We start from the raw sequence: 568,443 nt of genomic DNA, 5'->3' as shown, positions 1-568,443 counted from the left end.
TTGAGGGAAAAGAAGTGAGAATTTCCCCCAAAAAGCCTGAAGGAGAAGTTGGCCTTGGCACAGATTGGTGTCATGGTCATGCCTGCCACACTGCAGGTCACGGTGGATGGGCAAGGTGAAAACCACCCAGGGTGGTGACATGAGCTGACCTCTGCTGGAAGTGAGCAGGGAAAAGTTGCAAGTGGCTTTACCACACCCTCTTTTCACCTTGGCAAGGAGAAGTTCAAAACCACCCCAGGAAAACCAGGAGAGGAGCTGAATTTTTATCTCATTCTCAAAATCTGGAGCGTTTATGTTTCCTTTAGTGCACACACACAATTCATGCTATGAGGATGGACCACAAAACAGTTTGGGCCCAAATTGCATCCCAGCCATGCCCATTTTCATCCATGGTAGCTCACCTGGAGTCACCCCAGATCGACATCAGTGTAGCTAATTGCAGGATCTGATCTTTCATCTCTTCCAGTGAAATAAGAATCAGAGGGCTTAGATGCTGATGAGGTATTTTCTCACTCAGTTCCCTTACACCGGTACAGAGGCTGAGGAATCCTGTCTATAAAAGAATTTAATTATGCTTATTAGAACAATGTATGGTTTAGTGGGTGTCAGCTGGGAGCAGCTCCTCACTCAGGCCAAATGCCACATGATAAATGAGCATGAACAGGTGAGATTGCTTGGTGTTACCCATTGCAGGAGCCTGGAGCTCTTCAGCAGCTTTCTCTGCTCCAACCTCCTGCATTAAAACTGGAAAACCAGGAGTGTGCAGCCTACATGTGTGGGAGAGCGTGTGCAGGAGGGAAGGTGAAGCTGGCATCGCCTTCACTGGGTATTTAAAGATCTGCAGTGACTCCAGAGTAGTTTCCCATGTGGACACACACATATGTTCACACTCCCACTTACTTCAGTGTCTCTGAAATGAGAGTATTTTATTTTTTTCTTTTGAGTTGGTTTCTCTCTAGCGGCATTTGAAATTGAACTGTAAGGAAGGGACTACGATTCCAGAGAAATAGTCTGATGCTCAAATGCTTCCTTTAGATGGCTGTATCCAGGCAGCATCATCCAAACTAGTCACCCCCACCTGACTGGCTACTAAAGACCAGCCCACTGAGGTCTCGAGCACAGTTCATCTCCTCCTAAAACTGATGACTAAAATATGGCAGAGGAACTGTACCCCAAAGTGCCCATTCCCCTCCACTGACCAGCAGGGTGTGTTTGCACAGATGATTCATAACAGAAGCGCCCTTGCAGGAAGAGGTGATGTGCAGATCCACAGGGTCTCCCAGGAGAGTCTAAACCACAGGCTCTGCCTTCCCTGCCCAGATGGTTTGTGTTGTTACCAACCTTAAAATCACAGAATCACAGACTGGTTTGGGTTGGAAAGGACCTTAAGGACCATCTTATTCCAACCTCCCTGTGGTGGACAGCGATACCTTGAACAGGTTTCTCAAAGGCCTGTCCAACCTGGTCTTGAACGTGCCCTGTTGGAACAATACCTTCCATTATTTGGTCCTAAAATGCATGAAAGCCTTTACCAGTCCTATTCAGAGGTTTTGTGTTCACTTGAATCACTGCTGTGTATCCTCCCAAGCAGACAAGCTTTGCACAGGATTCAGCACCCCCAAAATCTTCCTCTGAGGAACTTTCATTATTTTTTTCTTTGATAAAGACAGTTTTTAAAAAAAGGGTTCAGATGAGTCAGGATCTGGAAGTTCCCCTCAGTCCATGTGCACATACAGCCGAAGAATTCACAATTCACACAAGCAACACCCGGAGATAAGATTACACAGTGTGGGCGAGCATCTGTAATCCTCCACTCCACCCACAAAGAGGGTATCTTTTATTATCCCATCTCGAGGCTTGCAGCTTCAATGGGCTGTGGTTTGTACATCCAGAGGTTTCTGCCCTGGTTGTCTTAAGTCCTAGCCAGGGACCTATGAGGCAGAGGAGAGACTTTGAGGGACTTTTTTGACAGGGCATGGAGTGATAGGACAAGGGGGAATGGCTATAAATGAAAAGAAAGTAGATTTAGATTTGATATTAGGAAGATATCCTTTACTGTGAGGGTGGTGAGGCCCTGGCACAGGGTGCCCAGAGAAGCTGTGGCTGCCCCATCCCTGGAAGTGTCCAAGGCCAGGTTGGATGTGGCTTGGAGCAACCTGGGACAGTGGAAGGTGTCCCTGCCCATGGCAGGGGGTGGAACTGGATGATCTTTAATGTCCTTTCCAGTCCAAACCATTCCATGATCCCACATTCTTTTAAGGCTTCTCCCCTCAGGGTGCATGTCTGCAGCTGGGGGGACACTGTGCAGCTCAGTTTGCATGATCAGATATTCTCAGACGAGTAACTCAGCGGCATCTGAGAACTATTACATCAATATTTAGGTGACAGCTTTTAAGAGAAGCTTTCTGAGTGCGCCACAGACATTAATGAAACCTCACTCTCTGTGCAGGTTTTGTGAGAGTCCAGAGAGCAGCTCCAGAGCAGGTGATGAGGCAGCAGCCAGGACAGGGCCAAGCCTCCTGCCTCCTACCCCGTGCTGCTAACCACAAAGCATCCCCTCCCCTTTGTCAGGAAGGCTAATCCTGTAATGTGACTCTTGAGCAACGCTTAGGAGCCTAAATAGAACTTCATTCCAAAATAGCGCGTATGAAAATGAAGATAAGGCTCAACAAGTTGTAACAGATGCCTGTTAATTAGTCACTGCAAGGCACTTTCAAATGAGAGCTGTGTTTGGTGCACCAGCCATCCACAAAGGCTGATGTCCCCTCTCTTCTCCAGGACTGAGCAAGGAAAAGGGATAAACCTGGACACCCTCATGTCCCTCAAACCCCCAGTCTGGCTGCAGTAAGGTGATCCCTGCTTGCTTTCTGACACTGGCCTCAGCACAGCATTAAAAAGGCAGGATTTGGGTTTTACACTTGCACACAAATCCCAGCATCAGACAGTTCTACGAGTGTAGGGCAACCTCAGGAAAAACCAGCCAGGACTTATGTACCCTTATATAAGCACAGACAACACACACTGGTATCATTTTATTACTTTTGTCTTGATACTTGCATTTTATCTTCATTTATATCTCATATTTCTGAACCCAGCAGTAAACAGTTTCTCCCTCTTTCATAACCCTTAATGATACAGGTTCCTTTTTTCCCAACTCTTTCAGATTACCATTTAAATTAACTATATAAATCAGACCCTGGCCTCTATTACACGAGAAAACAATTGGGTTCTGTTTAACTTAGGAATCTGCAGTGTTTATAGATAGACAACCCCGAAGGTAAGTTACTAAACTAGTTTCTAGTTGCATTGATCTGTTGCCAGAATACATAAATTATTAACTGAGAAGTAACTCCAGAGAGTGTTGTGTATTTAAGTTCATATTTGGTAGGGCTGGGGATATGTGGCTTGTCCATAAGTAGACACTAGAAATATTAATCACTTTCAAGTAGAATTCTATATTTTAATTGCTGAGAGGAGACTTCTTTCTTTCAGTGTCTGAGTAAGAAACCTTTCCCTTGCTTAATTTAAGTTACTGCAGTGCAATCCTATGGGAAAACTCCTACAGATTTCCCTGAGGACTCCAGTGTTGAGTCCCTGGGAGTTTGACCATTTATTTTGGTTGATCAGAGTGCCTAGATCTCTCTGCCACCTAAATCTATCTCCCTTGAACTCCAGCTACTCAAAATTTAGTGTTCTGTCACTGGAGCACTACATGGAGAGCGAGATAATAGCGTTTGCCTCCCAAAACGACACGAGGCACTCAAAATACGTGACAGTGCCAAGGTCTGGGTGAAGAACACTCTTTTCTGCTCTTTTGTGTTAACCAGAAGGCTGACCCGAGGTCTGCTGTCCTTCAAAGCATGGAGGGTCAGAAGAATTTGAATTTCCTCGCTGCCTTTTTGAGGACCGAGACAAGAATTTGTTTGAAAATTAGGGGACGGGCACAGCACGGGCCCATCAAGAAGCACAAGCTGAGGAAAGACATTTGCTCCTTATCTTCCAATTCTCTTTAATTTCTGAGGTGTGGAACTTGGATCCTCTGGGGATTAATAGGACAATATGTGGCATCCTGGCTGCTCTGTGAGGCCAGCCTGACTGCAGAGGATGGGGCTGTGAGGAATGCAAGCTGTCTGCATGCCACTCAGCCCCTGGGTGGATTCAGCACTAATTCCAACTTGCCTCTCCCACCTTCTTGGAATAAATTCCTTCCCAGCTGAGCTGCACTGCAGCCAGCAGCTCAGAGAGCAGGGAGGTGACAGCCTGAGCAGGCTTGCTCCCAGCTGGGCAGGTATCACTCTGCACTTGGCCTCATCCTGGAAAGTCAAGGAAATTCAACTTCGTCTCTACAGCACTGGGTGTCAACCCACTTTCCACACAACAGGGAGAAATCCAAGTGTGATGACTGTCACCAAAAAGAAATTGTCTTGCAGGAACAGCCCAGAGCCATGAGGTGCCCCATCCCTCTGCTTGCAGCAGGTCCATCCCAGAGCAGCTCAGGGAACAGCAGGAGAGACATTTGCATGGGCAGAAAGTCAGAATTAAACAGCCACATCCAGCCACATCTTGTCCAGGCACCTACGTACAGCATCCCTGCTGTGAGAGAAGGGTGTTCACCTTTTGTATAATCTTCACCCACGCCAGAAGAAAAGCACCTTTTTGGCTGTACAGGTGCCACAAATATTTTTGCAAAGCCCTGTGGTTCTTTGCAATTTGGTGTAAGCTTTAAACTCATTAGGACTTGGGATTTTTTCTGCTTCAAAGCTGTGAGGGGCTGAAGGATGAAACCCATTTCTTTTGTTTGCACAGTACCTGAGGTTCTGCCATCCTCATGTCTGGATTCTCCTGTCTCTGGAGGCTGGTGCTGCCATTGAGCAACACAGAGCTGAGGGGTGGATTTCAAGTGGATTTAAGCACTTAAATAACTTTATGCAAAAGGGATGCATATATTTGAAGGCTATCACCCAGGAAGTCCAGAGAAATTCAAGTAAGGGAGCCCAGTTATCTAAAGATCTGTGACAGCTCTCAGGCAAACTTTTCCTCACAAATAGAAAGATTGGCAAATTTTGTGGAGCTGAGTGCTTCTGGAATCAGTTTTGGATGCCTTGGTCATTTTATGTCCTTCTCTCATAGTTCTTTCTCCTGGGAGGCCCAGTCTTCTGAGGTGTAGCACGGGGCTTTGAGATTAAAAAGAGAAATGTCCTTCTTGTATTAAGCATCTGTGGTTGCTAGAAATCAAAATAAAATTGGCCCTGCACATTTAAGAAATCCAAAGATTTGGCTTTGCAATTCTAAAAGGCCCACAGATTTAGTTTGATCAGATTTATTATGTAATGGTATGGGTGACATCTGGACTGAAGTACTATGCCAGGGGTTTGTGTTTTAGTTCTATTCCTCAGCAACACTATCAGGGCAAAGTGGAAAATTTTGTGGTTGCAAGTCTGAGTATGTTGGTAGACACCCCCTTTGTGACCTTCTGCAAGTCACTTTATCCCTCTGCAGAAGTTCTCCCCAATAAAACAAGGGGGGAAAAAACCTTTCCCTGTACCAGGAGCAGCTTCTGAAGATGCTGCCAGGATGTGAGAAGTTTAGAGGCCACTGAGATGGGGAATGGTCCAAGTGCTGAGATCCATTGCCTGTGACTGAGGTGGAGATGCAAAGGTTGAGGCAGGTGTGAAGCTGGAGACAAAACTGAGATGGAAAACCTGAATATTGTGACAATTTCTGTATTGATGCTCCTGTTAGTGTCCCTGAAGTGCAGCAGCAGAATTGTGGTGAAGTGCTGTATCCAGAGAGCTTTCGCAGTATTGGGTGAGCATCAATCTCCAGAGATAAGGGGCACTGCAAACACTCTGCTCTGTGACCTGCCTCTGCAGACAGCTATTCTCTGCCTCATAAGCTATTAATTACCAGATGTTAGAATTTATTTATTTTTCCTGAAAAGAATTCTGACAGCATAGAGTCTTTAGAAAAGAATGGAGGAGAAAAAAAAAAAAAAGACTACTCGTTTAAAAATTCCTCTTCTTCCTCTGGTTTTCTAAATGCTCCTGGGTTGCTGAGCTGTGAAATATGATGTCTTTTTAAGAGTTCCAAGATTTTTGCCCAGAAGGAAGAAAATACTGTTCAGGTTTGTCTCTTGAGGATTTAATGATCACATCATAAATTTCTCTGGAGAAATGAAGTAGCAGTCAGTGGGTAATATCCCATCTAATACAGTTTTCCCCTCTTTTCCTCCTCAAAGGCCCAGCCTCTCTCTTCAGACCTCTGGGATTTTCTGCATAATGGGAGGCTGCAGACACAGGGTGATGTGCCCTTCACAAACCAATTTGACACACTCAAATATTATTCCTGCCCCAGCTTAAATCTTGCTGCTTGATCTAAACCCCTCTGTGCCCTAAAAACAACACTGTTCAGTGTCCTCAAAAGCCAGAGCAACAGAAATAAGGGATTTTTTTTATATAGCTGGTGTAGGATAGTCCAAACATCTGTGCTCCTGTATTCCAGCACGTTTCAGAGGGATTCATCTTTTTCTGGAAGGACACAGATACTGGAGAATAATGATTTCCCATCTCTCCAAGGCATGTGAAACCAGCCTGACTCTTTGCTCAGAAAAGCCTACATGGAAACCTTTGAAGGAATGAGAGAAAGGTGCAAAAAGATGATATTTTTTTAAACATCAGCCACCAGCCATGGAATCAGGGTCTCACAGAATATCCTGAGCTGGAAGGAACCCACAAGGACCATTGAAAACCATCAGTCCAGTCCCTGGCTCTGCACAGGACAGTCCTAAGAATCCCATCATCAGAGTTCAGCTGCTCAGCTTCATTCCTGGACACAGGCACAGCAACAACAATCCTTTTTGGATGCTGAGGTTTTTTTTTTTCCCAGAGCCACATGTAGAACAAAAGGAGAGTCCATCTTTGGGGTAGAAACACTCATCAGGCTATGACCAAATTCTATGTTTTAGTGTTGCCCTCCATACTTTCTCCACCTAAACCCTTCTTACTATCTTTAAGCTTAGAGTTTCTGGTTCTGGTGTTGGCTACTCTGGGAGCCATTTGTCTTTACCCACCCTGCACCCAATTTTCATCAGAAATACTACACGATAAGAAGGAAGGATTTATTATTTGCAAGAGAATTGATACTCTTGGGCTGAGGTCTCTCCCAGCCTCAGAATTTATATATTTCACTATTTCCTAACCACCAGCAGTGTGTGACTCTCGGCCCTTTGTTTCCCAGGCACCTTCAATGAAAACAAGACAAGACTCCCTTGTTTTCTGGTTCCTGTCTTGCAGCACAAATCAGAGTTCTTCCCTGCTGTATCCCACAGTATTTAAGGTCACATCTTACCTTATTTGCTCATCTTTTTCCTGAACAGGGGTTATTTCCATATAGGAACAGGCTGACCACTCACAGCAGCTGCATTAGAGAACACCATGGAGAAGATGAAAATGGCATGAATGTTTGAAACCCTGGCCTGAGACAGATGGAATCCCCCTCTCATCCAAATCACCAGTGCTGGTGTGTTCTGGGGGAGGAAAATGGCTGGATCTAAAGTAAGGGGGACCACTGTCCTCTCCTCACACCCACTCAGTGCTGAACTTCAATTTGCAAGGCAGATGATGAGTGGGTTTAATGTCTTTGGGCAGATCTCTTTGTTCTCCAGGTTCCCTGCTGCCTTGATAGTCAAGAATGCCAGAGTTTGTGGGCATGGGCAGGAGAGGTGGCAGGTCCCTACTCCAGCCTTCTCACTGCCTGATGGGGCTTAGGACAGGTCTTCCCTCCTTCAGCCCTTGGGAATTTGGTTTCCTTCTCCTTCCTGTGAGTCAATGTGCCTGATCACAAAATAAATATTGTACAATATTCCTCTGGAAAACACGGGGCATCGGTGCTGTACCCCACTCTTATGCTGAATAACCCATTTCTGCACGAGGGCACACTGACCTTGAAGGACTTGTTGAATGTCAGGGTGGGACACCAAGCCTTGGATGTTGTCTCCTGACCACTGGCTCTGACTTAACACAGAAAAACAAATGGCACTTTACAGTGCACCTGGAGATGGGCCTAAGCCACAGATTCAAATGTGAATGAAGACAGAAGGCATTTGGCTCCAGGGTTCTGGTTCAGGTCCTTAAATAAAGCAATTTAATTTACAGCATGCCTGGCCCAGAGGAGCTTGTAAAGAAGGAATGGAAATCCTCCACCAGAAGTTATGGGTTTCATCTGGAACTCTGTGGAGGAGAGTCCTACAGCCTCTGCTATGAAAACATTGGGCCAAATCATCAGCCTTGTCATTTAAATCTCTGCTGCAACTTGACAACACTTTCACTTGACATTGGCACACAGCGTCTCCACACACCTACATAACTGTTTTATAAAATGCTCAGCCTGGCAGGATGCAATCCCAAAGGATAAATTAATAATAAGCCACATATGCAGACAACGAAATACTCAGAATTGCATAACAGTTCCAGAGATGAACAATCCATATCGAGTTGGGAAAAACTACTCTGTTTCAGATCCCAAGTCAGTGGGCACATTCCTACTTTGTGCTGCCAATATTTGCTGGATTTTTTGTGGCACAGATAAGATATGACTCATGGTAAAACAGGCAAACCCTGCCCAAACTAGAAGCATCCCATTTAGTGTGTTGAAAAGGCACCAAATTAGCTATTTCCTCAACATTTGCATAATTCTTTTTTGCATGAAACACACTTCAGGGTGTATTCCCTCTCATAATCTTCTGATTTATTAATCTTCATGGCATGGGCATAATTATTTTCATGGTTCTGCCATGGTTTCTACAGGCAATAAGCATCACCATGTCAAAACAATTGTATCACCTTCTTCTCTTGCTTCCTCTGTAGCCTTCCAATGCCAGTGCTCTCCTTCTCTTGGCAAAGCCTGATTTCCTCCTTTCTGCTCCCAACCCACCTGAAAGGAAAGGGATTAAGGTGGAGACAGCTGTGCCGGCTGCAAGTCTGGCTGTGGTGAGGAGAGACGGGATGGCTGCAAAGCTCCCACAAAGTGGAGGCTCCTTCCAGCCAGAGCTTCTACTTGGCACCCTCCAGACACAAGGGTGGAAAGGCAGGAACAGCCAAAAGCAGCCTCAGTCTGCTCTGTCAGGGCAAGGAAGGCGATTGTAGGAGGCCTGGAGAGAGACAAGGCTCTACCCTGAGGATTCAGAGTCAGTCAGGGCATTTCTGCAAAGGGTGCTTTAGGTACTGAGAATAAAAAGCTCCACACCCCCATGGCCCCACACTGTGCACGTTTTCCTGAATGCACCCTGCAGGCTTCTTTCTTCAGGTTTCCCTGGCTGAGGTGCTGGGAGCTGATCTCAGGAACTCTCTGAGGTGCAGGGACAAAGGTGAGGTCCCCGCACACCTTGCACCCATCTGACCATATTGGCAGGTCCTCCTCCTTCTGCTGGACTGGCCTTTCAGCCTTGACACCACAGTGCTGGGAGGGTCTCCAAATGGTCTCTATCAACCAACTTCAGCCCTGTTCTTAATTGATTATCTTAAATACCTTAAATGATATTTTCTGTCCTGGGGCAGAGCCGTGGGTTTGACTCAAGGTGGGTGTCAGGTTCCCTGTGTTTCTCCAGCACTTGGGGACAAGTCTTGTTTGAGCATTTCAACCTATCAATGCCTGCTTGGAGAAGCCAGCCCATGCCTGCTGGCAAGCAGATTGTTTCAGAGCCCTGTTTTGTGAATGTCTTCTGCCTGGACATTCTGGACAAGGGAAAACGGGAGACCAAGCATATCTGGGCTCCTTGTGCTTGGTTCCAAATAGAAATCAGACCAAGAAATGAATGCACAGTGACGTCTGTGCCTAGAACACCCCAAAATCACACACTTTGAATAATCAGAGCTCTCTTTACCACTGAGAAAAAAAAATTAAATTCACATATTGGCTAAAAGCCGAGTGGCAGTGTTGGCAGCCGGTTGCTGCTGGTGCCAAACGAGCCGGTTTCCTGGCTGGCAATAACCGGCTGCATTCCCATCCAGAAAGCCAAACTTGCACCCGAGAATCAGAGCAGGCATGCAGGCAGCAAAGCAGGGGACTGTGATCCCACTTAGCACACAGCATACCCAAGTTATTCTAGTGGATTTCTTCCAAGCTCCTGCCAATAAAACTAAAATCACAGTCATCTAGTCATTGCTTGGTTCCAGGGCCATGGAAATACTTTCTGCTTGCTGCTGGGTGAGCTCTCCTCACTGTGCCTGTCATTGGGATATTTTTTTTTTGCCCCTCGCAGCAATGCTCAGGAGAAGATTGTAGACATAAAAGAGAAAATGAATTAGAGCTGTTACAAAAAAAAAATAGCAGTCTCTTCTCTGTGATTTTTATCTCAGGCAGACGGCAAACCCACACAGCTGGGTGCTGGTGTCTGCCCAGCCTGGGAAGAGGAGGGAAGGGCTGCTCTGGGTGAGGTGCCTACCTGTGCTGGCTGTCGAGGGGAGCTCTGGGGGCTGCAGCAGGGCCTGGCATCCAGCAGCCCCCCGGAGAGCTCCTGTGGTGGCTGCTGACACAGCTCCCAGCCAGTCCTGTGTGCCATCCTCGGGACCCAGGGGATGGAGCTGCGGTGCCAAGGCTGCTCAGTGGGGTGGACGTTGGTCCTTGCCCAGCATGCAAAACTCTGCTGACCCTGTGGACATTTCTCTTCAGGAAGAGAGGCAATGGCCTCAGACTGCACCAGGTTCAAATTGAACATCAGGAAAAATTTCTTCACTGGAAGGGTCGTCAAGCATTTGAACAGGCTGCCCGAGGAAGTGGTGGATTCAACATCCCTGGAAGTGCTCAAGAAATGAGTGGACGTGGCACTTGGTGCTGTGGTTTAGTTTGGTCAAAGCTTTGACTCAATGATGTCAAAGGTCTTTTCCAACTCTAATGATTCTCTAAGTCTGCAGTGTTTGAGTGCACAGGGTGCCTGGTCCCAGCATCTTCATCCCTTGCACTGTCTTCCTCCTACCTCTCACCCAGTGCTGTGCCTTCACAGTGCCAAGGCCACAGCTTTAGTGCAGGTAAAAACTGTCCTGAGGGTTTTCCATCAGCATTCAGCTCTGGCCATGCTCAAATCGCACCAAGGCTGGCTATCACTGATGTTGAGGAATCTGAGCCCCTTTTCCTGCCTCTCTGTGCTGGAGGGGTCAGGCTCAGACCCAGTGCAGACTCCAGGAATAAAGCTGGCTCTGCTTCACCTTGTGGAAGGCTGTTCCCTCTCCTCTTGGGAACTGACAACTCTATTGGTGGCAAATGTCCTCATTGTCACTGGTGCCAGGCAAATCTGCCCTTGGGCACCATTTGGGTGAGTACCTCCAGGGCCATTACTCCAGAGGCTTTTTCCTGGTAATGTTGTTGGCACAGTGTGTACTTGGACAGGTCAGGTAGCTGTAGAACTGTCCCCAAAGCCTGTCTAAGTGCAATGACTTGCACCTGGGTTGGGATTTTTGACAGGGAAATGAGTTTCCATGACATTAACCAACAAACTTAGAGCAAATTACATCCCTTTGTGCTAGACACCTCCTGCTTCAGGCTGAAGGAAACCTCTGAGGATAAATGCAGAGGAGAACAGAGTGATAGCCAACTCTGCAACCCGCTGCTCTAGGGAGGGATGAGAAATAATCCCATGTATGAGTGACCCCCATCAGTGCCCTCAGTACTCACTGTCCCTGTGTGACTTTTCTAAGACAGGAGACTGAGGGTCTTTCAACAGCAGCTCAACACAATTTGCAGAGCAGGGAAGCAGTTGTGAAAGACTTTGGGAAGAATAAAAACCCAGTTGGAAATTTCTCTACCAATATTTATGACGCAAAGCCAAAGGCTCTCATCAGGATTTGGTAAGACAAAGTCCTGTAGTCTCCCTCATGAGGGCACTGGGGACCTCAGCTGGTTTCTCTCCCAAGGCGTGACGCCAGGCATCTTGCACGATTCCCAATTTCCACGTGTCTTTGCTCATGTTTGCAGGCTTTTGAGAGTTGCAAAATTTCCCCTTCTACCGTCATCCCAAGGAGGGTGGACACTAGCACTGTTCCCAGCCTCAGGGTCAGATTGCTCAGCCTTTGAAGATATTTCCTTGGAGTCCTTGAGCCTGAGTTTCTTGGCCTCTTTGAAGTTTCCCCTTGATGTTAGTGCATCTCTGGGTGACTCAGTTCCCTCCCTCTCTGAGTGAGATCAGATCTTGTTTGCCAGCTTTGTCCTATATCCCCCTGCTCAGATATGTGATCTTGGGCCACTGAATCAAGGGCTCTGAATTTATGGTGGACTCTGCATGCACCAGCATCATCTCGTTGCTTCCTGTTGGTAGCACATTTCCTTGGTACAGGGGTCTTTGGGGCATCCCTGCTTTCTGGAGGTGAAATTCTACAGCCCAGCTTCATAGGTCCCAGGACTCCCACCAACCATGAAAACCTTCATTCGCTCACAGTTTTTCTGTGGGGGACTGAAATGAGGATGAGAGAGCCAAAACACCTCTCCTAGAGTCATGAGGAAAATCCCTTTTTATTCGTCCATCAGGAATGACTCTTTTGCTCACATCTTTCCTGGAGAACTTTTCCAGCTGCACTTGTATCCTGAGGGCTCTCATGGTCACCTACAACAGCAGGAATCGGCCTTGAGCTCTTCACAGTGCCCAAGGCTGGCACGAGCTGCACATTCGTCCATCCTGCAGGCACAGTGAGCATGCAGAGCTCACAGCCACACAGAGCCAGGTTTAAGAGGAGTTGCCCTTATCTGACATCCATTGATTTAGGCCTTTAACCTGGGAAGGAATTTGCTTCAGGTCACAGGAAGCCAATGCATAATCCCACAATCCCCATCACATCCCAGTCTTGCAGTGTCAGCCTCTCAGGCATGTTTTTCCACAATGCAGATATTTGTGTGCTCTGGATATGGAAACCAATCCCTCAACTCAGTCTCCTTACACCCACTGACTCCCAAAACCCAGAATCTTTTTTGGAAAAAGCGAGGATTTAAATGCTAACAGTCAGAGGGCAGAAAGCAGAGCCTGTCCCTGGCTCTGCTGGCACTGCTGGAATCAAGTGCCATGGAGTGAGAAGGATGAGATGGGGAAACCCAAGATAAACAGGCTCATATTAGTGCTGGTACTCCAAGCCAGCAGTACCTCTGCTCCCACATGAGAGTAACCCTCCCTGAGCTGGGGAGCTGGAGTGCTTGTGGAGCTACAACAAAGGATTCAAACATGTTTCCTCTTGGAACAGGATGAAGCGAACCCTCTGCAACCCCATCCAGTGGGCAGGTTGTCATCCCCCCTCTCCCTGCCTCCCTCCAGAGAAGCAGCTCTGCTTCTCATCCACATCCACCCTCCCCTTTGAAAGCCAAGCTTCCTGCTCTGGGCTATTTCTGACCTCCAGAGCCAGGCTGCCAAGCACCCAAGGATGAGCTGGCCAAGGGGATCTGGTGGGGCAGGGCAGGGACCTGGGGTGCCTGGGGGTCATAGAAACAACTTTTCTCATAGAAACAAGGCAAGATCACAGAATCATGGGATGGTTTGTGTAGGAAGGGATTTTGAATATCATCTCCTTCCAGCTCTCAAGATGCTTTCCTGGTCAGCTGTGTCCAAGCAGACAAAGTTCTCCCACCCCTGTCTCTAGGCAAACAAGGAATTGCCATTTCTTGGCCCCGATTTTCAGATGTTCTGATGTTTCTGTATGTGCATTTATTCCCTCCTATTCACACGGATGTATAACCAGGCAGCAGCTGTAATGTAATACCAGAGTCCTGTATATAACTCTGAAAACACCACTGGAGCAGCCCTATTATCGTGAGACCAATCTGAGCAGGAAATATTATCATTACCAGGGGGCATTATTTTTTCCAATCACACTTCATATCAGTTGTCATCAAACCCTGTGTTTTATATAGTGTTACAATAGCCACAGTTGCCATGAATTGTCTCTGGATGGACTGTAAGTATTAAAAACAAAATAAGAAGCATATGTTGGAATGTCTGAAACTAGCAGACAAAACTCAAGGCTTTGACAACGTTACGGGTTTTTTGGAAGGAGCCAGATTTTAGCAATAACATTCCACTTTTGTGAGTCTACCCACCAGCATCTAACCTGCCCTATAACATCTCACTCGAGTTTACAATTTCCTTCACCTCCTGTTCCTCTCTAATGTAAACTCTCTGGCTTTTCTTGAACGGGTGCCTTGGAAGAGGAATAGCTCCAGTCTCCCAGGTGCCAACTGGAAATCTTCCTTTGCAGTGGACAAGCAAGAAAAAAACATACAATCTAAAGAAAGTGCTCATCCATAGCTCATTTTTTTTCTTCCCTTGCTCCTGTTCTAGCTGTTGCAAAATGTCAAAGGCATGATGCACGCATTCCTTTGAAGCCATTCCATCTCCTGATGATCCATTTTGCTTACGAAAGGAATGTACGCTCGGTGCTGTGATTTTTGTTGGAAGGCCTCAGCAGCAATGGAATAACTGCAAGGAACACTGCCAGGTTTCCCCCCCTTTCCCTGTGCATTCCAGAACATCCATCCAGCGAGCAATAAATAGCAAAAAAATATTAATTACCCAAAGGAAGAATTCTCTCCTGAACAAATATTGGCTTTGTGACAAGAAGGAGCTTGTGAAATGTGTGTTTGCCTACCAAGCCCACTCAGTCTATTTCTGATTCCCAAAGAACATAATGACCTGTGTGCCAGATTTTATTTGGGCTTTTTTTTTGGGTTTTGTTTTTTTTTTTCATGGCCAGCAAGAACTGTAACAAACATTCAGGAAGGAAAACACTCCATTGTTGCTTCTGGTCTTATGGTGGGTTTTGTTCTGTGCTTTTAACTGTGCTTCACTTCTGGAACTGCACAGAAAAAAAAACAACTGTTATTCTTTATTAACTTATTCACCAGTTCTCCCAACTTTTCCTGAATTCATTTACTGCTTAAAAGTGTTCAGTAAATGAGCTTGGGAGAAATCAGTTTTGAGCTCTTATATGCCACACACAAACACCGAAGTACATGTATATACATATTTATATATAAATTTTCACAGATACATGAGTAGGGGCTTGATCCTGGGGACACATGGCTTAATTAAAAAAGTATAAATATAAAAAAGCCTTCAATCCACACTCCAAAGCAAAAATGGTGGTCTCCATCCTGTGCAAAGTGCGGTGCACAAGGCTTGGTCTTTGAAGAACTTGTTGCACATGAAGGTGAGCAGCTGATTTTTTGATCCTGTGGCAAACACCACCCACCCTCATCCCTGCCAGCCAGCCTGCAGGAGCTCAGCTCATGGAGCTACTGCAAAGAGCATGAGAGTGGCTGGACTGGGACAGAAGGAAGGTCCAACCTGCCTAGAGCCCAGCAGAGCCAAGCAGAGATGCCGTGGGAGGGATGGAAGATGCTGTCCCCAGGGTCTGCCCCAGCCTTGGCCCTTCTCAGCTCAGGGGCTGAGGTGAGTGAGGTCTTTCTGCATTTAATAACACTTTTCTTTCGACTTCTCCAATCTCCCTTGAACCTGCAAACTGAGAAGCTTTCTGCAGACTGGGAGGGAAAGAGAATTGGGAAAAGGGGATGTTTCTGCTCTCACTTTGATCTGCTGGATGCAAAAAAGTAGTGTAGCTCACCCTGCTGTAAAACTCCCATGACATTTCCCCAGCAGGTCCCACAGCCTTCACAGGCTACTTCCCTTTCTAACAGGCTCAAATCTTTCGGTCTATCAGGAGCTAAAAAACCATGTTGACATTTGCTCCTTGCCTCTCTTGTTTTGGGGCTATATTTTGGGGGAAAACAAACAAACAAGCATACAAAGAGCATCACTTGGACAGGCACTTGGAGGAAACCAGGAGGGAGGTCAGGTCTGTGTAGCCCCAGGGCTTGGTAACCACAGTCCCAGGACATGGAATGCCAGTGCTCTCCTGCAGAACAGCACAGCAGTGACATTTGGAGTTTAAGTAAAATGATGGCAGCCTTCCTGAAAGCAAAGCCTGCTTCAAAACACTCAGAGGAGACCACCCAGAGAAGACATGCCTGGAGTTCCCCATGAGCAAATCTCTTACATCCTAAGCTATCCCTCATCTAAGTTGCCCAAGGCAGGACAAGATCCATTCATAGGTTGTGCCCTTCCCTGCTGCGGGGAGCTGGTTGTATTGTAAAGGCAGTCAGCAGTTAGGAGCAGTTACATAGAATTATTTATCCACATAGAGATCTTTTCATGAACAGAATAGTAAATCTTTTCATTCAACAATTTTTAGACAAAAGCTATTTGTTAATGTGACATTTTTCAGCTGTATCAGTGCAAACATCCATCCATTTAGTTTTTCACACACAGAAAACTTCTTTCTTGCTGTTTGCAAAAAAAAAAAGAAAGAGAGGGAGGGTGAATGAAAACTGAATGTATTTTTGTTGTTGTTGTTGCTGTTGTTGTTTGGGGTATGTTTTGCTGGAAAATAAAAAAAGAAGGTCAAAATAAGAAGATGCTGTGAGTCTTTAATTTAGGGGAAAGGTCATTTTTAACCATCTAAAATCACTTGATTCAATAAGTGTTGCCCAGATCCAGTGTCATGCTTTGCTAATCAGATTTCGGGAGGCATTCAGCACAGTAAATCACGCTGCCATGTCTTATCAGCCAAACTAAACATTGTGGTTCTACCATGAGGAATGTCACAACTGGAATACTCTGCACAGCTGGCTCTTGCAGGACCCTGAGCAATGCTGCTGGTTTTTGGGGGTGTGCAGAAAAGAGGAGCAAAAAGACAAGGAGCCCAGGAAAGGGATTGCAAAGGTCAGTAGCATTCACTGGGATTCTTCAGGGCTGAGATTCACCCAGCTTTATCTTCCCTTCCTCACCTTCCCCACAGTGACTGTCTAATGGGAGGGAAGCCGCCCTCTCTGCTTGCCATGTTTGCCCTGAATTTGTGCTGTGGACTCACAATTTCTGATCACTGTCTTTTTTTTTTCCCCCTGTGCTTGTCCAGCCTTTCAACAGGATTCTTTTCCCCTCCACCAGCAGACATGAGAGTGGATTACAAAGTGATTCAGCTGGAAAAACTACCAGGAAATGAAACAAACAATTGATTAAATTGTTTTCTTCATAAAAATCCAAATTCTGGCTTGAATTTCTAGAGCTGTAATACCACCCAGGGGATTATGTGCAGTTATCTCCAACCACTGGGTATTCATCTTTCCTCCTAGTGTGTTTCTCTGATCATCAGTGGGTTGTAGGAGAAGATAAATTTCTTCCAGTTTGATGCTATTCCTGGGGCTTCTGTGGCGTTCCCACACAAAACTTTAATTGTCATAAACACCTTGAAATTTGCTGCGCATAAAGAAATGAACTGATTTGATAAACAACACTCATCGCACCAAAGTAAGCACAGACTTGATTTCTATCATGCAAAATCAGATGTGGTGTCAGAGTCAGAATAGCAAACAGGAGGTTTCATGGGAAAGGCTGCTTGTTTGCAGCAGGTAGGATGCCTTTGAATATTTCGGGTGTGACTCATTCGGCAAGAGGAGACACCCAAATTGCCCATCTGAGCAAATCTCCCCAGTCTCCCTTTGCAGCCACTGGAGATCTCATCAAGGGAGACTGGGACTCCACGAGCAGGCACCTAAACCTGGCTTGGTGTCCTGTGCTCTCAAGCCTGACCATGGCAGAGGTGCTGGCTTGTAGCTCATGATGAGGTGAATGGTTTTCTTTCATGCTGGAGCAAATTCTAGTGTTCTGGCATGATGCAGGGCATGTTAACAGCAAAAATGATAAACCCAGACCTTGTGTCTCTGCAGGAACAAAGCCCTTGGTTCTGTGTCAGGTTTAACCCCACCCAGACCTGTGTTCAGCATGAATTTTCTCATTTGATGCAATGCATTTGTGAATACCCGGTGGTTTTTCACATTCCCATCACTCATGAGGTTGCACCCTCAGCTTGCTTGGGCAGAATGCAAAGCCTTGACTCTGCCTGGAAGATCTGGCCAAAATCTCACTGTCCTGGGTCAGACCTTGAGTTGGCAGCTGGGTATCTTTGGGGTAAGATATTCCCCTCTCTGGTCCTGGTGTCCAGCTGAGCGGGGATCTGAGAGATTTCTCAGCACACCTTGGGCACTGGGGGAAGGACAGACCTCCTAAAATACTGACTCATGAAACCATGCAATGGTTTAGGTTGGAAAAGACCTTTAAGATTGTCCAGTCCAGCAGTGCCAAATCCACCACTAAACCCTGTACCTCAGCATCACAGCTACCCATCTTTTATGCACCTTCAGGGATGATTACTGCACTATTGCCCTGGGCAGACCCTTATGATACCTGAACACTTTCAGTGAAGAATTTTTCCCTATATCCAATTTAAACCTCCCCTGGTGCAACTTGAGGCCATTTCCTTTTCCTATTAGACAACCATGGCCATGGGGAAGGTGAGGACATGGAGCTAAGGCCAGATGGATCTTACTAAAGGATTCATTCCTCTGCTCCCTGAGCTTTGAGGGGAGCAACCTCCTGTCTTGCCAGCAGGAAAACATCTCTTTTTGGCCAAGGCAGTCCTGTAAACCTCTTGGAGTAGTCAGGATTTGCAAAGAAGAGCAGGTCTGGTTTAGCTGAGAGATAAATCACTGCTCCCAGCTGGCCCCTGGAGCTGTCAATACCCTGACCACAGCTGGGCATTTCCAACAAAATGTCCAGTTTTCACCCATGCACTGCTTTGAAATCCACCAAAATGCATCCACCACAATTTCTACCTCCTGCTCTTCTTGTGTGGTGATAATCTGCGTTTGAGCTGCACAAGGACCTGAAGTGTGGCATGTATTTTCTCCTGCTAAGGCAGAGACAGCCTGTCTTATCCCTGTGTCCTGCATCCTCCAACACAGTGGGTGTCACTAATAATGAACCTGAAATTCATGTAGCATCAGACTTTTTAAAATCCAATCTTGGCCCACCTTTGTATTCTGAAGAGATTAGGGATTATTTTGCTGGTTTTATTATTCTATTATTTTTTGTTTGTTTGTTTGTTTTTTAGCAAAAGAAACCCTAACCCATTGAAAAATGTTAGAGGGAAATTGCAAATGTCATGCTTGTCTGAACAGGAGTCACTCTGGGAAACACACTACAAACACACTAATTTCTGAGAGAATCCCCCCCACCTTCCCCCCATCCTGTGTGTAACTCAGATGAGGAATGTTCTGGTTTAGCTTATTCCCATCTTCTAATGCACACACACTGCTTATCAGAGATGCACTAGTTAAGGTGGAGGAAATTAAGGTGACCTCTACTAGTTCAGGTCCTTATGCAATTTGAGATGGTCATTAGTCACATATCTTGGCATGCAGTGAATTAAGGTCTCTGACTAACAGAGTATCTCAGACCTTTTGTTTTGTGTTTTGCTCTCCTTTGTGTGGCTGAACACCCAAGAAGGTTGTTTTATTCATGTGACTCTTAAGACTGATTACATTATATAACTTTAAACAATAATATACAATTTAAAAATCTGTATGTCTTCTCTGGATCTTTTACCTAATTATGTGTGAAAAGTCCTCCCAGACTTGGTGAGAAAAACGTTTCTCAGCTATTAATCAAGCCATTGATTTAGGAATTTTGCTCAGGGAAAGAGCTTGGCCCTCACAAAGGGAAAGGACCATAAATCTGTGAGAGGAAGAACTTGTGGGGCTCTGTTACTCATCCTCTTCCTGTCTGTGTGAATGGAGTGACTTTTGCAGACCAGATGCAGCAGTCAGCAGCACAAGAGTGCCAGGGAAATCCCTGCTTCCCTCTCAGCATGGAGGAAACACAATTTGAACATGTTTGGCTGTGGCCAAGGAGGAAAAGGTGGAAAACAAGGTAAAAATCACCCCTGGGCTCTGCAGTTGCTGACACACAGAAGATGGACAGCAGAAAATGCTGCTGTTGATATGATATGATATGATATGATATGATATGATACGATACGATATGATATGATATGATATGATATGATATGATATGATATGATATGATGATTGATATGATATGATATGATATGATGATTGATATGATATGATATGATATGATATGATATGATATGATATGACATGATATGATATCCTGAGCTGGAAGGGACTCACAAGGATCATCGAATCCAACTCCTGGCCCTGCACAGGGACCCCCCAGGAGTCACACTGAGAACCTGAGAGTATTTTCCAAACAATTCTTGGTATCTGTCAGGCTTGGTGCTGTGACCACTGCCCTGGGGAGCCTCCTGCAGCACCCAGCCACCTTCTGGGTGAAGAACCTTTCCCAGTGAAGTGGTGGGACACCCACACCTGTACCACACATGGGTTTAAACACTGCACAATGAGATGCTGCCACACTTCCCTTTGCAACACACCTGGACCCACACCACCTTCCTAATCACAAAGCTTCACAGACCACTTCCTCCTCCTCCACCCCCTCACTCCCCCTGGACAGTGCTTCCACCAAGGCTGAGGTGCCCCTGGGGACAAAACCCCAAAAAAAAGCTCAGTAACTGCAAAAAAGAGCACCCAGGAATTGAGGGGAAGGTCCTGAATTTGTGCCTTTATGGCTAAAAAGGGCTGTGCTCAGCTGATTTGGGTGAGTTATCTCGCTGTTAAAACAAATCTTCTTGTTTGGGAAAACATTGCTCAAGAGCAAAAGGGCCAGTAATTGCTTTTAGAAGCTGACTTTTTTGTGTGGGCTTACACACTTTTTGCCTCTGTCCTAAGAAGCACAACTCCCACTGGCTTACTAGAAATATTAAGAACTAGTGACTCAATTTCTAAGAATAATTTTGGGTGTTTCTATTTATAGGCATCAGCCCTAAGCTCAAAAGCACTGGCAACACCCAATCATCTATTTTTCCATCATGCTTTGATATCACACTGAAATAGCCTGGAAATCAACACTTTCCACTGTTCCTTGTCTCTGGATATCTGCACTTTCCAATCCAGACAGTTCACAGCACTCAGGAAGGGACACGAGCCATCAACTATTTTCAGGAAGTGCCTGGAAGCCCAGTTTAAAATAGAAATGGAGATGCTGGTGGACAGATGCAAAGTTGTCCTGTGGTGGATTAAAGACATTTCAGAGCATTTCTGAGGGGCAGCAGGTGGGCAGGAAGTGTCACTGGTGGAAACGGTGTGGGTAAAGGGAGATCTTTTGTGGGGCTGAGGATGGAGAAGGAAAGGATGGAGGGGGAAGGCAGGGCATCCAGAGGTAGAGGATGGAAAGGCAGGGCATGGATAATCAACCTTGAAATCATTTCAAGTTGTGGCAATCAAAGTACCTTCAAAAACATCCCCAAAGATGAATAAGCAGACCCACTCCAGTCACTTTTGACTGCACTTTTCAAATGTAACACATGATTTTTAGAGGAAAGGCAGAATCATAGAATCACTAAGGTTGGAAAAGATCTCTGAGGTCATTGAGTCCAAGACTTAACCCATCACTGCCAAGCTGAACACTAAACCCTGTCCCAGAGTGCCACATCTACACGTCCTTTAAATCTCTCCAGGGATGGTGATTCCACCATTGGCAGCATCAATAGTCACCACATATCAAAAAAAATTAGGCTAAAAAATCACTCCTGAGCATTTAGACCAAAGAAATCCGTATTGCTGTATATATGTATTAATATCTGTAACCAAACAATGAAAATAGACACCTACAGGATTTAAAAACTCTGCAGAAAGAAGAGACATCTGCATGTCACAGGAACCTCCTAAGCCAGTTAGTGTCCTTTTTTTAGGATTATAGCACACCTATTGCTTTAGGGCAAAAAACCTGCTTGCTCTTGTTTGTCATGGAGAGGGGTGATCCCATTGGGAAGGTGTTAGGGGAGGGATGGGCTGTACTTCCCCCCTTCAGTGCAGCATCCCCACACTCCCAGCCATTTCCAGCTCACCAAGGAGAGCTTACAGAAGAAACCCTGAACGTTCTCTTGCTCTTCCTCCGTGCTGCCCTGGGCTGGGGTGAGAGGCAGGATGCCGGATGTCAGCGCGTGACTCATTCTCTGGGAAACTGAGCGTGGTGTGGCTTTCTGAGGAAAGAACCCATGAGTAAGGGCTTTTAATTTTTTTTTTTTCCTCACTTTTTTTTTTCTCCCTCACTTGTTCTCTGTTTGGTTTTTTTTTAATTTTTTTTTTTTATTTATTTTCTCACTTTTTTTTTTTATTTTTTCAAGTGGAATTGGGCAATGCAGAACAGGTTACATCAGTTTGTCAGGGAAGAAGGGCTCTGCAAGAGCTCCAGTGCTTCCCCCTTGCTCAGAAGCCACAGAGTTAATGCTGTGGTTGGAGGGGTGTTGCTTTCACAGGTTATAAAAGCTCATTTTGAGCAAAAGAAATAATATGAAATAAAACACAATTGTTTCTCAGAAGTTGTTGTCTCTCCTGAAAGGGTGGATTTGAACAATATTATTTTAATCAAGCATTTGGCTGCTGCAGGATGTCGTAAGGAGGCTGGATACACATGGATCAAAACAGGTTTCAACCAGCTTTGCAAAACCAATAATGAGTATTTCCTTATAGGGCTTCAATTTTTATTTTTATTTTTTTTAACCAGTTCTGCTTAATTACTGGTTTAGATGGAAAAACCAGTCCATCTCTGATTTTTCGGAGAGATGAAACAATCCTTCCAGTAACAGCACCTCCCTGCCACACCAGGTGCTGTGAACCTGTTGCTATTAGGAATTATTAGAGACTTTTTATATATTAGAGGCTATATTAGGAATCATATAGAGACTGCCAGTGGCCTAACATGCCTGGATGGGTTATGATTTTTGTGGGGTATCCTCTGCTCAGAGCACCCTCTCTGAGCATCCTCCTGCCATCAGCCAGCCAGCCTGACTCACTGACTGCTCCTGGCACGGTGACACGAGTTAGCACTGTCCTAACCCTCACACCAGCTCATTTTGGCTGTCACAGCTGAGCCAACAGCCCCAAAGTTGGGAGGAAAGTCGTCTCCAAGAGGGGCTGTGCTCAGTGTCGTGGGGAAGGCTGGTGGGACCTGGCATCTTCTGCCAGCAGGGAGGGTCTGAGAGCTGATGTGAGCCCACAGCCCTGTCCACGGTGAGCTGGGGTCCTGCCAAAGAGCTCTCCCAGTGGCATTTCCCAGAAACAAAGCAGAAAGACAAGAAAAAGTCAACCAAGTTTTCTAATATGTGCCAGAAGGCTGCAGTAGCTATTCCACCTACTCACATATGCCCAAATTAGGGGTTAAAAATAAAAGGGAAGGAGTCAGGGCTGGGGGGACATCCCTGTGACAGGACAGCTTCAGTTAATGGCTCTGGGGAGGGGGATTGTGACAATATCCCCCCGAGTAACTACCCAGCTTTTGCAGGAGAGATCACCCCGCTGGCAGGGCTGGCACAGAGCTGGTTAAGGTTCATGCAGGTGTTTCCCTGCAATAGGCACTGTCAGGTACCTTTGCAGCCTTGATGACCATCTGGTTACCATAAAGAATGGTTTATGGGATCTCATCCTGGCTTTTGATGACTATAACATAAGTATTGAGGGCCTGCAAGGTACAGCTTCATAAAAATAACAGCTTAATAATGAGAACGACTTTCCCCTTCCAGGACAGGGAAATTCAGGTGTATTTTCCCCTCTCATTAGGGTTGTAAAATGAGACAAAAGAGTCGTCTAGGAGGGGGAAAAAAACCACAATCCCACAAACTTCTTAGAACTTAAGCAAGGTGCAAGCACAACTCCTAGCTGTCTGCAGGGCAGGACTGAATCCCAGCCTCCAACACAAAGAAGGGGAAACTGAGGCACAGAGGTGTGAATAGCTGGGACAGCATCATCCAGGCAGCCAGTGGTCAGCACAGGAACCTCACCTCTCTCTTGCTCCTGCACTCCTGCAATTAAAGACAACAGCACAGCCACCCAAGGGTTGTCACCTTTAATCTTGGCTCTGATTTGATCTTTCAAACTAATTTTGTATTTCCCAAAAGCCCTTAGCTCTCTTCAGTTCCAGTTTCTCAGTGGTTTATAGAATATCAGGGCAGTTTGTAAATATATGACTTTCTTCTTTCAAGAAATGCTTGCTATGTCTGGCCCAAAATTGTTTTATTTTCTCAAAAAGGTATGGAGGAACTTCTGCTGTGCATTTCTTCAGGACACTGAAATTTTGAATGTGTAAAATCAATGGTTTGGAGGTTTTCCTTGGGCATTCCTCTCAAAAATATTTTTTGAATTTGCTCTTGCAAAAAAAATACCCCAAAACCAAACCAGAACAGAAAACAAACCAAACCAAACCAAAACAAGACAAACAAGAAAAGCTCCAGAAGTTTTTCATGTAAGTATTTTGAAGGAAAGATTGAAATTCCAGTATCTGGAAGTTTACAGGCAACAGAGACAGCAATTTCACCCGAAACCAGGGGTCTAGGACCATCCTTTGGAGGCACCTGGTTCTGCAGAGAGGTGGGTTGGACAGACAAGGCCAAGGCTGATCCTTGAAGAAGTGGGATCAGCTGGAACTGCAGCCTCCCATGGAGCAGGGACATCCAAGCACCCAGTCCTCCCCTACCCCTTCTTTTGCAAACCAATCCACAAAGAGTGGAGCCATCACGACACCAGACCTGGCCAAGGGCCAGGGCAGGCTGGGGCCTCCAGCCTGACCCTCCCAGCACTCATTCCCTGCTTGGATAGCACAGAGAACAGCCCCTTGCATGGGGGGCTTGGTGGTCCCAGAGGCAGAGATGGCATCACTCCCACCCTTTATCTGCCAGAGGAAACTCCCACTCTTTCTCCTTTTTAGAAGCAAGCCACCTCCTGAAGTCCTGAGATGGGCTAGGGGAGCTCTGGGGTGGGCCAGGGCACTGGAGACCATTGGCTGCACGTCTGGGAGGAGGTAGGGGTGGGATTATCTTTCTTATGCCTCCGGTTTGACCTCTTTGCCAGCAGATTGTTCTGATTTTCCACATGGAGGGATCTAGGGACCCTCTCGAAAGTTCAAACTCCCGACATCTCCAGCAGCAGAGCTCTGGGCAAAGCCCTCACAGGGAGCTGGGCTGCACAGCAGCGTCCCTGACCCACATTGCTTCATGCACAAATTTGGATGTTTCATGACTTTTTTTACACTGGGCCATGCGAGTCAGAAATTTCCATGGAAAAGAGGGAATTCGGGTTTGCATTTTTTTGTTGTTGTTGTTGTTTTTTACCACCTCTCCAAAAAGACCTGAGGGAAATTGCTGAGATGATTTCAAGTCGAAGCAATTCCATTTTTCTTATTGCAACAGAATTTTCTTGCAAAATTTGCGAGCAGTTAACAACCAAGAAGCTTAACAAGTGAAAAACAAGAAACAGGGTTGTTTCTTTCAGATTTTTCCTCAGCTAAGAAAAGCAAAACATTTCCATCTTTAGTCAACCTGAATTCATACAATTTTTTATTTTTGCTTTTAACTTGCTTGAGTCAGCCAGCAAACCTGAAAGATCAGCTCTTTGCAGAGCTTTATCTGACAACCTCCTTGACTTCCTCTGTGCTGGTGCAAAACCCTGGGCTTGGCTTAGCCAAGTATTGTCCATCAGCGCAGCACAACACAAAGCTGTAAAACACCTGGGAATATCAAGCACTGTCCTTCTGCCCTTTCCAGCTCAAAGGAAGCACTGGGGCATCTAAAACCAGAATTTCCCAGCCCGTGGCTGGAGCACAGAGTCTCCACACATATCTTAATAACAGGTCTGACCCAGCACAGGAGTGCTCTGTGGCATGCACATTATTGCTCCATCTGCCCTGGCTGCAAACATTTATTATTCTCTGTGACACACGTTGTAAAACTGCACTGAGGGAACCACGTCTAGTTAGTAATTTCCATTCAGATGAGCTGAAGGAATTAATGAATTTGGAAGATCTCAGATCTTTGGAGATAAGGACAGGCGATGGCACGCTTGAAAATAATCACCCTCAACTGCACAAGCTTGAAACCAGCCTACTAATCACAGGCAGGCAGAGTGCTTATCGGGGCAGAGGGAGAGCTCAAGCACCATTCAAACTCTCTAATAATGGTAAATGATTCCGCAAACGCACGTGTTCAGGGCTCGGACTGCTTCCAAAGCTAAATGCTTATGAAAACTTGAAGTGCTCCACTGGTTTTAAATCACTGTGCAGGGCTGACTGATTTAAAATACCAGAGCACTACTCTTTTCCTTGCATTTTCTTTTCTTTCCCCCCACCCCACCTCCCCTTTCCCCCTTTTTTTTTTTGTCTTTTCTCTTTTTTTTTTTTTTTTATGAACTCTTCTATTTGGAAGCCAGTCAAACACTTCAGTTTAGCGGTTCGAGACCATATTGAACCGATTTAGAAATATGTCAGAAAAAGAAACAGTAAATTACAGTTTAAAACCCTCGTGTTTCAGAGCATTTAAGAAGCAGAGGCTGCAGCTAGAACTGGGATGTATTAGCAGGGCTGGAAGACAGTGCTGGTTGAAGGCATGGACACTTATCTGTTTGATCACATACCTACTGCAGGACAGATCTGCCCATGTGCTGCTCCCTGCCCTGCACCTTTGATGTGCTGACTTTTCCCTCTGATCCTCAGTGGCCTCTTGCTGCAACTGGAAAAATTCCTCTGTTGTAGGTGCAGTGCTAAAAAGGGCCCAAAATGTAAGTGCTGTGCATGGAAATGGGAAAGGATGCATCCCTCATACGGGGTTTTTAAATGAGCAGTGTTGGAATCTTGGCAGCTTCCAACACCGACAGCATCACAGCCCGAAAGTGAAACTTTCCGGTGGATTCATAACTCTCAAAAGACAGAATAAAACTGAAGCAGACAGCATAAATAATGGAAATGTGAATTAGACTTTAAAAATTCTGTCCTGTTTAATAATTCAGAATGATTATAACATGCTGAAAAGAACTTTTTTTTTAATTACTTCTAGCCTGGCAATCTCCCATTAGTGCACACACATCTCCATCAAAAACCATCAGCTAACAAGAGCTGCATTAGTGCGAGACAATTGGCAAAGTACATCCCTTTGGACGTTTATTCACACCAAGGACATGCCCTGCACACACTTCCCACACCTACAGATGTTCGGGGTGGAGGAGATGCCACGGCCCCCAGGACCACAGCCCTGCCCTGGCTGCATAAAACATTCCAAATAAATCTGCCTGGGAGTCAGTAAATGGAAGCTGCCTGTCGCCCTGGCTGGGACACGAGCGCACGGTCGCAGGCTTGAGCTGAGGTTTCCCTCTCATGTCATGTGGTGAGGTTGAGGCACTGAAACAGCCACAGCCAGTGGGGGAACTGAGGCCATGGGAGCACACCAGGCTGAGTGCTGAAGGCAACATCAGCATAGCCTGAACGATGAGTCCTCCATCCCAAAAATAATGGCAATCCTTGGTGACTCAGGCTGTGCACTCTGCCTCAGGATGCTGTAGGTAGTGAGAGGTGTTGGCAGCTGCTGGCATTGACTTGACAGTGGAGGCTGAAACACAGGCAGACCATCAGCATTCCCAGCATCACCCAGAGCCACGTTTTCCTCCTACCAGAGCAAGAAGCTCCGGTGGTGAGAGCAGGGAAGCATTTCCCAGGTGATGCTTTCCGTGAGATGTGGAACCAAATGGCATGTGGGTGAGGAGCAAAGCTCTGGAGATGTCAGAAAGGAGGAGAGCAGATGGCAGGAGACAAGAGGTAGGTGTCATGATTGATAGCTAAGAGCTCTAGGTGGCTGAGTCCAGCTGAGTCACAAGCACTGGCATGGCTGGAGGCAATGGGACAGTGGAGTAGCCGAGGAGTGCACGCCTGAGGAGCAGGAGAAAATGCACAAAAGACTCTTTTGTACTGGAAGGTGAGCATGGCTCTGCTTGCACGACTCAAACCTGTGGTCACAGGAGCCTGGCTGTGCTCTGAGGCTGCAGCAGACTCATTTAGCGTTTTGAGGTCCGTAATTTACAAGCAAATATAAATACTGGCCACCCACAGAATATACCCAGCTCCTGCAGCAAAGCTGGTGGGTGGGGTAGCACGGCCACCCCTCAGCCAGTGCCTTCCTGTGCCATCTGGCTCGCTGTTGCCAGGCCCATGATGGCCATCTGCCTTGGAGCTGCCATGGAGAAAGTTAATTATATATTTCTGTAGAGTCGCCACGGCAGCTGGAGATGCCAACCTAGCATAAGTGAATAAATCACACCCAAATTCCATTGCCAGAACTCAAAGAGAAGTTGTTTCTGCGTTAGCCATGCTTCAGCCCCACCACACCAGCAAGGACAAAGCTTTCTAAGTGTTTAGGAGCTGCTGCTGGGTCATGCTTAGGCTTTGCCATGATGGCTCAGTGTGAGAGAAGCTCTCCTCCATCAGAGGATGTGTGGTGGGGCAGCCTGCTTCAAATCCTGCCTGGACTTGCTGGGGGACAGGAGGAAACACCCTTTCACCTGATCTCCCAGTTCCCACATCCATCAAGAGAACACAGCCATTCCCACTTCCTTTGAAAAATGCCTCAAGCAGGAAATAATAGTGTAAGGACGAAGTACAAGAAAAACAGAGCTTTCCTTGGCTCTGCTAAAATGCCTGTGGGACAACACAGCTCTGCAGGGGCACTGAACAAATTATTTTATTTGCAAAACCTCCCCTTTTTGTAGCAACCAAGATTCATTAGCCACCTTCAGCCTAATCAGAACTCACAGACACCCTCACTACCACCACTGGCACATTAGCACAGTCCTGAGCCCAAACTGAGCATCTTGGCTTTGGCTTTTGGGGTACAGAGGCAATGCCACACTCCTGCACCGAGGCCGTTCCAGGCTGGCATCCCTGCAGTCACCATCCTGTGCTGTGCTGACATAACTGCATCTTTTCATTTTGCTTCATAGGTGAGCCTCCAGGGATCAGACCTTTCCTCCCCTGTGATTCTCAGGGCACCAAACATATTCTGACAGACACTCAAGGGTCCTGTTTTCATTTAGGTCTGGAGGAAGCTGCGTTGTCCTCACACAAAAGGAGCACCAGGGCATGGATTAAATCCTCTCCAGAGACAGGAGTTTTCCAAAGTGCCTCATAAAGGGAGCAGCACGTTGTGAGAGAGAAAGCTCCTTTTTTTTGGATAGCAGCTGTAATCTCCACATCAAGCACGTTGGAATTCGTAAGTGGCCATTTAGCCATATTCTGACAGCAGAACAAGGAACCTCGGGGCGGCAGCCAGGCCTATTTATAGAGAGGAGGTTTGAGGTAATATCCTTACCTTGGATGCACTGTCTCCACTTAAGAGCCCAGCTTATGAGGGAAAGTGGTGCCAGACAGGCAGCCAGCAAGGAAGGAAGAGAGTCACAGCTCACTCTGCCTGGTTTGCTCTGCAGTAGAGCAAATTACATTTTACAGCAACAACAGAATTCTCTGAAAACTCAGTTTCTTCCCAGGCCTAACAGGAAAACAAATGGCAGAAGATAAACAACTGGAAAGATTCCTCAGGCCGAACCTGCACAAGCTTTTCAAGTTAATGTATCAATGTTGTCACAGCACAGGAGTGTTGGGAAATCATGAGCTGCCCAGGAGGTCAGAGATCTGCCCACAAAATGTGCTGACCTTTTCCTTGCTGACGTTACTGATGACACCCAATGGCTCAGGAAAGCTCGTGGGACACTCACTGAGTGCCACCATGGATCGGGGCTGTCCCCCCATACTGCGTCAAAGATCGATGCTTCGAGCCCCCTGAGGCCAAGGTATTTGGTGAAGCTCGAGCAATGCCAGCTGAGGTGTCCCATACACATGGGCTGGGACCCAAGCCCAGCTGAAATCACTGGGCTGGTCTGGGACATCTGAGAAATGTGGGTTGCTCCAAAACAAACAGGAATTGGGAGCCCATGGAAAGCACGAGAAGGGAAGAGGACACCAAGGTGGTGGTGAGATGCCTTTGGTGAGCAGAGATCTTTGAAAGGCTGTACTCAGAATAACAGGGTGAAGACATGATAAATCAAGGGTAAACTGTGGCTGGAGACATGGTGGGATGAGATTCAGATCACAAACAAAAAAAATAAAAATCTAAATGTAGCCATTTCATTTAAATTTGTTGCTGCACTAGCTGTAGGTCAGCTACAGGTGCTGCCTGGAGAGGGATCCCACTGGCCCCAGGTGAGTGGTTACCTCCAGGTATGTTGCACAGATGAGGTTTTTATTCAACACTGTCCAGCCCAGCACTGATTTTTCCAAAGGAAGGATGTTCCTTTGTACTGACTCTTGAAACCATGTCAGTGCACCTTGAACCTTTAGGTCATACCTGTAATTAACCTGGTCTACTTCTGAAACTCCCCCTCCACGGAAGTAAGATGATTTCCCAGTATTTATTTTCCCAGGGAACCAGTATTTTATTCATCAGGTAAGGGAAAGAGGAACATGTATAGGAGTATATATTTATAGGAATATCAATTCTAAGATCAAAGTTGCTTTAAGGAGTCGTAAGAAGTTCCCAGCAGCCCATGGGAATGGGGGGAATACCCTCTGAGTCCTTCTGCTCTCCTCCAGGTTAAAGTTGCTGCTGCTGCTGCTGCTTCTGCAGGGACAGCTGGAAAAATCCTGGTGTGGGAAAGCAGGAGGAGCTGGCAGATATCCAGCACCAGCTTCTACCATGGGGGGAAGTGTCCTGCTTTCCAGCAGATGTTTGGCTTTTAGAGCTCCTGAGCCCAGTTCCTTTATCTTCCTAGGACATCTCCAGCTACTCCTTTACTGCCTGAATCAAACAGAAGCAGGGATTGAAGTGGGAGTATGCAGATTGTCTAATGTGCACACAACAAGCAGCAGATTGAGGAGAAAATCCACATGCACATACACACACACACACGTGTGGGCACATTGCCTGCACACTGAGCTGCTAAAAATGACCATCATCCCAGGGCTGATACCAGTTACAGGCCAAAAAAAAATTAAAAGAAATAATTTAAGGAAAAATGTGTCTAATTATTACAAGTTCAGTGAAGCATACTTTGCCTTTGCCTCAGAATGCAGATGCACTGCCTAAAGGGTGATGTCTGGGTGACCACTGACAAACACTCAGAGGAAAAAAGAGGTTATTTTAACAATAAGTAAAAAGGAGAAGAAAGAAATTGTAGGATATTGATGAAAGAGGCCAAAGGACAGAGGGAATAATTGTTTGGTGACTGCCTCTGTGCTGCACTGGTGAAACAGCCCAGTGACAGAGTCTTATTGTGTGTTGAAAATTAAATACCTCTGCTCCACCAATACTTGTTGTGGTCATTAAGCAGTAAGTGACTCAAGCTAAATGGATAACTTGAACCCCAGGATTTTCACCAAGATGCCTGAGGGCTATTAGTATTGAATTTCATTATTTCCAGAGTGTCTGTGAGTTACAATTGGAGACTGTATCAATTGTAGCACAATAATAAACCGCTGATAAGTACATCAGTTCAAATGTACCAGATTAATAAAGACACTAATGTAGTCAATACCAATCAGCACTGGTTCATGGAAAGGAGATCCTGTCAAAGTAAACTTACCTTTTCCTTGTTGATAGGGACAACAGTGCTAATAGAGTTGGCACTTTATAAAGGTATCAGTAGCACAAGGTATTTTAAGCTGATTAAATCCACTTGGCATACGTAAAATCTGTTAAGAACTGGACATTTGATAGATCTCAAACTCTAATTGCAACAGGAGACAGTTCATTGAGCTCCTGTGCTTCTAGTGGTGCTTTGCAGAGCTGTTTGGGTCTTATACTTCAACCTCTTTTACTGATATTCTGGAGAAAAACATGTTATTACTGTCTGCAAATGATGGGGAAACCTGGGAACTGCCAGAGAAAGAAGAGACTGGGGTAGTGGCACCCTGGATTGGTTGCTGTGCTCATTGCAGGGAATCAATATTTAATATATATTGTACATCTATCTTTTGAGAAATGAAGATTTTCTGTTCACATTTACTGTGCAGCACAGCTTCCCAGGATGCAAAAATTTTGGAGAATACCTTCCAGGGGTTTAGAGAGCAAATTGAAGAAGTGTTAATAAATTGGAGGGAGTCACAAGACTGATGAAGGGATTTAAAAATATATCTGGCTTGCACTGAAAGGCTTAAAGGGCCCTCAAGATGTGTAGGAAAGCAAGGAGACAGCTAAGGGGTGGCTTGATTATGGTAGGACATCAAAAGATGACAGAAGGATATTCTGACATGGGAATAATAAAATCAGACATCAAAAAATTGAGATGGACAAATTTGTATTAGAAACAATATTTCTTTATTTGGGTTTTTTTCTTTTTCCAACAATAAGAACTGCCAATACCAAAAACAAATTTCTAGGGTTTGTATTTGATTTTCCATCTATAGAATTATTTTTTTTTTAATCACATGTTTTTCTTTTTTTCCTAAATTATATACATTTAAATGATAAACCCAGGAATTATTTCCTATTTTCCAAGAATTATTCCAGGACATACAATGAATGAACCTAAATACAATGTAAATCTATTAGGTTTATATTTGCCCAGATTCCAGGAGATACCTAAGGGACCATGAACTAACCTACTCTGCCTCTTAGACCTGGGCTGGAAAGCCAGGATCCAAGCGATCACCTGATGGAAAATTCACAGCTAAATCAGTTCTTCTGCAGGTCAGCCTTTATCTGCCAGGTCATGGACATTGTCTCCAGTGTGTTTTGTCATTCTGCCTTTCAGGTTCTGCAGGATTTACCCGGATTCCGTGGTGTGCCTGAACCCCTGGATGTGTTCATCCAAACGGAAGAACAGAGGGAATAAATCTGGAGTGTCCTCTAGTCTGGCTCTACTGAGTCATCACTTAATGACATATTTAATCACATAAATGTTTTCCCTAGTCCTGGTGAGACTTACTTGTGTGCTTAACTTCATGCTTTACCAGGTTGACCTACTATTTAATGTAAACCAGGTACCACCTGGAACTTCCTCCCTCTGAGCTCAGATAAATTTATCTCCTAATGCCTTAATGGTTACTGTGTCACATGCAAGAGCAGAACATGATAGCTGGATTTTTTTAATTAATTAGTTTGTCAAGCTTATTTTAAAAAGGAGAAACCTGAGCCTAAGTTTGCCTGTCAAGCAAAAAAAAAAAAAATACTATGGCTAGGTAGATTTTCCAAAGCATGAAATTCAAGAGGAGTTAGGTTTCCTTTTGTGCCTTTGAAGAGCTCTCCTTCATGCCCAAGAGCTTCATCTTGGCTAAAATGCTCCAGGCACTTCCCCACAGCCATTCCTGGGATGTTTGGCTGTTTCCAGGAGGCCCTGTGACCAAAGGACTCCTGTGCTGCCAAAATGTCACAGTGCTTATTGCAGCATCCCTAAGGTTCATCCCCATTTTTTTTATTTTTTTTCCCCCTATATTTAAAGACTCAGTCACAGAAATGCCTTTGGCTACACACTGGGAATCAGACCACAGCATGATGACTCTGACCTATTTTTCTGTCACAGCACATGTCTGCTTGACAGCCCTGCCTCAAAGAGCCCTGGAGTTTTCCAGCCAGCTGGGCTCGGAGCAAGGACAGTGGATACTTGACAGTGCACATTGAGAGTGGCCTTCCCAGCCTCTTCAGTCAGTCCCAAACAAGATTTGAATACAAGCTGCTGTGGTTTTAATTAGGTAAGCAGGGTCTGGGTAGCTTGCACGTGATACCCATATAAAACATCTTATTTTCTCATTCTCAGCAGTGATTCCAACAAAACTGCTTTGCTGCGGGAGAAAAGGGAAATTCTCCATGTCACCACAGCATCCCAGGATCCAGAAATGAGGGGGAACCTATTGCAATACCAGCTCAGATGTTTTTGGACTGAAGTTCAGCAGAATGGTAGAAAAAAAAAAAGGTATTTCTATTTTCTGGTTAAACTAATTTTATTAAATAGATGACTCATTATGGGAAAATGATGCAAACAAACTCACACAAAGATGTTAAAACAAAGTTTGGAAACACGTTATGAGAGGTTTATCATCTCAGGATATCATCTCCTGGAATTATCTCCTGGTTTGGGTTGGAAAGGACCTTAAAAATCATCTACTTCCAGCCCTCTGCCATTGGCAGGGACACCTTCCACTATCCCAGGTTACTCCAAACCCCGTCCAGCCTGGCCTTGGACACTTCCAGGGATCCAGGGGTAGCCACAGCTTCTCTGGGCAACCTGTACCAGGGCCTCACAGAGAAGAATTTATCCCAGAAAGCCAGTCTAAACCTACTTTCTTGGTTTTAATTTCTTACACTGCTTCTGCTGCTGGGGAGGACTCTAGTTTGCTTTCCAATCTCAATGAGCCTTGCCTTGTATGTGTGTCTTAAAACTTTCTATTCTCCTTCTGAGAGGGCATTTTCAATGTCAATGCTCCTTAAAACATGAAAATTAACCTTCAAAACAACCCTGCAAGATGAATCCAGATGCTCCTCATGTAGCACATCCTCCCTGATGTGCTCCCATGTATGTTCCTTCTCCCTTTTTCCTAGCACTCTTTGCCCTTATGGAAATTGAAGTGCAGAATCCAGCCTGGAAGCACAGGAGCCACATTTTGTCATTTTGCTTAAATTAAAATCTCCAATCCCTCTGCAGGGAGCGCAGACAGCTTCAGTGGAGCCAGGTGACAACCAAGATATACCCACAAACTGGGAATTCCAGAGCACCCTTCAAGCATTACGGGCTCAGGAGCAGACCCCCATCCTAAGGAGTTTCCAGCCAGAAGAGAGGAAGAGCGAGAAGTGAGATGAAGTGCAGCAAAGGCTAATTCGTTCAGTGAACACTGATGTATCATGTATATTTTATTATTCCCGCTTTGTAGGATTCCCATAGGATTTCCTGGGAAAAAAATTATGCAGCACATGAATATCCCAGGCTTGTCAGACTGCTGAAAATGCTCTGTGTGGATGGGCTGAGCACACAGAACATCTGTGGCTGGGGCAGGCTGAAATCCCAGGCAAGTGTCTGACATCCCAAACACACGGAGCCTTGATCTCCGCTCAGAGACACTGAGCTGGCTGAGAAAACCTGGGGAAATATTAACCTCCCCCATTCCTCTCTCCTTTTTATTTCCTTACTTTGAAGTTTTATAAGGAACCAAGACATCAGTTTTTAAGGATTGTTAGGGGGGGAAGGGAGTTCACTGTGACCGGCCATAGCTCAAGGAAGGCTTTAGGCACTAGGAGCCATATCTGATGTTTTGCCTAAATGTGATGCTGATTTAGCTGCCTATTTTCCTTTTAATATGTTTTTTTAGCCTTTAGGGACCATCTTTAACTTTATCCAGAGAGCTTGGCTGTGGCTACAGCACCAAACCAAGCAGGGCCAGACTGACACTGACCCAGACACACCTGGCCTTAGAGATAAATAAAAGAACATGGCTAATATCTGCTACCTCCTCCCTGACCCTTCAAACATCCCACAGAGTGGTCTTGCCTATGAGGTCACACCCCCTGACCCTTGCAATGCCCTGAACAGCGCCCAGATGGGAGCCTGGGCACGGGCCAAAAGCGATGCCAGGGAACGAGAGCATCTCAGTGCTCCTGGGAGGGTGTTTGATGCTGTGCCCAGGCTCTGGGGAGTTACCAGAGTGTTCAGACCACCTACTACCAAACCTCATTCAAGTGCTGCCATCACCTCCCTCCACAAGGCCTGGGAGGAAGCAGAAACCTGCGTGCCAGCCCGGGGTAGCTGGAGCCCCTTTGATTTCTGGTGACAACACGTGTAGGCAGCCTGGCTGTGACCTGAGCTCATCTATCATCAGCCTCTCCTGACAAGCTCTATCTGGGACAGGGAAGTGTTATTGCTGTGTTTATACCTGATGGAGATCACCTGGGAAGGCAGACAAAGCCATCCTACACATTTCTCTACCTCCCTGGGGTTGCACCAGGTGGGTTCAGCCCCGCTCTGTTCCCCTCTGCAGCTTAATCTGAGGGTGCATATCAGTGACTTTGCCCTGCCAAGATGATGGAAACATTCTGCCTTGGGGCTCAGCCTGCTATTCCTTCATGGTGCTTTCTAGTGAGAATATTTATTAATATGCCACCACTGCCTCTATTGTATTCTGGAGTGGGGAGAAGGATGTTGTGTTTTCATTTGCAGTTAGACATGAAGACTCAGCATGAAAAGCTTCAAACTTTTCATCTCTAATGCCAGAGGAGCACAGAGGGGTGTTTTTCAGAGCCAGGCTGGCTAGGAAGCCTTGGGAATACATGAAGCTATTTCAATACTTAGTCAAGCAACTTTCAGATAATAAGGAGAATTTCTTTACCAGACCTTAAACTGTGCTTTCCATCTGATGTCTAAGAAAACTGAACCCTTTATTTTTAGATTTTAAATTTTCATTTTTTTAAGGGCTCTGTCTAGTAGGATGTGCAATGTAGAAATAACTTGTATGGCTTCTAACGATGCCAGTGTCATATGTTAGGTTTTAGGCCCCTTTTTTATTTAATGACAAAATAGGGGTTCAACCTGTAGCTGTAGCCCCATTTATCATGCCCATTTGCACCCTGCTGCAGCAGCAAAGCTGATTTGTTAATGAGGCACTGGCAATTTGGATAATATTTGTGCTCTTACTGCTTTTTTTTGTGCTTCACAAGATCTTGGGAACTTTATGTGGTATTGATGATTTTTTGGCCTTTCTGAATGTGGAGGAAAGCTCCTTAACCTACCAGGGAGTCATGTGCAGATTCAGAAACCAGAAGGCATGAGCAGAACTTAAAAAGTTGAAGATTTTCCATGAAAAAAATGAAAAACTTGTGATTCTTAAGTCAATCTTTTCCTTTCAGGGGGGCTCATGAAGCTGAGATCTGACACGACCACAGGTGGATTTTGCTTCCAGTGAAGATGGTATAAGGCATAAACTGCAAAGGGGTGATCTGCTCCCAGCTCTCCCAGCCTCACTGCTGAGGGACAGGAAAACTCAGCTCTGGCTCATTATGGACTTGATGGTATCTACTTTGTAAGTTACTAAACCCATTTTGTTCATTTTGCAACACATCAATTTTATGGCTGAGGTTGAAGTATTTACTTGTCCTTGGGGTTTGCAGTTGTTGAGATACAGGATGGAAAAGCAGCCTGTATGTAAAATGTGGCTGAACTCTGCTATCCATTCAACAGAGAGTCAATAGTTCAGGAGTTAATTCATGAGAAGAAGGGAGTAAAAACACACCAAGGTCAGGATCTCATGACCCACAGGCTGTCTATAGCTCCATCTGAAAGACCTTGTAATAGATAGGTATGTGGCTTGAAAAATGCATAATATTGTGGTTAAGCGAGGCATTTCACAAGTTTTGTAACATCACACTCCTGGCAAACCTTCTTGAGTGCATATCATATTCAGATCAGAGCTCTCTGCAGGATGGGAAACGTTAGGGTGATGAGGGTTTTAAATCCCATGACACACAAATTGATACGCCAGAAAAATATTTACAAGCTGGTGAGTGTCCCATAAACTCCCATCAAAGATTTTTCTCTTCAGGAGCTGTGCTGATTTACACCAGAGCTCTGGTCCTCTCTGTGCCATATCCCAGGAGCCAGGGAGTGCCAATCCCAGGTAGTTTCTCCCAGTTGCCCACTTGCTGCTCCTCACAGCGCTGTGAGATTTGTGTAGTGTCAGCACTGACAGCCAATTTCCTGCCTTTCCCTCAGCTCATCGCTGGTGTGGTACAGATGAGGTTCAGGTTTCCAGCTCTGCAGATCCCAAAGTGCAACAACCCCACCTCCAAGCAGGATTTCAAGGAATCCTCCCTCCCACCTTGCCTTTAAAACAGCAAACTGCCCCAGCCCAGGAGAGGAGACTGTAGAGAGCAACCACATCTATAGTGAAACGTGGACCTGGTGAGGAGAGCAGAGCTGAGCTCAGCAGGGCTCATGGCTTGTGTGCCCCTGCCTGTCCAGCTGGTCTGGAGACCTCAGGATTCCAGGCACCAGCCTTGCTCCAGTCCATCACTTGCAAGCTGGAAGGGGATGGAAATATTCTAAGAGCTGGAACACCTTTGCAGTGTGGACAGTGGGTTTGATCCTTAAAGGCTGCAGTGGTGGCACCCAAGGGCTTGATGGCATGGTCACACTTGGCCAGATGCTCTCTGCCATCTCTGACCTGGATCCACTCTCCTAACTGGAGATGGAGATGATCTAGCCTCAGGAGATGATCTAGCTTCAAAAAAGAAAGGGAAGGGAATGGAAGACCAGGTTTCCAAAATCTTGGGTTCTTGAAGGGGAAGGGAGCAGGGATGCCATGGCAGGGGAAGTGTGAGGGAGCAGGGAGGATGGCAAGGAGGGAGCAGGGAGGATGGCAAGGAGGGAGCAGGGAGGATGTGGCAGAGAGTGTCTCTTGCTGTGTGACAGTGCACAGCTCTCAGCACCACAATCTCCCTTCAGGGCCTGGAGCTGCTGCTGGAGAATTAATTCAGAACAAGATTTGCACCCCAGCCCTCAACACAGCCTGTGCCCATGGAGGGCCCCTCCTCTCCCACTTGCAGGTTTTTCTTGCAGCAATTTGAAAAGCAAGGGGTAGGAGGAGGGAGGGAGAGAGCATTAATGGAACAAATGCTCCAAAAGCGGTTCCAAAAACATTTCCATCTTCCGGCAGCATAGCAGCTGTGGCATGTCCTACGCTGTGTTCGGCATAATGGTCACCAGCTGTGAGGAGCTGCTTTTTTATTGACCAGAGCATTTCCTTGGGGCTGCAATGGATACCAAACACCTCCAGCTCCAAGTTTTGCAGGTGCCCAGAGCTGGCTGTGCCTTTGTTGTGCCTTTGCCAAGGAACTCCTGGGGCTGAATTTCCCCCGTGCCACCCCTCTGCTCATGCTGCACTTCAGCCTCCAAGCAGCAACAGCCTCACTCAGGATGGGAGAGCTGGTGCTGAGCTCTCCTTGCCCAATGTTCCCCAAAGCCAAATGCTCACCAGCCCTAAAGCCACAGTAATTAAAGGACATTTAATGAGGTAATACCCAAGATAAATCATATGGCAATAATAATTTAAAAATAATAAAAGCTAAGGCTTTTATTTCAGGAAGATCTTTTGAGGAGGGGGGCTGGATGTAATCTTTTTGAGTGCTCTATTATAGGCTCTGAGTTATAAATAAATCCATATTTTAACATCTGGGATTCATAACATCTTGCTGACAGTCAAATCTCATAAAAGATGTGGTGACTTCTACAGATGTGGGAAACCTCATTCAATGAGCTGCGTAACAAAGGAAATCTAGTTCTTTTTCATTATTTACAGTTAAATCTGTGTCTCTCTGGCTCCAGAGAGGGAGCAAAGCTGCGGGGTCACCCGTTCTTAAATGCACCCTTGCTAGGAAACTCAAGAGCAAAAGCATTGCCTGAAAGCCAGGGGTGAAACCAGCACTCTGTGGATCATGGGCTGCCTGCAGGATTTTGATCCCTCCCTGATGCTCCAGGCTGGGTGCTCATGCAATAACAAGCAGACCCTGGAAAGCTGGCAAATGGTGGGGGATGAGAAGGTAAGCACTGCCTGGGCACCAAAGACATGAAGATTGGCACGAATACCTTCAGTCCCAGTTTGGGATTTTAACAAAGTGAAAGAGGGGAAAGGTAAAAGAAGGGAAAAGGCAGGACACCCCATCTCCCCATCTCCAAACTCTCACAAGCAGCTGACTCCTCAGTGAGGATGTAACTAATCAAGGCTACAGCTCCAATACTTTACAATTAGCTACAATTCCAAAGGAGGGAGGGGAAAATACTGAAGTATTTTCCAGCAAAACTTGGTAACAGCAACCATATCCCCACACACTACACCCAACACTTGCACTGGCACAGGCGTTACAGCAAGCTGGAATCTCCGTTCTGCTGGGTAAACCCAAAGAAAGTAAACAGTTTATTATGGTCACGTTTAATTTGGGTTTATACAAAGCTGGAGCACTGCAGCCTATGTTTAATGCAGTTGTGGTGGTGGGGATTTGTTTTTCTCCCTCCCCAAATAGCTCGCTATTGATTTTCCTCTTAACAAGTGCTCTTGTTCTGACAGTCCATCTCACTCTGTGTGTTCAGACTAAGAGGTTGTAATCTCCATGTCGGTGATACCTGAATCCTCTGGCCATGGGCATGTTATGTTTTCACTAAAATAGGATTATGACCTATTAATCAATAAAGATGAAGTGGGTTAGCCGAGCTGTGACAAAGACGTGATTATTTTGCACGGTCCTGGAGAAGCAGGCAGGTGTCAGGCATGAAAGAAAACAGCATTTCAGCAGCCTCATCCTGGGCTTTCTGTGTCCCACAGAAATGGGTGGTGTAAATAAAAAAAGTCACACAAAGAGCTGCTGTTTGTCTTCGAGTGATCAATCTGCTCTTTTGCTGGGACCCACACAGGAGGAAATGCTTCCCTGCTCTTCTCAGTGCCAAAACTCAAAGCGCTCTATAACAGAGAATAGAAATCTCTTCATTGGACAGAGGAGGAAACCGAGGCAGGCAAAGGTGGTGGGATTTGTTGGTGAGCCTATAGGAAATGGGAGCCAGGGCTGGATAGAAGAAAATAGGCTTTGTGTGTTTAGTGAGTCCAGCCCAGCTGGCTGCATTGTGTGACTTGCACTAAGAGGCTGGCAGGGCTCTAGAGCTGAGCTAAAGCACTGGAACTATGAACTTCCAAGCTTTCAAATATTTGGATAGCCTATAAAAATAATTTTAAGCTCCTAATCCCTCCCTGTCAAATGGTATAATTTTTTTACCTCCTTTTTGGTTTCAACCTTCCTTCTCTTTTGGTTTTGCTAAAGCAGCCTCAGCTCTGACATCATCTGAGAATTTCATTTAACAGAATGTTTTGAATCATTTGTACTGGTTCTGGTGACTTTGCCAATGGAAACATCCCCTGCAGCAAGTGATTTTAAACCTTTAATACAATCTTTTTTCCCCCTCCTGTAGTTATATTCAGAGCAATACTGTTCCCTTGACTTCTGGCCAAATGACCCAGAGGAAAGGGTTGCTTTGGGATGTCAGGAGAACATTGGGATGGTTTGCACAAGCTGGGAGAGACCATCTGATGACAGGGCAGCTCCCACCCATGTCCCTGATCCCTCTCAGTCCTCCTGGGTGGGTAAGAGGAAGATGAGGATGGGCTGAGGGAATGTTTGGGCATTTTTGTGGCTGCATCACGAAGTGCTGGTGAGACTCACAACTGGTAAAGGGAGAGGGCACAGCTGGGAATGAAAGCTGTGACCAAGCCATACTCTGCTCCTATCAATATTATGTTTATTATTATGGCAGTGTTTGCACCTTCTGCTAACCAACGCTGCCCCAGAAATTGATGTTCTTGCATTGGGTTCTCCTTCACCCTCTTTTCAGTGGTCATGGAAAGTTAGAACATCATCTCCTGGAGCCAAACAAGGCAGCCATGCAGGGTCCCATCCTGGAGGCCACATTTAATACTCAACAGCCTTCAGATATCAAAAACAAGCAAAACAACCCAATGTGGCCCTCAGATATCCCTGATGATCCCTGCCAGATGTCCTCCTTGTCATGATGCACAAATATTTGGTGTTTGAGGTCCTTAGGAAGCAGGAATACCTTGCAGTACCTTGCAGATCCTTGACCCTCCACAACATGTCTGTGACCTACCAAACCCAAAAGGCACACATTAAAAGCCTGGCACTGAAAGATCAGGACTGGGGGAGTGAAGTTATAGGTTATTTCCAAACAAAATGCTCCCTGAGTCCTTCTGCACCCTGGAACCACGCCATGAAACCTTTGGGTGAGGCAACACCTCTCTTCCAGCAGCAAAAGAGACTCCAAAAAGGGAGATGTGGGAGATTTTATGGCACCACTGTGGCTCTAGTGATATTATTTGAAGCAAATGCAAACACACTCAGGCTTATAATAAGAGGGTGTAATAGATAGTAAGTGCAAATGACTCATTCACTGAGATTTTCCTGGATTAGACAGCAGCAGAAGGACAACAGCTGTGTAAAATGGACTTTAAAAAATAATCTTCTAATAAGATTTTAATAAACCTGTTAGTAAATTATAATGCTTGACTTCAAGAACTATTTCTCCCCTGCAGTGTTCCTCTGTGGAGTTGAAGCTCTGGTGTTCTCCAAGTGTGCATGGTAAAACCTTGACTGCACCCCAGGCAGGGCAGGGATTCCTCAGGTCCATGGATGAACAGAAAATCACACCTGTGGGCAGAAGCTGAGCCCTGAAAAGCTGCTTCAGGCTTCCTCCAACATTAACTTCCTGAATTAAACTCAACCTCAGTTTTTATACTATTCTTGCCACCTTTTTTCTTTCTGTTGCCTTGAGTAGATTAATTTCAAAAATAAAATAAAATAAATAGTGTTTTATGAAACAAAAAGCCTGTTCTTTTCATTGCACTCCAGACTGCATGTAGTCAGTGCTGGCTTACCAAAGCCTTCCCCTAAATCCCACGTCTGGACACCCATGTGCACATTGCCACAGTTTTGGTCCTTTCCTCAGCGCTCTGTCTCCTCGGGTCGTGTCATTACGTGGCAATCTCAGCTCTTGCTTGGAAGAGAGAACTCGTTTTTTGCAGCTGCCACAGTTTAGGAGCAAATCCTGTATGTGCAAATATTTAGGAACTCAAAACCCAGAATGGAAACCAAATGGACTCAGGTTTATTTCCCGTCCTTAATCCTCTCTGAATTGCAGCATGGTTGGGTTTGAGCTGGACTGGCCAAGCTGCTCCCATTTCTTATGAGTTTGTGAGTATTTCAGCCTCAACAGAAGAGTGTTCATCTCCATTTGTCCCTCTGTCTCTTGTTAAGTGAGGTGTCAATCACCTGTGATCCTGCTGTCTCACAGAGCTTTCTACCAACCACAGATGTCACCACAACATAGACATTTTGTTAATAAGTGTATCTGTGTGTGCACTATCACTTACATCTTCATCTTTACTCTTTGGGAAAAGTTAAGGGGCAGAAACATAAATGCAGCTCCTCAGTTTTACAGGATGATGGGGGAAAATAACCTTCATGTTGGGTGAGATGCATCAAACCCCAAACCATCCATCCTGCTGCACTGGGAACAGGTTATGTTGTGGGGGTGTCTGCCTCCCTGAGACCTTTGCAGGGTTAGTGGGGCACTGTGTGAGCCAGAAGGTTTTGTCCTCCAGGACTGTGAGCAATGCAGATTTAGGAGATGTTCATACCCCTGATGGAGAGTCCCAAAAGTGAGGTGTCCCTTCATGCAGGGGACGAGCCCAGCTTTGCCCAGCATTGCCCGCCAGACGAAACCTGAGGCGCATTGTCACCACCACCGTGACGTTTGCCACCCCTTTTGTGGGTTTTGATTTATAGCAAGGACTGTAATGGCTCAGACAGAGCAGTCCCAGCGAGGCAGGAGGTCTCCCTGTGCCCCAATTCCTGCCTTTTGCACCCCACATGAGGGCAGGGGGGTGCTGAGATGGAGTGGCACAGCCCCAGCCCATGGTGGGGCACAGCCCCGTTCCGCACTGGTTCTGCAGCAGGAATCACCTCCTGCAGACTCAGCAGCAGCAGCTGAGGGCTGTGTAACCTTTCAGAGCACAGCAGCTGCTGCTGTGTGAAGAGGAGCCAGAGCTGAACAGCATCTCGAGGTAAGTGCAGTGTGCCAGGGGCCAGCCTTCACAGGGAAGCTGGAGAGGAAAAGCCCAACTCAGTCACAAATTAACAAAACTGATGCAGGTGGCTCCTGGCTGCAGATGGGAGGAGAGGTGGGTGCTGCCAGGTCCTCTGAGGTCAGGCCTCCAGGTTTTCAAGGTCATCTATTTTGTCTGGCAATAAAATTACCAAAGGCTTGGTATTTTGCCATAAACTATTCAGTGAGGGTTTTCCCTTGCAGCTTCCACCTTGGAAGGTGGTGCTTGTCCTACCTGAGTACCTGTGCTCAGCAGGTGCCTGCAGTTTAGGATTCCTACAGAAATCCCTGAGCTCCTGCACAGGAAAACAGAGCAGAAACAGAGTCTCTGTTTCTGGAGCTCTTCCCCTGCACTGAAATCAGAGCAGCTTGGCAATAACTGGTTTAGGCTCAGCCTCAAAACCTCAGGCCTGTGCCCACTCTTCTGCTTCAGTTTACCACTGATAAAAGTGGGAGTAAGAGGCAGGGCCTTGTCCCCTGGAACAATGAGGGTGGTACAGTTACACTGGGAGCACCGAGACCCCCGGACATGGCAGCTCTGTCAGTGGCCTTGCTGGGAGTTAAAGAGCTTTACAGCAGATGAGAACTTGGCTCAGAAGTCCCAACATTGACCACAAGGACTTTGGGAGCGTGACCTGCCACCAAACCCATACAGAACATGCCAAGACAAATAATAATTAGCCCTCTGTGCTTAATTCCACACAGCTGACCTTTTCAGAGCAAGTTTTTCACACCACCAGGATCTGACTCTAAACCCCAGTGACTCTGGGCATCCTGCAAGTGCCAGAAGGGTAATGACACCTCACAGATAAAAACAGCACACAAATGTGGACCTGGTGCCCTTTTGGGAACTTCCAGTTTTAAACAAGCACCATCATAGAGCTCTGGAACTGAGGAAAAAGCATCACTTGTAGCCACTGTGGCCGCCAAATGCTGCTCCAGCTCTTAGTGATGAAGAAGCAGCATTTTTTTGCAGTTATTTCTGTCCATCAAGTAAAAGATAAAGAGATGCACACACACCCCTACCTGTATATATCATTTCCACATGGATTTTACTGCTGTTTCAGTCCAGCTCAAGCATCATAAGAGCTACTCAGGGGAAGCGATGCCATTGCCCCATACTGTGAGCTTGTGAAAACCTTTGTTGGAGGAGAAAATTGAGCTCTACTCATACTGCTATTTTTAATGGATTTGGATCCTGACTTCTCTGCTCTGAAACCCTATTTTTAAGGAGCCACTGCAGTCCTGTCCTGTGCTGGAGGCTTCACACCAGCACTCAGGGGGGCAGGTGTGCAGCACCCCAGATGCTCCCATTCACAGTCCAGCCCATTTGCTCTGACTTTGCATCAAAATAGGATCATGCTGAGATCCCGGATTCAACTCATCCGCCTTTGCTGGAGGCAGGGGGGTAGTAACTTTTTCAGACAGCTCAGGTATTTCCTCCAGATCTTGACTGTCACATCACTGCAAACATGCCTGCTCTGGATGGGTTTTGCTGGTTAAGAAAGGGGTGTGGTGAAGGTTTAGGGTGCTTCTTGCAAGGAGGGCAGGGACTGGTGGGGGAAAAAGCAGGAAAAAGACAGACAAAGCAAGTGAGTCTGGGGTTGTGATGTTGCCATTGTGAGGCACCAAAGTGACAGGGCAGGGGCTTACCAAAGCTCACAGGGAGAGGCTGGCAAGGGGAGGAAATGAATCCCCAGTGGTGTCTGGCCAACCCCATCACCCTACACAGCTCGGGGTCTAGAGCATCTTCGCTGCAAAGAGACAAACAGACAACAAAAATCGCTTTTTCTCTCTAAATGCTGTCACCAGCCAGCCCAGCAGAAGTGAAATAACCCTCCTGCCCAGTCTCCCCTATAGTTTATGATAAAGAGCCTTTTGTTGCAATTTAATTTGCAAACTTTCTCTTCTCTGCCATTCTCGTGTGCCACGGTTCCGGAGACTCATATAAGTATTTTTACAAGAAATGCTTTCAGACAAATAAGTCTGGGGAGGTTTGTAATTTCTATTACCTCATGGTGACTCCATTGATAGACAGCAGCACACCTTGGGAGAATTAGAGAGCATAAAGTAATGGAGGTTTTTGTCCTCCCAAGACAGAGCTGCGAGTGCTGCCTGGCTCACAGCCAACACCACCAATTACCAACCCGGAGCAGGAGACAGGTCCTAGCGCTGAAAAATTACATTTTTCCAGCAGGCCTGGTAATGATGGAGCTGTGCTGTGAGCTGCCATTTCCTCCTGGGCCTGTTAGGCAGCCAGGACTGTGCAGGTTTTGGGCCACCTCAATGTTTAGGGATAGTTGTTGTCCTTTGGGGGGAAAAGGATGGAGTTTGTGTTGCTTCCTCTTGTCTTTGCTGCCACTCACAACTCTTCCCTCGGCTCATTTTTACAGAAGCCCTTTCTGCCAGGAGACAGAACAGTAGAGCATAAAGAAGCAATTTCGGAGGCACTGTCATTGGCAATTATGCTTGAAAGCCAGAGATTTAATTATTGTGTGAGAGCGATACCCTTGAAAGAGAAATTGCAGCGGTCCCATCACTTGAGACGTTTCAGCGCTAAAACAGACGACTCACGAAATGTCAAGGAGCGAAAAACGCAGCACTCCTGCGCTTCCCACCTCCAAACCCTGGTGTGAGGCTTTCTGATGGCACCAAAGTTAACTGTGAGCTGGGTTAATTGAGGACACAGGTGCCCCACTTGAATCCAGCTGTCTGCATAACAGAATGTGGGGTTTTGTCGTATTTATTTTCCTTGCTCGCTAACCATCGCTGGTGAGTGGCTGAAGCGACACGGCGCTTTCACAATTCCCGTTTCATGCCTGCATTTTAAATTAGCACTTATTCGCTCAAGGTGATTTTTTTGTGTGTTTGTTGGGAATCTAACAATTATATCAGCGCAAACAGGTCACATTCTGCATCTCTCCCAGGCTGTCAGGGCACCTGTAGGTGTAGGAGAGCACTGAATTACCCTGTCCTGATCTCTACCAAGGACTGACAGCATGAATAAAGCATATTTTGGTAAATGCATAAATAATTACCCAGCAGGTCTATAACATCACAGCACACAGGGCTTTAAATCCTATAGATGTGACTGTCTTAGGGAGCATCAGCTCAAAACAGGAGAAACTTTGCAGAAGGTGGTGGAGTTGTGTTGGTCTAAAATCAACGAGGAGCAGGGTCAGGAGGCAAGCTGGGGACACTGGGGTGATGCTGGACATCTGACTGCTCAAGCTGGGTTGGTTTAGCCATGATTTCTTTTCCCATGTCCCCTTGTTGTCACTCTGAGATGTGTTGTTACAGTACCCAGCAACACAACCACAGCCAGATACAGCTGATAAACTTCTTCAGAACTGCAGTAGGGATGTGACATAAAACTAGGAAAAAAATTCCTGTCTCCAAGCCCAGATACTCCTCCTGTATCCATCCTTAAGCACCAAGAGGCTTTTAAATGCAGGAAAGGTGCTTCTCCCGCTGCAGGGAAAGCACAAAACCAGCAGCGAGGAGCTTGACATCCCGGGCTTGTCCAGCTCACACCTCTTATCTCCCCGCTCTTGTATCACACCAAATCCTCCCCCGGTCCTTTCCCGCTGGGCTCCCCGCTCCCTGCGCTTGCTCTGCGGCCGCTGCTCCGTGCCAGGGCACTTATCCCTGCCTGGGCTGGTCAGCAGGGAATTTCCTCCTGCTGGAGCAGCGCTCGTGTGGCGCCCAGCCAGGGAAACCAGCTCCAGGCCTCTGTGCCAGCAGCCCTTGCCAAAGCAGAGAGGGCTTTCCTGGGCGCAGGGGCTGCGAGCTGCTCCGCAGGGAAAGGAGGATGCTCCTTGAGAGCTGAAAAAAAAACGAGTTAAAAACCTCACCAATCTGGCTCAGGGTAAAGAGAAACTGATTTTTATTTTTTTCTTCCCCTCTCTCCCCTTCTCATGAATTAATTTGTTGGAGGAATGAGACTCAGAAAAGAAGCAACAAAATACATGTTGAGTCAAACTGAGATATTTCTTTTAACCTATTTCTTTCAGCACAGGAAAACATCTTAGATTGGTTGAGGGCTATTTAATCTCCTGTGTAAGCTTCCAGTTGTTGAAGTAGTAGTGCTTTTAGGTTGATTTAAAAAAAATATATATATATATAAAAATTGCCACTTGAAAAATAAGTTTTGTTTCAACTCCCCCTTCTCTTTCACACACACAGCTATGGGCAGCGTGGAGGCAGAATTGTTCATCGCCTGACTGAATCACTAAATAATTTCTGCCCTGTGTGGGACTCTTATCTCATAGTGGCTTTATTTCATTAAAACTATTAGCAGACAAAGAGAAAATGGGTAACCTGGGGGTTGCTGGCAGCCTTTCCGGCTGTTTTCCAGGATATCCCCTTTTCCCATACCTTGGTTTCCATGCCAAACGCAGCTCGGGGAGGGCAGCAAGTGACCCCCACTTCATCCCACAGACACAGTGTAGAGGCAGGTGACATTACACCCTGATCTAGTTCCTGGAAGCTCTCTGGATCCCTGGGGGCTGTGTGGTGACACCTCCCTGGCGCCAGGAGCCGTTCTGGGCTGAGCCCAGGGCGATTGCGGGGTTGGCGAGGAGGGTGTAGCCTGTGAGGCAGAGGAAGTGAGGAGCCGGTGTACAACCTGAACTTGGCTACCCTCGACCCAAACCCCGAAGAGGAAAGCCTGCATGCATGACATCTTCCTGTTAGGAAATATTAATCATGGCCATGTCCAAACATGGTAAGTGAAACCTCAGGGAAACCACTCCTCTGGCCATGGAGGGCTGTGTGCTGGTATATTCAGGAAGGCCCTTGTGCCTCAAAGACAGGACCCACCCATCATCAGGGCACCACCTCGAATTATGGATTGACTCCCTGACATCTGAGGCAAAATCTCAGCTCATGGCCCCTGTGCCTCTGTACCCAGCTGTTGTTTCAAGGGCTCAGGAGAGAGGCATGGGGTGAGCCAGGTAGAGGGGTGAAGCACGAGGAGAGGAGAGGAATCAACCAGCAGGAAAATCAGCTTGAGGGTGTCCTCAGCTCACCCTCGCCCTTGCAGTGGTGTTGTTGGGGTGACCAGTAGGGATGTCATGCCCACAGGAATCACTGACACACACCAGGGCAAGACCAGAAGCTAAAATCCTGATGGCACCACTTCCCGTGAGACACCTGTATTACAAAAACAAACAAACAAACAAACAAACAAACAACAACAACAAAAAAAACTAGGAAGAAAAAAAAAAAAACAACAAAAAAGAAACCATGAGAGGCATCCTAAGAGTTTTACAAGTAAAATAATGTTCCTGGAAAGAAGTGTCAGCACTCTGGCTTGCAGCACTGTGTGGGCAGCCTCTTGGAGCTAAGGAGCCCACAGTGGAGCACGGGAATAATCCCACACACCCCAATCCAGCTCCATCCACCTTCTTAGGCAAGGGAAATCCAACCTGACTCACAGGTCTGGATCACGACCACCAGGGGTCAAAACCCTTTTTGAGGCTAATTCTTGCTTGTGGGCCAAGCCCCTGGACCTCAACCCAGTGTGGAGGCCAAGCTTCTCCTGTGGAACTCGGATGTATTATAGGGCTCAAATTCTTTTGTGGAGGCCACATCCTGCTTGTGGATCCCTAATACCTGTGGGACCAACCATCCTGTGAGGCTCAAATTTGTTCCAGGCTCCAAGTCTTTCTCATGGGTCCCGAATTACCTGTGCTGTGTGTTCTGGGATCCAAGCCTTGCCTGTGGGTCCCCATTCATCTGTGGGGTCCAAACAGTTCCCAGGGGTCAAGTCTGCCTGTGGGTCCCAAACCATTGTGGGGTTCAAAGCCCCTGCGATGCCCAAATCTCTTTTGGGGTCAAGCTTTGCTTTTGAGTCCCCAGCCCCTTGTGGGCTCCAAGCCCTTTGAAACAACTGCATCTGTTCTGGGGTCCAAGTTGTGCCCATGGGTCCCAAATCCCAAACTTTTGCAGGGACCCAAACCCTCTGAAAGGTCCAAATCCCTTTTGGGTTCCAAGCCTGCTTGGGGGTCCGCAGCCCCCTGTGGTGCCTGAATCTGTTTTGGGGTCCAACCTTTAACATGTAGGTGTCCAGCTCCTTGTAACACCCAAAGCCCCTGTGGTACCCAAATTTGTTTTGGGGTCCAAGTTTTCCCTGTGTATTCACAACACTTTGTGTGCTCTGACATCCTTAAAGCCACCAACACCCTCTTGCTTTGGGGTGTCCATGTGTTTTGGGGACCATTGCTGTGCCTGTGGTTCCCCAGCTCCTTGAAGGACACAGCTTCCCCGTGGGACTCAAATCCATTTTGGGGTTCCCAGCACCCCATGACCACTTGTGTGATCATGCAGTGGTCCAAGCAGTACCCATGGCTTCCCAAGCCCTTGTAGTATAGATAGCCCTCATTGGGACCTAAATCCTTCTGGGGTCTCTAGGCCTCTGTGTTACTCAGACCCACTTTGGGGTCCAGCTTGTCCCTGCGGCTCCTCAACCTCTCATGGCACACAGCTCCACGGCAGGACCCGTAGCGGTGCGGGGGGATGCGGGGGGATGGGGGGGATGCGGGGGGATGCGGGGGGATGTGGAGGGATGCGGGGGGATGTGGAGCGGTGCGGATCGGTGCAGGGGGATGCGGAGCGGTGCGGGGGGATGCGGGGGGATGGGGGGCGATGTGGAGGGATGCGGGGGGATGGGGGGCGATGTGGAGGGATGCGGGGGGATGGGGGGCGATGTGGAGGGATGCGGGGGGATGCGGGGGGATGCGGAGCGGTGCGGGGGGATGAGGGGGGATGTGGAGGGATGCGGGGGGATGCGGGGGGATGCGGAGCGGTGCGGGGGGATGCGGGGGGATGCGGGGGGGGTGCGGGGCGGTGCGGAGAGATGCGGGGCGGTGCGGGGGGATGCTGGGGGGATGGGGGGGATGCGGGGGGATGCGGAGAGATGCGGGAGGATGCGGGGCGGTGCGGAGAGATGCGGGGCGGTGCGGAGAGATGCGGGGCGGTGCGGGGCGGTGCCTCCCGCCGCTCCTGACTCAGCGCCCCGCCCGGCGGGGGCAGGAAGCCGGGCGGGCCGGCCGGCCCCGCTCCTGTCACCGCCTGCGTCAGAGCCCGGAGTTTTCCACTGACGGAAAAGGGCAGCGCGGGGCGGCGCAGCCCGGCCCGGCCCCGGCAGCGGAGCGGGAGGCGCCGCGCCAGGCACCACCGCTGCAGCCGGAGCCGCCGCGCCGACACCGCCGCCGCAGGTAGGGACCGCCGCGGGCAGCCGGCGCCGGGATGGGGATGGGGGGAGACGGCGTGGGGGGCGAGGGGGAGGCTCGCCGCTCACCACCGGGTGCTGCGACCGCCGGCTCCGGTCGGTGCCTGCCCGGCGGGGGGTTCGGCCGCCGGGAGCCGGCTCGGAGCCGTCCCGCCGGCCGGGGGTCGCTGCCGGTGGCCGGGGGTCGCTGCCGGTGCCGGGGTCGCTGCCGGTGCCCGCCGCCCGTTCCCGGCGGTCGCGCCGCCCCGGCGCCGTCCGGCCGCGCTGCTCCTGCCCGCGGGCGAGCGGAGCCCGGCGGGGCCGCGGCTGCGGCTGAGCCGCCGGGGAGCGCCCGGAGCCGCCGGGGCAGCGGGACGGCGTTCCTTGGGGGGAAGCGTGGGGGTTTGCTGCGCCCCCGACCCGCTCCCACTCCGCACTTTGCCGTGGGCTGTGCTGTACAGACGCCCGGACACCTTTCTAATATTTATTAGGAGTAGCGCAGAGTTCCGCTCTCACCCCCGCCCCGGTAAGTCCAGGCTCCGCTCCATCCCCGCGGCCGCGGTTCCAATTTTTTGATGTTGAGAGGAAGGTTGGGGCGGGGGGGGAGGCAGGGGGAGCCTTGCCGGCTCGCTCTTCCCCAAATCCGCCCGGCTGGGGATGCTTTCCCGTCGCTACAGCAACACCTACCGACGGGCGCACGGAGGGACCGACGGGCGGACAGACGGAGCGGGGCACCCCCCACACCCCCCGCCTCCCGAAATAAAACATCGCGGCTTTTACAGCCCACCTGAAAAAAATGGAGGATTAAAAAAAAAAAATAAATAAAAAAACCCAAACAGGATACCCCGTACCCCCGCCCCCAGCTACTAAGTTTTCTCAGGTTTTTATAATTTTTTTTCGCCTGCCCTCCCCACTCCTTCCTCTACCCCCGGCATCCTCAAAAGTGTCTGTCACCTCCGAGTTACATAATGTCGCTGTAGGAAGAGGCTGACACACAGGGACAGCCCTTTCCTAAAGCAGCTCAGCCTTACTAACGCCTGGAATGCCAACGCCTGGGTGGGATGGATGGAGAGAAAACCCCCACGGCCTTTTACAAACCTCGAAGTCACAGAACGGGGGAATCCTTAAGGCTGGAAAAGCCCTCTAAGATCCCCGAGTCCAACCCTTAACCCAGCACTGCCAGATTAAGTCTTGTCATTTACTACCAGCAAATTACTATTTAATTTTATTACTTTATTTTTTTTTTTCATGAAAATCAGTTTCGTTTTCCTCTGCCGAGCAGTTTGCAGATGTAAATGTGTGTGTGTGTGGGGTGGGGAGTACGGGTTATTTTCAGGATGGTTGGGTTTGTTCTCCTCCTGGAGAGTCTCCGCAGCTCCCAGCAAAGGCTTTAATAATTCAGCACAGGAAATGCGTGCGTATATATAGCAGGGAAGGTAACGCACAGCGTGTACCTACAGGAGGACAAATGTGGAAACCTGGTGTGAATTATTCATGAGGTGTGATCAAATAGAGGATTTTCCTAGACAAAGCACACTTCGCTGTTTTCCTGTTTGTTACAGCACAATCTGCACTGAGTACATTTGAACCTCCTTTCATTTTGGGCCATGTCAGATAACCTTTAATGTACTTGCTAAAATTTCTTATTTACCTTTCAAGCTGTCAGCAAGGAGTAAGGGCTTGGTAGAAAAATCTGACAAGTTTTTTTGTTTTTTTTTTTTTTTTTTTTTCCTTTTTGGCCTTCCAAAAATTAGGAGATGGAGTAAACACTTCTGCTGCTCTTTCCGGGGAAGGTGTTTTGCTTGTTCAGTCTCTGACAGGAGCATAAACTCGTGGTGCTGCGGACTGATTCACGCTCCCACTCCGCAGCACGATGTACTTTGGGTTTTGCTGTTGCATAGTAGGCAGAGGCTATTTTTAACCAGAGCAAGGTTATGAAACCTTAGACCCAGCTGGGTGAAAATAATCTGGTCTGAACTGGAAAGCACAGCTTTATGTGGCTGGGAACACGCGTGGGACTGTCCCCCGGAGGGTCCTGGTGGGATGATCCGGCTCTCCTTGGCTCCAGTCAGCCCCGAAATTGGGAAGTGTTGTCATCGGGAGGCTGTCACAGGGGAAACCACTTAAGTAAATATGCAAAGAATTAAAATAGCTAAATGATCGAGCAGTGAATCAGTGCTGATAGCGTGGCGATTATTAAATAACCCAGAGGTGTTCCTGGGATCAGCACTGGGACAGCTGAGCGGGGAGCTCAGCTCTGCAGCACTTTTTGGTGATTCTCACACCGAGATCCCTTTGCCCACAATAAACGGGAGCCTGCGAACAAACACCAACCCCAGCAGCTCCTCGAGCTGCCTCTGGAGCCGTACCTGGCTGAAATATGCAGTGGTGTTTTTTAAACTAATATTTACTCCTGCTAGACCTGCACAGCCACTGTGGTTCAGGGGGAGGGAGTGGGAGCTGCTCTGACTCACGGCTCAGCGCGGTCCTGAGCTCGCTCCCAGCACCCGAGCCCTTGTCCTGGTGCGCTGGGAAGAGTCCACCTTGATGTCCTGCAATAAGTCCACTTTTTCTTCCTGGGCTGCAGGCAGATGGCTGAGCCTTCAAGTCAGCAAACCAGCTCCAAAAGTCACCAGAAAACAAATGAGTTTTTTGGGGTTGGAGGGGTTGTTGTTTTCTTGGTGTTCCCTGAATCGCTTGGCAAAAGAAGCTTTGCTTTCGATAGCTCGTGCACAGATTCGGGATCCTGCCATTCTTTAGGATGCTCCACTGACAAAACCCCCAAAATTTGAAATATTCTTGCTCTGGGTGTTCTCCTGCAATACCATGGGAATTGTGGCACAAGCAAAGGCAGCTGCTGGACTCGCTGTGAGGAGTTTCCTTTGCTTTGCTTGCACTGCTGCGATCGCCTGACGCTTCAAAGCACATCTACAGCCCCAAAATACAACACTGAAACATCTCCTCATAATTCTGCCCAAAGCCACGATGCCTCTTTGTGTAGTCTCCTGGAGACTGGACACTGGTAGAGGTTTTTAGTTGCCTTCCTCTACACTTGGCTAAACAAATGCCAAACCTTCTTAAATCTAAATTACTCGAAATATTTACTGTTGAGACGTCGTCCAAGAGGAGGATAGTTAAAACATTAATTCCTTGCATTCCAGTGTATTAGGGCTTTACCCTGCAACTTGCTGGGTGCCAGAAATGGGACTTTGCAGATTGGATTCCCTTCCCCCCAACTACACTGCTCCCCCCTATTCCCCCCACCCAAACTTTAATGCTTAAAAAAAAAAAAAAAAAAAGAAAAAAAGGAGGGAGAGAGAAAGAAAGGAATGCACATCTGGGCTAAATATTTGTTAGAAAGTATTCCCAGGATAGTGGGAGTTCTGGTGCCAGAGAGGAATTCCTGCGGGTTTGATCCATTGCATTATGTACTTGTTCCAAAAGCTGTTTTCAGTAAAATAGATGAGTAAGAAGTCTTAGCCAAGAACAGAATGTCTTTTTTGGCAACTGAAAGGAAGATAGGATTATTTTATTTCAGGTTATGTAAAAAAAAAAAAAAAAAAAGAGAAGGAGAAGGTGGTAAAATCCTGCACTCAGTGGTGCCTGCAGAGATTTGCAATGGCACAGTCAGATACAAATATTTATTTTTTCCATGCCACTGTGGGCATTTTTGGGACTCCCTTGTAAGACACAGCTGTGGGTTTAAGGTTCCTTGCAGAATTAACTGCAATTAAAATATCCTCACTGTGGCTGACTGGGCCTCTGGGCTTTTTTGGCTGAATGACCAGTGGCCTCACTGACATGGCTTTAAAGGCAGCATCCAAATTGCTGGTGTGAATTCTGTCTCCACATGCCAGGGCAAGAGGGGAGCAGAGGATCATCCTGGCTTTGACAGTAAAATGCCCCCTTGGAGGATTTTTTGGGGTAGGGTAGAAGCAGACACTGATGGATGCAGCTTCACTGCATCGCTCCTGAGATGGATTTGAAAACTTGACTTGGAAAACGTCACAGCCATAAATCAGCAATGAGGGGGAAGGTGTAACAGGAGAAAATTATGATATTTTGGCTGGTGGGCAGCAGGTTCACCAGCTTTTTCCCATTAGCTGGGAATCCTGTTTGCACAACACCTCCTTTGCATTAACAAAACAATAGGTGTCTTGAAGAAGACATCGTGCCAAAAGTGAGTTTTTTCCCTATCCATTTGGCTCATTCTCAGAGATGGGGAGCTGCACACACCCCCCCATCATCTTCCTGGCTGGTGGTAGTATTTAAAAAATAAATAAATAGAATTGCACCATCTTATGCACAGCTTGCCTTGGCTCTGGCATGGTGTTTGTGTTAGCTGGGTTCTCTGGCTGCAGGAGAGGGCTCTGCTTTCCCTGTGGGCTTGGTTTGGGGGGATGTAGTGCAGCCCCTGGTGGGTTGGCAGGTGACCTGAGCATCAGGGCTGCTGCATCTTTGGTGCAGACCTGGGAGTTACCCCTGTCTCAGCAGCATGCTCTTGGCTGCTCCAGCATCCTCTGTTGTCTCCCATGGGATTTGGATGTGGTCAGCATCACATCTCTGAGGGTGTTTGCTGCTGGATGTCCTACAGGCATTTTAGGGAGCTGGTTTCTCCCTCCTTTGGCCATAGTGGCATGCCTCACTGTCATCCTTCATTGTCCTGTGGAGCATTCTCTCTGCAGCAGAAAGAGGAACTGATACTCTTTCAAGCCACATGTGGGTTTGTTTTTTTTTTTAAAGTTTTTGCCTGTTCCAGGTGGACAGTGGGGTCTGCAAACCTCTGGCTGCAGCCCAAGCTTTAATTTGGACCCTTGCCATGGATTTGGAGGTTTTTTTGCTCCTGGGTGTTTCTTAAAGCAAACATGAGACAAAGCAGAAGGCACATACACAAAAATAATACAAATAAAAGGTTTGTTATTTGCTGTTTTGTGGCCACCTGTGAGCTCAGCTCAGCCATGGAGCAGGCAGGAAAAGGGTTAATCCAGGTGTCAGGTAGGGCATGTGCTGCTGGGCCTGGAGGGTGGCCAAATCCACCTTTTCTGCATCTATTTTGGATTAAGGCCAAAAAAACAACAACCCCTCTGTGGCAAAACCACCTGCAGCTCCAGGTCTGCTGAGGAGGAGGAGGAGGAGGGATGGAGGGATCTCTTCTCCCCGGGTTCAGGGTGACGTACTGGCCCTGTAAGCGCGCCTTGCAGCAAATGATTAACTTCTCCAGGCCAGGGAAGTGCTTCATCCAGGGACTTTTTTGACCTTTTAGGTGACTATTGTCTCCTGGGAAGTTGATGGTAAACATAATTAGGGAGGGTTTGTGCAGGGCTTGGAAGGAACTGTGCGTGCTCCTGTCCTGCAACGTGATACTGCTTGGTGCTGTCGGGACACTGAAAATCCCATCAGTGTTCTGAATCCCAGGTTCTGAAACTGGTGTGGTCTGTGCTGCCTCCTCAGGTCTGTCAGAAGGGAAGGTTTAGTAGGTTTGTTTTGTTTTGGTTTTTTTCTTTTATTTTTCAGAGACTTAAATTAACTTCAGACATGCAAAGTGGAGTGAGAAAGTGTTTAGGTTGCAAAGAATGAATTTGGCCAGTGGAGAAGTTTCATGTGGTGGGAGGGGATGTGGACTGAGTGTCTGGCACCTCTGTATCTGCAATGTCACCATCCCAGGGCTGTCTCCTGTCCCAGCATTATCCAAATTCTAGGGATGCTTTAGCTTTTGTGTATTATGGGATGGCTGGTAGCATCCCACACTGCTGGGGCTCTCCCCTCCTTGCTGGGAGGAGTTCCTGGGCTAGGGCTGAATCCCTCCCACCGTGGTTGTGCCTTCCAGCCTGGTGGGATGGGGTCAGAGCAAGTCACCCCTCAGGCAGCAGCCTGCCTCTCAGCTCTGGGGGTGGCTCACTGGCTCCCAAATAACCTGGCAGTGGCTTCTGCAGGAGCTGGGGGAGCTGAGGTGGGGTTGCCAGAGTCTAAAAGGTGGAATGATCCATCATCAGTGCAGGAGCATCCCAGGTTGGGTGGGTGCTGATGTCCATTAGAATCATAGAATATCCTGAGTTGAAGGGACCTACAAGGATCATCGAGTCCCAACTCCTGGCCATGCACAGGACCACCCCAAGAATCCCACCCTGTGCCTGACAGCATTGTCCAAATGTACAGTAGGCAAAGTCTGTAGCTTTTATGAGGTTTTTTTCATCTCCTGAATTTGCACAAACTTTACAAAAGCAAAGTTTAAAAGATGCAACGCAGTTATTTTTGGCATTCTTTTATTTTTTTTTCCTTTAAGATGAGCAGGGGCAAAGCATGCGGGAAATTTAGGAATCTAGGCGAGTACAGAGCTCTTTTGTTTTTAATTAGCTACGTTGTTTTTAATTGCTTCTATGCTTGATACATAACCCAGCCTAAACAAGAATAGCTTATTGAATGGGGGACTGACTATGAAAGGCACCGTGAGGAGAAGGGCTGTTCTTCACAGTTGATATATTTGTATTTCAGTGCTTCATTTAATAAGTCTGTTTCCCCGGGGGGCTGTAGTGAGTAAATCATGCCAACAGATTGTTTTCTGCAAACTGGCTTATTTTTGTAATTAGCAAAACGTTAAAGCTGTAACTGCATAGAAAGCGATCTGGGTGAAGAGTGAACATAAAAGAATTAGTAAGCAAAATGTAATACTTACTGTTTGATGACATTTGTGTTGATTGGATTGGTTTCTGGACAGTTTGTTGTCTGGGATAGTTTCTGTAAAATGGGAGAGAAATTCACAGGTGTGCACAGCGAGTGTAGTGAGATGAGATGTTTTAGGGGCAGCACTTTTTGGGAATCACATCTGCATGGCCAATTGGATCTGATGGGGAAGCCTTGCTGGGGGTTACAGCTGTCCTGCTCATCACCAGAAACTGCCAGGATTTCCCTGGCTTCATGTTGATTTATTCCTTTGTTTTCCAGTTATATGACAAAAACAGCGTCACCATGAGCGGGGTATTGAAAAGGAAGTATGAAGAGCTGGGGGATGACAGCACCTACTGCTCCTCCTCCTCCTGCTCCCCCCTCTCCTCCTCAGCATCCTCAGGCTGGGACACTGATGAGGAGAATTCCCGTGGAGAGCCCAAGCCCAGCTCTGCCTTAATGTCCAGCTTCACCCGTGAGTATCTCTGGCTTTCCCAGCATCAGCCCTTCCTCTGCATGGTGTTTTGGTAGGGTGGTGGTGGGTCATCCCCACACAGAGACCCCCTTGGGGAACACCTTTATAGGCAAAAGTGGCAGTGGTGCCAGCTACCTGTCATGACACTGATTTATAATCAGATTTATAATCCAGCCTCCTCACACTGGTCTTCCTCAACCCTTCTTTGCAGTATTTATTATTCCTTTGGAATATTTTTGCTGAAGTCCAGGCTTCCAGGAGCAGAAACCCAAGGATGGGTGTGCAGAGACATGTGGGTGCCTCCAAGCCTGTGCTGCAGGACCATCCCACCAGCCCTCAATTCCCTGTCAAGCTGTTTCACAGGCAAAACCTAATCAGACAGCGAAAGCCTGTAATGCTGTTTTTTAAAAAATGATTAACCAGTAGCGTAATTACCATTTCAGAACTTGTTTCCTACGTAAGTTGGGTACTTTGCCAAAGAACATGACACGTTTGACATTGCCTCCGCTGCTAGTGCAGATAAAAGCTATTTTGTTTTCCCAGCAATGTAAGTTTTGAGAGCTTTTAGGAAAACACACAGAAGGCAGTGTTGTAAAGCCCTTTATCTGCCGTGTGAAGGGAAAAATAAAAAGTACAATAGAGGGACATCTTCATGGAGGAGAAATAGTGCAACCTAGTAAATTATACTGAACACCCACTGTATATAGCAGTTAAGGTCCACTTAGCCGACATACACAAACATGCAGCGGTCTGAAAAGGCTTTAGAAGTCTTGTAAAAATAAAGAGTCTCATTCTTGCTTGTCTTCCCAGGTTTTGTGACAAAACAATGAACTTTTTGTATTCTCTGGCTCAATTGGAAAAGGGTCAGGAATGGGAAAACAATTTTGGAGGAGGGGTGCAGGGAGAGAGAAGCAAATGCCAAAGTGCAGCAGCTCGGCCGATAGATGATCGTGGTGGTTAACTTGCCTTCTGATAAAGAGCTCATGTTTTAGGAGATTGAGTCAAGGTTATTGTGAAAATGCAATGCACAGTGCAAAGATATGATCAGAGTGACTGCAGGGCCCAGTGTGAACCCCCAGCTATTGAGCAGAAGCTGCTGACACAGCTGGGTGAACGCTTCTTTTTTCTCTCTTTTTTTTTTTTTCATGTGAAACCGAAACACTATATTTTGGCAAGTGAGATCTGTGAAATGTGGCTGCAGTTAACTGTCCAGTCTTGCACTTTCACAGCCTTTGAGGCTCAACAAACCAGCTGAGCCCCTCGAGCTGTTGCAGTCTTTTCCTTGGGTCCCACTGTAAGGCTGTTTGTGGCTCTGCTTCCCAAAGAGCAGAGCTTGAGCTCTGCAGCAGTCACCCATCCTTTCTGGGCTATTTTCTTCCATGGAGGCAACCAAAGCACCCATGCACCAGCAGCAAATGGGACCAGAAATACCTCCCCACCACAAATTTGGGTGTAGCTGGCTCTTGTTCCTGCCACACTCACGTGGCCGTGCCTCGCTTTAATTTCTTGGCCAGCCACACTCGTGGAAACTCACTGACTCTGAACCTGCCCTGACTAATTAGTCCCCCTCCATCTACTATGTTTGCATGTGCAGCTGTGCAGAGCCAGGTATCTCTGGAGAGGCTCTGCTGTAAGTGGTGTGTAGCGTGTTTCAGCAGTTTAAGATAAACCAGAGTCATGTATTGCCATGTTTACCTGGGGATCACCTGCACAAAGATTAACATCTTTGCAGCTGCTCTCAAATGAGTCTCTTGAGAATAAACCATAGAGTCAGAGTTCCTCCCAGTGGATGGTGAAAGGAAGTACCAGAAAAAGCAGCCCTTTGGGCTGTTTTCTGCCCTGCCACAAAAGCTGCAGTCATGAAGCACTGGGAATGCCAGTGCCCTGGCATCCTGGGAGCAGAGCAGGGGCTCCTGAGCGTGGGGCAGAGTGGGTTTGGAGAGACAGATGTGCAGGATGGCTGGTTGCTTGTTTGTTATGCTCTGCCACATGTGAAGAATAAGCAAATAGATGTTCCTGGGGGAAGTCAAGTGGGATGGAGAAGCAGGAGCCACCTCATAGGGTGAATCTCATGGGTGACTGATGCAGCTTCCTCTCCATCCTCATCCCACCTCGGAAGTGTTAGCTCCTAAAACACCACCAAGCAATGTTGTAGCCTTGTCCCATTGCATCCCTGTTGAGAGAGAGCAATTGCAAGTCCTGCCTGTTGGCAATATTTCTATTCCATCTGCAGCATGGCAGCACTGACTTAGTGGTTTTTCTTTTTTTAATTCTCCCCTTTTTTAGCCACGTCGATCCTGAAGAAATCCAAGCGGCTAAAGAAGAACAATGTGGAGTTTGACCGGGTCACTGTGTTTTACTTCCCACGCTGCCAGGGCTTCACGAGCGTGCCTAGCCGTGGGGGCTGTACCCTGGGGATGGTGAGCAAACACAGCTCCTCCCGACAGTTCACGCTGGCAGAGTTTTCAAAGGAGCAGGAAAACGTCCGTCGGGGCAAACTCGAAGAGAAATTAAAAGAGGAGAAGTTGGAAGCGTTGAAATGGAAAGTGAGTTAGAGCGTGGGGCTGGGTTGATGAGGAGCTGGGTTGATGGATGTCATTAGTTAAGTGGGCAGTTTTTAGTAAGAGCTTCTGAGACCTGGGGGCATCAGTCCTTAGCTCTTGTTTTGGGTCTCCAAAAAACACAGGCTCCAGTGGGGGATTTTCATTTAGTTCTCCACCTCTGAAAAGTGGAAAGACACAGAAGACATTTTTGCTCTTTTGGTAGTACCTCTCTGTCCTGGGATCCACTTGAGACTCTTCCTGGCATCTCCCAAAGTCTTTTCATTTCTGATTTTGATACTTAATATCCCAGGACGAATGCCCAGTCAGGTGTCAGGTCTCTGTGGGCTCTGGCTGAGATGTTCATCCTGTGGTTGGCCACCATGGGGGAGAGGTCATTCCTTTCTTGTCTCCCCTCAGCTGGGGGTTCCAATGGCTCTGAGTCCCAAGCAAGCCCCTAATGCTGTGTCCATTTTTTGCCCTTAGCTAACCATGAACGGCACGAAGGAGTCCGAAGAGGCCAACCAGCTCACCATCGACGACATCTCCGACGACGACATCGACGTCAGCAGCGTGGACCTGGAGGACGGCTTCTTCCTGCAGCCCTACCCCGCCAAGAAGAGGCGCGCGCTGCTGAAGGCCGTGGGGGTGAAGAAGATCGACAAGGAGGAGAAGAGGGAGCTGCACAACATCCGCCTGTCCCGGGAGGACTGCGGCTGCGACTGCCGCGAGGTCTGCGACCCCGAGACCTGCAGCTGCAGCTTGGCAGGCATTAAATGCCAGGTACTGCCCTCACCCCTGGGCACGGGGGGGATCCAGCTGCGCGTTAGAGCAGGCTTTTGGACAAAGCTGGGGCAGCCAGTGAACCCATCTGCTCCCTCCTGCGCTTGGAGGTGAGGAAGGCTCTTGGAGCATCCCTCAGGCTGCAAGGCAGACACTGCTCCAAAGCGTCCTCTTCCCAAATCACACGTACAGCCATCCCCACACTGCCAGAGCCTGCAGTGACAATGTCCTCGCTGTATGTCCCCATGAGACCCATACCTGCTTGATCTCCTTTTGGAGATTCACACATTCCCACGTGGGAATGTCTGCAAGGAAGAGCTCCTTGCTCCTCACACGAGGCTGCGCTTTCTCCCCCTCCCCCAGGTTTTATTTTTAATTCTTTTTTCTTTTGCTGTGTGCCACAAATCCCAGCACGCTCAGGCAAACGTGGGAGTGTCAGATGAGCCTCAGCTCACAGTGAGCTGTGCAGGCCACCTGCACAGTGGGATAATCCCTCTGTATTCAATTAGTGAGTTATATATTTCAGGGTATTTTTTGCAGGTGCCTGCCCAGCTGTATTTGGGGAACCTCATTCCCTATTCTGGGTGCCGCTCGCTCCCACGGTGCCGTGTTTGGAGGCAGGGGGTGGCGGAGGTGGGTGCACATGGGTGCTCCATGTGTGTGTCACAGCCCCCCTCTAGTGGCTGCTGCAGATCAGATAGTGTGATCATTTAATAGCAATAAAGAAACAACTCACTTTTGACCCCACCATATGTCTCCTTTTGGACCATTATATTTTGCTTTTTTTTTTTTTTTTTAATCTTTTAATTTTCTTTGCTTGTACTGAAATCAAGCTTTTTATGGCACCTCTTCAAAAGAGCAGGGTGCCTTTTTTTTTAACTTGGTCTCTCAGGGCAGACAAGTCACGGACAATTTTGGTTTTATGCTGCTGGGGTCAATCCTAATCCTCCCCCTCTGCTTCTCCCTGTGCCAGATGGATCACACCTCCTTCCCCTGCGGCTGCACCAAGGACGGCTGTGGCAACACCGAGGGCAGGATCGAGTTCAACCAGGCCCGAGTGCAGACACATTTCATCCACACCATCATGAAGCTGGAGCTGGAGAAGCAGCAGCAGAGCAGCGAGAAGGTGGCGGAGGCTGAGCCCCCTTTCCGGGAGCGGCTCCCACCGCTGGGATGCGCGGCGGGGAAGGGCTCCTTGGAGGAGCGTGCGGTGCCGCTGGCACCTGCCTTCCAGTTCAGCCCTGACCTGGAGGCCCTGGGGGAGAACAGCTGCAGCAGTGACATGACAGACTCCTCCATCTCCTCCCACCCCAGCGAGGACCTGGAGGAGCCCTACGAGAGCCTCCCCTCTGACAAATCCCAGTCGGACGTGGACGACGATGGCTTGGCGCGCATCCTCCACTTCAATGACTCGGACGCCGAGGAGGAGAGCGGGCGTGGCCAGGATGACCTCGGCTGCTTCCACCCCACCGACTTCTTCATCGAGGACCACGGCAGCGAGGCCAAGCCTGTCCCTGGCCACTTGCCCCACCTTTCGGAGTGCCTGGATGAGAATGCCAACCAGGACAGCGGGGGTTTGCTGGAGGATGCAGCCCACGTGAGGTGCGATGGGCTGTCCTGCTGCGCCTCATCCTCCACTGAGCCCTGCTCCAAGAGCTACGCTGACCTCAGCCTTTCCTCCGATTCCTTGGATTTCTTCCAGTCCTTCTCGGACTATAACTTGGGACCCCTTTACAACTCCTTAAAGGAGTATGAGAACCTGGATAACTTCTCAGCGTTACAGTTTCAGTTGCCTAATTTCCCTGGCTTCCCACAAGCTGGAGATCAGGGCTCCTGTTTCTTGGAGTCCCTCATTGGTTTGTCTGAATCTGTCCCCGAAACCCCAGCCCCTTTCACAGACAATCAGCTTTTGGAGGATGCCATCAAATCATCGCTGATGGAGACAGTGAAAGTGTGAAACACCCATGTGGCTCGGGCAAGGACTGATGCCGAAAGGAAAACAGAGGAACAGTTGGACAGGCAAACTTTCACTGAAAGGATGGTGTACTACTCAAATATAAGGAGGAAAAAAACAGCAACAGCAGAAGACTCTCTAAAAAAATTATTTTTGGTCTTTATAGAACGTGGACATTTTGACATACTGCAGCTACAATCAGTTCTCTCGCTGTTTGTGCAAAAATTTCTAAACTTTCATGACGGGGTGGGGAAGGGTGGGGAGGGAGAAAGACTTCCACATGAGAATTTCCTTGTGTTTTGTATGAAAAGACCTGTTGAGAAAAATACTCCTCGCTAATGTTGCCAGTCGTCCATACAGCCCCTTCTAGAAATGTTTCAGTGTTGCAGGAACTTTTTAAGGCAACTTTTTGAAGCTGTATTTATTGTGAAAATTTGTGGTTTGCGTAAGAGTCGGCCCAACACACTCTTACGTTTAAACCTGACGAGGTTTACAGAAGAGATCCATACACTATATACATAATCATTCTTCATCTATTTATTGCAAATTCCAGAATTTAACTAGCCACTGAAGCTTGAACTAGCATGAAACCTTATTTAAATTGGTAATACCTCAGATGTATTATGTGTACAATCATATTTTTTTGCATAATATATCTGTATTTATTTATTTTCTACCTGTAGTACGTGAATAGCACTGTGGTTTGTCGATGACCTGGAAGGGCAATAAGGTCTTCAAGAGGAAGATGACCCTGGTTTCTCTGAGTCTGAATGATGTTGGCTGTTTGGTCTTCACTTCACATTTCTAAAAACACTGAACAGAAGTGGCGTGGGAGGGGAGGGACGAGTTCTTGCACCATCCCTTGGTTTCTCCCAGCCTCGTTGTGGACATGAGAATGGTGTCTGGTCTCCATAATATCACTGTGGAGAGCAAAGCAAGCAAAACCTTCAACTATTTAAGAAGTAACATTAATACTAGCTCTAAACAAAACCCAACCCCTTTTTGTAAATTATTTTATAATTTATTTAATTACCTGAGGATTTGGCCATGAGATCTTTCCCCATCAGTTATGGTGCCTGAATATACAGAGCCACTGTCAGCAGCGGTGGGGAGGTGTAACCATAAGGACCTTGGCAGCCCTTGTGGGGGCTTTGGGAGAGCAAAGCCAAAACAGCAACACTGCTCAAGCTCCTCAGCAAGTGCTCCTTAGGACTCCCCAGCACTGAGGATGTCGCCGCTCCAAAATCCAGTGGGTCACACTGATTGTACTATATTTTTACATAGGTGAATCGAGTAATTCAAGCAAAACAGATGGAAATGAAGTTCATTGGGTTATTTATCCTGTGAGTACGGCTTTTGAAGACCTGAAGACCGAGCTGAAAAACTGAAGGCTTTTGGTTTCTAAAATGAGATAAATCTTTGTGTTTAGGAAGGATGCTGGAGGCTGCCTTGGCCTTTTGCTATATATAAGTCAGTCTGAGAGCATGACACTGTTTGGCCACGAGATGTAACTGGACAAAAAAATTCTGTGCATCAGTGATACACTAAGTGCCTACACCAGTGGTATGGAAAAAGAAGAATGGATTTAAAACCTACCGGCTTTAAATTCCCCCTTGGAGAATTTGGTGATGGGAGTGATTCCTGACATTACCAGCACAGGAGGAGGAGACAATTCTGGTGTCCCAGCCCCGCTGCCCTGGGAGCAGCTGGAGGGAACTTCTGGGGGTACAGAGACACACAGACAAGGGAAACAACCCCGAAACACGGATCTGAGGATTTTTCTGTTGGCTGAACTGTTTCTATCCCCAACCACAGGGATGGTGCTCTTGGATACCTGCTCATTGACAGGTGCCTCACTGCAAACCTGCCGGCAATTTGGGAAACTTGTGGCGTACGAAACATGGGTTGCTTGGGGTTTTTAAAAAATCCTTTTTATTGCTATTTAATTGTACATCTTCTCTGGGATTGAGCCGGTCAACTGCGAATTGGAGCTGACCTCCCACAGCCACGAGCGGCTCCTGAGCCCGCGCTCGCCGCCGCTGCCTCCGCAAGGTATCGCCCCCGGGGCAGGAGGGCGACTGTAGGAATACTACTGGCAGATGGAGGATTTCCTGGATATATCTATTATTATTGTTATTATTATTATTATAATAATTATTATTATTTTTATTATTATTTTTCATTGTCGTCATTGTTTCTTTAGACTGAAAAATCCCCCTCTCAGTTATCTCCTAGGTGGTAGTTCCTTATCCTTCAGACTGCATCAAAAATACTGACAGTTGAAAGTCTGGTAGTGTTCTGTATTTATTGGCACTAATATATTTTGTAACATTCCTAGGTTTCCTCTTCATATATATATTTATATATATAAAATATATACCTATATTTTATATATATATATATACACACATGCTTTTTTTTAATGAATGATTGGGATTGACTCCTGCCTTTGTGGATTTTTTTTTCAATAATTTATTCTTTTTATTTGTGTTGGTGCCAAAAAAGAAAAAAAAAAGATTTTTTTTTTTCTCTTTTTTTTTTTCCCCCAGGGCACTGAATTGTAAATATATAATTTTTTTTTCTTCTTGGTATCTGTGTAAAAAGTTGCCTGTTAAGCAGTTTAAAAACTGGGTATTTATTGACACAATCTGTAATTATCTAATGTATTGGTTGAAACGCTTTGGTTTCAACATAGCTTTATTTTAGCTTTCTTTGTGTATATATTGTGATTATGTTGCTTAAAGGTACAAGTTAAAAAAAAAATGCTTTATTTTTACCTTATCCATTTGCATTTGTTTATAAAAAAAGCATATTTGTCTACAGCTGCTGTCTCTCATTTCATCAAAGCAATATGAAGAAATTTCCATTACACTTTCAATAAAAGAATTTTGTTTGAATACGGCAGTGTCTTCACTAATGTCCTTTGTCTGACACAATTACCTTCTCTCTTTTCCCTAAATAAAGTAAAAAACAGTGCATGGGATGTGGTCTTCCCAGTCTTTTTGGGTTTGTGGATGGTGGCTGTTTGTCTTTAAGGGATGATTGAATAGACAACAGTCATGGTGGCATCCACATCACCAAGGAGAAATCTTGGGAAACCCTGGAAACCACTTTCCCTCATGGGTTACAAACCATTTCTCATTGCCCCATGGCCCCCCTGGGACCTGGAAGGATGCAGCTGGACAGAAGCATCACCATGGTCCTGTGCCCCTGGGGAAAACCAGAAAAAATACTCTTGGTCATGGCAACAGCACAGAAAGAAGAGAGTTGAATGTGAAGCAGCCCATGGTACAAAGGAAAAAAGATGAATAAATCCCAGGAATCTAGATGGGGAAAAACACACCTCTCCCATGGGTCTGTGGCTGTCAGCACAGGCATAAATCATAACCACTGCCATTGACCTGAAAGCAAGGGAAATTGGCCAAAGAATGCCATTGTCTAGTTTTCCATTGGGAATCCATTTTTAAAGGTTGCCATCTGCCCCCAGAGCAGAGAAGCTCAATTAATTGAATAAACTATTTGTTACAAATTATTTGCTGAGCTGTAAAAGCAGAAATACTGAATAAGAGGCTCACCCATGGAGGCTCTGCAACATGAGGTGAAGCTCAGCCTGTTTACCTACCCAGAGGGATGTGTATTAGGTTTGGGGTTTTTTTGAGTTTTTGGTGTTTTTTTTAATTTATTTTTATTTTATAGGCTTTATGTCTGTCATTCCCTCTTACAATAACTTTTTTTTGACTGGGAGAGGAATAGTCCCCAACATACAGCTCCAGCTGCAGCACTGGTGGGTTTTTGGCTCACGGTGATGACTTTGTGTCAAGCCCTGGCACAAGACATCATCTCCAGAGGACCCATCACGCCCAATGGCCAGTGCTGAAACAGCCCCAAGGTGCTGCATCCCATCAACCAGCCTCTGGCATGGGCATCCCCACAGGGAATCACAGAATCCTAGAATGCTTTGGGTTGGAAGGGATTATGTTAAAGACCACCTAGTTCAACCTCTCTCCCGATGCCTTTCACTTCACCACGTTGCCCTAAGCCTCATCCAGCGTGGCTTGGAACACTTCCAGGAATGGGGCATTCACAGCTTCTCTGAGAAACCTGTAGCAGGCCTCACCACGCTCAGAGTAATTAATTTCCTCCTAATATCTGATGTAATTTGTCCTCTGTCAGTTTAAAGCCAGCTTCTCTGTCCTATCACTCCGTGTCCTTGTCCAAAGTCCCTCTCCAGCTCCTTTAGGCACGCTGCTTTGGATGCAGCCCAGAATGTGGCTGGGGCTTCCTGGGCTGCCAGTGCACATTGCCAGATTGTGTCCAGCCTTTCGTCTATGAACACTCTTCTCCCCAGGGCTGCTCTGCATCCATTCTCCACCAAACCTATGTCTGTGTTTGGGACTGCCCTGACCCAGGTGCAGGACCTTGAGGTTTTTCCCATCCCAGTGACGAAACTCAAATGGGAACATGTCAATATTTGGCGGTTCTGCAGTGCCCTTTCCCTGGGAAAGCCAAGCTGGCCTCCAGGTCTGAGTTAAAGCCTCAGCTCTGGCAAACTTCTGCTGAATTCCATGGAAAATGTTCTTGGATGTGCAGAGGAAGTGCATGTTGCAGTCACACGGGTCTTGGAGCCCCAGGAATGTTTCTTTTTGCCTCTGCCGAAGATCTAAGACCCTTTCCCACTGCAGTGTCACTCTGCTCAAACACGCTTTACAAACCTGTCCTTTTCCTTCTATCAGCCGAAGTGACGAGGAAAGATTTCCCCCAAATCTCCTGCCTGCAAGGCAAGCACAGGACCCCTGCCTTCACCTTGCAGCTCCTGGTTGTTCGGGTTTTTTTGGTTGGTTTGTTTGTTTTTCCTCTGACGGAGCTAAAGTCCATCCTATCCGTCATTTTATAGCTGCTCCTGACGAGAAAAGTCCCCGGGACTGATTCCGGGCGGCGCCAGGTCTGGAGTCACGGAGCCCGGCGTCAGAACCCGCTCCCGGCCCGGCAGCGACTCACCCAGCGCTGCTGGAGGCGGCTCCGCCACCCGGGACAGAACCGGGACAGAGCCGGGACAGAGCCGGGACAGAACCGGGACAGAGCCGGGACAGAACCGGGACAGAGCTGGGACAGAGCCGGGACAGAACCGGGACAGAGCCGGGACAGAGCCGGGACAGAGCCGGGACAGAACCGCGACAGAGCCGGGACAGAGCCGCGACAGAGCCGGGACAGAACAGAGACAGAACCGAGACAGAGCCGGGACAGAGCCGGGACAGAACCGGGACAGAACAGAGACAGAACCGAGACAGAGCTGGGACAGAGCCGGGACAGAACCGCGACAAAACCGGGACAGAGCCGGGACAGAACAGGGACAGAGCCGGGACAGAGCCGGGACAGAACAGGGACAGAACCGAGACAGAGCCGCGACAGAACCGGGACAGAACCGGGACAGAACCGGGACAGAGCCGGGACAGAGCCGGGACAGAGCCGGGACAGAACAGGGACAGAACAGGGACAGAACCGGGACAGAACCGGGACAGAGCCGGGACAGAACCGGGACAGAACCGGGACAGAACAGGGACAGAACCGAGACAGAGCCGCGACAGAGCCGGGACAGAGCCGGGACAGAGCCGCGACAGAAACGGGTCAGAGCCGGGTCAGAGCCGGGACAGAACCGGGACAGAGCCGGGACAGAACCGGGACAGAGCCGGGACAGAGCCGGGACAGAACCGCAACAGAGCCGGGTCAGAGCCGGGTCAGAGCCGGGACAGAACCGGGACAGAGCCGGGACAGAACCGCGACAGAGCCGGGACAGAGCCGGGACAGAACCGCGACAGAGCCGGGACAGAGCCGGGACAGAGCCGGGACAGAACAGGGACAGAACCGGGACAGAACAGGGACAGACCCGGGACAGAACCGGGACAGAACCGGGACAGAACCGGGACAGAGCCGGGACAGAACAGGGACAGACCCGGGACAGAGCCGGGACAGAACCGGGACAGAACAGGGACAGAACCGGGACAGAACCGGGACAGAGCCGGGACAGAACCGGGACAGAACCGCGACAGAACCGCGACAGAACCGCGACAGAGCCGGGTCAGAGCCGGGACAGAACCGGGACAGAGCCGGGACAGAGCCGGGACAGAACCGCGACAGAACCGGGACAGAGCCAGGACAGAACCGCGACAGAACCGGCCAGAGCCGGGACAGAGCCGGGACAGAGCCGGGACAGAACAGGGACAGAACCGGGACAGAACCGGGACAGAGCCGGGACAGAACAGGGACAGACCCGGGACAGACCCGCGACAGAACCGCGACAGAGCCGGGTCAGAGCCGGGACAGAACCGGGACAGAGCCGGGTCAGAGCCGCGACAGAACCGGGACAGAACCGGGACAGAGCCAGGACAGAGCCGGGACAGAGCCGGGACAGAACAGGGACAGAACAGGGACAGAACCGGGACAGAACCGGGACAGAGCCGGGACAGAACCGGGACAGAACCGGGACAGAACAGGGACAGAACCGAGACAGAGCCGCGACAGAGCCGGGACAGAGCCGGGACAGAGCCGCGACAGAACCGGGTCAGAGCCGGGTCAGAGCCGGGACAGAACCGGGACAGAGCCGGGACAGAACCGGGACAGAGCCGGGACAGAGCCGGGACAGAACCGCGACAGAGCCGGGTCAGAGCCGGGTCAGAGCCGGGACAGAACCGGGACAGAGCCGGGACAGAACCGCGACAGAGCCGGGACAGAGCCGGGACAGAACCGCGACAGAGCCGGGACAGAGCCGGGACAGAGCCGGGACAGAACAGGGACAGAACCGGGACAGAACAGGGACAGACCCGGGACAGAACCGGGACAGAACCGGGACAGAACCGGGACAGAGCCGGGACAGAACTGCGACAGAACTGGGACAGAGCCGGGACAGAACCGGGACAGAACCGGGACAGAACAGGGACAGAACCGGGACAGAACCGGGACAGAGCCGGGACAGAACCGGGACAGAGCCGGGACAGAACCGGGACAGAACCGCGACAGAACCGCGACAGAACCGGGACAGAGCCGGGTCAGAGCCGGGACAGAACCGGGACAGAGCCGGGACAGAGCCGGGACAGAACCGGGACAGAACCGGGACAGAGCCAGGACAGAACCGCGACAGAACCGGCCAGAGCCGGGACAGAGCCGGGACAGAGCCGGGACAGAACAGGGACAGAACCGGGACAGAACCGGGACAGAGCCGGGACAGAACAGGGACAGACCCGGGACAGACCCGCGACAGAACCGCGACAGAGCCGGGTCAGAGCCGGGACAGAACCGGGACAGAGCCGGGTCAGAGCCGGGACAGAACCGGGACAGAACCGGGACAGAGCCAGGACAGAACCGCGACAGAACCGGCCAGAGCCGGGACAGAGCCGGGACAGAGCCGGGACAGAACAGGGACAGAACCGGGACAGAACCGGGACAGAGCCGGGACAGAACAGGGACAGACCCGGGACAGACCCGGGACAGAGCCGGGACAGAACCGGGACAGAACCGGGACAGAGCCGGGACAGAGCCGGGACAGAGCCGGGACAGAACCGGGACAGAACCTTTCTGCTCCGTGCCGCCCGCACTGCCCCTGACTCTCCTGCTGGCTCCTCGGCACCAAAGCGTGCGGGCCATGAGCGATGCTGCGCCTGCGAGCGGGGGGAACAGGGAATAAATGGAAATGAAGAGGGCGGTGAAGCCCTAAGCAAGGCGGGGAGTGCACGGACGGGTTTATGTGGGGTCAGTGAATGCCAGAGATGGGAAGGAGCGGCGCTGGCTGGTGCCATAAGGGCCGGGAGAGCCGGCGGGGTGGCACCGGGCTGGGACAGGTCTGTGTGCTCACAGCCGGCTGCTTTCAGCCCTGACAAGGGGGACAGTGCTGGCTTGCAGCTGGCTGGACCTTTCCCAGGTGCAGCTCTGTAAAAGCAGAGTGAGAGCAGCTTTGACAGCAGCACCTTGCAGAGGGACCATCTCCAACCAGCCCAGAAACTCCTCCAGGACTTCTCTGGCCTCATGCTTCAAGGGAAACACAAATTCCTCCTGGCAGAGAAGCTGTGATAAACTGCTGCTTGCAGGCTATGGGGATGCTCTGAGAGCTGGAGCCTCTCCGCTCTGGAGCCAGGCTGGGAGAGCTGGAGGTGCTCACCTGGAGAATCTTAGAGCATAAAGAGCCTTCCAGAGCCTAAAGATGTTACAGGAGAGCTGGAGAGGGACTTGGGACAAGAGCATGGAGTGATGGGACAAGGGGCAATGGCTTTACAATGAAAAGGGAGAATGGCTTTCAACTGAAAGAGGGAAGATTTGGATTAGATAGAAATTCATCCCTGTGAGGATGGTGAGAAACTGCCCAGAGTTTCTCACCATTCCCATCCCAGATTCCCCATCCCTGGAAGTGTCCAAGTCCAGTCTGGATGGAGCTCTGAGCACCTGTTCTAATGGAAGGTGTCCCAGTTCGTGGCAGGGAGTGGGAACTCGATGATCTTTAAGGCCCCTTTCGACTCAAACCAGGAGATGATTCTATGATTTTCCTTCACAGCTATGACCATCAGGAATTTTCAGGGCTGCGTAATCCACACACTCCCATCAGCTTGTTTTACCCCAGCCAGCCTGCTGCTGAATAAATGGCAGTATTGCCATCTACTGGGCAGTTGCCTCCTTCTCCCAACCTCTCAGCTGGCCAAACTGCTCCTGGGCAGTGCTTGTCCTCCTCTGTGGGACCAGACACACCACATATCTCACTGAGATATCACAGTAAAAGAAAAAAAAATACAGCTTAAATGGCCCACTGGGTTTGGAGGAGAGATGGGGGTCTCCTGGGGCTTGACTGGCCCAGCACACACATCCTCAGCTGGGTGAAACCTTCTCCAGAAGGTAAATTCTCCACCACCCCATTGGATGCACCTCTATTTTAACCAGGGAAGCTGAGTGAGGACAAAATGTGCTGGGTATGCCTGACTCCATTATATCAGTAGAGGCATGAAACCCACCAAAATTGGAATATCTGCAACCACAGAGCTTAAATATCCTGTCACAAGCACAGAGGCTTTTAGTCAGCCCAGCTGAGAAGGCTGAAAGTTTTCAGTGTCCCTGCAGACCACATGAGCAGCACTCTGGGTTAAAACATTACAGAATTAATAACACACAAGGATCTCCCTCCAAAATAAACCTGCTCCCCTGAGAGCCTCTGCAAAGGAAACTATTATCTATTACATTTCCCTGGAAATAAATACTTGGCTACTACTTTGGAGTAAATAGAGATGGAAACTTAATGGTACCTAAGTGCTTTTCATAGTCAAAGCATCCCAAAGTGCTCTCTGCTAATTAAAGCTGAATGGCTGCCAGGAGGCAACAGGGCCCCTTGTAGCCACAATCCCAAATATCCATCACTTTTTGCCTGAGAGTGAGCAAGAATTGATTGGTGAAGGGCTGGTACAACTTCAGCTGCAGAGGTTTTGGGGGTTATCCTGATAAAGGACAGCAGTGCCAGGGTAGGATTGGGATGAGGAGATGTCTGCAATGAGAACCTTTTTTGCAGCCATGGTGTGGCTGAGGGCCCTATTGCTGAGCTTAGCTCTGTGTGACTTGAGAGGTCCCCAGATCTGTTGTGTTTTGGGCCAGCTGAGGTGCTCAAGGGTATGAAGACACACCCATGGGGGTGGTGAGATGGGATGACCTCAGGAGAGCAGTGCCCTTTTGACACAGAAGGATGGGATGGGATGGGATGGGATGGGATGGGATGGGATGGGTTGTTCTCAGCTGTTTCTAGTGGCACTGACCCCTATATTTGATCTGTGCATCCCCTGTTGCACAGCATCTGCAGCCTCACCTCCCAAAATATCCCAAAGTGCTGCAGCCAGCCTTACACCTCACCAGAGCACCCTACACCTGGTAGAGCCAGCCAGGACCTAATTCTCCTGTTGCCATGGTTGTCTCCATTTATCTGCTCTTCATAAACATGTGAACAGCACCAGTTTTCCAAAATTTACTTAATTCCCTGGTTCAGCTGCACCCTCACGGCTCAGTTTTGGGGGAAATGATGTGGACATTCCCTATGAACATTATAACACTGGCCAGCTGTGCTTTCCCCGTAGATATCCCATTGGATATTATATTGCTGTTAAAGCTATCATCTCCACACAGTAAATCCTGTGGATTGCTGCATTTTCCACAGGCTTTCCAAGGTGGGCTCCTGGGATCAGAGTTTTGCCCAGCAGTGCTGAGGAACACGCAGCTCCAGCCAGGCTCTTGGATAGTGAGAGGGAAATGAGGCACAGGAGAGGCACACATGCCCTGCCCCTGTGCTGCCAGCTCCCACCTCCCTCTTATCCTACACAATAAATCATGGCTGAGCAGCACAAGCTGTTCCTGTCAGCAAAACACAGAAGGAAAATGCTGCTCTTGGCACCAGGGATGTGATAATGACCCTGAATTAGAGCTGTATGTCTCCAGCGCCTGATTCTCCTGCTCCTGTGGGTACAGACTGAGATTTCTTCTCCTGGCAGTTGTAGGAACAGGTCCAGGACTTGTTTATGTGGAGGAAGGATTTAAAGGAGCAATGTCCAGCCCGGATTTCAGGGCAGCTTGTGACCAGAGGTTTCAAGCAACTGATGCCCTGTGGAGAGCACAGGGGTAGTTGCACAACTGTGGGCAGAAGCAGGGACAGGCTGTCACTGCTGTCACATCAGGGCACAAAGAGGGGATGGCTGTGGTGTTTTGGGTAGTGGCAAGGCACATGCACACTCACTAAATTCCTGATGTAGTCCCAGTAGCTGCAACATCCCCAGTGATTCCCAGCCCTGACCAGGGATGGAGGCTGATGAGAAATTTGGGCCCCCTGGGACATCCACAAATCCCCCTTTACACCAAGCACACAGGGTTAGACCCCCAGCCCAGGCATCAGATGCAGTAATGCTTCACTTCTCAGCATCTGAGCAATTTTTGGAAGTAGTTTGAGAGGCTCCCTTTGTAAGTTGTCATTTCTCAACGACTTTGATCTTGTTTTTAATTCGTTCTGCAGCTCAAAGGAAAAACTTGAATACAGCCAGTGAGCTCCTGACAGATCACTGCTGAGTGCTCTTAGGATGGACATTCCTGGGACAGGGCACACCCAGGCTCCTTCAGAAGTGTCCCTGTCCATGGCAGGGGGACTGGAATTAGATGATAACTTTAAGGCCCCTTCCAACCCAGACCATTATGGGATTCTATGATGTAGCAGCAGAAATCACATGTGCTGTCTTAAAAGAAGCAAGAACCATTCAGTACTATTAAGGGGTAGAAAAACTGATATTCAGGGGTTTTTAATTTGTCAGAAGAGAACTGCCAAACTGCTGAGCACCCAAGAGACACTGCCAAGTGCAGCATAATAAACTTGAGAGCCAAGAATACAGCCAGGACTTTGCTCCTTCACAAGCCTTACAGAAAACACCCTTGGTTTCATTTTCGTTTGCCATTATAAGGAAGATTTAACTGTTTGCAGAGAGAGCTCTGGGAATCAGAGGTGAAAAGCAGCTCCTGTGTGGCATTGCTTATCTGTGGGTCCACAAGCAAACACGGAGGGCAGAGTGCAAGGCTGAGACATGGCACGGTATCAGTCTTGGCCCACAAAACTCCTTCAGCAGTCGATGATAACCATGTGGGACATTCCCTTGGTTGGCCAATGCCCTCTAGTGGCTTCTGGAGAAGAGAATTGTGCATTCCCCAGAGGATTTTGCTAAAATGGTGCTGTGCTCCCGGTGTGTGCAGGTTTTACGAGAGATAAAATAGGTGGTTTAAAATTATTAAAGATCTAAACCGAAACCCTTCACCCATAAATGTGCATCTCACACACAGCAAAAGGGAGAGAGGGGAGGTTGTGGGATTCCCTGTGTTTTCCAAGAGGATGGTTTTGTAGTTTATAGAACCATAAAATGATTTGGGTTGGAAGACACCTTAAAGGTCACCTCATTCCAACCTCCCTGCCATGGGCAGGGACACCTTCCGCTATCTCAGGTGGCTCCAAGCCCCATCCAACCTGGCCTTGAACTCTTCCAGGGATGGAGAAGGGATGGTTTTGCAGATCATCAAAAGACAAATCTTGCTTTATTGTTCACATGCATCTTTTCCTCTGTCTCCCCCTTTCCCTCCCTTTACCTGCTCTCCTGTGTGTCTAATAGGGAGTGGAAAATATTTGGAAATATTATTCACTTCAGACAGCTGACTGAATAAGGACCCCTGCACACCTAACAGCACAGGGGGATTGTTGTACATGGAATTTACTGCTTCCTGCCTAGAAGAAATACCCTTTTCTATGTTCTCAGTCTTAAAAATCATCCTGTCTGTACAGAGTGAATTTAAGAACAAGTTGGATGGATTATGCTTTCTATGGGTTGAGTTTGCCAATACACTGGAGGCAAATGCTCTCTCTAGGAGCATCTCTGTGACTGGAGCTGTTTGTTTGGGAATATGAAGAGAACCCAGTTCTGCAAGCAAAACCTCAGCTGGCTGCTGTGAGAATAGACCAGGGCAGGAGCATTCATACAGGTGCCCAGCACCATCACACATTGCTCTGCTCCCACTGACCTGGAAGCACTGAGCTGACCACCTCTGCCTCTGGTGGGGTTATCCCTAAGGAACCCCTCACTGAGGAAAATCCATCATGACCATTTTCTGCAGGTTTGGTGCCAAAATGACAGCCTTGCCCAGCCCCAGGTTAAGGGTACTCTCACAAACTGGGGCATTCCCTGACCCTCCTTCCCTGCTGACAGGGTTGGACCCACTGACCCAGGAAGAGCAAAAAAACCAACAGGCTGCACTCACTGAGACTTTATTACACCAATATTAGCCAAATCTTGCTGTTAATAACCCAGAGAGGTGCAGAAAGGATGAGAAGAGGGTTAAAGAGCACAGCTACTTAATTTTATCTCATATATTCATGCACCAAGCGATCCTTCTCTATTATTCTCCGTAGTCTGGAAAGCAAAAAACAGATTAATTCAGCAGAGAGGCAGAATAAGGCATGTCTCCATCCCAGGGAATGGTCTGAAGAAGGGATTGTTCCCAGCTGAGCCAGGGGACTGCTCTAACAACCTATTCCCACCCAAAAAGGTTTATGGACCACAGTGGCCTCTCTCTACCCCACACTGATTTAAAATACCTCTCCTCACATTTCTTTCCAGCAGAACCCACAATTTACAGAAGCTTTTCCGCAACACCCTGTGCCTGGGAAAAAGCTGCTTCTTATGCCAGTCATTATTTATGGAGAAAAGAAATTGTTGTTCATTCCCAAATGTGAAGCTGAGGGTGGATAGTGCAGCACTGCAGGATTTGCACTTTTAGAGATGCTTTATGTTTGCTGCATTTCCCATCCAGCTAATTCCTCCCATGTTTTCCTACAGCAAGGTTTTGCCTGGGTGAATGGTGATGATAATTTTTTGGACACAGAGCCCTGTTCCTGCCTGGCTTGAATTTTCTCTGTGGCCCTCAGCAGAGCATTTCAGCTCTGAGGCAGCAGCTGCTCCCTTAAAATTGACTGCACCAAAAGTAGCATCAAATATCCTGATTTTAGACCTCCCCAGATCTCCCTGTTCTACTTCTAATGGTTTAATAAACAAAAAACTACTCTGAAAGAAAGGAAAACCACTCTGAAAAATAAAGGAAAAATTCCTGTGGCCAACCCCTCGCTTTCAGGGGAGATGCACAGGCGTGAAACAACTTATGGGAGAATTTACCAGTCCTAGTAGGCTGACACGTGTGTGGAGACTGTGGGCTTCTGGTAGGGGTTACAGCAGGGAACCAAGACAAAACTCACAAAAATGCCATGGACTTCCCAGTGATCATCCCTGTAGCAGCTGAGAGGACCCCCAGAGTCCCCCTGGATTGGAGGAAGGAAAGGAAATATTCAGCCAAATTATCTGAGCAATGAACGGGTAGGATAAAGGAGCACTAGAGACTTAAAATATGTGAGAAGATAAAGGCTCTTCCTGGGCTCACAACCTGATTTGTAACAAGGCTCTGACATAATTAAATCACTCACACACACACAAAAAAATACACTAAACATCTACAGACCTATAATTATCCTGTACCTATAAATGTACTATGTATAATTGTACAACCTGCTTTACTTCTGTATGTTTCTATATTCCTATATTTACTTAATCACAGATTATGTATTTTCCCACACTTTTTTAAGGGCTCTACATGGTTGCTTTTATTAGAAGCCACCTTTGCAGTGAAGGGAATACAGGAAGAGGTAACAAGTATTTCTTGACTTCTCATGCCAAACCTCCTTGCCTTGATGCTGAGGCCACCTGGATCCTCTGGGATAATGGGAACCTCACAACATCTTCTTTTTCCACCTCTGGGCCAGAGAAAGCTGTTGGACATAGCCCAAACTTGCAGCAAGCTCTGCTGCAAACAGAGTGGATGGGAAGGAGAAGGTTGACAAGCAGGATGTAGCAATGCCTGGCTCAGGGTACAACAAAGCAAAACAGCAGCACTGGAAGAGTGGGAAAACTTCCTTGTAGCTTCACCCTTTGGGTCAGGGCAGAGGTGACTGCCAAAGTCTCACCCTTGTCCCCAGTATCTGGAACTTGGGACACGCTGCTGAGAGACAGGGACAATCTACTCTCCAGAATCAGAGAGGAGAGGTGCACCCTGAGGAGCTGGAGGTTTTTCTCTCTGCTTGCTGATTCCTGGAAGAATGTGGAGAAGGCCTGGTTCAGAAGATACTCAGCAGAAAGCAGCAAAAAGGGGCCAAGATTTGCAGGAGAACTACTGCAGGTGAAGAAATGGCAAAACCAGAACGTGAGGCACAGCAAGGTGAGAAAGGAGGGAGAAAGAAAGAGGGCAGCTTGAAACCCCTCTGATTATAAGAGCTCTTACACTGCATCCTGCCCTCACACCATCTCCACCTGCACAGAGTATGCTGTCCTTGCCTGGGATCCCCACCAGCCCTCCTGGGAGCAGGGATATCGTGGTCACCACTGGTAGCATCACCTCCTGCAGCCTGTCCATGCTGCCACCACTCACTGCACAGCAGAGGGGACACGAGAAAGGGTGACAGCTTGGCCCAGCAGCTCCAGGGGTTGAGGAAAGAAGGTTTATCTGTATGGTTGCCCCCCTGGACCCTCCTCCTTCCCCCTCACTCACCACTGACCACTTCTCAGCCAGTAACACGGCAGGAATAGTCATTGGGAAAAATTTCTCCCTTAGGTGGAAGCGCTCCCAGCTCAGCGAACCCGTTGGCATTGGCAGGAGATCCGAGGCACAGCAGGGCAATGTCAGAGCTGAAACAGGGCACAGGTGAGAGATTCCTTACTGAAAATACTGGATGAGGCATGAATCACACATCCTCACCCCCGTTTCATCATGGCTCCAGCCTCTGTGTGATGGCAGACAAGCACCTTGCAAACATAATTAATTATTACTTAGAGCTATACAGGTGACAGGAAAATAAAAGCAATTAAGAAAGAAAAGGCCATGGCACAGACTGATAAAGGGATAGCACTCCCCAGAAGTCTCTTACAGGTTTGGGGTGAATTTTGGTGGACCCTGGGTGGACAGGCATGTCTCTGAGGGGGGTTTGAGACAGTCCTTCAGCATTTTCCTGTTGGCTTTCCTTCATCAGTTGTACACAGGGCTGTGATTGCAGGCAAGCCCCTGAATCTTCTTTACATTCTGGATTCATCTGTTTTTTTCCCAAGATGAGGAAAACAGGCCCATCCTTTTCCTATCTTGGGTAAAACAGGGCATAGATCATCCACATGGACACCTCCAAAGAGGAAACCATTTGGGAAATCTTCTTTGCAGCATCTTCCAGTGCTTCCCACAAATCCAGCCTCACTGGGAGCTGGACTTAACCTACACATAAATGCTGGTGAGAGAGGATGCTCAGTATCATTCAACAATCTGACACTAAAAGCAATTACCTGTTGGCAATGTCACTAGGATTCCAGCTGTCATGGATGCAGATTGAATCCACACCAAGGTAGTACTCAGTGCCATCCACCTCCAGGAGGTTGTGCTCACCCAGAACCACCTGGTAGGATGTTCCTGAGTGAAACTTTTTTCTCTGCTTGATGCTGCACTTCTCAAAATGGATTTTTTGGTCTCCTTTGAGCTGAGCTCCTTCGGGATATTCTTTCACAGGGAGCTTCGTTTATCTCAGTTCTGCGGGTCAGGAAGAAAACTCCAAAGCTCGTTAGGATCTTATTTCTTGTGTTTATTAGGATATTATCAAAAAACTTGGCAGGTCTCTCCAGACTTTCTGCACAAGTTCAATTCACTATAACCTGGCTCACTTGGCTCTAAAGGCACAAAAATGGCCCTGAACCACACGGCTGTTTCATCTTTATATCTATTTTTACCCAATTGACAATAGGCATGTGTATTATTTTTATATATTAACAAATAAGTTTTCTATAGCTACTTAGGTAACTAAAACTGTGAGTAACTTTCAACCGGTCACTCTCTGTGCTCCTAAAAACTTCAGAATCATGGAGAAGAAGGAACAAGGAGAGCTAAGAACCACACCCTTTCTCTTCTATCTTTACTCCATGTAATAAAGATTCTAAAATTTATATTTTTTACTTCAGTGACATACTGAACATTATATTACTTTTTACTTAATTTTTTATAAATCCTGGTTTACCCAGGGATATTTGGAAGCCTTTCTGTCAGTGACAGACCAGATTAATACCTTTTTGGAGAATAGGACAAATGGAGAAATGTTTCTCCATTTCTGGATCCCTACACTGGGAGCCTGGAAATGAATCACAGAGTAATTGGTGCAAGATCTACTCCCCACTGAGTGCTTTGCAGTGCAATTCCTGCATAGCCCAGACCTTCCACCCATGTCATCATTCCCAAAGCACCTTCCACCAAGGGATTTTCAATACACTGTAGCCAAATTTGCTGTGAGTGGCTCTGGAGAAGGGCAGGGAAGCTGGTGAATTAGTGGCTGAAGGAGGTGGGGGTGTTTAGCCTGGAATAAAGGAGGCTCAGAGGAGACCTTGTTGCTCTCTGCAGCTGCCTGAAAAGAGGGTTCTAGAAAGGTGAGAGTTGGTCTCTTCTCCCAGGTAACAAGTACAGAGTGAGAGGAAATGGCCAATGGATGTTGGGAAAAATTTCTTCACTGAAAGGGTGACCAGGCCTTGGAATAGGCTGCCCAGGGCAGTGGTGGAGTCACCATCCCTGGAAGTGTTCCAAAAATGTGTAGATGTGGCACTTGGGGACAGGGTTTAGTGGTGGGCTTGGCAGTGTTGGGTTAATGACTGGACTTGATGATTTTAGGGGACTTTTCTAATGCACATTTTATCTCTATGTGGTTTTATGAATCAGGCACATGCTGCCTGGAGTTTGCTGGTGTAGAAACTGAAGGTGCAGCATCAGCTATTGCAGTGCTGAGCTTGGTCTTGAACAAAAAGGTTCATTTTCCATTTCTGCACCTTTCTGGAGCAGAGTGTGAAGGACCAGCTGGTTACACTTTATTTTAAGTGCAATCACTAAAGGCAGGAGCAGTTGAAGAGGAGTGTTGTCTTGCTGGTGTCCCATGGCATTGACATGCTGTACAGCACGGCCTGAGAGCAAGCAAACACCCTTTTTGTTCCATCTTTCCATCTCTGTGCAGGTCTCTCAGGATGCAAACCCATGAGGAATGCTCACACTCATGCAAATGCACCTCCTCTTATGCAAATCAGCAATCAGCTTGATTTCCACTCCCAGAAAGTCAGCAATTAATATGTAAAATCAAGGCTGAAGCGAGCAGTTTTCCAGCTCCCCTGATTAAGTGAGCAGGGAGGTGTCCAGCTGTGCAATGCACGGCACCAGTGGGGAGCTCTGAGCAGGAAAAGGGTCTGACTCCCATCTGCAGCAAGAATGAGGAGCAGAACAGGAGTTTTAACAGTTTTTATCCTCCTCACACGCTGAGGCAGTGTGTGCTGCAGTCATGACCCATTTGCTGCTGATAAGGGTTCCACTACAAATGTGGTGGATCTTACCCTGGATCACTGGGGTAGGAAATCTGAAGTGGTACCTGGATCAAACAACATGTTTTATACCCAAGCCATGCCATGCCTCTGCAGAAACTGTGTGTGTGGTTTTGGACAGTGGAAGCTGTTGCTTTCTCACTGTAGGTTTTTTTTTTTTAATTTAAGGCTTTTTTCAAGTAGAAGACTCCAGCATTACCTGCCACTTCCAGCTGTTTGGTTGGGCTTCGTGCCTTCCAGTCACTTGCCCTGCCAGCACATCCAGAGATTGCCCCTAACACAAAAAGGGAAGGAGAACAGTTTGTAATGTAGATTCTAAAGAGCAGTAGCCACCACAGCCAGCCAGGTCTGGAAGATGGAGTAGTTCAGGCTTGCACGTGGTGACACTGTGGTCACTCTCCATCCTGGAGTACATTTTTCATCCTCCATGAGTGAAAAAGACCATAAACAGGTTTCAAGATTCAAAGCTCTCATATAAATTGACTCATTTCCTACACTCCAACCCCACCTTTATGCACCAAACTACATCCCCTTTCTTTTGGGTTGCAAGGTTTTGCTCCCTCAGAGAACTCCCAAATCTTTCTCATGGAGATAATGCTCCCACAATAGAGGAAAACCTTTCCACATTAGGTTTTGCCCTAGCACAGAAACTGCAGAGAAAAAGAAATTGATATGCTCTAATCTACAGCACTTAGAGGTTGAGAGCTTCACTCTTTTCCAGCTCAAATAAATTGCAACTTACCCAGGCAACTGAGAAGAAACTGAAACACCTTTAATGAAATAGTCACATTTTTTTTCCAAGAAAATGTCTTTTTATACTAAAATATCTGCTAAGAAGCTGTGTCTAAATCTGGGATCAATGCAGCTTATCTATACCCATAACTCATTAAACTGATCAAAAATATTCTCTATGTGGGAAAAACCCATCTGCTCAATGTAGAGCCCAAGGCTACACAAACACCTCCACACTCTGTGTTTCTCACAGAGCCACGAGGCAGAAAAATCCTGAGAAATTTGGAGTTCTCTCAGATCAAGTCAAAAACAAGGCAGGGCAGAGCCAGGCTCGAGAGGCCAGCGTGGGTGCACATGTTCTATTATTATGCACATGTTGTGTTATCTCTCTTGTAAGAGATTTATTTGTCAGTCCAGCTTTCTGCTGCTCCATGTGACATGAACTGATCTTTGTCAATAGATAAACAAAACCACAGCTGTTTTTATATCCCCATTAACTGCAGTCCCTTATATTTTGTTCTTGTGGAACATCTTGATTTATATCCATGTGGTGGTTGAAGGTGCAGTCAGGGAGCATAGTAGATGCTTAAGTTCCTCAGTTAAATATATAGACAGATAAAGAGATAAATATAGATAATAGAAGTATATAAACATAAACATAGCCCTGCTTTTTTGTTTCCAGAGAGGAAGGTAACAAGAAGTGTCTGCAGCTGATGGAAATCCAGGGACTGGCTTCCATGGTCAGGGGAAATCCCCTTGGGACACACAGGGAAATAAAGCTCACCTTGAACTGCAGCCAGAGAGCAGCTGCCAAGTGAAAAAAATTAAGAGTTAAGGAATTGACCTGGAGAAGACAGCAAGGGTCACCTAGCCAGGTGTGCTAATGGGACCCACTCTCCACTGAATGCATGATCCAGGACCTTTCCCATATAATCCCTACAGTCCTCTTTAGCAAATCATTTTTATTTTAGTGGGAGCCATAAAAAGCCCAGTGTGATATTTCAGCACTGAGACCCTCTTTTAGTTTTGAGCACATTTTCCCCCTTGCATCACAGATCATTTTTAGCTCTCAGTTAGTTTTGGTGGGAAGTCAGAAAGTGGCCCCCGACCCAAGCAGTCTCTTCCCTCACCTTCACTGTATTCCTCATCCCTGCTGGGCCTGGCCAACTCACTCATTTCCTACCACTAATTTGTTTTTCCAAAGGCTTTATGTGTTCCCTACATACAGCCATGTTTAAGAACGCTGTTGTTTATTCTCCTTTTGGACATCAGGCATTTATCTTGAGCAGTTGTTTATCCATAATCTGTCCTCCACAGCCATGCACACGCCATCATCACTGTGGCTTTGATGCTGGGCTGTGCTGTAATGCCCAAAGGAGAAATAAACTACACTGGGGATGATGAATTACAGCTGTTTTCAGAATTCCTCCACTCCAGGCATTGTTTCAGTTCAAAGCTCTTGAGGGATGTCTGCATTTCCCCCTGGGACCCACAAGGATCATTGTGTACAACTCCAACACCACAAAACCAGCTCAAGCAGCCCTGTTTGTGTCCATACAGCAAAAACCCTTTATCTCTGAAACAGAAAGGTCTCAAGCATGTTGCCCTTGGACCCTTGTCCATACTGGCTTTCCAAACCAAATATAGACGTTGCTATGTGGAGCACAGGCTGGTGCAAACCAGTGTTATGCCAGAGTGTGTTAACAATTTTCTGTCCAGGAAGAGCAGAACATCTGAGTTGGTGCTCTAGCACTGCTTAGTTAATTGGACCTCTGGCATTGTTTCAATAATTAGTGATCTAGCACTCTTTAATTAGTATACAGCCTTTTGTTCGCAGGATTAAATATTTAGATGACAGAAGCATTTTCTAGGTGAGCAGAATATTTTAGGAGTGATAGGAAGCAAAAGGGGGTTGTGGGCGATAGGAAGAATCTTGGGGAAAGAGCTGTACAAGCAAATAAGAATATTTAGGTAGACTTGATGAGATCCAGTGCGAGTTATTGAGCACAGAAATGAGGATGAAGTCATCTTTCAGGGAAGCCTTAAAGCACAAACGGAATACCAGACATACATATATATACACATATATATACACACACATACATACATATATATATATATATATACACACACACCCACATATATATATATATATATATATATATATACACCCATAGATATATATATGTACTCACTTTAATGTTAAAAATGTTAATGAGATTTAAAATTGGTCTCATGAAATACAGACACTTAATCCATATTTACTGATGTTTCACAAGATGATGTTTGATGGGCAATGGACTGAATAACATCCCAGTTTAGCACACCCTGGGACATACACATTCATGAGAAATGCTGCCTGATAAATTTATAGGGCAGCCAAGGTGCTGGGAAGTTCTAATGCACACAAAAACTGCACAGAAAGTGATTTTTTAAACAAGTTTGATGGACAGACTGTCAAAGGTACATGGAACAGGAGAGTGTCCGACTCCAGACAGTTACAAGATCCAGGGTTTTTTAGTTCACAAGTAAAAGGGAAAGGGATAAACAAAACACAGGGACACAGATCTGCAGACAAGGGATGAACAGGGTGGGGATGAAGAACAAAGGGTTTAGACCAGCACTGATGGGCCATTAAGGAATTAACTACGTGCTGAGTTGTGGAGGGAGCTAATTGGGAAGGTGCAACTGATAAGAAAGGCAAAAGAATGTGAACTTGAGGATTTGGGGTACTTAAGGGGGCTATGCAAGACAAATGGTTGGACTTGATCATCTTGGAGGTCTTTTCCAACCTCAATGGTTCCATGATTCTGTGACTTGGAGGCAAGGAGGAGATCCCACAGCAGGTATGAGGGCACACCAGGCTGGGTTCCAGCAGCTGGGCAGGAGAAACCCCAGGTTCTGGGGGTGCTGGAGATGTCAGGCCTTATATAATGTTCTTAATACAGACTACTGCACATGACAGAGCTACTGGTTTTATTTAAAGCCTTTCTGCACCATCTAGGAAGGTGATGGATTCAGGGCTGCTTTGGCACATGTTCTACTCAGAGGGTAAACCAGTGCATAAGCTCAGTGAGTGGGGAGATGAGTAACAACAAACATCCCACTTTTTTATCATCAGCAGCATCTGACAACAGCATGAAAATCAGTTTACTTTTGCTAATTGTTTGAGTTGAATTCTGGCCTTGGAACTCTGTTTTAAGTATCACATGGACTTGGGTTACTGTCAAAATAATTTGAATGTTTTCCTTCCAAGAAAAGAGCAGCTTCCAGCCCCTAAAGGAGCTACAAGTGAGTGGCAGAGGGGCTTGGAGGCTGGGACAAGGGGAAATGGCTTCAAACTGACAGAAAGGAGGTTTGGATTAGATATTTAGGAAAAAATTCTTCCCCATGAGGGTGGTGAGGAAGTGGCACCTGAATTCCTACAGACAGACTCTCATAAAAAATTGAGTTTACATATTAAATAGAAAACCTATATATTAAATCTTTATATTAGGCCAACATATTATTGACAAACTAGATGCAATAGATGAATCAAATGTTCTCATCATTAAATTCCCCATAAAATCTTTTCAGCTTGTCTGAGTGCAGAAGATACAAAAAGAAAACCATCTCCCCTGGTACAGGCAATGATACAATTTTCAGGAATAACATTTTACAGCTGGGTGCTGTATGAAGAATTAGGATGGTTAGATTGTTAATTATCCAAAACACTGCTCATCAAATCAAGGTCAAAGGGCTCCTTTAAGCAGCAAAACTTGCTACCTGCTTTAATATGTTTAATGATTGATGATTAATTTTAAGCATTCATAAAGCTTCATTAAAATCATTAACTGTTCATTTGCAGCTTGTAATTAAATGTTTTGTTGGGTCAGACCAAAGTGCTCAGTTAGCTGTAATTTCACACTGTTATTTCTCAATATCAAGTTGATTACATTGAAAAATCTAAAGAGAGGAGCAAAACATCAATAATTCAAGTTATTTAAGCACCACACACAACTGAATGGAAAGTCCTGAGAAATAATGTCTTATTTATTTACTTCTAATAACAGAGTAACTTGATCTTGCCCCAAATTCTGCAGAACCTTCAGTCTAAAAATCTCCCATTTCAGTATTTGAGTAACCATTGCACTAGAAAGCAGTTTACTGAAATCCACACTTTTCATAACTCTTAAGAGTTATGGGTGTGATTTTTCTACAAGCAAATAAATTGTATGCTTTAAAAAAATTAGTCTGTGGAACATTATAAACACTCCTAACTCCACTGAAATGAAAGGAAAAGTTTAGTATTCATGACATCATAATCTCACCCACTGTGCTTACTGGAAAAGTTCACTTTGACTTTAAGTAAGGAGGAAAAAAGTACAAGATAAACAGCTTACCTTCTGTCTCTGAGTCCTTACTCGACATGGAAAAAGTAGTAAAAACATTCATATATAGTATTTCAATATGCTTATTAATTTAATTTCAGTGCTTTTCGTTTAAAGTGAAAAAGAAAATGCTATTCACTGTGAAGAAAAAAGATGGAAAAGCAAATTAGGAACTGATGTTCAGTTTGTAACAGGAAGGATTGTACATAAAAAGACCTAAAGATTATTTTAACTAATTTTTTTTCAATTTCTACAAGTAGACTGAGAGCTTTTTCTACATCTTTTCTGTCTGTAGTAGCCATTACATAGTATTTCCATAGTGTCTTCAATGATTTGAGCCCTCTTGCAAACAGGGACAAAACTCCTTTAATCACTTTTCTGCTGCTCTTATACCCTGTTGCCCCTCTTCCTTCTATCTATCTCAATTGCAACAACATTAAACTCTCACTGGCATTTCCCAGTTTCTCAAATAGTGATTAATAGAAGGCAAAATGCAGTATTTGTCTATAAATCCTGACTGCCCCATGTGTAAACAGGGTGGTTACGCATTTAGTTTTCTAATTATCTCATAAATCACACCTTGCCTCAGACTGGAAATTCATCACCTTAAACTGCTCCAACATGCACACCTGCTCTATAGCTGATGCCATCCTGCTCTTGCAGCATGGAGGTTTTTAGAAGTGCTGCAATTTCATTTGTTTGTGTTTTTTTTTTAAATGAAAAGATGCTAGAAAAAAAGAATGTCTAGAAATTAATATTCTGTATCTAAGTGGGTTGTCAGTATGTACATTTGTGCTTTTCCTGCTTGTGTATTCATGTACTCAAGACTGACAATTTTTTATCTCAGTTGTATGCTCAAGGAATAGCATCAAGGCACTTTTATCTTCTCTCTTTTCTTCTTCCTGGCATCACTCATGCTGGTGTAAAAAAGAAAGGCACACACCCTGCCACACCTCTTCTTCTCAACATCAGAATTAACCAGAACAACTTGTGGCCTCAAAGCAATGGGCAGATGCAGGAATATACACACAAAAACATATCTGAAAGAACAGGATTTCAGCCAGTGTCAGGAAGCCAAACATAAAGAGCAGAAAAAGGCTGAGTGCTTTCATGAGTGGATGTGGCTCAGTTTTCTCTGGTTGGTGTAGTTAGTTGCAGTGCCACATGTTCCAGCCAAACCACCAAGAGCCCCTGAGAGGACAGCAGCTGAAGAACACATGTACCTGGATGCACAGCAAAGTTATTTTTGCTTGGGGATCAGGATTTCCCTTGCTGGGAAGTTGCAGGTGTGCTCTCATCCAGCAGGAAAACCAGCACCAGCACATTAAACAGGGATGGCAGAGCCAGGGATGGCATGCCCGGCCTGAAATGAGTGCAAGAAGGGCTGGAAGGAAGGACAGGGCTCTTGGACTTACTGGGTACCTCCAAACTAGAAGCAGATCCTTGGCCAGGCTAGGACCAGTTGAATCCCTGCTGGCAAACCCCACTTGGCAAGGGCTGTGTGTGCACCAGCAAGTGCTGCAGCCCTGCCCTGCCAGCCCTGGGCATCCTGTGCTCAGGGCCAGCTCTGATACTGGGGAGCTGAGAGCTCTGGAAACTGCTCCATTGGAGGAGATGCTAAATGAGAGGGAAAAGCAGCTGAGAAGCCTCATCTGGGGCTGCACTCCAGGAGAGCTGCTCTGGTCCTTGCATTTGGTCCTGCTTGAGCAGTGCTGTTTAGGATGCAATTCCCCATCCCTCCTTCCCCCACTCCCCATTTCAGGGCCAGCACTTTAAATCAGCTCTTTCACTGGTGTGTTTGTAGCTCTTGGAAAATGAGTTCCTTGCTGTTAAACTAGATGGTAAGTGCTTGCTGGAAAAGAAGATGGGAACCTTGCAGTATCTTATCTGTTGATGTCGCAGCACCTGTTCCTGTGTGGGGTTGATTTTCTCTATGTAGGCCCTTGGGATATTCCCAAACATGACAAACTTGGAGCTTTCAGATCACTGGGATGAACCTTCCAACCAGGCAAAGAGGCAAACGTGACTGTTAACTAGAGTAGCAAAGATAATATGAAAGGCATCCTGATACATCCTTTGTCCATGCTTGCCATGGAGAAATGAAAGCCCAGGACTTTGTACAAAGAAGGATATTTGTGCTGATGAACTGATAAGTGCTCAGGAGAGCTGGTGCACTGACCAGCTTCATGCTCAGCATTTTCAAGGTCACCAATCCCAAACTAAAGGTTTAATCCAAAGGTTTATTTGGCTCCAAGGGAACTTTTCCACACATATCTTCAGACTCAGATTTCTTTCTACAGTGAGAACTCAACTGTACCAGAGCCCAAGGCTTGGTATTTCTTTCTGCTGCCTATGTTGTGAAACTGTTTGCACAGATCCTGGTGTGTTTTTGCCCCATGTCAGCCACCACAGTCCCAGACAATACTTGGTCACTTTTTAGAGCATAATACAGGAATGATTCCAGTGGGCAACTGGGTTGCACGCACTCCTGTTTAGAGATAAAAGAGTTTACTCATGGATGTGAGATGTGTCTTGCCAGCTGGACTCAGGAATAAATAATGTGTGCCACCCATTTGGTTACTAATAGACTCAGAATGATTTTTTTCATCAGCTGAAACCCTGTTCAGATGCCTCTTTTGTAAACCTGATGCTGATGAAAAGTGTTGCAATTAATCTTTTCACCCTCAAGTGTGTGATGAGCAATATTAAATTTTAAAAAAGTCTGGATGCTGCAGAGCAGTTGAGCAACACATTTCTCTACTCATGGTCATGGTTCTGACCCATGGTAAACAACATGATTCAACCTGACTGAGTCCAGAAGACAGTAAACCAACATCCTAATGAGGGTTTTCAATGGCAAACGTTAATAACAGTGTTTGAATTATTGTGTTCAAGTCCCTCAAACCCACAGTGGTTTCCCAGCCTCCTCTACTCTTTAATAGTAACAAATAGCTATTAGGAACTCTGCCCTTGAAATATTTTTAGATGGGTTTTGGTATTTTAGTATATACATTTATACATTTTGGTGTAAGATGTTCACCTGCAGCAGTGGCAGGTCCTGACTGGAATCTCCTTCCTGCCCTGGGAAACCCAAGGAAAGGACTGCAGGAGAACAGAACTGTGCAGCTCCAGGGTAGGATGCTGAACACTTATGGCTCTGGGCTAACAAAGCTGACAGCTTTGCACTCAACGTGTGCTAATGCAGAAAGGTGGGAATGGAAAGAGAAAATGGCTTTGACACCTGGAACCCTAACTCAAAATACCTGTTTTGGTGTTAAAGGCCATGCCAAGGTCCTCAGGCACAAAGCACAGGGTACTGTCAGTACTGCCAGCTTCTGAAAGGTTCATGCTGTTCTTGAAGAGCTCACAGTGACTGAAGCAAAGAGAACATCGTGAGCTTTAAAGGAGTTGAGGGCACAGTGGCACATTGTTCTCTCCCTGGAGAATAACAGGGTAACTCCTTGGGAGTGGTGAATCAAATTAGTTCTTTTCAAAGCGTCACAACTTGGTTCAAGCACTGAAAAAGGACTGCACAAATGAGTTCTGTACTCGACAGTTAAATAAAAATGCACAGGGAAACCTCAGGATAGCAGCCAACCTTCCTTATAGGTAACCTACACATACAAGTGTTGGATTTGATAGAGACAAAGCTTGGGAATGTCGTTTTATCCCAAACAATGGAAGGAGTGGTTAAGTTCACCAGAGCAGAGAAATCACTTCCAGAAGTTATAAACAATCTGACAGAGAATTTGTGGTCCTGTGCCACATAAAGAACAAAGCCCCAGAGGATATGGGCAAATCTGAAGCACACTGTTCATAGCTCTCTGTCCTTTCCAGCCTTTCCAAATTATCCCAGAGCTTGATTAGATTGTCCATGGGAAAAAACAGAGGCTGACCAATCTTCTCAACATGCAGTTTCAATATTTACCTATATAAATATATAAAATATATAAATATATAAAATATATAAATATATATAATATATAAATATATATAATATAAAAAATATATTTTACCTATATAAATAGATAAAATATATATAAAATGTACCTAAATATATAAAAATATACCTAAATACCTATATTTCCATGAAACAGAAAAGTTGTTTTACACAAAAAAGAACTTTGAAAAGGTTGCAGTAAGCGCAGGTCTGAGTATAAATTTATAAACAATAAGTGCATGGTTTTCTTTCAGATAGATGTCTGACTTTTTGCAATATATTGATGAATGTACAGGTTTTCTCATACATATGCCATCCTTCATATGCCATTTATAACTTCACAGCTCTTACAGTTTTACAGATCATGCGCTTGCCAGTTCTGATGCACAGATTAATGGAAAATCAACCACTTAGAAAAGAGGACAAATCAGGCACTAAGCATATAAACCCTGCCAAGGAAGAAGTCAGCTTGGGAGGAAAATTAGTTTGTTTGCTTTCCCCAAGTACCACAACTCTTGCATTGAATCGTGACAGCTTAAGTACCTTGTTTCTGATTATACGCTTAGACAAGGAGTGCTTCTGCAATTAATGAAGTACTTCTGTCAGGCACTAAATAAATTTAAACTCTGTCAATGGCACGTGTTGCTGGAAAGCCGCCAATTCAAATCTCTCCCAGGGACACAGATGCCTGCATTTCTCCAAACTTCTCCCTTAAATCTCCAAGATGATGCTCCCACTCTCACCCTGAAATCGCGGCGCACCCCTGCGCTCTGCTAAATGCACAAAACCCCCTTTGTTGAACGAGAGATTTTACGGGTCGTGCCAGGTGTGAACAGAGCTGTTTAACACCATCCACAGAGAGACACCTGCACGAGTGTGATGATGACAAATAAAACCAAGCCTTGGTAAAGAACAGCAGTTCCTCTAGGAAGGAGCGATCCCTTGGAGCATCCGGGGAGGATAATTCATTTATCAGGGGAGCATTGGGGCACTCTCCATCTCCAGGTACAGCTCCGAGCTGATGATCCCTGTGCCGAGGGCAATGTTCCAGGCACGGCTGAGCTGCTCCAACAGCTCGATGCTGCAAAAAGAAGTGACTTGTTATCCCTCTGACCCTGGCAACACATCCCCCGCTTGCTCTGGAACCTTTCCTCTCTCGGGGTGAGTGGATTTGATTCACTAATCCAGGGAAAATGTTTTCCTGTTGTTGCTGGTTGTTTCCCTGCTGTTTTAGAAGGCTGGAACAGGTGCAGAATTAGAGGCAAGGTGAGACTCTGTGATGAGAATTTAGGCTGGAGGAGGAGCAGGACCTCCCCATTTCAGCACAGTAAATTCTTGAGGAGCTCTTTAGTTGGACATCAATGCTTACAGAAGTAAAGAAAAAATGTACATCTAAATAATGAACATTTCAGTGTGCTTTTGATCCAGTGCTGCCAATCCCATGCAGGATAAAAGATCTGTACCATCCACTCTCACACAAACCCCAGCCTGGAGGGAGCTGCCCTGAGCAAACACGAGGAAATCACTAAAGATGGGAACAGATTCCAGCTACAAACAATTTGGGATACAAACTGAGCCTTAGACCACTCACACGAACTGCACAGAGGTGTTGCTCTGAAAATCCCAAATCCATAAACATTCCCCTGACTGCCTTACCAGCAGCAGAGTCCTTTGAAGTCGTTATAGCCAGATTCCAAAATTTATTTTTTATCCAATATTCCAAATAATTAAAAAAAAATTAAATTCTTTCCTGATTTTATTAAGATTACTACTTCTCAACAATTTTAATATTTCCAGGGCTGAAAAGTTACCCAAAAATTATAAAGTATTAAAACACATTTTATCACTACCTTACAATAATCCAGATGATATCAGAACTGGAAACAAATTTAAATATTGACTTAAATCAGGCAGACATGATTTTGTTTTCTGTCTGTAACTAATCAGACAGAGCAATACTTCTTTTCTCTTGGAGAAAAGAGTAAGGTTTTTAAAATAAATAATAATGGCAGAGCCACAGAACCAAGAAGAATTCAGATGCTGCTGACATCTCCAGCTTCTAGAAGTAGAAAGTTCTTCCAAAACTGTCAAATCTATTAATTCTCCATGTCACACTACAGAGACTCCTGTGAAATCCTGGATTTTAGCCAAAAGAGGAATTTTGTAGGTAAAATTAGGAAAGCAGAGTTTTTATATTTTCATAAGTTGTTTTTTTTTTAAAACTTGGAGTGGAAATCTGACTGAAATCAAAGTCTTCAAGCCTATTTCATGTCATATGCTTATGATTTCTATACAACATTCTGGTAAAGGTTTTTTGTCTGTTCATATTTCTGTTTCTTGAACATGAGGTCTCTCCTCAACTATAACAAAAAAAAAAATGTAAAAATAAATGAAGATGAGCAACTAAAAAGCCCTACACATGAACTGGCATGAAACAATATTCCAATTTTTTAACTTTAAATACTATCAGAGTAGATAATAAAAGAACTAATATTACCATCCCAAAAAGCATGTAGGACATTTCCCCTTTGCAGGAAGAGTTCCAAACCCATCATCAGGTGTCACACTGGAATGGATGCATGGATCAGTGTCACCACTTTGGTGACAATGACCCACAAACCCAAACATTTCTTCTATTTTTAGATTTATGTATTAAGTGAATATTTTTTCTGTCCTACAGAGACCAGTATTGAGGGATACAGATCTCACATTTTCATAATTTAATTTCTTTACTCCTTTTCTATGACTTTCTCTGGAAAAAAATGTAGTGATGCTGACCTTTATCATGGAGCAATTTCCTGCTTGGTGCTTTCATGTAAAAACAGACTGCTGGTGTGTAGACTGGAGAAACAGTTGTTGCATCTTGACAATCAATCACCCAAATTAAAATAAGCCAACTTCATTATTGTCTGAGAAAATAAGAAGTAATTAAAAATGAAGTATTTAGATAACAATTGTAATAAGTATCAAGAGCCTCTTATTTTCTCTCTACTGAGTTCTATCATAAAAGACAGAAACAGAGCAGATCAATTCTTTTTCCAAAACAATTTCAATCTAGTTTTATAATTAAATCAAAGATAGATTTCCCCATTAGCACAACTATTGCAGTTTCTGAGTAATTATGAATAATCAGCCAAGGGTATTCTTTACTGATTTTCCTTGTGCATCATTAATTATCTGAAGTGACAGGCCTAACATAATTTCTATCATGAATAAACAAGTAGAGGAAACGCAGGAAGTCGAGTACAAATAACAAGGAGATGGCCTCTCTTTGAAAATCAGAGCAATCCTGCAAGATGTTAATGGCTGTTCTATTTAAATGAAGCTGCAAGACATTAAAGCTTGTGATATGTTGCATATCATTAATTCTCAGTAAAAGTGTAGATAGAATTCATACTTAATTCAATGCAATTTTCTGCCAGTTAATGACCCTGAGAATCAAACATTCACAAATGTAAATTGGAGTTTTTCCATACCAATACTTTATGGGCTTTAAGAACTGGCTTTAACTGCGAGTAGAAAACTATACCTGAGCAATTTTCCCTTTTCTTGAGTGTGACCTGATTTTTATATTTGTAATATGATGCTCTCTTCTGATGATTTACTGTATTACATGTGAATTTTAAAATATTTTTCAATTTGATGCTTTTTATTTAATGGATAGATAAGCACAAAAATTTGCTAATGTGGCTGGATTTCCTTTTTGAGTTTGTGATTCTTTTTGGTTGTTATTCCATTTCAATGCCAGAAATATGATTTAAGAATTCCCCCATGATAATTCCATGGTTTTGAAAAAATTAAGCAATATTTCCTTTTCTATATTTTTGAGGCTGTGACACCAAAAGAACAATTTCTCTCACCTTGTTTAGTGAGATGCTGATTGGGATTTTTAAAAATACTTTCTTTACTATATGTTGGAGTAGAGGTTGATGCATTTTTATAGCTTTCAGCAGCTTGTACATAGTCCTGGTGCTGATGGTGCTGGACATTAATCAGTGCTGCCAGATTCTGCTGGGGAGAAATTGGTCCTGGTTGCTTTGAAGGGTCAGGGCTCCGTGCTCTCTGCTGTGTTTCACAAACCTGCAGCAGCAATGAAGAGTGCAAGAAAACCACAACAATTTCTGAAAGCTTTTCAGAGCAGTTTCATTTGTGTCTGTGTGTCCTTTGGAAGGGAAGGGGACCTTGAAATCAACTTTTTCTGGTCCAAACCAGAAGATTCAATTCAATGACTGTCTGGAAACTTCAGCTTCACTCCTGAAAATCTGAGGTGACTTATCCCAAAATCCCAGTTATTCCAGTGTGCTGATGGCTGTATCACTGACTGCTACCAACCCAGCTGAGCAGCTCCTAGATCCAGCAGCGCTGCTTAAGTGCTGGAACATTTCCAAGAGCTCTGTTTGCACAGGAAATACCTTTGCTTACCAACCCGAGCAGCTCTGATAGCACTGGAACAGTGGAACAGTAAAAGGAGACAAAAGAATAAGCTGGGTAAGTCTCTGCAAGGCTTAGTAGTAAGAAGAATCAGATTGTTAAACTCATATAATGCTCTGTACAGCTGTACTGGAGATTTGGAAGCACCACAACCTCCTTTACCATCAACATCCTATTTATACAAAATGGAAATTCTCTTTTGTGAATATGAGAGGGAGTTTGAAACACAACAGTACAAAAAGATCCACAAAACTGGACATGGCTGAACCCTTTCCTCTGCCTTAAATGTAGAATTATCCTTCTTTATGCTTCTCCAAGGTTAAAAGATTAGATGCTTTGCAAATTCTGAAGAGGTGATACTGTTAACAAGGTGATGATCATTTAAATTGTTTATGTATGATGCATATATGAAAATGCTGCCTAATCACTGTTAGAATTCCCATTCAGGAGCATCCTGTGCATGCCTTCCAAGAGGGATAAATTGATATGACTGAAGATAGTGATGCATTTATTAATATTTGCCAGTGAAGTGGATAATTCCATCAGATAATTGTTCAGGAATAAATTCAATTGTTCACGTGATAAAGGTCCTGCAAACCATCTGCACAAGTGGATGATGAAATGAATCTCCTTAAGAAAATGCAGTTTAAACAGGTTTTATCTATAATGTTTTCTTCCTTTTAATTTTAAATAATGACTTTCTGTAAACATTGTTGTCCTCTGTAATGTTGAGTTCCTACTCCCAGTTATTTTGACCAAAATAATTGTTTGGGGCAACTTCTTTCCTAATCCTGAAATTTATTACAGGCTGCTGCACAGGCATATTACTGCATAAATATTTTTAATTGATAATGAGGAAAAAACTAATGTTCTATTAATATTTTTCATCATTCTTAACTAATAAGCCTCATTCACAGAATTTCCTCTGTATTGCAAGCTTATTTCTGAAGCTTGCTGATTTTAGACAGTCAATATTTGAAAACATTAATCCTTTGAGACCTTGAATGTTATTCCTTTATAATTTCTGATGAGTTCTACAGTGAAACAGTTCTGAAAGAAGCCAAAGATCTTTCTACTGCACAATCCTTCCACCATACTGAAAAATTACTTGTACAACATGCTTGAATCTTTAATAACAGCTACAGTCAAGAATTGCCTGTTTTTTCTCCAGTGGCTGAAAAAAGAAACCTACAACTAGCTCAGCTGCAGCTTTTTATACTGTATCTACAGATCTAAATGTAGAGCAGTCAGCACACATTTCACATTTACATAGGGACCTTTAGAAAAGACTGATACTGCAGGCAAGCTGTAAGTGCAAAGCACACAAAGAGCTTTGAAAATTAAGCATTTAAAGTGTACAGCTCTCTGCAGGATCTGCCAGTTCTGTGTGGCATTGTTTTAGTTCCATTGCCATGAATGATAAATGACATTTCTTTTAAAATTCAGTATCTGCAAAAGCAAAGACCTGATGCAGATATCATTGTGTGGAAATGCCATAACACTGTAGTATTTGTAGTGGTTTAAAGCCCTGTGACAACCACAATATATTTCTGATTTCCTGCCAGTTTTTATGGTTTTAACCGCGCATTACCATTTACCTGGTTTTTATCATGGACTGATTTTATTATAAAAGGAAAATCTTCTGTTTTGGAGAATGCCTAAAATATTATTCCTTGCTATTTACTATCAATAATACAATCCTATTTTCACTGTCTAATACAAAATTAACAGAATAAAATTTTAAAAAGTTAAATTTCAAAAAGTGTTTGCTAAGAAATTTGACAACAATTTTCACCCACCAATTAGGGATTTACCAGTTTTTATGACATGAATGTGTCACATTTGTTCAGTGTCATATGGGATTAAAAATTCTCTTTTTCCTGTTTTCAGAACCTCTTTCAATTGCAAAAACTTGAACTTTTAAATGCAGACTGTTTCCTGTACAACACAACCAATGAGGAAAGAATATTTACAGGAAAAAAAACACAGGGAGAAGAGGCTGGAAAATCTTAAAGTCCTTTTTGTCAGTAGGTCAAGATTTGCCTCTTAGTGGAACAGTCATTGAGACCTGTTCAGAAAGCTCTTTAATTCCAGCTTCTTTGCTGCTGGCATATAATTACATCAAAGTAATTCCAAAGTAACAACCAAATGTAAGCAGACAAGATGAAACAGTGTTAACCCCAACCATTATTTTATTTTCCTTTTGTGAAAACAAATAAACTTTCTTCCCTGTCTGAAGAAGTTTTGGAATAATAAAGAAATAAAAAATCAATGAAATATCCTAGATATTATAGTGAACAAGAAATGTAATTTGGATAATTATAAACTAAGGTACGGTATACATTAGCTTTTGCATATTTATGCTTATTCATATTTGGCTAAAAGTTTAATGATCTCATTTTACTTTTTAAATAGAGAGGCCTTCTGCCTTGCCATGGATGAAATACCATTGATACACTCCCTCTCAAGACCCAGGAGACATTTTCAGCCTTCTGTCAAATCCTTCATAATTTTAATCCATTAGCTATATAAACATTATAGCATAATATAATTAATTTGTCCCCACATTCTTCCAGTTTCTTTGATTTTCAAGCTCTAAACCAGCCTCCAAATCTAAAAAATAAGATATTCAAATTCTAAAGACTAAACTAAAAATGTGCTAAATGTGTAAAATTTTGAAAAGTGATGTAACAGCAACAACACTCAAACAAAACAAAACAAAACAAAACAAAACAAAACAAAACAAAACAAAACAAAACAAAACAAAACAAAACCGTCCTGTGCTTGAAACACATGTGCAAGGCTTCTCAGATTGTGCTGCTGAAAGCAAAATTGTTCATCATTTGCCAGATTGGAAAGTAAAGCAGTAAGTTTTCTTCTTTAGAAAGTGTATTTTTAAAAAATTAAATATTTTTGCAAGAAGTCACACTGAATATACAATATATATATTCATCTACATATTATATATATAATTCTTCACTGACAGATCTTTGTTTTCCTAAAATTTATTACCTCTAATAGAATAAATAACTTTCTTCTCTAGTGTCTGAAACACTCTTGTGCTGATGTTCCAGAAACACCCATGCAACCATTTAAAATAAACCTTTGGTGCAGCACAGAATCATCCTCAGGGAGGGCCACATGAAAATAAAGCTTGATTTCTCTCTGTGAGGAGACACAATGTGTCACTACCAATCCTGCTATGCAATGCTGCTCTTTAATAATTTATTGGAGTCTCTGGGCTCTGGGTAAGCTGACAAATTGAATATGGAAGCACTGCTCAGGTGTTGAATAAACATGAGCTAAAGTATTTTTCCAAACAAACAAAACTGCTGCAAAAGAGTGGCCCGGGGCAGATTAGATTTATTTTTTTTTTTTCCAGTAATTTATTGACAGCAGCACTATTTTTGGTGCTAGTTTCTTGAGTAAATTAGATAAAATGCTACTTGAAACATGCCTATATTTATCAAATCACCCCTAGATTTCTTTTGTTCTACAGCTCCTCATTTAACCTGCAGAGGTGGATGAAGAACTGGGCTAATGGATCATCAAGACTGTTGGAACTTGTGACAAGGAAAATGTAAAAAAAAAGTTATAAAAAATTACCACCTTATCCATATTTTTCCATCTTTTGTCATCTCAGTGCATTTCTCTCTTTCCAGGCTTTTAGATTATGAGGAAAACCAGTGTTTGAAATTTTTGATAACTCTTTGAATGATCTTTCAGTGATCATTCACACTCTCACAATCTATTTATCTTTTAGCCATGCATTGATATAAATATATCTCAAAGCATTGCTGCTTAGTTTCCTCAAAATAAAACTTGATAAAGCTTTGATGAGGGAGATTTTGAAATCCAAGCCAGCAAATCACTCCTTTTTGTGTATTTCCAGATGTGTGAGACAAGATATTCCTTTATCAGAGCCATGTTGGCTCTTCCCAAGAATATAATACTCATGTAGCCATTAAAAATATCACTTATTGTAGTTTCTCTTACTTTATTAAGGCTTGCAGAACTCCCCTTCAGATCTCTGCTAGAATTCCTTGTTAAAAAATTGGATTTTTATTACTTCCTAGTCTCCCAAATCTGCTTGGGGCTCCTTCCCCTGCTCCTCCAGAAAGATGGGGTAAGTACCACCTAACTCTGCAAATTTTCTGCTTATTTTCCCTGCTCATGGGCACTTCCACCTCCACCTTAAACACAAAATAATGCAAAGAAAGGTTTGGGGATGGGAACCTCTTCACTGCCTGTAAAGAACTCCTCTAGATCTTCCTTTTTGGTTTTTTTTGGGTTTTTTTTTATTATGTTCTTGTATTTCCTAAGTACTAATTTAGTACTGGAATCAGACTCTCTTCTCTGGCACCTGCTTTTGGTACATCTGAAGAAATGTTTCTCATTTCTGTTGTTTGTAAAAATACAATTACACAGCCAGCACTGGAGCTCCTCATTGGCTCACCTGCTACAAAAGACACTCTGAAGAAAAGCAGTTTAATACACAATATAACTATGAGATAAGGTTCACAAATATACATAGCAAAAAATTCTCACAGATAAATGTTTGGCATATTTTTTATTCCCCTGAATACTTCCCATCTGCTCAATGAATGTGATGCACAGATCTGCAGTCACAGCTTAGAGACAACTCCAGGGAAAAGTTACTTAAAAAGGCTCCTGAGAATATCCAGTACTTTCTTTGGATAAATGTGAACCAAAGTGTGTGGATTTTCAAGCATAAATAGCTCCTGAAGTGAGGGAATGTAAGAATTTCATTTGGAAGCAAAGGCAAAAAGGAAAAAAAAACAGGTTTTTTTTTTTTTTTTACTGTTTTTTTCCTGTTTTTATGCATCACATTTGAACCACAGAGATTATGTGGATGGATCCTTTGAAAACTGAGATCTTGGAGGTGAGAGCAGTACTACCAAGGAGTTTTAATGAAATCTGTACTTTAATACTGAAATGAAAATGTTCATGCAGGAAATAGAACTCACATTTTAATGATATTAATTAATAACACTTAAAAATAATTTTGCTACTTTGAAAATTTTCAGAACTTTTCAATTTGTGAGTTAAAGGCAGAATCAGAAGGATCCATCCTAAGCAGAGCACAGTTGGGCAGACATGAAATTTCAGGGGTGGAAACACCACACCCTCATAGTGATCACCTACCACTTGTACAACAGCAACACTGGCCCATTGATTTACCTCTTCAGCTATTATTGCTAAAAATTGTCTCAGCTGGTAGAAATACTCTTCTTGAGCACAATTTTGTGTCTGTGAAGAGGAAGAGAAACACAGCATTGGTAAAAAATTAGCAATAGTGTCTTTCTGGATTATACTGTCAGGGGGATGATTTTTAAAGACAGAATGAGAACAGTAGTGGATGAGTTTGAAGCTTTTTTCACAGTCTTAAGGTGTGCCAGGGGAGGTTTAGGTTGGACATGAGGAGGAATTCCTTCACAGAGAGGGTTGATTAGACACTGGAATGGGCTGCCCAGGGAGGCGGTGGAGGGAAGACTGGGGGTGGCACCCAGTGCCATGGTCTGTGGCCCCGGTGGTGTTCCTTGATAGGTTGGACTCAGTGATCTCAGAGTTTTTCCCAACCTAAAAAACTCCGTGATTCAGCGATTTAATGACTCTGGGAACCCAGCGCCGCCGTCGCCCCTCACTACAGGCCCCACTCCTCACTACAGGCCCCGCCCCTCACATCAGGCCACGCCCCTCACATCAGGTCACGCCCCTCACAACAGGTCCCGCCCCTCACTACAGCCCCCGCCCCCTCAGCCGTAACCACGCCCCCTTCTCCACCCCCCGCAGCAACGCCTCGCTTCTCCCTCCCCGTCCCCGTCGCTAGGGGGCGTTCCCCGCCGGTCACGCGCCAGGGCGCGAAGCCGAGCCGCGCTCCCACATCGCTCCGCAGTGTCCTGGCGCTGCGCTCGGCGCTCGGCTGCTCGGGCCTGCGGGAGCGGCGTGAGAGCGATGCTCGGGGCCGCCGCCGCCTGAGGGCCGGGTCCGCTCGGGTCCCGGCGGAGCGGTGGCGGGGCGGCCGCCATGGGGCTGGGATCCAGCTCCGAGGGTCCCGGCGGCGGCGCCGAGGGCTTCCACGTGCACGGGGTGAGGCGGCCGCCGCCGGGCCCGCGGGAAGAAGGAGGGAGGGAGGTTGGGAGGGCCGCGAGGGGCGGCGGGCGCTGGGGCGGGTGCGGCGGGGCCCCGCTACCGCATCCCACCCGCGGTGGCTGGGTCGCCCCGGCTCCCACCTGTGGGCTCCTTCCCGGAGCTGCCACGCCGGCAGGGGCGGGGCGGCCGCGCCGCTGCCGGTACCAGCGGGTGCCCGTCCCGGCGGCTCGGGGCCGCGACCTGGCGGGACTTGGCTGCCGAACAGCCTGGGGGAGCCTGGGGGGCTGCTCTCGAAGTTGTTCAAGAGTAGAACAGCGCTTCTTCCCTCCCTGTTCCCCTCCTGTTCCCCCTGCTCCCCTCCCCTTTCCCCTTCTCTTTCTGCTCCCCTCTATCTCTCCCTGTTCTCTCTCCTTATTCCCCTACTTCCCTCCTTCTTTCCCTGCTCTCTTCTCTGTGGATCTTCACAGCATCATGTTAGGGGGTTAATTCCCGCTCCAGCGGTGCTTTCCTCCGTGGCTGCCTCTCCCAGATGCAAGTTTGTTGTAACTCCTCTTTAGCAGATAGTCTGCACGTACAGTGGTGCAAATGCATATCTGGAAGGATGGGGAGATGCTTGCATGAGTTATTGTTTCTTTCGGTGGGTATTTTCCTTCCCTGGAATAAGAATGGGAGCGTTGCTGCCACGTGCTGTTTCCACTTCATCTGCATTCTGTGTTTCTCAGCATAAAGCTGCAGTATAAAGTGTTTCTCAGCAGTATAAAGCTGCCTGTTTGCTTTTGATGCAGTTCAGGGTTGTGATCAAAGTTACTACTTCTACTCCAGCTGTGGTTACAGTGCTCAGTTTTGACTTTGAAAATAAAGCATGATTTTTAGTCTTATTTTTGCTTTGGAAGCTTTTATTGAAGTAACTATGCTATTAAATATATTTTATAACTTTTATAGACAGTTCTGCCAGCAAAAGCCACAATACCAGTACAACTTTATCTGTTTAAAAAAAGGTAAAAATATATATCTAGCATCTTGGTAACACCAGACAAATACAAGATGTAGGAGTTTTAACTTTCCTAGCAATAAACTTCCCAGTTTAGATGATGTTTGGGTTGTAATTTTATACTTAAATTGTGAGGTGGCCCTCAGGAGTCAAGTACATCTTAGGTTAAGGGCTGCTGAGGTAACAAAAAGTGAAGTCAAGAGCAAATTGTCAGTAGGTTTGCAGTGATTCCATAACACCACCTTGCTTTCTCTGTATACCTTGAAGTGGGTGGACTTCAATGTAATCTGTAAACTTTTGGTGGGATTTCTGGAATGAAGGTGTTTTATGAGTATTCTCGCTATTGATGGCATCTCTTCTATGACAACTTCGGTTCTAATGAAATTGAAATGTCCCAACTCTTATTTCTTAGGAATCTTTTCTAAGTGGTGGCAGCTTTCTTCACCAGAACTTGTGGGCAGGCATGTGCTTGTAGTGTGCTTGTGTAAATATTCCTGTTCCAATGGGCTGGAAATGTGGGAAGCCAGCTGTCACTTGTGTTCATGGAAAAATGGCTCTGATGCAAGTGGGGACTCTCACCGTGCTCAGGTTGTTAGAACCAAGGAAGAAAATCCTGCAGCAGCATGTTGAAAAACAAACCTTTCTCCAAAGTATTCAGCATTTAATAATTCCAAGCTGTGAACTCTGAATCACAAACATTTGTGTCTTATATGGGGTTCAAAACCTGCTTTTACAGCTTCATTTGGATATCTGTTCACAGTTTTATAAAAGTAAGATTGAGGGCAGTCATTTGGTACCTTATCTCTGGCTCAGCTCAAAAGTAAATATTGAATCAAGTGTAAAGATTAACACTTTCACTTATGTAACTGGGGATCACTGTAGAATAACGATAAAATGTATGTTCTGCAGGTTCAAGAGAATTCCCCAGCCCAACAAGGAGGACTGGAACCTTTCTTTGATTTCATCATTGCCATAGGACACACGAGGCTTGTAAGTCTCAAACAATTTCAGTGGTTTTTTCCACCCTCCATGAACTGTGGGTGCTGTAACGATGATCAAAGGTAAAAGCCGTAACTCGCACAAGTAGAGAAACTTTTCACATTGGACATTAAAAGTAAAGTAAAACTTGAAGGTGTTCAAAGTCACTTTGGCTGGATCCAAGTTTGAAGGAAAGATTTTGTTTATGCCTTTACTCACCTTAACTTCTTAACAGGTTAACACAATGTTTATGTTATTGCTCATTTGTACATATTTTGTACTACAAGGTGAATACTGAACTAGTGAGTCAATAGAGCTCAGTATTTGTTTAAACAAAATAGTTTCAACATTTGATAAAACACGGAAAAGAATCATAGCCTGTCTACTTGTACTTTCAAGACAAAGAACACAGCTCCTGTGTGTTATGAGAGAAGAGCTGAGTTTTGGTCTGGTGGGGTTTTTTTGAGTTTTGATTGGGGTTTTGTTAAGGCTCAGAGCTTTACCTTGTATGCTCCACCCTAACCACACACAAGCTGAATTCATTAAGTTTTGTCTTGTTTTTATGAGATGTCTTTTTTAGAAGTGATCATTATAAGGGCAGATTTGGGGGGAAGATCATTTAATCTTCTAACATGACAGAAATGAAGATATTCTTTCACAGTCATTTTGCAGTGACTTTGAAGGGCTGTTGAAGAGGGATGAGAATCAGAGACATGAAGTGAAATGTTGCTGCTCATTGTTAAACACAGTCGACATCTGATACTGCTGGTATTATTTAATAGCAGTTGTGAAGGAGAGAAATGCCAGAGATGAAATGGAATAACAGGAAGTATTTATGTAAAGGGATGTGTGTTGACAGTACTGACTGCTTTATAGTTAAAGAAAATTGAATTGGAAATTGCTGGGATTGTTTGTGAACCACAGAGCCTAAACTTTCATACTTTTGGTTCTTTGTATTCAAATTCTGCCACAGATGTTACAGGTGCAACTGGAAATAACGTTAATCCTGTATCTCTGCTCTACAGAACAAGGAAAACAATATGCTGAAAGACCTGCTGAAGGCAAATGCTGAGAAAGCAGTGAAGCTGGAGGTGTATAACATCAAAACAATGAAAATCCGAGAGGTGGAGGTGATCCCCAGTAACATGTGGGGAGGACAAGGCCTCCTTGGAGCCAGCGTGAGGTTCTGCAGCTTCCAGGGAGCCAATGAACACGTGTGGCACGTTCTGGTGAGGAAGAATCCTTGGCTGGCTCATTATTGGTTGTGTAACCTTGTTTTACAGTGTGATGTTTAGCAGTAATGTAAAGTACAGCAACGCAGTCACACAGAGGAAGGGAACACAGTCCTGAAGGTTTGTCTGAGCTATTTGAGTAGGGACAAGAAGTGGGTGGCTGTCAGGGTTCCCAGTGACAGTGATAAAAGTAACTCCATCCCAACTGGACCAAACAGGATAGGTGGGAAGGGTTTTTTCATTTTATGTTGAAGAATCAATGGCAAAAGCAAAAAAGATTCTGGCCTGATTGTCTCTGTCTTGGCTAAACTTCATTAAAGTAATATTAATCTTACAAATAGCACCACAAATTTATTTTAAAATTAAGAGTAAGAGCTGAAAGAGTAGAACTGAATAGGAAAGAATGTTTATGTTTCTGGTTGTTTAAGTAAATGCAATTTCTCAACATGTTCAGAGGATGTAATTTTAAATTGGTAAAATTTTCTTACTTAACATGTTTTACATCTTTCTTACTTAGCATCTTTTACAGGATGTCACACATAGATGTAGACTATTCCAAGAGCTTCTTTTTTATTCCATTCACAAAATGCTCTTTCCTTCCTTGCTCTGGAAGTTAGCTCTTCTTTTTGATCACGGTATTTTATCCTGCTGTGGGTGCAGATGACTTGTGTCACTCTTTCACAGGACGTTGAGCCTTCTTCTCCTGCGGCTCTGGCTGGTCTCCAGCCATACACTGACTACGTTGTTGGATCTGATCAGATTCTTCAGGAGGTGGGTGCATGTTCCTTCCAGCACAGAGTGATTGTCTTTGTGCCTGCCAAGTGTTTGTTGTAGGGTTTGGGTTTTGTATAAATCTGATCAAACATATGGGGGTGGTGGAGGGGATTGTGGAAGGCTGATGTTTATGACAGAAACTTTATGGTTAAGGTAAACATCTTTCTTTTTGGTCTGACAATAAAAATAAGCTGCCACTAAAGATCAAACTACATTGGTGATTTTTCTGTCTCTAGGTATTTAATGTCTGACATTGAGTAAATAACTGTGTAAAATGTTGACTTTAACATTTGGGTTTATTTACTACTTTCTTCCTGTTTTTTCCATAGTCAGAGGATTTCTTTTCCCTGATTGAATCCCATGAGGGGAAGCCACTGAAGCTGATGGTTTATAACACTGAAGCAGATTCCATCCGAGAGGTAGTTGTGACTCCCAATGGAGCTTGGGGTGGAGAAGGAAGGTACTGATCTCTCTTGCTGACAGGTTTTACACTTGCTGTAGGATGAGCTCCTATTAGGAGTATCACTACTATCAGTTATTAGTGTTTCCAAGTTAAGCCTTGTTTCCTCACACTTGTCACCCAAAACTCTTAATCTTTAATTAAACGAAAATCAGCCTAGAACTAGGAATTTGACCCATTCAGAATCTAATCCTGTTCAAGTTGAATCAAATGGCAAAGCTTGTGTCTTAAGTTCCCAGTTAGCAGACTATCTGCATTCTCATAGTCAAAACATTCAGCTAAAGCAAGAACAAAACCCACCTCAGCTCAGATGAAATACTTGGTAAAGATATAAAATAATGCACTGGAAGCTAAGCTGCGCATGTCTCAAAGTTCATTGCAAAGTCTTCCTTAAGTACTCTTAAATGGAAATTCTTGCAGGTAGCTATTTCCTGCTATAAACTCTTCTTGTTTAAAAGAGTCAAATTTAAAATATTAGCTTTGTTAAGAGCAGCTTTTGTCTTGATTTTTTCCTCTTGTACAGTTTAGGATGTGGTATTGGATATGGCTATTTGCACAGAATCCCAACACAGTCCGTGACATCAAAGAAAAAGCCAGAAAGCAAACCACCTTCACCCTCACCAGAAGCTGGAACTCCTGTGCCATCCACTAATGGTTACACAGAGGTAGGAAAGAGATAAATTCCAATCTCTGCCATGTTCTCTGGAGTTTCAAAATTTTCTGCTGGTTGAGACAGTGGTAATACAGAATGTTTGAGTACAGCATTCAATCTTGCTTGAATGAAATGGAGTTGGCTGAAGGGAAAGGAAGAGTTGATGTTGCTGAGCAGGTGCCAGATCACCAATGTTGGCTGATACTAATTCCTGCCAGGTATTTCCTCCTTGTTTTAAAGTCTTGCATCCTACAGCTGTGCCAGTCAATGAGGCTTATGTTAGAACATCTACTTCTCTAGGAGAAAGACACACCCCCAAAAATGAAGTTCTGAGAACAGGCTTTAAAAGGCTGAACTGGAACATGTCCTTTCATGGGAGGCTTGGCTACAGGTGAAGCTTCTGATATAAAACAGTGTTTTTATTTCTTGCTGTCTTATTCCAGACTCCATTGTTGGCACCTACCTCTCAGAATGACATCTCTGAAACAGTTATGAACTTGGATCATTCCATAGAGCAAGAAATGAGTGGTTACTCACCAGAAAGTTCCCTTTCTCCTCCTCCCCCTCTCCAGAGAGTTATGGATCCAGGTATGTCTTTTGGGTGCCTTTTTTCACCAATTCTTTTGAGTACATTATAGTACATATTAGTTCTAAATAAGCTAATATGGTCTTAAACAAGCTAGAGGTTTAAATTCAGAATTGTGAGCACTGGTGGTGGTTCTCTTTGAGCTTTTTGACTTCCCTTGATTTTAGAGCTGTAGAATTTGGTTACCATGTAAGTTACATTAATTTGTATTTAGTGGTAAGGGGACTTCACTGACTTCAGTCTGAATAGAACATGTCCTTTTGAATCTAGTATTTTGTGTTGCAACTAATATTTGCTTTCTCCTTCAGGCTTTCTAGATATGTCTGGAATTTCAGTTTCTGAGTTCACAAGCTTAACAGACAGGTCCAGCATGTCCCCATCTGCCTCCTTCAATGTGCCAGCAGCAGGGGCTTCTGTAGGCCCTGAAACACTAATGCCAAATAGTGAAGCCTCTGCTTATCTTGGTAAGTGCACTCAAGAGTTCCTTTAGATCTAATTTCTGGAATGGCACCAACTCATGTTCACTTAACATCATCACAGTTTTTGAAATAGGCAAATTTTAATAAAGATCAGCAAGACTGGCAAAGATGGGATGGAAAAAGTAGCAGAAATCAGGTTTAGAAATAGAAAAACCTAATGCACTTTTCCTTAAGTTTACAGAAATGGGTCTCTTTCTTTAAATGAAAATGCTGAGGCACTGTCTGTTAGCCTGGTATGTTTTGTTTTTTTACAAGCTCTCTGTTTTCCAGAAAATGCCTCAACTTTGGACCCTGAAGGTTTAACCCTGGATCCTGAAGGATCAGGCAAGCAGCCCACACTGGATGACCTCCTGCCTTCAATTCCATCTTTACCTTCTCTTGATCTTCCTCATGACATTTCTTCAAAAACAACACTAGGAACTGATGCTGATAACCAGGAATCCAAGCTGCTTGTGAACAGCACTGAGAGCTCATTAACCACTGCTCCAGAGACACCAGAGCACGAAGCAGCAAGTGAGCAGAAAGGAGAAGCAGCTGCACAAGATCCTGAGTGAGTGGACCCTGCTGCTCTTTACAGACTGCTGAATGCTTCAGTGCTACAGCTTGGAATATTTTTCTTATCTTTAAAGAATTACAGTTGCTATATTTTGTTAGTGTAGACAATACTAGAAAAGAAATCACATGAAGTACATATCCTGTTGTCTTCTCCAATCACTGTTTAATGGATTGATCTATGTTCAAAATTTGAATGCTGTCCAAAATCACCCAATCAATAGAGAAATTAATGCACAAACAAGTTGGACACTGGCAGAATGTCAAGTTCTGGAATTCACATTTGCCTACAAGTGCTCCTGAATGTACTTATAAAGGCATTGTGCCTGAACAGTGACAGTGACGATTTTATCCCGATGTTTGATGGCATTATAAAAATATTTATAGTTTTGTTAGAAAGCTTTTCTAATGGTACACCTTGGTTAGACTGTTCTTGTGACTTGCAAGGCATTTCTTACACTATAACATGCTTTCACTTACTAGACTGTTATTTTTCTTGGTTTCATTCCCTTCTCTGCAACAGTCATTCATGTACCTTTTGTACACCTGCTTGAGCTGGAAAGAAATACAATGGGCTTTAAAATTGCAGCCCCAAATGGGACAAAGCCATTCACTTCTGCTCTTGAATGGACCAGGTGGTGGCTGTGCAGTTAAATAAACAATGAAGGGGGAGGGAGTGATGGTGGTTACTTGAAACAAATTGAAGATGATTTTCAAGTAGGGGGTGATGAGTCTTTTTGGGGAAGGGTGAATGTCTTGGCTTCTCTAGTGACTGAGAAATAGCTTTCCTTTGCTCCTATTCACTCATTACTATTTTTATACAAATTATTTTAAGTTTAAGACATGGGCTGTTGTGCAGCACCTGCAATTTGTTTTTGTAGCTTTGTTTGCATTTGTCTCTAAATCACTTCTGAATGTAATGGCAAACATGGCATAAACAATGGAAGACATGGATGGTTTTATAATCCTCAGGGCAGTGATTTATCATGGAATTTCAAAACTGCTGACAGGCAATAATATAGCTACTGCAGTGAAAATCCTTTGTAAATTAAGAGAATGGGGTACAAGGCTGGCATGTGTTTAGGCTATAAAAACTAAAGTACACTTATTTAGCACAATATTGCCTGATTTCCTTTGCTCTGGCTCCTGCTGTGTTTCTGCACTGTGCAGGTCAGACAGTTACAGCTGACTGGGCTGAAATCTGGTACTGATGCAGGGGCGGACTCAGAATCCCACAGGTTTGTCTGTGACAGCTCAGATTCAGCCAAAGGGTGCAAGCAAAGTCACAGCACAACAGAGCTTCAGATGAGTCCACCCCAACAAAAAAAAATCTGTCCTTCATCTGTTGTTCATCTGAAATACTGCAAGTACAGTAGTTCTGAACAGGACTGTCAAAGTACCTGTTGCTTTAAAGAATGTATTCAAGGCAGTAGAATTGACAGTGGATTCTAGTCTGCTAAAGGGTCTGTTAATTGTAAGCCAATTTTATTTCCTGTGTTGCTAAAGTAAATTTCTTATTTTGTTCCCCCAGCTGACTGTTACAAGGGCAAACAGCCAAACACTAAAAATAAATGTAATTTAAATTATTCCTAGGTTTGTTTAATCTTGGAGCCTGATGCCTGAAGACACCTAAGTGGTGTTTTATTCATGTTTATTTAGGACTGTTTCTAGTCCTTTACCTTTATCAGAAATGACCATGAGAGGGTAATAGCTCACTTAAACGACTCTACCATAAACACCTTTTAGAAATCTAAGAGCAGGGAATGTCAAAACTCAGGCTAGATTTCAAATGTCACCATAATAAATGGCTTAAACTTATTTCAGTCTGTGTCCAGGCTCTGTGTGTTATGTTAACTGGATCTGGAAAAGGGGTTTGGAAAACCAAGTAAATCATCTAGAGCAGGAGAATGTTGTGTTCTCCAAACCTGAAACCTGATCATTCAAATGCTAAATGAGGCGAAGAGTTGGATCTCCTCATCAAATTTCTCTTCTCTGACCAACTTGGATACTCCCTCACAGCTGCAGCCCGAAAGCAGAGAGTACTCCTGTTTGTGAGCACAAAGTGAGAAAAGTGATTGGAATTTTAGTTTCAAAATAAAAAGAATGAGAGAAGCACCTGAGGGTTGCTGGATTCAGAGCCGATACCAAACAGCCACACAAGCCTGCTGCTGTCCCAAACATGTTTCCAGGTAAGCAGGAGCTGGATGTAACCTTTCTCCCACCCACTCTCTTAACTTTGAGGGCATCTCTAAACCCGACAGCAGCAGCTCTTCTGCAGACACAAGAAGGAGTATCTGGGCAGCATCAGGAGAAGGGTAAAACAAAGGGAGAAGGAGGAGGTCACCTCAGACATTACAGCAGCAGGGTGGTTTGCATGGCCAGACACAACAAGATGAGCTTCCTGACCTGAGCTTCTCCCTACAAGTAACAGCTGAGCCTAAGAACACAGGTCTGGCAGACGTTAAATCCACAGAGGCTCCCAGCAGCTCAAGTATTAGAGTGAGGATTAGGCAAAGCCCATCTCCACTGAGCCGTGCTCCAGCCAATGCACAGCTTCCAGGGCTGATGGGGGCTGAGCCAGGAGGAGCCCTTCAAGCCACAGGGACTCAAACCTCTGCCCAACAAAGGCCACAGAAAGCTGGCCAAGCCCTGCCCCAGCTGAGGCTAACTTGATCCATGGGAACTTTCCATACAGCATAACCCTGTAGTAGGAACGACTGTAAACCCCCAAGATCATAAGGAAGTAGCCATCCTAGAGATAAACATGCAAATTTCATTATTACAGCAATATGGATGCTGAACTAATTCTGGCTGAACTTGAATGAGTGAATGGATGTATTTATTGTCTTTAAGTTGAACACCTACTGGTAGAACTATTACAATACCAAATTCAGGCAGTTGATTTAATTTTCCCTCTTAAACTTTCACAGCAGGCCTGACAATCTACTGAACCTCCTGCTGTACTGCTCTAGGCTCTGTGCAGAGGCTGCTCAGCCACACTTGGCTGAGCTTCTCTGAGCTACAACTCAGAAATGCTGCAGGAAAAGGGATCTTTGCAATGCTGAGCAGAGATCACACCACTCACATGTACTGGTGGGCTTGTGTACTTCCACATGCATTCTCCATCTTCCTCCAAAACTGGGCAAGTATTTTCACCTCCAAGCAGTTACAAAATAACAGGCTCTTAAGAGAAAGCACCTACAGGTTACTAATTGCATTGATTAGACTGTGTTAGTATGTTCCATTTCCTGGGCACTGCCCACACAACCTCCTTCTTGGCTTTTGCCTTATGCAAACACCAACTGGCTTTGCTTCTGCTGTAGCAGAATTTCAGCTGTTTGTTCAAAGTTACATTTCTAACCTACAGTATGTAATTAAGCATTCAGAGTCTCCTGAAAGACATTCAGAATAGTGTCACAATATCCTCAGAGAGATCAGACATGTCCCACTCAGGCTCTCATCAGCACCTCTGCTTTGCATGGTGTTTGCACAGCTCTGTACAGAAAAGCCTCCACTGTAGTACAGGGAGTTATTTCAAACAACCACTTTCTTGTTAAGGGTGTGTGTGTTCCCTCCAGCTCTGTTATCCAGCTGGGAGGTGACTCTACCTGGCTCTGTTCAGGAGCCAGCATCACATCCACAGTGTAAGATCATGAGCAAACAGATTGATTCTAAATGACAAGTTCAATAAATTTCTAGGGATAAAGTTTGAATCAAACAGGACCTCTGTGAAAGGAAAAATAATACCTTGGTGTAATGTTTCTATACCAGTAACTGCCCTGCCCACCCCTGGCTGCCCCTCTCCAGGGGAATATTTGAATAATCCAACTAATAAATCCCAAGACCAAGGGGTAGAACTACACTAAGATCCCCTCCAATAAAAACAAATTATGATTCTATAATAAAGCTCATCCACTTCCAAGCCCTTGCCCTGGGCAGGAACACCTTCCACTAGAAGAGGATGCTTAAGATTCCCACCCAGTCTGGCCTTGAATACTTCCAGGGAAGGGGAGTCCACAATCTTTCTGCCTAGAGCTTATTTTGAATATTTTTAGTGTATCTTAAAGTTACTGGTAACTCCTTTAAGCAGTTCTTCTCATCCTAAAATGATACTTGCACTTCAACTACAAATTCTGAGCCAAGCTCTCCTGTTCTCAGCCCCACCACACCTAAAGAGAATAAAAAGATACCTGTCATACACTGTTTAAATGCTTTTCTGGGAGACAGTCTGCACTACTAAACACTAGATTTACACCTCCTTCCCATTATAAACTTGGAAATTAAGTAACTTCAGCAAATCTTCAGCCTTCTTTATGATTCTGTGAGCAGAGTTTCAGATTGCCAATGTTCCCAGGAGTTGTGACTCTCAATACTAACTCAATGCTCTCCCCTCCTCCTGCCTTCAGGACTCTTACAGACAGCACAACCCCAGAAAAGGTGACAGAATTTAAAAGGCAGTAGCAAAAAGCCCCTTCTCTCACTTCATACTCCATCTAAGCCAGAGCTGGGAGTCTGGGGGCACATTTGGGAATTACTGAGTCCTCAGAGAGCAGCTCAGCTGACAATTCCCACAGTAAAAACTCTGAGCATTCTGTCCTGGCATTTTTCAACATCAGGAAACCCAGCCTGGTTTCCCATGTGCCTCTTACAACCTTTCCACATGCCAACAGCTCAGCAGCAACTGGTGTGAGTCACTTGTTAGCACAAAATACTTCCATGGTACAAAAGCAGCACTGCCCATGTCACATTCTCCCCTCAACAGAGCTCACATCTGAAGTTCTGCTCACCTGAGAAATTCTTATATTCACCCACATTACAAGATTATCTTCACAGGATTCTGCTGCCATTTCTTCTGCCATTGCATTACTTGAGGCTTCAAAGCACTCTGAAGTCCTTTGTCAAATTCAAGCTCCAAAATTGCACAGTTTATCTAATACACAAAACAACTTGAAAATATTTTAACTAAAGCCTTTTATTCTATACAACTGTGAAACATCATTTACCCTTCTGGCATTGCAGACTCTTTCATTAATCTTTCCTGTTACTGTGTTTCGGGATGGTTAGAAAGAAAAAAACAGAAGGAAAATTACAACCTCGGGCTGATTTCAAACAAAAAATTACTGTGAGCAACTCCAATGTATACAATAGGACAGGAAGACAATCAGGAAACAAAACATAACCCAAACAGTGCCTATTGGAACAGACAGAGACCCTTGCTATTAATAAATACAAGTCAGGACAATTTACCAATAAAAGTTACAGTTCTGTTTAACTACTTAATTCACAAACAGCACTAAAAAAGTGCAGTTAAAGCACAATTGTGTCAAACTAAGCATACACAGAAATAGGGATAAAAAAACTGAACCTGATTCTCAAAAGATGGGAAAAGACATCCTAGCATAATTCTGAACACCATGGTTTTGTCTAAGCAATGAACTTGTTTTGCTGGGTTGAAAGTGCAGAAGGAAATGACTACTTTGACTATTTGACTATATTTTGCCTGTTTTTTCAGATAAAACATGATGAAAAATACTTTACTTTTTGTCTGACCAATACAATCCCAGTAATATAATTTATTGGGACTTTCCTTAGGCCTCAACCTAAATCTTGATCACAAGATACAGGAAGGGCTAGAGCATGTGTCTCTTGAAGAAACTCCAATAATATACTGCCCCTTGAAGGCACTTGTGCTTCTGCTTCAGACAAGAGTAATTTCTAAACCATTTCTCTACGAGGATTTGTAATTTGCTCTGGCTACAAATGGTTTTCTGGGATATCCCCACATTTTCTCACAAAAAGCTGAAAGGCCCTTACCCTCCCTCCCCCCAATAAGTTAAACTTCTATAAAAGATTACCATGAGCCTATGACAGCCACAGATTTTTAGAAATAGCAGTGAAAACAAGATCTGCATAAATCTCTAACAAAAGAACAATTGCATATAAAACCTCGGAAAAGAAGAATCAGTATTTTTATCTCATGAATATGAAATCTGCTGAGAAGTTCCTAAAGTTCAACATTAAACATATGAAGTTATAATCAGAATGGTTCGAAGTTTTAACAAAATGTCACATACTTTTGGAGCACAGTTACCAAAAATTAGACTTGTGTGTCTTTAGAACACTTAGGACACAGTGCAGGAAGTAGTTACATATATATTTAGAAAAAAAAAATCTCTAAGTTGCTGCAAAGCACATTCACTATTATGATGCACAGCATCACTGGACTCATACTGCTCTGATATTTTTCTAGTGTTCTTATCTTGCATGTCAACAGCTCTCTAAAGCAATTAAAACAATTCTCATGTTAACCCTTGGTTTGCAATTAAATGGGCCCATTCATTCAAGTATGCAATACCTATTTTTCTGGTATTTTCTTTTCCAAACTTTTTTTAGTGGTAGAAATGCTTAAGTAACCGGTGAAAAATCATTGCTGGAACTTTATGAATGGAATGTACTAAAAATACCTTGTGTGCAGTTCTTAATTACATTGTGAACAGTGACTAATACGGCCAAACCTGTTTGATACTGAGCATGAACAGATGAGGGGATTATGTTTTGGAAAAAAACCAAAAGCAAAAAAAAGACGAAGCAAAAGTCTGCACTGGGTTATCATCCACTCTCTGTACACCTCACACAACACAAACCACTCAGGGACCTCCCATCTCATTGACTGAGACTAGGACAGACTTTAGTTTAAGTCATATAGATTTTTTTTTTCCTCTATATTACAGGTCTATTAGTCACTTCAATTAAATGTTTACTTCCCATCCATACTGAGGCATTAGAAGTCTCATCTACCTTAGGGGTTCAGAGGGCTGCTCTAGAACTACTCTTGGAACCAGCACAGCAAGGTCAAGTAAATGATGACTGCTCTGGGTCTGCGCTGCCCTCACGTTGATTTCTGGCGGTAGTGAAGCGTCAGGTCCCCGCCACTCTTCCAGATGAAGTGCTTTACAGTTCGAAGGTCCATGTTGGGGTCCAAAACCTACACAGCAAAAAGTCAGCTTTTATTCCACAAGTCTGCTAGGATAGCAGAAATTTAAAAAAAAAATCAAAAAATCCAAACCAAACACTCCAGTTCACCCACAGTGAAAACTGATACCAAGATGAGTCATGCAGAGGCTCAGATTTTTTAATTAGCAGCTGAGCCTGATGCATTACTGAAAGATTCTAGCACAGTACCATGTAACTTCAGATTACAACTACCTCCTCAGTACCTACTCTCCATTACACTTAATAGGCAATTAGTGGTTTTGGACCAATTTTGAAAACTGCCAAAAAAGCAGAATTCAAAACATTCCAGAAACGCTAAAAATAAAACTCTGTGGAATTGTATTAAGCCCATTTGTTGGCTATGAGTAAGTAACCCTGTAAGGGCCCCATCTCAGAACAAATTAAAAAAGTTATTATGAAAAATCTTTCATCTGCCTATCTGCAAGTGTCAGAAACTAGTGTCAGTACTAAGTTACCATCATGTCAAAACATTTACTTAGTTTTAAAGGTAACAGATAATCTCTAGCTTATTTCAAGTTCAGAACTCAAAAAATTCACAACCAATTCACTTCTAAAGCTTGGTTTTAATCACAGGGAACTAACCTGGTCCTGGCACAGAAGTTCAATCTTCTCCTCTGCTAGCACAGCAATGTCTTCCTCCTTTTCTTGTTCTCCTGCTTTCTCATTGTTGGAGGAGCTCGTTGTCTGAGACTCATTATCCAAGTTGATGATTTTCTCATACACGTGTTCCATCACTTTTCTCACCTGAAGCATGTCACTGGCTGACAGCCGGTCTCTGTAGGAGGTAGAAAAGTTTGTCAGGAAAAAACTTGAGAAACAAACTGGATTTCTTATCTTCACAACACCTTCCTTAGCTGCAGCAAACTATGCAATTACAACTACAATGATCATTTTATATTGTCTAGTAGTAAATCATATAGAATACCATGATTGTAACAGCAATTTATCCAGAGTCACACAGCAAGAAACTCAGAAAAGTGGCTGAGATATTCAAAAGAGCAGATAAAAATCTGCAGTGATTTCTAACCAAGTCAGCTGCCAGTTACATGTGACTGGCAACTAGTTTGCATTCCCTTCTGGTAGTTTTTGTCCATTTTCCTTTCAAAAAGCAATTATTCATCTCTGTTACTCTGTTCAGAGCCACAGCTTTGTTTCCTGTTACTGACAATCTATAATAGATACATAAATTCAGATAAATTCATCTGTTTTCTGATTAAATACTACAAAAGACAAAGTCCCATTTCAGTAGTTAGTTCTTAGACATTTATTAGCATAAACTTGTACAACTGCCTGTTGACCCTAAATCCACAGTTCTTTCATATATTCTGATATAACTTGGTGCTTTAGAGCAATTCTGCTAAATAACTAAGAACTTCTACAGATTCATCAAGCACAAAACATTTCTCTGGGAAATCAGTGAATTGGTTTGGTGGGGGTTTTTTGTGTGTTTCTTTTCTTGAGCTTAGCAGGTTTTTTTCTGCATTTTGGATATTCAATACTAATAACAATATTTGCATTACTTACTTTTTTAGAGTTTTTGCCCCTGATGATGAATGAGGTTGGAGGTAGAAGGGAATCTTATTGAACTTGGGCATATTTTTCTAGAAGGAAACAAGTTTCAGAAGTGTTAATTTAGGATGAACCATTAGCTCCTATTTGCAGCAGCTGCTGTGTGAAGTATATTCAGCTCCTAATTATCAAAACCCATGAGAGATTCCTAATCAACATCCCCACCACAGCCAACTTCCAAATTACTCATACTCCTGAGACACTTCAATTTAGATGATGCACAGATCATCTAGCTTTTGAATATAAATTATCATTTATTTCAAAGGCAATTAGATAGTATCAAAAACCAGCAGCAATGTGAAGTGTATTCTCTGTTCCTGAGTTCCTCACTTGAAAAGGATACCAATTAGGCACAGGACTTTGAATTCTTTATCTAAGACAGTCTGTCAAAAGGAATTGAGCAGAAATACTTCAACTGGACACATCAAAAAATGATGCATCTCAAAAGGTCTTGATTACAGACCTTGAGACCACTTATTTTAAATACAAACAAAGCAAAAACTTAAAGTATCATTTCAGATACTGCAAAGTTAATTGTAGTACATCTTAAAAAAAACTAAAAAAGCTCAACTTACACACCCAATACTTACATCCACAGTGATGTCAATTACCCATTGTGGCACGGTTTCATTAAGAAGCATGGATTCAGTTTCACCACCTGAATCCCGACATAACAACCTGAGACACACAGAAATAGCCCTTATTGTAACAACAATTATTGTCATTAAAAAGCTTTCAGGAGAGGTTCTGTCCTCTTAATGGACAGAGAGCCTGAACTCTGTTAGGATCATGAGCTTCTTGGGGAAGAGATCATTTATTTTCTGGAAAGACCAGAAGGAGCTGTAGTAAGACAGATCCCAGAAACAGGGAGGAGGATCTCAGGAGGCTACAGCTATGACACAAAATGTATAAAAGTACTTTGCTCTGGATTGTGTTATGTTGGTGTGCTGAAGTCCAGAGCTGCCAGGAGAAGAGGAAAGGCACCTGGCATAAAGCAAATCTCCTCTCCTTGGGAAAAATGAGCTTTGCATATAAAGCATCTGCTAAGCCCTCACAGAAAGGAAAGAATAAAGCCAATTTCAAGAAATGTGCACATGCAGTGATGCAAAAAAGCCACATTTCATTTTATAAATTGCAATGAGGTATTTTGTCAGTCCTGCAAGCCACCTTTTAGGTCCCATAAACATGGCTCCAATGGGGTCTTTGCAGGGGTCTTTTGAGGAGCAGCTGTGTAAGAGGGAACATCCACCAGGACAGAAAGTGGGCAAATATTAAGCCCCAGGTACAACATAAATACATTAATACTGCAGGAAAAAGTCAGTTTTCCAAGCTGAAAATGGTTTCCCTGTTTTACTGGCCAAAAGTTACCTCATTTTGGGCCCTGTTCAGCCTGGGAATCAAAACCAACAAATCAAACATGCCCCACACCCCTTACATTTAAAATTCACTATGCCAGTAAATATCAAATAATTCAGTATTTGCAAGCTCAGCGCTTGTTCTGCAGCACTATTAAACTGTCTCTGATGTATCACAGATCACAGTTAGGTTTTTCAATGCAGAGTGAGAAGAAATAGAAGGGTAATTAGTATACACATTGCAAAACAGAACCTGTGCTCCTCCCTACCAGAGATTAGGGCCTTCTACTGGATCATCAGCTAATTTTGGGAGCAGAAGCCAACTCTCTAGTGAGTACCAGCTCCTGAGTAATTAATGCTCAGAGACCAGCACAACACACAAGAATCTAAAGTAGTACAATTTCATCCCAAAACATTTTAATTTATCAGTTTGCAGAAAGAGGCACCCAAAAATATCACACACAACTCATACTGCTTTGACACCCCCCGCCTTGCTGATATTCAAACTCACATGGTCAGTTGGACAATGTCAAATCATCATCAACAGCTGCATATTTTGCATGTTTAATTGTATTTTAAATTAAAGTATTATATACTAACCATTAATTAGAATAATATTTTTATAAATATTTAACAAATAGAATTTATTATATTTTGTAATATAATATACATTATTAAATATTATACATGTTTAATATATAAAATTGCATTTAAGTGTATGTCTTAAATATACAGAAGAGATTCAAAGAACATTTTTGGTAACATTCCTGTTTGCACTAAGAAAGGGATTGTTCAGCCACTGAATTTGTAAGTTTTTATACCTGAACAAAGTGCGTCCTCCAGCCTCACCAAAAATAACTGGTGTATGTGGTGGCACTTGGAAGTATCCATTTCCTTTCTGGACTCTGTTCTCCTGCTCCCCATTGACTGTTGGAAAAAAAACAACACATGTAAAACAACAGTGAGACTGCACTAAGCCTTAAAAAGAGGCACACATTCCACCTACAGCAGATACATTTTGTAAATTAATAAGGATTACAAGCTTCATGAAAACCAAAAAAATCCCCATTTCCAAAATACATCAAGTATATAAAAAGAAACACTAGAGAGTAACAAGTTCAGTACAGGTTTGTAGAAGGCCTACCTCAAAAGCCTGTGAAAAAGAGAAAATAAAGCCCAAGAGCTAAAACTCAATTATGAGGTTTTTTCTCATTTCTTTTGTCAAACTGAACAATACTAATACTAGGAATCAACTAAAGAGACTCTGCTGAGACAAGACTGTTCTTCCCTCTAGAGTGACACTACAGAACTCTGAAGGGTTGTTTGCACTGCTCTTCTACTGGATTTGCCAGATGTCAAAACAGTGCACTAGGAAAGCTCAGACTCACAGTACCTTGAAGTTTCTCCATTACAAATTCAATTTATTACAGCTAACTACAGAAGCATGGTCTTCAAAGACTGAAGAATGTGGTTCCATATCAGGTGGATAGGATAAGATTAAAGAAAAATCAGCATTATTTATACATCTCTTGAACAGTGAAGCTTCTCATCAGTAGATATCTTGAAACAATGTAGAAGAATTTGGATGCCTGACTTGCACTTTGGAAAAATCATCTCCATCACACTCATTACTGCATTTGAGGAGATGCTGAACTCAAGCAACGTTAAGAAATTTAAATGGCACAGACTCATGAGATGAATGATTCCTCAGCTTTCTAACCAGAAACACACAGAGCCAAAAGAAAGGTCAGAAATTGCAGCAAACCAAGAAACCAAAGAAAGAAAATCTATATTTAAGGAGTAACCACAATACTGAAGTTACAGCAAGTGAAAAATCCTATTGTTTGAAAGATTTCATAATCCTTCTCTGAACAATTGAGAGGAACAACACTGCATGTATTTTGTGTTTACTTAAATTTGTATCTCTACAAGAATGCCAGCATCCAACAGGTACACTTCACCTTCTCAAGTCATTGCTCAGAGCCAGTCTTTTAATTTTTCTCTTTTGGAAGGGCAATGAAAACTGATTGTGTTATGAGTACTCCAAACATTCCACTAATCCACAAGTCTACACAGGAATAAGCAATGTAGCATCAATAATCCAACACCACAAAAGCCTGTGAGTGACACTTCTCAAACCTTGTCTGGTTCTAAGCCATAAACTGCCAGTATACAACAACTGGATTCAGAAGAGTCTGCCAAGTGCTCCAACCCTCCATGGAGGCCAGTCTTCAAAGAAGAAATTCTTGGCACAGTCTTGTCACATTACAACAAGACATGCTGAATGTACAGTTTTCTTAATTGCATCATCTATCTATAGAAAGTAATCTCTTAATTACCATGTATGAAACTTTTCAGTCAACTCTGGCCTGGGTTGAATTGATTTCCAGCTCAGGATTTACAGTCTTATTTTGCCAAATTCAGCCTCTGTCTTACCTTTCACATGGCTGTGGCTTTCATCTGAGGCCTGATTAGACTTAGCATTATTACATTAAATACCACTTTTAGAGACCTGCTCCATGTACTATAACACTGAATATATTTTTTCCAATAAAGCTTTTATTTTGTTCACAACACCTAGAAGAAAACTGGAATTATGTCAAGGGAATGCTGGCTAATGTTGGATAACTGTCTTATTGCTATTTACTGTCGTTATCTAGTGTTTCTTTTCTAAGTCAAGCCTCAGTGGGCCAGTAATTGTTTTTCATCAATTTTTTCACCCTATTTCTGTAACTTCAGAATAATTTTTTCACCTTTTTTTACAGACAAACATGAGATTTTTGCTGACACTTTCAGAAGTAAAACACACTTTCAGGTGTAAGGCAAACTTAGAAATGCTAAAAAACATGAAGTCTATAATGCACAGAGATAGGTGTAAGACAAATATTGTATCTGTTTGAGAAACATATATAAACAATGTGCAGACAAGTAGCAAAAAAGGAAAATATTAAAATACTAACCATGGTTTATCTCATTTTCTTCTTCATCCATTGGATTGATATGTGTCCTAGGCCAATACTCCAGCAATGCTTGCAGCAGAAGCCCTCCAAGGTTTACTGTCAAGACACAGGGAAGCAGAACTTCAATCACAAAAAAAACCATGAGCAACATAATAATGTTCTTTTTATCCACAGCTGAAAATTCAAATTCAAGAGTTTGAGCAGTTCTGTTCCCAAAGCAAACTATTTACGGGCACAGAAATCTGCTTGTCACAATCTGAGAGCTGCATGCTACAATCTCTCAGGAAAAACTGATTTTAGAATCCCTGCTGTTGGATCAGTCACGTGCTTTAACAATCTCTACATTTGGTTATAATTAGTTTTTCCTTTTTTGAATTTTGAAGGTTTGAAACAAAATTAAATGTACACCCTGAACGTGACTGTTTCAGAAAAAAGGGCAATATTTTCTTTGGAGGATATGCTACAGAATTTATTATTAAGAAGATAAGCCCCAAAATCCAACCAGATACTGACATATGTGGCACTGGAATACTTCAAAACATATATACTGAAATTTATTCTGATTTCTTTGTTAAAACAAAACACTAATATTAGTTAAAACTTACATTTTGGATCAGAACCATCAGGACTGCTAAATCCAGCATCCTTTGCTGAAACCCAGGCTGCAAAGCAGTCACTTTCATCCAAAGTAATTGTCAACATCTGTTGGCAAAAGTCCACATGGAATGTAATAGTTTTTTGGGATTAATAAGTCTACAAACTTTTAACTTTTTTCCTACTTAGCTGGGAATACAAACCAAAGAATATCTGAAAGCATGACAGCACACTTTGTTTACCAAACTGTATTAATTCATAAGTAGTATTGGTGGACTACAACACAAGCAAAAACTTAATAAAAAAATCTGTTATTTAGATTATTAAGAAAAGGTAAAATTTCCTGCTTTACTTGAAAATAAACTTAATCCATTGGATAAGCAATGAATGTCCTTCTAAAGTTAACAAACTAAAACTTTTTGAACAAAATACATGAAAAAATGTGAAATATGACATTAAGACAACAGATTTAGGAACTGTATCTCACCCCGGTTTTCAAGTCCACTGAGAACCAGTTTGGCACATAAACCATTTTAAATCTCTTCTTAATTTCCTCTTCAAAATCTACTTTCCCCAGGTCTTCCACTTTACATGCCTGTTCAAAGAAATGTACAAGTACTGAATCATATCAACACCTCAAGTCTTGATTTTCATATACACTTGGAATGATTGTGACTTATGATCTCTCCCTGAGCACTGCAGTCCAAAACAAGTTAAAGTTTAAATCTTTTATTAAAAGTCAAACAATAACTTATATGGTAAATAGCTTTTACTCTCCATTTATCTCCAAGGTAGTGGCATCAAGCCTGTACATTTCCAGAGAGGACTGGGAATATTAATTTAGATTATTAATTCATATTACAAAATATTTTCCCTACACTGAGTAGACAGCTGTCTTCTAATACCCTCTGTCATTTTTCTCCCCAGCAGTACCAATATTTCAGTACTCCATCAAACACCAGAATTTCCAGCACATCAAGCAACAAATTCAGCTCAACTACTATAATGGGAACAACAGTGATTGAATTTCTGTGCAGATGCTTTATCTCTGGTTTTTAGTTACTTTTACTTTAAAAGTCCTTTAAATAATTCTGTTAAAATCCAAATTATTATAATCCACTTGCAGAGGTCATGCTGAAATACCTGTTTTAGGCAGACTCTAAGGACTGCAACCTTGGAATTTATTCCCTCAAAATCCAGGAAAAGTTATAACAAGCAAAGACTAAAGGGTGCAGCCACAGGTAGGAAAACCTGCCTCTCTTCTTCCAGCACCCTCAATAAAGCCTCAGCTTTCAAGTGCAGAGAGCAACACCCTGACCTGGCAAACAATCTCATCTCCATAGTGAATACATATTTAAACATGTATCAAGTGACACTTCTCCCAGACTTACTAAGAAAAATAAAACTGAATGAAAGTAAAAATTAAGATTAGCATTTGACTTTGGTCCTGAGACCTAACACTACACACTTAAATACATACTGAAATAAAGAAAATTTTTCCAAAAATTATCTACATAATTTTTAGTATAGCTCTATATACTCCAATTTAATTTATTTTTTGCTGCAGTCAACAACTCCGTAAGTTGGCTGAGCATGCTTTACCTCATTATTGATCTTGGCTGCTGCACTGCATAGTTCAAGAAGAAAATATTTAGAATTTAAACAGGCTTTTGCCAGAGAAGAAATTGCTGACCATCTCACTGATGTGGGATTCAAGTCTTTTCTCTCTGCACTCTTTCCCCGCTCCTCTGACCAATCACTGGGTAAAGCAACATAAAGAAATGTCACACCAAGTCTCTGCAGGCAACACCAGGCAGAAGCCAGGTTTCCTTCAGTTTATTTCTGCCTTCCTGACTTACCAGCAAACACAAGCCCTCTTTGAAACAAACCCTCATCAAAACAGACAGTATTACTTCCTGGAAAAAAATTCACAGGTCTGAATTTCAGGCAAATGCAGATGTCAATACTGGATTGAATTCAGGTGAATGCAAATATCAGCCTCACATCAGGGAAAGCTATAAAAAAGCTCAGAAATTCCCCCTCTTTTTTCAAAAGGCAAACTTTGCATGATATCCTGAGACAAAGATAATTGACTTTCTACCACAGAAATCTCAAACACTAAAAAAATATATATAAAGCTGCACAAAATAATCATCCAACAGTAGAAAATCTGAAATTACATCCTTACCTTCAAGACATCCCAGTATGCCACATTATTATTTGTGTCTTTGGTTAATATGTGCCTCTTGTCATTAAGAATGTGGCACTGAATAATACTAGCACCCCCTGGCAAACAAACAAGAATTAAGGTTACTACTGTAATTATGTTTTTCTAATATCACATTAAATTAAATTGCATAATATGACATATGCTGGTCTTTGGTTTCAGTTTTTTGTGTAAACCTTGGAAGTCATCAGGGTTTAAACATAATTTTAACTGTAACCAACACTGGATAGACAAAAACCATATTGTTCTGGTTGAAATCACAGTATCAAGTTTAAAAAAAAACAAACTGAGTCAATCTTAAAGGTCTATCACTTTTGCTAAAGATACCAGATTTTACAATTGCAAAACAGCTGTTTACCTTTTATAACTTGGTCAGGCTGTGTACACAAGGGTGGTATGGGATTGGTACAATCATTATCATAATCTCCTGATGCTCTAAAATTATGGATTCCCTTCAAAGTCTAAGAAAGAAAGAAAATAATGACACATTCATAATCATCTAAACTCTGCTTTTATCTGTAACAACTGCCAGTTCATGCTGCTATTTAGATGTTAACTATCCAGATCCAAGAAATATAATTTATTTCTAAGAGCATCATAAATAGAGCAATGAAAGTAACTCAAAGCTTCATACCTTTTCAGCAATTTCAAAATTAGTATTTTATGATTTATTTTAAAGGAAGTTTACAAATCACAGCACATCTCAGTCAAATTGAAAGCAACAGCCCAACAGTTCCCAAAGCAAGACTGCAAATGCGATGACTATTCAATTTTATTCACAGACTATAAAATGTATCACTTACCCATTTATTCACAGAGGATTTAGTTGTTGCAACCCAAAGTGCAGGAGGAGGGTCAGCTGATCTATCCAGTTCCATCTAAATAATGAAACAAACTTTCAGTCACACTTAACTTAGTTTCCCTTTGATAAAAGTATTGTCTTGTGTAGACCCTTTCCCATAACTGGAAGTATCTCACAAACAGCACTACTTTCAGTTTACTGCAGAAATACAAAGTTTAAGTGAAAAGTAGCTAAAATTAAACTTCTGAAAATCCAGAGGAATTATTACAAATATTCAACAAAAGAATTGTAGATATGGGCAATAATAGATGCAATGTGTATTAACACAGAATTCTCGAAGTTACACCCAGCATGATGCAATCTTGCCTAATGGACAGTTTAGTAAGTACAGTATTCTCTCAATTTGTATTCAGACACTTCATATGGCAAACATAAGGATGTAAGAAGCTCTATACTACTGAAAAAGCAGAATTTTATACATTTGGCTCTGACATTACATTTCTCAGATGAATGAATTACTGTAGCCAAGATTAGAGGCCCCTTCTGACCTCTGTACAGGTGACCAGCATTTTCATTTTCCATTCTGAACTGAAATTTCTCACATTCTGACTTTTCCAGAACTAAATAAACATATCCAGGATTTTATCGTAACACACTAAGCTAGAGTTCACTCCCAAGGAAAGCCAGGCTGCTTATATCTATCAGTATCTGTTTTAATTGCACACTCCTTATATATACCTGCAGGTTCCAAGGCCATGTCACTAAAGTTAGAGACAGCAAAAAAATTCAAAAAACAGTTTCTTTGAAAGATTCAGACCTGTGCATGCAAACATCATGTTTAGGTGCTCAAAGAACCCACAAATAACTTTATTCCTGGTTCCCATGAGTATGTAAAAGATTCTAAAATAGTCCTGTGCACATATGCTGCTGCCAAGAAAAATCCACTTCGGTACAAAACCTTGGCAATGCCAGCTCAGTTTCTTAAAACTGTACTAGAGCCTGATAAACCAAACTTCTTGTGTGTGAAGCATAGTCAATTTCAGTAATATTCAAATTCACATATTTTCAGTAGTTGCCAGGCATCCGTCTTCCTGAGCCAATTAAACTTTAGATGTAATTTAGGAGACAGAGCCAATCTGCTGAAGATGTGGTGTAGTAAACACTTGCTAGCCAATGTGAATTCTTTAATCAATTTATACCTCAAGCCACTGTTTCATGAGAAAACATACAGCTACCCTTTTATACTGTGAGGGTGACAGAACACTGGAACAGGTTGTAAATTCTCCATTCTTGGAGATACTCAAAACCCATCTTGATGTGGCTCCAGGTTCCAGTGCTCTTGGGCAATGGAGAGGATTGGTCCAGATGACCTTCTGTCATCACTTCTAACCTCATTCTATGATTCTCTGAATTAAACTCAGTTACCTTAAGAACTGGTGCCTTTTCTTCACAGATCAGCACCCGGATATCAGGATTTCGTAAATCTGTACAATAAATCTTCCTGTCTCTTCCTCCTGAATAAACATGAGTGAAGGCTTCATTGACCTGCAGAGCCCAAACACCTTCATCATGGACTCGGTATGTGGCTATGCACCTCTGCTGCCCAAGGGACCACAGGCGGATTGTACCATCAGAGCTGCCTGAAAGACACTGAGCAACAACCAACACACTTCAATCAAAGGGTTATTTAAGTATTTCAAAATATTTCTTCCCCATAAAAAAAATTGATAAATCGTATAGTTATATTTTTCCACCGAAATGGTGCTACACAGATAACTCTAGTCACAACTGCCAGTATTTAATATAAACAACCCATTCCACACTCAGATGAACATGTAATAAAAACAACTTTCACCCATCAGCCTCCCCCCATAATTATCTGTAATATGACATGCCATATTTACACTGAAATGGACTCATAACATTTTCTGTTCTCTGTAAAATGCCTTTGTCTCAGGTTAAAGCACATACCTGGGTGCCATCTCTGTTCAGCAACAAAGCTTTGACATTGTCTGTGTGCCCTTTGAGTTTCATTAGTTTTGCACAAGTCCTTGGATCCCACACCCTTAGAACCTATGGGAACAGCCAATGGATAAATCGCATTAACACCATTCTTTCCACCAATGTATTTCTCCTTTCTTAGTTTTCTGCAGAAACTAAGCTTTTCCAAATGAATCAACCCTTATTCCAATCACTGAAAATATACATTACAACAAGAGACACAACTATATCTTATAAAGCTCTAGTAATCAGCTGTGATCTCCTGATTTTAATTTAATTTGTTCTGGTTTCTTCTGTCTTAAAGACATTAACACTTCACTGATATGTCCTATTTTCATTTTAATATTGTCTTGGAAATAAAATTCTCTCAAGGTTAGATTAAAAAAACAACTCAGACTTAAGCCTGTTTCACCTTCCTTTACAACAAAGAACAAGGGCTGTCTCTTGGGAACACTTGAGCTTCATTAGCTCACCTCATTTCCCACCTCCTGCAGGGATCTTGCAAATTGCTGGCACCTTCTCTCCTACCTGCAGCAACTGCTTCAGTCTTGATAATCATCTGAGTCATGTCCCCTCAAAATCAGAGCTCTTGTGGGGAAATGTAATGATCTGACAAAGAGGGTTACACAGTATGATCCGATTGTCTTCCCTATGTATTAAAGCTGTATGGATACATCACATCTTCAGATTGAGGCAGGATTTGTATCCTACACTTGCACTCCTACTTCAGAGAAGTGTCTGCCCTCACTACTGAAAACACAAAAGCTGCTATAGACATGACACTGAAAATGAATAAAATTGTCTCTTTATACTGAAATAAAACTGAAGTGAGATGAACCTCACCAAATTCTGCTTACCTTTTCAGTGGACCCTGATACAATAACTGTTCCCATTTGATTCATTGCAAGACTGTAGATTGAGTCCTTGTTCCCACTCAGGGAAGAAGCTATTTCAAAATAAAATTCACATTTTCAATTTTAATGCTGTTATTTGAAGAACATATTTATTCACACAAACCTGAGTACTATTGATAATACTAATACTCTCTGACTCATGAAAATAATGCCACACTGCCCCATATATAAAGTTGCTTTAAGAAAGACTATAGCCAGCATAGGGCTGGGAAAACCCCATTCTTATTCTTAATCTACTTCTATATAAAAACCAAGTAATCCCTCAGATTAATGGTCTTTACAATCTTGGTGACCTTTTGGCACCACAGTTCTGTGCCAGGGCCATCAAGCTACTCTTGTTCAACTATGTTATTGGAATATGACACTTTGTGATCTTATTAACACACAGCATTTGGATTTAAGTGCAGAGATTTTTTTTCATGCCAAGTAACAGTAAAATTCGACATTTTGTATTAAAGGCTCTCCAGCAGAAATGCAGAGAACTTACAGTGCAGCACTGAAATGTTATTTGAGGAGGGATGCTACCTCTGCATTTGTGAAAACCATATGGCAGTTCCTTAGCATCACACCTACCATCAGAGCTGAGGAATTCTATACCAACCAGCCTAACCCACTTCTGGAGATTAAAGTACCAGTCCCTCAACTCAGAAAAGCACAGACACAGCAAATGAAAATCATTTACTTAGAGAGCACAATCAGGCACTTCATCAAGCCTCAAATCCATACCATCAGTATGCCAAGAAGGCCGGGAATAGCAACAAACTGCATGGCCAGCAAAAAGGTAAACCTTCACACAATGATTTATTTATACGATGGAGCTAAGTTTCCAACAGAGGATTTGTAACCTAATATCATAATGTAATATCACATTTGGCCACAGTGGAGAAATCTGTGTCAGGGGAGGCTTAGGCTGGAAATCATTAAGAGGTTCTTCCCCAGAGGGACACTGACCAGGCTCCCCAGGGAATGGTTATGGCCCCAAGGCTGCCAGAGCTCCAGAAGCATTTGGACAATGCTCTCAGGCACAGGATGAGATTTTTGGGATTGCCTCATGCAGGATCAGGAACTGGACTCAATGATTCTTGAGGGTCCCTTACAATTCAGGATATTCCATGACCCTATGAAGAATTATGCAGCTGTACTTCAGAGTCCTCTTAGACAAGGGTTATAGCAACCAAATGCAAACCGTCCAAATGAAATCTATTATTTGGAACTAAAATAAAATGAGAATTTCCCACTGTCCCCAGAGAACAGTTAAAAGCAAAACACAGAACTGAAAATGCTTGAAGAGAATGTTGAAGGTTAGAACACAGTTCAACAATCATAATTTAGGAAAGGATAATATACAGTTATCAAAAGCTGGATAGCAGGAATAGGAGAATCTTTAATGTATGGAAGCAGAATTTATGCCAGACCAAAAGCAAATCTCCACTCCCCTCTCTTCCGGAAGGGACTACCTCTCAAAAGCTAAATCTCTCCACTAAATTTGAATTATAGCTCTGCTGACTAAGAGTCTCTTTAAAAATAGGCTTCCTTTTAATGCTGGTTTGTGTACATCACCTCCAGGTAATCAGACAGAAAACTAATGCCCAAGAACAATTTTCATTTGTACTCTGAAAAAATCTATACTGCTTGAAAGGACTCAGGAAAACAGGTTCTGTGAGGATATATACTGTGTTCTCTCCAGCAGAAACAGTTACTGGGGAGCACTAAAATGAAAGAAAAAACTCCTTTGCTTCCTCTTCCTCCCCCTTATGAAATATTTGTGCTCCTACTCCAGAAATGCAAATTTGTCCCTGTCACCTTAGAGGTAATGTCTCCAATTCCATTTGATCTTGGGTTCAAAACAAGCACCAGCTCCTCAGTACTCCCTATCTCCCATTTCTGATTCACTTGAATCATTTAGGTTCTGTATCACTGTTACACGGTACAAGAAATGTTTTCATGTTTCTTTATTATCCCACAACTGAGTTTTCCTGTGAGCTCACAAATTCTTCCTTCAAAAACTCTTTGTTCAAGTAGAAGACAGCAAAACTTACAGTTAGCAGCAAAGTTTGGCTATAAAATAATTCTACTTTCAGTGAAAAAAAGTAAGAAATAGAAGGATTTCCTATTTCTGGGAAATCTAAAGTAAGTATCTTTAGTCATGTGCCATCCCAATAGCATTCTGCAGTGCAACATAGCTCTCTAAAGCCATGTCTCTTCCAAAGAGAAGACATGTCAGCACAAGGGTATACTTGAATTAAAAAGTTATTAAAATATATTTATATATTAACAATTATATGTAGTACATTATCTAAAATGTTTTATATTATATATAAAATATATAATACATATACATTATATAATAACATAATAAATCACATAATAGTAATATATATATAATATAGTATTATATATAAATATATAATAAATATTAAAATATAAAATTTAGACAACGAATGCAAAACTGACAGTTCTACCCAGCAGATGCACCTCTAGCTTTGGAAGCTACCAAATCTATAAAATTGAACACCTTCTGAAATCAGCCCAATATAGTAAATAAAAATCCCCACACCAACAAAACAACATGCCTGCCTCTTACTTACAGAATCACATGTTCCTGAAATGTCTTAGGAATATGTTGTCTCAATTCCAAATTTTAGTTTCACAGATTTTCTTTGAGTCATTCCTAACCTATGACTGAGGAAACAGCTAGGCTCATTTAGAAAATTAACATGTGGCAGTGTGCAAGATGGTTCTATTCTTTCCAATCCACACCTGAGACTGCTATTGCTTCAATATCCATCAAGTGAACTAAAAATTGAAAGAGATCAATCACTGGGAACACAATTTTTTCAACCTAACAAGCAGCAAAGTACACTGTGGTCACACTAGACTCTCAAAAAACCAAATGTAAAATAGCCAATACAAACAAGGATTCCATGACACACATCTGTTACTCACTTAAATCCAACTGAGCCTAAAGACTGGTGTGAGACTTCCCAGAAGAGCAACTTAACCAGCTCTACACCCTGACCATTCTAAAAAAGGCAGTGTTGGAATTGCTGCATAAAGGAAAGATCTCACAATTAATATAATGCCTTTCTGGGAGAGAGAAGCAGGACAGGTGACTTCCTAAAAGATGGTGAGAATTAACCCTGATGAGTAGAATCTACAGTTTCACCTTGCCATCCAATCTCTAGTGAGTTATATCTCTCCAGTATGCTATCCTTATTTGTAATCAGTGCTTTGTGTTACTCTGTGTGGTTTTCAGTCTAGTTTATCTAGTATTTTCTATCTCTCTTCTGACAGACTTGGCAAATGTATCAAGTCCTGCTTTAGGAGGCTCTACTATCTGTTTTTTCCAGCATCTACTCAAACAAAAAACCAATCCCAAACTATAAAACACAGAAAATAAGTTAAAAACATTTCTATAAAAGGTTGGTTGAGAGGTTAAAAGCTTCTCAAGCTGAAGCTCTATCAAGTTTCAAAGAAAGCAGCATGTCACAGCTCAGGAGAAACAGTTCAAAGAGACTTGTCCTCTATTCTAAATGCCATGAATGTTGCCTGCTCTAGATTTCCAGCTATTACATAACAAATGGACTGAATGCATAAAAACCCCACCTTCAAATTTCTTGCCCATTTTTTATGTACAGTTTGAAAAAGGCAACCATAATTTTAAACTGACCTCACAGATTATGCTACTCAGTATAATGCATTGCATTTGCCTCCCCTCCCCAGGTACCTACTTGTGACAGTATTATTTGAGGCAGTCAGTGCTGTGAGAGTATTTACATCCCAGAGGAATATCTGTCTGTCCAGCCCAGCAGATGCTACCAGCTCCTTATCTTTTGCATATGCTAAGGCTTTCACATAGTCCTACAATGAAATAAATGTAACAATATGAATCAATGTTATCCTTTTGAAGTCTACATCTTAATAATTGCAAGAGTGGCAGTGAGCACACACAGTATTTACAGATAATGTTTTTCACCTTATGCGTCCTTAGTGTTGACATGCAAAATCCCTTATGTGCATTCCACACTTTAACAGTAGTATCTGAAGAAGCAGATATCACTAAATTGGAAAGAATAAAGACTAAATTTTAATGGCTTATATATTACTTTAGAGCATATTTGTACTACTCTAATTTGTTTTTCAAAAGAGATTAAAACAATAATTTAAATACACATTTCAATTTTCATTAAAACAACTGCTTAAATTATTTACCAAAATTACAATATACATCACAAATTAATTTTAAATGCTAAGAAAAGACAGAAAATTAAAGCAGCAGATAATTTACTTGTATACAGTTTCTGAATACTTCAGTTTTGAAACTTCTAAGTACTTACATGTTTTGCCATTGCAGCAGAGCACAATGTCATTTACCCAATCTGTGTGATGTTCCATAGATGCTATATAAGGGTCTTGCTGCAAATTAAGAAAAAAGTAAGTTCATCACCACTGGAGAAGATGTGACTATAACATCCTGTTCTCATATTGTCTTCAACCTGCACGTGGATCCAAAATTTCCTAATGCAGAGTTGTCTGAAATTACTCTCCCAGAACTTTTTAGTGAGAACTACACAATTATGTAAGATACCACAGTATGAGCAATATCAAAAGGATTCTGTGATCACAGTAATTGGCAGCTGTTTAAAAACAACATCATGTATAGCCCTGCAGGCCGCTTACCAACAGGGTAACTTGGAAACAAAAACAGGTTTAGAGCCAGAAAGGCTCTCCTGACTGACCTTGTGCTGATTGACACTCCATATCCTTATGATGGAGTCCCGCCCTGCCGTGAAGAGTCTGTTTAATGCTGGGTCCAGCTGAAGAGCATTTACCCCGTTCCGGTTGTACTTCTCCACTTCATCTCTAATCACATAGGAAACCTAAAACACATTTGCACAAATCCAATTATGGCATTAAGATATTGACATGGCCATAAAGCCTGAACATCTAAGTTCTTCTTTGTAAGGCTCCTCAGTAGAAAATATGACAAGTTTACAAGCATTGTCTGAATTTTGAGAGTTTGAGACTTACCAGCACCAAAGTCAAATGCCCCAAAAGTAGGGAAGAGTCATAGAAAAAATTCTGCAGTGATAGAACAGGAGCCCAAAAGATTATTTTAATCATTCCAACTTAAGCTTAGTTAGAGCTGGAGAATCTTCAATTCCCTGCTGTGTGTGCATATTCTGGGTGATCTTAGACAACACACCAAGTCTGTGTCTCACTTCCCAAGCGGGTTCCACAGTTCCTATAGCTGCAATGCCAGCATTTCCCAGCCTCACAGAGGAGAGGATATGGTCTCCATAGCTTACAAAGCACTGAAAGACTGCAGATAGAAATTCAATAGATGTCACTATTATTTTTAAACCAATTTTTTAAAAACTACCTACCTGCCAATATAATAATAAACTTAAACTCTTAGTGCTCTTTCAGATAAACTATTCCATTAGTTTCTTTCCTTCCATGTTTGACAGTACTGTGTGTAAAGGTTATTTAATGGATCTGCTCAGAAAAACTGAAGGGAAATTTCAGGAGACCCTGAAAGGCCACAGCAGTCTCCATTATTTGTGCTCAGTAAATACAATTCAAGACACTGCAGCTTCTTCAGAGCTACTGCACTCACTTTCCTGATCCCTGGGTTTACACACTACTCTGAGGAAAGCCCTCAAGCTGAGGGAAAGGGAGGGGAAGGTATCAGTTACGCATCTTCCCAGATTCTACAAAACAGAATCAGAACAAGATAAAATTTCATGCTTGGTATAATCAAACCTGCTCAAAGCAGGAATCCCCTGGATACACAAGCATCAGTGTTTTGAAAATGCTTACAAAAAATAGTCTTGGGCTAGAGATCTGAAAGCTATTTTTCACTTTAATAACTGTGTTAAAGTAGTATAAAGAAAATGTTCTCCAGATCAGATTTCAGTGATACAAAATAAATCCAACAAATTAAGATGTTCAGTGGTCCTTATCACAGAAGTAGTATTTTACAGCAGCTCAGATTCTGTACCATGAGAGCTGACAGGTCCCTTTGGTAAATGTGGGAAACACCTCCATCATATTATCCCACCCTCAGGCAGCACACCCAGAGTACTGACGCTTCCAGAAAACACATCCAGCGCTATTCTGTCTGAGAAACAGCTGCAGCAGCTCTACAGACCAACAATGAAGGATCAAAATGAAGAGCCTCCTGAATCCATCTGCCACAACACTCTCCATTACCACTCCACAAGTCCTTCACTACGCTTATTAATGTAGTGTGCATAATACATAACTGTATATGTACAATACACAGACGTAATTGTTTTATGTCCCAGTGCTCTAACAGAACTTCTATCAGCCACTCTCAGCCCTTTTAGTATCACAGCTTTTCCTCCCAGCTTTAGATTGTGTCCTCATTTCCAATACTTTCAGCTTCTCTCACCCATTCCAGACTCATCCATAACATTCTCGCTATCCATGCTCAAGTTTCCACCTACACACAGCTGCAGAGATGCTGCTGAAAGAAGACACCATCAACCACGCAGTGTTATGTCGAAACACTTCAAGCACTTGAGGATTATTTCTTTGTGAGATGCAGGGAGCAAGATGTGTGTGCCACTCCTTACCTGGGCTTAATCATATCATGTCTGTATTGCTAAAAGACCCACACAGATTATGTGCACAAAATCATGTTTAAGTCAAACTCGAGGTTTAACATGATACAAACACAAGGCAAATGGATGCACATCAAATTAACACTGCTGTCAAACTCTTTAAATAAAGTCAATGAAAACAATCAATTAAAAATACTAAATGTGAGCAGCTAAGACACAAACCTAGAGGTCAGTAGATCAAATTTAATGTTGCTCAGAGACAACAATATTTTCCTGACACAGTATCAGGCTCAAGCTCAGCAGGGCCCTTCACCTCTTGTATTCTCAAATGCTAGCAGGATATTTGAGAATATTATATATTTGAATATTTGAGGATATTGAGTTTGAGAAATACTCAATTTTTAGGTTTGCTCCTCCTCTGTCAGTTACCTCCCATATTTGTTATATTTTCAGGTATAATTTAAGAACTCTTCATTCCACTCATAAGTTAGACTGTCAAACTATGTTAGTCACCTAAGCATGGTAATGCTGATGCTTTTTGCACATAATGATGTTACTCTTTTCAATTTAAAGAAGCCCAAGAAAAACAGAGCTATAAATATTTAAAAATGCAAAAAAAACCCATATGATGGATTACTTTAGTAAACAAGATACTTTACATATATGATTAAAACTTTCACAGGACTTTGGAAATTGAGTCATATTTCTACATTAATCTTGATAAAATTAGAGTCAGGTCAACCAAATGCTGTTTTTCCCCCACACAAAGACATGATCATGAACAACCATTTCTCATTACCACCAATACTGAAATACTCAAAGTTAATTTGCCCACTATTGCCTTTAATGACGGCACCTATTAATTTAGTCAAACATCTCTTGGCAAGTATTGTTTTTATTTTAAAAGAATTGGGATAAAGAAAGAGGTTATATTGTTTTAGTGTTATTGTTCCCTGGTAGATCTGAGCTGGATCTCAGAAGTTGAGCAGGAAACCCATCATCATCATCCTTCTTTCTCCCTGTGAGAAACTTGAGAAAATAACTCTGCTGCAACAACTGAATTAAACCAGATTAAAATCTAGTGTTCCTTTTTTTTAGTGTAAATACAAGAGATCTTTGACATAAAAATATGGCAAAACAATGAAAAGAGCTTGATACAATATTTCCCATCAGTGACTGCTACTGTGCACACAATTCAACCACTTATTTTTGTCTCTCCTTATAGTTTTACAACATGTTATTTACTGTCCACAGAAGGAATAGTATACTTGTCCTGATAAACAGTCTTAAAAATTGAAGGAGTAACAGTAAGAAGAAAAAGAAATCCCTACTTTATTAGGTAACAATAACTTCCTCCATGTCATGGGGAGAAATCATGACATTTTTCAATCATAAGTGATTCTAATCCAAATTAAACATGGACTCTTTTTTTCTAATACTACAAGGACAAAAACAAAATTAAAATGAGAGGAAATCATTCTGTGGTCAGCAAGTTGACAGGGTACCACACCAACACTTAAACAAACACTGCAATTTGAGCAGCTGGCTAAGGACAAGGCAAACCATTTTTCTTGAAAACAGTATGAACTGAAAGACTACAGCAAAAAATGGACTCTCCAACTCATTTTGGAGACCTAATGATATCCAAGTAACTGTCAGTTGTTGACACTGAAAATACTTAAATTTATTTGCTCCTCCAAAACAAAAAATATTGAATGGGCCACTGCTGCTAAACAATCACTGAGGTTGAAATAAACATCTTGTATAGTAACAAAACTAGACAGGACACACAGTACGTGTGGCTGACATTTACTGCACACCACATGGAACCCTTTGCAAAGGGAAGTATAACACCAGAAGCATCCAGTACTTAATGTACTTAAATACATTAATTCCATATTAACACAGAGGGGAAAATTAAGGGCTCCACAAAACTTGTTGAAAGGCTGTTGAAATGCATGGGGAACTTAAAATGCATCCAGAAAAGCAACAGTGAGTTGACTAAAAGAGCTGAAACTTGTGTAAGAGTGGTGGACATGCAGCCAAGTCCACAGAAACAAAACATTCACTAAAAAGAACAGAGGAAGATTACTGATAATCCACATGTGGGTCTCTATTATGTTCTTATTGGGAGGAAAAAAGCTGACAAAGTGCTTTTTTGCTTGGTTACATTTTTGAGTGTCACTTAGCATAGAATTAAGAAGTATTAGTAGATTTAGTAAGTATACAAAACAAATACAGAAACATTAAATATATTTCAAGCCTGTGTGTACACAAACTTATCTAAATAATATAAATGCAGTAAAGCTCTGGTTGAGGAGAAACTGCTGTGGTAAAATTCACCTCTGCTCCTGAAGCACACAGATATGTGTGGAAACCCCCTGGAAGTGAGGGTTCCAAGATCTCAGTGGCACTTGTTCCACACAGGACAGACTGGAGCATTTCCCTGCCATGCCCTCTCCATCAGAGCATAGAGCCAGGGGCAAACCACAGACACAATAATTGGGATATAGATCACCATGGCTGTACTGCCATCATTGGCTGGGAGGGGCAAATAAATTACATGACATAAGTAAGAATCTTCCACAGCAGCAGTGCACAAACATCCACTCATTATAAAGAGTTTATGGAATTCAGTACCCTAAATGGATCAGGACCAATCATTTTAATGACTACCTAAGAGCCCCAGAGATAAAGCTACTGCAAACAAATACATTTTGGCACACAAAGCCAAATTAATTTCTTGCAAGACTTACAAGTGTTTCCTGCAGGGAAAAGTATCAGCCGATGTGGGACCTTGTTACCCTTGTTACATTACATGCATTATAACAGACTTTATCTTCACAGATGGGTAAAATCTGCTTTTAAAACATCCCACCAAACCACTTGGAGGAAATAGTAACCAGCTGAGCTCTGAGGATACTCATTCCTTGTTTCTAAGTGAGCAATTAAAAAAAAAAAAAAATTCTCAAAATCATGGGAAGGGTCCATGAGATAAGCAGCAGTGAAGTACCAGAGAAAAAAACCCACAACATTGCTTTACTATCTTGGTGGAACGTATGTATCCTTAAAAATATGGCTTTTAATTAAGGAGACTATTTGAATTTTTATCCAGGCTTCAGAATGAAAGTAATGGGAGGCATTACGAAGCTCATTTTATCCTTTTACAATGAAATCAACATACTGGCTATTTGTTTGCTTAAGTGTTATATACAAAATAAATATATTTGTAATTATAACTATTAATAAAATATTTTTAATATAATATTTTCATAACTGCAATATAAAATATAGATATCACATCTAGTAAGCTGAAGTATTAGTGCACAAATATAACAAAGTCAGTACAAAAAGATCACAATGGTTTGGGTTGGAAGGGACCTTAAAGACCATCTCATCCAAACTACTACCACAGGCAGGGACACTTCCCACTAGACCAAGCTGCTCAAGCCCCCATCCAGCCTGGCCTTGAACATATCCAGGGATGGAGAACAAGATTTTCTTATTCTGTACAAGACTTGCAGATACCAAGTGCTTAAAATTCATGCAATCATATTATAAGGATGCTGATCCTTATATGGCAAAATTCTCAAGTGTTGTCAACAGGTTCTGAGTGTGGGGGTAAATTTCTGCCACACCTCTGCATCATCACTCCCTTCCCAAATCACTCAACCTCACTCCTGCAGCCTTCAGAAAGGCAGGGCTAAGCTTCACAAACATCTGCCACTGGACACTTCAAATGCCTGACTTCCATTTAAAGAATTAAACATCTTTCCTTTTTTCTATGCATAGAATTTGAGGACTAAAACATCCACTCTGATTAAACCATCAGAAACTACAATTACATGCAAAAGCACCCTAAACTGACTATTTTGGATGGCTTTGCTTACCAGTAGAACAGGTGCATCCAAGCTAATAATAGTTCTGATTTCCATAAACTTCAATCAGCTCTCCTGCCTGAGAGGTGTCTTTTGTAAAAGCTTCTTCTTCCAGCCTCATAGGTTTGGAACAAATTTCTCCAATTCTGTCTCTCTCAAAAACTCTGTGTAGAAGCACCCTAAATGCTCAGCCTTTGGGAATTAAAATAAATAATGAGTGGTTTTATTTTTTAATTAGCAGCTGACAGATAAAATAACCACTTATAACTCCTTTACTAGGCCAAAGTCCTGTCACTAACCAAGCAGATGAAATATTAAGAGTCAAGAAAATAAATCCAGCTTCTAGTCAAGCTTTATAAATGTTTATCATGGAATGGTTTGGGCTGGAAGGGACCTTATTCCACTCTCATTCCGTCTCCTGCAATGAGCAGGGACTCCTCCCACTATCCCAGGTTGCTCCAAGCCCCATCCAACCTGGTCTTGAACACCTCCAGGGCTGAGAAGCTTTTCTGGGAAATACCCAGATCTGGACCTAAACTTACAGTGCACTGCTAAGACACAGATCAGAGTAATGTACATCAAGTGTCATTAGTACACAAGGTGAAAAAAAAACACACAGCACAATGAGAACAGACAAAACATCATAAACCAGCACAAAACCACCTGTAAAATCAAACTTTTGAGCTGCCTGGAGAACAAAAGTAGTAAAAAAAAAAAAAAAAAGAAATAGTGGGCTCTTTGACACATGCTGCTGCCAGGGAAATACTACTTCATAAACAGGAGTGTATAAAATAAATATCAAGGTATAATAAAATCCCCCTCCTTAGCGGTGTAACCTGCAAAAACTTGTTTATTGCACAGGCATTCTTTACATTTTAAAGTATGTTCAGTTTTTTTTTCTGGTAAGGTACAGGAATTCATTATATAGAATTGACAGAGTGCTTCTCAACCACAGAAAACACTAGATACATTTCCTCTGTGTGATAAACTAGGTGTCCAAAAACCAAACCCACCTCTGTTTTGAAAGCTCCTAATGCTATTTCAAGCCTAATCAATATTTCATTCGATCACACCGGATAGGTACAGCTGAAACTGGCACTTGCCATTAGGCAGCTTTGCACAGTGATAAAGCAGTAAATCTTTTTCATAGTGAAACCTGTAAAAACATGTAAAGGGCTGGCAGAATCACAAACAAGAAGAAAAGCATTGAGAACCATAAAATAAAACCATTTAAATGACTTTTACTGCTAAAGAGTCTTGACTATTTTAAACACACTTTGGTAATTCCATTCTCCACCAAGGCTACAACAATTGATTTGTAGCTACACATGAGCCCACACCGTAGGGTTTAATTCTTTCCCAAGTGTGCTGAGAAGGTCTACACCCACCTGACTGCCTCTGCCACGGGTTTCCTTCAACAAATGCTGCCTGGAGCTGGTAAGGAATACTTGTGAAATTCGAGAAGAAAAAACCCTGCTCCTTGCTCATGTGTGCAAAGGGGCAGAGTGTTTTACAGAAAGCAAGCAGGAATAGGATGCAAAGGAGATCACAGAATCATCAAATGGTTTGGGTTGGAAAGGACATTGCTACCCCCTGCCCTGGGCAGGGACAGCTTTCTCTAGACCAGGTTACTCAGTGCCCCGTCCAACCCGGCCTTGAAAAATTCCAGGGATGGGGAGTCCACAGCTTCACTCGGCAAACTATTTCAGTGTCTCACCACTCCTACAGTAAAGAACTTCTTCCTACTATCTAATCTAAACCTCCTCTGGCACCGAACACAGCCGAGACAGCCGCGGCAGGAATCTGCAGCTCCGTGGCTGCTGCGAATTCACGTTACACCAAAGCAGGTCTGGGGACACTGTTCTCTCGGTCTCAACTTACCTCCCTCCGTGCTCTGCCGCTTTTGATCTGAGCTGCTTCAGCTCTGCCTCCTGCGGGCTGCAGAGCCCGACCCCGGCTCGGCTGCGAGCAGCAGCTCAACCCCCGCGGTGCCTCGGGCGGCCGCTCGCCCCCGCCACGGCGGCCACGGAGGCGGGGGAGAGACCCTGGGGGCGTGCGGCGCTGCCTCCCCGCACCGCAGCGCTGTTGCGGGAGAGTGGGGCGACTGCGCTGCCATAGAAACCCCCAAGGCCTGACACCCTGCAGCCGCTGGCGCGGTCCCCGAGGCTCCGGGCTCCCCTCGAGCCGTGCCGGCCCCGCCGCGCCCTCACCTGCACTTTCCGCCGCCCCGCCGTGTTCTGCCGGTGATGCGCCGCCATCTTGCATGTTGACACTGTGGCGTCATGTCCGACCGGAAGTGCCGGCCCCTCACCCGGCCCGCGCGAGGCTTTTATACGCTAGCGATGGGAGTGGGCGTGGCCGAGGGGCGTGCCCAATGGGGGCGTGTCCAGCGCTCCCGCCCTGACGCCGTGGCCGCCATGTTGCCGCTTCATGAGGCGCCGCCTCAGCCCGGCCCCAGGGCGGGCCAGGTTTGTCCCCTCCGCGGTCCCGCTGCTCTTGCTTTGTACAGCTCCACCTTCTGATGCTCCTGCGGAGTGTTTGTCCGGTTTTGCTTCGTCTGGAGTGGCGGCGAAAGGCTTGTGTTGGAATAAGAAAGGGCCCAATCGAATAAACAAAGTCAGCTGTTTCAGTAATCAGACGGACTTTTATCAGTAGTTTTGTACTTCATGAATAATAGCCAGAGATTTCTCTGTGTGGGATATTCTTGTCGATTAAGAAGTAGGGATGTTGGTTAGAGCATGGTGCTGATAACTCCAGGGTCGTGGGTTTGATTCCCATAATGGGGCGTTCTCTTAAAAGTTGTACTCGAACATCCTTCTGGGTCCCTTCCAACTCAGAATATTTTGTATCTCATTCTGTGTCTTCTGGGTGAGGAGCTGTATGAAGTCATATGCAAGACTGTATTCTTGGCACACCATTTGTTAGACTGGTTACTTCTTTGTGGTAGATCAGCAAAAATGGTAATAGTTAATCAGTGAAAAAAGAGTACTGTGAGAGGTAAAATGTCAGGAGTTAAGGATGAAATGATACATTCAGGTATTCCTGTTCCTCAATGTTGGCTGCAAGGCTAAGTAGAAGATTAGGATATTTATTACTTCTGCTGATTTAAACTTTGTTTTGATACAGATCACTTTTTTTAGCAGTGCAGGACACAGTGCAGTTCACATCACATGCACATCACAGTTGCAGGTGGAGCATGTGGTTGTGAAATGAGTTCTGCCTTGGCCCAAGTCCTTCCTTATCTGCAGTGTTTCATGGAATCATGGAATGGTTTGGTTTGAAAAAGACCTTAAAGCTCACCAGTGCCACTCCCTGCCATCCCAGGTTGCTCCAAGCCCCATCCAACCTGACCTTGGACAATTCCAGTGATCCAGGTGCAGCCACAGCTTCTCTGGGCACCCTGTGCCAGGACATCACAATCCTCACAGTGAAGGATTTATTCCTAATAACTGAACTAGAACCCAGTGTTTACTGGTTAGATGAAGCAAATTTAAGACAAAGTTAATTCCTCAATGGTAATTTCTCTCCTTTAGTCCAGCAGCAAGAGTTGTAGTTACAGACACATCACTTCCAGAGAACCACTACAAAGACCGGGCTCATTGTACATTGTTATGTGAATGTAGTTTTGTGGCAGATTTTGGACATGATGGAGTCTAAAACTCTGGGTTCTTTTACTTGAATGCCTTGCTTATGCAGACGTGGAATAGGATATCTCAGGAGATTTTAGTCACACAAAACATTTAAATCATATTTTATATCACCAAGTTTCACATCCCATAAAGCACAGCCTAAATACAGTATTTTCAAACAGTTGCATCTGAGTCATGCCCATAAATTATATATAGCCTACAACGCTTTTGGTTTCAAGCTATGTAGAATCTCCCATGTCCTTTGGGTATTTTTTCCATGATTATCTGATCTTAAAATGCATGTCTTTATATCTTGAATTTATGTAGCTATTATCCCAAGCAGAGAACCTATTACAGCTTTTCCTGGAGGATTAGTGAGGCCTTTTTTAATGCAAAACATTTTCTACTTGTAGTTGTATAATTATGTCTTTTAAAAATGGTGTTGGGAGTGATGTCTTAAAACCAATTAGTTAATTTATCCCAAAACAGCATCAACTTCACTGATGTAATTCCTGGAGATATCTGTTTAGTCCCTAGTTGCAACAGATGGTGATTCCAATACCTTCATCTGCGACATATTCTATTGCTTCACTGTTCTCACTGCCAAAAAAGGGTTTTCTTGTGCTTCATCTGAATTTTCTGAGCTGCAGTCTCAGCCTGTTACTTCTGGGTTCACTCCTAGTGGACATGAAGATGAGTTTGTTCCATATTTCTTCTTAACTATTTGTCATGCTGTCATGTTTCCTCCATCTTCTCTCCACCGGACAAAATCATACTTCTCATCTCCAAATCATTCTTACAGTGTATTTCTGAAATCTTTAGCATTTTAATTCTGTGACTATCAAGCCTTATGAGGGGAGATGCAGCAGCACACAGAGGAAACTGGGAAATTCCACAGCATTCTACAAGTCACTGTTATTAAGGAAATACAATCTTTATACTCTTACATTACTTACTCTTCATTACAACGTTTGTTTACTCAGTGCTTACTTTCAGGGCACTTCCATTCTTCTTTCTCTCCCTGTCTCAGCATCCTGGCTTCATTCCTGAGATCTGTTTGGTTCTCCATCACTTCCTTTCTGACTCAGCTGCAGTTTGCTCACTGTAGTGTTCTCAGAAATTCAAAATCCAGCCTAAGATGAGATTTTCATGGAAATTGAAAAATAATCCTTAGACTCATATAAACATCATATTCTTTCTCTTCCAAAACCTAAAGCAAACAGCGAATGTTATAGACCAGCTCATCTTACCACTTTCCTACTTGGAAATGACACAAACATGATGAAAGGCTGGAAGGTTTCCTGCATAACAAAGAAAACATTACTTACCATAGTTTTTTTATGTAATATTGCCTTTAGTTCAGGTTTGATAAACACACACACAGAAACCAGGATATTATCACTATTATGATACTCATATTTTTAGCAGCCCTCAGCAAATGTGATCTTTGTTGGACCAAACAATCTCCAGAGATTTCTTCTAAGCACAATGGTTTTGTGATACAAAGGCATCACTGTACATTTTTTTCACCTTCAATTTCATGACCTGACAGGTTGAACAAGCACTGCATTATATACACTAATAGCAACCACATTATACTTAAAGTTCTTTGATGCACAAAAAAAACAACAAAAAAACCCCCCATTTTTAAATTGCATAGAAATGTAAAAAGTGAATGTTCTCTGTCTATAAACAAAGTCAGTTTCAAATCAACTGTACAAAAGATGCTGACTGCTCTTAAAGACACAATACTATCTTTATTAAATGAATAATCCTTTGGTGATTATGGAAAATGAAGTGATAGTTGGGATTTATGAATGAAATTAGTATTTCATTTTGTCAAAGAATAACACAAAACTAATATCAGAATTTCACTACCTCTAAGACAAGACAAGAAATCACTTAAGTGTATGCATGAAAATGACTGTGTTGTCAGAAGAAGTCCTCAGCTTCTTAATGGACTAATGTATAGTGAAATGTAGTCAGGTACTTTGCTCAGTATTTACTTACAGGGAAAACTTCATTTTGTCTCATTCCTTTCCAACCCAGAATCCAATAAATCTACATACTATGTGCATGACAGCATCTGAAACACTTCAGCAATTACCATTAGCCTGAAGCCACCAGTAAACAGAACAAAACAAGCCTTCATTTTATATTTGAAACAAAAAACAAACACGTTTCAAATTTGTATTAGGAGATACCTTAAATCATCCTTTTCACAATGCTGTAAAAAAAATACTTCCCAATATGAGTAACAATCAGGCTCACAACACCTGCATGAAAATAAGTTTATGACACCTGATGAGATACATCCCAAAGCCCTGAGGGATTTGTCTGATGTATTTGCCAACCCTCTCTCTAAGGTATTTGAAAAGTCCTGGCAGTCAGGTGAAGTCCCAGATAACTGGGAAAAGGGAAGCATTTTGTGCCCATCTTTAAAGAAGGTAGAAAGGAGGCTGCTGGAGCTCCCACCCTGTCAGCCTTTCCTCTGTGCCTGGGGAGATCACAGGACAGATCCTCCTGGAAGCTGTAATGTGGCACACAGAGGTCAGGGAGGGGACTTGGGACAGCCAGCACGGCTTCTCCAAGGGCAAGTCCTGCCTGACCACCCAGTGGCTTTCTGTGATGGAGTGACCACACTTGTGGACAAGAGAAGGGCTCTGGATGTCATTTCTGTAAAGCCCTTGAAATGGTCCCCTACAAAATCCTCCTCTCTGAACTGGAGAGAGATGGATTCAGTGGGTGGAGCGTTTGGTGAATAAGGAATTGTTGTGGTTTCACCCCATCCAAAGCCCCTCAGAGCCTTTTGTTCATTTGCTCCCCCACCAGTGGGATCAGGGAGAGAATCAGAAGGGTAAAAGCTGGAAAACTTGTGGGTTGAGTTAAAGACAGTCTAATAGAGAAAGCAAAAGCCATGCACACAAGCAAGGAAAACCAAAGCATTAATTCTCTGCTTCCTGCTGGGCAGGTGTTCAGCCACCTCCAAGAGAGAGGGACCCCTATCATGTGGAACAGTGACTTGGAAAGACAAATGCTGATGTTCCCACCTTCATCCTTCTTCCATCCTTTCCATGCCTTTTTCCCAGGCATGGTCTGGAATATCCCTTTGGTAAGTTTGGGTCACCTGTCCTGGCTGTGTCTCCTCCCAACCTCCTGTGCAGCCCCTGCCTCCTCTGCCAGTGTGGCAGTAGGAAAAGCAGGCTCTGTGTAAGCCTTGCACAGCAATAACAAAAACACCTCCATATTAGTTTTTTTACAAGTTGCATTCTTGACATGTTGAAGTTTAGACTTTAATCATACAGGGAGGTACAGTTTGAAATAGGTGTGAAACCAAATATCTCAACCTTTGCTAGGGCTCTTGGTGTTTCTCATTTCATGGTTGTATTTGGAGGCCCATGCAATAAAAGGTGAGACTTCATAAACTGTGTTAACAAGACTGCATCAGAAATGCTGGAAGTCTTTCAGAGATTGTAACAGCAGTATTTTGCTCCTAGCATCTGACTCTGGAGAAATGTAAAATGCTTCAAAAATACTGTTTTTCAGAACACTAAGAAGAAGCAGATGGAATAACTTGAACTTCAGACACTGAGATCATTTTCAGACTTCAGTGTACATTAGGTCATTAGGCAGAAAGCTACTTTGTGTAACAGTGCATTTAATGTGTACTTACCATAAAAGCTATTTCCTGCTGTTCTGTAAAGTCAATTAGCTATTTACCAAATACCAAATTTCATGTCTGTCGATTTCTTATTTCATTGTGCAGCATGAAAAAAGGGAAATGGCAATCATGCAAATTACTGTCTTGATAAATACAGCATATCTCTTACACTCTTGGATTCTTTCCTAAGAGAGATGGAGTTGCATATTTTGTTTATCTCACAGATAATTTGTAGATTTTGTATATTACTTTCTCTGTGTATTGTTTTGGTTTTACTATTTATGTAATATTTCGTTATTCTGTGTTCCAAGTGTAACAAAGCAGATGTATTTCTGCATTTCCCCCCTTTTTTTTTTTTTTCCTGAAGTCCCCTATTACTTTTATTCTTGTTCCGGGGTTATGATATTTTATAAGACATTCCTGGAATCTTGTCTGCATCTTGAAATTAGTCAGCCTCAAAATTAAGGGGAATCCTGAGGCTTCTGGCCAGCAGCTGAATTAGTTCAGCCCACCAAGGATGCATTTGAGTTTGCATTGTAATAAATGTGTGTGCATTACTTAGAGATGACTCTTAATGTGATATTCCAGAGGTTATACTGCTTCCCAAATTGTGGGCACTGCACTCCCTGTATGCCAGTTTACAGACAGGAAGGAGAATTGCAAATTTTCTGAAGTTGCAGTTGGAATAAATAGAAAACTCTCCAAATAATTTTCATTGCAAGTGTCTCCAATGCAAATCCTTGAATTTCCGAGGAGTTTGAAATTTTATTGCTGAGCAGTGAAGTACCTTTTTAACATGAATTTGTAAGAAATATCATTTATGAGCTGTTAGGATCAGAGTTAGTAGCTGTTACACTGCTCAAGATCTGTGCTATAATGAATTATTGCCCTACAAAATTCTGCTGTGAATTCCTTGTGTACATAAAGCAAGGCAGGGATGCAAAATCAAAGGTCTGCTGATACTATCAGACAATAATGCTTTTGAGTATTTGAGAAGGCCACAAGTGCTCACAAGTTGTTTCAGTAGAAAATTGTCCATCCTGTTGAATACTGGTGCCATTTTATTGGTCTACATTTGACTAGTTTTAACTTCAACTTGAAGAGCCATCCAGTATCAAAGGTCTCATTCATCTCTGCAAGTCCTTATGATTTTCTGTTGAGAAATTCTGTCTGTCATGCAATTACTTGTTCAGGTTTGCAACATTTAAACAGTTCCTCCTCATTAATGGAACTTTCTGATTTTTACCTCTAAAGTTACTTGGAAAACTTTCTCCTTGCATATTGTAAGAAGACAAAAATAACATCTGATTTTTGTTAATAAAAGCTTTTTGCTGTGATTATGATTTGTGTTTATTTTCATTATGTCCAGAAGAGACAACCTCTATTCCTATGGTGCAGCTATCTTTAACAAAACTCAAAATCTCCCTGTGCTCCTTCTGACATGATTTCCATTCCCTGGTCTCCAGAGTCTGAGATTTTGCTTTCAGGAGAGTATTTTTGTGTCTGTGTTCATACTTTGCTGTTATGTGCACAACTGAATTTTCTGTGCTTTGTGGGGTTTTCTGAGTGAAAAGTGATTTGCATTTGCTGATTCTAATGGAGGATCATTGGTATCTCTGTGTTTGTCTCAGACTCACTTGTGGTTGGTGCTGGCTAATGGACAGTGAACCATAACCATAACCTCTGTAATTAACAGTCGTGATTTGTCTCTTTGAGAATCCTGACCTAAATTAAAACACTCAAAAAGACACTTTATATCAAATTCAATGGCATCCTTTGTCAGTGGATGACATGATCTAGTTATGGATTGTATGATTTTGCTTTGCAGGAGCCATTTCTTGAAAACATGAAATATCTTTCTCAGACTCAAGTAATTTTACTTCCAACTGTTGTGGACAAAGTTACTGGATGTTTTTAGCCTACAAGTAAAGTGGTGTTGATTTTTATATCAAATTTTTGATAAATGCATTTATTTATTCTCTGTAAAACATTTCTTTCCTCAAACTTTCTGTGCTTGTATGAATCATATAAAGAGAATGTTGGAGAGCTCAGTACACAAATTTCAGGATTAGATTTACAGATATATCAACGGATGGCAATGGCTTGTTTTTTTGAAATTCTTGTTCCATTCCCTTTTGTATCCATCTGGGATCTTGTGTCCAGCTTGTAATTTTAGCCAGTTTGAGACCCAATCTTAATCATACAGATGCATCTTGGAGGGTAATATAGTGAGAAAGAGATTTTTGATGATCTCAGTCATTTTAGGTGTCCTACAGCAGGGGTTCCTGTCCTGGTCAGTGAGTTACTGAGGGGAAGTCTCAGACAAGGAAAGGAGGTAAATCATGCTGAATTTGTTAGGATCTTAAATAACTGTCCCATTCCTGAAAATGAGAAAAATAGGAAGAGAGACCTTGCCTGAACCCTTCTCCCTCTGAAACAGGCACAGGTGGTGTGTTGGGTGTCCCACTGAACAGGAGACACACTTCTGGGAATGTACCATGGAACATTTCTCAGTAGGTGGAAGCTAGTGGAGGAGGTGGCTGGATGGAATCTGAGGATAAGAGGGTCACACAGTGTACATGAATTGTTAGATGCCTCGATATCTTTCATGACTGCATTTCTGATCCATAATTTAAAGTGGCAACTGATGTTTAAAGTTAAGGCACAGTTACAAGATACACTTAATTATGCAAAAATCTGGTTTTTTCAGCTCTTGACATCTGTACACTCTTAGTCATTAAACTAATGGTGGTGTGCTAATGCTACCAACAAGAAATATTTGTCTTGTGTTCTGGCAATAAAAAGGAAAAAGAAAAGTACTGTACTTTGCAGTTAATGGAGGAAACAGATCCACGTCAAGAGCATGGTGAATAAATTAACAGTAATTTCTGTAATGAATTTAATTTTAGTAATTTATATAATGAACATTATCTTTTTGTTGTTAAACATCAGCTTTTTTATTTCTCTCCTTCTATTTCCACAGGAATAATGAATGAAAAAGGGAAGAAGACGGTGTTGTTACTCTCAGGCTGGTTTTCTGCCCTCTCCCCACTGTAAGAAACTGCCTTCCTAATGGCAGAAAGGAAATTTTCCACTGTAGCACAAGTAATTGTCTAAGTGTTTTGTGGTTAGCTGCAAGTCCTGAACTGCTGAAGATAATAAAAACTTATTCTCTGAGCTCTCGCTTTTTGGATTTTAAACATTACCGTGTACAGTAGGAGTGCAATTCTTTTTGCTGTGTTGAGGTCTGTGTTTATCCCCTGTGCCCCATTTTTCACAGGGACAGATGGATGGAGAAGATACAGCAGAATAAATACATGCAGGTAGGGATCTTTATTGCATTTAGTGGTATTATCTAGTACAGCATTGTAAATGTAGCAGTTGTAGTGCCTTTATAGAGTGATGCTTGAGTGATCTTTAAAATTCTGCTCTCTTAATTGAACTTGTCTTGAGAACATAATCTTGCTTTCTAGAAAAATAACTTACACTGGAACTTAAAATGTCCTGTTGCTGCTTGCACCACCAGAACACTTAGAGTTTTATTTCTTTTAAAACCGTCTGCAGTTGTATCTATGCAGAAATATGTTTAATCACTGTTTCTTTGTGTGCATTAGTGCTGTCAGGCTTTTAAGGACAGTGTAGTTCCTTCAGTAGAATTCTTCTAGCAAAACCCAGAGTAACTCTCTTATCACCAGGAAGGATGATAAGAAAGATTTATATTCTACTTAATAAAGAAAAGAAATTTCAAACAGTAATGGGTTCTGTTGATGTAATTAAGAGAAATAACTGTACTTAGCATTAGGGCTCCCCATGAATGTGGGTGTGTGTTAGTGTCCAATACCTGTTGCTAGCAGGCTTTATAAATCACTTTTTAAAAAAAAATAAATATAAGTAATTTCAGATATGAGGATAAATGCTGATATTTTCATTTTGCTCAAACAAGGTTTGTATGTTTAATGGAGGTTATGGCATGTGCTATTGAATTTATTTTGTTCCCTGGTCTGGTGTATAACAGATAGCATATTTGAATTTCAGATTTTGTCTCTAAAAGATATAATGAATATACGTCAGATCCTGGGAATAATAAAAAGCGGAAATTAATAAATGAAAAAATAGTAATATATACTCTAATTTCTAACTAAAAGCCCTTAATGAAAGGAAAATTTTGTGCCAATATTTAATGCATGTCAGCATGGTTAAAAGCTTGGAATGAAATATGAAATATGAAACCTTTTTCTTTCTTACTATTGTACACCTTTATTTGCAATTGAACAAAAATCCATCTTTGCTTTTAATAAATGTAGCTATGATTTCAGCAGAAAGAAAATAATTGATTAATATTTAGGGAATTATTCTTCAAAAGTATCACCCAAGTACTTTTCCCTTTCTTACAGTGCTGTCGGTGAGAGCACAAAATTTCATTTACTGTTTTCAGAAAAGCAACCAAGCTCCTCCCTCCATCCCTCCCACAGGCATCCCGCTACAAAGAAAACTTTCTGCATGGGAGCCGGCTCAGGAGAAATGATGTTGTTGGGAATGGAAAGGTGAAGGTGAGAAAACCAAGATTTTCTGTCTCCTTGGAGATAACAGCCAGCCAACATTACCTTCAGAAATCAGTGTGAAGCCTTTTTCACTTTGAAGGGGATATTGTAAGTATTTTGTTTTTGCTAAATATTTGTATACTATGAGAAAACTCACTTGCTGATTATCTTAATTTGATCAAAATTTTGGGGATATATGTATAAAAGTGTGTGTGTGTGTCTTTATATAAATAAAATATGTGCAGACATATTTCCAAGTATTAGATGTGGTTTTATTTTAGGTACAGGGAGCATCTATGTAAGAACATCTGTCATTAATGTAAGAACACTACATAGCTGTAAACATGTAGCTCTTCCTACAGTTTACATGTTGCAGTGAAACATTTTACTGATCATTGATATATTTATCATATTAATTACTATTATTTCTTTTCATATTAATTATTATCATATTAATTACTGTCTGCTCTGTTTTGTTGTATCACCTCATGCAGAATATTCCTCAAATTTTCTTTAGTACTATCTAATCTAAGTTACACTGAATTTGACATACTAAAATTTCTTTACCTATACAAGTTTGTAATGTTTTTCTCACAAAAATACTGGTGAGTGATTTTTTTTCAGGATGTTTAAGTAATGCACAGTCTAGCCCATTACATAGACTTCTGATTTTGGAAGTAATGAGTGAGTATATTATATTAATTATATATTATAATATCATGTATCATGTATCATATATCATATATCATATATCATATAATATCATTAAATAATTTATTGATATTGTGAATAAATGTCTATTACCTGTGTTAAAAATCAAACCGAACAACACCAAAAAAACCCAACAGATGGTAGATATTTATCCAACCCATCCAAACACAAACTTTTCATTAAGATGGGGTGATGAGTGAGAAGTGGAGAGTGGGGGACAAAGTGCTGGGTGGAAGAAATGGCCTTGTATTTTAGAAACAGCAGTAGTCCTCTAAAGTCCAAGCTGGATTTTACTAAGGACTAAAACCTGTTAAATTATTCACCATCACTGACAGTTAAACAGAAGGAAATGGTGATCAGAAGCAGAACATTTTTTCTGCTTATTGGAACTGAGTAGGTGATAGCAGAAGCTTTTGATAAGATACAGAACAGAAAACAGGGAGTTTCTGTCCTGTTTCATAAGGTGTTGCTGTGAGCTGTTTTTTCACTTTTTTTTCTTATTTCATGTGAAGAGGTGAACACATCTTTATTCTTTATTCCCGTGGGAAAGACTATACTAAATGCACACTAAAACCAAACTAGCAGTTACTTTACCCTTTATTTTTTTCTAGATCCAGGTGCTCATAGGAAATATTCAATGGGTGGTCCTTGACAAGGGAGTTGATAGAAGTAATTTGGCACTCAGAATTGGTTATAATCCATGCTAAAATTAGATTGAAACACAAATAAGGACATTTTTTATATTTATGTTCCTACTAATTTTCCTATTTTGAGAAACATCTCATAAATGCCCCTTACTGACTTTGATAGAATTTTACTGAGCAGTTTTATCAGTTTCAATCCTACTTTTGTGGATTGTTGGATATCTTCTGGTCAATAGTTTGATGGCTATTACCTCGCTGCATTTAAAAGAAACTCTGTGCTTTTAGGGAGCTGAAAAGAGTTCTGAAATTCATACAGGTGGAGCCAAATCAAGGAGTTGTAGATAAGGCTTGAATTTGTATTTTGCTTTTCAATCTAAAATTCTAAATTTTTTAGTTATCATCTATAGTGATTAGTCATTACCCCAGCAAGAATTTTGTAATTCATGTCTCTGAAACATTGTATTAATAGGCTAATTTTTGACACTGATTTGCTATTCTAGAAAATTGTCTGAAAACCCTTGTCTTAAGAAATTTTAGAGAAATTTTAGTGGTGAATTGTACTTTTGTAGTGCCCAGTGTCTGTTTCACTTAATAACACTTTGTTAGTGTCCCTTTCTAGTACCTTTCAGGTACCTTTCAGGTCATTTGTTCAGTAAATTTCATCAGTATATCTGGAATTCCTTGGATTTTGACATAAAAATATTTTGTGTCACTTTCGCAGTACCCTTAAGCCATGAAGAGTAACCTCAAACAATGCCTAGCTTTGTACACTGAAAGCAATTCCTCTCAAGAGGAAACAAGAAATTCCCACTTTAATTTGAAAGAAAAAGTTGAATTTGAAGGTTTGATTATGCATCCCTGATCCTGTAGAAAGTGGTACATTAGTAACTGAATGTACCAGTGCATTTCTATCTGTTATTCATGGACTGATCTCTACTACAGGACCAGAGATATCAAAACCTGTTGTAGGATTTTCAACTCTTAATTTAGTTTAAATGCAAATTTCTTTCATTTGCTATACTGGAAATTATCAGATTTAACTGGACTGTAGTCTTGCATCTGCCTCAGCAGCATATTGACATAATGACCTACAAGTTCTTTTTGTTAATTTGTAGTCATACACCCAAGTTTCTTCTCTAGTTTCTAGAATAAATCTCATGTTTAAGCTGCTACTAAAAAAACTTTTTCTGAATCTTTGCTCCCAGAATTGGTTACTGGGGAAACTTTTGTGACCCATGCAAAAATTGAAATTATTTCTCAGAATAACACTTTACCTTAATGTCTTGCCTTAAAAACTCAACTGATTCAGCAGTATATGGTGAGGCGGCTGAGTTTAGCTGAGCTTCAGGAATTCCATGTAGTCACTCTGTCTTTTTAATATCATTTTAGTCCTTTGTATTGGAAGGATTTTTCAGTCACATCTTTTTAGCTTCCTTTTTCCTAACCCGAGTCACAATCTATAAATACTTCACAATTAATCAAAGGCCAAGTCTGTTGTTCCATGTGAGCACAAGTACATTACTGATACAGATCTGCTGAAGAAATCCTCTCATAAATGTCCATCAATGTTTGTCCAATTATTACTTCTGGTCACACTTGCTGAAGGGAATGTGTTGCATCTTTTTGCTCTTCATCAATGCTTTTGTCTCTTTATTTTATTTTATTTTATTTTATTTTATTTTATTTTATTTTATTTTATTTTATTTTATTTTATTTTATTTTATTTTATTTTATTTTATTTTATTTTATTTTATTTTATTTTATTTTATTTTATTTTATTTTATTTTATTTTACTTTATTTTACTCTGAAATCCTTAATACTAAAATGGTGTTTGTATTTGCTAAAACCATTTTCTTTGCTTCATTTATTTCAGTTGATGTAGCTCCCTAAAAGTTGAGTTTCTCTGTTTTCCTTAAAACCTCTTTGAAGATAAAATTGATCTTCTTAGAATTATTATTTTTTTTTAAAAAAAATAACATCTTGGTTTTCAATTTATCTTTTGAGCTTTCAATTGGAAATGGGTGTGTGTGGTTTGGCAAAGTAACAGTTATTTGGTTATATACCTTCATTTTGTTACCATGGTAAATGCTGATCTCTGAGCTGCAGTTCAGCCCTTAACATGCTTGGCAAATCCCAGAGGAGGAAAAAAATATCCTCCCAAGTCCTACAGACCCCATCAAAATCATTGCACAACCATTCTTGATTGCACATTCTTTTAAATATGTCTGCATCTAAAGAGGAGAGCTGTAATTGCAAGAGAGTATTGATTCTCTACCATGGTCCACATGTCAGCTCATGAGAAGTAGTGGCACAGCTGGACCTCAGCAATTAAAAATGCAGCGTGTTTTAAAGACTTGGCAGTGACCAAAAGTGTTTATTAAGTGGAAGTAATCAGTTTTGATGTGAGTCACAAAGGACAAATCATTCTATAATGGGTCAAAATTTTCTTCATCTGCAGATGAGAACTGGTGTCATGTAAATTGCTGTCATCTAAAGTGGTGTGGTAAGTTTGGGCATTAATAATTGAATACTTACAGTGGTTTGCCTTGTCACCTCAGTGCTTCTCATTGCCACCCTTTCCCTTTGTCAGGGATTTAAGCCTCAAGCAGAATAATTGAAAATGCAACTGGACAAAGCTTTGAGCCGAATTCGGTGTTGGCCTTACTCTGATGAGAGAGGAGGGGATGGATCTGATGATTCTTAGAAGTGGGACATGTGGAACTAAATTCTGCTTTTGGGAAGTACAGAGAAGTGGTAACTGAGGTGCAAGGCTGCTGATACTTTAATCTACAGTGAGAAACAGTTAGATGATTGTCAGAGTTGTGATAGAGATGTGATTTTGACACTTCCAAGCTGGAAAGACAAAGGAAAAAGTATCTCTTCTGTAACCTGAATTGCACAGGGTAGATCCAGATTAAGTAGTTGATCTTGGTCTGTTTTTCATTACTCATTCTTCTAAATCAATGTACTTCTAGTTGGTTTTGCTTTATTTCCTGGGTGCCTCAAACACAGCAGGACCAGCTGGTCAGAGGAGGTGATTGTCCTGCTGTGTCCAGTGCTGGTGTGACCTCATCTGGAGCACTGTGGGCAGGTCTGGGCCCTGCAATTTAGGAAGGATGAGAAGGTCCTTGAGTGTATCCAGACGAGGGCACCAAAGCTGGTGATAGGGCTGGAAAGAATGCCCTGAGAGGAGCTGCTGAGGGCTTTGGGCTTGTCTTCTTTGGGGAAAAGGAGGCTGAGGGGTGACCTCATGGCTCTCTAAAGCTTCCTGAGGAGGGGAGGTAGAGAACAAGCTCTTCTCCCTGGGATCCAGTGACAGGACATATGGGAATGGTCCAAAGCCACACTGCAGGGGGTTTATATTGGACACATGGAAGCATTTCTTTGCCAAAAGGTGGTCAAACACTGGAACAGGCTTTCTAGATGGATGGTTGATGTCCCTGGCTTGTCAGTGTTTAAAAGGGACTTGCACACTGTCCAAGGCCTTACAATGGTCAGTTCTGAACTGATTAGGCATCTGGGCTGGATGGTCATTATAGATTCTTTTCAACTGAAATACTCTGTTCATTTTCTACTCTATTCTATTTTATTCTATTTTATTCTATTTTGACATGGAGTTTCAGAGGAGTAAAACATAATTTATCTAATATTATGTTATTTCTGTTATTTTCTAATTGTCAAGAGCTTTCTTTCTTAAGTTACCTCTAGTGCTGGAAACAAACACTCAGAAGTGAAAAATGGATCCCTCGTTTTGGGCATCAGAAACTAACAGATTTCGACGATTCACCCCTGAGTCCTTGGCAGCAATTGAGGAAAGAATTGCCAACAAAAAAAAGGAAGAAGTCAAAATTAAAGGAAAGAATAAGGAGCAAGGAGTTGAAGAAAAACGTAGTCCTCAACTTGACCTGAAAACCTGCAAAAAGTTGCCATCTCTGTATGGGGACATTCCTGCAGAGCTGGTTGGGGAACCCCTGGAGGATTTTGATCCATACTACAGTGATCACAAGGTTAAGACTACCCAAAGCATTTTTTTAATATTATTTTTGCCTGCTGAAATCTTAAGGGATAGTAAAAGCTCCATTCAGGAGTGGCTGGGGTTTGATTGTTCTATAGACAGACCTTTGAACATTACTGATAACTTCTAGGGGGAGTTCTAAGGTACATCATGGAATGAAGAGGTATTTTAAGTTCCAGTCAAGAATTAAAATTAATTATGAAAACATGGCATGTGATTGGTACACTTTAATAGTAAATGTGTTCTGGGATTAATGATGCTTTGTTTTCCAGAGCAATTTCTCTGATGCCTGTGGGGCTGAGCTCCCTGTTGTATAAACAGTGCCTGTCAAACAAACAGTCACTCTGGAATTGCAGATGCTTTCACTGAGTTACACTGTACAAATGCAGGGAGACACATTTGAGATATTTCCATTACTTGGTGTAGCAAGTATTTGCATTGTCTTAAATTAATTTTTTGAAACTATATGTCTCACTGGCTTTGTTTATTGTTCCATATTTATATTGCACATACTCCATGCTATTCCAAAGTGTGTGTGAGACTGACTATAGCAGAGTATAAAGCAGATAGTCTAGGAATCCCTTCTAAATTAAATACTTAAATTAAATTACTACTGTCAAAGAAGACTTGATCTGAAGAGCAGAAGGTTCCAGCCAGTCCTAGTTGCTGTTTTAATGTATGCCAGCAAGCTAGTGGAGTGTAAAAATTTTATCAGAGAACATACTTTAGACTTTGGTCTTCCAGATAGATTTATCTCAAAGTAATTAAAGTGATACTATTGATGAAGAGGAACTAAGGTTGATTGAGTTGAGAAACTGTGTTTTTCATTCCAGAGATTTAATTTTTACTATATGGCAAAAGTACTGAGCTACATGGATCTTAACGTAGCTTAGAGGGAATTTGCAGTGTTATGTGACAATACAGAGATATATTGAAATTTTTGCTTTGACCATCTAGGATTTTGGCAGTGCTACACAATGTGTACCTTGTAAATAATCTCTTGTAGCCTATAAATCTGTCCAAGAGTAAGGTATTAAGACCATTGTTACAGTCCCAGAGTAGTAATGTAATTACTTATGATTACTTGCTCTTCATATTCATTCCCATTATGACTTCTTCCTCTCAGGCAATAGTGAACTTCTGCAGAGCTGATGTCTTTCCTTCAAAATGTGTATAATCAGGTCACAGCTCCAAGCAGGAATAAAGGAAAGCTTTATTTCTACCTGCAGTTAGATATAGCTCTAGATGCAGACTTTAAAAACTGAACATATAATTTTTGCAGAAATTTTTAATTCATTTAAATGTTTCATAGATATGAATCCTTTTTTTTTATAGACTTTTATGGTGATAAGTAAAAGGAGGACTATTTTCCGGTTTACTGCCGCACCTGCCTTGTTTATATTTGGTCCTTTTAATCCAGTCAGAAAAACAGCAATTAAAATTCTGATCCATTCATATCCTTTCATTGGTTTCCCTGATTTGAATCTTAAAATATTCTGTGTCATTTCATGTCATTCTGTTCCTCTATTTCTGCTTTTTCTACTTTTATTTGGAATTATTGGTTAGTGGAAATAGGTCTTTTTAGGTGAAAATATCTGAACGCGTCAAACATGTTATGTCGCACTAGTGTCCTAACTTCCAAAACTGTCTCCACATGCAAATAATTCATTTTTATATTTAAAACATGTATTTTACCCAGCTGAAAAGGTTTGGTCTTGGTGGGGGATTCTTTGGATGGTCCTGTGTAAGGATGGGAATTGGATTTCAGTGGTTCCTTTCCAACTCAGGATAATTTGTAATTCTGTTATAAGTTTCTTTGGAAAACACATGAAAAGCTCTGAGCATATTCAAATGAAAAATAATTATTTGAATGCTTGTGTGGTTTTTGTGTGTGGAAATCAGCAACTTGCATGAACTTCATTGTTTATAATGTAGCATTTTTTTCCTTAACTTACTATTCACATTTTTCCTTTGCATTATTACATGTACTGTGTTACTCAATTGTTTGGCTATGACTATCCCTCAGCTTCTTTCAGAAGTCTCCTGGCCTGAGTAAGTACCTCAATGGCCACGTGCTCACTATTTTGCCAAGGATGCTAACATGCAGGACTGAAAAACTGAAATAATGCGGTGATCTAATTCTGGGGCTTGAAAATTCTCAGATAGACCTCTGAGTTAGGCTGAAGATTGTTATTATAACACACAATCTTTTGTGGAGCTCCAGTGCCTTTTTGAGGCTCTCACCATATGCCCTTTTTTTCCTGTGTTGCTTAATTTTGCCATCTGGTGTAACAGAGGTGGTTGGCCCATTTTTCCTTTTGAGTATTAAATCTTTTTGAGAGATTGTATAGCAGTATTTTAACTTAATATCTCTCATTTTACAGCAATAACCTGAATGTCTGTTATAGTTGCATCATGCAAAAGCTATAAAGGAATAAATATTCATTCTGTTCTTTCCTCTGTTTCCTGGTGACTCTCCTAAGTCAGTTGTTCCCACTTGGAAGCCATTTATTGGTCATGTTTTGCTTCCTTTTGTACTTGTGCACTCTATCCAGTGTAACTTGAATTAATGTTCCAGAATTAAGTCTGGAAAATGTGCCTGGAGCCTCAGAAGTTTTGTAATTTTAATTCCTTTCATTTTGGGGTAAATGTGGTGATAACTTAATTTTCTGTAGGATTTCTTTCATTTATAGTGTATTTGTCAGAATAAATATACAAAGTGTGCAAACTTTACAGGCTGAAAAAAATCTTTGTTGTTATTGTTCTGCCAAAATGGTGAGGCTTTGAAATTTTCCAGCCTGCTTTAAAACATAAACACAGTCTTAAAAATGTTTCCTAAGGAAATGTGAGCTATTCTTCATCCATCAATAGTATCATGTGCTTATGTGAAGGTTTGTGTTTGTAGATTTACATGGAAAATTTACTAAAATTCAAGAAGATATCTTGTCCCCATGATGCTTCTTAAAGTTATGTAACCTGTCCTATTTTGCTTCACATTTTCTACCTTTATCTCCAAGCAGGGACTAAATCAGAGACAAGATAGAAATGTGCCTGAATGTGTATCAGTTTCTTTAATAATTTTATTTCTATAACTTTAATATACACTTTCCTCCTCAGACATGTTTTCACTGCCATATATACTACTGAAATATTGATTAAAATAGTAGCAAGAGGATTTGTTTGTAATGAATTTACTTTTCTTCGAGATCCATGGAACTGCTTGGATTTTTCTATTATTATTGTCATGTAAGTAAAATTCAGTTTTCTTTTACACTCAGGGGACAAAAACACAGAGAAAATACTGTTTGGTGTTGCTGAAATTCTTTACAGTTGTTGGCATCCTCCCTTCTAAACTGTGCTTGAATCACAGTTTGCATGTCTGCAATGAGAAAAACAGACTTTAAAGTAAGACCTAAACAAAAAGCTCATCTTAGAACTGTATGATTATTCTCAATTTAGTCTATATTTGAATTTTGTCAGGAGGTAATTGCATAAACAGCCCAAACCAAGTTGGCCTCTTGATGTTGCCTCAGATGAAACTCATTTGAGAAGGGTCCAAAATGGGTCACAAAGTATTGAATGACTTGGTAAATAACAGATGAAATCCCAGTGTCAAGTGATGCTCAAGGAAGAACACACCTTGTTTTACATACAAATTCATGGGCTCTGAAATAGCCTTCACTTGTTGGGAAGGTGATGTTGGAGTTGAAACAGACAGATTTATAAAAGCACCACTCCAGCATGCAGTCATGGTCAGAGAAGGAGGTAGGAAATGAAGACATCGTGGGTAAGAAGAAGCAGAACACACATTATTTCTCTCTGTAGCCTGTATTTTAATTTAGGACTTTGTGTTTTGTTCCTCACATGCCAACAGATGTCAGAATTTAAAAAGATACAGTGAATATGTATATCTGTAATTCCACATACCAAAAGTCTAAATAGACTAAAACTCACATGAAAAAACAATTGCAGAGCAGGAACTCAATTGGAGTGTACAGCACAGAGACAAGAATAGAATAAATAGTATTCTTTTCTTACAAGCAGAGCTAAAGGCACCAAATGAAGTTGTCATGTGGCAGAATAAAAAAGGGAGTAGTAACACTACATGTAGGTTTTTTCTCATTTGTAAATAATAGGTTATATGTACACAGGTGTCATCATACATATCTATATGTATATGAACAATTATTCTTATGGGTAATAATGAAGCTTGAATATTGTTGATCATCAGCATCTATCACTAGATAGCTATTGATAGTTACAACTATCACAAGACAGTCCAACAGCTGCATGAAAAATTTAATTTATGGTCCTTTTTCCCTACCTGCACCCCTAATTAATTAATTATTGTTCAACTTTACAATACAGTACCTCCACCTGTTTTATTCCATGTCTTATAGTAGAAAGAAAAAGAAAACTATTTAGAAATTAGCTCAACTGCTAACTCAAGTGTAATTATTGCTTAAGGTACTTGATAATTATTCAATCTTACAGACTAGGCAAAGCCAATGTACTCTGATCTGCTGCTGACAAAGTCATGCTTTGAGGGGGAGGTTGCCTTTCCAACCATTGTTGTCTCGGATTTTGTTATTGAGACTTTATTTTTTTAAGGAATTCTGTTACCAGTTATGACCTTGTCATGAGATGAGTCACTATTCATGTCCTTTCTAACATGAAAGAAGAAAATTTGGGGTAACCTGTTAAAGTGCTCTATAGAATTTGTAATGCTTTAAAACACTGCTTTGATGAAACTTTCTAATTGTTGAAATATTAAAATTGAAACAAGTTGTAATACTCAAGTTCTCATTGACTGTTAAAGGTTAGAAAGACCCATGTGGTACAGAATAAACACATTATAAATCTACTGTTGCTCAACTTCCTTCTCCTGAAGTGTGTAGTTTGTTTTGAGGTAGCTGCAACATGTACTTTCATGAGAGGAGCCTCATTGTAAGACTGTGGTTATGACATTGCCAGTTTTTTTTTTTTTATATATTACTTTATATATTTTTTTTTTTAATATTTATTTATTTGACATTTTGATGGATAAACTCTTCCAAAGTTAAAGCATCCAAATTTGCACTAAGTAGGAGTTTACTGCATTTCTTTTCAGAGGCACTGCTCCAAAGTCCCATTACTTTATATCCATGCCTAGAAATGGACTTAGATTCCTAATTTTAGGCATGTATCTTAGGACATATTTGATCTGTTTATTTTCTGAAGTCTATTCATTACTGCCTGCTCCATCAGCAAATGCTTTGAAAAGCTCCATCTTTGTCATTCAGTTGAGTGTGGGTTAATTTTACAGGTACATTACTACATTTCACAATGTTGGCAATGTTTCAGTTCTTCGAACTTTCAGAGTACTGAGGACTTTGAAAGCTATTTCAGTAATACCAGGTAAGGAACAACACATCTTACTGATTTTCTCCCTGCTTCACCAGAATATAAATTCTAATTCCACTCCTGTTCTTGTCTTCCTGTTCTCTGGCCACTTTTTGTGACCCCAAGGAATACCAAGGTGTGACTGTTTTGCACTCTCAGCAGTACCCTAACACAATTTTTTAAAATCATCTTTCCTTCAAATGGTTTTGACAAAGGCAAATTTATATTCTGCATTTTTTTAATCCCATCACTGATGTACATTTTTATTTAGCCCAGTGCCTTTGTCTCTTTAATTTGTCTTCCTGGAGCAGCCCACCATATATAATATGTTCTCTTAATATATCTGAACTAACATATTTCTGATTTCATGTTCTACCTCACTAGCTTAACCTTCTCTGGTTTATTTCCCAGAATGCTGATCTCACTATTTGAGAGGCTTTCATTTATTTCCTTACTTACCACAGCTATTGGATTGTGTGTAATACTTTCAACAGTATGTTGCATATGCGTATAATCCAGATATTCAATATTTTTGTAAGTCATGTCCTTCATTAAGGTACCAAAGAATGATTTGAGAGTCCAACTGCAAAAATTTACTTGAAAATCTATAAATTACTTTATATCTCCTGGTCATAATATATATTAACTTTATCATTTCCATGTAATTTCAAATATTTTTAATTTTGCTATGAAATTATAGCAGGAAGAAACATTGATGGTGTTTAATTTTAGTGTCAAAGCCACACATCAATACTTTTCCTTTGTCTTTAACAAAATTGCAGCTGTCATGTCGTGTCATAGAGGAAAATTTTTGCATTCCTTTTCTCACTTTCTACATTTTTGGATCTTATTTTCCTAGGTCTGAAAGTCATTGTCAATTCACTTGTTGAGTCTGTTAAGAAGCTCGTGGATGTGTTGATCCTGACTGTATTTTGCTTGAGTGTATTTGCACTGATAGGCCTCCAGCTTTTTATGGGCAATTTAAAATCCAAATGTGTCCTCAAGGGAGCTGGGTCCAATCACTCATTATGTAAGGATCCCAAGATATATGTACCGAATGATCAAGGTAAATATTTTCTTTGCTCCCTTTACATAATCTGTATATCTTCCTATGTATGTATTGATTTTTCACAGAGATGTTAAAATATCATTGTATGTACTTCTGCAAAACAAGGTTTGTTCTTCCATTTGCATAAGTAACAGTATGAAGTCTCTGGGACAACTGAATATAAGATTAGTGAATCTTGGATTTGGAGAAAGATCAGCATTCTGTGGGATAGAAGGGACTGAGTTTTCTGTAAGCATTTTCTTCTTTATCTGTGCATTGCACAGAGATCTTAGTTTAGGGGTACTGCACAAAGAATTATCTTTTCCATTACTTACTCTGTTTTTCATGGATTTTGTCTACTACTCATAGATTCTTATTTTTACCAAAGATCAATTAACATCTTACATTGTTAGTTGTGCAGAAAATTGTTGCTATGTATTTTGTATTTAATTTATTTTAATAAATTAATTAAATTAAATATTTATTATATTTAATTAAGTATTTAATATGTTTAATTTATTTTATTGTTAGTATTTATTTTATATTGTCAGAGAGACAGATCCACTGAGAATCAGTCCTGTATGTCCCTTTTTGGGAAAGGATCTTTCACAGATGTTTGATCCATCAGAGTGTTTAAAAAGTGCAGTAATGTTTGGTTTACTGTCAGAAAGCTGTAGAAATGGAAAACTTCTGATTTCATGATTCCTTGATTTTTATTTTTTTTTTTTCATTAGACATCTGCTCCAGATTAAAAGACTCTTCTGAAATATTGCTCTGTGGGTACACTGGAGAACCCAAGTAAGTGAACAAAGCAGTTTCAGTACTTTCTTAATTTTTCCTTCAGATGCACTGTGACTTTATTTTTGGTCTAAAGGAAAGGTGATATTTTTTCATGAGAAGCAAATGGATCAGTGGGTGTGTTATTAAATTAAAAGCCAGATATTTCACACCAGAAAAAGAATGAAGTACAAGGATGCAGCCAGTTTTATCTGTACTTTGTTTCTAACTACTGTGAATATAATGGTAAGGTAGAATGATATAAATAAAGAGGAGAATAGATCACTGAAGACTTTTCAGATGTTGATAAACTCTCCTCATCTTGGTGAATTATTTAAAAGTAAAGGTATTTCCATTTTTCCCCTCTCTGTCTATTTATTTGGACATATCCTACATCAGTGAGAGTTTTTGTCCAGTCCCAAACTAGGTTTCTGTCTAGTTTTCTTTACTAGACAAATGGCTTTCTGGGATGGTCAGATATGAATTGGCCCTTCTGGCAGGAATATTTTGAGGAATAATGAAACCTCATTTCAGACAAACTGAACAAATCTTAAATTGTTACTGTGTATTGAATACTTTCAGGTTCAATTGAATCTCCACATAAGTGTTGTTTAACATTTCTTTTGTGGTTAGTAAAGAGTGTCCAGCAAACTACATCTGTGAGAAGACTGGGAACAATCCTGACTTTGGGTATACAAGTTTTGACCATTTTGGCTGGGCCTTCCTCTCTGTGTTCCGTCTGATGACCCAGGACTACTGGGAGCGTCTCTACAGACAAGTGGGTACATTTTTTACCTGCTGGAATGCCTTGAGTTGTGCAGTTCAGAGCTTTATGTCCACTAGAAAAGTCTGTATTGGTTTTAACATTATTGACACCAATTTTCTTTTAAAATCAATGTAAGTATTAAGGAAGTAGAATCAAGTGACTGAGCTGTAACACCTTCTGCAAGTGACATTGAATGGGAGCAATCCTGCTGTGAATGCTCATAGTTTTGTTGGAGAGCACACTCAGGTCAGTGGTTAAGAGCTAAATGAGAGTTAAATATTTGTATGTAACCACCCAAGGATTGGGATATGGAGCAGATCCAGCCAGGGAGCTCTCTGCTACTGCAGGGAATGTGAGGATTTGTCACATTCTCTTTTCCTTTTAAGCACTAACTCCTCATCAAAACTTTTGACTCAACATACACTCTTTCATTTTTGACAACATGGTACTAAAACAATTGGAGCCTTTGTGTTTTTATTCTGAGAGTTGAATGTAACTTCTCAATTCTTTGGTTTTTTTTTTTAAAAAATGATGTAAAAATACCTGTAGAGAGCTTCCTGGATTCCTTACTTCTATACAGTGCCTTTGGCAGACAGGAACTTTATGCCTTGTTCTGTACCTTTCATACTGATCCATTTTAACTCTTTTTTTCATCAGCCTTTATTACCTGGGACTTTTTAAAATGGATGCAACATCTTTTGCCATTTGAAGGTCATGTAATTTTTAGTTTTTAATGTCTCAGAGCTGAGTTTTGAACCATCTCCTATCATTAAATAAAAAAAGAAAATAAGATAATCACTCTAAATATTGCCTCTGATTATGTAATTAAAACATCTTTCATGATTGTATAGATAATCCTAGCTTTCATCTTTATTACTGAGTTCCATTAATTTCTTTGACAGTCACCTGTTTATGTCTTTACACGTGAAGTTGTATTCTCATGACTTAACTCTGATGACCATTTTCCTGATTTGCTAAAGGATATTCAATTTAATTTTAAGAATGGGATTTGATAGTTCTTTTCTGCAGTACGTGACATTTTTATGTATAACTTAGACCAGAAGCAGATCCTACTGTTTTCCATTGAAAACACTGCAGTGCATTAACCTTTTGTATTGCATAGGAAAATAAATCGTTTAAAGTTGTTTTGAAGTTGCTTTGTAAATGTTAATTTGTTAAGAATTTATTACCACCTTTACCTTTTCCTCACAGACCATCCGTACATCTGGAGTATCCTGTGTCTTTTTTTTTATGGCTGTCATCTTCTTCTGCTCATTTTACCTCTTCAATCTGATCTTGGCTGTGGTAACTATGGCATATGAAGAGGAAAATAGAGCTACTCATGCTGAAACTGTAGCAAAGGAAAAACTGCTTCAGGATGCCAAACAAATTATAGAGAAGGAACAGGTTTGTAAGTTATCATATATAATCTGTAGTTCCTTTTGTTTTCTTCTGTTTGTGAATTAGGGAAATAAAGTTTTGAATTAAACATGGGCTTCTTACAATACTTTCTGATACTTCATTTCTCTTTATGTCTTTACAAATGCATATATGTATGTAAATATATGTTTAAATACATAAACATTCCTGTGATACAAAAAAACATCATTAATCCAAATTAAAACATACTAGGTTTTAGGATTTGCAGACCTGACATTGTATAAGAATGGCTTTCTGGCAAGAAAGCAACTTTTATGGTGTTGCATGAGTGCTGCCCTATTGTACAGTACCATTATTGCTGTGCCCAAAATTCCTTTCTCTGGGTATCTTCCTGATATTACTGCAGGAAGGAAGCATGAGTGGACACATTTTACATTCTACCTTAAATAAAAGATACCCCTGATTTACTTCTAGCAGTCAGAAAAGTCAGAGTTGTAAGAGGACAAACAAATACTCTCTAGCAACTATCAAATTTCATCATTAAAGTGTAAGGCATCATCATTTTACCAAGTTCCTCCCCTACAGCTGTTGAGAGCCCTGTAATGTTTCTCTGCCTGCCATTCCACCTTGCCAGGCTTTGCTTAGGCTTTTCTTCCTTCTGTTTTTCTTTTTTCTTCCTTCTATTTTTTTTCAACAGGATTTGGATTTAGGAAAATTTAACATTTTTGTATTTAGTTTGAGCCCTTAGTCTTCTGCTGTCTTGGACTCAAGGTCCTTTTCAAAGCAAGAAAAGGAAAGTAAAAGGATAAGCCATAATACTTCATAAATCAGATATAAAAGACAGTATTTCAAATGACAAGGGCAGATTTTATTTACAGTAGCTCACAGGTAACCCTGCTTTGTCTTTCAGAATTGTAAATAGCATTTTTTACTCCTGTCTTTTTATGTCAGTTTAACATTTGAAATTAGAATTGTCTAGTGCAAATAATTGTTAGCAAAAGGAATTATCAGTGCAAATAATTCAGATGGCATAATAATTACATGTATATGATCCTAGTCCATGCATTGGTGTTTGCCTTGAATTAACAGACATTTGTCTGTTTTGCTTTTCCTGTTATAGATGCTAGCTGTGGAAGAAAGCAGTAAGGCCTTGCATGGTGGATCTGAAATGCCAGTTGCTGACTTGAAAAATTCAGAAGGAAAAGAGAGTAATAAAAAAACACCTACTTCAAGGCAAAACTTGATTTTAGATGACCAGGAAAATGAGGAGAAAATATTTCATTCACAGCCTGATCACTGCCACAAGAAGCTTGTAAGTATTTGAAATAGAAAATACATTCATTAGATTTGCATATGATATGACAATTCAAGGATGAGATTTTGGCAGGGAGCCAGCACTACCTGCACCTGAAGGGAAGTTGGAAGTGGCTGTCAGTGGTACATTTATGGCACATCATAGACCTGTGCTCTGCCAGCTGCAGTAAGATCTGTCAACATCCCTGTTTGTGCTGCAGAAGAAATGTATCAAATTCTTAAGTTTTAGAGTTTCCCCAAAGACCTAACTATTTTTTTTAAATTATATTTTAAAATTAATATTCTTTTTTACAGACAGCTAATTCTCTGACCTAAATATTTAGGACAGGATGTAGTTCAGTATGAAGACTTCTGATCTTAGGGGTGTGATTCACTTGCTGACTTTAAGCATCTGGTGCCAGTTTAGATGCTCTTGCATATGTTGGATATTCTATATATCCTTGATAGCTGTGGCACATCTTCCTGCACTTTGTGGGTATCTCATAAACATTACAGCATCTCAAATGTTGTTAAATTCCTAGATTCAGGCAAATGGATTGTTTCCAGGGTTTGAATTTTTTGAGGTTTTTAGGTTTGTAAAATGTGTTTTAGGTCCTAAACTCCCAGAGTGAAGTGGAGATTTAATTTTTTAGATGAAATTGATCTGACAAATTGGCACTGTTATCCTAGCAGCATTAGAGCTTTCCTAGTGTTTTACTTGGCTTTCACCTCCTCTAAGGAAGGGCACAGATGTTATGTGCCATGTCTGCTACTGTGGATGTCTCAGCTACCAAATGTCTCACTGGACCATCTCAAATGGCTTCTGAAACATTTATTTATGTGAATCAAGCTTTTCAGAAACATGTGTCTCATATACTGGGATTTTAATTGCATTGCACATGAGGATAAATTAAACATGGATATCTAAGTATTAGGCTGAATCTCACACATATTGTTTCACATCTTGTTTACAGAAGTTATTCCTTGCTCCTCTGCTGACCACTCAGTTTTAAGTCCATTAAGAGACTTCTATTAAGTCCTGTTTTTCTTACTTTGCTTTATTTTGGAGATTTTTTTCCCACAGTACCTTTGCCACTGACAAAATACTGTATCTTCTAGAAGACCATCCCAGCTTTAATCTTTCTCTGGCTCGTTGTAAACATCTTCATTTAGATGCCTATATTTAGATATTTTAATCTTGAGCTGAAACTTTCAAAATAATTCTCAGGCAATTATCCATATTACTTAATTATTTTCAACAATATCTAAAAAGAAAGCTTCTAATGCCCTATACTTTCATCTCAAGACAGATTCTCTTTTGCTTCTGAGAGAACATCAGGGTTGTTCCACCAATCTCACTGAAAATGGAAGTTTTCCTATAGCATCTCTAAGAGAAATAATGTTCCAACTTCCATCTGTTTGAAAAGTATCCTTGAAGAGGAGTCTTTCTCAGACATATAATCCGAACTAAAATTGATTAAATTCTCATTCTGACAGTCACCATGGTCAAAATTTCTTCTAAATTCCATAATCCTAACTATAATAAATAATATATTTGAGCTGAAGGAATCCAAATCATCCACTTGGCAACAACTGCCACCTGTCATCTCCTTTAGTAAAGCATTTGCTTCTTGTAGTGTCATTAATGTTTCCCCTGCTGTGTTAAGAATATAATTCAATTTTGTGACCTAGTTTGGTTCTGCTACACTTAAAGGAAGTTCTGTATCACAGCCCATGGTAGTGTTTTACTGTACCTATTCAGAAAAAAAATAGCTTTTTGTAATAGCTGTCATATCTACTGTAAGTATAAAAATCATTTTTTATGGCTGATTATTCCTATTTAACTTTTTTCTTCTAAGTTTGTGACTGTGTTACAGGAGATGTATGAGACAAGGAGATAAATTTGGATTATTTGCTAGACCTTACTTCTGCAAGGCTACAAAGTCTGCACAGATGGATGCCAAGTGTAATCTGGATTTTTATATCTCAGAAATAAAATCTTCAGATCTTTCCAAATTCGCTTCCTTTCTCTGTGTCCAGGGAAGAACAAAGTTCTGAATATCTCTAGGAAAACCTGATCCAAACAGTATGAGCTGCTCCAATGTAGATTTTTACCTTTAGTCAAATAAGTATAATCTGCAACAAACCTGGCAGTTTATTTCATGTTAGACAACTACTGGGTAGTACAAGCTCTGCTGCAGCTGAGGACTCCTCAAACAGTGTCCTTTCTTCTTTCATCATAAAAAGAGGCTGAAGGTGCTAAGTCAAAGACAAAAGCATATTCTGTAGAGGCTTTTTGGTAGGACAGAATGAGTTTATAAACATTATTTCTCTAGTTCACATCCCTATTTTAAATCCCAGTTTGTCAGAGGACTTCTCACCCCCAGTTATTTTCTTCAGCTAAAGATCCATGAGCAGCAGGAAGCAGTTCAGTGCTGGTGAATGTCCTTGTCCTTTCCAAAAACACAACTCTGAAGGCTCCTTAACAGCTGTGAATTTCAATAAGACAGAGAACATTAGTCTGGCTGGCACACAGATTATTCTGGGTTTCTGTTTTCTGAGATACCAAATCTTAGAGAAAGGAATGAAAGGGTGATTTACACTGGCCGTGATTAGAATAGTCTAGTTGAGCTTTCTGGATTCAGAAAAAAACAGGGGAGAAAATGAACTTTTTAGCACTGTATTATAAATTCATTTTATAGATCTGTTCTCTGACAGTTCTATCAGCTAAGTTTCACTTAGATTTTCATTAAAATATCACAGTGACAAAGAGAAGTAATTATTATTAAACCTTTAAAGCCAAGGATATCACTTTCATTCCCTGAATAACAGTTTTACAGAATAAGTTAATAAAAATCATAATATCATAAGGGTTTGAGGTAACATTATGATATATTTTTATTCATTTATACTTCCCAAAAAATAAAATTATGCAGATCCAGTGGTACTGAGAGGGAATACTAAGGTAGAGTGCGTTGTGATGAGGTCGATCTGTCCACTCCCAGTCTGTCAGGTTCCTTGTCATCTGGTTGTTCTAATAAAAACAAAAGTAATCCCATTCCTGGTTTTAGGCAGTTCAATATTTGTTAGATCTTGATAGGCTTAGTAGGGCTAAAACCCTCAATAATTTGCATTAATATGTGACTATTTTTCACATTAATACAAGATTATTTATTAATAATAGTTAAATAGCCAATAGTTTATTCAAACTGATGGTTCTTTTTGTCTGTTGTTTTTATCACTCACTGGAAAGATTGATTATTTTCCCTTGCCCCCTGTTAATGTTTCTGTACTTCTCTTATAATGGCATTATAATTGCTAATTAAATATCTTCAGAAAGAAAAAAAAATATTGAAATATTGTACTGGTTTTGATAAAATGTCTTTTGACTTCAAACATCTGATATTTTTATTTTTTTTTAAGTTTATGTTCTTTCAGCAAGGTAAAGCTTCACTATAATGTGCATTTGGAAAGGCATATTTATCTCATGCTGGATATAATCTTTGTATTGCTATTTGTATTGTAATTATTATAACTTCATGTTCCTTTGTTATATTACCTTCTGCTGCCTTTCTAACCAAAGAGGCAGATCCTGCTGACCTATGAGGTGTCAGTGGATGCTATCAATGATCCTGTCCGAAGACAGAGGTTAATGAGTGCAGCCACAATTCTTACAGATAATTCAAGTAAGTCATTCTTTCCTCTTTTTCCTGTGGTGAGTGTGTAACTTGACCTGAGAGATCAAACTGTCACAAACAGCATTATTTTAAAAGCCACTAGGGGAAATTAGGCTGCCAAATGTAAATTTCAGTAAAATAAATATTCTCATATCTCATGTAATTTGCAATTACAGAGGCTAAATTTTGCCTGACCTTTATTAGTCTGTAATTAGTTTGTGCAGAATGAGCTGAACAATTTTTTTTCAATGATGCCATTCTGCTCATGTGAGATTGGCTTTTCTTTTCAATCTTTTCAATGTATGATTGTCTTTTTCTTTATTCTGTGATATTCTACAAAGAATTATTCATATGCCACTTTCCCTCTGTCTGCCAGAGTCAAAACTGCATTGTCCAAAATTTTGGAAAAATCTCCCTAAAAACTATCTAATTTGGAATTGTTGTCCATTCTGGAGATCAGTCAAAGAGAAGATGAAATTGGTAATTTTGAATCCATTTGTTGATCTCTTAATCATGGTTTGCATTATCTTGAATACCTTATTCCTGGCTATGGAGTACCCTGGCATGCAACCAAATTACCAACGAATTATTTCATTAAGTGACAAGGTGAGTTAGGTCTGTGTTAGAATAACAATGGAGTTATAACCCTGTATTTATACTGGACACTCCCATAAGGAGACAGACCTTTTCAGTGACTTTTTTCTGAATTTCTTTTTTGGTCTTTCCAGGTCTTCACTCTGATTTTTACCATAGAAATGATCTTGAAAATCATTGCTCTAGATCCTTACTACTATTTCCAGAAAAAGTGGAATATTTTTGATAGTTTGGTTGTTTTGATTGGCCTAGCAAGCTTTGGAACAAATCTGTCACCTTTCAGGCTGGTAATTATTTATTTATTTTTTTAAAAAAATTATTTAGTTTTTTAAAAGTACATGTGTTGTATAGTGAAATACCCTCATTATTTTACTGATGGATATGTTAAATCTGTTTTCTTTATTGGTAGGTAAAGTGACATGGGCTTTAAGTTGGAGTGATTTTAACTGCATCAAAACAATTAAAAGGCTTTATTTGGGGAAAAAATAGTGATATTACTGCAGTAAAACATCATGGTAAATGTGGGGTCTGGCTTTCATGTGATCTGTGCTATCTAGGCTGTTTTTAACTTTTTTTTTCCTTGTGTTTTATTTACAGCTCAGGATCTTCAAATTGGCAAAGTCCTGGCCAGCCTTAAATACTCTTATGAAAATAATTCTACACTCATTTGGTGCTTTGAGTAACCTCACTCTGGTTCTGGCAATCACTGTATTTATTTTTGCTGTAGTAGGAGTGCAGATTTTGGGCAGTGATTATACCGCAAATTCCTCTAAAATAAGCCCCAGTGGTGAATTACGCTGGCATATGAAAGATTTTTGTCATTCAGTCCTGATTATATTCCGAATATTATGTGGAGAATGGATTGAAACTATGTGGGAGTGCATGGAAGTGGCTGGAAAAAAGAAATGTCTCATCATTTTCTTGCTTGTCCTGGTGCTAGGAAACCTGGTGGTGAGTTTCAAGTCAATTTTCAGTCCCTACTTGCATGGAATGCATCCAGTTACATTTTTCTTTGGAGGCAAACTTTACTGTTTGAAAAGTATTCACTTTATTCTCTTTTCTGGGTGTCACTTGACATATGTTTTTGTTCTGTCTCCTTTTTTCCTTTTCTCCCTTTCTCTTTCGCACACAAGACAGAAGCAAAATAAAATTATTACTTATAGACAGAGCATAGAAGTGCAGAGAGTATCATACTTTGATGTCAGATGTCTTCATCTTTTGTGTTGATGGGACCAAATGACCAAATTGTTGAGTGTTTTTAATGCTTAACATGTTGCCCTTACGTTATCAACAGTTTACAGTACCCAGATTTTGGAATTTATACTAGATCTAATGTAATTTTACTGGCAGACAAAATCTTTTTCATCTGCTTGGTTTGTTGGTCTATACTAGATCTTTTTTGATGATGATGGAATTAAAATTCATCTTTGCCTGCTGCTTTTCTACATGTCTGCCTCCCCATACACTATGGACATCAAAGCATGTGAAAATATATTTTATATACCCAAACTCTCACCTCCCTCCTTTTTTCTCCTGCCATTCCTTCCAGAAGGAGCCATATCGTTGTATAACAATATTACAGCATCATAGAAAATTCATTGTAGTGGTTAATGAAAGCGAGTTTGAGGATCTCTGAAGTGTCTTTTCTCTTAGCAATAGTGTCTCCAACTTACTTTATTTTAAGGTGCTCAACTTGTTCATTGCTTTGCTGCTGAGTTCGTTCAACACTGATGGCCCAGAGGGACAAGAAAATGCTGGAGAAGGGACAAAATACCAAATTGCCATTGCACATATTCACAACAGCCTGAAGGCTGTGAAAGACAGAATTTGGGATCACTGCTGCAAAAGAATGAGAGGAAGGCACAGAAGAACAAACAAAAAGAAGACTTTGGCAGAAGTTTCGGGGAAAGGCATAGAGGTTATTAATTATGCCATGACAGATGTCAGAAAACATATAGACAGCAGCTGCTTTGATATAGAGCGTTGCCATATGGAAGAGAGTTCCTCACTAGCAAGAAAATATGAAGACATTTTGACCATCCACAGTACCTGTGTTCCCATTACAGCAGCAGAGGTTTCCACCAACGAAGGTGATGATGGGCACATTTTACACACAGCTGTAGAATACAGAAAACAGGTAAGGAATATTGATATTTGAAAAATTATTGTGACTTGCATCTGTAAATACAGTCTCAAAGACTCAACAGTAAATATTATCCTTTCTGTCATTTCTGCAATTTTATTTTCTTTGTTCTTCTAATACAAGGGCCACCAAATAGTCTTGGTTATTCAATGATGTGTTAAATATTCACTTTTCCCTCATTCTCCTCGACAGCCAAAATTCTGCTTTTGACTGTTTTGTTTCCATTTATTATTGTTAATTGATAAACAAAGTTTGATCAAGACAAACATTCATTCTTTTTGCCTCCTTTGCCTTACACGTGTATTTTTCGGAAGGCAGGCCTCTTGTGTTAATTTTATGTTGTTTCTCAGTTGAATGGAATCCAAAGGAATGTAAATGAAAGCTACATCTAAAAATATCAATTCTTAGTATTGTTTGGGTTTTTTTTATTTTAATTGCCTGTTCACCTCCATGGTACTTTTGACTCCCCTTTATATCTCTTGATTTTGTTGTGTTGGGCAGGATAAAGCTCAAATCTTTCTGCATGTGAGCGAGATATTTTTACTGCCATGGCAGCTGTACAGAGGCATTTAGAGATATTGGAAATATTTCAGGTGTTTGTCACATCCACACAGGATTGTCAAATATGGCACAGAAGCTGTAGGAACTCTTTTCACAGAATCACAGAATTGTTAGGGTTGGAGTGATCTCTTTTTGAATGGATTAGCACATGCTTAGTGTCTCGGTGGATTGCCAGGATCCATTTTCTATGGTTTTGTTCATAGAAAGCATGATCAGTGCAATATCTTTGGACAAATTGTCAAAGAAGAAAAAAATTGCTGATCATCTTAGAATCATCCTTGGCTGTTTCAAATATCTTGCCCATAAGTATTTGATGTCAGAAATTCATTCCCTGCTGCAGTGGAATCTGGTATTTCTTGGAATTTGTAGTGTCAAAAGGACTGAGGACTGATTCTGATCTCTTAGATCTGCCTGTAACTGGAAACATAATTCTTTTACAAGAATTTTAGGAAAACAATTTAATTATTTATAAAAAGAAAACTTGCTAGTGAAAGATGCTCTGCTTGTGGCAGAGGGGCTGCAGCTACATGATCTTTCAGGCTCCTTCCAAACCAAACACTCAAATAATTCTGTGATTATGTGAGTCTAAACTGTGTGGATGTTTTACATTCTGTTAAATAGTTTTGCCTTTCAAGAACGACTGTAAGGAAAAAAAATAAGTGGAAAATCAACTGATTTGCATCATTTCATGCAGGGAGACAATTTAAGACACAGAGAACAGTGGCAGAATTCAAACAGCTTCAATCAGAGTTCTGGGACTTCTGAAACAGTGAATGTTTTAACAGTAACACACCCAAAGAAGGAACAAAAAGTGGTAACTATAACTTTTATCATTTTGTGGAATATGCTGGTTCTTCCACTCTACAAGCCTTTTGAGACATGATTCGTATCTCTAAAAATGGATTGGCCTGAAGAAATCAGAGTTTTGTGTAAAACTGTGACATAAATCTTTTCTAAACTTTTCCCTTCCTGCAAGTCCACTGTTTATGACTAAAAGAAACCAAGAAACTTGTTAAAATAAAGTGATGGAAACAAAAAGTAGGGATTGGCTTTTTCTGTCCTAATATTTATAACTTAATTTGGTAGTTCAGCAACATTAAGATAATTCATACACTGCAAATTTCTTTTGGGGAGGGAGAGGAGATGATAATTTTAATTTATGTTTCTTAACCATATTAATGAAAAGCAAATAAATTATTTTCTTACTCCTTCTCCTCTGCAGAAATATGATGCTGCTCGTAGCTTTTCTGAAGCCAGCACTGTGGATCCAGTTGCTCTTCTGGAGATGCTTTCCCAGAGTAAAGACTCACAGATGCCTAAGGACTGCTTTGTAGAAAGTAGGAATATTTTATTTTGTTTTATTTTATTTTATTTTATTTTATTTTATTTTATTTTATTTTATTTTATTTTATTTTATTATTTTATTTTATTTTATTTTATTTTATTTTATTTTGTTTTATTTTATTTTATTTTATTTTATTTTATTTTATTTTATTTTATTTTATTTTATTTTATTTTATTTTATTTTATTTCACTAATGCCAAATGAGCCAGTGTTCAAAAATATCCATTTGGAGCATGTCCAGATTATCAGGAACTGTTCACCTGCTCATCCCAGCCTGGATATCTGCCTTTGATCACCTGAACTTCTCCTTAGACTCTGTTGACTTTCATGGTCCCATCCTGCTGCCTTTGCAGATTAATGAAGAATGTTTCTGGCACAGGGAAGTGAACAGAGTTCAGATGTAATGTCCCTGCAGTGCAATAAAGTGAAATAATCAGTAAAAATAATAATTTACTGACCTGCTAGTAAGGTCATATCTCTTTTCAAAATTAAAAAAAAAAGGAAAAAAAATGCAGAAAATAGAAACATTTTTAGATAGAAGTAAAGGCTTCTTCTGTGCCCACAAGCCTTTCTGCAGAAGGACACAAAAAGATGTCTGTTATTCCATGTATGTGTTGTTTTATTAAAGGAGATTATTTTGGCATAGAAATTTTGTCTTTTCTTTAACTTCATATCATTTCATCAACAGCATCACCTCATAGATAAAAGAGCACATTCTTCCTATAATATGTAAAATGCTTTATACTTTTTAAATCCATATCTCATCATTTTCCATTGAACCAATACATTCTCTCTCTTTTCAGGTTGTATTGAGTGTTTCCCTCGTTGTGCAGTGGATATCACAAAGTTTCCAGGCAGAACTTGGTGGAACTTTAGAAAAACTTGCTACAGAATTGTTAACCATAGTGGGTTTGAATATTTTATGATTTTTATGATTGTATTGAGCAGCGCAGCACTGGTAAATTTAATTTAATTTCTCTACTTTTGAATTAATTGTTGTCAGTAAAGGAATAGTATTGAATTAATTTCTTCTACTATGACATTCCTTTCCCCAGGGAGACAAGAGTGCAATAAATGAAACACTTAGAAGTTATAATGCTTTCCTCCACTAGGATAAGATATTTAAATAGATGGATTTAAATATATAGCATCATAGGTTTTCACTGAGCATAGTTCTTTACTTTCATGTTAATTACAAGGCTAAACCAGAGTCTGAAATTATTTAGGAGAGCTTGAAAAAAATAATAGCACTTCTAAATTTGTAAAGCAAACTAACTACTCAGTAAAAATATAGATTGTAAATCATCCAAATATTATGATCAGAAGCTAAAAGTGAAGGTGGCTGTAAATTGGTGAGGTAATGTTTCCTTGCTACTCTGATCATATCCATTTCTACTGAAGAATAAGGCAATAATTATTTTATTTGAAAGTCTATTCATTGTCTACTGAAAGCAACTTGTTAAATAAAATATTATATAATGCAGAAGGAACATAACCAAATAGTCTGAAGGTGATCTATGTAGTAGATGTCAGAATTTCCAGCTAAAGTCAGTTCTGTGTAAATTACATTTGGGTTATTCCCTGAACCATAGATTTAAACAGTCTGCTTTAAAATTTTCCTGACAAAAGCTTCAAGGGGAATGTAGGAGACGCTTTCTGGGGACGGTCAGAGACACGGCAAAGACCTCTATAATCGAGTTAAGTGTTAGAAGTTTATTTCAGGGCGTGGGGTAGAGAGATATAGAGAGAGCAAGAGACGGAAAAAGAGCAAGCAAGAGAAAAAAAAGAGAGCGCAAAAAGAGAGCAAAAAAAAGAGCAAAAAGAGAGAGCAAAGAGCAAAAAAAAGAGATCGAGCTCTTCTATACCACTACTTATATAACCTATACCTTTGAATATTCTATTCCTTAACTAACCAATCTTTCTAAGTATACTAATATAGTAACATTTGTGTACAACCTATAGAAATCGCTATTTTTGCATATTTTTAGTTATCTCAGGGTCCTTCAGACCTTTCCTTATAAGGCTGGGATGAGGGGTCTCAGCTTGGTTTTATTGCAGGAAAGAATGTGTTCTGGCATACCAGCCCGGTTGGTTTCTTTGAATTATTCAAACCGTGCTATCATTTGTATTTCTTCCTTAGCCTTTCTGGCTACAAAATCATATTTATAATTTCTTTCTAATTCTACCTTCCCAACAGGGAATCCCTGGGATTCCAGAGAGAGCTCCTCTCTTTTCATGGGGAACCAAACTGAAGTGAGGAAGGAAACTGAGTTATTTTTAATGTCCTGTTGAACAAAAAGTTAATTGGTACCCAGGTGTAAAATAATAAAACAATAACAATTTCTTGTCATCAAAGATATTTTGCAGTGTGAACTTTCCCATTTCTAAGACACACTTGTCCTCTTGCTAAAAAAGACTTGCCCATTTTTGGCTTGTTTATAAAATTTACTGATACGAAAATTTCTGAATGAGTATGAATGAGCACCAGACCATCATTGTAGTGAAATTAAATGAGACAGTGATCATGAAAAGAATGCTCAGAAAAGCAAAGAGAAGCGGATGAAAGGAAAAATACATTGCCAAAGGCTCAGTAAGGAAATAATGCAAGGTGTTAATAGGAATTTGGAATAGATGGGCAATATTAAAAAAATAAATTAGCAAGGCAACAAATACTATAAACATGAACAAACACTGATGTGAACAACATCAATCTGTGAAACATTTTCCTAAGACCTCAATGTCAAGGTTTAGGTGAAAAAATGTGCAACTTCAGGAATGGGCAGTTCCTGATGAGGTGCTTGTCACATTTTTCCATGTCTGTGTTGCAACTCTGCAGGGTGACTCAAAATTACTCATTTGGAAGGTCAGAGTCTGACAGACACTGGTTAATGTATTAAATTCAGGCTTTTTATGAAGAATTTTAGACTGACCCCTTCAAAATTATCAGCTACCTGGGGAAGACAAAATTTTTAGCCACAATTGACCCCTGTCAGACATTTTTTGAAGGGTTGAACATAAAAACCTGAAAGCATGAGATTTTCGAATCAATGTGAAAATGAGATTGTACTTTAAAATTTAGTTTTTGACTTTTAAGTATAAAAATAAGTGGTGGTTGTCCATAATTGAATATTAAATGGTTATAGTAAGCCAAACTGTGTATTCTTATGCAATTCAAAAATAATATTTCATAAAACTATTGACCTGTTTTAAAACTGAATTCTGAAATTCCAGGCATTTGAAGATATTCACCTACAGAAGAGGGAAAAAGTGAAAATTATCCTAGATTATGCTGATAAGATATTTACCTACACCTTTTTTATGGAGATGCTTCTGAAATGGGCAGCTTTTGGTTTGCACAGTTATTTCACAAATTCTTGGTGTTTGCTTGACTTCATCATTGTGTGTGTAAGTATTATACTCAGCTTGTCATACATTTTAATTTTTTGATGTTTTCTATCTAAAGAACTACCTGTAAATTCTGATTATGAATTAATACAGGTGTTAAAGATAGTTTCCAAAAGCTGAAAAACATTCTATCCAAAACTGGCTTTAGGAATTTAAATGAAAATTGTCAGCAATAATCAAGAAGAAAATTTTATTAGGTATCACAGTCATTGAGGACCATGATGGCTCTAAAAACCTTTACAATTTTAGAGAGTTCAATTAGTGATGAGAAATAAAATTAAAATAAATTAAGACAGTAGAAACTGTGAAGCTACTGGCAGTTCTGGACTAGATGATCTTAAAGGCTCCTTCCAACCCAAACCAAATCTGTGGCTTTGGCATTTAGAAAAAGAAAAAAAGAGAAAGAGTTCCTTCCTTGAAGGAGAAGAAATTTAGATGGCAAAGACAGTTGAAAAGCATGGTTGGAAAAATCATTTACCAGGGAATTAGAGAGGTATCTTTTTCTTTGCACAGCCTTAAAGAGAAATGCTGGAATCACCAAGACTGAGATAAGTGCAGTGTTCAGTACACTTATATTTGCTCTGAATGTAGAAAATGTTAAATACTATAATCTTGCTATATAAAAATGAAACATTTTAGTTGTCAGCATGACACTGGGATTGTTCTGAAGTTAAGTATTTTAAAGGAAGGACATCTCAACTGCTGACTTGTAACATCACAGTAGCTTTTGATAGTCTAAGGATAGTCAGCACTGAAAGTTAGGAACACTTAATAGTGAAGTATTAGGAAATTTCAACAGAAAGATCTAATATTATGGCTATTTGTAAAGAATACTTGAGGAGTTGCAGTTTTCCAATGGAAATAGCAGTCCAAAACAGAGGATAAGCATGGAAATATCCAATGGCTGAGCAATGAGGCAACAAATTCAAATAGGAAGGAAGAGACAAATCATGAACAGTGAAAAAACCTAATTATTGAAATGATTTTTAATATATTAATTTCTCTCTTAGAAATAGCTAAAATGAACAAGATATATTAAAAAAAAAAAATGTTTCCACATCCTCAGTTCTAATAACAAATTCCTGTGTACAATTTTGAGAATAACTATGCAAAAAATGGAAGTATTTTATTTGAATAAACTTTTCTGGTCTGGTAGTGTGTGGAAGTATCATGGATGCCAATTTGATTGTTATATCAGCATTAAACAAAATTATATGAACTGCTTTTTAAAAAAACAATTAGAATGAATTAATTTTTTTTCTCATATGTTAGAAAAGACTGAAGTAAAATTATATTGTCATCACTTTGAATGTGTATTTTCTTAATTTGACTTAGTGGTGAGATATTGTAACTTTCAATTTAGAATTGTCTACTAATTTGAATTAAAAAAAAAAATTGTATGCCATTTAATGATCCCAGTTCCAATTCAATGAACACAGCTGTCCTTTGTTTCCTGGGGACGAAATTCTGTTTCTGAAGATTCCTCACCTTGTTCCTCTGGGACCAGCCTGAAATCTCTCAGAACTTTTAGAGCACTGAGGCCTTTACGAGCTTTGTCAAGATTTGAAGGCATAAAGGTAATGATATTAGTTTTCATATGGATGAGAATTTTCAATACAAGATTTCAATACAATTTCAAGATACAGAAGTAGAAAAAATAAGTGGCTTTCTGGGAAAAGTGATCTATGGAATGCAAATAATTAATACTTATCATTCATTTCATTCAGGTTGTTGTGAATGCACTCTTTGGAGCCATCCCCTCAATCTTCAACGTTCTGCTCGTCTGTGTTGTCTTTTGGCTCCTCTTTAATGTTCTAGGAGTAAAATGGCTTGGAAGCAGATTTTGGAAATGCACATTCAAAAAAGAAAATAATGTTTCCATTAATAACAAAAGTGATTGTTTTTTCCACAATGGGACATGGACAAATAATGCTGTAAATTTTGACAATGTTGGAAATGGATATTTGGCACTTCTCCAAGTGGTAAGTTTTATAGAAACATGCTCATTTTTGTTTTCCTCAAGGAATGGGTTGAGCAGCCCAACCAAGGGAGACCATTATGCTTCTGTTTATCTCACTGAAGGGTATTTTTTACTCCATTTTTTACTTATTTATTCCATGAATATTTTCCTTATCTATGAGCTGCTCAGTTTCTCCTAAAGAACACAGGCATGTACAGCCTTGTATTAAAATCAAGAACTCTGTTTCACAGCTTTTGAATTTTGTTTTAAATTTCAATTTTTAAAAAATTTTGAATAACAAACTAAGGCTGAAATAGTCTGCCCATTACTGTATTTAAAGTTATTCTTGTTTTCTCTGGTTCAAGTGGGCAACAAAGAAAACTTGTGGACCAATTTATTTAGAATTCTATGTTTTCTTTTATTGTAAAAGTCCTGAGGTGTTGGAAGGCTAATTCACTGAGCTACTTAATACCACAACAAAGGAGATAAAGGCATTGTTTTAAAAGTTTCTGTTATCCCTGTATCTTTTCTAGATGAAGTTCTTTGCTCTGGATCCTCCAAAGTGTCCTATGATTGATAAAAATTGCAGGATGGAACCATCTGCTGTCTTGTTAGAAATTGTTTTTATCCTTTCAAGCTATATTTGCTAGTTAAGCTGAAACTTTCAGTGTTCTTTTGTCTTTACAAAAATTTCAATTGAGCAAGTGTTAGCATTAAAGCACATTTGACATGAATCATGAATTGCTTTTGTTTTCTTTCCATGAGATTTTTTTTTCTCTGTATTAAATTCCAGTGAATCATACTTCCAAGCATTTTTTAGAATTGATGCATATTTCTTACAGCACATTTCTAATTTTTTTTCACAACTACTAACACATTTATATTAGCAATAGCTATTGTTTTTTTTTTTCTAGTGGTAATAAACAATGCATTTTCTTCCAGGCAACTTTTAAAGGTTGGATGGATATTATGTATGCAGCAGTGGATTCACGTGAGGTACGTCACTAAAATGAAATTCTAGTTCTTTTCCCTTTCCTTCTTCCCTTTTCTATCCATACAATTAATTTTTCAAGTTTTTTTGCAACATCAGATCAAAAATAAAAGTGGATGAATGCATCCCACTACACAGTGAAACAATAATCCTTGGGTTACCAAATATCTGAAACTTATAAAAGAAACAGGTGACAGTAGAGTGATACCACACTAAAAGAGGGCAAACAAATATAAAATTTTTTGCAAGTCTAATTTTGTAACAGAATATGACTGTGCCTCTGAAGCAAATTTTCTTAAATATGTGCAGTAGAACTGGAAAAGCCTGTAGTTTTATCAGTTATTTGAGAAGGTTTTCATCCCTACATTTGATATCCTCACTATTTCTTCCCCATTTGAATGTCCTGCTTCTCCCTCTTACTAGCACACTGTGTTTTAAATTTTCTAGATTTAGTTGACTTTGCATTTTTTCTTGCTCATTCCATCACTGTACTCTTGATGGTAAGTAAATAGATGCTAAATAACAATATTGCTCCTTGTATGGCTGGTTTAAATTGCTTCTTGCCTGGGATGACATCCCAAAGGATGGAATTCCTCATTAGGTTTAATCTGAGCTGTTTTTCTAATCAGAGCTCTCACAGGATCCCTTCTGATTGGAACTGTTTATTTATTACTAAAAAATTTACTAGAGCAGGATTTGGCCTTGTTTTTCATTATCTTTACACACAGTAACAAGATAGAGCTAGACACTTGTTCTACTTGTACATCTAGATAAAGTTTTAAATGTGTAGAAATAATTTATCCCTCATGACAACAAAAAGATCTGTTATCTGCTATAATAAATTGGAAATGATAAATCTGAGATTATCTCATTTTTACCAATATTATTTTTCTGTTTGTTTGTTGTTTTTTTAACAGATCGATCAACAGCCAGAATTTGAAGCACGCTTAAGCATGTATGCATTCTTTGTGGTTTTCATTATTTTTGGATCTTTCTTCATGCTGAACCTTTTCATTGGAGTGGTTATCAGCAATTTTAACCAGCAAAGGAAAAAGATAAGTACTGCATGAGCTAATGCATGGTCTCCTGTAATCCAAATTTGATTAAGTGAATGCTGGTTTGACATCTAGAGGTCTAACATTTTGAAATAAGTATTTGACTAGATAAATTTAAAGTAATAATGTTTCAAGCCAAGTTTTAAAACAGGAATTCCCTCTTCCTCAAGGCTTTAACCTTTAAATTCTATTTTCCTGCTAAGTCCTGAATTTGTTCTAAGTAGAGGATGAGGAGGAAGGAGTGAGTAGCTTTAGAAATGAGAAGTCAGAAAAGTTACTTAGATTTTGCTACAGGAGAGTGGAATTCTTTTCTTCTGCTTTGAACATGTGGTTTGGGGAACAGAATAACCCTTTTTGCTGAGAGTAAACACTTCACAGATGTAAGCAGGGTAATCAGTCATAGAACAAGTAACCTCTTTTTCTTGGTAAAGAACCTTGAAAATAAACCTACAGATTAATTTAGTGAGGTTTTAAAAGATTTCTGCATTAGGATCCAAGCCCCAGGAGGAGGCTGTGTAGAAATTTAAAGGCTGCTTAAAGCCCATGAAGCAATGACTGCTTCCACTTCCTCCTCATAGTTGTGACATTCTCTGTTCTTGTTATTCAGTAAGAAATGGAAGACAAAATCTTAGAATGGAAAATGCAGCCAAGAAAGCAACAGTCATCCCTTCATGGAATACTTCACCTTCCTTGTGCCCATCTTATTTATCAATTGAGTTCTGTCCTGACTCATTTAATGGCTTAAAGTATCCAGAATATTGAGGGAAATTGTACCAATTACTCCACTTGGAAGTCTTATAGCAAGTAAGCATCTTGCTCATTGAAAAAGTACCAGAAAAGCAGAATCCAACAGGAGGTTTACAATTTCAAGGTCCACATTTGGAAGATGGAATCTCTACTGGAACCATTTATTATTTCCATAGGCTGATTTATAAATAAATAAATTAAAAAAGTATAAAGCATTACTGCTTTTGGTAGAGAAAGATAGATAGAAATAATGCCCACAATAAATTCTTCTGTTCTCTGAATTTGGCAGGGAAGGATGTGTAGGGATTGAGGAACAGCAGTCCAGCTTCACTGTAAGAATATCCTTTTATAACAAAGTCCCAGTTACAATAATCCTGATAGATAAAATGGTTAAGTAGTTTATATGCTTGAACATTTGCTAGAACTTTATGTGGATATAACACTTTTTTTTTCTTTTCTTAGTACATGCTCTTACCGACTTTTTTTTATTTTTAATTTTTGTCTTTCATTTATTATCTGCTTCTTTGGGCTCTTCACTTAGATTCCATGTAGTGCAGTTAAGCAGAATTTTTAGAGGTTTTGCTGGAGTGATTCCAATTGCAGATGCCTGCTGAACATTGTTATGTGTTTGTTGTACAAAATGCTGATCACTCAATGCTTTTATGATGAGTGATTTTGGATCACTGGGTTACAAGTGATTGCTCAATAATACAGGTGGTGTGGATGGTAATCAGAAATTCATTGCCAGGAACCCCCTGTAGAATTTGATCCCAAAATGCTTCTTCACCATCCTCTATTTACTTCCTTGTCCAGCAATGCACTTCTGCTTCTACTTTTCCCAAAATTATAAAATATTCTACTTCTTGATGAATCTTATGTAATTTTGAAAATAGGAAATAGATTTGCCAAACTCCAGAAAGGCTCTCACACTTGAGGGAACTGACTTGGGATCACTGCCTGGACTTGACCTTCATGGTCAAATCAGATCAGATGAAGGATCAAGGAGAATAGGAGAAATTGTGAAGATGCATTTGGTCTCTGTGCTCTCTTAGGTCCAACTTGTGGCAACTGTAACTTACTGTCTTTAACATACATTTGTTGATATTTATTTGACTTCATCTGAACAACAATCTTCTTCCTCTTTACTTAGGTGGAAAAGATCTATTTTTGACTGAGGAACAGAAAAAGTACCATAATGCCCTAAAAAAACTTGGATCCAAGAAACCCCAAAAACCCATCCCAAGACCATCGGTGAGACCACCTTAAGAAGAACATGACATCATATAAATATGATATTTAAACTCAGTAGCCAGGCATTGGGAAAAAAACTTTGCATTAGAGTCCCTCACCTTCCTCTGTCAATATAGTATTTAGATTTTACTGTCTTTTGTTTAAAAATTCAATCTAACACAGTCATCTTCGATGGTATTAATTAAGAAAATTTACAACCTATTTATCACCTGCTCAAATGTACAATTTTCTTAAATCAGTTCATATTAAGTATTTGATATTCTTAACATGATCTTGGTTATTTAAGTTGCATGATGTTGCTTCTGCAGCTAGATTGGATTATTGCAGATGAGAATGAATAGAGAGCAGTACATGCCCCGTGGCTGTTATTTGCTTTTAAATAATCTTATGCTTTATTTCTTGCAATTTCTTAAATTTAATTCCAGGCCTGGCTTTGCACAGTAGCTACTCAGAGTTTTCCTTGTTAAGACATTTTAATTAGAATTGGTTATCCTAAAATATCTGCTTCAATAAGTATTTCTATTAAAAGAGCAATCACAATGTACTCTGGATGTTTTCCTGCCACATATTTTTTTTCTAAGCCAATGTGCTTGCCTGGTGCCTGAAAACACTGAAAGTAAGGTGAGTTTTCTTTGAGGGTCTAAAGAAATCACATGAAAATGCATCTAGTAGCTTTCTGTTCATTTATGTTATCTTAGATTCCTTTCATAAGCACAAATTAGTGATTAATATTTTAATGCAGGCTGGGTCTCAGCAATGGCATTAAGCAGTTCTCATTCTCTCCACAGAATGCATTCCTAGGATTGCTGTTTGACATTGTATCTCACAAAATATTCGACATCATCATTATGACTTTCATCTTTCTAAATGTGATTGTTATGATGGCAGAAACCAACCACAAAGACACCAAGGATGTTCTTAATAAAATCAACTATTTTTTTGTGGCTGTATTCACTGCAGAGTGTGTCATAAAAATACTGGCCTTAAGGCACTACTACTTTGGAAGCGGCTGGAACGTGTTTGATTTCAGTGTTGTGGTCCTTTCAATAGTGAGTAAGTATCAATCATTAGGTCAGGTAATTGTCTTACCAATATTAAGCCAAATTCCAGTTTGAAATAACCACCTACATGTGTTTGATAAACAAATTCCAGACCTGTTGTATTTTTTTCAAACTGTCTGCTAAGTGACCCCTTCTAAAAGGATGTATTTTTGTTTTCCCTTATATTTTTGCAGAGTACTAAATGGGAAATGGAGTCTTCAAATTTTTTTAAGTATTATTTTTATTGAGGAATTAACAGAATATTAATTTAATTCAGTAACATATTTTTTAAGTTATTGTACTTAAACTGTTGTCTAACATTTCATACTTTCAATTTACATGTTGTCACATTTGCTGTTGTTTTCACAGTAAAAGAAAATTCAGGTTAAAAATACTGCAGTAATGTATTGCATCATAAAGTTTAAAGGCATAAAGTTTGTGTCACTTGCACATTATAATGTACAATTGTAGAATACATTGTAAAATATTGCATCAAAAATGGGGATTAATTTAATTTTCCAGGATTTCCTCTTAAGAAAGCAGAGCTCAATTGCAGATTTGGAAAGCTTTGGAAAATTCGAAATCTGGACAACTATTTGTGACTGAAAAAATTATTGAAAAATCTTGTATTTTTTGTTTCTTTAAATAAGACTAGATGCTGATCATTTACTCTGCAAAGGGTTGTATACAGCTCTAGTTTCTTGTATTTTCTCTGTTCTTCCTACTCAGGTCATATTATATAATAAAGGATGGGAAAGAAAAGCTGCTCTGAGTTCTCTGCTTCTTGCTTCTACCATTCTAGCATGGTAGCCTTTTGCCATCCTGTACAAGCCAGAAAAATTATGACTTCTTAACTCTTCTGTTTGCAATCATTTGCATTGCTGCTGTGTCATTGCTGTGATAGTAGGGCCATGGAATGAGGTGTTATGGGACATGAACACTGAAAGACAATTTTCCTTTTTTTTCTTCTTGTTCTTCTTTGATCTCATTTGAGTGATAAGCATTAGTCAAAATCTCACATTTAGGCTTAGGCCTGCAGAAGAAGCAGCACTCAGACAGTGGCTCAGAGACAGTCCCAGCACAGGACCTGAAAGGATTTAAAAGGATTTTTTAGGTACTTGAGCAATGAATGAATAAATTCACTCCCCAAATTAGAGAAACTTGGAAGAATACCGCTTCCAAACTTTGCAGAAATCATGATGCCTCTTTAATATTGAAAGATATTACAATTTTTCTTTTTTTACCTAAGCTTTTATCTAAGCAGTTTCAGAATTGATGATGGTTATATTGAGAGCAGAGTAATATGATCAGTGTTACTTCTAACACCTAAAGCACAGAATATAACAAAACAGACATAAATTTGACTAACTTGACCTGGCAACATTTTTTTTTTTCTTCTTCCTTTCAAAGGTCTTGGAGTTTCTGAAGCATTTCAATCTTTCTTCTCCCCTTCGGTTTTGAGAACTCTTCGTTTGGCACGAATTGCCCGAGTTCTGAGAGTAATTCACGGAGCCAGAAGAATTCAAACTCTTCTTTTTGCATTGCTGATGTCTCTTCCTGCACTGGTCAACATCGGCCTTTTGCTTTTCCTGATAATGTTCATTTATGCCATCGTGGGCATGGCCAACTTTGCCTGTCTCCACTGGGATGGTGGGATTGATGACATTTTCAACTTCCAAACATTTTGTGGTAGCATTCTCTGCCTCTTCCAAATTACCACATCAGCTGGCTGGGATAGTCTTCTGGCCCCTGTGCTAAAAGGATCTGGAGCATGTGCTCCCCAGTTAAATGAAACAGAGACAGAGAAAAATAATTGCATAAGTAAGGGCTTTGGTATTTTCTATTTTGTAAGCTATGTCATTATATCATTTCTCATTGTTGTAAATATGTACATAGCTGTCATTTTAGAGAACTTCAGTGTTGCCACTGAGGAAAGCACAGATCCTCTTTGTGAGGATGACTTTGATATGTTTTATGAGACGTGGGGAAAGTTTGACCCTCTGGCAACGCAGTTCATAGATTATTCTGCTCTTTCAGACTTTGCAGATGCACTGGAAGAGCCCTTGCGCATCCCAAAGCCTAACAAAATCCAGCTCATATCCATGGACATCCCTATAGTTAGTGGAGATAAGATCCACTACTTGGATATCTTGCTGGCTTTCACTAAAAGGGTCTTGGGAGAATCTGGAGATTTGGAGGATCTTGAATTAAACATGGAAGAAAAGATTGCAGCTGCCAATCAATCTAAAAGTTGTTACAGCCCAATTTCCTCTACCCTTAAAAGAAAACAAGAGGAAGTGTCAGCTGTTGTTATTCAAAGGGCCTTCAGGAAGTATTTGAGACAACGTTCTCTTGAAAATTTATCCTTATACCATTGTAAACATAACAATGCTGTCTTTGAACGAGAAATACAGGACAAGCAAAGTATTCTTGAATCACTGCTTGATGAAAATCATGGTAGGAAGAAAGATAAATTACGTCCTGCTTCTTCCATATCTCTCCCTTTATATTATGATGGCTTTGCTGAGACAGACAGCAATCAGCTTGACACATGAGCTTGCCCTCAGCTGCAGCATTTCCAATTAAACCAATGTCACTTATTTTCAGATGGAGACCATATTTTGATCCCACAAATACACTAAATTTAGAATAATAACAACAGCCTTCATGTATTCTAATTGTTCAGATTTGCAAATGCTTCTTAAAGCAATGAAAATTTGAACAATTATATTGTAAATGTTAGGGGAAAATCAAACCATGGAATTTTTTCCTCAGCTACTGGAGTTGGTGAGTTAATTTTTTAAGTTGTCATTTTTATATTAGTTCATGTGTCTACAGAAGAAGTCAAAGATCAGTTGTGAGCACTTATTTATAACCACACAAGGATATAGAATAAGGTATGTGTCTTTATGAAGAACCAATTTTTCCATATAGGATTTATTGTAGCAAAATTAAGTAATTACTGCACTTCTGTAAAAGAGCTCACTCAAGGCACTTGAGTATAATCAGCCTCTAATTTTGATGTTTTTGGGACCATTCTCCTCCTAATACCTTTGAATGGATTTGTTTATGCCTAAGAATTTTTGAGGTGTCTTTACACAAACACCTAAAGGGATTTAAAAGATCATCCTCAGTTGCCTGTACCTGAAACTTGTACATAATTTGTCCTTTGTATAATTCAGTGTATGAAAATTGCTGTAATCACAATCAAAATCAAAGAATGTTGTGCGAAAGATATTGTTTCCAAGAAAGAATAATTGTACATAAAATTCCATCATTATCCCTAGAAAGCACTACTTAGTAATCTGAAAAGAAGTTAATGGTGTATCTTGTGAGATAACATTCATTTAAGTTAGAGAAAGCATTTATTTCTTTGATTCTGAAAAAAAGAAGTATGAATGATGTGTAATAATATTTTACTGATTTTTTTTTTTGCAGTTTGGAATATGACTGCTTTAGATTCTTCAATAAAGACTTCAGATGCTTACCCTATTTTTTGTCTATTTTCTAATAAGTATCTTCAATTTCATTTATTACAAGACATAATCTATTATTGAGGGATAGAACAACACTAATATAATTTTCCCAAAGTAGCTACCTATTAACAAAAGAAAACTGAAAATATTTTTCTATTCACAGGGAGTTGGAAAAGATTTAGAATTTTCAGGACAAGAATATCAAGAACAATTAGGTAATGAATTTTTACTGTCATTTACCTTATTAAAAACTATTAAAATAGGACAGATTTAGTCAAAATTAAGCTATTTTCAGGACATATAAAGGCACAGGCAAGTGAAGAGTTAAAGAGCTCAGATACAGTACAGTTTGAACTGGATTTATTTTGGTCAAATATTGGAAGAGCCCCCCCAGGGAAGTGGTGGAGTCCTTGTCCCTGGAAATGTTTAAAAAATGAGGTGATGTGGCACTTGGTGCTGTGGCTTAATGGCATGGAGGTGTTCAATCAAAGGGTGGACTTGATGATCTTGGGGGGGGGTCTTTTCCAACTTTAATGATCCTGTGATTACTTTCAGAGCCAGTTTCTGTTCATACAAAAAGGTCTGCAGAGCTCTCAGGAGAGCTCAGGGGTCAGCAGCCCTGGGCAGTGCAACACAGAGATACCAGGTGGGTCTGTCTCCCATCCAGCCTGAGTTCCATGCACAGAGATGCTGGTCAGGAAATTATTTTATTCAGTGTGAGCTGGAATGGGCTCTGGAATGAAGCATCAGCTTTTGTTCCATTAGATGGCAGCATTTACTGTGGTTTAGGATTTGGCCAGTCTTTAGTGAAGCAGGTGAAACTCACACACTTCAGCATAGAGCTACTAAATTAATTCTAAATTGTTCAGAAGAAAAGTGTCACAAGTCTCTTTTTCCCTGTCCAGGGCTTTCAAGTTAACCACAGGTCTCAGTAAGTGCTTGTTTGCTGACTCTTCTGGTGTCTGAGAGACCTTAATGGCTGTGAAAAAAATAAAATTATTCTCCTGTGCTTGGACTTTCCAGAGGGGTAGTTCAAATATTTCTCTATAGCACCATAAAAGGAAATGTTTCTTATAGAAGAGGTAAGACTGCTTTGTTCTGGGATATTGGAAAAGAAGGAAAGATTAGAAAAGCCATGTAAGAGAATTTTAAACATTAATCTCTCTGATCCTTGCAATTAAAAAATATTTGTTTGAATGCAACACCAAGTTCTCTGTTTATACATAGAAACATTTTGAAGATGAGCACTTTATTTCCATTGCAGGGGCAGAAATTTTGTACAAAATCACACCTGGCATGTACATATCCTTAGTGATTATGTCACCTCAGCATCATACAAAACCAGCTGAATTCACCATAGGGCTAATTTAAAAGTCTGACTGATTCTCTAGTTTTGCTTAAGCATTAAAATTGCCTTAGCAGGCTGTTGTGGGGTTGGAAGGAGAATGGTGATATCCAGATGTTGCAGCTTCTTCCTGCCTGTCCAAAAGCCAGTTTAGCTCCTGAAGCAATGTAGAATTTGATAAGACTGTAAATGGTGATGAGTTAAAGCAGTGAACAGGTGGGAGCTTTTGACAGTTCTGATTATCTGGAACTGTGAATTCCTCCAGGTAAAACTGCCTGAATTTATGTGAACTCCATTAGAAATTCAGGGGTGCTTGGAACACAGTGGAAGAATATTCCTTTCTGTTTGAGAAGTTTGATACTTAAATAAAAGAACAGCAGAAACAAAGGAATATTGGAAGCCTCCAGCCAGGAAATATTGTGAATGCAGAGCTCCCAGGGAATTTCTGAGAGTAAGCAGTAGAGAGAGCCAGCATTGCTCCTTAGTGGTGGTGCAGATCTCTCTTTTACTTTCCATGTGTCACTGTTCCTGTGTAGAAATAGAATGACCCCTTGGAAATAAGAGCTTTTTCCTACTTTTGTAGTAGCACTGTATCCTTCAGAGCAGGTTCCCCAAAGGCCTTGTGGAAATTGTCCTTTTGCTTTCTGGTGTTCCTCAGGTTCTGCTCACCTTGCAATGTTTGCACTATCCACTGTTTCCTCAGGACTCAAAAGAGACCCCATGTGTAAATAAGTTATTTGAAAAGAAATAACCTCTAGTGGAAGGTTCCCTGCTCATGGCATGGAGGTGGGAACTGGATGATCTTTAAAGTCCCCTTCTACACAAATTTTTTTTTGTGATTCTATGAAAGTACCAGAAAGAGAATCTCACCATTTCATCTTAGCCCTGAACCTACCAAGGGTTATTGTGCTTGACAAGTCTACAGTGTCACTGTCCAAAGCCATCAGTGAGCTAGGCATTCTCTCTCAACATGAGAAATCCCCACAATTTAGGTGGTGCAGGAAGACATCACAAAATATGCTTTTATAATTCATGTTTAGAGTGAATATTCCCCTAAGAAGAACACACCAAACAACCTGAACAGCTTTAGGCAGAGGTCAAGGTTATGGCTACAAGTGGTGGAGAAGAGATCTGTTGTGTTGGAGCTAGAGTGAACAAATTATTCAATATTTATGGTAAAAGTTTCAAAGATGCAGGAACTGTATTTAAATACTTTCATTAGTAACCACCAGCTAAAACCAGCCTGACAGCAGCCACATGCTTTTCAAACTTAAATATTATGGCTAAACAGACACTTTAATCAAGGTCCTGGGAGTCTATCAATTGATACTATTTTGGACATGCACTTCTAATCTCAAGTCTAGGGCAAATTAACAAGAGATTTCTCACCTGCCTATCCCTGAAAACTAAATTATGAGTCCTCTGTGTCTTCTACAACATCATGTCAGATTTCTGTCTGCAAGTTTCTTCAGTACTCTCATCCATTAAAAATATTTGGATGAATGTACTGAGCAGTTCCAGAGTTGAATGTGGTGGCAAAATTTTTGATTCTTTTCTCTGCCTGTTCCAGGGAAAATATGTAAAGGCATAAACTTAGTAAGTGGTTTTATTGATCTTCAGAGACTTTTGAAAGAGCAATAGAGATGTTTTGGCAACTCCTCGGGAAACTATAGCTGTTTGGGCAAATCTGTTGCAGTTTTCTACTTTGTAGCTCCATGGAGTTAAGGTAAGACAGGCCAAGCTGATTTTAATGATAGTCATTACCTTAATGCAGAGCTGTTCAAGTTCTGGGCAGACTGAGAGCAACTGGAGTTTCCTCTCCAGTTTCCAGGGAAGTTTGGTCTATGCAGGAGCATTCCAAAGTTACATATCCATAGGTTAGGTTTCAGACAACAGCCACCGTACCTTGCTGCCCAAACATTGGGTAGAATTTGTCCCCAGGGACAATTTAAAGTGGTCACTGGAAAGAACAGCTCTTTTCTAAGTTTTCTTTTATATATTCATACCTTTCTTGAAATGAAGAGGGTAGAAATAGAGGTAGTATTTTAGTAATGCTACCAGTCTCAGCAGTCTCTACAGAATTTGTCAGCAAAGGTTTCATACCCTTATTCCAATAATCTTTCTTTTGTGATTGTGGCTGAAGTAATAAGGTGAGGCAAATAAAAAGCCATCCTTGTGTTCTTCGCTCAGATTTTTTGCTGCTGCTACTGGTGCAGCCAGAAATCTGTGTTTGCATGAGAAGACAGATTGTCCAGCATCTGTGCACAGAAATTCACCAAAATATTTCCAGCTGTTTCTTCCCCCACCCCATCCTGAAGAGAGTGTACAGAAAATTTCTCCCCCCTTTCAGTGAGATAACAATAATCTTCAATAAAAACAGAAGCAAGAGGATTCCACCACAGCACCTTTAGAGAATGACATCTCTTTCCTAAACATACATGATGTCCATCACTCATTTATCAGGCTCTCTGACATCCCTTTCAATAAAACACTTGTGCTTATGTCCATTGAGCTTATCTTCAGCTTCCTCCTATAAATTGTTTTGTCTGCCAGCTCTGCACAAGACAGATGATGCTACGGCTGCCAGAACATCAAACATCATGGGTAGTAGTTAATGTCCCTTGCTTTCCTAAATGGGGGGCTCACCCCTTAACAACCATAATACAGACCCCCAAAAAATCCAGATAGGAAAGAGAGAATCAATGTACAAGATTGGGTTAAAATCTCTGCAAGTTGCACTTTCTAATCCACCAAGAGGGCAATGGAGTTCACACAGGTATGGTGGTTGAAATCTTATATTGCTGTATTTTGTTAAGTGTAACCTTATATTACTTTTGTGATTTTGCCATAAATGAGTGTTTTAGGTTGCTCAAAGTATCACTGGCAAAAGCAGGTTCAATGTGAAAGTGAAAGTGTGATGAAGTTCATTAGCAAGGTTCACTCTGCTATTTATTATGTATCATTCCACTAAATCAAAATCCCATGTAAAATCAAATATATTGAAATAAATAAATTTGACATTAAACAGCTCATGCTCCATGCTTGGAACAGCTGAAAGAATCTGCTTGGATTATTGGACTCTGAGAACCAGGCATGGCTGTTCTTCCTTCTGAAATTATTCAGGGTCAAGAATACAAATGAGCAAACATTTAGAGAAAAGCTTTTCTATTGTTAAAGATGTGAAATAATGTAAAAGCAAAATGTAAAATGCAAAAAAATGAAAAATACAAAAAAAGTAAAAGCAAAAATTATTATTTTAGAAACCTATTTCCTCATCTCAGTGCTTATAGAAACAGTGACAACAACCATCTTCATTTAAGGTTTTAAATTTTGCATGTTTACCTATACCAGATAGGTAAATAAAATACCAGAAATGGGTATTTTAATTGCAGCTCAATTAAATTAACTTCATAATGTTTCATAGCAAGCCATGAATAATATATAAGAAGTAAATTGAAATTTGTCTCCATATTTCCAGGTTTGTTGATGTGAACTAATGGATTTGAATGCCACACTCAGCTGTAGTAAAGGGAAAACAATGGGCTGGGTTGGCAGAGGCTTTAATTTCCAGGTGCCACCTCACTGCCCCACTCATCTCACACCAGTGCTCAGTGCCCAGTGGGCCATTCCTCACTGGAAAATGCACATTTTCAAACCTGGCTTTGTGGCCACTGCTTCCACAGTGCCCATCTCTCATGGATTGAAGCAGAGCATCACTGTAAATGGCTGAGGAGTAATAGCCATTTTCTCACAAAACACTTTCTGGTTTTCTGAAGGTGATTTAACAAACCTGCTTCTCTGCATAACCAAATGTTATTCCATCCTGCTTGCAAGGCATTTGTCTAATTCCATCTTTCTATGGTGTGGAAGAGCATAGAGGAATTTTCTGGGTTTATAAGGCTGGTAGCCTTTTCCTCATGCCAGTTCTGCTAAGTTCAAAGTTTAGTTTTCAAGTCTTTTGCTCCATAGAGAGGAAGGCTTTGACTGGCCTCAGACTCCAGGCAGCAAAGCATATCCCCAGGAATCTTTTAAAATCTTTTAAAATCTGCCCTTCTCAAACACTTAGGAATCAAATGATTGTATATCGGGTACCCCACGTGCATGTACCCCAAAAAATGAATAAAGTGAGTCCTAAAGTTGCTCAGTGCTGAAAGTGAAAAGTGCTTGCATGTTCCCATAGATCCCAATAATTTTGAGATTTTTGGCTGTAATCAAACCCAGCTATTAAGACCATACTTTTAGCTTTTGCTTTAACTTTAAACCAAAGACTATTGATGGCCCCAACATCTCACAAAAGAAAAGTTTTTATATACCAACAATGTATCAAGATTCCTTTAAAGATTCCTATGGACCTTTTTTGTGTGGTAGTGTGTATGTGTGTGTGTGTGTGTGTGTGTGTGTGTGTGTGTTTGTGTGTGTGAAAACCACCAGATTTTGCTGCCTTAAAAAGTAATCCCTCATGCACCAGCTCTGGTATTGTGAACTGATTTTTTTGCAAAGAAAAGATCCTTTTATGTCAAAAGTCAAACTCTTACCCAGAGAAAAAGAAACTGAATCCACTTTCATCAAAAGTGAGTAGGCTCAGTAACTGAGTGGGATGTTATATGAAGCTTCTGGATAAATACAAACATTCCTTTCCCTTTCCCTTTCCCTTTCCCTTTCCCTTTCCCTTTCCCTTTCCCTTTCCCTTTCCCTTTCCCTTTCCCTTTCCCTTTCCCTTTCCCTTTCCCTTTCCCTTTCCCTTTCCCTTTCCCTTTCCCTCTCACCTTTTTTCCATGTTTTTCCCTTTCCAACCTTGATTTTTTATATATTATGTGTTGCAAGAAATTGCATGATGAAAACCTGGTGGACAAGATATGAGAATTAAACCAGCCTCTACAAGTCTTTTGTTGAATGTATTTCATGTCTGGCACCCAGCCAATGCTTGTATTCTTGTAAGTATATAAGAATGAAAATGTTCATAACATTAAAGTGTGCCCCCAACTACACAACCTTTGATTTTTATGGGAAGAAAACACCATTGGCATTTATGGGCTTATGTGTCCCTAGTGTGTTATACCAGGTATTGTCAACAGGAGCCTTGAACTTTATCTTCTGTAAGACAGCGAGGCTCACATCATGCAAGAAAAATGAGGATGACTTACACAGCTGAGATACTGATGTTTTTTTCAGATAAATACTTCCTCTTGCTTTTATATTATTTTGACACCAAAACACTTGTGGCAGTTGATTTGAACATTACACATTTCACAGCAGGAGAAAATCCTTTTCACCTTCCAGTTGTGTGTTCCTGTTGCCACAGATTCAAAACTCCAGGTATTATCTTGAGAAGGTGAGAGTGAGATGAGTGATGAAACAAATCCTAGACATATTTTTTTTTTCCCATTCTGTTTGCTGAATATGATAGACTTTTAAAGCCTGGCTTCTGAGAGGCAATTTCAGACACTTCTCTTAGCATCATCCAATTATGCATTGGCTGCTGCTCACTGCATCTATCAAAGTGTCAGGGATGCTTTCATGTAGGCAATATATTGCTTTTTCAGACCCAAGAGGGGAAAAATCAGGCACCCCAGCATCTTCTCCTTAAGTAGGTGTTGAGAAAATTAGCCCCATTACAATCCAGCATGCATTAGTCCATTAAAGAGCTGGAGGAAGATTCCTTTGTGTAAGTGACTGGGTGGTTTCACTGTATATTTGTATTAGTCATTTCCTGCTGTTCTTTAAAGAAAGTTCTTGATCACTGATATTTAAAAGGTCTTAATTTCCACATAAGTGTAACTTCAAGAAAAGAAAAGAAAATACAGGAAACCTTCTCATAGATTTTAAAAGGTAGTTAAATATTTTTTACTACCATAAATTAAACTTTATGGCTCAAAAGACACAACAGTTTGCAAATACTCAGAGAGTTATCCTTTCATTAAGGTGGCTTCTTGTACACAAAACTCTTCTTCCCTTCCCAAACCATTTATGCTGCTGTTCCCAGATTTAATGGCAGACCATGCAGAGCAGGTGTTTGGGCCCTCATTTGGAGGATTTACACATCCCACCTGGAATGAACCTGCTGAACTCAAATCAGCAGGACTGGCTGGGGCTCTGCAGCTGTTTTGAGACACAGCATTGGAAAGAATTGTGGTAATGAAGTGATGCCTCGGCCGTGAACTTGGCTTCTTTTCCCACTCCTGTTACAAAAGAAGTTTAAAGACTGACTGAAAATGTACAAAAATTGGGGAAAAAAGAACTTTAAAATAGATATAATGCTCACTTCTGTTGTATGACAGACTACAAGAGCCAGCAAGGTCCCCGCTGGACAGGAAACCACAAAACCAGAGGTGCAGATGCTGGAAAAAAAACTCACAGAAACACGTTATAGGTGCAGAATTATGATATCAATATTGTCTTGATAGGACATTCGTGGTTGGGTTCTTTTTCCCCCTTGGACTGAGATTGCTGAGAGAGAGGCAGTTTTCTCTTGTTTGGACTTGGTTGTTTATTGTTCTTTTATCTATATTGCATATTTACAGAGTACAAGGAGCTACGTGCACTAAGATAGAAAGATGCAAAATGGCTAACAAAGATCTTCTTCAAGGTCTTTTATATGTTTATTTACCCAGTTAACAAATGCCAAGTAAATTATTTTCCTTAGTGACCCAATGACCCAACACCTGTGTGCTGCACTGCAGCATCTCTATCCAATCACTTATTACTACCCAAAAACCTCTGGAAGAAGAGGATGAAGAAGAAAAAAGGACAAGAGACAACACCTGGAATACTCCATCTTGTCTTCTGTTTTCTAAACTAGTTTAAGCTCCAAACTTTAACTTTTTAACCCAGTGACTTAAGAAAACATTCTAATCTACACACACTTTTAGCTTTTCTATTTAACTTTAACAGTTGTTTTCAGGGTGTGATATGAAATTCAGTGTTTTCTTGGACGTCAGAGCCAGGTATCAGAGATAAGGGCACACTCTCTGTGCCTCTGACTCCAACAAGGATTATTAAGGGAAAAGGGAAAATTCCTGCAGAAAACTGTTGAGAAGAGCAGGCAGTGAGACATTCCTCTGCTCCAGGTAATGTTGAAAGAATAAAGTGTGTGGTTCCCAGCACATCACCTGGAACAGAGTGCTCTGTTGGGGTTTGTGCAGTTCAGATCCTCCTTCACAATTATTTTGTGTTGTAAAAGATCTCATTTTCTAGAGTGCCTGACACTCGGGTTTTTTTCAGCTCTTCCTGTCTGATAAATAATACAGTCTCTAAATAACCACACTCTGCCAAGCAGATGCTTTAGTCAATCATCTTATTATGTATTAAATAGCTCATCCACTGTGCTCTGTGTTTAGGTGCCTAAAATCTGCCTCTCCTGAAGGCTGTGGTTTATTCTGACCCACCTGGACCTTAGTTCCAGGGCATATCCAAAAGTACCTGAAGCTGCCTCTGGTTTACCTCAGATAATCAAATTTTTGTGTTTTGCTTCTTCATAAAAGATATATTGGATACAAAAAAAAAATAATAATTTCAACATGCAAATATCCAGTGTCTGGAACAGTGAGGGAAATTTCTATATACACCTAATGCTCCTTGATGAAGCAATATTAGGAATATTAATATGACAATTTTATTTCCTTCACTACTCTAATTCTCATAGTATTATTCTGATAGGCCACTGAGGAGAGAGAGAAGAATAATCCATATTTTTCCATTTGAGTAGGTGATAAGCAAATTTTCCTGATGGAAATGTGCATCAGACCATTTAGCACGCTGGAGATTACTGTATGTAACAATGATTTTAATATGTATTTACGGAGAAAGCAATTTCCTGTTACTCTGTAATAACAATTATCCATTCAAAAGAGTCTGAATTTTACATCATCATAATTTTTTTTTTTTAATATAGTTTCATTCTCTGATAAAAGTAAATGAAATTCCTTTATCCTAGGTCTTTTATTTTGACAAAAATGCCAATTAGCAATTTATGCCATTTAAGACTTCACTATTATGTGGGTCACAAAATGACTTCAGCTATTCTTTTAAAGCAAAGTAGTAATGTAATATATGATAAAAGCTATTCCAGTCTGTGTGCAGTAAACAGCCTTCATAAATCTCTGGAAGCTCTCTGCAACATCATTCCCTCAGTTTCACATTGGCCCACAAATCCCACATATGTTAATACTCATCCCATAAACAGCAATTTATGAGGATTTCCCCTCTTGGCCAGGAGGTCTCAGTTTCTCTTGTGCTATAAAAAATCCTGAAACACGGAAAAGCTTCGATATGCACAGGTGAACATAACTCCTGAGCTGACAGGCAGCATTTGCGAGGTGAATTTTCATACTATAATTTCATTAACCAAATAAAATCAACAATACATCTACAAAAAATGGGAAATTTATTATATAAACCTCATCCTAGTGAGGGAAAAAAAAGCATAAGGTGAGCATAAGGTTCTTTATCTTATCTGTGCAAAACTATGTCAGTTAAGCAATTCTAAATTTACCATAATTTTTATACTTAAATATTACTTGCAGCAAAGTTGCAGAATAATTTGTTACAGTCTGTGCTGATTTGCATTAAAAATTACAGTTCTTTCAGTTGAAAAGATATAATTTATTATTTTAGTTAGAGGGGTGCTGGTTGAAATGTTAGATTCCTTTCGATTAAGGACTGTATAATTCTGCATTGCATATCCCAAAAAGTCAACAGTGGAGGAAAGACATCCCAACACTGATATTTTTCATTTTCCAGATGAAGTATTCAGATCTGCTTTTACAAACTAGATATTAACACTTGCTATTTGGTTTTAATCTCCTTTCTCCCACATCATGCAGGTGAAATGGTTCTGATTGAGGAATCCTTATGCCATAAAAAATGAGTTACCAAAACAAAACCCCATGCTGTATCCCTAAAAGAAGGGGATAGTGAAATGCAAAAGGATTTTACAGCTGAGATTTACAAATCATATCTAACTTCTCAGGAAAAGACAGAAATTAATCTTTACCAAATCTGTTATTGTTGTGAGAGTTCAGAAATATATCAAAAAGGGATTGCACTCATGAAACTCATCCTCTTTCTCCCAGTTAAAGCTGCCATTTTATTCACCATTGTGTTTCTGTTACTATAGTGATGAAATCTATGTAGAAACCTGGACAGTTGGATTGCTTCATTTCATGTATAATTTTTCACACTCTACCTTCCATTCCTTACTTCCTAAATGGCCATAAAATAGCACCAATTATCATAACAGATGGGTGTGTACACACACATCAATTACAGCATCACCAGGAGTCACACAGAAATAAGTTGGTAGTTATTTTTAAAAGAACCAATAAATGAAGTTATTTTGTATTGGTTTAAAGTAACCATTCCCTACCTCAAAGTTATTGCTAAGCTATGGAGGGTAAAACTGAAGGGTAATTTTACACTCATTTAAAGCTGACCAGCTTTATTTTAGATTAAACTGCTTTATACTTAATGAATATTCTTCTTTTCTAATAACAAACATACATCACGTGAATGTTTCACTTGTCTTTAAGTACTAATTTTTCTTAAGTTCAAATATCCATTACTATCAAATATTTGCTTTCTTCAATTAAGCCATTTCTGTATCATTTATGAATTCAGATATCTCTCAGTTCTTTAAATATTTTCTCTCCATATTTTCCCTCTAAACACCTTAATTTTTCATGGACTATTTCCATATTTATTCTTTATAAATGGGGAATGCTTTTTGGTTTTCTTCTTCATTTAGCAAGGTTTAGATTTTGTGACGGCAGCATTTACATTTCTACTTTTTAAAGTTTCTTTTAACTTGAGGTTTATTTCCCTCCAGCTGCTCTCTAGACTTGAATTTGCTGGGGGTGGAGATTCTTCACTTTTCCTGCTGATGGAGTAGAGGGGACTCAAACAGCTTTTCTCTGAGTCTGCTGGGAAAAATTAATGATTTCTTTTTGGAAAGGGAAGGAAAAGTCAATGCCAAAGGCTCCTCACCCTTCCCTGTCCAGCAGGGATTGTCTATTTTCTCCCCACACATTTAAAAGGAGATGGGACACATCTAAATCCCAGTTTATTCCCAAGGGAGATTTCACCAGCACAGCCAGGGGAGCCCAGAATTCTGCTTCTCTCACCTTCAACTAAATTTTTTTCAGCTACTGCAATGCAACAATTCTGCATTTTCCATGCATTTGCTGCCTTTTGCACAGAGCTGTGACCCAAAGCTACTTTGCCTCACAGGGAACACGAAACACTTGCTTTTTCATCAGCCACTGGGATAAACCAGGCTGACTGCCAGGCTGATTTAGTGACCTCCTCAGCACGAGCAGTGGGCTTGGATAGCTCAGTGCACACAAGGATGTACCTGGAAAGGAACCTGAAAAAGGAAGTTCCCTTTGGAAACACCCTGGGAAGTTTTTAATTCCTGAGAGCTGATCTTATCTCTGATTCAGTTTGAGACAGCTCTAGGTGAGCACAAGGACCTGGGGAAGCGTGAGACAAACATGAGACACCCTCCTGCTTTATTCATCCATGGGTGACAATAATTATTTCTTGCTTCTGGAAAGTGCATGTTCTATTTCCCCCTTAACTACAGGGGAGTAACTCATAGGGAAGAGACCAGGACCAGCTGCTGCTTCAGGTCTGCTATTCACCCCTTACTTTGGATGAAATGTAAGGAACTTTGGATGAAATCGCTAAATTTGGGTTAAATGTAATTTGATATTAGTTAAATGTAATTTTTTGATATTTGAAATGGAGATGGATAGGAAAGCTGTCTATGTAACTGGTGTTGGAGACCCTTTATGGTGTCATTCTTAAGAGTGTTAAGGAGTTTAAATCACATGGATTGCAATGCCATTCTCACTGAAAATCCCATCTGGCATGTATATATTTCTTTGGGGGGCATAAATATATCTTAAAATCTACCCTTATTATTGTCCTTTCCTATGAATGGAAGGTGCAGATATTTGTACAAAGGAGATGAACTTTACACACCTTCATTGATACCTAAGCTTCAAAAAGCTCACACTCAATAAAATTAATGTCAGGTGGTTTAAAAGCTGTTTTGGACCTATGACAGACAGACAGCTTGGAGGGAACAAGAGATTATATGAACTGGAGAAACAAGAGAAACCCTAGTTCCCCTGCAGGGGAGGAAGGGTCCTCTGAAATTGCAAGAGTTCCTCCTTAGAGAGGTGGGCTCTTCTTTCCTTCCTTGTTTTTCAAGGATAAGAAAACTTAGCTTCGTGGGCAGAAGTTCATATGCTATTTAGTTTCAAGGGCAAAGAATGAGCCCTGTCCCATTTTTCTAGGAGGGCAGACACAGCAGAAAAGACAAAGATCTCTCCCATCCTACTGTGAAAAACGAGGTTCACATATTTTTTATAGATTTTAAAAGTTTAATAAAAAGACAATTAGGAGATAGAAATGAAGTAAAGTATACAGCTACAGCTGGGTGTCTCTGCATTCAGCACCTACTAACAAAGAATTGTCCCTTAAAAACAGAACCCTACTACATATCCATAAATTCTTATATATATTCATACATTCTTCTTAAGATTTTTGGTGTTCTTCTGTTTAGTTTTCTCTTGCCCCCTTCCCAATAGATCAATCCTCTTGGCACCATTGAGATTTACATTCTCTGATAACAGAAATGGAATAAATTCTTCCCCCAGAGTTCTGGTCACTGCTGTCTTCATCTGGATAAGATAGTTCACAAATGCAGGGAGTCTCTAGCTATCTTTTTTAGTTTTTGGGTTATACAAACAAAAGTACTTTTTGTTTTAATACTATGCCATAGCTTAACATATATGTATTACACCACTATTTCTGTTTCATTAATAACAGAAATAAAGGAAACTATATTAATACAGCTCAATTTTCTAATCTTATATATATAACATTCATTATAATATTTGCAAAAAGTCAATAATATGATATGTATCTATAACACTACCCAACAGTGGTTTCAGACAGGGAGGAGCTGCAGGTCTCAGGAATGAATGAATTCTCCCAGGCTGCTGAGCTACTGCTTGTTTATATCATCATCTGTATAAAACTGATATGAACCTCAGAATGATGGAATGGTTTGGGTTGGAAGGGACCTTAGACATTACTCAGTTCCAAGGCCCTGCCATGGGCAGGGAGGGATGCCTTCCACTAGTCCAGGTTGCTCAGAGCTCCATCCAGCTGGCCTCAAACACTTCCAGGGATGGGGCAGCCACAGCTTCTCTGGATAATCTGCTCCTTGTCACATTCACAGTAAAGAATTTAATCCTAATATCTCACAGAACCCTGCCCCTTCTCAGTGTGAAGCCATTTCCCCTTGCCCCAAGTCCCTCTCCAGCTCCCTTTAGGCACTGGGAGAGGCTCTAAATCTCCCTGGAGAGCCTGCTCTTCCCAGGATGAACAGCCATATATACCCTGAACAGCCCATATGTATGAATTTTACATATACACTGACATTTTACTTATATTTACGTGCCTGTTCATGCACACACACATAAATTTACACACAGAGACACAGAGAAGTGACAGCCACCAGTTTTCTATCCTTCCACTCAGCTCCAGCCTTAGTTTTTTAGTTCACTTTATAGATCCACCCTTGGCTTTTTTTGGACTGTACTTTAGAAGAGAATTGAAACTGAGATAATCAAAGAAAATATAAAGACCAAGGCCTTTTATAGATAATTGTTAGAGTGCAGCCATCTCCCACTGTGAGGCTGACAGACACATTTTCCTCCGTGTTCCCCATCCGCATGGCGCAGCTTCACTCCCGATTTTCTGCGAAAGACTCTCGGAAATCCAGGGATGAAACAAGATCACAGAGAAATGCTCAGCTTGGAGCCTCCCCAGCTGAGGTTTCTGCCTTTCCCAGGAGATCCTGTGTAATCACTTCAGCTCCTTCCATGGCTCACACAGACACCTCCCTCAACACCCCCCTGTACAAATAGCACAGTTCCTGGAGGAACAGCATCTCCAGAGTGCTGAGGGATCTCTGCAAGGGGACACAGCGATGATAAAGGAAGTGAGGAGGTTTTTCCAACTATTTCTTGGGAGACAACTGGGCTGAGATAATGCTTCTCTTGCAGAGAAAGAAGTGACTCCTTGAACCTTCACTTTGAGGGATGGAAAATAACGTAAGTCCTGTGGTTTACTGCACTTTCTCTTCTTAGAAAAAAAAAAAAAAAAAAGGTGGTTTGTGGTAGAGTCTTCTATAGGATTCAGTGACCTTTTATTTGCCTAGAAATCATTAAAAAACCTGAGCAGCAAATTTTTCTTCCTGAGTGGCATGAAAAAAGTGGAAGTGGGGAGGAGTGAGTATTTATTTATTCCTTTGCACAAGAGCTTCCCCAGTGTTTTTGACTTGTTATTTTGCTGAAGTTAACTAGGGTCAAGAAGTAGAATCCTAGAGAAGTGAATAGGCATATAAGGAAGTTTTTTTTCCAAGCATGAAAATTGAAGATATATATATATTTTATCTACAAACTTTAGATTTTCTAGTTATTATATTTATTTCAAAGCAAAGACAGAAAAATTTCAATAACGTTAAGTTTTATAACATTAGTCTTTCTCACATTGCTTTATATTTGGTAATATTGTTCTGATATAGACTAACATTTGGGTTTTTAGACTTAAGAATGGATCTTATTTTAAATAGATTTTTTTGTGTGTGTGAATTACACAGAATTAAGGCAGAATTACATCTGCTTTATTTGTGGAATATGCTGTACTGTCCCTGGTGAATGCTTTTATCATGATAAACTGTGGGGAAAAATAAACTAAAAAGTGAAATCTGAGAAAACTAGATGCTCAGGAGATTCCTCCTGTGGTACAGGTGCTGCTCCTTTTCCATGTCTCAAAGGCTGTAATTTTTTTGTTGTACTATATTTTGGGTTTCTGTGTAATTACTTGAATCAATCTGAGATTATTCTCCATATCCACAAAAAAAGTTTTTTTGATATTTGGGTTTTCTAATTTTGAAAAGGGCAAATAGTGAACTTAATAAAGAAAAGTGAGGAGCCTAATGGCATTATGTATGCCCTTATTAAGTGACACTATTAAATGACATACCCAATGCAAATGGTTTGTTCAGAACTAACTTCTGATTAGATACGCTCTAACATATTTAGAAAACTGTGTCAGACAGAAGACCATGTAATTTGAAAATTTCCTTAAGTTATGGAATTGTAAACCTCTAGCAATCCAAGTTAAATTAAGGTTGTGCAATCAAGTTATATTTTTTTTCTTTCAAAATGTATAGTTAAGAGTTTTTTTTCACTGTTTTAGTGGCAGATGAGGGTTTTTCTTCATTTTTTCTTTCATGGGCCAGCTGAATTTTGTTATGGTCTTGGGAGAACTATTTCTCTTGCATTTTGTAATAAGTTTTATTCTCCTTATATTTAGCTTCTGAAAGACCTTTCTGTATCAAAGTGTACACAATGAATCTTCAGAATGACAAAATGGCAAGTCTGTGATACTTTTGGTGCATTTAGTACTTTCTGTTAATGATAACAGTCCAAAATCCAAACCATGATTTTCTACTGCTTTTGTTTGTTGTAATCAAGTCACGTTAATATGAGTTATAAATTTATAGAACCCTTAATCACTATAAACAATTTTGAAACACTACTTACATGTGGAAAGTAAAAAAATCTGACATATTGCCAGCCTGACCTTTAAAAACCTAAATTTCAAATTCAAAAACCCCCAAGTTAACAACTGCATCAATTCCTACATGGATGTCCTTAACCTCTTGGATATTAGAGGCAGTGAGAGCACAACTCTCATTCCTTAGTGGCAAAGATAACTCTGATTCCCCCTGTTTGCTTCAAAGCTTGAATATCCATAAAATCTGAAGATTTTCAGAACAGCACTGTAGAAAATATATGGTTAAAAGTCACAGCTTATCCCTTTCCTGTCAGCCAAGTGTAACCACGTTCTCCTTCCTTCCACTGTCGTCCTCAGGCAGGACCCTGCCTGCCAAGTTTGGTGAAATTAATGAATTTCCCTTTCCCCTTCTCGTTTTCCTCATCCTCTTCCCCACTTCAGAGTGATGAAAATGAGTGATTCACACTGTCTGGCCACAATTCTTAAATCTGCCCTCAGACCTGATGATACTTCTTGGTATGGCACTTCTGAATCAAGATAAGTTCAATTTCTTATTCAGGTTAGGAGAGGGCTGGGTCCTGACCTGTTCTGTTTGTTTTGTGAAACCTCATACCTGAGGTTAATTTCCCTGTCATCTCACCAGCATCTGACCAGTTTCCTTGATAACAGCAGAGGAAAGAATATTATCTCAATTCTTTGTGCAGCTGCCACCATAAAAAGCCACAGTGTGGGGCATCAGTGGATTGAGATATTATCACATTTTAACCACAAATATATGCAATTTTATGAGTTAACTTATAACCAACCAAAGGCCTGATCTGTGGGGGTTCCTTGGAGTCTTCTCCACTCCCTGGGCTTCTCAGAGGTTGAAGAGACAATTCTGGATCCTGTTGTTGGATCATGGACTTTCCAACCAAGCTTTCCTTGTCTTGTGGTTACAGCCACTATCCTTAGGGACAGGGATGGGCAGGGAATGCCTGGATGATGATGACTCAGTTCAAAGGACACTGTCACATTTGCTGTTGGCTTTTACAATCTTGTTCTATCACTTTTGGAGGGTTTTGTGCTTCTTGATGACCAACAGGTTGTTTCCATGCCTTGGCTATTTCCTTGGGGATACCAAAGCTACCAGTTAAAGTTCATGGGCTGATGTTAATAACCAGGTGATTACACCTAACTCATCCCAACTCCTGCAGCAAAGGACTCATCTGTGGTCATTAACAGCATTTCAGCTCTTTTCTCTCAGGTTCACTCCTGCCCTGCCACAGGGACTCTGTGCTTCCTCAGTGCTCACAACTGGCCATTTGACAACTTGTCAATTGCTCAAGCACTTACAGAAAGTGATCTCTGCACAGATTTAAATTATTTATGATTGCAAAGTAGCTGAAAATTAGTGCCCCCTTACCAGGCAAAAGAAAATGTGACTTAACGCTTCACTAATTGCTGAGAAGGCTTGTGCTGGAAGTAGTCATTAATGAGACAATTCAATATTAAGCAATCATAGAATTTTTATGTGTTCACAGTCTGCTGGTGACTAATGATGTTTCCCAGTTCCACCACTGACTGTACAGTCACCAATCTTTGGAAGTTTAGCAGCTGTCCATTAGTAGGGGAAGTGACAGGAGTAGGTGTAATGGATGCAAAGAGTTGAATTTATCTCATCTCACTTGAGACATCTCAGGTCATCAGTTGTAGTCAACTGGCATTTCTTTTCTGAAAGAAATGTGAAAAGGAGTGTCAGCAGGCATCAGGAGCTTGTGGAGGTGTAGCTTTGTAACTCCAAGATGTCTTCACTGAGGTGAAATGAGTCCCACCCAGAGGGGCTTTCTGGAAGAATGCTAAATGGCTTTATCAGGTGAATTATTTTGTGAATCTCCACAGTTTGCTACCTTCATTCTCCTGAGAACAGTAAACTGTAAATCCCAGTCTGAAGAGTGAGGATTTATCTCACATTAGTGATAAAAATCTGTTGCTGTTTTTTTTTTTTTATACTCTTCATGTGTCTGTGTTAATCTCTGTGCTCAGTCATCATTAGCTGCTCTCAATTCACAATTTTGTTGATTGCAAGGAGGGGTCTGCCTTCCTTGGCAATCTCAGTAGAGCTGCACAGGGTGGTGATAATCAGACCTGGGAGATGTTCCTTGTAGGCTGCAATAGAGGAAGGAGCTGAATGGGCTGCAGAAGGGGTAATATGTGCTCTCCTTATGGAGAGGCATTTTGGGGGTGCCTTTTACCTTTCAAATAAAAGACAGACTAATGGAGCTGAGGCTATTCAGCCTGGAGAAGTAAAAGCTCCAGGGAGAACTTAGAGAACCCCTTCCAGTGTCTAAAGGGGCTCCAGGAGAGCTGGAGAAGGACTTTAGACAAGAGAATCAAGTCACAGGACAATGGATTTGGATTTAAACTGAGAGAGGGGAAATTTAAACTGGATATTAAGGAGAAATTCTTTATTCAGAGAGTGGGGAAGCCCTGGCACAGGGTCCCCAGAGAAGCTGTGGCTGCCCCTGGATCCTGGGAGTGTCCCAGGCCAGGTTGGACTAGGCTTGGAGCAGCCTGGAATAGTGGAAGGGCATCTCCCCAAGGCAGGGAGATTGGAACTGGATGATCTTAAGGATCCTTTCCAACCCAAACCATTCAATTATTCTATGAATGTAATATTTTCTTTATTTTTTTTTTATTGTGACAGTTTTGTATAGTGGGAAGGCAAGAGGCATAAATTAAAACAAAGGGGATCCAAATGGGTTGAGACAGTCAAGTGTTGGATCAGGTTACTCAGGGAGGTTGTGCTGAGTCTGTTCCTGGAGATTTGTCTGGGTAAAGCCCTGACCTCATGATTTATCCATTTTGAGGAACCTCTTAGGTCCTCTTTCAACACAAATTATTCTCTGATTAAAAAGTTACATGTGTTAATAAGTTATTTAACACAAGTGTTATTTTAATATGTATCTTATGAGCCATTGAGAAAATGTCAGTTTGGTTTGATTGAATAATCTGCCTCAAAACACAGAAACGTTTTTGGGGAAAGAGTAGAACAGTTCTACAGAAATTTTGATCTGCTAGTACATCTTTTTTTATTCAGTTCTAGAAAAATTTGACTTCTCCTCTGGAAATTCAGGTGTAGAAAGATGCAACACAGCCCAAGTGAAGCACAGTAACAATCTTCCAAGCTAAAGAAAGAAAGAAACAAAAATAAGCAAGGTAATCCTGGCCACTCTGATGACACTAATTACTTTGGTCATACTGAACACAGGAATAGTCAACCTTTTCACCTTTTTTTATTACAGATGACAAAGACATAAAAACAAATAATTGAAAGCAATTTCATTCATTAATTTGGATTGAATTGGGGTAATTGTTATAACAATAAGAGGAGCAAAAATATCTTTGACAATAACCTTGTTTCTTGGTCTCTTCACGATGAGTATTCCTAAAGAGGAAAACACATTTGGAAGAAGGCATCCTTACTTTGGAAATTTATCCAGCTACACATTTTGGAATTTGAGAAATAATTCATAGAAAGTATGTTTGACAGCTGATAGAACAAATAATAAATGCTTTTTTGTTCATTTATTTGTGGGTTTTAATTTAAATAATTATTCTTTGGTCATGGTGAGTTCATTATTGGTGAATCCAAATCAATTCCTTCAGGAATCCCAATGATAAGAAAAATTTAAATTTTCAAGAGGTATTAAATACCACACTGTTTTGTAGGTAGTCTTGATAAAAGGCCAAAATGGCACTTTGTTTCTTCTGTGACATAATGGGGGAAAATGGTTTTCCATTAACATTTTTTTTCTTCTTTAGGTCAAATTGTTCCATTGATACCTGGTCACATAAAAACTAAATACATCTCAACTGTCTTTTGTGTGCTACCCTCCCTGAGACTATGAGTAACAGAAATTATTTTGGGGATCTTTTTAGACACTTGAATGAATCAGGGATATTTTTTCCCCAGTTTCTCAATTTCTAATAATTGTTGGATTTTATTCAGCATTAGGCTGATTAGCTCAGAATTGCCCATGGATGAAAAGTGTAGTTTTAGCCTTTTGCTCCATGGCTTGCAGCTGTTCTCATGGAAATTTTGCTGCTGACCTGTGAGACAACCAGCTCAGGGCTTGATTTCCTTCCCTTAATGTCTGAAAAATTAATTTTTCCATAATTGTTTGAAGCAATTTATAAAACCACCAGGAAAGATATCCCTGCCTGCTCTCCAGCTCTGGCAAAGGACTCCAGGCTCTTTGTGCCCTTGTGTTTCTTTCTAATTCCACATCCTTGGCTTTAGCCAGAAACCTTTTGTTTTCCTGGAATCTTCTCTGTCCTGGAATAGTCTTGAGTGAAAATGGTGTGAGAATCAAAGTTTCTTTTCTTGAAGGTTACAAGATGGTTTCATGGAAGGGAAGACATAAAACCACAATGAAATCTGCAACACAGAATTTTAATGGTGAACTTTTGAGGTCAGGTAAACTTATATGGAATTGGAGGGATGGGTATGTTTGAAAAATTTGGCACAAAGCCTAATAAAGTAATTATTGTATTCCCTCCATGCATTGCACAGAAATTGAATCTTTTCATGCATCATTCACAGCTCCTACTGATACCCCAACATCTAAATTACACTGAACATCAACAAAACAAACACCACCTTCAAGTCCAAATGAAGACTTGAAATCTTGCAAGGTGATGTTGTATTTTTTGTTTTTGCTGTAATACTACACAGCTTCCAGACTGTTAACCTGATACTGAAAAGTAGAGAATAATGAGTATTCTTGCCTGACTCTCCTATTTCTCTTCCAGAAATGGATGCTAATTTGTGCTGGGAGGAAAAGTTATTTCTCATATGCATAATTTTGTGTGCTGCTTTAATGGGAGAGGCAGGCAGACTGCAAAAATGGAGCAATTTCACTGCAGTTAATTTGTCACTGGCCTCCAGCTGTTGTTCTCGCAGCAATGGTTTCCTACAGCTCAGCAATGTGAGGTCAGCTGAAATCATGTTGTATCTGGGGAGAAATGAAAAGGCATTGCGTGGCTGGGGAAGATACAGGCAGTCAGCACACACACAAAAAATTGTTTACAAAGTAAAACAAAGCTGCTTGGTTCAGGCTGTGTTTTCCTGGGGTGTTCTGGAAAGGAAAGGTGGAAGAACAGATGTTCAGGCAGGAGGATTGAAATGTCAAGATTAAGCTCTCATTGCTGTTTTGGAGTCAAATTTGAAGCATACTTGAAGGGGTGGTGGGAGTTTCTAAATGAAAAAACTGAGTGAAAGAAACCTGACTGTATCTCTAAAGTGATCTTCTCCTGTGCCTGCTCAGCACTGACCCACCCCAGGGAGAGCCCTCAGCCAGGTGGGATCATTGCACAGTATGCATTGCACAGCTGCACTGGCTCAGGTGATCCCTGACCCTTTACTGAATTAACAGCATCTTCCCAGAGGTCATAATCAAAGAAAATATTTTAGAGAAATCTCCTTGCAGAGCCAGCACTCAGGTTGTGTTTAGTGGATGGCTTCTATCCAAAACCTGGCCAGATTTCTTAATCAAAAAGGCAAAGTGGGGTTTTTTCTAGTCTATTCTCACTTTTCTGTTTTGAGAGGAAGGCATAAAAGATAAACCTTGTCAGATCAAGCATTTCTGTGCTCCATGTCAGGCAGTACTGACTCTGTGGGTGACAAATGAAATCCTTCTGGATGCTGCTCATTCCTGTGCTGGCTCCACCAGGACGGACTTTCCATCTGAGTATCCCCATCTGCATTGGTAAATTCAATACCTGAATTTACTATCCTCCTGTTGCTGACAGCTTCCACACATTTGATGGTGCAGTTTGATGGATTTTACTGTCTCATTTCCAAATACTGGGCTCAACCAGAAGAGTAGGGCTTTTTCTCTGAGCAGCTCAAGAGCATTTAGGATAATGTTTATCTTAAGTGAGGTGTTCCAAATACACTCTTAAGTTTATAGAGGTTTGCTCACATCCTATCTGCACATATAATTAGAAAAAATACTGAGAAGACTCAATGAAAAGAGTATTTATCATATATATCATATTATATTTTCTTCTTTTTTTTCTTCTTTGTAGAAGCTGATGGTTTAGAAGGTTGATGTTTTTAGCCATGCATGGGCAAATAGTTATTTCATTTCCATAACTTCCCTGTTTTGGAGTTACTTGACTTCCTTTCTACTTGTTTCTGTTTGGACAGAATTAGTGACAGGAAGAGAAGGATGAAAAATGGCTGAATTCTTGCTACCTGGTACCAACAACTTCCGTAGGTTCACTCAGGAATCCTTGGCAGCCATCAAAAAGAGAATTGCTGCCAAAAAGATTTGTAAAAAGAATGCTACAGAGCAGAAACCTAAGGAGAAATCACGTCCTCAGCTTGACCTAAAAGCTTTCCAGAAGTTGCCAGCTCTATATGGAAATCCTCCTCCAGAGCTCATTGGGGAACCACTGGAGGATCTTGACCCATACTACAAAGATCATAAGGTTAGAGCCAACCAAGATACTTGTATCTTATTTATAATTAATTAAATTTAATTTATTGTATCACCAAAAGTTTCCATGGGCAATCTATCAGAGTTTTGCTTACATCTCTTTATAAACTCTCGTTCCTTTCTAGGTTAAACAGCTGAATGATGCACTGTAATCTTTTTTGAAAAAAGCTTAACTTTCATTTTTAGGAATGAAATAATATGAAATCAAATAGCATTTGAATCAGAATAGAAGCAGAAAAAATAAACTGGATAAAGGAAGAAAAGGGAGGGGGTTGAGAGAAATTATAATAATTGGAAGTTATAGTAATTTTATACATTTTGTACATAATTTTGTATATTTTCATAAATTCCATAAATTTCATAGTTTTGAAGAATGTGTTTCACTCCATCTCAATGCTTTTGTTCCACTTACACACAAAATAAATGATACTTAAAATAAAAATTATTTTAAAACAATGCTGATGAATCCTTACAACCTCCTGACTCAATCTCCATATTCCAGTTGTGACATATTGAAGAATATGATTTTCAATAACAAACAGAGAAATGGAAGCAAATCCATTGGGAAAAATGCTCTTCACCTGAGAGAAGGTTAAACACTGAACTAATTCCTACAGTCCAAGAGCTAGAGGATCACTGTCAAAAATAGTAAATAATGAGAAGGCTGCAGTTCTTCCTTGCACCTCTTGTATATCTTGACTCAATGAAGGGCTCATTCTATTTTAAGAGAATGATCATAAGCAAGATTAGATCTGTGCACAGCTCCTTGCAAATCACAAGGTTGAAAAAGGAAGTTTGTGCTAAGGAATATTTTGCTGCCTGACAGTTAAAGTTTCTGATGGATAACAAATTTATACAGCCTTTCCAGTTAACCAGGCTAAAGTGAAATTCTAGCTCTTGCTCATGACTGACACGACAGGATATAGTACAAAAATATGTTCTGTGTTCACTTTCTGACAAATTCTTGTTTATTTATTTTTAAAAGGTTTTCATAGTGCTAAACAAGCAGAAAACAATCTACAGATTTACTGCTACACGTGCCCTGTGGATCTTCAGTCCCTTCCACCCAATACGAAGAAGAGCAATTCAAATTTTAGTGCATTCATATCCTTTTATCAGCTTTATTCACTCTTTTTGATTATAAAACCCTGAAAAATCCTGTGTTTTTGTATTTTAGAGCATTGAGTTAATCTGGTCTTTTCCTCACTACAGATTCTAGTTTTGAATTGCCTTAGATATTATTAGTGTTTTGGTGCTTTTGTGAAATTTAGAAATAAATTTTGTGAGTATTTGGCTTATTTAGCCCCATTTTATACAGATTTGTGTTTTGAGCTCTGATATTGATCTCCTCACATGCCATAAACAAGCATCTAATTCTGAAACCTCTCCCAGGGAGAAGATTGATAAGTTCTACATTCTCTTTTTCATCTTCTGTTTACCCAAATGTGGGAATTAAAATCAACTCACATGCCAAAGCTAATCAACCATTGGCCAGTTTTGAGAGAAAAGGCTGAGATAGGCAAGCACACACAGGAAAACACATAGAAAAAAACCATGCAAACAGTTTCTTTGGGAAATAAGATTCAAAAAATGTACATGTGGTATAGGAAAGGAAATATTTCCGGAAATGCTGTTGCAGGGAATGCCTTGGGAATATAAAGGTAATATCCCACCTCAGATATCAAATTTAGGGGCTGGGAATCACAAGTGTATTGTTCCAGTTTGGCACTGGAGAAGGACACCTGAGCTTGGGGAATCAGACCCAGAGTGGAGTCTGTGATGTCCCTGTGTGGATTTCAGATTTCCAGCCATCTGCTGGCTCTGTGGTGTGAGGTAACTTCAGTGACTCGAGGTTGTCATCACAGCAGTGTGCAGACATCCCTGGAAGAGCCATGCCTCTCATCTGGGGCTTTCTTTGGGCAGAAGCTGGCTGACATTGGCATGTCCACGTGAGTGGTCCAGCTCCTTCGACAGCTGGACCAGGCCTAGAGTTAAAGCCAAGAATTATATTTTTTGGGGGATGGAGAGAATGGACTTCCCATACTCTTGTACCCTATGGATTACCCACGTGTGGTACAACAAGGTATGAGATCCAGCTCCAGAGTGATGTGCTTGAGCTTGGGTGTTAAAGTATGAGGTAGCTGCCCAAGCTCCTGTTCTCTGGGCCAGCAGAGAAACTTTTTCCAGCACCTGGAAAACCCCTGGGGCTGGCTAAACGTGGGCATCACATTATAAAAACCCCATTAATCTATTAGAGAGCATCCAAAGCAGGGCTGTGAGGATGGTGGGTGGTCTGGAGGGGAAGCCAGATGAGGAGCAGCTGAGGGCACCTGGTGTGTTCAGCCTGGAGGAGACAGGGGAGTCTCATTGTGGTCTCCATCTTCCTTGTGAGGGGCAGTGGAGGGGCAGCCCTGATGTCTTTGCTGTAGTGACCAGTGACAGGACTCAAGGAAACAGCTGAAGCCAAGCCAGGGGAGGTTTAGGTTGGATATCAGGAAAAGGTTCTTCACCCAGGGGTGGTTGGCTACTGAACAGACCCCACTGAACAGACTCACAGCACCAGCCTGACAGAGTTCAAGAAGCACTGAAACAATGCTCTCAAGCACAAGGTGTGACTCTTGGGGTATCCTGAAAAAGGCCAGGAGATAGCCTTGATGATCCTGATGGCTCCCTTCAAACTCAGCATATCCCATGGTTCTATGACCTAGAGCTGTTTGAGACTGCTGCAATCACCCTGTCAGATTTTGTGCTGTCCTTTGGAAGAGAAGAGCTTTGCCAGGTCAGAGGCAGGTTTGGGCTCCACCTGTGTGATCTGAGCAAGTGTTTAACTTGTATGCCTTAATATGAAACTCCAATTGCATCCTTCCATACAATCCTAGAGTGGTTGAGGGTCCTTTTTCCTTGCTGGAAATGCTTAGAGAAGCAGATCTGTAACCAATACAGAAGTCCATGAATAACAGCAGTTGTGTGTTGTCATCTAACATGGCTCAAAATCAGTAAATGCCTGTGCATGCTCTTCTTACATGTGCTTTAACCAAAAAGCCAGAAAATATGCCCGTGACTGATGCAATATTTAGTTACATTTCTGAATCCATGTTGTATTCTTTGCCTTCACTCCCATGACTTACATTGTTCACCTGGTTTATCATGTGCACCATTATAACTAATTGTGTATTCATGGCTCTGTCTGAGTCATCTAAATCTCCATCTTCATGGAACACATATGTTGAGTAAGTATCTGTGGGAATGTATATTTTTTATTTATGTAGTTTTATTGAGTTATTGAGACTTGACACTTTCACTTGAGATAGTTTGTGGGAGATTTAAAAGGAAAGTTGCTTGTCTTAAGGGAGTTTTTTAATTTAGTTTTTATTTGAGGAAATAGTTTTGTCTTGAAACACAATATATACAATAATTTTGGTGTTATAGGAGAGAGTAAGTGTAGATTAAATTCCATTGTTGAACTGGCTTCATGTCTGTTCTGTTGCTCTAGTTTTCCAACTTTCTGAAGTTACTCAATTATTTGTTCTGTATCAGGATACATTTCCTGTTGTTACTGATGCTGATTGAGCACATGAGAGTTGCTGTCTTTCAAAATTCTGGTTAATTATATTGAAATGATGAGTTTAGCTCTAATAAAATGTTCTGTCAGAAGCACTTGGCCTGCAGAGTGCTGTTAGAATGTAAATCTTTTATCCTCAGTGCTGCAATGTTAAATCACAATAAATCCATATTTTGTAGTCATTATTGAAATGTATAATGCCATGGGTTGTTGGTTTGTTTTGATTTTTTTTTTTTAGAGACTATTTCAGCTGTCACTTTTTCACTTTGGCAAAAATGCTAGAATATGAATATTGATAATTCTGACACCTAACATAAAGGAGAAGATTCCCAAATACTTAGTATTAAAACCAGTTCTAAATTATTCTTTTTTTATTATATCATGTTAAATGACACTGAAACAACTATGAATGGCAAACTCTTTCAAAAAAAGCAGGAACAAAGCTCTGCATGGTATTAAAATACACATCTCCAGAAGATACTGTGGTTCTTCTCCACCTATGAGAGAGTTAAAGGCTGTAACAGAGTTGTATCTGCTGTTGGCATCAACTACCACTCAAATGCATTTCAAGAACAATTTCAGAATACTTCTTTCCAAATAAAAAGGGAAGCACTACATCCATATAATTTCTTAGTGCATTTGCTGACTACCAAATGAAAGCCTTTTGAATTCTGTAGGGATGTCACTGCCTTCTTGAAATTATAAGTGCACTCAGTTAAGTCCAGAAGAGCTTTTACTGATAATTTTCCATTAATAAGAATAATTGCCATCTTAAATTGAAAACCCTCCACTCTTGTATTCCTCTAAGTGTTTTAAATATTCTGCACAGAAATGGTTGCTGTGTGCCCAAAGGAAATAACAGAGAACATCACACATTCACTTGGCTGCTTGAAACTGGAGGAAGATAGAAATTTGGACCTTTATTTTAGCTAGTAACTGGGAATTTGGTGGTTCTGAAATTATGGGCACTCACATGAAAGAATTTGGAAAAAAATTCAAAATGTCAAATGCCAAAAAGTGTCTCATGGGTTGCACATTAATAGCCATGTCCAGATTGCAGTCAGATACTGTCTCCAGCTCTGTGTGAACCAGATACTGTTGGAATGCACAGAAATCCAGCAGAAATCTGTTCTCTCCAGCATTGTCTCAGCTTTCTTCCCAGACATGAAATAGTCTGTGCCTCTTGAGTTGGGTGCTAACACCGTTCTTTCCCTTTGGCTCTTTTCTCCCCTCCTTAGATTTACATTCACTGGCATTTACACTTTTGAATCATTGATAAAAATATTGGCGACAGGATTCTGTCTAAATGAATTCACTTTCCTTCGGGACCCCTGGAACTGGTTGGATTTCACCGTTATCGTCATGGCGTAAGTGGGAACAAATGAAATATGGATTATCTGCCTCCACTCTGTGCTGGAACTTCTCATTGCTGTGGTGCAAAAGGCTATCTGTGGTTTAAAACTCAACCCATGGCTCCTAATTGCACCTGAAACTGTCTAGAACATTGACTTTTCCCCTTGTTTAGCACTCACTGTTTTACAATGATGTTTTAGTCTTTCAAGAAAGGAATAGAGCTGTGCATGGCAAGATATTCCCAGTGGTGGATATATGTGAATGGATGTGTTTGTACTGGTGAAATGTAAAAGTTGGGCATAAAAACAGACTTTGTGACCCCATGAATTAAAGTATTAATTTGCAGTTAGGGTGATGGGTATAGATACCAGGATAGTAGATTAAATTAAGGTTCTATCCCCAAAAATCATAGTTAAAGTGTAATTTTCTGGTAATTAGCAAGCTTCTATATACTGGTTAAATGCAGCTAGTGAAAGGAGATCAAACCAGCTCAGCCAGCATTTGTAAATTCATAATTTTGAGTGGTATCTTTGTATTTTAAATGAATTATGTTTAAAGATGCTCACACAAAAGCAGCTGTACACAAGCCAGAAGCCACCTCAGAGGGAAACTCTAATAATTAAGAAATCAATTTTTATTTTATGAGCTTTCAGAAAAAAAACCTAGATATGTAGTTTTTTAATATTTAAAATACACTTAGAAAGATTTATACCCAAGAATGACCACTGTAAAAAACTGCCCTGTTAACTCTGCTCAACCACTTGGTATTTCACATCTGATCTTTACAGGTATGTGGGAGCATTTAGTGACCTGGGGAGTGTGTCAGTCCTCCGGACTTTTAGGGTTCTCAGAGCTTTAAAAACCATTTCAGTAGTCCCAGGTAAGAAATCTTATGTGCTGAGTATTTTCTCCTACTTATAACTCATTCTTTTCTTCATTCAAAATGTTTCCTTTTGCCTTTTTTTTCTTCCCTGTATCTTTCACCTGTCTGCACTTTCACAAGTTGCAGATAGATCTGAATTTGTGCACACAAAAAGTGTCTCAATTCATCTGTCCCAACCAGAATGAATCAGGTGTTAGAAATAATATTGAATATAGTTTATTTTCATTATGCTTTTAAAGATACTGTTCAGAGTTTATGATCTGTTTTACAGAATGTTCTTTTGCCTGATGTGAGTGTTATGGTTCCACAGACATAATTCTGGCTATTGAAGGAACTTTACCCCTAATGATCTTATATCATCAATCCATGCCAAGAGAGTTCAGACTGGATATTATCTTCACAAATTACCAGTGTTGGAAGTATCATTTGAATTATGCCTATTAATTTAATGGATAAAGAAAACTAGACTATCTCTGGTTCATCATTTTTGAGTGAATATTTTTAGGGTATAAAGGAACGCCTAAAAACTGTAGGGTCAATGAAAGTAGGAAAAAAATATTTATCTCACATTAGTCACTCTCATCCTAAATATACTTGTATTGCAAATATATTTACCACATATTATCCTGTAATTCTTATACTTCGGCTTTTATATATTGCTTTAACTCTAATCAAGTATGGCATTTGAATCGCAGTTTTTCAACCTGTTTTTCCTTTTTACATTGTCTTTTTAGGGCTCAAGATCATTGTAGGGGCACTTATCCAGTCTGTGAAGAAACTTGCTGATGTGATGATCCTGACCGTTTTCTGCCTGAGTGTTTTTGCCCTCATAGGCCTCCAGATTTTTAAGGGCAATCTCAGGCAAAAGTGTATCAGGAACACTACAGAGTTTTGTAATAAAACATGGGAAAGTTATGAAAAGTTTGCTAATGATTCAGGTAACTTTTTCTCCTTCACTCTTCTTTAGATGATCCTATAGATACCTATGCACACATGTATAACCACTGCTGTGAATTATGTTGTTTTGATTGATATTTTGATGAGTAACTACCTGATAATGGCTTCTGATTGCCAGAGCAGCTTGCAGGCATCCAGGAATGCACTCCTTCCCTTCATTATAAGCAAAAGCACTCCCAAATTTTCCAGTAACATCCAGATCCGTTTCCCCGAATGACATGACAATAACTGAAACACGCATTAGCTCGTTCTCTGTTGTAATTCCCCAAAGTTCACCTTGTACTACAGGCTGAAGAGCCCATGCATCTTCATTTTCCTGCTCAGTGAGAACTTAAAACAGAAGAATTTGTTGAAAAATCAAATTACTTACTTTCTGGCATCAAATGTGTCTTATTTTATGTCTTATATAAGATATCTACAGTACATATGTTTCATGTTTACACCTTGGCTGAGACTGCTGATGGAACCATGGAGCAGAGATCTAAAAATGCATCAAAACATTCTCAGAGGAACAACTATAACATGCAATTCAGAATAGTAAAGCAAAGCCTTGTGTTAAAAGAGAAGCCTCAATATACGTGAAAAAAAAATAAAAAACCAGAACTGGAAAAACAAAATAATCAATGTCTGTGCCAGGAATATGAAGAAAGCTTCATCACTGAAGAAAATCTCTCCCAGTGAGTTCAGACACAGCAGCAGTTGCACAGGAAGAGAAGAATTTTCCCAGAAGAACTCTCAAAATACATAAAAAGTCACCCAGAATTGTTGTTTGTCCAAACTCTGTGTGGGAGATTTGTTCAGACAGGATTTCTTCAATAACTTCAAAATCCAGGGAAAAAAAGGGTAGAAAAAATTTTTGAGGAAAACCTTTTTTTTTTTTTCTTGTTAATACCAAAAGACCACACATAAGAAGCAAGTAATTTACATGCACAGAATGCTGTAAAAATCATAACTGAAAGCAAAACTGAAAAGGAAACAATCAATTACTAGAACACTGTAGCAGAGACCATGGATGTGACAAAGTTGGGTTAAAAATGCTGATTTTCTGTGTTGAAGAACAAGAAGTAAAAGGATCTATATTTTAGTATATGCAGAGCATTGAAGCTGTTTAAAGGAAATGGTGTGGAGAAAACAGAACTCAAGAAATATAAAATCTGTGTTGCTTCACAGCCTTTGTGTTGTTCAAATTCTATGACAAAAGGAATAGGAGAGCCCAGAGAAGTTTAATGCATGGTAGATGACTTTCTTACAGGATTGAGGATGTACAGCCTTATAAACCAAATTTCCTCTAAAGCTATTTTTATATATATTTATTAATATTTATTTACTTTATATTAATGTTTATATTTATTCTAAATTTATTTTATTTGTATTTATATACATATATTTATATATATATAGACTGCTTTCCTCCTAATTTTGTGGGAAGTTCCCATCCCCCACACATATTATTATGATTCTCTGAAATTCAGTCACTGAAGCTTCTTAGAAAACCTTTTTTTTTTCAGTTTGCAGGAGTGGAGCTGAGAAAAATGTCAGTGGAAAGTAGCCCAGATAGGGATTCATTCTTTTATGGGGCATTTCCAGGGTATGGCAGAGCTGATATCAAAGGTTCCTGGTGGCTCTGAGTCGTGCTGACTTATCTGATGAGCACAGGAGAGGTTTGAGAAGCACCAGGGGAACATGAGACCTCCCTTACATCTGGGATAATAAATCCACATCTTAATGGAGATAATTAGCTATTAGCTAAAGCTTTTACTTTGATTCTGCTGATAACAGAGTAACTAATGCTAAGAGAAATAGGGGAAGAGTTCAAAAAGGGCACAGCTCCAGCATCCTAATGGATAAATCTGCATTTCTCAGCTGAGCAGGGTTAGGAGCTGCTGTTTGGCTCTGCAGTGGTGGATATTCACACAATCAAATATTCTTTCTTCCCTCTCAGAACTGGACTTTGTTTTTTGTTGTTCATTGGAAACAGAAATGGTCTGTTCTACTCCTGGAATGTTTGCACACATTCTTGGAGAGGGGCAATTGCTATGGGCCAAATCTCTGCCAGTTTGTGCCAACACTTACCAAATATTGTATTGGTTTAACATTTAGATTAGATCTTAGGGAGAAATTCTTTATTCAGAGCGTGGTGAGGCCCTAGCACAGGGTGCTCAGAGAAGCTGTGGCTGCCCCTGGATCCCTGGAAGTGCCCCAGGCCAGGCTGGATGGGGCTTGGAGCAACCTGGGATAATGGGAGGTGTCCCTGCCCATGACAGGGGGTGGGATGAGATGGGTTTTACAGTCCCTTCCAACCCAAACCACTCTGGGATTCTGTGACTGTGTTTGAGCCTATGTCTTCCAAGTCTTCATTTCCTTTATGCAGACGTAGCCAAAGTGATAATATCTTTAAAAATTCTGAATTGAAGGACTGCCTTCAGTGTGAAATTTGTGCAAACAGATATGCATGTTTACAAGTGAGGCCAGGGCATCCTGCAATCTGCTGCAGTTAATGTGAGCACAGGAAACCTGTGCTCTTACAGGTCACTGGTTACTCATCACTACTCATATTAAATGATAGAGGATTCAGGCTAGAAAGTGCTCTGTGTTTAATTTTTCTTTCCTGTTTTTTTAATAGATGACTTTGCTATAAAAAATGGTACTGTGGATATTTTGCTGTGTGGTCCTGGTGCTGGGTGAGTGCACTTAAGATTATTTCTTTCTTGGAAGTTTTCTCTGCCTCAGTGCTCCTTTATTTGCTCAGTCATGTGAGACAAAAGCAGAAATTCCAAGCTTTCCTTGAATGCAGAAACAGGAACACAGAAAAAAAGTATAGCAAACAGTCAGATAATTTAAGTCTTGTAGGGAATGAAATATGAACTTGCAGTTGAACTAATTCAGATCTAATTAGTCTTTTAGACTTTCCTGAAGTATTGCCTTCCTCTTTCCCATGGATGTATGAGAGAACTGAAAATGTGAAATATCTGAGATACGACACAGGACAGACATTCCTCTCTGTGAAGGCTCATGAGCATTAAAGTGGAAAAACAAAACATGAATTTTGGAGGGCGGGTTTGGGGAAGGAGGGAGATGTGGCTGCTTTTCAGTGAGGGGAAGGGGATGAGGATTGGTGATGAGGGGACTGTCCTGGGATGGTGGTCTGCTCCAGCCTGTCTTTTTCCTTTGTTTCTGGACTGTGGGTGCTGCTCTTTCCATCCCTCCTTCCAGCCAATATTACCTGGAGTAGAAAATTGTTTTGCAATCTAATGAACTGCAGAGCTTAAAGATAATCAGAACTCTTACATAAAGCTGAAGTTTTCCTTGAAATCTGCACATTTATCTGCTCCACTTTTTGTTATTAATTCTAGGGTCTGTCCTCCTGGATATAAATGCTGTAAAATTGGGCCAAACCCTGATTATGGTTTCACCAGTTTTGATACATTTGGCTGGGCTTTTCTTTCCTTATTCCGCCTGATGACCCAGGACTACTGGGAGCGTCTGTACCAACAGGTACCAGCTTTGTGCATGGCTCAGAACTGATCTTCATCAGCTGAAGCAGAAAATGTGTAGAGAGGACAAGAAACCTCAAATAAAAGGAATAGCTGCAAGGCTTCGAGCCCACGTCTTCCCTTCTGCCTGTGACTCCTAGGAAAGGGATGCTGAAGTGCTTCCCAGCCCTTTCACCCTGCTTCTGGAGAAAAATCCTAAAAGGGTTCTGTACTGTCCTTCAAAAATGTAGAAGTGCCTCCTTGATTGTCTTCATGAGATGTACAATCAGTGATTCACATGTGAGGGTATAGGAGGACGGAGGAAGACAGGGAAGAATAGCAAAGAAATTTCTAATTCCACTTAAGCTTCCTGAAGCACTGTGTCTAGGAGGCTCAGTGCTTTTAAAGAATTTCAGAGACACATTGAAAGCGTACTTGGTATTTTTTGTGGTAATGTTTTATCTCTGGGGTGTGTTGCTTGCAGACCCTCAGAGCTTCTGGGAAGGTGTATGTAGTCTTCTTCATGATGGTCATCTTTCTGGGCTCATTTTATCTAGTCAACTTGATTCTGGCTGTAGTAACAATGGCATACGAGGACCAGAACAAGGCTACCATTGCTGAAACTGAGGCAAAGGAAAGGAAATTTCGGGAAGCCATGGAATTACTGCAGAAGGAGCAAGAGGTAGGTGAATTATTCTCTTGGAAGTGTTTGTCTCGTTCTATTTCTGGTCATGTAGCCTGGTTTAGGTTGGAAGGGACCATAAAGATCATCTCATTCCGAGCCCCTGCCATGGCCAGAGACACCTTCCACTAGACCAGGTTCCTCAGAGCCTCATCCAGACATAAGAAAAAGCGTCACCCCCTGTGTACTCCTGTATATAAAAACCACCCATGGAAACAGAAGCAAGTGATGACTTAGTGAAATTAGTGATTCCTGGAGCTGCACAACAACTCCTTGTTCAACTGTGTATTTTTCCTGTGAAACAATGACATTTGTGCTGGATAAAAAACATTAAAGATCAATGTTACTTAAAGAAAAGCAGTATTTTTAAATCTGGAAAACATAAAATTCCTTCAACCAGCAGCTTCCAAAAGAAAATGTAGTTGTTTTTTAGTTCTTTTTTTATTCTATTTTGTCATTTGGGCTGCTGAGAAAAGAAACATATATTAATTCTGCTGCATCAACATCTGAGCCAAAACCTATTGTAGTTGAATGAAAAATCTCTTGGTAACTTAAATAGCACAGAAGCTTCTGGAACAGAATACTCCTGCATTTTTAAAATATCACCCTGAATTCAGCATGGGAAGGAAAATCATCCACACTGTGAATATAGTCCCAAGGATCCCCAGTGAAAATAAATAATTTTATTATGGTTTGAAGATTTATTTTGGGGAAATGAAATATTCTACTGCATTATTTTCAAACTGAGCATTTTTATTGTAAGCAAATTTGCCATATGGAGGAGTGGGAGCTATAATGTGATTATTTTGCCTCTGGCAGGCCCAGTACATGTCATCATAGAACACACTGCAAATAGAAAATTGTTCAGCGCTCCATATGTGGAGGAATCTCCTCTTTCTTTCAGCAATATCATATATTTGAAGATTTTTAATGAGTTTTGTGAAACACAAATTGTTAACAGGAAATAATAATATAGAGCACAGAAGTGCTTTCTTTCTGCTTTTATTCAAAGGACCCAGAAAAATATCACCTATGTTTTTCTTTGAATTTCAGTCACTGGGTATTAAAGGCATTGATATCCTATCACTCAGCTCCTTTGAAGCCTCTTCTCTGTCATCCAAAGAAATCAAAGAAAGGAGCAATAGGAAAAAGAGAAATAAATCATTGGGGAGAGAAGATAATGAAGAAGAAGAAGAACCCCCCAAGTCACAGCTCCCAGACAGTCAACGAAAGTTGGTAATCTATTATTTGAATCTCAGATCCTTACAGCTTTTCTAATTTTATTTTAAATTTAATGGCTTGAAAGCATAAACAAAATCCCATTACAAACACGAATCACTCTTAAGTCTTTAAAATAAACAAAATGTGGGATAAAAAAGAATTAGATGTAAAAATTAATTTCAAAAAGAAGTATTATAAATGGAGGATGAAAACAAAGTTAAAATAGTTAAATAAATTTTCTATAACAATGAGAAATAAAAAGAAGTGAATGACTATCAGATCTTAGCTTTTATACCATTATTCTCTGCAAAAAATTTAATTCTTAAAATATAAGTATAAAGCTTATCTCAAAAATAGCTGGTATAACTCATAAAGTTTTATTATCTGCTGTTGAGAATCTAAAACATAATCCTTGCTGAAAAATCTAAATCAAATAAGAGTTTCAGACTCGCAGTGCTAGACAGCAATGTTAATAATTTACAGCTTCCCCAGATGTATTCTATGATATTATGCTGTTCTTCTCTGTTTTGCTCTTCTTGGGCTTCCAGTCTCTCCTGGGCCTGGTGTACGGCCCCAACGCCAGCGAGGCCAAGCGCCGGCTGAGCCACGGGAGCGTCTTCAACTTCCAACTCCCCGCCGTGGAGGTGGATCCCAGAGTGGGTTTGGGTGACGAGGACCCCCCTGGTCCCAGGGGACACAAACCCCGCTGCCAGTCGCTGTCGGGGGCGCAGATGGGAAGACGCCCCAGCCTGCAAAGCCAACGGGGCCACAGCTCCCACCCTGCCACCCCGAACTGTGCGCGCAGCAGCAAGGGGGGCAACGTGGATGATCTCCTTGGGGTGGGGATGGGCATGGGAGGAGGGAGCAGCAGGGTGCACAGCCAAGATCCGGTGTCCTCTGATGGAGCCATGCTTACACCAGTCATGGAAGACTTGGGAAAAAGGGGTCTGGTAAGGGAAAATAGAATATTTTAAATATTTGCTTTATAATGTGGTTTATCAATCAGTGGCAAGGTTGGGGTTTTTTTGTTGTTTTAAGAGTTTCACCTTAATGACGCACAGTGATGCCAACTCAAGCATACTGATATGACAATTTTTCAGCTGTCTGTAGAAACTGGTTTTTAACAGTCTGACACTTCCTGAAAATTAGATTTTAGCCTTCCTGTTGTAAACCTTGCATTTCTGCTATTCATTAATTGTACTGACATAGTTTGAAATATTCCTAGTGCTAAAATTACAAGCCACCCAAAAGTCTTTTCATCGTAATGTTACCCAGGGCTGTAATTTTGAATACCTGTGATTTTTTGTTCCTTTTCTTTTTTTTTTCTGTTGTTGCTGTTCCTAGCCCCTTCAGCATCATGCAGCAGCTTTGCCTGTAACTTCCCCAATTTCCCCTATTTATCCTTCACTCCTCTCCTATTCCATTATTCTCTTGAATAATTCCTAGCCCTATTTCCCCTCATACACTCATTTCCAAGGCTGTGCTTGTCCCATGTTATGCACTTGCAGGATCCATTGACTGCAGCCCCAGAACAGAGTAGGACCTTTAATCTCACCATCAATTACACCTTGTAAAAACGTACATTTATTTGGCTGTGTGTCATTGCTCCAATTAACTCTCACAGTTACCCATCATCACATCCTGGCTCATTTCACTCTCGTGGTATCTCCCTAATTGTGTTTACTTCTCTGAGCAGCCAGCTGAGCATGATGAGAGCAGCATGATGCATTTACCTCCTCATCTGTCAGTGGAGCACTTTAATGAAGCTCTTCACAGACAAAGGGCAGCAAGTGTAGTCAGCATAATTACTAGTGTCTTGGAGGGTAAGTGGTTCCTTATTAAGTTTATTTCAACCCTAAAGTAATGCTACCATGAAATCAGAAAAAATCTCTTAAAGATTAGCAGAGATTTGTAGGCGTGTAGTTAGGAATTTCATTGTTGGTTTGGTCTTCCTTTAGAGAAAAAAAAGGTGTTACACAGTCTCTATGTAGTGGAACACATCCTTTGCCTATTGTAAAAGCTGGTTTTGAAGGATAGAGAGTGAAGGGGGTTGGAGTGAGGGTGGGTGGAAGATATTTCTGATCATCTGACCTGCAGGTCTGGGACACTTTTTTCATTGCGATCCTCTGATTTCTGTTGTGTCTGTGGCAGAATTTAGAGGATTCACAGGCATGCAGCATCCAACAGTTAACAAGATTATGCAAGTGAAATTAGTTGTGCCAATTCTTGGATATTGAATACTTAATGTCACAGTTTTATTACTTTAATTTACCTTCCCATGTGAATTTTTGGTGGGAGTTAGTCAGCAACAGTGATTTTGATGACTGATAGTTTAGTTGCAGATCTTGCTGAAATATTTCAGTCCAAGTAATTCAGGATGATGAACTTTTGTTTTCTTTTGGCCCTTTTGGGGAGCTCTACCACCAGTTCTTGGACTACAAGTATAGGATTGAACAGGGGGGTACCTGTGTTAGGAAGTTCCCTTTTCTTAAATTTTTAAAATATTTTTTCCTGGGATAATCATGGTTGAAACACATCCAGTTGAGCTTTGCCTCACAGCGTAATCCATCAAAGATGTGGGTTTTGTTGTACAGTTTCAGCTGTGAAATGGGGTGGAACAGGACTTGTAGCTCTAGTGGAAGACAAGAGGTAGACCTGGAGTGAGGATTGAGTCAAAGTGATCACTCTGGAATAAGTGGTGTAGGTACAGGTGTAGGTGTTGAGCCTGGGGGAGAAGAAATGAAAATTAAACAGGGAAGAAACAAGGACAGGTCCAATTAAGAAAAGGATATGAGTCACATCCAGCTCATCTATTTCTGAAAAGGTTCCAGGTCCCTGAAAACCAGATGAGTAATTCCTACTGTGCTTGTATTTAAAGCTAGTTTCTGTTGGTCAATGAATTTTCACAAGGCTTAAACTGGGTCTAAAGTATTTTGAAGGGCTCATTAATATTAATAATAAAGAAAGAAGAGCTATGAGATTTAGATTTGATTAAAAGGATGAAAATTACAAAGACAAAACAGCTTCTGTCCCAAGTTCTACTTGTGGAAAATAGAGATGAGTTGAACTTGCATCAGCTGGGAAATGGTGGGTGTGACCTTTCCCATAGAAAAGGCCAAAGGCCAAATTTCAGGCAATTTGGATTTGCCAGAGTCAGAATTCCTGTCTCCCATTGAATCTTTAAACTGCCTTGAGAGTCAGGGGAGACAAAAAGTTGTTGGGTGTGACACAGCCGTTGTCCCAGACACCGCGAGGACACGGTGGGAAGCGCTGTAGCGACTCTATTGTCCTGCAAGAGCAGGACCAGCTGTGGTGAGGCCTCTGCATCACAAATATCTGCATTGTCAGGTGATTGTAGTACCAGTCTGAGACAAATAAAACCCTTTCCAAAAGCTTCAGAAGAAAGTGCTCACTAAAGAATTTGGAATCAAATTTTCTCTGAATTTTTTGTTTTCACATTTATCAGCTGATGTAAGAGCCACATGAATGGTAGAAAGTACAGGGGAGGTCTGTGAGAGATGAGAGATTTCCTTTTTCTACTCTGGTCTTTTGAATTCTTGAGGTTGTTATTTCACCATCTTGCTCAGTGATAACTAATGATATAAGGATTTTTATTTTTTTTTAATTTAGAACGTGTAGAAGCTCAGCAGAAATGCCCACCACGCCTGAAGAACTTTGCTTTAAAATATTTAATTTGGGACTGTTGCCCACTTTGGCTGAGAATCAAGGAAAAAGTGTCTGCTTTCATAAAGGATCCTTTTTTTGATCTCACCATCACAGTTTGCATTGTGATGAACACTTTGTTCATGGCACTGGAGCACAATAATATGTCACCTACTTTTAAATTCATGCTTAAAATAGGAAATCTGGTAAGCAAATTCTCAGCTCTGTGGCTTTTCTTTGGATTAATTAATTGGTTGATGTGTGTTTTCACTCAAAACATAAAAAGTAACAGTAAAAAATAAAAATTAGCAATCCCTGCATTTATAAACTTTGTTTCTGCTAGAGATGATTCACAGATTTTTTCATATGCTTTGGCATGCTCCTGAGAAGGCAGAAAAGAATCCTCCCATTTTAATTACAAGTGCATTAGGACTGCATAAACATGGGTTTTATTAACATGTCCATGAATGTTGAGGCAACACAACCCAGAGATAAATTCATGGCTGCTTTCAGGCTAATGCTACTGTTTCTTTGTCACACAGGTTTTTACAGGGATCTTCACTGCAGAAATGATCTTAAAAATCATCGCTCTAGATCCCTATTACTATTTTCAGCAGCCCTGGAATATTTTTGACAGTGTCATTGTCACACTGAGTTTAATTGAACTGAGTTTCCCCAAACACAAAAGCAAGAAAGAAAGGAGAAAAGGAGGAACCCTGTCAGTTTTACGATCCTTCAGACTGGTAATGCTTCACACATGCTCAGTTGTATGAAATTTTATTTTGTGAATTTAATAGAGAATACTTCTGCAGTTAGGAGGCAAGAATTTATTTATTTATTTATTTTACCCCAATTATTTTTATTTCCTTGGCTTTAACAAACCAACTCAAACTCCTTTTGATGTTAGAGTCAGAGTTTAAGACATATATTTCTTTTGAATTCACTGAGAAATATTCAAAGGAAAAATATTCTAGAATGGACAGGTTATAAAACTGATGCAAATAATTAAAAACTAGCACAGGAAATGAGAGAAAAAAGTGTCAGTGTACAAACAGAAATAAACCATATTTAAAGAGAAGTGTGAAATTATGTTAAGGCATCCACTTCATATACCAGGGACTGATTTAAATTGCTTTGCCAAAATATAGACTCTTTTCATAGTGCTATAACAGCAGTCCCTGAGCTTTTGGTCCCTTGCTTTACATGTAAATTAAGCACCATAATCTACATAAAGAGCATTGCATGGACACCTGCCTGTGTGGGCCAAGCATTCATCAGGGTCTCAAATTAATTGATTAGTTTATGTTTGCAGAGTTGCCCAGTCAAAAGAAAAAAATATCTATAAATACTTTTTTAAAGTATTAATGTGCCACAAATGTAGCATTGCTGGAATAGTTCAGACTATCAGTAATTTGGTTATTGTAGATTTGCATGGTGCAAAGATGAGTTATCTCTACTGATGTCTAACACTATGTTTTATGTTGCTACACAGCTGAGGGTCTTCAAACTGGCAAAGTCCTGGCCAACTTTAAACACTCTAATTAAAATAATTTGTAACTCCCTGGGAGCACTCAGTAATCTGACCCTCGTCCTGGCAATCATCATTTTCATTTTTGCTATAGTAGGGGTGCAACTTTTTGGGAGAAATTATGTGCTCAACTGCTCTAAAATAAGCAAAGACTGCAAGCCACGCTGGCACATGAAGGACTTTTTCCATTCATTCCTCGTCATTTTCCGAATTCTGTGTGGAGAGTGGATTGAGACCATGTGGGACTGCATGGTGGTTGCTGAACCATCCCTGTGTCTGGTTGTCTTTCTGCTGGTGATGGTGATAGGAAATTTGGTGGTAAGTTTCTCAATGTGTTCTCCACATCCTGTCTGTGGTGGACTCCAGTTAATGGCTGTTCTGACAACAAAAGGTAGCTGCCCTAAAAACAGGTGGAAAAGTTACCTATGCATGTTATAGTCTGCATATGAATGTGTTATACTCTTTATACTCTTTTTCTTTTCACCTCTGAGCCACTGTCTGTATTTTCCCATTTTGTGAGCTTTGAACACAGCATCACTTGACCTTTTCATGTGGCAGTGTGACGAGAAATACCTTTGCAGTAAATACACCACAGGCAATGTTTCTTCATACCTTGGGATTTGGATGTAAATAATCAGTGAGGCTTATGGCTTTCCTGCTTGAATTAATTAGGCCAAGTGCTTAAGTCCCTCTCTAAATCAATTCTATTTATTTTTTTTAAGACCTCATGCAAGGACTGAATTCTTTATCAGCAAATGGCAGAATCTGCAGTGCTACCACAGAAATTTGGATTATTTTTAGGCATCTCAAAGTATATTTATATGCAAGTGCTCACTCTTGCAATGGCATAAGCAACACTGCCTCAACACTCTGTGCTGGGACATAAGGGACAGCCTGCCTTCCTTGGTCCTGTGCTGTCCTTTCTTGATGACTAAATCATAAATATCTTTTTTTAGTAACTTTGCTCCTCATGTCCTTCCTTCATATGGAAAACTTCTCTTAATTGTAAAAAAAAAAAGTTAAGATACACAGAACCCATTAGAAACCAAAATACTAGTGAAAAATTAAATTCTCACGTTCCCTTAAAAGCAAACAAACAAAAACCAAGTGGAGGTTTAAAAATTCTTTTATTTGAAGGTTCTTAAAATGTGAAATTTGAGTTTCTCTTGGTTTTGATTTTTGTGATAGTGTGGCAGATTTGAGGAATTTTCTGGGCCTGAATCTGATCTCACAGAAATAACTCCACAGAGGCCAAATTTAATTACAATTTGAAGAATGAAGAGCCAATTATTAAACTGACAGGATGTGAGTCTATGTTACCACTTTAAACTTTGAAAAGTTGCTTTTGCCAAATAATGTGTTTGGCACACAGACCTGTTTTCTCTGGTAGTTTAACTTACATTTTTTGAGGAGAGAGGAATGGGAACATTGAAATTTCTGACAGAGAAGTTGATTTCATCAACCTCAATGTGATCAGTCATAGTAATTTCCTTATCACCTTGTTTTGGTTTGCTCAGGACAGAGACTGAACTTTGGTAGCATCTGTGTTCTTCAAACGTTAGAATTCAGATTTCTGAATGCTGGTCTCTGGACTTTAATTTTTTTAAAATTATTATTATTATTATTTCAATTGCTTTCAGGTTCTCAACCTTTTCATTGCACTGCTGCTGAGTTCTTTTAGTGCTGACAGTCTCCAGACAACAGAGGATGATGGAGAGATGAACAATCTTCGGATTGCCTTCGCTCGGATCCGCAAGGGATTCCACTTTGTCAAGAGCGCCACGTGGGATGCCTGTTGTAGGAAGCTCAGGCAGATAAAGACAGTGCACAGGAAGAAAATCAAATTGACTGCACAAAACTCACTTGGGTTCAAGAGTGAAGAGACAAAGAGTTGTAAAGAGAATTACAATAATGAATGGATTGAGAAAAACGGGGATAAGTGCCCAGGTCTTGAAGATTTTGTTAGAAATCCCAACATATTTGTTTGTGTCCCTATTGCTGAGGCAGAGAATACGAGTGAGGGTTTTGAAGATGATGATAAACTGAGCACATTTACTGACACAGAATGCAGCAAACAGGTAATGGAGTTCTTTATTTGTGTTGGAACAGTAGAATTGTGGAGAGAGATGAAGAGAGGCAGGGATGTGCAGGAAAAGATGGTCTCTAGCAGAGCAGGGTGGGGTGTGTTGATCCATTTCCAGAGAGTTACAAAGTCCTGAACTAGAACCAAAAGTAAAAATATTTTCAGCAAGGGTAAATCATCACTTGATTTTTAATCTTTAATCTCAAACCTTTAAAATCAAGATGTTTTCATAGTTTAAAAAGAAAATTTACCCAGGAATTCTAGCTGATGTGGTGCACACAGGTAATTGTGGTAGGCCTTGGCAAACATGTAATTTTTAAATGTAAATATTTATGAATAATGTCAACTGTGTTGGTATTATTTGCACAAGAGAGCAAAAATACATGTTCTGCATGCAGAACATTATCATGGATTCAGAACATGAATTTATATTTCTGATCCTTACTTTGTATTTTTCCTTGCTGTGTGTAGTATGTAGTAATTATTAGAAGTGGATGGGATTAAGTATGGACTGGCTCTACTAAGGACATATATTTTATACTACATCATATATTTACCCTATTTCTTTGTGCTCTATGAATTTTTCAGTTCTGTTTCAATCACAGTTGTCATTCTGGTATCACAATTTCCCACCTTAAATTTCCCTCTTAATTCCTGTGTAAGAATTCTCATTTAAATTTTGAATAGGTCAACAAAATGCCTTCATTTGCTGCATGTCTGTTGGAGAAAAGTTCTATCCTTAGGCAAAATCAGAGACTCAAAATGATCCTTTCTTATAACTCTTGTCTGGAGATTCCCACTTTAAATGAAATGTACAGATTATTGGTTTTTTCCCCTCTGACTTGTACATTACCGAAAAAGGCAAAAGAAAGCCCCTCTAATCCACAGATTAATTTCAGGATGAAAATCAACTGAGGCAAAGGGGAGACAGAGCAAAAAATTCAAGCAGCTGGAGTAAAGGATCAGGATTTGCCTCTGAAGAATTCAGTGTGCTTTATCTAGAAAAGGACAAGAAGGGTGAACTCTCATCACCAGAAGATAAAGAGGTAAAAATTTAATTTTTTTTTCAGTGATGTTGATTTTCCAATACTGATCAAACACAGGCATATTCCTGTTCAGTGATTTACCAGAGAGAAGTTTAGTGCCAGAAGAAGCTTTGAATTTGCAGTACCTGGTCTGGCAGGACAAGAGCCAATACTGGAGCTGGAATTCTGTGAGCAAAATCAAAGGGGTTTCTAGGTACTTATTTTAAAGAAAAATATAAGTATAGGAAAGAGAGCATGAAGAAATGGGAAAACTACAATGTCATTTTGGTAGTAATTTTGAATAAATTATAAAAGACTCTCTGATGCCTTCCATTTATTAAATTCTGACTCCACAAAATAGGAGGATTAAAAAAAGGAATTAAAGAGAGATAAATAACCTTCCATGTGGGAAATTCCATCAAGTCTGCCTGTATCCTAAGTATCTTGGATTCAAGAAACATAATGCTCGAAATGAGTTTCTCTCTATGTCATTAAAGATCATTGTTACCAGTTTACAGTACTTTTAAAATAATTTGGAATGTAGAACACATTCTAAGAAATAAAAAACAGCATTATGGAAACATGAAAGAACAAAAGCATAGAGTAATTGCTAACAAACTGCTGACTCATGACAAATTGTCTTTGCTTTAATGGGATGGAAAAAAAGCTTTGTAACTGAAGAATACAGGGTAGGATTCAAATTTCTACTTCTTAAATACTGTCATGGGTGCTCAGTTCCTGGCATGATAACAGATATATTTATTTGGGTCTCCTGTGTGAATGTATCTTTCCATGATTTCATGGTTTTAACCCAAGTAATTTCTCCTATTTTTTGAGAACCATATTCATTAATATGCAATTTAAAAGCTTTTCAATTTCCCAGCTGATTAGGCAGTTACATCTGGTTCATGTAGATAGATATTGGAATTACAGAGCTTTGGCCTCTATTTCAATGCACATATTGGATCCACTTCTAAGCTTAGATCTTTTAAAATAAAAAACTCCATTACCCAATAATATTAGTAATATTAGTACATAAACATCATACATTTTGAGTTTTATTTGTTCATGGATTATTTATTCACTTAGACCCGAATTAAAAAGAATCAATAACTGATATTATCTGCTTGGTAGTTGGACAGTGTCAGCTCTTCTGAAGCCAGCACAGTGGATCTGGCAAACCCAGAAGATGTTTTAAAACAGATTCCAGAATTTTCTGAAGACTTCAAGACTCCAGAACAGTGTTTTCCAGAAGGTAAGACTCTCATGGTTTCACTGCTGGGAAGGGAGAAGACTGAAAACTCAGCTTGTTTCTCTGGTGATGCCGAGTCAGTAGGGTCAGATTATTTTCAGTTAATTTTAGTTATCTGAAAAAAAAACTAAATAGTTGTCCCTATCTAGTCAACACAGAGTCTGGGATACGTGAAAAATAAAACCCCTAAAAGCCAGGTGCTTCCAAGTGGGCCAAGAGATTGGCACAGACCCCATTAAATAAAATAGGATTTGAGGTGAGATGAACTTCACTCGGTTTGACAGCAACCGAGTCACTCTGGGGCTTTAACATTAGAGAAGTGTGCAGGATCGTGTCTCAAGTGGCAATGGTCACTTTGCACATCAGATTTATTAATATTTTGCAGCAGTAAAATATTCCTTGAATAACATTTCATGAACAATCTCAAAGGAATGAAAGGAGCAATAGAAACTGCTAAGATTAATTGAATTTCTAAGGGATTTTCTAGGGTAATGATTAGAGAATTATAGAATGACTTGGGTTGGAAAGGGCCTTAAATATCATCCAGTAATCTGAGGACTTTTAAAGTCAATATCTAGCTTTGAAAATTGTTCTAGGATGTGTTCAAAATTTTATGATTTCTTCCTACCCTAATATGCAACAACACTGGCTTCATAATATCAATCCTGACAAATTTGGTGGCTTTCTAAACTGGGGTTACAGGATCTCATCTCTGCTTTCCAAAGAGTGTGCAGAAACTGAGAAAGGCTTTTGTAACACCAAGACTCTTCCCATGGCCCTGAAGTTTTCTGTGCTCCAGCAGCAGGTCAGTGAGAGCCTGTCCAGTGCCTCAGAAATATCTTGAACTAATGGAAAGTTGTCCAAAGGGGCTCTGCCTACTGTGTTTATGAATAGGAGCTACAAGGCAAATTAAACTAGATGTATCCCATGTTTTTTCTTTTGGTAAAGCAGGGAAAGCCAACAACAATGGTGCAGTAACTGTGACTATTGACTTTGCCCCATGCCCAGAAGTTTCTAGACCATGCCTTCACATTCCTGTGCTTTCCTTCCATGCTCTCCTTGCTGTCTCTCAGGTTGTGCTCGGTACATTCATTGTTGCCTGGGCAGTGCTGAAAAGTTTGGAGGAGAAACCTGGTGGAACCTGAGAAAAACCTGCTACCAGATTGTTGAACATTCCTGGTTTGAATCCTTTATCGTGTTCATGATTCTTCTGAGCAGTGGAGCCCTGGTTGGTGTAGCACAGTTTCATGTATTCATGAAGGATTTTTGGCTTTGCTTTGCACCCAGAGAAGTTGTTTTTAATAACAAAGTGAATATCTTAGAGCTCATAATGAGGGAAGAGTCTTCAAATAGCAGTCGTTTATTCACCATTTTAATTATTGAAAATCTGTTATTGATATTATTAAAAATTATTAGAGAGCATGAGCTAAGCTAAGAATATATGAATCTCAGAAGGTTTCTCTTCTGGTTGTATACTGGATTTTTCTCAGGAAGTTATGTCACAATTGTGAAACATTAAGGGGATTTTATACCATTAAAGCAAACAAATGACTCTTAATACTTGGAAAAAAAATATTTAGTTCTCTTCAATAGATAAACTTTACGATATAAATTTCTAAAAATATGTATTGTCCTCCTGAGATTTCATTGTGCAGGAAGGATGCATCCACAGGGCTGTATTATATAGAGAAGAAGAAGACACAGGGAGAATTTTATCAGCTGGCATAGATTTGAGTAACAAATGGTGTTCAGATCTGTATTAAAACAAATTGGATGATGAAGGGATTTCAGTGTTGCTTGACTTTAATTGTACTAGGTTAATCTCTGATTTTTACCATCTATCTATATCTATTATGGTTTCAGGCATTTGACGACATCCATATACATAAGAGAGAAAGAATTAAAGCGATATTGTTATTTCTTGACAAAATGTTCACTTTCATTTTTGTCCTGGAGATGCTCCTGAAGTGGGTGGCTTATGGCTTCAAGAAGTATTTCACCAATGCCTGGTGCTGGCTGGACTTCCTCATTGTAGGCGTGAGTTCAGCCTTTGTTGTCCCTACACAGCATTAGCAGCAGAATCCCTGATAATTTTCTGGATGTAAATGTCAGACAGTGCTCTTTATTGCACTCCAGGCACTGAAAGCATGGTTTGGTTTGTTGGTTGGGTTTTGAGTTTTTTTAATGGAAAAAAAAGGAAGCAGATGACAGGACACTGCTAATACTTTTCCTTTTCCTTCCCACTCAGATCTCCTTGGTAAACCTCTTTGGCAGTACCTTTGGCCCCATGAAATCTCTTAGGACTCTGCGAGCTCTGAGACCCTTGAGAGCGCTGTCACGGTTTGAGGGGATGAGGGTAAGACTGAATGCAATCTAAAGCTTGTCAGAACTGATGAGCACATAGCAAGTTTGTAACTCATCACTTCATGTCTTTATGAAGCTCACACGTTCACCCAGAGATCAGTTTAGGAACTATAAAATGAATTTTTAAAGAGACCAATGGTTGCAATCTTCTGTACGTGGACATTCCTTACGGACTTTCCTGGAGTGATTGATCCAAGTGCTGTTGAAACTAAAACTGGCCTAGGTGGAACTTTGTTCCCTTGCTGCTCATTCTCATGTTCCTGTCTTACTGAGGCAAGAATTACGTCAAGAATAAGAACTGTGAGCACAATTATAATTTTTGAAATCTGATAGCAAGCTAACTCAGAGGAGTCACATCAATTTTAAAAGTTTGTAATGGATGGATTTACAAAAATCTGTAGCCTATTAAAAAGTATTTTACTCAAATTATTGTTTCAAATAGAGTTCTTTTAGAAAACAAAAGTGTTTGTCTCTAGAACACTAGACTTTATTTTCCCATCAAAAGAGCACATTTATTTATTATTTTTTACTCTGGAAGTAAGATTGAAAATTCTGTGGGTGCAAGCTTGACACTGTGAAGACAGAGAGAAATATCATTAAATTAATTAGCAGAATGTATCAAAATTTCCATGTCTGGAGTAAATTTTGACATTGAAACAGGGGATGTCATACTTTCTGTCTTGCTATGAAGAATGTGTGTGGCAGTCTCCAAAAAACTTCCACAAAGCCTTTGAATTTTTCTGCTGGTCCATCAAGTTTTTCTTTGCTGCCTGACAGATGAGTTCACTGCCTTCACTGTGAAAACCAAAGAAATGTTCCCACCATTCCCTTACCCAGTTTTTTGAAGCAATATGTTATGTCTTAGCATACATTTAAAATCTGCATGGACACCTTTGTCTGGTTGTGCAGCACCTAGCACAGAAAACATACCTGGCTTATGGCTGTACCCAAACACAACCATAATCCCCTAAAAATAAATGAAGAAAATTACTAGTGGAGAATTATTTCTGGTGTCCTTGTAAGAGCTGCTTTTGAGAGTCTTAAAAATAGTCCTCTGCACTAGTGCTCATGGATGAATACTTCAGAAATCTTGTGTTAAAAAAGTCTAAAACAAAGAAACAAATGGGTTATGTCCTATTCCAAAAAACAAGGGAAAGTAAAAAAAAAAAGTGAGTGGGTTTACTTAATAGTAGTAGTAGTAGTGTCTCACAGAAGACCAAGAAGTATCAACTATTTCTCTGAATGCCTAGCAGATACTAAAGATATGTTCAGCCGTGACTAGTATTTACAAGGAAAACGTCAGGTTTTTGTTTGTAGAGATGATTAAGTGACTGCTTACAGATACCTGAGCTCATCCTTTTTCTGAAGCCTATTTTTCTCTCCCTTTTCATCCAAGGTTGTGGTCAATGCCCTCCTGGGAGCCATCCCTTCCATCATGAATGTTCTCCTCGTCTGCCTCATCTTCTGGCTCATCTTCAGCATCATGGGAGTGAACCTCTTTGCTGGGAAGTTTGGGAAGTGTGTCAATATGACAGATGAGAATTCCAAATTAAGCAGTGAGATCGATAACAAAACAGACTGTGGGATGTATAACAACACTGGAAAAATATTCTGGGTCAACGTTAAAGTCAATTTTGATAATGTTGGCTCTGGCTACCTGGCTCTTCTTCAGGTGGTAAGTGCTGCTTGTCCTCAGTAGCCAGCACCCTGTCAGATGGGCTGGACCTTTCACCAGTTCCTAACTCGTCTCTGAGGGTGATGCAGGCAGTGAAATATCCTGCAGCTTGCAAGGAAATATCCTTGTTGCTGGCTGTTCATGCACAGAAATGGGAAGAGCGGGACAGAGGAGACCCTGCTGTGATTTTCCAGGTGATAAAGGAACATTTGGTGGGCAAGTGCTGTTGCAGCTCCCGCCAGTTTCAGGATCCCGAGACCCAGAGTCCATCTCAGAAGGAATTCTGGGGAAATAGAGACCTTTTCTGACAAAATGTGCATTTATTCAGCCATGAGGGTTGCATGGCCTTTATTCCCATGCTGATGAAGGTCTGCTCTGTCAGAATCCTAGGTTAAAGTGTTCTGTCTCCCCCTTGAGAGCTTTCATATCCTAATGAGGCTGAGAATGCCACACACAGCAGCAGCAGCCAGGGCTCGGTGTTTTGTGCATGTGAACACAGCAAAGGCTCTTCTCCAGTCAGCATTATTCAGATATTGCAAATTATGGGAAGATTTTTAAGGTCAAGGTTCAACACATTTTTCCATAATCTCTCATTCCAGGCAACATTTAAGGGTTGGATGGACATCATGTATGCAGCAGTAGATTCACGAGAGGTCAGTCACTGTATTCAAACCATATTTTTTGTGAATGCTACTGCTTTCTGCAAATGCAGTATTTGTTTTGCACTTCTACATCTGCTGTTTGTCTGTGCTAAACACTACCAGTAATTATTTTCTGTCAGATGATGTAAACATTTAATCTGCAAATGACTCATAGTATCCTAAAGCTCCTCTGTTGCAATGGGGAAAGGGTTTCAGCTCTTGATCCACCTGCTTAAAAAGAACAAAGTGGTATGAATTAGTAAGGAAATAAATTGAGATGTAGAGGATGTCTTAATTTTCATCAGGAATTCAAAGGAACAAAAGAATTTTTAAGGTATTTTAATATTATAATATTGCTAATATTATATATGAAAATATAAATCATATATAAAATATGAAAATGCTAATAGTAGTATTTTCATATATTTATGTGGTTTTGTGTGTGTGTTTTAATTTTTTTCTTATTTTTTCTTCAATTAAAAAAGTTATTTTTCTTCCAATTTTGTTTTTATTCATAATAGCCATCACAGAAGTTTTAAAAGAACAACATATCTAGGCCAAGAATTTTAATGACAAGGGCTTGGAATTTGACTTCTGCATAGTTGATTTTCCACGTACTGAAAAGTTCACAGCTCCTGTTCTTATTGGAAGGAACTGAACTGGTGTTTCTTCAGTGCTTGTGAAAATCATGTCAAGAGTATTCAAACAAAATTTTGTGTTATGCACTCTTGCTAGTTTTAAACTATATCACTTTTATCACAATTAGCAGTTAGAGTGTAAATCTTAGCTCCTCCTGGAATCAATTTTTGAGAGGAGTTTCAATATGAAGATTATTCTCAGTTGGGCCCACGTTGCTGTGTGTTATTTCTCAAGTTGCTTCTGATTCTTGCAGAAAGATGATCAGCCAAAGATGGAGAACAGTCTGTATATGTATCTCTACTTTGTGAACTTCATCATCTTTGGATCTTTTTTCACCCTGAATCTCTTTGTTGGCGTAATCATTGACAACTTCAACCAGCAAAAGAAAAAGATAAGTGTATTGGTTGTGCTTTAGAGAACAAGGTCCTGCACATGGAATCTAAAACTTCTATTGACATTTACCAGAATATTAATAATTAAATTGCAATAAATAATTTTCTGCTTTCTTTTCCCCTGTAACCTGAACACCTAGATCTTCCCCAAAAATTTCACAGCCAATTAAAATTTCACTCCTTTTGGGGCACTCAACAGTTTATCTAAAAAGTGGTCTGCTAGAGATGCTGTGAGGAGTGACTTGGATATTCAGCAAGCCCAGCACTTGGGAAGGAAGGGAAAGATTTGATCCTGTCCATGTTTTTTGTCTGCATGCCTTTTGAGTGAGCTGAGTTTCACACCAAGACTTCTACTCTTGTGAATGGCTGGTTTGTGCCACTGACTTTTCGGACATGTGATGTGAAAAGAGCCAGTAACAGCAAGGTGTAAAAAAGGAAGGAATGCCCATTTCCAGAAATTTTAGACATTTTAAGTATAATGCTTTTTCTTCTCACCAAATAACAGTGACATTTCTTTGTATACTTAGGTGGGGAAGATATCTTTATGACAGAAGAACAGAAAAAATACTACAATGCAATGAAAAAGCTGGGATCCAAGAAACCTCAAAAACCCATTCCAAGACCCTTGGTAAACTGAATTCTTCACTGATAAAATGCACTGCAAAAATGCAATTTAATTCACTGAAAAGTGCATGTATTTATATATTGCATATATATTATTCCTGTTATCTTTACATTGATACACAGTGCTCTAAAGTCAGTTCCACACCAAAAAGTTGACTGAATTATTTTACAGGTTAAAAAATTATTAAGTTCTCTTCATAAATATTACTGGCTCTTATATTCACCTTGGAACTGATAAAACTCCAGGATGGGAAGGGATTTTTAATACCATTTTTGTACTCTGCCTTTCTCTAGTTTCTCTGATTTCATTGTTGCTGAGTGACTTTGAGACATAAAAATTGGAAATGTTGGAAACATGTAAGAATGGGCACTCCTTATTTTCATAACTGGTGTCAAAAGTATATTTTTTTCCCCCTCTAGAACAGATACCAAGGTTTTCTTTTCGACATTTTAACATCCCAAATGTTTGATGTTGTCATCATGGGTCTCATCTGCCTCAACATGGTCACGATGATGGTGGAAACTTATGAGCAAAGTGAAACAAAGACAAACATCCTCAGCAAAATCAATATACTCTTCGTTACCATCTTTACTGCAGAATGTGTGCTGAAATTGCTGGCTCTAAGGCAGTACTATTTCTCAAATGCCTGGAACATATTTGATTTAGTTGTTGTTATTATGTCACTTGTTGGTAAGTAAAATTCTCTTGAAAATTATTTACTATATTAATTATTATTCTTTTTGGAGTGGAAAAAAGTAGTTAATTTTTTTTTTTAAACTGCAAATAGTCATTTAAATGTAAGTTGTAATACTTACATGTATTACTTACAATGTAAAGTCTTAAGGAAAAAATAAGCAACCAGCCTCAAAATGATACTAAATAATATTAAATGAGTTTTAAAACAATTCCTTTAGGAAAAGTGTGTCTATATTTTCAATGGTTCTTTAGGGTTTTTTTGGTCTCATCTAAAATACAGAATGAATAACCCATCATAGCAGTATCACATTACATGATAATTTCCATTGTCACAGATTTAGCATCAACTAAAATATTCAATCCAATCAATTATTGGGTTTTGTCATAGGAGTTTTTGACAGATGACTGAAATATACAGAAAAATAGGAATATGTACAGAATAGGAAGACTGGAATTAGATTATAGCCTGTAGAATCCAGTTTCTGGAAACTCAGGCATTGCTGACTGAAAATAAGGGACACCACTTTGTAACACCATAGAAAAGATCACCAAAAATGTTTGTTTGTTTGTTTTTAAGGGATTGCAGTGGAGGAATGGGGTAAAGAGCTCTGTTGCAAATTGGAGCTTCCTGCCAATTTAACTATTCCCAGGGCTAGTACTGCCCTAGCAACAGGCATTTAGTGGAAGAAGGATATTTCATTTTACTATGACTCATGTTTTGGGTCAGTAAGATTCCAGTAAGACTATGGCTCTTTCTTGAGAAATTAAATTTCTGAATTGTAAATACAGAAAAAGTGTATCCAAAACAGCTACACTTATAAAAGTCAAGCCTCTTTTAGTGCTACTAGATGCCATTTACTTCATTCAAACAAAGGAAAAATAACATCCATATGTAGTAGCTCTGTCCCTGGATGAACCAAAAGCCATTGTAGAGTAGCATGCATAATTTCTATGTTCATCACTGTTTGCTTCTACATATCATGCCTATATTATCTAAATGGTAACCATGACATTGCATTATATCTTGTTTTCTTAGTTTAGCTTTGTAGTGTCAGTATTTGAAGACAAATGTAGAAGGCAACTTGAATCTGCTGAAATATTCATATAACCAGAGTCAAAGAAAACCATCAGTCTTCAAAAGTCACCTGATACAGATATTTGAAGTTGTGCACAAAAAATTCCTTGTCATCTTCAGTGCAACAGGGACTGTCCTCTGATGGCTGAAGAGTGTAGTCCATAATTACTGATTTCAGCAACTATTATTTCAATTCACCTTCTCCTAAAAGTCGTTCTGGTAGGGCTTAGCAAACAGATCAGATAATTTTGAGCTGTGAATATGTTATCATTACAGCCTCTTTACTAGTTAATAAAAAATATGACATTCTAACAAGTTGTTATCCTCTCCTTTTCAGCCTTGCTGCTTTCCAGCATTGGCAAAGCCTTTGAACATTTCTTACCACCCACACTCTTCAGAGTCATTCGTTTGGCTCGGATTGGCCGGATCCTGAGACTCATCCGGGCAGCCAAAGGAATTCGAACTCTGCTCTTTGCCTTAATGATGTCCCTACCTGCCCTGTTCAACATTGGCCTCTTGCTGTTTCTGGTCATGTTCATTTATGCCATTTTTGGCATGGCTAACTTTGCCTATGTGAAGATGGAAGATGGCATTGATGACATGTTCAACTTCCAAACCTTTGCTAACAGCATGCTCTGTCTCTTCCAAATCACCACATCAGCTGGCTGGGATGGTCTTCTCAGTCCTATTTTAAACACTGGGCCACCATTCTGTGATCCAAACATAAATGGTACCATCGGTGAATGTGGCAAACCTGCCATAGGTATTATTTATTTTGTAAGTTACATCATTATATCATTTCTCATTGTTGTAAACATGTATATAGCCGTAATTCTGGAGAACTTCAATGCTGCCACTGAGGAGAGTACAGAGCCTTTAGGGGAAGATGACTTTGATATCTTTTATGAAATCTGGGAGAAGTTTGATCCTGAAGCAACCCAGTTTATAACTTTCTCTGCACTTTCAGACTTTGCAGATGCTCTGCCTAAGCCTTTGCGTGTACCAAAACCAAACAAAGTTGAACTCACAGCAATGGACCTGCCTGTGGTCAGTGGGGACAAGATACACTGCTTGGATATCTTGTTTGCTTTCACCAAGAGGGTGTTGGGAGATTCTGAGGACCTGGATACTCTGAAACTACAAATGGAGGAGAAATTCATGGCTGCCAATCCATCAAAACAATCCTACGAGCCGATATCGACTACGCTCAGCCACAGGCAGGAGGAAGCGTCGGCCACGGTGATCCAGCGTGCCTACAGGAGTCACCTGCTCCAGCGCTCCCTCAGACAGGCTTCCCACCTGTACCAGCACACAACTTGCAGCTCTGACACTCTGGAAGATGCTGCTCCAGAAAACAAAGGACTCATTGCATCTATGCTGCGTGCTTATTATAGTAGGAGTCCTAACAGGTCTGAAACTTCGTCCTCAGTGTCCATCCCTCCATCGTATGACAGCGTCACAAGAGAGAGTAGTGGCAATCTTGTGGTTGAAAATGGAGAAATAACAGGCAATCAACAATCTCCAGACATTAAGTAGTTAATTGGTGACAAAGCTGTTAAGAATATTTTTAAATTTTCACAGGAGATATTGTAAATACATGTCAGTGGAGGCAGCCTCCCTATGAAACCAGGTCTGCTGATGGTGATCAGTTAATTATGGCAGCTGAGAATCGTGGCCTTTGGCTCTGCTGTGTTCAGTTTTCTTCAGTTTTTACCTATGCAGAGAAAGGTTTTGGATGTGTTTGATCAATGGCATCTTACTGCAAAGCAGGTCCCCCAGTACCTGGGTGCTGTGACATGTTCACAGCAGTGAAAGGCAACCTCAGCTGATACTTCCCTTGTACAGGAAGCAGAGAAAAGTCCAAGCACCAGTGGATATTCTGGAGTACAGGAAATGAATGTTAATATGTGTATAAATTGAGGAATGGAAAGGAGATAAAGTTTACTCCGTTCCTAACTGACTCTATCATTATAAACCTGTTTAGCAAATCTCTGATGATTTTTTGAATACTTTATTTTTTATGTTTGGGTACAGATGTGCCACAAACAGAGACCCTGCATGATCCACAGATATTCCACAGTGTAGTGGACTTCTTCCCATGTGATCAATTTACAGAATAAACCATGGCATGTACATTATCATAGTTGTGTTACTGAAGTTTAATGAAATAATAAATACAAATATTACAGAAGTCATACTGAGCAGAGCAAAACCTTGTTTTATGTTTTGCCTGTAAGGTTTGTTTCTTTTTTTTGACCTGTTTTCCTCTGGCAGTGAGGTGAAGGCCGCTGTACCATCAGTCACCCCGTAAAACTTTGTTTATTGCAAACTTTCCTCAAACTTCTCCTAATGGTTGAGTTTTGTGTTCAAATTCATTCTTGATAATTTGTTAGAGAAGAGATACACAAATAACACTGGCTGGAAATTGGTAATATCACCTCAGGCACTCCCTTAGACATCAGAAACCAAGGCTGGGGAGCTCCACATGGGAGCCACCAGAGGTGTCTGTGGTTGTAGTGATGAACATCATCTACGGCCCTGGATGTGTCCCTTGGGATAGGAGCCTTTCTCCCTCCTGCCTGTGTTTCTCTGATGGGAGAACCAGCCTTCTCTCTCCTACATAGGTTAGAAGAAACCAAACTATGAGTAATGTAGGCAATCAGGAAATCTGGGTTGAAGTACTTGGATCTGGGGTTAATGAAAGACTGAAGATGTAATCACAAATTCTACTTCTCATGGAACCATGTGTGCAGATGGGCTCTCATGGTTTCTCATCTCACCACATTTTCCTTATGAAGTCCTTTTTCTTCATATCCTTATAGCTCAGGCTTCTCAGATAAACACATGTCCAAACACTACTTAATCTTTTGTCCTTTGTATATTTACTTTGGAGGTACGTCCAGCACCTTGCTGTCTAAGAACTGTTGTGTTTTTCCCTTTGTCTCATACAAGATGTAGTCACAAATTACCCCTGACATTTTAATTTCTTACATACACTAGCATTTTTAAGATGCTTTTTATTTTTCTTAGTTGCAAGGCTGCAGCTCTGTGATCACTGTTGGGTTTGGCAGGTTCTGGCAAGGCTCGAGTGAGATTTTCCCTCCACACAGATTTCAGCCAGAAGAGAACCCAGTGATTGAGTGGGTCCTGATGTGCACTTGTTTGCAGCCTGCAGCAAGTTTTCTTCTCTCCTGAATGCCCCTTCTCTCTGGTAGCAGTTATATTCTCATGTCTTGTGTTGCTTTCCTCTCCTGTGTTTTCCATCTCTTCAGATTGTGAGCTTTTTGGACAGAAATTCTCTTTTACTATGGATGGTAAATTACACCTGATAATGAGACTCTGTTTTCAGTTAATATTATCTGAATACTGATGCAAATAAAAAATATTTATAGTACCTTTTAGTTTCATCTGTGGTATTCCTTTAGCTTCTCCCAGCCATTCCTAAAATGTAGCACCTTTAATTAGTTTTGACTAATACTCCCTCAGATTTTAAGGTAGGTGTACAATGAATCTGTGTTATACCAGAAAAGTCAACAGCTCTTTGCCTTTAGAACCCAGGGGCTCTATTCCTTCAAATAAAAAAATATATCTAACAACTATAAAAGAATTAATGAAATTAAATGGGTTTATTTGGCTAAAATTATTTTTAACCTCTTTCACAGCATATGAACAACCACAGCTGAGGAGCTGACTACATGGCACTGGTGGGATGGTGTTCCCCAGCTCCAGCCTGCTCAGTGTCAGCTTCCCAAGATGTGCAGGATGCATTGAGGAGCAGTAATGAGCCACATGCATCATTCTCATGGATTTGGGGGTGCACAGAACAGCCCTGGTACCATATCCTCCCAGGAGATTGTATTAAACACATCCATGCCTAAATGTGATGACACTCATCTCTGCCAGTTTGTGTGCCAGGAAGAATTTTTTTTACTGTCAGAGAAGTTAATTGTTGGTCAGATTTACACAAGAATTACTGATGTTCTCTCTGGAAAGGCCACCCTGGAACAGAGCCAGAGCTCCACCAGTGCAGGAGATGCCAAATTCCATTTGGTACCCTAAGGGAATTGTTGGTTGGTGTAAGAAATTATAAATACCCTCAAAAAACCCTTGGATTTTATCTTCTGCAGAAACTCTGAGTAAAGGTGATACTCTTTGAGGGAAGACAGTTGCCATGTTCTTTAATCACAGAATCAAAGAATGGGTTGGGCTGGAAGGGACCTTAAAGACCACTCAGTTCCACCCCCTGCTATGGGCAGGGACAACTTCCACGACCCCAGGGTGCTCCAAGCCCCATCCAACATGGTCTTGAACACTTCCAGTGATCAAGGGAAAGCCACAGCATCTCTGGACAGCCTTTGTCAGGGCCTGTCCCTACAGCAAAAATATTTAATGCCAAAGATGAGCCTACCCTCTTTCAGTCTAAAACCCTGATAAAAAGTGTCCCTCCATCTTTCTTATTAACCCTCTTTATGTAATGGAAGGCCACAATAAAATCTTCCAAGCCACAAGGAGGTCCCAACCATTTGGGAGATAAAATTATGAATACAAGCACAGCAGTAGAAAATGTGCTCTTATAAATAAATAATCTTCCAAATCCTTCTGCTTCTCCTCTGAGTCTCTCAATTTTGGATCCTACTGATGTCCTTACAAACATCGTGCTTTCCTATGGTGGATGTGTAGCACACTGCCTTATTTCCAGATGGATTGCTTTCCTTTTTTTTTGGTCATTCAGAGCAATATTTAGTGTGATTTTAGTCATTATTTAATCCTGGCTGCATTAATAGCGTGGTCTTTTCAACACTTACATCTTCTATAAACTATATATCACTTAAAATTTTACCCCAAATGATTGCATTTTTAAAGACATTATTAATACAGACAAAAGGAAAAAAAAAATAAAAATTGAGGCCTGAGAGCTTTTCCCTCTGACAGCCCATGAGAAACACAAGCTCAACAACATAATGTATCAGTTTGTTCCTTTGACAGTGATGTGGAACAATGAATACATGAATGAATGACATGAGAACATCTGTACCTCTCCATAGTGAGCTTCATTCTACCACCTAAAGCACACACATTTTTCATAGGAAATCAAAGTAATGGAAAATCCTTGAATAATTGCAAACCAATCAAAAATGTTAACAGGGATGGAAAAAAAAATAAACTAATGAAAAAAAAAGCTATTTTCTTCAGGACATGTTCCATAAGCTAAACTGACTTTACCATTGAGACTCATTAATTGAACCACGTGAATAATTTAGTTCAGCGTTTCTCAACTCTTGGGCAAATTGATGGAGCAGCATGAAATTCTACTTGTGCTTGAAAGAAAGGCAACATTTTTTTCCTCTCATTCACCAGAGATCTTTGCAATCCAACAGCTGTGAATTAAAACTCGATCATGTGCTGGGAAACAGTACTAGGATGAATAAAAATGTGTGATATGAGAAGACATCCAAGTTTAGTGTTTTCAGCCTGGAAATAACAGCTGAGATGATGCATTGTAACTCTCAGTAAATAAAACAGGTGGGAAAACATGAGGAAGGGAGAAAAATGTTTAAAAGAAAAACAGAATAGTCAGGGGAAAATTAATTTTTAAATTAGAGGTGGCTTCTGTTCGTTGGAGGATGGATTCACTAAACTGTTTTTAGCAGGAGCAGAGAAGCCAGTTTGACAGGCAGGTAAATGATTTCCACAGCACTTTTGAGGGGATCTGTGATCCAGCAGGCCCCTTAGTTCCTGCTCAAAACCATTTGAATTTAATAAAATTAAGACTGGGATCTACATCTGGACAGGGAAACTTGTTGAATGCTTCCTCCTAGTGGTTTTTGATCAAAATGACATTTTCAAAGTCAAAAAAAATTAAAAAATAGTGGGGCATGTGTCTCAAGTACAGTGAAACCTGAACAGATAAATAATTGTTAATACTGTAAAAGTATTACAGTATTAGCAGGAACTATTAACAGGAAGCAGAGAGCTTAGAGGGAGGGGGAGGAGGGTGGTTCTAAAAGAAAACTGCAGTTTAAAGTTCAGAAAACAAAATGAGTGAGAATTTCCAGTGTAAAAGAGAGTTAGACCATGAATAGGAAGCTGAACCAGTAATAAGCAAATCATTGGCTATATAAGAAAGAAGAAGAAAAAGTAAAGAAGATGTGAGTTTGATTTAAAATGGGGCAGAGATGAGGGTTTGGACAGCTTTAAATATTATCTATCTACATATATTATAATAATCAGGTAAAAAATCTTAAATTTTGGTCAATGTGGGGCCCTATTCTCCTTGGCAAACAAGGAGTGTTTGAATGGAAATGTGAGTAAATCCATGGATGGACACAAAAGGGAATTAAAACAATGGAGCTGGGGTCCAGAATAACCCCTTTGCAAAAATCCTGTTGAGAACTGGCACATGAACCTGCTGATCTCTCTCCAAGGATTTTGTGAGAATCTGTAAAATCAGGAAAGGTTGCAGGAGAGAAAAAATCCACAAAATCCAACCTAAATGTAATACTTGCATTAGAAAAGGAGGTAACAAGCAGCTCAAGCAGAGACTTGCTGATCTGAATTAAGTATATTCCAGGGCTGTGGGACACATTTTGGAGGGAAATAATCAAAGATTTGAAGGAAAGTGTAAAATTGAATTTAAAAAATTTGAAATATATTTACTAAGAAATAAGAATGTGGCAAATCTTATGCTCTGGTGTCCACAGAGAATGTAAAGGGGCAGAGCATGAAGTGCTCTGCTGGGGGCCAAATGGAGATGTACTTTCAGAGGATGGAAACAGCAGATCCCTGTGGAGACCTGGACCAGCTACTGAAACAGAAGGGTTGGGATGTGTAACGTGGTGCAATCCTGAACAAGAGAAGTGGAAGTGAAGATCTGTCAGCTGAGACACAGCCCAGGGTGGGTAAGGAGGCACTGGAGAGGCTGCACCTCTGCACACGAGCTCTGAGGTGCTCAAGGAAGATTCATATGAAACAAACAAGATTTAAAGGGTTTCTACAATGGACAGGAAATTAGAAAGCCTTTAGAAATAAAATTGGAATCCTGGTTTCTTCAATCCTGCAAAATGAAAGTTGAGAAATGTGTCTGTTCCTGAGAGGGGAATAAATGTGAGGGTTAAACCAGAGTATTGAGCAAGGTTTATTTTGAACATCAACTAACCTCCCTCCAAGGTCTATAAAAGGGTGCAGTTTGCAGTTTTCCTTTGGTGAGTTTTCCCTGTGGAAGCTTGCCATGATCCCATGGCTGTGGACCAGGCCTCTTGCACACAGGAAATCTGGAAGATGCATATGGAAAATTTGTCATTTGTTCCCTATTGGTTGTAAAGCACAAGTTCCCCCACAAGAGCAAGATCCAATACTCCAATATGTGTCTGCTTATCCCATCAAGGTGATTGAGATGGTCCCTGAGACTTTATATATTTATATGTTTTGGGAGAGTAACACCAGAAAGTGGAAAGATATTTTCCATTATTTTAACTAAAATGAACTGAAAAGTCAGATCAGTGCTGAAAAATATTTTAAAGGTGGGTTTGGTTTTATTTGACTAAAATAATTTGTTCTGCTGGGGTTACAGCTCTTGACCTGAGAACATCAAAGAGAACATTTTCCATCTGGTAATTTGTTTCCCAGTTAATCAGGCTCACAATTAAAATCATAAACTTACCTTTCATTTAAATTGGCTTGACTTTAGTGCTAAACCACTGGTTCTTGATACACCTTTAATGCTACAATAAAATCTTATTTAATACCTTCAATGAAAATGTTACTTACTATCACTTCTGTATTTATTATCTTCATGTGAGTGGAAGAAGCCATTAAAACCTCTCACAGAGGCATTTTCTCAACAATCAAGCAACATTTTTGCTCTTGTCAACACCTTCCTATATCTAACAAACCAATAACACAGCAGAATTTGGCATGGTGGTTATAGCCAGGTTGTTATACAGCCAGTATTCACCTCCTTGGATGGAGCTGAAGAGCAGGAACCAACAGTTGGGAGCTTAATTGGGTGTGGCAAGGAAAGGGTTAACATGTTCATCCATCAGGCACCAGCTGAAAGGGATGAACAATCAGGAAACAAATTATTTATAAGGCAGGAGAGGAGTGGATAATTGGGAGCAGTTGTGTGGTGGTTATTTTTTGGGGGGTTTTTTATTTTTTAAGGGTTTTTTTTTGGCTTTTTGCTTGGTTTTTGGGGGTTTGGTGGGATTTTTGGGGTGTTTTTGTGGGGGTTTTTGATGTTCTGGTTTTGAAATGGTTTGGGGTTGGTTTTTGTTGTGTTTTTTGTTTTTGGGGAGGGAAAGTTTCATGTGTTTTTTTTGGATGATGTTGTTGGAGTAAGGATTAGGGTTTGTTGGTACTTGTGCTCTAAACCAGTAGTGTCATCCATATCTAATGTGACAGTAGTGCAGATGTGGGTATATTTCTCCATTTTTTTGAGCAGTTTTTGCTATGATGGTTGTTCCAGCCAAGCTTTCTATGTGTGTAGACTTGGAGAGTTTGTCCTTAATTTTTTTTTTTCTATAGGAATGGCTGCATTTGTTTGCCTGTCTGTTTTCTGAGATGGGTTTTTATTGTTGTACTTCTCTTTGTCTTTAGTATTGTGTTTGAGGTGTGAAAGGAGACTATATTTGGAGTTGTAGTATGTTTTTGGGGTGGGGCTGACAGGAATTTACCTGTCTCTATTCTTACAAGAAAAGTCCTTATATACTTACCCCATATGTAAAAGAAAATGGGACACATTGTCACTGCATTCAGAAGCTCTTGACTGTGTGTTATCTATGTTTGCTCTTCAACTTTTATTTTAAGCAATGTGGAAATTAGCTTTTATTTGTCATTTTTGTTTTTTCTATAAGATCATGCTTACAGAAAGGCCTAAGGAGTGAAAATCAGTTAGGAAAAGCAATGTGTGAGAACTAAAATGTGATGGGAAGTTCTTTTCTAGCTTCCATTCTTGCTGTTGGACTTCATAATGCCCTGAAAGAGGGGGCTGTTGCATTCTCTCAACGCTTTTGAAGACCAGAGTAATATCCTAGGATTTTGTTATTTTCTGTGAATGGATGTGTTTGTGTTGAGTAGAGCAATTCCCTCCAAAAATCTGGCAGAAACCCCAGTCCTATCCCACTTGCAGCCATTCCCAAATCAATGCTTGAAAATAGATGAAAGAGTAAATAAAACAAACTCTCTCTGAGAGAGCACTCAAACATTGCAGAGGAGAAAAAAAGAAAAAGGACTTTGCTTCATGCTGAGGAGCATATTCACTACCCAGTTGGGGTCTGACCCTGCACTCAGAGGGATCAGCTTGGAAAAGCAAGATATGGTGCTTCAGTGTGGGCTTTAATGGGACATTTCCAGTCAAGGGCATCTGGTTCCTGAGAGCTCTGTCTGTCAGAGGAAGGATATTGCATTGAAGATGAAATATTAAAAGCCTTCAGTAGTTATAGGCTTGTATAAAATCTTCTCCAAAGATGTAAACCAGAAATATTTTAAGGACTCCTCAATTTTCAAGAGGCTGAACTTCTAGAGGCTTGGAGAACCTGGTGATTTCAATGTAATTTTTCTCAGGAGGTAACTGGGCCTGCTGCATTAGCTGCCAGATCTAGCCTGGTCTAAAACTACTTTCTGCATAAATGGAAATGAGGGGGAAATTGGTGGTGGGATGTGAGGTAAATATAAAAATAGGAGTAGGGAGTAAGCAGGAGAGGGTGAGAAGTTTGCAGGCTGCTGGCAAACAGATCAAAGAGAAGCAGGAAGCCCAAAGATGTGATAGTTAATGCTTGAATTTTCACCTCTTACGGAGATGTAGCTGGTGAATTGTGCTGATTTTTGCCTAGGGAGGGTTAATTTTCTTCACAGTAACTAGTATGGGACTAAATTTTAGATTAGTGCTGAACACAGTATTGGTAATCTGGAGATGATTTGGATATTGCTGAGCAGCACTTGCACAGCACCAAGGCCTTCTCTGTTTCTTGTACTGCCACACTGCTGAGAGGTCTGGGGGTGCTTGAGAAGCTGGGAGGAGACACAGCTGGGACATCTGACCCCATCTGAACAAAGAGATAACTCCACACCACATAATATTATGCTCACTAAATAAAAAGGGGGCATGTTTGGGGTGTTTGTCCTCCCAAGTAACTGCTATGTGTGATGGGACCCTGCTCTCCTGAAGATGGCTGGATGTCTGCCTATGGAAGTGTTGAATGAATTCTTTGCTCTGATTTGTGTGTGTGGCTTTTGCTTTACCTTTTAAACTGTCTTTATCTCCACCCATGAGTTTTCTCATTTTTTTTTCTCTTCTGGTTCTCTCCCTGATCCTGCTGGTGGGGGAGTGACTGAGTGGCTGCTTGGGATTAAACCACAACAGAATTTTTGTCATGCTTAATATGCAGCTCAAAGGGTTAGAGACAATGAGAGATTTGATTGAAATGTGCTAATTGATTTAAAAGCTGTTACTACCATTTAGATACTAATTGGCAGGCTCCTATGCTTGCCATGGGGCTCACTTGCCTGGCTGTGCATTAGAGCCTTGTTAGTGGCTCCTTTTTGCAATTGCTGATCAAGGTACTCTGCTGTGCCTGGGCAGGTGTTGATAACAGCCCTGGTGCTGTGCCTGGGCTGGCAGATGGTCAGGGCATCACTGGTGTGTCTGTGCTGGACTGGGACTCCAAGTCAAAGGGACTGTGAACTGTGGATGAGCCCACAATGCAGCAGGCATCCCCTGGAGGAGCTCGTGCTGGAGCAGGCATGTCCTGGAGCAGCTTAATGGCTGAAGGAGGCTGTGAACCTGTGAGGATTGTCACATTCGTGAAGAGCTGCAGCTTGTGGGAAGGATCTGTGCTGGAGAAGTTTGGGTGGAACTGTTTCCCATGGGTGGAACACCACTCTGGAGGAGGGAAAGCAGAGATGCCCCTGAAACCTGTGGTGAAGATGACAGTGAGGAGCAGGTCCCTGCAGCCATGGAGGACTAGGATGTGGACCATAGCAGGAACTCCTTGTGCAGCCAGGCTGGGGATGAGGGGAGGAGTTCATTGTAGTGCCAAAGCCTGTAACCTGGCCCCAAAGAACCACGAGATTGTTTTGGATGCACCTTTAAATGCTGTAAGCCATAGCTTGGGTTGCATGTTGCAGGAATCACTGTACCAGGAGCCACATGGACCAGTGGAGGAAAAGCACTGAAAGCAGCAGTGAAAGAGCAGAGTGACTCGGCCTGAGACAGGTTTGGTGCCCAGTAACTCAGTGCAACCCACCACTCCTCCTGTCCTGAGTGGCCATGGTGACTTGAGGAGCCCAAAGTCATGGACTAAATGAACACAAAGAACCTTGTGGTACAGACCTTGTTAAGAAAACTACTCTGACCATTGATGGGACTCTCTGGCCACATTCCCACCACCAGAAGATTTTACTGCTGGGACTGAAGCCTCTTCACAGCAGAGGACTCCAGTGAGATGATGGGGGCTCTGCTTGGCACCCTACACACCCCTCTCACATGCATTCAGACCAGGTTTCACACCTTTTGTGTGAAGGATTGGAAGGTCTTGGGCTCTGGTCAGTCAGACACCTCATCTGTTTGTTTTGAAGGATGGGAAGTCATGGCCAATGAAGTTGTCTTGGGTATTTTATCTCCTGACCATGATGTAAATGATATGGAACAAGGAGTGGAATGTGCTGTGTTTGCCTGGGGTAATTTTTCTTCATGGTAACTAGTATGGGACTATTTGGATTTATGCTGGACACAGGTTTTTATGATATGGAGGTGTTTTTGTTATTGCTGAGCAGGGTTTGCACAGAGCCAAGGCCTTTTCTGCTTCTCACAGTGCCTTGCTGGTGTGGGGAGTGGGAGTGCATGGAAAACTGGGAGGTGACACAGCCAGGACAGTTGACCCTAACTGACCAAGGGATTCCAGACCAAATGACATCATGCTCAGTGTATAACGTAGGTGGAAATAAAGAATAATGGGGGGATTGTGAGCAGGATGGTTTCTGTTTTCCCACATGACCATTATGTGTGATGGAGCCCTGCTTTCCTGGGGATGACTGAACACCTGCCTGCCCATGGGGAGTGTAGAATTAATTCCTTGTTTTGCTCTGCTTGTATGTGTAGCTCTTGCTTTTTCTATTAAACTGTCTCTATCTCAAACCATGAACTTTCTCATTTTTGTTCTTCCAGTTCTCTCCCTGATGCCACTGAGGGGAGTGAGCAAGTGGCTGTGTGATGCTCAATTACTGTCTGGGGTTAAACCATGACATGCATATATTAGGTAATTATTTTTTTATTGTGGAGCTCTGCTCACCACTGGGTCCCCTGGCACTGCCAAGAAGAGCCTGGTCCATCCTTGACACCTCCCTTCAGATACTGATACACAAGAGTGAGATCCCCTCCCCACCACCTCTTCTCAAGGCTGAACAGGCCCAGGTCCCTCAGCTTCGTAAGAGAGATGCTTCAGCCCCTGAATCGACTTTGTAGCTTCCACTGGGCCTCCTCCAGGAGCTCCACGTTCCTGCTGTCCTGAGGAACCCAGAACTGGACACAGCACTCCAGATGTGCCTCACTGGGGCTGGGTTGAGGGGCAGGATCCCCTACCCAACCTGCTGCCAGTGCTGTGCCTTGAAGGATGTTGTAGACAGGTGGGGGTTGGCCTCCTCTCCCTGATAACAAGCAGTAGGACAAGAGGAAATGGCCTCAACTTGCATCAGGATAGGTTTAGATTAGATATTAGGAGAAAATCCTTCACAAAAGGAGCATTCAGATGTTGGAACAGATTGCCCAGAGAAGTGGTGAAGTCATCATGATTTGGAGGAGCATGAAAAAATATGTGGATAAGGCACGTAGGGACAGGGTTTAGTGATGGACCTGGCAGTATTTGGTTAACAGCTGGGCTTGATGATCCTGGAGGTCTTTTCCTACCTAAATGATTCTTTGCAGTACCAGGCTAAAAGTTTCAGAGCTAAAGGAGCTCGAGGGCAGGCCTCATGTCCACCTGGGGCTCCTCAGGCTGATCAGCTTCAAGATACTGAAAAAATAATAATGATAATCCCTGAATTCAGTCACAGAATCACAGAACCATAAATGTTGGAAAAGCCCTCTTAGATTAGAGCCCAACTATTAACCCAGCATGGTCATTTCCCTGGCTGTCCTCACGCTGTCCTCTTTTCAGAGGAGAACATTGTCACATCTTTATGTTCTGTGGGCACTTTTGCAAATAAAAGAACTTGGATAGTCAGAGATGAGTAGACTACAAACCCTGGATTTAAAACTTAATTTAAGGATGAAAGGATCAATGAGAAGCACCAGAGAAAGGTTTCTACATCATCTTTGTCCTTTAGTGCTCTTACAGGAAATTGTACAAGAAAAGGAACAGAAGAGTTCAGTTTAATTTGCCTCAGATTGGTCAAGCTTTTATCAGAAATTCTGAGTCACTTAACCACTTGTGACCACAATTTGCCCAAGATCTGACCTAGGTAAGCATCAACATGCCTAGAACAGTCCCAAGGATGTCCCTGGGACTGTTTCTGTGCTGAAAAACATTGTGGTCATTATTGCTTAGGTCTTTCTACCCCAAGCACTTCCCAGAAGCTGAAATGGTGAAGTTTGAATACAAACTAATAGGCATTGCAATTAATAAGGAAATTCAAATTAAAGAATAAAAAGGAAATGGTTCATGACTCATGTAAAATATTAAGTAAATGTAGTGGAAGCAAGTTTGACTTTAATTAGTGTTAAAATAGAGCAGGGAGAACATGATGGACTGCAGTGAAAAAAGGGTTTCAGGGTATTAAATGCAGAAAATTATCACTTGGAATTTCCCTGCAGTCCTAGTGGGGATTTTCTTGTTAGCTGTGCCTCAAACATGCTTCTCAAGGCTTGTTTCTAACTACAGATTGCAGGTAGTGTTTGAAACCAATCAATCAACCAGCTTACACTGACTCCATCAGATGTTTTTAGTTCTGTTGCTCTGTTAGAGAGGTGGCAGGGTAAAAAGATTTGTGTCTTGAATTCATACTTTTGGCACAAAAGGGAGGAAATAAATTTTGACTTCACACTTTTCAAAGGCTTTGAGTGTGACCATCCCCTTCTAGGAGGCTTTACCTGAGGTAGGGAAAGGGGTTGCTTGGATAGATATCTTTGCTTCCTCCAAAAAGTACAGAAAGATTTTCTGGGCTCTCAAGCTCTGCCTGACTCTGCTAATCACTAAACCCCATGTAAATGCTTTTCCCCTCTTAGTTCCTCTGCTCTCTGAACTGCCTAATCACCAAATATTTCTGCTGGCCACAAGTGGCAAAAGCATGATAATGGGTCATAATTCAGCCCAGCCCAGCATAACCTTCTTTCCCCTATAAATTAAAATGCAGCTGTCTTCTGGTTAGACATAAAGTGGCCTAATTTTGGAGGACTTGAGAGGTGAGACATTTCAGCGAGAGGAAAATTAATTTTACTTTAATGATGTGAGCTGTTACGTCTATCAGAGCACTGAATGCTTTCTTTACACTTGGACACAGTCGTTGACAGAGGCACTGCCTGACTGTAATATTTTTTCCCCCATTAAATTAGATTAGCTCACTTTAGGGTTATATCTTTGAGTCTGATTGAACAAATGTAGCAATTTATCCAGGCGTTACAGGATTTCCCCGTGGATGCTTGATGAGAGCTGCTCCGTGAGGATGATACACTTAATTAAAAGACAGAAGCTGAAGACTGATACAGATGTATCCTGACACAGCAGCTGGGTTTGTGTCAGGGTCTCTTTGCTTATTGGAATTGAAGTGGGGGGGATGAGGAGGACTCAGGGCTCTCATTACAGAGAGAGGAGCAAGCCCAGATCCCAGGCTGTGTTACACAATGAAGTTTCAGCATCATCCCTGATGCGATTCCGCGTGGGATCCACGCAGGGCAGAGCGGCTTGGCCTTGTTTATTCCTTAGGATTTGCCTTGTTTATTCCTTAGCATGGTGTGGTGGGGCTGGGGGGATCCCAGCCCTGCTGGTTTGTTTATTCCCTCTCAGTGAGGCTGGGAAAACCATCAGTGGAGGGAATCTGTGGGTGTCCTCCTTGAAGGGGAATCAATACGGGGTGTCCAAACCTCTTTTGCCTGGTTAATAAAAGAACAATGTATTGCCCATTCTTCATCCCACCTGTCCCCAAATCTCCTAACTTTGGGCAGGAAAACCCCTTGTTACCCTGGTCTTTCCCTTTATTTCAAATGGAATTAAAACAAATGACAGTATTTTTCTCTCCCAGTAGAGGGAAGTGTTGGCTAAACTGAATTTTGTGCGCGACTGCCCCGTTGCACCTCAAGCTAAAGGAGCTTCTCACAGCACTTATCCCAGGTAGTAAAAGGGTTTATGAAAAGTCAAGGTCTGTGGAAAGCAAAAGCACTCCACTGAGTGCTAGCAAGGTGGGAGGGCATGGAGGAACCTTTCAAATTGCAAAGGAAAATACTTCTTTTTTGCCAAGTTGAGCTGTGCAAGAAAGAAGCACTTCTAAACTTTTTTTTTTTCCTTGCTTGCTTTTTTCAAGGGAAAAAAAAATACAGAATCTGTTTTAAACTAAAATTTTTCCCCAAACTCAGTCTTTCAAGAACTGCATATTTTTCAGACTCTTTATTTCCTTAAAAAGGCTGTGACAAATGTGTAGGGCTATGGGCTAAAAGAAAGGCTTTATGAGCATCTTTGGGAGAATAAATGCATCTTTGCAACCAGCACTGCTGTCTACAACCCCTTTAAGAATGCTCACTTTGTGAAGGAAAAGCTATTTTTTGGAGAGAAGTGAAGATAAAGGTGACACCAACTGATCTCCCATAGTATTTGTTTTTTACTGCTGGTGCTTACTCCCACCTGACAGGCACATTTATTAGGTTTCAGCTGACTTCCCCAAACTTTTTCAGGCATTCAGTAAGCCAGCATTACCTCACTGCTTCTTGCAGAGAGGAGGATTTTAGCATGGCAGCACAGGTTTAATCAATTTTTCTCTCTCTGATCAACCTATCTATGGGGTTCCAATTAGCATGGCTCCTTCATGATTAGTGTTTGCATTATGAGGTCTCCTGTGCCAAGGGTGTTCCCCTCTTGCTGTGGGATTTGGAGATGCTGCTTTCATTGTGTGCTCCTGGGTTACGTTTCTGTGTCTTCTGAGGAGAGGCAATTAAAAAAGAACCAAAATAGCATATAAATGCTTGAAAAGTGGGGGAAGGGTTTCTTTTTTTTGGGGGGTAGAAAATGAGAAAACCATATCAGTCCTGCTTCTGGCATGGAAGAACTTTAAAAGGTAGCTTTTGTTTTTTGTTCTCTTGCACTTCTTCCTACCTTTTATTAATCTGATTTATTTTCTTTGTAAATATTGCTGTTTTTTTCTCTAAGCTGAGTTCAGACTGAGCTGACTTCATTATCACAGGATTGAGGATTTTCTAGTATTATGAGTAATTTCTGTATTTGTAAAGACACATGAAACAGATGGGTCATCCTGGTGCTTCAACAAGGTTTTAACAGTGTTTCCTCCCTCTGCAAAAAAAGGAGATTTAAAAATTCACAGAAGAATACTCTTATGGAATGCAAAAGAAAGAGAAGAAATTATTCAGGCCCAGTGGATGGGACATTAAGTGAAATTTTGTGGCTTTTCCCTGCTTTCCCTGGCTGTGCTACTGAATCTGTGAGTCTGAGATGCTGCTGGCTCATCAGCTCGAGATCACTGCTCTTGTGGTTCTGAAGGAAGGACAGAGGACCTTCATTCATAAACTGTGACTGGACTAAGAATGGGACGGAAGTGAATATAAAAAAATATTTTAATATATAATAGTATACATTATATAAAATAAAAATTCCCTTGTTCAGCCCCAAAACACATATCAATACCTCTTGTGTCATCAGCACAGGGCCCTGTGCTGCAGCCTATGGATCATAAAGCCATTGAAGCTAGAAAAGAGCTCCAAGATCATTGTGTCCAACCATTAAATTTACTCCTCCTTCATAGGAAGAAGCAGTAGGTTCACATGTCTTCTCTCTGTATAAGCCTAACTACCTCATGATAGTATTTTTTAGCTGTTTGGAGCAAGAAATGCCATTTTTTGATGTCATGGTTCCATGACAGGAGTTTCTGAAAGTCTGAGTATCCCCCTCCAAGGATGCTGGTTCTGCTCCCCAAGAACTGGGAGTATTTTGGGTGCAGAGAGCACTGATAGGGTGAGATCATCATCCCAGTGAGGAAGATTTCCAGCAGAGCTCAGCTTCTGGGATGAGCAGGCTGACCCCAGCAGTCATCCTTGCGCAGATTTTTCATTCTGGTGTGAATTCTTTTTTTTGACTCAACTTTAAAATGATGTTGGAAATCCACTAAAAATCACTGAAAAGATGATTGTTGCTTTTGTAATTTAGAGATGTCCTGCAGAGATGTGTTGGCACAGTGGCTGAGATGCCAAGGACTTTCCATTTGCATTTATGGGGTTGAAGATGTGCCCACTCCATAATCTCTTCAGGTCCTCATGAGAACCTGCTTCCCTTTGAGCAGCCACTCTTCAGCCTCATGTTGAGAGGTTAAATTTGAGGATTTGTCTTCTGCCTTTCACACCTCTCTGTACTGCTCTAAGGTTTCACAGGCTCTGTTCCCCAGGTCTGTCTTTTTCTGCCTTTCTTGGTCTTCATTTCCCTCCCTCTCCCTTTGTTTGTAATCTTTTTCCAGTCTCTGACCTCCTCTTCTCAGCTCCTTCTCTTCCTCACCCAGCTCTTCCCTATGATACACTCCATCATTTCCTGAATTTCCAGAATCTTTGCACCTTTTTATTCACTCAGTTGATAATTCCCTTGAGCATGAGCTTGTCCTTGAGCAGACACCTGCTCTTCCTCAGTTGTCCACTCTTCCTGAGTGAACAGCTGCCTTCCCACAGCCACTGCAGCCCCTCAGGTTTTTCCTCAATGATCTGCTCTTTTCCCACCACCTTTCCCTGAGCTGCTTTCAGCTGAGTATTTGTTACAGCTCCACACTCTCTTTCCAGAGTGGCAGCAGACACTTCCCAACACATCACTGAGGCAGTAAAGCAATGCCAGCCTCCCCTGTTTGCTGTTTTACCTCAGTAACTTGAGGTTTTGGGGTTTTTTTTTTTCAGTTTTTCAGAAGTTTCTTTCACTTTTACTACCCTGGATACTTCACGTGGCTGGGAAATCCTTACCACTCCTCTCTTGATCTACGTCTATCCATTTATGATCCCCCCAGTCACTGCTGGGTGGCTTGTTTTGGGTAAAAGTTGCTGTTCTCACTCATCAGAATTTTTGTCCTGTAACCATGATCCAGGGATCTGTTCCTTGAGGCCAGAGGCTCTGGGTCAGGCAGCTGCAGGAGCAGTGGGGTTTGGCTGGGGGTGATCAGAGGGTCCAGCTTTGGCACTGCTCACACCTCCCTCCTCCCTCTGTGTGCTGAGGAACCCCTTGCTGTGTCCTGCTGCCAGTGCCTCTCCTCTCCCCTCTGTCCTCAGCCCTGATTAAACCCTCTCTCCAAGGCCCCCGTGGCAACCCCCAGCTTCCACTGCAGCTTCACCCTCTCTCCTTCCCCTGTCCCACCTTTCTCCCCAGTCACATCCATCCCACCGTGCTCCCTAGGGCATGGCACCAGATGTGGCACTTGGGGACAAGGCTTAGCGATGGACTTGGCTACCCCGGTTTAAGAGTTCAACTTGATCATCTTGGAGGTATTTTCCAAACTAAACGAGTTTATGATAATATTGCTCCACTCACTGTGCTTCCTGTTGCCAAACTAAACAAGTCTATGATTTTAGCAGTGCATCGTCCCGTTTCACGGTGCCTTTTTCATCCTCCTCCTCTTCTCAAAAGATCAATAAAAAAAATCAATCATAAATGCTTGTTTGAAAAGCCATTCTGTCCCTGCTGTGATTTGCAGGGAAAGAGGCCGTTGCTGGTTTAGTACTTGGAGGGAATTTTGGCTTCTTGTCCTCACTTAGCAGTTACAGTCATGGATTAACACGATCAAGCTGGACATGTCTTTTAATTTTACTTTTTTCCTCTGCCCCCTCCTTGTGTTTGCAAGTTCAGATAATAAGTTGAAAATATGAGGCTTGAATTCTGCAGTGGACAGACAAGGGTGTATTGCAGTTCTGGAGGCCTTTTTTTCTTGTCTGCAAGGAGCCAGGCTTCCTGAGTTTAGATACTTCAGGGATTTAGAAGGTACTGTCTCCACTGCCTTCCACCCCTTGGAAGTCCATGAACATGCATAAAATATTTTGGTGTCATGTTAGGAGTATTGTGCTTGATGAACTGACCTGTCTGACTGGACTTTCAGGACATTTTATTTCAGTAATTTTTCTGGTTCATTTTTCCTTATGATTGTATTGCCTGCAGAAGCTAAGAATCCAGCAGATAAAAAATCCAAACTGTTTTATTTGCACAACAGTTTTCTTTTTACATGGCAATGAAGGTTGGTGTACAAATGCCAAAGCAAGAAGCTTGTGCAGGGACCTTCTGCTACCCCTGAACTCCATTAAAAAGTTCTTTCAGCTCCGATTTTGGAGCTTCCTCTTGTACCAAAGGAAACTTTTGAAAACAAAATAGAATGACGACATTCCTCTTTAAAATTCTTATTTTAACCATAAGCCCTATTTTAACCATAACCTATTTTAACCATAACCTATTTTAACCATAAGCCCTTATTTTAACCCATAAGCCCTCCTTATCCTTCCTCCCTCCCCACCATTTCTCTGCCATCGTTTCTCCTTCCCCGCCGCTCATCCCTCGGGATTTCCCGGGCCGCGCTCCCCGCTCTGCTCCCCCGCTCCCACCGGCGGCAGGGGGCGCTGCGGGGCCGCCCCTCCTGCGCTCGGCGGGGCGGGCGGCGCCTCCATCCCTCCCTCCATCCATCCCTCCATCCCTCCCTCTATCCCTCCCTCCATCCCTCCCCGCTCCCCCCCGCCGCCCGCCCGCCCGGCCGGGGCTGCGCTGGCTCCGCTCCGCTGCCGCGGCAGCCGCACAGACGGCGCGGCGGCTCCGAGCCATGCGCGCTCGGCGGCGGGCGGGCAGCGCGCTCCGCGCACGGCAGCCCGGCCCTTCCTCCCCGCGGGACGGCACCGCTCGCGGACTAAAACTCTGTGGATACAATGAAGTGGCTCTGGGACTCTTGGTTTAGCAGGAAAAATTAAATAAACCAATGTAAGTTTTTCTCTTTTTATTTCGTTTGTTTGTTAATAAAATAGTAATAAAAAAAAAAAAAAATAAAATAAATAACGGGGAAGAAAGGAGAGGAAAGGATGCCCGGTTCAGAGCGTGTGGCGGAGGAGGAATGAGTAGTGCCGGGGTTTTCCCTTCCCCAAAGTTTCCCTCCCCGGCACCGCGACCGTCCCGTCCGAGCAGGGCGGCAGGGAGGGAGCGGGGCTGGAGCAGAGGGAAGTTGGCACAGCAAAGCTTGCGCTGGGCTGTGGAAGCAGAGGATTTAAAACCTTATAGATATAGATGCGTATTGCTCTTTAAAGGTAATTCTGGCAGAGAACCGGTTTAGTTTCCATCTTCCCCCGGCACCCAGGAGTGCCGGGAAGAACACAGAAAATACTCTGCGATTGTTCAGTTGATGTTATGTGGTGTCAGATGTGTTGGAGTGGAAATCTAGTGGCAGGTGTTGAAGGGAAGAAATGAGCTGGAATGGTTATTACTGAGGTGGCAGGGGAAACGAATTGTTCTTCTGTATGGCAAGGGTGTTACTGGTATTACTTGTTGTAAGATCTGACATATTTTAAGTGTGTTTCTGAATGGCACCGAGCACGTCAAAGCTGTTTGTAGAACACCTTTGCTTAAAAAATGGGGAGTTTTTACCGGCACAAATTAAAAACTTGATTTGGCTCAGGTAAATAAAAGCAAATTGGGGAGAGCTCTGCTGCACTTCAGCAAGGTGATCATGATTTTATTGAGGCAACCCTGAGGGGAACAGTGACACACTGGGAGCACTGTGAGAGAGAATGAAAGCTAAATTAAAGCAAAACTTATGCAATCGGAGTGTGGCTGCAATGGGAATAAATCAGACCTTTCAGTTTTATTTTTCTTGGAGATTTGGGTGGAGGAGGTGGAGATGAGCTTCTAAAAAGCAAAGAAATACACAAGCCAGGCACATCTATGGCAACAGGTCTCATTTTGCCATGCAAAGGGTGAGCTGAGCCTTTTGAGTGCTTGAGCCAAGCTTTTCCAGTCACAAGTGGGGCAGTGGCTGCTCCTGCAGACAAGCCTTGGATCTGGAGTTGGTGGCCCCGATTTCTCCCACCGCCGGCCTGGCGAGCAGCTCTTCCCAAAACACAGGGCGGATGGTGGAATAAACACAGTGATTCAAAGAGGATTTGTCAATACTAAAAATAAGCAGGCCCACAGATGTGTCCTAGGGGGTCATGTCCAGGCACAGCATTTTCGGGACCAATGAGCCGATTTCGGCGATTTTCTGTCTGTGTGTCCTGTCCAAGGTGCTGAAGTTCATTTTGCTGTAATTTCCCAGAATTTTGGGGTTTGGCAAAAGTGATCTTGGAGACTTCCTGTCATCTTAAACCAGCGAGGGGTTCCCCCCACCGGGTTGTATGAAGAAAAAGCAGGGATGTGTTTTCAGACACGTATGTTTGATCCGTCCTTTTGGCGTGGGGAAGCAGACCAGGTGGAGACGCAGATGGATCCAGCAGATCCTATAAGCTTATGGTGGCAGAGAATTGGAAAGGTCAGAGCTGTGAGGCAGTGAGGAGTGAAACCCTCTTGCTCTGATGGATCAAGGAAGTGGTGGTTTTGGAAGTGTCACTTCTGTTGGTTCAGGTGCATTGCCTTGATGAGACTCCTGGTTCCGAAAACACTGAAGGGAGCCCAGAGTCAGGATAGGATGGGAATGATACAACTGGAATTGGAGTGATGTCCACTGGTTTTGTTAATATTTTTTTATTCTGGTATAGTCTTTTTTTAAGTGGAAAATGTGGTTGACAGAAAGTTTCAGAGACTGAGGGTCCTCAATAAAAAATGTTGGTGTGTTTTTGGGGAAAATGTCTCAACGCGTAAGCAATGGAAGTTGTGGTATTTTAGATTAATGTGCCAAAAGGTCTCAGCCTTGAGTAGTGGATTTTATGTAACTTTGGTAGGGGGCAGATCACAGTACTGCCAGAAATAATCACAGATTAATGTTTTACTGAACTTGCTCATGATTGGAGTTGGATGTTGTAACACGGTTGTTCTCAGTTCTTGCCGCTCACTCTGAATCATCCATAGTGCAGCTTTGCTCTTCTGTCTGAGGCTCTGAGGGTTTTACAAGCACCAAGGGTCAGCTTCTAAAGCCGGAGTTCTCACACAGAAGTGGTTTGTGCTGCAAGGAGCCCTGCAGATTTAAAGCATGCCAGGGCTCTGTACAGTGTGGCAGGGAACGGATCCTGTTTCATGCCCTCAATCATTCGTCAGAGGTCACAAAGGTATTCAGTTGCATCATTGGGTATGTAGCCTAAATACCTTGACCATGAAGGGGGTATGTAGACCACGAGACTTTGTGACTCTGAATGACAGCTCATGGGTACAGACTTTAAAACTGCAACAGAGTTGAGAGCATTTTATTCCTGGCTTGAACCAGAAAGTGGCCTTGGTTCTTGCTGTGATGGACTAACACCTGTGGCACCAGCTCCCAGCTGCCAAGACCTTTACATGTTACAGGAAAAGGTTGAGTAGTTGCTGTGTTCTTGATTTAAATGCGTTGTCAAAATTATGTTTAAAAATTTACTGATAGGAAATGTCATCCTGACTGGGAGATTAATGAAATACAGCTACTTTTAGTTTCTTTAAATATCCTATTTATGATGTTAAATAGGGATTGGTTTAACTTCTCATTACCTTTCTCTCTTTGGTGTCTTGAAGGAATCCTTTGTGCATGTATAGGAATAAAGAATATTTTGGGTTGCATATTAAAACATGTTGGTGGTCATTCAGAAATCCTAGTCCTGCTTTTCAGACCAAATTTATTATCAACTTATTATCACCTTTAGTGCCTTAATTTTTGAAAGCTCAACTTGAAAAACATAGAAGGGACCTGTTGTTTTCAGAGGGTGGGTGCTCAGCTCTTCCTGAATATTTCTACCTTTTAAGTTGTCTCTGATGGTGCTCAAGATTTACTCTAGAAAATTATAGACCTGATTGGTAAAAGGTGACAAAAAGTAATTTCTCAGTTCTCTTAAACAGAACTTTGGTAACATAGAAGCAGCATCACCTTAAATATCCACTTATATTTCTGTTTTGTGTTTACACATTGTCTTGCTGTAGGGCCTTTAAACATGGTATAAAGCAATTTATCATTGGAGTTCTGTCATTGCTTCTCCCTTTCACCACCTAACCTGGAGCAAAATGTGTGAAGTCTGTTGGGTATATTTCTGCTTGTTTGTAGTGAATATCTGTTCCATGGTGTAATGGATGATTGCAACCAGTGCAGATAAACATGTGTTTATTTATCCTTTAAATGGGATTGTCCTTATGAACACCTACCAAAAGGAAACCCCGGTTATATTTCTATTGATCTTGGTTTATTATTTACTCTGCAGACCAAACTGAGGAGCCCACTTTGACCTGGCTCTGTCTCTTTGGGTTTCTCTTGCAGAGTGACAGTTTCTAAATCAGGACGGAAATCAGGTCACATTTCTGGCTCTACAGGATTTATCTCATTGCTCTTCTTTCAAAGTAATTAGAGTTACTAATAATGAGGAAAAGAAAACTTTTCCAGAACTGGAATGTCCCTAACTCCTCTCTCCTTCTGGCAGTTTTTGTGTCACTGAAAAGATCCAGGTAGTTCAGAAACTTTTTTGTGTAGGATCCTTTTGCTCTGTTATCTACACAATGTCTTCCTTTCCATGCAGCTGCAGGCGTTACCTTCACCTTTGCAAATGTATCTTCTTTCCCTTAGAATTGTATTTCCTTATCTATTTCCCAATAATTCTGGAGCTGGTGTTACCAGCTCTGGGCTGTCCATTTGTAGTGAGTGAGATCCCAGATTTCAGCTTGGGAGAAGAATAAGAACACATTTATTAAAGTTTTCCCTGTCCCAGTCCCTCAGCTGGCTCAGGACAGTGATTTTGTTAAATTCAGGCTGTACCAGCTGTCACGACCACTGTTTGTACCTCTCCTTTTCAGGTTTCTATTCAGTCAGAGTTCACAGAGGAAAATTCCCATGAAAGTCGGCAAAAGAACCACAAAAATTCCCTCTCTTCTCACACTCCCACCTTTGAGGAGGTGTAGCTTGGCCTCCCATCAGGAGATCACCTTGTGAATCATTAAAGTGCAAAGTTTTCATTGGTGTCAAAAGATCCCTTATCTTTCATGGCAGAAACATGCCTCACTGCTCTTTGTGTTGAACAAAGCCTTTGTTAATCACTGTACTGCATAACAAGAATGGCCTGAGTTTTATTTTTATCATCATATTGCAAGAGCTTTTTGAATGTAGAGATTTGACACATCAAATAATACTGTTGTACCAAAACATGTAGAAAAATTAAAAGTTCTATTAAGCCTCAAGTTTTCTCTTTACCCTCTTTTATTTAATTATAAAATTAGATGCTTTCTTTTATGTCATGTAAAAAATAAGTCCACACTTTACTGGATTATTTATTTCATCTCTTAGCTTGAATTGAGTTTTCCCAGTTTGCTAAACTTTAGTCTTTTACTGCAATACTGAGAGCCCTGCCAACAGGTTGTAGATTCTTTTTAAAGCTTGCTGGATTCCTAAGGTACTAAAACTGCTCTGCTTTCAAGTTATTGTTTGAAAGATATCTGCAACTTGTACTTTATCAATTTTAATCCAACTCTAGTATAGAATATCTAAAAAAGTTTAGCTAATTTGATTTGCAAGTGTATAAAAGTTAGGTGATTGAATGAAGACTATAGGCACAATTAAGGTGTGTTGGAAGAAATGAATCTTTTTTAGTATTCATGGCAATTGAAGGTTGATTGTCAACACAAATCCAGATTTTTAGGGTTTTCAAAGGGTTTTGGGAGGTGGAGGTTGTGGCTGAGTTTTTTTCCCTGTTGATATTATGTCTTCAGAGAAAACAAAACAAAATATGTGTGATACAAAGTCATAGAAATACTTGTCTATGGGCAATTCCTTTTTAAGACCCATTAGCTGAAGATAGATTAGAGACTAACTTTTTAAGCCAAAATCTATTCTTAAAGACTGCATTAGTTCTAAAGTGATTTTTCTATGTTTCTTTTCTTTATCACAATGAAATGGTCACTTATACCCCCTAAAAAGAACAGTTCTGTTAGAGGCTGAATACGCCACTGGTGCTCCCAGTGAAGCACATTGGGTCTTACAAGCTTTGCTTCAGGTTTAGCAGAACCTTGGTCCTGGGAAACCAAAACAGGACAGCACAGAGGGATCACTTCTGGTTATTTCCAGTGAGTAAAAATTCCCCCTGTAGGAGCCAGCTCAGATTTTGTGCCCCACTGCCAGCCCATTCCTGTCCTCTGAGGAGCATCCCTGCTGCAAGGTCAGGCAGTCCCCCTGGGAAATGAACTTTAAAGTGATGAAAAAGAAAAAAAAAAAAAAAAGCTCCCTTCCCATGGTGTAAAGCTCAAAAAGAGGAGCAACTCTGTCATGAAGTTTTTGTTTTAACCTGTGAGGCAGCCACCAGAAGTGGGCAGAGGTTTAGGCAGAGCAGTGCTAGCGGGAGGCTTTAGGGGAGAGGAGAAAGGAGCATCATTAAAGTGTTACAGCCTGACCTGCAGACAGGCACTTGGTGTTGTCTGAGGCCTGACACGCTGGTAGCACGTTACATAATGCACAATTATAAAATCACACTAAAGCCTCTTTAAAATACCTGCCTGATTATAACAGGGTAATTATGCCGCGTTTAATAGAGCTGAGTGCTGTGGGGAAGGGACGCTCCTGCCCTAAACTTGCTCCTGTGCCTGCCCCCCGGATGCAGCCGGCAGTGCCATCCTCTCGGAAGCCCTAAACCCTCCAAAACCCCCTCGGGTGTGTGCCTGTTCCCCGTTTCGCTCTCGTGTTACAGAGGTTGTCCTTTCCTTCCGGACGGATTTCTGCCTGTCGCTGCTCCCCATATTAGTCCAGCCAGCGCGACGCGACGCGGCCGCCCTCTCTCCCTCCCCGGGGCCGAGCACATCGCCTCCTCTGCGTCCCCAGCCCGGTCCCCAGCTTCATCCCCAGCCTGATCCCCAGCTTCATCCCCAGCTTCATCCCCAGCCTCATCCCCAGCTTCATACCCAGCTTCATCCCCAGCCCGGTCCCCAGCCTCATCCCCAGCCTGATCCCCAGCCCGATCCCCAGCTTCATCCCCAGCCCGATCCCCAGCCTCATCCCCAGCCTCATCCCCAGCTTCATCCCCAGCTTCATCCCCAGCCCGATCCCCATCCCGTTCCCCAGCTTCATCCCCAGCCTCATCCCCAGCCCGATCCCCAGCTTCATCCCCAGCCTGATTCCCAGCTTCATCCCCAGCCCGATCCCCAGCCTGATCCCCAGCTTCATCCCCAGCCTGATCCCCAGCCTCATCCCCAGCCTGATCCCCAGCCTCATCCCCAGCCCGATCCCCAGCCTCATCCCCAGCTTCATCCCCAGCCTGATCCCCAGCCTGATCCCCAGCCTCATCCCCAGCCTCATCCCCAGCCTCATCCCCAGCCTCATCCCCAGCCTCATCCCCAGCCTCATCCCCAGCTTCATCCCCAGCCCGTTCCCCAGCTTCATCCCCAGCCTCATCCCCAGCCCGATCCCCAGCTTCATCCCCAGCCTCATCCCCAGCCCGATCCCCAGCTTCATCCCCAGCCCGATCCCCAACTTGATCCCCAGCTCGATCCCCAGCCCGCTCCCCAGCCTCCGGCACAGCACATCCCCCCCATCCCGCTCCCCATCCCTCTCCCCATCCCTCTCCCCATCCCCATCCCTCTCCCCATCCCCATCCCTCTCCCCATCCCCATCCCTCTCTCCATCCCTCTCCCCATCCCTCTCTCCATCCCTCTCCCCATCCCTCTCCCCATCCCCATCCCTCTCCCCATCCCTCTCCCCATCCCTCTCCCCATCCCGATCCCTCTCCCCATCCCTCTCCCCAGCCTCCAGCACCGCGCTGTGTCCCGCAGCTGCCGGCGGGGCAAAGTCTCTGCCAGCCGTGTCTGCAGCGAGACGGTCTGCAAAGCACTGCAAGTATCTTAACAATTTTTAAGTAATTCTGGGGTTTTTTCCCCCCTCCCCGTATCTCTTTTCAGCAGCGTCTCACGTCGAGAGCTCTGGCGGGGCTCGGTGCGAGCGTGGTTCCCCCGGCTCCCCTGGGACTCTCCCCTTCGGCGGAGCTCCCCGGCTTTGCCGAGGTCCTCGCAGCCCTTCCCTTCCCCGCGTCCATCAAACGGAGGGATGAGTCCTCTCCTCGGCTCTGCCGGCGTAAATCCAGATCGATTTGTTCGACTTCAGCAGAGCTAATCCAGATTTACACAGCCCTTTCCCCGAGGACTTCCCCCGGTTTTCGCTCTAGGTGACCGTTAGTGGGCCAATGTCAAAATACATCTGATCTAGGCAGATTCCTTGTCTCCAGATATTAATTATTCCCTGGCAAAAGTTTCTGGGCAAGAGAAGTTGGATTTGGAAAACAATATACAAATTCTGTTTCTAATTTTAGAAAGTAAGGGGGATTTTTTTTTCCCCTCCTGTTGAAACTAAATATAATTTGAACGATAATGTACAAAGTCTTAAATATAGCCTGCAATTATACATGGCATATGAATAGTTTCTTTTGGTTTTAACATGTTTGGTTTATTTTTCCATCTTTCTCAGCAGACAGCTGTTAGATAAAGGGAGAAAAGTAAATAGTTGTTATGAAACCATACGTCATAGCTACAAGGAATAATTTTAAAAAAGGAATTATCATATGAATAAGGGAAGATAAAGGCAAAATTAATCCTTTCTGTGCTTTTTTCCCTTGTCCCTCCATTTTATGACACTTCTGTAGTAGTACTTTATCTGAGAAGTACTTGAGTGCTTCTAGAACAAATTTCTTGTAGGTCCATCATGATCCTCTTCTGCTGGATTCAGGCAGCTTTGAACTGAGGCTCTGGATCCGTCATGGGAGGATGAAATTGGGGTAGAAACTTTCCTAAGAAAATCCCTGGTTTCTTGGGTTCCCTTGTGCCCAGTGGAAATTTTGCTTGAATTATTCTGAGTTTGCTTCTCTATGAAGTTGCTCAACTTGACAGCTCCCAAAAGTTTTGTTGCGTCCGCACGGTGTCTGAGCAAGCACCTGCAAGGTGTACAGATGCCCTGGCTTGAACAACTTGCTTTTTCTGCCAGTTGTGAAACACAGTTCTGATCCTCAAGTGCAAAATTGTTCTTTTGGTTAAAAGTTTCTTGGGGTTTTCCTTGTCTGGTAAAACTTGAGGGCTGGCTGGCAGGTCCTGCTCTGAGTGTTGTGTGCTCAATAGTCAGGACCCAGTAAAGCTTTTTAGCTGCTTCTTAGGACAGGCCAAAAAGAACACTGCACTGGATCACAGATCGCTGATTTTTGCACAGCTATGGAGAATGGCATAAAAGACACTCAAAATAATAATAACAGTACTAAAAATCCTCCCCAAAATGATGGTTGTAGACTCCTGGGAGCAAAGCAAGTGGCTGTGTACGAGGCTGTGATCCAAAAACATTGAAATATTCTGGGCTGTGGTTTTCTTTTATTAATTAGTCTAAGTGATGTTCAGAACCTGAAACCAAGGCTTTTAGACACATCTCTGGTGCCTAATTCTGCTCAGTGTCTCATAACAGGGTGAATCAGGAGACTGTTTATTGAAGTCAGTGATGCAGTGTCGATGTAAAAGCGACAGAAGGGAGATGGAAGATTTGTTTACGAGCAGAAAAGTTCCCTGGACAGTTTAACACTAACAGAGAAAATTACTGAATAGCTGCAAAGCACAGAGCTTAAATGTAGCTGAAATAAGTCTTCTGGAGCATTTCCAGAACTATTTTAAGGGTCTGATCCAGAGCCTGATGAAGCCAAAGATAAAGCTCTTTTTGACTTCTTCAGATCCGACATTACATTTTGAAACATCATTCCCCCTCTGGAATTTTCTAAAGCTGTCTCATAGGTGGTTTTTAATTAACTATTATGTCAGATGTAATTTCTTTTGTATCCCTTTAGTACTTGGATTTGTTAACTATAAGAAATAATAGCATAATACCTTTGTTGCACAGGAAATTCTGATATATGTAGTCATTAGTTGCACAAGCCATTGAAACTCATGTTTTGTTGCTTGGCTTGTCCATTGGTTTAGCAGTGTGTGTCTGTCTTATTCTGAAGCTTTTGAACCCACTGGACAACTTGATTCAGAGGCTCAGGACTAAGGGGTTTTTGGCTTTTGTAAATGATGTTTAAGGATGTTCCTGGGTTGAGAGTAGAGAGGCTCAAAGGAGCATCAGATGAAAGAAAGCGACTGTGTGGTCACCCAGCCACATACTACACATCAATGAGTCCAGCAGTGTTCCACAGGGGACTGCACTAGTTCAGTAATGTGGGTTTATGGAATTTTTATTGTGTTATTCCATCTTATATTCAATTTTACGTTTAGTGTCCCATTGTTAGGCCAGTGACTGCCTCACCTCCACCACCCAGCTCCGTGAGATCAGGTAAGGCCAGGTGTAGGTTGTAACTGCATAGTTTTAAAGGGAGCTTGAAAACAAAGCCCAGTGCATTTTGAAATAATCTAAAAAGGCTCCATCATGTGGATTCAGTGCTGGATCCAAGCCTGCTGAAGACCCTTGTTGGCTTCAGGAGGTTGTGGGTAGGTGTTTGTGTCTGAGGAGCAGCAGGTACCAGAGGTCGGGTACCAAGAGTGCCTCGGGCTGTGAGAGAGCCTGGTCCTGTTGAAAGAATGGAGGAGGTGGCAGAGGGACAAAGAGGATGTTCCCTCCTTCCTTAATCCTGCCTCACAACTTTGCAGCTGAGTGTCCCTGTGTGCAGGGGGGATGTTGGACTGTATTGGCACTGCTGCCCATGTATGTGCATCAGGTAGATTAATAACTGTATAGAAAAGACAAGTTTAATTTTTATATGCATCTTTATTAAAAAAAAAAATAAAAAAGGAAGAACAAAACAACAACAAATTAGGGATGAAGCAAGGATATTAAAAATGCATTTTCCAGCTCCATCAGTGGTGAACTTTCCATTTTGCTGGGAGCTGGCCTGTCTGTTGTGGTGTCAGACAGGACGTGTGTGCCCAGCTATTGCAGGAAACTGGTGCAAAGCAGGATGAGAGGCAGCAGGGACGGCACTGAGGATACCCTGCCTTGTGTGCACCCATGCCAGGAGCCCGTGGCTGTTTCTCTCCCTGCCCATGGCTGCGAGTGGTGCGAGGAAGGGAAAATGGAGGGTGTCCCTGACCCCGGTAATCTCCAGCTGCCACCGAGCCTCCCGGGAGGCAGCCGTGGCCAGCACAGATTAACACAGCCCACAGCAGGGACTGGCCTGCAGCCAGCATGGCCCTGGGATCAAAGGAGCATGGAGGTGGCTGAGAGCCACCTTCGGGCCCCTCCTCCTCACCTCGCTCTGCAGCAGCTTTTGCCTCCCCTGATAAATCAAACCCACCCCCAGCCGCTGGGTGCAGATCAAAATGCTTCTTTTCCTGGGTCTTGTGTAGGGCATTTGTGTCCAAGGTGTGGTTTCAGAGCTGACAGCTGGATAAAGTCTTCAGGGCCTTGCTCGGGGAGTGACATGGATGTGTGCTGGCTGCCTTTTTTCTTGATGAGCAGAAACAGGGTGTTCTGACCCCAAAGGATAAATGATGGTGGTGCAAAAACCATCATGAGGATGTCACCCAGTGCAGAGGGACGTCATGAGCTGTGCCCAGCTCTCTCCAGTGTCCTCGCTGGCCCAGCTGCATCCAGGAGGAAAGGAGCAGGAGGGAACTGTGAGCAGCATTATTTGGGAGTTTAAAAGGTCTCAAAGAGCCAGGGAAAGCACAGAAATTGGCATCACAGCACTGAAAATGGTGAATTTGAGTGGCAAGCTGGCGCCTTGATTTGTTTTGCAGTGGGTGGTCTAAGTAAGAAGCTTTATTTCTGTTAGAGAGGTTATTTCTGAGGGCTGTTTGTTTGCCAGGATCAGGGGGAAGGTGGTTTAAAATATATTTTGGAGGGATTATCAGTGCTGTCCCAATCAGTTGCAGCAGCCCTCGTGCCCCAAAATGCAGAGGTTATTTCCTGCTGCATAGCCAAGTCCTTTCAGAGTGGTCCCTCATCCCATGCACTCCCTTTGGGCACCTTGAATTTCAGCTTCTCATCCCTGAGCCAGCAGCAGCTTTGTAAGGCAGGGAGTGCTGCTGACCAGCACTGCACAGCTGCCAACAACCAGCCCTGGCATGGAGAGGTTTGTTTTCCAAGGTGGGGCTGGTGCCAGCTGCGCTGTTTTTATGATGTGATGGTCCCTGGGGGTGGCCAGGGATCAACCCTGCCTTAACTTCTGTATTGTGTTACCCCTTGCCAACAGCAGCCCAAAGTGCTGCTTTCAGGCAGGAAACAACCTGGAGGAATGGTCCTGCAAGGGAATTTTCTCCTCTCACTTCAATGGTCCAGAGTCCCACCCTGAATGCAGAGCACCATCAGTTCATGCCCATTTTAAACTGTGGCAGCTGAACATGCATGCTGGTTTGCAGGGCAGGACTCAAAAAGAAGCATCTCGCACATTTGGGTCTGTGAGATGTCAAATACCTTGAATATTTTCTTCCCAATGCCAGTTTGAAAGCTAGTTTTATAGTCACAGCTAGCATTGCAAATGTTTGAGTAGTTCCCTGATTTCTTCCAGGAGGCTCCTACAACTTTAATGAATGTGAAAATTGTGATTAACATGGGAGATCATTGCTTATAGCAACTACATGATGTATTAGGCTACCCATCAGTCTTGTTGTTAGAGCACTCTGCAGAATTCAATAAGCAATGTTATTTACACTGTTGTCTTTAGGAGCTTGAGAAACTTCCCAAAATGTCTTAAAATCCAGGAAAAAGCTTTGCTGCAAAGCAAGTTTGCTTCATTGATTGCATTTCTTCACTTTGGTTACTGAATGGCAGGCTAAAAATAAATTAAAAAAAAACCCAAACCAGTATTGAGATCAATCTCTAATTGATTTTGACTTGTCATATCCAGTTAAAAGCAGAACCAATGGTTTCTGAAATGTTACCGATGTTCTGGAGCTTTGTAAAGCTGCATATGAGAGAAAGCATCAATAGCAGAGTGTAAGATCTCTTAATTTGGGCTTCATACAGAGTTTTAGGCACGTAAATGTCAGACTAAAGTTCAAGTGTTCATCAAAGTCCTGTGAGGATCTCCAATGTCAATGAAATTCCTATTAAAAACTGTCCTGTGAGGCTTTGCTGCCTGCAAATGCTGGTGCCTTGAAACAAAAGTTGCATGGATTGTTGAATAAAAGGTCTTCACAGGGTAAAGGGGTGGCTGAAGAGAGTTTGTGAACAGGAAACAATGAAGGAGCTGCTGTGGGATGTGCCACAAGAGCCAAGCTCAGCTGCTTTGCTTCAGCAGGGGGTCAGCTGGGGACACCACCCTGGAGGGCAGGGACAGTCTGTGTGGCTCTGTCCCCACACCTCCAGTGGGGCCAGGGGCTCAGGATGCATCTCCAGTGCTAGAGGTGCTGGAAATCACTCTTTCCCAGGAGCAGGAGGGCAGGCAGGGACCAGACCCCCTGTGTTGTGCTTAGCATCACCCTGACAGCTCGCCATCCTGACCCTCCCTCTCCAGGAGCACCTCCCGGCTCACTCTGCTAAGGCTGCCACTTTTCTGGATGTTCTTCCCTGGATTGCCAGCCTTGTGCCTTAGAGGGGGGGATGGAGGGAGGGGAGAGTGAACACAGAGGACAGCCTATTTTTAGGCTGACTATCTCCCACTCCCTGGAAGGCTGGGTGCCAATTAGGTGGTGTGGTGGGGTGACGCTCGCCTGTCCGTGACGCAGCCCGCCGGCAGAAAGGGAGCAGAGATTTGAGACCTTTCTGTACCAAGGGACCCTGAGCCTGTCTAGATTCTTGCAGTAATGTTTATTTTGCGCTGTTGCACCTGCACATTTTTATCTGGATAGTTTCCTCCTCCCTCCCATCACATTTTAAAACAGAGCTCCATGAACACCTTGTTGTGTGGTGCTTTGAAGACCAAGTATGTGATTCTGGCTTATGCCTTTCTGTTCCGTTTGTAGTGGGGTAAGAAAGAAAAGATTGGAAAATTTAGTCTCCACTCCATAATTTTGAGGTTATAAAGCCATGAAATAAAACTGTGATCATCTACTCTGTCTTTAGAATAGTAGAGGGCTCCTCATAATTAGTATTGTTTCAGGTACAGCATGTACTGTCAAGAAAAGAGGAATTGAGCAGGATGGATTTTTCACCTTTCAGTCTTTGGTAGGTTATTAGTCTTTGGTAAAGCATGGTTAAATGATTTCCTTTAAACTGTGCACATTACACCTAATTAATATTTCTTTTGTTCCAGTTCTTGACCACTGGATTTCTTGTATATTATTCTGACAGTGCAGAATGTAATAAGGAGAGGAGTAGTAATGCTTTAGTTGTGTTTGTCCAAGGATGCTGGTACTGTGATCAATTAATGCTTTTCCATTTCCTTTGGTGTGATCGAGCTCTTTGCAGCGCTTACTATGAGCCTGATTTCCAGTGAATAATTGTCTTTAATGATACTTCCCTAAACCTTTCTAATTTATCAGCACAACCCTTGTGCTTTGGACATCAGAACTGAAATAGGGTAATGCTGCCATCAGTTTCTATCACTGTCCCCTGAGCCCTGATTAACCAAGCCCTGCATCAGCTCTTCTGTTCTTTCCTCCAAAAAGCAGAAAGGTTTTCAGACACTCACATCTTTCTGTTTATCCACATAAAACACTGCCACAATTGTGGTTTTCTTCTGTGCTTCACCACAGTGTCCCAGTACTTTGGAAAGCAGCACTGACATTCAGAGTACATGTTGGCCAGGCCTGTAGGAACTCTTGGGTTCAATTATCATAACTTGTTGATATAGAAAACCTAGCTAAAGAAACCAGGGTATTTTATACTCCTTTTGTACATCTTTATTTCTCTTAAATGTGAAATGTCATTCTCAGCATATTATTGGTCCATTGCATGGATTTTTCCTGAGTACAGAACAGAAATAGGTATTGAACATTGCTGCCCTTTCTGTGCTGTTGTGTCTGATGGTACTTAGAGGATACATTTTGTTCCTTATGTGTTTGAAAAGTTCCTTCTTGCCCTTAAAAAGGCTGGCAATTTCTCTAGCTGCAGTTTTGTCACTGATTCTTTCTATTCTAACACAAGCACCTGTGTTATGTGTTATCATGTTATTCTTGATTTACTTTATTTTTTATCTTTCTTTTTTTTTAAATTTTATTTTAAGAAAGCATTTTGCACTCTGGAGTGTGTGCAACATTTTGCTTGTGACAGCATAGGAGGTAAAAACTTTTTTGAGCTCTTTCAGTGTCCAGGGAGAGTGACTGCACAGGGTCTGCACAACATGGCCAACTCAGGATTGGAAGGATGAAGCTGATATTTAGAGAACTGGGGAAATAGGAAAGGGAAAGTTCCCCTACATCTCATTAAGGGTGAAATTCTTTCTCTGCAGAAAGCCTCAGCAAAACAAATCTGCTTCACATCACCAAAGCTCAAAGCATCCCTTTTATTAAGGGACAGACTAAGCGGGTTATAAGCCCCCAGACACTGATACATGACAGGCTGGTACATGTTCCCACATCATGTCATGTGATGGCAACTACAAATACCCTCTTTTTCCTCCACAGAATATGATTGTGATATCATGCCACCTTCTTCTATGTTTCTGTTAGCAGCCCATACATAACTGGGGCTTAGAAAAATGACACCAGGGTCAAAACCAGAATCATCATCCTACAGCCACTGTCCTTCTGCAGCTGAGCAGTGAAGTGCTCCTCTGACTTCACCCAAAACAGCACCATTGGGACTGCCCTCAGCACACCCTCACTGGGCTGAAACACTCAGGACTTTGGGAGAAGTTTTCAGCTCTGTGGGAAAACCCAGGCTGGGAGGTGAGCTACAGCCCTGGATCAATGAGGTGAACACCAAAGTTTGTGAGGAGGAAGGATAACTCCCCAAATTACAGTTGAAGCACTGAGGTTTTCCTTCATTTGCTGGAAGTATCAGAATTCAGTCTGTCAAACCTTCTGATGTTGGGGTCCATTAGCAAGACACATAAGTCTTGGCTTTTGATTGAACATGAGCTCTGGGCTGATGCATATTTATTTATTAATATTTTCTATTTCACGCTGCTGATTGTCCCAGATGCAGGGGAGGGAAATGACTTTCAAATGAGAAGATTTTTCTTAAGCCTAGAGCATAGCTGCACTTGGAATGCAAACTTTAATCAGTTGCTTGATGGAGAAATATGTAATAAAAGTGCAATCTCTGCTGGGTTCCCCTTCATCCCAGTATCAGCTGTAGAGTTGTGTCCCTTGGAAGAAATATGGATTGTGTGCAAAATAATTTTGACTCTTTGTAACAATCTTGTTGCAGAGACCATATACCTTTCTTATGTGCTTATTTATCTTATTTATCACAGCAATGAAAAATATTAATAATAGTGATAAACGTGGCTTGGTGGGGAAGCTGTGCTTCACTGACATTTTTGGGGAAGTTGAGTATTTATAGTTTGGAGATTTTCTAGGTCTTACCCTTGCATTCAAGTGTCTGCTTCTTCAGTTCAGCAGCAGTCAGGTTCCTGGGCTCTCAGATACAGGAGTGCCTTAACCCCAAGGAGGCATCACTTCTTCCAGCAGCCCAAATCCTCTTGCAGGCAGTCACAACATGAGTATGAGGAAATTCTGCTGGAGAGCAGCAGTATCTCTCTGTGGCTGCCCAAACCCTGTCAATGTTTGCTGTGCACCTAAAAAAAAATCCCGGTTGCTCCTGTAAATGGTTGCAGTAAAGAGCTACTGGAGGAGGCTATTTTTTTTTTTTTCAGGGCAAAACCAGAGAGGCTGCTTAGCATAGTTTTACATGCTGCTAATGTGGTTTTATTGCTTCTAGGACCTGACCTACTATCGTTATGTGCTGCTGTGGAGGCTTTTACTCATTTGGAGCTGGTCCAGGGATCTCTAATGGGGCTCTGCACTGCATGACCTAGGTGTGCTCAGAATGACACCATCCCCTGCACTGGGAGAGCTGATTTATCACACTGCTGCAGACTGGGAGGGCTGGGAAATTGGGACGGCAGCACACTCTGCCTTGTGCTGGAGTTTGGATCCTGTAGAGCACGGGGTGATGGAGGCAGGACACCCCTACTATCCCCATCACCAAACAGGCCATGGGTTTCTCTGTGCTCTGTTGTGGACTTGCTCTGTGCACACAGAGCACTTCAGCCCCAGCACGGGTGTGCAGGGGATGTGGTGAGCTGTGAGTCATCCCCTACTGTTCCTAATGAGAAACCCAACAGATTCCAAGTTAGAAATGGACAAAGAATGGCTTTTGGGATTCAGCTTTCCCTGCACTGCTGAGCCTGGGAGTCTTGCAGCCAAAATAATGAGTCTTAACATTATCCCTTTAGCCCCATAAGCATTTACCTCAGTGGTATATTTAGCAGCATCAATTATGTTTTGTGTGTGTTTGGTGCTCCTAGTTTTGGCCTTCCTTCCCACTCTACAGCCTCAAATTGCTGAAGTGTTTGTGTGCTGTTTGTTGTGCTTTACAAGGTTTCTTGACAGCTATCAGCATTTTACATTTGTTACAGTTTTCTACTTTTTTTTTCCCCTCCATGTATATAATGCTGATCCAGGCAATAACATCTTGGCTGCAAGGACAGTTTCTTTCTGAAATGCTTAAATACAGACTGAGAAAACCTTATTTTGATGAGCAGTGACTTCTATGCCTGAATAACTCACAGGGACCTGGTTTGTATTCTGAAAATCTGAATGCCTCTCCTTTGTTATCAAAGTAGCAATTTTTTTATTGGAATAGGCAAAAAAAAATTGTATCACAGAGGTGAAATCTTTGGATGACAATGTGATCTTACTGCTGGGTGCTGTGACCAGCAGCACATGTGTTTAGATTTAAGCTAAAGGAGAGGTTGACACCTTGTGTTATTTACCATCATTTTTAAGTGTTATTTTTTAGGCGCAGGGCGTTGATTGTCCAGATGCTGTTCCTGGGTTTTATTGTCTACGAGACTTCACTTGCTTCTCCAGGAGAAAGGAATGGGTGAAGTCACAACAGAGTGATCACAGGACTGGAGTGAGGGTCAGACAGAGCTCCTTGGAACCTGATCCACTTGGGCTGGGAAGCTCTGCTGTTGCTCCCAGTTCCACCAGCCTCGAGGAAGCTTGGGCTGGCCTGAGGTAACCTCCAAAGGAAGGGCTGCAGCAACTGAGGCAAAGGGAATAATAATTTTGGAGGAGAGGAATAGCAACCCAGGGAGGAGAGCCTGTGTCTTCCTGAGAATGGGAGATCATTCTGAGAGTTGTGTTTGCTTTAGGTACTCTTGAGTTGTCTGAGTGAGGAACCTGGGCATTAGATGACACTGCCAAACTGAGCTGGAAAATTGAGGCACTGGGTTTCAATGAAGAGAAAATGAGATAGCTGGAAAGACAAAACCCAAACCAACCAGCCAAAACAAACAAAAAATCTCCTTGCTAAAAGGAATTTAATTGGACAGAAATCATTTAAGCATTCTTTCACCACAAGGAGCACAGTTTTTCTTACTTTACAGAGGTAAAACTGAGGGCAAATTGCATGCCCAAAGTGTTGTAGGAATGACACAGCCACAGGGCTGGCCTTATACCATACACTAGCAAACAAACTTTTTGTCCATTTCTTCAAACCTTCACAGAGAGCTCTGGAATGCCCCTTCCAGTCCCAGGGACCCAATGAATGATCTTTCCACCCATATCTTTCCAGAACTTCTCTCTTCACTACCATTCATTTATTTTTCCCAAATCCTTCTCCCTCCTGCCTCAAATTCTGCTAAGGTGAATATTCCCCATCACTTTGCTTTTGCTTCCTTCCAAGCAGAAGCACCTCCCACCCCAAGGGACAGCACTGGATCCAGTGTTTTCATGGACAGGAGCAGTGTGAGCATTCCTTACACGGTTAATCAGGTGTAGAGAAAGAGCACAACATGTTTCACCTTGTGTGACCCCAGACACTGCCAGGAGGTGCCTCTGCCTCGGTGCTGTATGAACTTGGAGCATCTGTGCTCTCACCATGTGCTTTGCTGATGCAGGATGGCTAAAATGTGCTGCTTAGGTGATGAAACACAGAAAAGGTTTTGTCTTCAGGGCTGCTGAGTTTCTCAGCTGAGGTCTGTGCTGGCCTCCTGTCCTCAGAACACACCTCTTCTGGGCCTGCCTAGCATTTTCTCTGCATGGAGTTTGCTGTGCATGTCAAGACTGTGCTGCAGGAACATGAGAGCTTTTAAAGCATGTTGGTATGAGTGGTTTTAACCCTGATCCTACCCCTATATAGGCTCCGAAAGTGCACGCTCAGCAAAACTGCTGAAAATGTGCCGGAGAGCTTAGCCACAAGAGTACATCTGTGAAATATTTAAAAAGTAGTCAAAGAGGGGGAAAAGTGAAGAGCAAATGGAGAAGAAAGTGTGCTGCTAGTTCAGCAGAAAAGACAATTGTACCTGCTGGTAGCAAGAGCAACTTCATCATCTGATGCATGGAACTCTTCCAGCTTGTCACAACCAATACTGCGCACCCAAGGCTATTTGTTGCATTAGCAATAAACCAGCGAGTGCAGGGAGCTGCAGCTCCTCTTGGCACAAAGGCTGGGCACCAGCTCCTGCCTGTGCAGATGCTGCTGCTATTTAGACAGGAGAGGAGAAGGTGAAGGTGTAAAATGTCATTGAGGTCATGCTGTGTTTCCCACCTGCTCTGAACTGGGTGTTGATCAAGCCCAAGTGCAAAGTCAAGCCTCAAGTATTATCTGCTATTTTGTGGGGAGGACTTAAAAGACACCTATCACCCCACAGCTGAGGTTTGTTGTGCTGTGCCTAAGAGAGGACCAGCTCTTATTCTTCAGCAGGGGAGTACACAGGAGCAGCTGTCTCCAGATCCCAAATGGAAGCTCAAAAGTTGAGAAATCTCCATTCAGCTGTAAATGAATAGAAAGACATTAATTATCCTGCTCTGAATTCAGCCAAGATTGAGGGGAGATATTTTTTACAGTATGTGTGAGTTCCAGAGGTAGGGTCTGTCCTATGGACACAGCTGAGATCCATCAGGGAGCTGCATCAGTAATGGTATAACTGAGGCTAAAACCTTTCTTGGAGTTTATTGCTAAGGACTTTCCTGCTGAATGATGCATGGCAGTGAATTAGCAGTGAAATGTGTGAGTATTTCATGTGTAATGTGCTCAAGAGGTGTGATTTGTTCAGAAGGCAGTTTGCCTCACTCTATTCTTGACAAAAGTGTCTTGAAAGTTAGACCTCAGTTGAGTGTGTTGCAATAATGCAGCAGTGACAGAGACCTGAATGAAGTTGGTGTGATTTCCCTTTCATATCTTCTGTATACCTGAAAGGAAAGGAAGAAACTCATCCACAGGCAGAAATAAACCTCCAGGTCACAGCTGACCCACAGGACACATGACAGACAAAATGACAAAGAGAAAAGACCACATAACTTTTGTTTAAATCACATGGAGGTAGCTCTCTGCTGGACTTCAGTCTGTTCTATCTTATTGGAATTGAAATAATCTGACTTTTGTCAAGGTTCCTGTCAGTTCCAGGAGAGACAAGCAAGCTGCACCTTCTGGAAAAGTATTGCAGAGTCATTGGCTTTCATGGTGGAACTACATAACCAACCATATTTGACTTTGCAATCTGGATTTTTCTCAGCGTCTTGACCTGAGCAGATCTGTTCACAGGATGAAGGAATACAGAAGTGACAATAATGAGGAAAGAGCAAATAGGTGAACTCTCCTGTGGAGAAAAAGTTTGTACTAACTTGTCTCCTGGCAGCAGCCTTGAGGCTGCCTTCAAGACAAGATTCGTTGGACATGCAGACAGTAAATCCTGAATCCTAGAGATGGCTGAGCAAATGTGGCCTTGAAAATCACAAGCTGGTTAATAATTATGGAGTTTGTTGGATATACAGGCTGCATTGGAAGTGCTCATGAGGGCAGGAGAGAGAAATAGAGAACAAGGTTCCTAGAGATCATGGAGACTGACCCTTCAGATCTGAACTGACCAACCCAGAAGAAGCAATTCCAAGTGTGATTTAGCCTTCCTGACACCTGAAGCTTTGTCCTTCTAATTTTGAAAGCCAGCAGCTTGAGTTTGCCTGTCAGGTGCTGATTTTGAGAGTTGCCTCCAGAATCAGAATTTGGCTGATGGGAAAGCAGCTTGGCTGTTGAGCAGGGAGATGATCTCCCTTTGTGGGAATAATTGCTGCATTCCTTAACTGGGAGAGGAGTGGAGCAAGCCTGCCTGGGTAGGACTTACATGGAAATGGCATTTTTAGGGGAATGTTTGAAATGCATCTTACAGGCACCCAGTTAAACACTCAGTCTGGCCACAGGCCAGTTTAGAGTCCTTTGAACTTCTTGCCCTCCAGGCAGACCCCAGGGTTGAGTTTTCCTACAGACTTCCAGGATGCCAGGTCATTGCTATCCACAGTGAAGAGAGCCCAGCTGCCTGAAGTCTCGTCCCCAGCCCTGGGTTTGTCTTGTTGGCCCTGATTGTGGTTTCTCAGGCTCATCCAAAGGCAGGCATTGTTTTCTGCAGCTTCTGTGGCACTGTGTCCACTGGCAGACCTCTGTTTTTAGCAGGGTTAGGAGTCAGCCCACAGCTGGTAGCCAGGCAGTCTGCCAGTGTGCTGGGCACATCAGCCATTTCTCATGATATAGAGCAGCTGAGCTAGATTTTTCAATTTTTTTTTTTTTTCTTTTTTTTTTTTTTGTGTGTGTATGTGTAATCTTTGAAACACGTTGAGCTTGCCATGTGGGAAAAAGTTCTGTCAGTCCTGTGCTTGCCTGGATCCAACTGTGGCAAGGGCACAAGAGTTTGGGAACATATTTCTCCTCCTGGCTTAAAACTTACTCTCATCAACTTGTGCCTGCATGCACAAAACCTCCTGGTAAGAAACCAAGGTCCTCTTTCTAGGTGCAGATCCTCAGTGTGGTGCGTGTAGGCAGGGAAATAAAATTAAAAGTGTGTGCAAATTCAGAGGCTGCTTCTGCAGCTCTCATGCACCATATGCTGCTCTCGGGAGAGGAGGATTTCAGCCCGACCAACAGGCTCCTGTGGGAGTGCTTCACTGCTGCTTTGCTGCCCTGGACAGGGGCTTTGCTTGAACTTATTGCCCCTGAACCAAAAACAGAGCTGAGTGGCTCTCATGGTCTTGTCATTCTGTGTGGTCCTGCCTTAAGGGATTGATTCAGTGTTGGTTTCCTACTCTTTCTTCAGGAGCTAAGTTTTAGACTTTCCTCTTTCAAGGCAGGAAAGGATGAGAGAGGAAGCCACAATATTAATCCCTGCACAGACACACTGATTCTGCTCTTCTGAGGTTATTATCCTAAAACAGGAAAAATAAAGCTTCCATTGCTTTGAGAGTAGCAAAACTAATTCAATGGGATTTCCTATGGGTCAAGTTCATTTTCCTTAAACTCACCCTTCCAAGCCCAAGAAACCAAACCCCATGGTTTCTCCCTGACCACTTGTGTGGCTAAATGGCAGTGTGTGCAGTGGCTTTTGAAGATTCCTTTGCATCCCTAAACCGATGGACATGCTGACTTCCAGCTCTCAGAATGGATAAGGGGTTGGAGCTACACCACAGAGGAGGAACAAACTCCCACTGATTTCTATTACTTAGCTCTCCATTTCTGTACCACCAGTTTAGTACCTCTGAAATATCTACATCTGTCTCAAGTGTGGTTGAAATTGGCCAATGGATTCAAAAGTTATTAGAGGGGATTAAAAGACAGACAGCATGACCAGATAAGCCTTTTTTCCTCAGGAAACTAGGCTAAAAAGGGAAAAAAAAAAACAAAACTAGTGCAAGGACTCCTGTGATGTCCTCTCTGCATCCTGGTTTTTTTCACTGTCTGGAGTAGTTAATACTGAAAGCTCTGAGTATTTACAAAGGATTGGTGCAGCATAAACAGAAATGATTCTCTCCTTTCCTTTGACTGTTTATTTACATTACACCTGCAATACTGTATGTCATCAGTCCACAAATGTGAACCCTCCCACTGAGTCCTCTGTCTCAGCAGCTGGAATCTGGTGTGTGTGAGAAGAGGCTCAGAGTTACCCACATCTGAAACCCCCCCTGCCCAAAACAGGATTAAGTTTCCAGGAGACAAGCAAGCCCCATGGATTTGTCCCTGTTTGTTGAGGGGCTGTAAGAGAAGCCAAGTAACTTTTTAGCTTTGAGCAGGTGATGAAGACTCTGTTGTTTCTTCTCAGTCAAGGTGTGAACGTGGAAATATTTTAAATGAGTAGGCAAAATAGGCTGTTCCTATTTCCTATTAGTTCCTATTATATATATATATAGTTCCTATATATATATAGGTTATATATATATAATATAGTTCCTATTTCCAGCCTCAAATACACCCTGGACTGGCATCCTTTACAATGGACAACTTTTTGCAGTCTAGGATCTGCCAGGGTTGCAGATCTTGGGAGGTGAGGAAGCCCATGGGGCGCTGTGATAGGGCTCTAGGGAAGAGGATCCCACTTTGAATGCACAGCAAAGCTGTGACCCTTTGATCCCTGTGTGCATCACAGAGCAAACTCATTGTGATCCCATGATCCTGGAGGAGTGCTGGGATGGGTTTGGATTTAATGGAATCTTTCATCTGAGAGAAGGCTGGGAAAATAGTTAGCCTCAGTTGCAAGAAGAAAAATAGTTAAAACCTGTGCAGGTACTAAGACTTGGAATTTAATTTCAAGCTAAAGATAGATCTGAAGATAGATCTGGATAGTTGCTGGAGATGGATCTTGAAATGTGAAGGAAAGGTATGAAGTTAGGATTTGGTGCTCTGGTTATTTTGGCATTTCTATCCCAGTTTTCTGTGTTATGTAGCACAGCTGGTACGGCTTTTCGAGCAGAGAAATCCAGAAATAAAAGGAAGGGCTGTAAGTGAACCTGCCACCCCCATACACAAGTCCAGTGAGGCAGCTGGGCTGCAGTGTTCCTCCCTCCCTTCCTGCTCCTGTGACATTCCTGTTGTCCCAACATGTCCTTCAAAGCATTGCTGGGGCCCACGAGGTGGCTTTGAAGAGTAGGATGAGGAACAACCTCCAGCTGACAGCCTGGAGAAATTCCTGTTCCCCTGCACCACTGGGGTTCTAGTATTTTCTGAGCATTCTCAAAGAATGTGGTTTGATGGCTCAGAATCAGTGCTTTGGACTCTGCTTGGAGGAGTCTGGATGAGGTGGTGAGCAAAGGGGTTGTTTGAGGTGATGGATGCCAGATTAAATTCACACCTGCCAAGGAAAAGGTTTCACCTGGTTCTGTTTGGGCTTTCAGACCTTCTGAGCATGTCCCACCCCAGGTCAGGGTGCAGCTGCACTTTCTGTATGGGAAGGCAGAGGATAATGGGCTGCAGGGGAAAAGCTTTGGAAAGATGGGATGCCTTCATCTTGCTGGTGGAAGCAGTAAATAACCTCACACCTTTCTGCCTTCTGTCAATCCACAGTGTGTTTGTCCAGCACAAAATAATTTCATCTGGTTCTGCTGTCAAGGAGCAAAAAATAGCAACAGGAATTTTTGGGGCTGGGCTTCAGTTTAGAGGCTCAAAATGTCTGTGCAGAGCTGGAAATCCTTCCTTGCCCTTCCCCCTCAGCTGGGCACTTAACATGGTGAAGGAATGCATGATACCCTGCCTAGTCCTCGGGATTAGTATTTTATTTTGTTGTCTGTGTTAATCTAAAGCCCCTGACCATGCAGCAGAACTTCAGCCAAGTTCCTCCTTGGAGGAGTCTGGGAGGAAGGAATTAACGTGGTGTGTGAAGCGAAGGGATGTTGAAAAGGGCCATTGTCTGTGATCCTGCTGTCCTGGAGGGACCAAGCTGCCCTGACCCTGCTCCATCAGGTGTGCAGCTGGGGGAAACCCCCAGTGCCACTGCAGCCAGGAAAAGCTCTGAATGCAGCTCCATATGGAAAAGCAGCTTCCCAGCTGAAGTCTGGCATTCCCTCTGCTCCTGGGGACGACAGAGCTGCTGCCTTTTGGTGACTTGCTCTCCAGAGGCTGAGAAGAGAGATTTTCTGCCCCTGGCTGTGTGGGGCTGGTTTATGGGAGATGTGGGTGCACACTGTGTGCTCCAGAAGTGGCTCACCCCACACCCAACAAAACACTTCATGCCTTTACTCAGGCCCTCATCCCTTGGCAATGTTTATCCTGTTCAAGGTTCTGCCAAGCTCTTCTCCTACCCCAACCCCCTGCTGGAACAAGCTCACACCCATTGTTTTCCTTTGCTGCTAATTTGTGGTGGTTTATTTTTCTTCCTGTGCCGCAAGAGTAGTGCCTGATATAACCTAACTCTGACAGACTCCTGATAGCAGCTCCCTCCCGCCTTCCCCATTCCCCTTCATCTTGTGGCTCATTTTGAAATTGCCATTATTTCATCCCTCTGGGGCACCAGCTAAGGCTACCCTGATGATGGATGCTGCCAGACCAGATGCATAAATATTAAGAAAGCAGAAAGAACCAGACCTGTAATTTCTTCGTGCAGAACAGTGATGAGGATTCTGCTCTTTTAGCTGACCAGCACAACTGCAGTCTGAGCTCCAGGTTTAGAAAGCCGCAGATGCTGGTTAAAATGAAGATCTAACTGGGGTTAACCAGCTTGTGGTCAGACAGAGAAGCAAGCATGCTGGTTATACTTGAAATTTTTTGTAGGCTGCTACTGGGTTTGTTCAGCACACTGGGCTGGTCTCTAAATGTATATTGTACCTTGTCTAAATTCTGATGCTGGCAGTGCAAGACACTTTTGTGACTAGATGATATTTGCACAGTTTTCTGGATCTTGACATGCAAATATTGGACCCTAGAAATGATTGTGCTGTCAGTCTGGTGTGTAATACTTGTAGTGCAATGACACAAATTGCTTATGTACCCCCTTAATAAATCAGTATGGGTTTGCCTGGAATTGCTAGAGGTTTGGTGCTATCAGAAATATTCAGATACTGCAAGAACAAAAAATCTTGATTAATGCTGAGTTAGCTGTCTCGCCTCTAATGCCGTTTCCAGTTCAATGGATGTCTTGATAATGGTGTTTGATCTGAAGGCCACAGACTTACTGATGGTCACAGCTCAAAATACCATCCCTCCTGATAAATTATGCTTCTCTCTTTCTGCTAAGAAGCGCAGCAAGGAACAACATCTATAAAAGCAAGGGGGAAATCTGAGTAGTCCCAACAAAGACTCATAGCAGCACTGCTCAGGGTAAGAGCCAACATGACTGAAGTAAATTTCCAGAAGGGAAATTTGGGAAAGGCAAATTGGATGCTGGTGCTGCATCTTTTTTTTTGGACCCTACAGCACAGAAAGGCTCACGGTGATTCTTTTCCTTCCTGTCCACATCCCTCTGCCTGTCTAGCCCACCTTAGGTCAGATATAGCTTTGGGAATTTCAGGTTATATAGCTCAGAAATAGTATTGAAAAGGCACAGGATATTCTTCTTATGGCTCAGGGCTGCAGCTAATAGTGCAAAGAGTTTCTGATTGACTAAAATCAGCTTAATATTCACAGTCTCCAAAACATAATCTCTTTGTTATTATGTCTGAGCACTGAGAGCAAGGGCTGTTGGTGTGGTCACACAAAGCTCTCAAAAATCCTGCACCCAATTCCAACTGAGAAAGCTGGCATTTTGTAAAATCAAGGACTATGAATGTAAAATAATCCTCATCTTGCTAGAGGTGATCTCTCAAGATTTTCATGGAGTATCCTGGTGACATTGCTACACTTCCAAGGATCTCACTTTGTCACTTCTCATGCTCATCAGGAAAAAGAAGATCATCAGTTTAACATTTTCCAAGACTATTAACTTTCACTCATAAAAAATGTGCCAATTACCTATTTAAAACTATCATTCAGGGCCCATTATGTTCCCTGTAGCAGGAAGGCTGAAAGACACCACATTCCATGAAACACCACATTCCAGACCGTCTGAAATTCCAAAATTCCTCACCTCAGTCTACACACTCCAGCAAATCCTAACATCCAGCTGTTTGTAGAGCTCACGTGTTTCCTGAGGACAAAAGATTTTGCTTTGTGCCAACCTTTGAGCATCCATTGAATGCTCATTGATCTTGGTGGATCAGAGCAGATTGTGTGGTGCTGCCCATCTGCCCATCGGATGCCCGAGCTTACTTTTTAATAAGAGCAAGGAGCTGGATGTAATGTCATGCAGTCATAATTCTTGGCAGTTGCTATAGTTCATATGTTTATTGGAAGCTGAAGCTTTGGAGCATTTTTCAGATGTCTTTATGCTTCCTGCTTTAGTGCTTGGGGTTTTTTTCTCAGCTTAGCTCCCAGGGTCCCAAAGCCCTGTTTATTAGGGAAGAACCATGTGTCCAGTGGAGTTCCATGGGGGGAGTGACAATGCTGACAAAAGGTGAACAAACCCAGGAGCACCTGCCTGGGCAGTGCATGTTTGTGAACTTAGAGGGTTTTTAGATGTTTTGAGAAGGACAGGGAGATAACTTTTCCTGTAAAAGAGCTGGGTATGGAGTTTTGGGGCTAATCTGAGAGATGATGGACTCTCCCTTAGAGAGAAGAAAAATTGTGTCAGACTGACCTGGGAGAAGGCAGCACTTTCTGCTGTCTGAAGTGGACTGCAATTAAATCGTCTGTCAGGCATTTAGGGATTGCACTGAGGCTTGGAAGCACAGCTTGAAACAGAGGAGATTATAAGACAGGTGGAGTCAGGGGAGGGTCTCTAGCTAGTTCTTCCACAAAATTTCCTTGTACCACATGCTGTCTCAGCCGCATGGATACCTCAGGAGAAGGTTCCAGAGGGCTGAAGGATGTATTTCCCTCTGCAGTCCTGTTGTCCACTCCCTGTGCCTTGGCACTGAGTGCTCAGCATCCCTGTTCACCTAAGTCAGGCTGGCATGTGCTCCCAGCCATAAAATGAGGACAGTGCTCCTTGCTGTGCAGTGATGAGGGAGAAGAGATGCTCCTGGGGCTTCACAGCCCTTGATGTGGGCTTTGGAAGCTGCAGGGAGGATGATTTCTGGGATTTTCTGGGGCAGCCCTGAAATGCAAGAGACAAGATTCACAAGTCTCCCTCATTTCTTCTTTTCCCATTGCTTCCATCTCAATTTAGGATGTAGGACAGCGAGAACAGAGGATGCTTGGAATTCCCCCACTCTTACAGCCCCAGCCTCCTGAATAAGCAGAGTAACGCTGGAGTTTCCCCTCAGGAAGGTGACACGGTATAAAATTTCTTCTAGGACAAAATTCCTTCTTTTAATAAGAGCCCCATTTAAATAATCAAAGTCCCAGAGCCAAGATGCAATGGGCCCATGTGCCCAGGAGAGCATTTCAGAAAACTTTTACCCAACAGTTGGTCTGAGATCAAACAGACTTGGCATTGCGCTGTTTCCTGGATAACACGCCGTCATTATTTATTCATCTGAACCAAAGTGCTTGATGTTTTCATGCTATCAGTTAGACAGAGCCATATCGTCTGCCTCCCCTTTTTTTTTATTAATTTGTTGTGTTTCAAGAAAGTTTTGAAGCTGTTGCAGTGGGAAATCCATGGCTTAAGTGGCAGCTTGCTCATCTTTTATTTATTTTTGTAATAATCCCGTTGTTACTCATTCAAAGCTCCAAAAGATTCTTGTCCTCAATCAAAAGTCTCATGTTTGGATGAGGCTGTAATGATAAATTCTAGAAGAAAAGCATGTTTTCCTGGCTTTGAATAGGTACTGTCACTTTTTTTTTATTAGCTTTGTGATTTAAAGAGATATAATGTATTTGGTCAAAAGCAAGTAATTTTAAAATTAATTTTTATATTTGGATGAAGATGACTATATGAAATTCCCAATTTTTTTTAATATATTTTTAAAACACAGGGACAGGAATATCAAGCCAGTGGGAGAACCAGCAATGGGATGTGATTAGGGTGATTTCTGGCCTGTCTCCCATCATTCTTGGAGAGAAAGTATTTTTTCCCCCTATGAAAAATGGTGATTTTCTCTGATAAATCTGTTCCCTTTTCAGTTTGGAGGCTTCTTTGTGGCAGAAAGAAATTTGTAACTCAAAGTAGATGCTCTTTACTCAAATGCTTCTCTATTGGAAAAGCATTTTTCCATAGAAATAAAGTTTCAATAGGAAATTTGCAGTCAGCTGTTCCACATGACAGGCAATGCTGCTCCCCCTTCCCCTCCAAAGGGTGATTTCATACAGAACCTGCACTTCTGCATATCCATACCGGTGCTGTGGTTTTATAAGCACATTTCCATATTTTGAAATGTTTTCCTGTCTCCTGTTTTTGTGTAAAACATCCTCACAAAGAGGGAGGATGATTAATTGGAAACTACAGAGGAAACTACAAAATCAATTGCACTCAAAGAACTGTCTAATGTAGAAACTAAACAAATAAAAAACCCCAGAGGATTATATGGTTTGTTCCTCTCTCCTTATTCAGTCATCAGGCTCTTAACTGTTACTTGGAAGATTTTTCTAACACTAAACTATAACCTTTTATATTTCACCTTATTGGTGCTCAGCTGTGTATTATCTGTGAACACAACAAACAGGATTACAAAAATAGCTGAAAACTGTCTTGATGGACTGCAGTTATTGGGACCATTTACACCAAAAGGAGTTCTGATCCCCAAACTCATTGCACTTCTTTATAAAATTAATCCAGAAGATTTTCTGCTCATAAATAACTGTGAAATGACTGAACTTTAAAACATAAGATATCTTATGTGCTAAACCCCATGGAAGAATAATCTCTTGATAAATTTAGTTTAAAGTAACGGAAGCATAGATGATTGCAAGTCTATTTTTAGACACGCATCGTAAAACTTTTCTATTTTGTTTGTAGCAAAGCCAGTTTAAGTCAGAACCTCCAAATGAAGATGTGAGAACAAGCAGGGTCAGTGTGCTGAGCAGCCCTGGCCCAGGGTTTGGAGGCAGATTTTGAAGATGAACCCAGAGTGTGTTTGCCAAAGCAGGGATGAGAAAGTGATGAGTGAGGTTTGAGCTGGTTGGTGCTGATGGCATCACCAGTCATGGCAGAAGGCCTGGAAAGAGCAGGGTCTGTGTCTCTGCTCTCTATTTGAGCCACCAGAAGCAGAGCACACCAAAACCATCAGATCCTGGGGTCATTCTCTGGGTCAAACAGAGGCAGTGATGTCTGTGCTATCCAGGAAATACCTAAATAAATAACAGATACAAGTAGGCCAGGCCTATGTGCTTTGGGTATGTAAGGGGAAAGGAGTTAAGATAAATCAGCAGAACTCAATTTTTTAGCCACTGTGAGGCTAAATGTGAAGCATGTGAACTGGGATTTCCCATTACTTTGTTAATGTGAGTATTCAATTTAATTTAGATTCATCTGGGAGAATCATAAATTGTAAAAATGGAGAGGATCAGTAATGCTTTTAATGGTCTGATCTTTCAGGCTCGATGTTCTTCTTGCTTGAGCCTCAAGGCTGGCTTGCAGGCTCTCCTGTGAGTTTTGTGATGGCATTTTACACAGCTCCCCTCGCCAGCAACATCCCTTCAGGGGACAGAAAGGTGAGGCAGAAGTCAGACTCAATGACCTTAGAGGTCTTTTCCAGCCCAAATGATTCTCTGATTCTCAGTCATGCTGAAGCCCAAGGCTGCAGTGCAAAGCTCCAATCTGCTCTGCTGTGACCGTGTCTTCCAGGACATCCTTCAACCTCTTTGCAGCTCAGTGACTTGGAGAAAAGGGAGAGGCACAATTTCCATAAGGGATAGTGTGGATTAACCCTGTCTGGCTGCCAGGTGCCCACCAAGCTTCTCTCTAACTCCATCCTGCCCAGACTGGATTAACCCACCATCGATAGCTATTAAGCAATCTAATATACAAAAGATGGTTAATAGGCCCTTGGAGGGTATGAAATATATCCTGGAGACAAGCACAAGGGGAATCTGTGAAATGCCATCCAAATTTGCTTTTTTTCTTTCCTCCATTTCTCTCTTCTTTGTCTGACAGTAGAGATAGGCTGGAGAGAGCTGGGATCTAAGATAGCTAATTTGGAGTTAGAAGTTTTGGGAATAATTTTAGAAGGAAAGTAGAGACGGGAAGAATATTTTGGAGGCAGGCTAAACATTTATGTGGGAAGAGAGGAACAGTGCTATCCCACTTGTTCTGCTTTTAAAATTATTGTATGTTTTTCTATAGTCTGCAAGACAAGACCAAGACTGGAATAGGAAAGTGGCTGTGAGCTAGGACACACGTGCACTTTCAGCTCTGTTTTGGATTATTTCATCATGATTCCCTAGGAGTCACGGGTGCCACTAGCCCACATTTCAGTCTACTTTTAACAATATTACCTCAAAACTACTTCTGCCCATGTAATTGCATAAACCAGACCTCAGACACCCTTTTAATTTGAAAAAAAAAAAAAAAATGTAAGGCATTAAATATTCTCTGGATTTGTGAGTCTGTGGTGAGTCTGAGAGAATCAGGATAACATGCTTGACCCTGTTTCTGGGAACAACATGGTTGTCATTGACTAATTAAATGTATCCCGTTTGTTAAAATTGAAGATCTATATTGTGTTCTAAAGTAATTGTGAGCACTGGACAGCTGTTGTAGAAGTGTTGGGGTTTGCCATGCTCTGGAATGGAGCCTCTTGGTCCATTCCTTTGCCATCGTGTGGCTGGAGGTGGCTGGACTCTGATTTTTGAAAAGAGTCAAGGCAGAAGAAAAACTATCACACCTCACACACCTTTCATCATATTCCACAGTGATCTGAATTTTGGGGTGGGGGGAGCATCTCTCAGTCCAGGTGCCCCTGCTCTGTCAGAGAAAAGCAAACATGCAAATGTAGACTCACCATTCACAGGTACCTACAGGCACATGTCAACACCAGAATTTTGGTATCACAGTAAACAGATTGAATCATCAGAAGCTTTTCTAGTGTCTAAAACATAGTTTATCTCTCTGAAGTAGACATTGAAAACAGGAGAGATGACTCATGCCCTAGCCGTGCCTATTTCTCCCTGAATGTGTAACATCCTGCGCTTCTTTGGTTTGGCTAATCTATTCCAATCCATCAGAGAGGCTAAATTTTAGTTGATTCATTCCATTCTGAGAATATGAGGCTATTTCACAAGAGTTGCCTGTCCAATACATATATTTTTTTAGTCAAAAATATCTAAAATACATTATTTGCCCTGTCTAAGCTTAGGAACTACACTTTAGGATGGATAAAGATGCAGGTGGATGTCAGGAGGAGCAGGCAGTACTTGAATCATTAGATTCGTACATGGAAGATTAAAAATTAACAGATCTGATAAAAATCTTCCATTGCCTGGTAAAATTTGTATTTTTAGTTGAAAGTGCATTGAAAAAACAAAAGGAAAATCTGAATATTCAAGCAGTACATTCTGTATCATTTTAGGACCCTGTCAGGGTAGGTTTTGTTATAACTCATAGACGTATGTCATCTGGGGACTCTTAACCCCAGTATTTATGTATATATCTAGGAAGAGATTAGGTCAAAATATTGGATGATCTCTCAGTGGAACTGCTGTTTATCACTGCTGTTAGCAATTACACAATTGTATCACAGAATGGCTTGATTTGGAAGGCACCTTAAGGATGAATCTTTTCCAACCTCCCTTGCCATGGGCAGGGACATCTTCCACTGGACCAGGTTGTTAAAATCCCATCCAACCTGGCCTTGAACACTTCCAGGGGTGGAGTATCCACAGTTTCCCTGGGCAACCTGTGCCAGGGCCTCCCCACCCTCACAGGGGAGAATTTCTTCCTAATATCAAGTCTAAACCGACTAATTTTCAGTTTAAATACAATCCCCCTTGTTCTACCTCTACATGTGTTTGTCTAAAGCCGCTCTCCAGCTCTCTTGGAGCCACTTTAGGCACTGGGAAGTTTTGTCATTTCTCCCTGGAGCCTTTCCTTAGCCATCTCTTTCCACCTGTCTTCATCAGAGATGTGCTTCAGCTCTCTCACCATCTTTGTGGCCCTCCTTTTGACCTGCTTCAACAGATCCAAGTTTTTCCTGTGTTGGGGGTCCCAGATGTGGATGCAGCACTCCAGGTGGGGTCTCACCAGAGCTGAGCACCTTATTCCACTTGCTGGTCATGCTTCTCATGATGCAACCCAGGACATGGCTGGCTTTCTGGGCCAACCAAGTAATGAAAGAGTTATTTTTAGGTATAGTGTTGTTTGGGTGGTTTTGTTTTTTTTTTCTTACAGGAAGTGCAATCAAGTTCCCAAAATATGGAGCTAGTGCATTTTCCATTTAGAAAACCTTGTGCATTGATACCATCATCAGATATTTCCCTTTCACAGGCCACTTGATGCATTATTTTCTGGTTTGCTCATTGACTGTTTGGTCCCATAAGCTAAATTAAACAAGGAGCCACAGCAGGGTTTGCAATACTGGGCCTCTATTGTATCCTTCCAGTGCATTGTGCCTCAGGCCCAACTGAGAATTACCAACCACTCGAGCATGCACCGGTGACACATAAATGCATGTTTGGATGTAGCCTGTTGGTAAATGCAATGTCCCCAGCAGTTTTGTTTGGATGATTATATTATTGCTAATTAACAGAAAATGTCATGGCTTTTGGAATAGAATTATCTGTGCAATGGGTTATTTGCTCTGAAAAATCCTCCCATGTAAAAAGATGAGGAAATGATACAGGGGAGAATGGGAGGGATGCTTGGGATTGCCACGGGGTTCTCAGAAGAGTGAGACTCATTGACATCAGTGGGACATAGCCAAATCCACTCCTGGTAATGTGACTCACTCATATACCTCTAAAATCATTCACCACTCTTTAAATGATCCTTATCATTTGCTCAGATGCACTTTGGGTTTTAGTTAGTGTCAGGAGAAATAGTTTAATGCAGCTAACCTACCAGCAAAATGTAGTAGCTGGAAGGCGGCAATCTTGGTGATAACATTAAAAGGCTACTAGATTTTTTAAAAAAAAATAATGAAAAATCCCTGGTTGCTCTGCCTCCATGTTTCTGTCAGACTCATTTACATAATGGTTTAGAGCATTATGTAATTCAAATCAAATCACTGTCAGTCAGCACCAGCATCCATTGCATCTTTTCCATGGAGCTACGCCGAGTGGCTGAAGTAAACTTCTTTGAAAGGAATGGCAGAAATCAAATAACTCAGTCTCTCTGACGCCAGGGGTCTGACCCACTGACTACTGCAGCCACACAAAATATTCCCCTTGACTGACACGAGCTGAGGATTGCACCCCCAGAACCCATGTAAGCTCTTAACTCTGATTCCTAAACTTGGCAAACAAACCCAGGCGGTTTTCAATCGCAAACAGGCAGAATATCCATCCTCTCTGGACAGCAATAATCTCCTGTCCCTGGGGGGGGCAAGGGGGGTGAAATCTCTTCCATCTAAATAGAAGAGCCACCAGCTTTATCCAGATAGTACTGTCAAATTTACAGGGCACTGAATAATGAATCAAATCTTCAATATATTCCAGCAAGCATCAACTTCCTGATAGATTCCCTGTTATCCTTCTTGACTTTCTATTGCCATTTCCAGGAAAGATAATTTTGCCAGTGCACTTTTAAATCTGTGCCTTTTTTTTTTTTCCTTTTGTATTTTGTTGCCAAAACAGTGAAAATTCTTGTCAGTACCTGGGGCTCCATTAACACCAAGCATTATCCAAAAACTACAGACAGAGACCCTGCATCCTTGCCCAGAGTAACCCACCATCATAGGCAGAGATGCTTTCCATGGAACAAAGAGGAGAATAAAGTAGTAGTGACAAAGTCCACAAAATCTCACAGAAGTGGTGTGAAAGTCACTTGAGAGTTACTCCTGTGGGCAAGGACAGGTCTGTGGAAAGGTTATGTTTGCCTGGAGTAAAGTAGGTGGGAGGATGAGAGAATTTTCTTGGCTAAGGCATAGGAAAAGGATAGAGGTGGAGAAGGATGGGAAGCTGAGTATGTTGGAGGTGTATGGATAAGGTGGAGTTTAGAAGGAAGGATTGTGGAGCAAAGTGCTGTTGCAGACTGGCAGGAGCTGCTGTTTCACCTCCTGTCAACCAGATGCAGGAGGGGCATCTGCCACCTCCCACAGCTTAACTTTGTATGGTTTGGGTCTGTCTCCTCCAGCCTTTCACATCCAATTTTTTTTTGACCCTTTACCTCAGTCTCTTTTTGTTGCTGTCACTTGAAAGAAGGAAAACCTTAATCGCTCTTTTCACTATTAAAAATGAAGTTTGGTTGTTATGTCATGTTTTTCTCTTAATTCAGTGCTACCATTGTGAAAGAGGCCCTGGCTTTGCTTACAGAGTTTCATCCATCTCTCTTAATGTAAACATGTCAGTTCTGATTGGCTTTTATGAGTCTGTTTGTTTTCTGCTGATGAAATGTGTCTCCATAACTTAGATGGGAGGGAATCAGGAAAGCCTTACCTATAACTGTGGTAATACATCAGACAGCTTTCCAGACTCTCCCTCTTCCCTAGATGCATGCAGCCAAGATTTTGCTGTCTAGCCTAAAGCTGCCCTCTCTCTGTGGCATAACCATCCCATAATGGCACCAGAATATATTTTAATAGCTGTTTTACAGCTTCCTTTATGCATCTTTATGTCTTTACAAAGCACCCTGTGAATAAAATGGACCAGATTTGATATATTTTATTCATGTGAGCATTCAAAGCACCTAGTGGTGCGAGCACTGTGCATTATGTTTTGCATAACATGGAGTTTTCCTTTAGATTTCCTATTTCTTGTTCAAAAGCTAGTGACTGCATCCTTAGAACTTAGAACATCCCTCTTTCTTGGTAGCTCTTTCCAAGCTCTGTTGGTTCAGAGTAGCAAAGGAGAAATCCTTCCCTGGATCTGAAGGCTGTGTAGTTTACAGTAAAATAACTCAGAGGCCAATTTCTAGTTAATTAAAATAGACATGAAAACCTGTTGAGTGCAAAGAATTTTAATTCTCAGCAAAATATAGAGATCTCCATTGGTAACTATTATGTGTGCTATTTCCCTCTTGCTTATGTATGTGATTTGGTTGCAGAGTAATTTGAAATAAAAACACCTGCAAAGAAAGAAGAGTATTTTTAGCTCACTAAAAATATAATTTTATCATAAGAGAAGACTTAGTGCCAGCATTTAATTCTTGGCATAACATTTGTCATCCCCAAATACCCTTTCAATATCGGGATGAAATATTCTGAATTCATTTCCTTTTAGCACATGTTGGCTTTCTGAAGACTTTATTTTTTCAATAAGTCATTGGCAATGTCAGAATGCCATGATTCTGATGAGTGAGGAGCTAGCAAAACCCATTAAAGTGGATTTAAAAGACACTGTGTAGGCAGAGCTGGTTGTGACCAAAGGCCTGTGAGTCTGTGACCCTGAAGTTTTGTTTTGGACGTTTTGTGCTGTTCTGGTTTGGTTTTTCCCGACAATTTGAATGCAATGAGTTCTCTTACATATTTATTTCTGCCCCTGGTCAGCCTCTGTGGTGAACAGGAGGGTTTGTTTTGAAAAATGTGTTATGCAATGTCACACCAACCTGCAGGTTTGCCTTGTGACGTGGCCAGCGAGAGGAACTCTGGCTCACATCTCCTCCTGTGTCAGCTTGGACAGGTTTCAACACCATGCTTTGCCTAGGAGAACTCCAAGAGCTAAACATTTCAGCCATTTCCATCAGATTTTTGTGGAATACCAAAGTTTTCCCCTGCAGACCAGCCATGGGAGCCTGCCTGGTTCCCACCAGGCACTGGCTTCTCCAGCAGCCTTTTTTGCACCTTCACCTTGGAGCTCACCCAACAAGATGTTTCTGGGTGAATAAGCATTTACAGATTGCCTTCACAGGGTGCAAAAAGCTCAGGGCTTTCCTGCTCCCTGCAAGCTTTGTTACCTTCTAGGCCATTCATTTAATATCTCAGTTACACACTATCTGGTGTTCATGCCCTGGTGTGAAGGTGCTCTTTTTAAAGGAGACATTTCTAGCCAAATATTCCAGGTCCTAAGAGATCAATTTCCCAGGTGCGACTTCCCTGGGCAGGGCTGTGCTGATTGATGGCAGCTGGAGATGTAGCTGATTATACATGTTAAGAACGTGTGCTACAAAAACAAGAGTTGTTTGTGGTCTTGAAAAAATTATGCCTGTTGGAGAAAAAAGAAACAAAGCAAATATCAGCTTAAGCAGAAGTAATGAGTGTGGTGTGTAAAATTTTGAGGACTGTCTTGATGTGAGCACACAGGCCCTCAAAGTGTGCTCTAACAGCAACTGAAATTTTTCAGCTAAAAGAGAATTTCCCATGACACCTCCTCACTGTGGAATGTGAACTGTGGTATAAATATAAGTGGATTAAGTCTCAAAAGGTTGTTTGTTCGTTGTCAGTATGTCTCAGTCACCTAGACTCCTTTAGCTTCTTGATCTTTTTACAAAAACTCTTTATTTGATCTGAATTAAAAACAGCTCTCCATGAAGCCATTACTTCATGGCTGGAATAAAACTTCCATGTGATCCCATATCAACTTGTAGTCTTTTTAAATCTGATTAGGTGTTTGTGTTTATGTGTAAATTCACGCATATGAATTTATTAATCTAGACCAGTGACGTTAAATTAGATGTGTCATTGCTCTGTTCTTCATTTCCCTAGCCTATTATTCTCATGTTTTGCTGTGCTCTGCAGATCAAAGGAAAATGCCAAAGAGATTATATGGAAAAGGAGTGTGTGGGGGAGAAAGATGACTGTGCTCCCCGTAGTCTCAAACATTGAAAAGAAACCCATCCACATGACTGTTCTTGTTACCACAGCAGTTAGGAACACAAAATCTTTATTTAATCACAAATATTTCTTAAACAAAAGGATAATTTAGGGCTCTAGGATTGGTATTTTGTAAGAGTTTGGACTAGCAGAGCTACAGTTCTCATCCCTCTCCTCAGCCTGTGGTCTGCAGTAGCCTCCTGAGTGGCATCATGGAAATCAGCAGATGGGACAGTCCTACTCAAGATGAGCAAGTCTGATGCCTTTAGCCTGAAAAAGACACTTTCACAACCTTGATCTCCCAGTTTGGTTCCTTCATTACCATTGCCAAGTGTTTGAAATATAAGCTCATGGGTCTTGCAGGGTGTGCAGGTGATGTTCTGAGAACCTGAAAGGTATTTTGGAGTGGCTGAAGCCCATGACAGTAAGGTTAAAACTGCAATGGAAAACAGCATTTATCTTTCTGAATAAATACAGGTGCTAGCAATACCCAATTTGTTTGTATTGCTCTCACTTCTTGCCACACCAAAGAAAGAATTCATCTTGGGGCTTTATTTTCATATGCACGTTTTGTTTACATAACCAGTACGTTTTATCAGCAACAACCAATGCTAACTGACAAAGCAAGAGGGAAATTTTCATTCTGTGCATGGTGATATCACAGAAACAATGTGTTTGAAGCCTTGTACTTCAAAAATATGCCTGTGAGAAATGGAAAAATCCAGGCTCATATTGTAAACACGTGAGTCACAATAGCTATTATCTCTTAAGAAATGACATTCCAGTTTTTTGATTCAGTCATTGATGATTTCCCTTTTTAACTTGTGGTGCTTTCTTACCCTTTTAAGAAACATCTGGGCCAACCCTGGTTATTTGTAGAAATGTTTGCAATTCACAGATTAAAAGAAATTAGACATAGGAGGGACCCATGAAATTATCTTGTCCGTTTCCTGAAAGCATATGAAATTGAGAAAGAATTGTGTTTAATACATATTTATAAAATGTGGAACTTTAGCTTTTATACAATATGGAGACAAAACATGTCACAAATTTTCAATTGTAAGGGTGCTGAAATGTATTTTTATAAAAAAAGAGAAATTAAATAGATGACTAGCAAAAGCCCTAATGAAGTTTGTGTGAGATTTTCCAGTTCTTTCTAGGCAGCTACCTTTCTGGAATTTGTAGATAAAATTGAAAAGATCTGGTTTTGAGCAGTTTGAATTTGATTCCATTTTCTAATGAGAGAGAGCTTTTAGCAAAAATAATTCCCTTTAGAAAAAATAATTAAAACTTCTGATGCTTATTAGGTTTTTGGGCTATTTTATCTCCCTCACCATCCCCTACCCTTCTGTTGTTTCTCTTTTTTTAAAAAATTGAGTAGTGCTGTTGCCAGAATGGCTTCTCTTGGAAGTCTTTAAGGAAGTCTGAGACTGTACAAAGCACACAGCAGCAGAGGATGGGTGTTTTTGGACTGGGAAGAGTGTTAAAATGGGACAAATATAAGTAGCCTTTCTTGTTTCATCCAGGTTCCTGAGTCAGAGGCAGCAACTTGTGTTTAAAATCATTTATGGACCTTTTGCTACTGCTCTGTGATTTTGTTCCAAGTTTCTCCGTTCTCATATTATCAGAAAAAGCAAAAATTCCTTCCCCATTCACTATCTTCACAGAGCTCATGATCATCTGGACCTCAACTTAGAGCCCACAATGTTCTCATCTCCAGTTTAGAGACCTCGTCTGTGCCCTTCCTGATCAGCCACTGGCCTTTGCTGTCCCCTTGAGCACTGAGACAGGTCTCATTCTGGAGAAACAAAAATGGAAAGGACAAAAAATCTCAGCGAATTCTCTGGTCACCCATATTGATGTCATTTATAGAAAGGGAAATTCTATTTGCTCGCACTGGTGCTGAGTCACAAAGTGTTGGGCATGAGAAACTCAATTTGTGGGAAAGCTTCTAATTTCCTGTTTTTCAGGAGGAAGGGGATAAAGCAGATGACATGGAGAGGAGAGGGGAAAGGAAAAAGGAGAATAAATCTAACAAAAGAAGAGTGTCAGAATATCCCAAACTCCAGGAAGGATAACTCATCTTAGCCCTGCTTGTTCAAACCAGCAGTAATTCAGAGCATAATGTACAAGCTTCAGTAAATCATTCCTGTGTGATAGACTGTGATCAATGACAATTTAATGAATTCATTTTAAAATGAAGTCAGAATAGGAGAGACAGTAGTTATTTGAAAGCGTCCTTTACTCAGAGAAATTGAGTCAATAAATATGCTATTTGTCATGCAGAGTCCAGTTAGAGTATTGTTTGCTAGCAAAAATGCTGTCATCACAGAGACTAATAGACGCAAACTATCTGGAACTATCCACTGGAAATAGACAAATACCATCTGAAAGCAGAAAACAACGGTTGTGGCTGAACAAAGAATGGGATCCTGCACACGTTGCTGAATGAAAGAGGGTAGCCCACCTCAAATTCTACTATTTTGTTTGTCACCAGAGTGTGTTCTGATTGTGTATGAATGACCTGGTGGTGGCAAAAATACAAGGTCTGTGTTTCTTCTGTGAAATGAGTTTTAATTGTTGCAGAGTGAGGGCTTCTCTTGCTGAAAAAAACGTGCCTCTAAAGTCACTTTAAATTGCAAAATACGGCTACAGTGAACTTGGATGGATTTGTGCAGGCTACTAGAACATGGATAAGCTTCATCCTTTTTCAGGCAGTAATTTTACATTAATTTTCACAGCTATCCATGTTGTTTAGTGCAGATACAAGAGGGCTTTTTGTTCGGCTGTGCTTTTCACGCTTGGTTTTATTCATGTAAGTTGAAGAGATGTGGCAATTCTTACTTGTTTTCATTCAGGCAGAGACTGGAAGTGTTAACACTGAAGTACCATCAGGACAAGACAATCAAACTTCACAGGTTTGGGTTAGAATCATGAAATAAAAGAATATCCTGAGCTGGAAAGCACAAGGATCATCGAGTCCAACTCCTGGATGTTCAAATTGGTCTTGGATGAAAGGAGCCTGGTTTTCAGACATGACAAACTGGCAGCAGCAGCTATTCAGCATCTTGGAAGCTTGTTGTGCTCTCATGAAGGTTACAGAGCTTTTCCAGGCACATTTGGGCTTCCATCCTTCTTCAGATTTCAGGGTGTGGAGGAAAAGAAAATTCTCAAAGGTCCTGAGAGATATCTTGAAGATGGTATTTCCTATCCCTAAGGAAAATGAAAATTATGTTACGGAAGCCTAAGACAGAGATTATGAAGAATTTTTATGGGATTTAAAAATCTAAACTTCACCCTTCACTCTTTAAATTTGGAATAGAACAGCTGGGGCATTTTTAAATTTTGCATCATGTGGCCAGAGGAAGGCTGGTTTAAATCTGCCTTGCAGTCATCTTAAGAACATTGTTCATCCACTCCCAGAGCTGCATTTTCAAAAATGAGTTAGGAATCTACATCTCTGAGGCTTTAAATGAAACTTAAGCTAGTGTGAATCTAAGTTACTTCTTAGTTTGGATTCAGGATCCCAAATGGCTGAAGAACTGAAGAATATTCCGTAGTCTATCTATAAAGTCTGTTTAGATTTGGTCATGTGTGATTCCTTATTGAAATTACAATTTCAGTCGTTTTTGTTTTCCTTGATGTTCTATTAACCACGTAGAAACAGATGAAGGCTTTCCTGATAATATATAAAACAAGTTACTTGGGGGTTGAGTTTGTGTTTTTTTTTAATTCTGACAGCTCAGTTCTTCTTTCTCGTGCTGCTAACTTCTGATAACTTTCTTTATTTCAGCTGTTTCCACTACTAGGAGTAAAGACCAGTAAAGACAGAGCAGGATGAAAAGATGGCTGACTTCTTGTTACCACCGGGTACTAACAGCTTCCACCGGTTCACGCCCGAGTCCTTGGCTGCCATTGAGAAGCGAATCGCAGAGAAGCTCGCAAGGAATGCCAAGCAGGAATACAGAGAGCAGCTGGGCGAGGAAGAGAAACCTCAGCCTCAGTTTGACTTGCAAGCTTGCAAGAAGCTGCCTGATATCTATGGGACTGTTTCTCCAGAGCTCATTGGGGAGCCCTTGGAGGACATTGACCCTTTCTACAATGACCGTAAGGTGAGCGCCAACCCTCTGTACTGCTCCTCTGCCTTTGCTGAAGCATGGCTGCTGTTTTGAGTGCTCTGTTTGTTATCTTTCTACAGCCAGTAAAAATATTTCTTTCTCAGATTAAGGATCAGAATGTTGGCATGAGCAGGGCTCCCAGAAAACATCTAAACAGTAGGGAAAAGAGGGATAAAAAACATAGTTTAAACTTGTTTTCAGATAACCCTGAGTATGAATATACAATATCTGAAATGAGCAGAGCAGTGGCTGAGTTAATTTAAGCCAGAGGTTTTTATCTGCCCTATCTTGCCTTCTGCATGAGCTGTGACTCTTCACAGGTCTGTTGTTTATCACTTAAGCCCCTTAATGTTAAGGGCTTCTGGGTGACTTGAGCCTTGTGCGAGCACTCTGCACAAGAGCAGGAGGCACCTTCTCGGCCGTTCCTGTACAGCAGAGGTTCTGTTCCCGCTGAGGAAGAGCAAAACTCCATTTAAGATGACCAAAATAGAGCTGAAGGGAGGTGTGAGAAGCATGTGCAGTGCTGGCACTTTGGAGAATGGTGAACTTTGTCCCAAAGCGAGCATCACCTGATGAGGGATCACGTGCAGGCTGGACCAAAGCCACAGCAGTGCAAACAGCTTCTGTCAAAAGGCTGTTGACAGCAGAGCTGGGCTGGTTGCTTACTACAGTTCATTCCCCTTTCCAAGTATTTCACAAAACAGAGGACAAAATAAAGCTTGGAAGCTGTGTGTATTTTTATGCAGATTCCAGTTTTTTCAGGTACTGCTGTTTCTGATTTTGGGCTATGCCATTTCCTGTAAAACAATGAATTAATGTAACCATATTGGTATTTCTATTAAAACAGTGTAGAGGTAGGTGATAGAGCTACAGAATAAAAGTTAAATGGATAAAGACCATTAAATAGATTACTTACCTGGAAGGGCCAGAATTAATTTACCTTTTAATTTGCCTGCTATCCCCAGGAATAAACAACAGGATATAGATTTACTATTTTAGCACCATGAAGTTTTTAAACTCAAGGTGCCTGAATTGCATAGATTTTATATATTGGGTGTCTCAATTCTGTCTCTAAGTGAATATTGTTTCCTCTATGCATGGTGGGGCATCTTCAGAGCTCTGCAAATTGGGTTAGTATCCAATTCACTTTTGTTTTGGATTTAAGATAGCTCAGAGAATTGTTTCTCTCTGTCCATATTAATCTGAGCACAATGAGAGTGTTTCAGTGCCAAGCTCAGGTCCTAGTGTGGAGCTGTGTCTCCTACAACTTCTTACTTGGTGAGACAAAATTGACAGCAGTAAAGTGTTCAAAGTAGAGAAGTTGGATCAACAACATGGTGAGATCTGCAGCACCTGGGAAGAAGAGCATCATACAATTCCTTCCACTACATTTTAGTCTCCAGGTAATTTTTATTATTAAAGGTGATTCTGCTCTCTGCCCTATGGCAGAGGTGATGGCACAGGATCCAATAAGGATTGAAGAACGAAAAAATACTTGGGATATTACAACAAGACAGTCAGTTCTGTAAGGGAAATCCTTGGACAAAACTTTTCACCAAGTGTGAAGGATTTTTTGGGTCTTGAGAGGGGGGGAAAAGTATGGGATGCTGGCAGGAATTTCCCAGTGGGATGTGGGTTGGAAAAGCTGAGCATAAATGCAAATACTGAATGTTCTCATTTTCTATTTTGTTTTCCAGACATTTATAGTACTGAACAAAGGGAAGACAATCTTTCGATTTAGTGCCACTCCTGCCTTGTATATACTTAGTCCTTTCCATCCAATCAGAAGAGCAGCAATTAAAATTTTGGTACATTCATATCCTTTCTGTTGATTTTCCTCCTCATGTATTTTATATGGGTTTTAAACACAGATGGATGGAAGTCAGAAACCATTTTATTTCATTAAGCTGTTTTAAATCTTTTGGCTGAATTTGCCTGCACAAGCAGAAATGCACTTGGATTTTCGGTTTGTTTCATTTTATATTGTTATGTGAGCTATAAAAATGACTGTATCATACTGCTGGCATCAGATAACGTGAACTGCACTGGAGAGTCTGGTGAGTTTACTCAGGATTAAAAGATGGGAAGGGACTGATCATTCTTACTGAAAGGAAAGTGGGTGTAGTACCTCAGAAAGGAAGGGAGCCAGGGGAAATCCGCACTGATGGAGAGCATTGCTTCCAAGCACTTCAGCAATCCCTCGCAGAGCTGGAACTCAGGGACACAGTCTGCAGACACGATTTAATTTTGAAATGCTTCAGATCTGAATGGTTTTTTCTCCTGAAGCAATATTTCAAAAATTGTTTTGTAGATTCTTTTCTAGTTTGTTTATTTGGATATGTTATTCAACAAAGGAAAAAGGCACAAGCTGTCCTGCTGGACCTGCCAATGGAAGGGCAATGCCTGATTTTCTGTAGCTCTTGTTCTGAAGTCATGCAAGACACACTGCAGTGGTTGGTTTGGGCTTGTTTTTTTCACACAGGCCCAGAAACATTATATTCTGACATAGTCATATGTCTCTCTGGAAGGCCAAACTGACCCAAATGTTCAGCTTTGTGTGAATATTACTAAAAACACACCTTTTTTCATGACTTGGCTGCTTTCTCTAGGGTGCACATGGGACACCAGGCAGTGATAATTCAAAGACTTCACATCCTGCTCTTATCATTCCGTGATGTTTTAGTGATGGAAATCCCTTATCTGCAATGCTCATGTCCACCATAGAGAATTAACAAATACTGAGTAGGTAGCATCTTAGAAACATCGGTTAATTATCAAATTTCAGTGAAAACAAATAGGAAAATAAATCAAATTCCCACTCCACAGAGTGAGAGGTGATACTATAGATATTCTATCAAAAGGAAAAACAGGTGAAGCTTCCGATTGCAATAATTCTATGCAAAAATGAATATGTGTTGTCAGCCAAGATATTATTATGGTTACTAAGAATGCACTGTAGAATTCTGCAGAAAGATTAGCTGGTGGATCAGATTATGTATGCACACAATGCAGCAGCTACATACGTAGAGCCCAACCAAGTTTTTTAGGCACAGTTACCTCAGCACAGCCTTGATGAAGTTAATCAAAGTCAATGCATTTGCCCAGGTGTGGCCAAGGGAAAAATCTGAGCTTGTTAGAAAGAAATTGAGAATATTGCCTCCAGCTTTGGGGATTTGTTCTGTCTTCTCACTTTTTTTCTATGTTGGCTGGTGAAGCCAAGGGGTCACAGGAATGTGTAGCACAGGAGCTACCTGCCCTTGGTAGCAGCCAAACACAAGGTAAATAAGCAAGAAATCCTTATCACTTCCAAGGATAAAGACGACAGAGGATAGTATTTGCAATGTCTGTCAGGAAAGAAATATGGTCAGATGAGGAGTGTAAAATTTTGGGAGTGGCAGGTCTCAATGCAAACATAAGTTTAGCTCCAGAAAGAAGGAAATTATCACCTTGTGTTGATAATGTTGAGAGATCCAACAGCTCAGTCTTTGACAGGCACTGTCAGGAGACAACAACTCCAGTCCCAGCGAGACAGCGAAGATCCTGCATTAAGCACTGATTTGTTTTCTGTCAATAAAGACCTTTTGTATCAACCTGAAACACAAAAGCCAAGTGGCTGAGCAGGCAGTCAATATCCCAGGCAGAAAGGAGCCCAAACCCGCAAGTACTCAAGCAGATAATATCACAGACATGGACCTGGGAACCAGATCTATCGTCTTGCGTGACTGTAATCAAGCAATCTTTATTTTCCCCAGGGCAAAAGCCTAAAAGGAGCATTAGCAAATGGTGCCCTGTCACGTAAATATCTGAAGCAGTTTCTATAGTGGATGCCATATTTCAATTTCCAGCCATTGAGTGCACCATGAAGGCCAACAGTGGAATAAAATAGAGAGGACAGAGTAAAATTGTCCTATAAAGAAGCTGTGGGGGTCACATTTATTGGTTAAGTAGCTGTTTGTGGAGCTCTTCCTCTGAGATATCCAGCAGGATAGATGCAATGTGTTCACTGCTCATCCAGCCTGAGAAGTCTAGTCTTTCAAAAATACACCTTTCCACGGGTTAAAACTTCCACAGCCTCCTAGTAATGTTTGTTACAACTAAAATTGTATCTTTGAAGCCCTTCTAGGTATTTCTCCTCTTATTCAGGATCTCTGAGGCCTCATGAAGGGTGCAGGGCCCACATGGCTTCCCAGAAGGTGGCCCTGCTCCATTCCTGCCCCAGAGAACATGGGGAGTGCAGGATTGTATCCCCAATGGGATGAGCACTTTTTGTCTTCTGCATCATTATTAGCTGTTATTAACATCTTTATTAACTATCTCCACCTATTAATGAGATTAAATCATTGGTAATGTTTCCTTGATGACTTCTGTTTAAAAGACTCCTCTTAATTTTTCTTACCTGCGAGCCAAGCATCATTCTGTGATGTCCTTAGTTTCTCCAAGCAGTTTGCTAGCCTGTATAAAATCTGTAGCAATTGTAATTTCTAGTTTTTCTAGGTTTTATAGCTAGTTTTTCTCACTTTAGGACTGATCCAGGCTGGAGGTTTGGCAAAAATTACCTTCCTTGGTGCCAAAATTATGTATTTTGGTGTGTCAGAAAAATAATCTTCTTAAGAATTTCCAATCTTTGTTCACATATTCTGCTTGCAGTTTTCCTCCCATCTGATTTTGCACACTTTCCATAAGGCAAAATGAGATCTTGTGAAGCACCAATTATATATTCTATTCATTGGGACTAACCTTTGCTTGCACATATTATATGTAATTTGGCAATGATCACCTAAAGAGCCTCTAATATTCAGTCTGCTAATTAACAATTATCCATCATAATGAAGTCTAGAATAGAAGTATGTTGCGTTTGACTCGATACCTTTGTGCTAGGAGATAAAATTTATAACTTTTAGAATCAGCTTGTGCAAAGGCTATTCTGTAACCCCAAATTGGAAATAATGGGTTTAATTTATTGCAGAAAGGATCCTGATGAGTAGCTTAGTATATTTAGTTTGTAGGCTTTGGAAAATTTGATTTAATAGCAGTTCTAAGATAGGGAATGGACAATGCTGTTAATACAGCTTATTTTAGTTTTATCTGCTTTGCTTTGTCCTTTCTGAGTAGATCATCACAGACTTTTTCTGATGCAAACAATTGCATTTGATTTCAGGTAGGAATGCTGATTTTCATTCTGTGGGGCTTTCTGTTTTCTTATTTAACACAGACCACTAACTTTGGTGCATAACCAGCTGAAACATTTCATTCTTTTATGTTCTTTGTAGTTTTCAGCTTGGTCATGAAACCCAGATTGAATTTGTAGTGCATTTGTTGTCTCAGAGCTGATCCTTACTTTTCCAGCCTGTGTTCTTTGGTTTGTTCTCTTTGGTGCTTGAATAAGGAGGTGATGACACCTGCCTGTAAGTGAGCATCTGGGAAAGCTCTTTGATTCAGTTTATATCACAAGGAAACAGGCATATAAAAATCAAACCAATGACCCTAAATTCCAACAAAAGAATTTATTTGCTAGGAATTGAAATATGCTATTTTTTTGACATGGTCTGAAGATATCAGTCTGGTTTCCTGTGCTTCATCCGTAGCATTTCACTGCAGTTGAAAAAGTAATCCAGTGTTTTCTAGGCTAGCTGGAACTTAATAATTATGTTAACAAGAATGAAAAAACTTGTAGAAATATATCTGAAGCTGATGTGAGCAAATGTGAGTATCAGACATCCTTCCCAGTGCTTCAGTAGGAGGTGTTGGCCCAGAAGTGGAAGATGTTTGTGAGGTGAGCAGTCCCCGTGAGTTCAATTACTGCTTTCTGTGGTGGCCCTGGGGAATCTGCAGGTTGGTTACTACCAATTTAACCTTGCAATTGCTTATGTGGCCCACTGGAAAACGTTCCATTCTGTATTCAGCAGAGATTTTGGCTCTGCAAAAGGATAAATTTCATGCTAACATTTCAGGATGTAGGCTTGAAACTGAAGTCTTCAATCGAATTCTCAAACAAAAAATAACACAAATGGAATCAACTAAAGAGATGAAAAAAAACCCAAACCAAACAAAACTTTTTTCTTTTTTTTTTTTTCTTCCAAAAAAAGGCAAAATAAATTTATATTTTGGTGTCACTTAGATTCCCTGGGAAGGGTCCCTGCCTGTTGACTGGGTTGCAGGCTGTTTTCCTTTGCCTTATCTTTTGTACACACCTAAACTCTTTAGTTAGATTTTCCCAGTTGCATGGCACCGGTTATTGATGCAGGAGAATCCCGTCATATTTTGTAATTTTTTTACAGAAAGCCACATGTGCTTTAAGGACAGCCATCCAGTGAATTATGTTTTCAATTTCAGGAATTTGATTTAAGGTGCTTTTTATGTTTATGGTTTCAGTTTAGCAGGAAAGTGCATGAACTATGCACTTGGGAGGTTTGTTTTAGCTTCCAAATAGGGAATCTGGTGCCTCAGCAGAGAGCAGAGAGCTCTGCAGACCAAGGCTGCCTATTTGCCCACAAGGTTTGCAGACGAAGCCTTAAAATTAGTGGTCTGAAACTTATACTTGCTTTTGGTGAAACTTTATACTGAAAGCGAGACCTCAAGCCCATTAAAGAGATTAAAAAGACCAGATTTGTAACTTTCCCCTACTGCCTGAGAAATGTTTCAGGATAAAAAATGAAATGGGAATTTGCAGACACAGGTTTTTCTGTGGAAACTTAAATGAGACTAATCCCTCTTTTCATACAAAGTTGTGCACCTATGCACATTGTCATCTGACCAACACAGCTGTAAATTTGGGGCATTGTGCTTTCTAAAGACTGCAGAGTCAGTACATTTATTTACTGTATAATGTATAAAATATATAGGAAAATAAAAATAAAACAGGGTAGGTTTCCTCATTTTTTTATGTTTATATAATTATTTGTCTCCGTATAGACTTGCAAAACAATCTTATACTTCTTGAAGCAACTTGCAAATTGTGATTGAGCTGTCACATCTTGTGTGAAATTACAAAAATTTATGAAGTCTTGTATCAAATGTGTTATTTTCCTTAATTCTCCTATTTACATTGTTCAGTATGTTTATTATGTGCACTATTTTAACTAATTGTGTGTTCATGGCACAATCAGAGACTCCGTCATGGAATAAATATGTTGAGTAAGTATCCTTGCTGGTTTACAGCTGTCCCATCCTCATCTCATCCTTCCTCTTCCTTCTTTGTGTTCTTATTTACATCTTCTTTGGTGTTGTCTAATTTCTTCCCTAAATTCATTAGCACTGACTGTGGTATCTGCCCTCACAATATATTTTTCCAGATAGTTGTTTCAGCCTGTGAAAACTCCCTTAGTAAGCAAACTAAACATTTTTAGTCCATGAATCTTATGCTCAATGCCAAAGACACCTTTTATGCTACATCTGGATGAAATCACGTCTTGAGGACAGCTGGTCAGTCTTCCAGAGTTCCCATGCAAGGGATTTGTTGGTTGGACACATAAGAATAGGCTGATGGAGTTTAAGTTGAATTATTTCAGAGAATAGTTCCTGAACTGACTTCTATCTTTGATCTGAAACTTAATTGAAGCAAAAGTTTCTTTTGGACTGAGCACAGCCTGAGAAGTGTTCCCCTGTAATCTTTGGCAGGAATACTTTATGAGCACCAAATTGTCTGGGAACACCTCTGTGAGAATTCCTGTCTTTTCAGTTTGACAAGACTTCAGGAAAAATGGCAAAGACACTGCCTGACAGGGTTTTTTTGTTGTTGTGGGTTTTTAAATTGATTTTGAGAGAGGTTAAGGGGCTTCAGTGAAATGAAAACCCATTTCATTTCTTTAAGTTGCTTAGAAATATTCCTTGATACCAGATGCACAAGCTAATCAACCTACAGTGCATTAAACAATTATTTTGGCTCATTGAACCAATCAGAACACACTTTTTATTTTTGACTGACATATGATAAACACAGCCATCTGCTGCTTCATAGCCTGGTGTTTGGTCTACTCAGGGCTGTAAGAAAAGAGAGTAAAACGCCCTTATTTAGGTTCCATAAAATCATGCAGGACACATCTTCTAGGCCATAAATTACTAATTATAGGCAGCACTGAACCAAATATTTCATCCCATCACAATAACATCCTAATCCCAGGATGTTTCATGTATTTCTGTATAGTGTGGTACCCTCAAGTATGTCTGTGGCTGTCCTTTCCCCTGACGTTGTCCTTTCCTACTGAAAACTTTCATAACCATTGCCACAATGTTTTCTGCTGAATCACAGATGTCTTATCCACTTGATGATCTCATCAAAACTTGGTCAGTTGGTGTACAGCTGGGAATTCAGACATTCTGGAGGGAAATACCAAAAATGATAATATTGTGTTTTCTGCAAGCAGGAGAATGTGGATGATTTTATCAGTGCATCAAGCAGAGCATGCAGAAAATGCAGAGCAGAAGTGCAGATGGACTCATGCAGCATGGAGTAAATCCTTCCATGTTTCCTCTTCTCCCGTGTCCCCTCATATCTCTCAGCTTTTCCTCCTCGAGTGCATAGAATGAAATCAAAGTCAAGTACTTTGGAGGAGCAAAAAAACCCAATGAACTATAATTCAAATTGATTAATATTGGATTTGGACAAGATACATTTAATCCATTTTGTTCTGCTGTTTCAGAGACTCACAGGGGATAGAAGAATAACCTTGTACAAATATTTGTCCTAGATATTCCTTTAAAGTATTTTCCTTACCATTTTGAGAAAAAAAAAAAGAATCAATTCAACTTTCCCCCACTAAAAATATTTTCAAGAACCCTGACTTTTGTTGTTAAAGAAGCCGTTCAGTAGCTGGAGGACTTTGCCCAATCCATTTAGAATTAGATGATGATTATACAATCAATTAAACCCATCTGACATGCTGAATAAATACAAGTGCTTTATCATTTTAATGAGCTTATGTACTGTTAAGTATTTTTTTTAGTTCTTTGCATGTGTTTTCTGCGTATATTACTAAATACACATGCTTAAAGAGACTGTCACGTGTGTGACCTATATTTGAAATACCAGAGCAAAGCTAAATAGGAGCTGTGAAAAAGTTGGATAGAAGATAATGCTCAGGTATATGGACAGAGAGGAGCTGTGACACATATTTAATGCCCACTGCTGCACCCAAACACTTCTGCTAATCCCCATTTTAAGATGAAGCACATTGAGATTTTATAACATATGTGAGTACCATTTCTGTGTGACACAATGGTAGGAGGGCATGAGGTTTGCCACTCTCTGTGTGTGCTTAGATGCAGTTCAGTGGAATACAGCTAAATATCTTTTATGCATAATGTTCTTCCTTATAGATTCCTTCTCATATATTTTATGAGCCACTTTCAATCGCTTGCACCATTTTTCTACCAAATAGGAATCTTTACTATTGTGAATTTTTCGTGTGTGATGTCACCAATTGATGGTTAGGCACTGAAAACTCAAGCCAGTGCTTCCAGTGATAGCCCTTCACATCATGACTTACGAGATTTGTGTTTTAGTGGATTTGAGGTGTTTGAGGGTTTTTAATAGGCTTTAGTATCATCCTCATTTTCATTTGGAGAACAGAGGTAGAAAATGCCTGTGGTAGACACTAAAAATTTATTTCTTGTTAAGATATGGCCTAGAATACCCAGTCCATTGGGCAAGGTGTCTCGGGCAGCAGCATTAAAAAAGAGCTGTTGTATGCCCTGAACTCTCTCTGTGATGGCAGAAAGAGCCCTGGGTGAGTACAGATCCGAGAGCTATAAATCCGAGGCATTACTGTCCTCCACAGAGGTTTTTCTAAATTTTATTATGAGTGTCATCTTTATTATGAAAGGTAAGATCTATGTTCTAGCCCAGATCATCACAGTCAAGAGGCTGTCAGTAATAACTTAATTTACCAGGGGAAAAAAAACAGCTTTGTGTCTCCTTTACTGTCAGGCAGGTCAAAATTACTACACACAGTAGTCAGGTGGGAGTTTTTCAGTTCTTTTTCAATGAGGGCATTTTGTTGTTTAATTCTCAAGGCCAGTGTGATTTGCCACAGAGAGTGAAACACAAGGGAAGTTGCAGGACAATTACCTTTTCTAGCTAATAAAACCAAGTGGTGGCATTTTTTTAGTCTCCAAAATGTCTTGGGCAGGAAAAGATGAGAGGTATGAATGGAACTACCGCCCTCCTTCCAACTGGAGAAACAAGAAGTGTGGCAAAATATCGTCCAGAGAGGTTGGGGACTTCCCATCCCTGGGAGTGCTCAAGATCAGAGGGGCTCTGGTCAGTCTGGTCTAGTGGAAGGTTTCCTGCTCATGGCAAGGGGGTTGGAAGGAGGTGATTTTTAAGATTCCCTTCCCACCCAAACCACTCCATGATTCCCTAATCCACTCTTCTCCACTGGAGATGGCAGAGGCTCAGAAGTGCTGTAGCACAGTTTAGCAGCGTGGTGTCCACATTTGACTTAATGAGTGAGGATTCATCAAGGGACACCCCATGCTGAAAATTATCTCCATTCTGAGACTGTCCTGAGTATTTTGCTGTTCCTTACCTGTCCACACATGAGGCCGTTCATGCACAGCCCAGTGCTGCTGCTGTGACTCACACCAGGAGCCCCAGAGTTGTGCCCCGGAGGTTTCAGCCGTCCACTGCTTGCTAATTCTCTTGCTTCTTTGCCCACTCTATTCCCCAGGTACACTTTCACTGGCATTTACACTTTTGAGTCATTGATAAAAATATTGGCGAGAGGATTTTGCATGACAGAATTCACCTTCCTTCGGGATCCCTGGAACTGGCTGGATTTCAGTGTTATTGTTATGGCGTAAGTAGCACTCAATATTTTTCAAGAGAGTTATATATGCAATAGAAATTTTTAAAAGATTGTCTGGATGCTCTTTATTTTTTTTTTTTCACTCAAATTTTATTGAAGATGAGAAAAGGCTGAAGTGTATTAGGAAGGAGGTATTTTTATCCTGAGTGGTTTCAGAGGAAGAAGTCAGAGGAATTCTCAAATCTATTCTCTGAATTCGGTACACTATTTTGGAGAAATTATTTACTCTCTCTGTGCTCCACAGAGAGAGCTGTTTGTAAAATATCTGTAATAATATCTGCCTATCTAATGTAGTTTTGGGAAACTTCAGACCCCTGAATAGAAAGTGTTGTAAGTGCGACTGAATACCCACGTATTTAAATCCCTATTTATACTCTATCTATCCATCATATATATCATCAGAGCTGTTTTCACCTCCTTTTTTTCACAAACCCTTTTCACCTGGAAAGTAATTACTATTTTACTATACAGAATTAATTTATAGCCCTCTGACACTTGTTATGTATCTTGGAAATAGAAATTTGACCCCCACCAGGATATTCCCCTTCAGCTGTATGCTTCTGCCTAGATTGTTAGAGTTCATTGAGGACATGTGGGGTTCTGGTGCTTTGAAGAAGGTGATGGATTTGCAACATCCAGACAGCTAAAAATACACAGGGGTAGAGAAGCAGTCAGCCAGCACTCACAGGGGACTCAGGGTCAGCCCAAGCTCTGGCCAAAGGCAGAGGTCTGACACTGTCAGTACCTCCAGCTAAGAGAAAAATCCAGATTTCTTCATAGCCACAAAAGAGAAAATTGTGCAAAGAATGAGTGCCATCTTGAAGTGAAAGCTGGTAAAGATGCCTGGAAGGCTCCACTTCTTAAACATAGAAGTATCTGATCTGATCTCCCTGTTTTTTTGGCTTAATGATACCTGTATCATTCAGTTCTGGGTTTAGATTAGTTCTTGCTGCCATCTTTAAACCCCATAATTCCCAGTGTTAAGTGAGATTCAAGTGTGTTAGCACCAACATCTGAGCTGAACTGGTCCTGTGAAATTTGAATGGAACTGACATCAGGAGGGAATATTCAATCAAAGTTAGCTAAAACACCAATGAGGGCCACTGAAGTTGAAAGCACAACTTTATTAGGGCACAGGGATCAAGACTGGTATTTAAGGAGGCTTTGAATGATGCTCCTGATCATATGGTTTAGTTTGAGGTAGTCCTGTGAGGAGCAGGGAATTAGACTCTTGATCCTTATGGGTCCCTTCCAGTAGCTTAAGATATTTTATAGTTCTTAGCAGCATTTAGCAGAACAGCATGAAGGTGTGTAAAGCCTAAGTGAACTTCCTCAGGAACACTCCTGTTTATTTCAGTCAGCTTTGGATCTAAGCCAGCCCTAGGCCAGGTCCTGGTATCTGTTACTGCATTCCTATGGATTTGGCTGAACTGACATCTGGCCACTATGATAAGCCTTTAAAAAAACAAATCAGTGCAGATGGGGAGAATCTCTTGGAGGTCAGCACACATTAGGTATTTTTTGCAGCTAAACTTTTCCTCAAGCATTGCTAAGTACAACTCTCCTGCAACTTTTAGTGGCAGGACACCACAGAGTCACCATCCTGCTCTCCTGTCCATCAGGCAGGTGGCAAAAGCAGTGTGTAATCATCCATCTGTTTGTGAGTTAGGATGTGAGTTTATTTGTAGGCCTCAGAATTCAGCAAAAGATGGAGAATTTCTGTGCATGGCCTCTCACTTTTCTAGAAGGAAGGAGATTTCTGACAGATAGAAAGGAGCAGAAAAAAGGAAAGGAGAAGCCACAGCTTGCTTCCAGCTTTGACATGAATCTGCTCCACCTCATCTTGTCAACTTGAGCAGAGGCTGAGGCATCCCCCCTGGCTCTGGGGGCATCTCAGACTGAAATTCAGGTCTGAACAGTCAGTGGGGGGGTGCAGTCTGAATATCCCTTAAATTGTCTCTACAGCATCTCTGGACATTTGGGATGCAGAGAGCAGGAAAGATGAGAAGGTTTGCACAGACCTGTAACCCACAGGGGAATTGTTCACTCCCTGTTGGCAGGAACCAGGATTTGGTGCCCACAGGTTGTAGGTTTACCCCTCTGTTTTCTATTTTAATTCTAGACTTGAAAGGCCACTCAGTGCTCCAGCCCAAGGATCATGAAAAATTCTTAAAGCTTTTCTAATGAGAGGCTTGAGAGTCTGTGCTTTCTTTCCTAACAACCTTTTGATTTTCTTTCCAAATGATATTTCACATCTTTGTTAGAACCCCCCTAAAACAGGAGAACCTGCAACTGTGAACTATCAAGCTTCTTAACATCAAACTATTTTCTGGATACCAAACTGTCTCTTCAGAGCCAGAATCCATTCCAATTGTTTCTTACTTTGAGGCATATTTTACTAAGCCTAAAGAATGGAAAAATAAGTGGAATTCTGGAATAAAAAAAAAGAAATGGGAAAGTGTTTCCTTGAGGCCACAGGCAGCAGTGAGAGAGTTAAAAGTGGCTGCAATATGATCTCCATATGGACAATGAAACCTCCTTCCCAAGTATGCAAGCAGCAGATAGTACAGAGACTTGGATAATGGAATCTATTCTGATACGATTTAGCCTTCATACAAATCCAATTTGCAAGTAATTTCAAGTAAGATGGATCACACAGGTAACTCTGGTGTTGTCTCTGCTTGTAGCCTGTGTGCTGCCAGAGGTATTTCTGTATCTGCAAACAAAGATGGCCTGGAAATTCAAAATGGAGGAGCCTGATAAGGGCCATGAGATTCAGATGCATTTTGGGTTTTGAGCTAACAGAAAATATGATTATTACACTGATGGGAGTTACACTGGGAGGACCATCATTTGATTTAGAGTTGTTGCAGAATAGATTCTTGTCTTCTCTTTTGGGCAGAAACAGCACAGATTGGGCCGCAGAGAGTGGTTTTAAATAGCACACTGGAGAGTAAGAAGTGCTGCAGGTCTCCAGGGCTTTTCTGCTGTCCTGTGCCAGTGGACACAGCCATGGCTCGTGACCTCTATGGGTTGAAGGGAATTTATGAAGCTGTCCTTGTTTAGATCCCTCTCTCCCAGACTAGTGGGTTCCTCTTTCCAGAGCAGGTGAGGGAGAGGCAGCTGTAACTCTGGGTTGGAAAGTGCCTTGTAAAAATCTTAAAGACAATAATCCCTGGCTAATGGGAAAATTTAGGATAGGAATTCCAGATGCTTCTCATTCCTGGTACAGAAGAACTGCTGAGCAGCATTTTGATTGAAAAAGTGACCAAAATAAATCCTAATTGACTATTACAAGCAGCGGTATTATCTACTTCATGTGCTTGTTCACATATTTATAATGTGTTCTTACAAATCTCTGGTCAGCAAAACCATATTCCCATCCTAGTGCTTCTACCCAAATTATTTTTTTCCTCCACCTTTCATGCTGAAAGTTTGGGAGAGAAGCACAGGGTAAAGCTGGGGACAAAACAGGTAAATTGTTTCCCAGACTCTCCTGTGAGATTATGAAGGGAATCAATATTGTCCTTCCAGTCTATAATCTGGATTAGTAGACATGGAGAGGATGCTTTGTCCTCCCCAGGGGCCTTTGGACAAAACCCACTTAAGCAGGCTTTTTAAAATGACCAAGTGACTTTTTCTGTAACACTTTTCCAAAACAAAGTCCCCAAAGATGTAGGGCAGTTTAATGAAATTTTAAGAGTAAATTCAAGGGCCCAAGATCCCTTTTGTTCTGCAGATAGAGTGGTGACTATGGTTTTGTTTCATACTGACTTGGAGGAAATAATTTTGTACAACACTGATGAAAGAAAACTCGTTCTGTGACCGGAATGCTCCCTCCTGGAAACATTTATTTGGGATGTGATGGGTCTCCAGGATGGCCAAAAGAGGCATGGCAGGGAACATCTGGGATTGGTATTTTAATCAGAAAGAGTTTTTAGTAGGATGACAGTTATATTCATTTAGACTCCATCTTCCTGCAGCCAAAGGGCATGAAATTGAAATACAAAACAAAATACCATTTAAAGCATCTCTTGAAACCAAAATTTGCTTTACCACAGAATGCAGCATCTTAAACTAAATAACCCAGTAGAAATGTTTGCACTATTTTGCTATGTTGTCCTATATGTGATTTTCAGAAGCTATTATGTGGAAATTGCTTGAGTATTTGAAGCAGCAAAATAACTCTTAATATTTCTAATAATGTAAAGAATTTTTTTGTTGCTGTTGTTCAACTAGATGATGGTAAAATCTTTAAAGTATTTATGGCTGAACAGCACAATAACAGAGTTCACCCAGTAGTTTTAAAGGATTGATGCCTATTAGAAAAGTTTAATAGTTCAAGTAGCATTTGAAATGATGTGCACTAATAAAAACCTGGGGCAAATGGCATCAAAGAACAGCCTGAAAAGTGGATGCACCTCTCATTCGGATGCGTTCACTCCCACTGTGTATGAATGCTTTCTTCATTCAGACAAGTCTCATACTCTATTGTATAATTCCAAATAACTGTGACTTAATTCTACAGGTATGTAGGAGAATTTGTGAATGTAGGCAGTGTTTCACCTCTTCGGACTTTCAGGGTATTGAGAGCTTTAAAAACTATTTCAGTAATCCCAGGTAAGACGCCCTGATCCTTACGTTTTGGCTCTCAGCTACAAGTGATTCTTTCTCTGTCTCTCTTTGTCCCTTTGACTGTTGTTTTTTTGGCTGGTGTTTTGTCATTGTCTGTGTGTGACTTTCCCTTGTTACAGATACATAACTGAATTTGTGGACCTGGGCAATGTCTCAGCCTTACGAACGTTCAGAGTACTGCGGGCGCTGAAAACAATCTCAGTCATTTCAGGTGAAAATCAGGTTAAACACTCGGGCTGCAGTTAAAGCCTACATGCCATTTCCAGTATTAAACACTGTAATTACAAAAGACTTAACCATAGATACTGATCAGGAAATGGAGGAATGTAGGGAATGCGACCTGTCAATAGAATACTTGTTATTTTTATTTTTTTTTACATGTTTTTCCAGTATGGTTTTTGTGGGCAGAAGGAATGAGAGTGCCTCCAAAATTGCAGAGCTCACAACTGCTGCAGTAAGAATGGTGGCTCATGAATCACATACATAAAATACTCATTTGTGAACCATATGAAATTGGCAATGAAAATCTTTTAAAACCTTCGGATATTGATTTTTAGAAATGGGAGGTTAATGACCTCAAAATGCATATTCATGTTTAAGAGCACATTGATGGAGGAATCTAAATCCGTGCTATGAGCTGAGGTTTCAAGACTGCAGGCACAGATAGCCTAATTTGTCATGGTGTTTATCCATTTGCATGTGATAGAAACACTGCTGAAAATTTGGGCCTTGAAGAGATTGGAAAACATTTCATTATTTATTTTGGTAGGTTCAGCATTTCATTGACTCATGTTTTCTCACATTTACAAGGATATTTCTCCCCTCTTCACCCCCTCAAAAAAGAAAAAAAAAAAAAATTAGTTTTACTACACATCTGGTAGTGAAAGAAACTCTTTCTATAATCTCTTACTATTAAAAAAACCCCAAAACTATTAAGTAATTTATGTAGAGATGAGTCCACTGAGGACTAAACATACAACAAAACTTTCTTGCTGAGCATTATCTATGGACAGGTCTCATTCAGCCTCAGTGTTTAACATCTCCAACCTGCATGACAAGGTAGAGAAGATAGCAAAAACCATGCATGGTAGATCCTATCTGTGATAATCCTGAACAGATGTTGGCAATTACATGTTAAAAATATTCAAAACATCAAAAGAATTGCTCATATTCTCTCTCACAGATCTTTAAGGTTAGAAAGGCTTTTCTACCCACTCTGGTATACACTATAATATCAATCAAAACAAATTCTGTGAAGCAAACTTATAGGGATATATATTAAAACTTGTCATCACATGAAGTATAAGCTAGAAATGGGAATTCAGGAATGAAGGTGTTAAATATATATATATGGGTCTAGTGTTTGGTCTCTCTTCCAACACCACAGTAATGAAAATCAGGGAAATCACTGGGAAAGGGAGGTATTTTTCATTGGAAGTGTATGTCCAAATACAGATTTTAAAGAATACTCTAAGATTTATTAGGTCCTTGAAACCAGTTTTAATTTTTGTCTTTAAGTTTTAAAACAACCTCTTAGCAGAGATTTGTGGGGATTTTTAAGTTTTCTCTAACAGGATTTCTATTGGGAAAGGATATTTATTTTCCTTGGGAGACAGAGCTGAGCACAGCTTTACAGATCCTGTGAGATGGTAGTGGCTACTCAGAGAGAAAGCCAGAGTTTGTTTCCTAGATTGCTGTGATAACAATTTGAAGACTTAGCTTGGAGGGACATCCCTCTCAAGGGGACACCTTTCACCTTACATCTTGTCTCAGGCTTGAGTCTCTTCAGAGCACAGCCTGTCAATTTTTCTGAGTTATATATATAATAATTTTCTGCTGTCCTATATCAGAGGAGGAGCTGAAGCTTGTTTTACATCAAATGCTAAGATATGACTTGGTGGGGAAGAAATTGAGTACTGAGATTCAAATAATCCAGATTCAAATACACCAAAACCCTTCAGTGATATTAAACTGAGTTGTTCCATTTGTTGGTTAATAGAAAAAAAAAAAAAAAAAAGAGGAGTGTTATTTATTAAAGTAATGCATAATAACTCACATTCTCTTTTTCCATTCTGACTATTTGATTAGGTTTTTTTTTTTTTTGATAACTGTATTTTTATGTACAAGTCCCTAAATTATTTGGTGACATAACTGCATGTAGATATGCTAATAGAATATCTGGCCTTTGATTTTATCATCAAGATTACCTGTGTCCTGAGTATTAAATTACAAATGTGAAGAGCTACAAATTGCCACAGCTGCCAGTGAAACACAGACAAGGTGGGTTTTTTTAATATTAGCAGATAATTTCAGAGGAGTCAGTGCATCTTACAGTTAGGCATATGTATTTTAAAAGATATATTGGACATGATGCTGTGGTTTCTCTGGAGATAAGTCTGAGTTTTTAATGATAACATAGGCTTATGTTGAGGTGAAATATTTTCCCCCAGTAGGCTTAAAAATGAAAAGATGATGAGCATTAATATCTTTCATGAGATTTTTGGGGTTAATTGCTGTAGAGAGGAGAATGTGGTTGTTATTTTTGCTTCCTCTTTCACGTCTCAGGTGAAAAACACCAAGCTGTGTTCTCCTTTGGAAATATCTGAGCTTTCCCTCAATAAAATTGATCACTTTTCCATCAGATACCTCTATTTGCACAAACATGCTTGGCCTCACCATGCTCAGTGAAATTGCTTACGGAAAGCCACGGGCCAAGTCCTCCGTGGTGCGAGGCTTCTGTCCAGCAAAGCACTTAGAGACTGCTTTTCAAAGGCATTCTGCTTCACTTGGAATCAATGAGTTTCTCTATTGACTCCAGAGGGAGTCAGTAAAGCTGACAATTAGTGCTTTTAAAAATCTCACCTACCTTTAATGTCTGGCTCTAAGTGCTCAAGCAGGCACACGGATCTTTAGGGGAACACGGGCTCCGAAATTCAGAGTCCATTCCCCTGGCCTAAGGCTGCATTTAGCACAGCTCAAGCATGGCCTGGTATTTATTGCCTGACTTCTTCCAGCAGCCCTCCAAAGGTGGAGGTCCCAGGGTCTTCCTGAGAAGCCCAGGAACTGTCTCAGCAACTCATTGCTTTTGTCATTAGAAGATTTGTTCCAGGTGGAGGGTTCAGGTCCAGACCCAAGAACACAAATGTTGGCATCTGCCAGCCAGCCTCCCTCTCACAGGAGAGCTGGGGCTCAGTCTGAGTGCCAAAATGCCAATATCTGCTGCTCCAAATGTCCATGGTCTTGCAGGTCCTATCTCTGACTCCAGCTTCCTTCTCTCTTGTTTCATTATCAGCTCTGTTTTTAACTCTGTGTAAGACATCAGGTCAGTGCCTTCCCTCCTGTGGCAGCATTTAAAATGCCAGAAGACCTTCATGGAACCTCTCAATTTTCCCTTTTCTGTACCAAACACACCCATTTCTTCCCGTTTTCCAGCTGTCCATGATATTGAGAGGAAAACAATCTTTCTACAGGTTCAGGTGCTTAAAAATAGGTAACATTTTTTCTATGGGAGCATTTTAAAACATTTAACTCTCAGTGATTTGATTTACTAATTGGCGTCTTGCACGTTGCTATGGCAACTGGATTCATTTGTTTTTCTTGCCAGATAGGAACCATGGTCAGCAGCAGAATAACCCACTGAAGCCATTCATTTGTCTCCCATTAGCATCCCATTACCAGACTATCCAAATCCCAGTGGGCTCAACAGGAGCAACAACAGAGGGGTCTTGAATCGTATTTTATCCTCATGGAAATTACTAATGTTTTTGATAAGTACTAATTGAGATAATATAAACCCTGAGGTACATCTTCTCCATCCAAAGACCACAAAAAGCAGGTCTTCATCATCATCATCCCCAGGATTTTGTAAACTGCCTGTATCCAGCTGTATCCAGAGAAGCTCCCCTGCTCTTTCTGGAACAGGCGTGTACACCACAGACATCTCACACAAAATGACAGGATACCTTGGAAAGGTGACCTCATAGAAAATTGGGCCAAGGCACTTTGGGGCCTGATCCAGCTCCCATTTAAGTTGGAGTGAGACTAAAGGCTATAAATAGTGCTGTGAATGTTATCCAGTGCCTCTGTGATAGCCAGAACAGAGCTCGGAGAACAAGAATTAAGACTGTGTGGAGGAGACTGACCCCCACTCACTGCTTCAGTCTTGTTGAAGTCCTGCTGCAGAGAGATAAATGTCAACCTTTTGGTGGGTAAATCACTTAACTCAAGAAGTAACTATTCCAGAGGTGAGATATATATTCAGTTGTGTTTTCCTTGGAGGCTGGCCTGTCACTTTTCCAGGCAAAGCCAGCCTGCAGGAATGCTGACACCAAGTTTGCCAACACGTTGTTAAACTCTTTGCTGCCCCATGTCTCAGTAACTAATGACAAAATACACTCATCAAGGGTGAACCCTTCTCTCCCTACACACATGTGACTCATGCAGACATTTACAGGACACAGGTGTATCCTCAGGGAAAGGAATGGGCCTGGTGAGGACAGTCCTGCTACAACTCACACTCCTTTTTTTTTTTATTTAATTTTTTTGATTTTTCTTCTTCTTCCCACTTGTTTCCAGACTGTGCATGAATGTGTCTGATGTTCTGTAGGTGATTGCCAACATCTGGTATGGATGTCATACTGAATTATGCTAATACTTCCTCACATCTCGCATAAGGAATGGATGGTGCTTTGGGATCTTGCCATTTCTCATTGTTTGGTGTTGCTTGCATTTTCTATGGTTTCTGATTTGCATTTGAAAAATGATTATTTGATTAACCTCTGAATGGGATAATTTCTACCTGCCTTAACAGGAATGTTTGGGCCAAATTCTTCTCGCTCTATGTAGATGTCAGGCTGCCTATACAGCCCTCATTCCACTGATTTTGGATCTCGTGGGTTTTTTTATGTCGTGCAAGCAGGATTTGGCCCAGAGGTGTGGAAAGAAGTCAGTGATTCAGAAAAAGCCTGCTATTGATTTACTCCACAGGGAGTTCCATTGTCATTAATGGGTGTAGATGTTACTCAGCTTTGGATCAGATCCTCAGGTTTTTTCCTGCATGCTGCCTGGTTTGATGTTTTACTTGCTAGAATTAAGTAAATGCCTTTAATGCCCCATAAATAATATCTTCTATTAAGCTATATTGCAGTGCTCTCATTGGCACTATTTCAAAGAAGGATTATTTATCCAGAAGATTTAACCGTGCTCTAAATTTGAATACATCTAGCATTACTTTTACAAAACATGGGATTGATTCAGAGAGATGCAGAGTACCTGCAAGAGGTCCTGGGTGTCCTTAATTCCCCTCAGCCCTTCCATTTTAGAGGCACAGAATAGTTTAAATGAACAATGGATTAAATATTTTCCTTAGCCTTGGCACTTAGTTGTGTCAATCACCTTGATGGATGCTACTTAATTTTCTGAGAAAATTTTGGTTTTAAAGAAACAGCTTGAGAAACAAACTTGAGAAAAAAACAGCTGTAAGTACAACACTCTTTTAATGGTTTTCCTGGAAAGTTTTGACAAAGGTCCAGGAGGCAGAGTACAAGTTATTTTTACAATATCTTCAGTTACAGAAATTGTATTACTAAAGTATCATCTTAAATTGTTCAGAAGCTTGTAAGCTATGAAAACAAAACAAAAAAATTAAAAAAGAAGTAAAGCAGAAAACCCTCTTATAAATAAATTATTTGATACCTGCAAGGGATGAACTTGTAAAACTAAGATTGTAGAATTACTCTTCTATTTAAAACTCCAGTAAATAATCTGGGAAAAACATGTTTCATGAAATGACCTTGAAATTGGCAATACTATGGCCTGATTTTGAAAATGTTATTTTTCAAAGTCTTTGAAGTCATTTGAAAAAGTCAGTCCTTATTGATGACTAGAATTTTGTAGGTTTTCTTCCCTAATATTATCCCTATTCACATTAGGATTTCCACTGTCTCCAGTCTTCACAGACTCCAAGTCTGTATTTGTATTACAAATAAATAAATGTTCTGCAGGGATTTCACAAGGAGTATGGCAGTAAAAGAATTTCTGGTATTTTTTTCCTTTTCTTAAGAATCAGTTTGCATTTGGATTTTGCAAGTTTAACAAACTTCAGTGAAGCAACATCTGTGCATTCAAAGCACAACTAATGTTAAAAAAATTTAAAAATTTAGTTCATTTGCAAACCTTTTTTCCTCACCTCACTACTTGTGTAAGACTTGGCTGTCTTAAAGGACTTTCAATGCTGGGCAATGGTGACACCCCAGAAGTCCTTTCAGAATTGGGATACAACTAAAATTACTTCCCATTCAGGTAAAAAGTTTATTCAAGGCAAGATTAGCAAAAGAGGTTTTATTTTTATGTAGGCATGAAAACAGGTAACCAAGCCTGCAGATGGGTTCAAAAATTCAAAGTCAGACTTTCTCTAAATATCTGAGTAGAACTGACCTCATTTGTAAAACCTTTCTGAAGAGGAGAGGTGGCATGAAAATCCAGCTTCTGCTTAATATTTGTCCTGCAACAATTTGAACTTTATTTTTGAGCAAAGTAGGGAGCTGTCTAACTTCACCCTCTTTACCATGCCACAAACTAATTTTAGAGAGGCAAACAAAGAATTTAGATTCCTAGGAAATAGACTAGAAAGCTCCTCACACCTGTTAGAGCAGCGCCTTTTGGTTAAATGGGCCATTTTACAGATGTTAATATCACTCACAGATTAGCAATATCCTGGAGTGGAGTATTTTGGGCTGCTGGATGCAGGGACTGATGCACCTGTTGGCCACTCCAGCAGCTCATCCTTCATCTGAGAAACCCTGGTTTTCCCCCCACTCTAACCTGAGATTTTTAAGCAAAACCAAAAGCTAATTCTGCTTTCCTATGTGCCCTGAAGTACATTTTCATATTATTTCCAATTACGCAGCACTTGCTCAGCCTTTGTGGCTGCCAAACTCTTGGGGTGGAATTCCAAGGAACTGAGATTTAATGTGTGTGATCATATTCAGTGAGCAAATCAATGTGCTTCTGAATATTGCCTGGGAGAATTCCTCCTCTTTCCTCTTTGCATTCTCTTTTTTCCATTTAAATAAATTTCACTTATTGCTGCCATACTGGTGACACAGATTATCAGAAGTACTTATTACTACTAACCAGTATTAATCAAATATAAATAGGAAAGAAAGGACAAAATTGCCACCAATGTACAGCTGATATTAATGTCCAGCTAGAGCACACCAGTTTAGAAGAGAAGGATCTTTATTTAAAAAGGAATGGGGTTTTCTGTTGTAATCATGTAATATTCAATCAGCTCAAACAGTGCAGATCTCCAGGAACACTTCAAAAGCAAGAACTATCACTTGAGAAAACTGTATAATTATTTATATCTGCATATTTATGGAAGGATAAGCTGAAGCTAGTGTTACAGGGTGAAATAATAAAAGAGAAGATAATTTGTGTGACCCAAGCCATTGGTGTTATGCAATAGGAAGATTTATCTACTTTGGCACCATATTATAAAACGATTAATTTTTCCCAGGTACTGTTGGAGCCTCAGGTTGTTTTACTCGAATAATTTCCACTGTGTTTATTTGATTGCCTGTATTTGGCTTTTTTCCTAATCCCAATTTCTTGTTTTCTTAAGCAAATGAATTGAAGGCAGAGGAATTATTCATATGAGGACAGCATGTTGGATTTGGCACTAAAATATGTAAAATAATCAGGGAACAGACAGCATTTCCATACCTCTTCATCTGTTTATGTGAGGGATAAAGTTATCAGAATCACCTGAGAGATTTAAAAGCAATTCACATTCTCAAAATTCAATGGGATTTAGGCTTTACCACCTTTACTGCAGCTCCATGAAAATATAAAACACATTCCATGTTTTCTTTACCCATGGATAGTTTTGTATCTCACTGTCCCTCCATCCAGTTCTTCCCCTCCATTTTTAAATCAGTGTTTGTGCAATTCCAGGACTTTTGTCCAAAAGCAGGTAGAGCTAGACACATAGTGATCACTTGTCTCTCATTTCTGACGTCCGGTTGCAAACACTCAAAGCCCTTCAGATTCCCCTTTCCATGGAATTTTCATCATGAAAACCAGCTGTCTGCAGACATATTTCACTCTCTCAGTCTATAAACTCTCGGCTTTTATCTCCCTAGGACTGAAGACCATTGTAGGGGCTCTTATCCAGTCTGTTAAGAAACTTGCAGATGTGATGATCCTGACCGTTTTCTGCTTGAGTGTCTTTGCCCTCATAGGCCTCCAGCTCTTCATGGGAAACTTGAGACACAAATGTGTCAGGGATTACACCATGTTTAACTTCACCAATGGCTCCTTGTACTTGGATGGTAGGACGTGGAACAACTCAGAGGAATTTCTTAGTGATCCAGGTAGGCTCCTCTTTGTCCTCTAATCTGGTTTCTGGTCATTTGAGGTTTGGGGGGTTTTGGTTTTTTGTTTTGTTTTGTTGGGTTGGTGTTTTTTTTGTTGGTTGGTTTTGTTTTGATTTCTTTTTTTTTTGGGGGGGGGGCTTGTTTGTCCTTTGTTTGTTGTTTGTTTTTTGTTTTTTTTTAATTATACTGATGGTGATCTATATGTGAATCAGCAAAATGTGACTACTGGCATATCATGGTGTCAGTGTGGTTTTGAAAGACCGAGGTAGCTTTGTCTGAATCTCTATGGTGCCTTCACAGTTCATGCTGAAAATACTTCTGCTGCTTTCCTGTGGAGTCCTAGTTGCCTCACTGATGATTTTCACAGTTTTAGGGTGTCGCATATTTTTAAAAATCTGTTTTCTGATATTGAGCAATTACATGAAAATTTCAGCTCTGTGTGTGTGGGTCTGGTTTGCATTTTGTTTCTCTAAAGACAATTTATAGCTTTTGCAATTTCTAGAAAAACTTCAAAATTTGAGTTAATGTGCATAAAAAAATCCAAAAGGTAAAGCAAAGAAATTCAGTCTTTATTAATCTGAAAAATCCCAAGAGATTTTTTTTTAAGGAAATCTTTTGCTGTTGGGTCAGGCCATCCTGTAAGAACTCATGACCAGTGACCTTTTGTATTTTATTTATTTTGAGGAGAAAAAAGAACCACATAATCAACTCATTAACTGGAGTTTTGATTGAGAGGCAGTGTCATAGTGTCATGGGGTAGCTCTGCTCTGACTCTGTGGACCCTACAGTCCTACATCTCCAGCCCCCTACACTATAAAAACCCCAAATCTGACTGGTGGGAGTTGCCTGGCTTGACCCAGGGCTCTGTTGAGCCAGGGATTTGGCCAAGGGCAGTCCCTCCATTCCTCACCAGTGACTTCTGGCCTTTCTGCTCAGCTCCTCTCCCTGTGGTCTGAGAACCCTGGAAGCAGTGCTGCTAAGGTTTCCTTGAAGGGATAAAAAGCTCACCATGGGTGACTTTAAGGCATGATGTGGTTGGTACAGCATTAAGGAGGGACAGGTCATAAAGCTCTGGCTGAATGAGGGTTTTCTTTGGAACTGACCATCAGGTTCTGCGACCTCTCATTGCCCCTGTGCCAGAGCCCCTTACCAGCTGAAAGGGGAAAGAGCTCTTGGACTTTTGCTGGATGGTGTGGAACCTGCTGAAGTGTTATCCCATCCATGTTAGTGAGGAGATAGTAAAGATATTTGTGCACCTGTGGTGGATTAAGGCACTGCAGGGCCCCTCTACCCACAGATAACTGAGAGCTGTGTGAGGTGCTGCTTTCCCTCTCTCACAGAGGCATTGAGGGATAAAATGGTGATGGCTGGAAGCATAAAGCCCTGCAATAAAGGTGAAAGGAAGAAATGGAGCCATGAAGATAGTCTGGCTCTCTGGGAATGGCAATAGGGTAAATGTGATATGGGATAGTCTGTTAAAATACAGATAATGTCAGGGCCAGCTGCAGCATTGCTTTAAATGTGGGGAATTGTACAGCTGCTCCAGCATACCATGAGCAAGTTTATTTATGTAGTCCAGATATGGGAAGGAGGGCAGACACTCCCAGAAATCTGTATAGGAAATCCAGCAATGGTTAATAGGGTCATGAAAATATGCTTCATATCTCTAGAGGAGATTTGCCTCTTACAAAGATAACCAACTTGGTGAGATAATGGACTAAAGTGAATTAAATTTTGACCATGTGGCATTACAAGGAAGTAATAATAATATCAAAGAATGTTTTCATGATATCTGAAAATAAAGACATGGTGTATTATGGCAAACAGTTGTCACTTACTTTGGATAGACAAAAATTATTTAAATAGTGAAAGTGTCGAGGCAATGCAGCAGGCCCCTGAAGACCTAGAAGAATAGATTTATAAGAAAAAGGTAGTGACCTCTGAATAAGAACAATGAAGCCTTCCTCAAAATGCTGAAGAAGGAGGCTTAGCTATTAGGCAAGGGAGAACAATATTAAGTAGGATTTTCATTTAATGTTTACTGTTGCACTAAAGTGATTCAGAAATGGAAGGACTGGCTCATTTTGTGACTAGATGGGAAGTGCTTTGTATTTCATTTTGCATAACTATTATGGTGAAATGAAGTGACCATTTAAAGGAGAGGCACTGACCACAATTTAATAACAGTCCAAATTTCAAGTACTGCAGGAAATTAAGCAATACATACAGTTAGATTAAAGTGTAGGCAGACCAAATTAGATAAAAAAAGGAATATATTAAGAAACAGAACCGTGTCAGTGTTTACTCTAAAGAAGAGCTAGAGAAGAAAATTGGCCAACATGTTGAGATAGTAGAGTTCACTCAAAGGGAGCACAGACAATTACAAGAGCTCTTTGGAGATTTCAAAACCAATGTGGCTGTCATTTAGTTTGGAGCAGGGATACTAATGTAAAAAACACAGAAAACAGAAACCTGAAGTACTGTCAGAGTTCCATAACAATACTTTAAAGAAATAAAGGAGAGCAAACCACTGAAAATTAAAATTGGAGAAATCGTTAATTCTGTTCATCATGACACCAAAATAGAGAATTCAAATGGTGTGATGTGATATTCCTGCTCTTCTTGAAGAGAAAAAATTTGTTATGGATTCTTTAAAAATGTTTTTAGTATTTTAAAGGGCAGCACAGAACCTCTGAAATGGCATCAGCCTCCTCCTGTGCCTTAAAACCGTTTTTTGCATGAATGAAAAAACAAAAATCAGTAAAACCCCTTAAAAGGGTAATAGAGGGAAGAATTGCTTGGTGCTGCAGAGGAAACTGTTGAGAGATTTAGCCATGAGGTGTGAAGAACGATAAGAACTCCCATTCTGAGCCTTTCACAGCCCTTTTTAGTTTGAGATAACTGTGTGCTGTGGGCACGTGCTACAGGGGACGTTTTGGTTGTGTCTCTGGGACAGCCATCTGGGATGGCCTGGGATAGCTCCAGGTCTGCTTTTTTATTCAAAACTTACTTCATATCTGGACAAAGTTCTGTAATCTTTCCTTATCTGCTTTCAGCCTCCAGGCAGGAATTTTTTTTTTCTCATCTGTCTTCTTGATCCTCTCATTTTGGTTTTATGTACAGGGAAAAAAGTCAGTTTGTAAACTTTGCGTCATCACTGGTTTAACCACAGTTATGTGGTAGCTCTTGATTTTTGGTTGATCCCTGAGGAAATAACCATCACAGTCCCAGATTTCTGAAACTCTTTCCCTTAACTCCATGGGTACTTTTCCTGTTCTACCCATGTGTTCAAGAAAAGCCTTTTTTCTATAAATCTTCTCAATCCTGCATTGCAAGGTTGCTAATGTTATTGAGGATTGTTGGGTTTTCCCCTCCCTCTGCCATGAGATGATCATACACTAAATCCCATGAGGAATTCCTGCCTGTCCACCCAACATTCTGTTTGTTCTTGTTATCATTCCAATGGCTTGTGCAGCTGGAGGAAGCACCAGGTAACTTGGGAAGAAAGAGGCAAAATTATAAACATGGAGATCCTGTGAGAAAATTCAAACTGGTTCCTATTCAGTTCACTAAATATTGGAATATAAAGTCCTAGAGCAGAGCTGTCAGCAAATATTCCTGATCAGACTGTCAAGATGGGAAGTTCCTTGGCAATGTGATTAAAGGCTTAATTCTGTGAAAGAAACTTCTGCTAAGTTACTGTGGGTGCCTCCGGTGTCTCATCTTAATTACTGGGCACAGCAGTCATGATAAGATGAGACAAATTTTTAGTCTTTCCTCAACTCACAGTGGAGATTCAGATCTAAAATCTGCCACTTGCTGGGCACCTCTGTCCAGGATGAACAAGAGAATTTTTATGTTCTTTCCACCCATTTAAATGGCTCAAAATTTAAACAGCAACCTCTAAGAAGAAGGCTTGTCAGAAAAATTATTCCATTCTGGCTTTGCCTTCAATGAGTAATGCTTACCCCTGCAAACCTAGAGAGGGGGAAAATGAAGATTAAGGGAGCAGTAGCTCATCAGGTTTCCTAGTTTCCTCTGTGCAACTACTCTCTGAATGAAGGATTGTGGGACGAGAGACATCTGGGCATCAGATAAAATCAGGCTAAAAAATTCTTCATGTCAAGTGCCAGCGGTGAAATTACAATCATTCATCTGGGGAAACGGTGACTACTGATAGGTAATTATTTTCCTACCTGCAGTTCTAGATTTGGTGAGAGATTGCGATCAATAAGCCCAAGGAGGATTATTTTTAGACATTAATAATAACAAACCTGGAAGACTGGAGTTTTAGATGCAGCGGTGATTGTATATAAAAATGAAATAAAAGGGAAAAAAAGGTTGAAAATAATGATAGTGTACATCCACAGCATTATGAAAATTATGAGACTGAATATATTTGTATAAAAGTCTTTGAGCAGTTGGCTATCATTAGGAGAGATACTATTTAGAAATAACAGCTGATTAAAAAGCTATAAACCTAATTTTAATACTTGTAAAGATTTCTAGGAAAGCAGCTCCAAAAAACAGTCTTGAAAGCCTGTCTTGGGTTGTGGTGTTTAAATTAAAGACGTATTTGATGAAGTGAAGCTTCATGAATGTGCGAGTTGGAACGGATTAAAAGCTATAGGATGTCAGATATGTCACTGGCTTAGGGATGTACCAAAGGACTGAGTGTGGTTGATTCATGTAGCTGATGATTTTAGAATCTTTAATGTCATTTATGTATTCCATTATGAAAATGGATTATTGACTAGTCAGTAAGTAGAAATCTGAGTCTTTTTGTTGAGCAGGGCTTAATGTAAAGGCTGAAAGCATAAGAAAAAATGCTTCAAAAAACCTTAAAACTATAATTAAATTATAAAGTCACTTATGGAATGATAGTCTTAAACCCCAGCATTTTCTTTTTTCTTTACACTAAATTCCTTGTTTAAGACACTCTGAAAGAGTCTTGTTTTTAAAGTGTTCTATATATATTTACTCACAAAACCAAATCTTTTAAGGGAAAAAATGAGCAACCCTGTAATTTCTGTTAGATAGTTCTAGTTAGTTAGATTGTCCTAGCAATTGACATTAAAAAAAAACCCAACCAAACAAGTAAAATAAATGCATGTTCAAGCTTTATGAGCCTTTTAATGGGAGGAATCAGCTACTATTTTTATAATTTAAAAGAGATATTTCAGGGTTGTTATTTTTTTCTTCTAAAGTAGTTTTTGGCATTCACTTCATGGCAGTGATTTTTCTCTTCTGGAGTCAAATTGTGTGATGTGGGGAAAAAATAAATCAATATTTAAAAGAAAAAACTCAGATCAAGATTAATATAATATTTTTTGTCACCTCCACGTAGACCTGGAAGACTTAGGGCTGCTTCAGGTTCTATATTTAGAAAGATGAATAGAGTATGTGAACTTTTGGGGATACCCATCCAAATTGTGGCTTTCTTGGGCACTTGAGAAGGGATCAAAGGCTTGTGTGGAACAGATGCTGAGACATAGATCTGTGAATATCTAGAAATGTATGTCTGCATGCAGATGAGGCTGTGGATATCTTCTCCAAGCTCTGTGCCTGATTGTTAATCTCTGTCTGATGAAAACATTTTTGTTTCCAGAACCACTGAAATGGAGCTCTATGAACCGATACTATGAATCTGTATGGGAACTAGAGAAAATAATTTTGTACAAGTCAGATAATAAATGTAGTTTGGGGAGAGCTGAAAAGTGTTTGAGGCGTTGTCTGAGGTGGTAATAGAAGACAGCGAGTGTTTGATGAATAATCATGGAGGTGGGAGGAAAGAGAGAAGCAATAAATCAAGTTGCAACTGGAACAGGTGTTTTATTATGTATGATTGTACATGAACCAGTGATTAAAACAAGGAACCTCTCTGGACTTTCAGATGGTGCTTGTCAGCAAGAAATCTATTGACATTACGCTACTTTAACTGTAAATATTGTGGCTTTGTTCAAGTGCTGTGGGCCTTTTGATAAATAGCTTCATCAATGCTCAGAACTTAATGCTCTGATGTGTTACTAACATGGGTATTGTGCCTGTGCATTGTAATTTTTTAAGCTAAATAGAAAAAGAAAGCCCCATCAGAAGTGCAAGGATCAGAAAAACATAGCAATTGATAATGCTGAATACAATAAAGTCTCTTCCTGACCATCCAGTAAGATTTTTTCAGCCTTGTGGTGAAAGATGAAGTTCTTATATTGTAAATATTTGAAATACTTTGTGAAACAGGAGGATTTCTACCTCAGTTGCACCTTCTGTTCTCATCACTGCTCATAGTAAGGAGAGATCTACTTGAGGAAAAAACTGCCATGGAAAATTCAGACTAAACATTTTAAGTTTTCCTGCACCTTCAAATTGTTCATAAACTACAGAATTAAAGCACCACCTGGCCTGAGCAGTGATGTGCATTTGAAAGGCCTTTCTATGTGCCCATTAAGGCCTGTCCATGGACTGCCCCATGCTCCAGGTTCAGCAATAAAGTTCATTGCTCCTTGCTCTTATTGTACTGGTTTTAATGAATAAGTAAAGATATATTTTCTCCTGATAATTTTCATCAGTGATGAATTACCACAAATGTGATAGAAATAAAATATGGGAATTCCCAGACTCAATCTGGCCTTGGCATACCCAGAGCAGAATCTCTCTGTGGCACCAAACAGCCCAATTTACTCCAGAAAAAGATTAGTAGAGCTCGAAGTATAGATATTTTTTCTCATTTTCTATTAATATTAACTGTTGTAACTCAGGATGTCCTTATCTACACAGGCAACAAATCTTTCTTTGAATATTTTGTCCACAGGGGCAGCCTGCAGCAGCAACTTCAGCAGTTCAAATGGGAAATACAGTGAAAAATATTTCTTTTATCTTCAGTTTTTAAAATTCCTCTTTTCTTTTCCCCCCTTCCATTTTCTTAAGGCAAAAAACATTGTTATCACGTTCTTGTCACTAGGAGCACACAAAGCTCCCTGTTCTCTTTTTCCAGAATACATGCTATTTTTTTACTTTAATGGTCACCTTTTTTCTAGGATAAAAGGTGCCCATTTTTTCAATTGCTGCTCTTCTTAAATTTTCCCAGTCATTCTCGTTCCCTTCTCAATACTTTCCAGTCTGGCAGGTACCCTATGGAAAACACTGACAGTGGTGTTTTTTCTGGATCATTGGACCATTTCAGTTGGAAAAGACTTCCAAGATCATCAAGTCCAATGATTACCATGGCACTGCCAAGTCCACCAATAAACCCTGTCCCCAGGAGTCACATCCACACATCTTTTAAACACCTGCAGGCATGGTGACTCCACCACCTCCCTGGGTAGCCTTTTCCAATGCCTGATAACTTCTCCCATGAAGAAATATTTCCTAATATCCAATCCAAACCTCCTCATGTGCAACTTGAGGTTGTTTCTTCCACTCCTATCATCACTTGCTCCCTGGGAGGGGAGACTGACCCTGACCTGGCTGCACCCTCCTGCCAGGGAGCTGCAGAGTGAGAAGCCTTTCCTACCCTCCAGGAGATCAGCAGTCCCACCCAGCTTGGTGCCATCTGCAAGCTGAGGCTGCACTTGGTGCCCTTGTTCATAGAGTTGGAAAAGGTATTGAACTGAACTGATGGAAACAAGCCACTGTTCATCAGCTCTTTCCTATGTGTTACTCCATCCTTGCCCTCCTGTATATCAATATTACACTTTTCTCTGATCATAGATTCATATTACATAAAAGTGTTGACTAAGGAACCCTACCAAAAAAAACCAAAACAACTCCATCTCTCTTATCTGAACTTATACAGGGAGTTTAAGGACTGACAAGGTTATGAATAGGTGAGATTCTCCCCTTCTCTGCTTTACTTGACTTTCTGACAACTTAATATTCCACTTTTCATTTCTCTGTTCCTTTTTTTTAAATGGAGTGGGTGTCTCTAGTGCTCCTCATTCAGTCCACGCTCAGACTTTATTCACCTGGAAAATACTGTGTATAGGAGATGTTACCTCTCTCCTCACCCTCTTTTCCCCTTGTACTTATAACAAAGAAGATGCAGCCCTCTGTTAGCCTGCACACTGACTTTTCATCTTAACCTATGTTTTCTGTTTCTCAGCCATTTTTTGATCCAATTTATTTGTTTTCTTTATCACAGTAAGTGCAGAAGTTGGTTTTTTTTATTACATTTTTCCATCATCTGTCTGTAATCACAAATGCATTCAACCTTTGTAGCAGCTTTTGATTTTAATTCTTTTGTGAAACATATGAAAAAATTCCACAAAACACAAAACCTCTACAAAACTTCCAGAGAGCACACTTCAGAGCTTTGCTGCCTATTCACGTGGAGCATATGTCTAAATAAGTGGTACTAAATATGCTTTTAGTTACATGCTATGTACCCTACAGCCCTAAGAGTGTGGGTCTGAGTGACTGCTGAGGCACAGAGGCATAGAAGGAGGTTATCTGAAGATGTTTAAAAGCCAGCATGTGTGTTTATTGCTAGTCATTGTCTCCTGCCTTGTCTTCCTGGGGATGCTCCTGGGCTTGGCGAGGTCCCCAAGCCAATTTGACAGCAGCTAAATTCTCCTCTCTCCTCTAGTGCACATCTCCAAAAGCTCCTGATGTGCTTTTCCTCCTCTCCTGATGTGCTTTTTGTTCCCTCAGACCATGTGGGCAGCACAAACCAGGTACTGTGGATCTCTGAGGCTTTCAGAGCCTCTTCCTAGTGCATGGGAGCCATCTAGCTCAAGAGGGCTTGACTGATATTTTTAGTGGCTTTTTCACAAAGCGGGGAAAAAGCTGTACTGTCAAAATTGAAGACATTTTCTGTGCTGTGGCAACTGCTGAGCCTGGCAGGAAAATTGTTTCTCTGACTTGTCTGGAGAGTGGGGAGAAGCACTAACAGGAGCCTACCAGAGAGACTCAAGCTGGAGGAGACCACTTTCCTCCCACCACCTGGTTGTGTGATTTTCTACAACTTCCTCCCAGCCCCTCCATATCCCCTGCAGGACAACTCATGCCCAGAATTCCAGGCTGTGTTTACCACAAAGTCATGCAGTTGCCAATGCTGTACATAAAATTGTCCCCTCCATCTCTGCTTCCTCTACCCACCCAACCATCTTGGCCATAACTCCTCCTGTTCCTTTTCCAACTGAAATTTAGGAAATGTCCTTCCACATGGCTACAGGGTATGGAGGCAGTAGAGATGGGCTGTGATTTCCCAGGGAAAGAGGGAGGATGGGAAGCAGGGAGAGGAGAACACCCAAGAGCCTCTGAAACTCAGCAGAAGGATCAGCACCAGCAAATGCCAGGGGACAGCATAGGGGACCCAGATCCCCTGCCATGGACTGAGCAACAGGAGAGTAACTGATTATTATAATTATTTACAACCCCTTTTAGCCAGGAAGAGCTAACCAGCAATGCCATTTTCTTTTTCCCAAGCATTCTCCCCTAATAACACCCTTAATACAGCCTGTTCCATGGCTTTTGTGAGGCATGTTTTTCATCTTCAAACTCAATTTCATTTATTAGAGGCTTCGCTGTGTGTGACACAGTGTGCACACAGCAAGTGCAGCAAGGATTCGTTTTAATTATCGTGTATTACCAGGAGGCAAAGCGTGTTCGCGCCGGTGGGAGAAAGGGCGAGGAGGGGGTGTTGTCTGTTTCCTTTCCGTGCCACGTATCACAGCTGTAAGGAGATGGAGTTTTCTGAACTGTGTTTTAAATTTGGAATGGGGGAGTTGGGTGGCTGTCAGTGCTCTGTGCCAGCCCCAGCGCGGGGAGAAAGTCTCCAAGCAGCGAGCGCCCGTGTGGCTGCAATAAATAGTCTGCGATAACAAACACCTCTCTGAAGTTTTTGTTAGAAAGTCAGCCAGAGGACTCTTCTCTGGGCAGTGACTAATGATATTTGAATGTTGGTCTTTATGCAAGTGTGATAATATATAGGGCTGTTGTGGTGGTTTTATTTTTAATTGGAGTTAATTTGTTGTAAGATGAGTCAAAATAGCATTTCAGTAGGGCCTTCAAAGGAGGAACAGAAACTGGAGGCAGAAGCTGTGTCTTCTAAGCTCACTCCAATCTTCTTTAGTTTTCTGAATGAGAAAATTTTCCTTTCCTTCACACAGAAATGAGGAAGGTTTCTACCCTGCAGTTTATGTACCCTACTGGCTTTCTGCGTAGTTGTGTGATAGAGGTGTGGAAAGCACAAGCTGCAGCATATTTTTAATTGGATTTTTTTTTTTTTGAGGAAGTTTGCTTTTTGTTTTTTCCCTGTTAATTTAACAAGTAGAGATATTGTGAATTTACTCGGTTAGAATCACCTAGTGTGGGAGGAAGCAATGCAGAAATATGGAAGATACTGAGAAATCAGAAAAAGTGTAGAATGAAACAGAAAAAATTATGGGGAAGTGACTTTGGGAGAATAGATTGCAAGAAAACACAGGGAAAATCTGTGGTTTTACCCACTTGCATATAGTAACTTTAAAATTATGGCCAGTGTTATTTAGTTTGAGAAGTGTAGGAGGTAGAACATGGACTTGAAGGAGACATTGTTATTCAGAGGATTTTTACTTTTAATATGACCAGGCAGTTGCCTTACTCTGGAAATTCCTGTAGAAAAATTCTTAAAAAGCAACATGTACCCTATGACTGTGACATCAACATTTAAGTAAAACTGGTAGAAAACAAAAAAAAATAGCATTACCTTTGGAAAGAATGGCACGTTGCATAAAGTTTATGTACACACACAAGTGCTATAAATGTCACGATTTTGGCTTAGTTTTATTTCAGAAATTAAAAAAAATAAATAAAAAAAGGTAAACACCTAAAATAGAGGGGTTCAGTTGTATTTTCCATATTTGTTTTCCTATTTTTTTCCCACTCACAAGCCAAAATTTTTCAGTGAGGAACACAACAGAAATGAATTTCAATCTTCCAAGGCAATGAAAAATCATTGTGTTTTCAGGTGGCATTGCTCAGTTTGAGCAGTTTTCAGAGAGAAAATCCTGCTCTGCATGAAAAAGGAGTTCCTAGCTCTTTTCCCACATTAGAGTTAACTGATGGGAAGCTGAGGCTATGGGTTAATTTGGTACCAAGGTTGTTCATTCTTTAAAGCAAGAATGACGCCCGTTTGCTTCTTGCAGCTCTTGATTGCCCAGCAGGCTTGATTGAAATCCAAACCAACAGGCTTTGAAGGAAAGATTGATTGTTGTGCACATCTTTGATAATACAGCAATTTGTCTCCTTGGGTATAAAACTCTAAACCCCCTTTCATTTATCAGTGGGGAATCGGGAGCTCGCCTCCTCCTTGGCCCAAGGTTTGTCACAGTGGCTGTGGCGCTCCCTGGCACGACCCCGTGGTGAAGATGTGCCCTCCCAGCAGCACCTACACACCAGCTCCTCAGCCTGCCCTTCATGGGGCTCTTTGGCACCTGCCTTGCTGCTTGGTTTAGAAATGTAAATGCTTAAGTCAACAGCAAACAACAGAATTTTGTCTGTTGCCAAGATTTCAGATTTCTTGCTTGCACACAGGGAATCCTTGTCCTACTTAATCCTATGCTCAGACTCTGTTCTTATCTTCTGATTTGGCTGACCAGGAGGTGTCATTTGGGTTTCCAACCAATGCTCCAGAATTTCAATCAAACCTAGAATCTTTGAATGGTTTGTGTTAGATAGGGCCTTAAAGATCATCTAGCTCAGGGAGAAAGTGGTCTGGTGTGTTTGTGTCACTGACTGTTTATCCCAAATAAGATGCCACCTGTCCTGAATAAAACACAAGTCCTTGCCCAGCAGAAGTGGAGTGGGAAAGGTGATGCAGATGTGACATCTTTCCCTGTTCCGTGGTGACTGATCACCAATCCTCAACCACACTCAGTCCTTGTGCTGTCACACAAGGTGTTTCCTTCTGTGTGTAAAAAGCCCAAGTGACCAGACAAAGTGGAAAAGCATCCAATCTGAGCAGGATCTGTGCTCTGATAACTTGTGAACAGCATCACGTGCCCCTGTAACCACAAGCTCCTGGGCAGTAATTCCCTCTTGGCATGCAGCAGAGCAGGGCTTTTCTGCTGCTCGCAGCTTACTGAGAAAGCCACAGCACATCTGTTCAGTGGTTGAGCCATTGAGCATTCTCTGCATAGCCAGCCTGGATAAGCTGTCACTCTTGATTTTTAAAACATTTCACAACAGAGGGTTAGCCTGGAATGGAGAACCTCTCGTGAGCAGCATCTGCAGAGGCCCCTCTGCTCACAAAGCCTTACCAGGCAAGGCTGTCACCACCATGGCTTGGTCAAGAGGGGATCACGTCCTCTCTGCTGCAGCAAAGCACACCAGATTATTTACCCTTCCTCAGTGAGCTGCACACCTATTTTGCATTTTTTATGTTTCTAGAGCAATGCTTTTATCTGTTCTTCCCTGCCACCATCCAGGTTTTAGAGATGCTCCTTAGAACACCTTTTCTCCACGCTCTCTCCAGAACGCTGATTTTGCTTATCTCTTTGAGAAGAAATTGGTCTCCTGTTCTGTTACCCTGCATGTTAGACTTGGTTGGCTGGGGAGAGAAAAAGAAGTGTGTATGCAAAGTCTCTCACTAGCCTGGAGATGCTAATTTCCTTAAGCCTTATTGGTAGTCAACCTGGGAACAATCCACAGCACTTAAATTTAGCTTGCTCCTCTGGGGCTCCCTTGAGAAGTGTCTGTCTCTCTCCATTGCCATTACAGACGACTACAGTGATAAATATTTGTCTTGGTGAACACTTCCTTATTTGTTTGATCTTTAACAGGGTGCATTTTTGTTTCTTTTGCTTTATGCTGTGTGTTTTCTATGCTGAGCAGAATCCACCAGACTGAAGGAGTGGGCTGCTTTGTTAATATTATTACATTCTGAGTTATAGATGGTTACGTTTTTAACCTATGAGTCAGTAATTTCTGCCACAAACTTCAATTAATATGTGTCTCATCAGTGTAGGGACTAAAAGTTACAGGCTAGCATATGGTTTGGTTTCACTACATTTACAGAATTTAATAACAGTGTTCTTGGTTTGAAAAGTGGGACATGGCTGGATAGAATTTTCTAAAAACATTGCCCATAGTCCATTGTCACCTTATTCAAGTGGTCAGATTTGGAATACAAACAGCATTGAGATAATGACAGCTTACAGAGATTTGAAAAAATGTATTTATTTTTCCAATTTATAAAAGTTAAAATTAGCAAAACAAAGCAAAAGCGTGCCATCCATCTCTCAGTTGCTGTCCCAATTGAATATGCTGGTTGGTGGATGATATTTTTGAATGTTATCGTTCCCAAAATGTGTTTATTAAAAAGCCATTTCTCTATTTCTGTTGCAGTGAACTATTTCATAAAAAATGGTACAGAAGATGTGTTACTGTGTGGCAACAGCACTGATGCTGGGTAAGTACTTTAAAAATATCATCACTTCTGCTCTGGTTGTGTTGCCTTTATTATTAGTATTATTATTTTAATTATTATTATTATTACTGCATTTTCCTCTAGTTCTGTCCACTTTTCACCAGCATGAAGTAGATCTTTTAGCTTCCTTGTATCTAGGCATAATAGTAGAGAGGATAATGACAATATTGTGCATAGTAATACAATTTTCTCAACTGCAGGGAAGAGAAGTTTCTGTGTGTCACTTATTCAGGTTTAAAATCTTTAGGGGCCTTATTACAGTTCTTTTTCAATACATTTGAATTTCTCAGTAAAAAATAGTGAAAACTAAGTAAGATTTTGGCTGCGTGGGGTATTTTAATGGAAACGAAACAAGAATGGAAATGGAAAACCTGGAGGGATTTAAACTGATGATGAATTCCTGGCTTTTGGCAAAGGAAGATAAACAAATCAACAAATATCCCAAGAAAAAGCATGTTTTAGAAGTGGGAAGGTACTCAGATTTGAATTGTGATCTACGTTTATACTTGTTTTGCTTGTAGACTATATGTATTTCATTTTCTCATTGTATAGACAGTGATGAGATCCAGGGGTGTAATAACATCCTCTGCATAAAGGAGTTTATTCATATCCCTGACATCTACAGACGCCAATGGTTCCTCCTGCATCCCCTCCCCAGGATCCAAGTGCTCTGTCAGAAAGTGTGATTTTATTTGACAGCTTCCCATGATCTTGATGGAAGGGAGAGAGTTCAGATAGGATGGAAAGAGATGGGATCTTCTGTGGTCAGAGGGAATTATAAACCATGCAAAGATTGCAGGCTGTTAGGAGGAGTTGTAGGAAAAAGTGGAAAATACCTTGGAGTATTTGGAAAGAGGAGCTTTTGAGCCAAATATGTTAGAACATTTGAACCGGGGAGGTGGGTGTCTTAGGCCAGGAGAGAAGAGGAAGTGAGATGATCTGCTTCTGGAGGGAGATGTTCTGGGCTGGTAGAACCCAGAATGTGGAAGACTGCAAAAAATAATAAAAAAAAGAATTTCACTTAGGAGGAATTTAATGAGAAAAAAAGGCATGGGTGTGCAGGGAGGCAGCAGACAGATATGGAGAAGAAGGGGAGATAAAATCTGAACTTGCTTGTGGATAAAAAGGCAAGAAAAGCCTTCATGTCCTGGGGAGAGATGTTTTGCTTTCTGCTGCCACTTCTTGTATCTGTATTGACATAAGACAAAGGGAAATCTCAGTGTCAGCCTTCCCTCTGCAGGCCTGGTGTGTCTGATCCCTATTGCCAGCCTGAGTTAGACTCCAAGGTCTTTGGGCATCAGGCCCTGCTTTCCCCTTTGTTCCTCAGGAGGTACAATGTCAGCATCCATTAATTAAGGCCTTTGTTGATTGTAATGCATTGTGTTTATCCAGGCTCAGGCAGAACTCCAAGACTATTGGGATGTTTCCCGGGAATCCCAGGATTTGGCAATCCCCATTGTGCTGTAGAACCTCAGCCTTTGCAAACCAATGGGCAATCATATTGGGAAAAACAAATGCTCTGGCAAGGAACAGTGTTTTGTGTGTCATGGAATATTCATTGTTCTCACCGATGACCTGAGCTGTGGGGGTGGAGAGCTGCTGCTCATGGGCAATGCTGAAAGAGCTGATTGCTGCTGCTTTGGAATTGTTCAACTGGTGGGAAGTTAAACACCAATCCAATATCCATGGAGTGTTTATATATTGGCAGCCTGTGTGGATTTAAGGGTTAGCTTCCAGCGAAGCAAATGAGCAAACCCAGCCTCTTTCCTTCCCTCAAAGTTAATGAATTGCAGCAGAAAGCCATGATTGGAGAAAACCTCTGGTGGAGGCACTGTGCCCATGAAAGAGTTACAGCCTGAAACAGCCAGGGGAGAACTTGCAGCTCTTGAGTATAAGAGGACGAAAATGACACCTTCAAACCGAGTGTTCTTGTACTTGTTTTGATAAATACATCAAAACTGTCAGTGTTTGTGACATCAAGGGAAACCAACTTTCCCTTTATGCCTCGGTTCTTTCTTCTTCAGCCTTTTGCTGTTTTAGTTAAGTATTTAATACCACCGGGTAAGGTTTGGGTTTAAATGCCTAAAAATGGGTAATAAATATTCCTACTTGCAGTGGGTTTTTTTAACTCAGGATTGGCAAGTACTGTTTCATCTGCTATACATTGCACAGAGTTGCTGCCAATCATCCATTGCCGTTGTTTAAAGACATGAAGATAATTAGAAAGATGATCCTCAGGCTCCAGGGGATGTGCAAAGTCATGTATTCCCACCTGTTGGGACAGGGAGAGCATCATTTACAGGCTGACATTTCTACCAAGTAGATTTGTTTTCTCTCACCCTTCAATGATTGAAGCCAAGGGCAAGAAGTGTTCAACAGAAAACCAAAATCTGCATGCTTGGGACCCTCAGGGGCAGGTTGCACCACAGGAGCAAAGGAGGGGACTGAAGAGGAAGTATAATGAGGTTGTGGTTCCCCAATTTATTGGTAATGAAATTCATGACAAATGAGGACTTGAACTGGGAACCCATCAGGAGGTGTGGTAAGGGAAGACAGCTGGCAAGGCCATGTCTGAATGTTCATAGCATTTGTGGAATGTGCTTTTCTCACAGTTTGAATTCATCAGCCTCTGGGATACACTGAGGACCCAAAGGAAATTCAGGGAAGGGCGGTGTCATGTGTTCTCTCCTGGAAGGATTTGTTGTTAGAGTGAGGGGTATCTGTGTTGTGGCCAGGATATTAAATCTTGAGGTAATTGAAAAAGCCATTTCAGTGCATTTTTAAAAGCATGTTAATGACACTCTGAGGTTTGTCTGGTTGCTGTTATTATGGAAGAGTTAAAAGAAAAAAATGCAAATAAATCTGCTATGGCAATTGTTAGGTGATGAGACTCAAGTGGTCTAATGTAAGAGTGTGTAGTGATGGAGACTGCAACCTGAGCTGGAGTAGCAAGCCAAAATCAGCAGGGAAATGATCATCAGTGGATTCTATATCCCAGGCAATCTAATTATCTCCAAGGTGGGGGCTTTATTACATTACTAGGAGGGACTGTTTTCTGAACAAGCACCCAAGCTGCCAATAAAGCAGGAGGTAATGGATCTAGCTAGTATTGATTCCAGTTCAGAAGGGATTTGAATAGATGCACGTCACTCAGCTGCAGCAAACATGTCTCTAGTACTTGACCTGGCAGAGGCAAAGAAAAAAAATATTTATTTGCATTTTTAGATATGCCCAAGCAACCTCAAGGCTCTACTTTAAAAACCATGCTTCAGAGACATGGTAGGAATGTCAGGGGGATGGCAAATTTCTTAGGTGCACAAGGGCTAATCTCTTGGTGGGGTTTCCCATGTGATGCCTCAGAAATCATCTTCTTCATACCTGAAATTTGACTTTTCTTCATTTAATAAAACAGAATCCTTTTGTTGCTTTTCATTTTGTTTATCTGACTACATTTTACCCCTTGATTGCAAGAATTTGTTTTGTGCTCACAAGGAACAGAGTACAATAGAAACACAAAGTAACTTTTGGAGAAGAGAGAAAATCAAATATTTGTGATCAAAGATATTCTTTGGCTCAAAAATGACACATGCTTGGTGTTTCACAACATGCACATTCAGAAAACTACCCTGATAGAAAAATCCTCTGCCCTGTGTGTCACAGATTGATCAGACTGGGAGCAGTGCTAACACTAATGCTCTCTTAAAAAAATAAAAAAAAAAACAAACAAAAAGTCATGTATTTGCAGTTGTTGGTCTTTTTAGATGAGTTTGGAGGTTAAATTTAGTAGTTCTTTTGGATGTGGCTGCATTGGGTTATACACCAATTTTTCCTCTTTGCAATTTCAGCGTCTTCTATTTGATTTGTTTAAAATAAATGGAGAAAGTTCAGATAGTCTGATTTTAAAAAGGGATTAAAAATTATGTAAATTTTCTATTCAAGTTAATCCCCAGTATATATCTTATCCAGTGTTGAACACCTTGTTTCAGCCTCAGGGAAAGTGAAGTAAAAATCCAGTGAAATTATCAAATATTTGGGAGATTCTTAGGTGGGAGCAGAAGGTGGAAACTGCTCTTTCCTTAGTGCAATCAAGCCCTGGCATCAAGTGGAGCATGATTTGTGAAGGCTGCAGAGCAGCAGGTGACAGCAGGCACCACCACACCCTTCCTATAAATATATCTATAAATATATCTATATACACATCCTATATGTCTGCCCTCCTGGTCCCACCTTCAGATCCCTTGAGGCATCCTGTTCTGGAGCACACCACCACCAGGAGAGATTCCTGGTGTGGAACACATCCCTGCCAGGTCACACCAACCCTCCTGTGCTTGTCCCTTCTTGGTGACATTTAACCCCTCACTTTGGTGAGAGGCACTGCAGAGTCCCCCTTTCAGAGGAAAGGCTTTTATGGGGGCTGCAGCAGCGTGGAATTATCTGTCTGTGAGAAAGGAAGATACATTTCAGCTCTAAAGCTTTTCCACTTTCATCCCGCTGTAATTTCACAGGGATGTTTTTCTGCTGTGCTTAGGCTGCTGTTTTTATTTCCCCTCCTGCCTGAAGGTTTGGTTGAGCAATAGAAACAGCAAGGAAATTTGTCCATTAGGAGGAAGAGACAAGATGCTGTCAGTGTACAAAGTAAACAAACAGACACAAAAGAGAAGCTTAAATTCTTTCTTTTCACTTTTTCATTTGCAATTACAACAAGGAGCTGGCTTTTCAGAAAAGGGAACACGTTTTAAGTCCATTGTGCTCCCTTTGGATCTCAAGGCCAGAGTGTTTATTTTTTTTTCCCCTTATACATGATATGTCCTGAGTATCCAGCTCATGGGCAGGAAGAGTCTACAAGATTTTACTGACGATGAAAGCACATTTGCATCATGTCTGTACTGATACTACCAAAAAAGACTAGTGAACAGGAAGGAAAAATCAGCCAGTAAATCTACTTCAGGAACAACAAGAAAGCACCTTTGGCAACTGCATCCTAGTAACTGTTGCTATAGAAACTTTAGATACCTTTATTCTCACTATGACCTTGATTTTTCTTAACAGGATACATTAAAATAATGTACACTGTGGGGCAAGTTCTTTATGGTTTGATAAATTCTGTCACTGAGCTGATTGCATATAAGGGATGAAGGAATGACCATGTGTTGCAGCACTCCTCAAAGTTTTTGTGTCAGTCCTAACTCCTTCTAAGGCATTATAAAAAAAAAAAGAAACCAAAACCTTTTATTTTCTTCTGTGTTGTGGTATTTTACTAGGGTAATTAATACCCACATGTAAAATTGCATCAGATGCCTGTTTTCACAGTCTCTATGAGCACCAAAAGCAGTGTTTTTGTGGCAGTTTCTCCACATCACCTTCCTGCCAGCGCACTCGTTACACGTAGAGCAGTGCAGCTTTATGTGTAAAACTTTGATCTCTCTGAGCTGTAGTAACATTCATTTGCCTTTATGCATCCTCCACACAGTGATTTAAAGCCTCTTGTAAAGGCTTATCACACCCCTGAAGGGTAGAGGAGAAACATGCTCTGTGCTGAGGAGGAGAGCTGCTATCGGGTGCTTCCACCAGTGCTGCTGCAGCTCTCACCCAGAACTTGGCAGGAGAGAGCCTGGAAAAATGTTTGTCTGCCAGAACATGTCAAACAGCATCCAGCAACACAGCCCCAGCTGCACCAGAAACTGGGGAGAAAAAAGCACCAGGGAAAAGTGCACACAGTTGACTCTGCTATTCTGCTGCTGGCAATTGCAGCTTTAAGTTGCCTCAACTTAAATCTGTGTTGTTATTATTATTTCTCTTGTTGTTGTTAACTGTTTTCTATAACAAGGTCTCCTAGATTCAGGCCATATTGTGCTGGATGTTCGACAGTAGGGTGAGAAGAGCTCTCTTGGCTTGGAGGATTGGCATTTCAGAGGTGCAGTCTGTGGATGAGTGGGGTGGAGGTGTTGCACAGACACTCCTGGGGAGCAAGAGCAATACCTGAAATTTGACTTTTCTTCATTTAATCAAACAGAACTTTTTTGTTGCTTTTTGTTTTGCATATCCAACTGCATTTTCCCCCTTGATATACTGCAAGAATTTGTTTTGTGCTTACAAGGAACAGAGTACAATAGAAACAAGAAGTAACTTTTGGGGAAGAGAGAAAATCTTCAGTTCAGGACAAAGCCCTGGTTGCAAGTCATGTCAGGACTGCCCAGCTTGGTTAGACAGATCACGATCTGCCAGTTTAACTTGCTGCAGGAATGGGTCCATTCCAGGAAATGGGAGCTTTGGCATTTGCCTATTGGGATTGGTGTGTGCATTACCCTCACCAAATGCAGCCTGATGTGGCACAACTGGGCTGACAGGTGGGAGAGGATGTAGAGGTTGCTTGAAGAAAGGAAGGGACACAGTTTCCAAATATGTACTCTTCAAATGTCACCAAAGCAAGGGTATTTTGGAAAGAGCTGTGTTGTTCAAACTACTAGAGCTAAAAATGTAATTACATCCCAGATCATCAAGCAATACTAGAGAATTTGTTTCAAACCTTCAGGCTATGCAGCACACCTTAAATGAATTTACCTAGATTCTGATGTAAATCAGATAAGCTTTTCCATTTACTCTGAGCTGGTTACAGCGACAGGAGAGTGAGGATGGTGAGAACACCTCTTGCCTGAGTGTGTTAAACAAACAGAAAGCAAGTATGACACCTCAAAGATGCTAGATGCCACACGTGGGCATGACTTGGATTATACAGGTTTAGGAACAATAATAACAGTCCCCATTCCTAGGGATCATTGGTGTACTCGGAAGATCATGTCTCTGGTCAAACAGCAGCAGTAGGGATTAAATCCAAATCCACTCAATTCTTAAGGAGGGGTAATATTACCTCTTAGTCAAAGCTGTAATAAGCTCATCAGCCACATGAGAGAAGCAGACTTACTAGAGGCTGCAGCCTTCATTAGGCAATAATCCACTATTATATTTATGATGATAAATTATTGCCCTACATTTTGTTTGGTGGGTGAGACAGAAGCTCCGGTGTCTGGCCACTGGATTGAGTCAGAAGAAATAAGAGCTTGCTTGCCTGTTTGCAGCGTGGATGGAGCCTGACCAAGCCACGTTGCAGGAGAGGGAGTTGTTCCTCTCTGTGTTTGCACACATGGAGAGCTCTGATGTCGAGGGCTGAACCCACGGCTTTTCCATCTGCCTGAGCAAGCAGCCAGTGGGGGAGGCTGAAACCTTTCCTGGGCACAAGTCAGCAGCATGCCCAGGTCAGTGGGTGCTCTGAGCCAGTGAGCAAGCCTGCTCACGGGCACCTCCTTCTCTTTTCTCCTCCAGTTTCAACTCTTGGTTGATGTTGCTCTTTATTCTGAGCGTTTCTTCTCTTCTTTGTCATCACTGCATTTTTTCCTTTTCCCTGCAGCACATGGTTCAATTTGCTTGCACTTCCGTCATTTCAGACAATTGGCACCCCTTCCCTTGCTTTTAAAAATCTCCTTCAAATTCTCTCAAAGTCCATTCGGGTGCTTGGAGTGAGAGCTGCTGGGGGCTCCTGGTCAGACCTATCCAGGATGAAACATACCACTGCAAGTCAGATTTTGGATGGTAATTAGTTAGTCATCTAACAATGATTGGTCTTTAATATTATAAAACAAGAAGGAACAAGGGAAAGAGAAAAACCTGGGACTTTCAGGCACATCAAGCACCCACTGGCATCAATGGCTGAAATGCTGCTGGCTTTTGGCACCTTTCTCCTACATGCCCAGTTACTCTTATAACACTCATTTTAAAAATATTTTCCTGTTTTAGAATGGGCAGTTTTATTTTCTTGGGTAAAAGCAAATGTTAGTCCAAGGATCTTTGCTCCCCACAGTATGCTCTTCTATTTTGTCTGCTGTCTCCTCCCTCAGAGTCAAGGGAAAGGAGAAAATATGGAAAGTGCAGGGAAAAACCCTCAGTTCTGTGGTCTACAGGCAATCTAAGCCTCTCATTTGTGGTGTGTGGACTTTAGCAGGGTGAGGCAGCTTGAGGAAGACTCTACTGTGCACATCAACCAGCCTGGAGGCCACGGGCACTGTCTGTCCTCCAAAGGCTGCCAGCCTTCCAAACCCCACCTTGGGGGTTCCATTCTCGACCCACCAGGGTGATTTCCATTCCCCAGGAATTAGCCATGTGTCAAAGACATCAGCTATAAACTTTTCAGCTTGATTCCTGCATTCTTAGGCTTAAGATATGACCTAGGCAGGAACACTAAGGGACTCCTACCAAAATAGGGGTTTGTTTTTTTTAATTTTTGCTGTGTCTATGGTATGTGCTTCATTGCTCCCATAGTGAGGGGGCCAGAATGTCCCTCTGTAAGTTAAACCCAAGGGAAGTGCAGCCTTCACCTCACAGGTGTCGTTGATGTTGACTCCTGGTAGCACATGGACAACCCTCCCTGCATTTTCAGGATCTGGATGTTACAATCCAGCGCATGGATGTTTTACAAATCTCCTTTTATTGTCCAACCCTATTGGCCCCTGTAGCCTGGATCAGCAGGTTGCTTGGCTTGCCTAGATTAAATTCTTGAGACAGAGCATTTTGTAATTATGCCCCTCAGCTACAGCTCTCTGGCATTCCCAGCCTGTGTTATTTAAACCAAAGCTGTTTCTTATGTCCTTTAATTTCCTGTACCAATGCCAGCTTGCAGTGGTGATTACAGCCTGATGGATAGGTAGGTAGCCTGCTGCTTTTAACTTTTCTGAATCAATGACACTAATTTTATTGTGATCAATTGAACAGCATCCTGTGACACTCCTGTGGAGGATGGTATATTTACGTAGCTTGTTGTTGTTGCCCATCCCTGTGCATCAGAGGACAGTACAATTCTCTAAAATGCCTCCCTGAGGTAAAAGAAGCTGAAGAGTTTGCTAAAAAATCCAAAGGGGGTACGCTTAATGTCATACATGGGGGAAGGTTCAGTAAAATCTTGAGGCTCCTTAAAAAAGTTCTCAGAGGAAATGGTGTCAGTTGCTGAATAATATTCTCATGTGAGAGCCTTACACCTAAATTTCTCTAGTGTTTTTCTGGGAAGCAGCATTTTGTTTTCCTCTCAGTGTTGTTAACACGTTCCCATACCCTGTGGGTTATCTCTCTGCTGGCCACAGAAGAGGGTGAGCAGGAATAAGGAGCTGACAAGTAGGAAATTCTGTCTCAAGGGTCTGGTTGCTGTAAGAAGGGTGTAAGCTAACATTAACAACATTTTTGGTCTGGGGTTCATGCTTTTCATGATGCAGCACCTAGTTTGAATGCTCTTAAAGCTGAAAAAATACTGGAGAAGTGCATTTTCTGGGTTTCAGCTGAGATGGAGTTAATTTTCTTCCTCATAGCTGCTACAGTGCTGTGTTTTGGATTTAGGATCAGAATGATGTTGGTAACACACTGATGTTTTCAGTTGTTGCTAAGAAGTGCTTCCACTAAGTGAAAGACTTCTCAGCTTCTCATGCTCTGCCAGTGAGGAGTGAGGAGGCTGGGGGGGGCACAAGGAGCTGGGAGGGGACACAGCCAGGACAGATATACACACACACACACTATATATATATATATATATATATATATAAACTCTGGAGGAAAGCTGTCTTGGGAACTGGCCAGGCAGTGGTCAGCAAGGGGTGAGAAATTGCACTGAGCTTGTGTAGTTTAATACTTTTATTATTGAAATTATTCAAATTATTATTATTTTCTTCCTTTTCTGCCCTATTAAACTGTCTTTTTCTCAGCACATGAGATTTCCCACTCATCCAATTCTTTTCCATATCCCACTGGGGCTGGGGTGAGTGAGCAGCTCTGTGGGGTTTGGCTGCCAGCTGGGGTTAAACCATTCACTGTGGAGCCAGATAATGGAAAATGACCCATAAGGACAGAATGAAACATGAAAAAATTTTATTAAATGTGTATAATACTATCTGTATTACAAACAGAAGAATATTCCTCTGAGGTACCACTGCTCACTTTGGCAGTCAGAGGGGTTGCATCTCCATGCCCTACAGATTTCCAAGCAAAGTGCTTTGAGCACTTACTCAAAAATTCTTCTTCATCAAAAGTTTTCTTAGAAAGCAACACTAGCAGTGAACCTGAGTGACTTTATATCCTCTAATACGTGCCCAGAAATTCCAATGAAAATTCAACCCAAGGCTCCTAATACCCCTTTCTCCCAGGCTCTTGTTCAAAAGGGTGAAGAGATTGAGGAAATTCTCTCTACTAATTGAGACTCAGAGGAAAATCTCACCCTTCTAAATAATTTATATTAATGGCAAAATTTCCATGTTGCCTAAGATTTTAGGCAACTTCTTCTAGAAGCAGCCCAATTTCCAAATGACTGCCCTGCCTAGGCTGAAGTCCACCATTAAAGTAACCAGCAGCAAAATTTCTCTCAGCTACATTGGGTTGTTCTAGCCATTTGTAATAATGTTAAAATAATAATAAATAAATAAAATAAAATAAATAAAAATGAGACCAGAGCAATGGAGCCACTCTGGTTTTCTCTTTAGTGAGAGATTAAGGAAAGGACTCTGCACCTCTGGGTATGACCACAAAGTTTCCAACCAAGCCCAGAGTGTGAGTGCAGTCATTTCCTGATGGCAGAATAATTAGCCTTACAGAAATGTTCATGTCCCATGTAGACATGATGTCTTAGAGCCAGAAAAGGGAATTTCCTTCTCAGGAGCCTGGAGAATCCATTTCTCAGAGCTCCTGAACAGCTGAGTGGCACATCATGGGCGATGAAGGCTCTTTGTAGCAGCAGATCAGAGGCAGAAATCTCACGTCTCTACAGCATAGTGACAGCAGATGCTGCCTTTGGGAGAGAGGAGATTTAGTGAAAAAGTCTGCCTCACAAAGGACATGGGTATACAAGAGACACTCAATGTGCATATGCATATTTTAGGGGAAAAATAACACGAGATTTCTGTATTTTATTATCTTCTAACTCAGTAATGTTACTGTATTTTTTATTGAAATGTGGCTCTAATTAGGGGAAAAATAGGTAGTCAAAGTAGGAAAGATCTAGAAGGAGGCGTTTCTAGACTGGCAGGGTAAAAATTGGGAGTGACTCTTTATCTTTCTTTGTGAGACATAATTGTTATTATCTGAATTCTCAACTGATATAAGCTAACTTGGCTCTACCTAAGGTGACAGAATCATTTATTATACCCCCACTTGTGTGTAACATTTAATTCACTAAACATCAGCTGCTCATTTTTTATTGCTTTTTCTGAAAACTACTGTAAACAAGGACCTGCACACATTTTGCAGTGCTTCATCGCTCCTTTTATCAGAGTTCAAAACAGACTTATTTTAAAATTTGTGATTCACTGCTGATATTAAATTAAGATTTTAAAAGTGCTGTTGAATGTCTAATGGTGGTGGCAGACACCATAGATTTGTATAAAAGCATATTCTCATTTTGACATGCAATACAGGTTGCTATCCTGTGCTGTAAATTTATTTTACATTTATATAAAAATTATAGTTTTTAGAGAAAAAGAGCACCAGTTTTCACACTGAAAACACACTGCTTTCTCAGGGGTCAAATTTTATTTTGTCTGGCATTTTAAAAATTTGTTTGCTTTATTTCTATTTCTGTTTCACATTTCAATTTCTGGCAATATTCTGCTTTGGTAAAAAAAAATAATAAAAAATAGCAGTGGTTGAGAAACTCTAGGATTTTTTTCTGGGAGAAAATGAATCTTAGTGTCATGTCTATACAATCTACATGACTGGTGACATGCCCAAAATCCCACATGTTCCAGCCATGCCTGCTTGTGGCAGCTGGAATTTGCTGGGAATTGCAGCAGGTTCATCTCTATCTGAAGAACAGGGAGAGCTGCTCTAACTCCACATTCTGGTGGGACCTGCTTCTCCAGATATTACATGGTTCTCACCTAAAAAATTCCCAAATACCATAAATCCCCTGGGCACTTGATCTCATATTCTCCTCCTAGGATACATGCAGAAGAAAGCCTTTGCATATTTCTACGTCTTCAGTTTCTAATGGGTCATTCCCTCTTTTTGGAGAGTGGCTTCTGATGTTCAAGAGCCGTGGGGGAATTTTGACTAATCTGTTCTGAGAGGATGGCACCTCGACCTGGGATCTCTTCTACCTTGTGTTTAACTTGATGATGCAGTTCAGTGCTTACACAGTACCACTGAGAGCGTTTTTTATCTCTTCTGGCATATGGGGCTAGAAAATTACTTGTAAAGAGCCTCAAAGGTTAATGAGAGCCAGTGAAATTCATGCTATCTGCATGCCATTTAATACACTAATCTACAAGACACACAAGGAAAGCTTTTTCCTGGCAGAAATAGAAAAAATGTCATGACCCCAGACTGTGGCAGAGAGTGGAACAAAGGGCTGGGTTTCTTAGATTAAAGATTTAATCCTGGTGGGGGGTGAGTGATGTCAGGCAAAGGAAGTAATCAGGAAGGTGCTGTGGTAGCACAGGCTGCTGGTGTCCAGCCAGTGTCAGACTGTGTAACCAAAAGAGCACGTTCACCATCACAGCGTTACCTGCAGCTGTAACAGAAGACACCAGGTTTTTGATTCTTAATTAGGAATAAGTGCCAAGAGAAATTATAATTAAGCACCTAATTCCAGTCTATTTGAAAGTCTATTCAAAATATGTGAAATGCTAGATGATAATTTGCCATTGCAGCTCGTGCTATGGTTATTATTTCCTTGCTTATCTTTTCAAAGAAAAAACAAGATTTCAATGACCTTTGATATTATAGCATTGCTTGTTTCCTGTAGTTTTGCACAGTGAAGGAATTTACTGTGGATCACCTGTGCTCTTAACCAAGAGCATTGTGTTTCCCTGGAAATCAGTTTCTCCATGGTGGAGCCATCTAGGATGCATTTCACAGATGGTATTTGGTGTTTTGCAGCACGTGCCCTGAGGGATATATATGTCTGAAGGCTGGGGAAAACCCTGACCATGGTTACACAAGCTTTGATACTTTTGGCTGGGCTTTTCTCTCCTTGTTTCGTCTGATGACTCAAGATTACTGGGAACGTCTTTACCAGCAGGTATGAGATTATTTTATTGCTGTTAAAAAATAGAAATAAATATATCATCTTCTTACAGTGGTATATACAACAGTTAAAGACAAGAAAGAATTTCTGGTTATTAGGTGAACTGTGCTTTGGGTGTGTTCTAGAGAAGGATAATCAGATGTTCTGGAGAAGGACAATCAGTTCTAATAATAAATTTATTTTCTTTAGAGTGATGATGTCAGAAGACATTAGGCTGGGTGTTTGGGGAAATTGAGAACAAGTGGTACTGAGAGAAAGACACTAATTCACCCGAGTCTAAATGGAGTTCACCACTTGAGGAAGCTCACCACATCACCACTTGGTGATTTTTTTGGTGGATGTTGTAACACAAGTTAAACATTTGAGTCCAGCTCAAGAAAAGGCCAGAGATGCACCTTTGTTCCTGACATATCTGGTTTTGCAAGGCATGGTGATGAACACAAATTCAGAAAATGGCAAGACTACGTGATACATTTCAGTTCCCCCTGCTGCAAGCTCTTTGTCACGGACGCCTGACAGACAGAGGCACAAATGGAGCCAGACTCAACTCAGTCACATGCAAGGTGGTCTCTGAGTAAATGCTCATTTCAGCATGCATTTCCTGAAATGTGTGCAAACCCCAAAGAACTACATCTGCAAGTTTTGTACTGAATTACATTCTCTGTCCATGAAGCCACTGACAATTTGCTGCTGCATCTCAAACCTGCCAAAACTGGAACGTGATCATGTGGAAATCAGAGGATAATGCTGACAGAAGTGCTCTGAAGATACTGAGGTACTATCATCGCTGAAGATTTGGGGGATTTCAGCTTCATATATAGCCAGTTACACAATTTCACTTCAGGAAAATGTAAAACAATGAGACTGAAGATTCTTTAAACAGCTGTATTCACTTGCTTGACACAGAGCTACGTGTACAACTCTGGAAGACAGAAACTGTCACAGCAAATAAGGATGAACATCACTCCATTTTATAATTTGACCTTATACTATCACACAGTGTTTTCTGTCAGTACAATATCAACTCACTAAGCATGGGACATATCTGTTACATATCTGTTACACATAAGCTGTCCCCCTAAATTCCAGTTATGCCAATAAATCTGGTGAAGAGCCAGGGGATACATCCAAAAGAGCCCAAGCTTTGGTTCTTCTGCTCCTGACACAGATGTCTCAATGATATTTGGTTGAGTTGCACCTTAAACATGCATTTTTCTCCCTGAAAAAAAATGTGGATTGTAGATATCTGAAGGGATCCAACATGAATCCCACCTGTATACTTCCTACACACTAGACAAAACCAGACTGAACTGTGGGGGAAGTTTTTGCTGCAATTGACTCTTAGCATCTATTCTAAAGGAAAACCAGCAGAGATTTGGTAAAAGAGGAAAGCATTGAAAGAATTATTATTTTAGAAATTAATTCACTGCAAGGCACACAACTTTTGATTAAGGTATGAAAATGTATTGGTGAGGAGATTATTTCCTTGTATGTGGTTGTCATTTCTCATCAAAGGCTTTCTGTTTGAACTATTAACAAAGGCTGGATTCAATTATATTACAAATCTAATTTTAAAAGGAACACCTTATTTTCTTTTTTTTCTTTTTTTTTTCTTTTTTTAAAAACATTGTAAAGCAGTGTCCATTTTACTTTTGCACTTACAGACTCTCAGATCTGCTGGGAAGATCTACATGCTTTTTTTCATGCTGGTCATCTTTCTGGGCTCGTTTTACCTGGTCAATCTGATTCTGGCTGTTGTGGCTATGGCATATGAGGAGCAGAACCAAGCCACCATTGCTGAAACAGAGGAGAAAGAAAGAAAGTTTCGGGAAGCCATGGAGATGTTGAAGAAAGAGCAGGAGGTCAGTGAACTATGTGACATGATTAGCCTTGGGTGACTTGAGCAAATGTTACCTTGGGATTCACATCCTCTTTATTTTACATTTGTGTGATAACCAAAGTAAGAGTTTGCTTGAAGGCAGTTTAATGTTTATTGTACTGGACAAAGTTATTGCAATTTTTCTTGTTTTGTTTTGGTTTTTTTTAATGAAAGAAAAGTTATAGTTCTCCCTGTTAGAAGTGGGGTCATTTGGACTTTACTTATGCAGAACCGTACTGGTTTAACCATGCCACGTATGCCAGCAGAGAAAATTAATGTAGTTTGGCATGTGAGATGTTTTAATGTCAGCAAACCACCTCTGCATTTGAGCACAACCCAGCTGTTTTGGCATCTCAGCCAGAGCCCCAGCTGAACCTCCTTCCACCACCCTTTTAGCACACATTAATTTCCTCACTGTCTTGCTCAACCTGCCGTAAATATCCAATTGTTTGACAAAGGTATAGATTAACCTCTTTGAAGCACATATGGCTTTATTCCTGGAAAAGTAAACAGACAGACCTTGGTGCTAAGACCTGAAAATTATGCAAAGGGTATGGATTTAATGTTATGTCATAAATTAAAAAAACAGGGAAGCCAAATGGTGGATGTAGCCTTATAGCCTTAATAACAGTATTTAATTTGCTTGTGGTTTGTGTGGGGTAGAAAGCTTTTATTAAACAGCAGAAAAGAACATTTTAGGTGCTGTGCACAAGAAGACTGTAAGAAAATTAGTCTGAAATAACACGTAGCACTCTAGTTCAGAGAAATAAATCCTTGAAACACAATATAAACTAATATACATAATTTTCTTTTGGGTACATATGGCTTCAGGGCCTAATCCAAAGCCCATTTAAATCCTTGGAAAGAAAATAGAAAATGCAATTCACTCTTGACAAAGTGCTAGTAGTGGCTTATGAATCATTTAAGTCCTTTTAAAGATCCTCTTTGATAGTTTAAGTAATAGGTAAATGCAATTTAGTCCATATACAGCCACTTTGAACAGAGTAACTCTGCCGTAACCTAAGGGAACAAACTGAGCTCTAACTCATACCTATTTTATACAAATTTTCATATGTATTGACTCCAGCTGAGCTCTTCCTTATAACAGTCAACTTCAGTAGCCCCAACTATAATTAAAGATATTTAAGAATTCCATTTTGAAGGCTTTGATTTCAATTAAGCCCAGTGTACACAACAAAAGGAACATTAAGCCTGGAAAGCATAATGTGTCAAAAAATAAAGTTTCTCCTGAAAATCTGAATTTTTTCCCATTTGTTTATATGCTTTATAATAGTCTTTTCTTCAGCCAGCCATTTCTCATCTTCCCTGCGCCCTGTTCAGTGCAAAGGGTGGACAGTACATGACTCGAGAGCAGCTCTTTGCTTTCTCATCATTCGTTCTGTTGCCTTAGGCCAGCTTGAGCAGACTTCCCAGCTCAGGCAGTCAGAGCCTGCTTGGAAGAGGAAGTGACTAATATCCTCCAAGGTTTTTCAGTGCCTCTTGCCACTGCTCAGACTCCATGTGCTTCAAAAATGCTCCTTCACATTTGCAATACTCCTGGAGTATTAACCTAGTTGTAAGGGAAGGAAATTCAGGAGTGGAGTGATTTGGGTGCGTGGTGTTCACTAATGAAGTTCAGTAATTCTGCAAATCAACTCCTGGCACCTCAAAGCAGGCATTTGGAAGAGGAGGCTCAGGAAAGGGAATTGTGTGGCTGCACCATGGAGCTTTCAGATGTCCTGCTGAGATATCTCTCCCCAGTCAGAGCTACTCAGTTTTAATCTGGTTCTCCAAACCTTGATCAAGATCTTGGTTTTGGCTTTCTCACTGTGCCACTAAGTTCTTGCCTCAAGAGCTCTCTTTTGTGTAATCCTCATATCAGGGCTCATGTGAACAAAGTTTTCCTCCCATCCTTCAGCCACCACATGCCCCTGCCAGGTATGCCTGGTCCCACACTCCTTTCCTGCCCCTGGAGTTGTTGCAGTGGCTTATGGCCCACAGTGCCTGAGGAACAGGACATGTTCCAGCCACAGGAACCCAAAGAGAAAGGGCAGACAGGCAGGACATGGGGACATCCTTGAGCTCAGGCTGGATGGAACACTGAGTAAACAGGCAAGGGGTTTGGATGAACCCTAAGCTCCTTTCCAGCACAAGCTGTACTGTGATTCTATGGCCCTCCATGCCTTGAGGAACAATTCAGTCCAAATCCTTTTTCAATATCTGAGAGAGGTATTGAGAGCAGAAACAACTCAAGCAATAGGTAAGAAAATGCTAAGAAACAAAAAATTAACTTATTTTGCAGTATGAGTACAGCATGCTTAGTAGCAACCTACAATATTTTCTACAACAAAATATGACAACAATCAAAAAGGAAAACCAAAACAGTTCAGGCCAGCTTTTATAATGTGCAGTAAAAAGGGAGCAGAAATATAATTGATAGGCCTGCTTGGGGACTATCAGTCAATTTATATAATTGGTCTAACACATTCCTAAATCTGAGCTTAACTCCAAAAGACTTGCCGAATCTTTATGAAGAGAAAGCATTTCAGCATAGCAATTAAATCAATTGACTCAAAAAAACCCAAACCAAACCAACCAAAACAGCCTAGACCAGTGTCTGAGCCCTCCTCCTCCCTGCTCTAAGTAAGCAGCTTGCTTATGAAAGATATTTCCCACAGGAATTAAGTTTTGTTGTGCTCTCAGCGTAATAGAGCTACCGCTACTCCTTGAAATACATGATTGATTCTTTACACGGCTGTTAAGTGCCTTCACTTTCCTTGGACTGATGCCTGTGGGAGGAAGGGAGTATTTTGCAGTGGAGAGATGATTGCCTGTTTGATTCTAGTGGCTTACAGACAATAGCACTGAGGATTCATCTGTTTCTCCTGTTCTGGGGAACCAGGAGAGGCTTTTTTTTAACAGCTCACCCTCGAGATGTTTCAGCTGGGGGCTCTGCATTGGGCTGGTCTCCAGGCCACTGATGTGGTCACCACCTTGTGCCCAGAGTCCCCTCACTCCTCCTGCCTGTGCTGGGAACGGGGTCCCAGCTCTCCCAGCTCCTACAGATCCTTCCTCCTGGCTGCTCATTTGCTCCCAGAGCTGTGGCTTTGAGCACTCAGGCTTTGGAACTGGGCTTCTGCAGGGCTCCCAGCAGCTGGTGTGTTATCAGCCTGCTCCTGCAGCGATCCCAGCAGATAGCCAGCACAGCATGGAAGCACACAGCACAGCAAAGGCCACCTTATCTCCAGTTAAGCCCGTGGTTCTTTCTCTGCATCTCTGATCGCAGCTGCCTGCGCTGCTGCTCGGGATAAGGGTTTACAGAAATGTGCCAGCTGAGCTGCCTGCTGTTCCTAGCATCCCTCAGTGGCAGGGGAGGGAAAATCCCAGCAGCCAGATGGGCTGCTCTCCTGTCCAGCCCTTCAAGGGGATGAAATCCAGGGGGACTTTAATCTGAGGTTCCCCAGCTTGAGATTTTTCTTTGCCTGGCACCAGAAGTGTTATCCCAGAGATGCACACACAGGCTGTTCTTTCATGATGTGTCAAATGGTCCACATTAAAAACATCCTTTTATGCAGCCATTCCGAAGTTTTATGATTTCTTATCCCCTGAAATTTTTAATATCTCTCCTATACAACCTTAAAATTTAAAATGAAAAGCAATTTCTGAGCAGTAAGTAGTTTTCACTGAAATCCTGAAATAATAATATTTATACTTTCTACAATATTCTGATTTAGGCACTTGCCACTAAAGGAATTGATTCAATGTCACTCAGCTCATTGGAAATGTCACCTAAAAGTGCAAAAGAAAGAAGAAATAAGAGAAAGAAAAAGAAATCTTTAGGGGCAGATGAGTATGGGGAAGACCAAAGGAATCCCAAGTGTGACTACGATGATGGTCAAAGGAGGATGGTAAGCCATGGTCTGAAATGTCACTTGTTTCACACTGTACTTTCCTGGACAGGCCAGGCTCTGAACAAGGCAATTAAAACCAAAACTTTCAGAAGAAACAGTTATTAAATATCATAACAGATACTAACACAGCAGATACAGCATACAGTCTGTGCTAGAATAGTGGAAGGATACATATTACCAGTTTATTTTTTAAATGAATTTTAAATGCCCATTAAACATTTTTACAAATCTGTTTTTTTCAATTTTTTTTTCCGTTTTATTTTTTTCTTGCTTCAAGATTACCCTTGGTCTGGTTTATTTTCTTCCATTCATATGATTATATCTATCCTATCCCTGCTAGAGATAAGAAAAAAATCTTAGTGGAAACCTACAAAGCTTAAAAATAAAAAAGAGGAGGAGAAGAGGAGGACACTTGTCTCTGAGAGCTTTTTAAACATTATACAAAGACATTATTAACATTTTTATATTCTTTTGCTAGTTGCCTCGAAGTCAAAACTTTGTGGCACTTGTTTCTACTTTCTATTGCAGGGAAGAAAAACAGAATGACAGTGTTATTAAATAAGGTTTTATGTAAATGTTCCTGACATGCATGAATATGAATCTGCCCATGCTGTGTGTATCAAGGGATCATAAATAGCTCCAGAGAATTTGTCTTTGTTTAACTGAGGGCAAAGTTTAAATCAGTTTGTTTTGTTGTTTTGAATAGCCATGTAATGGGCTAAGTCCTTTTCTATTTTATTGTCAGTGAATTTAGGGATGCTTGGCAGCCATAAAAAGCTCATAGAAAACATGTAAGTGGTGTAAGTAAATGTGACCAATTAATGACTCCCCAGCTCACAAAATTTACCCAGAGCTGGATTTCTGTAGATGACATGCATTTTTTAATCCAACATTTTCTGTTGTTGTCTCATTGGTTGAGAGGGTCGCATAACAAACTGCACCTTTTCTAAACCCAGAGTTGCTCTTTAGCTTCATTGTGGATGGGTTTCAGGACACCACGTGCCAGAAGCACTGTGGATTGGAGCTGTGCATTTCCAGTTTATTTCTCAGATTAATATTCCTTGTTTTCACTTTTTGCCCCTGGATGTCATATGCATGAGAAGCATGAGAGACACATTTCCAAGCTGATAGTAAATCTTCTCTGCAAGGCTGTGTCTGGCATGGTTGGAGGGAATAAGGCTGAGTCATCATTCAGATGCTATCTGAGCAGCTGGAAGTGTGTTGCCATCAGAAATCAGTCTCAATGACTGTGCCATGGAAACCCAGGCATGGATTTTTGACCAGCTGAAATTTGGTAGCAATCCAAATGGGTTGTTTTTAGTCAGAAAGAGCCTGAGTTTTGTACTCCTCCATGTACCAGTGTCACCAAATAGCATCATTGCATAACTCGGTGGTGTAAGCTACAGCACAGAATGAAATCAGGCTCCATTTGATTTGTCTGGTTTGTGGGTGCTGTGGCAATCTGACCTCTCTTCATAGATACTTGGCTCATGGGAAAGTTCTGAAACAGCTGGAAATTCTGTACAGGCATAAATTCAAAAATACGTTCTGCCTAAATGCTCTTACTCCAGTCATTTCCTCTTTAGAGAGAAGAGAAAGGGATAGACTTGAATTCCTTACACGTTTTCTGAAGATCCTTTCTACTCTGCCGGATTTTAGGTGTGTTTAGTCCTTGGCTACATCTTGCTGATGCTCTGGCAGAGTTGCAGTCTCACTAACTGACGTCAGAGTGGATCGTCAAGGCTGATATTTGAGTGAGGGAGACTGCTGTGTACTGAGGTTACCTAGCCCTTAAGCAGCCATGTGCACTGAGATAATCATTTTACAAACTAATAAACCATATCCCTCTTCTTGCTCTTGGTTTGTTTTTTTTTTTTCCTTTTTCTTTTATCACCTTCTTCCGTCGTATTCTGCTTCTTCTTCTTCTTCCCTCTTCTTCTCATTTTCCCTGCAGTTCATTTCCTGCCCTATTTCTTTATCTATTCTTCTCCCACTGCACTGCTCCTTCCCTAGCTGTCATGAAGATGTGTGATAATGCAGTAGATTGGAGCTGGATCCCCTTCCCTGCTCCTGTCTTCCGCTCCTTGTGCTGCCTTCCCAGCTCCTCTGGCACTTGTCCCATGGGGGGGGAGTAGAAGCAAAGGAAGTATCACAAGTGAGCTGAATGCCACCTTGACCCTTCCTATTTCAGTACATCTTTAATTGTCAAGTGTTAGACAAACACCCAAAGGCTAGGAATGACTGTCCACCCTCTTAACTTTGCGGAGTCTGAATACCTGTAATTAAGTCTCCCTTTCTCTGAAGCGCTTGGTTTAAAATGGAACTTACTGCTCTCCCCCAGGACTTCCTCGCTCCTGAAAACGTGTTGCAAAATGTTGTTTCTCTTTCCCCTTTTTCCTTTCTGGGGGTTTCCAGACTCTCCTTGGCATTAGTTATGGTCCCAGTGCAAACTTGGTGAAGCGCAGAACCAGCCACGGAAGCGTTTTCAGTTTCCGACTCCGTGGCAGAGACACTTGCTCCGAGACAGATTTTGCCGATGATGAGATCAGCATCGCTGGGGAAAATGAAAGCCACCGGGGCTCTCTCTTAATTCCAAGATCTGGGAGGCGTCCAAGCGTGCAAAGTCAAGTGAGCCATAGTTCTCACCCTACTACTCCCAACTACACCCAGACGGGCAAAAGGAACAGCTCAGTGGATTGCAATGGTGTGGTTTCCCTGATAGGAGGAGGCACCGGGGCACTCAACCCAGACCCTACTTCTCCTGCAGGGTTACTGCTCCCCCCAGTTATTATGGAAAAGCCTGGGACAGGCGACCTGGTGAGTACTTTATAACTTTTGTATGTGATTCGCGCTCTTGTTTCCTTCTAAATGTTGTTGGAGATTGCTGTAATTTATTTATACCATATGGAGTCTACAGTGAGGAACCCAGACTCACCATTCCAGGCAGGATGGGAAGACAATGAGTTAATTCACAGAGAAATGTGTGCCTAGTGCCTCATCAGGGAGGCACATTCATGCCTTCTGGTGAGACTTTCTCTTCAAAGCTGTCAGGAAGCAAATACCTAAATCTTGAGCTTGACACAGACTTTCTTTTCTTGAAGGGACGTTTTTAAACTTGATTTCTTTTGACTTTTGAATACCTGACACTGTCTGGTGGATAGAAAATGATGGTTTTTAAATTATTCAGTGAGTCTTTCCGTCTTGAAACTGTGTTTTCTCTTGCTGTTTGGTCTCTGTTTGCATCTAACCTCTGGTCTTCTCTTGGGCTACTTGAGGAGGGTTGTTCCTTCAGTCCAAAGGTAGTTCCCAGAAGGGTTTAGCATCCATTTCAAATAATACCCAGGAAATGCAAGCAGATCAACAGATTTCAACCCTTTTGCAGATTGCCAGCATCTTTGTTGCAGAGCAACACCATGAGATGATGTTTTTGGAAATAGCTGCTACACAGGCAGAGCAATCTGCACAGGTTGCTAGTTTGAGATAGATGGAATTTGTCTTTTTCTGTGTAGATAATCTGCATTGAATATCATCACTCTCAACAGTCTTTAAAATTATGGAGGTCACCATTACAATCAGTGTGGGCAGGATTTATTTCATTTTAGGGATCAAAAATGGATCAGAATAATCTCTCTCCTTAGAAGTGCCTCCTTCTGTTCACTTTAACCACAGGTCTTAGGTTACGTGAGATAAAGCCCACTCAGAGTAACAAGGTGCCAAAACCAGGTTACACTGGAAGGGGAAAAAAAGCAAATGTGATTATAACATGTATTAGCCAAGGTATCTCCTAAAGGGAAAGGTGAGTGAGATGGATCCCAGCCGTGGTGTCAGATTATCAGTAAATAGAGAAGGAGTTTTTTTTCTCTAGAGCCAAGCAGCTTCATTCCTTTCAGGGTTTGGACTGAATTTTTTTCCTCACCTATCTGGGCATTCCCTGTAGTTCTGCAAATAGACTCTCACACCACCCATGAGAGAAGGGGCAGTGCTACATGTGGGAAACTGGTTGGTGTGAGAATTATCTGTTTTGTTGACAGTTTTGAGACTGTTGCTCCTTTTTCAGATGTTCACATCTTCCTTCATTTAGGACTTTGGTAATCTTAATTTCACTCTCTGTGGAAAAGGATGACCAGCCTTGAGACAGTTCCTTAAACAACTGAGCAACAGAAATGCTGTTTGTAGATAGGGAAGTTTTACTGGATTTAGCTTTGTGAAAAACAAAACAAAACCAAAAAAAGTGTGCATTAAAGGAGGTGGGGAAGAAAATTTGTGCATCTGTTTAAAAAAAATTCTGAAACAAAGTCATAAGACCTCAGTAGGTGAGTAGAGGATGTCTGTTTTTTCTCTGTGAGGAAAGCAGCTCTGCAGGCTGCTGAGGCTGTCCCAGCTGTCAGAAAAAGCTTAGCAAAGCACAAGAGCACTCAACCTTTCACAGAAAATATCAGTATTTTACAGGATTGGGTCCTGAGGTGACAGGGAGTCTCTGAGCTCTGCTGGCATTTATTTTCATTTGTCAGCTTCCTGCCTTTTGAAAAAATGGATGTTGAAAATTGAATGGCCAGGGTGGGTGAGCTCACTTGGCGGTTCCTTGGCCATCTAGGAAATAACACCCAGGCACTAGAGTAACAGATGCTCATCCAGTGATGCACTGTGAAGGATGTTGTGTCTTCTGCAAAACAGGTTTGGTACCTAATCTATCCAGAAAATGTGAGCTGGAGTTAAAAGCTAATTGGCAAGGGGCCCATTGATGTACAGATGTATTCGAGACAGGAGTCATAAGCACCAGGCACAAACGTGCAGCCTCAGCTGTGGCTCAGGCAGAAGGAAATAGCAAATCTGACCCCTCAGCATGCTTGGAGATAAATCAGCATGTTTCTTGGCTTTGCATTTGATGATTTTCACCTTTTTCATGTTAGAATTTGTAGGTGGATATTTTCTTTGTTAGCAGCTCTGGTTTCTTTTTACAATCTCTTGAAATGATTGCAGAAGGAAGAAGAAAGATGTTGCAGTTACCTCATTAACCTCACTGACCCTGCTGCTGTTATTTATTTTGAACAAGTGTGAGCCCATGGTGGAAAAGGACGCATTTGGGCTATCTGTTTTATCTTTCATGAGCAAGAAATGAAGGACCAGTCCATGAAAATGCATCACTCTAACATGGCTGAAGCCCTGACTCGCAGCTTCCCGAGATGTAACTGGCTTTGCTCATGCAAATGGAACACCTGGGTAGATGGAGCTGTAAAAAAACCCACAATTTACATCATTAGATTTTTGAAAATGCACCTTTTTAGGTCACTCCATGATGCTGAGTAGTATCAGATGAACTTAACACAGACCCATCAGACTGCCACTAAAGGGGGAAATCACTGAATTCTGACTGGGGGAAAGTTTGGAGGAGCACTTCTGATTTAAAAGACAGAGCAAACCTGAAACAAGATCTGACCATCTCTGGTTTTGCATTTTCAGCCTGTAGCCCTTCAGTCACAAGTAGTGACTTATCCCATAGTTGCAAATTATTCCAAAGTGGGTCCTACTCAGGTCTCTCTCCAGGAAAGAGCCACTATCCACTTTTGAGCATTTTAGCCTCATCAGCTTTAGCAATATCCACCCTGAACAGTTTACCCCAGGCAAAGTGGTTGGGTTGGGACCACAATGAACAACTTCCATGCCTTTGTGTCATCGCAACTGCTACCCCCTGTCCCAGCCAAGGGACATTTGCCCATGGGAATGGCTGCAGGTGGCAGCTGAGCTGACATGAAAACATCTGTGCAGTTCAGCTGCCCTCTCCCAAGAGAGAAGAGGCTGCAGCAGGTTATCCCACTCTTCAGGCTGGTGACTCAGGGGAGTGACATCCTGGCACTTTGCTGCAGAAAAACATGTAAGATAAAAAAGCCAATTTCAAATGCTCTTCAGATGGCCTTGGCTGCTTGGCACAAATGGATGAGTGGGTTTCCAAGAAAAATCAAGTGTGTTTGCCCTGTGCATCTCCCCTCCCTAATTCCTAAATACTGCTGAGGAAAAAGGGAGGATTTTAGGTTATCTCAATGGATGGTGCTAGAGCCCATCAGTCTCATCAGCTGGGACAATCTTGATGGCCATCAGCTTTGCTGACCATGGTCAGCATGGTTCATGCTGAGCAGCACCTGCCAGCCAACTCATCTGCATCAAATTAGCCCTTAAGTGCCCAGGGGCTTCAGCCACAGCCTGAGCAAGGACATCCCACCCTCCACAGGGAGCCCCTGTGTCTCTGCACACTTTGTGTCCCCGTGCCACAAGAGTTCCCACAAGGAGCGGTGGCAGCACTGTGGGGAGCTGCACAGAGGGCTCACTGCAGTGAGGGCTCCAGCCAGAGAGCCTGCAGAGGGGATAGGAGGAGCAAAGTAGTGCACTAGGAAAGTGTGATCTCCAAATTCTCTTCACAAAATCAAGTCTGGGTCCAGCAGTCACCACCTGGAATGTGAGAGCAATAGGTGGTCAAGTCTGAGGGGTGCAGGAAACTTGTCCCAGGAAACCTAGGCAATTCCTGGACATCTTCTGGGGATTCAGAGGACTCAGTCAGGGCTGTCCTGTTCTCTTTCTTCAACTGGTGCAGCTGCTGATTTCACCAGACTTACCCCACTGTAAATAAGACATAAGCAGGACCTGGTGACTATACTAGAAGTCCTAATTGTTTCTGTCTTGACCTGAAACTGAGAGCTTTGAAAGTTTTACACTCTTGCTGGTTGCTGGGTGATATTTTGGCCTTTGCCTTATTTAAAGTCTATATATTATGTAAGTAACTTCAGGGCACACTACAGCCTAAAGGCTCTTCGCCTTCCTGCAGTATTTATTTGTAGATTTGCATTGCTCTGTTGTGTCTTGGTATTTCTTAGTTAAGAGGTTAGAATAACACCTCCCTTCACAAGGTATTGATATGCTTGAGCAGAAATTGATTTAGGTAATGAGCTCTTACCTGGAGCTCAGTGTATCCATGGATTCTGATGAGGCTGAGGGAGATCTCACCTGTGGCTGTCAAGAACTTCTAGAGGGTTAAGGAACACAAAAAACACCATCCCTTCTTGCATCCTAAATCCAGCTGGAGCCTTTCCTGTAACAGTGCAGGGAAATCACAAGATTTTTAATTTAACCTGACTTTACAATTGTCCCAGAGGTTGGAAGTGGAAGTGAAATGGATGCAGGACTGAAAGAGTGGTGGTTTCCAAGTGGGCTGTTAGCTGGTGATCCCCACTGCTTTGCTCTCCCTGGGTCATCTCCTCACCAGAGCTTCCCATCAGTGCAGGAGCAGGGCAGGGCAGCCTGTGACGTGGTTTTGGGATGGGCAATGAGGCTGGAGTAACCTGGGGATGCCCTGTTGCACACATAACCTTTCCTGAATTTCCTCTTGGTCACACTTATGCTTTCTCTTCTATGCAACTTGAAATGCTGAGCATTGCTAGATTGACAGGAGGGAAAACATCTGGAGACTGAGCCCTTGAGAGTGGCCAAGCTGTTTATCAAGGGACTGAAATAAAGATTTAGCAATTTATCTTTTGATGATATTAATTTTTGTGATATTATTTTAAAAAGAAAAAAATGAAAAAAAAGGCCTTGCTTTTTTGTTTCAGCTAAGCATAAAAAACGCTTTTGCTGACCACATTGTTTTGATCCTAAAACCACCCTGAGGTAAAATTTCTCCCTTTCACTTCTTGCTTTGCCACAGGACTGGTGAAAAGGGAAAGTGCTAGCAGTTTCCATGTTCAGAAATAAAGGTCAGCAGGATAAGTCATCCAAAAATCTGCCAATAAGTTACGTGGATAAAAGCTACCCAACCCTCTGATGCTGTCACACAGAGTTGTCACCATAACTCTGGTTTCTGCTCATTTCAAACTTTGCTTTTGTACATCCTAAGAGTAAATCACTCAGATTTGGTACAAATATTTCAAACTGCTTTAGTTTAAGGTGCATCTCTTTAAATAGTCAAGCATCCTAAAAATTAGTTGGTTCCTTTTTAATCCTGTGCTCTATTATGGCCACCTCCAATTTTATTAAATATTTGTGTTGGTTCCTTACTTGGTCCATTGCTGATGGTGTGGCCTGCCCACCTCTTCTCCTGCTTGAAAAATTTTGAAGTGTACAAGGAAAATTAAACCTGTCCCGGTTCCCAAAAATGGTCTTTAAAAATGCTGCTGTGTTTAAGCCCATCTTCACATAATCGTTTTGACATAGTTCAAAACTGTAGGCAATGAGAGGAAAATATCTCTGTTATGCATCCTCATTTACATGTAAATTACTGAATAGTATATTTGTCTCTATAGAATTTGGATAATCCAAAGGAGGAAAATTTCCAGTCAATCAGGAGCAACAAAAATAATCTTGTCCTGCTGGAGGTGCCTATGTTTGTCTCCATTGTGATTTCTCATCTGGATCCTAGGGAGACTCCTTGCATAACTGTAGGAACTGCTGTTATTTTATGCTTAATTTCTATAGAAATATAAGCACAATGAGCCACTGTGCCTGTGTGTGCTCTCTCAGAGGTGATAATAGCCTTTATGCTGCCTGCTTGTCCAGTTCCTGGAATTGTTTCTGTCTCACAGTGCAAAAGCTGCCAGTTCCTTGTGTGAATATCACCTCTCTCTATTCTAAAACAAATACTAATAATATAAACCCAAACCCACCCACACATATCTATTCTTTACATAGGACAAAATCTCATGAATTTCCTTAAGCAGCTTTAATAATTTTAAGTGATTCACCTGGATGGAAACTTTCTTTCCTGGAAAAATTCTTCCTAGTAAGTGTCAAAGTGGCTACATGATGGATTTACTGCTCTTCTGGCAAATCTTTGCCCAGTGGCATTGCCTGCCACTCACTGTGTCCTGGCTCTAGGGATGAACCTCTGCTGTGTGCCAGGTGCCAGGGACTGGCAGGAAACAGGGGGTTGGTTTAGTTAAATGAATTTAAAAGAAAAACATGAAGTATGAGCCTGTGAAAATTTTTCTTTTGGCTTTCTACCTCTTTGCACTTGGGAGGAAAAGGTGGATTTTGGATAAAGGGCTCTTGGGAATGAGGTTGTCTGATGACATGTTACTGGTACATGCTATGCCTTAGGTCAGATAGGATGGGAAGATATTAGAGCTTAAAAAAAGTGAAATAATATACAGAGATTTGAAATTTGAGGTTTTCTTATGGCTCATTTTACAGAAGCAAACTTGTGGCTTGGGTCTTTTTTTTCCTCTTTTCCTTTGCTTTTCCTTTTTTTTCTTTTTTTTTTTTTTTTAATTTATCTTACTTAAAAATTTGTCTCTCCTGTTTTTCTTCACCCTGTCTAGCTACTTCTTTTTGGTACCATGTATTTGTTATGTATTCCAAACTGCTGTGAGTGATTATGCAATTTTGTAGATGCTTTCTTCATTAATAAAACATTTGTTGTTTCATTGGTTTTTATTGGATGTTTTTGAGGTGAAGGAAATCAAGCGAACTAATGCATCCAAAACATCATTCCTGGTATTCCCTGTCTCCTAAGCCAAGGAGAGAATGTTTTCTTGTTGTGCATAAGTACAACTCTCTTTGAAGAGTTTCTGATTAGAACTTTCCTTTTGAGATGACTTTGTCAGTGATTCAATGGACAATAAGCTGATTCAGTTAAGATATTTTTTAAAAGCACATTTTAGAGGGGAAAACAAAGGCCATTTTGGAGAATTACTGGTTTTCTGGCTCAGCTAATGTTTGAAGTGCTTGCTTTCAAAGTTCTGACTCTTCTCTGGTCTTGCAGTGATTGGTGTTTTTAACTGCAGTATTTGAAGTGACCTGGGATCAGCATCCTGGTTAAAATTTTCATTATCAACCAGTGCCAAAACATCTTTGCCCATTGCTGGGGACATCCCCTGCCCTGAAGACGTCACAGTCCAGAAAGACAGTTCAGAGAGCTTCAGCACCCTATTTTTCTTGCTTTTCTCATGGAATTGTCTTTCTTGAAGAGCATTTTTGATAGAGAAATAGTGAAGTGGTCCTGGGTCCCTGGGCACAAAGAGCAGAGCTGTGGAGCTGCTGCTTTTGGCACATCTCAGTTGGCATCCCAGGTGCTGATCAGGGTGGTCAGGACCATTTCAGACCCAAGTGATGAGAAGATCCAGAAGACTGAAGCTAATTCCTGTAGCTCATTTGTCTGTGGAGAAACTAAATCAGCTACTCTGGTATCAGAATAAACCAGAGCTTCTCATCTTTGCAGGGATTTCTTCTCATTTCCCGTTTCCTTGAGCTATAACACATGAGCCATCAGGATCCATCTTTCTATACCTTTCTTTTTACACAGGGTCTCAGACTTCACAGCCTGGATGCTTGAGGCCCAGGGCAGGGGCTGTTAAACATTTATTTGGGAAAACTGAGGGTCTCAACCAGGAGGTCCGTGAATGATGTTGAACCTGGCTTTCCCAGAATCTTGCACCTCAACCACTTTTCTTTCCACATGTGTGGGATCTGGAGGCGTAAACCAAGTGGGGTTTGTTCTTTATATGAAGTGGGAGCTTGTAATAATAAAAGTCTTAACATCTTACTCCTCTGAGCTGACAATATAAAGTGTTTAATGCAGTGTGTGTCTTCAGTTATACTGTATTTCTGTCTGACTTCAGAAACCCAAGCCTACAAAAAGTATAAATCTAATTTAAAATGAAACATTAAACAAAGACAGTTTGGAAGTTCTGTTTTTCTGGTATTTGATTTCTTTGGAAATTTTTTTCCTTGAGAAACATGAGAACAAGGGTTAGGTTATTTATTTTTTCCTGAGAAAAAGAAGCTAAGTCTCTCCCCTAATTATGGAGCTTCAGAATCCATAACACCAAAGATCACCACAATGACAATATGTTCCTGAGATTTGGCAGTGTTTCAGAACAAGGGAAAACATGTGTTGGGGAGTCAGTTTGCTTGGTATGATATCAGAGGTCTGTAAAGGAGCTGTTACCCACGCCCTTTTCCTTTTCTAGCTGTATAATTAAATAGTTAACACATCTCAGAAATAATGGATTAATTAATATAATTAAGCAGGCCTTCTTTCACAAGTGAAGAGCATGGGAAAGCAGCACTGCTATTGCTCTGGCATCATAAGAGTTCCTTTATTTTCACCCACAGCTCACATGAAGGTAAAGGGCAGAACAGATTTTCCAAAATTGCTCAAAGTGCCATACTCAAAAGCTGTGCCCCACCAGCATGTCTTTAACTCAGTCAGTGAGCTTTATACTCTTCAGATGACAAAATTAATGCTTAGGCAGTTCTGAAATTTCTACCCAGTGTCTGCCTTGGTTTTACTGTGCTGATGCAGTGTGTTCCTTTAAACAGACCTCCCCCTCGGACGAGGCAAGCAAGAAACAGCTTTTAATGCCCCACCGGCCCTCAGTGGACCACTCAGACGAGCCCTTTCAGAGGCAGAGGGCAGTGAGTGCTGTCAGCATCATCACCAGTGCCCTGGAAGGTAAGAGGCATCCTCAGCTCCCCAACTCAAAGCCACGTCCATGAAAAAGGCAGGAAAAAAGTGACACAAAATGCCCTGACACCATTTTGAAAGATTGTGACCCCTATAACAGAGGCAGCACAATCCTTATCTTATCCATGGACTTGTAAAAATCCAGAGAAAATACCATATAATCAGAATTGGAGCTGTAAGATTTAAGTTTTTGTGCTGTCGTGGCGTTAGATTTACACGGGGCTCACTAGAGCGCAGGGTAGCCGAACACCAGCCTGCTTTTGGGTGGCTGGCTGTACTTATGCTGGTATCTCATCTCTCTGGGGCTGATGGAAAGCCTGGCATGTGCAGCCACCAGCTACGTGCAGAACATCCAAATTGTGGGGGAGGAAATTCTCTAAGTCTCAAAGTCTCTCACAACAGGGACACCGCAGTGTGGTGCGTTTGTATCCCACTGTGAAATTCAAGGACGCTCAAAGGACCATGTAAATATTTCTCAAAACATTTCTCTTTAACCATGCAAATATTTCTCAGCAAATTTTTCCATTGCTCTTCTCATGAGGTGCAGGAGGAGTCTCCTCCTCTGAGTTTCCATAGGCAGTGACTTTGCATGTCCCTCTTGCAAACCTATCGACAGCAAGACAACTTCAGAGCAAGACCCCCACATTCCCAATCTCCTGACTTGCAGCCTGAAAGGGCTTGCTACACTTTCTCATGTCTCTTACACTACAAACAGAGAGGACCTGAGAACACAAAAAATGTCAGTCAAGAACACAGTAGCAAGGGAAAATGTGGATTCTCCTGCAGCCTAATTCTGTGTGTGACTGTTGGATAGGGACTCACCTAAGAGATGTCTTACAATCAGGAGCTGGACTTCACTCAGTGTGAAACCACAAAGCCCTTACTCTTCCTCAATTTTTTTCCCTTCCCATGGTTGTATTCAGCAGTATTGTGGCCAGAAGATATATTTGTGTTTGAATAAATAAAGAGCTGGGTTCTTAATAGGGAAATAATCGCTTTGGTGTATTCCAGTGTTTAATGTACTCTGCAAAGGTTTTATTTGTTTTCTGTGGGGTTTTTAGCAATTAGCTTTGTGACTGATTTGCTTTCTTGTGATGTGTTAAGAATGCCTAAAAGGCCTGGACTTCTTGTTTATTTAATGACATTTTTCTATCCCTTTACACCACAGAAATAGAGACCATTCAGGTTGGGATAATTCAGAGGACATGGCACTCAGGAATGTGGTTTGGACTTGGCAGACAAGGGATAACAGCTGGAATCAGTGATCTTAGAGGTCTTTTCCAACCTAAATGATTCTATGATTCTGTATAGAAGAAATCTTTATCAAAGGCTTCCTAATTCCCCAGCTTTGATTAGTCACCAAAATTGAATACTTGTTAACAAGAAATGTCAGATCAGAATAAAATATACCACAAGATTTAATCATATTCATGCTGTAAGATTTGTGCCAAACTCTGAAGCAGTGAGACCAGAAATCCCTTCACCTTTACTTATTTGGTTTCTGCTCTTAGCTCTTGGGTAGTCAACATCTCTCTGTTTTTTTCCAGACATTACAAAGCTTTGCAGACAAGAAAGGACCTATTTCTTTTTAAATTTAAAAATAAGAGGAAAAACATCTCCAACACAATGCTGGTTGGATTTTTCAGATAATTTTTTTAACCAAAGATCATATTTACTGGAATGTGGATTCTTAATTGATTTGAATCATTTTAATGCCACATCACTGCCAGAGGAGGATAGTCACACCCACCTCCTTCCCTTGCTGTGCTCCTGCACTTTATATGATTGGTTTTCAGCTGGATCCACAAGCAGAACCAGCTGACCCAGAAGGTCCAGGAGCACAAAAGCTGGCAAAAGGACAGAGAAATAGCACTTGGCTGAGGCTGAAATGGGTGAAACAAAGCCTTTTAGCAGAAGCTTGGACTTAAAGGGGATTATGTTGTGAAGAATAAGGATATAGATCTATGTGTTCTAGATTTACCTGGGAAATTAGATCCATGAGGAATTGACTGTCCTAAACCCTCTATTGCTTCAGAGGCAAGTTTCAAAAAGAAAAAAAAAAGAAAAAAAAAAAAAAGGCTTTTGCATTGAAGTCTATGGTTCTCAAATAATTTTAGTGTTTACCTGTAAACCCTTTCTTTGGAGGAAGGGAAGAGTAATTTCTTGAGAGTAATGTGATTTCCCAAAGATCTCAGAGCAGTGTAGATGTGTGTGCAAATCCAGTGCAGGTAGGACACTATATGGTAATTTGAAAGCTTGATGGAAGACACCTAATACCACAGTTCTGTCTTCCTTTGCAGAACAGTGGATAAAGAACCTAGGAATCTGAGGAAAAATTCTCCAAGATCAACAAGTCCAACCTTTGACTGAATACCCCTGTGCCCACCAAACCATATTGCAAAGTGCCACGTCCACTCAGATTTTTGAACACTTCCGGGGATGGTGACTCCATCTGTGCTAAATCACTCTTTCAGGGAGAGATTTTTTTCCAAATATCCAATCTGAAGCTGCCCTGGCACAGCCTGGGGCCATTTCCCCTTGTCCCAAATGCTTCCTGCCTGGGGAGAGGAGGCTGTTTATGAACTGATTTAAATAACAGCCTTGGCTGAAGTTTTCCTGTTATCAGTGCAGCTTCTAATTATATAGACTAAACCATAATACAGCATTCCATGCCCTTAAAGGAATCAGAAAAAGGAAGGCATTAAGCAATTCTGCTGATCATTGTCATTTAGCCATTAACTGTCTTTTTTGGCTTTTCTTTTTTTCACCATTTAACACAAATTATACTTATGAAGCTATTTCAGTTCTTTTGTGCATAGGTAAAATGAGCATGTAAAAGTGGTATTGCAGGCAATATTTTAAGAGCACCTTTAAAAAGCACATTGGAGTTTTAGCAGCATTTTGGAACTGGCTTATGTGCTCCCTGATTTTGTCTGTGGACCTTTCAGAAAAATCTGATATTTTGGATTGCACATCAAGGGCAGAAACTCTGTTGACAACCAGTGATACACTGGTTCTCAATTACTTAAGTCAGCTTTTAATATTGGATTTAAGCTCTTTCACCTCTTATCTGCTTTAAAAGTTATTACTTAAGATATTTTGAAAATGCTACCGGGAAATGAAAAATATAATTCCAATCTAAATTCAATGAAGATAGTGCATTCTTATCCATTTGAACTTGGCAAAACATAAAATAGAGTAGGAATCCAAGCCTATATATAATACTAGACTTCACATATTTAGTGTGATTCTCACTTTTTGCCTATGACACTTTTAAAAGGTTTTTACTTTCAGAGCAGGTCACTGTCTGCTAAGTGCAGGTCACCTGGCTAAAACCCCAAAGTGTGTAATTTGCCAGCCTGTTAGGACAGGAATATTTCTATCTTTGAAAAAATTTTGGGGTAATTTGTGGGCCTTCCTCTGTGTTATGAGTAATTTTAAGTGTTTTCTTGTCATATAACTCAGTGTGAATTGACTGTGACTTTGCTGCTTGTGACTTAGAGCTTGAGGAATCACACCAGAAATGTCCTCCCTGCTGGAACCACTTTGCTGTTAAATTCCTCATTTGGGATTGCTGCCCACTTTGGCTTTTAATCAAGAAATTTGTCAAATTTGTGGTAATGGACCCATTTACCGACCTCACCATCACCCTCTGCATTGTGCTGAACACGCTCTTCATGGCCTTGGAGCATTACAAGATGACGAAGGAGTTTGAGCACATGCTGTACATAGGCAATTTGGTAAGTCAGTGTGAACCTGAAGTGCCACCTGAGGGGTGAATTTCCTGCTTTTTAAAGTTTTGGCTGTTGTCACTGTAGGACACGATGTAGAACTCTGGGTTTTATGTAGCACAGTAGAATGAGTTGTTGGGAAAGGCTTTTATTCCCTGAACTTTTCAGCCTTTTATAAGGTATTATGCTACAGGTTTAACATGATTGGTAAAGGGAACACCACCTCTTGTCCCATTGGTGGGACAAGAGAAAAACACACTGTCCACTGTACAGAACTGTTTTGAGAAAGTGAAATTGTTTATAGAGGTAGACTTTGAATGAGAGATGTTCACTCCTAAGAGACTTTCCCTTGGGAACAGACCAGCCACAGACAGAATCCTCTCAGGCTCAGAGAAATCAGGTCCACAGGCTGTAGCTTGGGAAAGTCCCATTTTGATACACTGCCAGCATTGCTTTGCCTTTGTCAAGCAAGTGCACACAGCCACCTCTTTCTGAAGAGAGCTGAATGAAGAACAATCTATTCTAAACAAGTCTATTTTTATCAAGCTAACATATCCTAATGTTATTAGTAACCATTAAAAACATGGTTTGGGGCTGTTCCTGATAGATATCTGCTTAAAGAAATAAGAGAAAGGTTAATGAGCTTTATTCAGGATTTCTGGTAAAGCACCCATAAGTTCTTGGTGACTAATAGTGACTTTTATGTTAAAAAAGAAACCTGAAGAAAAAAAGCAAGGCAAGATCTTGGAGGGAAATGGAGTTGTGTTTGATCATGGGTTGATATCTATGCTGGAAGGTGCCTGTAGTGCATCTTCTTTCTACATGTGCTGGGTCCTATGAAAACCCCGTGGCAGAGGGGACATGGAGCAAAACACAGCCCATGCTTTGAGGGGAAACTTAATGTGCAAGCCAGAGCAGATGGGTGGAGACATGCAAAGCAAGCAGAGACCACACTTCTCCAAAGAAAAGCAGAGGGAAAGTCTGCAGACAAGCTGCAGGGACAGCAGAAAAACCTTTCCAAGGGCAATGTGATACAATTTGTGACCCAGGGGGCTGCTAAATTTTTGTGATTACAAAAAAATGGAATATTTTCTTTAGTCATCTTTTTCTGAGTTATGTTTAAAAGTTACTGTGTGTTACTGCTTTAAAACCAAATGTTTAGAATCCTTTTAATTGTAGAAGAGTCTGAATTAGAAAAGGCACAGGCCATCTAGCTGTGGTGGGATTGATTGCCCCTATAATGTGATGGTAGCAGCACAGATATCCTACAGGAAAATAAGTGATCTGGAGAATATGGAAGGTGGATGCTGCTAAGTTTGCATTTGGGGAGCTCACAGCAGAGATTTAAAAAGTCCTTTATTTCTGTAAAAAAAAAGGCTGCAGTACCTCAAAGCTGGATTCATGTCACCTAACTTTAGGTATTTACAGAGTCTGTGCCAGTTTGTCTCTTTTTAGAGTCAATGGAAATTAATGGACAGTTTCAAGCCCCATTAATGTGATGAGGTAGCGACATTTGCTTTTGGATAAGGTGAACAGTGGCCTGCAGGGCTGTGACTGTAGTAGCCATTGACCACAGAGGGAGCACACAGAGACACTGCAGATGTGAGACCTGCCTTTAGTGAGAAACCTCCCATGCTGGTAGGTTTGGGTAGATAGTAGTAATAACCAGGCATTTTGTATCAGTCCTAGAACATGGAATATAACACACAGACATTTATTTCTTTACCCTGGTCGTTGTTATTTCTTGTTCTGGGTTTCTGTGGGCAGGTTGAAGTTATTCCCCTAGGCTGTGGGACCTGTCTCCAGCTTTTCAGCTGATGTGTCTTGGCAAATCTCCCTCTGTTGCTGTCCTAAGCAGAAATCTGTTTGGGTCTCTCTTGCTCCAAACCCATGCTCTTGCCCTCTGCAGAAAGCAGTAGATAAGGACAGCTTGGAAATCATCTCACAGGACTTTATCCAGCTTCACTTTACACCCAGCATTCCTTCTTGTTGCTCAACAATTTGTGGCCTTCTAAGATGACCCGAAAAAATTCCCTTGCACTCATCAAAGCAGGTGGCAGAGCTGCCACTTCCCTCTCTGGCTCTTGGGATAGCCAAGGTGTCTGCTCCTCACTCTGCTTTTGGCAGATCAGCTTCCCCCTTTGCAGACCACAGGCAGTGAAACTTTAGCCCTTGGCATCCCTCCTGCCAGCACAGCTCCTGCAGACCTGCCAGGGCTGAGAAGGGCTGTGCCAGGTGCCATCAGGAAATTAGACAGTCAGAAGAGACAGGAATTTTGCAGACAGAGAAATTTTGCAGAGAGGCACTTTCTTTTCTATTTTTTTTTTTTTTTCCAGAGGGAGAGATTTTACAAAGCAAATTTTGCAAAATTTTTCCAAAAAAAGAGAAGGAAAATCTCACTGTGAGTTTCTTAGCACTGCCTAGAGCTATTTCTCTACTTTGTGCTAAAGTGTAAAGTAAGCAAAACAGCCTGCCTGTATTTTTTGTAGCAGGCTAAAGGCTTGGGGCTCCCCTTCTCCTGAAATCCCAGCTGGGGTCTGTGAGAGCCCAGAGTGTCCCAGCTTACCCTCACCAGCTTTACTAAACCCTGGCATAACTGGATTAATTGTGAGCAGAGCAGGTCAGAGAAAGGTAACTCCATTTTGTGGAAGATTTTGCAAAGTCATTTGTAATGAAAATTGGCATTTTTTGCAATTCCCTGTGAAAGGGAAGGGAGTCCCAGCTCCAGGGCAGGCTGCCAGGTGACTGCATCCCCTAAGCTGCAGACTGCCAGCCCTCCCCTCTGCCCCCACTCTGGCTGGCTGGCTGTCTTCCCATTATATCTAACCTTCTTTGAGTGATTATGCTAGCATTAAACAGGGGAAATATTAAAGAGGGCAGGTCTTTGGCTTTTTTTTATTTTTTTTTCACTCAGAGCAAATGTTTCTGAGAGAAAAGAAAGAATGAAAATGGAATATAGATTTTCTTTCTCTGGATCTGCCAGTCATTGGGGCTCTCCTGCTGTGATTGTCCATCTACTTCATTCAGTGTCTGCTACTTTCAGGCCCTTTCAGTTCACCCCTTACAGAAATGAACATTTTCAAATGTGATCAGAAGGCCAGCCAGGCACATGTACAGAGCTCATCTGCCCGTGCAGTGCCACCACTTAAAAAAATGAGTGGAGAGAGCAGGACTCCCTCAAATTCTGTTTTCCTTTAGAAGCTCAGGTACCATTATGCAACATTAAAGCTTAAACGCCTAAAACCAAAGGTAAAAGCTTTGTGGGTTTTTTTTTTTTTTTATTAAAGACAAAGTGCTCCACATCAGCAGTGTCATATTTAGCACCAGTGGGATGTTAAGCCACTTGTTTTCTTTACAATCTTTATCACAAGAAACACCCAGTCCCTTGTGCAGGCGCAGTGAACCAGGTCCCGTGTGGAATTTGTGGCTGGAACACACACACACGACTCCTGATGCCTTCAGCAAGGCTCAGACATTTTGCTGTCTTGCTGTGACATTTCCTTCTCAGAAAGCTATTGATTAAAATGATTCAGGCAAAGAAAGTGATCCTCCTGAGTCATTTTCTCAGCAAGAGGGTTGCATAATGTGTGCAGCGTGGTCTCGTAGCTTTTTAAGGCAGTCCCCTGGATACGATTTCACAGACATCCGGTTCTGCCTTGCTCTCTGTCCCAGGAAAAACTCGAGCATCATGGTGAGAATCTTTGGTATCTCTAACCCCTGTGACTCAGAAGTTCTTTGCTAATTAGAAATATGAGACAGGTTGGTGGTTGTGTTCTTGGTATGAGGTGGTGATGGAAAGTTGCTCTGTCGCAAGGTATTGAGGCAGTCCAAGATAACATTTTCCTGAGGGGAAACAGAAGGTATTTTCCATAAGGAATTATGTAAAATGGCCACTTGGATTAATTAATTCTTGAAGCATTACAGAGAAAAGCCAGCACTCCTCTAATTCAGGCTATGACTGTTTATTTTTATTCTTTAATATCATAATTGTATGATTTTACTCTTTCCCTTTCATGTCTTAGTGGGTGTCTCATCTCTGTTGCTCAGAGCTGATCAGTTTTGCTGGGCTAATGTTGCAAATATTCAACTTCTTGGAAGGAAAACGTTTCTCCTTGACTGTACATTAGTGCATAACCTCTGGATTTCCCCTTCTATTTTGACCAACAAAGTGCTTTAATGTTAATTGTTTCATAGAAAACCATGTATTTTAATTTTACAGATATTATTCATTTCTGCAAATGTATCTATTTCTATTTCAGAAGTTCCAGAATTTTCCAGAAACACAAAGTTCTGGGCAGCTTTTACTAAGATATGAAAAAACATATACTGTAAAACAGTATATGACAAACTTGGTGCCCATATTTTGTCATTTAAAGTTGATTGTAGAATTGCACTATGCATTTAAAACATTACTTAAGCAGGGCATACAAAAGGACAAAATCTGATTCTATGGGATGCTTTACAGGAATCTATTAAAAGTAAATTTGCTGTCAGCAGCCTTCCTTTCCCTGCTCCCTCTGCCTCATAGGTAATATTTATATGTTGTTTTAAAGAAAAATGTTCCAATTAGAAGCTCCACCATATGACATTTGAACTGGGTCATAAATAACCAATGTGTTCCCAAGATGCAATGAGAAGAAAATTGCTGTGACTATTTGTAAAAAAAAAACAAAAAACAAACCAAAACAAAATAACAAGACTCAATTTAGAGTTTCTAATCGTCTTTGCTGCCAGCAGTAATCTCAGAATAACTGGAGGCGTGCATTGCCCTTCTATTGATAATAAGAACATAATAAAAAGGGATAATACATCATATACACTGAACCCAAATAGCCCTTAACACTCACTCTCCATTCACTAAGCTTTCTCTACTGAAATGAATAGATTTAACCTTTATAAAATGCACCTTTATACCTTTTTGTTTGTTTGTTTTATTTTACTATTGTGATTATTCAGATAACGGAAGGAGATGGAAATGTATGTTCCAATCCAGATCCTGAAGTCAGGTGTCATTATGAGTTTACAGCAGTATCAGATATTATTGTGAAAAGACCAGACAAAATTGTAATAGTGATAAAGGAGTCAGCCTCAAAAAAAAAGCAAATATTTCTTTGTAGAATGTGTCTGCCTTACTGCTGGGCTCACCTGTGTGAGTGGAAGCTCCACAAGCAAGGAGTTATGCTTAAAAGGTTAGTTTGACTTCATATTTTCCTTCTGCAGGTCTTCACTGGGATTTTCACAGCAGAAATGATCTTCAAAGTAATTGCCCTCGACCCCTACTACTATTTCCAACAGGGCTGGAATATTTTTGACAGCATAATTGTTATTCTAAGCCTGATGGAACTGGGTTTGTCCAGCATGGGAAACCTGTCTGTTTTACGCTCCTTTCGACTGGTAATTGTCTTATTCTGTTCTTAACCATCTTTTTATTTTCATTACATATAAACTCTCACATGAATGCATCATATTTTCTTAAAAAGGCATCTGCCTATAATTGCTGCAAACTGGTGAACAGTATGTGACACTAATTACTGTGGGATAAATGGAATTGTTCCAGATTTACATCAGGGTAAATGAGAACATAATTTGATTCCTTCTAGCTGTGCCAGGTACTTGTAGCACACTTAAAATATTTGAATTCCAATTTGTAATAAAGATCTGCCATTTTATACCTGTACACCTGTTAACACAGACAGTAGAAAATTGATAGCCCAAGAAATGCAAGAGCTGATAACTTGTTGTTTTAGGAGCTGTTATTCCTAAATTATGTTATAAACATGCCACTGTTCTTTTAGATGTTGTCAAAAGAAAATGTCTTTGAATTATTCAGAGAGAGATTTTCTTTTTTTCCTAGAGCTGATCAGCATAACATAGCATCTGTCTTTCACAGGAACTCCTTAGCTGTCAGCTCCTTTGTTAAGCAGGGGACAGTGGTATTCTATTAATGAGAGACTGGCAACATGCTGGAACAGAAAAGTACTTTCCTTGCCAGCTTGACATTTGTGTTGCACTTCATGTACCAGGATGTCCATGCTAATTATTCTGGCCATGATATGGCTTCAACATTTTAAAGATCAGGAAAATAAGCCCTTGTGATTACACTTACCAAAAGAAAAGATTTTTTTTTTTCTCCCTCCCAAAATTCTCTGTGTTGCTCAAAAGTGTACATTTTCCAGAAGTGTCTCCCTTCAGTTTTTGGAGCAATCCTGCTTCAATAGGGCTTAATTTAAAGCTTCAGCTGAAAACACAGCACAAGGGCTAGGCACCATTTACATCCTTAAAATAGGTCTTAAGTGGGCCGTGGGTTGTGCACAGACTGCATGAACCTTGGCACAGAGGTGATTTTCACCCTGGGAGCTAACAGCTAATAACATCTGACTGAGGCTTGCTCTGAAGCACAGAGGAATTCCTTCGCTCACAGTGGGACCAAACCTGAAGCCCCTCCCTCCAAATGCCTGCCAGGCTGTTTATTTTGAGGAGGAAAAGCAACACAAAAGAAAATATTAAGAAACATATTTCATCCTTCCATCCTTTCCCCACCAGTGGGGGAATGTGCCATTAAAACCATGTCTATCTAACCAAGCAGAGCATAGCTAAGGAAAACTTAATTCTCATCTGAGAAGCCCAATTGATGTTTTATTAATAGAAGTAATGAGGTTAACAGGAAGTATGGCTAAAATCACCTTGTACCACACACACTGTGGCATTTAACATCTTTCACGTTTTACTCACTTTAATAATTCATTGGCTGAAATGGCTGATGCTTCTGTGAGCTGACACTGTTGTTTATGTTCTGTTCACAGCTGAGAGTCTTCAAGTTGGCAAAGTCCTGGCCCACCTTAAATACACTCATTAAAATCATTGGTAACTCAGTGGGTGCCCTTGGTAACCTCACCCTCGTGCTGGCCATCATCGTCTTTATTTTTGCCGTGGTGGGAATGCAGCTTTTTGGGAAAAGCTACTTGGACAATGTGAAGAAGATAAGCACAACTGGAAATCTGCCACGATGGCACATGAACGACTTCTTCCACTCCTTCCTCATCATCTTCCGAATTTTGTGTGGAGAGTGGATCGAGACCATGTGGGACTGTATGGAAGTAGCTGGGCAGCCACTGTGCCTTCTCGTCTTCTTGTTGGTCATGGTGATAGGAAACCTGGTGGTGAGTTCCCAAGATGATTTTGGGCTTCTTTTTTTCCTTTCTTTCCTGGTAGGCATGTGCAAAGGTACCATTTTTTAAACCAGAAATGGTAAATCTCACTTTGCTCCACAATTTTAATTCAGTGAACTGAGTTGTCACCAGGAGAAATTTGCTCCTATCCCAAATACAAATACAAAATTGCATTTCTAGCTGGGAATGAGGATTTGCTGGGTTTCTTCAGAGCAGATGTTTTACTAGACCAAAAAGCACATGGGTTGATCACAATGATTTTATTTCTTAGGCCATTCATGGGGCTAAAGGCATTCCTGATCTCTTTTCTGGTGCACATGTGTGAGTATCACCTCAGCTATCCCTGTTTTGGGACATATTTGTATTTCCTTTCACTTCTGGCCAAGAACACACCAACCTTACCACAGCACAGTGTCTTTGAGCAGAGTTTTGAACATCTTTAGCCTGCATGCTTTATGAGGCTGCAGGTTTTGTTTACAGTAATGCCACTGGCTCACTTGCTGCTTTTTTTTAATAGACTATCCCATAAACATGGCTTACATAAGCTCTGAACCTATTAAGACTGAATTATATTTCCCTGTTGACATCTTAAGGAGCGCTTTGCTGGCTTTCAGTCATTGTGGAAATGTTTTGCCTGTTCAGCTTAGAGAGCATCTTTGACATTGTGGCTCTAATGGCCTTACTGTTTATGTAGGGAGTTGTTTAATAGTAGATGCTGCTGTAAAAAAGAAAAAAATGTTGGGTTTTGCTACTGATTGCTTTTAGTGGTTGTTTTGTTTTTAAGTACCCAACGTTTTGGTTCTCAGCTGCTGGGGTAGAAAAGTTCTTGAAAGAGCTTGTAAAAAAGCAAAGTGTGTTGCTTTGTTTACATTAATTTAAATTTTTACGGTTATTTTCATACTGAAAATGTTGATTGCAAGAGCAAGGAATATTTTTCAGAGATTTTTTTTAACAAAAGTCAAAAGATTAAACTATGATTACTCATAGTTTAGAAAGTGGGAAATTATTTACTTTTTTTCTATGGCTTAACATTTCTATAAATTTTCCTTAGAGTTAAATCTGATTAGAAGAGTTGGGGCAAAATATTACTTTCTTTATGAAAAAAACATTATTTATTATATCATTTAGGAGATTTTAGCCTGAGATCTGGAAAGTTAATCAACCCCTGCCACTAAGCAATGTGTTCTCTGTATGATGATGAAAGCTGGAAGTAATATGTGTTAAATTCTGGGGAAAATGTTAACATTTGAAATATTCATGGATTATTAAAAGATGTGAATTAGCAACATCTGATACCCTTAGATATTAACACTCATCAGTGTACATAAGTTCTGTTAAATATGAAATCTGGCTCAGCAGAGACTGCATTAACATTATCTAAGTATTTAACTTTCAGTACTCAAAAAAACTGTCCCAGATGTAAAACCAGATATTGAAAAACTCTGTCAGCATGGATAAGCTGAAGTTATTGGTCAGCTGAAAGAAAAAATTGCTAGCTTTCCTCTTTTCAGCCAACAGTTCTGTAAGGATGTAGCAAAGACTGATAAAGAGGAATGATTCTTGTGTTTGGGTCACTTGTAGGAAAAAAAAGAGGAAATTATTTATAGGTGATGAAGGTGGTGAAAAGAACAAGAGATTCTGAATCATGAGACTCATCCAGTACCAACATGGAAACTTCTTGATGTTGATTAGAAGGTAGAAAGGAGGTCATCCTACACCTCTGGCATCAGCAGAAAATGTTGCTTTCTTCCATAAGACTGGATTTAATTCACCAACTCACTTACTTGCATAAATCATCAGACCCAAAAGTTCTGGTAGCTAAAAAGTACCATGAGCCCTTTCAAATAAAAATACTCCTGTGCAAAAACTTTTACCTGTAACTTCATTGCCATCTGTGCCAGCAAAATCTCTCTTTTAACTTGCTGAGATCCTTTTTCCTCCTCTGAGTTTCAAGAGTCAGTTCTGATAAAGAATATTATCCTGAGGTTGTAACTTATTGAAGTCTAAATGTTTCCACAGTATCTGGAGGCGTGGAGAAAATCTTGGTGTAGCATTTCTATACATGCATCTAAATGAAATACTTTTATCTGTCACATCTGCCTTATGGTGATGTCTGTGGTCACTTTCCCAACTACAAAGCTGTTGATTATGGAGAAAACTTGCTCTTGAACTCCTGTAAAGTCTGTAAACTAGTGTTGAAATTGTTACAACCACTGCAATCCTGTGGTATGTTCAGTGATTCACTTTGCAGGTCTTATCTAGCCTCACTAACATAAATTCAAAGGAATGGTGGAAGAAAAGCCAGGAAATTTAGTAAGTGCCCTGGGCAACATCTTGTTATAGAGCAGTCCAGTTGTTGAAAGGAATTTTAGTATATCCTTAGTCTTTGGGTTGTATTCATATATCCTGAAAATGTCTTGGACAATTTGTGTGCAATGCCATACAAAACTATATTTAAGGCTGGTCAGCTGAGGAGTGAATCATCTTCAAGGAACTAAACTTTACAATATAACTGGAAAACTATGTGCTGTGTAACTGCCTCTTGCACAATAAAGCTGTGCTGCTATTGCCAGGTGGTGTTTTAGAGTAATTGAGGCTTCTTTAGAAGGTGAAGCCTAACCAGACAGATCATAAGAATTTCTTCCTCATTTGTAAGAGAGAGCTTCTGAAATAGCCAAGTTAATAATTATGCTTTTTGTTAATTTTTCAAAAGGGCTTAACATATTTTTAATGTATATTTTTGTTACTGAGGAGAACAAGGAAAATCACCAAGACAGGAATGATTATGATGATGTGGGAGAGTTTGGGTCACCAGGCAGGTCCTGGTGCCCCCTGCCCTGGTGGGTCAGCTGGTGTGAGAGTCAATGTGACACTTCTCAGGGTACAGTTGTTTGTGCTGGGTGCTAAGAATGTGCATGAATAAAAGTGACACTTCCATCACAGAATCACACAGAATCACAGAATCACCAGCTTGGAAGAGATCTTCAAGATCATCAAGTCCAACCCATGCTCTAATATCTAAACCATGGCACCGAGTGCCACGTCCAATCTTTTTTTAAACACATCCAGGGATGGATGGTGTCTCCATCAGCTCCCCAGGCAGACCATTCCAGTATTTTATCATTTTTTCCGTGAAGAACTTTTTCTTAACGTCCAACCTAAATTTCTCTTGGCATAGCTTAAGACCTTGTCCTCTTGTTCTCACAGTTGCTGTCTCGTGAAAGAGACTGACCCCCACCTGACTGTAACCTCCTTTCAGGGAGCTGTGGAGAGTGATCAGGTCACCCCTGAGTCTCTTTTTCTCCAGAATAAACACCCCCAGCTCCCTCAGTGGTTCCTCACAGGATTTGTGTTCCCAGCCCCTCACCAGCCTCCTTGCCTCCTCTGGATGTGCTCCAACATCTCAACAACCTTCTTGAACTGAGGGGCCAGAACTGGACACGAACAGTGTCACAGGCAGAACAACCTCCCAACCTCACTGGGTGTGCATGATGTACGCTGGCCAAGCCACTCTTACCCTCTGGTGGCCACCAGGATGAAGTGTGGCTCCTGCCAGCGTCTCTGAAGTGCCACCAAGGGAAGGACAGCCTGATGTGGCACAGAAATGCACTCACAGACTCTGCTCCTGCTCCAGCTGGGCTGTGTACAACCCAAAAAGCATCTCTGAGTGTAAAATCCACAGAGCTGCCGTGCATTAACTGGCCCTCGGGGCCGAGTTCTGGGCTGCTGTTTTCTCACCTCTGACCCATCCACACATCCCAGTGCTTCCATGGCACATCCACCACTATTCCCCAATCCAAAACAAGCTGGCAAATCACTGCTGCATTTCCCTGATGGATCTTGCATTACTGGAGTCACAAGCGTGTAAACTTGTAGGGTCTGTAACCAGGAAAGTGGTACCTTAAGAATTTTCCCTAAAAGCAAAGTATAAGAATGGAATTCCTCCTTTAGGATCAGTCCTAGCTTGTTTTTTATTCCCTCAGGAAAATATTGATGACATTTTCTGAGAACACAAAGGTAGAAAGCACCACCAGTTTCTAGGGTATCACACTATCCTGTAGGCAGGATTGCATAACCATTATTGAATTAATGCATGATGCATGGAATTATGAAATACAAAGTGTAAGGTCATGCACTCAGCCCTGTTTAAATATTTATGTTATGATCCAGTAGCTTACCAACAGAAAATGTTAGAGAGTATATGTATCAGTCACTGTGAACATCTACATCTGAAATAATTACATGGAGGTGCCTTCATAGTCAGATCTGTCTAATGGAGTCTGTGAAGTCATAGAATATCTTACCACCCAAAAAAATCTAAATTTATTGGACTAAATAGCCCCTAAAACTACCTATTCCTGTCCCTGATGTCCTAGGAAGCAAAAACAGCTGTAGAAATCCCCACATGTCTTGATATGTTGACCCAAGAGGACCTTCTGGTCCTGTGTTTTCCTATGGTGATTTCAGTGCCTATCAGCAGAGCTGCTCAGCAGGGTTTGGATGAGATTTAAATTGACCTCTTTGGATAAACTCAGTGGAAACTTTTCTCTGAGAAAGTCAAATGTGCCTGAAACCTCTCTTTCTATTCTGCTTCCACATCTCAGGAAGCCTTTATGGATGTTTTTTTCTGTTATAATTTGGCCCATGAGAGGCAGAAATACAGAAATGACACATTCTTTGGTGGAAGAGGTTTGTGCCTGCCTACATGCCTTTCTTACAAGTCCACGTAGGAAGGACAGATCCTAGAAGAGGTGTTCTGGGAATGAACACTGAACCTCCATCAGGTTAAAGTCAGTGGATTGTCAAACTGGTCAGACACCAACAGAACCTCATTAAGAGTCATTCACCACATTGACCTGTAGAACAGACAAAGTCTGTTGATAAAATGTGTTACCAGAGCTGTTCTGACAGACACACAGTTCTGCAGCCTGGCAAGAAAGAAAAATCAAGTTACAGGGTGTTGAGTAACCTGGTCTGGTGGAAGGTCCATGGCAGAGGGGTTGAAAACAGGTGATTTTTAAGGTCCTTCCTAACCCAAGCAGGAGATGATTCTATGAATGGGAGCAATGCAGAACTTCTTTGTGCTTCCACTTCATCCTCTTCTTTTACAAGAGTCTCCCTCCTGACCATGAGATCATTGTCCTGAGCTCCACCAATGCAACCTGGATGGGAATAATGGCCCAGGAGGAAAAAGGCAAGAAAGATGAAGGGTCATTTAGCATGGATCCTGGCCTGACACATGTGCAAGAGAGAGATTTGGGATTGGGAGGATCGTTTGGATGGGGAAGAGAAATGACTATAACTTTATGTGAAGCTTAATCTATGAGGAGAAATTCACAGCTATTCCCTGCCCTGAATCCCTTTCCTAAATAACAAACCCTAAGCAATATAAGGTGTCACTTGGTTCCATGTGTCTATCTAATACTATTAATTTTTTTGCTTTGTTTGCTAAAGTTGCCTTTTGTTCAATGTTTAAAGTCAAGAAAACAGATCAAAAACCACAAAAAGAGGCAGCTGATATGTGTAGTGTGTAAATGTGTGAGCCAGGGCTGATATTTGCATCATCTTCAACATGGGAGCTTTGCTTCTGCATAAACCCTTTTCTAAAATTAATTACTGAGTGTCACTAATTGATCACCACGATCTCTAATTAAGGAACATAAGAGTGAGTCCATGTGGCCACTTGTGAAGGAGAACTGGTAGCCCACCCTGTAGGGATCCATCAGCTGCTGCATGGGAGCTGCACAGATCTGTCCCAGCTGGAATATTGTGGCCAGTGCAGAGTATGAAGAAGTTTAATAATGTGGATCTAGATGGTCTTTTGCATTTGCCCTCTGAGCCAGAAAATATCCCTGAGCACATTTAATTTATTAGTGTAGGAGTGCCCATAAAGTCCTGTCTCACTCAATGCCGATGCTTCTCCATCACTGCAAATTTCTCAGCAGATCACGACTGGGCTTGAAAGAGGCTTATGGTAATGTCAGATTTTCTCTTTGTTTAAATGAAATGGGTACAGAAAACGATCATTATCCCTGATGGTAAAACCAGAAGCAATAGCAAAATAGCATCTTACAGGCCTGGGTAAAAGTGGATTACAATTTTACATTTCAAGAGCTCAGACAACCAAAGCATATTAGGATGGTCAAAGTTGGTCTTCAGATGGAGATTTGTATTTCTGCCTGACATGATAGGGCTGTCACAGAAGGAAGATACATCAAAACCCCACACTTTTAAAAGACAGGAAGCATTAAACCATTATTTCAAGACTATAAAACTTTTTCAAGGGTGATGAAGGGTTGTTTTACCCCCAAAAGTACAAGGCTTCTTTAATTCAGATTACCTTTGTCAATAAATTAGTGAAAATGGAACTCCTATGATAAATGATAGCACTTTTCTAGCTGTCTCCTTATTTTCTTTTCAAATTATGTACAAATCTAGAATATCAAAAACCCATTTTTGTGGTTCTTACTGTCTATCCCTAGAGAAATGCTTAACTCAAAGGTTCCAGCAAGACTTGCTGCCCTGAATCAAGTAATTATTTTTGCATTTAATAACAAACATGACTTACTCATGGGGGCCACTGAAAACATCCACTGTGTGAATAAAGGTTAATCTTCTTGGAGGAAAATGTAGTATTTATATTGCATCTAATAATTAATATAAATGAAGTGGAATTTTAAAATATTGTGTACCTTCTAATTGCAAATCCAAATGGGTTAGATCTGTTTGCTGGAAATTAAAGCACATTTGGGAAGAAGGTACCACAGCCCAAATTACAACATTTAGGGTTGTATTTTTAATTTTCAAACCAAAATAGAGGTCTTCAGTGTCCTCAGGCTTTACATGTTGTACTTTTACCTCTATGCACATACTCTCCTTGGGGTCCATTGGCTCCACTTCTTGCACAATGGAAGGAAGAGAGGATAAGATGTACCTATGTGAAACCTGTGGAAAAACAGCTTTTTGCAATGAGCAGGGAAGCCACAGGAGATTTGAGGAGAGTTCAGGTTGTCCCAAGCCTAACATGAACACTCCCTTCCCTCCCCTCTGTCTGCACCCCAATGCTCATGTCCTGGATGCTGCTGTTCACCTTATCTGCTCTTTCAGCAGCTCCCAACATTCTGGAAATCTGCATTTGTGTTTTGGTTACATCAGCTGAGAGGGCCAGCAGATAAACAGGCAAGAATAGGCATGTCAGGAACAGTCACCGTCAGGACAGACAGAATCTGCAAAGCGGCGAGCCAAGGGCGCGTGGGGCACCGGGGAGGAGGAGGATTGATCAGAAAGCTGCAGGAGCCATAATGAGAGCTGGGAAATACTGGCAACAAGGGCTGGAGAATCTGAGGGTCCAGAAGAAGCCAGGGAGCCCAAGGGGTCATTAGTGAGAAGTGGAAGTGTCATTTGAGTCTGTCTCATCAGCTTGGACACTTATGTAAGGGAGGCGAGTTCCCTTTCCCGCGTCACTTGCGGCTCGGCAGGAGAACAGCCCAGAATCCGTGAATCAGCTCAGCTGGGGACACAAAGTGGTGTCAGAACAACTGTCAGCATGTCACTGTCCTTCCTCCTTCTACTCATTTGTTCTTACACTACATTTGGCGTGATACCAGAGAGCTCAAACCTCAGAGGGAGGCAGCTAAACCCCAGCACATTTCCCAGCTTCTCCCTTCAAAATTTCCATGCCAGCTGCCTGAACACTCCGTGTGTCCCAAAGCAATTGTAGCTATTTGTATTCCCCATTATCCATCCCTTCTTGAGAAGTGCCTGGGAAGCAGAGCACTCAGGTAGTCAGTGCTTTTGGGCAAACATCTGACTATATCTACTTTAGTATTAAACATCCTCAGGGTTAAAGAAATGTCCACCAGAAACAGATGGCATCATCTGATGCTTAAAAAAAATGAATCCTGACATCAGCCATCAATCAGTCCAGTTGCCTCTGATGGCTCCTAGAAGAGATGGAAAGACTCCATCCTCTTGTGGGTCACTTTAAATGCAAAGCTTTTGCCTGACACTCCAGGCTTTAAAAGCAGTATGATTTACCAGTATCCACACAAATACCTATAATTTATTTTATTGGGTACATCTATCCTGCCCCCATGTGTAACACCAGATGCTGGTTCTAAAACATCTGGGGAAATTAACCTTGTAGTATTTATGATGAACCATCAAAGACTGCTGGGTTTCAAAAAAATGCCATTCTATGGTAGATTGAGTGGAGTCTATTCAAATCTGGGAGGTTTAGGGCTGCTTCACTCAAGATATGTGAGGGAAATGCACCTGAAAATAGATGGGAGGAGTGACTGCTTTCAAAATCTACTTCTAAAAAGTAATCTGCTTCTTTCTGTCACTTCAGATTTATAACTGTATCCTGCTATAAGCTCACTAGTTTCTTCTGAAGAGTTGAGTCTTGGCACTTGGTGACTAAATCTGAGCTTGTGTTAGGGGGCAAGTGTGTTTGCAAGGTATTACATGATGTTCATGTTGAATATATACTAAAATCTGCCAATTTTTTCCCTGCAATATTCATCCACAGAAAGGTAGATATTTGAAAATACAGCTAGCTCAAATCCTAGTAGAAGCTGGAATGCAGAAGAGGAGTGAGTTTTTGCTTCTGATGCAGGTCAAAGGAGGCTGAAAACAAAAAGTGGTCTAAGGCTTTTTTTCTTTTTTTTTTTTTTTAATGTATTTGTGACATAAGGAATCCCCAAAGCAATAATCCAAAGAAGATTCATTAATGGACTATGACAGATTTTGGCATTTGGTGCAGATTTTCATTGGTAGAATTACAAATATTGCTTCTTGATCTATAAATGAGTCACTGGGATATATCAGAGAGAAATAAAATCTGTTAACAATGCTAGTGCTCTTCCATAGGCATTTATATAAAGGAATACAAAACTATCTCCCATTAACCCTTTATGGGTGTGAGGTGTCTTGGAAATAAGAAGGAAGAAGAATGGTAATACATTAATTCAATAGACCAAACCCCTTGGAAACTGTCCTCATGCCTTTTGTTCAAATTGTGTTTCCAAATCAGAGGTATTTCTCTAAAAATATTGTTTAAGCATTGACTCCATTATATGAACTACTGATGAAATATTTTTAATAAGATACACCATATGTATGTTTTATGTTCTCATACATATTTTATTTGTGAAGGTTCTAGTGGATTCTCTGCTGAGATCTGTTTGTATTCCATGGGGTTGAAGGGGAGCTAAGTTATTCTTTTTAAAACTGCAACCCTGTTGATGTAGTAGGAATCAGTAGGGCAAACCTGCCCATTTTTTTGTCCTACATGTGTCCTTTATTAATAGTGTTAGTAGGGGTTTGTCAGTAGTTAAGTTCTTGCTAATAGCTGACAAATAGCTGGGTAGTTATTAAAAATCTAGAAGGCACTGAGTCAAATTTAATTGGGCAAGAGTGTGCAAAGATAGGTACAACTAAATGTGTCTCTTTTTATTAATGTCACAGTGCGAGTTGTCTGGATGTCATTGAAAGGGTAATGACAACAGAATTATTCCTAACATGTGCTGAGGGAAAGGCAAGGTTTTCATGCTAAAACAGACCAGGTGGTGCAAAATTAATACATTATTCACTACTCCTAAACATCTTATATTTTTGTTTATAAAAAAGCAAACTGGTACAAATATTATTTTTCTTCACCAAAACTAAACAGGGAGCTGTTCAGTCTGACAGTTGCCTCTAGAAATACCTTGTTAAAAAGAATATGTGAAACAACCAGTGAGTCATGACAGACTTAACCTTCTTAGCAGGTGTACGATATTTAAGAGACAGTGGGATTTACCTTTCCCATGTACAGTGCACATTCATATCTGGATTTCTCCACTCAGCACATATGTGGCAATACAGTCTATTGCTTCCCAAGGGAAAATGCTGAATAGTGCATTTGGAAAATAAGTGTAATACACAGATCAGACACCAATTTCCTGCCTTTTGGGGTCTTATTAAACAATAAGAAATTCCTGCAGTCCAAAGGGGTCCTGCCTTTCATCTCCTGCTACCATTCCACATTTCTTCCTCTTCCTGAAATTCCACTTGTCTGTGTCTTACCTTGTTAAATCTCCTAAATTCAATAAACCCACTAACCCACACTTACTGAGGAGAATCTCCAACAGATACAGATCTACTCCATCAATTTTATATTACTGCAAACAATGCAAAGGAAATACAAGAATCAAACCTATTGATTTTTCATCTCTCTTACAATTTTTATTTCTTTGCTCCTGTTTAAGTTCATTTTGTTCTATTTCCTTGACTCCAGATTCATGTGTTATTTTTTTGTTTTGTTCCTATTTTGTTTGGGTCATCCTTAGCCTGAATCTTATTTAAATCATTTCTAATTGAATATGAACTAAATCTGCCATTCCTTTAACTATTTTCTACCTAAAATGTATTTTCTTCCTTTTTGATCAGTTCTGGCCTTCACTGTCCCAGAATCAAAGAGTGGTTTCTGTTGGAAGGGACCTTAAAGATCATCTCATTGCAACCCCTCTGCCATGGGCAACCTTCACTAGACCAGGTTTCTCCAAGGCCCTCCCAACCTGGCCTTGAATTCTTCTAGGGATGGAAGAGTCACAATTACTCTGAGAAACCTCTTCCAGTGCCTCACCAGCCTCACAGTGTAAAATTTCTTTTTTGTACCTGATCTAAATCACTCCTTTTTCAGTTTAAAGCCGTTATCCTTTGTCCTACCACTCCATGTCCTTGTCCAAAGTCTGTCTCCAGCTCTCTTTAACTCCTTTAGGCACTGGAAGGTGCTCTAAGCTCTTCCCAGAGCCTTCTCTTCTCCAGGCTGAAGTCCCATAACTCTCTCAGCCTATCACCACAGGAGAAGTGATTATAATTCCCTTTTTCACATTGCCTCACATCTCTGCTGTAATCTTCCTTAGAGCAAACCTCCTCCTGTTTCCACATTGTTTTGCATTTTTGCTCTCCATGACATCTTCTCGGAGCTCCATCTCACTGTGTATCTTAACTTCACCCTTCCCAATACACAAGCAAGTTCCAAGATGCTGTCCTGAAGCCATTTGAAATTCTTGTAATTAATTCAATGTAAAAGGGGTTTTATGTTTGACCAAGCTTTGCCATCTGTAGGTCATAGTCATATTTTCTCATGAAAAGGGTACACTCCAACTGACCTGAGCATTTGGATTGAAATATACTTTGTATTTTCCATGCTAAATTTTCATGGAAAATTTCAAAATCTTTGGGGATGGAAAGTTTTCATGGAGCTCTACTTGCAGTTTATGCCCTTTTTCCTCTGTTTTCAGCCTCCTCCCCATCACAATTTCCCTTCTCTTTCTTGCCCCCCTCACACACTCATTCATTGAAATTGCACAACTAAGAGCACTCTCCTGCTCCTTGTGTTACAAACTCTTTTGTGCAGGTGTTTCTTCCAGGAGGACTTCCATGTCCCTTCCCCTCTCCTGCAGTTCTCTTGTCTCCCACATTTGGATGCTGTTCCAACCTTTTTCTGGGAGATTCAGAAAGTGCAAAGTGCTTGCTGGAGAATCTCTTCTGTGAAGAACACAGACTTCCTCTAGAAACTGAGGCAAGAAAACAAATATTATGATACATATATATATCCCTCCCATCTTGGTTAGCACATTCCCTGGCCACCACATCCCAGCTGCTGCCTGGGCATTCAGGGAACTGGACATTCAGTGCCCTGGCTGGGAGAGCAGCCACAAAACCATCCTGCCTGGGGGAAGAGAAGTCAGCTGCTGGCCCTCAGGGATGGGGAACAGGCTTTGGCTGGTCTTTGTTTACTACTGAGATGCAATTTTTAGATCATAAAAGGGCCAAGCTGCCAAGTTCTCAGTTCCTGCTTTCTCTCTAGCAGACTGGCAGTGAGAATAAACCCATAGAAATGTTCTTAAGGACAGCTGACACTGTCAAATTTCTCCTTTGCTTACCCATTGTCGTGGTTTTAAACCACTTGCACTAAAAATTTTTAGTAACCCCTGTTGCTATGATTTCTACCCAAGATACAACTAATAAACAGTTTTCAAATTTCTACATCAGTAAAATGCCTTTGTATTTTCTGATATAAGAAACAAGTCAGAGATGAGATCATCTTACCTAGAAAGAGGAGTTTGCATTGATCATGTGGTAGAGCACAGATTTGGATTGAAGGGCACTGGTAGCCAGTCTTGGAGTGCTTTACATATGTTTCTAGTAAGTTTTCTCTGAAAAGCACAGCTCAGAGCCAGCTTTATCCTTTAGGATAAGGACATCCACCTCCTTCTCTTCTTTCCCATGGATATCTCCCTGGGAATTTAGGAAGCATTAAATGTGCAGGATTAGCTACAGCTGAGCCAGGGGATGGGCTGACCACTGAGATCACTGTGGGAGCCAGGAGCAGGTGCTGGCAGATGAAATAGGTCACTTTTTAGGACAGCAGTGAGGGGTGTGTGTCAGCACCTCCTGCCTTGCAGGGCATGGCTTTCATTTTGGAGATGTAACTGGCACCACTGCTGCTAAATCCTCCCATTTCTTTAATGAAATGTGGGGGTTTGTCCCACTTCTGAGTCGTGGGGATTCTCCAACAGAGGTCTGTGAAAGCCACGAGCCCAGCCATGATCTGTGAAGGCAGGAGATTTCATACTGTGCAAAATTGCTGGTGGAAATCTAATTTGGAGACTTTCTGAAAGAAGGCCTCCTGGCTGGCAGGCAGCCCTGTCACTTTGTTCTGCCCTCCCAGAAACCTGCACTTGCAAAATGTACGAAATCAAAACCTCCTTACACCTCCCAAATCAACTGTAGAGGTATCCTTTTCACATTTCACTTAATAGGAAAGTGTGATTTTGTGATGGAGCACAAATTATAATATTAAACCTGGGAAATGGATTTGAAAGTAAGATTTTTAAACAAAACCATGTTCTCCCTGAAACAGAAAAAAAAATGGAGAAAAGATAATATTAATTATTTCTTAACTCTCTGATTTAATTTTCAAGTCTCTGGGCCTGCCCTCATGCTAATTTTTCTTTGGTGTAATATATTGGCCACAGGGAGCCATTACTTCCTGTGCATGTTACCACTGGTTTTCTTCCAATTTTACTCTGTTTCCATGTGGGTTTTTTTATCCTTTTGGTTCTCTGTGGCTTACCTTTCCCCAGCTGTTTTCTGCCATGTGTGAATGAGAATTATGTCTTGATCTCCTGTCCTGACTGCCCAAGGGACATGATGGCCTTGAGATGAATGAGGACAAAACTTAGCACAGTCCTTGGTCACAACTGGGTGTCCCCCTCTCTGTGGAGGTGTAGGATCTGAATTTAAAAGGATGACTCCAGGAATCCCACTCTGCCTGTACTGGGCAGTGTCCTCCATGTGAGGCCCCCAGGGTTAGGCTTGGTGTGATCTTCAGGTAAAAAATGCAGAGCTTAAGCATCCAAAATTAGAGGGTTTTTTCTTGTCTCTAATCATTGTATAATAATTGGTAGAGCAGCTGTTTTTTTGCCTGAAGCCAATGAAAATATTGGAGGAATAGTGCAGGTGTTTCTCACTGATCATCACTCCTTGCAGGGAGCAGCAATAGCAAAGACTCTCCAGTGTCTTCAGTCAGTCCCACACTGTGCAGTCTGTCTTGCTCTCTGATTGTCCTGACATCCTCCTCAGTAGGGCAGCCTAACACTTTTGTTGACTTAGCAGAAGGGTAATTGTCTCTTTGTTTGCAAACAATAAACTTTCCATAGTTTCCCTAATGTTTTTATGGTACGTTGAGCCTTTAACATCACAAACACAGCTGGTTTTGCTGCGAGAAATTATCAACTGGACTTGTCTCACAGCACGTTTTGTCTGTCTAGACAGTGGTTTGAGAAGTCCACAGCAGCTCTGATGGAGCCCTCACTATTCTGGTGAATTAATGTTGTTTTGATATCTGATGAAAAACCTGCAGGAACATGTTTGTTTTTATGCCGTGGCTCCAGTAGTGGAAAGAATTTATCTGACTCCACTCACCATCTCTCCCTCCTCACATATAACACTTGGAGACTTAGAATTTCAGATCAGAAAACACTTTCCAAAGACTCATCTTCTAATGCTTCTAAGGGACATACTTAGAAAAAAATAACCCTGAAAGTCATCAGCTACAAAAGAAACCTAAGTTCAATAGTTCTTGACCAGATTTGGAGTGGTACAATTTGTCTGCACTGTTATATGCACGTAGGTGGATAACAAATGAAAAAGTCCTGGCAACATGAGGCAACCAGCAGACTGTGGTAAGAAGTGTCACGGGTTGTCTCAGATTTATGTTTCCAGGACTGTGTTTCAAGTGACAGGGACACAGGCACCTCGCTCTCCCAGCTTCTGGGGTGCTGCAGGGCTGGGGATGAGGAGAGGCAGAGCCTAGAGGTTGGTCCCTCCTCTGTAAAGTGATGAGAACAGGATTGAGGAATCTGCCCCATTAATTACAGATACCCCTTTAAACTCTGAAGTGAGAAATTGGGTGATCATTCCCAGCCCATCAAACACAGGTGAGCACAGCTGCATCGCTTCTCTGCCCTGCACTGCTCAGAGACAAACAGCTGCACCAGAGACACCAAAACTGCAGGGAAACATAAAGTTCAATACCTGGAGAGGAGAATGGCCAGTAAAACCTTCAGCTTTAATGTAAATACCACAAAAACATTCGGGGTAGGGGAAACACACTCAACTCACCCCGTTCTTAGAGTCTGCCTGAAGATGACTAAAGCTGTATCAGCCTCCCTACTTGTTCTTCATAGGCCAGAGGTAAAATTAAGCCATTTTCTCCCCTTTTTCTGAGTAAATAGAAATCATTCACACGAAATCGCTGAAATTGCAGCCACTTTTTGCATATGAAATAATTATTCTTACCATATTACTTAATTTTTTATTCTTTCCTAAGGAGAACATCCGCTCTCATTACCGTCATGAAGTAGTTCAGAGATTTTACTTAGGAAATAGACTGTATTTGCTGTGCAGTTCTTATTAAAATTCATTCTCTTATATTTAAACAGACAAACCAGTTATTTCATCTAAGAGATTAATACAGATTTGATGAGAAAAAAATTCCTGTTGGAAGAATTGGTATTACAGTGGTACTACCATGCCCCACAACCCTCCCATCTGCAGCTGCTGTCCTGCTTGCGGGTTCAAACACTTTCCACTTGGGAAGTGGTGAGGCTGCAAGGCAGGAAATTTGTATCCCCATTTCCATGTGCTTTCCTAGCTGTTCTAGAAAGAAAAATGAAGGAAATCGACGATGCTCCAACCTGTGCTCACCCTCACTTGCCCCAGGCCACAGGGACCTCTTGCCAATCTTGTGCTATCATGATCATTTTGACAGCAAGAAACTAAGATATCAGAAGAATGGGATTATGAGATTGACTGCAGGATAAAAAGAAACTGGGCTGGGAGGATATAAGCTTCTTATCCAAGCACAAATAGCTGAAAGAATAGGAAAGGGAATATAGAAAATAACTGATCATGTAAATTGCTTTTTGCAGGAATACTCTCTCTTAGATTTTGCCCTAGGATGCAAACGTACAAAGGATTGGAAAATACACTTCCAAGGAAGGAAATAATCCTCCAGAGAGACTGACTACATTACTGACCTATTACTGCAGATCTCATTCTTAAACTTAGATCTAACACTTAGTACAATGAAAGCCCCTTTCTGAGCAATTTCTCTTTGCAGCTTAGTGGATTTTGCTACAGTAAACAAAATATAATAATTGGTACCTATTTTGTTAGGCTTGTTAGAATGTCTCCAAAGAACAAACTGCATCTTTCCCATCTGTGCTAGCCAAAGAACGGTGCAGATGTCCACTGCCATCCATGTACAGGAAGGAAGAAAATCAGATGTTTTCACTGGTCAAAGAATGCCTGAAGGGCTTCTTCCTGTTCTGTATCTACCAAGTACTCCAGGTGTATGGACCCTGTTTTATCCACTATAAAAAAAAATGCATTAAATGAGTAGCTGGCAATCCTGGCAGGTACTTCACATGCACTCTGGCCTTTCCTATGCAGCTGAGTGACAGAAGTGACAATGATCTGCCATAGGGTTACAGTTTGGATTAATGGCTTGCTTTTTGCATGGTAGATTTCACTGATGGGGGTATTTTCCACTCTGTACCCTGTTGTTACAGCAAAACCTGCTTGGCTGGCTCCTAGGAGATTTCTCTTCCACAGGGAAGCAAGGTGTCAAATCCCCTCACACCAGTGAGGGTCCAGGGCAGTGAATGCAGAGCTGAGTCAATTCAGAGCTCAGGAGGCCTGCACATTGTCTGACTGAATGACAGATGGAAGGTTAAATACATAAAGATTTATATTGCTACACTTTTGCCAAATCAAGGTAAATAAAAAGATGGAAGGGAGAGGAAGATGTAGTCTCGTGCTTTTGTTCCAAAAGTATTCTGACTTTAGCAGTAGCGTTTGCAGATACATTTTCAAACAGGATTTGATGAGGTGTCATCTGAATTGAAATTGTCTGATTTTGCCCTGTGTTGACACAAAAAGACACAATGGAGCTGAGATATTAGACCACAGCCTACCACAGCAGCAGAAGTATCTGCCAGCCTCCACCAGCAGCCCCCACCTAGAGCTTTTTGGGGAGGGTGGGTGCTTCCAGCAGCCTGTTTCTCCCCATGGATGGGGAGCTTGGAATCAGCCTCACAGCTCCAGGCTTCTGTGCTCTTTACCTGCTGCCACCACAGAACTGGTGCAGCACTTGGCTCTTGGCACTGTGCCTGACCTGTTACCTGTGTGCTGCTGCTCAGGGTGGGGCTGAAACAGCCTGAGCTCCCCTCGACCCTGGGGAAGGGGTCTGGCTGTAAAGGCAGGTCACTGCTGTCCTGGAGTGGGATTGTCACCAAGATGGGCTGCCTGGCCAGCTGCTGGGTGTGACAATGACTAATGTTGTTAGTCATATGATTAATTTTAGATAGTCCTGCAGGGAGCTGGGCTTGATGATTCCATGGGTCCTTCCAGCTTGAGATAGACTGTGATTTTGTGTGGCTTATTTGACCTGCATCTACCTTTAACCCAGCTCTGAGACACAAAAGCCAAGCTTGCTTAGTTTTTGGTGGGCACAGCTCAGCTCCTCAGCATCCCCTGGGATGCCAGACTGTCTCCATTGTCTACAGACATCCTGGGAAAACTCCAGCTTAAGCACCTCAGGGAGGCACCTGACAGAAGGCTGGATTAATCTGATCACTTGTGCCTTATACTGGCACTGCCAGAGTCACGAGCTCTGGAAAAGGCATTAAAAGTGCGAAGGTCGACAAAAGCATGCTGGATTGTCATTAGGCTAAAAGCTTAACATAATTATACTAAAAGAATTTGGGGTTCTTTGAGTGCATCTGTCATTTGATTCCCAACCTCAAAGACCAATAAAGCGACCTGCTTTCACAGTCTGGCTGCTCAGTGTCACTGGAAAGCAGATTTCTTTTTGAGGGGATCCGTATGGACGTACAAATCTGCCACTGCTTTTGAAAACTGAGGTAATCTTTAGTTTGCTTTTACTCAAACTGAAAGCACTGTGTTAGCAGCCAGGAGCACTGGGTATCATTAGTAACCTTTCACAGGAAAGGTGGTGTGTCATGGGTTAGGCATGTATTTTTCTGGAAAATGCAGTGTACAGTGAAATGTAGGAATAAGTAAACATAAAGTGCTTATTCAGCAGTTCATTCTGTTTGAATGCCCAGCAATGCAACTCTGAGGTTACCTGCTCATAAAGGAAGCAGGGAAATGATATTTGAGATTTTTTTTTGGCTAAAGGCATGAAGTGCAAATAGTTCTTTGTGCAAAATGTCAGCTGCATTTCTAGGAAGCAAATAAGATTGCTTTAATAATCCATGGTAAATAACAATACTAAGGATGCTGCCACCTATTACATGCACCTGCAGGTGTATCTAGATCTAATGTATATATGTCTGAAATAAATACACTAAAGTGAAACGAGGTGTTTCAAAGCTTTTGTGAGCAGCAGAGTTAAGTGCAGGATGAAATTCAGCTTCAGATAACGAAATTCCTGTGCATACCTGGAAATATTCATGTATGGAGATATCTGAGCTACCACTACTCTGCAGAGGTCTAGGGCTTGGCTCAGTTTTGCCTGAGGACCACTGGGGGTGCTGCAAGGTGTCCTTCCTGACCTCCAGCTGGACACAGATCTCAACAGAGATAACATAGATAACAACTTGTCCTTCTGCTCAATTGCCTGAGGATGACTTGGGCGTGGAAGGGTCAGTTGGCACTAGATATACTGGCAGGTGCATGCAGCCCTGGCATGGTCACCTGTGCTTGGTCATCCTCTGTTGTTCACCAGATTAATTTCTGATTGAAATGAGGCTTAGATGCATCATTAGACCCTCAGGGTTTGGTGTCTGAGGCTGGAGGCAACTGCCATCCTTGATTAGCAATTCAGTCCCCTAAATTTGGTGAGTGTGTCTCCTCCTGCAGCGCACTGGGATGCCCTGGTTGGATGGCAGCTGGAGCTTTGGGAGGACACAGAGCTTGTGTAGGTCTGGTGCAGATATCTCAGACACCCTCCAACATCAGCAGATGCCTCTGTTAAGGTAATTTAATTGTACCTGTAGAGTCCAGAAGATTTTTATTCTGAATTCCTTTATCCCCTCCCTTCCTCCAGCTGCTTCCTCTCATATACACACATGCTTATTTTCAGGACACTTGTAGCAATGTCGTTATCTCTGAGACCTCATCCTGCTGTCAGAGGAGTTGAAAATGGCTAAAGGGGATCTACCAGAGCCTCCTTCCCTGATGGGCTCCCACCTGCTTGGCTGCATGCCCCCTGCTCTGGTTTCAGACAGCATCACTTGCAATACCTGCAAGGGGATTTGAAAGGAAAGATTAATTCCCACCAGACCACCACAGCAGTGACCAGACCCACACAAGCTGTCAGAGTAGTGGACCAGCTAAGAAACAATTGGCTTTAATCTCACTTTACCTTAGAGCAGGGCAGTGCTCAGGGCAGCGATGGTTTAATTCAGTGGTTCATAATGGACAGGGGCATCTGCTGTGCTACCAACTGCTTTTGTTTTTAATCACAGTGATTGCAAAGGGTACTTTACAAAACAGCACTGGCAGGGCACTTCAAACACAGTGTCATCAGAGTGATTAGGACCAGGTTTTCAGAATTCTATCCCATATATTCTGAATATTTGAAATAAGAGAGAACAGGGTAAGGGGATGATAGCAAAAGATTGTGGCTCTTTGGTAAGGCCCAGTTAAATAGAAGTACTTTTTATGCTGTTTATGTTGGTCTAGCAGCGTTATCAACTTAAAGTACTGTCAGAAGGAGAGAAATCAGGGGGCTTACAGGTATTTCTGGTAGCATTAAGAGATCACAGAGAAAATACCTACACAAAGTCCATTTTATTGCTGTAAATGGCAGGAGTTCTGCAGCACTGACCTCTCCTTGACAATACCCAGGGCTGGCACCCACCCACCTGGTACAGGCAGCAGTTGAGTTGATACCAGGCAATTTGGGATTGGTTTGTTTTGGGGTAAATATATTTTGGCTGATATTGGTTTGAGTCACCTTTGCCCTGTTCCTGTCATCCCAAGAATCCACCTCCAGTGTGAACATTTTGACCTGATAAATCCAGCACAAAAGCTGTAATTTATTTCTTCTCAGACCAGGAGCAGATGTAATGTTCAATATACAGCAACTGGTGACCAGCCTGGGAGATATATTACTGGGGATGGCCTTTGAGAAGAAGCTGGTTTTATTTATTGGATATAATTGTATTTATTTTGGGCAGGGGTTTAAAAAGAGGTTTAAACCATCTAATATGTCACTTAAATGCCTAGTTGTGTCTAATCTTGCTGCTCACCGCCAGCAAAAGTAGAGAGTTCTGAAGTGGCAAGAAAAAGAGGAAGGTAACTCACAATCTCAAGTTCAGTTTGGATCTTTTTTGTAGACCTGTGAAAATCTTCAAATAGTTTTTTCCCTGACTAGTAACAGCATTTTCAGGACCAAGCCTGCTTCGGGAGTGAGTCCTGCTTAGATTTGGCCACAGTAATCTGGTTGTGATGGCTTGTTTTAGCCTGGAGGGGAAAGTTTTTGAAGCTATATGACCTCTGAGGTGTTTATTCACAGTCACAATAGATTTCCCTCATGGCCCAGAGGATATTTAAAACAAGACTGTCTGTGAAAATGCATACAAATGTTTAGAAATGTTTCAAAATGTACAATTTGGTTGAAGTGCCTTGCCTATGTACATCATTGTCATAGAATCACAGAAGTATTTGGGTTGGAAGGGACCTTTAAAGGGCACCTAGTCCAAACCCCTGCAGTGAGCAGGGACATTTTTAACTAGATCAGGTTGTTCAGAGCTCCATCCAACCTGACTTTGAATGTTCCCATTGATGGGAACCTCATCTTCATTCTCATCTTTAAAAATTTCTTCCCTAAATCTAGTCTGAGACTCCCCTCTTTTATTTTAAAGCCCTTTCCCCTTATCCTATTACAACAATCCTACTAAAAAGTTCATCCCCATCTTTCCTAGAGACCCTGTTTAAGCACTGAAAGGCCACAGTGGGGTCTTCCCAGAGCTTTCTGGGGTTTTTTGTACTCTGTTTCTGAGCTTTGCGTTTTATTCTTCATGTTTTGGGGTGTTGGAGATGGGGAGGGAGGAAGGGAATGTCGGAGTGTGTTACTATCCATGCTAAACTTCTGCACCTGAGGTCAATGTGTTTGTAAAAGCCTGCAGACTCCTTTTCCTGCTGAAACCACCTGTAATTAGAGGGATTTCCATGGTGGTGTTACGGTGCCACCGATGAGATGAAACTCAGACCCTCCTGTTTCCAGGACCCAACATGTACCTTCCGCATTTAAAGTTCACCAATTTCCTTTGAACTTGACTCGTTTCAGGTGCTCAACCTGTTCCTTGCCTTGCTGCTGAGCTCCTTCAGCGCCGACAACCTCTCAGCCCCAGACGAGGACGGGGAGATGAACAACCTGCAGCTCGCGTTCGCCCGCATCAACAGGGGCCTTCAGTACGCCAAAAAAGCCGCGTGGAACTTCTGCTGCAACGTCCTCCGGCACCCCAAGACCACGGCTGAGAAGAAGGCGATGATGAAACTCGCGGCCCAGAACCCAGGAGCCCTCAACAACTGCGTGAACAGCCACACCACCGCCGAGCTGGGCAAAGACATGGAGAACCACAAGGAGAATCGTGCTGAGGATGGGGTGAATAAAAATGGAGAGAAACACCCGGCAATTACAGATGATGATTTTATGACCAATCCTGACCTGTCCATTTGTGTTCCTATTGCTGTGGGAGAGTCGGATATCGAGGAGGAGGATGAGGAGCAGAGCACCTTTACAGAAATGGAGCAGGTAGGCAATGAAAATGTTTCTTAATTTCAGCTTATTAAGATGCCCTTTGTTACCACCCTTGGACTGGATCCATGGCTAGTGATGCAAATCTCCTAAGGCCTAATCCTGCCTTTGATATTCTGCTAACTTCAGAAGAAGTTGCAGATGCATATGCAAGAGCAAAATTCAGTTTCCAACAAGAGGAATTTCCTTTCTTTGCATTCTTTTAATTTTTCTAGATTAATTCTTCTAACCAGAGCAATTAAATCCTTTCTCACATACAGACTGGTTCTTTTCCCTTTCAGCTGAATCATGGGAATGCTACAGAACAAATCTTAAGTTAGTGGAGGATTTTCCTCAAAATGTGCACTGTCTTGGTTTGCTTGTGCGACAAGAATTGAGGGCCAGGTAGCTCTCTTTAAAATACAATAAGACAGAGGATGATATGACAAGGCACCAGAGAAAGAGGGAAGATGTGTTATCATTTGTATTCTGACATGAGAAACAGTTATTCTCCTGCTCTTTGGTGTGAAATGGCAGATTTTATTTTTCTTTCCAGAGCACTCAGTAGTAAAGGATGAAAAATCCTGTGCAGTTTGAAGTGTTGTGTGAAATGAAGAAACATCTTCAGGGGAATGCTTTTCCTTCTCTCCTTCCCCCCCCCTCCCTTTTCTACCAGCTTTATCTCTTGGCTCCTCACACCATATCTGGCTAATGTTTTCCAGGCCCTCCAGCCTTGATCCAGCACCTTCTGACGCTGGCTGAAACCAATGGAGTTCAGCAGGCACTGGATCAAAGCTCCTGCTTCAGACCCAGCTGTCAGGGGGGATCCTCAATGTCGTGCTTGAGAGGTTTGAAAATCTGAAAGCAAAATAGTTGTTAGAGAAGGAAGGACTATCGTAAAAAATTTCTAAGGAAGGACTCTGTGTCAGGGATTGGGTACAAATCAGCTGCTAAATGTTAATTTCTGCTGCTGTTGGGTTGGGGAAATCTCTTCAGTGTCAGTGCATCACCAAAAAGACTTTCGTAATCATCATCTCACTGGGGAGTGGGACAGCAAGAGGTCAGAAAATCACCAAGCTCCACTGTCCAAATAGAAAACCAGGTAACAAAATGACAAGTCTGCAATTTTTGGTAAACACTTTTAGGGTGGGGTTTTTTTGTGTATGTTTAGGGACTATTTTATTGAAATCGTCTGTGGATCAGTGTGGGTAGTATGAATAATATCTAGTTTTTCTCTTTGAAGTCCTTCTCTATTCCCTGGTTGTACTTGAACCAACAAGCAGAGAACATTCAAAAAGTGAAATAGGAATGCAGTAGATGAAGAAGAGAATTGGAAAAAAATAAGTAAATTTCATGAATTGAAATAAAGAGAGTTTAATAGGAAAGAAAATAATAATAATAATAATAATAATAATAATAATAATAATAATAATGGAACTAGAATATGCAAAACAAGTGATGCTCAAGGCATTTGCTCACCTCTTGCTGATCAATGCCCAGGCAGTTCCCAAGCAGTGGCTCCTGGACAGCTTTTCCCCCAGTTTATATACTGAGCATTTATTCTCATTCTGAATCCAAAACATGGTCCTGTACCAGCCACTGGAAAGAAAAGTAAGGCTCAAACCAGAATTGTTTGTTAGTATCAGGTGATCTGTAAATATTGCCTAGTGTATATGTGGATCATAGTGTATAAATATGTTTAATTATGGAATTTTGGGGTTGGTGATTTTTATTTTTTATAATTTTCTTTTTTGGTCTTTAAAGATGCCCACACTTTTCTGCTATGTCTAACAGATAGTAACAATCTCAAACACTCTCAGATTTTTTTTTTCCTTCACACTGAAAGCAAAAGCTTGTTGAAACTTTGCACTTGAGTGTCCATGAGGTCTGGAAGTGTGTGCCTGTGCATGCTCATGGGTGTGTGTTGCACCACTTTATCATCCCCCTCTCAAGATAAATAGTAACATTCACAATTACAAGATAAAACCCAGCATAGGGCATGGAGGGCTTGGGATTTTTATGTCTTAAGTGTAGAAATGCAGGTATCTGTTTAGCTGCACTATGTGCTGGTGGGTAAATCAGTGGAAGAAACAGGTTACCATCATTTTATGCTGTAAATGTGGAATTAGAGCTTTATTAAGAACTATTAGAGTCATGAGAGAAAGAGCTGATGGAAAAAGACAGGCATTTCGCTGAAACAATATTATGAATAAAAGTTGATTTGGAAATATTAAGAAAACTCATAATAATTTCAATAATATTGAAACGTCATCACATGTAATAGAAACATTGGGGATTCAGAGTGAAACAAAATAGGGGGAAACAAAACCCAGTAGGAGAAGCAAATCAAGATATGCTTTCCCACTGTATCTTTTAATGAAATTCTCAGCAAACATTGGAGGAACATTGTCGCATTACCGGGAGATATTTGGATTGCAGTGAAATAATGTGGTTCACTGCTGGCATGTGCATTAAACAGAAGGCATGGAGTTGAGAAATGAATTAATTAGCTTTGTCACTAGTGCTTTCCAGGCTTGGACAAACAGCTGCTGCAGGTCACTGCTGTTCCCCTGTGCAGAGCCCTGATCAATGGTTTGCAGTTTTTATCTGCAGGTCTGAGGGGTCTACTGCTGAAAAAGTCCAAACAAGCAGCGAGTTCATATGCCCAGAAAGCAATTTTAACAAATTCCTAGAGGGGAAAATGTGTGTGTACAAGGCATTTCCAGCTCAAAAACTCAAAATACATTGACATAATATATAAACAAAAATAGGAAGAAGCGTAACAGCAGAAATGATAATTGTGTGATGAGTTTTGCATTTGCTTTTCTGCAAAACCCTAATAAATTTGCACAGCTGTAAATATCTCCAAAAGGAGCAGAGCCATGAGAAAGCAAATGCCAACAAATTCGAAGATCTATCATTTTTACTGGTGCCCATTCCAAAGATGTATGATCTTTGGACTCAGAGAAAAATTCTCTTGACCAACATGTGGGTTACTGCAGAAGAAATTATTGTATCTGAAGGCTGATATGAAATCCCAATTCCCTGGATATTGAGTTGTGGGGAATTACAGTGGGCTGACCCTTTGACTAAGGACATCCCTGTGGGACTGTGGGGAATAAACTTCCTCACTCACTGCCAGAAGCTTTAATCCTGCAAACCCCAACTCCATGGGTGTCCTTACCTCCTCCCCTCCAGGATGTCCAGGATAACCAGATTAGAGCTCCCAAAGGAAGAACAACATGAACAAGAGCAAAATTTACATGATTGCACTGAGAGGGCACAATTAGGGTGAAGTATCATTTTGTGCAGAGGGCATCACAGAAACCAAACAAGAAATACCAAGGGTATGCTAAACATTCAAATCTATTCCAACTCTCCCCTAATTACAATCCATATTTTTACATATTTCAATATTTTAGTATGTACAAAGAGAATTTGTATGTACAATTACTTCTCAGGAGAAGACAATGTACCCTGATTCCCTTTAAAGTTGTTGGCTGACCTGGAATTGAGCAGCCCTTTGGCAGCATTGCCAGAACGTATCTTCTTCCTCCTGCATGTGGATTTTGGTGCAAGAGCATGGAAGAGGAGGTGACAGGAGATGCATAAAAAGGGATAATGTAGATGAATGCCTCTGCAGCGCACAGCTAGTAAACCTACACAATTCCTACACACCCTTTACACTTTCTCTGTCAGTTGAAGATCCCAGACTAGATATCCTGTGCTTCCATCAGTCTGACTTGTCCAGTCTAAAAGAGAAAGGCTGAAGGGATGCTGATCTTGGGCAGAACCACAAAGTTATTGATCCCAATGGTTGTTTTAGGGTGAGGATCATCTCAGCTTACAGCTCCTGTAGCAATGCTGGGCTCTTCCCAGAAAGTCACAAAACTACTCTAAAATAAGCCATTGTGGCTATGAGAAATGGGCCCCAGAGCATTACACATGGCAGCTTGAAATTTCAGATGATGAGAAAACCTTCTGTGGCTGCACATTTTCCTCTGAGTAATTGAAATGTCTAAGTTTAAATTTCAGCTGCCAATTCTGTTATCAAACCTTGCACTGGCAGCAGCCGTCTTCCTGAAAGCGACCAATTTGTGGCACTGTCATTGAGAGGGTTTTGAAGGAGTGAGGCCACCTGTTGGCTCCCAAATCTCCTTTGATTACTGAGATGCAAGTGAGATGCTCTGCTAGCTGGGAGGGCCAGGGGACACGTACCTGTAGCCCACACATCCAACAGTGAAAGGATCCAAAAGAAAAGCAGAACAATGAAAGTCAGGCACAAGAAATAAGGAGTGAAACTGAGAAAGAACCGCCTTGAGCTACATTAATTTGTCACTGCTGTGTAATATGTGTGTTGCTGCTGGTCACTGCAGCATTTAGTTTGTGTCTTCAACTAACCCCTTCTCCTTGGCCTGTTCATAGTCCTGGGGAATTCTCTCCCTCTCAGTCCACAAGACTTCTTAAGGATTCAATGATTTTAGTCTCATTATGAGAAAAAGAATAGCTGTCTATCTACTTTTTCCCTATCTTTGACATGTAAAATATGGGTTGTCCCAAAAGCTCAGCAGCAGCCACAGTAATGTAAAAGCTACATCTTCTCAAGGTTCTTTTGGGTTCTCATTTTTGCTTCCTAGGTGGTTAAAATGCAGAAGTTACCATCTTGAGCCTCCACAGAGTGTTTTGTAATTGCTTTATGACCATCTTTTCATATGTGGCACCACCTTTCAGTCCCCTGCAGAAGTAAGGAATAGATTATGGGAACAGCAAGGTGACAGGACAATTAAGTGGATACAGTCCAGTCCAGCTAATGCAATGTATTATACAACCTGCAATTCAGCTACAATCAAGGTTTCAGACATCAGAGGTGTTTGTACCATTTACATTAGATATCTAAGTGCAAAGCTTTTATCTTCAAAAATTTCTGCTTCAGTTTTCTTCCCTTTCAAGTGGCCCACAGCTGAAACCCAGACCAGTGTATGCCCTTTTCACAGTGACATCACTTTTTTGTTTAGAGGAGTCCTGTGATAAATGGACCGAAAGGAGGCTCCAGATGAGTCATTTTGGATGTCCTAAATCAGCCCCCAAAATGCAACATCCTACACTTACAGTTAACTCTATCTTGCACCTATTACAACAGTCTCAGTGAGGTTCAGGTTTTTGGGGTCACTATCTGGATCCTTTTGTTCATCTCTGAGTTCCTACAGGCAGGAAATTTTAGTAGTACCACCTAAAGAAATGGCTCTACCCTTTCCTTGTCATTTGAGTCAGTCCAGCAGGGTTGTTAGGTCTTTCTTCCCTTCTTTAAGCTGAGTTACCACATGTGTTGCCTTACTCAAACCTCTCATTTATGGCCAGCCAGCAAGGCCCTGAGGAGAAAGCCCATTCTGCAGTGACCAGTGGCTCTGTGGCCCGTGGCCACATGTCACACTCAGCCCCTCTGCAGTGGCAGAACCTGGTGTGGAAGCCAGTTTTCCGCAGAGATCACACCTTTGTGCCTTCCCTTGCAGTGCCATGCCGAGCCAGCAGCACTTGCCTGCTTGTCTCCAGGAAATGCCATTATTGATTTGTTCCAATGGAGTGGCTAATTGGGTCACAGGGAAAGTGCTGGCTGCCTGCTGCCAGGACCCAGCGCTCCTCTGCCGACCCCAGCTCGGCTCCAGGCACGCACACCCAGGGAACACTGACCTTCTGAGCTCCCTGCCCAGCTCCCAGTGCCCCCCACAGCCAGTCTGGGCCCATTCTCTCGCCTCTGGCTCACCCCTGGCTCCAGGAATCCTTAAACTGCAGAGAGCTGCTGCTGCTGTGTGTCCTGGGGCTCACCTTTCCCTGACCTGGCAGGGAATATTGCCTGCAGGACTGTGATTTCCACTGCCTGGCAGGCTCTCACAGATTCCCACCTGCACAGCTCCACTTCTCGATGGGATTCTCCCAGACAACTCCAGGCACAGCAGCAGCTCTACTGTGATTTTCGGGATGTTTGGATCTGGGTCTGCACAGAGGACCCAAGGGTTGGTCATTACCTGGATTTTGCACACTGGATGGGTATTCTTTGCTGCTGAGCACACTTTGCTCTCTCAGTCATATGCTTTTTTGCTCAATTGACAGTTCTCCCACTTTGTACACCCCTGTGTGGACTTCAGCAAATGCATTTCGCAGGGAAATCAGGTTTCCAGCTGTAGATGAGTAACTGCCTCTGTACACATCAAAGATAGAGCTGGCTACCCCTCAGTCTCTATTCCATTGGTGCAATCTCTATATTACCCTGAACTGGATCAAAACCCCGAGTTTTATCATCTTTTCCCCTTATATATTTCAGAATTAATAACTCATTTCATTTGACAAGGTCAAACTGTTTCTGATGGCTTTTCTTCCCAGTTTCTACCTGTAAGAGATTCATAATTTTGAGGTCAGAGAGGACCATTAAGGTATGATGGTTTTGCTTTCTCATAGCACTGAGTCAAGGACTACAGCTAATTTCTGCAGACAGCCTGTAAGTTTATTTTAGCTATGATACACTACATTACATTTTTAAGATGGAAAAAAAAAAACCAACCAAAAACCCAGAAATTTCTCAGGTAACAGAAAGTTCACCATCTGCATGTGGACTCACATCTGTTTCTTTTGTATACAGTGGAAATTTTATTGTACAATTCCTGTTCATTACAAACCTGCTTCTAAACATGAAGGGCTTCTGTAGAAGTCAATGGAATTATTCCAGGTTGATGTAAGAGTAGCTGAAATTATTGAAAATTGCTATAAAAATGCCAGTGCACAAAGATTTTGTTATAAAATTGTTTGTGGCAATATCTTATGCTCCTAATACTTCTAACACCTATAAATCAGAGATACCATGAAGCCATGTGTTTATTTGACAGGGTACATTAATTTCAGCCTTTTACTGCAGGAAATATACTTTGCTGTCAGGAACCCTAATGCCCTTTTCAAACAGTATTTATATTCTGTCTGTTTGCAGTTCCAGTCTGTGGGACACATTCTCTCTGAGTGTAAATGGATAAAATACCATTGAATCCTGTTGATGGCTCCCCAGTTCTCACTGGGAGGAGAGTGAGCCCACATGTGCATGCTGCACACAATAAATCTTACAGCATCCTTCTTGTCACCTTTATTTGGGCCAATATTTTTCTGATCATTAAGTAAGATAGCAGGGAGATAGCGGGGGGGGGGGTTCATTATTATTCTGCACATAGATTGCCTGGATTTATCACTTTTTAAGCCATATGTTTTGCTTTGTGCTTCTTGAAAACTGTGTAGAACTCAATTATTAGCTAATTATTTTTGGCAATAGAAGAGAACATTTCCGGATTTATTGTCTCCAGAAGAATAGCAGCAAGGGCATTAGAAAAAAGAAACAGGACTGTAAATCCCAGCAGCAGATTTAAAGCACCTGTGTCCTCATCTTGGCTTCTACACTTAAAAAGATGCTTGTGTTTATTTTGTGGCAGTGGAGTGGGGCAGAAACTCCCGTGTCAGATCCCTGCTGACGTGGTTGGAGCAGTCACACCACAAACAAAGGTTTTGGGATGCTCATTCAGTTCTCGGTGGCAGGGAAACGTATTTGTCCACAGCATAATGCCTAAGGTGCAGGAAACACAGGGAGCTGATGGAGGAGAGAAAGAAAGGAGGGGGAAAGAAGCCAGGCTGGCATTGAAAGAGCTGATATCAGGCGTAGCAGAGTTGACAACATGCGTTTGGACAAGTGCCCGGACCCTGGACTGCCCATCAGTCACAGCTTGCTGGATGCCATTTCCCAGTATCCATATCCCTCCCCGGAGCAAAAGGCTGATCAGAAATGAGCATTTCTCACTGTTTCTCCCTTTGGTAAAGAAAATGCCGACATTTAGCATTTTGGACAAAAAGAGCAGCAGTCAGTTCCCCAACAGCTCCTGCGCCACGTGAGGCAGTGAGTGCGTGTGTGTTGGAGGGGTAAAACTGCTCCCATTAATTACACTCCAAAATAACACTTCAAATAATTATTATTTTGTTGCTGTTGCCTGTAATAATATGAAACTTTCTTAATGATCAAAATATTAACATCTTAATTGGGTGAAAGGTTCTGGATTATTTCAGGCACTCGCACTGACTGCACTCCAAGGCAAATTTCCAAAATTTAAACTTCCATCAGAGACACCCATTAGTTTGAGTTTTTCGTATTATACTGTGGAGAGGTCCCAATTACCAAAAGAAACATAAAGTAGATTGTGATTAAACTTCAAAATGCAATTTAGCAGAAGGTATTAGCTTGAACTCTGAACAATGAACACTTATGAAACGCTTTCACTGCCTATTTAAGCCCATTGAATTGATAACAGGATAAATTAACTTTGGCAGTCCATCTTTTTGCCAAGTTCTCCCTCTCAGACAAGTTTTAAGAGTCAACCCTTAGAATAATGAATTTCTGTTTTCTTATGGGCAATGTGTTGCTCAGTGTGGTAAAAACTGTGGTCAGGAAGGCAAAAGCCATTAGAAAAAACATGCCTTGCTCCTCTTCAGCCAGCGTTCAAAGCCTTAAAATATTCTGGATTAATCCAAGAAGGGACACTGCTGAACTGCTGCTTCTGAGGGATGATGTTTTGCAAAGCATCCAGCACTCATGCAGAGAAACAGCAGCTAGTGGCTGTGATCAGGTTTGTCTGGCAAAGTTTTAGTTCACCTTTACTCAAAATGGAAGAAAATACCAGGTTCAGCTGGTTACAGGGGAGTTTTTGCTGTTAACAGCCTCTGCTGAGCAGCTGTGGTTTCTGGCCAGACCTAGCCTAGGACATCCTGAATTATAATGGTCAGATTCTGTTAATTTTATCCAGCTCAGTACTCACAGGTGCATTATTTTTCTAGAGCAGGGACTGGAGTTTTCTTACAAATACCCTGTGACTTTGGAGGGGAAAATGTGTTCCTTAGCTCAACCAGGAGGACAAGACGTGTGTTTAAGTTACACAGGTGTAACTTCAGACTTTCACACCCTTAATGCTGACAGGTGACAGCACACACAGAAAATCACCTGGCACCTACAGACATCCAGGTTGGGGGCATCATCTTCCCAAGGTCTGGGCCACAAACTTTGCTCTTTCTGAACTCAGAGACTATTGTGTTTAATCTGTTTTGCCCGTGTGGCTCTTATGCACGTGTTAGTGATTTGGATTTTTATAAATGTGGCTCCTATAAAGGCTGAGTTCATCAAGAAAGTGAAAAAAAAATGCTTATGGATTCACAGAGCAAGTGTGAGCAACACCTTCTGATTCTTATGTTTTACTACTCCCTCTGCACCATTTTGTTTCTGCCTCTTGCATAGATGAATGACAAGAGAAATGACAGGGAGTGGTGGATAAATGTTGCAAAATGGAACAAAAATCTGTGTACTGAGCTGTGATGTCTGGCTGTTCCTGCTGAAGTGGAATGATGGATCAAGTGGCATAGGATGGAAAGGGGGCACCACCAGTCTCAAATACTCAGGTTTAGACTTTCCTGGCCTTGTCCCCTCTATGAGGAATTTGCAGGACTTAAGTGATACATGTGTGTGTCAGCCTAAAGGTAGGACTGGGCATCCTTTACACCAGTAAATGTTTAGTCTGCCAGTAAAATGCTTTTGTAAATGAACACAGTGTAGCACGAGTGTGCTCAGCTATAATCCCAATGCTGTGGTGTGGTATTGCTCCAGGTTTTCCAGTGATTTGCCATTAAACTGAGTAGTGGCAACTCTGCATTACCCAAGCAATACTTCAAAGCAGGTTAGAGAGATTCTTAAATGTGCACATTTAAAATTGACAGCTGCACTCCAGACCTCTTTTATTCCTAGCAGAATAAGTGATACTAATCTTCCTCTTCTCATGTTAAGGAGGTAAGGGAATTTTCCTGATGTATTTGGTGATCTTTCTTCATGCAGAAAGATAAATCCACTGATTTTGTTGGTGCTACAAGGATTTACATTTATTTGTGAAAGAGAAGAGCCAGGGTCATAAATGATCTGTTCTGGTAATAAGAACCAACCAGATTTGTTTCTCTGGTTATTTATTTCTCTCCCGTTTCAGCTCAGATTTTTCAAGGCTTTTCAGAAAGACTGAACTCAGCATATCTGAGAGTTGTCAGCCTGACAGCTCTGCAGACTGCAGTCTCCTGTTTACTTTACACATGAAACAAGTGCCACCAAGGCAGTAATGCAAGCTCACCGTGTTTCAGCAGCTCTGCAATCTGCTTGCTTCTCCACTTATGTAGAGGTAGTATATAAACAGCTCAGTTTTCACCATCATTTACTTGTTGGCTCCTTTGCAGAGGAAGGGTGCCAGTTACTAGATGCAAACTGTTGCTGGGAAAGGATGCCAATTGCTACCCGACACGGCAATTTTGTGAAATCCATAGTTGTCTGCAAGGAGGAACACAAACATCAACAATCACTTTACAGAGTAAGCACCCCTCTTGTAACAATGCCTGTCACACTGCTGAGCTGGGTTTACAATACATGGAAAGCTCTGCAGACTCCCCTTATGATATCCAACATTTGGGCATAGGAAACTTTGCAGGTTAAAATATGTTGTCATCTGTTAAAGGAGCTGGATTTCTTGAGGAGACTCAGTGTCATAGCATCACTCATTAATGAGTGGCTAAAGCAGAGATTCTTCTGTTGTCAGCATCCTGCTGCTGCTCTGATGGGCAACATCCCATGGTTTAGGAGGGTCCCATTGGCATGGCCCAGTGTGCAGGCATTTGTGTGGGGGACCAGGACAAGCCTCCACTCCTGGGTCTGTACCTGGAAATGTCCTGACCAGCTCATTCATTGTGACTGCAGACCCCAGACACCCCTGATTTCCTGTTAATGTCTCAAAAGTGGTCTTCAAAGAGGCAGCTGGATGCATGGATGGTGGGGAGTGGAGAACACACATGGCATCAAAGCTTCCCATTGCATTGTGACTGAGTAAAAGGCAGTTTGCATTTGCACTGTCTGACCAGAGAAAGGGAAAACCCTTATCCTTCTCATAAAATGGTAAAATTATTAACTTCATCCATCCACATCGTTTTTGCTCACTGGCTCTGCAGTGACAATGGCAAGGGTGGAGGGCTCCAGATCCAGTTCCCATTTCTTTCCTCCCCACCTGCTTGGGACAGGAAGCTCCCTGCTGTCAAAGGATTTGCACATCTTCTTTCTCACAACAGCCACGACCAGGGAATCAGGGAACAAATGTCACAAGTTAGGGTCATGATCTAGGGAGTGAAGGAAGCATCAGAAGAACCCATTTGAACCCACCACCATCCAAAAGTCAAGTCCTGGGATCCTCTTTCTAAATTTGTTTGCACAGAATGGAAAAAATATTTCCATGGGGAAGGAATAAAGTGAATCCATGCTGATGACAGGTATTTGCCTTGTTTTGCCAGCAGCAAGTCCTCTTTCCAGAGGAGTGGCATTTGCCCTAATCCCTGTTTGAGCCTGGAACAATTAGCCAATCTGTGCTTTTCAGAGACACAACGCAGTGTGGAGCCTTTGCATTTATTTGTGTCAGCAAACAAGAATGTGGGTCCGTGCACCAGCACTCTTGAGATGTCACCCAGATTATGCTGTTTCCAATCTGGTAGCTATTTTCCTGGTGCTACAACCTGCAGTGTGAGAGGGGACAGCACTGACCCCCCTCCTCCATGGGTTAATCACTGGGACGGTGTTGGCAGATCACTTCTTTTTAGGGTCCATATCAGAGCAGAGGTGAGCAAAATTGTGGTTTATGCTGAGGTAAATCCTGGGCTCCCAACCCTCCCTTTGCATGCACAAAGTTTTAGTACCATTCAATGTTTTTACTTTACAAACGAAGAAAGCAACTGAATTGATAAATATTAACATAATGTGTATTGCCTTGGCAACGTGGCACTTGATACAAAAATTAAAAATAAATTATGTAAACCACCCACAGCGGGAAGCTTTACAGGAGATAGACCTGCTGCCGTTGCTGCCAGAAGAACAAATCATCTGGAATCAGGACAAAAGCAAACAGCCCAAAGTTAAGCAGCATAAACCAAAGGCACCTTTCCCCAGACAGGTCTCTGCTGATTTTCAGGTGCTGTGTGCTGAAAGTGAGACTGTCACATATCAGGAGAATGGTTCACCAGGGCTGTCATTGGTTGCTTGCAAAAACTCATTTGATTCCCTAACACTCCTTTTGGGATCTGTCTACACAACCAGATTCTTTGGAACAGTCTATTTCTCTTTCTCATTTTCTCCCAGCTTATCAATTTAGAGGACAAGTCTGAAAACACACATTGATGAACCAAATCATTGTCTGAGCACATGTGCATGATGCCTCCATTGAATATTTTGCCAGGATATATTTCATCAGTTTTAATTAATGTTAACTCATTGGATACTTGTACCAAGTGTGACTCCTGGGAAGAAGCCAGGTCCACATTTCCTGGAGTTTAGTCTCTAGGAAAGTGTTGCTAACTCCTGGTACCACACAGAGGGATTAATAAGTAGGGAATTGGTGTAAATTTGGCATTTGGCTCTAGCTTAACGCAATAATTTGCCTAACAATTAGAATATTTGTCAGATAGCTGAGTTACAGGGTCTGTCCTCTTACAGTGCACAGTTTCTAATGAATCTGAGTGCACAACCTTTCTGCATAAATGAACTTGAGACGTCGCCTCCGATTGTGTTGCACTTTCAACATGAAACAATTGTTTCTGTTGTTCCAGTGCTATAACCAATATCATGCCATTAAGATTACTTGGTACCAAGTTGTATGCACATTGCATTAAAAAAAGAGAACATTTTATGGCTGAGTGCCTCAGTTGTGTGTACTGTGCCTTCAACATTGGCTTCTCTCCTGAATATTACAATATTTCTGAAGAAAAAGACTGCTGAAAAGCCTTAAAAATACTTTTTTTGTCAGATACATACCTGTAAATCAGTGGTTATTGGCCTATGAAGATCAGTGCTAATGTGTGACTAGAAATTGTATGTAGTACCTTCCTATGCAGAGGGTATGGGTTTGGACACGCATAACTTGATTTATTAAAGTTAGAATATATTTCAGACCACATGTCCTCCAAATCAGGAAACAAGTAATTTGATTTTAAATTAATTTCCCAGAAACACACAACAGCATTGAAAAGACTGGTACAAACCTGACAGACCAAGAGTATTTATACAGAGAGAAATTTGCTTAACCAACTGCTTCCTTTGTGTCATTCATTCCTTCAGAAAGGAAACTTCATATTTGGGAGAAAGTGTTTTTCTGCTCAGGGTATCTCTTGAGGGATTTCCTGTGGTGATGTGGCTTTAAAACTGAGGCAGGTAGTCTGGAGCTCCCTGGGGAAAGGAAATTTGCTTAATACCTGAATAACACTGAATGTCAGTCAAGCCAAGGGAAAGGAAAAAAAAATAAAGGCTGGACAAGTGAAAGATAAATAGGTTTAAATAATTACTATTGAAATCCGGTTGTGCTTGTAATTTTTTTCTCAGCATGGAAGTCCCTCTGTAAGCAATTCAGCACAGCCTTTTGAATCCGGTTGGAGTTTTATTAATATTTTAGTAGCTGTGTTTGTAATGGCAAGAGCAATGGTAGTGCTGTGATGAGCTGTGGAGTTTTCAGTGAAGTCCCCGCCTTAGGAGGATCAATAAAGCCACACAAACAGAGAACCTGGGCCTCCAGAGGGAGGGACCAACCCTGCAAACATCCTTTCCTCTGCCATTAGGCTGGGAGAACTTCTTGAGAGCTCAGCAGCAATAATCACCACCCCAGGAAGAAGCAGCTGGATTTAATGGCACCACGCATACTAGCAAGCACTAGGTCTAGTCAAATGTGTTTACTGAGAGAAAAAATTATTGCCGTGCTTGCAGAGTCCATCCTTTTTCAGGGAAGTGCTTCAGAGTGTGCTCTCCTTTCAGCCTGCGGTTCAGCCCCGTGTGCTTCAGTGGGTGCAAAGTAGCCTTAAGTGTTTTTCTGAATAGGAGCCTCATACTTTCGCATGTTTACCTGCACTGTTTCCATATCTATTTTCAGATATCTTTTATCTTTTCCAGTGAACTTTGCATTTTTTTCTCCTTCAATAAGTACCTTTCCTTCTCTGGGTGTGGGGATTTTTTACACTTTCAAGCAGACTTGTAGAACAATAATGGGCTTTGCCCTCGTGCCTTTCTCCAGCTTTTACATTGTCACCATCTGATGGTGAGTTTTCTGAGTACACACCTTGGTTATTTGGCAGCCACCTCTCTCTGTGCCCCAGGTCATTGGAGGAAGTTTGTGTCTCAAAACCAGGCTCGAAATGGAGATGGCAGTCCCACCTCAGCAACAACAGCCCAGAAAAAAAAAGTTGGTCTATTTGTATGTCCATTTTCTACAGCCAGATATCTTGGCATATCCAAGTTATTAAAGTCCAAAATTTGCAACATAAGTATGTATTATCTCATTTCTTGCCATTTGCTTTAAGATGTCCAGAATAGCCCAGGCTGTTTTCTCTTCTAGCTGGAGAGTTCTCCTTAAGAAATAAACATGATATCAAAGGGAAAAAAAAAAAAAAGAAAAAAGAAAATAAACCCATCTAGGATTATTTCCAGCAGGAAAAGCAGCTGCAGCTGAGGGGGCAGCGATGCCAAAGCCCAGGCGTCCGGAGTCAGAACTCTGAGATTTATGAAGAGTTAAGTGAGTTGCACGTGGATAAGCAATTGAAGGCTGAGCCACCACCTCCAGTAGGGCAAAAAGAGGTAACACAAACAACTTTCCTACCTGATACTGCATGAAATTCATTGCACCAGCTCCATAGTGCATGCCACTGGTTTATGTGGGGTTTATGGCTTGTAAAAATACATGTTTGTCAAGGGGTAGGAGAGCAATAGTGTGTAATAGGTATTACAGTCTTAGTAGAGAGAGGATTTTGTCATTATAAAAATAATTGGAAAGCTTAAAAAACGTGCATTATAAATTAGGATGAAATTGTAAGAGGCTTTGGGGAAAAACAAACAAACAAACAAACAACAAAAAAACTCCACAAAATCATCGATAATGTAACTGTCTCATTTTAGGAGAAAATATGTGTGTGATTTCCCACTGAAAAGCAGCTCTAGGAATGGCATCTGCTGACTTGGCAGACCTGAATGTTGAGTTCACTGGAGGGCATCTGCTCTCTGTCACAAATTAACATTTCTTTTCCTGTTAACACACACCCAAGAAAGATGCGACAATTTAAGTAGCTGATGTGAAGGTACTAACTAAAGAGCAAACCTTGGTATTCAGTTGATTTGGCCAAAGTGCACCTCATTAATTGTTTCTTGATGTGTATACATTGACATTTCTTTTCAAGTTGTGGGATTATAAAATCCTTATAAACATAAATACCAAAAATAATGTGTTTGTACTGTACACTGACTGCAGGCTGTTGTATTGCCTGTATCCTCCTTGCTGACTTGCTGGGGGCTCTTCCCCTTCAGATTCAGCATTTTACTGACATAACATTGCCTTTATTATTAGAGAGGGATGGATTCCTCTCTTTGAAATCAGGAAATGGAGATTTGGGATATCCTGGGAGTTTGGAGAACTCCACAGCTGCTTGAGAGTAGAACCAGGGATGGTTGCATGGGGCAAAATTAATGAAAGGGAAAGGATGGCACAGTACTCACACACAACACACCCCTTCCAGTTCTGCTCTAAAACTGCTGGCAAGTTTGTGCCCAGCAGCAGCAATCCCATGGAGAAATCTTGACAGGACACCAGGAAACAGCCAGGGCTCCCCTTCTCCAAGCGTGCTGATTCATGCTGTCATATGGAGTGGAATTTACTGAACTAAATGTAGACAATTGCATCTGAACTTGTCATCTGAGGCCTCTGTATAGACAATGTAGGCAGGTAAATGTGTCTCCAGCTGAAATCAGAATTTACATTAGGTCAGATCTCATAAAAGTGCCTATTTCTCTCCATTAACTATAAAGGGAGCACTTAGGTTGCATGCTTAGGTAAGATAAATTCCACTCACAGGAACCAGAAATCCTCCAAACATTAAGTATTTCTTTAAAGGGCAATCCTTGCCAGAGCACTTCTTGGCATATTCATCTTCAGGAATAAAACACCCTGAATTTAGAGGAAAGAGACTCAAATATTTGCTATCCTGGTCTCAGGGTAAAAATATATATATATATGTATATTTAGCAAATAAACACAAAAGTTTCAAACAATGTAAAGAAGCATTATAACTAGAAGGAATTAGAAGACCATGTCAGGCATTTTTCTCTCAGGGGATTAGGTATCCTTCATGTTTAAATATCTTTTTAAGACAAATGAACCCTGTGATCCTAACAGGGAGGCCAGAAAACTATGTCCTTCTTTAGTGCTACAACAAAATGTCATGATAAGTCAGGAACATTCTAGCCTCGATATATTCAGCAACATCGTGATAAAGAAATAATCCCCATTTCCTCCCTCAACTTTCAAAGGGTCCTGAGACACAAATGCCATCTCTCTATAGCAGAGTATAATTGGTTCTATTTGCAGCTGCTTAGAAAGAGGTGGAGGGACATGGCAATAATCCAGGGATGACTTGAAATCAAACGGAAGTTCACACGAGGCTATGAATGCCAACACAAAAGAGCAAAGCCCAGAGGATGCTATTTTGGAAGGGCAGATCCCGTGTGGACATCGCACGCTCGCGGTCCCCCTGTGCAGAAGGAATCTTTGTGCCGGCACACACGAGGACATGCTCGTCATATTTTTGATGAATGTCCCAAGAAGTTGCAACTGGCCAAATAAAGCCAAAAACTGCAAGGGAATAACAGATTTGGTATGCCCAAGAGGCAGGGCTTTCAGTGGTTGTCAGTAACAGGAAACGCTGGACGTGTTCCGAATAAAACTCTCTTGGTGTCAGTAGAGGTTACATTATGTGATTAAAAATTCATTCTATATAAATCATCAGAAAGGCACCATAGAAATAAAATCATTGGTGTCACGGGTGGAGAAGATTTCAGAGTACAAACTGCTTGCTTTCTCTGCCAAAATGCTGACCCATAAAATATTTTGTACAACTTTGTGGAATCTGACTTTAAATGGTTCAGGCAATTTAGATTTCTTCATTTACCAAAAGGAATAATTCAATTGCTAAAAAGAAATATCTCATGTATGGGTATATTTCCTTAAATACCAGCCTTTTTTTGCATTTTCTCCTCTTCAAAGGGCCATTCCATTACTGTCTTTTACCAATTTTATCCATCACTCTCTTTGTATGAATTAATATCACTTACTTTAATAGACTGTTGCTTGCTTCCTATTGTCTGGGGCTTACCCCCTGAAGTCATGCACCATTGTTCTTTCATTTAATTATTTCTTGTAAATTAATATCTCTGTGCCCTTTATATGACTTTTTTTACCTCTTTCTCTGCAACTCCCTCAACTGCTTCTTTTCGGAGTTCTTTTGCCAAGAAGCAAGCACAATATTCCAAATACAATTCCTACAGAAGCATAAAAGTAGAAATAATATCTCGTTATCTAGACATGATGCTTTTATATGGTTTTCTACATCATTATATCCCACTGCAAAATCATGTTTAATTTTTTTTAATATTACTCCAAGTTTCCAAGATGGCCATTGAAATTTTGCTGTAACTTGCCCATTTGTACTTTTTTAAATCATGTCCCATTTTGCTATATTCTCTCAATTTTTTCCTTTTCTTCACCCTTCTGCTTCCTCAATTTCAATACTCTCTCCAATTTAATATTATCAGCTAACATGAGGATTATATTGGTCAGGACCTCTTCTATATCTTTAGTGAAGATAATGCTGACCCTAATCCCCACAGATTTCCTCCTCTGAAGAGAAAGTTTGTGCTATATTTGGGTCCTCAGAATGGCTTTTCTCTGCACAGCAATGGGTGAACCCGAGCCAATTACAATTTATTTTAAAAGTAGGCTTTTCTATAACAGACATCCAACTGTTTTCTTAAGGTTTATATATCATATGTCAATTTGATAGATTAAGGCTCTGATTTTCAGAGGTGAAGCAGAGAAGAAGGGAGGTAAGAGGGCTAAGCCTTGAGCAAACATCAACTTTCAACGTGATTTCAGCATCTCACGGCTAATGGCTTTTTGAAAAACACTTTCAGATCAATTTTCTGCTATTACAGGCACAAGCAGTGGGTATGGAAGCCCTGTCCGAGTACTTAAAACAGTCACTCCACCAACAAACACTTTAAAAAGTGCCTTCTGCAACATGAATTTATGCACCAGGGAAAGATCTTCCAAAGGGGTCTCCGAGAGGTCCCATTGCCTCTGCCTGGCACACTTCCTCCGCTCACCTATTCCAAGAAAGAAGAAGATTTTCTATTTGTCCTTTTTGACTTCTTTTGACCTCTTTTCACCCTGTTTGTGCAGAGTTCTCTTAGCACACTTAGTGAGGAGAACCACCTCGCTGCCTTTATGACATTTCACTCTGAGCAAGCACTCTCTTTTTCTCCTCTCTGTCTTTATTTAATTTACTTTAATCACAGGCTACAGTGAGTGTTTAGTGATCTGTGATTCCCATGATTATTCCCTTTTCCTCCTCTCTCAGCTCAGTGTTGTGTTTATTTATTGCTGCTCTCCTGGGCCGTTTCCAGTTTTCCATGAGCATTCACTATTGATTGCTAATGATGTGTTAACTGGGTGTATTGGATCCCTTTATGCTCTGCAGCCTGCCTTGCCTGGATCTGCTGGTTTGTATATGTATATATAGGCTTTCTAGATACTTCTCTACTTACATTTATATTAATTCTAACAGGCTCTCCCCCATCTTGTTATTGATCCCCTTGTTGGATGATTTTAAGAAGTGTTTATTTTCTTAGACAACTGAATTTTGATTAGCTACATTTCCCTCATCAATTGCTCTTGTGTCCCCGACTCTTCCCTGAGTTCATGAAAACCTTCTTAATCCTTTTAACCTTTCTGGCAAAGAGTAACCTTTGCTTCCTTCCTAGAACCATCCCTGATCTTTTCCTTCTCTCTCATATGTCCGGTTCTTTTTTCTAGTCCCTGTTCATACTCTCAAACTTTAATCTACTGTTTTCTGAATCCATCTTCATTATCTCTTCTTTGAAGTCTTTTCAGAAGAAACCCTGTCTGTTTGCCTTGCATGTTCCCCACCTCCCTTTGACACTGATGGATTCTAATATTTCCTGGAAACTCCTCCTGAGAAATAACAAAATAGTCTATGTTAATTTCATTGTATTTTGTTCGGTGAATTTCCTAAACTGTCTCTGCTAAATCCAGCTCTCTAGTTGAAAATGTTATCGAGCTGACATTGTTCTCACAGTTTTCTTTGATTTCTGGCTATTGGTAAAAATTGTACCCAACAAAGCTTTTCTTCTCATTGGATCCCCTATTTTCTACATACTACAGCTGCATATGATTTAGGACTATTTCAGTGATTCTGTTTTGACATCTTCATAACAGAACACATAATGACTAAATGCATTCCCTAATGAACAGTATCATAAAGTTCTGACTGTGCTAAAACTTGGTATGACATTTTTTTCCACCGTCATACGCCGCTGTGAGTCTGTAGGAAATGGGCTCTATATGACAGCTGCATTCTGAATATGGGTTTTCAGAAGCTTTATCCATATCTTGGACCTGTTCTGTTCTTTCTGTTCTGACTCTCTTTTTAAAAGGTCTCTTCTCAATTGTTTGCAGATCTTTTGAGTAGAGCATTAAAAACCCTAGCCAAGACTATGACCTTCTGGATGCTGCAGCTAATTGCAAACAAGTAGCTTCCACCCCCGCTTGCAAGCGCTGCTGGAATGTTCAGTCTTTCCCATTTTACCCCAGGTTCAGCATTTCTCTGAATTCAGCTATAAATTTTACATTGGCTGTGTATGCTGGAAAACAGAAGGCCCATTTTCACATTAATAATAAATATAGAAAACTGTGCCTAGCCTCATACTCCATCACCATCATGCTTATGAAAATAATACTTTATCTGTACGTGCCATCTCTCATATAACCTCCTCACAGGCTGTTTAAAAGCATGGGTAAGTATTATTGCCCTCATTTTTTTTTTGAAATGAAGGCAATAGTATTGCAAGATAAAGCACAAAAACTTTTAAGTGGGAACTCAGAGAACAGAATAAACCAGTTCACAAATAACACACTTCTCCTGCTTGGAGCTATTTGTCATTGCCTTGTCCCATAGAAGATACCAGCTTTGGTATTGCTCACTTACACCAGATAATGCTCTAATACATCCAGAAACAAACTGAGCAGGACTGGACGAATATCAGGTCTTTAGTCTTTAGTGGCCAAGCTATTTAACTTGTAAAATTTACAAGCAAATCAAGTAAAATTTAAATTTGGATTAACACAAATATAAATCCATTCTTTTACCTAGCAAAATAAAATAGGGTGGAAATATTTCCTATTTTCTTCTAAAGAAAGTGCCTTGATTCTGTTAAAGGAAAGTTTAACCTGCAATGAAATTTCTGTTTCATATTTGGGTGACTTACTGAATCATGTGTCATATGTCTTTTAATGAGTTCAGCCTTCAAAACAGATTTTGAAAAGAAGATATTCCCCAGATTTTTTTTTTTTACCCAGATCTCCTTGAGAATTCCTGCTCTAAATAGATGAGACAACCAATACTTCAGGGAGTGGGAATATTCTTGCCCCATTTTGCAGAGGAGGATCTGAGAAACGCTGAATTTAAACAATGCACCTAAGATGATGGTGTCAAATATTTCAAGCAAGTGGTAGAGCCCTTGGGACACTTGCAAAAGCCACGTGTCCCTGCTCCTGCATCACCTGGAGATCAGAAAGGTGGGACAGAAAGGCAAGGGGCCATGTCCTGTGGTGAGAACAGATCAGACATGGGAGGAGACAGGAGGAGCTCTCTCATATTTGTGCTTCGGCTTCCTGTGACTGGACACTGGCAACAGGGATTTCTGCTCCTCTTGGAGGAAAGGCTGTCAGCAGGAGCAGAGCATGGTCCTGACTGAGCAGGTGCAGATTTTACCCACCAGCTGTGGGTGAGGAACCTCAGGAAGGAGGCCCAAAAGACAGGAGCCTAAGGCAGGTCATCCAATTCATCCTTCAGCATTTCAGGAGATGGGTCTCACTTCTGGTGCCCCCACCCAAAGGTATGAGCCTTCAGGATGTCAAACAGATGAAGTCCATCATTCCAAGGTTCCACCCACCACTAACCAGAGCAACCTGGTCTAGTGGAAGGTGTCCCTGCCCATGGCAGGGGGGTGGAACTGAATGATCCTGAAGATCCCTCCCAACCCAAATCATTCTAAGATTCTGTGATTAATATCCAGTGGCTGTTCACTCTCTTTCTGTGGTTTGCTTCTCTTGTGTTTCAAAAAGTAAGTTCTATATGTTAAGTTGTTGTTGATGATGGGTCAAGCCCTGGTCTCAGGGTAGGCAGAGCTGTCACCAAGGAGTGCCACCGTGGGAAGTGCATGGCAATGTCTCTGTTGGGGTGGCTTCAGCTGGGGTGTTGGTTAAGTAGAATGATAACAGCTACTTCTGCCAGGGCTACTGATCAATTTGTTTTCCTCACCTTTGCTCTTGTTGACAACAAGCTTGATGAAATCAGTCTTTCTGAAGGCAGCACAGTGGATTTGACAAATCCTGCAGAGCTGCTGGAGCAGATCCCCGAGTTTGCTGAGGAGCTGATGGAGCCTGAAGATTGCTTCCCCGAAGGTAAGAGCCTGCATGTTTCACTGCAATGATGAGGCAAGAAACCTTCTTTTCTCTAATTGAACATCTCCCGACCTTCTCACCATGTTGCTCTGGTTGCTTGAAGTAGTATTTCACTGGATGCACTTCGTTTCTTAGGCACTATAAAGCTCCAAACCCACAATCAAAATCCCTTGAATTCATTAGTCTTTGACTTTCCAAGGTGAGATAAGCTAAAAGCATGCTCTAAAATGCTCTGCAACTTCTGAAGTCTTAGGCTTTTAAAGTCATCATTTGTGCCATAAAGAGTTGTTTGTTTTTTACTTTGTTCTATAAATGCTGATTTTTGTCATTTGGCTAGTGAAGATTTTTGCCTTCCAGTATTTGTGCATGATCAAATTTGGTCAAGAACTGACCAGATCAGAATGTTTCTGTTGCTTGAGTGTATCCAGGCAGTTCATAGAATCTGTCTGGAGGCTTCACGAGTCCCAGGGACTCTCTTCCATTTATTTTAAAGGGTGTCAAGATTAGCACATCCAGTTACTTTCATCTGGTCAGAGAAGTGCTATGTAAAGGGAATTTAACATAATTATCTTAGATAACAACAGACCACATTTACATATCTCTTTTAATACTGAAATTCACCATCATTTTATTAATATTTTAACACCAGCCTGCTCCAAAACACAGATTTAAAATCCAGCTACATCAGAAGATCTGTTAAGATAAATATCTAAAGTAAATAACATCCTAAGTTATTTCTTTTCAGAGTGAGTTCTATTCCAAATATTATCTTAGTCAAATTCTTCATTTTCCTTTAAATCTGGGTTGGGAAAAATAGGGTTAGCTGAATGTAAGAATAGTCCCTTGAAAATTCAAGCATTATTATAAACAAAAACAGAGCAGCTCAGATGGGATCAGACAGAGATGATTTGCAGGGTATATGAATGCCCCTGAAGTCAGCAAAAATGTGCATCTCTATATCTGTGAGAAAGATGATTGAATGAGGTAAGGGAGCCCTGCAGGGCTTACAAATGTCCCTAGGATCTAAACATTTTTTTGGCAGCTCTGCTTAAAAGCAGTAGCCAAAAATTAATGCAGCTGACAGAAGAAAGCATGGTGTAACTATTCAGGCCCATGCAATAACATTTAAAAATTAGATCTGGTGTTTTCATTCTTTCACAATATATTTCTTAATGGGGCTAGTGATCAGCAATCTCTGTTGAGATGCTTAAACAAGCCGGTGCTGTGAGATCAGCGCTGTTCAGATGCCAGCTTACAAATTCTGAAACTGTGGTTGGCCATGACCACCACCCAGTTTTTAAAAGAAACGAGGCAGACATCACACAGCACATTCCCAGAGCAGCAGCATGCTGTAATTTGATCTGTCTTAAAATAACCAGACCTGCCTGAAATTGCACGGTGCAGGACCACCATGGAACCAACCCAGTTTGCCAGATCTTCCTCAGTGCTGACAGAGGGATGCGGGCTAGCAAGCAGGGCTCTTCTAGATGGATCACTGGAAGTATTTAACCAGCTTTGAAGCCTGCTGATCATTCTGGCAGCAGAGCAATGCAGAAATGAAGGCACTGTGGGCTGAATCCCAAGTTTGCCTTGGGTTACATCTACCCAGGCTCTGGCTCCTGAACCCTTCCTCCAGAGCACCCCTGTTCCTGCATTTTTTTTTACTCCTAACCTCTCCTAGTTCCTCACCAGTGCCTGTGCAAGTCAAAGTGTTTTTCTCTTCTCCCAGGGTGTAGCCAGCTGAGCCTTGAGCTCTAAATTGGAATTGAAGGAGAGCCTGCTCCCAGCCCTCAGCCCAGTGCATGGTGTCCAGGGACACCTGCAGGTGCAGGTGACATCCTCCTCGACACATCTACTCCGCTTTCCTGTGTAGCACATATTATGCATGCACATTTTTCAGAGCTTACTGTTTCAGCTAAATGTGATCACACTGCTCATGGATTTGGCAAAAATGCACAAACACAACGTGATTATTCGCTCATAAAATTTCAAGTCAAATTGCCATAAACTGAAAGTCCAAATGATTCTTACAGCAGCAACGTTAACATTAGTTTTAATTTATGCAGGGAAACAAAGAGTTTTCCTGTAATCAACTGCTATTAAATATTTCCAATATTTTTGCCCAAACTTACTATTGCAATTAAACCTCATGCAGCTGTCACTTCAGTATAGTAAGCCAATGAAGTAAGCCAACAAACAACAGTCTAATTAGCTGAGATGACAAGGCTTTAAAGTACTAAATTGAAAATATTGAAGGGCATGCACTGGGCAGGTTTATCTAGTGCTGCCTTCATGACTCTTTATAAAGAGATACAATAATATTTGGTATATTGGGAGTATGCAAGTTAATATTGGTGAAAGAAGGAAATAACGTGAAAAAGAAGAGCAAGAGGGGAAGGGTTAATTTCTTACCATGTTAGCTCACCAGCTATCTAAATTCAAACTATGACATTTCTAAATACATCTAACATAGGTTATGTCCTGAACAAATATGTTCCAGATTCAGGCCCCTTTTTTTTCAGATAACAAAGGCAACAAAGATAATGCATGTTCTTGAAATAGTTGCTGAAAGTTTGCTGAGGTCACAGTTTTCCGGGAGTTGGGTGACCCAGATAAGCCATAGGTCGTTTTTCTTGGGGAGCCTTGTTAATGTGTTATCACCTCAAAATAGCTTTGATTAGGGTCAACAGGGAGCATTCTTGGGTCAGGACATGTGAAGCCAAGGTAGGGTCACAGACCTGGCAGCTAGCAAGTATTGCTGGGAAAAACCCTATAGAAATGGAGAGACCATTTCTGGTTGCCAGTTGATGGGAAAGGAGTATTTATCCAATGCCAGCTATTTGGGTACTTTTTCCTCCAGATGCCTTGCAACACTCCACTCCTGTTACCTCCATTGGTATGTGTTCTCTGCAGCAAAATTTACTCCCTGTTTGGACATTATCTTCTGTGTCTCACAGAAGGTCATCCAAAGAGAGCCCTCGGGCCACGGTGAGCTCCTCTCTCCCTGACCCTAATAGGAGAAAGATTCCACCAAGTCCTTAGGCGTAATTCCCCGGACACATCCCGCTGGCAGAGGTTTCCAGGGAATATCACCAGAGGGTCATGCGAGAATGAGCAACCTTGCTCAACGCGTGGTTGGTCCCAACTCGTGACACCAAGGACGCCCAGAACCCTCTTTCCATGTGACCGTGGTAGGAGCCATTATCGCTCCTAAAACGCCCAAACGTCGTTTGTTTTGGAAATTGCAATTGGAAAATGCCGCCTGCTCAAGTGAAGTTGCTCTGATTAGTGGTGGGATCTGTGTCCTGCCCTTCCCAACTGCGGATAGAGGCTGTTTAGAAGCAAAAAAGGGAAGAGAAGGAAAAAATAGACCATTAAACAGGATAAATCTAAACAGAGTTACAGGGGCTGACTGCCACTAGATGATTTTTAAAGGCTGAGGAAAACCAAGCCAAGCCAAACAAAATGTGCTCATTGGCATCCTAGGAAAAAATCATAGAACAAACCCAAGTTTTAAAACATTGCTTCCCTCTGGCTGTCATACCTGAGATACTCTGTGTTTTTCCACCAGGAACGGGGTGTTACTCACTATGTTGTACACAGTTCTGAGACATATAAGACTCTTGCAGCCCTGTTACTCATTCAGAATTAAATTAATACAGGTTGGACAGGAGCTCTAGATTTAAAACTCATCCATGCCCTCACTCTAAGCACGGATGACATCAGTGGTAGGCCAGGCTGCCCACTGCCTTTGCTCCAAGGTGCCTTTGTTGTGACCTCCTAGATGATGTGTTTTGAGGACAGTAGCAGCAGATAAACAAGAAATGTACCCTTGTTAAGCGCTTGGAAGGGTAAAAACACCTGGCTGTGGTTTTGTCAGATGCCTTCTTGGCAGCCCCCAGTCGTAGCACACAAGTTAAATTTCAGATCTCCTGATGTGTCTCAGGTACCCAAATGCTGGAGACAGGACCATAAATCTCTTTCACACTACAAAACCCAGATGTGCAGTCACAGAATCATGGAATGGTTCAGGTTGCAAGGGACCTTAAAGGTCATGCAGTTCCAACCCCAATGAGTTAGTAGCAGGGCCAGAAGATGAGGAAAGGGTTAAGTAAGAAGAGTCTGATGAGATCATGTTCCCTCCAGCATGGGGAGAGAGCTGGGGTCTTTCAAAGGGGGTTCAGTTGGGTTTGCTCTCTTATTTGTGCATGCCCAGGTCACCAGACTGGTCATTAGAAACCCAGCTTGGCAAATACATAAATATATATACAAAACCCATGTTATGAATACCTGCCTGCTGGAGTCCATGCTGAGGAAGCCGTATTCTGTGTCAAACCAAGCAATGCTGGAACCAGCATTCAAAGCTAAGAAAAATACTGTTTTGTTCTAAAAATGAATGTCCCAATAATTGAGAACTCTTGTGTAAGGGCACTCACAAAATTGCTGTGGTTTGAATATAAGGTACCACACGTGCTGGACAACAGAATGGAAGGAATCAATTGGTGTTCCTGGTTTAGTGAGAGAACCAGCAGCTCAATACAATTAAGCAAAAAATAATAATTTTATGAAAATTTAAATATATATATTGTTGTGAACAAGCATTGGATTTGTAAATTCTTTGCCCATAAGCCTAAAATCAGTAGGCTTCACTGTCAGGCATTGAGGAGGAAGGTTTTGCAGTATAACTCCCACATTTACAAAGAGATTTTTTTTACCAATGCACGAAGGTAATGCAATCAGGTCTAAGAGCTCCACGATTAGAGTACACCAGGCTAGAAAATGTGAATAGGGAACAAAAGGAATATTTACACAGAATTCATTGTATATTAAATTCCTTCTCTTTTTTTAAAAGAGATATATTTTAATCTTCAGTTTGTGACTGTGCTATAGGGCACTCTAATGACTGAAGGGACTATTTCCCTTGTTATTAAATACAACCAAAAATCATGGTGTATTAATGCATTTGGAAAGGTTTCTTGGTAAACAGGCCTCTGTTTTATGAGAAATGGTATGAAATGTTCAAATGTCAATTGAAAACAGACATTGTTCTTGGGCAACTTGACCACAGATGCAGCTCAGAACAACTTCACAGACTTACCAGTAAATAATTCAGCTCTTTGGGGGGACTTCTTCCACTGTTCTGTGTTCTGATGAGCAGTAATCTACCAAAAGACCATGGTGGAAATGAGTCAGTTTGTTCTCAAAAACAACACAGCCCAACATGAATTAAAGGCAAAACTAAGCCCTGGCAAAATCACAAGGTGGTCAGAGTCTTCTGCACAACCCATTCCCTCCCAGCTCTGCTTTCAGTGGGTTAGCACAAATCTGTTAGACCAGGCAAGATGAGTAATTGTCATAAGAAATGCCAGGGGTTCTATTCCTGCCTTGACACTTGCAGTGATAAAAGGTGTTAATGAATGATCTCTTTTGTGTGGATAAAATGCACCAAAGCTGGGCTTTGCTGACCACCTGCCTTATTATGGAAAGAGCTGGCATTAGGATTGCTCAGACCTTCTCCAGGCCGTGCCTTAGACTCATCAAAATTATTTTGATTTCACAGAAATGGAGGGAGGGGAAAAAAACCCAAAACAACAAAGCATTACACTACAGACCAAGGTCAAGTAAACTTTTTCTCTTTAGTTCAGTGAAGTTTCTAACTCAACATGCAAGCTTAGGTCAAGATGACCAGAGCAGTAGGCTACCAGCATTAGAGCGAGTCCAGAAAAGCACAGGCATGAAAGAACAATTACGGAGGAAAATCACCAAATTTAAATAGAAACAGGTTTCCACTAAATCATTAAAAGACCTGTTTAGGGTCAGTTTTCTTTTCGTCTTTCCTTTTTCTCTTTGTGAATAGTTAAAAGCAGCATTTCATCTGAATTGCAGACAGCATGATTATTCACGGAAATACTACTTGACATTAGCAATTGTAGCAGAATCTGGTCTAAACATTTCTGAATTGGGCCCAATCAAAAGCATGGGATTTAATAGCACTGTGATTTTGGGCTGACTCATCTGATAAGCTATTTTGGATTTTTCAAGGTATTACTGTCAGTAACTAGGACTCTTTTTTTTTCAGATTGAAATTGCATGAAAGCAATCAAAGAGCATTAAAAAAGAAAAAAAAAAAATATAGTGGTGCTACCTGGCTTTCTATCTTTAAAAATACCTCTCTGTACTTGTAGACTATCAGATGGAAGCCAACTGAATCAGTAATAACCTGGTTTAACCATGTTGTATTTCCCATCTCAAATGAAGTGACTTTGGAACCCACAGTGCCCTGCTCATTAGTTTCTAATATGAAGGTGATCCCTAATTTTAGCTGTGCCTGGGCTCAGGTAATCATGGAGGTTCCCTGTGTAGTGGAATCATTCCTCCAGGGAATGATTCATCCAATTACCTTATAATGGGGAAAGCCACTTCCTGGGAGATCCTAACCTTTTCCAGCAGTATTTACAGAGCATTTATACTCTGGAGCACTGCAGAGTATGTCATGCCTGTTACTGGCTGGGCCTGAGCATTTGTCTAAAGACTAAAAAGACAAGTAACAATCTAGGGAGAAACTTATGAGAAAAGAGTGAAAAGCTTCTGTATAAATGTTTTAAGTAAGAAAAAATGCTGGTTTTTTCCAAATTGAAATTGGTTCTGGGAAGAAGACAGATGCAAGGACAGTTAATTCTACTGCAAGCAGTGGCTACTTCCACTACAAAGGGGGATTTCTGCTAAACACAAAAAATCCACACTTACAGAGTGAACAACCTGCTCATTAAGCCATTCATTGATAAGTGAGGGATTTCAGCACAAATCTTTGATCTTCCTGATCCAAAGCTGGAGTGACAATGAGGTGGGCAGCCTCCCTGAATTATAAGCACAGAGTGTGAGCCAGACACCTGAAAGATGGTGATGGCCATGTGGGCTGTGGGGTGAGAAGCAGTGCAAGAGTTTTCTGGCAGCAGTACTGAGAGATGCAGCTGGTAGTGCCCTCAGTCATGTTGTGCTGGTGGGATTCTCCTGATGGGCTTCTCTCAACAGAGAATCTGCTCTGTGAAGTCTGTTCTGTGTACCTGCTTCCTAAAATACACCCAAACCCACATGCACTGCCAGCTGTGAGCATTGTACTGCTTTTAGCAAAAAGTAGTGACTAATATGATGTCCTTTTATCGCTTGCCTTGATTCTTTAGTGTTTGGGATTGAAGTGCTTAGAAGAATAATTCTTGCCTTTGCTGAAGTGGTACCTGACCTACAAAGAGACAGAGAGCTGGTTCTTACATTTCCATCTTCTCCCAGTATTCTGCCTTTCTAAAAAAGTTTGAACAATTCAACTGAGCCCAGAATTTCTCTGAGTTCTGGAATACAGTGGTAAACTGGGAGATGTGGTGGATCTGTGTGATGCAGGCATTTAGAGAACAAGTAGTTATGTGCTACAATTACCTTTACATAAATGTTTACTGTCCTTTTAGTCCCACACGAAAACCTAGCTAAGCCAAGAGCCCACACCTAACCAAAATCTGAGAAATGTGAGGGGGAAAAGTTCTGGGAGTAGATAAATCCTACAGTTCTGCTGCTTCATATGGAGGATCTGGGATAATAAAAACTCACAGAAAATGCCAGGAGCATCACAGCAGACTTAGCAGCTCTCTTCCTCCTGGCAGAGCCTGCTGCCAGCACAGCCCCACTTCCAGCTGCTTGGGAATCCCGGCATCCCAGGAGCTGCACTTGATCTCCCTCCACATCCCAGGCAGCTCAGTTGCCTCTGTTATGGCACCTTGAATTAGCAGCATCTGCTCTCTCTGTAACCTTGGCACTCGTCTTCTTTCCTCCCCAAGCTGCCTCGCCGAAATATTATTTCTACTTGCAAAAACATTGCATTGCATCACCGTGGTGAGACGCCCTCCTTTTTCACTTTTGAGCAGTGGCTGTGTGTTTCAAGACATGTTGGTGACCTTGGCCACCTTCCAGCTATAGAAGCACTTGGCCTGTGGCTTTTTTTCTCATGATGAGGCAGATAAACCCCCATAGTTAAGTCTCTTCCTATACAACACATGGAATAAATATAGAGTAAGAAGCTTGCTTTTTGAAAATAAAATCTTTCTGAGGGTCATTCTCATCAACAAATATGACGTTTGAGTCAGATTATCTGATGTAAGACTGACTGGCCAGGACAATTCCTGGCTCCCAGGGTCCTCTCACACCATTTTAAGTTCTTGCCCAGCACAAGGCAATGCACATGGTGTTTTTGAATTGGGAAAGATGTATTTGTCTGTTACCAACGACAATATCTTTTTGCTATAACAAATGAGTGTTGCTAAGGAAACTAAAAATGGCCATGGTCTTGCCTATCAGAAATCCTTGTGTGGGCCCCACTACCAGCACAGCACTTAACTATCACACACTATTTGTCACTGAGGTCAGAAAGTGCTACAAAGCATCATTGGGGATCCTGCTACGGAGCAGATATCTAAATTTCTGTGACATCAAAGGGGATTTAACTGCCTCAGTATAATTCCAAGATTGTTCTAATGCCTTACTTAAGCTAATGAGAGTCCAAGAGATCAAAATTGGCTCCTGCTTTTGCTGCCTGAGTCTCTTCAACACAGTGGTCCCATCTGCACTGTAGCACCTCCTCTCATCATCTCTCTTTCATCAGATTGCCACTTTTAATCAGTAATTCCAGTGGTATTGTACTAGCAAGAAAATAACCTTCCTCCATTCAAAAGGATGTGGAATCCATCACTAATAACCTCCTAGAGTTATTAGTCCTGATCAGAAGTGCTGCCTGAGCTCTGCTAACACTTTTTGAATGACCTAGGGCGCTGGTGACTCATGGCCAATATATTCTGTATCACAACAATCATTGGGAGGACTCCCTGGGACACATTTTAAGTGATTTGGAATGTTTTTTAATAGAGGAGTGAGAGAAGAAAATAGGAGGCTGAGCAGAGAGGTTTTGTGAGAAACAAGGGGGAGGAAAGACATTGTGCAGCAGTCTATTTCTAAAAGAAATCTTCCTTAGCAGCTTCTTATTGCAGCTTTAAGAATTAAATGGGCCTTTTTTAACAATTTTTTTGTTTTATTTCTTACAGTCTGTGTGAGATTCTTCCCATGCTGTTCAGTGGACATCACAAAATTTCCAGGCAAAATTTGGTGGAGGCTGCGAAAGACCTGCTACAGAATTGTTGAGCACAACTGGTTTGAAACGTTCATCATCTTCATGATCCTGCTGAGCAGTGGAGCCCTGGTAAAGGGGACAGCATTTCCTAACTGGTTAAAAGTGGTTAAAAGTGGACATAGGTCTCCAGTATACCCATATATATATATACCCATATATATATATATATATATATATATATATACCCATATATATTCAGTTTAGCTTTCTCTAAGATCTCATGAACCCTTAGTGGTCATCCCTCAAAGCAAAGCATTTAGTCTGGGGTTAAAACAGGTTGTCAGCTTTTTTGCTTTCACCTGCCTTTATCATTGTGGAACTTTCTTCTGCTGTGACATAAAATTCTGACTTGCACACGTTTTGAAAAGAAAATCCTTGAGGAAGTCTGTGTGAGGAAGTTTGTCAGCATTGCTTCAACATCCCATAGCTGCTTTTCCATGAGAGTTCCCATCTGGAGACTTGCAGTTTTGCTCCAGGGGTGGCTTTGTTTATTTCATTTCTTTTCTTCTCTTTTTTTTTTAGCACATTCTGTAACTAGCAAATCAAAATTATAAAAGACACCAAGGGCACTGAATCAGTGCTACCCATGGAGCTAGTGGGTGCCTGTATTCGTGTTTACAGCTCAGGTTAACACTCAGCACCTTCCCTGCACAGGTCCTGTTTGTGTCCTGTTCGTGTGGGCATTGGTTGGTCCTTGCCCAGGACTCTGATAGGGGATCTTCTGCTCCTGAGATCCCACTGCATTCTGGAATCATGTACACTGTCAGCCCTGTGTTATTCACAGGGATGCATTTATATTTCTCTTCTACATGTCAGGAATGTCACTGGAACTGGTGTGGTTTCTCCCAGGTTTTTTCCCTGACCTAGAGCAGAGATGTGTATCAAGAGTTCTCCAGGCTTCAGTCTGGTGGTCACTGGTCATCTCCTTTGTAATGGAGTAAGGCATACACTTATTAAACTTGCAGGCAGTGCCATGTTTGGAAAGGTCATCCATGCATTTCCAGAGGCCAGGATTAACATCAGCCAAATGGGTGAATCTGCCTTAAGTAGTAAGGCAAACATCATCTTAGAAAGTTGCCTGCTTCACCTCACCAGGAATAATCACAGGCAGAAAGGTGTGATGAAGGATGGCTCTAAGCGAGCAGATTGACTAAAAAGAACTGGAGAGGGAGCAGGCAACAGAATAAACTCCATCACAACCCTGCACAAAAGCCCAACACCCCACTGGGCTGTATAAATTATCCTGTTCTTCCACTCCAGTTGGCATCAAGGAGGCCTCAGCTGGAGCACTGGCTTCAGCTCTGGGCACTGCACTTTGGGAGAGACATGGGCTAATTGAAGAAACTCCACAGAAGAGCAACACAAATTATCAGTGGCCTAAAAAAAAGAGGAAAACACTGAAGTACTGGGTTTATGTAGCTCAAAGAAAGTCTCTGAAGGGAGAGAGGAAGGTGGAAATACATAAATGTTGATGCAAAAAAGGAAAGAAATGGACAGTTCTCCTTGTCCACCAGGGATGGGCTGAAATGTCAACCAGGAAATTTTATTTTATTTTATTATAAAAAATAAGAGGCTGAAAAACTTGGGTAAATAGTAGGCTTCTGAAAATTGTCACAGCTTTGCTGAAATGAATGGACTCTGACAGTTTTTGCACCAGCTTGAGCATCAGAATGTTAATTTTTGAGCACATTTTAGAGGGAGAATGTCACTTGCTATAATGTGCTTTAGATGAATACACTTCCTTACATATGTAATTAAAAGTGCCTTAGATAACTGAAGACTGCAACATAAAGCTCATTTAATTTAAATTGCATGCATTCATTTAGTTTTTGCGACTTTCAATTTAGGCAATGCAGTTCTGTATAAGGGCAAATTATCCTGCATTTTCTCACATATCAGCAGTGCTTCAGTATTTGGACTGGAGATGTTGGAGGCAACACACAAATTTTTTTTCCTGTTATTCTGGGTCTCTCTCTTCCAAAAATTGAGCTCATCTGGCTGTACCCCTGGGACACCCTAAATTCTTAAGGGAGAAGAGCTATATATACCTTTAAGCCAATATTTATATATATGTGGTTAAACCATCAAAATATATCTTTAGCTTACTGAAGAAGATCCAAAAACCTTTCTTAAGATTATAAGCCATAAGCACCCAAACTGGAAGCCTACTTTTTAACAGTAATTTTGGATTACACTGCAGGTATCCTGCTTAACTCATTTTTAACACACAAGGCAAAGAAAAAAAAAAAACCAACAACCTTTTTGATGTTTTATATGGCAGAGGTTTCATCCATTGTCACCATGAAAAAATGCAAAGCACCAGAATTTTGTCATTTGGGTAATATCCACGGCTTGTCCAGAAGTACAGAAGTGTACAGGTAGCACATTTTTCATCCCTTAATAAGCTGCTTCCTGACACCCAGCATGCTTTTAGCAGACAAAACACAATGTACTTTTGGACAAGTTAGTAGAAAGCAGGGAGAGCAAAGGAAGGAGAGGAGGAAAGCACTTTAAATGGTTTGCTGTTATTTTTGCAGTAATTGCAAAGTACAGCAAGTCATCTGACAAAGTGAGTGAGCCCCTACGAGAAGTGATAAACTCCAATCTGTGCATTGTTTTCAGGCTTTCTCCAACAGCTCTTTCACACCCTTGAAATATCATTTTTGAAGGCAAGATAGGAGACAGGGTTGGAGCGAAAACGTCACCCCAAAGTGTGGGGACGAATGGACAAGCTTTGGCACAGGCTGCCAAAGCTTTCTTGTCAGTTTAATTACTGTTCCCTGGCAGGCAAAAGAGCAGTGTGACTGCCTGAGTGACAAGTACCACACTTCTTGTATCTCCAGGCACTGGGTGTTTGCTAACTTTCTGAAGCTTCTCAGAAAGTAGCTACAGATCTGGAAATATGTAAATGCAGATAATTCAGATGATTAGCACAGAACCTCTCAAATTATGTTTCTTACTGCCAAGTGCTCTGGGTCACATGATGGGATGAGAGTAATATGTCACAGCTTGGGTTATCCAGGTTACAGGGACTTGGGAGCAGCTTGTGTAACAGCAGTGGCAAAAGTAGCTGGGGAAGCTGACCATAATTCAGCTTAGAAGCCCCAAAACAGGCTGAATATTGGCAAACCTGACACCAGGATCCTGCCTTTTGTTTGACTTGCATTATAAAATGAAGGCTAAATTATGAGACATCTTTATTTTCTTTCTTTTGGGAGGCATATTGGTTTAGATCTTAAATATTTTAAAGGGGTTATTCAGTGGCTCGTATTTGATACAGATACTGAAACTCTTTTCATAATGCTCTGCATGAGATTAGTTGAAGAGACAGATGAGATGGGGAGATAGATACCTTGACCTTTAAAACATTATTGTTCTGCTAAGTGAATAATAATGAGCATTTCTTGAGGCAGAGAGCTGTAGCCACCTGAAATGTGATGGCTGAACAGAAGCCAGGGAACTCCAGTACTCCATAACACAGGCAGGTTAATAACCCAATTTGTCATCATTAGCAATAAGATCTATTTGTCTAAATGCAAGGGTCATATTCTGCCTCCTAAATATAGACATCCCGTGCCCTGGGACATCTGAGGTGCCTGGGCAGTGTTGGCACAGCCAGCAGGAGATGAGGCAGGATGAACCTGGGTACTTTGGGGTGGCACTCTGCTCCTGGATTCACACTCCAAGTTCAGGGTGCAGGAGTCCTTCCTACACTCAAAGGATACCCAGCCAGTGCAGCCAGTAGAGGCTGAAGAGAGATAGCCAAGGCTGTGTCCGCTGTAGGGGAAAGCTGAACAGACCTCTCTTAGGTCAGGGAGAGACCTTTTTTTACTTTCCAACTTACCCTTTTTAACTGTAATATTAAAACATATCAGAAATCACAGACTGTACTTGATATTTTATCAAATATGGAGCTGCAGTGAAACACCTATGCTTTCCAACAGGGCTCAGGAGCAGTTATTAACCAGTCCTTTGTACTTCCAGGCCTTTGAAGATATTTACCTTGAAGATCGAAAAAACATAAAAACCATGCTGGAATATGCTGACAAAGTATTCACTTACATCTTCGTCTTAGAGATGCTCCTCAAGTGGGTGGCTTATGGCTTCAAGAAGTATTTCACCAACGCCTGGTGCTGGCTGGACTTCCTCATTGTAGATGTGAGTATCATTTTGGGGCTACAACGCTTCTTGTGTTGGATTTTGAGCTGGGGGGGAAAGGGCTGTTAAGCTTGGCAGCATCTGTGAAATGACAGCTGTCACTCTGACTGTGAGCATCAACCCTGGGCAGGGCTCAGAGGAGGCTTGGATGTGTAACTGTGCATCCCCAGGACCCAGAGCAAACGGGAACTCCTTCGGTAGTGATGTAGATGTGTCACCCTGCTCATCTGAGTCACATCCCCTTCCCATCCCCAGGAATTCTCCCTTTCTTTCAGCATTTGACATCTCATTCCACACTCCCAGCTAGCACAAGGTCCAGTTACCTCAGCCTGCTCTGCACATGACCTGGGCACGCAGGTTTTCAGCAGATTAGAGGAGCTGTCCTTGGCAGAGCTCCCCAGCAGGGCTGCCAGCAGTGAGTAACAGTACGTTCAGTACTGGCTCCCAAATATTTACCAGTGCAGGATCCTGAAGAAGGTGTAAAAAGTCCTCTTGGCAAAGTGTCTGCACTACTACAAAACATTGCAAAATACTCCAAATCCTTGAAATACCGCTACACTTACTTCTCCTAATTTAAGGATAATCCTTAAAAGTTGTAACAAAAGGAATCTCACGCTCCAGGAGTGTTGCTAGTACCAGATCTGGCTCTCCAGAGATTCACTTTGAATTGATGTGGGATCTGCCAAATTTGGGAAAAGTCAGCAACACCACGTCTTCCAGATGAAGTCTAACATTTCATCTCAGTGTATCAATGAGGAGGCAATTATCTCCCTGAGGCCATTTCATATTAGCTTTAGGTATTAATGTGGGAGGCTGGCAGAGCTTTGCCATGATTATGTAATTTATTAAACTTCAGAGAAATTATTTTTCTTCATTTTACATCTGAACCTTGACTCGAGGGAAGAGCTGCACTTTCTTTGGCCCCAGCCCAGGAGAGCACTTCAATGGGACAATTTGCTTGTTTGAAGTTATGGACATGTTTAAGTGCACTGCTGGATCAGAGCCTTTGGAGGCTTCTCCAGAGTTTTAATAAATTGATTTATGAAAAGGAAATTCTTTACATAAATTGTAGGTCATAAATTCTTCTTTGCATATATGCTTAGAATCCTTTTAAAGGGAAGGTGCTCATTTTTCTCAGATTAGCTCCAGCAGAAGGGGAAGGCCTGGTTTAATTATTTAACCACAAAATTGGAATCTAGTTCCTAAGTTATAGCCCAGCTCTGAAAACAGTTCTTACTGTGATTTAGGTGACATAGCTTTAGTTTTCTGGTTTCTCCATCTCCAAAACGGGACTAGTAGGACTCACTTAAAGTATTGGATGGGCTTCCAGGAATTTCTTATGGGAGTTACTGTTTCAGTGAGCTTCTGAAGACTAGAAGGGCTGGATGAGGGATGAATGTTGTCACAGCCATAAGCAGAAGTCTTCCTGATGGGAGCAACTGGGTGCAGGATTAATTCACTGAGGCAGTTTGGAACTCAGTTGCAGTTTGAAATTAGTTCCACACTTGTAAAATAACATCTCATTAGCACCAAAGAGAGTAATCCACAAACTAAGCTAAATTCTCTCCTCCGTGTGAAAAACCCCCTTGGAACTGGGGCCACACAGGAATACAAAGTCCAGATGTAAATTAGCTCCATGTTTGCCTTTTAACAGTGGAGTTTAAAATGACAGATTGGAGAAGCAGCCACAGATGGCCTGGGAAAGGGACTTCAGCTTCCCCTGTCACACACCCAAGCACCTGAGGCTTAAAACAAGGGGTACACTGGCCCTGGGACTCCCCTCGTCCCCAGAAAATAAATCCCAGAGCCTTCTTATGGACCCAGAATGTTTTATTTTCTCAACTCACATTTAAATGTTCCACCCACATTTAAATGTTCATTTTGCAAGCTCCCAGTCCAACCAAAAAGTTGCTCCACCCTTGAGTTGTTTTGGTTGTTGACTGACTCTAGGCCATCGCTTGCTCTTCAGGGTTCTCAATAAATAAATCTTTTCCCCTTACACTATTCTTTTCTTAAAAATATTTTCCCAGTGCAGATTATGAGAACCTGGTGCTATATTTTTAGCAGGTTTAACAGATGCTTTACTCCTACCCTATTGCTAACCCTGCCACTCTGAATTGGCACAGTAATTTCCTATAATTTTTCCAGCACACTTTTTATTTCAATTTACATTTTCTTTTTGGTCCTTTGAGAACCAAATCACTGCAACTGAGCTGCAGAAGGGAGTGAATGGGTGAATTAGCTGCTCCAAAAGAAGCAGATGAACCACTTGTCTGATTTTCTCAAATTTATTTGTTTAAAATTATTCACTTAAAAATTCCTGATCTGCAAATTATTCATTAGTGGTTTGGTATCAGTATTCAAAATTCAAGCTGCCATGGTCGATTTTTGATTGGACATGTGAAACCATCTCTCATCTGTGTTTTCTCATTGTACAAATGCAACTCTGAATCTATTTTCTGTTTTGAATAATTCATAAAACCAGCTCAAAATTTGCAAGTATTCACTATTTCTAAATGGGGCTTGAACCCAAAGGGGTTATAAGGATATTACTGCTGAATTTATTTATTTTTTTTATATATCCTCTCTTGTGAAAGACCTTTGACACTGATTTGGGCCAGTGGAACAGCAGAGGCTCCATCTGACAGTTGTGGATTTCTAAAGAAACTTCTGTTTTTCAATGTCTGAACATCAATCCAGTAATCCATAAACTGAGCTATTTTTGCTGGATGTAGAGTCCCTAAAGGATGATCTCTGGCAATGGGCTTCTCAACATCTCCAAGAAGTGTTCTAGTGTAGCAGAGAGTGCTTTCACATGCATTGCAATACAATAATGTCCTATCAACAACTCTGCTATAGATCTCTTTGGGAGGAAAGAGAAAGGGTTAACCAAACCATAAAATGCAGGCTCATTTCAGCTCAGGGCACCTGGGAAAGATACCCTAGATGTCTGCTGAAAGCTGAACCAACAACATCAGCATACAAATTACCCTTCAAAAAATAAGTGTAGTACTAAAAGTAACGCCCTTCTACACTGCAAATATCATCTCTCTGTGCTCATGAGCTGCAGTGGTGGGCACTCAATCCACAGCTCTTTTCACATGAGGGAAAGGCAGATACTGTAGTGTATCTGTGCAGACAGATAGAAGTGTAGACAGACATCAATATCACCATCAGGAATGGCATTTATGAACAATCCTCTTTCCTAGGATGCATGAGCAAGTATTTCCACAAAGAACAGATATTTTCCAAGCATCCATGCAATCAAAACCTCTTTGGACAAAGCAGATTAAGCGAGGAGTCTGGACCTGGCCAGGGATGGAGGCGAGTGGCACCCAAAGTGAATGTTTGTGGGAGCTGCTCCCCACCAGGTCTGTCCTGCAAAAGCAGACAGAGCTGGGCTTTGAAACAAGGAGCAGAGATTCCACCAGCTGTGCACACTGGTGTCATACTTGATGTTCCTTTCAATTGTTTCCTCTGACCTATAAATATTATCTTGAGCTTATCTAGCTTGAGCTTCAGCCAATTAATTCTGAGCTATGTCCCAGTCTCTGCTGACAGCAGATGGATTATTCCATTGCATGGTCAGTTTGGGAAAGACATCAGTCTGGGGCTTAACATCATTCAGAGTCTGGAGGTGTTGCAGTCAACAGCTTCTTCACCCACTGCTCATGCACTGAAGGCAGAGGTGAGAGGCTGGAACCCCAGAGAAGCTGTCACAAGAAAGCTCATGGGAAAGAGGTGTGAACTCCCAACTCATTAGTAAGAAAAGGAAAAAAAGTCACAGACAAGTTTCATTGCCTGTGGCATTCACCAAGAAATCCTCTTAAACCTGGACTAATGTCATCACTCCACAGAAGTCCATTATCACAAATCCATCATCTCTATTGCAGCTTTTCTGTTCAATTTAATTAACCAAACGTTTGTCCCAATCCAGGCTTAGAAAAACACAGCCTGATTGTCATGTTCTGATTTCAGAGATGAGGGTTTCTCCACCAGTTCTTTCTAAGATTATCCTGTCTTTCATGTCTTCACACGTGGAGAAAGCCATTTTCTTAAACAATTGCTTTGTTAGGGGTGCTGGCAGCCTCCTTCCCCTCCAGCCATCTCCAGCAGTGGGTGGTTCTTGCCCTGTGTCCTGCAGCAGGGAGGGGAGAACATCTCTAATTCTCAGGTTTTGCCCTGATACCCCACTAGTTTCTCTCCAGCTGGGTCACCAGGGATGAAGATTGTTCTTTCCATCCCTTTTCCATCTCCCCTTCCATGGAGGAAGGGGCTCCCAAGAGCTTTGCCTAACAGATCTGTCTGCAAAATAGCTCAAGCACGGCTCAGCAATGGATTTGAAGACCAGGCATCTCAAAAGAGTTATTCAACAAATCCAACAGGCAGGATTTTGTAGATGCTTTTATGGAAATGAAGTGATATGTATTTTTTGTCTCCTTAATAACTTTTGTGAGTGGCTCTAACACAGCATGTTTCTGGTGTTTGCCTGGAGCTGCTGAGTTGGTAACTAGAGATCTGTATTCCCCACTGAACAATTTCCCAAATTTCCTGTTTTCTGCCAAATTTCCTGCTTGCTTGTTTGAGATCTGCTCATGGATGTTCAGGCATTAAATGTACCATCGCTTTCCCTGAACACTTAAACAAAAATAAAGGTATTACATTTTCCAAGATAGTTCCTGGAAAGCACTTGCTCTAAAATTTCTGTTTCAAATACTTCACTGTCAGACAACTTAAGAAGCAGCTAATAATCCTTGAATCTGAAATGAGTATTTTAAAAGTCTTTTTATCCCTAGTTAAAATTGAATTGAATTAAATTATGCCCTTGTGTCGGATTGTCTTTAAGTGACAATTAAAAACTTGCTGTGTGAAGTAAATATTGATGGCTTATGATTACTTTAATTGTTTTTTTCCATCTGTATTCCCTGTTGATTAACAAGGTGATTTCTGTTTGCTGTACCAGTAATTACACAATCTGCTGTAATGAGTCGTTCCCAAACAGCACTGAAATCCAATTTGTATTCTTGGGACATTACCCTGGGAGCATGTGAATTTTGTCTAGCTTCTGTTCTGAAAAGCACACATGAGCAGAATGACAAAAATACAGCCAAGGCAAATTAAAGATAATATGTCTTGTCACTTGGAGCAGCATCTTAAGAGAGAACTTATTAGTGTTCTCTGTGAGTTGTCAGAAGTCCATGGGTACCACGGGCTATTATAGCTTCAGAGTTCAGTTTTTGACTAGCTTTTTCCCAGTTCCTTGAAGCAAATGCACATCATGTGGGATTTTTGAAGTTGTCTCAGTGCACATTCTTCTGAGCCTCTCTGATGGCATAAACCCCTAAGATAACCAGTAGGAGGGAAGGCAAGGAGCCCTGTTTTGAAGAGAAAAAAAAAAAAAAAAGAAAAAGACAGAAAGAAGGAAAGAAGGAAAGAGAGAAAATTTTCTTTTAGTACATATTGGCTAATTCAGGATAAGTGAGCAGAAAAAAATCTACACGGAGATAAGTGGTTGTAATGTTTGTTAGCAGGTCAGCCGAGGCTGTAAATCTCCCTTCTGCTGCCCCACACTTAATCTCAACACAGCACATGCAAAAACATCCAAATGTCTGGTCTTATCTTGGTTTGCACCTCATGTTTGTGCCTACATGGATGTTAAAAGGGGAGAACCCAGGCTTTGCCAAGAGGAAGCACAATCTGAGTTTCAGACAAGGCACAGCAGGACAAAACATCCTGCAGCTGTAAGAAAAGGGGTGGAAAATGGAGGTGAGGAGAAAAGTCCACAGTAAGCCTAGTTCACCATCTGCCTGCACCTCACAAAGTGGTTGGGAGATAAATAATTACTGCAAATGCTGAAGAGTTTCAATTACTGAAGCAGATTTTTGACTTTCAAAAGTGCTGTAAAAAACCCATCTCCACACAAATTTTGCTGAGCTAGATTTACCAAAAATTTTTATTTTTCAAAGTTATTTAAAGATGGAGCACTTTTCAATGTCCTTTTTTAGAAGACTATGCTTAAAATGAAAATAATTAATAAAATCCTGGAGTTCTTGCATGCAGCTTGCTTGGCCCTTTCCATCACTGGGAGTGGAGCCACCAAATTCCATTCACAGGGATATTCTCCCTTGCATGGAAAAGCTGAGCTGGGAGGGACACATTGACTGTGTTTAACAGTCCAGAGTCCCACAAACTCTCAAGGGACAGAGGAGGATGAGGGATTGTCCCACAATTCCTCTTCCTGATGACCAGCACCTTTGAAACCCCAACTTGCAGACCAAAAAAACATCCTCCCACCATCCAGAACGGTGAGGAGCAGCTCAAGAGACTCCTCCTGAGGAGGAGGGGAACGGAAGAAATGAAGGGATAGAAGCAGCCTGCAGAGGGACAGGAATTCTTTATTAGTGAGGGAGAGATGAAAGGAATTGGGATGAAACTTGAAAGCTGTGCCTTGGTGGTGTAGAGATTTTATGCAGACCTCCTACCCTGGTGTGGCTGACTTTGGGATGTTTGTGCTGAGGCAAATGAAGATTAATATTCCTACTTTTGTCATGGATCCCTACTTGTACAGTTATCCTTCCTGGCAAAAGTCAGGGATCCTACAATTCTTCAGAGTCCCTCTCCATTCTGGCATATCTAATACAACATGGACATATTCAGTACAATTCAGGATCAATCAGCTTCAAGAACCCAACTAAACTGAGCTGGTTTTCAAGTTAAGACTGTCATGTTTCCCACAAGAATTTGGTATTTTTTCATATTGATTTGGAACTGATTAAATAAATGCTTTAGGGAAACAAGCAAATCCAGAACAACACCTTGAGGAGGCAACACAAACAGGTTTTTCTCTTTTGTTGTTTGTGCTTTTTTTTTTCTTTTTGCTTGCTTGCTTGTTTGGTTTGGTTGGTTTGTTTTGGGGTTTTGGTTTTATTTGGGTTTTGGTTTGGGTTTGGGGCTTTTGTTGGGGTTTTTTATTTGCTTTTGTTATTGTTTTCATTATGTCATTTCTAAGTAGGGTTCATCCTAATCCTGTCCAGAAAGAAACTTGCCTTTACCTCAGCACCTCAACTCCCAGCAGCTGGGATGGAAATGCAGCAGAGTTGATGGGGCTGAGCCCAGGGAAATGTTCTGTCAGTAATCACTGAGTGCACCCCTGGCACGGTAACACTGTCTTCACATAATAAATAATAATCGAGCCCACTCCTGACCACAGCATTCAGCATCAGGGGAGTCCCCTGGGGTGAAACATGAGGTGGCTTTGGAGATCTTTTTAAGGGGAGAATGTCTTTCCTCTCCAGCTGCCCTAAATCCAGACTGTCTCCACACAGCCTCTGGGTGAGGAGCAGAATGCAGGTGATGATGAAGAAATTGTTTTGCTCCAAATCATAACAGAGACACCAGATTTTTAAGGCATCTGCACCTGCACAGCCACTGTGGAGGGAGCCCCTGGGACTTGGCCAAGCTTTGTCTGATCAAGTTATACCAGGTGATCCCCAAAATTCACAGGAATCCCTAGCAGGCTGCCTAGGGAAGTGGTCACAACACCAAGCCTGAGTTTAGTTTAGTTTAGACAATGCTCTCAGGCACAAGGTGTGACTTTTGGGGTGCTCTGTTCAGGGCAAGGAGTTGGACTCCACAATCTCTGTGTGTCCCTTCCAGCTCAGCAGATCCTGTGATTCTGTGATCCCTACCCAGTGCTACTAAACAGGACTTCAAGGTGTGGCAAAGGTGCCTGTTTGCAGTGAAAAGGTGAATTGAGACAAGCTGAAAATCCATTTGTAAATGGTGAGGGGGAGAAAACTGCGGATCGATAAGTCGGTGTGCTGCCTCGCTGGATGAAAGCTCACAGCTGACCCGCCCTCGGAAATTAGCTGAGGTTTAATTCTTGATTCTCAGCCATCTGCCCTGGGAATTGACTGGAGCTGTTAGAAAAGCCTGAGCAGGTGTAGGGGAGGTGACAGATTAAGAGAACAGCAAGACATAAAGAGGTTCTTCTGGAAACCGCCAGGAAGCAATTAGGATGCAGGAATGATTTATTTAAAAGCATTTAACCCAACAAGAGTGGCACATGCTGTTTGCCACAAGGCTGCCCTCTGAAAAGGGAATGTTGCTTTGAAAAGCTTGGACATGAGGTCCTGGAGACAAGCTGAGAACGTGGAATATTAAGAGAATTTTTATAGCTTTAGTCTGAGTAGTAGATGGAAAAAAAATTAATAAAAGGTGGAAAAGTCCTGTAGAAACAAAAACAAAACAAAAAAACCACAAAACAACAACCAAAAAAAAAAGTGGAGGAAGTAAACGAGTTTTTAAACCTGAGTAATAGGAAGCAGCACTGGGCTTTCCAGGAGATCATTTTTGTTTATAATTAATCTAGGCACTCATGTAGCCCATCATGTTATAATACATGAGAGCACTCCACGGGCAGTAATGAACTGCTGCAGAGAGGGAAGCCCTTTGATAGCTCATTTCCAGACACTTTTTTCACCTCCAGGCCATGGACCAACCCTCAGAGCAGCCTTAAGGAGTTTGTACTGAAGACAAGGGCTGTGATTCAAGGAAACAGGGAGCAGAGATGGGAATTTAGGTCACCTTAGTGTCTCTCTAGTGTCCTATTTTTAAGACTTTCCTTTAACTTTATGCCTTTCTTTCATAATGTGCAATTTCTGGATTGGCAGGTGCAATCATAGAGTTTGGCATCTGTATGGCAGAAAATGCAGTGTCAGAATGAAAGGACAAAGGGATATTTTAAAAAAATAAGATGACAATAAAAGTCTGCTCAGAAAGGGTGGATGTTGAAAGGAATACCAACCTCATTACAAGCTCCCCTTTCCCAGCCATATTTCAGAGAGCCAAAAGAAAGCCCATGTATTTCAGTTTATTTGCAGAGTCCCATTTATTTCCCTGTAGGTTTTCCAGCTTGCATCTGGGGTAAAGACTGAATTCTGTTCCTTTTCAAATCAAGAGGAGAAACTTGTAACTTTAGGCCTGGCTCTGAAAGACACAGGACAGTGAAGAGGTCTGAGTGATCCTATCCTTGGCAGCAAACAGGAAAAGCCAGGCTGGACTGAAAAGAGGCACCCACAGCAATCCAAGCACTATTGCTTCTATTTTTATTTTTTTTTTAAAAGGCACAATTAGAGAGGGAGAGACAGGTGTTTTTGGGGCACACAAAAAGCTATTTGAAAGCACCAGGGGCCTGCATTAGCTGGAACTGCTTATTTAAATAAGTGGCCAGAGCTTTCAGCTCAGCTGCTGTGCTTCCATTCAGATGTCTTTTTTTTTTCTTTTTCTTTCTGCCTGCTGTTCCCTCCCCTCTAATTTGAACAAGCAGGTTAATTTGATGAAATCCCTGGCTGCATAAAGCATATGCTGCTGCCCATACCAGGAGGGAGGTCTCCCCTTCTCCCAGGGATAGAGGCTTGCAGGACATTGCTCTCAGATGTGTGCAGCAGCAGGCATTTAGTGGAGATTCTGGTTAGTTTTAGAATTTTTATGATTATCCAAGGATGATTTTTTTGCTGTTGCTCAGGCAGAATTCCTTGTTTTCAGGGCTCAGCTATTAATTCACCTCAGTGGTGGTCAGGGGTTAATTAGAACATGCAGTCTGTGCTGGGTAGTGCCTGCCTTGGAATGGCAGGTCTGTCTGCTCCCAGCCTGCTCCAATGGATGCTCCCAGGTTATCTGAAATCAAGTGCTTTTTGGGAAAAAACCCAACCAAACAAAAAAGGGAGGGGCAGCCTTTATTCTAGCTCAAAAAAATTTATTCCAGTTGCTCCTTGCTGTAGGAATCTCCACCAGCCCTGGGTGAAATGCTGCTGCCAAACTCTCTGCCCTTGACTCCCTATAACCCCATGGACTGGGAGTCTGTGGAGGCTGCTAATATGATATTAAAATGTGTTCATGTAGGGAGGAACCCACTGCTGTTCTAAATGCAATCAGCCCTTGGGAAAAAAAAACAACAAACCTCTATGATATTCTAATTAAAGGCCTTTTTCCCTCCATGTGCTGCATTATCTCACTCCCTACTTTGTGATTGTTTTTCTGCCACCTTAAAATTCTGTCCCGGTGGCTTTACTGGGTTTACACTGGTTTACAACACTGATTGCTTAGGTCGTTGTCAGATAATGAAGACACATAAAATTATTGTAGAATTTTATCTCTGTGTGTTCATGGTGAATAATTTAAATAGTCAGACAGTGCTGCACATCTGTAACTGGGGAAGGACTGTGAGACCACCGTGAGCACACTGGGAATTTAGCACTACTCCAGTCATTTTTCTTACTTTAAAGAATGACAGAAATTCTGCAAAATAGTGAAATTGTGACAAGAAATTGGAAATTACTGAAAAAAATCTTCTGTTTCCTGGACAAGACTTTGAAGTGGATTGTCAAAATTATTAAGATGTTCAGAAATTACTCTCATTAGAGTTATATTATGTAAGTATTTATATAATTTATACAGCTATCAGTGAGGCTAGCCTTTCATCAGAGATCCTTCCCTGTGTTCTAGCACTCTAAATTCATTGATTCTTCTTGATTTTGTCCTGGAAACATGTATGAATGTCATACAGGGGGACACTCTAGACCCAAGCTAATGCCACAAGGAGACTGAATTTCAAAACACCAGCCACAGGTTTGTTAAACCCCATGGCTGGTACTTCTAGTGCCCAGTGCACCAGAATTAAAAGCTCTCATTTTCCCCTTGATCATGAGACTGAAAATGGCAACTTTAAAGCTGTGAGGTTCATTTATCTCTCTCTTCTCTCAGCTCCAGGCATATGTCATGCAAATTATTGTAAAATCTATACAGATAAACCTGTGTGTAGATATTTGTGGGAATATAGAAATAATGTGGGAATATAGAAATACAAGTCTGTATTTATTGACACAATATTCTTATAGATACATAGATAAAACTGTCTCTGGGCAAAGAAAGCCAGGAACAAGAGCAGAAATCTTCCCTGAATGCCAGGATCAGAGAGAGCTCCACACTCTGCCTATCTCTGATAGCAAGAGGATAAATTGTTTAGGTAGCACCTACAAAGCTTTGCCAGGAGCCTGAGCTTTGTTGGGAAACTCTGCCATGGAACTGGGCAGTAAATGATGATTCTTTCAGGGTTTCCTCTCTTTTGGGTTGGAATAAATTTTGGGAAGTGTCTGACAGCACTGAGGCTGGGCTCTTGGCTGTGCTGAGATGATCCAGGGAATGCAAAAGGGAAGAGTTGCCACATGATGGACATCCTAGTCCATGAGATCAGTGAGACTTGTGTGTCACAGGCTGAAGTCTGTGGAGGCAGAACTGCATACACTGATTTATGAGGAGCTCTCTCCCCCTCATTGCTGGCCAGGTTGTGCACTGGACTTCAGGTTAGGCAGAAAATTCCACTTCAGCATTGTTCTGGAAACTTCAGGGTCACCAAAGGAGCATCAGATCAAGGGGATAAGGAACAGTCCACACCTAACACAGGGAAACTATTCCCTGATTAAGATAAATGGAAAGCTGTGAAAGCTTCCATTCCATAGTAAGATCAAGCAAGTTCTGGAAAGACCTCCAAGGGAAATGCTGGAGACAGAGCAAATGGGAGCTGTGATAAATCTGTTTGGCTCAGAAGAGGTGCACAGGAGGATGAGGGATTGGCTTGCCTGTAACCTGCTGTGTAAAAGGTGAAGTTGAGGTGAAAGCTCAAGGTCAATGGCAAATTGGGTGTTTTATGGGAAATAGTTCCAAGCAACAGTGGCTCCTTAGGATTCACTTGCTCTTCACCGTGTTACAGTGCTGCTTCAGGGGTAGGTTCTTACAAAAAACCTACAAAACTATTTGCAAACAGGTACTGAAAAGATTAGAAATGTGTGTATGACACATTTGATTCTGAATCTGGAGATTACATTGACCCTAGAGGTGTTTCTGGGTGCCAGCACATTTTTGATTCTGAGCATAGCACAAAGCAGAACTTTAGAGAAGCTCTGGGCTGCATAGCCTTGCAACAGTAAAAAAAAATAACAGAAATAGCTGACTTCACCTTTTGTTGTGATTATGTGGGGCAGTCAGCACCATTTTTGAAAGCTGCTTGATTTTTTTCCTAAAAATAACCTTCTGGGTCACTTTTAATCAAGTCCAAATGGCCAAGTCCCTGCGTTGGTAATTCTTCTATAAATAAAATATGACAAGGATACCTTCAAAACCAACATCCAAGCATTTGAACAAGTTGTCTCAAACTCTGTTCTGACTCCAGCCTTGTAAATCATTGCCAGATATCACACAGCTTCATGACCTAATCCTCTGCAGAGATATCTATTGCTGTGTAAATCTGTGTCAGGAGGGCAACACCACCTGTGATGTGTTTCAGGGTGACATTTGTGGCACTCAAAAGAAAATAGGAACCCACTCAGACCCAAAGTCTGGTCTTTTTGACCAGATTTGAACCAAAAACCTTCTGCCTTGGGAGAAAGAGCAGTTATGGGACACAAATCCAGGGTGAGGGAGGAATCCCACAGATGCTCCAACCAATGCAGTTTGAAGACCTTGATATGATCCAATTTTAAGTCATCATAGGTGAAACTAGCAAAGAAGTGTTGGGTACCCTATATATAATTAATTTTCATTTAGATATCTACATTCATTTTTCGGATCAATTTTACAAATTACTGAGTTTCCCTTGGTCTGTGAGTGTAGGATCTTGGTTTCTATCTCTATTTCTATCTTTTTACAATCACTGAGCTGTTGTTCTCATACCTTCAGACTTTCTGAATAGGAACCTCCAAGGCTTTGTGAGGTTAAGGCTGTTTTCTGCACTAAACTTTCCACCAAAGACAGAAATATGTGCCACAGGGTTATTCCTGTCATGATTTCTCCTTAATGCCAGCTATTTTTTAGACTTTTAAGATGACTTAATTGAATAGCTTTAGTGTATAACTACAGTGCACTTTTGCTTACTGCTGTTAGAAAAATCCTCAGCCCTTTATCATTATTTAGTCAACATTAAGTTAGTGGGAAGAGTAAATAAAAGGAGGAGGGTTTGAACTCTGTGTTAATGCAACTTCAGACTAGAGGATGGTGGAAAACAAGGAAGGTAGAAAATGGGTGCATTGGTGAGCTGAAGATGTTTTTTAAATTAAACCCAGGTTTTTTTCTTCAACAGTGAGCAGGATTTGGGTGAAAGGAGCAAAGCTATGGCATTGCTTACTCTGAAATGACTTAGGCATCATGCTCAGGTCACAGGTTCAGATCTGCTTTCCTAGAGATGGAAACAAAGGCTTTGCTGATGATTTTTACCTCCTCAGTGTCTGCAGAGCCTAAGACATCACACCTTGAACCCAGTCTGCCTGTCTATCGTGATGTTCTTATAGGGCACTCAGCACTAAAAGGCAGAAGTGTTTATTAAGCCCTTCCTTCTGCCCCAGCTGCTGGGTCTGTGCACAGGAGGTGAGTCTGTGTCACACCTTGTTAAAGAGTGACACGTTACAGGGTGACAGCCAGCCCCTGTGCCACTTAGTCATCTGCAGGGGGGGTGACTTATCGTGGCAGAAACCCCAGCTCAGGGTTTGTCTGAGACCTCCTGCCCTTGGTTGCCCAAATGACACAATAAAGCCATCAGCCGGTAAATAATTTAACAAATTGAGCAAGTTTTTACAAAGGTGCTTAGCTGTGCAGACAACACTGGTATGTAAATAAATGCATATTCAGGAGGAAGTGTCCCACAGGGGACACTGTCTTGAGACTCAGGACCAGGCTGGTCTTGCCCTGATTTATCCCAGACCTCATGGGTGATGCTGGGATGGTCAGCCAGCAGTGGGCTTCACAGTAATCCTAAAATTAAAAGGAAAGTTTCTCTCCAGAGCTGTCAGTGTTTAAGGGGATGCTGGAGTTTCCTTACTCTAACCATCTATTTTTTTATAATGTAAAGGAGTCCCTGCTTTTAGGCTTAGCTGCTGTCTTGAAAATGACAACAGCACCCACCCCTCAGAGATGAGCTTTGCACACTCCCATTGGTGAGCATGAAATATCTAATACTGTGATAACTGGTGCTGTGAATATGGTAAGAAAAAAAAAATTAAAAAAGAAGAAAAGGAACTGTGATAAGCAATATACTCAGGTTTCTCCTTCTAAAAAGATAGTATTTTATAGTATGTGATGATTAATTCTGGTTGAGTTTTTTGTTGTTTTGGGGTTTTTAAATACATGTAAATTAGCATGATACCTACGGTGTTGGAGAGCTGTTTGTTTTCACTCTTTGCTCAGTAAGATTTCAGGCTGTGAACACTGATTTGAGCATGTAAAACCCTATTGCTCCATGTGTTTATAATCTCCACTGTCAGTTCATTCAGAATCCCGTCCTGTGCCTGATACCACCCACATTTCTGACCACCTGGGGCACTACAAAATCTCTGGGAACATGAAGAGCATGGGAACCCCTCCATGCTGCTTCCAGATTCAGAAAGTTCATTTCAAAGAAATAGTCTTTGAAAAGTGTGAACCTCAACACTGAGTCAAATTTCCATCTCCTTTAGAGACCATGCAGAAACCAGAAAAAGTGAATAAAAGCAGAATGGAAAAGCCATGCACATCATTCTTTTAAGGTCTGTCGTATAGTCATGTCTGCCAGCAATGTAGGAGACTTGTTTCTAATCACTTAGTTGAAGACTAGTGATTAAATGTAAATACCAAATCCTTAATCTCTGCTGGAAAGGGTTAGATGTGCTTTCTTCCAAAAGGATCTAAATTGTAACACTTACCTGACTCGTATTTTGGGCAGAGGGAGATACACACAGGTGGATCTGTTATGGTGATCTCCTTTCTTATCCACTTTGTGAAGGATCATCCTTTCTTCTGTGTGGATCTAAAGGAATGGCTCCCATTTAAGACTTTTTCCCCCCGCTGTTCCACTAACCAGCTGTTTCTTTCCAGGGAGGAAAGTCAGAGGAGAAGGATAACTTCAGGAGTGCTCTAACAGGTTGAATTTTTGCTTTGTGTCTCCATCCAGGTCTCTTTAATCAGCCTGGTTGCCAACACCCTTGGATACTCGGAGATGGGTCCCATCAAATCGCTCAGGACCCTCCGGGCCCTGCGGCCGCTGAGAGCGTTGTCACGGTTTGAGGGGATGAGGGTAAGAGGACACAAAGCATCCATCAAAGCTCAACTTTGTGTGGATCCAAGTGTAACAGGGGATCAAAGCACGTGGCTTTGTCAGCCAAAGGACATGAATGATAGTGCTTTATCAACGCAACAAAGAAACCCTCCTCGCTCTTGGTTGCAGTTGTGTCATTGCATCTTTATCCTTGGGTGGATTTAGTGATAAACTAATTCTGCTGCCTAACTTGTCATACTATGCCTTGAAAAACAGCTTTTTGGATGAGGAAGCATCTGGCTATCAATTACCTCTCAATTATAAGGTGTATCAGGGGAACAACCAAGCTGAATTTTGCTCCCTGTTTTGACACACATTAAAATGAGAGTAACTGGAAAGTTCTTAAGGATGTTTTCACTAATAATTAAAGCAAAAATTAGAAATGCTAAAGATAGGGAAAGCAAATGAATGAATGATTTTTTTTCCCCTTTGAACAGATTGCAGTTTTAATGAGGAATGTTGGGATTAACATTAAACCCATGTAGCTTGTGCTTGTTGCTCCATCTTGTGCATCCATCTCTTTTCTTTTCTGCATTCCTTTGCCACCGTTATATCCCACAGCATACCTGTTTATTTGTCAAGCCTACCTGCTAACAAGGATCAATTATTGTTTAGATAAGCACTTTATTTAATTTGTCACACCTTGCAGGCAGTGACAGCTGTGTTCTGTATAAACTGAGGTTACTGCTAACCTTGCAGATTGCATAGCAAGGTAAAGCAAATCTGTGACAAAATTCTGTGTCAAATTATATTGGTGATCCCAAATCTCTCTGCTAGGTCAAGGAAAATGTTACATATTTCACAGTGATATATATTCAGGGTAAAGCTTTCCTGTAGACAAATTTTGGTCCAAATCATCAGTGACTAAATGTGTATTTCATGCACTGATCTCCCAGCAATGAATTATTCTCATTGCAATGCTCTCACAGCAAGAGACTGAAGACTGGAGAACTTTACAACTGAGGTGAGCTAGGAAATATGGTGATACAGCAGTGTAGGAAAACTCCACATCTGTTCTTTTCCTCTTCTGTGGATGACCAGATTTGACAATATAATGCTTTGTTCCAAAGATTCTGTGATTAGCTAAATCATATTATTTTTGTGGATGAAGATGAGGCAAGTATTGTTGCAGTCCACCTCTGTGTTTGTACTAAGACAAATAGATGCAAAAGGCTCTGTTTACCCAGGCAGCCAAACCTGAATTGTTTTGGTCACCACAATCTTTCCAGCAGTCAGACAATGTTTTGCAGGTAGTTGACCAAATAAAACAAAGCCAAAGTGTAAAGACTCAAAGTAAGTTTGCATTAATGACAATAATTAAAGCTCTCACTCATGTCATTTGATGACCTCACTCCAAGTCTTTATTAAACATTCACAGATGGAGCTATTTCAGCATTCAGAATTAGCAAAAGCAGTAGTTTGACTACCAGAGTGATTTGTGCACAGATTCTCTCAAATCAGTTTAGGTCTGGCTTATGAAGGCTTAGCTTTTACTGGTGGATAACAAAGCAAAACTCAGTGTGCTCTAAGATGACAATTGTTTACTCATGATTTCACATCAGTTTAGCTAAATTGGATTCAAACTAAATAGCAATGGGGAAATGAGCCAAAAACATCAGAAAAGCAATAGTAGAATAGAGAAAAAGTAACATTAAAACTCCTCATTTCTCTCTGAGAATAGCAAGAGGCTGTCTTGGTAAAGATCTTAACATGGATCAGCCCAGAAAATTTCCTTCCCAAAATGCTCATTCTTACAGGCCCCTCAGTTCCTGACTCAACATCCTCTTTTCTTTCCTGTATTGCTGCTGCTGCAGCTGAAATATATTCAGTCATTCTGAGCTATCAGAGGTGGTGAATTAGCTTGTAAACCACGATAAAATATAATTGAGAATACGTGCTATTGGAAAAGCAAATCATTTTAGTTTTAGTTTGTCTAACCACACTTAACAAGACTAGGGACAGTTAGACCTTTCATTATTAGGAGTTCATATGCTCCAAAATGCACAGGAAAATTGCCAGCGCAGTGATGGATTAAATAATGATAATGTTGAGAAGCAAACACTGACAGTGAGAAAATAATAAGAGTTTGCTATATTATAATGCCTCTTTCTTGAATAACTGAAACATCTCTGCAGGGCTAGAACAGGAGCAAGAAAGCTCTCATTTACTGCAGTAAGAGACTTATTTCATCAATGTTGTGCCTAAATTTTGGAAGCAATTTTGTCTGAGACAAAGGCACAGAGTAGCCCTTAGGTGGCCAAGAGAACCCGTTGCCATCAGACCTCAGCTCTTTCCCTATCTTCAAACAGTCTGGGACTTGTGCAAGTTTGACACAAGTCTCAGCAGCTCCTGTGCCATGAGAGATCTGCAAAATAGGGATGAACTGGTGCCATCCTGCCCCTCAATCCTCAGAAAAAGACCCCAGAAAGACCAGGATCCCCCTGACACTACTGTAGACCCAGAGACTTTACACTCATGAGCCCAGAATAAAGTAGCTGCCTGTCCCATCTAATGACATCTCTCATGTCTCCTCATTTGTTGTCCATCAGGGAATTGTTTCAGAGGTGGCACTTTCCTGCAAGGGAGGTTATTTGTAGTATTTTAGGAGGATGGGGGGGATGATGAGAGACCATTTACTGTGAAAGTGATACTGAGTGAAGTCATGGTGAGACTGCTACAAGATATATGCAGGAAAGGAACAGCATAATTAATGCTAGTTAGCATGATTTCATGGGAATAGTTCTTGTAATACCGAGATGGGCCTTTGATTTGATTACAAATTATGCTGATGACAGTAACTGTGCTGATACAGAATCCTTGGATTTCAGAGAGGAATCTGATACCATGAGACATTGTGATGAAAACACGAGCTTTGTAGCAAGACAAGTAAACACATTTTAAAATGGGTGATGGAGCTCAAAAAGTAATTGTAAGCAGTGACCACACTGTAAATTTGGTGATGAGCATCTCAGGGTGAGGGATTGTTCAGAATGAGAACTATCTTTAATCTGTACTTTAACAGCAACTGGGAGAAAATATGAAATCTTTGCTGACAGCACTCAAATGAGTGTAAGTGAAATTACAGATAAGGGAATTATGCTGGCTGATCTGGATCACAGTGAAAAATAGATCTATTGTACAACACACATTTTAATAAACCTACATGCATTGGCTACCTCGGGAGGAGGAATGTAGGTCACTCTGGGGGAAGTTTCTTGGAAAACAGCAGCTGAGAAGGACATAGGGATCAGGATGACTGTTCAAAGGAACACAAGGTTTTGGGCCAGTCTGACAAATGAGTTGACTGCTAGAATCCCTGAATATGCAGGGAAATAACCCAGCAAACAGAGGGACAGTGCAGTGCTTCGACGCTGGAATTCCATGAAAGTGCTGGAAAGGGGGAGCTAAAAATGGGAAAGTCTCTGCAGGGAGCTACGAGTGTGATTAAAAATCTGAGAGAACCATGATAACTACAAGGAAGCTCTGATTTTTTAATTACCCAGAGCAATGTGCAGTGGTAACTCCCCCACAATGAAGATGGGAATGATAGGAGAAGACAGCTAAGAGCAGATGCCTCAAGTTCAGCAAATTCCACCTAAAAATGCAGCAACTGCTTCTAACACTGAGGACAAAGGGCACTAGGAACAGATTATCTAATAATACATTTTTTCCTCTGTTATTTGACATCATGACACTGTAAATTAGATGTCTTTGCAAAAGCTGTTCCTGAGCTTCACTGGGAGTTATAGTCTGGGTCTGAAATCACTGCAGGGAGTCTGATGGGCTCTCTCAGAGCAAAGGGAGGATTAACTCATCATGCAAGTCTATTTCTGGATTAAAAATCTGAATCAGCTTTAGTTGAGGAGGTGTCCTGTGAGATCAGAAGAGTGGGGACCAAACACAGGTTACAGATTGCACCACTCTGAGTCAGGGCAGAGGGTGGCTCAGTTTCTAGGCTGTCCCTAAAGAAATCTCTTGGAAAGTGGTTTCACCTGTAAAGGTATTGATGGAAACCAACAAGGATGAAACTTTTTCTTATGCATGGATCTATATCTATATCTATATCTATATCTATATCTATATCATCTATATCTATCTATCTATATCTATATCTATATCATCTATATCTATACCTATGTCTATGTCAATATCTATATCTATCTATATCTATCTATATATATAGCCATTCCAAAGTGCAGCAGAAATTCCTCCTTCTCCATGGCAAAGTGTACAGCTGAACTTTTAATATGATGTTAACTTCTAATTATGATAATAACCTGCCTTTATGTATCCAGGCCTTCCTCTCACTTGTCTCAGTACAAAACAAGAATGCTTCCAGCAGAACAAATGGCATCACACTGGTGTAAGAGCAGAAGCAGCAAGGGAAGAATGAACCCCCCCTGTTAATAATTCATTCAGAGAGGTGTTGCAGGATTTGCTGCAGCCTCATGTCGTGTTTTGTTATCTACAGGCCATTGAACATAACTCAGCAGAAGGAAAAAAGCAGGATGTGGGCACAGCCATCACTAGTACTGCTGAAACCTGGATGTCTGTGTCCTGTCACTGGGAGCTGGGTTCAGCAGCACATGAAACACAAATCCGTGTGGTTTTGCTGGCATGGGTTAAAACTGAAGAGGAATACTGTTGTGCAGAGAAACAAATGAAAACTACTTTGACAAGTGCCAAGGCTATATCCAAACAAGCCCTTGATTTGGAAATTATTTGGCATTTCGGTTAACGTGGTAAATTTGGTCTAAAAATGATGAGGTTAGAAATTGATTGACATCCAAAACTGAAAGATAAAATTAGCAAACAAAAACAAAAAGCAAACAAAAAAAAAAATCCAAGAAAAGTCATCAGGAATGGGCCTATACAGAAAAACAAAACAAAACAATTGGTCAAACAGCTTTTCCTGTGTGAAAATCAGCTTCATTCATAAATGCACAAAATATAAATCTGAGTTTTGGAAGATCTACATAATTTTGTATTGTGTGCTATAGAGGAAGCTGCTGCTATACATGCATGAAAAGCATTTCACTCCTCTGGGTATTTTTCTTCCACAGCAATGCAAAAATGATGGAGAAGTGAATGTTGCATTATTAGCTTGTCAGAAAATTGGACACTAGCACAAGAGAAAAGAGCTGACATTTTCCATAATCAAATTCACCAATTGAATAAAGTTTAATTTTTATGGATCAATATCACCTTGTCTCAGTTTCAGAAATGTAGATGGAGAAGAAGAGCTGAGTGGTCTCCTATCAGATTTTAATCTCCAAAGCATGAGACAGGGATGGAGACAAATTCATGTTGTGGGGCTGGTGTCTGCAGCTATGTGGGAGCCAGCATTGCCTGGACCATGCAGAGGGAGCATCTCCAAAGGCTGTGAACATGGAGAAACCTGGTTGGCATTGGAAGACTACATTTTTGTGATGGAGTTCTTCCCTCAGAAAATATCTTGCATGGTGTGACTCTTGGGGTGTCCTGTGCAGGACTGGGAGTTGGGCTCAGTGATCCTTGTGGGACCCTTCCAGCTCAGGATATTCTGTGATTCTCTGATTCTTTAGTACAAGGTTTGATGTGCATAGATGCCTTAACCACCTTAAGCCCTGACAGTGCTCAATACAGCTCAATACAGTAAATGATGTGTCCCTTGCCTGGTGGGTGTACTGGTATTACAGTACTGCATCCAAACCTGGCAGCTGTAGAGGGTCTGTAGATGGCCTGAACCATATTTTTTTTTGCTTGGCTTCACCATGGAGTCCATTTCCAGTGCCATTGTTCACACACCTTAGAAGCTCCTTCTGCTTTTTGTTTTAATGTATGATTTTATGCAGGGTATTACAGCCCTGCCTGGATTAATGTGTAGGAATTTTACAGCATAACATAGGGGAAAAAAAAAAAAAAAGGAATTTTTTTGTTACATTAGAATGATTTTTCTCTTTTAATCATGCATACTGATCAGATAGGAGAAGCTGGCTTAGTACAGTATGTCTCAATCTGTTATTATTTAATTAAGCAAAATTTATCACAGCTATAGTTCACAGCTACTGAGTCCTGAGTGGGGTCAAAGATTTCAGAAATCTTTTTTTCTCTATTTTGAGTCACTGTAGTGCACCCCAGCCATTTCCAATTAATCACATTGTTATTATTACAGTTTGACTGAAGTGTACTATCCAGAAGGATTTGAGAGGTCAAGATGACTTCTGAATTCAGAGATTCCTCTTGAAAAAGCATCATCCCTTGGGTGGGATGCCAGCAGATTCTTTCTTTGATTACCAAAAGGAAAAAAACAGTCATGTTTGAAGCCTTTAGGGGTGGTCTGGCTCCTTAGGTAGTGCCAGTGCTTATCCACCTGTCACCATGCAAGGGTTCAGACTCATTAATCAAGGGTGCACAGCAGCTTGTTAACGAAGTGTCTGTACAAGTGCTGACATTAATTCTGTTTTCCCTTTCCTGTTCCCCCCAAGGTGGTGGTGAATGCCCTTGTGGGAGCCATCCCTTCCATCATGAACGTTCTGCTCGTCTGCCTCATCTTCTGGCTCATCTTTAGCATCATGGGAGTAAACCTCTTTGCTGGGAAGTTTGGGAAGTGCATTAATAAGACAGAAGGAGATATGCCTTTGGACTCTAAAATTATTAACAACATGAGTGACTGCATACTTTACAACGTGTCAGGCACGTTTTACTGGACAAAAGTTAAAGTTAACTTCGATAATGTTGGTGCTGGGTACCTGGCTCTGCTACAAGTGGTAAGTGTGACCACCAGAAATTAATGGGCAGATGCTGCTGGTTCTCACTGAAACAATCCATTTAAAAGCTCAGCTTAACCTCTGGGCTTTTCTGGGTTTTTCAGCCTTACCCATCAAGACAATGTCTTTCCTAAAGAGTAAATAAAACATATTTTGTATGCTATCTTTCCCTAGATATATTACAGCAGTTTATGATTTTAATTTGAATTTCTGCTGCATCACTAACACAATTCTCTGGGAGGTGATCAGAATAATGAGGTGAATTAAAGGCCATTTTGTCAATATTGTAATCCAGAACAAAGTCCACTTCCAGAAAAAAAATCTGTGATACAGGAAGGACTGTCCATGCAAACAGGGTGCACTGACCTTCCTTAACAGCCTGGGATTTCACTATATCCTGCTGGGAAAAAAATGAAGTTATAGTGCCTTTAGTTTCCCAGCTGAAGTTACTGCATAAAGTTGTAGTCTTAATTTATGGCCCTCTGCTCACTTTCCATTTTTAAGGACACTGGTGCCTCTCATGCTGATTCCTCACCTTGTGTCCACCTGCTAAAATAACGATTCAGATTGAATCTATGGGTCATGGTGGGGATCAGGTTGTTGGCACTGCCCCTGGCCCAGCCTGTCTGGGAAGGTGGCAAGAGCACCTATTTGAGCACCCATGTGAGCACATATTTCAGCTATAAAGGTAGAAAGAAGCCACTTCTACAACCTTTTTCACCATCAAATGTAAAATATAGATAAATGTGTTGTATGCACTGAGATTCACTGTGTTTTGACACAGGACAGCCTAATAGAAAGAGCCACCAGAGACTCCACATTGTCCAGGCCCTGCTGGGCGATTTCAGACAAATTGTTTTGTGTTCCAAATCCACAGGGCCCTCACATGAAATTATTATGCTTATTTCCATTGTTCCTAATCTGGAGCCAGATGATGACAGGGCCTGGATGTGCACTTGGAGTGTTTGCTGCATTGCATTTTTTACACACAGAGTTAAACAAGCTCCTTGCTACATCTTTGGACAGGGAGGTTTCTTTCTTGAAATATCTGTGATGACATCCCTCAATTCTGGGATAAAAAAGTTGTGCTCTGGCAGCTCAATTCAGTTGTCACATGCAGAATTCAGCCTTTGCAGAGCAGCAGGGTGCTGCCCTCAACTCCCTCCTGCCCTTCCCAAGGGACACGAGCCTCCTGCAAGTCCCCATCAGATCTGCCAGCCCTTCTCCTTCCCAGGAGCAAGTTTGTTTTTCCCAGATCTGTTTTTCTCTGTCACAGGTGCATGGAACAGCTCCATGAAGCAATTTTCCTTCCTCGTGGAAATCTTTGTTTTTACATGAGCAGTTCCTGGGACACAAACACTTGAGGTTGAGATTTGATCCCTGTCCATTGAGTTTTTGCTTTCACATCCTCTGGAAAGCAGAAACATTGGAATGGGCACAGCCACTTTTGATTCTTTCCATGACATAAACTTGCTGAGAGTGAGAGCTTTTATCTGTTGCACATAATTACGATATTCAGCTCAGCCATGCAGGGTAGATTATTTCACTTTGAACACCTTTAATTAGATTTTCTGTTCTATATAGTATTTTCTTTGTCTTTCATTTCAACATCCAATATAGATGAGCAAGAATTTCCAGCTTTAAAATATTGTGCCTTACCTGAAACTTCTTAATTCTTCTGATTACATAACAATTGCCTACTTTTTTTGGGGGGGAAGCTCCATCAGAGACGTAGCTATTCCTTCACCATTTATTTTATGAGAACCAAGCTCAAGTTTTCTGAAAATCTTTAGCTTTTCATAAGTGGATATTTTCTAAGGAATATCCTGAAGAAGTCTTTTCTAGTCACTTCTGTTGGGATCAGTTGTCATGATGGTTGGGATCAGAAGAAACATGACTGCTGTAAGGTGGATCTCAGCACAGATTTGAAAGGAATGGGTTAATGCTGCTCTTTTCCAGTTGAAAATTGATTTGATGACCCTGCAGGTTTCATTCAAACCTGTGATCCTGATTTGGGTAGGAAAGAAATAGTCTTTCCAGGTGCAAAAGTACAAAAGAAGTGTTATAAACCTAGGCCTGGTCAGGCTGACCAAACTGATTTTAGCAGGAAACAAGTTCAGTTCCTATGGCAGGTGGCAGCTCCTTCTTCAGAGAGGAAGAGCAGGAGCCAGTTTCCATTAGGGGATTGATTTTGGCTTTAATCCTGCACCTGCAGCTCTTATGTCTGCTGCTGACCATAGGCAATAAAGTGAAAAGGTGACACAGGCAAAGAAGGGGCCCAAACATCTGGATCTCTTTTTCCAGGAGCGTCAGTTACAGGCGCCCCTTGCCAAATATTCTCCACGAGGGATCACATTTCACCAGCAAACCCCCGTGGGAAATGCAGGGGCTCAGCTGACAGCCCAGCTCTCCTAGACAGACAGACACCTCCGTGCATCCCTGTGCACAGCAGGACAAGGAGGAGATAAGCATTTGGGTTACGGCCTGCCAGGATCCAAAACATGAGAGTTTAAGTGTGACTTGTCTTTTGACTGCTGACATTTTCTGCTGCCACAGTGTGGATCTGAGCGGCTCTGAAGTTCCTTTGGAATGCCTGCAAATCCAAATGGAAACGTGTAAAACAAATCTGCTTGATGTTCTGTCTTCTTCAGCAGCATATTCGAAAGACATGTAAATTGCTGCTATGGAAACTTTAGGACATATTTCTATCCAGTGGAAAGCTTTCTGACAATGTGTTTGAGAACTGCATTAAACTTTCCCTAAATATCTTCTGCTCTTTTCCTACCTCGACTGGGATCCATTGTGTTTTCCTGAAGATGTCCCTTTGGGTTAATGAGGCTGAGAAAAGTCAATCATGTCATGAAAAGTCAAGTGTCAAGCTCCTCCAATGAACAAACAGGCTGTCCCAAAACAAGTTAATAAAATAACAGAGGTAACTCTGTGCTCACTCTACAAGCAAGAGGAATGCCTAATTCATGGGAAAGATCTTTGCCATCACAACTTTTTGACTTGCAAGAGGGATGATTTCACTTTCCTGGTGATTTAACACTCCTAAAACCCTAATCTAACAGGAAGAAGGTCTTGCTACAATCTGGTGCTTCAGTAAAAGTTTTTCTGTATTCCAAATTTTCTTGAAGTATCACAGCACCTATGTTTGATAAATCTGTATTTGAGCTGATCAAAGAAATATCTGAAATTCCCAGCAGTAGTTTTGCATTTTCCTTGCGTGATCCCACCCTTCCACCCTGTGATCACCTCTGCATATTTTTTTGCAATGTATTTTGAAATTTCAGACATCTGTTGAAGAATACCCAGGACATGAGTGGTCTTTCATGCAGCATCTGGCTTGTTTGGAAAAGTTCTTCTTAGACAGAAGGGATTTACATTGACTATATCCTACTTCTTTTTGAATATGTCATTTTGGGACTCCAGATAAGGAATGAGGAGATAACAGGAGCACTCCTAGACCAGCACAGCAAGCAGGAGCTGCAGTTAAAGCAATCTCTCATGCCAGGTTTGAAACCCCAACTGAGACCATAAATCAAACACAAAATGATCGTGAGGCAGCCCTGTGTGTCTAAAGTTACTGTGTTACACGATCTTTTGCACTTCTGTAAGCAGCAATGTGTGATTTTACTGTCACTGTGGATGCAAAATGTGCAAAACAATCTCTGGCTTAGCTTTCAGAAATTTCTCTCATCAGCAGTAATGCCCAGAGAAACATTTCAGCAATGTGAAGGCCAGTGTTTTCCATGAAAAGTGGACATTTTAATTGAAAACTTTCCTTTCCTAGGAAAAAAAAATGAGAAAAAGAAAGACAAAAAAAGAAAAAGAAAAAGAGAAAAAGAAGAATAAAAAGAAGGAGAAGGAGAAGAAGAAGAAGAAAAAGAAGAAGAAGAAGAAAAAGAAAAAGAAAAAGAAAAAGAAAAAGAAAAAGAAAAAGAAAAAGAAAAAGAAAAAGAAAAAGAAAAAGAAAAAGAAAAAGAAAAAGAAAAAGAAAAAGAAAAAGAAAAAGAAAAAGAAAAAGAAAAGAAAAAAAAGAAAAAGAAAAAGAAAAAGAAAAAGAAAAAGAAAAAGAAAAAGAAAAAGAAAAAGAAAAAGAAAAAGAAAAAGAAAAAGAAAAAGAAAAAGAAAAAGAAAAAGAAAAAGAAAAAGAAAAAGAAAAAGAAAAAGAAAAAGAAAAAAAAGAGAAGTAAAGCCCAACAGCTCACAGATTTAAAGACTTTCTCTACTTCAAGGCACCATTTGTTCTGAGGGCAGCCAGTGCCATCCCACCTATCCTCCTCCCCACTAATTTGCTGCATTGCAGCTCTAACCACCAGTGAAATAATGAAATGTAATCCCATCCCAGGATGAGTTTATCGGTAGATAATCTCATCACATGACAGTTTCAGTAGAAAATGGTGTTTCTCTGGATAGCTTCCAGGCAGGATAATATCACAAACACTCCCATGAAGATTTTGTCACTTCCTTATCCAGAGTGTAAGTGGTTACTAATTCCAGATAAATAATTTCTTTTCTCAGTGTTATATTTCTTTCATTCTCAGTATCTTTTAGCCTCTGCAGCTGAAGTGTCCAGTGAAGCTTTCCAGATGTCCCACAGAATTTTAATTCTCTTGCTTCTTGACAACTGGGAGAGACAGAAAATCACAGCACTTCATTCTCTTAATATTTATTTTTGTCAGATCACTTCATCATCCTGTATCACTAAAAACCACTGTGCCTTGCAGCAGAGTCGTTGGTGTCTGTGGTACACATTGAGGGGTAAAATAGCTGCTGAAGAGAAAAGATTTCCTGCCAAGTGGGAGAAAAGTACAGGCTAAGATCATATCATTTTGTGCCACAGGGAAAGGATTTCTTGTTTCATCCCAGCCAACCTTCCTGAACAGCACTTTGAGCTGAAAGCTCTAACAGCACCAGAAAGGTTTTCATCAGATTAGAAAGAGAACGGCAAAAAAGGAAAATATTAGAATATTTAAGGAGTATCAGCATGACAGGTTCAAATAATTATTTGTTTTGATAAAACTGCTGATCCTTCCTGTAGATACTTCTCATCTAAAGTGGTTTTTAACACACAGCACCATGGAAGAGATTTTCCAAAGGGTTCTGATTTGGGGGAGAGAGTTAATCTCTTTCAAGCAGTAGATAAGAAGAGGTGCAACCTTTCAAACATTATTTTATATATACTTTCATGAGAAATATCATTGATCTCTTGTGCATTTTCCTTTGGCTCGGTAGCATTCAGAAGAAATTGGGAAGGCAGCATTACCTCCAGGAGTTAATATAATAATAGAGATTTCTAAAACCATTGAATGTACCCACCTCAGCCCAGCTGCCTGGGTTTCTTTTGGTAGCTTCAGGTTAAATTCCTACTGGCATTATCTGGAATTGTATGCCTACACAACAGGGGAAAATTAAGTGTCAGTAGGATGCAAAAAAATATTGGGTGTGGGTCTTACATGCATGCCAGTGTAAATCTGATGAAATTAATAAATCTAAAAATGCTTCATCATCTGCTCATGCTGACTTAGGTCAGGGTAGGTCTAAATAGGTCAGAAGTCAAATGAGAAATGACTCTAGAGAGCCCAAATAAAGGCAGTGGGGCTTAGGCCAGAGTCAGACCTAATGCCAGGTGTGCTTGGCATCAGGCTGTGCCTAGTAAGAGTCATATATTCAGATCAAAGAGTCGTGGGTTTGCTACAGAATAGTAAAAAATCCCTTCCCTGTGTTTCTCCTAGGAGTGCTGTCGCTGCCCTTCTGCACTGAACATTCCAATAAGACACTGGCTTCAGTGGAATCTTTTATTTAAACAATTATTTAAAAAAAAAAATAAATAAAACCACTGACTCTGTAAAGCTGGATATAAAGACAATCTGAACAGTAAAGGAGATTTAGTTTCCAGGGCCAGGCTCACAGCAGGTGTTGATTGCCTTTGCTCCTTTCAAGTTAGCTGTGATTTATGCAACTCCCTGGGCTTTAATATTGTCGTGATTTGCCCTGGTTTAGAAGAGGACAGAATCCAAGATTCTGCAGGATATGGATGGGATCCATCTCACTTGGTGCAAGCCCTGTGCAAGACAGCATTCTTTAATGTTATGTGTAGTCATATCTCCTCATTACTTGAAATTTTTAAGGTCAGAACATCCAAAGATTTAATTGTTATGTTTTCTCTCCTTCTTAAAATCTGTTATCAAAGCTTTTCTTTTATCCCTGCAAGAGCAGAAAGTCAAAAATCAGAAATGAGAAAATCCAGGAGAGAACCATTCTGGAATGAATTTAAATATCTAAATGAACATAAACTCAAGGATACATGTTAGACTGCAAGGCAGGCAAAGCATTAATTGTGAAGTACATGCTCAACATGGCATTTTGAAAGATCATCACAGAGATGATAACATTTTGGGGTGTACTTTTTTAATACACTTATGTCTTATGTGGGATTTTTTTTTTTTCAGGCCACATTTAAAGGCTGGATGGATATTATGTATGCAGCAGTGGATTCAAGAGAGGTAAGTCATCAAGGAAATGAATAATTTCCTTTTCCACTGCCTTTTACAGCACTGATGATGCTTAACAACAAGCACAACAAAATAAAATACATGCAAGGTGCCAGTCTCTGTCTCACTCTGTCTGGGACAGCTACAGTCCCTTGTTTGTAGCTGTACTGAAGCATGATAATCCTGAAATTAGAGTAAATGTGGCCCTTACTCCTACACAACTCATTTACCTATTCCTACTGCAGAATTCCCAGCACACAGAGGCACCTCAAGAATGAGTCTGAGTCCACCAAAGACCTAAATTGTCCATATTTCTTCCCCTCCCCCATCTACTGCCTTATTTTCCAACTTCTTAAGATAACATGTCTTTAAAAGTGCTGGGTTTAAGTTTGAATTGCTCTGTGAGACAAATATTTAACCCACCCTACACCTTCACTTTGAGTAAGTGTCTTCTGCAGCCAGCAGCTCGTCTGGAGGAGTGTGGAGAGGCTCCTGGCAGACAAAGAGGGTGGTGTGAGTTTCCAGCTCTGAGATGTGCTGGTGGCTGGTGACAGCTCAGTTCTTACCTGCGTCCTGCTCAGATTTCAGGTTTCCATGAAAGCAAACAAACAAAAAAAGCATTTCCCTTGCTACACCATGTGTGGCTTGTTTATCCTTTTATTGAAAGACCTATAGTATTCTTTCCTTCTTTTAATTAAGTTAGAAGAACAAGTTTACACTTATTGTTAATTTTTGAGGCAGCTGCCTGGCACTAGGAATTTAACAGGCTGAATTTAGGGCAAAAGTCAAGGCCTAAGGGGAGGAACAAGGAGTGGAAGAGCTCCATGGCACCACAGGAGCAGAGAAATACCTTTGCATAACATAGCTCACAATGGTGATTTATTCTGATACTACATGTGCACAGGTATCCTCCCTACTGCTGAAAGAAATTTATGGATTACCCACAAGAAAATATGGCATTTAGGGAATGCACCTTGTTGAGATACCAGGAGCTGATGGGGTAAATCTGAGCACTGTTGCCAAACAGTGATGACTTGAGGTTATCAGGCTGTGTTGCTCAGTTCTTCAGCAACAGACCTTATCCCATTCCACCACTCATTAAAAGAAAATTGTACTTAAAAAAACAGTGTACTTAAAAATACAGTGTTTTTCAGTAGGATTCAATTATACCACAATCATACTTCTGTTTCATTGTAAGCACCATTACTTCATATACATTAGAATAATCAGGAAATTGATTCTTCTCCCCATCTGGGTTCAGACTGAGAATGTTTTGTAGGATTTATTCTGGAGTTGCACTTTGTGGAGCAGTGTGATTGCTGTGACAGTGTTGTGAAGTGTTGCTGAAATGACTGTGGAGTTGCAGATGCCAGTGGCAAACTTCAGAGACCAAGGAGATCTGACTGCTCACAGGAGTTACAGTATTTTTCCCATATTTCATAACTTTTATTTCCAATGGACAGCTTTGTTTTGACTGCATCAATATTTTGATGTGTGCAGAGGTGGTGTCATTTTCACACTTTCCCTTTTCCCTTTGCAGTGCGAGGAGCAGCCTGAATGGGAATTTAATTTATACATGTACCTTTACTTTGTGATTTTCATCATCTTCGGGTCTTTCTTCACATTGAACCTCTTCATTGGTGTCATCATTGACAATTTTAACCAACAAAAGAAAAAGATAAGTAGTGCATATGCTACACATCATCTTGTGACTGCTGCAGGGACCAAGGCCAGGAACAGATTTATCAGCAATAGCTTTGCCACAGCAGCCTTGAGATCAGAAACCACCTTGCGGGATTTTTACAGCTGTAGCAGTCCCTAGTGTCTCTAGAGCATGAGCATCTTGAAAATATAGTGTGGGGGACTCTATTCCCCACAGAATGCAGCAAAGCAGCTCAGGCAGAAGGGATCTCTGGCACAAAATTTGACACAGGGTCACAGACTGGCCTGGTGTCCTGTGTGCACAATCACCACCATCCCCCTAAGCAGTCCAACCTGAAGAAAGCTACATTTAAAGGGAAATGAAAGTGAAGAGGATTCATCCTTGAGCTTTGGAAGGGGGCAGAGGTGAGCCCTCTTCATCAAAAGTAATAGTGTTGTTCTCACCCTATACTTAGGTGGCCAGGACATCTTCATGACAGAAGAGCAGAAAAAATATTATAATGCAATGAAAAAGCTGGGATCTAAGAAACCTCAAAAGCCAATCCCAAGGCCACTGGTAAGAATGGCATAATTCAGTTGAACTTTGTGTAATAGCTGAATGTTTATTTACTAGAATAAGCACCATTCAACTCTCCAGCGTAGGAAGGTTTATTGCTCCCACATGAAAAGCACTTAATAATTACATGTTTTGATTTTGGATGATATTTGCAAGTCCAGTGAACTGTGGTACAAAATTCCCTCTGTTTTGCAGCGTTGACTAACATTGCAATTTACATGTGCCATTTACATATGCCAGTGACCACCTGCCTGTACTGAATAAATTCATGGCCAGAGTCCAGTCTTGTTTACAGTAGTTTCAAAAAGCATTAGGAGCAAATGGGTTTGAAAACTCAATCAAAAAAAACATTCATCATCACTTTTAAGTTTATGAAGATCCAATCAGATGTAATATATTGTCTGTTTTCCTCTACTGTCTGATAAATCAGGAGACAACTACATCATTTTTCCATGGCTGAAATTTCCCAACTAAACCTTATCCTTTCCCCCAGAACAAATACCAAGGTTTTATTTTTGATGTCGTCTCGAAACAAGCCTTCGATGTCTCCATCATGATTCTCATCTGCCTTAACATGGTTACCATGATGGTGGAAACAGATGACCAAAGTCAGGAAAAAGTGAACATCCTCCACAAAATCAACATGCTTTTTGTTGCCATCTTCACCGGGGAGTGCATCTTCAAAATGCTGGCTCTGCGACACTACTACTTCACCAATGGCTGGAACATTTTTGACTTTGTGGTTGTGATTCTCTCCATCGTAGGTAAGTGACCCTCGATTTCCACCCAGACTGCAATGTTAGAAAGGCAGAGGTAAAATTAATTGGCAAAGTTGAAGGGTTTGTGCAGATTTCAACTCAGAGAGTTGAATCCTAAACACAATTTTAATATGTAATTATAACTAACATACCACTGGCTAACAGAAACTGGTTTGATCAGCAAAATTAGGTTTGTCAAACTCTACATTTAATGGTTCGTGGTGATAAACATGAGCTGTCCACCACATACACTTAATACAGATTCTGCATAGCAGCCAATGACAGAGAAGTAAAAAAGCCACATGAAAGTGGCACATATGGATTGCCATTGCTCTGCTATTTGCTTTTTATTACAAAAGTTTAAAATAGTCCTTCAGGGCAGGTTTGGGCACTGAGTTTAACTTTTCTCAGCCTTGTCAGTGGAGCTCTGCACCTTCATATAGTCAAGGGATGAAACAGCAAGAAACAGTTTTATTGTTAGCTTGGGCCATTTGCTGCTCTGCAGCCCCAAAAAGAGATGTATTTAGATGTTAAAGAAGTGCAGGTCAAATGAACCCAAAATCCTACCAAAAGAGTTTTCACTAACGTTGGAAGTAGCAGCAACTGGAAGATGATCAACTGCTCCAGTGAGCAAAAGGAGCTCAGAAATTCAACTCTCCTGAAAAATAAGTTTCCATTTTGAGGGAGGGAATAGGTGAATGAAAAGGTGTCATGTTAGGAAAACATCAGCTGATGCTCCTGCTGCTCTGAACACCCTGTAGTGGACTGGGGAAGCTGCAAGATCCCAGTGCAGATCTCTGGTGCTCAGAGACCCACCTGTGTTTTGTGGGCATTGAACAGCCTGGATGTCACAGATGTGGGTCATCCAGGGAACGTCACTGCCACGCAGCTGTCACCAGAACCCTCAGGTCAGGTGCTGTGGATATGCTCACAGCACACAGTTAACCAGAGCTGTCATGCTGCTCACAGTGCTGTCCCATGATCAGCCAGGTTGTCTCAGTGCCAGAGGCCCTGGGCCATGCCACAGAGCCCTTTTCCTGAAGGAGACAGACACTTAGCATAGCTAAGCTGGGGACTTGGCATTAGACTGTCTGGACCAAGTGCTCTGCTCCTGCAGGAAGAGTTTAATACAGAGGTGCAACTTCATTTCCTTGCTAGCAGAGCCTTAGCCCTTAATTCTCTCCCAGCCCATCAGGGAAATTGGAAAAATTTATCAGCAAACAACCAATCAAGTGGATACACAGTAGAAATCTGCACTGTTTTGGTCCAGCACACCAGCATTTCTGACTCATTATTTTGCAGACAAAAATGTTGTCATATGAGACAAATTCTGACATCTGCACTCAAGACAAATTTCTCAGGTGGGTCACGGCCAAAAGCTGCAGTTATCTGTGTCTTGGCTTGATCTTGGTTTCTCATTACCAGCAGAAAAGCTTTCCCTTAATAAAACAGCCACTACCATTCTTTGCTTACTCTCTCACAAGTTCTTATGGATTAAATGGGCATGAAAAAGCAACAATGCCTTTCCTTTTATTGTGAGCCTTCCAATCTGGGCAACTTTCTATTTATTTTCTTAATAATCCTGACTGATTGCTTTAAAAGGAAAGCCTGGGGTTATTTCCCATGTACTAACTTGCTGTCTTTCTTTTTTCCTTTTCAAGGCACCGTACTTTCTGACATCATCCAGAAATATTTCTTCTCTCCCACACTCTTCAGAGTCATTCGTTTGGCTCGGATTGGCCGGATCCTGAGACTCATCCGGGGAGCCAAAGGAATTCGAACTCTGCTCTTTGCCTTAATGATGTCCCTACCTGCCCTGTTCAACATTGGCCTCTTGCTGTTTCTGGTCATGTTCATTTATGCCATTTTTGGCATGGCTAACTTTGCCTATGTGAAGAAGGAGTATGGGATTGATGACATGTTCAACTTCCAAACCTTTGCTAACAGCATGCTCTGTCTCTTCCAAATCACCACATCAGCTGGCTGGGATGGTCTTCTCAATCCTATTTTAAACACCGGACCACCGTATTGCGACCCAAACCTTCCCAATGCAAATGGTTCAAAGGGAGACTGTGGGAGCCCCGCCGTAGGGATTTTCTTCTTTGTTACGTATATCATTATATCATTTCTCATTGTTGTAAACATGTATATAGCCATTATTTTAGAGAACTTCAGTGTAGCCACTGAGGAAAGTACAGAGCCTCTAAGCGAGGATGATTTTGATATGTTCTATGAAATCTGGGAGAAGTTTGACCCCGAAGCCACTCAGTTTATTGAGTATTCTGCACTTTCAGACTTTGCAGACGCGCTGTCAGAACCTTTGCGCATAGCGAAACCAAACAAAATCAAACTCATAGCGATGGACCTGCCCATGGTCAGCGGAGACAGGATCCATTGCTTGGATATTTTGTTTGCTTTTACAAAAAGGGTGCTAGGAGAATCTGGAGAGATGGATGCCCTTAAAATACAGATGGAAGAGAAGTTCATGGCAGCGAATCCCTCTAAGATCTCCTACGAGCCGATTACAACCACCCTCAGGCGGAAGCAAGAGGAGGTCTCCGCCATCGTCATCCAGAGGGCCTACAGGAGACATTTGTTCCGGCGCTCCATGAAGCAGGCATCCTACTTGTACCGGCACAGAACTTTGGAAAGCAGCATCCTGGAGGACGATGCGCCTGAGAAGGAGGGTCTCATTGCGTTCATGATGAACGAAAACTACGGCAGGCCAATAGACAAATCAGAAACTCTGTCCTCCACCTCTTTCCCTCCATCCTACGACAGCGTCACCAGAGGCACGAGTGAGAACCTCCAGCTGAAGATAACGGACCTGAGCAAAAGCGATGAGGCTATAGATTGTCTCCTCTCACCCGACAAGGATAAAGAATCAATTGTTTAAATGTTTGTTTAGAATGCTTTAAAACATTGTTTACAGAATGTAATGCTGTAACTACACAACGATTGAAGCAGCCTTCTTATTAAAAATTAGTTGCAAAAGAAACAGTGGAGTTTTTACCCTTAACTACAGGAGTCTAATAAGTCATATAACATTTGACCCTGCTCTTTTTGACTTGGCTCAATATTTATATTTATATATGCACAGGAAGATTCTCTGCAGGGTCATAGCTGTTATATCAATGGTGTGAATAAGAATAGGCTAGACTGTAAAACAGTAAACACAGTGTATATCTATCTACAGATAAAGCCTGGCTGTATACATTCATTTAAGGTCTTACTCATATTAGTGTGTTTACTTATGGCGATGTATGACCTTGCATTCTAAAAAGAAAAAAAAAAAAAATCACAGCTGCTGTAGCAAAATGTAACACTTACTGTATATGTTGTGAATGGTCTTTCATAAATTTATTATATTTGATATTTTTTTACTTAAAAAAAAAAAAAAGAAGTCTCTTTTTCCATGGAGATTAATAATCCTTACACTCTTCATGATGAACTCAAGTCAAGGTAATAGGAACTTGCGGGATCCCCATCGCTTGAAGAGGAAAATTGTTGCAAATTGAAGTATCAAATTAGCAACATTTAAACTGTTGATTACACTAAGCCCTCCCTCTTGGGACTTGCAACTGCACATCAGCAGAAATACACACACACACACAAAAAAAAAAAAAAATAACCAGAGAAGCAAATGATGTCAAAATAATGAGAGAAATGGCTTGTTCTATCCTTCAGGAAACTAGACAAAAATGGATTCTGTTTGTAAAACTGTTAATAAAAGCACTAATTTTTTTAGTATGTTTCAAGAATCTGCTTTGAAATCTGCAATCAAACTCACCATAGAAGTAGCGCATCACGTTTGTGTGTAGTGATCCAAAGCACCATCTAGGCTGGCAAAGTTTCTGTTAAGGTAGTGGGATAGGTTACATTTTCCCCAGGAACACTGAGTTAAGCAGCCTTATTTGGAACTCTGTACATCAATATTACTCAAAAAAAAAAAAAAAATTACTAATACTACTACTAGTAATAAATCAATGCCAACTGGGCAGTGCAGAACAGCTGCGAGAGTGTGATCAAGAAGGTGGGAGGGGATTTACTTCTGGATCTGTACACAAATGTTGAGGGTTTGAATCCTTTTTACTCAAGGTCCATCTTTCATTTTCTTAGATAGTACAGTTAGATTTCTGGGGAAGGACAAGTAATACAGGAACTGATAAAAAAAGTCTACTAGGTAATAGCTATATCCTCATTCCTGTAGGTAAAATAATATTTACAGTTGATGTGTCCTTCAGCTTCAGGCCAAAGAAATGACAGTGGGGTGAAAGGTAGATGTGTGGCTGTAGAAAAGTATTAGAGGTTTTTATGGGCTAACATAGATTATTATTTATTATCTTTCAGCCTCGATAGAATGTGAGAAATTATTTATGGAATATAGAGACATGTCCGTCATTACAGACAAGTTCTTTCTTTTTCACCTTCTGACTGATTGTACTTGGGCTTGGTTGGACTTCATGGAAAATCCTGAGATTTCTGTAATGAGCCATTGCACTTTAAAGGAAGAGTAATTGTGCTTTTTCACCTTGGAGAAGCAAAGATATCAAGAATGTATTTAAGGTGTATTGTCATTAACATTTAGTTACATCCCAGGTTGTGAAGAAGTCAAAAAACCACATGGGGTTGGCAACAAGAATTAAAGCAACATGTTACAGTCAAGCTTATCTATGGCCATTGTTATCTGTCCTCTAAACAAGTCAGAATATGTATGACAACATGTCAAAAGGATGACAATGTATCTGTGTAAATATGGGCTAATATATTCTCTCCATTCATTGAGAGGTGTCTCAGGCATTCACTTGAGAGTGGTCTATTGATTAATTCAGAGGATTTGCCATCAGGATTCCTGGGGTCTATTCCTGATTCTTACTACATGATTTTTAGGCAAATAATTTAACCTATCTGTGCCTCAGTTTACCCATCTGTAAAATGGGAATAATAATACTTACCTACCTCACAGGGGTGTTGTAAGACTTTCTGATTGCAAAGTGCTATAAGGGAATGAACCATACTATATAAGTATTATTATAATCATGCTCTCTTGCCCTTTTAACCCCATGTCTATGGTGTATAACATAGGGCTGTTCCTCTGGGCATTTTGTTGCCTTTAAATCTTGTATGTAATTAGATTCTAACTTAAGGGGACTACTCGTCATTCCTTGAAGTAAAAACATTCTTTATTCCTTCCCCCCCCTCCCCACCCCTCACCTCCCCCAAAAACTCAGAATTGCTCAAGGCTTCTCAAATTAGAGAAACTTTATACAAATTCCCTGTGTATTTATGCTGTAATGTTATTCTGACTGTACATATCACCCAGAAAGAGTATGCGATTTTTATATTTATATGCATATATATATATATACACACACACATACTTATATCTATACATATATATGTATCTTGTGAGTTTAGAGTGGCTGACACTCAGAGGACACGACTTACTGATTAAAATGTTTTCTCCTCAATGGGATTTATCGATCATTAGCAACAAGCTGCTGCCTATAATGAAACTCTTTAATTAGAAAATAGTACATTCATTACTTGCTGAACAAGCATTTATTGGCTGACAACTTGCAAAATTATTTTCCTTCCAAAGCTTTAGAATTAAATAAAAAAAAAAGAGGGAAAAACACTAAGGAAAAGGAACATTTCTCATGTGATTTCTTTTCATGTATGATGTAAATGTCTGAAACCCAAGGAAAACGCCAGCCTACACTCAGAAGTGAGTTGTTGGTTAAGCTGCTTTAACAATATTTTAATTATTTGCAACTTATATTAGACAATATTCAACTGCTGTTCTTATTAAGAGTCAGGCCCAGTAATGAATGGAATGTAAAGAGACAATTAGCTGGTCACTGATTTTACTAGAGAAGAGCCCTTCCTTTGGTCATTTCGCCCCTGAGTTGAACATTTTAGTGTCATTGCTGTGAGACCCTATATTACTGATGCAATTACAAATGGTTCCTTTGCCCAAAACCTTTAAAACAAAATAATAATGCAAAAATATTGGAAAGAGGGTCTTAACTCTAGATGTTTACAGTGCAACTTTCTAAAAGTGAATTGTAAATTACTTTCAAAAACCTTTGTAACTGGAAGGTCAGCTTTCTATTGGGTTTTCTGTTGTTCTGTGGCGTGTTTTAGGGATGAAGAGGGAATGGAATCTTTGTATGGTATGCAGAACTTCCCTCAAAAATGTCAAATAACCTCACTTGTAGATCTTTGTTACTGGAGATGCCAATCCGAATCGAGCCATGATAAAACCTCCCAGTGTAGTGATTTAGTTTAAGACACTGACTCAATAGTTGGCCCACACTGTCTATAAGCATGGTGAGTGCTACCATTTTTTTCTGTTGATTTGTTCAATAAAGGCTATCACATGAATCACTCAAGCTACAAAAAGAGCAAGGAAAATATCAGCCAATATCATAGGACATATTAAGCTGTTTGTACCTGGAAAAATTCAAGTTTATTATGTTTCTTTATTAAATAAATAAGGATAACAAATATTTCCTCTGCCTTTTTTTTTTTTTTTTTTTTTTTTTTGGTTACATTGTCAACATTTATGTTATTTTTTCTCTTTTTCTACATATTTGTTTGGGAAATACATGGTAACTTTTACTAGGAGGTTTGTTGATGAAAACCCCTCCAGTTCATCTTACATGGGAAAGCAACCTACAAAGCATTAAAGGTTTGATCCAAAGCTACTTGAAATCAGTGGAGATTTGCTGGCTACATCAGATTAATTCAAAGCAGATTCTAAAGTCTCTTTTCAAACAGAATCATTTATAGGATGAACCCAACATTGATATTTCAACCCATCCTGCCTAGTAGAATTAGCTGGAGGAAGAAAACTAGTTTGAACTGCAATGAAAAAATTCAGTCAGACCTTTAAATTAGTTTAATAAAATCAGTTTATAATTATGTTTTATATTAACCTGGGGCAGTCTGACTTGTGGAGAAGACTTTTTTTTAATAAGCAGTTGCTAAAATATGTCATACAATAATTTAACTTCTGAGTCAATGTGTAAAGAATGAATCTGTCTGAAATTCAGGAAGATATTTTTGGTTGAAAGGAACAGTTTGCTGAAATGAGAATTCTCCATGGAGACGTGTCAGGTTAGTTAAGGAAATTCCTGGTTAGAATTTGTGGTCAAAATTCCCATGTGGAGGAAGTTCAGTGTCATGATCCCCACTAGAAAGATTTTCACATCTAGATTTTTACCAGAACTGCCTAATTTCTACAGATGTGTTCCCATCACTGCTTTCGGGTACAGGACTCTCCTTATTTTCATGCAGGTCTTGGGAAAATTTCTGAAGGCTTTCAGATGTTTTAATTTTCAGGATGAAATTTTTTAAAAAAACAAAATTTGCCAAAAGGATTTCTTGTTTTCCAGGCCTAGAAAGGAACTTGGAGGACTGTCTCTTCAGAAAATGTGCATTTTTATACTTGTGTTTTTTTAAATTTGGAATTATTTAGGTTGGAATAAACCTAAAAGATTACCTAGCTCCAAACCCCCCCTGCCATGGGCAGGAACACCTTCCACTGTTCCAGGTTTCTCCAAGCCTGGTCCTACCTGGTCTTGAACACTTCCAGGATAGAGCAGCAGTATTTCTCTGGAAAACCTGTTCCAGCGTCTCACCACCTTCACAATGAATAATTTCTTCCTAATATCCAATTGAAATCTACCCTCTTGTAGCTTAACTACATTAATAAGTAAAATTAAGCTGATTTTATAAAACAGCAGATTTATTAAATCAAGCCTAGGTGCAATCCATGAGGTCAGAATCAGGGCCTGAAAACTCTAGATTAATTTTGAGATATTTTTTTTTCTTTAGTGGTTTCTGTTTCTTTTTACTTTTGATGCAAATTGTCTCATTAAATACCAAGATGACTTTATGATTTTGGAAAAAGTCTGCATTGAGAGAAAGTTAACAGCAGCACAGGCAACCCAGTCAGTTTTCTTAGGAAAAGCCACATATTAGTAATTTGCTTGAGATTGAAAGAGGCTTTTTAAACTCAGAAAACATTGCTGTAGGAAGGGGAGAAATAAAGAATAAATGCTGTGCAGTGCAAAGCCTCCTCTGGGCTCTAAAGGACGCCCATGTAGGATGGCAGTGTCGTGTTTCTGGCAGCAGAATGCATTCTTCTGCTGTGTGCCAGGGGTGTGGAGACTGGAGCAGAACTGGATTTATAACTGGAGAGAACAGACAGGAGCACAGCACACGGAGAGAAAGCGCTGGACGCCCGCGGAGCGGCTGCTCCTTCATGTCAATTCTCCCGTTGAGCCGCGAAAGACCGGCCGTGCCGGGCGAAGAACAAACATGGAAATCCTTCTGAGTGTTTACATATTGCAAAGAAATAGCAGCCGTGTCAAAGGGAAAGCATGTGAAAGCAAATAGTCCTCGGGGAATAGCTATTGGCAGCCAGCAAAAAAATGTTTCGGAGTCAAACGTCACCGATAACCCCACGAGGGCTGGAGGTGTTGGGCTGCGGCGCAGGCATGGGTTTGTCAGCACCTCCGCCTGAGCTATTTTAGCCAGCTGACAAACAGGGCTTTGGGCAGCTCCTGGCCCACGTGCTTTTGCCATGGCAAAGTTTCTGAGAGTGCTGCTGCAGTTGTTATTCCCTGGAATCTCACTGCTTCACGTTGGGTTGTGAGTCCCAGCTGGGTCAGAGCATCGGAGGTCTTTTTTTTCCCTAGAAAATAACTGCAGTCTCAGAAACCAATATCCAGTTTAAACATCAGTAGAGTGGATGAAATAATGAGGTTTTAATCCAAAAGAATTGTCTATTTTTCTTCTTTTTCTCATTATTATTATTATTACTACTACATTATATTTAATATCCCAAAATTTCAAGTTTATATGATCTGGTCATATTTTCAAGCTTTCTGTTTTTCTAACAGCTATGTTAGTCAAAAAAATGGGACTTCAAGAGAAAAAAACAAAAGACACAGGCAATTATGATAGAACCATGCATGGTACTAAAAGAAGTTTAAAGGTGACTTGAACAATGTAGCTCAACTTTAGAATCTCTGTGTCTTCTGTGGAATTTCAGTTTCTCTGAAGCTAAAGGGAGTTTAGCAATTCCCACAGGGAAATCAGGTTTGTAATACTTTTTTTTTTCTCATATAGATAGACTGTCCCAGTTGCACAAGTTTGTCTTAGTGCTCTTTCAAAACTTGCAGACCAAGCAAAAATGAAATACTTTTCATTTTTAGCTCAGGAACAAGCTGTGTTCATTATAAGAATTTCTGCAGAGGATACAAACCTGGAGTCACCCGATGCAATATGGGACAGTTCAGCCCATGGTGACAGTCTTGGTGATGTAGACTCTTTGAATCTTTGGAAGAGTTTGAAAGGACCTTTAAAAATCATCCAATCTACCTGCTCTGCAGTGAGCAGGGACACCTTCCACTAGACCAGGGTGCTCAGAGCCCCTTTCAATCTGGCTTTGAACACTTCCAGGGATGGGGCAGCCACAGCTCCTCTGGGTAACTTGTTCCAGTGCCTCACCACCCTCATTGTAAAAAAATTATTCCCTATGTTAGTCTGAATTTCCTGTCTCTTTGTTTAGAAGCCTTACTCCTTGTCCTATCACTACAGAACTCCTCTAAAACATTTATCCCCATCTTCCTTATAGGTCCCCTTTAAAACATCAAAAAAGCCATCACTTGTAGCCACAGCCATGCTAAACCTTAAATAGGAGAGGGCATCACCTCCACCTGTCCTTGCCCTACCCCACAGGCCAGACAAGGCAGAGAAAGAGCCAGTGGGAGCTTCAAATATATTCCTTTCTCTTATCTCTGAAGGGATGCTCTGGGGCTTGGCTGGGTTTGTTGTAGTCTGGATTTGCTGGTAGATTTGCTGGAAAACCTTTGAGGGAGGCAGAAGAGAAGAAAGTCCTCCTTGTGAGGAAGTGGGATGCTGTTGTTTGAAGGTGGGTTGCTCTGGATGTGGCAGGAGGAGGTTTGTAGCTCCTGTAGCTGTGCCAAGTGCTTCAGCAGCTCTGTGCTGCACATGTGCAGGGTCTTCTCTAAAGCCTGTGGTTGGAATGGGGTAAAGATAGTAGAAATGGGGTAAAGATAATTGAAATGGAGTAGAGATCGATGTTTCTCCTGTGCATAGGAGAAGGGAGCTTCTTAGCCAGGTAGGGAAGATATCAGCCCTCAAAGGAAGGCAGGTGCCTCTCAGGACCTACCTGGCTACTACTATAACAGCGATAGTCACAGGGTCACACCTCTGCCTGTGTCTCTCTCTTGGCCTGTTTCAGGCTGGTTTGGTTGAGGGATGGAAGTCCCAGAGATAAATCAATTCCTATGAATTTTGTAAAAATAATCAGCTGAGGAGGATGTGAAAATCTGGCAAGAAGGAAAGGTTGTAAAAGGAGGTCCTGACTTCCTTTTCTTAAGGAAAGATAAAACATTTTCACACAGAGGCTCAGGTAGGTCATAAAAATGCCTCACACAGGCAGGTCATAAATGTCTCATATTGTAGGGAGAACAATTAATTTGCATTTGCTTTGCCACCAAGGACCACCAATTCTATGACACAAAACACAGAAAAACAGATGTTTTTAGTGCTGGTGCCCTGAGCTTTGTTAGGATTGCCTTCATTATCCAATGGGAAGCTACTTGAGATGGGAGGTATTTTACTTTTTGTTTTCTAGGAGGAGCTGGGAGAATAGCTATGCACATTAGAGGTAAGATCCTCCCTGTACCTCTCTCCACGGCCACACAGATGTGAAGTGCTTCTCAGGAAAAGTTGGAGGAGTTGAGAAAATAGTGGGAGAAGCAAAGTGGGGATTAGAAGTTTGCGAATACCTTGATTTGCTTCAGTAGCAGCAGCTGCTGAGTGGTGTGGTGGGCAGGTGAAGGGGGTAAGCTGAGTGATGATGACACTGGCATAAACCTCTCACAGCAGGTGACAGTCACCTGGGTAGTGACACAGCCTGTGAGCAGCTCAGGGCTGTGTTCAGGACCACCACGGACACCTCTGTGTGTGCACAGCACAGATAACTGCTCATCTGCCTGCCTGCTGCTCCAGGAATCCTTTATCTCCACAGAAATGCTGCAGGGATGAGCTGGGCAAGCTCTCCAGCCCCAGGGTTTCACTGCACTGTCCTCTCCAGGCAGAGAGAAGGTGCAGAGGGCAGCAATCTCGATGTGCTCCTGTCAGTGGGGCTCCAGTGGTCGGATTCACCTCCCTGAAAGTTCAACACAAAGCACAGCAATACAGTAATCAAAAGAGAAGGTGTGGTGGGCTAGAAAATATGACCAATGGAAATAAGATCAAAATAAGATCCTCTTTCATTATTTGTGTTTTAAAACTTATGTCTGTTTTGGGGAACTTGGATTCAATTCCTCTTTCTCCTCACTGTCAGAGGAAAGCCCCCCTGGAACCCTGTCATATTCAACCCCAGTGATGCTACTCCTCTGAGCAATTATAAGCCAAGTTGTTTCCCTCCTTTTCTTGCAGGAGGGCACACTGCAGAGGTGGATGTTAGTATAGGATACAAAAAAAACTCAACAAACCACCACAACTGAAATTCACTGGTTTAAGGCCAAAGTTTTTTGCCATTCAAGCCATGGTGAAATTTCTTCTGCCAGGAGTGGCTGCCTGGGAATAAAGCAGCTCCTTGCAATGACATTTGCAGTAGAATTGGACTGAGTGAATTATCCTGCACCGAGAAGATGACAAAGGCTAAAAAAAACCTAACTCCTCATTCATGGAGGCTTTTCTAGGCTTCAGGGAGGACATCTTCCTCTTGCTGCAAAGTTGTTGCAGTTAAACCAGAAAGGGAAATGCTCAGCTGAAGTCATGTTTCTGACCCTATTCTGAGCCTGACATTGAACTGCCTTAGTCCAGTCAAAGACACATTTTCCCCCTTGAAAACAGGACTGCCTGGTCAGGGCTCTACAGGTCAGGTGTGACCACCAAGGATAAAGCCCCAGTTTTTCGCCCTACTCTTGTACTATCCTATTGCACCCTAAGAAAATCTTGCCTTTCTCCTATGGTATGAATATGCCAGGAACCTTAAACCCACCAAGGCTGTAAAGCTCACTTTTGGGTAAGGTCTTGAGGACTTAATAGCTTCAGGAGCCAGAATGTGAGCCCTCTACCCAGCAGCTGTGATCCCCTCTCACCTCAGCCTCCCTGGGAAAGATAGGAAGATCAGCCTGAAGATTAATCAGCCTTCACATTCTTGGAGTGTTTGGCATAGAAACACTCCTGGACACTGATAGGGGGAAGGTGGAGAACTACCCAGGCCCCAGAAGGTGGAAAACATGGCCCTGGTCCAAATCTAACAGGGCTGGTGAGGCTATTGCTTTATAAGGCTGCAGAGACATGAGGGGATGACTTGCTGCTTTACCCCTCTCAAGTCAGTTCAGTGTTCCAACTTTTACTGAGAAGTGTGGACAAAGCACACTCCTCCGTGCTCACCCTTGGACTCCCCTCCTTAGTTTCCTCTGAAAGGAGTTTAGTTCAAGTGTTCAGAACTGCAGGGGCGGATTTTCAGTAAAACTGTACTTTCACCTCCATGTAGGCAAGCAGGACAAGCCTTCCTCAACATTCTGTCCTGAAGCAAACTCCAAATGAAGTTAAAAGAACCTTGCCAGAGTGAAGAATGAGATGAAATATGATCCTGTAGCAATCTTTTTATCTGATGATGTTTGCAATTATCAATCTGAGCTTTTTTTAATCCTCTCCATTCTTGGTGTAGGCAGTTGATGGTTGCAAGTATCACAGCTCTGGTCTCAGAGCTGTGTCCAAATCCCTGAAGCCTGAAGCTTAAGGTCCTTGCCCAGCTCTAATTTGAGAGCTTTGACTCTCACACCAGCTGACTGTGTGGATTAAATGCATGTAAATACCTTCATAGTGACTGGCAAAACATACTCGTGATGCTATCCTAAATTGGGATGCTTTCCCTCCAGGGGTGTCAGTTTGATGTTATCACCTACTCAGCAAATAAATCCCTTTATTAAAGGAGGGATAATTCCTGCTCTCCATCATGCCCACAAACAGCTTCTTTACCCTGTAAATCTGTTTTCTCCCCTGCCTTGCCATCACCAAAGCTGGTTTTCCTAACGCTGTGAAGATGCTGTTATTAATGCTTCGATATAATCTCTATTTCATCTCAGCTTGCTGTGAGTCACTCCAGTGTTTGCACCTTGGTGCTCTGTCTTATTGGTCTATGAAAGAGTCAGGATGAGAGTTTCCATTCCAAACACTCATCTCCCTCCCAAGCTAATGGGGTCAGACAGGTCTGTCTGCAAGGTTCAGATTTCCTTAAGGGTGTCATGTTGCTGACAAAAGCAATGAGAAGGTGGTCGCTTCAACGTGAATAAAATATTCCCTGGCTTACAGCTCTGTCTGTAAACCTGGGCACAAGGCAGTACCTCACCTCCAGCATGAAACATGCTGCATTCCCTCTTGCCTCCAAAAATACTTGAGATGCCCTACACTGGTTCCAAACACTAGTTTTCTGATAATTTTTCTCTTTTAAGGGTATACATTAACATCCAGCTATTGGGTATGGGTTTTTTTACTCTGTCTTTAGCTTGTAGGTGAGCCAAATAAAAGCATTCCCTCTGTTAACTCAGTCATTTTGGGGCAGTGAGACAGTCAGGCTTGTTAATCTGCATGGACCACATCCTGGGCTGTGTTTCCAGGTCATGTAGGTTACATTCCTGCTGGATACCAAAATCAGTCACAGGTTGCTTTTCTTGCCCAGAGGCTCAATAGGATGGCAGGACTAAACTCTGGTCCTTCTCAGTGGGGTCTCACCTTCTAACCTGCTTAGCTGAAGCTGAAGTCAGTCTGAACACTGAAAATCATGTCTGGGAGACTGACCTAAATCAGAGCTGTCCCAGGTGCCTTTCCCTGTCCCCTATCATGGCATGCTGCTAGACCAGTGCCTCCCAAAACCTACAAACCTTCTGGAGGGGAAGTGGCTGCTGGAAAAAAAATAAAAGTTGGTAGGCAGCTGGTGATGGGAGACAATCAGAAACTGGGAAGGGAATGGGGGTGCAGAGGGATGAAATATGGGTGGCATGGGATGACCTGAGGACAGCACCAAGCTGTTAACATGACCAGGAAGCGCACAGAGAGCAAGTGCTGCAGTGCTCAGAGCAGCTTTGTAGTCTGGATGATGGCATTGCAGCACTGAAGTCTGTGTCTGGTCGTGTCTTGTTCAGTGGAATAGGAATAATCTCTTTGACAAAGGGCTCTTCCAGCTGGGGAGAAGCCTGGGAAGTTCCCTAGGACAGGCTCCATCTGTTCAGTCCTAGTGAGAAACCTGGTTGGTTTGTCAAGCCACCAGAAAGTGTGATAGATGCTGGTTTGAGAGTTCTCCTTGGTAAGCTTCTAGAAACTGGGGACTTTGGGGAAAGAATGTCAGCTGATTTTTTATTTTTTTCCCACTATGTTTAACCAATCTCATAATATTTTTAAAAATAAAAACAGATAAGCAGAGCTCTGCATTCATGTGTGTGTATACATGGAAATATGTGATTTCAGGAGGAATTTCTGAAAGCCATTCACCTGGAGAGGACTCCTCATCTCCATCCTGGGCTTTTGAGGACATTTTCCTGAGCCAAAACATGTTCTTCATTTTCTGAGGATGGAAAAGGTAGGCTATTTCTAACTCTAAAAATGAGTGCAACATTAATGAAGCCCAAGCCACAGAAGGGCTCAGTTACACTTGCATCACAAAGTAACCACAAAATCTAATGGTGGTGGGGTTCAAATATCTGCTGGCTTGCAAGAAGATGACCACAGAGAATGCAAAGCACAAGCTGGCTACTGCTGTCAACACTCCTGGGGAGAAAACCTGCTGGGCCAGAATGCCCAGCATTCTGTCCCAAGCAGACAATGGCCCAAGATGTGAGTGCAGTTTGGTGTTGTTGCTTCCTGCTTGTTAAACCTCTTTACTTGATGTTTTTCAGTGATGCCCCTTGTGCTAGAGACAGCTCACTTTGCTGTGTGACACCAACATCACCCCAGGACCCAAGGCCAGAGTGAGACAAATGCATCTGACTCAGCAGTAAATCCACTTTCCTTCTCTCCCTGTGTGCAGTACAAGTGCTGCTGAGCCACAAAGGGTGCTCTGGGCAGCTCTCCCAACAGCAGCTGTCCCTCTGTGCCGAGCAAAGAGGCATCTAAGAAATCTCGGTATGTCTCCTGCCACACTCAGCAGGAAGGCTCAAACTGCACCGCAGGCTAAAAGTGATCTTGCAGCAGGGCCAAGAGGTTCAACACCCAGTCGTCCTTGTCATAGCACATTAAAAGCTGGTGATCACTCAGCTGTGAGCAAGCAAAGGCTTTTATGTAGAGCAAATGTAATTTCTGCCGCAGATCAGCGCGAGAAGCAAGTTCCAGGGGTGGGCTTTCTGCTGACACTTGGAATCTTTATAGAAAAATTGCATGCTGGGGTCTCTGAGAGGGGAAAACCAGTCGAGGACTCCCTTTTTCCTCTCAGGATGCTTTGTGAAGAGCAGTGGCAGTGGATGCCCTCCAGCCTTGGGGCAGACTCAGTCTGTCCTGCTGCCCATGGCTGGTGTTTGAAGCTCAGAGGGCCATGGGATGCTTCATGGGAGGCCACGTTGCAGTCCAAGAGCATCAGCCATGCCAAGGTACTCTCAAGGAGCACCAGAGCTCCTCAGCTCTTTCCTTTCCCCAGGCACAGGGGTCTGCAGCTCGTCGCTGCTTAACTCTTGGCCAGGATTTCTCCTAACTTTCAGTGAGAGAAGTGCTGCCAACAGATGGTTTACTTTCAATAGCTGAACAAAGTTCCAAATTCAGATCATTTGGGCAACTTTATGTTAAACATTTTGACTGAAGCAAAACTATGTTTATATTTATTAAAGGCAGCTTTGGCTGAAGACACTGTATTGAAATATTGTGCTCATATTGTTCAAATATCAATATTTGGAATCCTCAGTTTTCTCTCTGAATATGCTGGTTCCTTTGTCTGACTTTTGTTTCATTAAGATTCAGGCTACAATTTCAAGCTTTGGTCAAGCTTAGGCATCCAGCTCTCACCAGTTGTTTCTGGCGCTGCTGGCAGAATTTAATTCCCATCTACTAGCACTCTGAAGCTGTCCCATGTCCTGGAGGTGGGAATCTCCATTTCCCACTGGGGTTTTTGTAGCACCTGGAAGTGCCTCTCCAGTGTTAATGCAGCAGTGAGCAGAGCTGGGAGCTGCTGCAGCAGAGCACTGTGATTACAGAGGCAGGAAAGCTGCCCCAGCTCTGCCCAGATCCAGTCTGCTCCCCTAAAAATCCATGTCAAGCCCAGCCCTGGCCTTGAGAAAAAGTCTTTGTCCCAGGTGGCTGATGCTGTAAAGAACCAAGTTCATCTAATATCTCTCCAATGTATATATTCTTAAAATGCTATTGACAATTGAACCATGTCCAGCCTCATGCATATTTGAAAAAGGGGTTGAGAAGTACCCTGCCGTGCATCAGCAACTAAAAGCTGTTACCTGAAGCCTGCTTGATCTGCTGTAACATTTTTTGGCTCCTCTGCCATGTTAGCTTTCCCCAGAGCAGCCTCAGAAAATGGCCACTGTCCTAGAGGATTTGGGTGGCAATGGTGATGTCAATAATCACTATAATCACTTGCACAGCCTCCTTCCAGCCACACAGTGAAATGTTGCCTCTCTGGGTATTGCTGGGTCTGTGGGACTCAGCCTGTGGAGTCATGATGACTCACAATCCCTTCTCTTGTTGTTTTTCAGCAGAAGCACGGGAGCTGGGCTGAGGACACATGGCATGGACTGCCCAGTGCCAGCAATGCCATGGCACCGTGGAGCTGCCACTCTTCTGCTACAATCAGCTCTATGAGAAGGTCACTGCTCTTCCTCCTGTGGGACAGCACCTCTAATATCCTTGATTAGTTGACTGCTGAACCATTTGTGGTGGGATTCAGCTGACAGCTGCTCTTAAACATCAACTACATGGTCATCTGCTCTTGCACTCCATATGAAGGAACAAACCCGGTGTGACCATCCAGCTTTATGCTTGCATCTCTCACTTTAAGGACACAAACCCCTAAGGACAGCCTGCCCACGTGTTTCTGGTAGGTTAGAAAACATTTACATTGCAACAGCCATTGCTGAAGTGTGGTCACTTCTGGGAAGCAAAGCAGCTGCTGTTTACCAGGAGAAGGGAGGCTTTGTGGTTTGGACAGTGTCTGGAGCCCAAGATTTTATTCTGGTGACACCCCTGCTAGCAGCTGCAGCATTGTGTAGACATGTCTTTGGGAAGTAAATGGGTGTTACACAGCTCAGGTACTGATGGCAGTGTGACCACAGACATGGGGCAGAGCCCTCTGAGCACTGATTCATCTGCTGGCTTGGGGACATGTTTCAGCCCATGCTCTTCTAACCTGAAGAAGCTGAAAGTCAGCAGGCTTAAAATTAATTCAGGTATTGCTGGTACCCAGCCCCAAAGGGTCCTGAAATGCAACCAAAGGGTTACAATGCAGAATAGATCCTTGAAGAATCTGTCAGCATGCTCTGCCCTTTGTGATATGGGTGAATGGAGGGAGTGTGTGTACACAGATAGATGGAAGTGCAAAAAAAGGAATAATTACAGTGCTAATTAGAAGGTAACACATGTCTGCAGCCCAGCAAGGTCTCCAATCCTCTCTTGGCTGAGGCTCCATTTGATCTGCCACCTTTCAGGACTGTGAGTGGAGAGGTTGTTACTCAGATGAGACTGGAAAGTAGGAAGAATCTCCTGAGTAGGCCTTTTCAAGGACTTTATGAGGCAATTTTTTTCCCAGAGAAGTGGTGGATGCACCACCTCTGGAATTATTCAAGCTGGGCCAGGTAGAGCTTTGATCAGCCTGGTAGAGGGGAGGGTTCCCTGCCCATGGGAGTGGAGTAGGAACAAGATGATCTTTAAGGTCCCTTCCAACCTGAAATGCTCTATGTATCTGTGATTCTATGAAGTCTAAGGCACTTTTGAAGAGCTTTCACATCTCCTTTCAGTTCCTTTCTCAGAAATGTCCCTTCTCAGTGGGGATTTAGGAAATGAATGAAGTAAATTTGGAATTCTCCCACAGCTCCATACAGAGAGATGGGATGTCCCACGGTGTAAACCATGAGAATGTGGCACTCCCTCTCATCTCCCTGCCTGTCCCAAGTGCAGATGGAAATAACAAAAGGCTGGTTATGCCAGATATCATAAAAAAGCAGAAGTTGTGAAGCTGGAAATGACCAAATGGGGATGAGTAGGAGGTGGCCTGATGATTATTTTACTTTGTGAGGAAAGGGATCCAGTTGGATCCTGTCCCTAGTATGGCTTAGCCTTTTCTGTAAAGGTAGCATAAGGTCACCACTGGTAGCACACATCTCAAACCAGACAAAACCAGTGTTACTAGAAATATTTGTTCATTTAATCCTACACCTGGATGAGCTTTATTTTGCAACCAAACTGCAAAGGTTGTTTTTTTTTTAATGGGATCCCGATATGAAGCAATATTTAAGCACTAGCAAGGAGAGATTTGAATCCGCTGGGTACAGCTCTTCCTCATCCATCACTTTAACGTGATGTAGCAGCCCAGGATTTTGGAGGGATGTGCTGAGACTCAGCAGACAGCAATGGCTGTGTCTGTCAAGCTGCAGGACACTTGGGAAGCTGCGTTTGCAGCCCCCTGGGGATGGCAGGGACTGGCACTGATCAGTCAGACACAGAAAGTCTCTCAAGGGTGGGAACGGGGAGCAGTGCTGTTGTGAGCAGCAGCAGCTGGAAATTCTCCTTCTGCTTCCCTTCTGTCTACCTGCCTGGAAAAACTCACCCAGAGATGGCACCTGAGATTTCCTGGATCAGAGTCAGAGCACATTGGGGTAGTTAGGGTAGCCTTTTGTCAGTGAGGTGTGAAGGGCTCCCTGCCACTGTCCCCAGCACGCTGATGAGGGCCCGCTGTCCATCCCACACACAGGCCACAGCGCCAGGTCACAGAGCCCGACAGACACTCGATAGGCCAAACGTGGTGAATCACAAAGAAACATGAAGAAATGCTCAGCCAGACACACCCAGCCACAGGAACAGACACAGCCACAGGAACACCTCAGCCACCCTGGACTCAGTAGATCATCTCCCCCTGAACGAGACACCTAAACTGCTACAGTCCCCAGCCACAGCCTGCAGTGCACCTCCAGCCACACCTGGGTTTAGCAGGACTTGGCCAATTTCCTGGTGTGTTTTTTTGGTTGTTGTTGCTGCTTTTGAGGCTGCCTGCTCCCACTGCAGCCTCTGCTCCAGTCCCTGTCTCCGTCCCAGCTGCAGAGGATTGCAGGGAGAGCCAGCCAGAGCGGCGGCCTCGCTGCAATCCCTGCCCCACAGAGGTGGCTGCATTTGTCAGAAAGCTCCCATTAGTCGTGCATGCCAGCTATAATCTCCCAACCCAACACAGCAGCATCTGCTCCACAGCCAGTATTATATAACCACAATTGGCTTGTCCAGGGCATGTTAAAGCCATGGGCAGGAGAGAGCCACTGGCTCCACCGCAGAGCTTGTCTTTAATAAGAGCCTTTCTGTGACTCTACAGACTTAAACTGGTGGGGTTCTATCCTGGTGGGATCTGGGGGCTGTGTCTCTTGCAAGTATTATAAATCTTAAATTCCCAGTCCTAGGCTGCAAGAAATTAAGAAGAGTTTTTTTAAAAAACACTTATAAACAGTGACAGTGAGAACACACACTAGAGAAACTCCACTGTGATTTGTTGAGAGGCTAAAAATATGTCCATTTTTTAGAGAAAGGGGAAAGTGACTGGCAAATAGAATTAATCTGAGACAGTCTGAGGCCGATAGAGAGATTATACAGGAGTTCATTTAGGACTGCAGCATTCATTTTCAGGCACTCTTTGGCAAAATGCTCAGTGACTCCTCTGCACCCAGCAGAAGGTCTCTGAAAGCAGTGTGAAGAGCCCAGGGAGGGACTCCAGCCCCATTATGCACAACTGCAAATCTCTGAGTAGAGCATCATTAACTATACTCAAGTGACAGCCAAGATTAACTTGGTTGAAAGCAAACATAACACAGAAACATGTAAGACTAAATTCAAGGATGCCTCAGAAAATGTGGGGATTATCCATCACAACAGCTGTAGAAGAAGCCAAAAGAGAAGCCAAAAGGTCCAGACAGACTTTTCTGCTGTCCTATGGAACTGATGTATTGGTTTTGAGTGCTTCTCTGTGTGCATGTGCACAGCACACATGCACAGATATGCACACAACCTCTCCTTTCCTCTTTGAGATGGTGGAAGACCTCTCAATGTGCAACCACAATCAACCACTCAACCTTACCAACCCTCCTGCTCCTGCCCCCAGGGCTGCCAGGTGACTTTGTGAAGGATCGTGAACAAAATCTCAGGATTTCACACTCCATCTCTCTCCATCTACAAGCCTGAGATTGCAAAAAAAGGTGTTTTTTCACAGCCTGCCATGGCAGGAAGGGGGAGTGCACCGGAGAAAAGGCCAATCTGCCTGAAAACACGTGGGTCACTGCTTGGGATAAAAGAGCTGGGGGAGAAGAGCACCTTTGGTTTCCAACTGTTGGCTTTTGGAGGACACCAGCAGCACCCTCTGGTGACCTGAGCTGGCCCAGACAGCAGCATCTACTGAGGAGAAGTTGGAATCTGCAGGGCTTTTGCCTGGAGTAAATAATTCAAAACTCAGGCAGGCTGCTGGGGGAGTTTGAGGTTATGGAAAAGTGATAGGGTAGGAGAAGAAAGAGCTGCTTGCTGAGGCTTGGGTGAAGGTTACCTTTGTGTAGTCATCCTGTACCAGGGCTGCCCTAGAATGTAGAGACAGCTGCTAAAGCAGGTCACAGTGATGTGAGCAGGAGAGATTTTAGTTGCTGCTGCCTGCCCCAGTTTCTACCTGGTAAAGATCTGGTAAGAGGTTTTTGATGCTACAGCCTCTTGGAAGGACAATTCTGTTGGTGCCTTAGAGGTTCCTCAGGAATGAGGCAGTGTTCTACCATGAGCAACACCTACTAAATGCATGAGCATCACCCAGAAGTTTAGTCTTTCTATTCTCTCCTGCCCAAATATCCTTTCCTACTGACCAGAGAAGCTGATGTTTGTTAATGCTTCTCGTTACCTTTCAGGTAGCACAGTGCAGCATGCCTGCCATGGGAAACCCCAGACAGCAGCAAGCCAGGGGTCTCCCTGGTGGTATCAGCTCCTGCACACACATTAGGACTCCTGAGCTTCCTGTGCTGCCCAGGGACTGTCAGATCAAATTCACAGTCCTTAGTCCCTACCTTGCATGTAAATATGGACCAAAGGTATCTGAAAAATTGACTGTGGCAAAAGTAAAATTTGTGGTTTATGACTTTGATTGCTGCTGGGTAAGTCAGTAATGTGCCATGAAATCACAAAACCATTCAGGACCTTGGGAAGTCCAATGCCCTGCTCAAGCAGGGTTCACTTCAAGCATTTGATGTTAAATCAGGTGGGTCAGAGCCCTGTCTACTGAGTTTCAAATTTCAGCAAGGACAGGGATGGCACAGGCTCCCTGGGACCCTGTTCCAGGCTCCATCCCTCTTCTGGGGATCTTTTCTCTTTTAATAAGCCATTTTGCCACAAACTGTGCCATTGCCTCTTAATATTTTGCTATGATCCTTGGGAAAAAATATGGCTCTATATTCTCATTAATCCCATATCAGGTAGGTGAAAACAGCTGTGTGGTGTTAGCAGATGTTCATTCAGGACTGTTAGTTTTGACTGACAGATCTGAGGGTGGGTTTAGCTGTCACCATGAGCAATGGCACAGTGCAGTTTCCTGAAAAGATCTTAGCAAGATTTAGCTTAAGAAGATGGGTTCTGTATTCTCAAAAATTTCCTTTCTTTAGCCATGCTCAGCCTGTTTACTTTAGTAAAGGAAGCAATAGGAGTGAATTTTACTCTTCCCTGCCTGCATTCAAAGAAGAATGTCTACCCTTTGTTTTTTTATATCACTGGCTCTTACATATTTTTAATGTAATGAATCTTAGTCATTAAAGCCCTATCTGTGATCTTCTCTAATGGATTCATTATATTGCTCCTCAATTTTTTTGCTTAGTCTCTTCTTTAAGGGATTACAATGCTCCATTTGTTTTTCACCATCTTGCAGGCCTGGGGTAAGCAAAAATACTGAAAATAGCTTGTATATATGTGTCTGCTTACACAGTTAGGAAAAAACTGCTCTTCCTTGTGCTCATCTCCAAAAGCAGACCCAGAGTGTGATGCAGGAAAGCTTTAATGGGCCCACTGGGTTGGCCAACTTTTGGTGGAACTCATTCTTTTCCTAATGACCATTAGAAGGTTTCCTGTGGGAGCCCTCTACCCAAGGCATGTGGAGTCAGTCTGAGGACCAGGCCACCCTAGAAAATGCACCAGCTCATCACCCTGAGAGGGGAAAGTGGCTTTGCAGCTCAAATAACGCTTCATCCGTTTTTATACCATCATTACCTAGCCATAGAATCATTTGTGTTGGATCTCTAAGAACACTGATTCCAATCATTGACCCAACACCACCAAGTCCATCACTGATCCATACCCCTAAGCACCACATCTACAGAGCTTTGAAACTCCTCCAGAGATGGTGACTCCACCACTCCACTGAGAAGCCTGTTCCATTGCTTGACAACATTTTCAATGAAGAAATTTTTCCTGGTATCCAATCTAAACCTCCCCTGGTACAACATGATGCTTTTTCTTCTTGCCCTATCCCATTTTACCTGGAAAAACAGACCAACCCCTACCTGGTTACAACCTCTTTTCAGGGAGTTGTAAGGAGTAAGGAACTCCATAATCACATCAGCAATTCTTGACACACTTGTGAGTGAGGCTGAGCTCTGAGTATTCTCTTCCTCAGGAAGATGTGCAGGAGGGATCATTAAAGGGTTGTGGCCAGGGTGGTGAGAATTTCAGGGAGAGGGGGACTGACACAATGTGGGTGCTTTGCTCTCCAAGTTTGGTTGTCTGTGGAGGAGAGGCTTTCACTCAGCTGAAGAAAGGTCTTTTGTTCCAATTATTACAGAGCTGACTACTGTGTGAGAAACTCAAATCATCCTTTCAAGTGTGAATTACCTTCTGTCTGCAGAGGGGTGTAATCTGCTGCCAGGTCACCTGTCTCTGGTGGGTGAGCTGTGGGGGAGGTCTGCATGAGTCACTGCTGGACCAGCATCCCACTGATTGAAGTACTTCAGCAGGAAAGCTTCCTAGAAAAATGTGGGCTCTCTGGATGGGTATTCTGCTCTCTCCACGTGGGGAATCTTTAAAAAAGTGTTTTGAAGGGAAAAATTTTAAAAACAAAATGGGAAGATTTCCCAGACTGGATAAATTAGAAGACAAAGGTTGTGATGTGGACATTGCTCTCGCACTGTTCTCCTCATTCACAAAGGTAAAGTTAAAACCTGATTTTAAGTTCCTACATTGGAAATATGACTAATTGGAACTGAGAATTTTATTTAATTTTAACCCTAACCCTTTAATTCAGAGGCTGAAAAATCCTGCTGGAAGACCCTAAAATGGCAAATCTTCTCTTCCAGATTCTCCATTTGGAGTTTCCTGTGACTTAAAAAGACTTTTGTTTTCTTGCAAGTGGAATACTCCAAACATAGGTGAGAGTCACAGAGCTACACAATTTATGCCCCAGAATAAATGTAGAAACCTGAACCCACAGTGCTTAGGTCAGCAGCCTACTTCTGCAGCTGGGGATTGAGGATATTATTATTATTATTTTTCGTGTGCCATTATTATTTTTAGTTCACTTTGCCTTACCACCTTCCTCACCTGCTTAACCTGATTTCCAGCTGCTTTTACAGATGGGGTGGAACACACAGTCCCAGAACTGAGCAAGAGCAAGCTTTACACTGTTTTATTTCCCAGCCTCTCCCGACTGCTGAGCTGGCTGTTTGAGTGTCTGCAAGGCAGAACTAGCCACATCACTGCTGGTGCAAAGCTGCTCCCTGCATCATGGAATATCTCAGTGCTGACTGAACCTGTCGGGAGGGCTGGCCCAGTTCCCAGCACAAGGCTCTCAGGAGGTGTCACAGCTCCTGGTCAGCTCCATCAGGATGCTGCTGAACCTGGCAGGTGCTCCCTGCAGGTAGTGCAAGGCAACCTTAACACTTGTGACCCAGAGCCTTCCTCAATGAAAGCAGTCTTCTTCTGGGCAGGAAACAAGAAGAAAAGAAAGGGAAATGTTTCCCAGTGGGTTTGAAGGAAGAGGGCAAAATAAAACCCTGCTAGAGTGCAGGGACTGAGGTTGGCTTCCTGTCCAGAGCCAAGTGATTTCCTATTTAAAAGCTGATTAATCCAAATGCTTTTCAATTTAGAAGGCAGAGATCAATCAATAATTATCCCATTTAATCCCAACATAAATCCTTTAATTTTTTTTTAATTAAAAGCAGCCAAGCACCACTGGCTGGGATACACAAAATTGCATTAAAACCCTGGAGTCCCAGGGGAGAGGCACAGGCAGCAAATTGTGCATGTGATTTTCTTCTTTCACTGCTGGGTTTAATGGCCATTCTCTGTGCCTCCTGGTAGAAAATGATGAGCTTGGGAAGTGTCTGGCAATGAGGAGGAAAATTAGACATTTCTTCCCAGTATTCAGTGACTCACAAATCACAGAAGTGTCCCCATTCTGGAAGGAAAACCAGAAAGGGAGGAAATTCATCAATGCCTCCTTTCCCGCAACAGTGCCCTCCAACAGAGACAAAGGACTTTGGCCATCCAAGATCCAGGAGATTCAAATTTCCCAGCTCCATTTGTGCAAGATTTGGGTATCTCCTAAACCTGCCTCTTGGTCTGAGAATTTCAAGGGAACCTAACATCCTATTTACTACCCGCCTGCCTGCAGCAGAGGCCTCCCTTCTTAGCAATTATCACAGTGTAATTGTAGGTCTAATCAACTGTTTCACCTAAACAAGGGCTGTATCTCAGGTCTCATGAAACTGCACAGCCACCATGCCAGTAAAGGCTGCAGGACAGCCACAAGGTGTACAGCAAATGCCTTTGTTTGCAGCCTGAATTTGGTGCCAATTCTCAGACACAACCAAGCTCTACCTCCGCTGGTCTAAGTAATTAAGCTGAAGTCACACCTTTCTCCTTTGATGCCAAGATTATATTCTTCATTATATTCTTATCTAAGCATGCTCCTGCCACAGCTTCAATGATAAAATTTAATTAAAAGCGTCTCTAATTAAATCAAGCTGGGCTGTGTGACTGTACATGTATTTCATGCTCCTTACCTGCAGTAATGAGTCGTGTGGGGGACACAGTTATTGAAAGGGTCAGAGGCTCACGAGGATGGACGATCCTTTCTACAAACTGTTTATAATCCAGTTCCTCCAGCTTGATGTGAACATGGTCAGGGTTTTAAAAAATGTAGGAATTTGCTGAAAATGGTGATGCTGCCTTCTACATAGCAGGATGGCAAGGTATCCCCAGGGCACTGTGCTGGAGGGGAAGCCCTTCCCATTTGTTTCTCTGCAGAAGAAGCCTGGAAGGAACAGCAAACCCTCCGTGACTGACTGCAAGCCAGAAATGAAGAGTGAGGATCATAAAAGCAAATAGACTCAAATCCATGAAACATTGCCCCTGGCTTGTAGAGTAACTTGCAATGTAATCTGGCAACAATTTTTCTCAAACCCTAATCTGATGGCCTTTTAAAGGCTTCTTTGGATTTTAAAAGTCTGTTTATATTGAGCTAAAAAAGGGCTTTGCAGCACTGTCCACTAACAGCAACTACAGAACAAAGGACCCTTATTTAAATGCCTCCTTTGTGCTCTGCTTTTGAAGTGTGGGTAATTTAGATTACTCTGTAAAAGCAACCCTTCCTTCTTTTCTAGGAGTTTGAGGGTTTATTTTCTGCCAGCTGTTCTTTGAAAGCCTTTGAATAGACCAAAGTTTAATTATCCATAGAAAAGAAAAAAAGAAAAAAAAAAGGCCTAGTTATTTTGAAATGATTGAGGCTTTTCAGAAAATAAATTGTCAAATAGATGTCACACCTGGGGAAAGTAAAAGCTGTGGTAGAGCCACACTGTGCAGGCATCCCCTAAAGTGTTACCTAAGTGTTTACCTACGGAGTACCCTGGGAATATTTTGGATTGCAGCAAAGGCTACAGCATCACAGAGCTTTGCAGTATGGGCTGTTAGGAGTGTCTTGAAGATCAAATCCATTAATTTGGATATTATGTGCTGGCCTGGCCCATCTGTCTCAGCTCTGGAACATGATATTACTTAACACAGCACCTGCTGGGGTGGCTCAGGGATGAGGCTATTTCAGCAGCTTCAGTAGAATGACCTGTGGGAACAGACATCTGACATCTCCACGTGTGTCATCTCCCTGAAAGGGAAGTGTTGAAGAAGAATTCAAAAGTTGGTGGTGGTGTCTAGTGCAATCACCAACGCATAGAAACAGAGCTGTGAATGTTGGAGGAGAGGTTGGGCATTTTGATGTTGGCATTTTAGCTGCTTTTGGAGCTGCAGGCAGTGTCTGGGAGCAGCAGAAGATATCAAGATGTGTGGTGATGATGCCAACACGATCAACACAATCGACACAATCAACATCCAAATCTGCCTTCTGTAACCTTTGGGTCTGGGCATTCCCTGGACATCCCACCTCCCTGGACCAGTCCTTTCCTTCATTAAACCTTCTTTTCAATCTGCCTGAGCAGCAAGGACATTGTTTGTAGTCACTCCACCCAAGTTTGCTGCACGAAGAGCCTCCACAGCTCTTGTCTTTGGATTTTACGTTCAGGGTGGGAGTGGGAGACACCCTCCACAATTCTGTCCAAGCACCAGCTTGTGTCTCCTCCAGTTTCCCTCTCAGATCACTCCTGCCTCAGGATTAACAATTCTGCCAGCTCTCTGGGTGGTTGGGGAATGTCCCTGGGATGGGGGGCACGTGGTGCTGTCATGCTGAGGGTACTCTGCAAACTCATTATCCCTTATCAGCACCATGACAATGCCAGCACTGGTTCTTCTCAGCTGTGTTTTGAGGAGACCAAGTGCTGGTTTGGGCATCTACTGCTGTGGATAAGCAAGGAGAAAGAAGCATGCCCTGCTCTGAGCAGAAGGCATTGAGATTTGAGGTGGCCATCAGCTCCTGGGTTATATCCCTGCTGAACTTGGGCTTCTCCTCTGCTGCAGCTCTTCCTCATGCTCTTGTGAGCATCACCCTTATCACAGACAGCTCTGCAATGCCTCCAGAGAACAGCTGTCAACATCCAACCCTTGGACTTGTGAGAGGAGGAGGGACCTGCTTGGTGTCTTGGAGATAAGGACTGAGAGCTTGGTGTGATTTGGTGCTCCCTGGGGATGCTGTGCAAGAGGGATTTTCCCCTGTGCAGGAGCAATCCCTGCAGACAAGATGTGCTATAAGCTAATACCTGCCTAATTTTCCAAATTAAATTCACCAAAGAGACAAATTTTAGTCCTGTCTCTGAGCTGCAGCAGGAACAGGGTTTGGCATACAAAGAGTTCAAGCAGTAAATCCACAGTTCTGGGGAAACTTATCCGTGCTCCAGCTGGAGTCGACATCTTCAAACAAGGGTCACATGAGTGGGTGCTGGAGGAGAGGAGAACTTCACTGCACACTGTGAGCCACCCAGAATTTTGTCCTCCAGAGTGAGATGGCAGCAAGGTGTTTCAAGAGAGGTTGGCAGCACCTGTGTACAGTGGAGGTGGTGCAAACCCCAGGGCCACAAATGCTCTGGGAAGGTTCTCTGGGGTCTGTCAGTGGAACAGAGTAAATGTCTATTATCCACTCTGGCTGGCAGCCAGGGAGCTGAGTTATGCTGCTGCACACCAGCACTGACAGCTTCTCCCTACCCTTCCAGCCCAGCACATCAGGAATGACTGGGAAGGGCTACCACATAGCATAGGCCATAATTAAATGTCAGCCCTGACAGGGGGAACCCATATAGAAGAAGATGCCCAAAGCCACTATTTATCCTTTAGCCTGAAGCCTGTGGTTTAGATTAGATATGAAGAAGAATATTTTATTTTTTTTAACTTAGAGGGGAGACATTGGCACAGGTTGCCCAGAGAAGCTGTGGCTGTCCCATCCCTGGAAGTGTCCAAGGCCAGGCTGGATGGGGCACTGAGCAGCCTGACCTAGGGAAAGGTGCCCCAGCCCATGGCAGAGGGATTGGAGTGATCTTTAAAGTCTCTTCCAACCCAAACCATTTGACGTTTCTGTGTTTCTATGTCTTCCAAGTGAGTCCCTTCCCCATGTATGTTATTATTAATGCTTTTTCCTGTCACTGTCCTGTGGTAAGACATAAACAAGCTCTTACAAGGACAGAAAGGAACCCCCTGTTTCACAACTATGAACGTCCCTAGGATGTATCACAGCCTGAGGCAGCCTCAAGTTACCTTTGCCCTTGCAGTTCCAGCATATTTTCACATTTTAGCATGTTTCATTAATCAAAGAAATCCTTCTACTGTGTGTGAGACCTACTCTGCAAGGACATCAGATAAGCTATTAGAGAATAATGATGTTAATGAGTTACAGTTTCACTGCTTCTGGCTTTGGATCCCGTTATTGCACCCCCTTGATATTTAACTTGTGTTGAGCTGAAGGAATATCCCTGGATCTGAATAGTAAATTCACATTTTAATTTGCCTCCTGACTCAGCATGGATTGTAAGCTTCAGAAATGGACTTTGAAAAAAAATCTTAATTTTTCTTGCTGTTGTGATCACACCTGCCTTCAGATTATGTTCAGTGACTAACACCATGGCTTCATATAAAATGAGGACAGGAGCTGATATATTCTGGAAAATTGACTTATTCCTTTGTAAACCTTATATTTTTGTGTTATTCAGGAAAATCATGAGGAAGTGAAGTTAAAAGCAAAACAGTATTTAAAAATCTGTGTTGCAGTACAAGTATTATGTTCTTCTGGTATATTCTTGGTACCTAGCTAGTGGAATCCCTGTCATTTGTCATCCATCAGTAAAATTTGTCCCAGTCCTTCAGGTTGCTTCTTCCAAAGCTCTGCCAGTATTTTATGTAACGGGCTCAGATTTGTGGGCAGAAACGCAGGAAAATGTCCTGCACTTGGATTTACACATATGCAGCTAAAGGCAAAGCTTGTTCTGCCTCTTGGTCCCGGGGTCATCTCAGTTCCAGTCAAAATCCAGCTGCAGTGGGAGGGCTGCAGGACACAGTCCTGTCCCCACATGCCCCAGCAGGCTTGCTAGACTCTGTGAGATGGGGATGTGGAGCTGCTCCTTGGTGTGACCCATGGCCAGGCCTCCAAGTATGGGCTCAGCCCAGAGAAAACTGTTGGGTGCAAATGACTCATGCACCTAATTCAAGAGTCCTTAGCAAGGGTTGTGGGAAGATTGCAACAGAGATAACTTTCTCAGCTGACAGGACAGGGACTCACATCTCCTAACCCTTCTTCATACTTGATTCAGGTTTTGCTTTCTGCAGCAGATTTGGGCAGTAATAGACTTTCTTCTTCCTTTCCAGTCTTTTCCCTAGGACAGGCTTAACAGGATAGGGCTGGAAGACTCAACCATGATATTTCTCTTCAGGCTGACCCAAACAGAGAAGGAAGCTGTGGGCTCCCCATCCCTGGAAGTGTTCAAGGAGAGTTTGGATGAGGCTTGGAGAAACCTGGTCTAGTGGAAGGAGGGGGTTGGAATTAGATGATCTTTAAGGTCCCTTCCAAACCAAAATCATTGTATGAGTCTGTGATGATTCTGTGAAATATGAATAAACTGGGAAAATGTCTTTCCACAAGAAAGCTGTTGATCAGTGACCTTCCTTCTGCAGGCAAAGCTGCAGACCACTGCAGGCAGGTGTGGAGGAAAGCTCATGGGGACATCACCTGGTAAGGACTGGTTATGGGTCCTGATGGAAACCCTACAGCTCAGCACCCCCTGAATGCACTGGCAGCCTAAATCAGGGGCATTCATTTATCTACAGATATATTCAATGGACTAAAATCAGCCTGCACCCAGTGTCCACTGCAAGGCAGGTGAAACATTTCTGACCATGTAGCCCTCATGCCAGCGCTCCTGTACAAAAGGGAGCGTTTAGGGAAAAGGAAAGCTGAGCACTGTCTGTCCATCAAAATCCCCTTTCACAAGGAAATTGACTCTGCAGTGAAGCCATCTGTTCTGAGAACTGTTGTGATTAACAAGTTTCAGTCTTGTAAGGAAACCAAATCATTTTATTAAAACAACAAAGCAAAACAAACATCAGAAACCAAACCAAACCAAATCAAACCAACTTTTTGAAAAGAAAAAAACAAACAAACAAACAAACAAAAAACCAAAAAAAACCAGTAAATATGCTTTTGGGGAAAACCAAAATTATTCTTAACTTCTATGTAATCCATATGTTTAGGAATGCCCTTCTGCCTAGTCATGAGTGACCCCAGACCAAGGGAGCATCAGTCTCCATGGGATCACATTCTCCTTGGATGCTGGAATTACAAATACAAATGCTCCTAAATCATAACTGGCTCCCCCCTTTTTCTCCCTTCCTGCCCTCAACAGCAAGGTGGGAGAAGGAAACTATATTAAAAAAAAAAAAAATAGAAAGAAAGAAAAAGTTCAAATTCTCTGTTGTTTTTTTTTCTTTTGTTTCTGACATTTCAGTATCTGCAGGTCACATTTTCAGGCTGCAGTATGAGCAACATTTTCTCCTCTATAAGACAAAATATTTGTTTCTTCAAAATCCTTCCAAAGGAAATTGTTCTAAACACCTCATCAGCACATTCCCAAAGTCAGGACTTTAAGGAGAACACAGGCTACAGCAAAATAAATAAATTTAAGAGCAAGCATTAACAGTGTGTGTTCCTTCATGCATGGCTCTCACACAGACCTAAAAGTTTTTAACACCTCTCCCCAGATGAGGAGAGTCCTCTTTTTTGCTCACTGAAATAGTTTATCCCTTTATTTGGTATCTGAAATGATTACTTTGTTTAGCATGCAGTGGCAGGACAGCATTACCACACCCGTGTGCACTCTCTGCCCTTGGGCTGCCAGCATTTTCACAGGATGCAGAGGGAATTTTTCCCATTTTAACACTCGATACCCTGCTCCTGGTTTTGCAAACATGTGCCAGTGCCGACGCAAATATGATTTGCATCCACTAACCTTTGTGCCTGAGCCTCCTGAGAATACATTTCTCATCTCTGTATCTGTAAAATGCTTACAGTGAATGGGCAGTAATACACAGATATTACTCCATGGAGCAACCATCCGATATGTAAAGTCAGGAGTTCAAAGAGGATTAAGGATTGCTGGCAATGAGCAAGCTGCATTGCTTGTGGATGTGGAAGCAGCCACAGCTGCTCTCACTTTTCATGTGCTGGAATTATTTCAGCGTCAGTAGAGGATTGCTCTGGAGTTTTTCCCTCTCCAAAAGCCGTTGACCCATATTTGTTGTGTTTGGCAGAATGAAAGGTCGCAGGGTTAAGGAAGGTGTGCTGCCCAGCAGATATGAGGAAGCTGTTTGCCACTCAGTGGGAGAAACCTCACTGCATGCCTGCAAGGTGCAAGGCAGGCTTTCTCCACCTAGAAACCTTCCTTGTACTCCAATCAAAAAAAAAAGGTGAAGGATTTCCCATCCCATGTCATCCTTCTCATGACCAGTGGCTTGTTCTAGTATTTGGACTGTAACAGGGTGCTCTGCCTGGCTCATTTCAAATGCATGTCTATTTTTCAGCTAAGTATAATTAAGAGAACAGAGGTGATAGCACAAGAAAAAGGTACTACAGAGTAATATTACTGCACTGTTATGTGTACTCAAAAGAGCTGCTATTTGGGACATTTATAACAATCTTTTCTATGTTGGTAATAGAAAAGTAAACACAGGCAAAATCCTCTTGGGTGCCCTCTCCATATCCTGTCTCCAGAGCGCCATTTAAATGCTTGTGGATAAAACAGGGTGTCCAGAATTCAGACCACCTCACAAGGCATGAGAATTGCTTCTTGCAGAATCCACAGTTATGGGAACAGCGATATAGATCTTAATTAGCATGAGCAAGTATTACAAACACCCACTGGCTGCTGAGGAGATGGGGACATGATATCTCCCAGTGCCATTTTGTCTGGAGGAGCCTTGCTAGATGACAGCTGCCAAAGGAGGGCTCATTCCTGCGTGGGTTGCCAGCTCTTCCCATTGTGAAAAACGAGGTTCACATATTTTTTATAGAATTTGAAAGTTTAATAGAAAGACAATTAGGAGAAAAAAATAAAGTATACAGCTACGGCCGGGTGTCTCTGCATTCAGCTGAGAGAGCACACCTTACTAGCAAAGGATTGTCCCTTAAAAACAGAACTCTACTACATATCCATAAATTCTCATACATGCTTCAAACATTCTTCTTAAGTTTTGGATGTTTCTTTGTTTAGTTTTTGACTCACCCCCTTCTCAATAAATCAATCTCCTTGGCTCCACTAAGTTTCACATCCCTGATATCAGAAATGCAATAAATTCCTCCCCCAGAGCTCTGGTCACTGCAGTCCTCATCTGGACAAAATAACCTAAGAATGGAGTGGGGTCTCTGACTATCTTTTTCAGTCTTTGGGTTATACAAACAAAAGTAGTTTCTGTTTTAATACTATGCCACAGCTCAACATGTATATTATACTACTATTTCTAAATTTCATCAATAGCAGAAATAGAAGGAACTATATTAATATAACAAAGTTTTCTAACCTTATACATATAAAATTCATTTTAATATTTGCAAAAAGCCAATACAATATGTATCTATAACAACATTCTCCCTTCTCCAGCCCCAGAGATGTGCCCCCAGCTCCCAGCTGCCCTGCACCTCTCTCCCATGGGTCAGGGAGAATGAGCCTTTCCAGCCCAGAGATGCCCTTGGTGCCTGGACAGCCTGCTCTCAGCAGGGTGTGGGTGGCACAGACTGACCCAGCAGCTCACCTGCAGTTGCCCCTGTGCCACCTCTCTTGCAGGTGCTGCCAGACAAGAGCTGGTGCTCTGTGCAGCAGCTGCACACATCTGTCCATTCTCCAGCTGGGATTTCCTGAGGGAAGGGTCAATTATGCAGGTAAAGCCACACTGAGTGAGGCCACCCCTTGCTCTGATTGTGTTTGTGTGATATACAGGACTACTGAACAGGAATGGGGTGAAATAAGTTCTGCCAGTGTAATGGTCGTTCCTGGATGCAGAACAGGGAGTGCAACTGTGCTCAATGAAGTATGAGGCTTTTTTTTATTGTTATTTAATCCTGCTATTAAACTTTGTGCCAGTATTTGTAATCTGGAAGTTTTTACCCTCTCGTTACAGCTCCTGCTGGAAAGTCCTTAATGAAATCAATGAAGCCTTCATGAAATTGTGGAAAATCTTAACTTCAAGGAATTATAGAATTCACACATGGATCTTGTTTCTCTTTACTGCTCTTTTTAAGGCTGAATAGCTGAGTGCTTGCCTTCAGGGATGCTCACAGCCCATGGGTTATGTCACTGCAATGTAGGCTCTTCTCCTTTGGTGGTTTATTTGTGAATGAGATTCATGTAAATGTAAACCCAGAATATTTGATATGGGACAGTTTTGCCTCTAAGTCTGCCACTTCACTTGTCAACAAGGTGTAATTGTAGGAGGAAACTCTCTGGAAGGCAGGTAAACTTTCTGTAGATCTGCTCAGTGTCTCCTCTGTGGAATATGATTTGGTTTAGCCATAGAGTTACTTTCTAGAATACTCCATTTCACCAGCTGCTTTGAGGTGCAGGGTGATGTGTCCTGGGTGTTGCAAAGCCATGGGAAAGGTTGCTCCAGGTGTTGTTTTTCACTGGCAGAATCCAGGTCAGTTCTCCTCTCTGACTTTCACTCCTAAAATGATGTTTCACTCAGAGACAGAATCTCTCAGCTCCACTGGAAGTGAATAGAAACAGGCAATTTCAGAGAGCAATTCCCCATGGACAGCTGTAGCAGGAGAAGATGGATCACTCTCCTGAGACACCTATTTCTCTCCATTAACTTAAAGACAGCCTGGAGCAATAGTTCAGATGAGGTCCCTTGGCAGAAGACTGTCTCCCTGGCTCTGTCCACCTTGTGCTCTTAGAGAAGCCACAGACATAGTCACAGACCCAGAGTCTGTTCCTTGTCCTTCAAGTGACAATTCACCACAAAAACAGCCTGTCCATGTGTTCATGTCCAAAAACAGGAGGGTCTACACCTGTGTACTTCATGCTCAGAGTTTTTTACCTGCCCAGCTATCCACTGGGGACTCAAAATTCCAGATTTATCTTTCCTAGTCTCAGCTCCCAACAAGTAAGAATGATTTCATCTTTGCTCCCTTCAGGGTTTTTGCAAGGACAAGTGCACTCAGGCCTTGAGAAAACCTGCTCCTATAGGAGTTGTGGGGAGAGATGGCAGAAGAACACCTAACTGGCATTTTCAAGAGGGCCTGTGACAGAAGCCACTGGCATTCTGTTATTTGGGAAAAGGTCGGCTCATACCCTAGGAAGAAATTTTTTTAAACAACTTCATTGGATGTTGAATTAAGTTTGTCATTCTGCTTTTTCAGATTATGTAAAGTTTAAAGAGATTTTTAACAGAAGGAAAAGTTTTAAACCCCTGTATTCTTCTCTTGCTGTCTGTGAACACAATCTGAGCCCAGATAAGCCTCAGACAGATGTTTATCTAAAGTGCATTCTCATGCAAGATAATACCAGATGCTTGGAAGGAAGATGTCAAGTGACCTTATAAAAAAAGCCTCAGTGTGGGTGTTCAGCTCTCTGATCCTGGTGCAAAATCCCTGGCAAGATAAAAATCAAAAATAAGCAATAAAACATTATGTGAAAAACCCACTGCAAGAGCATATCTATCTCACTGGTGATGAAAGGAAACAGTGACTTCTTAGAACCACAGAATATTAGAATGTTAATATAGGAAATGACCTTTAAGACCATCAACTCCAGCCATCAAGTTCACCATTAAACCATGTCCTCAACTGCTGTATCTACACATTTTTGAACACTTCCAGGGATGGTGACTCCAGCTCTCCCCTGAGGAATCCATACCAATGTTTTACAATTATTTCTGTGACAAAAAAATCCTAATGTGTAATCTAAACCTCCCCTGGTGCAACTTGAGGCCATTTCCTCTCATCCTGTCACTTGTTAACTGGGTGAGGGAAGAGACACACAACCATCTCACTATAACTCTTTCAGGGAGTTACAGGGCAGGATTAGGTCCCCCCTGAGCCTCCTTTTCTCCAAGCCAAACAACCCCATCTCTTTGAGACACATCCCATAGCCCTTCCACCCCTGGTCAGAGGAGGCTGTGGGCCACAAGACCCCTGGAAGAGCCCTTGGCCATGGCAAAAGAGAGCCCTTGTGACTTTGGAGACTTCCTGGCATTTATGGATTTCTGCAAACATTCAATAGGCAGGAGAGAGGGTAGATGATGGACAGGGAAGTATGAAAAAGTAAGAGATAGAAGGGCTAAAAATACACCAGGATTAAACTGATTTATGTAAGATGACAATATAGGTTTATACAGGTGTGCTGTGAAGAAAATAGGCAAGTCTAAGGAAAAGTGAGTTATGTTATATTCTTTTCTACCCATATCTAACCTCATGTTAGGGACTGAGGAACAGTTTTGGCAGAATCTGATTCTTAGCTTGTAGTGGCTGTTAGCAATGGAGATTGTTTCAGTTAGGATAAAAGGACCTGGAAATTTTAAAATGCCATAATATAAGTGATGGAGGAAAGAAAATAGAAAATCATAGCTAAACTAAGGGCTGATAACAAAATCAATGCTATTTCATGCTTGTTTTTCTGGTTACAGCAACACCTCTGATACCCAGAAGCAGCACAGCACTGCTGGAGGGACTGTGCCATCATACCCAACTCCAAATCAAGCAGAATAACACTAAAATCAGCCCAAAGTGCAGTATTTTAGTTCTGGTCACTCTTCAGACCATTCATTTTTCAGCTTTCATTCATCCACTGAGTCCTTTACACATCACACAGATGTCCCAAGAAGAGCTTGGCAAACACTGCTTGCGAGCAGCAGCAAAACAGGCTCAGAGAAAATGTTTGCAGTACCAAAGTTACAAACAGACACCAAAAATTACAGCTGCCTTTAGGGGAAACAATGCTGAGAAGAAGGTTTGAGAAACAATGGGAAGATGAACCCTTTACCCCTCGCAATCTTGTCCCTTCTGCTTGCAAACAAGTAGCCTTGGACTCTATTTTTCCCCCTTTTAATATCTAAGGTTGGTTGCAGTCAAAGGCCAATAATGTTCCTTGCTCAGTCTGATCTTGACCACAGCTCTGTCTTGAACCAGCAGAGGAGGTGGGGGCATAATTAAACAGACCTGTCATGTCCAAGCTGCAAAAAAGAGTGTAGAAAAGAGGAATCTGGCATCAGGCAGCATCTCTCTCACCATATGTGGGAGTTCACCTGGAGTTCACATCTGACTGTAACGTGAAGTTGGAGCTGATGCGTGGGCTCACATCCATCACATCCCTTGGCTGTGAGGAATTCAGTGGGGGAGATTGTTTTGGTGGAGGAAGATCACAGGGATCTGCCAGCAGGAACTGAGCAGCAGCAAAGACTCCAGGCAGAGACAGGAAGGAGGAGGAGGAGTTTTAGGTAACACCATCCACGTAGGTGTGAAACACATTGATTCTCCCAACCCCAAATTGCAATGCCTGTATTTCAGTTTTAACTCCCTGACTGTACTCAAACAAAAGCCATGAGAAGAGACTTGTTGAAATATTTCTTTTTTTTAATAAGAGCTTATTTCTGTCTCTGGTGTTTTTGAGCTCTCCAAGTCACAGCAGTGGGATGATTTTTTACAAACTACACAAGCACTCATGAATGAGCAAGGAGTGAGGCTAATATCAAGTGCAGATAGGTTTGAGTTTGCTTTGACAGAGCTGGATCAAACCCTAAGAGAAGCCCCATGGCCACACTTGCACTGCCAGCCTGATTTACCCTTGTCTGGGCAATGCAAAGTGAATGGGGGCTGCACACCAGCAGTGCAACAACTCCTTCCCCAAATGCCATGCAAAGCACCCTTTAATCTGTGTGCAGGGAGCACAGGACTCAAAACTGTGTCACACTCCCCCCTCACAATTTGAGTGGATGACCTGAGTTGCTTTCCTCTACCACCACTCTGTGAGACAAATGGGTGAGCATTTTTGGTGTAAAAGCACTCAGCGATACGAGGCTTGGCATCAATCCCTGCAAAGCTGGCTTTATTCAGCACTCTTCTGACAGCCCTGCAGAGCATTCCCTGTTAGAGCAGGATGGCAAGACAAAGAAAGAAGCAGAAGAAAAGCCTGCAGCCAGCCTCCAACGTGCTCTTCGTAGCTGTTTGTGCACCCTGAGTGTCTGGCCTGAAACGTGTATACAGGCTGCGTCCTAAGTGCCCTGATAAGATTGGGGCTCCAGAATGTGTTGTCCTGAGAACATTTGCTGCTGTTTATCTGTGAGCTGAAAAACTTTCCAAAGTCCCCCAGCCATCAGCCTCAACACCCTGGCTCAGAGCAGATGACAGGCAGAGGTGATACCCAACAGCTTTTGTGCCATGGGGTGATACCGAAGTGGCTGAGAACCCAAAAGCTCAAGCTGAGCTGTTGAGTGGGGTCTGCTGACACGGTGGTGGCTGTTGATACCCAGCACTGCTGCTCTTGTGGCATCCTGTGGGAAAATGTGGGATCTGCCCCCTCCCCAGACCCAGGGTGCTGCTCACCCTCCTGGAGCCAGTCAGGAGGTGACAGCCCCATCCTCCCCTCTCCTCTCATCCAGGCTGTTAGACCCAAGTCAGGGGTGAGTATATGCATCATCAGCTTATGAATGCATATAAATTTATTGATGTATTTCTCCAGCACAGATGTGTTTAATGTGATGGATGTGGGAAAGGTGCCAGAGGCTTTCTGTGTGGGCACCTGTGTTTCTCAAAGCGTGGGCACTGTGCAGTGCCAGTGGGTAGGGGCTGTTTTAAAGCTGAGGGGATCGACATCGAGCTGTGCCTGCTTTACTTCCATGTGCAGGATAGGGAAAACGTGGAGAAACCTCCCATGTGGTGCTCATTGATGTGGTCCCAAGACTACCCACCCACAACCTGCCTCTCTCTGATTTTCTGACATTATCCCAATGTATCAGATGTTTAAGTCATTTCTATAGAAAAATAGCTTCTGGATTTATATTTTTAATTTTTCAGCCAAACCCTCTCCCTCCCACCCCAACCTACTAGGAGTAAAACTTAATCTTCTTACTGTACACATCCCTATAAATCCTTTCAGGCTCAGTGGGGTGTTGTATGGTTTAATGGCTTAATTAGTGAATGTTTATGAAGCACTTCTGATATCTTTGTGTGAAATATGCTTTAGAAGCACAAACTTAGAATGTTTTCATCACTCAATTAAGTTCAAGCAACATATAGGGAAGAGATTTATTTATATAACTTAAGAATTTAATAATTCTTACAGAGCTTGCAAAAAAACTCAGAGAAGAGTTCAGCTGCTCCAGCTACCAACTGCTGACAGTCCTGGAGGTTTCTGGTAACCTGTGTCCCGTGGGAAGGGAAAGCATTTTCTCTGAGAAGTTGGGGTTTTTTTAATCCTGCAGTCTGCAGGGTAGTGAAACATGTTTGGCACCGGGGCTTCCCACTACAGTTTGAATTCCAGGCAGTAGTTGCACTAGAAAAACCCTGAGAAGACTCTGGAGTTAGGCACTATTTCTGGAAGTTCTCCTCATCAAACAAGCTAAAAATAACAATAAATGCCCCAAGTTTTTTGGCAGGGGGGCAGCAACCAGGGTCCATCATGCCTAGTTCCCACCTACACAGCTCTGGAGTAAAGGTCTACATGGAGTTATTTGCTTTCTTCTCATCCACACTCCTGATGTCTGTGAGCAGCAGTGGTTTTAATCAGCAATTTATGTGCTTTTTGTATTTAGAGCAAACACAGAGACATTGATTTGCCCCACGTGTACCACTTTCTTCGTGTGACTTGGAGTTTTAAAGTCCCTAATTCTCTTCCCAGCTGAGCTGGGAATCTGGTTTGTGCTACCACCACACAGCCAATTCCAGACAGGGGTGGGCAAAACCCCAGTATTCTGGAGAAATAGCTACAATGTAGGAAAGAAATCCAGGAGGTGAAACAAGTATTCTAAGAAAATGTCAGCTGAATGGGTGGTCTTGAGCAGCAAAACAACTTTAAGGCTTTGCTGGGAGAGATACCAACGTGCTGTCCCATAAATGTGGGGTGAGTCTTCACCAGGTTCCCATCTCTCCTTTGCCCAAAAGTTGCTGCTGAGTTGCTGCAGAGAAGGGTGACAGGCAGGATCAAACGTATGGAACATCTCTTGTGTGGGAATGGATTTAATAGAGGGGACTCTTCTGCCTGTGGGGCAGATAAAGTGAAGGAGAATGTGATAGAGGGGTATAAAATCATGACTGGGCTGGAAAAAAATTAATCAGAAGGAGATTCTGGCTCCTCTGATCCAAGGACTAGGGAGGTGTCAAATAAACCAGCAAATGGCATGTGGGATAGAAATAAAATGAGATATTCTGCACTGTCTGTGCGCTGCAGCTTTGGAGCTTGGACCAGGGGATGCTCTAGACATTCTGGGGTATTTTGGTGGTTTCAAAATGTGACAGTGCAAAGCGATGAATGAAAGATCCTGCAGGGACTGCCAAGCACAGAGAGTTTGCTGGGATGTCACAGGGCACTGCTCCTGTCTGCCCACCCTGCCCTGGCTCAAGGTGACACTGGGACACAGGGCAAGACTGAGCTCTGGCTTGGCACAGCACAGGTATTTTTGTGTTTCTGTTATACGGCATAAATTTGTCAAAAATGAGCAGTTTCCTTTCAGCATCTGCAGATAACAGCTATGTTTTAACACACCAGGACTGAGCCCTAGACACAGCATTCAGAATGAAATCTGCCTGTTCTGGAAAACCTTCTCTGTTCTCACCCAGACATGTAAGGGGTCTCCTTATACACATGATCAGCCAGTAAAATTTCCATATTTTCTCCTCAAGGCATTCTGAAAAGAGCTTTAGCCACAAAATCTGAGTAAAAACACAGGAGCTCAACACTGATTTTTTTCTTTCCTATTTCCTCCCCTAAACACAAGAGACTCTTCCTCCTTTTGATTTTGTGATTAAATCAAAGTTCATCCTTCATCACAGTTATGAGGACATTACAAAATTCTTACCGATGTGCTTCCTGACTCTGTACCTTCTAAAACAACTCCCAAAACTTGGGGACACCATTCCCCTTGGTGGTGATCAGACAGCACTACCTCGTCTTTGCTCAGCTACAGTTCCATTTTGATGGACTTCTAAAATGTAGGATCATGGAATACCTCAAGCTGGAAGGGACCCAAGAGGATCACTAATTCCAACTCCCTGCAGGACCACCTAAAATTAACCCTAATTTTAACTTTAATTTAACTAAGAGCACCATTCTGTGAACTCTAGGCAGATTTGGTGCTGTGACCACTTCCCTGTGGAGCTGTTCTAGGGGCTGACCATCTTCTCAGTGAGGAACCTTGTCCTAATGTCCAAACTGAACTTTCCCTGGCACAGCTTCGTTCCATTTCCTCGTCTCCTATCACTGGCCATGTCACGAGTCTGCTCTGATCTTCCTCCCACCTAAGCCCATGTAAATTTGAAACATTCCCTCTGCCTTTGATCCAGGTTGCCAGCGTGAGGAATCTGGCTCTGAAGTCTGGACAGAGGATGTAGCCAAAAGAGCTACAAAAGAGCTGATAGAATTCCAAATCCAAAGTTATCCACAGGACTGTCTTAGTCTTCTGGCTCGCTAGAGACCTGATCATGTGCAGGTCCACGTGTTTCTTCAGTGTTAGTGAAATTTGGAGTGATTTAATGCACTGCTTTTAGCATAGGCAAAGTGCAACAACTAAACAAATTAGTTCAGTCTCATTTACAATATATTATCTCTATATTATCTACACACCTCTATATTATCTATATTATCTATCCATCCTCTCTCCTTCAGTGGCTGTATTTTCACTTTTCCATAGAACAGGCCTTTCAAACATTGCAGGACCATCATTGCTTCTAATTCAGGATCATTTCAGGCCCCTCTGTACACTGGGAGAGCACAGGGCTCTGTATATATTTTTTATATATTTTATATATTTTGTATATTTTGTACATTTTTGTGTATATTATTTAGTCTATAGCAAAATAAATCTTTGGGTCTTGAAGCCATTTTTTTTAGTTTATCATTTTATTTGGAGATCACTTGAGGTTTTCCATCAGCTGTGAAATTACAACCTATACATTAGTAGTTATTTTGTCCCTCAAAACACCTTGTCACTGTATTATTTCTTGCAGGAACCTTCTTATAACTTATCTCCTCCTCTGACTTTTTCACACTTAAAGGTCACAGTCCTCTGCCTCTGATATCACCAGCTCTCACTGCAGAAAGGGTAAGAGTCCTAACATGTGGCAGGAATTTGAGGAGGAGACAAAGCACTGCAGGAAAAAAGATATTTTTTTTATTTTATTTTTTTTTACAGATAATGAATGGGCTGTTAGAGAAAACGGAAAAAAGAGATAAAATGAAGGAGAAAAGAGCTTCTGGTTGGAGCCACAAAGGACAGACACTGACAACCAGAACTCATGGCTGCACACAGATGTGGTTCCCACCTCTCCCTTGCTCCCTGTGTGGATTTTGCTGCCTATCTCACCACTTCTGAGCAATATTATTTAAAAAAACCCCATGACCTGAGTGGCAACCACTCTCCTGCCTACCCAACAGTGCCCTATAAACACAGGCCTTATAAACACAGCCTGCAAAATGTTCAGTGGAGTTTCTGCACTTGCAACAGGAGCCCAGGGCAGGGATGAAGTAATCTTGAACTGAATTCCCCCCAAAACACCCCTGATGGGGTTTCAAACCTCTGATTTGGGCTTTGTCAGATCCAAACCAGAGCAGAAAGATCTCTTAGACAAAAGGAGCAGGGACTTGTTGTGTGAGACAAAGGAAGGAAAGCAGTCTGGGGGTGGCTGCAGTTAACACTTCTGCTCCTGAAGGCCTTTCAGACCCTGCAGCCAGGTGTGCTCAGAGACACCCACGAGCCCTATTTCAAGGTCAACATCAACTACAAAACTCCTGGTGTCCAAATTTAGACTGGAATCCAAAACACATGAGGGACAAGTTAATTCTGCCTGTGATAAAAGGGAGGGGGGAGGCTGGCCAGCAGATTTTGCTGTCGTTCCAGTAGCAAGTGGAAAGGAAAGGCAAGGACTATCCCCAGAGGAGGCCTAATCAGGCCACAGAATCACAATTCGGGTTTCCACTTGGCAGGAAATATGTTAAAGCTAAATGGATTTCCTTTGGTAAGGCAGAAGCTTAACTGAGACAACACAGTGTTTTAACACACTTTTAAAATAATAAAAATTGTTGTTGAGGCTCTGCAAAAAGCCAGAGCAGCAGGTTCTCCCAAACCAAACCATATTCCAGCACGACATGTTATGCAAGGAGCAGAAAACCAGGCAAATGACAGAACAATGGGTAAAGACATGGAAAGGCATTTATAGATAAATTGGGATTTGTAAATATTAAATTGATTTAATATTTAAATTGATTAATTAAATTAAGTCTTAATGGACTTGCATTGTCTGCCAATATATTTACAAGGAAAAAGGATTAACAAGGATTTTGGCACAAAGGCCTCCATCTACAGTTCAGTTTTTCAGGAGGGCCTGTTCTTTGCAAAAAACCATTTATGTGGGCAGTCTAAAAACTACTGTGGAAAATCCATCTCTCACACAAATGTTGACTTGAGAAATGTTTGCTTTTTTGCTTTCTGTGATCACCAGGGCCTGAGATCTGCACCACTGTTCTGAGGTCGATTCTGCCTCTGGAAGGACTGTTTAAATGCCTTATTATGAAATGATATAGATGTGCTTGGCTTTACTGTTGATTTCCAACAGGTTTATGTGAATAATTGATTTTTCCCTGTATTGCCAAAGGAGAAAACTTAGAGGGGGAATAAGAATATTAAATAAAAACTGTTTTTCATGCTTTTTCTAACTCAAAGCCAGGCTTTGTTTAGTTTTGTTTTCTCATCAGTGTTAGTCCACTGCAAATTCATTGGAAAAGTGAACAGCTCTTTTAATAATTGTACATTTCTTGAGGGGCCATCACTTGGATGCACTACATCTGTATCCAAACAGAGGATGAAGAACAAATTGTGTGGGGCTGAGCTGCCCACTGGGGTTGAATTGTGATGCTGGCACTGTCATTTCTCCCACAGCACTCCTGGTTCTCCACACCTCTGAAATTACTTGCCCATTACAATCCCCCTGAACACAGGCACCGTCTCAGGTTGCTGTAGAAACTTCATTAATTTCAGGATTAATGTCTCAGGATAGCATCCACCTTAGCCTGCATTCCCACTGCCTTCCACAACCGTGACCTTTAAGCAAATTGTTGCTCTTCTCAGTGGGAGCAGAAGAAGCCACCCACGAGCCTCACAAGATGAGTCTCCTATCTTCATCACAATATATTACAGAAAAGTTCAATCTTGACTCCTTCCCTGCACCATCTGAACCACCAGCATTACATCTCTATTCAGGAGCATGAAATGCTCATGCACCACAATGGATTTGGTCTTTATAACATTTTATTTCATTCCTGCCCCTCATCTCTACCTGCCAGATTCTGCCCATCCCAGGTAGGACTCTGCAGCACAAACACCTCCCATGCAGGAACAATGTTGGGTATTTTCTTTATTTTCTTTCTCCCCCAAAGCCTATTTTTATTCTGATCTCAAATTAAAATTAACAATCTCAAATCAAATTTTAACAAGTCAAAGCCAAACACTTTGCAGCAAGAATTGCTGGTTTAAGTGTAGGTACCTGTGGAAGAAGGAGTGAATGCACTGCCGTGTCTCAAACTCTGAGAGCTGGAGAAGGGGCCTGTGAAGAAATAGGACAGCATTTTCCTTGGGACCAGCTTGGTCCATGGAGACCACACAAGCACAGGAATGGGATCAAGTGGAAAAGGGGCATTAAGGTCATCAAAGACCCTCAAAGTCCTCTGACCCATTTCCAGAAAGATCCAGGGGAATGGACTGCATTTGCTTTTGCATTTGCATTTGCATGAGAAGTGAGAAACCTGATCCCAGAGCTGGGAAACCTCACCTGTGAAAAGGTACCCCCACAAAACCTGGGCAGTGCTCTCAGGACCCTGGACACCCTGTTGGCTGGATCAGTGCTGGAACCAGGACTTGTCATCTCTTTCCTCTCCTACCTGATCTCCCTTTCACTGCCTCTTTCTTCCCTCTTTTCATTTATACTTTTATCCCTCTTATTATTAGAGGATAGGGGCAAAATTTACAAATTTCCATGCTGAATGCATAGTTTGCTAATAAAACCATTTTGGTTTTTGCCATTCTTTTCAACAACAAACATCTACCGTTCTTGTGTCTTCCCTTCCACACAGGAATGAGACACAACAGTGAGGGGAAACTCCAAATCTGCCAAACTTAAACATTTACATTTATTTGGATAGTTCATGAAGCCCTAAATGAGCACACCTGGGATGTGTACTTTACTCATCCACATTTACCAATGCAAGATTCATAAAATAATTCACTCATTTTTGTAGATATGTGCTTTTTAAGAAACCTCTCAAGCCAGAGTTTCAAAAATACCAGGTTTCAGTTTGCTCCATTATATTAGGATATCACCATTACGCCGGTGCTGTGTTTGGTTGCTGTTGTTATTAAGTCCTCTGATGTTTGTGCAAGGAAAAAAAAAATCACTGCACTTCAGATTATTTAACACCTAAATGAAATGGAGCTTGTTCATCCCACGGAGTTGCTAGGCAGCTATGGCAGAGCGGAGAGCAAGGACACCTGAACAGCTCAAGGAACACAAGCTGCAGCAGGGTAGACCCTATTCCTCCAAGCTTGTGAAAAACACACATTTTGTGAGCAGGAAATTATGCAATTAGGAGAGGAATAAGGCAAACCGCTTATGAAGCTGTTCTGAGATTTCCCAGCATTTTTTTTCCCTTTCAGAAATTTCAGACAGGAATAAGTCAGTACCTAGGTTCCCTCCTACTCTCCCCTATGGGTCAGAGACTCAAAGGATTGGCTCCTTTTCTATTATAGGACACCCTCCAGAAGAAAAATTCAGCCTGGGAATTTCAGAAACTTCAGAGCAGTTCAGGTTTTTCATTACACATAGAGCACCATACCTGTAATTATCAATTAAATGGGAAAAAATGATGTAAAATATTTCACGCTGGCATAAGCTTTCCAGAGGCTCAAAAGGAGACTGCCTCCACTGTCAGAAGAAACTTTGGTTTATCAATATCCCAGCTGATATTCTGACGCTTTTTTTTTTTGCAAAACTGACCATACAAGTCCTGATTCCACTCCAAAATTATCTGTTCCTAAGATATCCTTCCACAGCACCCTCTGACATATTTCATGTTGATGCATGAGCACCAAGGTAGAGGTTATAGCCATGAAGGAATGGGGATCATGGAGAAATGTGCATTCCTCTCCTGGGAAGAGGAGAATCTCCCTGCTGGGAAATTGGCACTGGGCCCTCTGAGTCTGGCTTATGAAGAAGATCCTTTGGAGGAGCACCATGGGCTTTGTGAGGCTGGATATATCCAGAGCTGCTCTTCAGCTGCACAGTGACTGTAGTAAAGTCCAAAAAGATATGTATGTCAGGAAATGTAGCAACCAGTCACTTGGTATTTTTTTGCTTTCATATGCAAAATAGATGCTTTGAGTTGAGTCTGACAAGGCTGGAATTCTGTCACAAATTTACAAGTTCTTGACTTGGAAAGAATAGTTCATATTTATTTAAAAAATCTTTCAAGAAGCTTAGTTTTCTGGATACAAACAACATTCATGAACTGCCTTAACAACATGTCATTTTGTTCTGGAGTACCCACACAAAGTGATTTTCATCTACTTGAAGATGAAAGAACGTATTTATTAAAACAAACAAACAAAAAAAAAAAGATTGAGTAATTATTTCTGAAGTGGGGGTAGGAAAAAGGTATCTAAGGATGTGTGAGGTTTCACATGCAACTGACAGGTTTGTTTGTCTAGGTGAGAATGTCTGGTTCTGGTGGGGGCACCAAGTGGTACAGCCAGAGGGGAGTGAAACACTTCATGGTCTCCACGATCTGGCTCCAACCAGGACAGAAAATCAGTGCTAGAAGTGCCCCTGTCTCTATAGTCACCTCAGAGAGAGTTTGCAGCGTTTTTGCAGGTGCCTGCATGGTAGACACCTTAATTGAAATGAGATGAATCCCCTCCAAAAGGTGATTACAGGAGGCAGAGAGGCCACACTGCTCTGAGATCAGCTTTTAAAGGGAGTGGTTGGAAGATGAGCTCTGTGACTGCACCGGGGCTTTCTGCCTGCTCTCTGACCCCTTACAGAGCTGCCTTGTGCACCAGATATTTGGGAGATCTGAGCCCATGGAGCTCTGCCATATAAGGGATTTCACAGAGCGTGTCTCCATCGTGCCTGCTGGGTATTATCTGTGTAACCCCTTCGGGCTGGATTATCTCCTTTACTGAAATCTGTTCCATATAAGGGGCTGGGAAAGGGCTGTGCTTCTCCATCTGCTCGTGCCTTGGAGTGGCGAAAGGACTGTGTGCCTGCGAGGACTTGGCTCCAGCCCCAAACCTCCCCATGCCGAGAGGGCTGGAGCAGTTGGCATGGGACCTTGTTCTCCCTGTGATTTGCCACCCTGCAGACCTTCCCCTTGACAGTTCTTCAGAAATTGGGTAGTTTGGTTAGATAAAGTTCTTTAGTGCCAGGTAGGTGATGCCCAAATGCTGGTGCAAGGTATGAAATCAGCTCTGGAACATGTCACCCCTGGGAGAAGTCAACACCCAAACCTTGTGCCAGCATCCAGGGAAGTGTGGTCAGATTTTTTGTCATGGAACTTCTACAATTCATTTCATTTGTGGCAAATGTGCTGTCTCATCTCCTTTGTAAGTACTAAGATGTAGTAGCTGTAAGATTGATGTACCACAGCAAAGGAGAAACTCTGAGAAGCAAAATAGTTTTCCACCCATTCCTGGGATGCATAATAATAAGCTAATATCACATAACAACCCATGAGCAAAGCAACTTTCACATTCCCCCCACAAGTATATGGTCTGTTTTGTATATCAGTGATTCTTTGGAGAATTTTACTCCCATAAAAGCTTTTTTTGCCTCATTTTGTACATGTGCCAAGTGGCAGGAAAGCCAGAGGCAATTAGAACAAATATGGCTTGAATTACAGGCCTGTGATTACAAGACCATGTGATATGTAAATGGGTTAAGATGCACAACAAGGAAAAGTAGATGCTGTAGAGAGGCCACTCTCTCAGAATTGGCATTGGACCTGGATTTCTTGTGCCCACCCCTCTCCCTGCGAGCCAGGGTCTCTCCAGCACCACTCCATGCAAAGGGCTGCTCCTCCATTCAGTGCCTGGTCCCCATCCTCCTTCAGTGTGGAGCCACGTCTGCTGAAAGGCCAAGTTTTACCTCCCCAGCCCAAATTCCAGCACTAATTCCAACATGTTTTTTCTGTGGGTGAAAGTAAGTAAAGAGCTTCATGTTCCCAAAGAAAAGAGAGTTAGAATATCAAAATACTGAAGGATGGGGGAAAATGAAAAAGGTTGTCCATCTTAGACCTCTGCAGTCACAACAGAACAGGGAAGGCAGAAAATGTTAGAATATTTATTATTTCAATACTGCCTTTCCTCTGTGAACTCTTGGTAGTGCCACCTTCTTCATTGTGATAAGATAAAAGGATTGGGATTTGGGGGAATGCTGCATCCTGCACTAGCACTGAGGAAGGCATGGTCCAAGTGCAAGCTCAGTCACATTCAAAGGGACATCTTCAAGGTGTACCAAGTCTTTCCATTCATTCTGACACAAATTTGGGAAGGAAATTGAAGAAATGCTGTTTGCAGAATGACCCCAATGCAAGTGTTGATTAGGAAAGTATTAATGTGTGTGGTCTGGTCTCTAGAGCAGAGCTTGAGGCTCCCTCAAAAGGTCAAGGAGAGAGAAATCATCTGTGATGACATCACAAAGGTGTAGACATCACTGTGGTGCCTCTCTCTTATGACAAATTTCTGTTCCACACAATCTCAGTCCTTTAAACTGTTGTGATTAATGCATTAAACCTTGTAGTCAGCCCTTTTCCATGAAACTCTAGGCTTAACTCTCCTTTTGCATTACATTTCTGGTAACTGGGATGGACACAGGTAGATCTTGACATCACCATGGGTTTGAGTCACAGGAACACTATTAATCACCAGGGAAAATGATTCCCCAACAGAAACCTTTAAACAAAGTCACACTTCCATACCTGCAGATTGTTCAATGTCCTGAAAAGCCAGGACTTGGTCCACATCCCTTATGTTGATTGGTCTGGCACAGAACCATTTGAATGGATAACTGGTAATTCCCCTCTGGCTTTTGGGCAAAACTCTCCACAGGAAACTTCTTTCTTTTTCTTTTCTTTCTTTTCTTTTCTTTTCTTTTCTTTTCTTTTCTTTTCTTTTCTTTTCTTTTCTTTTCTTTTCTTTTCTTTTCTTTTCTTTTCTTTTCTTTTCTTTTCTTTTCTTTTCTTTTCTTTTCTTTTCTTTTCTTTTCTTTTCTTTTCTTTTCTTTTCTTTTCTTTTCTTTTCTTTTCTTTTCTTTTCTTTTCTTTTCTTTTCTTTTCTTTTCTTTTCTTTTCTTTTCTTTTCTTTTCTTTTCTTTTCTTTTCTTTTCTCTTTCCTTTCCTTTCCTTTCCTTTCCTTTCCTTTCCTTTCCTTTCCTTTCCTTTCCTTTCCTTTCCTTTCCTTTCCTTTCCTTTCCTTTCCTTTCCTTTCCTTTCCTTTCCTTTCCTTTCCTTTCCTTTCCTTTCCTTTCCTTTCCTTTCCTTTCCTTTCCTTTCCTTTCCTTTCCTTTCCTTTCCTTTCCTTTCCTTTCCTTTCCTCTCCTCTCCGAACCTCTCCTCTTCTCTTCTCTTCTCTTCTCTTCTCTTCTCTTCTCTTCTCTTCTCTTCTCTTCTCTTCTCTTCTCTTCTCTTCTCTTCTCTTCTCTTCTCTTCTCTTCTCTTCTCTTCTCTTCTCTTCTCTTCTCTTCTCTTCTCTTCTCTTCTCTTCTCTTCTCTTCTCTTCTCTTCTCTTCTCTTCTCTTCTCTTCTCTTCTCTTCTCTTCTCTTCTCTTCTCTTCTCTTCTCTTCTCTTCTCTTCTCTTCTCTTCTCTTCTCTTCTCTTCTCTTCTCTTCTCTTCTCTTCTCTTCTCTTCTCTTCTCTTCTTTTTTTGATGCTGGCAACATGATCTTGAAAACTAGGAAAAAATGGTGTCTTTGGAATGATGCCTGTGCTTCCCTGAGCTGGGGGATGTTAGGAGAAAGAGAAATCTTTCTTGTTTTGCTGTCAAGGAAAATTAACCAGACAGCTTAATTTGAAAATTCCATCCAAAATTATGCTATTTTAACAACTTTTGCCATTTTTTCCTTAAGAAAATGTTTATTAGAATTTTTCCTGCATTGTCTTATCATTGTTCCATAGAGGAAGGGGTCTCTGGGTAGAACATGTTGAGAAAATTGTTGCAAGGTAGAGGGGAGAGGTAGCAGGAGGAACAAGGTGACTTTTTTTTTGCCCTGTATTTTACACTGTGGAAATGAACATCCCAGACTTTAATCACAACCTCCACACTGGGTCAAAGTGAAAGGGAGACCTTATGAACAGTGCAGCTTGAGATTGCAAGGCCTCATTCAGGGCTTTTTACCTTTTATGTTTCCATTGCATTCCCACTTCACATTCCTCCTCTTGTAGGTGAACCTTTGTCCTGGGGTGACTTTATGATACTGGTATCCCCAATCGTCTGGTTTATGTTATATATTAAGTCCTGCACCTTTAAGACTGTCTTTGAAAGCAAGAGAGGGGAAAGAAGAAGCGCGCAGTGTGTTAAGGAAAACATCACTCCCACGCACCCCGCTCCTGGACTGTGGTGTCTGCAGCACGGACAGACAGCGGGACAGAGCTTCTCTCTGACTTTTAGTTAGTTTTAGCTAGCTGAGGCAGAGGAGTTCCCTAGACCCTTGTTTTTTTTTCAATTTTCTTGGATCTGTGCAAGCCTGCTCTGGACTGAACACCCAGCCAAACCCCGGGAGCTCACGCCTGTGGCCCACCGGGGCCTGGGCCTCGGCACTTTTCCAGCGCCAGAGGGACTGATAAGAACCTGAGCGAGCCGAGCTGCACCACATGAAAAAAGACTTTTCTTCCTAGACTTACCATCCCATCGAACAGCAAGAGGTTTTATTATTTAATAATTTTATTATTTAATATTACTCAATTTTCTGTTAAATAAACAGCTTTTTCCACTTCTCTCCACGGAATTTTTTTTTTTTTTTCCCTTTTCCCGGACCCGTTGGTGGGGAGGGGCATTTCCCTGTGGAGATCCCCATTTGGAGTTTTCCTTCCTGATTTGCCCTAAACTAGGACAACCTTCCATGCACACTTTTGACCCAATATTTGCTGAGGTCAAACACCTACAAAGCAAGACCTGTCAAAGCTGGTGTAGGTGACACTGCAGAGATCCAGCTGAATTCTTCAGTCTTGTGACCACTGACAGGACTCGAGGAAATGGCACAAAGCAGAGCTGAGGAGGTTCACGGTCAATATCAAGAAAATGTTTTTCATGCAGAGGGTGACTGGGAGTTGGAACCCAGGGCAGTGGTCACAGCACCAAGCCTGACAGAGTTCAAGAAACATTTGGACAACACTCTCAGGGACATGGTGGGATTTTTGGGGTGTCATGTGCAGGGCCAGGAGTTGGACTCCACAATGCTGATGGATCCCTTCCAACTTGGTATATTCTGTGAACAGAGAAGGAAGGAGGGAACATCTGAGTTAGAGCTTAGGTCTTAACACAGACCACAAATTTGGACAGCTAGAAAGAAGTGAATGAGGTCAAAAATCAGTGAGACCTACAACTTAAATAGACAAATAAATATAACAACACTGTTGACCTATTTTTCCTTGCCAGATCTCATTGCCCATTGAAAACAGTCACTAATGTTAAATATTTACAATATGTACATCAATTTATGACCCTTCCTCCACCCAGGCTGCTGTGCCAGAGATGTTTTTAAAACTTGCTTACAGGGGAAATCTGTCCTAAAAGGGAATTTGTGAGCTGGTCAACAGATGCTCTAGGTCTGACCCCCCATAAACTGGTGGAAGTATTATTGTGGGTGTAAACAGCAATAATGCAATTTCTCTTAACCCAGTGCAATAACTGCAATATTTTGCTGGTCTAAGAGGTCAGAGCATCCTCACCTGGCTCCCTGCTTTGGCAAAATGGTCTGGCTCAGACCTGTAACCAAACATGGGTGATGGCTCAAGCTGTTCCAGTCTGCTCTTTAGGGACCCACCTCATCTCAGCACCATCCCTTCACACCCTTCTTCCAGTCCAGCAAGAGGAAAGGAATAATCCCCCAGGAGCACAGGTCTGACTACAGCATAAACAGGGTGAACTTGCTGTCAATACAGCCCTGTATGATCTGGGCGGAAAAAACAACTTTTGCACATGGATAATTCTCTTCTGGTAATGAATACTTTTATTTTACAATATTTGTGCCTAATGATCATGTTACACTGAGCCCCACAATGTTGCTTTAATCAGTCTCTAGGTCAGTTGTGGGTCATGTGTGGGTCAACACGAGTTGCCCAGAGCCTCAGCCATGTCTCCTACAACAGAGGTAAAACTGGGGAGGATGAGCACCAAGAATTGTCATTATCATGACTGAAGGACCAGGCATGGCCCTCCAAAGAGGGTGAAAAACATTGATTTTTACCTAATTTATTGCTATTTATGCACATGCTTATCCTGTCACCCACAAAGGCTTCAAGTGATCTACTCATGTGTGTTAAATACTTCATTGTTTGCAAGCTTTGGGCCTAAATCCATGAGAGCAAAGCATCTTGCTGCATGCCTTGAATTTATCTAGACCAGAAACCTTTATTCCAGCTTGAAACTTCCCAGACCCTCTGCCTGTGCTTTCATAAGAGAATGACCTTAAGCCCCCGACATATTCTGTTGAAATGTGATTTAAAGTTCTGGCAGAAAGGCAAAACTGCTTTCTTTTCTTTTCTTTTTTTTTTTTTCCTTTTTTTTTCCCAAGAAGAACACAATAAGCAAACATAAGCTGCTGCCTTTCTCTGGCTCTTTACTTATTCTAGTAGATGGATTCCTCAGTCAGACAGGTAAGACACAATTGAATTTGTGAGCCTAATGCATATCAGTTCATGCACCCTAGACTAGCTCCCAAAACTGCACATTGCACCATCTGTCGTGAATAGGTGGAGGGCAAATGGCAAAAGAAAATCTGCCTTGTGACACAGGAGAAAATCATTAGCACTGGAGAGGGTGCTGTTACCTGAAAAAAAGGCAATACTTGCCTCAGGGAATGAGAGCTCATTAGAGTGCTTGTCTCTGTTTCCTTTATTGTTAACCTTCATGGGTAAACATAAGCCCAAATGTTCATTTAAAGGATTTTAATGCTCAGTCACAAGTCATTTTCAAGCACTTCCTAGATGTCTGCTCTTGCCACGAGCTTCTTTTTTCTCATTCACAGCATTTGGGCTTTCCCTCCATATTGCTCCACATCTCAGCCTGTGGAACTTGCTAACAGCCTCTCTATGAAAATACTTCATTTTCTCAGTCCATCCCCTCACAAAACACCAGCAGAAGCCATCAGCTTCCTCCCAGAGCTGCTCTCCATCGTGGTGCAGTGCAAGGAACAGGCCAGGCTTTACTAAGATGGTTTCATGACAGTCTGTACAACCAAGGGTCCAAGCTACATCAGGCAGTTGTTAAACATCACCACATTCCCCGATATCTCCCCTAATTCCAGCTTGGCTCAAATGGTTGTGTGAATGGGCTGTGTCTTCAGTGAGGTTTAGACTATGGTCTTTCCATATGATACAGGGGTGCTGCCATGCCAAATTCCCTGATTTATTTTCACTCATCAGCCTAGAGGATGAAAGCATGTCCTTTTCATTTAAATGATTCGATTATGAACTTCTCCAGTGCTCGCTCTGTAATGAATTCCCTGATCAGAAATACTTGAGACATTGCTAGTCCTGGGTATAATTGAATCTTTGTTCTGTGACTTGAACCTGCTATCAATACTTATTGAAGAACTGAACACACACTTGTCCACTGAGTGCTTAAAAGTGACTCAGGTTATTATATTGTGGTTGATTTACAGCAAAACCATCTGAATTATGAACTGCGTGAGGAAGAGCTAATTGAATTTGAAATGTTAAGGCTGATGGTGCTTCAGACTGTGATTAATACCAAGTCAAAAGCCTTCCCCAGGCATGTTGGCATCAAGAGATGTTCAACAGCTCCACAGGCATGTTTTATAGTGGGACAAGTCTTTGATTGGCAAAATGGGATTTATCTTTTTAGAGGTGGTTAATCCAGCATGGATTAACCAGCTAAACCAGTATGAGCCGCAAAAGGTTACAATGGGAAAGTTGTTTAATTGTGAGAGAATTAAGAAAAACAATAAAATCCCACATATCAGACTGATTTTCTTTCTTTACATTTTAGCTTTCTAATTTATGGAGGCAGTTTTAACCAGGTGCCTACATGCAACTTAACTTGAAGAAGAATTTAACTGGCCAAGAGCAAATTTGCTGCTATTGCTACTGCTCAGCAAACACCAAACTCTTCATTGTTAATTGAACCTAATAAATAGTCGGTGGAGAGGGATTTATTCCTCCAGAGTCTGATTCATCCCACTTACCTGAGTTATCTAATGTAAGAGGGGATGAATTGTCCTTTGTGATGCACCCATGTCTCATCTGGGACTTCAAATGGACCTTTTTACACCTAACCTTGTGGGAAATTATATTACAAGAAATACTCCTTGGAGTGGCCAGCTGAGACAGGAGATAACCTCTAGTTCACTTTGTATGACCACCCTTTGCTCCTGGTTTCCCTGCTGCACACTTCCTCCCAGTGATAAGACCTGGGTGTACATTGTCTGGTCCATCAAAAAAACTACAGAGGCACATGACATGCAAGATTAATATCCCTCAGCTTCAGACATTTGCCATCCAAGCTCCTGCATGTCATCAGGCTTAGCTCTTGTTGCAGTCAGTGCAGAGAAACATTCCCTTTGTGGATGTGATTCACCTGACCAGCTTTAGAGAACCAGGTGGACTGTGCTTCCAAGCCCACACACTCTTATAACTCCCATACTCCACTGCCTATAAGAGAAGCAGATAAATGATTCATAAATGTGTGTTTTCAGCAGTGTAAGATGTTTAATTACATGTGACCCACTTTCATAATCATTACTGCTGATGACTGGGATGGATCCAAATCACAGACCAGAGCAGGAAAGGTTTGGGTGGCTGCCCCTTGAGCAAGAGAGCTATTGAAATGTCCAGGATAAGTGTTTGAATCACATTGAGAGGAATGATGAGTTTGTCTTTACAAACAAGCTGTAGGTCAGTTGATAAGATGCAGCTATCAGTGAGAGACGACAGAAACAATGGGATGGATTCCAGTAGAAGATCAAAGAGGCACTGAAAGAACACTATGAATTCCATAAAAGTTAAGAAGGGATTATGCATTGGGGGTGGGGGGGGAAGGTACCCCAGGTATCAGGCGTTCCGGGAAGCCTGTACCTCTCAAGTACCTCAGCCTATGGGGAAAGAGAGAAGGGACAAGCGGCCGGGAATTAGGATAAAAAGGAGGCTGCGCCCTCCAAAAATTTGAGAGACCCCAGGGGAATGCCCCATGGCCTCTCCCTTTATTCGAATAAAGAAAAAGGACTCCTCTGTCTCCTTTTTGGACATAAACCTCTGGTGTTCGTGGATTAATTTTCCTGACAATTTTTGGGGGCTCGTCCGGGATATTTCCACCGTCCGGGGCGGCGGGCAGCGAGCGGAGCTGAAGGCGCGCCTCACCCAGTTTCGGTGATCAGCTCCCCTTGGTGGCGGCCAGCACCGGGCGATCGATTGGGTTCCCGAGACTGTCCAGGAGACAGACGAGAGGCGGACCAGGGGGGTCCGTGAAGAGTCCACAGGAAAGGACCACTGAAAACCTCACCGGTGAGTAAAATGGGATCTTCGGAGAGCAAGCCTGGGAGGGCACCCAGGGAGGGTAGCACAGGCAAGCCTGGGAGGGCACCCATGGAGGGTAGCACAGGTCAAACAGAGCACCCATGGAGGGTTGCAAGGGTACAGCCGGGAAGGGGTCCTGGCAAAAGGGATGACGATCCCACAATACCCCCGGAGAGTCCCTTGGGTAGAATGCTGAGATCTTGGGACAGATTATGCATTCACACAGAGGTAACTATGGAGATGATGGTAAAATATTGTTATTATGTATGGCCAGAGTATAAGTTGCCGAATGGACTTATATGGCCATCTTATGGAACGGATAGAATTCATTTGTGCCGAATTCTGTGGAAGTATCTAGAGGAGAATTGGAAAGGATAGATTGAAAGGGAATGTAGATTGATATGGTTTAAACAAGCAACAAGAGAAATCTATGTGTTAAGAAAAAAAAGAGAAGAGGAAAAACGGGGGGTGAGGAAGAAGAAAACAGTGAAGATTAAAATGTTTTTCCGCACCTTCCCCCGTCTTGTCCTCCGGTGGTACCAGCTGACCCAGGGCCAGCTGCAAGTCCTGGTATCATCACCTTCCAGGACAAAGGGATCAGGGAAATGCTGTCCCTACAGCTGCACCTGAGAATAACAGTAGTGTAGGGGGAAGGGAGCAGCATATCATATCAATGCCTGGAACTAGAAGGGATCTCGAGAATCCACGCCCGGGGTGGGGGGGCAATAAAGGAAGTCAAGAAAGAGTCTTTGGCAGCAGGAGATGGATGGATTGTGTTTGTGTGCTGGAACAGAATTGGTTAATGGAGAGTGTAGAGAGACATGGTTGAAGCAGGGACCAGGAGTGGAGGTGCAGGACCAGGAGCACTGGCTGGGGGCCTGTGGGGCTGCTGGGACTCAGCACTGGGCAGTGCCTGACCCCACTGGCCCTGGACAGGGGCAGCAGCAGCTGCTGGCCCTTTGAGGCTGCGGGATGCCCTGGCCACCTGTGGTGCTGCCGGCCGTGCCCGCCGGGAGCACTGGAGCGGAGAGGAGCTGTTTAGACAATGTGGCAGGACAGGGACTGGCTCTGGTATTCGGTGTGTGGTAAATAGAGTGAGCACAAAGAGGAAAGGCGAAGGTGATGGCCTTTTTCAGGCCAGAGAAAGAAAAACCGCAAGGTCCAAGGGGTCCCCCGGGACAGAGAGGACGGGATCGGCCACAAGGAAGTGGCAGAGGCTTTTTCTCCCCAGCAAGGGAGACCCAAGCTAAACAGTGGCTGGGAAAGGATCAGTGAGCTGTCTTCAGGGCATAGGACACTGAAAACAGCAATGTCTGCAAAAAAAATAAAAAAAAAAAAAAGAGCCAAGAACAGCTGGACTGCCGAGAAAGTCCAGAAGATAAGAGAAATGGATTGTTAAGAGTGTCAAAGGCTCTCATTATATCCACCAACCTAGAGCCGTTGTCAACTTTTAAAGTAGGTCTGGATCGAAGAGAGGTGTGTGTCTTAGTAAAAACAAAGACCTCTCGATTCACCTTAATTTTTATCCCCGAAGAAGAAAATTGTCTAAAGAATTTTTTAATCGTTCAAAGGAGTTGTGAGAATTGTAGTTTCTTCTGTGAGCCCAGAAGTTTAACCATCTTTCTTTGAAAGAATTGTAAAAATTGTAGTAAATTAATTTGGAGATTTAATTAATTTGTCTACATGAAGTTTTGTGCAGAATGGCTCCAGTTTAGAGGGGACCACACCCCTCTGCTTTTTGTATGTTTTGTTGTAAAAAGCCAGAACTGGCAAGTTTCAGTTATTAAGCCAATGCTGCAAGTCATACCTTGTGGGGAACATCCCCACCAGTCTGTGGTGTGTTGTAGCCCTAAAGCAAATTCTGTAACTGCAACCTTGTAAAAATAGTGTCCTATAGAAAGCCTGAGTATTTGTCATGCACTTCCTCTGTGGAAGTTATGAGAAAACTTTAAAGGAAAGTATTTTGTTTCTTTCCTTAATAAAAGTTTTAAATGTTAAAAGTTATAAAATGTTATAAGTATTAGAGTTTCCTTAATAGAAGTTAATTTGTTAGTCATCTCCCTAAGCCTAAAATAGACTTAATGCAAAAATTAAGATAAAGAGTGGTTAATTACTAAAAAGAAAAAAAAAAGGAATAAATAAAGAAATGTAATGTAATTGGCTTGAAGCAGTGGCATTACTTGCTGCTGAACTAAATCATGTTTATACAAAGTCACGCAAAAGAAATTTTAATTCAAGAGCATGGGAGAACACAGAGACCTGTTGCCTATTTTTCTAAAATGTTAGACCCAGTAGCCAGAATCTAGCCCCATTGTCTGCAGAACTGCGCAGCCACAGCTCTGATGGTGGCTGAGGCCCGAAAGCTGACAAGGGGGGGTTATCTGATTGTTAAAGTTTCACACCAGATTAAAGCGTTGTTAACTGAGAGAGCCTCTAAGTGGATGACCAGCTCTCGGTTGCTACAATATGAATCTTGTCTATTAGAACAAGAAAATTTAGAATTTAAAAACAAAGAAAGTTTTAACCCAGCCTCCTGTTTGAATGGCCCTGAAGAAGGGAGCCAAGGAAAATTCCATGATTGTATTCAAGTAATAGATCTACAAACTAAGGCAAGGAATGATCTGAGAGACATCCCATGGCCTGAAGGGGAAAACGTGTTTATTGATGGGTCTTCAAAAGTGATAGAAAGAAGACGATTTACAGGATACTCTGTCGTGAGTGGAAAGCAATTAAAGGAAAGGGGGAGGTTACCGGCCACCTGGTCAGCTCAGACGGCCGAGCTGTATGCCCTCGTGAGAGCTTGTGAGTTATACCAAGACAAGACAGTAAATATTTTTACTGATTCTAAATATGCATATGGTGTAATACACGCATTTGAGAAACTGTAGGAAGAGAGAGGTTTATTAACCTGCAGAAGAAAAACGTTAGCTCATGAGAACTTAATCTCCCGCCTATTAGAGGTGGTGAATTTACCAAAAAAAGTAGCGATAATACACATCAAGGGACACCAGGCAGGGTACTCGGAAGAGGCAGTAAGAAATAGACTGGCTAATGAAGAAGCTCGAAAAGCTGCATTGTTGCCAGAAATCTCTAAGTTACTTCCCTTGCTCCCAGTAACTGCCCCCTTGCCAGAAAAGCTGTCTTTTCCACCAGAACTTGACATAGTTAAAAAGAGTGGGGCAGAAGAAAGAGAGGGTAATTAGTTTACAAGAGATGGTAAGCAGTAGATACTGAAAGTTTTAGCCTCCCAACTGCTAAAACAGCTCCACGAAGGGAGTCACTGGGGCTCCCGAGAGATAGCAGAAGCCTTCCTCAAAATGTATGCTGCTGTGGGTCTTTTTGTTCTGGCAAAACGAGCTGTTGATGGTTGTTTGATTTGTGCTAAGACAAATAACAAAGTTACAAAGAAACTGGCCAGGGGCGGGAGGCCTTGGGCTGTACGTCCCTTCCAGAGGTGCCAAGTAGATTTTACTGAGATGCCCCGAGTAGGGAAGTTTAAATACCTTTTGGTAATAGTATGTCAATTAACAGGGTGGCCAGAAGCCTTCCCAGCTGTTTCAGCAACTACAGGGTCAGTTATTAAAGTATTTTTAGAACAAATAATCCCAAGATATGGGATGGTGGAAGCGATAGACTCAGATAGAGGAACTCATTTTACTGGAAAAGTTCTTAAAGGAGTAATGACTGCTTTAGGGATACAATGGAACCTCCACACTCCCTGGCATCCCCAAAGCTCAGGCCAGGTTGAAAAGATGAATAGAAAAATAAAAAAAAACATCTTCTGAAGCTAGTAATAGAAACGAAAATGCCATGGCTGCGGCTCTTACCACTAGCTTTAGCAAGAATCAGGGCCAGACCCAGGGAAGATATTCAACTGTCTCCTTTTGAACTGATGTTTAGAATTCCTTATCCTTGTAATTCTCAGCCTGGGGCGAGGGTAGAGATAAGTGATGTATATCTAAAACAGTATGTGGCTCGGATACTGTCTCTTGTGAAATCTCTTCGACAGGAAGCTCAGCTGACACAGACCCTGCCTTTGGACTTTGCTGTGCATAATATCCAACCAGGAGACTGGGTCCTAGTTAAAGAGTAGAAAGAAGCACCCCTGCTGGCTAAGTGGCGTGGACCTTTCCAGGTGTTGCTGACCACAGAAACAGCCGTCAAGACAGCTAAACACGGGTAGACACATCACACTCGAGTCAAAGTCGCTAAAGCTCCAGAGGTTTGGACATCTCAGCTGGAGGAGAAGGATGGGAAGCCGCGACTGACACTCCGCAGGAGTGGACTGGAGCAGTAGCTGGTGCGTCGACATCGGGGGAAGCCCTGAGTGCCTACCCACAGACTGCCTGCTGAAATAGTCTGCATCCCTACTCTCAAATCTCCAGACACTGGGAGCCAATCCATGCTGTCATTGCTTTCTTTATGATAAGCTGTTTTTGTGCTTTTCACTTGCCACAGGTGGTGTAGAAGACAACGTGAAATTGAAAATTAGAAATTAGGTTATAACACTATTAGAATGTTTCTCTTAATAATTTTACCTTTATATTTTCAGTTAAGTTGGGGTCTAAAGTGAGAAAATAATTTTTTTACTTTAGGAGAACAAGTAGCAAAGACCTTTAACCTTAGAAACTGCTGGGTCTGCGGAGGGCCAGAGGGATCTGAAAGCTGGCCATGGGTGGCCAGCCCAGTCGAGCCTAAATGGTAGGTTAGCACCCTGAGTGAAGTCCATAATAGAACTGGATTTTGGGACAAAGAAGGAAGTCCATGGCAGCTTCATTCTTCTGAAAGAGGCATTTATTGCTTAAACAGAACAGGAAGCACATATGTGGGAAAGAGCGTTTGTGACTGGACTTTATCTTTGGGTTTAGATTGTTGGACCCCCAACTGCCCTCCTTATGACTGTTCCAGATATAGAGGCAGATGGAATCAAACGCATGTTAAGCTCACTAATGGTAGCTGGGTAAGGTGTTCCTTCCATAATTACCAAAAAGATTTTGAAAGCTGTAAAGCAGTGAGGAAAGATAAGTTTTTTGACCCTTTATTTTTAAGCTGCCCCCGAGATAATTCCACAAGTAAGACACATGTTGTCCGAGACTATCAGTGGAAATGGCAACACCGAAATGGAACTAGAACCCTTTTTAACAGGTTCTGGTCCAGATCTAATAAAACAGATCTGAGATGTGATTGCAAGTGGAAACCTCATGTAGGAGCTTGGAAATGTAAATATTGTGATTCTTATGGCGAGGCAACTATTGTGGGTAGACCACTAGGCCCTGGAAGCAAGCTGTATTTTGACCCGCCAGTTGATGATGAAAATTGGAAAGGTCCCTTCGCTAATGGGACCTGGGCTCTAAAGGGGCATTACTAGATTTGTGGCCAAAATGCTTACCGCAGGCTACCCCCAAACTGGTCAGGGATATGTTATGTGGAGTATATTAGACCATTGTTCTTTCTACTACCACAAGTTCAAGGAAATCAGTTAGGAATCAAAGTATATGATGATCTAATTAGAGAGAAGCGGTCTATTGATACATCCCTGGTTAGAAGGAGCACCCAAAAGTGGAGAAAAGATGAATGGCCACCTGAACGGATCATACAACACTATGGACCAGCTACCTGGAACCCAAATGAATTAATATCAAGTGCCAGAGAACCCATTTATAATCTAAATCGGATAATTAGGTTGCAAGCTGTCTTTGAAATAATAGTCAACCAGACAGCTACAGCTCTTGACCTTCTTGCTGACCAGTCTACTCAGATGAGAAATGCAATATTTCAACATCGGATGGTATTAAACTATTTATTAGCAGAAGAAGGGAGTGTGTGTAGAAAATTGAATGACTCAAACTGCTGTTTGCAAATAGATGACAATGGAAAAGTGGTAAAACAAATAACAAAAGGAATAAGAAAGTTAGCCCATGTACCAGTCCAAACATGGAAAAGATGGGAATGGGACATGTTTTCATGGTTACCTGGTAGCCTATGGGTCAAACAAATGCTTTTTTTCCTCTCATGTGTTGTAGCAACCCTAATCTTTTTACCATGCATGATCCCTTGCTTAATACAACTTATTCAACATGTGATCAAAAGAATGCAAGTAGTAGCCGTGCCTACTGACCCAGAGATAGCTACAAAAGGGCAGAAAGTAATGCCACTGCAAATAATTGCAAAGCCAAAAAAGACACAAGAACAAGAAATTAGGTCAATGATAACTAAAGTTTGTAAAGACAATTATTAACAAAAATTAAAAGAGGAGGGATTGAGAGGAATGATGAGTTTGTCTTTACAAACAAGCTGTAGGTCAGTTGATAAGATGCAGCTATCAGTGAGAGACGACAGAAACAATGGGATGGATTCCAGTAGAAGATCAAAGAGGCACTGAAAGAACACTATGAATTCCATAAAAGTTAAGAAGGGATTATGCATTGGGGGTGGGGGGGGAAGGTACCCCAGGTATCAGGCGTTCCGGGAAGCCTGTACCTCTCAAGTACCTCAGCCTATGGGGAAAGAGAGAAGGGACAAGCGGCCGGGAATTAGGATAAAAAGGAGGCTGTGCCCTCCAAAAATTTGAGAGACCCCAGGGGAATGCCCCATGGCCTCTCCCTTTATTCGAATAAAGAAAAAGGACTCCTCTGTCTCCTTTTTGGACATAAACCTCTGGTGTTCGTGGATTAATTTTCCTGACAACATTAATGCACTTGATGTCACGTATTTATTTTTAAGGTCCACTACATCCCTTCTGGAAACATCTCCATGAGTTTGTTTCCCTCAGTCCCTCCTCAAACAGGTGATGGATGAGATCCTTTCTTTCACTCATTTATTCTGCGTCTGTTACTCTAAAAACAAGACAGCTTTTAGGGGAAGGAAGGCTTTTGCTCTGATTCTGGCTCCCAGAAGTCCTATGTTTGGGAAAGATAAATTTTCAAAGTTTCTTTCAGCTCTGGTTTGGTTTGGTTTGTTTTTTGTTTATTTTTTTTATGAATAGCTGACTTCTACTTTCTATGAAGAGGCACATTTGTCACAGACTTATCACACACAGTTGTCACGATTACAAGATCTGTTCTTACTACTTTTGGTGTTAGCAAAAACAATTCCTAACTCCAAAAGAGCCCATTATTTGTGGGCAGCTTTAAAGGATACCTTTGTATTTCTTGCTGAATTAATAGCTGCAGATGTGGAAGCACAGAAAAATTTGAGTCCTTAACCTATCCTACTTCTGCAAATGCATAAACCAGATGTTCTTGTGATTTCTAAGCTGACATATATTCACTCCAGTGGAGTTAAAGGGATTTCCTGGGTGGATAAGGATTTAAGACACTAACTCTGGTCATTCCCTTCTCCCAAATTCCCAAATATCAATTGTCCTCAGTGTCTGTCTCCTTGAACCCCTCTGTCTTACACCCTCTTCACCTCTGATCAGTTTTTCCTGGTACATATTTTGATGACTCTTACTGTAATGCTTGTGCAGATGGCCAAATACATAATAAATATTTTATTCTCCAAGAGCCCCATCATAAGAGCATTATCATGTGCCTGGGGAGGGTTTGTCATGCAGTGTTTCTGCCTTGCCTGGCTGTTAAAAAAAAATGCTGAGCTTGCTGTGCATGAGATGACAGATGCCTTTTCTTTGGAAATAGCAACATTACATTCCTGACTCAGGGTCCCCTTTGGCTGCCTCTGATGCAGAGGAATGTGCCCATGTCTGCAGCCCCCACCACCATCCAAAGTGGGATTCCCTTCACTTTCTAAATAATCAGATTGTGATATTGGCATTAAGCTTTGGTGATGGTGCAGCATTAGCCATTTCATGTGTGACCCCAGTGAACAGAAAAAGGTTCAGTCTGTGAAACAGGTTCTGGACAGAAATTTTGTGTCTGCTGCAAGACAGCAACTATAGAAGAAAGAGCAAATACAGGTGAAGAGGAATGTGAGAATAAAGAGAAAGGAGAATAAAAAAGACAAGAAAGTGCAGTATCCTCAAATGGATCAACACTACAACATTGAGCTCATGCCTCACCAGACATTTTCTGGTGAAGGACACATTCTCCCACTGCTACAAACCACTGGCCATCAGTGGTGATCACTCTGTCTGCGTTTTGAGATGAAAAAACCTTCCCTTAGCCTCGGCCTACAGATGTTAAATGTAAAATCTCATCTTTTTCCACAGGCAAATTTGATGCTCCTTGACCAGACAACGATAGAAATAGTTTTCATTAATTTCCTAGACTAAACCACATCTAGACTCTTTGGATATTCCTGCAGATTCAACCTCCCCCCCTCTCCCTCCAGGCTTCAAGTTCCTGTCTAAATCAACTGCACAAATGGAGATTTCTCTCTGCCCATGAGCAGCTGAGCAAGGTTTTGCAATAAGGCTGACAGGAGAGTAGACCTCTATTAAGAGAGGTGGCAGCAAAGAACAACAGAGTGATTAAATGCAAAATTGAAATCATAATGGAAATTGGGGCACTGAAAAGAAATTTTAATTAAGTAAGCAACTGCAAATCAAACAAATGTATTCATTATTTAATCAACTAGTGAGTGCAGAAATCTCAACTAATCAGGAAAGTCTCGAGGAGCAGATAAAGAAACAAATCAAGAAACCAATTTAAAAGCCATAAGAAAATAGCACACATCCTCACTACAAAAGACTGTTTGTCTGAGAAACAGAAGGGAAGCTTCTTTTTTTCCCCCCAAACATCATATTTCTTATCTTTGTAAGGCTCTATTTCTTATTTTTTGCTGGGATTTGGGATGCTATTTTCTTGCATAGTTGCTTTTAATCTGTTCCATCACAGAAAGATTGACTGTAAAGTGATGTATTTCTTCTCCTACTTCCACCCATTTTTCACCTGCTGCACAGACCCCTTGAGGTGTCACGATAAATGAATTTTTACTAAAGCAGATAAAACACTGGGTGCCCCGAGCCACTGCTCAGCTCCACGTATGAAGTGGGACACTGGCAGTGCAGAGCACAAAGGAGAGGTGGCTGGGCTGTTTCACAGATGTGAGCAGGGCCAGCAGAGGAATCTGGTTTATTATTAACCAGAGCTTTGCCAGAAATCTGCCAACTGGCTCCTGCCCAAGGGAAAGAAGGGATGCTGAGAACCTCGTCTGAATAGTCCAGGGGAGGGACATGAAGGTTGTGAGAGGACTGGAGCACTCTCCTACGAGGAAAAGCTTGAGAGAGCTGGGACTGTTCACCCTGGAGAAGGCTCTAGGAAGACCTTAGAGCCCTTTCCAGTGCCTAAAGGGGCTCCATGAGAGCTGGAGAGGGACTTTGGACAAGGGTGTGGAGTGATGGGACAAGAGGGAATGGCTTTAAACTGAAAGAGAGGACATTTAGATGAGAAATTAGGAAAAAAATCTTTACAATGAGGGTGGTTAGGCACAGATTATCCAGGGAAGCTGTGGCTGCCCCATCCCTGGAAGTGCCCAAGGCCAGGTTGGAAGGGACTTGGAGCAGCCTGGGATAGTGAAATGTGCCCTGCCCTGTGGCAGGGGAGCTGGAACAAGATGATCTTTAAAATCCCTTCCAACCCAAACAATTCTGTGATTCTGTAATTCAGACCTGCATAAGACTGTGCCCCTGGGCATGTTTCCACCCTAATTTTTTTCTGCCTGACCCGTGTGAGTACCAGAGCAGGTGTCCACCATCCACTTCAATAAACTCCTTTCAAAGTCAGCAAACAGCTCAGCATGAGCTCGGGGAGCCCTTTCCAACCTCAGAGCTACTTTGGGGTAACCAAATGAGTCACAAGCAGCCATGAAATTACTTCTCCAGGCTTCCTTACTTAAGAATGTGGATCTGTGTACAAAAGCATGAATCCAGAGAGAATTTGCCATCATACCTTGTGAGTGTAGACATGTTTGCACTCAAAGCAGTTGGGTAGGGGCAGGAGATAAGTTAAGGAATAGTACAAACAAGTCATTTACTGCACAGTCTTGTAAGTATAGCCTGTCTGCAGTCTAATAAAAATCACATATTTAATTACTGGCTTCATTCAGTGTTGTGTGAACAGTGATTCACTATGCCAAGCCAGAAGAAACAGGTAAAAAATAGAACTTGTATAAGGTATTTGAGAAAAAAAGAATAAAAAAATAAAAATAACAAAATAAAAATAAAAATAAAATAAATTTTAAAAAAAACTGTTTTATCCAAAGAGTAAAAATCAGCTGTGTAACAAAGACATGTGAGAAAACAATGGGACTTTTAAAACAAGCATAGCAAACTCATATACAGAACAAGTGGAAATTGAGTCCACCTTTACACCAAAGGGAAAGCAGTCTGATTTTATATCCAGATTCAGAGACTGGGACAGCAGATATCTGGTTTCTTATTCTTTCTCTTTGGCTGGAGCACAGCCCAAACACTTTTTGCATTTCTGCTTGTCTACATTATTTAGTTGCCCCTACTGTCAGAATAGCCGAGCACCTCACACTTGTAGCATTTTTCACCTCATCACACCACTTTTGCAGATGAAAATGCACACCCCTTCCTCTGCACTGAAGCCCCAATGGCCTCAACAGCTGCTTGGGGCTGCAAGGTGAAAACCCCTCCTTCTGCAGAGGCAGGGCTCTGGAGCCTCTCAAGGTCAGAGCTGCTAATGTCTTTTAAAATTAGCGTTTCCAGGTACTTCAGGGTCTGAAAAAAACACTTCCCAGTGCACCCATCTTGGGAGAACCAAATATCCCAGCATCTTGCTCATTCCTCACGCTGGTGTACGGCAAAATCAGGAGCTACCAGGTGCTGTTTGGGCTGCAGATGTGCTTCAAAGATGTTTGCAAGGTCACACTTTGGCCTCCCCAAAATTCAACCGTTCCCCATGCTCCTCCTGCAGGTCCACAGCTGAGGAAGCTGATTTTTTTATGGAAGACTAAATCATGGTTTTGCCTCCAAAAATAGGAGCAGAACCTCCCATGGTGAAAGGGGTCAGAATTATATGATCTTTAAGGTCCTTTCTAACCCAAACCATTATAAAAGAACCAATTTCCTGAGCTTCATGGCCACAGAATCATAGGGGATGCCGTAGGGGTGATGTGTGCTTCATTCCCTGATGGCAATGCAATGTTGGTCTTTGAAATAATTCAGTTATAACTGGGCTGGGCTGGGAGGAAAGGAGAAGTGTGATTCTATAGCTTTAGATTGGGTGTTCCCATACGAAAACCAGTAGCTGACTTCCAGTCCACTTAATATCTTACTGCCTAAAAATGAAAAAGTTTTGGTTTCGTCCAGCTTTGCTGTGAGTTTGGTGTCCCAGCATGGGAGAGCAGAAGCACTGCAAGACCAAATGGATGCCTGCCACTCCTGTGTCTGGAGGGTCCATGGAAGCATCAGGAACTCATGGACAGTCCCAGGGAAGCCCAGCTCAAGAGCCACATAGGCTTATATTTGCCAAATCAGAGTCGATTTGTCTTAAACTGCAGAAATCACAACAGAAAAGCAATTTTACATGGGTGTCACGCTGCTGCCCAACCATGCTCAGAGCAGTCTCAGCACAGGACAGGCTTCAGTGTCCCAGCCTGAGCATTGTTCCAATTCTATGGTCAGGATAGAGCATCCCTGCAAGCTGCAAGTGCCCCCACAGCCCAGGGATTGCACACGTGCTCTGGTGCTGCTCCACCACCAGCAGCCAGCATCCCAGAGCATCTCCTGCTCCCTCCTAACCACATTAGCGGGAGGTAATGACGTTGTTGGGCTCGAAAGGAAGCGGCAAATTGGATTGTGACCCCCTGGCAGGACGGGTGTGATGGGTGTGCTGTCAGGCAGCACACGCACACGGACCCACGCACATGCCCACGGAGTGACCTGTCCTCCACACACGCCAGGGCTGGGCTCTGCAAACACACTCCCTATTAATTAGGCAGAGATCAGAAACGAGCCTCTTAGTCTACTACAGAGGTAATGCCATTCGGGGCTAAAAATAAACCTATCAGCTGGAAACTGGATGAACAAGACTGGTTTAAAGGAGGGTGAGGTAATTTTTAGGTTACATCATGCAGCTGTGTTGCGTCCTATTTGATAGAGTATGAGAGCATATAGCAATTTCAGCTCTGCTCTAAGACCATATTTGAATGAGCAATCTCAGGAAAGAGGATAGAAATCTTTGTGTGCCCAGAAAGCTGCTTTATGAACTTCTCCATCCTACAGCAAAGAAAGCATTATTATCCCCAGAAAATCCATCTCCCCAAAATCCCTGCTTAGATGTGGAGTTAGAGGTCAGAATTGTGCTTGCTGGAGGGAAATCCCAGTCAGCACACATCTAATTATGCTGCTGTCTTCCAGATCTCACATAGCAGCTCCTGATGAAAGAATAGACAGGAAAAGTGGAAGCAGTTGCAGTCTGGTTTATGATTTTGCATTATTAAGACATTGGGGACTGCCAGACAAGCTGAGAGCTTAGTGAACTGAACTCTCTAAGACCTGCTAAGTACTCAGGAGGCACTATGCAAACCCACAAAACAGGAGCATTAATCATCAGGCAGACTTGTCAGGATACTCAATACATGAGTGACAGATGAGAATGGAGTGGAAAAGAGAAGAGGGAAGGGCAAAAAATAAGAATTAGGAGCTTTCTACAAATCCATCCTCAAAATGTCACTGTTCTTCAGAACTTTCCTCCATTTTCTTTTTTTTTTTTCTTCTTTTTTTTTTTTTTTTTTTTGTGGTTAAGCCTTTGTTTTTCATTTCATAAGGGCATATCCATGCTTTAGCACTGATTTCACTGGAATTACTCCAGATTTACTGCGGTCTAGCTGCATGGCATTGGCTCTTTATAATAATGTGCCTCATTAGTAGCTACTTACAGTGTAACTGAATTATAACACATCTAGTTCTGGGCAGTTGCTGCAAAATGGGGCACTGACGTGACACCTAATAAAGTACTTGTTAGAGCCTTCTGGGACTTACAATGTTGTATTATTTACGAAGTGCCATTGTGTTTTAAAACCAGAAGACCAGATGTTAAAATCTGTTTTACTTACACACTGTCACCAAAGATTAAATCTATTGTCTTGGCTGAGAATATCCCAATCCATGCAATGCATATGTTGGCATGGAGCATCCCTGGAGGCACAGGGATCAGGCATGCCAGGGTGCTCCAGCACCATCTTTGGAGACAGAGTGGTTCAAAGGGGATGTGGCCTGGTTTGAGCACTGAGCCAGACGTTGAAAACTTGGGCAAGAATAAGTAGAAATAGTGTTCTTCCCAGATATGACTTCCCACAAAGCTTTTTTGTGGCTGAAGAGCGCTCTTCCACAGCAGGACACCTCCTAAAAAAAGAGTTCCCCTTTGGGACTTTTGGGAACAAACAGATTCTGACCAGTTTGTTGAGTTTTTTTCCTGAGGAGCAAACCTTTGTATACAAGCTGTGAATGTGCATTAAAAGAGGCTTCTGCTGTGAGAAGGTAAACTCAGAGTAAGCTTCAATCTCTACAGCAGCCACATGCCCCAGCCACACTTGCTGCTCCTGCTGCTTGGTGCCTGAGGGCAGTGCATTGCCTGGAGCCCCAGAGCAGGTAGGCAGAGGTTTCTTCTGCCACTGAGGAAGTTTAGCCTGGTCCTGCCCCGAGGCTCTGCCACCAGGCTGCTGCAGCCCCCAGCCAGCTGTCACATCCCGGAGCTGCAGAGCCCTCCCTGCCCAGTGTCCCATGAAGGAGAGCCCAGCTGAGCTAGTGTTGGAGCGCTGACAGCAGAGCAGGAGCCTCTCTTGGGGGGAAAAGAAAAGTAAGAATACATTTTAAAAGGTGGATTTGGGAGCTCTGAGGACATTCTCCTCCTTGAACTAAAGGGGATCCAGCTTTTCTGAAGCCCACGCAGTGGTGAAGCGTCTCTCTTGCCAGGCTGGTGCCCAAAGAGCTGCTGAGACATTGCTGGGCAGGGAGCTCTTGTGAGCTCCCACACATCCTCAGCCATGGGGCCCATCACTCCCCTGGGCTTATCTCCAGCTCTGAATACCAGATTGGGTGAAGTCACTCCACTGGAGATTTTTTTTTTTTTTTTCACAAACACATAGAAGCAAGAAACATCTTACCCTTGAAAATGCTGTGTTTTTCAAAGTATTTTCCCTGATTTGAGCATTTCTAGAGCTCTCCCAAACAGGTATGACCAGCAGTGTCCAACAGTGTGAGCTGCTGTGAGCAACCATGGCAGCTCCAGCACCACAGAGGTTGTGCTACAAATGTTAGAATTACCCTTTGCTGAATTTTTGAAGAGCACCTGAAGTGGATGCTTGACTGACCACGAATGTTGACCTAATTTAAGTAAACACTTCAGCAGAAGGTGGGCTTGTCCCTGGGCTCGTCAGAGGAGTCTGGGACTTGTTCTTTGTTTGGGTCCTGCCTGTACAGTCACTCACCATCCTCACTTCCCACTGGCCTCCATATTCCCACTGCCCCAGTGTTCTCACCATGGATGGGAAAACAATTTACCCCATGAAAGTACCACTGATCCCCTCCCCACCCTGCAGCCTCTCCCTACCATCATCACTCTCTGAATTCATGCTGAGTACTCCAGGGATTTTGAAAGATAGAAGTTTTACTAAAAGAATTCCATAGGCAAAAGGGTTTTGTTCATTTTCTAGAGAGAACGAGTTTTAATTGTGGAATGCTTAAAACCTGAGACTGCTGTTGCTTCCACAACACTGAAGGAAGGCAAACTAGAGATCCTGAGATGGATTTACTGAAAAAGTTAATTTCTGCACAGGAAGCCACTGGGCTCATAGCTGCCTTTGAAGTTCTCCTTACAAAAAACCCAAAGAGATGTGAAGGGGTCAAGGTCTTGGACTGGATTTCACAGTGGAAACCTACAAAACTAGGAAGGCAATAATGATGGCAAAGGCTAGGGTGGGTGTGAGGGTGATGGGAAAGATGTGTGCTAATGTCTTTACAAACACTTCCATGGGTGAGGGGATGGCTGTTGATGTCTTTGAAACAGGACTTAATGTCTCTACCAGCTTCAAGCCAGGTTTGTTACAGAACCCAGAGTTTGACTCCTGGAATGGAAAAAGGGTCTGTACAAGCCTGAGTTTCTGAATTTTGGGGGAAAAGGACATATTTAAAGGGGAAATATGTGTTAGGCTGTACCTTCCTGGTACCTCAGCAATGGGGAAAAGAAGAAGGAAACCTGCAGCAGATTTCAGGATAACAGGAGGCTGCACCCTCCGAAACCCGAAAGAGAAAAGCCCTTGGGGTGTGCCCCAGTGGACTCTCTCCCTTTATTCAAATAAAGTGGCAGGATTCCTCTGTCCCCTTTGTGAGCACTGACTTTTCAAAGTGGGATTTTCCATACAAGGGCAAGGTTCCTCTTGAACAAAAAGCTCCAGGAAGCCATCACCCAGCACTAGGGCAGCAGTGGGCTTGTGCAGGGACATGGAGTGGCTGATAAGCTTTGGATAGGACCAAAATCAGCCTGGGGTGCAAAATGTCCCAAGAGAAGTGCTCTATAAAAATAGATTTACTCTTATAAATCTTTAACAAAACACCTCCCATGCTGGGTGAACCCAAGAGTGCATTTTCTCCCTCTGTGGAGACACTTGGGTGTTCAAGAGGTTTGGGACCTGGTCCCAGTGGTGTCCCATGAAGGTGGGGTGGTCATTCTTTATTCAGGAGAGATGGAGGTGGTAAATAAGTTTTTTACAATGAAAAGAGCTGAGTTGCAAGACTGATCAGAGGAATATGTGAGGCTGATCAGAATTATACCATGCAAGAGGAACCTGGCTTTGGGACAGGATCCAGAGCAGAAAACTGTGCACTGGTGCTGGAAGAGTGGTGTGTGTTTGGGAAAAATCAGGGGGAAAACAATTATTAGTAAATGTATTATTTATTGTATTATATTAATTGATGAATTATATTAATTAATTAAATGTTAATTATAATATATAATAATTATATTATCAATTATACTTGTATATTGGTATATAATGCACAATTATATGTTATAATATCTAATTAGATATTAAATATAATAATTATATTGTGAATTATACTTGTATATTGGTATATATTTTGCAATTTTAATATTTTATTTATTCATTCATTTATTTATTATTAAAAATATTTAGAGCAAATTAGGAAAAGTCATAGAGAAAGGCTGAGGCACTGACTGGAGAAGTGAACCTGGAAAAGGAGACGTGTGATCTTATTTGGTTCCTGAAGCACTGAGGCACCAAACATTTGCAAGATTACAGACAGTTCCCATCCTTCCTGGAAGCAGCCTGTGGACCCCCCAGTACTCAGTAGCTTCTTGACTCAAAGTGGGGAACAGCAATTCCCACCCTTCAGTGGGAGCAGTGCCGTGACTCTGATGGGTAGGAATGGCTGGCTCAGAGATAATTTTGCATTTCTTGGGCCTGTGTCTGTGTCACACATCCCTTTACACACCAGCTGCTGCAGTGTTCTCCTCCCAGTTCCTGCCCAGATCTGAGCTGGGATGTTCAATCAGCTGTTTGAGCACACCACGGGCAGGGAGTGCATTTTCATGAGGACCTCATAAGCTATGTGGGATAAATTAAACCTTGACTCAGCTCCAGTGGCACAATGAAGCTAAAGCAGGGATGGATTTAATCACAGGATAGTTAGTATCGAGTGGCAGAAGAGTCTCCCTTTGCTGTCATTGCCATAATGTGAAATACAGCTGGTGCTAGAGAGGGGAAGCTGCCTCTTGCAGGTAGCACCAAAGGGATGCCTGGGAAAGATTTATGTACTCCCTGTTCAAATGGATACAAACTGCAGCGGTCTCTGTAGGCACACACGGACTCCTTTTGTAGGAACAGCTCTTCAGAGCTGTGATATTTTTCCCCTGAGGCTACCAGCAGGAAAGTGTGAAGTTTATTGGTTTCCTAAAGCAGCCCTGTTTGTAAACACACACCGAGTTTTAGCCTGGGAAAATTTTTCACTTCCATTTGCCAATGTGTTCACCTCAGAGCACGTTTTGTCCCGGGGAGCATCCGGATGAGGCGGATCTGAGCCGTGGCCCTGGGAAAGCTGGGCTCTGGAGGGGATGAGCAGGAGCAGGGGGCACAGGAAGCACAGGGGGTATTGATTTCAGACTTGCAGGCTCCTGCCAAAGGGCCAGCTCCCAGGCTGGAGTGCCCTGTCATGCCATTAGCCGCTGTCACTTCCCAGAAGCGAGGCCCTGCCGTGGTCTCCCCTCGCTAATCCGTGAGGCACATTGCCACGCTGGAGGTTTGTTTTGAGGTGGCAGGCAGGGGGGAGGCGAGGAGGAGATCAAATTATCCTCCTAGGCATGTACACAGGCACATTGCCCCCCTCCTGCCTCTCCAGGATCAGCTGCCTGTATACAGCTAAGGCTGGGGGAGCCTTACTAAATACAGCGGGATAAGGGCGCCTTTCCCCTCTCCAGATCCCGGAGCACCCCAGGGACAGGACCACAGAGATGAACCTGTGAGCAGCTGAAACTGTGAGCCTGTGCCTCCTGTGAAGCCTGTGTAACATTTGTGACTCAGCTTCTGACTGTTCAGTGCAGGGCAATTCCCCCAGCTGGGGAAAATCCCACTGGGGCTCCCTGATGCAGGTGTCCCATGGGAGGAGCTTTGACCAAGGGGCTCCATGGCACCTTGCGTTTTTCAGACCAGGTGAGCACTACAAACACCCCCACAACATCCCCCAGACACATCCAAACTGACCTTTATCTCACCAAACCCACCGTGGACCACCCTCACCCCAAAGAGAACTGCCTTCACCACAAAGAGAACCCCACCACCCTCACCTCAAAAAGAACCCCACCACCCTCACCCCAAAGAGAACCCCACCACTCTCACCCCAAAGAGAACCCCACCACTCTCACCCCAAAATGAACCCCACCACTCTCACCCCAAAAAGAACCCCACCACCCTCACCCCAAAGAGAACCATGGGGAGAACGCTGGGGATGAACTTGACCCACTCCTGCTCCTAATGACTATGTGTGTGCAAACACTGCCCTCTGCCTCCTGCAGAAAGGTTTTGTTGTTGGGCTGGGGATCTGATGGGTTGTTAATTTTCATCTCCTATGATTACAGAGATTCCTTCAGCCTGGCTGCAAGCCAGCACACAAAATGTTGAGAGCAAAGTGCCAGTGTGCCCAGCTCGGCTCTGCTAGTGCCAGCCCAAATACTCAGAGCCATGTGGTGAGTGGGCTGTAAAATTCTTCAGCCTTACAATAAGGAAAACCTGGAGATTTTCTTATATGTCTTATCAAAGGGAGAAATTTGGACTTGTTTCATCATTTGGGCTCACATTTTCCTGCATTTTTCTCCTAGGAGAAAGGTTAGGAGCATTTTTGTTGGTTTTAACTAAGTTGAATCTCCCAAGGGAAGGGGATAATAAAATGCCATCAGACCTAACACCCAGCCAGAGACACCTGGCCAGGGTTGATACCCAGAGCATTCCTGGAGGACCAGCAGTGTAGATAAGCACAGCAAAGCCAAAGTTTAGCAAGGGGATGTGGGAGCAGAGCAATGAAATGACGTTTCCCAAAGTGACAGCTGGCCCAGAGCATGTCCAAAAGTCAAATCTGTGCTTCTGCCTAGCCAGGACAGCAGGATGAAGTCCCCAGGCCTGCTTGGCTGGCAGGCTGTTCCCAGCTGGCCCCAGGAGGGTACATGAGCTCTGTCCCATTGTTGATGCCCCTGGACCTTGTGGGGTGCCTGTCACCCAAGACAGAACCTCCCAGGGATATCCAGCAGAAGGGAGGTGTCTGGCTCCTGTCACATTTTGGGAAACTCCCTTGGCCATTTATCTGCACCAGGTATGGCCCTGATAGTGTTGGGCTGGAAGAGGCACAGAGGGCAGGGGGGCAGCAAACCAAACCCTGTGAAGAGAGGAAAATGCATGGAGGTTGCACTCAAACTGCTCACAGGTGAGTTCATAGGAGGAGCTGGATCTCCCAGGCATGGCCTGTCCCTCCCCAGACTTTGGATTCTCACTGAGGTGGCAGCTTTGCTCCCATTTCGTGTTGTTTTGTCACAGAGGATGTCACAGGCAACCCTCCTCTAAAGAATGCATCCTTTTTTCTTTTTTTTTTCTCCCTTCTGGTCAATAAAACTGCATTTTGACTGTAGGGTGAAGACTTGGATCAATTCTCATTTTCTACAAAATGATTCTCTCTTATACACCAAGGAATAGAATTGAAAATGTAATCTATCTTGTTGAGAGGTAGAGTCAGGGTCATGAAAATTAACCCCCAAGTGCCATTTAGTGTGTCTTTTCACATGCCAGCAAATAGCAAAGAACATCTTTGGATTGCTAAACAGTAATTTAGTAAAAAATACAATCAGTTTTGCCCAGGTCTCTGAAGGAATCCTGCCACCAAGTCACTTTTTCTCCACAGTGTAAAAATAACTTAAAACAACCACTTTCAGCCGTGATTTGCTAGTAAATCCTCTTGCCAGATGAAAATAGGGATCTGGGTGGCTTTGTCTCATAGCATTATATTCTAATATTTGGCTATATAAATTGAAGCAGAACTGGACTCCTTTAATTAAATAATTTCGCTTTCAGAATCCATAGGATTAAAAATTGAAAAAAATATGGAATAAAATGTTATGAGTGTTCTCATTTAAGGCCAGGAAAATGTGACATTTTAAAATGACTCAGACTGATGAAAGGAAAATGAGGTGTAGCTGGGCCAACAGAGAAAGCTTTGAGGAGACACTACCCTGATATTGCCTCCAGATTTATAATTTGGACTTTATACTGCGAGCAGGGGTGCTGGAGGCAGACATTTAATACATCATGTCACTTGGATAGTTGTTACTGCTGATCACCAGAGATGAAGCTCATAAAGGAGGCCTGGGCTGGATAAATGGGCAAAGTGATCCACCAGGGTGTGCAAGAAATGTTGGGGTTTGTGGATGAGGAAGGAGGACATTGAAATGTTTCTACACTGAAAAGGTGGTCAGGCATTGGAACAGGCTGCCAGGGAAAAGGTGGAATCATCATCCCTGGAAATGTTCAGAAATGTGCAGGTGTGACATCTGGGGACAGGGTTTGGTGGTGGACCTGGCTGGGCTGGTTTAAAGGTTGGACTTGATGATCTCAGACGTCTTCTCCAACTTCATTATTCTGTGAAATAGGACCAGACCTAGGAATGGCTCATCCTGATGCAAAGAGTTTGTGTCAGCACCCAGACACACCAAGGGACCAGCTCTGCAAAGCTGGAATTTTATCTGTGTTCCACTCTGCTGGGGTCCCTTCTGTGAAATTCATTCAGCAATCGTCTGTCAGGGTTTTGACCGAGCACTTTATTCTCTTTAAACCAAGGAGTGTCTGTTTTTCATTGCTTTGTGCTTTCCATTTGGACAGATTACTTAAAGCAAGGGGAAAAAAGTGTTACTCAGGAGGTTTCTGGTGACTGGTGGCAGCAGTTTATACTTTGTGAATCAGGCTTGGTCATGTCTCAATATGCTCTTTCCAGGATCTGCATAGTAACACAGGAGCTGTGATGCACCACAGCAGTGATGTGGGGGTAGGCAGAAAAAGATTTTTGTTAAAACCTCAGGGCTTCAATTATTTGCAAAAAAAAAAACATTAAAAAAAACAAAAACAAACAAAAACAAAAAAACCCAAACAAATAAAACCCAACAAAAGCAATCAAGCAAACAAAAAACAGCAACAACAACAACAACAAAAAGAAACAAAAAAAAACCCCCAAAAAACAAAACAAAACAAAAACACCAGAAGGAAGGAATTTTCACAGTGACACTGCAAGCAAACTAACCAAGCTGACAAAGGAAAGACCCTTTGGACTCCATTCAAGTGATGCATAAAGGAGAAAACTTAGAAACCAAGTCAACTGATTTTTATCCTCAGCTCTGAACTACATAGAAGTGGTCAGCTCTAAATAACTATTCTTTTATTTGGCACTTAAATTCCTACAGCACTTTAGAAAGTCTGGGATATCTTTGTTCCAGGGTCTAAAAATGTCAAATAAAAAACCCTCACAAGAGTTTCCAGGCTGAAGGAAAGAAAACATTTAATAACAGGTGCAGTGGATTACTGGGAAATGATGAAGTGGTATCTGTCAGAATTGTGGCCATGATACTCATCCATCAATGATTTAATTACTACCCAGGGCTTTCCTGCAGCAAGGCAAGTTCAAAGGAGGGCAATGAGAGCACTTTACAGATATTTCTCGGTGCCTATAGGAAAACACAAAGTTGCTTGTTCAAAAATTGTATGAGTTACAAGGAGAAGGTGTGGGGTAGGTTAGAGCTGGGAATTAGAGGCAGAAAGAAACAGACAGGAGAGGTTTTGGAGACACAATCTGACTGCTCTGCCTGATGCAAAAGGAAGGCAGAGCAGGGGAAAGTTAAAAGCAGAAAGGTGTTCCAGCCAACACAAGGGGATGGTGAAATGCAGAGTAGGACTCTGCATCCCAAAGGCCAGGGAAAATGCTGCTGCAAATTTAGATAATGCAAATTTGGAGTAAATTTTGCCTTTTAGGTCTGCAGGAGCATAGGAGAGGTTGTGTCTGCTGGATGGTAGGAAGAACAAGCCAGAAAAAACAAGAAACAACCTGTGTTGGGAGAGATTGGAGGGGCAGAAGAAAATTCTTATTTAAGGGCATTGATAGGAACCCAGTTCATGCTGTCCACAGGGATTTGCCAGGGATGGAGTCAGCAGCTGAGTTTGGATTCCCAAATGCCAGTGAGATAGCTCAGCCCCAAGAGTCAGAGGAACACGTTTGAACACCTCCCTGCCTTTCTCTGCCACCTCCACACTCAGCGAGCGCATCTCCGCCGAACAGAACCCCCAGAGCTGCCAGCGCGCCCAGGGCAGCGGCACCTGCGGCTGGGAGACGTTTGCACAAAGCCACCCTCTGCCAGCCCCCGCTGTGACACCCACGGGTGACAAGGAGAGATGGCACCCAGCACAGAGACATCCCTGTCCCCACGTCCCCGGTGGCCGTGTCCCACACGGTGTCAGCTGTTCCGCTCCCTCAGCAGCCGCTCGAGTGCTGCTCCAGCACTTCAAAAGGGGCTGCTGGAGTGGCACTACGGCAGCCACCGAGCAAGCCACTGCTATCTATCTTCAGGGATAAGATAAGACATCAAAGTGATTGATTCCCAGCTCTCCACGTCAGAGCGGAGCGTGGGGGCCGGTGACAGCCCACGCATCCCTCCATCCCACAGGAGTGTGGCTGCACGTGAGGAGGGCTGTCACATTCCCAGTGGCATTTCTTTCTTTTTTCTTTATTTTTTTTTTTTGTTTGCTTTTTTTCCCCCCCCAACTTTATCTCCTTCCTGTTGGCAACCAAGCTTAATTTGTGCTTTTGAAATGATTTCTTTACCTTTAAATAACAATGAGGAACACCCACGGAAAAATGTCTTGGTGGCCTGACAAGCAGGTTTTCAAAGGGAAATTGTGACCACCCAGCAGCAAAAAATGATCATTATAGGCACATAATCCATTCTATCAGTCCACCAATCACCACAGCATGAAACAGCCCCATTAACTCCCCCCAAGACCTAATGATTCACCTTTCTTTAATACCCTGTCAAATAAACAGCTCATGGAAATGCCTGTTATTTTGCTGGATGCAAAAGCCTGCCTGCTAGCCAGTGGAAAAATGAAGGAAAGTTGTAGAAAAGAACAGTTTCCTGATTTATTTTAAATTTCTTAGCAGATAGTTGTTGATGGTCTACTTGAGAAGCAGCTGTCAGGCTGTTTTGCCCTCCGTCTCCACTCTCCTTGGTGCCCAACGCCCTCGGTATCATCCCTCCTCAGTAGCACTTGGAGGGATACCTTTGTCACACTGTGAACCCAAAGAAAATGAGGACATCCCTTATCAGAGCTCAGCCACCCTGAGAGGGTGCTGGCTGATGGGAGATAGGAGGAGGCTTGTTTGAGGGACCTCTGAAAGCTCCTTATGGCCTGTTGTGAGGTATCCAGATAGGGGCTGCCACAGGGTGTGTTTAATATGTGACTTTCAGAGTTTTTAACAGCAAAAAGGAAAATACACTGCCCCTACTTCCCCCCAGAGCGACTTCTGGGCTGTCACAAGGTCCCAGGTTTATAGTTCTCCTCATTGATGGATATTCCCACCAGGGAGAACTCAGCTTGCTGTGTTGATACAGGGTTTTTAGGGACTCTTGCAGGTTGGTTTGTTCGTCCTGGAGAAGGGGACACTCAGGGGAGGTCTCATCATGGTCTGTAGCTTCCTCACAAGGGGAAGCAGAGGGCCAGGCACAGATCTCTGCCCTCTATAACCAGTGAAGGGACCTGAGGGAACAACATGAAGTGGTGTCAGGGGGAGTTTAGGTTGGATATTAGGAAAAGGTTCTTCACCCAGAGGGTGGCTGGGCACTGAACAGGCTCCCCAGGGCAGTGTCACAGCACCAAACCTGACAGAGCTCAAGAAGCATTTGAAAAATGCTCTCAAGGAACATGGCATGAGTCTTGGGGTGTCCTGCCAGGACCAGGAGTTGGACTCGATGATCTTTGTGCATCCCTTCCAGCTCAGTTTATTCCGTGATTCTGCTGCTTGGGTGAAGGTCCCCAGCCAATGTTTCTTTCACATCCTTCACATTGTGAAGCCCCCATTCCTGGGGCCCACCCATAGACAGATATGAAGCCACAAAATTAAGAAACTACTTGGGAAAATGCAAGTCTTCGTACAAAACTGAGTACAGAGGTGAATAGAAACTCTGGTCCTGGAAAGCCAGAGTTGAATAAACCCTATTTGTTCTTCACTGAAGAAAGACACTGCACTGGGACATCAAGCTCCCTAACACATGGTGTGGAAGAATGAGGATGTGCTGCCTACTGTCCTCAAATCACCTCCTGCTGCACAGCAGTGACCGAATAAATGTGAGAAATCGAGCCCTGAGGCTGCTGCACTGGCAGAGGAGGGAGGAAATTTAAATAAATAAATAAACAAATAAATAAAATTTAAAAATAAAAAAAAGGAAGAAGTGTTACAATCAGTTAAGCAGCAGAACTCTTTTCCAAGGAGGCAGTCAATAAGGCAGGAACACGGGGATACAAATAGCCTGGAGGAACACGCCAGTGGCTTCAGCGCTTCTCCATTAGCGGGGAGGGACGGCTCAGCCGGACACGCGGGGTCACTTTCTGCTGGGGTTCCTCCCAAACAACAGCTCAACCAACAGGTGCAACCCTGTGCTTAAATCCCAGCAGGGCCAGTGGAGAGCTGCCAGAGCAGCGAGGAGAGGAACGGCGTCGGACGCCGGTGGAGATGAAAGTGGGGAGAGCGGCACACGGGCTCCAGGGAGGGACAGCGAGGAGGAGAGAGCTTCAGTCCATCCCCAGCACCACGGCTGCTGGATATCCCCTGTAACATGAGTGGGGGATCTGGACACAGTTACAAGAGGTCAGGCATCCGCATCAGAAAGCTGTGGAAATCACGGGAAGTGATTATTAATAGCCACAGCAGAGAGGCTGAGGACTTGGCAGGTGGTCCTTTCACAAGAGGGACGTACCTGTTTGGCAGGGGAAAGCAAAGTCTTGCCCCTTGGTGCTGTCAATCAGGCCCTTTCTCTCTGACAGAAAAGGTCTCTGCTGCAGGAAAAATACAATGGCAGTGGATAAGAGCAGTAGGTTGGATGTGTGTCCTGCTCTGCCCCACCCTTTCTGTGAAACCATGGGCAGAGCCTCCCCATGCCATCCCATTTCCATCCCACATAAGCAAATTGTTATTGTCTCTCTTTCTCTTGTGGCCAAGCATTGGACTGATGAGGCACGTGGGAATCCTGAAGGGGATGGTTTTCAAAGAAGCCTGGGAGACTTGGGTCATGCTTAATGCCCTGCCTCGTGACTTCTTAGCTGTATGGGCGAAATCTGATTTTCTTACCCCTAAAAATGCAGGTACAGGACATGCCTTGGGGTAGAGAGGATCTTCCCTGAAGAACTGGATTTCCAGTTCTTCCATCAGACATGAGATCCAGCAGCAACCTCTGCTTTGGGCTGGGTGTCACACATCACAGGAGACACCAGGTCACAAGCCAGTGTTTTGGTCACTGGTATCAGCAGTTTCAGAGCTTTCATCCAAACCAAGGCAGGAGCAAGGCCATTTTCTGCTTCTGGATGGGGGACTCCTCATGCAACAGCCTTGTTTCTGCCAATCCTGTTCTTGATTTGCCTCCCTAACTTGGGCTTCTGTATTTAATCTATAATTCAGTTACCTGAAATACCCAATTTTACAATAACTTCCTATCCTGGGAGACACCAGAATGTAACAGATTGGTGCAGAATTCTCCTTAGTAAAACACAGATAATTTTCAAGATGGTTTAGCTTTCGGGGGAAAGAGGGAATGGGACCAAACTCCATCCAAGAGCAACCCTGAGGATGATTCCAGATTTGGGGCAAGTTAGTTCTCTGGTCAGAAAAATCCTTTTTCTCTGGGTGTAAGGATGAGAATGATGTGGTGTGTGCTCCTTTGAGGGGCTTGGATGGCAGCTGCATCCCTGATGTTTTCTTTGAAACAACTCTTTCTCCTCCCCTCTTGTGGAAAAAGAGCTCACAATACCCACATTTCCAGGGCACCCTATTTCTCTTCAAATCCGAAGCCCAAAACTCTTGCACAATAAAATATGTAGATATAAAATGCTCAGAAAATCCACCATATGATTTATGATTTATAAATATGATCAGTATTTATGATTTATGATCAGTATATATATATCAGTGCTTTGTTCACTCTGAGAGTCTGCAAAAAGAAGGCCTAAAAATTTGAAAATGTAGATTACCAGCAAAAGGTCATCTTGACACATAAGGCATTTAATGAATTCTGGATTGATCTTTTTCTTAGTTCTTCTGGAATTGGATTATAATGATTGTATTTGCAGAGTCTTTTTTTTGTTTGTTTTTTTTTGAAACCAAGTGTTTGGTTTCATTAAATAAACTGGGGGCTGTGCTTTGGAAAGTTTAATTGCAACCAAAATATGAATGTAGATGTTGCAATAATCATCCAGCTCCATTATTGTTTCAGTAATTCAAGTAGTCTGACATACAAGAAAATAAAGTAAATTCAGCTTTCATCTTCAAATTGAAGGCTATGTAAATTTGGCATTTTTGAATTTAGGGGATATTTATCAGCTAATTATTTTTTTGGGAATTTACACAGTTATGACTAGGACTGAATTTTTAAAGAGACTGTGTACAGATACCAAAATAAATGGTCAGTGCTTGTGACAGTCCAGCCTGAAGATCCTCTAATAATATAGGTCCAAACACTTGAAAAAAGTCAGATCCAGGGCTTCCTTAAGCAGAGGGCATTACAATTTATAAATGCTTAAATCTACACAGGAATTATCACTAATTCCAATTTCCAAGAGCTACATTGAAAATGTGCTTATTTAAAATTGCTATTCTGCAGTTCCTTAATTATAGTTTACAAAGCCTGAGTGTGCAGGAACTCCCACTGAAAGACCTGTAATTTTTGGCAAAGGGCAGAATTGAAGATGTGGCGCTTTTTTTCCACATTCCTGCAAGACAGCCTAGGGAGTTTCTGCCATTCAGCCTTCCTGGTCCTACACTAAGGCACCAAACCTCTCCAGATTCTGTGTGCAGCTCCTTAATGCCCAGCTCAGGGTGCAGGGTCCATGAGATAACAGGGAAATAAAAAGTCAGGATGAATATTTTAGTGTTTAACTCAAGTGAGTCAGTTTCCAGGAGGATTTATGTCCTAGCACAAACTTCAGCAGTTAGTCCAGTAACACAGGTGATGTTTCCAAAGCCTTATTTCTCTTTATCAGTTGAATAATACAGGTTTCTGCTTAGCCAGACTAAATGGGATTTTAATTGAGTGTTTCCTTTAAAAAATTAATGGCATGGGAGGGACAGGGTCAGTGTTGCCTGAGCATGTGCTCCATACTCCCAAGTGATGGCATGCACCCCCAAACACATCCATGTGAGCAGTGCAGCTCTGGGGTAATTATCATTATTATAATATTCTTCTGAAATCTGCATTCTGCATTGTTTCCTTGGGCTATGGGTGGGCACACACTTGGGGAGCAGGCAGGGAATTATAAATGTTGCAGCTGGTGCCCATCACCTCACCCAAAAATCCTGGGAATGCTGCAGGAATCGCTGAGCCCATCCTCATGACCTTCCCTCACCACACAGAAAGGCAAATCAGATGATCACTGTGGGGTCTCCTTGTTCCTGTCCTTGCTAAAATAAAAGTCACCCTGTTCCTCACCCTGTGCTTGGTTCCCAAAGGCAAGGGCTGCCTCTCACATGGCTCCTCCAAAATTCCATGCACCGCAGTTTGGATGGGCTTTTGCCTGCCCTGATCTGATTGCAGGAGACAGCCAGCTGTGGATCTGCTTGGGATGGGGCTGTCTTTTAAGGGCTGGCCTGGTCTTTGCTCTAAACAGAGTAAAAAATATCCCTCAAAATGAGTCTGAAGGGCCGGGACTCGATGTGAGCCCTCGGCTGGTTTGGCACAAGCTTCACCCATCCACAAAGAGCAGCGCCTCGGACTTGGCTTCGAGCACCCTTTGTCTCCCAGTTTCAGCCCTCCCTAACAGGAGGGGTGGCCTTGTAGTTTCATGGTGGTGGGCTCCCAGCACGACTTGGATGACCCACCAGAAATGCTTCTGCTCCACCTCCTCTCCATGGGTGGGATGGGTATTCCCAGCTCAGCTTCTGCAGGTGGCATCTGCAGATACAGGGCTCTCTGTTCCTGCAGTTTTCTGCCCATTCCCATGCCCACAAACCATGTTCCTTCATCTTTCCCTTCTCAGTAATTCCCTGTGCACTGCCTCAGGCCACAGGGCTGATTCTGAGCCCATTGGTGCTCGCTCAGCTCAGAAAAACATGCTGTGTGCTGTAATTCCTGCTGGATTTCCTTCCTGTGCCCCAAAAGGAGCACATCATGTTGTTCCCCCAATCAAAGCTGAATTTGCTTTGCCATGCATGTTCTTGGCCCTTTGCTGGGATTCCTGGCCCCTCTGATGCACCTCTGCAAATCTGTCCCCTTTTCTTACACATCCCCTGTGCTTTTCCCACATTATTCCCTCCACTGTGTCCAGACTTACCAAATTTTGAAGCTCAAACAGGGGCATTTTTAAGCAGTATGAGCACTCTAGAGTTAAATCCCTCTCCAGACTTTCTTTTTTTTTTTTTTTTCTTTACCCAAAATAAGGATGTCTTTTTCTGGTTAACTCAAAATGTCTGCATCCCTCTTTGCTCCCAGCTACATCTGAACCACTTCCCAGTAGTAACAGAGAAAGAATTCTGTGTAGCATGAGCTGGAGAGACAAGGGCTGCTGTGCAGCAGCATCTGCTTCTGGGACCACTCCACATCTCCCTTCCCTTTCTCACCTGAGCAGAGCTTGCATGGATGACTCTGAGCTAAAAAAGGTGTGTGCCCAGGACAGTCTGCACAGCAGAAATCTAACCCTGTGCTTGTGGATCTGAAAACTAAAGAATTCATACCAAAATCAAAATGCAGTCATCCCTTTCAGATTTACCACTAATTCAGTGAGGATGAATATCAGTCACATTCCAGGTCATTACAACCTTCTCCAACCATTGCTTTCCAAGCTTTGTTTTCCCAACCTGAGGTCTCAGGTATTTACAAAATATTGCAGTAAGGCAGTTGCAGTTTCTGGGACACTGATGCCAGTTTTAACCAATATAATGAAGAAAACCTTTAAAAATTCTTTTCCTTTTTTTTTTTTTTTCCCAGTTGAAAACTCTGCTTTTTGCTTTAAAAGAGCAGTAACTATTAAAATCAGATATTCTGGAGCCCTCATTGCTCTAGGATGGGTTATTATTGCCCTACCCTTGTTACAGCACATCAATCTCAGCAGCAACCAAGCAATTCTTTTCCCTTTCCCCTCCAGACTTATGTTACCCCTGAGCTGATGGAGGGAAATACAAAAGCTGGTGTTTGAGGTGAGCTTTTGGGGGACTGTGCACCAGTTGCTTTGCCACTGAGTAAGGAAAAGCTGTCTCTCCACATCCCCTGCAGTGCTTGGCTGGCCTGGTACCTGTGATAACCCCACCAGCTGCCCAGACTCCTTCAGACAGTGCCTTGGCTCAGCATCCATCCCCTGGGCTCTCCAGGGAAAGGGATATTAGAGAGAACATGCCTTCAACTTCCCCTGGCTCACTCAGGCTTGGAAATTCTCCATTCACAGCTGGCTGTAGCAAAGGTCAGGCTTTTCTGTCGGCTTTCTCTTCTTCCCTCTCTCTGGCCTGGAAAAAAGCAGCAGAACCACAGGTGATGCAGTTTGATTAGAAGCTCCTGAGGCTTCAATTAAACAGAATTATTTATCAAATGTCTCTGCCATTAGCCCTGTCTCTAGTAACAGCCATGCCAGGACCTCTCCCTCTCTCTTCCCACATACATTTCCCTTCCCTTCCAAAGGCTCAGTGAGATCTAATAAAACAAAATAAATACACACACACCCCCTTCCTTTTTAAAAAGAGGGAAATGGCAACGACAAAAACAAACAAGTGAGGGCAGAGCTGGATGCTTTGCATGACTCTGAGTGTGCTGCATCCCTGGGGGGCAGTGATGCCCCCCAAGCCCCTCCAAGGACCACGTGAGGTTTGTGAGGGTAGCAGTGCTGCCCACTGCCACTGGCCTTTCCTTCATCCTCATCCTCAGCCTGCACAAACCAGCCAAGGCTTCATCTGTATAAATAAATTGGAGTCCTGGGATGTAAGCTCACTGCCAGGTAAATTTGGGTTGATGGAGACTGCTCTTAGCACTCATACATTCCCTTGATTCCAAGGGCTGATGCTCCCTATGCCACCATCAACATCCACCCCATCCCACCCCTCCATCCTCACTGAGGAGCACCCTGAAGAACCAAGATCTCATGTCTGAGACTGTGTGTACTTCATTTTTCCCTTTTGGAATTTCTCTTTAGTTTTTTGGGGTTTTTTTTTGTTTGTTGGTTTGGTTTGGTTTGGTTTGGTTTGGTTTGGTTTGGTTTGGTTTGGTTTGGTTTGGTTTGGTTTGGTTTGGTTTGGTTTGGTTTGGTTTGGTTTGGCTTGGTTTGGTTTGGCTTGGTTTGGTTCGGGTTTTTTCGGTTGTTGTTCCTTAGTTGATGAGAATTTAGGTTTCAGGAGAGCCGGACTTGTGCATATTTCACCTCTGCCACAGCAGCTGGGCTTTACCTGGGGTGAGATCTCAAAATGAAAGTCAGAGTCAGCTCTGCCTTGCTGCTGGTGCTTGGAGCCCCAAGTCAATTATCAAGTTATTTTGCAATGTAAGGTAAATCCATAGAGGCTGGTAATGTGGCAAATCATCTCTGTGTTGCTGAAAGGAAATCAATAAACTGGCTGAGCCTGGAAATTTTTACTTCTCTGGCTTTCACATTTTATCCCATAGGTTCTGTTTGTCTGATCGAGTTTTTTTCTCTGGGATAAAATCAGTCTGACAGACATGAAATTTCTGTTTACACAGAGAAACTTTGTTCTTTCCTGTTTTCCTGCCTAAGCAAACTAAACACTTTAAATTTTAGTCATCTCTAGTATGCCTGCCCTGCAGGAATGTTACTGGTGCTATTTGCAGAGAAATGATGCTGAATAAAAGAGCACAACTCATCCCTTGGTATTTTACACTTCCCCTACTCTTGGCTGATTATCAAAGATTTCAGTTCTATTTAGTACTTCTTCCTAGCTTTGTCCAAATTATTTGTCTTTAATAATTTTTGCCTTGAAAGTGTGTTGAGTTCAGTCTCCCCCATGGGACTCCCAGGACTCCCACTCCAGCCAGGAAATGCTGTGAGTGCAGCCTTTTCCAAAGCAAATAAATCAGCTTGCACAAGGAAAAGTGGCAGGAAAGTCTCTCCTCTAAAATATCATTCACTTCTCAGGTCAAAGTTTAGAACTGCTTCTGTTTGACTTGCAGCAATTTCTCAGTTCCCAAGTGAAATAATCACACAGACACAGTCCAAAGTGGTCAGAAAAAGAGGAAAACGGGGAGAAGAAGCCCACAGAGCTTCTATGAAGCCTCTATAATTATCTATTTATTTATATGTATAAAGACAAACTTTACAAATATAAAGAAGGTATGGGTTTGCCATCTTTAAAGAGATGTCTGTGTTACATTTGAAATTTAATTACAAATGTCACCCACTAAAGTTCTTCCAAGCTTTTGTATACTAGCTGGAGGCCTGTCATGACACTTTGAAATGATATTCAAAAGGAACCCATGTTGAAATGAGTGAAGTAATATACATGATTAAGATAAACAGCAATTGTCTGATTAGGTATACAAGTAATACAACAAATCTTATTTGAAAGTATGTTCTGACTGCCTCCTGAGCAGGGAGGCAATTAAAAATTAAAAAGCAATGAGAAATGCAACTCAGAATGTATCAGGCCAGAATTGCTCTTTAGACAAAGGGCAAAGAAAAGTGCCAAGGCTTAGTGGTCACTCCTAAAGAAAGGAGGAGTTCAGGCTTTCTGTGTGGACTCTACTTTTGACAAAACAAGTCATCCTATGTCTGCATTAAATCATAACCTGAAAATAAAGGGCATTTCAAATGTCACAGTGATGTAGCTCTATGACAATGCTGTATTTTGCTAAGAAACCTATCTTTAGCTAGATTTCTCTTTAAAGTTTGTACAGGACTCAGCACCCTTTTGATGCTGTGCTGCAGCACCACAGAGACAACCTCGATTCTGGCCTTTTCCCACTTGTCTGAGCTGGGCTGCACAACCTTAAGCCCATTGCCTGTATGTGGCAAATATTCACTTCAAGAAAGACATTGAGGGGCTGGAGCGTGTCCAGAGAAGGGCAACAGAGCTGGAGAAAGGTCTAGAGAGTGAATTCTATTAGCAGCAGCTGAGGGAGCTCAGGGGGCCCAGCCTGGAGAAAAGGAGGCTCAGGAGTGACCTTCTCCCTCTCTGCAGCTCCTGACAGGAGGGAGCAGCCAGCTGGGGGTCAGGCTCTGGGAAACAGGTGACAGGATGAGAGGACACAGCCTCAAGCTGAGCCAGGGGAGGTTCAGGTCTGACACCACAAAAAGTTTCTTCACAGAAGGGGTGGTCAGGCACTGGAATGGGCTGCCCAGGGGAGGTGATGGAGTCGCCATCCCTCGAGGTGTCCAAGGAATGACTGGACATAGCACTTTGGCCTTTGTTGACACAGTGGTGGTCGAGCAAAGGTTGGACTTGATGATCTTAAAAGCTTTTTCCAACCTAAATGATTCTGTGAAACACAGATTCTGTTTCTCCTTTTCCTTATTTTTGCTCTGGTCATTCAGACCCATGCAAAGCCAGTGCAAAATGTCACAGCTGTGCAAAATGCAAGGACAGTCAATGCCAGTAATGTTGTCTCAAAGTTAATTACCCCCTACTTTTGGGAAGGGGGAGTAAAACTATGAATAGAATCCTGAATTTAGCAAACACAAAAGAGCATTTAATTGTTCTGGTTACATTGTTATCCCCAGACACTTTCTAGTTCTGGACAGAATCTGCTCCTCTAGGGCAGGAGGTAATTGCTTATTTCCTTGTACACTTCAGCGATGGTTCTGGAGTAGTTAATGATTTATTAGGAGAGCTGGGAATGTTCAGCTGCTCTTCAAGTCAGCCAGCATTGCTGTGTCCAGCACCTCTGATGCTGATAACAAAAAATCCAACAGCCCAGAATCAGGACCACTAATCAGGAGTGCTGCCAGGCGGTGACACAGTGATGACACAGGCTCTCTGCAGAGATCCCCCTCACACCATGAGTCAGGCCTTGGGAAGAAAAGATAATTCTCTGTTCTGAGGACTCTCCCACCCCTTGTTTACCTGCTGCAAAAACTTCCTCCAAGCCAGGGGAAGCCCAGCTGCATTGGCACAAAGCCTGTGGTCAGGCTGGAAATCTCCCCAGACTTACAGGTTGTCAAATGAACATTTGCATCAATTTAATTTTCAGTGACTCATGATTGAGTAATTCAGTCCCTTTCTGGACAGCCTTCAAATGGGTCTGACCTTTCTTTCAAAGCTTGACCTCAGGTGGGGATTTAGAGGAGGAACAGGAGAGTGATTCAAGCACACATGCCAGGGTCAGGCAGCTTTGGCTTGACAAGGTGCAGCTCACAGAGGAGGAGCTCTCACTGCGCTGATACCCTGATTCCTGCTTTCCTGCTGCCTTGGATCCATTAGCAAAGAGGGCAGCATGGATGGGGATAGGGCAGGGAAGCCACTGCAAGGCAGAACAAGAGCACTGAGACTGAAATGTGTCTGTGAGGTGAGACCTACCCCTTGTATGAGACTTATCCTGCTGAGCCTCCTGGCCCTGCGGTGTCTTTTTTGCCTGGGACAAGCTGGGACACATTAATGTTAAATATCAACAGAAGGGAGTACAGAGAAGTATTTGTGGGGAACACACTGAATTCTCTGAAAGCACAAAGGTCCATCCCTTTTCAACCCTGCCAGCTCCTGCCAGCTACATGTGTTGCCTCCAGGCATCCCTCTAGTGCACAGAAACTGATTTTACACCCAAGCAGCCAGCCAGGCCAGTTTGAAGACCAGGCCCTGTACAGGGCACTTGCAGAGGGGCTGTGGACCCATCACTGCTGGAGAAGCAGGAAGGGCTGCAGCACAAGGTTTGAAGGATGTGATTTTTGTTCTTTAAGAGACAGGGAAGGCAAAGCTCTGAGCAGAGACAAGCACCAGAGCAGGAACCCACTGACACCAGGGTAAGATTTGCCAACTCACCCCTCTGGAGGCATCTCCTGCTCTCACAAAACCAACAAACATCTAAAGTAGGTGGTCAGTCAGTCTGAACTGTCTCTATTGTCAACACTTGTCCAAAGTTGCCAAAATATGGTTGGACAAGGTTGGGCTCAGCCTGGCAGCCACCTCCTGAGTGCAGCATGTCACCACCACCAGCTAATGGGCCACCAAACTGCAGCTTTTTGAGGATGTCCTGGACCCTGTAAAGGTCCAGGTCTACATTTAACCCATGGTAGTCACCCTCCACACCTCCCTTTCCTGCCTGTGTCACATTTTCTGTATTTACAAAGGTTCAGTGTTAAATGGTTTTTCTTAAGGACTTATTATTTTATACCATGCCAAATGATTCAGAGGGAAACTCAGTGCTCTCCCACTCTGTTTCTTGGAAGAAAATTAAAGGCTTTCAAGGAATAAGGAGGGACTGCTGAGTTTAGGAAGTTCCCAGAAAAATTATTGCCTTGAGCCCACCTTGCCAAGCAAAGTCAGGTCTCCTGTGCTCCACATTTCCAACACTTCCCTCCCCTTCTTCTTGTGTGTTCCCATTCTCCAGCATCCTCCACATCAAAAATCCTCCTTGCTTCACTCAAAAACTCGTTTGTCTCAGTTGTTTGACTTACACCAGTTTTAGGAGCCACCAGAAGCCTCTGTACCCTGCTGCAGTCAAGAGGGGCACGAGCCTGGTCTGGAACATTCTGTCTTCTCCTGAAGGCTTGTTTTTTGGAAACTCTCTGTTTTCAGAGGTTACTGGCTTGCTCTTATCATGAAAGCTGCCCCTGGCAACACTCGTCCTTCCTTTGTGAGAAAAACATCCCAGGCCTGAAGTTATATAAGTGTCACATGGGTTTAAGGCATTTTTTCCCCTCTCACTCATAAGTGTCAGCCACAGTTTCTTATCCACAGGCTGGGAGTCCAGGAGCTGTCTGTGTCTCTTTGGCTCCCCTATCTCATCACAGGGCACTTTTCACTTCAGAAATCTCACTTCCCTTCTCAGGCTGCTCCTCAAGTCAGGAGAAGGACGATCAACTGATGTCTGAAGGGGGGTCAGCCCAGAAAGTGGCTTGTCACAAGGTATTCATGGGCTGGAAAGATGCAGGGTTCTGATCCTTTCACCTCACATTTCACTGGGAGGGATTTGAACTGTTGATTTTCTCATGTGCCATCCAAAGGGGCAGCAAAGTCCCTAAAAACTGCTGTAAAACCTACACAGCAAGCAGCAAGAGTCCCTTTGCTTGACAAGTTACTGTGTTCACATACATGGAGATAAGCATGAAAAGCTCTGGGAAATGGAGACAAAAAACAAGAGAAAGAAAAGTAATCCCAGGCTGGCCCCATACTTGAGCACTGTGCAGGCCCAAGCTGGAAAAGCCAAGAAAAGCCTTGTCCTTTGCTCTGTTGTGGGAATGTTCCTGCAAAAGCATTTCCAGAATCTCCCAGAAACCAGAGCCTCTCGGGGTGTGAAGCTGTGGTTGCTTCCCCACAAGAAGCACAAGACAATCACAAACAGGAGTTAGGCTCAAATGTTTCATAAATTGGACAAGAAAGATAAGATGGGAAGAGGTCATCCTATTTTTTTTCTGACCAGGAATAATTCCATTTTTAATGGTTGTGAGCAAGACACTTTTAGAGGAAAGCACAGGATTTGGATGAATGCCTCTACCTCTGAAATTTGCCTTGCTGATCTGTAAACTGTTCCCATGACTCAGCCACAAATTCCAGCTATGGTTTAATAGAGGTCTCTTTTTCCTCCTGCTACATATGCCTGATTCACCTCTTTTCACAGAATCATTAAGGTTGGAAAATACCTCCAAGATCAAGTCCAATAAAATAAAATTCAGCTAAATACATGCAATGTCATGGAAACACAGTTTCTGCCAAGCAAGGAAACACTCTGCAGGGATGAGGTTTTTGTTCTTGTTCTCCCCTTCTCCTACATGCTTACACATTACGGTTGCCAGAAAAGTTTAATATCTAAAATCAGAGTCCCACTGTGGACACTGTGATGTTAATGATTCAGCCAAAGCCCTTAATCTTTATAGAAGGATGTAACTCATTGCCTGGTTTTCGTTTAAATAAATTTTGCCTTTTTTTTTTTTTTTTCCTGATCCTTAGATATTTTTCAAGATCTTTTCAGCCTACCACTGGGCTCTTTTGATGTGAACTGTCACTGATCTGGAGTGATGATACAGCAAAAGTGTGACATGATGGGTTTCTTCACACCTCAGTCATCCATATGTTGATGAGAACAGTTCCAGATCAATTGTGCTGCTGTGCATAAAACCCTCTAAAATAAAATATTTTGATACATAGCTTGTTTTGAGGTTTTATTTGCCTGGGAATTTTTTTGCTGGTTGGTTGGGTTTCTTTAAAGGCTACAGGAATATATCTTGTTTAATATAAACTCAAAAAGAGGGAATAAATGTAGACCAAAAGCAACTTAGACCCTTGGGGCACCTACAAATAAGAGAGAAGCTGAGCTAGGGCTTTTGGAGCTTGGCTTATGCTGAAATGTCTGTCTTTAATGTTTTTCTTTTGGTTTTTCAGTTGAAGTTCCAAGAGATTGAAATTCCCAATTAATTTTACTTCTCCAGAAGGTTTTAATGGGTCATTAATATCTGCAGTTTATTAAGCAGGCAATAATAGCATTACAACAGGAAAAGAAGGGAAAAAAATCACTGCAGTAACTTAATCAAGTGGCTAAGCCTGCAAAAAGGGGCGAGGGCCTCTGGGTTTCACTGACTCCATGTTTGACCTTGAGACAGCCCTGCCCATCTGTTCATTCATCTTCAAAAGGATAACCTGCATCAAGAATGTGCTGCAAACTTCCAGTCCTGCCTAGGGAGTCCTCAAGGTGCAGGTGGTGAGCAGCACCTCCATGCCCTTCACAAACCGAGCCTGCAGCTCAGCTGGAAGGGAAATCCTGTCCCTGGAGACATCAGAGCAGTGCCTGTGAAGCCACACAAGCACCCGGCTCCGCTGTTCCCTCATTCCCAGTTCTTTTAGCAAACTTTTATCATCACCGTTGATTTTTCTGCTGATACGGGGCAGCAGCTGACCAGCCCTCAATCAATTACCTGAGCAGGCATCACGCCCCATCACCTGCCTAACTGCATCCCTAAAGAAATGGTGCTCAGCCCTGTAATGCTCTGCTTAAAGGTGATGCAGTTGTTTGAACAGCACAGCTGTTAAAAACTCATTTGGGAGGAAGACACTGACTGTAGGCACTGAGAGGAGAAGTGATGTAAAGCCTCTGTGTTTGCTGTTCTAATTGTTTAATGCAGGAAAACTGGCTGAGCTCGTCAACTCTGTCTTTGTTTTAAAGGCAGAGTCCGTAATGTGAGGGCACACGGGGGGAGGACGGGGCACATGGCCACCTCCAGGGGCTGGCACTGGCCCACCTGGGTCATCACCCAGCTTTTCCATCAGCAGCAAATCTGGCTCTGCAATTACACCTCACCAAGGAGATAATTGCACATTTCATGGCAGGCCCTGACCCAGCAGTGCTGACTCCTAACTAAAAGTGCATCTCGGAAGGGTTTGACACCCCCTGAAGGCTGCAAGCACCATTTGGGTGATCTGCTGAGGGGGTTGCACAGGACAGCAAAAATACTCTGTGTGCCTTGCTACACTGGGGTGATGCAGACTGCCCAAATCCCTCGTGCCTTCAGCAGGAGGAGATCTCTGCAGGTTGAAGCCAGGAAGCTGTAGCTGAACCAGCAGAGGGATGAGCTGGTAGGAGGCACCAGGCAGAGACACCTGAACTCCTGCCTTTCCTGGAGCTTGGGTCTCCCATCAAATATCTTCAGTCACTTTGAACTCTCTTGTGGAGTCAAATGAGAGCTCCTGCTCTCCACAGCAGCACTCAGCCTGTGCAGGAGGTCACTGTGCATCATCAGGGGGTTTTCAGATGGGAGCTTGAGTTTCTAAGGAGCAAGAACAGGGTCAAACCTACAGCTCCTCAATTCCCTCCTCCCACAGGCTGTGGGTGTGCCAAGACTCAGGCTTTCTCCATATCCAGCTCTGGAGCTGGAATGGCCAGGATGGACCACTGCCAGGCCAGAGAGATGGAAAATAAGATCATTACCTTGTAATGCAGGCCACAAACAACAGGACAGAGCTGCTTTCTGGCCTCTCTTCACAGGACCATTCCTGAGTTTTTCAGTCAATGACTGTCTCCTCCAAAGGGAATAAGCCTTGCTTAAAGCAGGGGTCAGCACCCTCAGAGAAGACTCAGCAGAACCCAGGGATCACTTGAGCTAGAGTGTCACACGCCACTTCATACTTAGGATGGCTTTCCCTGAAGCCTAACTTTGATTTTCTTTGATGAATGGCAATTTATTCCTGTTCTTACTACATAGACATCCCCCACCATCCCAGATTAGAAATTCCCAGCACACAGAATAGGACTGTGTCTGCTCATTTCCACATTCTGCTCACCATTTCTTTAGTCACACCTCTAAAATATTTAATAAGTCCTTGCTGGATGTGAGAGCAGTCTTATACCAGAAGCACAGACATGGCATTAGTCATATTTCCTCTGGGCTGGAGTAATGCAATCATGGCTGGGTAATTAAAACACCCCTGTACTAAGGTTTGGCTTCATGCTTTTCCTTTTGTATACTCAAAATCTGGTCATCTTTCCCTGCTGATCAGCCCTGTCTGCAGTGGGCAGCACCTTGTGAACTGCATGGTGAAGGCAATGCCAGAACACTGAGGGAAGAAGAAGTGAAATTAAAAAAAAAAAAAGGGAAAAGTACAGGAAAACAGTCTGGTAGATGGAAAAATGCCACAAACATCTTGGGCCATTCTCCAGTACTTGTGCAGTCATCCCAAAAGTGAAGTGGCAACACACCTCCACCTCTAAAGAGAAAAATTTCCTTTTTATGAAGAGCACCCTTGGAAGTAATTGAGAATACTTGTGTGAATAAGGGTTTTTAGGATCACACCTGAAAATTTTTAAGCCATTTGGGTAGGAACCTCATCTTCTTATGCATAGACAGGTGCAGGAAGCAAAAACATAATTCCTGTTGAATTATATGTCATAGTCAAGACCATGTTGGATCTGTTCTGTGCTCCATTAAAAAGAGTGGATTTACTCAACAGCTACTGGAATTGAAAATCTCATCCTGTGTTTGCAGATACAATGTCAGAATCAGAGGACCCCCATGTTTAGAATGAACTCCTCAAGCAGGCCTGTCCTTTCCTGACTTTCAAAGCATGGACAGGTATACTTGTACTAGTAAATTAAATAGTGTGACTACATAATGGCTTGCATGAACTACTGTGTCTCTTCCTTCCCCCAGACTGACTGCTTTTATCCAGATTTCTCAGGAAGAAAAGCCCCCAGCCCATGTCATCACCCCACCTATGCCCAGGTGTCCCACAGAAGAGTGGCTTGGCATGGGCCAAGCTTGAGCTAGAAACTGTGCTGCCACTTTGCATTGTACCAGCATGCTCCCTGAAGTTCCCAAATGCAGGTTCTCCAGCCCCATGCCCAGCTCAGGCAGCCCCACTGCCACAACCCCCTCCAGGGATGCTGGGCACCCTCGGAGCAAGAGGCAGCACTGTTGTGGCACCATGGAAGATTTCACCTGTGCCAGGTGTCCTCTGGCACCAGTTTTTGTCCTGTCTCCACCAAAATGTGGTGAACCTTTGCTGCCAACTGCCCGGAGGTGGCCTCAGGAGGGGCTGGGCAGCTGCTTCTGCTGTGTCCCCACAGACTCATCTTGGCAAGCCCTGCCAGGGTGAAAGCAGATCCTTTTGGGATCTGAGCACACTGAAACCACATCTCTCCTGTCCCTCAGCTTAAAAACAATATTACATTTCTTTTTAAGCCCACTCCTTCCTTCCAGTTCCCAGGGACCTCTGAAAGGTCATGAAAGCTGCAATAACAGTCTTTGGCAATATGTTTCTTTCCTACTTGCACTGTGTTGGACACTGCTTAATAAAACATTTACCTGAAGGGCACAAAAACACCCCCTCAGATGCACACACATATATCTTGTGGGTAAAAGATCCTTCTAATTGCAGCAGGAAATGTGACATTTCAAACTAGATGGATGAAGGCACAAATCATCCCTGGTGAGGAACGGTCCTGTGGGGATCAGGAGAGGGATTGGGCAACGGAGCTGCTCCTTTCCAGCTCAGTGCCAATGTGCTGTGGAACATATTTTCTTAATTTAATAAACAGGCCTTCCCTCCTTCACTCTACCCACTGCTCAGGAAGCAAATCCAAAGTGGGGAGAGCTCTGAGTTGCAGCAAAGGTGGGAAGTTTGTTCTGGTTATGAGAAAGTTCCTCCACTTGTTTGTGCCTTATGTAAATTATCTCCTGCTTCCAGGCTGTTAAAGAGGCAGGTGGTTCATTGCCATGGACAGACTTGCAGCTACCATTTAATTCTTTTTTATCTCAAAAGGGAGGAAATCTGTTTCACATTTATTCAAATACAAACATGTATCTTAAATACGCCACACATAAAGCTGCTTTACTGACTGCTGTTGTCCACTCCCCCAGGCTGTCACAGTTCCTGCAGGAAAGCCAGAAAATTATGGTAGATTCAGACCTTCACCTCAGTGTCAACCCACATATATGCAGTGGAATACCACTAGTTGAAAGGCACTTCAAATGACACACTGACACACCGACACATGAGCACACAGACAATAAATTATCTGTCCCTAATTAAAAAAAAAATCTCACCTCACCTTTCCTCACCACCAAACACTCCCTCTCAGGCATACATTTGCTGTGTTTTATTTTTTATGGTTTTCTTCCTTGTCCTGCCACCTTCCACAGGCCCAGCCTCTTCCATAGGGTGGGAGGTGCTGGGGGCAAGGCTCTGTCCAGGGTGCCCAATGCCTGGAGACCCAGCACAGGCTCAGCACTGATTAGGTGGGCACAAGGTCTATGAGAGGCCACCAGGAAGGGCTGATGGCTCAATGCTTAACTCGAGACTCCTTAAGGTTTGAACATGCCAAAACTGGGACAGTGTTACCATCACCAAAGACACTTTCCTGCAGACAGATGCTCAAGATGCTTTTTAGAAAGTCTGTCAGGGTGGTGCACCCCCTGACCTTCCTTTGGGCAACACAAGAAAAGTGAGATTCATCTTGGATTCATCTTGTAAGTTCCATCCTGCCCTGCCAAGGCCTGGCCACAGCAGGTGAAGGAGAGAAAGACTCCCCATGTGGGAGGAAGCATCAAAAGTGTTTTCAATGAGCAAGCTGTGCAGGATCAGGCATCAGGGACAGATGGATCTCCAGGCATCATTGGGATTGCTCACATGGAAAACAGGAGACATCATTCCATGGATTGAGGAGAAACTCAGCACTCCCTTCAGTGATAGTTCAGTGTGAAGTGGGTGCTTTAAGCACCTAGAGCTGGGAAACGTTTCATGGCTGGCACTGGTGGGCACCTTGTCCTGGGGCTTTCCTTGCCCCCGTGGTAGCCATGGCCATCAGGGTGGAGGGGAGAGTGTCAGGAGGGACACACCCCATGCTCCTCCCATCTACCTCCCATTTGGTGGCAGCTTGGTGACAGCCAGCAGCTTGGTGACAAGGCACATCAGGATATGGGACACCCCACACAGGGACACAGGTGAGTACTGGGATGTGATGCCTTCTTGGGCTACCTAAAATCAGAGGCCAGACAAAATTAAGAGAATAAAAAGCAGTTGTATTTATTGAAGGGCCTTCAGGTACCTCTGGGCAGAAGAAGCCCCCACCAGGGGTTTCACCCAAAATGGATGATGAGTCATGGGTTTTCACACTTTTATAAGTTTGGTCTGTTTGCCCACTGGGGCTAATCTTCCAATTACAGCTTCAAGTAATTAAGTCATTTACCCCAAGTGTTCTCCCCCCAACTCACTTTTGTTTACATTTCTTGGGGCCTGCGACAGTGAGGTGTCTCTGATTCCGGTCTGAAGAGGAATTGTGTCTGACCAAAATGGGAAAGCAGCAGCTCACACTCTGTTTGGAGTTTAGAGTTATACACTGAAGTATTGCAGGATTACAAATACATAAAAATATAACAGCTAAAATCCTAAGGCATCAGATATTTGTCCACAGAATACTGACCATAGCACAGGCAAACCAGATTCAGTGGGAAAAGGGATCTGGGTGTGAGTGTCAGCATCATCCTGGGAGCAGGCACCAGGCTTTGGGCTCATGGGAGCTGCAGCAGGGATGTCCCTTGGTGTCACCACACCAGGTGCTTCCCGGCCCCCCTTCATCTTTGCCTCGCTGGCATCTTCCCTTCCTTGAGCTTCTCATTTCAATGTTACGGTAGAGCTCTACTTGAGGTAAAAATTTGTTGTCTTGGCAGAAAGATAAAAAAAAAGTAATTTACTGTGAAGCACTGGCTGAAAATCATTTTCTGAACCACTGCACAATTTTAATCAGACAACCATACTGTATCCAATCAAGGGAGGATTTGTGAGGGGGGAGAGGGGTGTTTCACTGTGGCCTTCCCCAGAGGACAGTAAATCCAAGCTCTGCTCAGGAAGACGAGACATCTCGGGCTTCACAGCCTGCCCAAACCTAATTTGCACTAGAATTACATGGCCATTACTAATGTATACAGTGACTCAAATTGATTACCTTGCCATTAGTAAGAGCAACACGCTGGCTTTGGTGATGGCAGCTTCCGAAAGAGGAGGAGGGCAAAGGGGAAAGAGCAAGTGAAATTGTGCTTTGAAAGAGTACCTGGGGATGAGGGGGATGAGGGGGTGAGGAAGGTCATGCTTCAGGGAGAGTTCATCATGAAAAAGTGTGTGCAAATGCCTGGACTTCACATCTTCTGTGCTTGTCACATCTTGCATTAAAAAAATATCACCTGGCTTTATCTCCAAGTCCCTGAAATCTCTGCACACGTAGCAGGAGTGTCTCTAACTCAGGACTCCTGAAGCCATGGGAAATCCCAGATCTCCCAGGGCTGTCCTGTTCATGTGTGCAGCACTGGGGTGCTGCTGTGAGGGAGACCCCAAGCATGCTCCTGCACAGCCTCACCCACCTCTTCCCAGCACTGACAGCCTCCGTGGGGCACAGACTCACACCTTGCAGCACCCACAAGCTCTGCAGGGAATACTGCATCCTCCCTTGCTGGCCCAGTGGCAGCCAAACATTCTGAGCAGTTTAGGGACAGTAGATGCACTTTAGCAGGAGAGCTCCCATCACACTTTTTCCTACATCCCCACTAAGGACATGTGCCCCCCAAAACTGGGGTTGTGGAGCTCAAATCAGGCACAGGAGTGGTTGAATATCGGCCTCCAGCGTTTCCAGTGGGTGTGTCTGCTTTTCATATGACTTTGGAGAAGAACATGGCCTGTCCTGGACACTGAGCACCTGGCAAGGGCTGCAAGCCCAGAAGAGGTGACAGTGCTGCTCTGCTCCCAGTGGGGCTTACCCTGATGGCAGCAACTGAAACTTCTTTCCTGAAATCTCCCACGCGCCACAGCACAGATCTCACATAAGGAAAACACAGCCCTGGAGCCAAAACTCTCCCACACAGCCACACACCGATCCCAACTCCACACCAACACACATTCTACATTCCTGCCCACGGGAATCTCCCCACACTTTAAAACACCTGAAGACTGGAGCAGAGACAAGAGAGGATGGGGAAATTTCCATGCAGATTTTTGCTGCTCCTGCACAGCTTCTCCCTGTGCAGCTTTTTTCCTTTTAAACTTGCTTGACATTCTGGGATGCTTGTGACACAGGACAAGGAAAGGAGTAAGGTGCTGTCTCCTGGGCTAACACAAACCAAACAATCTCTGCATTTGCTCTTTAACCCTGGCAGTATTTGCAGGGCTCCAAACACCTCCACAGGCAGTGAGGGGCAGGGGGGAAAGGCAGCCCTGTCCCCAGTACACCACTCACCAGTGAGGTCCTGAACTTTCAGTGATCACTAGTGGATTCTCTGATTAGATTTCCCTTGGCTGGAAAGTCAGTCTGATGTATTAATAATACAAAAATACTGTTAGCAATAGGGTAGCAGTAGGAGTAGCAATACAGATGTCTTCAAGACGCAGCTAAGCCTTTATCTGGAGCTCCAGCATAGCAGAGCTTGAGGTGAGCTGATGCCTGATGTCAGGGTGATGCTCTGTAGTCCTTCAATTCCTACTGAAGCAGCTCAGGTTCAGTCCAAGGGCACAGTTTGGCATCCTCCCCTCTAGCAATGCCAGCGGTCAGGTCAGCTCTCTCACATATATTCAGATCTCCCAGCTTTAGTTTACCTTGCACCTTACAACACTCTGTAACCAAATCCAAATTCAAGCCCAGTTTTACAGCCAGGCTGGCTAATCTTTTGTGTCCCACTGTGGCTCCCCAGGGGGTGGGCATGGCCACCTCACTTTTGGAGGCACTGCAGCAACAAAGAGCTACAAAACAGCCATGTGGACAGGAATAGCATTTTTCCTAATATAGGGAAGTAAAAGGAGGCTGGCAAGGAGACAGGATGGTCTTTCTCCATGTGGATGCATCCAAGGGAAGATGGGACAGGACTTAGGGCTGTGAACACCAGCAGCTCAGCGTGTGCTCCCATTCCCTCCCTGGCTCCAGCCCTGCCCCATCAGCTGCTGAGAGCTTATGGGGAAAACTTCCATGGGTTTTTATTTGTTTTCTTGGGAAATACTTATTCTTGACACAACCCAAATTTACTTCTGTGATCTGCTAAATATCTCTGCACCGTTTCCTAAGCAGAGTTGGAAGCATTTCCTTTCAGACCCATTTCGTGCCTCTCTCCCCTCCCACTATTAATGGAGCCACCGGGATGGCAGCCATCATACTTCTCAAACCAACATTATCAGCCTTGTGTTCAGCTCTTGGGAGTGAGTATTTTGGGAATACCACGTTGCCACAGCTGTTCATTTTTCACACAGCAGGTGGGGAACCTGCCCTGTTTGAATGGCACGATGGGAAAGGCCAGTTGCTCTGCAGTAATTTACGACATGGGAAAGTGGGGGGTGTTCAGTACCAAGTTCCATCCCAGAGCATCCACACACACACTTCAGATATTTTAAGCAAATACTCAGAGCTCTGGTTCTTTTCCTCCACGCTATGGCAAAAGCAGAAAAGCCATTAATTGCACGAGCAGATGGTTATTAGGAAGCCTGTGAGATCTGGCTACACCACCACTGTGTGGAGCTGATTAGATGGACCTGTATCAAAAAATTCTAAAAAAAGGAAACATTGAAACATTTCCTACATTTCCTTTGCTGCGTGGTGAGAAAAGCTTTTCCCATGTGACTGCAGAAGACAATTCAAAAATAACAGCAAAATTGCTCCTCACAAGCCCACTGAGCCAGGTTATCAACAACAGGGGTTTGTGTGCAATTCCTCCACAGCGTCACTGCTGGGAAACAAACACATGGGCACCAGGATGGGCACAGAGAGGAGGTTTTGGGCTTTCCTTCACCACGCTGGCAAAGGTTAAACATATAAAGAGAGCAGGTGCTACAGTACCAGCGGTGCCACTGCTCTGCAAACTGCCTCCAAAAAGCCCCTCTCTCTTTTCTCTGCTGTCCCAGCTCTGCTTTACCCGCCTGGCTGGCCCTGCCTGGGGAAGCATCTTTAGATGGCTTCACTGTGGAGACCTCCCACCAAAACCAGCCACAGCCAGGCTGCTGTACTTGACAAGCCCATTCCACCCCCCTGCACCGGTGGCAAAGGCACCTGGCAGGCAGGAGACTTTGAGATTCTCTGGGGCTCACAAGGCTGTGTCTCCAGCGAGCAGCCCCAGGGACAGCACGGCTCTAGCTGCCCAGTTTGGCAGGAATTGTACAAATTGGGAGTTTCCATCAGAAAGGTCAGGGGCTTCAAGTCCATGAACCAAATCAAACAAGGCTGTAAAGCTCATTTGCTTGGACACCTCAATAACCAGGTGGTGTACTGGAGAAGCACGGAATCATAGAATTGTTGAGGAAAGAAATCCTCAAATCTGGTTATCTTGGTGTATCCTGGTGTATGCAATATACATCACTTTCTCAGGTGAGAAACTGATATTTTAGTACACCACTCAACACAACTAGCAAAGATCCATCTTTAAAACTATGGGACAAGTTGAAAATTGCTCTGAAATAAACCAACCACACAAAAATTAAAAGGAGAACTTTTAGTTCTACCCCCCCTCTCCCCACCCAATTGTGTTTATAGATGTAAATCAATAGCACAGCAAGACATCACTGCAGGGTTAAATCCTCAGTTAAATCTTCACCTAGAATGAAATGCTTTAGGAAGATGGAGACAAAATTATCTTTGTAGCAGATACACAACTTGGGTGGTCAATGTGAATGCACTTCCAGACATTACTGTCAAAACCCTTATCTAGGAAAAATCATTAGCTTCATACTGCTCTTGATATAATGCTTCAATATAATGGTTGAAACAGCTCATTTTAAACGGGTATTTCAGTATCACAAAGAGAAATACAGTTATTATGGGCCAGAGACACTCGAGCCATGTCCCCCATCATTTTTGGCTGCTGGGGCTGACACTGTGGAAGGAGTCTGCCCTCAAAAGGCCAAACACTAAAGTGCACCGAGTGCAGCCAGAAGTCCATGAGCACAGCAACAGCTCCTCCTGGCATTCTCTTCCTGCCTCTTGTCTCCCACCACTTCCACCCTGATTCCAGCCCAGCAGAAACAGTCAAGAGCAGGAGAATATCAGAAAACATTGTATCAGTCTGTGGACAGCCCAGCTGTCAACTTTCCCCTGTGATTTGGTCATTTATCTTCTAAAACAAACACAGAAGAGCAGCGGAAGAACAAAGAACAAATTTCTGCATTTCCAGGACTCCTGCTGCTTAGCTGCAGCACAGAGGTTCCCACTGTCACCACAGATGCACATGATTAATTGTGCCACAGGAATGACAGATGGACACGGACACCAGCACAGTTCTCATGGATGTTGAATCAATTACTCACAGAGGTGGCTCAAACAAGTGTGTAAAGCCTCACCCCTTTGCTATTACTCATCTTTTATTTCCTACTATAAAGAAAGCACATTTTTTTTCCCCATGCCAGACTCCATAGTTAATTGAGATCAGGAAACCAGCAGGAGGGGA

The 568,443-nt window shown here is 41.9% G+C and overlaps 6 protein-coding genes and 5 long non-coding RNA genes across 19 annotated transcripts; 7 read left to right on the top strand and 4 right to left on the bottom strand.

Annotated features, from left to right (window-relative positions):
- Window positions 1–50,462: 50,462 nt before the first annotated feature.
- CSRNP1 (cysteine and serine rich nuclear protein 1) lies at window positions 50,463–65,982 on the top strand. 2 transcript variants are annotated; one of them, XM_086866342.1, is made up of 5 exons: window positions 50,463–50,675; window positions 57,611–57,806; window positions 60,093–60,352; window positions 60,833–61,129; window positions 62,103–65,982. In XM_086866342.1, exons 2-5 carry the CDS (start codon window positions 57,635–57,637, stop codon window positions 63,084–63,086), a joined length of 1,713 nt encoding a protein of 570 aa, XP_086722468.1. In that variant the 5' UTR covers window positions 50,463–50,675; window positions 57,611–57,634; the 3' UTR covers window positions 63,087–65,982. The 2 variants fall into 2 exon arrangements, with proteins under 2 accessions (XP_086722468.1, XP_023777748.2); XM_023921980.2 differs by lacking the exon at window positions 50,463–50,675 and having other exon boundaries at window positions 57,553–57,806; window positions 62,103–63,768.
- A 9,890-nt stretch (window positions 65,983–75,872) lies between these two features.
- Window positions 75,873–100,227, bottom strand: LOC111925522 (uncharacterized). Its single transcript, XR_015279896.1, has 10 exons — window positions 100,127–100,227; window positions 99,692–99,796; window positions 93,955–94,539; window positions 92,873–93,003; window positions 81,252–81,326; window positions 78,995–79,235; window positions 78,216–78,352; window positions 77,358–77,758; window positions 76,873–76,935; window positions 75,873–76,033 (listed from the first exon to the last, which is right to left on the bottom strand). It is a non-coding gene; the product is annotated as an uncharacterized LOC111925522 (long non-coding RNA).
- Window positions 100,228–100,256: 29 nt separating this feature from the next.
- Window positions 100,257–109,161, top strand: GORASP1 (golgi reassembly stacking protein 1). 4 transcript variants are annotated; one of them, XM_086866318.1, is made up of 10 exons: window positions 100,285–100,636; window positions 102,540–102,620; window positions 103,634–103,837; window positions 104,525–104,611; window positions 104,944–105,074; window positions 105,598–105,739; window positions 106,170–106,314; window positions 106,621–106,776; window positions 107,062–107,115; window positions 107,209–109,161. In XM_086866318.1, the coding sequence occupies exons 1-10, from the start codon at window positions 100,574–100,576 to the stop codon at window positions 107,343–107,345; spliced, it is 1,200 nt and encodes a 399-aa protein (XP_086722444.1). In that variant the 5' UTR covers window positions 100,285–100,573; the 3' UTR covers window positions 107,346–109,161. The 4 variants fall into 4 exon arrangements, with proteins under 4 accessions (XP_086722423.1, XP_086722444.1, XP_023777745.2 ...); XM_023921979.2 differs by lacking the exon at window positions 100,285–100,636 and adding an exon at window positions 100,727–101,276; XM_086866297.1 differs by having other exon boundaries at window positions 100,257–100,636; window positions 107,062–109,161.
- Window positions 109,162–112,299: 3,138 nt separating this feature from the next.
- Window positions 112,300–139,576, bottom strand: WDR48 (WD repeat domain 48). Of its 3 annotated transcripts, none has more exons than XM_023921975.2 (19): window positions 139,458–139,576; window positions 131,519–131,659; window positions 131,117–131,195; window positions 130,756–130,838; window positions 130,511–130,640; window positions 126,723–126,811; window positions 125,836–125,937; window positions 125,290–125,514; window positions 123,866–123,940; window positions 123,421–123,523; window positions 123,024–123,121; window positions 121,323–121,430; window positions 120,847–120,943; window positions 120,242–120,337; window positions 118,103–118,208; window positions 116,517–116,604; window positions 115,882–115,958; window positions 114,940–115,132; window positions 112,300–114,328 (listed from the first exon to the last, which is right to left on the bottom strand). In XM_023921975.2, the coding sequence occupies exons 1-19, from the start codon at window positions 139,503–139,505 to the stop codon at window positions 114,233–114,235; spliced, it is 2,034 nt and encodes a 677-aa protein (XP_023777743.1). In that variant the 5' UTR covers window positions 139,506–139,576; the 3' UTR covers window positions 112,300–114,232. The 3 variants fall into 3 exon arrangements, with proteins under 3 accessions (XP_023777743.1, XP_086722396.1, XP_023777744.1); XM_086866270.1 differs by having other exon boundaries at window positions 139,129–139,548; XM_023921976.2 differs by lacking the exon at window positions 139,458–139,576 and adding an exon at window positions 137,260–137,439.
- A 7,944-nt stretch (window positions 139,577–147,520) lies between these two features.
- Window positions 147,521–187,355, top strand: LOC111925519 (sodium channel protein type 5 subunit alpha-like). The gene is made up of 29 exons (XM_086866258.1): window positions 147,521–147,860; window positions 149,010–149,186; window positions 152,893–152,937; window positions 154,133–154,441; window positions 155,785–155,903; window positions 156,412–156,501; window positions 157,567–157,695; window positions 159,755–159,846; window positions 160,691–160,897; window positions 161,614–161,677; window positions 162,290–162,434; window positions 163,635–163,829; window positions 164,923–165,114; window positions 168,679–168,781; window positions 169,149–169,378; window positions 169,501–169,653; window positions 169,964–170,317; window positions 171,051–171,503; window positions 172,765–172,884; window positions 173,293–173,407; window positions 174,218–174,372; window positions 176,646–176,819; window positions 178,259–178,396; window positions 178,547–178,801; window positions 179,722–179,775; window positions 180,688–180,829; window positions 182,723–182,823; window positions 183,612–183,876; window positions 185,274–187,355. The coding sequence occupies exons 4-29, from the start codon at window positions 154,172–154,174 to the stop codon at window positions 186,416–186,418; spliced, it is 5,460 nt and encodes a 1,819-aa protein (XP_086722384.1). The 5' UTR covers window positions 147,521–147,860; window positions 149,010–149,186; window positions 152,893–152,937; window positions 154,133–154,171; the 3' UTR covers window positions 186,419–187,355.
- A 22,146-nt stretch (window positions 187,356–209,501) lies between these two features.
- LOC111925518 (sodium channel protein type 5 subunit alpha-like) lies at window positions 209,502–241,748 on the top strand. The gene is made up of 27 exons (XM_086866223.1): window positions 209,502–209,756; window positions 210,750–210,868; window positions 212,893–212,994; window positions 214,565–214,693; window positions 215,468–215,559; window positions 216,297–216,500; window positions 219,143–219,200; window positions 219,873–220,014; window positions 220,477–220,674; window positions 221,728–221,910; window positions 222,444–222,845; window positions 223,592–223,718; window positions 225,526–225,764; window positions 226,101–226,301; window positions 227,051–227,404; window positions 228,727–229,164; window positions 230,069–230,215; window positions 231,329–231,449; window positions 232,520–232,674; window positions 233,310–233,483; window positions 233,695–233,802; window positions 235,207–235,485; window positions 236,085–236,138; window positions 237,019–237,160; window positions 237,685–237,785; window positions 238,202–238,472; window positions 239,891–241,748. The coding sequence occupies exons 1-27, from the start codon at window positions 209,502–209,504 to the stop codon at window positions 241,087–241,089; spliced, it is 5,994 nt and encodes a 1,997-aa protein (XP_086722349.1). The 3' UTR covers window positions 241,090–241,748.
- LOC147656019 (uncharacterized) lies at window positions 221,600–223,454 on the bottom strand. The gene is made up of 2 exons (XR_015279886.1): window positions 222,942–223,454; window positions 221,600–222,842 (listed from the first exon to the last, which is right to left on the bottom strand). It is a non-coding gene; the product is annotated as an uncharacterized LOC147656019 (long non-coding RNA).
- Window positions 241,749–241,791: 43 nt separating the features above from the next.
- LOC111925599 (uncharacterized) lies at window positions 241,792–247,551 on the bottom strand. Of its 3 annotated transcripts, none has more exons than XR_002862317.2 (4): window positions 247,214–247,551; window positions 246,710–246,824; window positions 242,949–246,607; window positions 241,792–242,858 (listed from the first exon to the last, which is right to left on the bottom strand). It is a non-coding gene; the product is annotated as an uncharacterized LOC111925599 (long non-coding RNA). The 3 variants fall into 3 exon arrangements; XR_015279884.1 differs by having other exon boundaries at window positions 242,949–242,994; window positions 247,214–247,534; XR_015279885.1 differs by having other exon boundaries at window positions 241,792–242,833; window positions 242,949–242,994; window positions 247,214–247,534.
- A 112-nt stretch (window positions 247,552–247,663) lies between these two features.
- LOC147656018 (uncharacterized) lies at window positions 247,664–256,900 on the top strand. The gene is made up of 3 exons (XR_015279883.1): window positions 247,664–251,229; window positions 251,717–251,807; window positions 254,785–256,900. It is a non-coding gene; the product is annotated as an uncharacterized LOC147656018 (long non-coding RNA).
- Window positions 256,901–259,472: 2,572 nt separating this feature from the next.
- Window positions 259,473–471,284, top strand: SCN5A (sodium voltage-gated channel alpha subunit 5). The gene is made up of 28 exons (XM_086866202.1): window positions 259,473–259,691; window positions 300,229–300,547; window positions 302,251–302,369; window positions 307,598–307,687; window positions 311,221–311,349; window positions 316,113–316,204; window positions 324,138–324,368; window positions 337,695–337,758; window positions 350,680–350,821; window positions 352,492–352,689; window positions 356,441–356,614; window positions 359,033–359,434; window positions 367,922–368,054; window positions 371,568–371,806; window positions 377,018–377,191; window positions 378,601–378,957; window positions 399,842–400,309; window positions 414,846–414,992; window positions 421,824–421,944; window positions 431,028–431,182; window positions 435,098–435,271; window positions 450,249–450,371; window positions 456,860–457,141; window positions 463,597–463,650; window positions 465,179–465,320; window positions 465,756–465,856; window positions 466,350–466,620; window positions 468,276–471,284. Exons 2-28 carry the CDS (start codon window positions 300,281–300,283, stop codon window positions 469,508–469,510), a joined length of 6,084 nt encoding a protein of 2,027 aa, XP_086722328.1. The 5' UTR covers window positions 259,473–259,691; window positions 300,229–300,280; the 3' UTR covers window positions 469,511–471,284.
- Window positions 471,285–504,155: 32,871 nt separating this feature from the next.
- Window positions 504,156–509,660, top strand: LOC111925516 (uncharacterized). Its single transcript, XR_002862275.2, has 4 exons — window positions 504,156–504,408; window positions 505,071–505,142; window positions 507,998–508,044; window positions 508,135–509,660. It is a non-coding gene; the product is annotated as an uncharacterized LOC111925516 (long non-coding RNA).
- The last annotated feature ends 58,783 nt before the right edge of the window (window positions 509,661–568,443 follow it).

Source organism: Cyanistes caeruleus, chromosome 1 (genome assembly GCF_971803275.1).
Source record: "Cyanistes caeruleus chromosome 1, bCyaCae1.hap1.1, whole genome shotgun sequence".
Lineage (NCBI taxonomy): Eukaryota > Metazoa > Chordata > Aves > Passeriformes > Paridae > Cyanistes > Cyanistes caeruleus.
Note: the sequence above shows the minus strand (reverse complement) of the source record. Positions and strands in the feature narration are given on the sequence as shown.

What these genes read in the sequence shown, in the direction of transcription:
- CSRNP1 (XM_023921980.2), top strand. Translation starts at nt 57,584, where the DNA reads ATGTTGATTTATTCCTTTGTTTTCCAGTTATATGACAAAAACAGCGTC. An exon ending in CTTAATGTCCAGCTTCACCC is followed by an intron (nt 57,807 to 60,092) that starts GTGAGTATCTCT and finishes CCCCTTTTTTAG; the next exon opens with CCACGTCGATCCTGAAGAAA. An exon ending in TGGAAGCGTTGAAATGGAAA is followed by an intron (nt 60,353 to 60,832) that starts GTGAGTTAGAGC and finishes TTTTGCCCTTAG; the next exon opens with CTAACCATGAACGGCACGAA.
- GORASP1 (XM_023921977.2), top strand. Translation starts at nt 101,169, where the DNA reads ATGCAAGTTTGTTGTAACTCCTCTTTAGCAGATAGTCTGCACGTACAG. An exon ending in ATGAGTTATTGTTTCTTTCG is followed by an intron (nt 101,277 to 102,539) that starts GTGGGTATTTTC and finishes TATGTTCTGCAG; the next exon opens with GTTCAAGAGAATTCCCCAGC. An exon ending in TGAAGCCTCTGCTTATCTTG is followed by an intron (nt 106,777 to 107,061) that starts GTAAGTGCACTC and finishes TCTGTTTTCCAG; the next exon opens with AAAATGCCTCAACTTTGGAC.
- LOC111925518 (XM_086866223.1), top strand. Translation starts at nt 209,502, where the DNA reads ATGGCTGAATTCTTGCTACCTGGTACCAACAACTTCCGTAGGTTCACT. An exon ending in TCATGGAACACATATGTTGA is followed by an intron (nt 212,995 to 214,564) that starts GTAAGTATCTGT and finishes TCCCCTCCTTAG; the next exon opens with ATTTACATTCACTGGCATTT. An exon ending in CTGTGTGGTCCTGGTGCTGG is followed by an intron (nt 219,201 to 219,872) that starts GTGAGTGCACTT and finishes TATTAATTCTAG; the next exon opens with GGTCTGTCCTCCTGGATATA.
- SCN5A (XM_086866202.1), top strand. Translation starts at nt 300,281, where the DNA reads ATGGCTGACTTCTTGTTACCACCGGGTACTAACAGCTTCCACCGGTTC. An exon ending in TTCAGTGTTATTGTTATGGC is followed by an intron (nt 311,350 to 316,112) that starts GTAAGTAGCACT and finishes CCCTTGTTACAG; the next exon opens with ATACATAACTGAATTTGTGG. An exon ending in TGGACTTCCTCATTGTAGAT is followed by an intron (nt 435,272 to 450,248) that starts GTGAGTATCATT and finishes GTCTCCATCCAG; the next exon opens with GTCTCTTTAATCAGCCTGGT.
- LOC111925519 (XM_086866258.1), top strand. Translation starts at nt 154,172, where the DNA reads ATGGATCCCTCGTTTTGGGCATCAGAAACTAACAGATTTCGACGATTC. An exon ending in TTTTCTATTATTATTGTCAT is followed by an intron (nt 157,696 to 159,754) that starts GTAAGTAAAATT and finishes TTAATTTTACAG; the next exon opens with GTACATTACTACATTTCACA. An exon ending in AGCTATTTCAGTAATACCAG is followed by an intron (nt 159,847 to 160,690) that starts GTAAGGAACAAC and finishes TTATTTTCCTAG; the next exon opens with GTCTGAAAGTCATTGTCAAT.
- WDR48 (XM_086866270.1), bottom strand. Translation starts at nt 139,512, where the DNA reads ATGCAAGATGGCGGCGCATCACCGGCAGAACACGGCGGGGCGGCGGAA. An exon ending in CATACTGGGATGTCTTGAAG is followed by an intron (nt 121,431 to 123,023) that starts GTAAGGATGTAA and finishes TTCTTTGAACAG; the next exon opens with GCATGTAAAGTGGAAGACCT. An exon ending in AACTTCTGTGCCAGGACCAG is followed by an intron (nt 114,329 to 114,939) that starts GTTAGTTCCCTG and finishes TTTGCTGTGTAG; the next exon opens with GTTTTGGACCCCAACATGGA.